Source organism: Orussus abietinus, unplaced genomic scaffold (genome assembly GCF_000612105.2).
Source record: "Orussus abietinus isolate OABI.00-Male unplaced genomic scaffold, Oabi_2.0 scaffold30, whole genome shotgun sequence".
NCBI lineage: Eukaryota > Metazoa > Arthropoda > Insecta > Hymenoptera > Orussidae > Orussus > Orussus abietinus.
In genome coordinates this window covers 540,936-1,115,483 of record NW_019394276.1, presented here as the reverse complement: position 1 = coordinate 1,115,483, position 574,548 = coordinate 540,936, and the positions used below count along the sequence as shown (strand labels likewise).

Below are 574,548 nucleotides of genomic sequence, written 5' to 3'. Positions count from 1 at the left end.
GAAACGGCGCGCTTCCACTGCGGCGGCGAGCAAGTGGAGGAGGAAGCGTCGAGTCAGCCCGGCGATTAGCCCTCGTTCCCGCGTTATCCCTCGTTACACAGCTGCCGGAATTCCGGCAAGTCCGGGAATTCTGGGAAGACATCGAAAAGCCCATCCCGCGAAAGAAGCAGGCCGAAAGGGACCGGTGAGCAACCGGAGGGCGGCGGGAACCGGCGAACTTAGTTAAAAACTTTTCAGTCAGCTTGGAATTCCGCACTCGTCCCTCGGCGAGCCGAGTTGAGAAGGGCCTCCCGACTTCTCTTCGTGCTTGGCTGGCACGGCGAACTATTTTCAAGTTTCCATGCAGTTTTCGACTGGCGCGTCAATGGCAGGGAAACCCGGCGGCCCCTACGAACGTTTCCGGCTACTGGCCGAGGACGAAAGGACCTGCGGAAAATCCCGCTTAAAAGCCCCCCCGCGCGCATTGTCGACGCGAACTCGAGACGACGACTTCCTACCTTCCGTCGGCTCGTTATTAATTTTAGTTATTAATTTCAGCTCGATGCGCGATGCCGCTTTGCAGTCCCGCTCTCCTAATTCTCGTCCGAAACCTATTGATACTAAGGAAAAAAAAAAAGAAAGAAAGAAAAATTAAAATGAAGAAAATGGAACAACAGGTGTCGGTACCCTTTGAGGTACTTTTGTAACATTTCGAATGCGATATTTATTTGGAATATCGGTATGGATTTTGGGCGTTTCTAGAGACTCTTGGGAACGTACCATTTTCACTGGGCTCCTTTTTTACCGACTTTTTTTACCGAAGGATTATGGGAAATCTCGCGATGATGTGTCAGGGATTTACGCATTAATTCTCTCCTCTCTCGGATGTCCCGGAAGATCGGCCGCGTATATTTCTCCGCTTCCGGTGTCGCAACGCAGATCGGAGAATAAACCGTTGCCGAAGCGCCGTGACTTACCGTTGTGCCATTATTACCGTAATTTAGCAAAGTGCTCGTCTCTCTGCTAATGCTACCGTGGAATCGCTGGTTATCCTGCGAGCAGGGATGGTACAGGTGTGAACGCATTTTTGCCTGCTTCCTGACGTATTAAGGACCAACTTCCAGGAGAAATAGGGACGTATCCATATCCTGGTAAATGGAGGACGTCAGGTAGTATCAATTAATATCGAGACGTTACTAAAAGACTACAAAAGTAAAAATACATCTTATCGCTCTCCAAGATCCACAGACCACGTCGGAATTATCACCAAACTCTTCTGCAGAGAATATAAATTTATCAGGTAATATTTTCAACCCTTTTAGTGCCGGTCGAGATCGTGAACACTTGTAAGAGACGATATGTCGTTGTTCGCCTCTAAAAGGATTGAAGTTTACGGGGAAGTGTATTTATTCTAACGAGACCTCTTTGACGCCACTTTCACATCGGCTTAAATTTTTTAAAAGTATATGTCGAGTTACGGATCCGTTGACGAATCTCGATCCGGAGTGCAGTCACGTCCTGGGGACGCATTCCTCGTCTATAGGGAATGGCCTACATAGGCCACGAACTAAGTCGCACCTATAGACCTCGGTCTTACACGAGGGTAGGGGATCCAAGACGGACCATTGTCTCGCTTCCTCCTCCGCCGTAGCGAGTTCCCATTGGCGGTAATATCGCATTATGCCGCACGACTAATGGAGATGCTAATTCCGCCCTCTCCAAGTAGTAGTACCTCCCAAGGAGGACGGCGGGGTCTTCCATCTCCGAGTCACCTCAATCTCCCGCAATCGCGCGGAATATCATGAATGCCAAGTGTATCTCGATGAGCTCCTAGGAGTCCTAGGGTCCCTATATATCGCCTGGAATATGGACCCGGTCGACCGGTTGATTCGACCCCTCCAGGTTCCCCATCGTTCATGGCCTCGTCCCGAGCCTCGATCTCATTTCCAGCCGACGACCTCCGAACTTGTCCACGTTTTAGGGAAATCCTGAGCGGGTCCTTCTCGCTGGACCAAGGAGGACCCCCCATCTCCAAGGATGCCGCGTCTTCGGGACGCGCTTCGGCGATCCTTCCTCCGTCGGGCTGGGTATCTCCCCTGGTTGCCCTTTTCCACGGAAATCCGATTGCGGCGTGTGCATGAATACGGAATGGGGCGCTTAGGTTCGCGGACTAAGGAAGTATGTAAAATTCAGGACGGAGAGTGGGACGCCCTGGAGCCGGCCGGAAGCCGGAACGTCCCTCGGGGCCTTCACTCTTTAATCGGCACTCCGACTTACGGGACTGATTCTTTTCCTCTTTCCTTTTCTTACGAGTCCAAGTGCCGATTTCGGACGGATTTGGACCCCTCTTTCGTCCTCACCAGCGTACCGATATGATGGATCGATTTCCCGACCATCGATATATCTAGAGGTACTTTTGACTTCCCCAATTCTTGAGAAGAGTCCCGAGGAAGAGCAAAGGTGTGGATCTTTCAAAAAGAGAAGAAAGGAACTCCTTATGATGGATTTCTGTCAAAATGGAGCTTTAAATTGGGTCCTTGTCCGAAGTCCCAGCTTCCAGTTGGTTAGACAGGCCATTTTCTCAAGAACTTTCAAACAACAATGGCGATTTACGTTAAGCCTGGAGGAGCTCCTCTCGGGGCAAGGTCACTGCAGGAAATGCCGGAGAGATTTCCCTGACTCGGGAGTTGGCCTCGTCGCTCGAGGTCCTGGACGGGCGGAAATAGACGCGTCCTCGGACGACGGATCCTGTCATCTAGGTTCCGTCATCTCGTTCGAAATCCGCGGTGCAGGCCCGAGCTAAATTAATGATCCCCGAAATCCTAAGCGGGACAGCCGGATACAGGGGAATGCACTCAGGGGGTGACCGCCACCTCCTAAGTCCTTTAGACCACGGCCTCCACCGACTCGCCCGGGACCCGGGAACCATTTAAATGTTAGCGAACTAAATATCTTATTATCCCGGCAAGGGGCTCACACCGACCCGCCTCGAAGTTGGCTCCCTTCCGAGACTTTCCACGAGCCACTTCGCCCGATTTCCCGGCGTTGGCTGGAAACTCGATTTTCTCGCGATTTCTTGCCCCCCTTACTCTCCACCAAGACGGATAAAAATTGAAACAGGTCCTCGCTTCCTCCGATTTCTTATTTTTTTCCCTATTTTCCTTCCCAACTTTCGGATCATATCGAAGATCAGCGAGCTCAGGAACTCCTCCGAATATCAATTCTAAGTGGTAAATATTACCGATTGAATTTCTTTCATTCAATTATCGAGGAAACACGAGAAATTTTTCATATATTTTCGTTTCGCTATTTCATGGGAGCAAAACGTGTGAATTTGATTTTAAATATTTTTAAAATGTTTATAATGTATTCGGCCGATAATATTTAAAAAATACTTGTATTAAAATGAAACAAAATGTTTTGTATATCCGGTAGAAAGATATTATGAAAACAGACGGAGGTAATATTATATAAATATAGAGATTCTAGAATGAACGTTTTGCAAATATTTCAAATGTCTGGTAAATATTTACAAAATGTAGGATATTTCGTTAAATATATGGGAAATATAGGACAAATATTTTGTGCTACTAGGGATGTGTCCAGCAGCTTGTACATGGAAACGCGACCTGCGGTTCGATCGAGTCCCGGCGCGAGATTAAATCTCGGATTCAGCGATCGCTCTCGGCCGGAAGTTCGGGCCGGAAGTCGGCCGGAATTTGGCGACCCTTCGAATCGAGCCAAGTCGACCTTGAGAAAGTAGTCGGAAAGTTGGGCTTCCTCGAGGATATCCTTAGAGGAAAAGTAGAAGTCGTCAGGGGGGACAAGAACGGCACTTTCCCGGGCAAAGCGGCGGAAAACAGAGGGAAATACGAAGAGAGGAAGGTAGGAAGGAGACGGGAGTAAAAACCGGCACTTAGGGAAGTTAACCAGAGTGCAGGCCGTTTATATATGCGGAAAATGATCGGGCTGGGAGGAAATGGAACGCCGTGGCCCTCCTTCGGAGGTAGGGGACAGGAACTCCGGAAAGACGAGGGCGAGGAAAAGCGTAGTTTAAGTGCTCGCCCCAAGAGTGCGAGCGGGTACAGAGAGACAAGGTGCTAATGAAATAGTCGGTTATGTTTTAAGTACTGCCGTTGAAAGTACACTTGGATTGCCGGGAAGTTCCGGCTTATAACCTCTCCCCGGAGCGACGGGGCTGAAATTGCGGAATCGCGGAAAAATTTCCGGGGGAGTCCGCGACTTCCGCCGAGCGCTCCGCCCGAAAGTTTCCCGGAGGGGGCGAGCCAACTTCCACGCGGGGGCCGGAGATAATGGCCGGGTATTAAACAAAAACACCCGGAAATTCTCCGCGAGGTCTTCGCAAACAATTCCGAGTATTCCCTCGATTACCTATACGAGCCCATTTTACGGCGATCCAGCAGCTCTCCTACCCGAATTGAGCGAAAATAATAGGAGCGCAAACATCCTGACCGCTTCTACCTTGCGTTAAGTAACATTGATGCGCAAAATCGTATTAAATAAATCATCATTGAAAAAGGACATTATTTTCCATCTGTTACCTATATGATGAACTAGCACCTTACCTACTAGAATTGGGGGAAAATATTAGGAATCATGGTTAAAGTATATAAAAGACGAGTCTTCCTGGACTCTCCTTTGATGATCATCCCCTGAAAACTCTGCGATAATCCCGAGGCTTCCTTATGGGACAACAGGCCAGGATGAACCCTGGTCGACGACTCTACATTCTTCACGCTACAGAGTAAAGTTCTCTAAAGAATTCCGATAAATGATTCGGCAGGACATCGCAAGGCAAGTTCGCAGGATATCGCGGAACTCGTATCCAACTTTGACAGGACAACCCCTCAGGATAACAAGTACCAGATTTTCCGGCGAGCGGGTCTCCCGACAAGACATAATTAGTTATCCTGGGCGGATGTTCACTCCGAGGGTGTTATACAGCGCAATTAGGATTTAATTTTCTCCCCCTGGGCGAGGAAAGGATGTACTTCAGGGAGCGCCCCCTTTCGCGACCAGGGCGGCCGAATCGGCACCCCCTTTCCGAAGTCGCGTCCACCCTCGGACGAAGTGCGCTAATTAACACGGCTAATTACGTTTTAATAAGCCGGCCCGGTATTGAAATTTCAATCCCTCGCCCCTGGGATTGCCCTTTCATTTTTTTCTTTTTTCCTTTCCGCCCCCGCTCCTTAATCCCGCCGATAAAGGAGACGAGCCGCTTTCCGATTCGGCGGCTCCGATGAATCGATCGCCGCCACCCCCGGGGGTGGCCACCCCTGGGATAATTCGGAAAAGTCAAGTAATCGCTTCGGCCAAGCCAACTCGGCGATAAAGTAGCGCTATCGCCGCCGTTTGCGCCGACGTACTTATATAGCTCCATGAGAGAGCTTAGAAAACGCTTACCGTATTCCATATATCGCGAAGCCCGAGTTTCCCCTGGGAATTTACACCCCTGGAATCGTCCAGTTATGGCTCGGCAGAAAAACATGAATTTCGAGAGCACCCCTTGCGCCAAGAAGATACCAAGAGACGCGCTTGCGCAGACTCTCCGAAATCGGATCTTAACCCTGAGTCCTGAAAAGCGGCATTTTTAGTTACATGGAATGGACATTAACTCGCTGCTCCCATTTAATTGTATTCAATAAAAGAGCACATATCCATCATCACTACACTCGGAAATAAATTCATCGCTACACTCGGAAATAAATTCATCGAGCCACAGAAATGTTTCTTCAAATAGTACATAATTTATTAATGCTAAGAATAATTATTTCACTCTAATGAACTCGACTATAAATAGGACGCAACGTTTCATCGGAATTATTTGAGGTCATTTGAGTCGAATAATTATTCTTTGAATTAACAAGATATTTCTTAACCGCGGGTGTAAGGAGTTTCAGGGATGGAGAAAAGCTCGGAAATATTAAAAACAGGTGAAAAGTCATCTCGTAATGTGCCCAAGAGGATGTGGACATCCGCGACCTCGTTACTCCGAAGGATTCTAAACTGGGAGGAAACGCTTACGATGCAAAGGGAAGTTGAAAGTAGGGGAAGAAAGGGGTGGGAAGGGCCAAGAGGAGGTGGAAGGTCCGAAAGCTCGAAAACCGTGCTAAAATTCTTCCCAGAAGAGAAATTGTTTTCCGATATTGGATTCGCATTGGGCGGCGCGCGTTTGCGGCAGTGCATCTCAAATGACGCGGCAGGGGACACAGGGGGTGAGAGAGAGAGAGAAAGAAGGGTGGAAGCGAAAGGGGTGCGAGATAAAGAGAGGAAACCGATCGCCTTCGTCGCGCGAGGGGGCTCGATCGGCAGCGAGCTTTGAAGCTCGAATTTCGAAATCAATCGGAAAACGGCTCTGCAGTGATTCCCCGTGCACGTACATATCCTTGCAGCGTAACTCTACCAAGTACCACATACTTGTCACGGGACGCAATGCGTCAAACTCTGCCGTGACCTGTTTCACCGATTTTTAACCAGAATATGGGAAGCGGATTTATTTCGACACCCATTGACAATTCCACCAAGATTTCCCCTTATTCCACGAGCACGTGGACATGGCGCACGTGTACTTGGCGCTACGCAATACGTCACACGACCCCAGGTGCAATATATTCCCATATATACAGGGAGAAATAAAAATCAATTTGATATGTTAACTCCAACTCCGTGATAAGAAAAGGCATCATCCCTGATATCAACCTTTTTTCATTGTCCCCCGTGAGATAGAAAATAATTGTCGGCCTCCCCCATAGAGTTCCTTGGATTCTAAATTTCCCCGGCACCTGTCCGCGTCCTCATCGGTGATAAGTAAGTGATAAGAAATGACGCGCTTTCGATGGCCTGTCGACTCTGAAGAGCGAGCAGCAGTATCGGTGAACTTTTCGAACGATATTTACCCGAGGGAGCGGGACGGTACGGTGGTTATGAATATTCAGGCCAAAGTGGCGCTAAACCGGGCAATGAATGAGTCGGTTAGTCTGCGGCATCGTCCCCGGGGAGCGTCGCGACGCCGCCGGGGAGGGAGACAGAGAGTCGACCTTAGAGAAGCCCGTAACTCGGAATCAACCTATGCGGAGCATTTACGATGCCGTGCTTTATCGTCCCGGCCATATTGCTCATCGTCAAACGGAGCGACCATGGGGATGGTCGGCGGCCCATGGGGTGGTCCAGGAGGGAAGGGGAGGACCTGATACCCGGTATATCGGCCCCTTCCATAAAATCGGCCAAGTTGGACAACTCCAGGTCCAACTTCCACCTTCGGGGTGCTTTCCGTTTCGAGAGCCCCGAGCTTGCGAAAGATCCGCCTAAGCGTTCCCAGCTCTGCTCCATCCCGGAACGCCGCTTCCTCGTTATCCCCCGGACGGCGCTGCGCAACCCCTTGCGGACGGGGTTAACGTCGAAGGGAGCGTCGCTTTCATGCCTCACTAAAATCCAACCCGACCGACGTTTTATGGGCCTGCGAGTTCCCCACCACGGGAGTAACGCCGAGTAATGGCTGCAAGTAATCGCGGCTAAGCGACGCACCTACGACGACCTCCAGGCTGGAAAGAGTACCTTTCGACTCCAGAAGAACCTCCGGAATTGGGGTCTTGGGTATTGATTCTAACCGTCCGCTGGGAAAAGTCAGCTCTGGAGAACCTGGGATGATAGTGATTAATTATTTATCATTTTCTGGAATTTCTCCAGATTTTTTACAATCATCTACAGGTTCGTTATGGCCGATCCTCGCCGAGGAGTGATGAAAAATCACATCGTGAGTAATATACGCATCTACGATGACTTCCCGGCTGGAAAGTGTACTTTTCGACTCTGGAAGTACGTCCAGGATGTTGAAGAAATATCAGTAGATTTATTAGGAATTTTTGGGGATCTTCTGCTGATCTATGTTACTGATGTTGGAGTCGAGGAAAGCACCGAAAAGGATCGACTTCGAGGAGTTCAGCATGTCTACCTATGGAAGTATATAATATTGCTGCAGAAATACGCCGTCGATGGTACATTTGTACATGGGTATATTTACAATCTCGATTGATTCTTTGCAATCATCTATAAGTGCTTGCCCCTCTGTCCTGCAAGCTCAGAATATTTCCAAGGGGGGCGCGGCCTTGGGTGTCGAGTTTCGCGTTTGTAGGAGTGCTCCTGGGATTTCTTCTGAAATGAGAGAGCAGGTCCGAATGCAATTACCAGTCACCTGCGCGTCTCTTCAGGGTGTGTCCGAAGCCCGTCCTCCGTATTACCTGGAGTCTCCACCGGGAGGGGGAGGGGAATTTAAAGTCCCTCGCATTTCGCGTTTCGGAGCTTTCCTAGGGGTTCTCGGCTCCCTTTGAAACGAGCTTCCCGGAGCGCTAAAAGGGACCCGAAGTTTCCGAGAACTTGGGCTCCTCTTTCGGCTGCGAATGAGATTCGGAGTCCTGAGACTTAAACGGTCCAGCGTGAAAGCACATAATTCCGTCGAAATACACGTAGGGTGCAAGCAGATAATATTCCGTAGAAATTTCCGGGGAGCGAGATATTCTTCGTCCGGAAAATTGCTTCCGGGTCCGGTCGAACCTCCCGAGAGTCCCTCTCTTTGAGGAGTTCAGTCTGGAGTCCCACTCTTCCAGGAGTTCGGCTTGGAGTTTCCTTTTTTGAGAAATCTAAGCCGGAGTCCCACTCTTCCAGGACTCTACCCGGAACTCTCCCTTTTCCAGAAGACCCGTCTGGTGTCCCTATCTTCAAAAATCCAGACTAAAGTCCCACTCTTTCAGGACTCTCCTCTGAACTCTCCCTTTTCCAGAAGCCCAATCTGGTGTCCCTTCTTCCGAAAATCCAGCTTGAAGTCCCACTCCTCTTCCAGGGGCACGTCCTCGGCGCGGGCGCTCCGCAAGCTCGGGCCAGCACAGAGCTTATGAAAGGCGTTAAAGGGAGGTCCGCTCTCTCCCTCCCTCCCTCTCTCTTTCGAAGCTTTAAAGGGGCCAACTGTTGCGACGCCGACGCAAAAAGTTGGCCGCGGACGTGCCACCACTTGGACGCCACTCCCCTTGAGGAGAGGCCGCGCAAGCTCGCGAAAGCTCCGACAATGCCTCTCCTCGTCGAGCTCACAGTCGCGACGTCGCCATCTGCCGCGGGAATTACGCGAAACGTGCAAACGAGCCCCTTTCTTCTCATTCGTCCAAAATGCCAATTAATAAATTGAAGCGCCCTTCCACAAAAAAATAATTCAGTAATTGAACGTACACCTATTATAACGCTTCTATGAACACCTACCACTACCAATGTCAACCTTATATTTCCATATTATGGTGAGACATCATTTTTGATAGCATACATCCATACATTAATGTACAATAAATCAGTCAATAGTACCATTTCCAGTGATAAAGCCATCGCGATAGGCTGCCGATTTTGTTATCCACCACCTTCAGATTCACGAAAGCTCTCTTGGTTGGCTAAATGCCTCTCCAGTAAATCCCACCAAATTTCCCCCGTTCATCAAAATTGTTCTCTGTACATGTTTGTATATTCTGTATATTTGTATATATACCAACTTGCGGCGTAGACATGTCGCGAAGTCTCGCCGGATACGTTTTAAGGACCCCAAAGTGAAAGACTCGCCATAATGGCGCATCCGTGTCAATAAGGGAGGTTTCCCTCGGGAGAGGGGTGCGATTGTCGATTCGGAGATTCGACGTCTATCCGCTCGTTGCGAAAGTATTATTAGACTCGGTCTTGCAAGCTCCCTTTACTGCCAACGCCGCGTCGTACAACCACGGGCTTCCGGCTCGAAGGGATTCGCGATATTCCCTATTCCGCCGGTAAATCCCCGCTCGTTGTACGGAACGAGCTATGCATCCGTGTTTACGAGCGGGACGTAAGGGCGGAAGCTCCGCGCCGTTTCTTTCGCCTGGCGGTGCCGCCGCGGAATTGGTCCGCACCCCGGAAACCCGGGGGCGATTCGACCAACCGGCGGAATCATTTCGGCAAAGTGGCTTCCGCGACTCGATCGGCCCCTCTTCGACTTCGTCTTCCTCTTCATCTTCCTCTTCGACTTCGGGTCCGTACTCGCGACCTCGTCGACTGCCTACAAAAATGGCGGAAGTGGTTCTTCTTCCGGTTCTCCACCAAATTCGGCTCCCATATCGAGGGACCCTTCGTCTTTCATGAAGTCGTCCCTCCGATTCTTCGACATCCCCAGGAAGAGGAGACTCGAGGCTCCATCATATCCGGTGTCCGCGTCCTCGGCCTCCTCTGGTCTCTCTCAAAAGACGATTCCTCCTCTCAAATTCCGGGACGTCCATTCTTTTCGATCTGTGATCTGGATTTTCGCGAAGTTACCCTGAACCGCGAAGAAAAATCGGCGAGAGACGACGATAAGCCGCTTTATTGAAACTTTCGAACCCCTCTACAGGCGTACATAGATGTATATTATACGTATACAGGTGGATATTAAACGTGCATTAAATTATATAAAATGTAGATGTATATTATACGTATAGAGATGGCCGGATTCATATATATTCTCCTTTTCAGCCAGGTTCTCCACCCTTTCCTTCTCCTTTTTCTCAGGGGAGAAAGCCTGTCTGCGCCAGCCAATTGGCGTTGCGGTCACGTCCGCGTATTTTGGGGTACGTGATGTTGGCGCAAGCTCGCGTAAGCTCGCACTCGGACCAGCCCTGCTCAATCATTAAACCCTGGCCCGGCGTCACGGTGCCGCGTAAAACGACGCGGACGACGTAAACGACGAGCCGCGCGATTTTGTTTCCTCCCTTTACGAGTACACCCCCGGCCGGGGAGCGAATCGTCCGAGGCACCGAAAGCTCTTGCCATTTGCATCGCGGCTCGCTCTTTAAACATTTACCGCAGAGCCAAGTCGCAGCGCTCGACGAGCCCTGCTTTCCGGATTTTTTCCCGGAGGTGGAAAGCTCCTACCGAGTCCCCGCGAATTTTGAATTTCACTTCCAACCCTCGCGAACATCGCCCTATATTTTCGACCGATCGAAAAGACGAAAAAAAGCCGCCTCGATCACCTTAACCTTCCCTTATGATTTCTTAAACGTCTACAAGAACAAGAACAAGAAAGTTTCACGGTGTGCTTTAACAGTTATCTAACCATAAGGTTGATTTTCCATTTCTACCCCCTCTTATCCCGGGAGTTCATAATTATCTGTCGCATGCGAGATAATTATTGAATTTCTGTATTACAATGGAAATCGATGTCCTGAGCTTTCTTCCGAAATTCCGACGTACTTTTTAACGGGATTTTCCTTTTCGACATCAGTAGTCCTTTCTCTCAGAGAAAAGAGTCCTTCCCTCAGTGAAAAGGCCGAAGAAAGCGGGCCGAGCGCGAGGGTACTTTGTCGAGGTTAAGTAGCTAAATCCGGAAGAGCAGGGGTGGGTGGAGGGCCGGAAGGGGGTGGAAAGGTAGGAAATTTAAAGCAGCCTTTTTATTACGCCCGTTACTCGGGCTATCGAGGCGTCAGCCCCGAGTGATACGGCCCTGGCCTCGTTTCCGGGCCGAAGGTGGCCACTTCCGGCGTGTACAGTAAATTTCTCACTTAGAGAATATGAAATTCCTCCTGTACCCTTCCCCCTCCAAGATCGCCGCTTCCGGCCGGCCGCGATACATGCCGGATAACGTGGCGGAACAATATTTTCCGGCGGCCATCTTTGTTAGAACGAACTATAAGACAGAATTCGCCCATCCCCACGATGTCGGAATCCGCCCTTGGGAATTGGAGAACGTTCCCTCCCGACGTCGGGCGTCCACCCCTTCCGAAAACGGCGGCCATTTTGGAGAACCTCGCAAATTGCGTAGGAAATTTCCTGGCAGTTCGTTGGCCCTCCGCGAGGGCGCGTCGTTGCAGTCGCGTAACGACGCCTCCGTAACGCACGATTCGTTCCGTAAACTCCGGTCTTGGGGCACGTTAGGTTGTTTTACGGGACCGGGGGTTATTTCCCCCCGGGGAGGGCGCCGCCCCCGCGAGCTTCACCCCTTCGTCATCGCCCTCCACCCTCCGACGCTCGGCCGCGCAAGTGAGCGTAATTATTTCCGAATTTACTACCCCTTGCCGGGCACCGTGCGGAGGAATTAAAACATATTTATGTACTCGTCCTTGATGTAAGACACCTGGGGGAGCGCGTCCGTAAGCCCGGCCGTGATGAATCGACGAGAGAGCCTCAAAGAGCACCCTGAAGAGACCCCATATATCGATCCAAATTCCCGACATATATTTATCCTATTTTTAAATTCTCTTTTCTGAAGGTTCCTCCACGTCTTGATCCTCTCCGGTCACCCTTTGCACCTCTGCAATGCACCCCCGATGACGATAAGAAGCTGATTTCCAAGGTGATACTAAAATCCAGGGGTGATATTAGGAAAGAGTGGCTGATTTTTAGTTACTGGGAATTCATGTCTTTTGCATCGATGTCTTTCTTAGGGTTGTAACAAAGGGTCGAGGTTCTTCGGTCACTGGTGGAGGTGAAGCGCCGCGGAGATTTCTTAGAGACGGGGAGGGGAAATGAGTGAATGGATTACCGGAAGGCAATCCTGGGCGATGCTCCCGATCAATGGTCCCGTTTCTGGTCCAGGGTCCTGAAGGAGGCATCGGGGATGAATCCTGGGGGCAGGAAGCGAGTCGGCGGGGCATAATTATCCTGAAAGAAAGCGCGCCTTTCGTTGAGCTCGCCCGTCTTCCGGGGGGTAATGCGACGACATTAAGGGGTAGATAGGTGGATCCTCGGATGGGGCTGGACCGGAAGGGGTGGAGGCGGAAGGGGCGGATAGCTTGGGCGAGCAGAAGACGATTCGGCGGGTGCAATGGGTTGTAACGCTGGGCGCAGCTCGGAGGAATTTGGGCTTGGACGGCAGCCAAGCTTTGCCTTACTTCGCGTCGACTTTACTAAGAGCAGAGTACACACACGGGGACGAAATATATTGACGTTCTCGAAAAAGTTGTCGCGTCACCGAATATCCTACCGTAACTCCCGCCGACTCCCCGGGATAAGTTTGCCGTGCAGTTTCGCCCGGCGTCGCCCTGCCAGCCGAACCCACCCTCGCCATTCCGCGAGAAATCGCCCGAGAGGGCGAGACGAGAGCCAGGGTGGCGTTCCTTGAACCACCCTGCTGGGCCAGGACTCGTGGTCCTCCACTTTGCCGGGAACACCTTCAAGAGTCTGGATCACGGTTCGGAGCTTGGACGTTCGATGACGAGTGAAGCCTAGAGCCTCAGGATGTTGGTCATGAGGATGGACCGAGACGTCTGCTGGGACGTCGTTTGGGTAATGACTTTCGATAACGAGTCAGGTCCGGAGCTCTAGGACATTAATCATGCAGATAGACCGTACGATCGAGACCTACCGTGCGAAGTCGTCCTTTGAATGATGGCTTTCCACGAGAAATCAGGTCTGAAGCTCTAGGATGTCGAATGACTTGGAACCGACTTGCAGAGCAGCCCTACGATAATAGATTCAAACAAGAGCACCAGGTTGTTTATACGGCAAAATTAAACCTGAGACCCCTCGATGAGCAGGAAGATCCGACATGGCAGGATCTTCCGGAACTCCCGTTTCCACCGTGGATTTAACTCTGAACCGGCTTTCTAGATTACTCCACCATGGCCAGGGACCCTTTCCTTGGTAGAACCTCCCAGACAACACTTTCCATCGCGGAGTTAGGCCCGGAACCGACCCTGGGCACTTAATCGTCCCGAAAGCGGTCCAGGCGAGGCTCGCGCTGTCTGGAAACGAAGAAACGTGGGACGGCTCTAATCCACCGTGGTCTCGTTTAAGCCCCACCAAGAAGGAGCTCGGCCACTAACGTCCGACACAGATATCCACCCTCGAGAGTGGCGGACCTCCTCTTGCTCGGATATCCTCGGGATATCCCTCTTCCTTGCGCCGCCTCCGAGCGGCCGAGTCGTTTCTTCTGCTTTACGGTTTTAATAAATCTCGGCGCGGGGTAATTCGCGGCGGGAGCAGGCATTAAACTCTCCGGCAACCTGCCCCCCGACCCCTCGATGCGCCGGCGGACGCGAATTAACGGCAAAAATTAACAACGACTCCTCGGATATACGAGGACCCTCCCTGAACTCGTTCGGACCTTGCGACAAAATTGCCCCAAAATTGCCCTCAATTGCATCCGACTCGAATTGCGATCGCGACTCGAAATTTACGACGCCAGTCGAACATTCGTTCGCCAGAAATTTTTCTGAGCGATTTGGAATTTTGGACGATTTTTTTCTTTTTTTTTTCTTTTTCCTACTATTGTCCTGTCAAACGTGAGACATGTAAAAGTGGCGTCGATATCAAATTTATCAAACTTTCCCCCTACCTGAATTCTTCAAAATCGTGTCAAACCTGACGATACAAATATGAAGCCTATTAGGAAGGTCTTACAATTTGTTTATAGGCATTTTTAAAATTAATGCAGAAATTGTAATTTCATGGCTGTCATGACCCGCTTTATAGTCTTTATATTAATGTTATAATGTTTTAATCGATTTGGTAAACCCATGAGATTTATACATGTGCCGATGGACGTTCTTTCTTTTATGCGATAATGGCGCTTAGATATTCACCGCCATTTCTTTAGTAGTAATTAGAATGATACGCGATGGCGCTTCCCTTAAGGAAGGGATTAAATATGTAGGAAGTACAAGTTCATGTAGGTAAATATCCTGCGGTTTCGCGGACGAGGGAGATCTTGAAAAGTTTAGAGTAGAGTTTGGGAATGGCGAACTCGAGGGAGCGGTTTTAAGCCTCTTAATTCGGGGGATCGCGATTATCGCCAGTCAGCAAGCAATCTCCGTGAATTGGCCATTTTTCGGGAAAATCCCCACCGATCTTAACTCAATCTCCGAAGAAAATCGGAGCGCTGCGGCAATGTTTATCGAACATGGCTGCGGGAGGTTCTCGGGGCTTAAATGAGAGCCTACGGGCTTTAATGAAAGTACCGCGGAGTATTCCCGCCCTGAATATGCGCGAGGGGTGAAACTCCCTTCCATCGGGAAATTCAACCCCCAAGTACACCTCGGCTTCCGAAATAATGATATAATCCTTCCGGGTTCCGTCCCTATCCGCCAACTAAAATTGCCTCCTCTTTTCTGTTCCAGGTAAGTCTCAACAAGGTTGCGGGAGGACTTGCGAAACTCCAGTGAGTAATCCAAGACTTACACGTAATCCCGGAAGGAACGCTATAAAAAGAGTTGACCTCGCCTTAATTTCCGGAAATTGCCCCGTTAAGGTTGACCCGACACTCCCCGACCTCCGGAGGTGCTTCCCTTATCTGGTGGAAAAGAAGTCTATGATATATTTCATATTTTTATTACTTTTATTACTTATTTCTCAGGAAACCCACACTCAAGAAGGTCCGGGTTAATGTTACTAGCTACTGGTCAAAGGATTTCTGGTTATCACTAATGAAGGAGTCTGATTAGCACGCCTAAAACGTTCCAACTACTGAGAGCTAATCGGTTATCTTGATTCCTAAATTAGTGTAAAAATCTCCAGAAGGAAATCCTTCCACCCAGAAATTCTCTCGGAGTTTTCCAGAAAAGTGATCAACGCAACCGGATAATATTCGGGTAGAAATATATATAAAAAAAAAGTAAGGGCATATTTAACGATCTAACCCAGTTAAATGACTGCAACTCTGGTTCCATTACCTGGACTTTCTTTGGTGTACTTTCACCTAGGGCAAATCTCCCATGAATTTCGACTCGGGTGGACGAAGTATAGTCGATTGTCGGGGATAAAAATCCCTGGAAAGGTCCTTGACTCAAAGGACCTCCACTCCACCTCGATGCATCCTTGGTCCCGGGCACTCTCTATGCATCTACATGCATCTCTCGTGAGCGAACAAATTTCGAGCAAGGCCAGATTTCCAGACGGCCATTCTCTCATCCAGGGTCCATCAGAGCCGCACAATTCCTGATTTATTCGCCCCAGGAGTCCTGGCAAGGAATAAGGACGCAAAGGCAGACGCAGTGCGTCGAGGTGGCTCCGCCTCGAAGGAGGAAATCTCGCGAAATAATATCCGAGCTTGCCAGGGGGCCGGGTAACATAATAAAAGCTCTCTCCTCGCTGTAAGAGTGGATACGCCTTATTGCATCCGACGACATTTTATTACGACGACTCGCGGTATCCGAGAGACGCACGACAAATAAATGGGAATTATTCCGATAGGACGCTCGGGGGAGCGGGGTCCTTGGAAAAGAGAGGAAATTTTCATGTCGAGACGAGAGGGGTTGCGAGTAGACCTTAACGAGATCGGACATCTCGGGGCGGGCGATGCGATGCAATAGTTCGGAGCAACGCGGAGGGGAAGCCACCTCCAATCTTGGGGCTGGTCCACGTGGCTTAAACAGCCGTGACAGAAGCCATTACTTAATCCCGACCTCGACCCACGAGAGAATCCCCCTCGAATTATTTTTCCCGAATTTTGGAGTTGAAACCCCCTGCTTGGCATTCATGGAGACCAGGACCCTGAAGGTCGAATTGCAAGGGAGGATGCAATTGTAAGGGAGCATCTACTATAAAATCGACTTTAAGGGATGCCTTGAATGCAAGGGATGGCAAAAGTACCTCATACAATTACGAGGAAGAACCTCCGTTCTTCCTCGTAAAGAGAATCTGATGCATCCTTAGGACCCCAAAAGGTCCTGATCCGATTTCTTGGACCTCTTCTCGGTGTATCCGGATTTTAGCGTCAGTTCCTACCTGCGCATTGGATTCGGAGGTTCTTCAGGATTTTCTCAGGAGGTTTTGCGGTGACCTAGAGTCGCTTGTCCTGGGGCGACTTCTCCGGGAAGATGTCCTGGAAGGAGATCTACCGAGAACGGGGTGAACGAGTATGATTAGCCCAGCTGACAAGGCGCCGAGTCTGGTGCGGCGTAACTCGAGGATGAATGATCCGAGGCAAAGCACTTCATTCGTCTTGCTCCTGTTATTTGGTGGGCGTAGTTAAACTCCGCGTATTACCGTCACTGAAATATCGCCGGTCATTTTTAAGGCGTACGTGCGGCAGTTGCCCTCACCCCAGTGTGCTTGAGAATCCCCAGAAGAACCCTAGAAGTCCCCAGGTGCGAAGAAAGGGTCGAAGCGACCCGGTTTGATCTCACTATCATCATTAAAGTTGATTTAGACCTTTTTTCCCAATGTACTAGTATATCGGGATCAATAAAAGACCCCTTTTGCTCGCGGCTATACTCTCCGGCGCGAATGACAAAACCACTTTGCCTTTGCCAGGCGAGCAAACTTTGTGGTGGGCTGTAAAAGAATCTCCCTTGTTAAAGCAAGGGTCATATCTCACCTCGGCGAGCACGAGGAGGTGTTCCCCCGAAGAGGGTGGCTCTTTTGTCGGCTCTTTGGACGACCGAGAGTAACCAGTAACTTGCGGAATCCCGAAGCCTTCGATCGGCCCCGGATAGCGGCCGTAGCGCCCGGAAGAGATAGGTTATAGGGCGCGCCATGGCAACCGATGGAAAAGGGCGGATCCGGTGCCCTTACGGGGCTGTTTTAGCCTGCGAATGGCCTCTAAATTCCGGGTCCTAAAAAATTCGATTCACTTAGCCCCGAACACCGGGGAAGGTATTGGCCAACGGATGCAGAGCGACCTTGGCTCGAGAGCACCTCCAAGAGATACCAAGGGTGTCGAGAGGTCCACCTAGCGTGTCTTTCAGCGACATCAGGATATCGCAAACTAGCAAAGGATGCGAAATTAACCTGGTCCGATGACGAATTCCACCTCGAAGAGGAGCCAAGGGTTCACCAGATGGTCTGATCACCAAAATAAGAACATCGCGGACCAGTCACAGGTCTTCGAGTCCGTTCTTCTCCGATCTGTCCAGGGGGGGTCGACCTGGATCTCCCCGAGACGTTCGATCGGGCCGGATGCTGCGGCCCGGATATTCCGGTCCGTGGTGGTTCCGGAGAGATCGGTCAGTGTTAGAGGGCACGTCGCGGAGGGAAGAGGAAGAGGGTGGATTTGCGAGCATCGGCGTGAGAGTCAACGGGAAGGAAGGAGCCGTTGGGCCGGTAAACAGATGCCGGTAGAAGCCGCTCATCCGGCAAACATTACACAGGCTCCCACCACCACATCCCCCCGTCTGGACCAACACCGGCCCGTGGTCCATCTGACATTTCGCGTATACGTGCACGGCCTCCTTCGCCATCCCGAGCCTAGGCGAGAGCTTTTGCACGGAAATCGCCGCGAGGTCCGTCTTAAAACGACCTAGGCAAAGCCGATGTGTTTCCGCAGAGTCGAGCTCCGGTCCAGGGATCCTGAGCCACTCGAGGTCGACGCCGGTTCTCGCTAACCCGTCAACTCGGATGGATGACCACGGCCTTTCGTCGACTCACGGCCTGCGCGTTACCTTTCCACCGAAGGGGATTTTAAAAGAGATGGGAGATTTAAAAAGGGAGGTCTCGACGACTCAGCGACCTTCGGGTAGAACTCGCAATTAATTGAACAATACCACCCTGATAAATTCTCTGCTATTTAAATGTTCCGTTCAAATTAGAAGTTCCATGTGGTAATTTACCACGCAATGTTTCTCACGCACGTGATGAAAATCGTACATCTTTAAACCAGCTCGTAGAATCGAAACGTCGCAACTACTAGAGTGTATGATTTTTTTTAATGAATTTAGTAAACCGTATTCCGATACAAGTTTCGGTAATTTGTCGGGACTATTTTTAACGGCACATTTTTTAGCGTACTTGCCAAGACGCGTTCGTTATTAAGACCGAAATAAATATAAACATCTCCAGCTTATGAAGATGGTGTTCCTTGAATTTGGGTGTGTTTCTTTCTTGCGAGCAAAATTTCTGTCTCCGGCGTTCTCGTTAATCCTTCAGAAGCGTATCTCGGCGTCTGTGAAGGTAAAATGGATAGGGCTCGGCTAAAGAAAGGGCGTTTTACCAGGGGCTGAGGAAGATTCCCAGGAAAGGAGCCGCGGAAGGTCTATCAGCTCCCGATCGCCGAGCTTTCGAGAGGGAGCGATCCATTTGATGTTCCCTGGGCGAAGCTTCTTTTGGCGCGTCTTCGGCGTCTCGTCGGGGTAAGAGTCGCGTCTCGAAGGAGGTTTCGCGATAATTAACGAAAGCTCGCACGTCGAGAGGAACGGCGGCGCTTTTCGTGGGGCGACGCGTCGCTCCGAGGGGCTGAGCGCAAAGGCGGACCGACCGCCATCTTGGATGTAGTTGGTGCGCCTAGGGCGGACCAGAGCCACGGATTTAATTAAAACTAGTAGCCCCGAGCGAGCATATTTTCCAGACGTTGCCGCGTCCCCCTAGTTTAGGTGCAAAAAGCTTTACCGGAGGTTTCGGCCCGCTGGGGTTCCAAAGTGCCCGAAGGCTGGTCCGGCCGCCATATTTCCGTGACGTCAAATGTCCCGAAAGCGAGACCGACGGTCACTCGGCGCAAAATGGACCTCCACTCCTGCACCCTCGACGGTCGCCAGCGAAATGGCCAACGTTTGTAGCACATTTCGAAAGAATGCTTAAAATCCCTGCCCCTCGCCCTTAAAAAATATAACAAACGGGTTGGGAAAGCGAAACGCCTCGTTTCTCTCCTGAAGTTACAAAGCGAGCTGATGGTCTCTCTCGAATGGCTAAGGACGAATCGCAGGAAACTTTTCAAAATGAGATGTTGGTATCTATTGGCGATTTCCCATTCCTTGTATTTTTCATTTTGGGATCGTCTTTCGTAATCGAGGAGGCGGAAGGTGGAGGCCACTCTTCGAGGGATGATGGAGGAGGATTTTCATGTAAAACGCTTCCCTGGAAACCGAGTAGATACGTCGCCCGGGGCTCTGATCCGACATGGCGGTCGGATTTCCATGACACGAGACCTCGTCTCCAGACTCCACCGGTCATTCGGCACATGACAAATGCTTTTCGACTCTGAGTTTCGACTCTTCTCGCGGCCGGATTCCATTGGGACGACTGTTTGACTTCCTGGACCGTCCACTGCCCCGTGGTCATTCCCTACCGGAATATGTAGTAGCAATTGGGGAAATTTACAAGTTCTGCCTTCCGGGGATTCGGGCCCTCCGCGGAAACGGCCCCGGGAAGATTTCCCTCCGACCGGGAAAACTTCGCCGGAAGGGACGGACGGGATGAGCCCAAGTTCTTCCGCCTTCCGGGCAACTCTTGGACGTGGGCCACCCCGAAATTCTGAATAGAAAAATTCCCGAAGACAGGGTCTCCGAAAAGTCACGATCACTTAGGTGCCTCTCTCTCGTAGCCTCGAGATGTAAAATTCAAAGCGGAATTATTCGACCGGAAGTGCTTTCCAAATTGATTGAAAAAAAAAAAAAAGCAAAAGGAGCCAACCTCGAACCTCGGAGAAAATTGCAGGAAGCTTTAATCCTTTCCATCGAACTCCATCCCTTTATCGAGACATTGTTTTTTTAATGTTCATAGTGATACTTCATTTCGCCATTTTTCAGTTTTCAAGAATTAAAATCTATATTACTTTTTAAGGGGGTGAATGTTTGTGGATTTATATTTCGAGCGGAGTTTAGGGTCTCGCCTTAAAAGTTCAAGATTGAAGGAGGAAGTGGTTAATTTGAAATATTTGTTGCACCGTTTCTGCACGTCAGTGCGACGTCTAGGAAAGGAAGAAAATACCTGCGAATTCAATATACGACGTCCCGCTGTAAACCGGATTAGGGTGCGTGACAGTTTCCGCGATTAACCGAATTTCGCGGGAGTTTAGGGGCGCGTACACCGTGCAGACTTAGGGCGCGTTCAGGACTCCCCTTCGCCATAGTCGGCCCTTCTAGAACCATAATAAATAATTTATTCGAGCCGTGAATACTGATCCAGGCCGATCGTAAACCCGAACGCCTGTTTAATCCGCCTTCAGCTTGTAAATCCAGGAGAGTACGCAGATGTGGATCCCAGAGTCGTACTTCGATGCGGAAGTCGACATCGGCTTACTCGCGAATGTGGTTATATTATCACCATTCCGCTGCGTTAACCGCATCGAGGAAGCACCCGGGAACATTTCATGCCCAGTAATCCAAACACCCAACAACCAAAAAACAAAAAGAAACAACAACCAGACAAAACCCAGCAACCAAATAACACACAGCACCGGTGATCTGACCACAAAAAACGCCACCCACGAGTCAGTTTCTCGATTCTTCCAACACCAGTCGTCGATTAATCCCCCAAAACCACCTGAAACTCGAAAAGAGACTCAACTAATCCCTCGAAATTACAAGACATCAATGAGTCCCACACCACCAGCACCATCACCCGAGTCTTATCCCGAGGTTTGCTGATGGGTCCCCGAAATCACCCTATGTCAATCGTTCCACAATTTCCCAGAATAACCAAGAACTGCAGAGAGAGCAGAGAATTAATCCCCTAAAGTTATAAGACACCAGAGGGTCCCTGGTGAGAGGAGTGGTACCTCAAACTCAGGGCAAAGAGGTAGCCAAGGACCACACCAAAGTCTCCGTCCCCAATTTTCTCATGGGCCAGGTAATGGTAACTCGAGTACGCAGGTAGCACTCGGAAGAGTAACCAGCAGGGATTAATTCCATAAAGCCCGACAATCGCAATCGGGGGTGGTTTGGGGTAGTCGAAAACCACTCGCGAATCGGTTCGACGGTTCCTGCTTCTGGTTTCCGGTGGGGCGGTCCCCTTGGACGGTGGCACGTCTGTTTGTCCACGTCGGCCTCCGCAGAGATCTCCTCGTACATATATGTATGTACTCTCCGCCGTGCGTCCCTCCAGTGTCAGTTGCGCGTGTTTGCCATGCTCGCCCAGCCATGTTTCCAACTAAACTAACCTCGCCACGCCCGGCTGCATCGACGACACTGGAGCAGAGCGCATCCGAGTCGTTCCCGGCGTCGAGGCCCCTCTGTGTGGCGCAATCTTGCGTACCCTGCACATAGACAGGTACCCTGGCGCGTAAAGAGGGTGTGCACGAATACGAGGGGTGCGACAGGTGCGCGACTCAACGTGGAGGAAATCATCGCGAGAGACGGCCTCGGGAAATGGTGTTCACTCCACCTCGGAACACCGATCGGTGGGGCGACACACATCGCGCAAAACTCGTCACCGCATCACCGCAAACACCCCCTGAAAGGGGGAAAATTTACCCCCCGATTCGTGGAGTGCACCGATTAATTCCCGGTATACGAGCTGCAAATGTCGGACGTGGAGGGAAATGCAAGCTGGAGGTCTGGGGTCTTTGGGCTCGGTTTTTGGTGGCTTCGATTTTGGGGAATGTGTGGTACCGGGTTGTAGTCGGGAATTTAGGTGTTGGTGGGTGGTTTAGCAGGTGGTGACGTCGTTCCAGGGATGGTACCCGCTCCATGGGGTACCGGGTATCACCGTGAACAACTTTATGGTACCATTAAACCTCGAAGTACCTGAGAAACCGAAACCCACCGTCTAGGGAAGCTTAAACTGGATGGAAAAACTGGAACCTCGGAGATGAGGAAAGTTTGCGCAGAATTGATTCCCCGAGGAAGGGGGACCAAAAGTTAGGGGAGAATTTTCTTCCCCGAGATGGAATGCACTCTTTATCGAGTCCAATGAAGCGCATCGATTCGACACTTCGGTGCAGCTTTCCATGGCCGATGATGCGAATTACTCGCTTTTGGGTTGCGTTTCCAGTACTGCAACATTAATGTGGGTAGCCGAAATGCTGGGGATTTGGTCGTGAATATCTCCCGATTATAATTTTCGCGTTTACCGGGCGGGGTTATGAGAAGTACCTGGTGCGAGATAAAGAGAACTCGCGATATGGGAGCCTCTTGTAGCCGCACCTTATCCTTATGCACCTGTTGCACCAAACCCTGGCAAGACACCCTTCTGCTTATCCCTAAACACTCCGAATAACGTCCTTGCATCAGCTATCAATACACATAAACCAGATTATCACTCTTTCCTGACGAAAGCGAGAGCAGAGGAGCCAGCTCGACCAGTGCCATCAACCAGCCACCACATGAAGTAATAGATACATCCTAAGGATCATATCATTGTTAATGGTAACGGAGATGGTCCCATTAACATGTCTGGAAACTGAAGAAATCCTGCTTCCCTTTCTTCCCCAAACCACACAAAATCGAACTCTTCCTCGAGACAGGGAGCATTCGGCGTTCTATCACTGGAGCTAGATTCCTAACTAGGCAAGTCGTAGGCCGGCAATTCTGCTCCGAAGTCGGAAACTGTACTCGGTCCATGACAAGTTCTGGGCGCAGAAGAAGGACGAAATAAAATGCAGCCAGCAAAGGAGGCCAGGTCGAGCAAAGAGCTCGCGACAAAGACGCGAGAGGACCTAGTAGCCGTATGCTGGGGTCGCAGTCGATGGTCCCTGCAGGAGTACTTTTCCCTCTTCCGGTCCCACTGGCCATCAAAGGGCGGGATATACGTAATAACTTGGCGAACGCTCCCAGAGAACAGGCCGGTGCTTTGATACAGTTAGTCGGGCAGCGGCTTCGCAGAAGAGGTGGGCTCCACTTTGATTACCGGAGGACGTGGACAGGAAGAGGGTCGCCCCGAGTCGAATGCTCGTCACTCGTTTGCCGAGGACCAGGTCGGAGAAACGAGTGCATCCGACCGCGGCAGATTTACCGAGGCCGGCCTCGCCTATGCAGATTTCCCTGGACCAAGGGGCGCGATTTCGCGTCGCCAAGTGGCCTGGCAATTTCGCTTAAACTCACATTTTGGACCGCCACTCCACCCCCACCGTCCACCGGGAAACCGGAGAGAGGCCAAGCTCTTGGTCCAGCTTTGCAACTTCGTTACCGCATGCCCGAAATGTTTGCTCGTACCCCGGGAAAAGGTGCAGAGAGGCCGCCGACGCCGCTTTTTCCAACTACACATAAGTCCGCGGGGTGGCGACAGGTGGAAATGGTTTGATCAGGGACATCCCTTTGCCAGTCCGCTTTCACCTGGCCGAACGGAAACGCGATTAACTTTAAAGAGGACAAAGGACCTCGGGCTCCATTCCGTTCCTTGAATTCCTGAGGATGGTACATTGTGGTGGGATAGAAACGATATTCGACTCCCCTGGAAACAATGACATGGCTGCTATCAACGATTCTCAATTTCGGATATGGCTCGAGTTAAGTAAAAAAATGTCCCTTTGGATTAGATTCTTCCTAAAATCTTCAAAGGTATTTTGTTACCTTTGTTACCTACTGGAACCTCGCGACGCTGGCTGATCACTCTCAACGATTTTCGACGTATTCAGGGTGTTCGGATATCCCTTTCCCGAAAATTCGAGGAATCATTCGATCTCCCATCTGCCGTTTGTTATTTCATTTCCCACTGCAATGCGTACCCTGAAGACGGGGGGAAAAATTCCGGAGGATTTCCGGTACGCCAGGATCCCCTCGGGAATCCGGGCCAGTCGCTCGGCCATCTCGCTGGCCGGTTAATTTTCCGAATTATTCGGATAAACCTGTAGCCGGCTCACCCTGGATTTGCCGAGTGGTGGCCCAGCAGTGATTGCCGATGCAAATACACTCTCTCTTGGTCGAGCTCGCCCCGGTTCGGAAGCGGGATGGAGGCAGAGCTTTCTGCGGCCTGCGCCTGGCCCTATGAATAATGCAAGCTCGATGTAATTGATCGCCCAATCGGAATGGCCTTTTATTTACTTTGCCTCGCTACGGCCGCGAGCTCTCCTTCCACGGCTCGCTCCGAAGTTATTTGACATCGTTTAACAGACCGAAGCTCGACTCTGCACGAGATACACCCTTAAACGCGCCCTCCACCCCTTCCGCTCGTCCCTCTCGAGATCCGCTCGATACTCGGAATAGTAAATCAGGTAACGACGTAACTAATCGAGGATAAATCACAGGAAATTCCGGATCCCCTGAGAAATTACCACAAATTCTTCAAACTGCCCCCCGGACGCATTTTCTTACCCCAAAAGTCTCAGACTTATAAACAATTTAATTTCTCCGACAAGTCAAACGCTCTCTCTCCAACCATTATCGAGAATCAATGACCAGCAAGATTGATAGAAAAATTTCTAACGCAGAAGAAATGATCGCAAAAGTCCTAACCAGAGGTACTCTAAAAAGTCATTGAATGGCGGCAGTCAATTTCCTGCCCTGTGAAAATCTCGAGATTCATTTTAAAATCCTCCCTTTCGTCTTAGTCCGACTGTGATCCGAATCTCATCTCATCTTCGCTTATCACCTAGAAAATTAAATAAATAAATGATCAACGGTTCTAAAAATCCTTATACTGTATGAGAATTTCTATGAGTTATTCCTGCATTCGAGTTTCGAGTTTCGAGTTTCCCGAGTTGCAGCGACTTCCCTCCAGGAAGGCTTTTTTCGAGGCCTCGGTCGTAGAAATTGAATCCGATGCTCGCCGGGCTGAATCCATTTTATCGAAATTTCAGGGAAGATAATTCCATGGGCCACGGAGGACGAGATGGTCGAGTTACTCGGTCGACGAGGGGACCGAAGGGCGGCGGCAGTCGCTTCCACAGACATAATGCAGTTATTTCATGCCCGGGCACCGGTAATTGGCTGCACGTTGCAGCAGAGGCATGCCGGCCCTGCTTTCGGCCGAGACATTATGATGTTGCTCGAGCCAATTTCTCAGTCACGAGGTTAATGGCTACTTCTGACGGCATTAATCTGGTTTTTCCTTCGAGGCAAAAGTGCCGGAAAACTCGATAAGCCTCGCTCGTTGACGGACCTTGGGAAAGGAGCCGACGACGCGTGGCCTGCCAAGAAAAAAGTCCAAGACTCGAGTTCTCCACAAAGGAGAGAGAAAAAAAAAAAGAAAGAAAGAAAAACATGGAAAAGGAGGAAACAGCTGAAAGTGTATCCGAGAAAATGGGCCTGGGAAATCCCAGTAGAAAATGTATTCTTCATGTTGTAATCACGATGCACTTCCTGAAGACGCGTCGATTTAATCACGAAATGTCATTTAATCGGACATACTCCGGAAGGAATACTAATTACCATTTCGAAGTTGCAGAAGCAAGAAAGAATCTGCGACTTTTTTCCGAGGAAATGTCTTGAGAAATATATATTCAATGAATTTTCTCAGACCGATGATAAAGAAAAATGGTAAAATCCGAAACTCTACTTCGGGAACGCTGAACACTTAATAATTAATCAGATGATTAGTTTCAGCGTGAAGGCCCTAGAAGGGAAGAAATTTTCCCGGCATTTTTAATCATTTATCCAAGGGTGGAAAAAATGGGGGGTGAATATTAATCGGTAGGAGAAATTGGGACCGAGAGGGAGGATCTTCAGGACATGCAGAGAACGTCGGTGACACGGACTCTTCTTCAGGGTTGCCATCCCTTAGAAGAGGCCTTTGTGGCGAGCCCACTCAAGGGGTGCTTTCCCTCTCCCCCAGCAGGATTTCAGGATCTCCTCTCCTTTCTTCGGGTCCCTCTTCAGGGCCCCTCCTGGAAGTCGGCTTTTAGCGGCCGCCTGACACGGATCGTCCTTACGGCGGGATAACAAATGCTAAGTGTTTCCCCGTTATCGAGGAGTAGCGTCCTGGAAGTTGCAGGGATGAAAGACCGACGGAGGGATAAAGGGGGTTGGAAATCCGGAAGAGGGAACTGCAAAGTAGGGGTCTCTCGGTCAGACGCGAGTCCACCTAAAAGAAGTTTCCCGAATAACTTCCTGCGGACTCCAGGATCTGATTTCCGAGGCCTGATCCTCTTAGGAAATCCGCAGGTGACGGCCGACAACGCCAGAATCTGAATTGCCCTCTGACCCGAGGACCAAGAACAGCAGCCCTGAGAAGAAGAGACAAATGGGAGAAAGAATCATCGTAAAAATAGATATCAAAGTCCATCAGATTCCCACCGTTAAATCTCCGTGAAATAATGCCCCGGAAAGCTACACCATGACGTCTTGGGTGATGGGCGGGGTCGTTCCCGAAGAGGCGACCTGGGGAACGCGCCATGAACGAAACTTCACCGTCGCGTAGGGGAGGATCCGGAGAAATGTCGTCAAAGGGACAGGGGTCGTCGAGGAATACGTAAATCGGCGCAATTTATCACTTACGGAAATTTCCTTGGCCATTCTGCGCCACTCGGGTGAATGAGAGGGCTTTGCGGGGGTGGCGTCGCGCATTCGCGCTCGAAGTCACTCGCTTTGTTGACGATGACGTTGACTCGATACAAGCAGCCGTTCTGGCTCTCTTTTGAATTCCCGTTCAGCAAGCCGGCGAACAATGTGCTCCACATAATGCGACCGCGCGTTTCGAGACTCGCTGCGAGGCTTCTGTGTCCCAGTAATGGAGCTTGACGGTTCCTTTGACGGGGGCTAAGAAACCATCAAGGCGTCGCGACGACGCGGGGACGACGCGACGATATCGATACGAGCGACATAACCGCGCCGACGGCTGCGATATGGTGGAGATCAAAGTAAATGCCCCGTAAAGAAATCCGAGAGCGGCCCATTGTGCGTTAAATCGGTGTAACGAACGCCGAAAGATGCGCCGAACGAGTATGGCCGACAATACCGAAGGGGTGGAAAAACACCCCGAAAGTAGGATGGGTTAATGGCCCATCCCTGAAGAGACGTCCAACGAAGCGGAGGGGGGCGTCGAAGTGAACCTCCCGAGTCTTATCAATTAAAAATGTCTCGGAGGGGTTGGGGGATACACCAGTAGCCAGGGTCTTCTCTTCGGGGTTAAAGCTTCCAGCCGGCTCGAGGACAGCCCCGGAATATTCCCCGGGCTCGGTAAAAAGTGATAAATCGCCCCTCTTCCTGCCGATATCGGCAATCCCGCCGATTCGCGGAGTAAGAAGCGGGCGAGCGATCGTTAATTATGAATGCAGCGATTCCGGGATATTACCGGGGCCGGAAGTAGGACGAGTTCTTTTAGCGGAATAAGAATCGGCCATTGGCGCAGGCTTGATTTACATTCGGTAACGTTCCCCGGAAGTGAGGAGTGGGTAGCCACCCCCTACGTCCTTCAGCCCCACCCTGGCACACACTGCCACACAGTGCCACACGGTACCACCCGCTGCCACCCACTTTCCGCCCACTAGCACCCACTGGCACCCACCAAGGCTTGTCTCCACTCTATGGCATGCATCACCATCTGCATCATTTACTGCCACCCGTTGTCATCCGCTCTACCACCCCACCACCCCCTGCCACCCACCCCACCCACTTTCCGCCCACTGGTACCGGCCACGGCCCGTTTCCACTCCCCAGCAGGCATCGCCACCGACGTCATTTACCGCCACCCGTTGTCACCCTCTCGACCACCCTCCTCACCCACCGCCCACCTCCACCCCCGCAACCCGGCGTCGCCTGTGCGTTACGACCCTATCGCAGATATCCGCGGGTAAATCTGGCGAATCCGCAGGATCGTTCGTGCTCCGAAGAATCTCGGTATATTCAGAGTCGTAAAAGCGAAAGCCATCGTGCCACCCCCCCACCGCCACCCACCCTGGGGGTTGTATCCCCGCAGTGAGCGGTTTTTCATGCGATGCAAGCTCGGTGCTTCTTTCGCTACGTGATAGATCGCGGACGCGGAAAGAAAGCGGAAAATCGGCCCGGCCGACGGGGTCGTTACGCATATTATGCGAGGACGTACCCCGTGGGGGGAGGGGGACCGAAAGTTTATTTCATCCCCGGGACAAGGGCGGACATAAGAATTCCGCAGGGACGTCGCGGTGACGTCGGCGTCCCGGTGCGTTTAAAATAACATCAGACGTAAAGCTCTTATTCCCGTGATACGCATCGCCGACGTATCCCGAAAACCCTCCCCCTTGATGTCTCCTTCCACCCCCATGGGACGCGGGTGGAGTGGAACGGAAGTACGGGGTAGGGACGCAGCTATCGACATTCCGCTCCCGCGACCCACTGCAAAGCCGTAATGCTTATATCATAGTTTTATCCCCGAAATGGCCGCCTCATCCCGCGATGGACATTTTTTACGCTTCGCCCCGCACAACCCGCCCCACCCCCCTCATTTCTGCGCCGCATAACGCGGAGCCGGGAATTTTAATATGAGCTCCGCCGAGCATTAATGCTCCCTCTTCAGGACCCCCGCGGCTCCGCAATTCGACGCTATCGCGGAAATCGCGAATTTTCGAAAATCCCTGAAATATCCACCGAACGGAATTAACCGTGGAGGGCGGTAACGCACTGTTGGAAATCCAGAAGCCATAAAGGAAAATTCGAAATCTCGAAAATCCCTTACGCAGCTGCTGACCACTGTAGCTGATTTCCCATGAACTCTAAAGAAATATTAAGTAATAATTACAATAATAATTTAGAGACCCTGAAAATTATTTTCTAACCTGGGAACAGGGGGGAAGGGATTCCTATTCACTTTTCTCTTCGACTCCCATCGATTGGTACAGGGTGGAAATATGAAATTATCATCGTAACTTGGAAAATCCTCGAGGCACCCCCGAAATTCCGGAAAGTCCCCGGACTCGTTAAAATCGGCGGAACTCGCGAGTCGGGGAAAATTGTTGGAGCCGGCGAAATCCCTGTCAAGGGAGCTGCTTTCGGGAAGAAGGGTGGGACCAGCGGGAACGAAAGATTCTAGGGCAGATCCCGAGGGTGCACGGTCGTTCCGGAACATCGTCGACAGTACGGAGCACGCGATTCCGCGCTCTGGAAGCACCTACCCCGAAACCACCCCTACATACACGTACGTTTATGTAATTTAATTAGAGCAACTCCGGCCTGGAGACGTGACTCCGTCTCTTTGGGCTGGGTCGGCCGGGGGGTGGGAACGAGAGCGGGGGGTGGAGAGAGAAAGCGAGCCCCTAAAGGGTGGAAAGAACGGGAAAGAAGACGAAGGGGTGGGAAGAAGCTGCTGGAGAACTTGGGAGATCGGCGCGTGGGCTTGCGACAGTATTGCTCTCGGTTCGTGCCTTTGCGGGGGGTCTCAACCCCCCACAGTCGGAGTGGCGACTTTATTACGGAATAATTCGCTCGGGGAAAAAGATTCCTCCTGATACCTATGAATTATCATTAAGAAGGTATAACGATACAAATAGTGATTTAATAGAAAAAGAAAAACCGCTTTGTCGGAAGGGTTTTCATTATTCTCCAGACATATCGTTTTGGGAGGCGGGGGAGGGGAGGAAATCTTAATGCATTTATGCCGCACACCTTTGAAGAAAGGACATTTTCATTTTATTAACATCGCATACTAATTATGGTGATGCGACATGTAAATTATGGATCTAAGAGTGAAGACTTCCCGCGGGGGAATTTTTCTTTTACGTGGGTATATATCTTTTGCGTGAAGGGTGGAATGTGGTAGGACGACGTCTCTCCAGAAATTCCGTGCAATTTATATATGATCTTGGGTCGTCATTATTGCAAGCCTGCGAAATTTTTCTTCCCGTCAACCCTCGTCGCGCCGGACAAGAATATTGCCGCGCCCTATACGAAGGGGGTAGGAAGGGGAGGGAAAGAAGCCGGCGCGAATCGGGGCTTTTTCCTTCTCGCGCAATATGTCAAATTCGCGTGCAATCGACTTATGGCATCGATTTGTATTGTTCGGCTCGCCACCTCTACTGGCTGCCGGAGAGAACAGGGTGAACGCAGGGGTTGGAAGCCGATAATCGAGCTCGCATGCGAGAACGCCCTCACCCTCTTAGCGAGATTGAACCCCGAGCGATCCGTACATCGGTCTCGAGGCTCGCTTTAAAGGAACCACCGTACTTTCCGATTCATAAAGCATGAATCTTCGATCGACCAAGCTCGAGAGGCCCGAAAGGCTTTCTCGATGCAAGCGACCGGAGTCGATCGATCCATCGATTTCCGAGTGCGTCGACGCACCACCCGTTGACCCGACACAAATTCCGTTTCTTTACCTTTCATCCCCTTCGGGTCCTTTTGGAGAGGGAAACCGAGTCACGCGGCGAAACGTCAAAATCAGCTGATCGACGCGGCGCAACGATTACATTGCTGGTGCTTGTCAACCCCCTGTCTTGCGATGTCGGAAAGCTTGTGATACGTTTTGTCAGATATTACATTACTCTGGATTCATGGGGCAAGTACACTGATAAAAATGCCGATGTAAATTCACCAGCCCAGTCATTATTTATTTTCGATAAATTGCATTTAAATGACATCGGCTCTGTAATATCACATTCAGCATTCTAAATTCAGGTGAAGTAAATCTGCGATTACATTTGGCTCAAGTAAACATCTGTATTTATACATTTTGTAATTTGCCCACTTTACATTTTTCTATCTGAAACTTCGGCCATGGGGTGTGCAAAAACGATATCGATTGCAATTATTGATTTAATATAATTCAATTTGAGCGCAGGACTTTTGCTGTCGCGACTTCATTTAAGTTTTAACCCTTTTCTTTTTCCCATCTTTGTCTCGGCTTTTCTCAGGGGTTAAGGAAAAGTGCAATATAGCTGGGGAAGCGTAAGAAAAAGCAAATAGTGGAAAGGACAGCTCGATAACGCGATCGCCGTTTCGGTGGTTGCGGGCTGATAGCTGCTCGGCAGTATCGCGGAAGCGAGCGCTCTGGCATTGTGGATGATAAATACAATCTCGGGAGCAGTAAACTCGGCTGCTTTATCGGCAGCCATTTAGACAATGAAGATAGTATTTCTCGGCGGTTTTACGTTGTATATCATCCCGACCTGGCGGTGCATAGCTGGGAGATACCGGCCGCGCCGATAACCGCGCGAGCTCTCCCGGAAGAAAGTAGAAAAGGTCCTGGAGGAGGAAGGAGGAGGATTTATTTTTCCGGGGGAATGGATTGTAATGCCCGGGATAAACATCGAATGCCGGTTTGATACGTGTAATGCGTGACGAGGGGTTTATGCCGCCCTTATGATCCCGCCTCTGACAAATCCTCTCGCGCGCAAGGACTCCTTTTATTTCATATACGAAATACTGCGAAACGCTGTAAATCTCCAACACGACCGGCTGCACGGCCAATAGAGATGATATCCGACTCCCACGGTCCCGAGGGTGCAATTCGAAAAATATTTAGGACCGGCAATTGTCCGACCTGGTATACGTGTAGGAGAGGTTAGTTCATAAATCCGAGAGGATCACCTTCGCCCCCTTGCTTCTTGGTTTCTATTTATTTCTGACCTATTGCGACGCTGAATTACGGCGTGCGACATGGTGGCCTTATGAAATAGACATTCCGTAAATTAATATCTCCTCAAAAGACACCTTAGGTGTAAGAAAAACTTCGCCAAATACATCCTTGTTTCTCTCCTGAATAGCAAAAATTATTCAAATCGTTTTCTTATCTCAATAAAATATGAGAATCAACTATTAACGCCACATATGTTAGTACTTTCATTGTATTAAACACAAATCAGATATTATTGCCAAATTGTACCACATAATACATCTATGCAACTCGTACTTATTAACGTAACTGAATTCACTCGTCAGTGAAGAAGATACAAAAAGATCCCCTTGAGAATTCAACGAAACAAGTCGAATAGATCTTAAAGATTCGATCCATATCGATATGATTTAGATTTAAATAAATACCCCTCAACGTTTAGATAAATCAAGAGAAAGAAATGCACTCGCGGTGCCCTTTTTGGAGAACGTGGATTAAGGACACGAATGCCATTCTGCAGGGAAGGGATTAATGTCCTTCGGCTCTTGATAAGGTCCTAGGAGAGCTGAATCCCTAGGAACGGATAATTCTAGATATCAGGAGAAATGCTGAATGAAATCAATGTCGGCCATTCTGGGAGGACTCGTAGGAAGGTCCTTCAAGGATCCCGAGAATCAATCTCGGCGGCCGGGTGTCGTATCGATGAAATAAAGCCCCCGCCAGGTTGGCGACACATCGTTCCCGTAAGTTTCCGGGGGCGATATCGGCGTATTAACGGGAACGCGAAATATGTCACCAAGGAAGGGAATCCCTCCTCGTAAATGGCCCTCGTAAATCGGCTCGTCGTGTCGCTCGTTTCTCGTACGGGCTCGTTAAATAAATAACAGCCGCGGCGTCGTTTAGCGGCCGTTCGCAGAGAGGAGCCGAAGATTAATCCAGGGGCAATTTGCATCCGTCCCGGCGTCAAAAATTGGCATAGAGGGTCCTTTGGTCCTTTGGTCCCGTCCAATATCGCGGAGGAGCTCGTCGTTCCGCGGCGCCATTTCGCGCGGTCGGCCCTTTATTGCCTCGTCAAAGGGTGGGCCGAATATTTTCAATAAAACCCGGTTATATATANTATATTAACGGTCGAGGTGACGTCTCGTACCTGGGCGAGTACATACCCATGATACGCACCGAGAGAAAAATTTGTTTCCCCGGCGAGATTTTTTATCTCGTCATACTAATAGTAGCCGGGGTCCATTCGATAAAAAAATTTAACTTTTCTGGAAAAGACATTTTTTAAGGCGAAGGGGAAGGGCCTTCGGCTCCTCGACCTCTTGTCAGAGGGTCCTCCTTTATTTCCGCGATCCTGCCAATTATAAAAAGGGAAAAAAGGGAAGCGGGAGGGAGAAAGTTGTCCGTCGCGTTAGGAGTTACGACTCGTCGTAAGTCGAGTTTTACGACTTTATGCTACGTGTTCGCCGAGCCGTGCTCCAATTCGCCGCGCAGGGCCAGGACGACGTCCCCGGGATCCACCGGGAGCCGGCCTGCCTCGACGTTGACGAGATTGGCTATAAATTTATTTGTCCTTTTAGACGTGATGCCGTTTTATTGTCTTATTGCTGGCTAAAGTGAAAGAGCAATCTCGCCCCGCTCGAACGCACAAGATGCCCCTCGACTTCCCGCGGAATCTACGTTCTTCGGCGTCCTCCTCAGGGTCCGGACTGAGTGGTTTCTTCCCCAGGACCGAGCTCGGGACATATCCCTGGCAATTGTACAGACGACTATCTGCATAACTCGGCATGATTTCAAAAGGAAAATATTTTACGGTCCCTCCTTCGCCGTTCAGGTACCACATATCCAGGGCGATCAGTCCACCATAATTTTGAGAACGTTCACCCGAAAGCGTCGCTTCGATCCTATGCCAGTAATTAAACGACCCGAGTTCGGAAAATTGGGTAACCTGACTGAAATTCCAGGTCGAGTTCTCTTCATTTCGACGGAGGCCATTTGCATACCTCTGGAAGATTTCCGCCGGAACATATTTGACGATCCCCCGTTTCCCATTTTGGTACCAGTTATCCATGGCAGTCCATTCGGCATCATTTTGGAAATGTTCACAATGGCACGTCACTTCGATCCGATGCCAGTAATAGGGCGAACCGAATTTCGAAAATTGGGTAACCTGGCTGAAATTCCAGGCCGGGTTATTTCGATTTTGACACCGGCCACTTGCTCGCAGCCTCCACCGGATCAGCTGACTTCGACATGGCGTCGGGACCCTCTGTACAAACGGAGCCTCCACCTAAACGTAATTATCACCCTCCTTCCCTAGCTCGAGGTTGACAGAGCCGAGAAGAAGACTGATCAGCGGGTTTGCTCCGCGGTGGCGCTAACAAGAATTTTATCGAATTAAAGTTGCGTTAATATCAATGTAGAGCCTCCCTTCGCGGGGGGGGGAGGGACGGAGATGGACGACCCGGCCCGGGTCCGCGGGGGGTCGCGTTAACGCGCAGAACTTCTTAAATTAATCCGAATTGCTCGAAGCTGGTTGTCCCCAAGTCGAATGTTCATACCGGTGACAAGGGAAAAAATCGAGGACGCCCCCACTTAAATGGGACCCCGAGTAACGAGGTGATATTACCCCCGAAAATAATTAATTTTTAACCCAAGTAATCATCATCCCACCATCGTACTTCGGTACACCCCAGGAAGGGGATGCTCCTTTCATCAGGAATGGAGATCCCATTTTGTCAACTCCCGTCATGACCTCCCGTCAAGGGAGTCATCAGTCATTTCGACGTCAGCCTTCGAGTTCGAGGAGACGCTCGAGAAAATCGTGTCAAGTGAAAAACGCGCCTTCGGGGTGCACCTAATTGACAGAATTGACATTACGTATGACGCGTTGTCTCGGGGACGTCGATAAATTTCGGGTTCCTGGGGAAGGTGGAGGTGGAAAAGTAAGGCCCACCCCCGGGGGTGGTCCGGGATGTGCGGGAAGATTAATTGCGAGCGACGCACTTGGGGGTGGTCGGGGTCGGGGTTGTCAGCTGGGTTGACGTTAATATTTGACAGCGCTAATTCGTTTTGCGTCCCGATCGGATTCGTCAAATGCACAAACGCGGCCGTCACTCGGCGGCGCGAGCCCGGCTATCGACAATTAGCTGATTAAAGCTTAATTGGATTCTGATTCGACTAATTACGCGGAACGCTATCATCCGAAAATCGTAGCTGCCCACCTCCCGCGCCCCCGCGCGGTGTTCCCGGCCGCTCTTAGTTCCATCATCGATAGTTTAAACTTTGTTAATTAGGAGGAAGCCGTTGGTAATGCCGGTAACTAATTGGCACCCAGGGCATAAGCCGGAGCCCGGTAGCTGCCTGGTAGCTACGACTAAACTCCGAGGTTGTTACCGACCAGGCCTCGTTACATCGAGGACACCCTCTTCCTGTCTTGTCCTCGGAGCATCCCATCATCCAGACGTTGCCTCTTTTTTCACCGAGCCACTCGCTGCATAATTAACAAGTTCCCCTCGTTATTAAAATAAATATAATCCAGGAGAATACTTAGAAAGCACCGAAACCCTGGAAATACGTGCAAAGCGGCTTCGTTACCCACTCCGAAGACGTCCGCCATCTTGGTTCCGGCGTATCTCTCGAGATTCGGTATTAATTCCAGTTTCTTCGCTTATTAGTCCCAAGGTATCGGCCAGGGTCAGCGGGTAGCGTCTTCTGGAAGGGATTTCTTGGTCGATCGGATGTTTTCCAGGACCAGGGGTAAGGGCAAAGGCTCGCCGACGTATTTCGAGCACGCGCGGGAAGCGTGCCCGGGGTGGACGCGTTAATGCCCCAGTTATAAAAAGCGTAGTAGGATAAAAGCTTACGAGGCCGGGGAGGATGCTTTAACGACACCGTAAATTCCGCCGGTCATCTTGAGGCCGGCCCGGCGCCTGGACAAAGGCGCTTGTAAAACACGATCGCCCAGAAATCCCACTTGGTACAATTACAGCGGTTACGTCCCGCCGCGAATCGCTCGTTCGTATCTCGTTAAACGCTACCCACGGCGCTAGCCTTTGGGAATTTTCGCGCCTATCGCGGATAATCTCCCCGCGACATCAGCGAGCTATGCGGCGGCTCGTAAAATGGTCCCATCACCGGCGGACCGCCACTCTTAAATGCACCTCGACCTGGGAATTCGACAGCCATTCCACGCAGAAAGGCCCTTCAAATAACGCCCCGTTAAAAGAAATCCAGCACCGATCGCTTACCGGAAGTCGGTCAAAGCGAAACTCCCAAGAAGAACTCGATCCTCTCGTGAATTCGTTGCTATAGTCCCGAAATTGCACGTCGATGTGCGACAAAGTGGTACTCGCGTTCTCCTTAGTCGAGCAGCTTTATCCCAAATTCGCTAGCCACTCCAGAGGAAATGTTTTAAATAATCCCCCGTGAAAAGAATCGATCGCTGATCGATATAGAGCATAATTCATAAAGAGAATCCAATCTCGGTGTGATTGATCCATATGGCCCTAAAGTTGCATCTCGACGAGTGCTTAAGTGGTACCCGTGTTCTCCAATATGGCCGCCATTCATCGAGCAGTTTCACCCTAAATTCATTCCAGATAATATGGTTTAAATAATACCGCGTCGAAAAGAAATCGTTCGCTAATCGGGGGCACAATTAATGAAGAAAATGCAATCCCGGTGTGGTTTATCCACGTGGTCCTAGAATTGCATCTTGAAGGTTGAAGTGGTAAGCAGCGTTCTCCAGTATGGCCGCCATTCATCGAACAGTTTCCCCCTAAATTCATTTCAGAGAAAATGGTTTAAATAATGCCGCGACGAAAAGAAATCGATCGCTAATCGGGGGCACAATTAATGAAGAAAATTCAATCCCGCTGTAGTTTATCCACGTGGTCCTAAAATTGCATCTTGAGCGTTGAAGTGGTAAGCAGCGTTCTCCAATATGGCCGCCGCGCCGCTGGTCGCGCGATTTATTCCCGGCGCGCTGTAATTTCTGCGTGTTCCTTTTCCCTCCGGGCAATTTCCGGGGATTAGACCGCACGTGGATCAAGATTTAAACAAATCCGAGGCCGAAGCTCGCGATCGCTCGCAACAGGTGGCGAGCGCCTGCGCAGGTGAAGGCGCGAGCGCTCCAGCCTGGCCGGGCTGGCGTGCCAAGAACCGCCCCTTCGGCCGCAAGCTCGAAACTCTCGTCGAGCAAGCCCGATATTGTAATTGCCGGAGCTATCCGAGTGGCCTAAGATTGATGAGGTGGAAGGCAAGTTTGCCGGAGCGTGGCAAATGCGAGCTGGCGGTGCTCCCGAAGTCGGATGTGCGCCTTGATCGAGGAACCCTACTCCGAGACGGGAGCTCGCGATACCGAAGTATCTCCGAGGTCCCTTCGCCAGGGGTCCTGAATATCCCCCGGGACCTCCCGAAAGTGTCTCCTCGAAGCATCTTCCGAGTCGACCCTCTGAGTCGTTCGATATTTCCGAAAAGGAGCCCTCCACGAGGCCTGGGACTCGAGGACCTGATCTGGACCAGGAACTCCTCTGATTTCGATGATGGCCAATTCAAGGCGTCTATACACCCTCGTGTAATCGAAAATACTCCAAATTATGGTAATGACTATGTCAATGGAGGACATTCTCTGGGATGAAATTCAATTGTCGGTGCAGGTTTCCGTTCCTAAATGGATATCTCGGCAGTTTATAACGAGGATCTAGTAAAGTGGGACTCGATGACGCATGTGCAATGAGGAGCTTTGATGAGCTTTCAAAGTTCTTTCGTAATTGTTTGTTGCATTTTGGAACATGGTGGGGACAACTCCGTAACCTGCGTCGCGTTCAACAACGCCGCTCCGCTTTTTAACTGCCATCCGGAGGTTTAATAAGAAGGCAGTCGCTCTTCATCTGCAAAGTTTGCAGAGCAATTACGAACTCGGGAAATGGTCCTTTCCCCCGGCCTCCACTTTTTGCCTCCTCCACTCGTCTTGGCCGTCCGGAGGAGCCGAGGAGCGTTTATTGTTTCAAGCGAGTGACCCGAAAATGTTTTCCCGCCGGCCCGGGTCTCGCCGGGTCCAAACAATCTTGGACAGTCCGAAGTTGGCCAGGACTGGATGGCCGGAAGTGATTTGGAGATGCGCCAGGCAGCATCCGGGCTGCACTGAATCATCCCCTCGGTGGCTCAACATCGGGTAACTGCAGTAAAGAACTCGCGAATCGTTGGAACCTCTCTAGGGGCGAATCTCAAGCTGGACTTTTCTCCGCTCGGGTCGCCGGAATGAAAAAAAAAAAAAGAAAGTCCCTAGCCCCCTGCCTACCCTGTTAAAAACGTTAATAAATTCCCTACGACGATTTCCATCAACCCTCGGACTCTCCTAAACCTATCAACGAGTTCCAAATCTTCCGACGCTTTTTCAGCAATTTTTTAAACGACCTTGCGAAATGAAACAAAAAAATGATATCAAATGCATTTCGAACGTATTATACATTTGTTATATTGAATCTAGACGAAACTTCTTTGACATTGCAGTATACCAAAATATTAAAACCCGCAAATATCGTGATATTATAAATCAATCCAAATTGAAGGGGTCTTCTTGCACTTTCTGTGTGGTTGGAAATGGTTAATGTGTACATAGGACATTTTTCACGAATACGGCGGATTTCTTCGGCTGAGATTTACGGAAGATATGTGCCCCGTTGAGGGAAATTTCGATTTGGCTCGGGGGTGGGTTTTGAGTCTTGGGGCACCCCTCGACCTCGGGGAACTTTTCGGCAGGCCGATGAGAAAAGATGGGCAAAATGGGATACCGGAGAGCGCTCGGAATTGGGAAGAGACGAGAGGGTGGGAAGTGGGATGTTTTGCCAGGCCTGAAGACCCGATTCGAGGGGGTAGATCCGGGGAAACTCCGAAGAAGGCGCCGGTGGAATAACCGGCAGCCATAAACAAACTTTTAGGTTTATCGAGCGAGGCATTGTGGGTTAGAAGCGCTGCAAATATTTGATAGCGGGTGCTCCATCCGCGAAACAGAAACAGAGGAGCGAGAGACAGTTCCACCCCCTCGAGCCACCCCTTCGTCTCCTTATCCTTATGCAGAACCTCGAGGCACACCTTCCGCCACCCCGAGACGTCGGCGTCGCGGCGCCCCCGAGACCCTTTCGCCCTGGAATTAAAACTTCGAACCCTACTACTTTGATTTCCCCACATTTCTTCATTAACGCCAGCCTACCCCATTTCCACCCCTAAAGTATGGCCCGTAAAAAAAGAACCGCGCCATGGAGGAGTAAACTCCTAAAAAAGATACATGCACAGTTCGTAAGAAATTCGCAACACCTAAAAATCGAGGATGGGCGCCAACGTCATACTTTTGGCATATTGATTTTGCATAACGGAAGGGTTAATCGGCGCAATTGGCAGGGACCTCTGGAAAATCTAATCAACTCCTGGATATTCGGGCAGACTCAACGAAAGGGGAAGATGGCGAAGAGAAGATGTATTCTTTTTAACTCGACGCTGGGCGAGAATCCGCAGAAAGAACTTTTCCAAAACGGGCTGGTGAAATTGTCCATTCGCGAGATTCCGGCAGAACGAGGGGGTGGATCCGGAAACTTTGTCGGAAGAACGGGGAGCCGGTGGGATGCTACCGGAAGAGGGAAGTTGTGTCCCTCCCGATTCTGCTTGTATTTATTCTATCGAGTTTCTCGGCGGCTCGCGCGAAAGATAATACGGGAAGAATGAAATATGAACGGGGCCAGGTCTCTTTTTGCACGTCGGAGGAGGTCCTCGAGTTCGACGTTTTCCAAGACTGCAGTCTACACACATACAGATCTTAACTTTACAATATTAACCAATGTCGCATTCTACATCCTCTTTCAACATAACATGAGATTATTAATCGGTAACATCCTAATATGCTCTGATAATTTACAATTCATAACTAACCTGAATTACAAAGGAGTGGAGCAGTACGTCACTGGACATAATTCTGCGAGGAAAATTAAATACGGCTTACTAATATAAACTTACGTGCATATCACTTCTAAGTTAAGTCTTGAAGACAATATAAAGAACTTCCACAAGATTGAACCCGATCTTCAAACTCGAAAAGGGGCAGAAATGTCCGTTTCTTCCGTCGAGCCGAAAGTAGGACTTTATATGAAGAAGGGCGTGTAAAGTCGAAAATACAGCTTAACGAGGGAAATGGAATAGATTCTATTTTGCGTCAGTGCCACCGATACTTGTAATCTCTCGATAAAATTGATTTAAAAACAAACTTAGGTAAACGATCATAAAATTAAAAATTCATGGCAAAAAAATGTCCAAACCATGCAGTACCAAATGACTCTCGAATGTGAAATCTGTAATTTTTCTCCGCAATTTTACAGAATGACGACATTGTAAAATTATAGATTCGCTTAGAAATTCATAATAAATCTATATTAATTCACTGCCAAGACATCAAATGTATAATTTGACTGCAGCCTTGTGTACTAAAAGTGTGTGAATTTTTTGTAACAGTGTACGAGTCCGAGAATAAGGTCCCAGGCGCATCCAGGAGGTCCTTCGGGTGGATCGAGGCGCGGATATCGGTGTCCTCGAGGCCGGCTTTCCCTTACATTTATTACGATCCTGCTTACGTTTGTCCCGAGTAACATGACACAGGAAGAAGGAGCGGCGGAAGGGCCGGGCCGTTCTATATGCGCGGCGCGCTCAGGAAAATTGGAGCTCCGCCGTCGTCGAATCGAGTTAGCTCCGGTCGGCGTCTCGCGCAGGCAGAAGTCGAGCCCGGGAATCAGGAAAATTGAATCCTTTCCCTGATTCCGCCTGTATTCATTCCGCCGAGCTGCCTCGGCGGCCCCGCCGTAAGATAATACGAGGAGGACGCGATATGGCCGCGTCTTCCTTTTCCGCGAGGGCGAAATCCGAGCCGGGGGGGTCGCCGCCACCCTTGCGGGTGGAAGAAGTCGTCGAGACTTCAGAATGGGTGGTCGGTTAATTAGGCCGTGATTTCCCGGAGGAGTGTCGTCCCCACCGGAATTTCTCACCCTGGAGAGACCGGAATGCCCACCCCCTCCCGCCCTCTCGAAACGTTCGACCACCCCTTCGGGACGCGGACTCAATTACGCGACGAAATGAATAATGAAAAAATCCCCGTTCGACGTACACATTGGAGTGGAACTTCTACGTTAAAGAGGATGATTAGACATCAATTATACCGAAATACCCTAAAATTTACAATATCAGCATACGCGCTTGATACCGGTTGAATTGGTTCATGATTATTAATCCCCATCCTTAAGAGGAACTGAAAGAGTCAATCCTATGTATATCTGAGGAGTCAATACCTTGGGGAAAGTATTCTCCGAATTGGGGGTGCCGATTCGTTTGAAATTTGCATCGTTTACTTACTTAATTCCTTTGAAAATTACTTGAAAATTCGCGGATTTACTTGAAACAGGAGACTTTTTCCCGCAGCTCGGGAAAGGATTACGGGGAGATGGTCGAGGGTGGAAAATTTCGACCACCCCGGGCGGCCCTTGCGAAAAGTTGGCCGAAAAGCGAGCGGCCCTCCACCCTCCGCCCTGGGAGGAGGGCTCGATTACGGGACTACTTGGCGGAAGCGTTTGATCTTACGACCACGCGAATTAATTCTCCTTTGGGGCCCCGTCTCGCCCTCCCCCTGGGAGGGGGTGGAAACCAAGGAAACCCGAAGCCCAAGGTGGGCCGCCACGGGGGGTGGAGGGCGTCGATGCGGACAGCATTTAACTTTAATTGCGTTCCTTTCGGCGAATCCCTACTAACGCTATCCACCCCAAGGCCTGGCCGTGACGTACCCCTTTTCCCGATCGCTCCCAGGGTTGCGCAATGCCACCCCTTGCCTCCCCTTGCCGCCCCATACTACCCCACACTCCCACCCCCCTGGCAAACAAACGCAAAAGGGATTGCACTGGGTGGTGGGGTCGCAAAAAAATGTCCAAACATTCGACAATTTATTTTCCAACAATTTATTAATCCTCCCCGGCACTGCTCATCACCCCTCGCCATCTTCCCAGCGACTCCACTCAAACGTGCAATTATCTCGGAAGGGAATTCACTGCAAATGAAAATGTATCCAGGAATTCCGGGAGAAATGCAATGTAATGTTTGGTACTGGCCGGTAGGCGTGCATTAAAAATCCACTTTTCAATGTAATTCCCCTCGTTCCTGGAGGTAAACGTCGGTGAATGCGGCAACATAAATAACAGGCTCGTGTGTCGAGGCAAAACGCGTTCGGGTTATCCCGCGAATTTCAGAAAACGGCTCGAAATTCGCCCGTTTGCGCTGCGGGCGGAGTGATGCACGTAGTTTTCCATTTTGGAGGAAAATGTGAGTTTCGAGGCGCGTGGTCCGCCCAGTCGGCTCGAAATTGCTGTATTTGCGGTGGATACCCTCGTTCGTGTGAGCAATCGACGTGCTCGCGGCCAAATAACGATCCGGAGGAGAGGAAATATTACCTCGCGTCTGGTTACGTCACTGGACTTGACGGAAGGGCTGATGCGTCATCTTCAAATTTCGATCAGCGGTGATAAGCTATCGTTTCGACTTACCCTGGACCCGCGAATATTGGAGAAAAGATATTTCGACACGTTCCAACCACTTCCGAACCTAAAAAGTACATATAATCTATGCTACCTGGGCACAATACCCTGCATCAAATTATATCGGTAAACCTCGAGTAAGGGATGATAAGCCATCTTCGATTAATCGACATAACCCTATCTATGAATTAAAGACAGCTCGAACAACAGAAGGGATTCGTCGACTCCATCCACTTCCGGGGAACTTCCTTCCGTCCTGGAGCCATAGTCCTGCGACGTTAACGTAATAAGTTGCAACCCCCCCAGAAGGGCGTAATAAGTCTAGGGTCCCCAGGTCCCACCAGGCGCAGAACGAGAGCAGAGGGTACGATATCGGGCGTTATCACGGTCTGGGACAAGAGATGAGCCCAGGGAGCAGGAAGTGGGCGAGTCCTGGTGGAGGCGGTATCCTTACGCACCATCGAGTCGCCGGCGTGCCGGAAGCTCGGCAGACGACAAGGAAGCTCGGTAGATATTGGCCTTGCATACAAGATGAGCGGGGAAATAAGAGGGGTGGAAATAATTGAGGCGCCCCGGCGAAACAAGGGTCCGCTCCTGGACGGAGTTAGCTCCAACTGCCTTTTGCCTTCGTTCAATCAAAACTCCCGCCTCAAAGGAACGATGAGACCGGAAGCCCGAAACCATGCGCCGCGTAATGAGGAAAGCTCCCCTCTTTCTCACCCCCTGTCGCCCCGACCGGCCTAGTAAGGGATCGAAAGCCGAGAGAGAAGGATCGGGACGGAAAAGGGAGAGGAACCTCCAGGGAGGAATAAGGGATGGAGGGCATCTCGAGGGGGCCATCGGGGGAGCTTCAGGGGCGCTTTTAGGGGGCCAGCGTGGCGGGGGGTGGAAGGACTCGCAGGGGGTGGCAAGGGCCAACAAGGGGAACGGGGGCCAAGGGGCACACAGGGACCTCTGCGGAAAATGGATAACCCGTGTAGGGTAACTACCCCCCGCGGGGGCCGATGTTCTTTCATCGACAGGGGAGGAGAAATACTGGGATACAATTAGCGCTAAGAGCTGGGGAATCTCATATTTTTATCTGGAAATTTGGTATACAACTACAAAAGAAATAATTCGGATGAAACGCGATGTGCGGTATTGAGTTAATTATTAAAAGCTGAATGTTGGTTATTTTCCTTTTGTATTTCTTTGGGATTTTGTGTATTTCGCAGCTTGTCGTGGGAATTTCTGTATATGCTGTTTTTTTTTTTTAATGCAACTTGCGATCTTATCGGCCCTCGGTAGTTGTCTGGTTGGCCGCGCGTCGCGCGGAGAGCGCAGTCGCGGTCGAACCTCCGAAGGGGTAACATCGGTGAAATTCTGCCGTCTTACGTCGCCCCGTGTGCCCTTTTATATGTAGCTGGCGTACCTCGGCACTAGTTACGGGTACCTATGTAGGTACCTACGTATGCCCACGTCCGCTCGTGCACCCCGGACTTCAGCTAACGAATGTAATTCCGAGGAGCTTCGCGGAAATAAGAGACACCGGAAGCTCCCTCTCGGAGCTTCCGTCCCGACTCTTTTACCCCCTAACGACCGTACGGGCGCGACGGACGTCCGAGGGAGAGTTAACGGAATGAACTCCGGGACATATAATTATGGAGAGGAATTTCGCGGCTAGGACCCGATTCAGGGTCCCGGCGGAATCTAACGAAAAACTCACCCTCTGGCCGCGTCGAGGGCGCGTCTCATTTTCTTCATTAGCGAGGCTTCTTCGACCTCGACCCCAACTCCCAGGCGCCAGGAAATACCTCGATATCAATTAACAAATAGAAATATATACATATATAAATAATCCTCCCCGCAATTTATTACAAATTTTCAACGACGAATTTTTATCCCACCCTCGATAGGTATTTTTCAGACCCGGCCATCCACACCTGTAATTAGTGATCTCACATTATTCATTAATGAACCCCCTGTCCAATTCTCAGGAGACGAGAAATGCCTCGATTTTGGGTATTAAAAAATACATAAGTATATAAATAAACATTATTACAATTTTATGGGATTTTTTAAGATGAGATTATCTTGCTTCCAGTAGGCGGCATCTCATATTATCCGTACTAGGTATGTGATTAGTAAATTCTGTTATCACCGTCGCGCTTAGGGCTCGGTTTTATGGTCGATAGGCGTCGTCTCGATTCTTATGTTTTACGAATCTCGATTAATAGATTTCCAAAGCGACTCGAAAGGTCGGTGCATCGCGTCGAAGCGGCGTAGGCAGGGGTTGACGTAACGGCGGCGGGGGTTGAAGTAACGGGGGCAGGGGTCGAAGGGGTGGAGGCCGACGTCTCATCTTGTTTGTTCCGGAGCGCCGCTGCGCCCCGACGCGGCCCCGAAGCTGCGTCGAACGCGCCGAGGAGACGCTTTGTCAATATTCATTATATGCGCCCGGGAAGGAGGGTGGCGGGGAAAAAAAAAATGGAAACGCCGCCGCCCGGAAACCCCCACACGGTGGCGAGACTTTTCGAAATGCACCCCATGGATGTGTGCCGGCCACCAACGGGGTCGCACCCTGTCGGCACGGAAGATCGACGACGGCAAAGTCGATTTCTCGGGGATGGAACTTTCGCGTTTCCCGCTGCGGATTTATATCCGGTTAAAAGGATGGGCGGAAAAAATCGGGGGGTGGTACTCCCTTGAATTTTAAGTTCAAGCCCCGATTTCGAGGGCCCTCCAAGTCGTCGAGATGTGTAGAGATCGTGAATCCCTCGATGCGGTCCAGATATACAGATTTTATAGGGAGAAAAAAAAATGGGTTCTATGGGTCATCGATTTTTTTTAACAATTTTTAATTCTCGAGAACGAAGCTTGGAAAATCTTCCGAGTCGTCGCGACGTGCGGAGACAGTGTCTCTCTTGACGCGGTCCAGATGCACCATTTTTTATACGAAGAAGGGATGATTTCTAGGAGCTGGTGATTTTTTCCTACCAAGCAGGAGGTTCGAACCGAGCGCGGGAATTTTTCCGACCTTCGGGGAACGTGCGATTGCGCGGAAATAATTCGGACGAAGTGCACTCGCTCGAGTTTCCACCGGAGGACTCGACGCGAAGGGGATGGCACCCGCGGCCATTTCATTGCACCTTTTTAATTTTACATCAAGGCACTCCACCCTCTGCCGGGTCTTGTCGGTGCGTGAATTACAAAGAGCCGGAAACACAGCCACCGCATTAATCGATACACTCTCCGCGTGCAGTGGAATTAAGTCCCGTCGTTATTGCGTCGTCGATACCGCGTCGAAGGGTTTCATTGAAACTTCGGATCGCTCTTTTGAACCTATTGCCTCTTTCCCACTTGGCAATTTGCGCCTTTTCTTCCACCTCTGCCAATCTCTCCCGTTCACTGTCGCTTTTCCGTAATGTCCCACCCCCGATCGCGGATGCCAACCCTTGCGGACGAAATTACCAATCCGTTTCGGTACCGCGATTAAACCCCGAGTCGGTGCCCATCGAAGCCACTTCTACTGCTCCACAGGACTCTATCGAACCTCTGCAAGTATCTAAACAAATTGCCCTCGCATTCCCGCACTTCTTCAGGGTACTCTTCCCGAAGGAACCCGCCCTGAAGGGAAGGGGTTGTCCAGGGTGGGAGGCCGCCGCGCAACCCGCGCACCGAACGATGCTGCGGAGATTTAACGCCGGCGGCACTGGTTCCTAAATTAATTAAATCCGTAGCTCCCTTTGTTTGCTCGGAACCGTAGGGGATGAAAAATATTTCAGATTTCCATGTAGAAATTGGAATATACGCGGTTGTCGTCCCTCTCGAGGCTCTTCCGGTTCATCTTCGGGTCGACCCTAACCCCTTGACTCGCGATTCGTTTTCCTACCACGATTTTGTACCTCAATATGTACCTTTTCTATCCTCTCCCATTACATTTACCCGACCCTAGCTCGTCATTATTCTAACGGTTGTCCCCTCCACCCAGAATTAATGGAAAATCTAAAACATTAACATCCTCGCGCGAAACGTCCTCGCATGGGGTTTACTCCGAATTTTAAATCATTCCGGCTGCCGTGTAACGTTTCCAGGAACTCGTTCTCTGTAATCCCCGGCCCTTGCCCCCGCAGGGACGATTCCTCCCGCAGGACGTAAAAGAGGACGCCGTCCATCCGCGAATCCGCATCCACGCTCCGAAATGCAGTGCCCCCGGCGGCCGGAGCCAGCAGTAATTTAATTCGAAATTCCCTTTGTTTGCCGGCAACTCGCGCGACCAGGCGAGTATGAAAAATATTTCAGATTCCCGGGCACGGATCGAGGCTGGCGTTTGTTGTATCCGGGGGGTGGCCACCCCCAGCATCCACCGCCCGGTCCATCCCGGATCCATCTCCGCCCAGCGCGGCGCGCGCCCTTCCGCACGCGCAAAGCATAAAATAGCCCCGCCAATTTGATCCGTTCTAGCGAACACCATTATCCCGGACTGGCGCTCCGACGAGGGGGGCAAACCCCCCGAAGATATAATCTTTAATATTTTAAGGGCTGCCTACCTCCCCGAGCCCATCAGCTCGAGTCAATGAAGCGTCCACCTCGCACGTACGAGCCTTAAGGCTATATGAAAGTGGGAGGTCATCATCCGAGAGATCAATCGTTTTTCGAACTTCTTTACTAACAGGATGCATCGAGTCGTTTGAAACTTTACCGCGTGAATGCGGAGGCCCTAGGGGAGGTCCTGACGCCCATGAAATTTAATTCCTCATATAAGATAAGAAATAGAAAATTAAATTCGGTATGAAGAAGAGCGTCCATCTGAGAAGGCATTGATTTATCATTCATTGTTTATTAATCCCGATCCTGAGGAGTAATTTCTGACAAAGTGGCAGGAAACATGCAAGAATTCTCGGGGAAGGTTGCCAGGCGGTGTCAAATGTCCTTCGTCAATGTTCATAAAATGATATATCGTGAAGAGCACCCCTTAGGCAAAATTCCGGGATGGATATCTTTTTAAGGATATGCCTCTCCCTGATGGCGGAGGTATTTCCAAGGGGGGTATCGCCACCCCGAAGTACCAATCCCTGTTCCAAGTCCCCAGGTCTGAAACTCGGCGAGTCAGGTTGCACCCCTTCTCGAGGAAGGGGTTGTCGTCCCGGAGTCCGTCGTCGGTGGGGTGGGTCCCGTGATACGCGAGTGCGTATCAGGGCGTATCAGTGCGTATCGCAGGGTCGGTCATAACGAAGCTGTCGACTTGATGGATGAGGAGGCCAGCCGAGGGCTCTGCGTCCCCGGACCCCGAAACGAGGTGCGGAGAGGGTGCGGCGCCCGGGGGTGCTAAACTGACCAATGTCCACCACGATACAAGGGACGCTATCGCTATCGGGGCCGCACACGCTGTCTGTCATCGGCACGCCTCACCACCTCAAACACACTGGCCTCTCCGGTCCACGCATCATGGAATATGTTGTATTATATAATTATGCCGAGATGAGTATCGCCCATCGGCGCGGACGTAATTAGAAACTGTCGCGGAAGGGCATCATCCTGTCGGAGTTGGAGACGGGGTGGGAACCACCCCCTGGGCGGACCCCCCTCGACGCACCGCTTCGTGCTTCCACTTTCCAGGCCCTGATTAAACCGCCTATTGCGAGCGTGTCGTGATTCCTGATCGAGAGGTCCTACCGCTAAAAGCACCCCCGAGTGCCGAAAGAGAGAGCTGAGAGCTTAAATCGCGGAATTTCGTGATCGAGCCATTTTTAATACCCAGATTTGATAGCTGATCAGTGATCGAGCGGGTCGCTTCAAATCCTGGAACGATGAATTGGCCTGTTTCTGCGTCAAGGGTTTCATTCTCGCGTAAATCAGAAATCTCATTCAGAAATACTTCCACGTTCCCAACTATTCAAGTACAAATACGTATACTGAGATTAAAGATTAACTGCGATGATTGGGAATTAATATACAACGTTTGTCAATTTGTGAACGGGTCCGGGAGTCCACCATTCATCGGGAACTTTATGGACTTGCTTGTAGAATTGTGAGGCGGTTGTATTAGAAGTATCTGCGAGAGTATTGCAAATTTAGGGTCTGGGTCAAGATTTCAGTATACATTTCGTGAGTGTATTGGAGTAACATTGATAGTATGAGACGATGAAGAGTCCTGTGTAGAATTTCTGGTCCGTTCCAAAATTGACAGCAGAAGGGATGCGAGCTGAGTCAACCCTTTTGACCCAAGAAGACGACGTCCCCCTTATCAAAACACGTTTGTCGATGATTAAGGCGAGGTAAAAAATATTTGTCCACCCGGTCGGTGGTTAGGAAATAGCAAGGAGCGTCTCGAAGGGCTTTAGGGCGTCCCTATCGATCCCAAGTCCTGGGGGGTGAATCTCGTTTGTTTTTCCCAGAGTCGCCTGGGGTCGCGGAAAACGTCGCAGCCCTGCGGCTCGACAAAATGAGGAATGAAAGGACCTAACGAACGTGGAAAGACGTCTTTCGGACACGTGGCCCGAAAAGTTAGCGTCCTCTTTCGAGGATGCTTCTCCGGGCGCGGCGCCCTCCTCTTCAGAGCGGAAGGGTTGCCAAAGGAAAGGGTGAGCCGCCCTGGGCGGAATTCGGAGCGACAACCGCATACCAATGACCCGGGGAATTTGTTGCCGCCTGTCGAGAAGAAGGCCGATTAAAAGCGAGAGGGCTGGGAATGCCGCGAAAGTGGCGGAAAACTTTCCGCCTCCGCCACCTCCCTCGCGCCCCCTCCATAATTTTTCGAAAGATCGTTCTCTTTCCGCCAGGTTTGCTTCCCTCGTGTGTTTTACTGCCCTCGGTCTCTGCGGGGTGGCGGAAGCCCTGGGGAAGAGGTCCCGGGGTGCGCCACCGTTTTCCGAGATTTTTTATCAGCTCGATAACGGCTCGATTAAAGGGAACCCTGGAGAATTAGGAAGTGAATTTGACATTTCTGCCTTTCCCTTCTTTTGTACGTTTCCTCTTTTTTGACACCCTGCTTGGTCGCCACCACTTAGACACGCACCATGGTCACTTCCGTGAAAATCGTTCGTCATGGAGGGAATTTACCTATAATAAATATCTCGACGTGGAGTTATAAATTATTTTCTTAATGGAATGAGGACTCAACATTGTCGATTATTCGTCTAGGAAAGTTTCTCAGATGACGACTTTTGCATTATGTTCTCTCTTTCGACTTTGTGTCTGAATCCTTGGGAACTTGAAGTGAAAATCGATCGACGTGATCAGCCGAGTCGATGGAATTACGTTCAATTATTGTAGGAATGGATACGTTGACGCGGATTTACGGATAGTCATTTCTCCGAGGGGCCCTGTCGGTGCGGCTTCGACCTATTTCGATTTAACCATAATCGACAAGCAAAAGACGAGCGGCGGCGTTACTTGGGACGCGACGCACGTGAACGCATTTCGCGAGCGATCGAGTGGCGTGTCTGCGTCATCCTGAATTTATTACTCCTTTCCCGGGAAAATAGGTCTCCGTACTCGGAAATACAGAAAAAGGGATCGAACCGTCGCGTCGCGTCGCCCGTTCGTGCCGACGCGTCGCGTCGTGACGCCCCGTTTTAGTATTCGCCCCGTGCCTCGCGCTGGTCTCTCTTCCGTCGCCGATCTTATTCAGTTCCCCCGAAGAAATGTCCACGTATCCTGACGGAAGGGATCGGGAAATTCTTCGGTTACTTTACCGGAAAGGAAATTTCCCTCCGGCCGAAAGTAACGCCCGACCAGAAAAGCTCCTCCACCAATCCCACATTTGATAACCCATCTCTGATAGGAATTTCTCCAACTTTTTCCACTTTCCACCCACAACTCCGAACAATTCACAGACAATTTGGAAAATAACATCTCCATCCGCAAAAGGGTCCTCGATAAGAATTTACTTATCCCTCGTTAGTTCAAAAGTACTGATAAACTGTCTTATCTCAACACCACTGATAAAACTCATTATCTAGCCAGGATATTTATCTTGCATTCATCGTCAGATTTATGCACATTTGAGAAATACATTCAAGCCAGCGAATATCGTACTCCTCGAGATGACGTTACGTTATCACGACGTTATCGGTATCCCCGCTGGAATATCCTTAATCATTTTAATATCTCCCCTTATCGGAAGTCTTCTGTCCTCGCTATTATCGGGAATAATGGCTGCCGTCGTCCCTTAAACTTGGAAAGTTTGCCCCGCTCGGTTCCATCGTTCGGCCCGCTGGCTGGATCCGGCTTGGAGTGCGGAAAGAGAGATCGACGCCCGGCGTCGCGCCTTCGCGCTTTCGTATTCGGCTCGCTCCTCTCTTCCGGCGTTCTTGGCGCGCGGCGCGCGTCGACTCGTCTTATTTCGCTCCTCGGGGGAAAGTTTCCACGTATTCGCGGTAACAACGAGAGTTCGCGGGAGAGGGCATCAGTTTCTATTTAGTTACGCCTCGCAGCTACGCGGGGGGTCGCGGAGGCGTCGAGACGGAGGACCCGACGCGTTTCGAATGTTTAGCGAAGTTCCTCGCGAGTTCACCCCCCACGACCGTCCTCGGACAATTCTTCTCGATCGTGCATCCCTTCGCCCTCCCCATCGAGGGTAGAAATCAACTCGTGGAATAGAATTGATTGCGGTGCCGAAAGAAAACAACGAGAAAGAGCAAAGAAATCGAAAGAAAAAGAAACACCTCGCAGATCTTCCTTCGCCCTGACAAAAGAAACTTGCGTATCAATTTTGATATCCACCTCACCAGAAGCATCATTCCCCCCTCTGGTATCCCTCCCCTTCCCATAAACTTTGAAAAAAGCGTTCCGAGGAAGAATCGAAAAAGTAAACCCGGCTACAAAAGGCACCCGACCCGTTTGGTCCAATATTGCCTGCACGCGCAGACGAATCTCACCCATATGTCGAAAGGGTTAAAATCGGAAATTTCTTTTAAACCCGGGCAGAGTGCATGACCTTACCCCGTTTTCAAACAACGGCCCTTGGGTGCGTCTCCTCATAGTTGCTCATACTTTTTTTCCTTTACGGCTTTACTTTGCGGAGTACGCATCCGTCAGCGGAAACGCTTTACGATCGGTATTGTCCGGCCGACACGCAACGCGTGTATATATCGTTACATATATATATATATATGTATATATGTTTGCATGTATATATATCCACTTCCGCAGCTTCCTTATTCTCTTAGCGCGAAACCGTGCGAAGCGCGGCCGCGGTTTACGTCTGCCCATAAAAGTAACACCCCGCCGGCGAAAAGCGCGGTACAGCGGTTTTCTCACGGCGACCCTTAACCGGTCGCCTGTAATACCGCGATAAAATGCGCCGCCGCGGATACTCCGGTGGAATTCGGTCGTTTGCATGAAATTTTCACGCCGACTATCGACGACGCCCTCGGTCAACAACGGGCGCCGGGACGCCCCGCAAGCCCGATCGAGTATCGACCGCCTCGGGGCTCGAAATCTCGCCCAAGATTACAGGGGATCGGAAAATACGGAATTGCTGTAAAAAATCTCGATATCCTATCTTGCAGACCTCGTCTCGGGCCCAAAGGAACTGTACACACAATTATTATATATTTATCTGAAACAGAACATTGAAGAAACACCGAGAAGTCGCCAGATTCTTCAAGTTTGTACCGTTTTTATAATAAAAGTCTTTGATAAAAACGCTACGAACGTATTCCCCAACCTAATAAAAAGACTGCAATCAAACTCGGCAGTGGAGGCGCCAAAAACATTAGACATTAGGTCTCAAGAAACAATAAGGACCTTGATAGACTCCAAGTTTCAAAAACTCGGCGTTTGACCTTTCCTCTATTTTTATTTTTATTCCATTTCCTTTTAATTTAAACGTTACATGAATTCATTTACACACGTAATTAGTGTCCCTCTGATAAGAAGAAAAAAATCACAGTAGTAGTATGTGCGATGGCACAAGGGGTAAGACACCCATTCATTTTCCTGACTAGAGGGTCAGGTTTGGAGCAATTTCATTCTCTAAGATTCTGACTTTATTCTCGCTCCTTCCCATAGAAACTCATTATTCCACACATTTTCATACCAGATGAGCATGTGCAGATGAAACGTGCTCAGGGGGACATTTCCGTTGAAGGACAGCTCCTCCGCGTGGGAGCTGTCTTCCGAGACCAACACCAGCATCCCGGGGTCCATCAGATGTCCCGTAGCTATCTTAATCGGAACGCAGATTACGGGTATGTGCGGGAGGTTTGTCGAGCATCATGGGGCGATTAGGGTGCTTTAGAACGGTCCAGGGTGGTTCGGGACGACCCTGGACGGTCCAGGGTGGTTCTGGACGATCCAGGATGGTCCAGGACACCCCGAATGACCGACGCCAACCGCGAACGACGGGGACCAGGTCGCCTGGGATGAGTCCGTGTAACACGCGTGTTTACAATGGCTTAAACCCGCTCATGCGATTCGCATATCCCGCGCCGTGCTCGTCCGAAACCGGCCCGACGTCCCACCCGACCGGCACCGGCCCGACCGCTTCCGGTCCCGTTTCGGCCTGATCTGGCGAAAGTAATTAAACCCACCCTGGCCTAAGCCTAATTAATGTGTACAGACTAGCCGGTCGACGGAGAGCCATCCGGCCTGGATGCACCACTGGAGAGAGGAAGCTCCACAATGGCCGGCCCTGGAAGTAAGCGTCGATTCGAATCGACGACCTCATTACCGCGCCCGGGAGAGCGAAAACGAACCGCCGGACGGGCTTGCGGACGCCCAGGAATATTCCGACGCGGATCCCCCCGGCCACGGTTTGCGGATTGACGTCTCCGGAAGGCCCCTCCGTGTCCACCCAGGGATTGCGAAACCGCGGAAATTGCGGGTTATTTGCTCCCAACTGGAACGACGCTCTTGTTCGGGGACGTTAGACAACGATACAAGGGTGACGGGATGTTCCATCGATTGCATGGAATCGAAGGGCTTCAGTGTTTCTACAAATTTGTACCTTATACAAATTTATAAATCTAATGGGTTGCTATGGGACCTGGGGAACCACTTCGACAGGAGGGGAGCTTTAATTCCTACTCTGTGAAAACCTACACCGAACCGGAGAGATGTTTGTTAATTCGACAAATAATTGTCTGACGCAAACTCGAATAAATTGGGTGCTCCTTGAATTGAGGTAATGTTTCTTTGGTTTCATTTGGGTATGCTGAATTTTTCGAATGGGAGGATTATAGGGTCTTTAGGGAATTTGAGGGGGAATTTTGGGGTAGTGGTTTGAAGTTTGGTAAATCGGGAGAGGGAGCGGAAGTGCAGGTGCGCGGGAGAGGCAAGGTGCAAAGGTAGGTGCATCGCGGAAAACGCCGTCTCCGGGACGAAGTAGGACCCGTGCAACTTCCGCTGGATGCAAGCTCGACATTAATTATGATACTTAATCCACCGTCCCGACCCCCATTGTCCGCGGATGCACTCTGGTGCAAGCTCGCGGAAACGCGGACTTTTCTCGGCCTCGATTTCGAGGGACGCGTAAACTCCTTTCCGCAGCTTTGCCCAGTGTGCGGATACTCTTGGACGGATTGTCAAAGGGTTGGAAAAGCCTGGACACGCGTGTTCGCGAGCTTGACTGCAGAACTTGCGGCGTCTTGAAAGATGGCGCCAGCTTTGACGCGGGTGGCCGCCACCCCCTGGAAGGGGAGCCTCCCCATTAGGATAATAAACGACTCGCCCAAAAATAATATCCCCCGCTTATTTTTCTTCCGATCAGCCCGGATTTCCCTCGCGAGAAGAGCGCCTCCGGGTAAGGAAATATTTTCGTATAATTAGACTTGCCGAGCGAAGAAACGTCACGCGTTCCCGCGAGCTTTCGCCTTTCGCCTACTTTTCAAGGAAAATCGCCCCGTCTGGGGTCAGGGGGTGGAAAGGTCGCCTTGGAAAATTCTGCACCCCTAAGTCGCTCCTCTCTGACTTTCCCCGAGGATTTCAGACAGGGTGGTGGACCCCGAAGCAATTTTCCCCGATTTTTATCGGAATTTCTGCACACGGGAAATAGTTACACCTGAGAATCTCTGAACATTGTGCCGACGAGTGGTATGCTACGTTGCACTAATAAATCCATAATCACTGTAACTATGGAAAATTGACACTGAAGCAGTGAGGCAAGACTTGCACCGTGTGGGAAGAATCTCTAAAAGATGAAATCCGTAGAGATTCAACATACAGCGGAGAATTTGTTCAAGGAGCACTTCCGGGGAAAGCAGTTGCAGTGCACTCCGCCGAGCTGGGCGATTAATTAAAATTTATAGACATTAAAAATGTTATCCTCCCCCAGGAGGTGGTTTACTGGGTCGGCGTCCCGAAGTTGGAGGGAGATCCGGGGGGTAGTCCATTTATCGTAAACACCAATCTCGATAATTGTCGCATTATCGCAGTTTCCCCTCGTTAGGTATTTTTGCTCCCTGGGAGCCGCGGTCGATTCCCTCCACCGGGATAGAGGTAGCTTTTATATCCGAGAAAGATTCCGGAATATCGATTAAGAGAACGTTCACCCTCTTGTCCCGCCCTAGGTGGCCACCCCGTAATAACGTTCTCACCCCTAAGAGACGCCTCGGCCGAAACTACCGGCGAGACTGCGCCAACTACCGCATCCAATCGGGGCTCGAATGTCCGCAATTCCGGACGCCATTAGGTAGCTTATTATTTCCTTTTTCTCGGAGATTCGCCCCGTGTCTCCCGCAGAGGATACGGACACGATGAACTCGATTTCGCCATTGTGTACCCGCGGAAGAGAACGTTTGCTGCCGAAGGCACTCCACCCCTTTCTCGGAGAGAACCCAGAGGGTTGTCTTTGGTTTCCTACCAACTAATTCAAGGTGTCGATCGATTACACCTGGATGAAGAAATAAAATATTTCCACGAGATAGCTAATTCGCTTAATAAATTATATACCACTGGGCGTAGTATGATAGTATCCCACCTTGCTCGTATCATCGCCTTATCCATTCCAATATTTATCAGCCTGGTCCACGCTAACGTAATTCGCCCAGTCCACACAATTGCCACACCTTTTCCACTCGAATAACGACACACCATCCACACACCAAGAGAACCACCCTTTGGTCACGTCCATACCACACATTGTCCGTGTAAATAAGATCGCCCCATCGCCACACTTTATCCAAAGCAAGACAACCACCCATTATCCACACCGACCACATCAACATCTCTGAATGAAGCATACGCAAGTGTGTGTATATTCGACGTAGATCAGACAATATGGTACAAAATGTGTGTTTGGATGTACTTTAGAAACTAAAAAAGCTAAAGTTGTCAGGGTTTGGTCCTCAAAGGGGTCTCATCGGACCGGAACCAACCGGGAGGTAATCAGCAGAAGTATCCCTCTCTCCGCGGGGGGTCGCGTGGTGGGCGCGAGGGGCCGGTTGAAACGCATTTCCGCTCTTGTCCAAGTTCCGCAACACAAAACCGGAGAAGCTCTTGGCGAAGCCATTACGGCGAATTAAGGCTAACCAACCGGTAACGCTGGCAAGAGTCGCGCCTCCCGCGAGAGAACGAGACATAAGAATCCTCCCGCGAGGGGGTAAGGGGAGCGGGCTTGCGAGACCACCCCCAGGGGTGCGGCCGTCGTCGCGGGGGGTAAGTAAGGCTCGACTCGACTTCTCCACCCTGGCTCGGCTCTAATTTAAATTACGCGAAATTTGTCTTACTCCAAAGCGGAGTTCGCGCCTCCACTGTCTCCCTTCATCCTCATTTCCCTTTACGCGCCCCAGACGCCCCGGGGGAGACGCGCCCCCTTGCCGCGGGCTTTTTCCTCCGCCAGTCATCTTCTTACACGCTTTTATTGCGCCATTACCACCGGACCGCCTCTGACCATAAAGTATGGTTTGTACATGCCACCTCCCTCCCGGGCGCCATAGGCGCGGGGCCGAGGCCATGGCGGAAATGGGGCAGGGACGGGGGAAGCAGGGGATCCCAAGGACCTGCCTCCTCGTCTTGGAGAGGTCGCGACCGCAATCTCTGTAATGGACTCGCTAAGGCGCCCTCCTCGGCCCTGGGACTCCTAGGAATTCGCCCGGAACTCCTGGAAGGACCCAGGTCCTGGGAACCCAGGATTTCGGGGGACCGCGTGGAGGGTGTCCTTAAATGGGGTGTCGCAATCTACGTATCTCTCGTCATATGCATTCATGGGGAGTTTCGGCAGTTTCGTCCCGACTTTCTGAAATCGTGACACGACGATGGGACATTTCGTCCGTTAATTTACAGAAAATGAACGGTCATTTTTCATTTGAGGGATGAAAATGATTTCCCTGGAAGACCTTAGGTACTAAAGGGGTGTTTTACGAACATTATAGTTCCTTCGTTCACCTTCAATCCCTGGAAGAGGGGCCCCTAGAGGACCTTGGTAGGCCGTTACAGGACTGACAGTCCTTTTGAAACACTGAGCCTATTGGCAGAAATTGACAGGGACGTCCACAAGAGGGCGGTACATTTAATCCCGTCACACATTCTCATGGGAGGACTACCGACCACCATGGACCCCGAAGTCAGGGTGCCCATTGCATAGCATTCCCCGCGTTACCCGACAATTAGGGCGACCATAAATCCTCTCCAGCCCGAAGGTACCCTCCCGTTCGGAGGGGCCTCGTAAACATCCCCCATTTTGACAGGACGCCTTCCCTAGGGAGGAATTCCACTTTCTCCGGCGCCAACTGGGTTCAGCCCGGGACAGTCCTTCCGAGTTCCATCCAGGGTGGATCCCTGGACGACGGATCGTCATCGGATCGAGAGTCGAGCTTTTGCGAGCTCTTGCAAGCTCGGTCGCACTTTACCAGGCACGCCGCCTTTCGATTTACGGCGGCTTTGTCTAGCTGTCAATCCGCGACAAGATGGATGGTGCCGAGATGTAAGAGCGCCGTCGGTGGTGTAAAACGCTCCCTCTCTTCCTCGCCCACGCGGCGTCTTATGAGGCCCTCTCTCTCTTTCTCTCCTCCTCGCGAAATATGCCGCTAAGTGATCGATAAGTGATCGACGCACCCTTCGCACCTGACCATACTTCGCGCCCTCTGGATATATCCCTACGTCGCGTTCTAGATCCCGACCGGAAGCTGAATCCCGGATCCCGAAGGAGACGCGGCAGGGGCTCAAGGGTGGACCGGAAGGGAAGTGTACCGTCGGCTGTGCATGATGGATGTTACGAGGCCATTATTCCACGTCGATATCTCGAACGCCACTCCGCGCCCGGGACGCCTATTCCCCCGGGAACGCGCCTCCACCGAAACGGAGATACGGGGTTATCACGGGAATTTTTTTACCGGGAAATTCGAGACGGATAAATCGCGAGATGGATGATTGATCCTAATGCAGATGCTTCCTCAACGCTGTTAAAATTGTCCACGAAATTCATACACTTTTGGTACATTAGATTGTCGCTATTAAAATAATAAATTTCATGTCTCAGAAGTGAATTATTATAAATTTATGGTGAACCTCAGAATTAATCATTAATTTCGTAACATCCCGTTGGAAGTTTGTGAAAATTGTCTAGAAGGAATCAGTACGCTTATGCCTTAAATTTATAAATGTTGTTTAGAAATGTTATAGAATGCACCATGTCCAAGAAAAATTCTATAAAATATCAATATTTTTTTTAACCCTCAAGGAAAGACCCTGATATCCGATTGTTCTATAAGTTTCTCCAGAAAATGATAACTGACAGAGCGATGATCGATCAATTGATCCGCTATTAATCGGCACGTGGGTGCATAAAGGGAATCTTTCATCTCTTACGAACTTCTGGGGGAATTCGATATTTGTTTGGGGATGTGCTATCACCACATCGTGTTATCATTTGTGGAGACAGGGGCGAGTTCTCCCTTATTTTATTCCGCCATATCTTATTGTATTTCATTTTTTGCGGGGATCTCATTGGCCGGGAGAATGGAGTCCAAGGTGGAGGCATGCGAGCAAGAAGTAGATTGATTCCTGGACGGTCCCCTCAGGACAATTTGTACTCGACCTCGTACTTTTCCATCCCGTTCGCTCGCTCGTGAGCAGCAAGTAAAGCGCATTCCTCTTCTTCCTTTTCACCCCTCCCTCGCACCCCTTGCCTTGAATTATCCTTTAGAGACCCCTCTTTGGACGTCTTCGAGCCTTGCTGTCGGGGGTCTCTCCCCTTGCCAGGATCCCGAGTTCTGGAAGTGTTTATTGCGAAACCAACACGGAAAAGAAGTAGAAGATGAGGGGAAAAGAGGTCTACTGGCAATCACAGAAATAGCGATATTAATTTCTCTAAATTGCGCGGGGATTGTCTTCGATGCTTCGGTTCGGATACTTTCTGGATCTTGTCGAAAAGCGAGGACTCTCCTGTAAAATAGTCCTGGGAGCGGAAAACGTCCAGACGAGGTGGAGGAATATGAGCAAGAAGTAGATTGATCCTTGGATGGTCCCCTCCGGACAATTTGTACTCGATCTGGTACCTTTCGATCCTCGTTCGATGCTGAAGAGGGGAACGCGTTCCTCTTCTTCGTCGCTCTCTCTCTCTCGATAGTCACTCTGGTCCTCTTTTTTGGAATTCTGGTCCTCTAGTGTCACGATCAAAATCCGATTCCGGGATATCGAGACTGGATGCCGCATATCTTAGTTCCCGAGATGCTGGATAATGAGATTTTGGATATTGGGTGGTGGGTGTTACAATATTAAAATATTGGAATAATGAGATGCCAGATACTACACTGTGTGGAAAATGTCATCGAACCAAAGGAACATATCTTTGAATAGTGCCAAGGCGATATTTTAATTTCAAGGTTAATGATTTCCCGGCAATAAATTCAAATAAATTGGATCCAACATTTATTCGGAATAATGGCAAGTTATACGAGTGAAAGAATTATTCTCGGAGTTAACTGAATATTTCTTTGGTGCCATTCGGAAACATTTCTTTGGTTCAATGAGTTTCTTTTTCTCAGGGGAGAATGTTAGATAATACTGTATACAATGTTGCTCAGAAATTGGGATGCAGGACACCGACAGCTCGAGATAGTGGAACATTGCTGCGAGGTCCAGATACCGGGATGCTGGGATGTAGGGACGAGACCCACCCCGCGAATTTCGGGACCATTAATCACCCGACGTTCCAGAAGTACCAGCCTCGTTACGCAACTCGCACCAGAGCTGGTTAGAAGAAAAGGGAGAAAAATTTACGATCCGTGTAAGTGACTCGACGATAGGGTTGATTTACCCGAGAAAATCAGAGTCATCCCCAGAGATTGATTTCGCCGGGTCACCAGGATCGATCCTGGCCGGTTAATATTAATATCAATTATCCTTGCACTGTACACATAGCACGAGAGAGATAGCCCGTCCTGACCTAGGACAGTATGTACCTCCATACAGGTGTATCTTTCCATACCAACAAATATCCCCCAACAAGCGATAATCTCAAACAAAACCCATCTATCGCTTGGCCACGTATAAACATTTCACAGCGTATCCCGTCTTTGTCAAGAGAATAATTATGTAATATATAAAAATATTGGAAAGAATAAATCCGACGACTTAGAAATCGTAGAATATAGTGGAGAGGAGTATATTCCTGGAGATAGTTCGGTAGGATTCTTAATAAACGATTTTCTGGACGGATCGGAAATAGATGTCGAAGTGCGGATTTCCGGTGATCTGGATCTTCTAGGAGCGCTTCGCTCCAGATATATGTATTCATTCGGATCGCGCCCTTTTCCCGGAGCACCATCTCGAGTTTTCGCTCGAAGGAGGGTATCGCGAATCGCATAATGTCGCGAGAGAAACGAGCGAATCGAACGTTAAAAAGCCCTCTTCCAGGCGGTGCTTCTCGGGGATCGGAATTATTCGGTGGAGGCGCGAGAGCTCGCTTCCTAGGACTCGAGCAGGTTGGCCGTAAAGCATAAAATGTCAGAGTGTCGGTAAAATCCGGAAAATTTCAGGAGTAAGCGAGCGCACGCGCGAGGCAATCCCGACTAACGATTTCGCGTTTTAAAGCTCAGTAAATTGAAGGGTCTTCCTCCATTCCGGACTTGTAGCCACCTCGCCTTAAAGCCTCGGATCGGGAGCTCCAGGATGGAAAATAGATTTCGACATTCGTCCACCTTCCCTCGCCCCCGGGAATCTCGCGAAAGTGACGTCCTTGGTTTAAGCCCCCACCGGTTTAATTCATTTCCTCGTAAACCGCTCTCGCCGGACTTTTCCGCAGCTCCCTGACCTACCTCGAACTTACTTTGCTCTAGAAAGGGGATCTTAGCTCTTTATATCCCGCGAGCGACCGAAGGTGATCTCGATTCCCTTTACGTCTTAATACTTGCCCCAGGAGGAACAAAAGAGTTCTCCGTAATGACGATCGATAACAATAAAGACTTCCAGTCGGCATTGATAATGCCATATCACGGAGGAAAATCCTTCCTACGAATTTCTACGTCCTTATAATTTTTTTCCCCTTTTTTCACAAGGCCCTGGAATTTTTATTACGCGCTGGAAGGCTTGTCCGGTGTTTTTCGGGAAAGAATTATATTTTCTCCGCAATTTCCAGGAGACTCGAAAAATGACGATCCTTTCCACGGGCAACCGCAACTCGGGAGGAAGTAAACCCGCGACCTCTTTGACGCAGAGCCGCCACTTTTCCGTAGTTTAATATTTAGACCATACTTAACCGGTAACTCGGAACCGCTTCAGGAATACTAAACGGGAAAAGTTCCTTCAAGCTGATCCAAAATCCTCGCGTCGCTCTTTCCCTCCCTGCCGATTTTTTCCAGGGCACTTGCCTTTTATAAGTAGATCATATCTAAAATCCCGCGGAGTTGATTAGATCCAGATAAAACGTCAGTCCACCTTTTGACTGCCTCGAAGAAGATAAATCGAACCAGCTAATCTGCCCCTTAACTTTGTTCACGTTGATTACGGATCTGAAGATGAGATTCTGGGATTTCGTTAGACCGGGAAAATCAGTATTACGGCGAATCAGTGGCCAATCATCTCGGAAGAACAGAAAAATCCGCTTATCAAGAACTGAAAGGGGGGTGGAGAGGAGTCTTATAATAACGCCATATTCCAAATCAAAGAGTCTTCGGACCACTTTCTGAAAACGCATGAAGCTATCGCCAGTCATCTCCAAGGGACGAAAATTCAAGGAACGAGTCAAATGAAATCTGAGATGGATTTAAAGTCACCCTTACGATGGAAATCGATAGATCAAGACGCTTATCGATTCCGCGATCCCTTCTCGGAGAAACGTCAAGAAACGTCATTGCCTCATTTCTTCATCGCTCCAGGAAACTCGGTATCACTCCGACCCGCGACTTAATTTCCTGTAAAGAACAGAGGAACCCTCTCCACAAAATGGCCTCTTTACTTAAACCCACGAAAGATCCGGAGGACTGTCTAAAAAACTTCTGGGGCGATTTTCAAGTTAGCAACCCTTACGAGATGCGCTGAACTCGTACCAGGCGAAAGTCAGGGTTCATCTCCACCCCTCGATCTGAAATCAGGGATCGAAGATCCTTATCATTACGAAAGGTGAGGTCGTCCCAGCTCCCATTAGCCGAGAGAAATCTGGAAGGAGCCCCGGCAAGGTCCCATCGCCTGGAAAGCCGGTCGCGAATCGCCTCCCGGAGGAAATTGCGCATCCATCCTGGAAAACGCGACGTAGAAGAGGCTCCAGGACTCGAAGGAAGCCCGGGATGGAACAAGCCGATGGAAATAATCGGGAGCATTCGGAGGGCTCATTGACGGGATCGGGGAACGCTTCGGGGTAACGACCGGCCCCGGTTTCATTTCGCACTCGCGTAAAAACATCCCCTTTCGCATCCCTCTGCCCAACCAAGGAGGGCTTCGAGGGAGCGAGGAAAGCTCACGGCTCTTGAGCTTTAACAGTCGTACTTTCATTAGCGCTTCGACGACCCCGAATTGCCGGGCGCCCTCCGAGAGACATCGGCCGGAAAGCGCTCCCTTCCAAATTGATACGTAAATTTAATGCCCCAAGTGCAGTGCCTAGTCGAGCTTAGATTAGAAATTAGAAGAGCTGGGAGGACGAACGGAAGGTGTTGAGTCGGAAATAAAATCTCCAAGGCGGATATTTCGGGGGAAAAACGGGATTCAAGGTAGAATGGAGCTGGGCTGACGAGCGATGATCATGTGATCGGATGTTCTTGGTGATGTGAGCGATGGTCATGATGTCTTACTCGGGTGATTTTTAAAAGAAATTAGGATGCCAGTTCTTGGGGGGAGCTGATCGATTTAAATAAGATTTTTTCATCGATTTCGAGGGGCTCTAGGGGGTGCTGAACGTGGGAACCTGTTACCGGCATTTCTGGGACGTACATCAGGGTCCAGGGTGGTCCAGGATGGTTCAGGATGGTCCAGGATGGTTCAGGCCGGTCCACGCTTACGATTCACGAAGTCCTCGTTGCTTATAGCTGGCGTCGACCCTGTTGGCCCCGCGAGGTTCATACATTTTCCATGAACGCGGCATCCCTCCTCGCGCAGACTCTCGGGAGCCCGGCCAAGGAGTTTCATCCGGCATTATCGCCCTGATGGCGGCTACTTATATTCTATCTCCAGCACGCCGGTAACCTCCAAACGGACTTAGTTTTATTCGCGAGTCCCCGGGCGGCCATAGTGGGATAAATAACTCGAATTTCTCTCCGGAGCGCGGCCTCTCGCCTCGGAGAAGGCGCGCCGCGCCTCGAATACCGAATGACCGAAGCACCGTGGAGAGAGGTGCACACTCGGATGAGGAATATACGTGTCCTGGGAGGAAAAAAGCCGGCGCGGATCCTCCGCTTCCACCCTGCCGGGAGGGAAACTGCTAGCCAGAGGTGGGACCGCTTGGAGGTGGGCGGTGGATGGCGGCCGGCACCCCCTGGGCGGTGGGTGGCGGGTGGTGGGTGGTGGGTGGTGCCGCGCGGCATCGCGAAACTTTCGAGCCTCCCGTCGGTCCCCCGGCGGAAAAGCGCTCCACTCTCAATTAAACTTGGCGGAAATCAAGTTGGGGACCACCGAGGCCGCCTCGCTCGCGAATTCGCGGACGATTCCCTCGATTTTATTTTCCCCCCGGCGGGTAATTTTCCCTCGTCCTACATCGATGACGCCACTTTTCCGGGCCCCTCGACGCCCGTAATTCGTCATTTGTATGCGCCGTCCTGACGGACGTCCTGGACTCGATCGGCCCCGAGCTTTTCCCACCTCGAGGAGGACCCGAGAGTGCTTCGCTCGACCTTCCCTCCGAGGAAAAAATTAATTTCATTAACCCCGTTGCGGCCACCACCCGGAGGACCCGCCCGTGTCCGGGCTCCGCAGGGGGCGGTTAAATAAACGATGGCGATATTTCAGCCCCGCGAGTCGCTCGTAAAGTGGGTGCGTTTAGAACCGGCCACTCGTCCGCGCTCTGCAAGCTCTAAGTGACCAGCATCAGGCTCCCCTGGGAGCACGCGCCGCGGAAACGGCAACTTCCGCCATTTTAGGGACGCTTCCTCAGGGCCGGTTCGCTTAATTCGAGAACGGTGGGACCTAGAAATCCACCCCTTTCGGACCCTGCACAGGGCAACCCCCGATGACCACCCTGGAGCCATCGCCAGACTTCCCCTTGCAACCCTGCACTGAGAAAGACACAACATCAAACGGAAGAAATCCTGAAAAGAATTCCTAATAAACATATCTTTCCATTCGGATCATCATTTCGCTCGAATAGGTTGTCACAATTCGCCCAACCTTACCCTACTGGTACTTCAAACTCGAGCCGGATGTAAAGTATTACAGGTCGTTCCGCCTTTTTCGTACTCCCTGGTACCTCACCAGTGAGTCAAAACGTCGCTGGTAAAAGCAACGTTTGCGGAAGCAGAGTACACGAAGTTATTCCGCTTCCCCCACAAGTTGGCCGAGTACTCTTCATGTACTGTTGGCTTTAAGGGGTGCGGCCATTTTTGCCGGGAAGAGGGGACCGTCGATTTTTAAACTGCGAGCCGGATGGAGCTTCAGAGGGAACTACTCCTCTTCGGGCTCGCAGAGGATGAAGAAGTCTTCCGACCGAGCCGGCTCGCGTCTGAATTCGCGCGTTTACGCCCGGCCGAGCGTGGCTTTCGTCGCGGACGAGGCCTCGGTCTGAAACGCTCTCGTCGCTCAATTTGTATGTTAATTTGCGAGTGTTTGCCGGGCAGCAGTTCGCTTAATAATGTCATGTTTATTCAGCGATGATATCGCCGCGGGCGGCCAGGCATACGACACACTCGCAATCAGCCTTGGCCGCCCATGGCCGCACTCTTAGCCCTGCCGACCAAAAAACCAGCCACGCCGAATCCAGATAACCGCGAAACGTCTGCGGGAATTGCGGGCATTGTTCTGCACAATTGCCATTGGTGTAGAACAATGCTGGGTATTGTACGCCTCTCGTGAAACACCCTGTTAAAAAAAAAAAACAACGATACGGTAATTTTGTAACATTTTTGGGGGGGAAGTTTCATTGAGACATGGTGTAGAAATTTTATAACATATTTTTATGTAAAATGCATGACATATATGTATTAGTACGTATGTGTAACAGATTTATAATACACCTATGATATGCATTTGTAATACGTGGCATTAATTTATGGTGGTCGGTACTTCACTTTAAACGATTTCCCTGTAGACGAAGAAATTTTTGACATATGTCACCGGGCACGTTCGAGGACGATTTTAGCGACAGTCCTGCCCTAAACGCTGAAAATAATCTTTCTACAATTATCCGGGTATTGCATCCGGAATTTAAGAGAATGTAGCTGGTGCGTTGTCCATGGTGCTACCGGAGTCTTTTGTTGATTGTAAGAATTTTTTTTAATATCATTTAAATATTCCCCGGACTCAAGAATATCGCTACAATGCTTCTCGCCAGTTTGTTTGAAAATAAACTTACGTAAACGATCATAAAATTGAATACTAATCTAATGAATTTGCCAACAATGCGTACTGAGTGACTTTCGAATATCGAATTTATAATTTTTCCCCGTAATTTCAGGAAATTACAACACGATGTTATAAGATCATAAATTTACTTAGAACTTTTGCGATAAATGTATATTAATTCGCTATTAATACGTCGAATTTATAATTTTACTGCAACCTTATGTACTAAAAGTGTATGAATTTTTTTAATTTCTTTAACAGTGCAGTTAGCCAATCACCCTCTCTAACGCAATTCCTATTCTCTGTTCCAGGTAAGTTCCAGATCGTGGGGTCAGTCGTAAGTAAAGAAACCACCGAACCTCATCTTATGATCCTGAAGATGTACAAATGGACCTTAAAGTAACGCGTCACTATTTACCGCATTAACCCGATAGCAACAGTTTTGAAATATTAATCTCGACCTCCGAATCCGAACCTGCCCTCCTTCGCGTATGTGCGCTGAGAAAGAATATTCATGGGACCGAAGAAAAACAATTGTCAATTCAAAGGAATAATGATTTCACTTGAATAAACTTAGATTGTCGTAATTCCGAGGAAACATCGCGTCCCATTTATTCCTGCTTATTCGAGTCAGCTAAGCATTCTTTGAATTTACAAAATATTTCTTCGGTACCGTTCACTGTAATTTTCTTTTTTTTTTTCTTCTTCTTTTTTCAAGGGGAGCATCGAATTAGCGACGTATCGATCAGCAACGAGATTAATGGAATTAGGTGAATGATCGTTAGGGACGAATAGTGCGCATTAGTGGTTCGATTTTTGATGGGATTTCACGTGGGAAGGTAAAGGACCGGCGCGACCTCTTTAATATTAAACACGTCCGTGATTTGCGCCGTTTCGATCAATCGAAGGCCGCAATTGCGGGGAATCTCGGTCCTCTTTACGTCGCAAAGTAAGTCCTTCCGTCGGGCAGGGCCGATGAATTCTATCTGGCAAATCGGCCCTGCCAATCCGCATCGTCCCCGCGGCTATCAAAGCATGTGCGGCAGAGACGACGCGGAAGCCCCTTTTGCGTGGGTTGCACTCCACCCGGGAGAGAATTACTCGACCACCGGTCGAGTATCCGACCCCGAAGTGTTGCATCGCCGGTGCATCCACTCGATTCACCCTCGCAGCCTCTCCGCACCCTGGACCACGACCGGCGGAGAGCTCAATGCCGGCGCGATCACTTTTGTCCGCGTGCGGCCGAACGTCAAAATCGCGTCCCGCCTGTCTATCCGACCGATCTCTGTCTTTCATTTGTCCCTTTCGATTCTCCGCGGGATCGAACTCGAAAGCGCCGATCAGCGGAGCTTACCGGGTTTCGACGGAACGGGTGCGGAGCGTTGCGGAATGAACGGATCTTGTGTGGCTCTTGGTACTCAGGGTGGACCAGGGATGTGGGATTTTGGGGGTGGTTTCAGAGAACGGTGGCTGAGGGACTGGAGGTTTTGGAACTGGCGGTTCGAAACGAGCTTTTTAGGGGCTGGTACTTAAAAGCTGGTTCTTTTACCGAGGGCCGGTTTTTAAAACCTGATTATTTGCAAGGTGAGTCGTGGCATAGGGAGGGATTTCCTCTTTGGGGAGCGAGAAGCGGGGAGGAAGTTAGAGCCGTGAAAAATGTAGATGGAAAGTGCAGAAAAGGGGAGCTCGTTGAGGAGCGTTGGCTTTTCGAGGGGAAGATTTTTGGCCATCGATTGGCTCGCTACTTTCGTACGGGGGGTCGTTTCTGTGGAAACTCTTCAGGGGGAAGACCCACCCCTCCGGAAGGAACGGGGCGCAACGAATTTAGACCATTTAGGGGAATTTCCGCGGTCCGGGTAATCGGGTTACTCGCAACCGGCATCTTCGGTAGCGCGTTAAGTCAATTACGGTGGACGCGGCGTGCTCCTCGCGTCTCATCCGGGGGTGGTCGGAAGACACAGGGGTTGAAGTCCGGGGGTGGCAGGACGAGAGCAGGAAAATACTTTCCGGAGTTTCCTGGCCCTCGAGCCACCCCCTATTCCGCCCCTTTTTCGCCGGACCCAATTAACCCGCGAATTTATACATTCGTTACCACCCCTGGCCGGTTTCATTTCCACCCCTCAACCTCCCCCCGAGGCGACGAGTGCAACTCTCATTTCCACGAAACCCAAGGCACCCCGAGACTTAAGCCCCACCTTACGCACCCTAAAAAATCCAGGGGGGGTTAAACAAACCGAAAAAAGAAAAGAAGAATAACGACCCACCCCCGAAGCCCGCGAATGCCCTTTGACGAGCCTTTCCCAAGGCTTGACAAACACCGCTCCCAAAAAATCTCCGAGAAGCCATTCCGGCGATTCCCCCAGGCCAGAAATCTCGGGAAAGCCCTCCACCCCCACTGGTCCAGGAAAGCGACAATTATTCCTTTGTAAGGTTCCTTAATTACCTGAAAAAAGTCACCCCTGGGGTGTCCCCAGCCGCGTCAAAGACCCGAATGGAATTCTCGTTTCCACGTTTAACATGGCCCGCGCGGTATAATTATCCTCGCTAGTAGGTAAAAACAAGTACAGGGTGAGGACCAGTAAAACGAGGAAAACCCCCAACACCACCCCGTGGGGGGGACAATTGTTCCCCTCGCCGCCTCGAAGATTCTAAATTATCTCTCGAGGAGGTTCTGAATTCTCAAAAGTGCGGTCCACTTTTACAGGAAGTAAAGGCCGAAGACCGTTTCCAGGATTTCTCTAAAATTCACCGGGAGTGTTGGGGGCGGCCATTGTGGATTCGGGGGCGCCTCTTCCAGGGGTGGAAGTCTGCAGGGCGACACTCGATGCTCCACAGCCGACGTATTGTGATTCCTCGGAGCCCACCGACGAACCAACGAGAAAACCCATATCCGAGATTAGAACCCCAGAGCCATCTCCTACCCCCGTCTCTGGCACCCTCCACCCCCGCCCTCGCCCCCAAAGGAGGCCGGGTGTAATCGCAATTTGATATTGCAGTCCGCGCGCGATCATCTCGCCGCCTCTGCCTTTTGTCACCTCCGTAACGCGGCCCGAAGGAGCGCCGGGAGAGCTTTGAATTTCAGAAAGGGCAATAACGATAATGCAACGTCCATTATCTCCCTCCGTCTTTGTAACGTAATACCATTGGACGCTTACGGGGGGTGTAACGTCCTTCGGCGAGTAATGTCTCGGGCGGAATTGATTCCGCAGGGGATGCCCTCCCTCTCGAGACTAGTCCAATTCTTCCCGCTTATTCCTCGGTTTCTGTCTGGAATTCCGAATTTCCAGAATTCAGGCCCCCAGGGGTAACAGGAGGGTGTCTTAAAATCCACCCCCGAAAATCGCGGCATCTCCCCCCGGATTCTTCCTCGAGAAAGCACAAAATTTACACCCAATTTCTCGAAGACCGCGAACACGTGCTACCCCAGAACCACAGGGGGTGAAACCCCTTCTTCCCCTTCCGCCACTCCAAACATGAAATTAAAACCCCCGAAAAATCAAGCTTTCCCATCCAAACCCCCCAAAACGAGACCTTTCTTCCATGCTATTAGAATGTATATTCTACTATGGATTTCGTGAGTATCATCCCCCTTGTACCAAGGGGTGAAGTCCGTGCGTGTGAATTACTCTCCCCCCCGATTCCTAGATCCTAGATTTCGACGGTCTTTGGGAAGAGTCCGGTCGAAAAAGACCGCAGACAAAGGCGTTATGTCCGAGGGCATTAGTCATTCGAGGGGGTGGATCCAGAAGGGGTTGAAAGAGACGGACGGGGCGAATTGGTTTCGAACGACGTCATTTTATAGGGAGGCACGGCGCTATTATGCACACCGCTAGTTACTCCGGTAGTTTAGGGGTGAAGCGCGCCGGTAGTCTGGCAGCGATCGCAGGGGGTGGCTGGGCGGGGGGTGTCGCAGCCTGGGAACGAGATCTAAACGGTAAGAGGGAGAGAGAGAGAGAGAGAGAGAGTGACGGATGCGGAGAGGGAGAGAGGGAAGACGTCTCTGGCGGTGGAGGTAGAGGTCCTTCGGGGGTGCAGCGTCTCGACGCTGCAACTTCCCTTGCGCCTAGGCATCCTCCGAGAGCGCTGCAAGTTTCGCGGCGAGTGTGCACACTCGGCGTAAATTAACTCGCTTACTCGGGCTTGATTGCATGTACCCACCCCCCGCGGGACGCCCCTCGCCCAACCCCCCCTGATGTACCGAAGCGCTTCGAAAGTGCTCGTCGAGATCTCTTTCTCTACCCTGGAGAGCCCGCTCCTTGGGGCGCGACCCCACCCCCGGAATTAGGGGGATCCCCTTTAATGGGATTGTTATACACGGTTTTGCATTTGTCCCTTAACCAGTTTCTTCCCCGGGATCGGATTTGAAGGGGAACTCGGAGAAGACCCGCGAGCTGGAAATCGGTCGGGTGTTACCTTGCGCGAATGTATTTGGAGACACTCGGAAGGGATCAGATGGATCCGAGGAGGGTATCAAAGAGAGTCGGGAGCGGGACCAGGTGAAAAGGACGATCGCTCGTCGTTTATTAATTTCAGGGTTCATCTATCGAGGTCATTCCATCGCTACTCATTGAAGATCGACTATTTCTGGTCATCCCTTGACTTCGCAGAAGAACACCCTCCACATAAAAGTGAAAGATCTGCGGTATCGTTGAATCCACTCCTGCCATACTTCGATTCAAAGACCCACTGGTTAGTTTGATGCAAGTTGATCATTCCTAGGATTCACTACAACTCCTGCCTTTTTTTTTTCTTATTTTTTCTACTATCTCACATCGTCGAGAGTCTCGAGTTAACCCGCAGGACCAACAGTGGATTTTTAATAGTCTAATGATTCTTCAAAGTACATGGTCCTTCAAGGTCCAACCTCGGACGGCTTTGTCTACCGTCTTTTGCAGAGGGAACGCCGCGGGTCCGGGTCGATCCGTCGCCCATGCACCCGATGCACCATCCGATGCGGTATCCCGGATCCCAGGGGGTGCTCGGCCCTGGCTAGGGTTCGCGGGGGGTAGGGTGGAGGCTGGAGCTGCTCGGCGCGTTCTCCACTCGTTGTCGAGTGGTCCGCGGCCTGGAACTCTCCGCGTCTAGTCGAAGTGGTTCCCCACCGGCACTCGTTCCCCAACCCCGCACCCCCTGTACACCTTGGCGCTCGTACACCCAATAACGCCGACGCCAAACAATAACTATTTCCCGGCGGAACGCGGCTCGGCGGTCCTGAATATGCCGCCTGTTCATTATCCGGCTCGCGGTGCCTCCGCCATCGAAGTTACGCGCTCGAGACGCCGAGGGGACTCTTCTGGTCGGAAACGAGAGGGACGCGCCCTGGCGAGCTCTTCGGGCGGAAGGAGATACGAGATACTTGCGAGATAACCTTAGAATTTCCTCCTCGAAGAATTCGCCCCCGACTTATCATCCGTTTTGTAGAAATTAATCGAGTTTCTTCGCGTTTCAAATTTTCGTTTCTTCGCGTTTCACGTTTCGCTTTTCGTTTCTACGCGTTTCACATTTCCGTTTCTTCATCAGAGATGCGAAAACCGCGAAGAATGATGCATCACGTGCTGATAAGTGAATCCACAACTAGAGATGCAACGAATGGTCTCAAAGCGGATGCCAAGTGAATGGTGAAATTTATTTATCGAGGGTTCTTCCAACGGTTGGATATTTTTTTTTTTCAGGCTCGGGTATGTGGAATATCGCAGACGAGGATTAGCAAAACGTTGATCCGGAAAACTGATGAGTTTTAATTTATGATAAGATGGACGTTTCGGGTGATGGGTGTCTTCGGCGGGTGGGATTTTTCTACCACGCCGAAAATTCCGCTTTTCCCGAGCGCGACGCGGCCCCGCCATTAATTACGACGGGGCTGCGGAATTTCGCACGGCCCGAGGCGTCGCGACGCGGAAACGCGTCCCCGCGATCGGCCCGCCACCTCGTCCACTATCCGCGGAACAAATTCGTTTTCCGATACAAATTCAGATAGGGGGATGCTCGGGACGAAGTGTACCTACCACCGCTTTCGAACTTTCTCCGATCGTAAAACTGTCCCGGGGGTGACTTCTGAATTAATGAACACGAGGGGGTTGGGGGCGACTGTCCGAGGGTGTAGATAGTGGCACCTGTCCCCTCTCGCGTTTTCCTAGGGCGATCGTTCAACGTCGCCGCGGAATCGCGGCGGTTTGCGTCACGCGGGACGTAAATCGTCCCGACACGGAAAACGCGCGAGATCCGCCGCGGAAAACTTCAAAGGCGAAAACCCACTCAGAGGTGGCGTTCGATCTCCTCCCTTATCAATGGACCCTACAACCGTAAAATTTACGCTCATAAAAATGACGAATGATAAAATGAAAAAAGTAATGTTTAATTTCTAGGGTTCCTTATCATTTTTATCACCCCCTAAACGGTTAGGACGAGATGAAATCGGGATTTTGAGCTTGGGCAATTTTTTCATATTTTAATCCTAGGTCCCCTTATCACGCTGTGGTCGATTGGGTCGAGATGATACCGGAAGCTTGAGCTTGGGACATGTGGAATGGCCATCACGTGTTATCAGTCAGGATTACGTTAGTGTCGAATTTTCCGGAGGTTCTCGAAAATTCCAGGCGTCGCGCCGGCGAAAACGACGCCGGCGCCGGTCCTCTCGCGCTGGAAACTATTACGAGCTTCGGAATATGGGGTATGATTATTAAGTGAGAGCAGCCGTAGACGATTACGCGGTCCTTGCGACAATGGCCCCATGAATGGGCTTCATTAAGACTCGCGCCCCGCCCCCGGCCCCTCTGTGCCCCCCACCTGACGCCCGCCGTCTTGGAAGTTCCGCCGCCGCAAGCTCCGCTCCGCAAGCTCCGCTCATCCGGGACCCCCTAAATGTTTAAACGCTCCTCAGCTTCCAAAGCGTGCGAACCGTCGACGGTGATCGACGGTAACGGGATTACGAGACGCGAGCTTGCGAGCTTTCGACGCCGCGGACTCGCTTAAAGGGCCTCGCGAGATCAAACGACGGAACGAATGATCCGAGCAAAGGGTGGCCCCCTGAAGATGGCAGGAGGATTCTGCTCCCCAGGGAGATTTTCGAAACATTTCCCTGTTTCTGTATATTTCATATTTCCACTTTGAAATTATCAGACCCTCTGGGCTTGCGAAACTCGCGATGGACCCTGGTGGTTCCTCTTGACAATGTAGAGCTTATGAACTGTCGGTTCATATTTTTCTGCAAGGGAGGAGTGATAAGGAAAATTACGAGATATGATAATTTTCTCACCTTGAGGAAAATCTGAGATTTTAAGTAATTCGTATATTTAATTTCGTATTGTGATTATGTTCGTATGCAATTGATGTTTCGTATGTAATTAAATTCGTATATTTAATTTCGTATTGTAATTATGTTCGTATGCAACTGATGTTTCGTATGTAATTAAATTCGTATATTTAATTTCTGACGAGGAATAATGGTAATTACGGGAATGGAGCATTTTTTGCAACTTACTCTTCGAGGGAAATGGATTTCTAAAACGTCGTTATCTTTTTGGTACCCGATTTTTTATACGTAGAGGTTTGGCGATCGCTTTTCGAGCTGATTATTCCAGGTTCGTGGGTTTCGGATTGATAATTAATTAGAATTCATTAGGGTAGATAACCCTAGTCGCGATTTATTTCTCGTTTCCGGATTCCGCGCGGCTTTTCCGACCCGCGGAATCAAGCGGCACCTGGTGGGGTCCCTCGAGGGCGTCGCGACGCCCTCGACGTAGCTTCTGCACATCACTTATGCATCGCGCGGCCGCCGACTTACAAAGCGGCCTCTCGGGGGATCCGCAGCCACCCGTTTTTCCGCGGCGTTTTCCGCAGAGCGCGCCGCGTGCGGAATCGCGCGCACCTGTTGAGCGGGGCGACGCATCGGCGAGAAATCCGACGCGGAACAAGCCGCGTTTCCGCGCGCGCGAGCCTTTCACTGCGGATTCCGCGAGCGGAATTGCATTCGCCGAACCGCCGCGCTCGATCCGCTGCGGGCTACGCGTGCGGCGATTCCGCAATGCAGCCCCTGGCCCGATGCATCATCGCGAAATGCACTCTTCGCGTTCCCCCCATTTCCGGAAAAGCCGCAAATTTCGCCGCACCAATCGTTCGGAACGAACCGTATTCCGTACCGGGGTAGAATCATTTAGGCGTTCGCATTTCCATACAATTCCGCGCGGATTTCCACCCCGAATGAAAAATCGAAAGTCCTTGCAACCCTTATGCCTAATTTTGAGGTTATCTCAAGCCAAAAGAACCCCAATGTGCGGATAGTTTTATCGACTTGCAAATTCTTTCCCATAAAGTAGAAACGAGGTCTTTAGTATGAGTATTGACGTGTAATTAACAGAGTTACTAATATCCCAGTTCTTTTTATAACATGTTGAATAGCATCACGAGATTAATCCTAACGCCAAAAAATCCGAAAACGCGATCAGTTCGGACGAAACCGATCGAAATGTTTACGAACATTTCACGGATATTAATTTCCTTCTTAAGCTCCTACTAACCCACGTGGAAATGAATATATTTCAAAAATACGCGTGAAAATATCCTTTTGTATATTAATAAATATATCTTTAGATATATTTTATTCCGCGAAACTCCGTCTAACTCCTGACGACGTGCAGTTCATTTCGAAAGCGTCTTCCCCGAGATTTTGCATGTGCCGAATTTGCATTCGGACACGACACGTACGTGTCACTCACGGATGAGCAATCAAAGTCCCGGGGACGTTACAGCACGTAACTGCCTCCTGACACGGGATCTTCCACGCCTCGACTGTTTCCCCGGATATCCGGGGAGCGACCTTAGAGCCCTCAAGTTATCCCGGGATATCGCGAATTCGAAATTGATCCGAAACTCGAGGAGCGGCAACTCTAACTCGATCCGCAGGCTGCGCCGGAAGTTGGCCGGGCGAGTTTGACCAGAGGTCATCGTCGTTTCCGACATCCGTTCTGTCGTCAACAGCTACTCCCCCGGAGAAAGCTCTCGACCGCGAAAGCACCTCCGGCCCTTTCGGCAAGCAAGCCCTGTCTTTACGACTAATAGCTCGATCCACTTCCGAGCTTCCGAGCTTTCGGCCACGGAGTGCGAGATTTAGCTCGAGAGCCCTTTTCGGCATTTTTCTAAGCCGATTTCAGGTTCCTCTTAACAGACTTCTCGCGTTCCTCTCAACGGATTTCGTACGCTCCTCGTGAAACTGTAGGAAGGAGTTCTCAATAATGGACCAGTGTCCAGTTTTTCTCAGCTTTCTCTGTGCAGAGTAGCTCAAAAAACGAACCCTTACAGAATCTAAGGATGTGAAGCTTTCTTACGGGGAGCAATTTTCGAGTTTTTCCTTCAAGGCATAGAATGAGCTTCCTGACGATGAACATAATTTTGAAGCTTGCTTGGAACATTTGTCACCCTGATAAAAATCCAAATAAATTTCCAGACATTTTTACTCACCTCGTAACTGAAGTTTTACATCGAAAGGCGGAAAATGGAAAAGAATGCCGCTTTGAAAATGAATAGATACGCGTAACACTGTATATCAAAATAACCAATGGTTATGTGAATTTAAACGAGCCTTTTTATCAGTGCAGTCTTCATGCATCTTTTCGGCAGCGTAAATTAGAAGGCCCGGCTCCAAATTCCGGATTTCATAATCTTTTCATGCCGACGATAAATGTATTTATTTTCAAGCTTTCTGAATAATGAGCACGATTATCGTCCAATTGCGCGAAAGTTCAATATATACGTCGATCAGGATATCGAAGCCAGGTTATACTACACCCCTTTCGATATCCTGTCCCAATAGAAGTCGTTTTACGTGCGCACCCCTTCGCCCATTCCCTCTGTTTGCATCCCTGCTCACTTTCGTGCATCTTCCTGGCATCTCGTAGTAGGAGGTCCGGCCAATAAACGCGACACTTGGGTCCTAGCAATCGGGACGGGTCGTGATCCTCCAGGATCCGCGATTCCCGGCTGCATTTCAGAATCCGGGATAAACGATTCTCCGAGAATCGGCGCCGATGGGAAATAAGAAATCGCGGGCACGTCCTCCTCGTAAAGTCGGCGGTCGTCGTCGTCTGGCAGCGCGCGAGGACGCGGTTTACAGCCTCGGGGATGGACCGGGATATGAAACAGGTTAGCATCTCATAAAGTACACGTAACCGAGGACACGGGAGCAATTTAACCGTGCCTCTGTCGAATTGATATACCCGCGGACGCGTATAAAGCTCGCGGGGAATGCAGGGCTCTCGGATTGCGAGGCCGTATAAAAGAACGCCGGCATGATTGAACCATAATGACGACCCCGAAGGCACGGCGGGTGGAAGGGCCAGGACGCAAATAAAATTACGAAACTCACCCCCGGGAAAAGCGAGCGCACCCCCGAGGAAGAAGCCTCCTCTGAAACGACTGACGGTATGACAAAGTGACGACCCTGGGCGATTCATGAAATCCACGGTTTCGAGAAACACCCAGTCAGGCCCAGAGACCGTAGAAAATGACAAACTGCAGAAATTGAGACGTGGTCCCTTAACATCCACTATGAAAACTGAGCCGAAGTCGATAAATCTACAAAGTGACATTAAAATCACGACTAAATCGGACCCAGTGCTCGTTCGAGTGCCTAACCGAGATTTTTTATTAAATCGACTTTGAAATTTTATAAGCCTGCAGGTTAATTGGATCTAGATGGGGATCCCCCTCTCGTATCACGGGTAATTTATTACCGTGCATCCGGATGCTCATTACACAGGAATGGATTTTTCTTAGGATAAGTTACCCGGGATTGTCGCAAGTTTTCAGCATAATTCATCCAAAAGTGTTAGATTATGGTTTTGGGAAGGTTTAGTAGTATCAAGAGAGGAAAGGAATTGCGGGGTCGGCTCGATACGGAAAGGATATACCCTCCTCGGGGAAGGACGCATCGCTAGGGGTAAATACCCCATGAAATGCAATTCTCCGGTGCAGCGATGTACCGCGGGAAGTGAAGTTTTATTATACGCGTAACTACGTGTGTACCGAGAGGCCGGGGTACTTTCAGCGGCGGTACCCAGGGGTTGGAGCTCGGGATACAAGAGATACCCAGGAAATGGAACTCGTGATCGGGACGCCTCCCCTGCGGATCGGGCCGAGATTTGCCCGTCTTCCGAAATCGCATCGTACGTGGAAGCGCGTCGATCGGATCGGGAATTCTCGAAGAGACGCGATTCCTTCCGCCTTAACGACCCGGCCTATGGGGCGCACAAGAGGGAATTTGCCTGGCGAGACGACTCCGAGATTGCCCAGGGAGGCTGCGGCCCATGGGGCGATTTCCTCTCTTTTTCCACCGGGAAGCCTCCTTTCCCCGGACGAGAAAATCTGGAGGCGGAAGTAGTGCACCCCGCAGACATCCTAACTATTCGAGGTGACGTTCCACCTATTTCCCCCATCTAGCCTACATATGTCTCGTATATGTACATATTTATTTATATACACATACACGCATGTACAGCGTACGTCCTCCCATGTACTCGTTCTCTTTGAGAGGCACGTCGTTATAAAATAACGCCATCGTCTCCGGTATCCGAAGCACCCTCCACCCCCTTTACCGGGTGGAGGTTTCTACTTACTTGCACTTAGAGGGGACCTTTATGCCTCCTCACCTCCGAAAGCGGCCTCGAGAGAGGAGTGCGGGAGGAAAAACTCGATTTAGAAATCCGTTCCCCCGGCGCGAGAATTTTCAGTCCCCCGAGTGTCTCGGGTTCCCATTCCGACCGGATGGCGTCCTAACCTCTCTAAATTGAAGATTTAGAAAGAGTACCGGTGTTTGGTTGCATTTCTGTCAGAAAGGGAACGCCATCCATGGGGTGGTGGCTTGTGACGTTTGCGAGCCGTTGGATATGGATTAGGGGGAGAAATTCGAAGGCCATCCTAACCTCCGTTTCGGCGCTTCGTTGGGTCTCGGATAAGGGAGTTCGGTCACGAGCGACACACCGCAAACGCAATTTGAAGGGCCCTGGGTCCCAGATCCTTTAACTCCTGTTTGCGTTACGTCGTCCCGTTTTTAGGGCACGCGCCCCTGCGAGGGGTCGCCAGCTTAATTTCGGGGATCGAGGACACCCGGTCTAATTCCGTCCTGATACCCAAGCCAAGAGCTTAAGGCCCTTAATTGAGGGATTTGCCGGAGTGTTTGCGCAAAGCGCTTTTTAAGTTGCCGGTCTTCCGTGGCAACCTGTAGCTCGGAGGGCGATGGGCGAAGGCTGCGAGTGCTCCTCGAGGCCTGCAACACGCAACACTCAGCTTAATGAGGAGAGAGACCGCCCATCGCCACCCACTTCCCACCCACCGCCCCCTTGTATTTACGCGCACGAACGGAACCACTTCGATCGCCCCTGGAGGCGTCCCTTGCTCGCGACTCCGCCGAAGGACTCCGGGAAATCAACCCTGAAAAGTCCTTCCCCAACCCTGACTCGACCCTCCTCCTATGTTTGCGGATACGGCTTGAAAAAATACCTTCACCTATGGACAGAGAACTCTGAAGTAGCTGCGAACTTCCTGCAGTAGCCACGAGATGGGCTCTTAGTCCACTTTGATCACGAGACGTGGATGCTGATGGACACCAGCTCCTGATTAGACCTTTCTCGATGTACCGTGGTCCGTAAACACTTTCTTGGGCATCAAGGAGTTCCATATCATCAATCCCCCCTCTGGTTAATTTTCCCCATCAGTGGCAGACTGGTATCCTTGCGTAGCACCAGAAATCCTAGCTCCCTCTCACGAGAGTCACCATCAGTGGACCCATCGATGGACCCATCGCCCAGTTTGCGGGTGTTGGACATCAGGAGTCCCGGTCTTCCGATGATCCCATCCGACCGTCGGGAAATGTGGTGGAGAAAAGTCGAGCAGGATCGGAGGCTGTCCCACTCTGGTTACAGGACACGTCCGATGTTACCGAGCCCGGAAAGGAGGGCGCGACCGCGGGCCGCATTGATTAGCAATTACCGCACGTAGGATCGCGATGCGGCCCGGTAGGCGCGGACGGCTGCCTGTTATATGGACCACTTGTTGGCCCACCGGCGGCCGTGCGTCGAATTCAAAAGCCCGGTCACAAATCGACGCTGTCTTCTCGTCACGAGATATCGGACAGTGTTGATTTCCTCCTTTCAAATGCCCCGATTGGATTTCTATCACGGCCGGTCGGCCGCCATTCGCCTCACGCACGCCGGAGGAAATCCACAATAACACGGTTTATCGTCAATTTGGACCGCGATGAATTATCGCCGTCCCTTGTCCTTGCATGTCCATCCGTGGCCGGGACACTGACACTCCGAGCCTCCAAACTGACCCATTTTCCCATAATTGCAGATACTCCACCTGATCAAGGTGCACTTACCACCAGGAGACCCTTCACGAGACTCTGAGATGGTAAATGCCACTCTTCAAGATCCTCATTGGGATCCTCTTCAGGGTCCTCTTCGGCAAGGTTTAATTCCTCATCGAATCACTCAGTCGTTTAACGGACTCGAGTTATATTCAAGGTGCATGCGTTCTCTGGGGATCTTGTCGTGTTCGTGAGAGACCCTGGAGAGGACGTCCAAATTGGAGCTGATTTCTCGGAGGGTACGGCTCGTATAGGCGCCGGCAGGAAGCAATTTGTCAGGTCGACGTCGGCGTCCATTCGTGGCTCGAGGCCTAAGGAGGTGGCGCACTTTACGAATGCAACAGGCGACGTGGGGCTAACTACGTACTTAGGTAGGCCTAGGGCCACGTTGCGCCTCTCGGCCGGCGCAGGACTAGCAACTGGTGGTTCCAACCCTGCCGGGCCCACTTCGCGTTGCCCCGTTCCGTTTGTTCTCAAATAGAGAGAAAATCCCCGGGATAAGCGAGCGGTCTTGGCTGCTGGCCAGGCCGCGGCTCCAGGACCGCGTCGGGACGCCGGGCGCCGTCTTGGACCCCCAGGCCTCCCCAGGTAGGAAAGCGATTGGAAATTACGTCCTAGAATGGGGAAAAAGGACCTTCACAGGAATTTTTACAAAGGGTCTCTCGATCCATCTTTTGGTGCTCCAGCTGGAGAATGCACGGTTTCGTGGTTAGTATTAAACATTAATGAGTCTTTTCTTCTGTAAAAGGTAACTGATTTGAAAAGTGAAGGAACTCCTTCCGAGTCATGCAACCGTTCGGGCGAAATTACTTTCTTCCCCAAGAAATCGCCTCTTCCTAAGACGGGCATTCGGATAAATATGCAGAACAATAAAGGGAAATCTTGCGGTAGAGCAGAAAATTCTGCCGAAAGCTTGCAGAATTTATGAAATCCAAATGGGATGCAGCCTGTAAGATATTAGAATAAATTAGGTATTTAATCCCTGCGTTCTTTGAATCGCGCTTTTTAGGACTACTTTGCAAGTTGCTGGAATTTCTGTAGATACCCAGGTCCTTTTCCTGTGAGGGTTTTTCTCCCAGGACGAAATGTCGCGCGGTATCTTTTTATTTTTTATGTCTCGGACCTCTCGGACTTCCATCCTTCTGCGAAGTGGATATTTACACACTGTAAAGGGACGGCGACGGGCAAATTCGTCGTAAAATTCGAGGCGAGGTATCTCACGGGGGTGGAAAATGAAATGAAGATTCACACCCCCGTGTAAGGGGAGAAGGAGAATCCAACGCCTCCGCCCCGAAAAAGCTTCCGGCTGACATGCATAAATGATGCCAGGGCTCGTAAGGGCGGCTCTAGCTTTCCTGCGGAATTTTTTTTTTCACACTCCCATGGCCCGAAATAGCACCCTGAACCACGCTTGACAAACTGTCGTCACATCCATACAAGTCCCTTCAATATTTAACTACTTACTCGTGACTTGGCACCTTCGTTGAATTAATTCAACGATCCCCCCCTCAAAAAAAAAAAGAGCTTGACGTGCGGAGAACACGCGTATCCCTAAAATCCATCCCCCACGAAATCATCAAAACGCTCTATTCTAGACGGTTCAAAATTTTTTATTATTTCTACCTTGAGGAATTTAAAAATCTCAACTATATACCCTGATATAACAATTAAAAGGCTTTCGAAATTCAGCTTCAAAGGAGGAGAAGAAAATGCTCAATTAAAATATTTCCCGTAGTATCATTTCCTTTTATTGCCTTTGCTTTCAAAATTGTGATGAAACCTGAGGTATGATTTAATATGGAGGGTAATCTAGTAATTTTTGGGTTTATCCCGTTTCTTTGGGGTGCTTTTTCAAAAGCGAAATTCTCGAAGATCTGACAGAGGGCGTTCAGAGTTGAAGCGCGCATCGCGACGTCGCCGGAACGACGGAGGGTCGTCGTCTTGCAAATTCCCCATAAAACGTGGAATGAAAGATCATAAGGACGGGAATGAAAGGTTCGGAGCAATTCGCAGCTCGTATGTGCGAGAGGCGTCGCGACGTCCTCGGGTCGGAAAGGCTTCCGAGGCACGGGCTCACATGCATAAGTGATGCCGGTCCCGCAATAGCCGTCGGCGGTTTCCGCAGCGGCCGGGCCGGCGTCGCGACGCCTCCTGGAAGGTCCTGGAAGATGTCCTCAATAATGCAGCCGGCCGTAAGAACGTCCTAAACATCCAGATCGGCCATTACGATTCCCTCTGGGCCGCAAATGGTGTATCAGTGTCCCGCGAGTCGCCATCCGCGACGCCCATTTCCGACGTCGCCCCTAATGGATATCAACAGCATTTTCGGCGAATCCCCGAAATCCCACCAAGAAATCTCATCTCAAAAATATAAAGGATAAAGAAAAGCACCCTACACTGAGGAAAATAATTCTCTGGTTAAATGAAATTCTTTTTTCCTGGGCGTGGATGATTTATTTGTGGATTTTAATTGAACGTCCTTTACCTCAAGCGCGGCGCCGAAGGCTAATAAGTGGAACTCCTCGTTATATGTCAGACGGGTTTTATGTATAAAATATTAGAATCTCTATCCGAAGGGATTGCAATTCCTGGGGGTTTTCCTGCGTTTCGTCATTACGCGTTCCCCCCATGCGAACTCGATCGGCCCCTCGTAAGGGTGCAACGGGTGGACGCGCGACCTGTGCCCGTGAATTTATCCGCGAGATTATTTACGCCTGGCAGCGAGCATTTCATTACACCCCCTGATCCCGGCAAACATTTCTGGGCCGTGTAAAATCTTTATTTGCCGAGGGATTACACCGGGCTGATGCAGATCGGGAGTTTCGCCACCCCCACCGGCCACCCTCCCACTTCCTCCCAACTTTCAACCCCTTCGTCCGCCCCACCTAGGCGAGCTCTCGTCGCCTCTTTATTTCTCTTTCATTCCCTTTATATACTCGATCTACGAACCCCTTGAAAGCTATTAAAATTCATTAGAAGAGTTAGCAAAGTATCCGCCAACGAATCACGAACGAATGGGCAGCTCCGCCCTCCCTCCTCCAGGAGGAGGCAAATTCGATCTCGAGGACGTCCCGGATCGAATTTCCCGGGAATTCAGGGAAATTCAAGGGTGCGACGGCACGGAATTAATGGCCGTTTAAGGGCCTCGGAGAGTCCTGGTAAATACAACAAATTGATCGTTTCGTTTAGACGTCTCGGATGTAACGATCTCCGAAATCCTCGAAGAGGTCCTGCGACGTAACTCGGACTCATGAAATCGCAATTTTAATTTAACCAGCCCTTTAACCAGCCCACTTAAATCATTATTCATAAGCTATTGCAATATAGGATAGATTACAGTTATATAAATAAATAAATAAATGACTGCAGTGTCTTGAACTTGGAAGAATAATTTTTGCGTGAATCTGATAGAGCGAAAATTTGGGGTTATAATTTAAATTCTGGCAATAAGGGATGATTTGTTAGGAGAGCTGTTCTGGGGCAGTGTTTGGGATTTATTTATCCGGGTCTTTTTAGTTAGAGACAATTTGGACGAGGGATGCTCGATTGAATCGGACCACATGGATATTTCGGCGGTCTTAGGATCGGAATACCCATCGGCGAGTTACCGTCGCCCGAATACCGTCGTGGCTGTATGTGTAAGAAAGGAACGTCGGAAAGTTTCCGATCGTGGATTATTAAATTCCTTGTTCCCCTATCGCGAATACCTAGTCAGGAATCGATACATTCGCTGAATATTTCAGAAATGGAACACCGAGGAGCCCTCCGGAACAATTCGTACACGCCTCCGCATCAATCCGAGTCGTCCTCAGAGTTTCCCGATTTTTTCATAACCCGAGACGTACATTCCAAAATGCAGAATTAGCAAACATGATTTCCACCTCGCAACCCTCTCCACGTCACAAATATCATTTCTAAGCCATCCCCAATTTCTTATACACATTTTAATAACCCAGCTCAACATATTCTCGGCTGTCCAATTTTTCCCCTAGAAAGTATAAAAATCGCATGCACCAAAGGTTGCCATTAAATCATAAAGGGTATCATTGCACGTTACTCTTGAGGCCTGAAATCCTTCATACTCTTCCTGGTCCCAAGATCCGTCAATGCAAATCCCTGGAAAATGTAATTTTTAGTCCTGATACTTGTTAAAAAAAAAAAGAATTTAAATACCCCGCGCTCTGACATCTCGTAAAATCGGCCAACCCCTCCTCCTCTTTCGTCCATTTCATGGGGAATAATCGGTTGAAAGGGGAAACATAATTACAGGCCCGCGTCCGGGTGTCATAAGCAAATGCAGAGGGCGGAACGTAATTGGGGCTCGCAGATAAAAGGAGGGAAAAAAAAAAGATAGAAACGTCGGAGAGGAATTCCCAGCATCCCGTCAGGGGTGTAGTCTGGAGCTGTCAAAGTCATGCCACAAATCAGCCCTGTCGATGTCTGGCACACGTGGCGCCCTCGACGTCGACGGGACTACAGCCCTGGGTTAAATCCACGTCCGGCCAGGAGCGCCGCCTTTGTGGGAAACGCTGAAGCTTTGATGGAGCCCCGAAGAGTTTGGCGCAGTTCTCAGGGTCGGCTCCAGAGAGGAAAGAGACTAAAAATCGCGTCCACCTCTGGGAAATGCCCTCGTCGGACCTGGACCACTCATAACAATGACTTCAAAGAGCGCTCGGCAGCCTTTGAGCAAAAGTGCAGCGGAAACGGGCACGATAATTGAGAAACAATCGAGGAACCCGGGCGAGCCCGAAAAGATGACTCCATTCCGGTCCCTTGGAAATGGGATTTAAACCATCAAGTGGTACAGGATGAACCTTAGGTCGCGCACCATACGGATATACAAAGAAGATTAATTGAACCAAAAAAAATATCTCCATTAAAACTCCATTAATAGTTTAAACGTCTTGACTCGTCTCAAGCTGCGTCTTCAGGGTGCGTCACTGATGTCATTGTTAAAAATATCAGAATTAATTCCAGCGCATTGAGGGGTGTTTAATTTATTCTATGTGGAGTTACACTGTGGAGTGGTTGAAATTTCGAGGTATTGATTGGGGTGACGCATTTGATTATTGGATGATTGGCTTCCTCGGGGGGAGTATATCGAGGAGGTACCTTTTCGCCGATAAGTATTGTGGGCCACGGTGGGGCCTTGATTGAGCTTCCGCAGGGTCTGGAGTGTACCTTGAGGGCGCATCGAAGTCAAAGGCGAATAAACAAGTAGCGGGATGGAAAGGGGTGCAGGAGGAATCCTGCCGAGTCCCGGGAGCCAACGTAAGCTCCCCTGAAGGGTTGACCCGGACCAATCTCAAAGAGAGCTTTGCGTAGCGAACCGGTAGATCGACGGGTTTCCGTCCTCTTATCCCGACTCGATTGCGGGGGAAGTATCGAATGATGTATCTCGTATTTATTTGTCCGATATACATCGCCGGAGGGGGTCGTCGCCGGGGACGACGTCTTCCCTGAAGAGCATCCGGCCGGAGCGGCGGCCTCGAGTCCTGCATCGAAGCAATAAGAAATATTGCTACTCCAGGTCGGATAGTTCCGAACTTATTGCCGGTTCGCCAAGACCGAGACAGAGGGGAGATGGAGAAGGTGGTCGAAAGTAGTTTCGACTCGCTTCTCTCCCTTTCGAACGATCCCGAGGGTTGCTGCACCGCCCGAAACACGTCGACGAGCGAGCGATGCCGATATTTACGAGGAAGACTCACCTGTGGACCCGTTGGAACGGTCCTTGAAAGTTAAAACCACCCTTCGTCCTCTTTTGCCCCTCTTACCGCAAACATGGCGGACTAATGCGTGCTCGAACTACTTTCGCCTGAAATTCATCGGCCGGGAATCCATTTCTTTTACCCCTTCTGTATAGATTTAACGCTTCGCAGGCAACGGTAGACGGTAAATAAATATCGACGAGATGCAGAGATTCGATTTATTTATTCATTTTGCCTTTTTTTCGCTCTCGTGCGTTTCATGGGAACGCGGAACCGGAATCCTTGGAAGTACTTCCCCGGGATAACCGGGGGATAGATGGTAGAGTTTGTAAATACGCCTCCCAATCTCGAGCACGATGTTGGCCGCGTTTCCTCTCTCTCTTCGCCATCCCCGTGACAAGGGCGGCAGGGGCGCTTAGGACGCGGGGGGAGCCGCTCAGCAATAATGTGGAACGTGCTTCGAGGCCCGAACGGGGAATTCCCGCTCCGTGGAAACGGCTCGCTTCCACGCTCACCCCCGAAGCCCGACCCTGCGGAACCCAACGGACTCGTACCTCACGGATCGGCCGCGCGAAAACGAACGACACGAGCCGTGCCGCCTCGAGGCGAGCCCACCCTGGGAGGCCTGGGTCTCGACAGACGGAATTTACTTCGGGCTTCGCAATCTACCGATTGTTCGAACACTTGAGAGAATTCAGAATTTCGACGCCCACTTTAAGAGATATTTTCAGGGATTTCATTGTGTTCTGTCTACAGGATTTAGGGCTGGGTTTAAAATCTCCCTTGCGAGAGTCCAGAATTTTGACGTTCCCTCGAGAAACTAAATATGTTAGAGGAGTTTTTCGGACGTCATCGGCGAAATTTCCCTCGAAAAGTACCTCTCGATTTCATATCGACAGACGGAATTTACTTCGGGCTTCACGATCTACCGATTGTTCGAACCCTTGAGAGAATTCAGAATTTCGACGCCCACTTTAAGAGATATTTTCAGGGATTTCATTGTGTTCTGTCTACAGGATTTAGGGCTGGGTTTAAAATCTCCCTTGCGAGAGTCCAGAATTTTGACGTTCCCTCGAGAAACTAAATATGTTAGAGGAGTTTTTCGGACGTCATCGGCGAAATTTCCCTCGAAAAGTACCTCTCGATTTCCTATCTTAACGAACAATTCCTTGCAAATTCCTGAAACTGAACTGTCATTAGGAATCTCTCTCCAGAAGCAAACCACCGACCGTTATCACCGAGGCTTGATCGGCTTGGCCCTTGATTATTGCCTAAACCGACGTGATAAGAGCACCCTCCCAATCCATCGAAGAGAAAGGGTTACTTCGACATCACCTAAGTACACGCTTAACACGGTGGGTGCCGATTACGGAGCCTTCAGGAGTTGAAAGCTGTTAGGAAGTTTCCCCGATAATCGCGAATCCGTTCGAAGGTCAGTCGCATAAAGGCAACGCCATGGCTCTCATTAAAACTTAAAGTTAATTCCGAAACCCGGGGGAGGCTAACGGGGGACGAAGAGCGCGACATCGGGTTGCTCCAACTTCGTGTCCAATCCAACTACACAAATTCCCCCTAAAACCCCTCGTCGCGCCGTTCGGCGCGCCCTCTATAGAGTATACGTAAGGGATGTAACAATGCAATTACGCGAGGCATAAGCCGCCGACGAAATTACGCTCTAATCCGGCCTGCCACTGCGGCACCTCGTCCTTTTCCGCCTCGATTTTCTCCAGAATTTCGGCCAGATCCTCGCCAGAGAACCCCCGATGCACCCCCGATGCACCCCCGATGTCTCCCGAATGCACCGGCCAAGAATTCCCAAACTTCCGTTCGAAATTAAACCAGTCCCCGAATTATTTAGGATCTCCCGAATATACTGCGACGTGGCAAGATTCCTCGGAAATCCTCCGGCTTAAAGCCTCCCCCTATAGTCGCTCTAAATCGCAATTATTAACATTTTCCTCGCCCTCGGTGTAATTGCTAGTTTTCGACGTCTCACGGTAACGTAATTCTCGATCAGCCGGTGACCGACCGATTCTTGGCAAGGGATGAATTTTTCGAAAACGAGGTTTTCCAAGATATTGCACTGTTAAGGGGATGTGAAAGTGGCATTCAAAAGTCAATTGTTCATGAAATTTCTCTACGAACTGGGTGTACCGAATCATTTGAAACTTCACCACGTGATTATGGATGCCCTAAGGAAGAACACGATGCTCGTGAAATGTCATTTCTCAAAGAAATTTCTTTTATTTAGCCTGCGCTAGAACCAAGATCGCAGTTTTTTTTGTGAGAAATGAAATTTTACGGGCATCGCGTTCTTCCTTAGGGCCTCCATATTCACAAGCTGATGTTTCATGTTTGGAGAAAAGTTTTATAAATATTTTGACGTTTCCTATATATATTGTAGATGTTTATATATATATGATAGAATGACCCTTTCGTATCATCTTAAGTTTTAGTAAATCTGTCGATGGCTCTCGGGTATAAATTAAATTGGAGACGAGGTCTCCGGAAATATTGCACCGTTGGGATGTATTTTGTCCTAACCATTAACAGAGCTTCGGCAAAAACCTCTCGACGGCTCCTCGCGATTCCTCAAGGTCCTGATTGCACTCGCAAACCAGGACCTTGAGGAAGGATTCAGGAATGAATTTAGTCCTGTAATTGACTTTGGATCCGGGATGTCGCAAACTCGATAGGAATCCCGTTTCAGGGCTTGATCGAGCAAAAACGGAAACTGTTTTTCAAGGACCGGACGTCAAAACGGCCTTATCCTCTTCTGGGCCGTAAGGACTACTAATACGAGCGCCATTATGACGGTCCACGTGGCCAGGGTCGCGATAAGCCGTCCTGATACCAGGCAAGCGCGTTTATAGACGGCGATACAATGGCGGGCTCGTGCCGCGAATGAACCCGGTTAAGTAAAACGCGAATTGCACCGGGAACCCGCGCTGGGTGAATAATCGTCCGGCCGTGAGCCAAGACCAGGACCCCCCGTGGTGCGTTACACCCTCGTGACAAATTGGAAGATAATCCACAAAGCGCGCCTCCACCCGTATCCTCAGCGGTTAGAGGAACGCCGAAACGCCGAAACGCCGGGAAAATAGCCCCGCGGCTTATCGGCCGGATCCGCTCGTCAATTCTCGCGCCCCCGAACCGCAGATATCCTTTCGCCTATCATTTTATCAATTTTACTTTCCTCCTTCGTATATCGCCTACTGGGAGTGACTCACATATAGGCGACGCTGAAGAAGTGCCCGAAAAACCTGCCTGTTGCTTCCTTCTCGGACTCTGAGAGAATTTATTCCTCTTTATCGCGTATCTGATTAGTCCTTATAAAAAATTGCAGATAGTATCGCGTATGATTAGTCCTTATAAAAAATGGTAGATGGTATCGGCGTCTACGTTTCCCTTTGGTCGAGAAAGCCATTATCGAAGGAGCGCATTAGGGGGTCGACTTCTTACCCTGAGGAAGTTCCTGCGGAGCCGGCGTCACGGAAGGCGGTCCCGAGGGAGCAACGGGGTAAATTGCAGTCGGTATCCAACGGCCTCGTGACGGGGAGGCGGGTCTCCTTTTTTTTTTCCCCGGGAAAGTAATTAACGCGGAACGGGTCGCGTCTTATTTGATTCCTCCGGAGTGGAGGAGCCTCTGCAGCGAACTCGCCCCTGCCGTTTATGGGTTAATCCGGGGACCCTGCACCCCGCCGCAGTTGCACCGGAGAGCCATAAAGGCATAAACCTCTAGCCGGAGTCAGTGGTCTCGTCGAATCCCACCGGCGTAAACGGCGCTACGTAATTCCCAGCGATTTCGCGAAATTGTCCCCTGCAAGGGTAAAGCGCGCCGCTCTCTAGCCGCGCGTCGTAAAGGCGGCGCTCCTCTCCCGGACGAGCGCGACACGGCTCGGCGAACTCCGGGGAGAAATCCAGGTTTTGACCGGCCACCGGCCAGACTCTCGGATTTAATGCCGAGAACGGGGATGCTGGATCGTCCCAACGACCGGACCCCACCGCCGGGGCCAATTACCGGGGGAATAAAATCCCCCGATATCGGGTTCGTCGAGAGAAACCGGAGAACTCCGGACGGTATTATCCGCGAAGGAACCGAAAACTCGATCGGAAACGGACGGGGATCCGCGTTATCTCCTGGAAATATAACCGTTTCGACTCGTCCTCGAAATCCTGACCTGGGAACATCCGAATTAATCCCGGGAACGTGGGGAGACTCCCTGTCAACGTGGATCGCCACTCGGGTCGGGTGGAGGTGCTGAAGGAGATTGTTCTTGAGTGCTACTTCTTGAGTTGAATCATTTAATTCAATGCCCTGTCGAAGACTCGACCCGATGATGTGGTTATCACTCGGTGGGGGTTATCTGTGTGGTAATCACCTTGAGGGAAAATAAAGTTATCATTGACGCTCCCAGAGTGAAGTAAGCATCATTAAGAGATCTGACAATCAAATGCGGAAAGAAATAGTAGCTTGATTAATCGTATAATTGACAGATTGTCAAGTTGTCCCGTATTTTCGTAGACAGTTGTCAGGCTCTTTTTGGAGTAGCGTTCGGTTTATTTACAGCTCCTAGTGGTAGCGTTTATTGTCTCTTAGGGTGGTACCAGGGAAAAATGTCAGGGTGTTTTCCGAAAATCACCTCGAAGAGGTCTCGGAAATAAGGGAATAATCTTCATCCCCGATTCGGCAGGGGGATGGAGATCATTCATCCACCCGAGGGTCTTCGTTTTGGGGCTGCCGACTCTGGCGCTTCGTCGAGGAGGTTTTCCGGGTCGTCGGGGCGAAAACCCCGAGACAGTCCCGAGGACGTAATGACGAGTTGATGGATGGTCACTCGGGTCGAGAGGTTCGCGTTCTTCGGGCTTCGAGTCCGGCTTTCAGGGCTCTTTAAGGGGAAGACGGAGGCGCCGGTGCATCGAGGCGTGCCATGACCGATGGTCCAGCCCCGTCCCCCCGATTCAATTCCTTAATATCCCCGGAATCTCCCTTTATTTCTCCCCCGGGATCTCGCGATCCCACCGATCGACGCGATCCCGCGGATATATTAGTTCCATCGCCGGCGACCACCCTTTTCAGGGCCCGAGTCGCGACCATCCCTCGGAAGCCTCGACATCGCAACCCCTGCCGATGGGGTGGCTTTGATAAATCGATCGGCCTAAGCTCGCCGGTAAATTTTAACGCGGCTGCCCTCCTTCGGGCAAACCCGTCGACGGACTCGCCAAAGTCCTGTCGAGCCTCGAAAGGGCGATCCTCCTTTTGGAACCCTCGACACGCGAGGAATATCCCGAGGCCGGAAGTCGGCGCTCTCGCCCGTCGAGTTTTCTTCCTTCCGTGAATCGAGAAGTCCGCCTTCGCGATTACGTTTCGACTCGAACAGCCACAAGTTCGTGGACGTCATATCTTTCGTATACCTCCTTCGTGGAATATATCGCACTATTTCGAGATCTCCGATGACAGCTCCCGAACGGACTGAAAAGTAAAATTCAGAAGTGCTCTGTCGAAATGTCTCTCGGGTGGGATTACGGATTTGACACCATTCCCTAAATCACTTTTTTCGTCTTATAACATTTCCGTTTGTCCTTAATAAAACGGAGAGTTATTATAAAAAAAAAAAAGGAGTCCTTCAGCAGTACCTCGCTAATATTGGAATATATCTAGACAGAAACTAAGAGTTATATATTCAGTTCAATAATTGTATTATGACATCACGGTCTGTTTTTGATGAAAAAAAAATGCATTTTAATTATGACAAAAATTCTTGAAATTCGCATGTGACGACTTCGCATGTAACCCGTTGAGGAACCAAGGAGGGACGTTCCCTCGTCATATAATGTCGCGTAAAGGCCGCCCTGGTCTCGAGGCCGCGGGAAAATTTGCATTTCTCCCGGAAACCGAGGGAAATATATAAAATGTGGAATCGGGCCGAGGGGAAGGTGCTAGACTTTGCGGTTCTTCAATTTAGTGGGACGTCGGAGCGAGTTTGAAGGATTTCTCGGGAGCCACCTCCTCTCGCGTGGGCGGTCCAGGATCTTCAAAAGGACCTTGACGAAGGGTCCGCAACTTTCCTCGGGTCTATGTAAAATCCCGGGGTATGCCAATCTCGGGTTCCCCGAGGTCTGGGGCGTCGCGACGCTCTTTCATTTCCAGCGGCCGATGGCTAAGGCCTCGGCGTCCAAAGGCCCTGTCCAACCCCGTGGAGGGGTCGTAAGAGAGACGTATTATTATCCAGGGAAATCTGGTATCCTTCCCCGGGGATGCAGGATCGGCGACCTCGACCTACGGAGGCACCTTCGAAAAGGAATCCCTTTTTCTACGTCCTCCCACAAAGTGGTGGTCGCGACGCCTTGCGGTGAAGGACTGATAAAGAGAGACATGGATAACCCCTAAATAAGCTCACCTTCTAAAACGGCTCAATACGATCAAACACCGCTGAATGAAGTATTTTTATACCGTATCAATAAAGGAGAATTACGCCGATAATTTTCTTACAAGTGCCTTCCCTCGAGATATCGCGTGGAAAGTGATAATAAGGCGCTTAACAGACCCCACCGTCTAGATGAAACTTCCCAAAATAACCTAAAATGGCAAAATATCCTAGAATTTCTGGGGCATCTCTTGCCACGTCGATGATAAGGAATTATATGATATCTTGAATGGTCGATTCAAAGAACGCTTGTTATTGGGTACAGCTGATCTTTCTAGGGGGAGGAAATTTCGGGGATAAGTAATATTAGCACGTCGATGAGGGGGGTCCCTCGGCGACCGCGTTTAGTTAATCCAAGTTTTCGGGAAGTTTTGGGAGTGCACGTAGTCGGGCCACCCGAAGCTCATATTTTCGAAGTTTGGGGGAGATCGAGGGGCACAAGAGAGCCGGGTTGGGGTATCAGGACGTCCAGAGATGGGTCGAAAAGTAGGTGCTCCGTCTCCTCGATAGACCCTGGGGATATCGTCGCGAAATGCATTTTTCATAATCTAATAAGTTCCCCTCTTTCTCGGGGGATGCTTCCGGATCGGGGGGTTAATCCCGATCGTGAAACTCGGGGGCCGTTTCCATCGGCAAGAAGGGCTCTGACGAGCGGAATATGGATCCTGGAGGCGCGGCCAGGGACGGGAGAAATGGCCGCCTGCGAAATGGAGCGGACTTTGCGATAAGGCCGCTTTTAGGAACGGAAAACGACCGGGGCGAATCGAGCGCGAGTCGTAATGCCGCGCCCGGAAACGCGCGGCTCGCGCGACCGAGAATTCCGCGATAACTCCGAGGACGCCTCCCGAAAGGAATTTTCCGCTATTAGGGGGCGATTTTCGCAAAGCGAGCCGCTAATGGCGGGGAAGCGGCGGAACGAGATGACCGGTACCGGAGGACGCCGAGAGCCGCCATTTTGGAGAACCGCCGCGACCTCCCGGAAAGTCGAAAAAGAGAATTTCTAGATTTATTTGGGAAATCCTTCACAAGCAGGGAAACTATCCCGCGTCGCGTGGAATTAAAGGCAGAAAGGGGTGAAAGACGCCAATCCTAAGGAAAATTTACCTCGCAGTACAAGCCGCCATTTTGGAGAACCTCTAAAACCCCATAAGTACCCAGAAAAATATTTTCTTCATTCGAAGAATTTCACTAAAATAAATAGTCATAATGCCAAAGAAACGTTGCATCTAATCCGTTGGAATTTCTTTGAGTAAAAGAGTCATTCTTTTAATTAATAAAATATTTCTTTGGTTCAATGATTTTTTTCTTCTCTCTCTCGGGGTACAATTTCTCGAATTAATCGAAGAAACCCCCGAAAATGCACGTTTCTTATGCCGTTCAAGATGAATGGCAGAAAGGGGGAGGAATTTAAACCACCTTAAATTGCTAGGAGGAAAATTTACCCCAGGACGCCGTCCGGAAACGGAAGGATCATCGGACGCGTCGCATGAATTTAACGGGCGTTCCCACGCTCGGTCACCACGAGCCCCCGTGCGGGGGTGGCTTTATCATCGGGGTTAGGGGGCGACTAATTAAATTACACCGCGGTAACAAACATGACAGGCGATACGTGACTTACAATAATTGAAACAAACGAGCGCGACGCCGCGTTACGCCACCCTTTCTCGCTGCGGCGTCGCGGTATCGCGCTAATAGCCGATGCACCCCTAGACGCTGACGGGGATGTTGACGCCGAAGGGGCGAGTTTACGCGGTTTGTCTCGCACGTGACGTACTCCTCGAATTTCCGTCATGCCGAGAGAAACGCGGGAGAAATGTCGCTCGACGCCGGCGGAATACCTAATCCAACGTCAGACATAAGTGGGACGTGCGAATGAGGAGGACGCGGAAGGGGTGCGGAAATTTCGGATCGCCGGAAATTTTATCCCCCGTATTCCGAGGGGTTGTGAACGGGGGGAGGGGGCACGGAATCCAGTCCCATGATCCCGGAGAAAACTGAAAAGAAATGAAGGAGAAGCCTTCGGAGTACAAGGACTACCGCGTTCTCCATAATGGCGGCGGTCGGTCGAGCCCTCGGCGGGTCGCGGATTCCGCTCGATGCCGGGGCGGAATTAGCCCATTTTTCCCGCGGATCTCGCCGCGAATCCCAATGTCATTGTCCCGTGGGCGCATTTTCGGGGATGAAATTCGAACGAAAAAATCCGACCGGGGCTTCGCCCCTCTCCACGGGTCGCACCGTCGTTTCGGATTTAAATCCCCCGCACCCGGAACGCGGCGGGACCGCGTATTTTGCGGGATGTCCGCAGCCCTTTTGATCCCACGCCAGTTGGATTTGGACGGACCGCATGCGGATGCTGGTCCTGGGAGTAAAATTCGAAAAGATCGCGCCCCGGGACGCGTATGTTCGCGCCATTGCGGTCGACGGTGTCACGTCCTGGCCGGCCGTGGCCAGGTTTGGATGCTTCGGTGGAGTAACACGTTGCGGTCGGTACGTCACGTCCATCTTTGCCAAACCGACGCCTCCAAATTTCGGCCCTTTCGGCGAACCTGAAGGACCCGTCATGTCGAGGGAGGCAACTGGATTACATCCGGTCTCCCGCGATGCCCGGCGAGTTCCGGATCACCCGGAAATTGTCAACTAAAGTCCCGCCCTGTAACGAGTGTAACCGGTAAACCTGGACACGTACTAAATGGTGTGCTGGTCCTGCCCATATTTAACCCTTTCCCTTAACCCACAATAATTGATCCATTGGACTATTAACTACATGCTACGCTGCAGCTCATTCAACAGTTATAAGAAAATTCCAAGATATTCCTACTTTACTAATAAACAAAGGCACTCGGGGATTGAAAAAATAGAATCCCAGGGTAAGGACAGCAAGATTGCAACGTTAAGAATTAATTTAAACGCGTATAAAAATTACAAACTTGGGATGATGGATAGAAATTCGGAGGAGCGGTACATTTCCGGCGTCTTATCGGAGGTCTTACCAGTGTACCTTGTATGAGTAAAACATCGAATACAGGTTTTAATAATTGATCGCAGTATTTCTTAACAATACATGACAAACGTCAGACATTTTATTCCCATTTGACTTTGATCTAAATGCACCTCGGAGGTAAATATGGATTATTTCCAGATATACAGACACCTTGTAGAAGTATTCCGGATATCTCGGGATCGGTTCTCCATCATTTATCGGAATTACGTTTATTCCGGAAAGAGGCTGGAAACAGTCAGAAGATTCAAGTTCCCCAGAGTAGGGAGATAATCTGGGTAGGAACTAGGAGCAGAGGGTTGCCTCCACCTCCAGGGAGCTCAACTTCCGGGTTCGAGTTCTAGGGCCGGATCGATCCGCGGAAAAATAGGCAGACAGGGTATGGACGATCCGATCGTAACTAGGGTTTTCATCTGCATAATTATCCGATGGAGAACGCGTTACTTAATCAGCCTTGGGCGAGCGCAATGGCCTCGGGTTTGGGATGCTGGAATCCCGAGCGCTGGACCGAACCCGGCGAGCCTGTCTCCTGGGGAATGAAACCAATTACTTGATGACCCCCTCGGGCAGTGCGCTTCAGAGAGTTCTCTCTCGGCAACGTAAGGGACAATCCGGGAAAGAGACGGTCCGGCCGGAAAAGGCCAAGAGAGACAAGGAGCGAGGAGAAAAGAAGGACGCCGGGTCTCGTCGCCGGAGGACAAACACGCAGCCACCTCCTCCATCGAGGTCTCTACGCGAGAACTGCATTAGTTAATTGGGGGAACTCCATTGATAATTAGGGGTCTCACCTAACGTCTGCAGAAGCTCGTCGTCGCGATCGACCTCGCCCTGAAGACCCCCTGCAGACCCCAGGACGCGGAGGAAGCCCGCCTTTCCAGCAGCCTTTATTCCCTTTCCTTTGGGACCCGATAAGGTGTCGCGTAATTACAGTAATACCCGTGATTAAGGCGATGGCGAGCCTTGCTCGGAGGCGATAAGTTCCCGGCGCCATCTTGCCGAGGACAAGGCCCGCCGAGATCCATCAGCTAAGTCGAGGTATACTCCTTCGCCTCCTCGCAAGTTCGAGCACCCGTAATCAGGCGGATTCGAGCGAAGGTCGTAACAAGGCGGAGGTCCAACCAGGTATAGGCATCGAGGTCGTTTCCGCCCTCTTGGCGCGCCCCAGATCGCCCTCTCGCCCCGGCACGCTCTCACCCCTGGAGCAGCCTCCGGGGTAGATAGGGGTAGAAGAGCCCTCGAAATATCAGCGAGCCAACATCTCCCGGGCCCGTAAACTTTTCCCAAAAACAGCCCAAAGGCTCCGCTCCAGGAAGTCAGACCTGGGGGATGATCGGTGGCCCGGAGGGGCGGCCGGGCTCGAGGCGAGGGTTCGGCTTTCCGCTGGGATTATTAGAGTCGTTATTTTTCGGGAACCTCCCCGCGCCCTCCCGGGTAATGGCGCCCCTTTTCTGGAGGAGGGAGAGGCGAGGGAGAGGACCGGGTACCTTAATCCGGTCCCCGGGAGAGGGCCTACCCTGAATAAGGACGCTAAGCGAGCCCCGCCAGGAAGCCGGAGGCCGAGTGGGCGGAAAAAGCTCGCCTGTTTGCCAGCGATAAGCCACTCCAAAGGACTGGATTTCTGGCGCCTGTAGCGTGGAACTTGTGTCCCGTTGCCTCCCCCGCGATCTTCTGGAGAGCAGACTGGATCAGGCAACCTGGTCGCGTCTCGATGGACGCGGAAGTCATCGACCAAGTGCCAGAACCTATCCTTTCCATCGTCCTCGGGAAACCTGAAAGGAAAAGGAACCCCTCCGTCGCTCCGAAACGGTCTCTTTCCGCGGGAAATCCCGACATCAGCTGATCAGCTGATCAGTCGATGGTGGTTATCGCTCTTCGGCTCCTCCGTGCAGACCTCCACCTCGAGCATGAATTGTTTCCAGGAAGCTTTTCTCCTCGCTCCAGTTTAACAGCGGTCGAGTAGCACGATTCCATTAGGAGCGCCCGATTGAAAAAGGGGTTCCGTGACAGTGCCCATGTTTCAAGGATCGCGGAGGCCGAGGGTGTCCTAGTTCCCGAGGACCAATCCCGGCCAGTCCCATCGGACTTTGATATGAATTGCGTTCCGATAACGTTGCCATCGACGTCCCGGTCCCAGGGGGAGGGCGTTGATACTTGCGATTGCCGTTGCCCTTATTGCCTCTCGCAATGTCCACTTGCGGCTGGCCGAGGGAGGCGAATCGGCGGGGGTGGGAACCACCCCCTGGGGGGCACCTCGCCACCCATTCCGCCATCTTTTCTCCCTTTCTCGGCGTCTATCTTCGACCGCGCCACGTAAGGCCTTCCACGCGTGAGTTCCCTAACGAATTCACCGGCAACTGCTGCCGCTGACTCGACTAGATTAGGAATGGTAACTAAGCCGTTAAATTGCTAAACAACGCGCCCCGGTAAATGGAGTAAGTTCCCTCGAAGTTCCTCCTCGCGCCTACGCGCTACGCGACACTGGCGCCGCCCTCGGCCCGTTCGGAAACTGCGACAAGTCGATCGCTGAGTTCTCTTGTTAGCGGGAACGGCTTGTTACGGGACGTTCCCCTTCGATTCCACGCTCTTACTTCCGGGCAGACACTTTCCTCCTCGACTTTCATCCCCGGGACATCCTGAGGGATTGACTCGCGGCCTGACATTTTTATTCCGTTCGTTCCGCATGCGTCATATCCAGGTTTACGGGCGGGAACTGCGGAGGAATATGGCCCGACCTCTGGCGGAGGGACCGGAAAGAAGCTAGTCCCTGATTTTGTGACTTTGATTAGGTTATAAAATTCTGCTCTAAAAGGAAACTCCACCATTGGGGCGAGTTTAGATCCTGGACTCTGATTTTCTGGATCCAAACTTAAAATATCAGATGTAGAAATTCCTTACGATTTTAGGTTAACTTGGAATATTATGGGCTGGGGGGAAATGCTGACGGCTCGGATTTAGGTTAGGTTACGGACATTCGGATTTACGGCGAGGAAATGTGACGATGGGTATTATTACCGTCTAAATCGTCGGAGTGGAGGGCGACATCATTTTCTGAATAACTCGCTTTTGTTTGAGGCTCTTGTGTACAGGTCTGAATCCGCTCGCTCGTGTCCCCGGATTTATGGGAGGGTGAATGATGCGACCCCCCACGACGTCATCGATATTTATGACGCCATCGGCGCACTGTCAAACATATTGAGCTCCGCCGAATGGCCGCGAGCGCGTGCGAAACTCCTGAATATTCAAGGAGGTAACGAAGCAAACTTGGCGCGCGTTAGCGCCGACGTTAGCGACCCTTCGCACTATCGGGTCATCAACCAGTGGGTGCCTTATTACCTCGTTGCATATTAAATAGTAATAAACTTCGGCGGACCAAAGACCAAGGTCTCCGAGTGGAGCTCCGAGCGCTGCGCGGATGATCTTCGAGGTATGAAAGAAATTGAAAGAAAAAAAAAAAAATAACCTCCACGTTTTAGTAGACAATGTCAGATTTTCGGAAGAGGAGGACCGTCAATTTGGCCGACACCTGGGGAATCGAACGACATCTTCGTCGGCCACATTGAGCATTCTGGGAGGTGACCCCAACTGAGCTCACGGCAAGTGCTGTATTTTGTAGGAATTACGGGTATTATTTTTTCCACCTCCCTCGAGAGGAGAGCAGGCCACTTTTGTATGCACCGTGGGTTGTGCAAAAAAAGGCCTGGACAGCTACCAGGGGCCTCCTGGGGTAGCTATAGCCAGGAACGGCTACACGCAACGGTGCTCCGACCGAGCGTCCTCCTCGTGGACGTACGATCGTTCTTTGCTTCTGGTCTTAACTAACTTATTCATCGCCCCGTGGCAAATCGATATTGTTACTCCAAGACCAACCACTCCACGACCTGGCCATTTGTAGAAGGCGATCCTGGTCTTCGTCTTCGTTGCAGAGCTTACGTACACCCGTAAGAGCCGTTCTTGGGAGGGATGGAACTCTTCGAGTTCCTGCGGTCTTGAGTCAGGAAACTCCTGGTTCCTCTGCCGATCCAAAGGAACCTGGTGTCTGGACCTAAAGGCTTGACATCCCCGAGAGAAATCCTTGTAAGAAATGAGGAAACGGAGAAACTTCGCACTCGCCATCACTCGAGATCCCATCTAGAAGTTACACCTAGAAGGTGGGGACCACGTAATCCCTTTCTATATCCAAATAAAGGTTTAATTAACAATTTTCCCAGGTTCGTCGCGATAATTGCCACCTCTTACAACAGTCAGTGGAGCCTTCTCTATCCGTAATCGTCCTCCACGTCTTCGGGTAGTTGCAGAAGTCGGACATTTTAAGCAGGGCGTTGCGGCGGGAAATATAGGCGTCCACCCTGGACCCTCGTCAAGCCCGGGTGAGGGTCCTGGAAACCGTTGTATCCTGTCAAGCCGGATAACCAGGATCGTTGGTACTCGCGGGATCTTTGGCTTCTGCTTCGCCGGTCAACTGGGAGCCGAAGTCCCCGAAAGGGTCGTCCAGGTCGAAAGTTCCTCCCCGAAGACCGTGAACCGCCGACCTGGTTCGCCCACTCCACGGCGTCCCTAAAAATGGAGGGAAAGCGGAGGGGCTTCGGGATATCGCCTTTTAGGCGCGGAACTAATTTAACTCGGTTTTTATGAGGCAGCGGAACACCCGCCGAGACGCGGGGAGGTGGCGCCGATCCGACCCACTTTTCCCTATTTGCACCTGGGAGCTTGTTTCACAATTTCCCAATTTACCCTCCGATACATCCGGAGGCGGCGCCATTATCACGCCTCGCGTGCAAATTAGATTGCTATGACTAAGTTATTCGTCGAGGGGGTACCAACGCATACCGGCTTGTCGCCGTCTGAATAGCGACGCCGCCATTTTGGTCCCCGACGGAAACGCTGCGACGAGCGGGACGAGTTCGCGACGGCCCTCTCGCTCCGCCTCGCAGCTCTCTCGCTTTCGGCCTCGAACGAATTAATTCCACCGTAGACCCGCGAGCTACCTCTTTAATTGAATTCCAAGCCCCCGTTGTAGTCAAGCTTTTTGGCTTTCGAGGGAAATACAGAGTTTTGATTGTAGCCGCCCGCCGGGCCGAGGAGCGACACCCGGAAGGCGTCCGGAAGGGGTTAAGGCGAGGCGAAAGCTGCCTCCTACTAGTCGATACTAATGACACTTTTTTCAGAAATTATCTCACAGAATCGTTTAAAGTTTCACCGCACGCATTGAAGGTACTCAAGGAACGTCTCGATACTCTGAAAATTCCGGATTTTACGGTGAAAATATATTTTATTCAGGCTGGATCGAAATGAAAGTGGCGTCGGGTATATCTTTTTTCTCTCCTATCGAAAGATTGTTTCATGGTTATCAAATATTTTAGGACACTCTGGTACCTGAGAAACGCGCGTGTGATTTTGTGGGAAAGTGTCTTAAGGTGATATGAAAAGGTCATTCTATATATAACGTAAAAAGAATATTATAAATCTTTTCTCCAAATTGGGTGCACCGAATCACTTGAAACTTCAGCACGTGCTTATGAAGGCCCTAAGGAAGAACGCGATGCTCGTGAAATTTCATTTTTCATGGAGAAGGCTTTTTTTATTTATCCTAGACTAGAAGCAAAATCAGATTTTCTTCTTTTTTTTTTATGAAAAATGAAATTTCTCGAGCGCTCTTCCTTAGGGCCTTCGTAATCACGTGCTGATGTTTCAAATGATTCGGTGCACCCAGTTTGGAAAATCATTTTATATATATAGAGTGACCCTTTCATATCACCTCGAGGGAGTGATAAAGGAAGGTTTGAGGGTAGGGATTTTTTCCCCGGCTTTTGACCCGCGAATCAATGGCCGCTTCTCGCAGGGCTTTCGGATCCGCAACCTTTGCGAAAGTCCGCTGATATGCTCGTCAAGCTCGTTTTGGCGGCGCGCGTTTCAATGACGCGCGCGACAAATTGCAGCCCCGAGTGGAGCTCGGCCGATGCGAAATGCAGAACGAAAAGTGGATTTCGATAACCTCGTGCCGAGCTCTATTGCATTTTTATTCGGTTTGACAGTGCATTTCAATCAGGCTCTAACGTGATTACCGCGCAGCCGGCAGATGGAACGGCAAAGTGACTCTGTTGGGCGCTCGGTGCGGTCATTAAAGAAAAAAAAAGAAAAAAAGGTCGATGTAACGAGCGGGACAAATAAAATACGGAATGCCGAGCTCTCCGACCGGGCTTTAATGTGGTCGGCCCGAGGATGGACGAGAGGTTCGCCGTCAACGATGACGTTAATGAGAAATTAACGAAGGTCCGGTCCCACGTGGCGCTCGACCCTCCTTCGACTTTTTGCCGCCCACCTGGGGAGGGATAGAAATTGACGCTTCGCATCCAACCCCTTTGTGACGTTCGATAATAATTAGTAGAGCAACGGAATAACCGTAGGTACGATTTCCTACGAACCTTTCAGTTTCTTCCTATTTTAATTTAATTTTTTATTCAGACTTTTCGACGAATCCGCGGTCATCGGGGGATTTCAATGAGTGGGGTTTCTTGAGATTCTTGATGAACGGGGATGTCACGTATAGGGTGGGATATGGCGCTTACGAAATGTCGATACTTGCCGTCCAGGCGCCGTATGAAAAATCAAGATCGATAACAGTTATCGTGGGGTAAAGGTCGGGAACCGGTCGTTAGTCGGGTGACAAGAGGGCGTGCAAATGGCGCCCGTCCGAGGGCGCCGTGCAAGGTATGGGTGCCGGGGTGTAAATATTACATAAGATAGCGCTCTCCCTTTTCTCTTTGGCAGAACCGCTCGGGGGATGAGTCCCTACGAGCCGATATCAGCTGCCCTCGATATCCTTCCTTTGCGGCGCGCAACGAGCCTTCGACCGCCGACCCGATATTCCACCCCCTTGCCACCCACTCGTCGCCAGCCACCCCTCGCCCCGACGCCGGAAAAGTACTCATCCATATAAAGAGGGACTAGTGTTTGGAAATTTATGAGAAAATTGCCTCCTTTCCCGGGAAATCGCCGAATTCCGGAATTTTCACCCTCTCCCGCGAGGGTGAACTTCCGACTTCGAAGCCCCGGGCACTTTGAATTTCCCGGGAAACCCTCCGTCATTTCTGCTATCAGGGTTATCAGCCAAGTCGGTTACTACAATCGACACGGATAAATTGATCACAGATAGGGACGAGAAAATGCTGCTCTCGCACTTTCTCATGTGCCCATCCCCAGTCCGAGATTTAATAAACCTAACGAAAGGGGATGATTTTCATGGGTGGTATTCTTGGGAGAAAAAAAATGCAATCTCTATCTAGCTCATTTTACATTTGCTAACCGATTTTAGAGAACTGGCGAAATAGGGTGATTCCTTAAGGTGGCGTTCTTGAGAAAGAAGTGACGAGAGAATATCGTCTTAAGGGATGCCCTTCCAGGGGAAAGGCCGTGCCCCGGGGGTACTGGGCACTCACCCTCGAGAAGAGGATCGGAAGAGGACCCTCCTCGTATCCTTGACTCCGAAGGTCGGAATCCCCGAGCGATTACCCCTCGAAGGACACCTCGGATACCGCGTCCCTGTAGAGCCCTAGGAAGGCCTCCACCTACGCGTCCTCCGACCCCCCAGGGGTGAGGCCAAACAAAAGGTCCGAACCCTCTGACCCACCCCGGAAGGTCTAATCCCGTTCCTCCAAGAGACTCTCCTCGCATCCATCTTCCGTGTTACCCCCTTGTTCCGCGCGTCCACCCCCATGCAAAACACCCGCGACCTCCGGCCCCTTCCACCCCTCTATCTCTTCGCTCCCCAATTTTTTCCTCGTTTCGGTTTACCCGTTTTTTCTCTCCTCCCCTTCTCCGGCCTCTTCCGGCCAATACCCGGCTGCGATTCCGGGAGGAGGGTGGGCCGGGGGTTGTTGGTGCGTTCTATGTTTTGTGTACCCCTTCGCTATACCCCCGACGTCCCGATACGCGACGTGGCCCGCAGATAGAGCTGGTCGCGTGCATAATGTATGAGAAACGCGAAAGCCCGTCATTTCAGCCGCTTTACCGTTTTCCTTTTGTGACATCGATCTGGTGGCGTCTCAATAATTCACCGCGGGAACGTCGCAAGGCGTCTCCCTTTCCTTTTTCTTCAGCCCCTACCACGATGACCACCGATTCCCCAACCCCCCCAGCGCGGCTTTCCCTTGGAGAACCCCCTGGTCGGATCGGACACCCCCGCCGCCATCTTGAACTCGATAGCGGAAACGCAATTCCGGGCCCTTGGAACTGAAAATCCTGGAAAAAAGATATTCATGATTCCAAACAAAAAATATATCCATACACCAGATATCGAATTTCGCCGACTCGCCTCGACCATAACCTCGAAAACCCTCAATACTCTGCAGCTCCTGATGAAAGCTCCCTGCCAATTTTGGAATCGAAAAATTTCACGACACCATCGGGTGGATTATTTGAACTTTTTAATTAATCTCGAATGGGGGATTCTCACCAGAGAGCGTATATTAATGATGGCATAGTCATTAATACCATTTTCCGGAATTCCCGGGGATGATACCGGATCCGGCTGGTTTCTGGAAACCGGAAGTGGAGCAGAAGAGGGTTAGACCAGGGGTAGGTCCCGGAAGGGTGGCAGCGAGGAGGAAGGAACAAAACGGGGGTCTTTGCCCCCCGGGCAGCGACGTAGTTGCATAATTCCATTATTTATAGCCAATATCGCTGCCGGACGGGGTGGCACGGGGTGGGGACTCGCGACTTAGCCTAATTAATTTAGAAAGTCCCCCGACGTCGTATCGGTACCCCTGGGGGGAGGGCCGGAGAACGGCTCCGAGGAAAACAGGGAGATAAGTCGCGGCTTGTTTGCGACGGTACGTCATCCTTTGGCACATATTCCGCCCTTGCGGAATAAGGCGATCTCTGCGGCGGCCGTCGCGGATTTTTCCGTCCGGCCTTTCCCTCTTTCGCACCCTCTTACCTCTTTTCCCCCCGCCCCGGGAGATCCTGGAAGGATATAGCGTCCGCGATTACGGGAGTTACTCCGAGAGGACATTACCCGACGACGCCCGGCGTCGCCTGGCGTCGACCTATGTCGGCCGGCACTGCCGGAGACGACTCTCCACCGTATAACGGGCTTTAACGATCCAACGGGGAGAAACGGCCGAACGACTCGCGAGCGATCGGAACGACACTGGAATTATTTTATAACGTCAGTCGTCTCGTTATAAACCCTCCCCCGTGATACGACCTCGTAAAGCCCCGTTACCGTTAACCCATTTCCCAGCATTTTCCAGCCTGACGAGCATGCCCGACACAAATGGGGCTTACCAAATTCGATAGGTCGCGCGGCGCCGCGCGAGCCTCCGAGAGATGGACCGGAGTCGTCGACCGATGTCCACATCTTTCACCTTCATTTTTACCCTGGTACCAAATTGCGGGGAACCCCCCGGTGAGGCCTTATAAGCATCAGCGGCACGATGGATATTCATTGGGCGTGAGATACGGGGGAGAATTTAGTTCGCCGAGAATTTCAGAGATAATTGCATATTTTTATATATTTTTATATATTATATATTTTAGGTACATAATTCCGTATAAACTATCGATGGTGCTGGAGAGGACGTTATTAATTAATTTATTGGTTCGTTTCGTAAAAAGAATGAATCCCTGAACCTTTACACGGTTTCCGCGAAGGGGTGGAGTAAACTTGTAGTACAGGGGTGAAGAGCACTGCAGTGGAATTCCTGTAGGAATTATGAAATTATTGGGGGGTTTTTAAAAGAATGTCGGAGGTAGTCCAAACTCAATACGAAATATCCAGGAGGTAAAACGGTTGGGCATTTGCTTGCGTTTCATCTTGGCGTCGCGGGAGTAATCCCCTAGGTACTTGCGGTACTAGGTACTCTCGGTGATCTACAGGATTTTTTCGTGTCGAGGTGATTTAGGGGAACAATTTTGACGGTATTGAGTATCGCTTAAATTTCGATATTAAAAATCGAGGGTCAATGTGTCGTTGATATTTCCTCTGGATACGAAAAATAGAAGGAAAGGTGGAAAGGCCACCATGTAATCTGTTGCTGGATCGCTAGGAAAATGAGTACCGATCCACTGTTGGCTTCCGATACGAATTTAATATGTCACCTGGAAGGGTGAGAAAGAAATTTTGTCAACAGAGGGTGACGATATCCGGTCAATTCGAGTCGCACGAACGGTTCCAGCTGGTAAGCTCTTTCGCTGGCATTACGTCCGTCGTTACCGTACCGAGGTCGTTGTACTCGGGGAAAGATGGCCACCTCGTCATGTTGTATTCCGTACACCTGGCGAGACACGAGGGCTCCCCTCGGCCATTCTTTCCACCCCTGGATGAATGTATACTTATCGAGCGATCGAGCCAATGTCGGCATGGCGTAAAGCCTTTCCGTCTCGCTCCTCGTTGCTCTAGGTCATGGACTGCGCGCCTCCCTTTCTTCAACAATGTACCGATCAAAATCCGACTTCCTTTCGTATAAGCTTGCACCCCAAGGTACTCCGGACGACAGAAAAAAATCCCAAGATACACGGAAAAAAATTAACTTACCTCATTCCACGCGTACATTTTTTTTTTTAATAAATTTTACATACCTCCTGACCATCTAAATGCACCGTTAAAAATGTTCACAAAGTCCATGCACCGGTATTTCATAACACCGGAGTAACATTATACCTCATCCGTGAATTAGTACCTGTATGTCATAAATGTCTGCGTTCATACAATGTAAATTAATGCGTTTCTCAAGTGAATTCAAAAAGTGTATGAAAAAATTTCGAAGAAAGTTGCAAAATCAGGTTATGATATTACTGGATTATTATTGACGATGTAGATTTTATGTAAAATATGTGCAATCTCGGTAGACCTAGAGTCTGTTGGGTATTTTTAGAGGTCGCCAGTGCTTGGGGTGGAAACTGCTGATAAGTTTTAACCCGACCGTTAAGAGGAACTATTCCCCAGCTGACTGATGCGTGCCAGAGACCTCGGTCTCTCTTCGGGGATCTCGCAGATGGCGAACTCGTCCTGTCGAAATAACTCCCCGATCGCGTGTGCGCGCGCACACTATGCAACGAGGGAAAAAAATAAGGGTCGAAAGGGAGGCGCCCTCGAGGGGGGGTCGGAGGGGGAATGCTGGCATATTGTTTCCCGGTGTTGCTCCTTTCCGGGATCCGGGACTCGGACATCCCCTTGTTTTTCTTCCCTCTCTCGTTGGCCGCCATTAGGACGTTTCGCCGACCGCGGAACACTCGGCGAAGGACCCTCCACGAAGGATACCGAGTCAATTAGAGCGAGAGCCGAATTTCGATAAACAAGAGGAAGAGATACGTTGATTAAAAGACCTTCGTCCTACATACCCGATTCCTCCCACTGCAGGCTGGGAAAAGAAAATATTCTGGATGAAATAGTGGATAAGGAGACCTGAAGAAATTATCTAGATAATGTGAGGGAGAGAATTGTTAAAAATTAATACATTTGTATGGATAAAACTAGTCGAAGGATGCCAAGTCAATTAGAGGGAAAACCGAATTACGATAAGCAGGAGGAAGAGGTACGGTGATTAAACAACCTCCATCAACGAGAAGTGAAGCCTTTATTTTTACTATCACAAACAGCTGTTATATTAACAATTACAATTACAATTTCCCTTTCCATTCTTCTTTGACGCGAAAATTTCTCAACGAGTTTTCCGAAAAAGCAGAAACGAAGGACGGGTCTGGATTTCGTGGAGGAATTCCGAATTGCGGGCCGTCGAGAAATTTTTCGCAAAACGTCCTACGTGGACTCGTAGGCAATGAAGCTCGATCGATCGGTGGAGTTAGGAATGCGGGGAAAAATTCGATTAGGAGTTAGAGAGAAGGCCGAGAGTGGCAAACGAGAAGTGGAGGAAAGGGAGACAGCCCGAGGGAGGGTTCGAAGGGAGCCTGGAACGGCAGGCGGTTACGAGGGGTCGCTAATCGCGAGCCTAGAAACCGGGAAACCGGGATCGAGGAGGGTTGCATCCTTCTGGTCCATCCTGACCAAGGACTGCGAATCGATGCCCGCGTCGCCTTGGTCGACGGCCGTCACCACGACGTAGCGATGAAGAAAATCAATTTTGGTCTTGCAGTTTTGATCTTGCACTCTTAATCTTGCAATTTCGGTCTTGCAGTCTTAATCTTGCAATTTCGGTCTTGCAGTCTTAATCTTGCAATTTCGGTCTTGCAGTCTTAATCTTGCAATTTTAGTCTTGCAGTATTAATCTTGCAGTCTGCATTTACCCAAAAGAGAGGACGAAGTCGTTCTACGGGATCCAATTTTTTATTCGCCCGACGAAACCGCGCCAACTACCAGGACCCAGGACTTTGAGAGATCTCGGGGGAGGAAGATTCGAGGGGGTGGTCCTCTTTTTACATCCCAGAAATTTCACCCCCAGTGCGGCCGAGATCGAGCGACTCCATTTCTGGTTTATAATGTACCAGATCGCGTCACGACGCCGCGGAAGCGCAATGCGTCATCTTCTTGTGCAGAGGGGTGGCTGGAAAAAGAGAAAAAGGAGGAGGGAAACTTCGTTAATCCCGAAGCAGGAGTCGCGAGAGTCGGTACCCACGGGGCAGCACATTCCGGCATCCTGGTCGAGCTAAATTGCGTTAGGAATTACGGTAAGGTACGTCTGAACCTTGGAAAAATTCTTGAGGGTGTACCTTTCTTTTAGGGGACCTCTTGAACCCCCGTAAAACCCGGAACGGCTGGTCACCTTTGGGGTGGACTTTTTACAATAAAAGTCGTTATCGTCCTTCCTGAAAACGAGACCCTTACCGAGACCGAGAAAAATCTTTTAAGCTCGTTTTTCCTGATAATTGATGAACAAGCGAAGACGTCATTCGGTAAAGGAAGACGGTATTTCGGTTCGGGCGTCAAATCATCCCTGAAGGAGACGCTCTCGGCGCAGGTGTAAAATCATTCCCGGGGGAAGATGGCGCCGGAAGGAGACCGGATCAATTTCCGGCGGCTTTTGTGCCACCTTTAAAAACGCTACGGCGAGCGACGTCTCGGCTCCGAGGGCGGAAGGGGTTGAAGAAGGTACGCCCTCGCGAAGGGCTCGGAAAAGGGGGTGGAAATACGGAGCCGAGGGCCGGGAACGTTCCAGGGGCTGGGACTCCGGGGAATCAGGCTCTTCCCATTAAGCGAGGCCTGACTTACCCCGAAACGCCCTCCCTCCGCTTCAACCCCTTTTCCCGAAAGGCTTCTCGGGGAAGAAAAAATCGTATTAACCGGTACTTTCGGCAAGTGGCGCCCCGAATATACGAGGCCTCTCGTTGCTCCATAAATGGGTAAAATGCGCGGCAGATGTGGATCCAATTCCGCGGAATAATACGAACTCGAGTACCCAATCGGGTAAGAAAATAATTCGCTACACCCAGAGTCTCCCTCGCCATAAACCGCCCTTTTGAAAATCAAACTCCACCTCCTAGAGATCAAACCCGGAAATGTCTCCGATTTCCTTTCAGAGCTAGGCAATTCACTTGAACGTCGAGCAGGACGATCGACCGATATCGTTCGAAGAAATATTCGACATAAAACGACGGGATGGAAAAAAAATAATGTAGCAAGCGGAGAGGGGATGATCTTATGTGGTGTTTAACGCAACGAGTTTTTACTTTCCACCGATCGGCGGGGCGATGGCGACCGATTCGAATCGACGCTTTCGCACGGCGACCATGACCCTCCCCCGGCGACGGAAAGTGGAAGGAGTCTCCTCGGGCCGATTTCCGTTGTATCCGGCCCGGCGGAAAGTGACGGGCCAATCGGCGAGCGCCCGGCCGAGGGTCCGTCGATACGCGCGGGGAGGGGAGGACGAGCAGCGAGGGGGCGGGTGCGCGGGCTCCTCGCAGGGTGCGTAGCGCGCGGGAGGGGAAATTCGGGGGATAAGAGAGGAGGAGGCCGGTGGAGGTGGTCGCGCCCGAGGGTGGGGGATGAAAGGGGAGAAAACTAGAGGGTGCGTGTAGGCCTGGGGAATCAGTCGCGGACTAGCTGCGTCGGGGCTTTTATCTATAGCTCCGAGAGAGCTCCGGCCGTCGAAAAGCCGACTCGGGAGTGCGACCCCTCGCGGATACCGCGCGACTCATCGCCGATTCGAATCTCCCGCCGGACTGTCCGCCCCAACGGAAAGTCCTTCCGCTGGAGCCCGCGCGTCACCTCGATCGGGACCTTACCGAACGGCGCGACGACATCGGAAACCAGTTGCCGGCCGGTCTCTCCCTCGCACCAATGGTTCGCATCGTGGAAGTCGTTGCGGCGCCTCGGAACGACCCTCGAATGGTGAGTGAGGTTAGACATACCGAACAAGAACTACCCTGCGCGCGAGATACCGGGATATCTCGCAATTTCAACTCTTATCATATCGATATAGACATTGAGACGTAGGTAGACCCATATCTCCCTCTCTCAGCGCGGGATTATCGGGTCTTATCTGCAACTCGGTGTCGTCAATCGTTTAATCACGTGGGATATGAAAGTCAATCGTGATGGCGGAATGTTGGGAGTATGTGGAACCGGGGAAAGGTGGAGTTCTTCGGAGATCACCGGTGAGGAGTTTTTCCGAGCTCGGGACGCGCTTCGATTTATCCTTCCCCGTCGAGAGTCCCGAGGGTTTACTCGCCCCCGTGGATAGGAGGCGCGAATCGAGGCGAGGAATCCGACGTTTCGAGCATCCTCGACGAGGCGGGAGGATGAAAAGTTGAACGTCAGGAGGATATTGGCGCGGGAAGAGCCGACCAATCCCGGGGCTCCGAATCGGGGCAGGACTCGCGCGTTCCTATCGAGAGCCTGTCGATTCTACGCTCGATTAGGAGCCAAGGCCTCTCGAGTGACCCGGTTCTCTCGCCTCGACAGGACCGACCTCGACCAAATTCATCCCGTCAGAATCAGCCTGGAGAAAATTCACATCGACAGAACCTACCTCGATAAAATTCACATCGACGGAACCTACCTCGATAAAATTCACATCGACAGTACCAACCTCGACAAAATTCACATCGACAGAACCTACCTCGATAAAATTCACATCGACGGAACCTACCTCGATAAAATTCACATCGACGGAACCAACCTCGAAAAAATTCACATCGACAAAATTCACATCGACAAAATTCACATCGACGGAACCAACCTCGATAAAATTCAAATCGACAGAACCTACCTCGACAAAATTCACATCGACGGAACCAACCTCGATAAAATTCAAATCGACAGAACCTACCTCGACAAAATTCACATCGACGAACCAACCTCGATAAAATTCAAATCGACAGAACCAACCTCGTTGATACGTCATTCGCTCGTAAAAAAAATCCGACCTCGATTGGAAAGAAGCTACTCTTCATCTAACCATCTAACCTAATTTAAGCGATATTTAGAGATTCGTTTCTCTTTCCTTTTTTTTTTCTTCTTCTACCGTTACCACAATCTAATCAATTCGCGAGGTTTATATTCGCAATGGAGACGTGGACTTCGAAACCATTGCCGACCCATCCACTACCCTTAAGGTGAAGTTTCAAATGATTCGGTGCACCCAGGTTGGAGCAATAAGTTATATAAATATTTAGACGTTTTATATATATGACCCTTTAATATCACCTTAATATCACCAGTAAAAAAATGAAAACGAGAAGAGAAATCCATTAAACTCCCTCACAACGTCCCAAACTCCAAATACAATACACATACAAGTGTATTAAAAATTCAGTGTTCCACAAAATCATCTCATGAATTATCGTGATTTTTTCTGGCTACCGTGTGAGGATTTCCCGTTCATCTTGCCCAGGGGGTTTCTTTTTTATCTCGCTGTGTCGCGTTATCAGCCGTGTTCGATTATCACGTAGACGAGTCGGGCACGTACGACGTCGCGGAAGTTCCGCGCGGTGACGTCGCGGCGACGCGCGTCTCCGCGTGTACGAGAGGCCATACGTGCAAGGTAGTTTTCCGAGCACGGCCGAATTCGAAGGAGCACCCGGAGGAACATATGGCGCCCTTTGACGGCCGTTCGACGACCGCTCCCCTTCTCCCTTCGTCCCTATCTCCGACACGCGCCCGTCACTTCCTCTCGTGCGCTATTTATAACGTGACTCGCGTGCACCCGCGACCGCAGGGGGCCGTGCATTCGAGCGTGCGTTATACAATCTTTCTACACTACCATTTACAATATCTCCCCCCACCCCGCCGCACCGGCGCCCTGCCTAGTGCAGCGGTGCCGCGACTCCAGCTGCTCAGTCGCTGCACGACCGCCGAGCGGTGCGCATCGCTCCCGGCTGCAGATCCCGAAAATAGGAAGAGAGAGGTTATTCCGTTCAATTTTTAAACATGGTTGAGAGCGCCGAAGGAAGAGAGAAAGTATACATTTTTTCGGAAGTACTTACCGCGCAATATATTATATATTATAGCATACATTGTGTAGTAAAGAGAGGCACCTCCACGCAAACATACATTACAGCATTGACAATAAGGGACTTCTCGGTTGAATTTCTTGGCGTTGATAGTCTTTCTTGAATTTGGGGGATGTGTCAATTTTTGGACAAAGTCGAATTGACGGTTTCTCCCGAATTTTAGACTCGCTATGATTTTCTGTCTGGATACGGTTAACCCTCGGATTAAAGTTCCGATGTCCTTAATTAATGATGAACTTGAAACTAAGCGGTTGGATTTTCGTGGAAGAAAAGTTGAATTGGAGATTTAAATTCTCATGCGAATGTTCCTTGGAGGGGTGTTACAAGTCGCAACCCTCTGCACCGGCAGTGGGCCGATGCAGGGTAGCTGCAGCAGCTGCATCTACTAGGGCGATCTGCGTCACCCCTCGTTCCAGATGATCAGGGGGAATTTATCACATGGCGTTTTCTCCATTTCTATACCGGGTCAATAGGACGTTCTCACGACGCGAATATGCCGTGGCTGGATATCAAAACGTATTTCCGTAACTCCTGGAGCAGCCGTTCACCTCGTAAACCGCCATTTGCATCTTTCCCGGATGCACTGAATGTGCACACATGCGTCATCGCATTTACGTGTTAACGAAGGCCATTTGGAAGTGCATTTACCGGGAAATAATTAAAAATGTGGAACGACTAGATTATAATTCCCGTCATATACTTACCCACGCGTGGATATATAATCGGCGATGTTTACATGAGAAAATGCACTTCCGTCCGGTTTTAATGAATTATTCATGACTTAATTATTCGTTAAAATTAACTGGCGTCGCGAAATAAATAATCCCCCACGCCGGGGGGGTGGGTGGGTGGATTTCGTAATTAAGCCGTGGGATTTTTACGATATGGGGATTCCTCGATAAGGTGCACTTTTAACCGGCATTCGGCGATTTCAGCCCAGCTGCCGATTCAAGGGCGTCAAGGCGAGCGGGTGACAAATCCTTATGAGTTCCCATGGATGGGTCAATACCGATCAATATGCGAAATCGCGTGCCAATTAATGCAGCGGCATACGCGTATGTGCTCGCGCATATCATCGCGGTGATACCGCCGCCGCATGTCGGTCGAGCATGTGTGTATATGTGGGGTGCATCGTCAATTGCCCAAATAGTTCAAATCCAGACGACACCCCTTCTGGAGGAGCCGGTTCCCACGGGACCCTGAATTCCCGTGTAAACCCTGTCCCACCTCTCTGATCAGCGAAGCCATTAGTTCAACAACGTTATCGCTCGACCAAAGAAATTCGATTCCTTAATTTACCCCTTAGGCGTCGAAAAATTCGCGCCCGCGATTTACCCATCCCTATGCCCATTAAAAATCCAATTGAAAAGTCCTCTACAACTTTTCCTCTACGGCGCATAGTTTGCCCGTAATAATTAATTGAACAAGTTAATCGAGGAATCAGACGCGAGCACGTCGGCCATCACGGAGAGAGCGCGTCGACTGATCGGCCCGCCTGGTTAGGTTAAACTTCGATTAATTATTACAGGTAAATTATGCACCGTATGAAAATATGGTACAGGACTTTTCTGCTCCATTTTGAGTAATGAAGGTGATATAAAATACCCGGGTGCGAGTTCTGCTGGATTCCGGGTATAGATCGACTTTTTGCCGAATTACTACTTTATGACTGCTAGTGATACCGTGGAATCTCTCTTTCCTGCTTTAAGGGGTGCGTTCTTGGGGGGTGGGTTTTTGTCGGCCTTGCGTCGTCAGACGCGGGGCGGGTTTCTGTTCGAGTAGGTGCTCGAAGCGTTTATCAAATGGTCGAGTAACCGGAATAATCGAATCCCAGGCCGGCTCTGGACCAGGACGCAAGATGGCGCGAACGTTCGATACCTCCTAACCGAGGCGGTAATCGAATAGCCCAGCATTCCCGACGTGTGCGGCCGCTCTCTCTCTCCCTCTCTCCGTCCCTCTGCTTCTCTTTATCTCTACCCCTCGGCGCATGCGCCCCTCCTGGGGGTGGAAAAAATACCTCCGGCCGCCATTGCGAAACCCAGAGCCGAATAACGTTTGACATTTAATGCTCGTCGAAACGTCGGCTTGGGTTACAATCGGCGGATGCGCGGATTTCATCGCTCTACGCACCCCTCGAGATCGATGCAACGAATCGAGTGCACCTATGCACTTGGCGGCAGAGTATGTGCGCGTACGTGGCTCTAGAGCCGCATTGACGGGCATAACTCTCTCCATGAACTCCGGAGAAATATTGCCGCAATTGTTGCGCCCATGCAAATCTCCCTTCTTTCCGGAAGCCGAGCAGGCTTTCGGCCTTACGCCAAGTGCGCGTTAACCGCGTGGTGCCAAGCCTCGTCGAGATTAGACGACTGGACTGGAATGATTTTTTTTTCTTTTTTTTTTTTATCAATCGAAGCAACTCCAATCTCCGACCCACCGAATAATTTCGAGGGACGAAACGGGAACCGCAGCTGACTTCATTTATTTCTCAGCGATTACATTGTTGATAATCTGGAATAAATTCATGAGACGTCCACTGGCTTTTCTATTTTGCGAGGTTTAAACAAAGGGATATAAAATGAAATTCGGGAGTTAATTTGCTGGCCTTGCGTATTTATTTTAATCCTCATGTCGGAGTTGTCATTCCATGAAATTTACGGGTTTAATATATTAATAAAAAAATGGACGGCGTTTGTAGATTCATCTTCAGCGTTTATTATTAGCTCTCATTTTTCAAACGATATCTGAACTGACCTCGCAGGTTGCGCTTATGTGATAAGTCGTTATCAGGCTCCCTGTAAATTTAGTCAAAGGATCCGTCGAGACGGATTTTTCATTTTCCTTTTTTTTTTCTTTTTTTCCCCCTTTTTGCCGGAACGCGAACTTGCTCTAACTGTGTGCCCCATTTCAAAGGGGTTACGTCCAATCGTACTCGATGATAAAACCGGACTCTATTTATTATCGGCGATCGGCCAGCCCTTGAACCACATGGTCCATAGGTGCGCGTTTATTGATACGAGGGCGGATCGTAACCAAAGTTTCAATGCGAGTTATCACCGAGCTTCCGAGGCACATTGTCGAGCCCTTGCCATTGCAGGGGAATCGAAAAAAAAAAGAAAAAAACTGATTTGTTTAAAGGGAACGTCACTTGAAACGGGTCGACGTAATTCGACCGTCTCGTTACTCGAAATAACCGACTGCGATAAGGCAATGTTATTTCAGGGGGGGAATCGGATTTCAGAAACTTCCTTTAACCTGGACTGTCGACTTCTTCCCTCGTTCGTAACCCGTGCAATATCACAAAAAATAGTTCTGAAAAAAAAAAAAAAAATGAGCAAACAATACGCCTTGCTTTTGCATTTCCAACCGCGTAGAATCATTTTGAAATGACGGGGATTATCGATAACTCGCTAATAATTATGAAGTCATACGTCAAAATCTGACTGTCGTAAATGGATGTAACGTGAGTGAAGGAAGAATTTATTAGTTGAATCTTTTCATATTTAATGGATTGATAGAGAAGTAATAAATCATGAGGTTTGGTTAATTTAGGGTCGGGGCAATTGTTAATCCCGTCGGTGGATGTTTTAATCGTTGAGGGTTTTTATGATTTTTAGGACGTATTGTTGTCTAGTTGTCGATCGAAGGATCGTTGACGGGCTCGAGCAACTCGACCTCGTCGACGCGCGAGCTTATCAAATATCAGCTGTCGAGCGGCAGAATTAATTCCGAGTTTCAATTAATTCGCCAATTAGCCTGCCTAGAATCTATTTAGATCTAATCTGCTGGGAAGCTCATCCTCGTGCCTGCATCCACCGAGAACAGAGAGCCGCATTTGCTTTGGAGTGTTCGACAAATTAGCGGCATTAAGGCTACGTGAGCGGATGTAGACGCGGCCGCGAGTTTCTGCACTGGCAGAATCTACTTCGGCTTGCAGGGCATGTACACCTAATGCACTCGTACATTCCTCCTTGACTAAGTGGCTTTCCCAGATAAGAAAGAACCCTAATCGCCCGGAAGGAAAAAAGAAAAAAAAGCGATCGAGCTCTGGGTGAGCCTCCACCCACGTGCATCCGCGAGACTTCACCCTGAACTTCATCTCCTGATCCAGGGGGCCTTCATGGTGGACTTATCGAATACACCTAATTGCAACATGACTATGTGAGGAAAAAAGTACCGAGGAAGTGCTCTGAATTTAGGTAGATATTTTTTTTTCCTTTTTTTTTTTAAGCGTCTAGTTACGTGGCTGCACCTGCAAGACTTTACCCTCATCTACATCTCCTGGCCCAGTTGTCTCTCACGGTGTACTCTCTTTAATCGAATAATCTAATTGCGGCATGACTATCCGGTCAATACAAAAATAAAGAAACGAAAGAGGAGGTGCTCCGAATTTTCATGAGATTTTCATTTTCAAAGTGTAACAATCTTTTTCACCTGCAAGACGCCAGGTAAACGGCACCTCCTAACTCCACCTCTTCCCGTAGATCTTTAATCTTACTGCGGAGTGAAATGATGAATATTAATAACTATTTGTCACACTTTGGGGGGAAAACTCGCGGGTAAAACAACTCGGTGGATTATCTCGTTTGCACGTGTGATTACATTCTACGGATATGAATACGTGGAGTCAAAAGCTGGCCGGATTTGTTCGCGATGTTTGACACGGTCTGGTCCGATGGCTACTCGAAAGTCGAAGATAATGGGCCCCAGGATCGTCCGGCGATTCTGCTCGAAATTATCCAGCCTACTCGACGTTATCAAGCCCCCTCGAATTTGCAAAAGCCGCGCCCATCGAGGCCCTCGTTGGGATCGCAGAAATCGCGGACACACATCGGGCTCGGGGACGAGTGATGAATATGTCGACGGTGAAGACCGGCCTCGTATAAATCATAACGCGAATTGCCCACCATATGGGGACCCTTATCACCAATCGATACATCGATCGCGAGGGGTCAAATGCCGGACAGGAACAACTAACTCAATTTCCGAAGCGACCGTTCAATTCGCCGACAACCATAATCCGAATACTTCGAGCCCTGAAGACGCTCCAAAAGAGGCTTAAAATAAAATATATATATATTTTTTTTTTGTATGTTCAAAGGAAGAAAAGGAGACATTTTAATTTTCTTCTTTCGACTGGGAAATTAATTAATTAATTGTTTAGAAAAATGGTAAATAGGGATGGATAATAGAGGTGACAGTGTTTTAGTAATGATAAGGGATTTTGATCCTTGTACCCCCCCATTTTCGAAATTGTTCATTCGCCGCTGATAAAACGCCCGATAAGCCCGAGTCATTAGCGGACGACTATCGCGGAGGGTATCAATCCCTCGATGACACGTTTGCCAGAGACTCCCTGTTACTGCAAAAATGACACCACTAATGGGAGTGATAACGAATGTCAGTGGAGGACGGCTAACGAGCGCACTCGGTAATGCCAATTTGTATAACTGTGTTATCGGTCGAGTTACCAAGTTCTTTGGCAATTAGGTCGGTCGAGCGTCCCTATCAAGATATCTGAAAGGGTGGAAATGGTTTTACCACGAGCACATTATTCAAAGGATCCACGTAGGGAGATATCTTATCGCGAAAAAGATGTTCCTGTTAGGGGTATTATAAAAGAGAACCCCATGTCGATATTTCTTAAGGGGGATAAATATAATTGATATTGACCATCGAGAAAACTAATCCAAATGTTTAATCGGAATAATGGTTTCCGTTGGATTCTAGGCTCAGGGGAAATTAGGGATGAATTATGAGGGATTTGGCTGCCGGAGGAGATTACGGGGGTAATTTAAGTTTCTTGATAATGGCGATTTGAAAAATCAAGCGGCTTGAAAGGGTTCAATGAAAAATGAGGCCGGACTCGTGGATACGATAAGGGTCTTATTTCGTCTATACGATAAGGTCTTCAGGGGTCCCAATTACGAAGAAACGTCGTTAGAACTTGCATATTCTCGAGCACGGCTATCGTTTCGCATCTACCCCTCGGCGGTGCGCTTTCCCGCAGTGTACATAGATAATCGAGCTTAATTAATTGCTCGGAATATGCGCTCGGGGCTCGGCAAACACATTTACTTATTACCATCCATCTTGAGTGGTGTCTCTCAAGGGGATCGATTTTCTAAGTGCACGAGGCTGATGACACGAGTCGCTAGGGGGTAGGGACGGTAACTGCTCGATCGCAATAACCATTAGAGTACACGTGCATATACATCTATTTTTTTTTTTTTATATTAAGACCACGCGACATAATTTTCGATTTAAAACCCCGACCCCAGATCACCGTCACCCAAGCCAACCCCCTAACCACCCACAAACCTCGCCCATAACAAATAGAAATTTATCACGAGTACCATAAAGTACAGTTTAATTGTAGCATTTATTTATAATTTAAGAATTTGGAATTGAGAATTTTAAATTTAGGTTTATGATGTTGGGTGTCAGCTGATGGTGGGAGGTGATCGATGAGTGGAATCTCGTCTTCTGGGAGGATTCAGGCCTTTTGGCCCTCTTCGTTTCTTCGATTATCGGGATATTTTCACCCTCGGAGCTTGGAAGAACTTCCGGAAGAATTTCCAGGGGGTCGGAAGATGACCCGATGGGGTCGCCGAGGAATCGGCGGGGTTCCTCTTAGGCGTCGGTCCCCGGTAATGTCGGTCGCCGCGCGTTAAAGTTCTCGCGAGAGACCCTCGGGTCAGCGTATCTCAGTTCCGGTATCTACGGACGGCGAGGTTCCCCTGACGACGGGGTAACAACAAACGCCTAATGGCTGGTACCCGGCGCAAAGTTTAATTTCCTGGCCGGTGGACAGTGCTTAAAGCGACCCCGTCGTTCCAGCCCTCCTCGTCCTCCTGCGCCGGGAGGCCACTTCCGTTCTCCATTGGCGCCCATATTTCCCCCAACGCGACTCCCAACCTCCACCACCATAGGCCTGCGCATTAAGGCCGTCCGTCGGCTCCATTTTCGCGAGTCCGCCTACCTCCCGGAAACGCCTCGTCGACTTTATCAAGGGAAAAGTAACTAGATTCATTTCTTCTTCCCGAGGCGGAGGCTCTTCTCGATGAATAAGAAAGTTCAGGCAAAACGACTAATGGCAAATTTTGTAATGTCACAATATTGTCTCGCGACCGTATGAAATTGTCCAGGAAGATTAATGACACTTGTGCACTGAACTTACAATACGTAAATCTATAAGACATCTTTACCACTTCCGTTCTCCATTGGCGCCCATATTTCCCCCAACGCGACTCCCAACCTCCACCACCATAGGCCTGCGCATTAAGGCCGTTCGTCGGCTCCATTTTCGCGAATTCGCCTACCTCCCGGAAACGCCTTGTCGACTTTATCAAGGGAAAAGTACCTAGATTCATTTCTTCGTCCCGAGGCGGAGGCTCTTCTCGATGAAAAGAAAGTTTAGGCAAAACGACGAATAATGAGAAATTTTGTAATGTCACGACATTGTCTCGCGACCGTATGAAAGATTAATAACACTTGTGCACTGAACTTACAATACGTGAATCTATAAGACATCTTTAGAAACTATGTAAGAAAAAACCTAGAGTACCGCGTCGCAAAAAGACTTCCGGAAAAAATATCGTGAATCTATCATGTGTTTCATTTTGTAAGCCATATCTTAATATACATCGCCACCGCATTTGGAGGCAGATGGCCGGATGTAGTTGCCGGAATGAATTCCCGACTAATCTTCCCCTCATGTCGATCAATTTATTTCCGTGTCGTTTTGGGTTTTAAGCCTCGAAGAAACGAGCGTGGCTTATCGATACCAGGATCGAGCGGGTTCTTTTCCCGCCTAAGGCGTCCCCTCGATTCGGGCCGAGTACTTTTTTAACCCTGGGGCAGCGGTCCAGGGTGCCGCCATCGGACGGACCCCTACGGCGACCCTGCGGTCTCTTCTGGGAGCGGGCACGAGGCCACGCTGGGAGGAAAATTGGCTGGGAAGAAGCACTCCGACCGGCGGGACGGCCTGAGGAGATCGAAGACCGGGACGCGTCCCCTGCGTCATGAATCATGCATCCTGGCCGCCCCTCTGCGCGACTCCTGTCGAGAGGAAAACGAACTGGAGCGCGACCGGGCCGACGGAAATAAATAATGTTATTTGTTCGTTCCGTCTCGTCGCGAATCGCCGGGGGCGAGAAGGGTCCAGGGCCCAAAGCATTGATGAGAAAAATCGGTCCTGGTTCTACGGATTTAAGTTCATACTCCACTTTTGGGGTTAAAAAGCGCCCCTCATCCGCAATCTTTAAGGTGATACGAAAGGGCCATTCTATACATACGAAACGTCAAAACATTTATAAAGCTTTTCTCCAAATTATCTTAAAAAGCGCCCCTCATCAGCAATCTTTAAGGTGATACGAAAGGGCCATTCTATACATACGAAACGTCAAAATATTTATTAAGCTTTTCTCCAAATTATCTGAGACTTCAGCACGTGATTGTGAAGGCCCTAAGGAAGAACGCGATGCTGGGGAAATTTCATCTTTCGGAAAAGAGAAATGTCTTTTTTTTATCCTTGTTCGAGATGAATAGAATTTTCGTTCGAAAAACTGAAATTTCACCCCGTAGGGTAATCTCGTGATGAAGTTTCAAATGATTCGGTACGTCCTTAAAGAAAGATTTATTAAGACGCGTTTTAATGGTGAGGTATTGGGACGAATCCTGGTCTCGTAAATAGTGCGGTTAAGATCCAGACCTAAACCTGGACATGTTCGCAAGGACGAGACCGAGACTCGAAAATGCAAGGAAAGAGCGAAACCGTAAGACCGATTTCCCTCGTTGTTCATCAACTGGACCAGGGATGCTGGGGGAAGTTCCGACGACCTGGGAAAGGAGTTCTGGGACTCTAGGGGAAAACTGGGGTGGATCGGGGAGAACTCCCTCTCCGAGAGGGCAGTCAGCCCTGTCAGCGCCAGAGACCTCTTGGGCGCGAAACGCTGTTTGAGCCAGATCCGAGTGACGAGGGCCGGACGTCCTGGACAACCAGGACGAGGAGGACGACTCGACGATATCTCCTGACCCGACCAGCCTCCCCGTCGATATACCCCCCGGGCCCTCTCGAAAATGACACATTTAATGGCTCTTGCAACGGACTCTTGTCGGCGGATCGGACTGGACGGGGTGCTTTAACTTTGTTTTCGGGAACGGACTCGGGACGGGGTGCAGCTGATCGGCACTTCCTCGACTAACGAACCGGATGATTCACGGTGGAAATGGGATTAATTCAATTCACCCCGGAATTGGACGTTTCCCATCAATGGAATATTTTCGCCCGATTTTCTCCCCTATCTTCATCGCGCGACAGACCCTCTCTGCCAAGATAATGCTATGTACGGTACTCGTACATGTAGTACTGCGGTACTAACATTGGTTTTGCTCGGTGAACGTTTAACAATTCATCTGAGAAGTTAACATAAAAATGTTCATACGTGCACGATGCGGTGCACTTTCGAAAAAGAAAAGGAATATTCTTGAATTAAACGCGGGTAACGAGCGCGGATTTCTCTTGATTAATACAGGTAGATCTATGAGACGGGACGTTGTAAAGGTAACTTTTGTAAAGTAAACATTTTTCTGCTCGCAGTTTATTGAGAATTTATTGAAGTAACTATTAAATGCCGCGCATTATTACGTATCAGTGAACGATTTCATATTCCCTTTGATTGCACCGAATGTTTCGATTGTCTCAAACAAGTGCGTGTAATTATCTCCGTTTAATGAATATCTCTCGAGATTTGTTTGGCCTATCTTGATGGGTTTCTCGGGGCTAATCGATGTCTCCGTTTCTGTTTCAGATGAACCGTCCTATCCAAGTGAAGCCGGCGGACAGTGAAAACCGCGGAGGTAAGGAAACGCAAAAGTCTATGTACCGCTGATTAGCGTAATCACAGCCATGAATCGTTAATATCTCGGCTCGATGTCGGTCGGTTTTTCCACGAGGTCGGCAACTTTTCACCGCTGCGTCCGCGAGCCGGCGATTTAACCTGGTTCTTCTTTCAGGCGACGAAAGAGAAAAAAAAAAAGGAAAAAAGAAATGGCGATCGCGCTGCGTCGGGAAAGTGGTTATTTATGCGCCACGCGATCGCTTCTTATTCGGAGATTCTCTCGGCCTTTCATTCCTGACCGCGATCGAGATTCACCCCTTTGGAATCGAGCCAACATCCCCCGCGACTCTTTTCACAGGCCGATCCACCTAACGACCGCAATATTACCTCCCTCGATATTTATTTTCGATTTTCTCTCGCCGCGCCATCTTGTTCTCCACCGACTGAAAGGAAGAACGGATGCCGTAAAATGTTAAGAAAAAAGAGAAACGTATGAAACAAAAAAAAAAAGAAAAAGAGAAATTGTCCAGACAATTTACCAACGAATAGGGTAACAGAACGTAAAAGTACGCGGATGCTCCGAGACCGAACGAAGTGCCTTGAGGGATCATTGAAGTACTTTTCAGATTTTGTTGTCTGGTAGTCACTTACTATTGTTATTTATTTTTTGAAGTGATACCTTTCTATCGTGGTACTGCCAGGCATGGATATGGAATTAGTTTGAAAAGTCGGCCGGGAAATTGGCCAGTTTCGAGCGAAACTGGAAGTTGGCCTCCGAGCATCCGTTATCAGAAAATAGAACGAGTACAAGTACGTCGAGACATATCAGAGCTTTTCTCCGAGCTGGCATTCATCCCTTCATCTCTTGATTCATCCGAACGGCGCGTCGCATTTCCTTGGGAAAGTTTCTTCTTCGAGATCATCTCATCTCGCCATGCTGTCGTAGTGCGCAAAACCGCTTCTCCCTCGTTGCATAACCTCGGTGAAAAAATTTTGCGACACATCAAAATGGCTAAAGAAAGGAAAAGAGGGAATACGGTGTATAAGATTTGATACGAGGCACGACAGTCAAGCGGAGACTCCAGAAATGAATTCAAAATACTCGATCGACTCTTACATCGCCACGACAGCTATAAAGAAACCTACCAGGCTCAAATTGCCACCGCAGTGTTCCATTAAAAATTCCATAAAAGAGCGGGAAACAAAAGAAAAGAAGATATTTCTCTAACGTCACCTCCCGACCTCTTCAGCCGGAGTAATACCTATGTGAATTAATTAACAAATGACGTATCAACCGCAATGCAAAAGTTTTCAAGGGACCCAGGATATAATCATTGCCCGAAAATACTATCAAATCGTTAATGGCCAGGTTAAAAATATATGTACCATTTTTTTTTTAACATGTAAAACAATGGGTCGTCACGAATCGGCGGAAAGCCAGGCTCGATCACCAGGCATTTCCCCCTCTTTTTCTTTTTTTTTCCTTTTTAATAAGCCGTGACAGTATGATAAACGCGGGGGAATTGGAGGAGTCGAAATCACGAGAGCATAAAAAATTGACGGGCTGTGGGGGTTTTTTCTTCTCGGGGCAGGACACGCGAGCCCAAAGTAGGGACCGCGGAGTCGCCGAGCGTATCTCGCGCGGCACGCAACCGATTATTATTCAGCCCGATGTAATATCGGATAGGGGGGCCACCAATTACTTTCGTCGCACAAAGGAGCCGCTCGATATTTCCCCGGGGAGCGGAGGAATCGAAGGGTTTCGGGAAGTGGTCGGGCAAGGAGAGCGCGATGGACCCCCTGATAAGACCAGGGAAATCGGCAGAGAAGACACCAGGTGGAGGTGATAACGATCCCTAGTTAACGCGAGTTAGGTACACCGTATTCCAGGGGCACCTATGCCTCTTTTACGGGGTTGGAAGATCGAACTTCTAGGTTGGAGTACTCTTTAGGTTGGGACGCCTAGTTTGGGGATTTCTAGGTCGGAATACCTAAATTGGGGCATTTTTAGCTTCGGACCCCGAGTATCGGCGATTTTGCGTAATCAGTCACCGATGGCTATTTCTAGGTTAGGCCTCCATGGTACCGATGTCGCCAGGTCGTCACCAGGAGCGCGAGATTACTCCTAGGGAATCTTTTAGGTTAGGTCGCCGAGGTATCAGCGTTATCCGGACGGGGCGCGATCCATCCATTATCGAGCATCCGTACACGTAACCCCGTCCTCGGCTTTCCCGAGCTTTTTACCTCGGCCGAAAGACCGAGCTTTCGATTTGGGTCATTAGCTGGGGACATTACCGTCCCCGACGTTGCTATTTTCCCGATCGCCCCAGGAACGCGCGGGCGATTAATTCCCGTCCTATCCGCCTCGGGGTTGGCATTTTCCAACTTTTCTTCGGAGATAATGACGCGGCCTGCGGAGACACCGACGCGGCTTCTCCGCACCCCATGAATGGAATCCCCGAAATTCGCTGACGAAGGCACAAGTACACTTCCGCTGGATTTTGAGGAGACCATTGGTCATGAAACTGAAACACAAGAAAAATTAATAATATTTTTAGAAGAAATTGATAAGCAAAGATCAGGGACATAAATTGATTTTTTGCCATTCCATAGAGATACACCTGAGGCTTTCTTTTTTTTTTTCTTTTTAGCAGGGTCACAATGGTACGACTTTTAAACGGGGAGGGGAACCGAAAAGGGAATAGTTAATGTGAAATTCTTTTCTTCGGTTAAATTCATTTTCTGGGGTTAACTCGATGCAGATTAAAGTGTCCTTTTTGGGCGATTCGAGTTTCCGGTGGTATTGTATTTGGTATTGGAAATGCGATGTCGAGATCGGAGATGGAAACGATTTTGGTAGGTGTCCGGTGTTTCGGCTTTGAGTGTAATGCGCCCGAGTCTATTCCGAAAGACTGGCATTAATTTGAGCGAGGGGATTTCGTTACAACCCTCCGATCGTGTGCATCCATCCTCGATCAATCAAAGGGGACACTTTCAAAGAGAGGCGAGCCCGGCTTGTCAAACGAAAGGGGGATACGCAGGGGATCGATTTTCGTGTACTTTTACGCTGACTCCTGTCCACGCAGGTAAAAGGCACCGGGCAAAAAATACACCGACCGACGAACGAATATAGAAATGGGTACGTACAACCGATATCCGTATCGCCATCGCTTCCTCCATATATAAACCGCCGGTATGAAGCCAGAGATGTGTTTCCACAAAATTTCTGCAAAATCGCGCCCCCCTCTAGGACAAAACGGACTCCAAATCGACAGAACCGATCCCAAATCCATCGAAACTAGTCCCATAGATTGGAATCGATTTTTCCGATAGCCTCGGCTCTATCATCCCAACTGTGATAACGATTGGCCGGACAAGGATCGAAGTCTTAGCCACTGCTGGACGAAACTCTTGGATAGGCTCGGACCAGCTCTAACCATCGTGGACCAATTCCAGCCATGGATTGAAATCGATTTTTCCGAACGTCTCGGCCGTATCATCCCACCCATAGGATCGATTTTCCAAACGAGGATCGAAGTCTGCCTCAATGGACCAACTCCTGCGACCATCTTGGATGGGCTAGGACCACTTTGCGTCGTCTCGGACCTATCATCCCAACTATGATAACGATTGGCCGGACAAGGATCGAAGTCTTAGCCACTGCTGGACGAAATTCTTGGATAGGCTCGGACCAGCTCTAACCATCGTGGACCAATTCGAGCCATGGATTGAAATCGATTTTTCCGAACGCCTCAGTCGTATCATCCCACTAGTAGGATCGATTTGCCGAACGAGGATCGAAGTCTGCCTCAATGGACCAACTCCTGCGACCATCTTGGATGGGCTAGGACCACTTTGCGTCGTCTCGGACCAGTTCGAGCCATCGTGAACCTATTCGAGCGAGGCGAATTCGACTTGACCGACTTGGTGTCCCACTCGGGCCAAGATGGTCCAGACGCCGTCTCGTCCAATGTTCTCCACCTGGCGAGTCCTCGTGGTCCTTGGTAGTCTGCTCGGACCGCTTCGGACCGGGTCTCGGACAGCTCGGAGGGGCGAGGGGCGGCGGGGGGTTCGCCGATGCAGGGGGCTCGTAATTCATATGCTAATCTGGAGGAGATGCCATTGTAATCTCCGGTCGCCCGCTCCGGCGCGCCCCACAAAGCCTCGCCTTGACGCGCGGATGCAGCCGGAGTGATCCGCACCGGGAGCTGTATACCTATGTAGATGTCGTATCCACGTAGTCTCGGGCTTCGATCAGGGGTTACTGAACTTCACTGACACCCCTGCGAACTTCAAACTTTGCCCGGTCTTAAGAACCAATCGATCTACGGAGAAAAGTCCGTATCATTTGCAATGTGATAACGATCCGCAAATGTCCTGATAATTTGTCTCGTTTAGAGGACCCCGGTACTTCTTTTTCCAAGTCAATCGGTTTCGATCAGGGCTTGGACAATGAACTTCTCTGACACCCCTGTGAATTTCAAACTTTGGGCGTTCTTAAGAAATCGATCTACGGAGAAAAGTTCATGATATCATTTCCAATGTGAATACGTCCATAAAGAGTAATTGAGCTGATATTTTCACGCGTAACCGCGTAACGTCGGAAGTAAATCATCCTTTTCGATTGAAGGAACTTAAAACCACGTTGGATTACTCCTCAAGACCGGAGGAACGTCAATAATTTACAAGTAAACCCCTGTCGCGAGGACGAGGGGAACTGATGACTCGACAATGGGAATCCTTTACTTGAGCGTGGAGACGCAGAATCCGAGCTTTTCGGGCCATCACGTAGGGAAACGTTCTCATTGTTTCCGGCGGTTTGCCCTGTCTTTCCCCGTATTAATGTCCGCTCTTTACAGGGCCCTCCGCATGAGCGGGTCTAAATTACATCATTTATAGATGCCGCCCGCCGATGGCGGCGCTTTAACGCGACTTAACTCCCGGAGTAATGTCCTATTAGCAATACAAAGGACAGATCAAATTTTAATCGGGACGCGTTAAAAGGGTACTTCGTTACCTTTAATGCCCCGTGGCTGCGGCCGATGGCTGGGGTCCTCCCTTCCTGTCGGAAAGCTTCTTTCATGGATTTCTTCCCCATAGTCCTCCATCGCGACGGAGCTCCTCCAACCTCCAACTCGCTCCCATATAGGGAGAACCTAGTCCTCCATGAATCAGAGACATTAAAAAGGGCTTGATTAAAGTAGGAATGAAAATTAAGTCCTCGGGATTTTAATTTATCTCACTCCAGTTAAGTAGTTGTTACACTTCTTTTATTTATTTTTTATTTTTCTTACATTTGCGCAATGAAAAGCGGTTGTGCCTACTTCTGATCCCCATCGTGGGAAGGGAAAAGCGAGGAATAGGACACATCCGAAAATCTCCCTTAAATTGGGCTCAATTCATAGAAAACTCGACGAGTGGTTAATTAAATAATCGTTATCAATTTCTATTTTTTTCATATTGTTCGGGTTGTACGCTTAAGGTGATATGAAAGAGTCAGGCTATATACATATCTGAGAAGCCAAATCGAACGTACCGATTCGTCGGAACTTTTGCCACGTGAATACGGAGGGCCTAAAGAAGGTCCTGAAACTCATGAAATTTAATTTTTCATAAAAAAAGTATTTATTTATCATGTACTCCAACCAACATGGCGTGGTACGTGCACGTTTTCGACGTTTTGCGCTTCTTGGAGGCGTAGAATCGAAAATGAAGAATTTCAGGACCTAGCTGGAACAATTTAGAATACGCATATATACGAATAGGAGTTTCGCATAATTCTCAACGTGGACTGTAAAAGACTTTAGCATGAATATAAATGTCGGTAACGAGACACGCCAGCTTATGTTACAAAAAAAAATGGGTATTCAAAATGGCGCTACCACCAAAAAGGGCGCAGATGAATGTTAATTTATCGAGCCGGATGAAATTTCTCAGTGTCTTTCGTATCATCTCAAGATGGCCGATTTCACGATGAAAAAGGGCGTCCAGAAGTGGCGGAGTCCCTTCGGGTGCCGGGAGTGGGACATATCCGAGAAATGCGTATCTCCCTCAAGTTGGGCCGAAACTCGTAGCGAGTTCCCCCGACTGTGCTCGGATAGGGTGAGACCGGGAGTCGTAGAGACGCTAGTTGAGCAAGTAAGATAAGTTTCGATCCCTCGGCGAGCCACCTTGGCCCCGCCATTGCTCTGGGCCTCCTTGCCCGAGATAAACGTATCCCGAGCTATCGACTCGAGCCCTCTCCGAGGCTGCCAACTTCGCCGACGCCCTGAGCGAACGACGAGATCGTACGTGCGCCGGGGGAGGAAACCACCCCCCGGGTGCTAACCCTTTCTACTCGCCGGCGAGCTGTACCTCATTTGCGATAAGGAAAAAGATTTAAACCCCTCGGACACTTCCGATAGGACGAAACGCCCGACCTGCTCGTACTCCTTGACGAGTACCAGTCGAACGGAGTTATCTCTCGACCGATCCTGCAGGAAGCTGGAAGGAGAAATCGGGAAAAGGTGGAGGACGCAGGAAAAATCGGGAACCCGAGGAGAAGCGATTTTCGAAAATCCGGAAGGACCACTTTCCCGAAAACCTGACTAGAGGGACATTACGCGTTTTGGTAAAACGTGACGATCTTCTATTTTTTTTTCCTTTTTTGTTATGAACCTCGGTGGAGAATGTCTTCAAGCTCGGAGGATGAAGAGGTGCTACGTGGATGTGAAACGTATGGAAAAGATGGAAATTATTATGAAAAGGAAACGTTTCACGGGACTGGGAGAGGCTGAGAGAGGGGGTGTGCCAGTTCTTGATGAGGGACTTAAGCTTGTGAAATATCTTTATTGCACACGAACGAGTAATCGATCCTGGAAAATCTGATCTGACCGACTTGGACTCGCCATCAACGTGGACGCGGAGTCACGATGAGTCCTTCGATTCTCTCCTAAGAAGGGACACTAGTCATGGTGACTCTTCAGGTTCACCGAACCTTGCAGCATCCCATGCCGGGACCCGCGGCTCCATTTGTTGCGCCAAATAGATGAGTCCTGGGTAGATAGCAAAAGTGATGCATGATCTCCGCTGGAAGTGCCATCCAGCATCTCTTCACGCTCCGAAGAACCGGACGAAATCGATTTTAAAATATATTTCATACCTCTGCCCCGGGATAGAGCTCACCTAACGTTGCATCAAACGCTGCCGAGAGAAACTGATATTAATAATTTAAAAAATTCCGACCATCAAATCATTCCAATAATCGTCATTATCGACGGATGCAGTTGTGATAATTCATCGTTAAGAGAGATTCGAGAGCTCTAATGGAGGATCTGCGCCCTCCTTAATTTTCTTTTCATCTCTCTCGCCGTCCAGGGTCCTTTCCCCGGGGAAGCATAAAATCCCTTTCGAGTAATCGTGTCGCAGTGACGAGTAACTTTTCCTATTTTACGACGGTACCTTTTATTACTCGCGATTTATCGTGTCATTTTTCGTGAGCATTTTTTATGGGCCCCCCTCCCCTTGCCCTTCGCGTACCGTTTCGAGTGCCATTCCTCGCGGAGCCGTTGCAAGAGTGCCGAAGTTAAATATTAAACCCACTGCGGGGAAGATTGCTCCCGTTAACGGGGCTCTCATCCATTCGATGCGCGTTAAAACTTAGCCGAGACTTTTCGCGGGAAGCCGGCCCTTCGCGCCGAGGGCGGTAAAGATAATTTCCCGAGGGTTAATTTTTCTTTTCGGCCTCTTCTCCCGGGAAACCCTGAAAGCCTTCCCCTCGGCTCGTCCGGAGGAATTATTGACGACGCCGAGGAGAGACATCTTTCAGCGCTCGGGAAGGACCGGGGAAAAAAATGGGGAAACGGACTCGGCCTCGGCAACCTATCCCTCGGAATTATTTTAGAATCAATCTTCCCGGCTCATGCCATTTATCTCATGCTTTTTCCTTTATCTATTCCTACCGAGTATACGGGATATCGCCTCGAAGACGTGAGACTTCCTGGATTCTTTTGGTACCATCGGAAGTCCTCAAAAACGCTCACCAGTTCTCCATTACGGGCATGATCCAAGTCTCGAGGTATTCATTTATATATTTTAGAATCGATCTTCCCCTCTCCTGCCTTTTCCTTTATCTATTCCTTATTCTCCCGGGTGTCCGCGATATCGCCTCGAAAATGTCAGAGTGGAAGGAAATGAACGCGCTCGAGCTTTCAAGGTATTTACTTCTTCCTTTGATAACAGTCGACAATCTGCGTTTTCATTGCGACTTTTTACATTTCAAGGGTTTAGTCCTGGTGTAAGGATAATTTCTCTGGCATCTTTCTTCCGCGGGACTCTCCCCCCTGGAGAAGGTGTCCGATAAAGTGTTACAGCGCGACAAAGCCTAAAAGGAAGCTCCTAGGAGGTCGTCGAATGAAATTATCGAAGGAGCCGACAAGGGACATTCTTTTCAGGATGAAAAGAGAGGAACGGGACCCCGGGAAGGGGGAAAAGGGAGGAAAAGGATGTCTCGAATCTAGGGAGGATTTTCCTCGGGTTTATTTTCCTGTTAGTTCCACCGGCGAAACTTTCCGCCGGTACGATCAGCATTTTTTCCCGCCACCCCGTTTTGACCCTTCGCTCTTTCATCCTTCCTCCCTTATCTAACGAGACATACACCCGGCACCCACTTCCTCGATTCAATGACGTTTCTGTCGAATCGACGGAACACACCTCGGCAAACCTCCCCTTTAACGGGACGCTTTTCCGAAACTGTTACCGCCCTTAGACGGAGACTTCCTCCGGCGAGCGCTCGAAATCAAAAGCGTTCTCGTTACCTCTTCCTTTATCAGAAGAAAAAGGGAAAGGTTGCAGTATCAATTGTCAACCCCTCTCTTCAATTCCAAGAGTATACTCGCTCTTGGACATCTCGGGGTGCGACCAAGCGAGGGCAGAAAATCATAAACGACATCATTATTTTTATCCAAACAAACCTTCCCACGACACGGCCTTCATTTAAATTCTCCCATTAAACTTCGAAAGTTTCACTTCCACCCTGCGCGGCAGGCAGCTGACAATATTCCCTTTCTTATAAAAATAAAAGAAAAAAATAAAAGACCATCGCGATGTCAATTGTCAACCCCGTGTACATCAATCCAGAGGGTGTACTCGCTCTTTGGAAGTTTCTTACCTCCCGCGGCGACGCCGTCGGAGGGTTAATCCCCCTTTTGGGGAGTTCCCCCTGAGGGGGTGGCGGGGGTGGCGCCCGCGGTGGCGCCCAAAGGGTGTGTTAACACTTTGCCAGGGCGACAAAGGTCCAATTCCTGATCTCCGTGCGGGGACGGGACAACAGGCCCGATGAAAAGGGACGCCATTCGCGGGCTTAAAAGGAGAAATCCGCCCCAGGGGTTGGGGGTAGGAGGGGGGGGGGCAACGCTGCAAGTCAGGCGAGAATCTAATTTCCCGAGACAAATCCTTAAATGTGCCCCAGAGCCTTAGAGAGGGCGGGTGTTACGCCACCTCGCGGAATGAGCTCTCGCGCCCCCTCGTACGTAGGGGGTGGCGGCACCCTCCTCACCTTTGGGGCGCAACCTTCGCCCCCCCTTTTCCGCCCCCTTTCACCTCGTTGGCCCCGTTTACCCCGCGCAACCTCACCGGCGCCACCCTTTAAATGCGTTATTACGCGCGCTCGGGACCCTGGGGGTCGTCGGGAGGACCGGGGGGGAGGAGGGGTGCTTTTCAAAAGGCGAGACCACCCAACGAACCACCCACTTGGGGGGGAGGGTGGGACCCACTGCGCAAGCGCGCGAAACGCCGCTCCACTTTTACGCCGACCCCCTGATACGCCCGGCTTCACCCAATCCGAGGGCGCGGCGAACCCCCCACCGCCCCCATCCCCCCTCATAGGAAAAAGAAACCCCCTGCGAACTTTCGGCAAACCGGATAATTTAACCGCGCGAATCGATTCCGACCGAGTTTTACGATCGAGGATCGAAGGTGTACTCCGAGCGAGGTGTACTCTGTCGAGTGTTTGTACTCGGCCAAGGGAACGCTGTAGAAAATCCGAGGAAATCCCCCCCCCCCCTCCGAAGGGGGAGTTGTAAAGGGGAGTTTGTTGCGAAAACGGTGTTTCGCCTCCCCGATCGGAATACTTCTTTTACGCGGTTTTGGATCCTACCTTTCGGTACCCTGGGTGGAGGGGATTTCGAGGTTAGGTTGAAATTGCGCCCGGATGATGGAACGGATGGGAGGGATTTTTTTGGTCCGGGGGGTGGTTCCTGCTATTTGGGAGAAATGCCTGAGTATTTTATCTGGTTGCCTGCAGGCTGGGAGGAAATTACAAGCTGGGGTTCTGGGAGGAAAATTGCGAGCCCTTGGGGTGGAAAGTGGAGGGTTCTGGGAGCTAATCGTTGGAGGGCTGAGTATGAGGTTCGGTGATTTGGCAGTTATTGTACTTCGAGGAACCTGGGGACGCCAAGGAGATGCACGAGGAGGTTTATGGGTGCTTATCGTTGTCACGTTGTAATTGGCAGACATCGAAGACTGATTTTCAATTTGTGCTCCCGGGTCGAACTAGTTTTGGTTAAGTTTGTTAGGGCCACTTTTCAGCACTCGGCGGAACGATGTTTGCGGCTTAGCTTAAGAAAATGAGAGAATCGAGCGCTGTCGGTTGAGAGGAGGAAGGCGACGCAGGAGACGATTGAGAGAGGAGTCTGCGGTTACCTTCGGGCATTTACGAGACCATGGTACTTTAGGCCCGTTGCCATCTTCTTGTTTCTGTTCTGTATTCCAGAGTGCATGATGGACGACGGGAGCGCCAGTGCCATCTTCTGGAAGTAGGAGGCACCAGTGGCGGCCGCTGAAGGTAACTTCGACTTCCAGGAGATAGCTAGCTTCCTTTCCAGACCTTCTATTCTACTTCTCCGCAAAGCGACAGACGGGAAAGAAAGCGAAAAAAGCGAACCGACTTTTTTCCTCCCATCACACACGCCACCACCGCTGATTCAGCCAGCACAGTTCGCCGCAAAGTTCATTTTGCTGCTCGCTAGTGTTCGACCCTTTCCCACCCCCTTACCGCCCCGCAACCCTTCCGTGATACATGACAACCCTTCTGGTTCCTGTGTCCACCCGAGAGACCGCTCGCCGACTTTAACGACCGCCCTGTGGGACCCAAGGACGTCGACCTCGAAGAGCGGGACCGGCCGCCGCCATCTTGGATGGACGTTCCAAAACCTTCTTTCTCGTAGCTAATCGCCCAAATTTCACTCGATTAATATTCATCTACAAATTCACGGTCCAAAAGTGCTCATTGAAACTGGAAAGTGCGCTACGGACTGCCGGATAATTTTAGAAAAGCTAAATGAAGGCTGAAAATCCCGTCCTTTGAGGAACACATCGGTTCGCAAGATTAATTATTAATTAATACCTCGCTTAAAATTTACCCTCGATATTATATCGCGGTATTCTTTTCTTTTCCTTTTTTTTCTCTCTTAAAGAGCCTCGATTTAATTTTGCGCCGTTCTTTAAATTAAGTCTCTCGAGAGGTGGAGCTCGTGACGTCGAGTCGTCCCGGAAGATCATTTCCGCGATTTCACCGATTCCTCCCCAGCGACATCCGGCGTCTCGCTTGTTCGTGCATCGCGGATATTAGAGACGTTTCGCGTGTCAGTCCGGTGTAGTCGTAAACTTCGACTTTTCGTACGTTTCCCCCCTTTCTAGCCGGCCATCATGACTGCGGCCATCGCGATATCTCGCCCCAACCTCGGTCGAAAAAGCGCGCGGACACTCCCGGGATATCGCGAATTACATCTGCCCTGTTTAATTAATCGTACTCCCTCGACCCGAGCCTATTTCGAGACCTCCCTGTGAACTCTCCCCTTCGTGGTCGGAATCGAAAACAATTCCCGTACTTCGAAAATGGCCCTCTCAGGCCCCATCGTTCAATAAACCAGATATCGAGGAACCATGTCGGTCCATTTAAAAAAAAATATATATATTTATATATATCTCACCACGCCATCAAATCTCGGTAGGAGACGAAATTTTCATCCTCGTACTTTTTCCAAACGTTAAATAATCACTACTCACCAGGGCGTCGAGTCGTTGAAGTCACCCGTGAAGATCATTGCCAAAGGGAACCGATAAACAATTCTAGAGGTTTAACCAAAATTGCAATATTAAAGTCGTTCGTTCTATAAATGTTGTATATTAATACGAGTCATGTTGAATTTCTGTATAAATACGTTAAGAGGTGAAAATATGATAATGGGGGATTTTTAACGCGGTTCAAATGTCTTTTCTTCGCGGTTTCTCCTTCCGGGCACGAAGAGGAGACGAATCCTCGGGCCTGATTAATTGGGCCGAGCACTTCGTGAAGTTCTAGCCGACTCTCCTTCGGGAAGTTCATACACGGTGACATTCGGTAGTTGGCAGCGCGGGGACTCCTTCCTCTCCCCCTCCTGGCGTAATTCGTTCCTTATCACCGAAGTACCATCTTCTCACCACCTCGGCCCTCACCGTAGCAACTTCGCTCCAAACTTCATAACTCCCCCAGCGACGTCGTTCACCTTAATCACGATTCTCCTTTTACAGCTCTGTGACCATAACCATAGTGGCTCGCTCGTTGGATGTATATTGTCTCGTTCGTTGTCGATGTGTTTTTATCACCTCTGTACATATTTTCTGATTATGATGTGAGTTTTACGATTTGTTACTGTACCTGTTTATTATAGACGTGACTCTTGTGGACCCCGCTCCTAAGATCCCGCCAGAAAACGCCGTTCACTATGTCGCACATCTCACCACCCTTAACAGCCGATCCCTTAACAGCGGCCGAGACGAGGGGAAACTTTCGGCCGTCGAAATTTTCGGACCTCGAGGGTCCGAAATTAGAACTCGAAAATTTTCAGATAAGGAACGTGCAAAATTCTTTACGAGTACCTAATGGTATCTCCACCTGGATCGTATGGGGATGTGGGACTTAGCCACTCTAAGATACGCAGAGCAGCGTCGACATGCTCGCAAAATCAAAATTTTGGGTACGGGGTCCAAGATTTTGGGGGAAAATACCTCGAGAGTCCGATATCAGAACTCCAAAATTTCATATAAGGGCGGGCAAAATTTCTTTACGAGTACCTAATGGTATCTCCACCTGGATCGTATGGGGATTTGGGTATTAGGCACTCTAAGATGCGCAGAGCAGCATCCGCATGCTGTCGCAAAAATCAAAATTGTCCAGGGTCGAAAATTTCGCGACAGGGGAAATTCCATATCAGGAAGTGGACAATGGCGTGCAGAATGTCGTGAAAATCCAAAATTCCGGAAATTGACACCGAGGATCACTCGAAACGATTGGCCTACAGGCGCAGGAAAATTCCCCGTGGGAATGAAATCGGGAGAGTTTGGGGAAAAGGAAAATTGGAACGGCTCTTTTTGAGGGAAAGTCGGGAGCGCCGTGGCAAGCTGTCCGAGGGACATGTTCCGGACCGGTCAGGCGAAGCGCAGGGTGCAGGTGCTACGCTGGCATGCCCTGCATCTGCTGTCACGTTATGCAGCTCGTAGACAACTGCAGAGCATCCGCTGTCACGTCCGCAGAGCGTGTGTGTGAAACCCCTCTCACCGAATCGACACGACCGGGATCGAAGTTGCACCTTGCGAATTTCTCGACTCGAGACCTCGATCCGAGATCCAGGTGAAAAATCGCGAAAAATCGCAGAAAAAACGCGAAAAATCGGAGAAAAGTCGGGAAAAGTCGCGGAAAACCCCGGCGAATTCGGAGAATCTTTCGGGCGAGAATGAATCTCGAAAGTCAGCCCAAAAATCGAGACGAAAGTCTCTCGAGATCTCGACGAGAAGGTCGCCAGTAGTGAGTCGCTTCTTTTCAAACTCCCACCTGATGGACGACCCGGGTGAAAAAGTTACGGCAGGTGCAGAAACCTGCAGAGGTACCCTAAAAATCACCTACACCATGTACACTATCGATACCCGACAAAGAAACCTTCGCTTCCATCCGTTGAAAATAAAGAAAAATTATTTCGAACCCTTTTCCATACCCTGAGAACGGTGTCAGGGAGAAAGCGATGCACTTACAAGTGCAAGCTAAGTGCACCCTAGACATTTAATTTCCCATACACCCTAGTTAAAATTGAAATCCAACCCGCTTGCCCACGAAACTCACTCAGCGATTATCTGGAAAAAATATTAAACCTCAATAATGACTTACCTTGCCCCGGCACCAACTCGTAAGGAGTCGTGGTACTCGTTCGGTTTCAATTGTCCCCGGGTATCGATAAGAAGTAAAAAGGTTATACGAGACAAATCAGGCGCGTAACTTTTTCACCAGGTAAGTCTCTTCGGCTTATGGTCGTAGGTCGTAGGTTGTCACAGACCCGATTGGTTATTAATCGTAATCGCACTTAACTATCGTCACGGCCGTAGTTGGCTCGACTACTGGTCACTGTTGTAATTGTCGCTACTTATTATTACATTACTTGCCGTAATCGTTGTCGTTTACCTATGCCGCGGGGAGCGTGTTATGATTAGTTGATCGTTATCGTAATCAGTGCCACACGACACACACGCAGCTCCAGATGGTGTTAGATGTAAATCGTCTCTACGTGCGATCGCGCGACATCTCGCGATCGCCGCCCCCCTCGTACGGACACGTTACGTACCCTCCCCTCCTCCCCCTAGGATGGTGGATGCTGGTGTACCGTGTAACTTTGTCGTTGTCGGTGTTAGCCGCAAGATCTTTTTCCTTTGATTTTTCGTTCCTATCGATTCTCGACCCACCCAACCCGCCCCCGCGACCTGCGACCAAAACTAACGCCCGACTTTTCTCTGTTCCACCCGACCTGGCGGCGAGCAGACAGAAAGCTGTTCGTGGGAATGCTCAGCAAACAACAGACCGAAGACGATGTCCGACAGTTGTTCGCTGCCTTCGGCACAATAGAGGAGTGCACCATCCTGCGAGGACCCGACGGTACCAGTAAAGGTAAGTCCGAGATCTTTCTTCAAACGATCCGTCCGATCTGCCTAAGTCCGGCCAAGATACGACGCGACGGAGTATCTTTACGTAAAATACACCCTGAGAAAAAAGATTAACTGACCGAAACAAATATATATATATATATATATCGTTGTCTGAATCATACATAATTGCAAGAAACAATGATTTCGTTGCGAAGAAAAAAGATTAACTGACCGAAACAAATATATATCGTTGTCTGAATCATACATAATTGCAAGAAACAATGATTTCGTTGCGAAGAAAAAAGATTAACTGACCGGAACAAATATATATCGTTGTCTGAATCATACATAGTTGCAAGAAACAATGATTTCGTTGCGAAGAAAAATGATACCGTTGATTTAAACGAATTTTCTTTACTCTTACCGACATTTTGCCTATCAGTTGGTACGATAAACAATACAATTCGTATTTGCCTATCAGTTGGTACAATAAACAATACAAGTGGCGTTCGGCCTTAAAACCTGGACTTCAGTTTCTGTAGTTTTAACTTCTGTTTGGGATTTGTAACTCTTAAACTCTAGTATTAAAATTCAGGATTTCCTCGGTGCGAGACGGTGGATATTATCTGGGCATCATACATAAACATAATCAGAATCATACATAATTGCAAGAAACAATGATTTCGTTGCGAAGAAAAATGATACCGTTGATTTATACGAATTTTCTTTACTCCTACCGTCATTTTGCCTATCAGTTGGTACGATAAACAATACAAGTGGCGTTCGGCCTTAAAACCTGGACTTCATTTTCGGTAGTTTTAACTTCTGTTTGGGATTTGCAGCTCTTAAAATCTATTATTAAAATCCAGGAGTTCCTCGATGCGAGACGGTGGATATTATCTGGGTATTATCAGCGCGTAAATACCAGATATACGTGTCCATGAACTCGTAATCAGGTGATAACGTCCGATCGCTACGTCCTCGTCCCCTGCGCGTCTGCTTATTAGACCCGGTGTCGTCGAACGTCGCCCTTAATCACGGGGAAAGAAGTGATCCCGGCGACGAGCTTAGCAGAGCCTCGTGCTCGTTAATATTAAATATGGCGGTAAGCGCGCTGATATATAACGATATACAGCGACGTCGCAGCTCGGACGCGTCGGAGGCGTCGGTGGCGTCGGCGCAAGCAATTTCGGGGCGCTCCTCGTAATCCCTCGGAAGCCTACCAACCCCCTTGGTTGCCGTCTACCCCCGATGCGTTCTACCAGTTATTTGTGTATCCATTAGAGGGCCTTCCGACATCACCGGGCCCGGCAACTCCTCCATCCTCCCTTCGGCGACCTCGACCACCCTCCGGGATTAACGTGGCTCCTCCGAATCTGCGCCGTCGATGCGCCCCTGGTGTTGGCGACGCTAATATTAAAGCGGCCCCTGGACGGGGAAAAAATGGAAATCTCCGCCCTGTAACCGAGGAAAACTGGCTAGGAAAACCCGGATAGTGTCTAGACTCTCGCCAGGGCTTCTGCGTTAAAGTTCCAAGCCAGACCATGGTACCGACGAACCTTGCGAATTATGAAATTTATCAATGTAAAATTTATTAATGCGAATTATGAAATTTATTAAACAAGCCAGGCCATGGTACCGACCACCTGATAAAAGTCGAAATTTACAGACATCTTGACACACCTCATAACTCAAGTTTCATGCGAGAAAACGTCAAATAGAAAAATTGGGAATTATGAAATTTATTAATGCACGTAACACCGTGCACTTTTACTCGGATTAAATGTATTATTAGCCTTTAATTTAATTCAGATACCGAATGTGATATTACAGAGACAATGTCGTTTTACTGGAATTTATTCTGGCATCGAAATATCGATCGAGGATGGAAATTTCCATGGGCGTTTTTATCGGTGCCTGGTTGAGACTTGGTCCTTTATCCTATGGCATTCTTCTTGGCCTTGTCGAGCTAGAATTTAATTTGGCAAGCGGGATGATCTTATCCGGCTTTTCTCTCTTGTCGCCTGGGTGGGGGGATTTACCTGGAATTCAATTATGCGAAAGAATCGCGTGGATCTAATTTGAGATTTTCCAGGTAGGTCTGGGGCGGAAAAGTGTGGCGGAAAAATGTAGGACTTACGTTGACAGGTTGACGTTTTAGCTAGGTAGCCTAGCTAGCGCCTTTACAGATTTTTAATATGGGAAATAAGACACGTGTATCGAGACATATCCGGGTCAATGCTAAGGTGATAACACATTGTTGAGTTACCTGGTTCAAGTAATTGGAGGACGAGGGGGTAGAAGAGAATAGAAGGGAATAGAAGAGTGAGGGTGAGGGTGTCGATCAGAAAAGAAAAAGGGGAATGAATTTAAATCGAAAGTACTCAAACTGTAGAGAATGAGTGCAACCGCGTTACTTTTCATCAAATCCAACGCCATTTTAAGGATACCGAAAGTGCTCTGAAATTAATTTAACGCATTGTTCATATGCATCCCCAAGTCCACCCGGGAAGGGGGAATTGTTCAATCTCCTGTCGGGAGAATTATTGGGAATTTTTTATGACGTCCCTGGACCATTTTGCATCTTGGATCGGATTTAGTCAAATCGGAAGGGACGCTCGGGACGCGGCAGGACGTCGTTCGATTGTCCGCCAAGTTGGCGACCGACGTCGCGGACGTCGTTACAGGACGCCCCGGGTTACGTCTCCTGCAGGACCGGGAGCTGATCGTTTATTCCAGGCGACTCCCCGACAGGATACCTCGCGAGCTTCCGGGGCGAAACTTTCGAAACACGCTTCATCACCGCCCGACGAGAGAGCGAGCTCGCCGAGCCGAGTTTCATAACTAGCTAATCCGCCCCTTAATAGAGAGATCTGGACGAACCGGGATATTGGCCGGCCAGGACTCCGGAATCCGCATCCTGTCCAGGCCCGGCCCAGGATCGCATCTCCTGGGATGATCCTTGGCCCTCCCCCTCAGGTTCCATGACGCGGGCGAAGCGCGGCACCGACAATATGTGGTATCTCAAACTCTTGAAAATGGTACAACAATTTACGATGTTGTTGCATCCTCTCCTGAAATCCACTCCGATGTATCCTTGACATTTTTTGCCAGGGAAATATTACCCACGGAATTTTCCCTTCTGTCTATCCTGAAATCGTGTCTACCGAGATGATTTCCTGGTCATTGATCCATCCGTGGATGGATCAATTCTAAATTCCTGGGGATTATTGTAATTGCACTGGTTCATGATCGAGTGATTACTTGGTGTTAAGTAAAGGACCTAGACCCCCTGGAGCAGATTTTCTGATCGGCGTCGATTTTCTCCCCAGGGTGCGACTCGTCTCGATCTTCTCTATCCCGAATACCCCGAGATCGCCTCTTTTAGGGAACCCCCTTAGTCCACCGGAAGCGCGAGTTTTTTTCCCCCAATTTTCCCAATCTTCTCCGTTCCGGCGAACGCGCGAGTGCCCTCGAAATTAATTCCCTACTTCATCAGGCACGCCAATTTGGCCGGACTCTCCTCCTGGTCAACGCGCGTAACGAGCTAGAAGTTTAACTGCAGATTTTTCGCCGGTTAATTAAAACAACCCACTCGCGAGCGATAAATTGGGATAAAATTGGGAGACGCGGAACGCATCCGCCCCGCGACTATCACAATGCTCTTATCACCCCGAAAATTCGGAGCCCTCTTCTAAACGGGACGTCAGCCCACTCGTCAACCTAAAAAACATGAGAAATAAGGAAAAATCTCCGAAGAAATCGAGAAAAACCCGGGCTATCAGAGGTGGAGCGTACCTCCGCTACCGGCGACAATGCGGCCGATAATGACAAGTCCGCGGAAGAATTCCGGACCAGTTTGGACCCCGGCGGAGAGCTCGTCGAAAAGGGTGCTCCAGTTCCCCTCCGGGTAACGACAACTTCGTCCAATTATTTTTCCCTCGCTCGGTGCACCCCGAAACGCTTCGGCGCCACTCGTCTTATTTTCGCGATTCCGCGGCGGCGAGGACGCGCGGAAACGGGAGCGTCTCCCCGTCCCCCAAGAGTTCCTTCAATAGCGCGGCCGGCAATCGTTCTCCCCTCTAAGGAGATTATAAAATGTTTATGAATAATGGAACCCCTCCTCGTGGAGTCGCCGCTGCTCTTCGATAACGCGCACTAGGGGATTTCGGGCGTCGCGGCCTCGGACCGACGCCCGGCGTCCCTTCGCCGACCCTCCCGTTTCCTTCCAAGGAAATCCTCGAAATCCCTCGAAATCCCCCAGGTCGCCGATCGACCTGGAGCGCTTCTTTCGGGAATCCTTCGTAGGCCTCGAAACGATTAAATCCAGAAACGCGTGTCGACGTATGCGGAAAAATGAAAATAAATAGATAAATATGCGGAGAGTGAATTCTGCTCGCGGGATCGAAAACGCGCCGAATTAACCCGTCCGCTTAGCGGACGAGGCTTGCATCGGAGGGGTGAAATTAAACGCGATGCGTGTAAATGCAAAGGAAAAAAAAGTCGATAACCCGTCGCCGACGAGAGTCGATCCGCGCCGATGAAGAGCCGCGGATATATTTCCGCAGCATTCGAGCGCGGACGCGTACACGCGTCGAAGCGGACGGGTCGCGTGCCGTGGACCATTAACGGGAAATACGACGAATCAATAATTTTCTCTGGCGCACATTTACGAGGAGCATTAAACGCAGGGCGATCGCCGGGCGATTAATCGAACTACTGTCACCCGCAGCTCCATCGAGTCGGATATGCAAAGGGGTGGCGATACTACAGGAGCAAATAGCTCAATACACGGCCGTAAGGCCCGGACTCTACTCTGGAGATCGCAATTGGCATCTGCGTGTACCAGACGGCCGATCGAATCCTCGAATCAACCTCCGGGTGGAGGGCTCTAGGACTCGATAGCGTGGAAAGTAGGGGTTGATCGTGAAATTGACTACTGATAAACATTAATGATGTTTCCGGGAGAATTAGACATTTTCTACGGATATTTAGGTGTCCTTCGTTATCGGGTCGCGATTGGAAAAAGGGTATTGGACGTTTGATCAAATTCTCGAATGAGTCCTGGGGTGGAGGGGTCTGGGACTCGATAGCGTGGAAAGTAGGGGTTGATCGTGAAATTGACTACTGATAAACATTAATGATGTTTCCGGGAGAATTAGACATTTTCTACGGATATTTAGGTGTCCTTCGTTATCGGGTCGCGATTGGAAGAGGGTATTAGACGTTTGATCAAATTCTCGGGTGGAGGGCTCTAGGGCTTGATAGCGTGGAAAGTAGGGGTTGACCGTGAAATTGACTACTGATAAACATCGGGTCGCGATTGGAAAATCAGGGTTAGACGTTTGACCAAATTCTCGAATGAACCCTCGGGTGGAGGGGTGTAGGACACGAGAGCGTGGAAATTCTGGAGTTACTAAATAAACGTCTAAATACCGCCCCCTCCCTCCCGAGGTCTTGCCACCCTCGTTCGTCTCTTCGTCGCCAAAGGCACGTAAATCTCTCTTCCCGGTAACTTCGATCATCCCTCCCGACCCATCAGAAACTAAAAAATCATCCAAAAGTGAAGCTTTGATCGGCACTCCGTCCCGAGGTCTCCGCATCGGCGGTGCCCCCGGAAAAAAGAAGTCGACACGGCAATTCCGGTCCGAGACGGTCGCGCGTTTCGATCATAACTCGATTAGTCGGGGGTTGGAAAAAAGAGCGGCGGGTAAAAGCGCGGCCCCGGGGAGACGTAGGGTGCAATTAAGCGGCGAGGAGGCACGTAGGGGGTGTGCCGGGGATGTTCGCGGGGGGCGTTCGCGCGAGCGGCACTCGGCGGGGCTTTGTGCGAAGGCGGGCGAGGGCCGAAGCGAGAACGCGGGTGCTCCGCGCGTAACGGAGGGTGCAAGCTCTCTCTCCGGGTGGAAGCTCTCAATATGTCGGACCTAATCCTCTCCCGGAGGACCCGACGTCCCGGTCCCCTCGGCCGCCCCCGGCCCCTCCGTCGGCGCTTCACTTTGCGCCGTGTACAAACATTTTCGGAGCCCAGCTGCGTGAGGGATTTCGGAGTTAAGCGATTAATAAATACTCCCTTGGACGAGCCGGCCACCCCCTTGATTTATATCCGGACATATTTTAGCGTTCGGATTTTCGCCGGGCACGCCTCGCGATGCGCCCCGATTTAGCGACCCCCCTCGAAGGGTCGTCTTGATTTTTACCCCGAGCCCCTGAACGCGCGATAATCCGCAGAGTGTGGAAAAGCAGACTGGACAATTTTTTACCCCACTCCGTAAACTCGAATTTGTTGACGCCACCCGTCCACTGCAAGCGCTAAAAAGTTATCTCAATTTCATTAACACTTTGAACCCGAAATTGCGTCCCACTTCGAACGTACTCGAAACGTCACTTTTACGGGTGATTCTCCCTTTCGTCCAACTCGACCTCATCTGATTTCGATATCGACGGATTTCGGCTTTTTTTATTAACTGTGACGGACTTCTTTAAACCTGACAGAAAGTAAGGGTCTGAAAGTTCATCCGATGTAGTCGTAACAAATATTGGAGCGATACCTGTGAAAATAATGCCGCAGTTTGTAACACTTTCATTGGATATTGCCCTCGACTATGTTGTGCTGATTTGTTCAGATATTTCCGAGGAGAGGGTGACGAAAATATGACTTGTAAAAGAAACGAGGCTGAGTTTTTTAGGCTAAAATGGCCGCGACAACGATTCGAGCGAAGCGGAGGACAATGTGCACCTGCAGTGGTTCCGAGCATAAGCCGGGATGGCTCCTTTCAGAGTGGCGTCCCTTAACAATTTTTATGCCTTTTTACAAGGGATCTCCGTACAAAGCCGGTCATTTCCCGGGGAGAGCGGCGTCGCGACGCCTCGGCCTGTAAATCCTGGCCGAAAGCGTCGAGGTCCCCGGCGCTCGCGGCATTGTTCACCGGGCGGCCAAGGAGGCCGCCCATTGTGGCGAGATTTACCGTTCTTATATTAATACGATTAGTGTCCGGCATCCAGGGGCTACCGAAGGAGCGGCATCGAGCCTTCGGATCGGCCTCGTAGGTCGGTGGACGGGACGTCAATACCGCGCGATCCGCGCCCGCCATCAGCCCCTCCGCGCGGGTGGAACCCTTCTGCTACAGCCCATTCGCCAGCTTTTCCCCGTCAACCATAAATACGCCATATTGCCCATAAACCTTTACATTCGTGCATTACCCACTCCGTTCGACGTGTCCCTCGCTTCCTGCGTCCCGCGCCCCGTTATCAAATAACCGCTGGCAGGCGGCTTAGCGGAAACACCGCGGTCTGCTTCCTCCACCAGGAGGACCACCGGCATTCGAGATGAGTCCATGGTCAGCTCCCATTTGAAAACCGCGATTTCATTCCGAAGAACCTAATCGACATTATGCAATGACGCGATGATGCTGTGGAGGGATCGTTGTCACATAATCGCTCGCTTAAATTGTTCAGCGGAAACCCCGCCGTCTGCCTCCTCCGGGAGGACCATCGCAATTCGAGATGAGTCCACGGTCAGCTCCCATTTGAAAACCGCGATTTCATTCAGAAGAACCTAATCGACATTATGCAATGACGCGATGATGCTCTGGAGGGATTGGTGGCAAATAATCGCTCGCTTAAATAGTTTGTATAGCGGAAACCCGGCCGTCTGCCTCTTCCGGGAGGACCATCGCAATTCGAGATGAGTCCACGGTCAGCTTCCATTTGAAAACCGCGATTTCATTCCGAAGAACCTAATCGACATTATGCAATGACGCGATGATGCTCTGGAGGGATTGGTGGCAAATAATCGCTCCCTTAAATAGTTTGTATAGCGGAAACCCCGCCGTCTGCCTCCTCCGAGAGGACCGGCATTCGAGATACTTCCACGGTCAGCTCCCATTTGAAAACCTCGATTTCATCCCGAAGAACGTGATGGGGATGACGGAAAACGATGCAACGACGTAATGGCGTTTTGGGCTCCGAAGGGAGGGCAGGGTTTCTTACTATCCCAGGCGAAGATCGATACCCAGCCGGACCCACCGCGAAACTCGGCCTGTCCCTGGAGGATTCCACGTCCCTGAAAATATTTGTTCGGGGGTGAATCTAAACACGGGTGGGAGTTCGCGCAAGGACGGTGACGGTGCCCGCGGGATGTTCCTTTTGTCGAGACGCAGACGGATGCGAACCTGGATGCGACGTATCAACCCCTTAAGGTGATATGAAAGTGTGATATATACATACCAATACGTAAAAACATATATAAAACTTTTCTCCTAACTAAGCGCACCAAATGATCTATAACCGTAATATTTAAATTTCAATAATTAAATTTCATTTTACGAAAAAAAAAAAACAGAAATCTTTTTTCAGTTCCTGTCCGAGATGAGTAGAAAATTAATACCGTTGCATGGGATGATCGAAACATTTTCCAAAAACTCTCGTTGACTATTAAGTGAATTTAATATCGGTACATCACCGATCGGTGCGTCGGTATCAAACGTACCCGCGCAATCGAACCAGCCACGTGATCGCCGACCGAGCCTGCGACGTCGACGCGGGGGCTGTACTTCCGGAGAGCCCATTACGAATCCACATCAAACCGCATAGCCACTACGAATTTAATAATCCATCGCGAGCGCATCCTTTGCTCGAGCCAACCTCGGCCTCGATGACCGTCCTACGCAACAACGACCCCGTCGTAATCGTAACCGAGCCGGTTTTACGGAGCGCGTTGCCGGCGACGCGCCAAGAGCCGCGTCGGCCCCGATGTAACTGACAACGCGGTAATACATTATGAAAGTTTAACGGGTAACGCGCGGCCATGTTTATTACATAACGGCCGGCAATGGCCAGGGCAGCGCGGCCGATTCGCTCGGGGGATCATTACGTTTAACGGGGCCGTTCTTCCTGCCCGTTTTTCGATACCGCTCGTAGGACTCTTTGCTCGACGGCCGGCAATAATTCCCAACGACGCGCCGTTTTGTGCCCCGTTTGAGTCCGGAATTAAAAGCCTACGAGCTGGACAGCCCGTTAGGACCTTGGACTCCAGGATCGAAGGATCGCAATCGGGAAAGACCCCAAGAAGGTCCTTGGAGAACACCAGGATGAGACCACAATGGGTGGCCACGCAAAAGACCTTTGCGCCATACTTGACGGTCCACCCAAACAGGTGATAACAAGGCAAGACATCGTCTCACCTAGCTATTCTTTCTCCCTCTCCGTTTTATGGGGATGTCATAGCTACTACTAAATGGGATCGCCATGTTGCGTTGTGCAGTGGTCCACGGGACATGAGGAAAAGCGGAGGAAAGACTCCTCTTTCTCGTTTCCTCCGTCTTCGGGGTCCGATCCGCGTGCCTGGTCGGTTTCTTCTGTTTATGGGGTCCATGGTTTAAACGTTGGAACCATGATTAGATGGGAAAGACATCGTCTCACCTAGCTATCCTTTCTCCCTCTCCAGTTTATGGGGATGTCATAGCTACTACTAAATGGGATATCGCCATGTTGCGTTGTGCAGCGCTCCACGGGAAATGAGGAAAAGCGGAGGAAAGACTCCTCTTTCTCGTTTCCTCCGTCTTCGGGGTCAGTTCCGCGTGCCTGGTCGGTTTCTTCTGTTTATGGGGTCCATTGTTTAAACGTTGGAACCATGATTAGATGGGAAAGGCGATCAGGGAAGTCTCTCGAGGGACCGCGGAAAAAATGAAAGACGCGCTCGCGGGGAGGAACCGCGGTGCGGCCAGGACGGATGATCAAACATAGGGAATTACCAGATACAAATCGTAGAATGCGGCTTGATTGGATTACCGCATGAAAGGGGTTCGGTCGTCAAAGGTCGGGGTGGACGTGTGTCGGTGCATGCACGCCTCGTAAATGCATGTTAATCCCCGCTCCTCTTGCGCCGCGCCGGAGAGTGCATTTGCGGCCGACGCCATGGAGAACGCCATGGAGAACGGCCCGCCGGGAATTTTCCGCTCCTCTCTAGACTTTATTTGCCCTGTGGCGAACTGCCGGCCTGGCCGTAACTTGCTTTTCCGCTTTTCCCCCGATTTTCGGGCCGACGGCTCGGACGACGCGGAAATTTCGACGGCCGAACCGTCGTCTGGATTCGCTTCCGCGCCCTCCTTGCGTGCGGAAAAAAAAAACACATCCAACCCCTCGTCGGAAAAGCCTCTACATTTGTATGCACCCCTCTTCGTCGCGTTTGCCCTGATCTCCGTCTCGGAGCGAACGACGTCGTGTGACGTAGTCTGACGACGCGTGACGGTGCGTGTCCCCACGTGGGAACCGACATGCGACCGCCACGTGAGCGCGACGATTATTACGGAATTACCCGCGGGTACTTAGCCTTGTACTTAGCCGCCGGGTCGCATATTCCAAGGGAAAACCCCGGAAAATGTGGGGAATGGAAAGTACTGGTGATCCCGACTACGTAAGGGGTTGCTTCGATTTTTTACTTTCTTTTATACGTTTTTAATTCCATTTTTAATTCCTCTCTAAGAATGGAACATGAGATTTCACATCTTATTTTCAAGGAGATGGTAAAATGTTATTGTGACTTGAGGGATGACTATATTTCTCTTGCATTTTAATACTGTTAAAACAATGAAAAATCCAAATTTGCACGATTTCGGAATTTGTTTATCTTGTTGAATATCTCTGGTTTTTTTGTAAAAAAAAAAGAAAATGCCACAAACAAAACGCAACATGAACACATTTGTATAGAAAATTCGCGCTCGAGCGAAGGGTTCTTTCCCAGGAGATGTTCATCGAGTTTCGCCAAGGGGAACGATTTGACAGCCGAACTCCCTCTCGCCGGGAATACTCTTGGGTCGGTAATCGAGTTCCCTTTTTCGGGATAATTGGAAGAAGTAGGGACAGGCAATTTAAGTTGGCTCGGGGCTGCCGCAAGGATTTCGGTCTTCGGGGCCCGGATTCGGGCTCTCCTACCTTCGTTAACCGGTAAATTACGTGGCTCTCGTTATCCGGGCCGAGGGTCGGGGGCCGTGCGGAAAAAAAGCTAGGAAATTTACGTTTACACCGGGCGAAACCGGCGCCCCGGCCGCTGTGATTGCACGGTAATTCTATTAGGCACGTCCCGGCGCGTAAAGCGCGGTCCTAGCCGCTTCGCCCGGAAATTGTGTTTTTAATTCTCCCCGCTAAATCAGCCGGGGCTAAACAAGTATTAACATTCCGCCACGGGGAAACCGGATCGGTCGCGGCGGCCGGGCGGAAGAAACCGAGTCTCAAAGAGCGATTGGACGACGTCGGCTCGGGTTTTGCGGATTTTCCCCTTTTCTCCTCTTCTCTCGAGATGGAGGTCGAAATTCTATCCGCCGATAAACTAACAATCTCTTAAATGTTAAAAAAAAAAAGTATCTCCGAAAGACGAGCGAAAGCAGATATGCGAATAAATAAAAAAAATCGTTGTAATACTGGAAATCCTCAAGTGACGAATTTCCGTCTTTGTGAATTTCTCGGATAGAGATTTTGTTTTAATTTATTAATTCCAAGAGAAGGACTATACGAATCCTTGAGGTCTGGAGGACGATGGGGATTTATTAATTCGTACAGGTGGTTTAAGAAAATAATTATTCTCCTCGAAATCTTTCCAAGTTCCGGCTTCGAGAGTCCTCGGGTAAAATCCATTTTCGTCACTTGGTATTCCGCGTTTGCTTCTGGTCCTCTCGGTTTATGGGGACGATTAAAGGCTGGGTTCCTCGTTACGACACCGGGATAATACCGACACTACGTAAATGGGATATCGAAACACGCGTAATGAAGTTTACGCGGTGGAAACCCGAAGTACTCGACGTAAGGCCCGGCGCGTAATTACCTCTTTCTTCGAGATCCCTGATTTACCTGTCACTTTTATTTCGTTCCCAGAGTAAAATCTTATTTGAGACCCTGAACATAATCATTTGAAATTTATGAGCAATGTATAAAATGACTTACGAGCGCGTAATGACGCTTTGATCGATCGATCAGCATCTCTTATTCATTTTCCATATTTTTGCGCGGATCAAGGTTAGATCGAGGATAGGTTAAAATTTCCGATATCAGAAAAGACGCAGGATACCGTACCTTTCGAGGTTAGGGGCTAAAGTGACTTTTATCGAGCCATAATGCAGGGATGAAGGAATAAAATATTTCCCCTCGGTTCTTTTCTTTCCATTCCGTTTTTTCCGTTTCCCATTCGCTTGAATTAGAGATCGGATCGGCCGAGGAAATATAAGAAAGTCGCGTGTCGGGATTTCAAAGGCGCACTTAGAGAGGAAGAAAAGGGTTAAGCGCGTTTCCACCGGACGTAAATTGGGTCAGGGTGGTATCCGAAGAGAGGACCTAAGGGTTGGCAAGATAAAGCCGCCTCATTGTTTATTAAACCCTCCCCGAGGAGGGCGGTACACAGGGGTAGTTATTTCGCATTAAGTCGAGGGCTGCGCTAAACGCGGCTACGTGATGCGGAAACGAATCGCGACATTTTCCTCGGGTCTTGGCCCTTCTCACCCCGGATTTTCCCTCCGCCCCCGTTTCACCCCCAACGGGCGTTTCCCTCGTTGCCGACGAATTTTAACGAGATCGCCACCGACCCCCGGTTTCATTTTTCCTCGCCTGCCGCCGAAATTCGGCCTCGCATTTTTACAGCGCTTACCAGCGGGAAATGCCGTAGCTTTATGGGGCATCGTGCAGTTTCGCAAAAGTTTCGAGCGGTTTTAGGGGGCGCAGGTTGCAGCGAGCCCATTGCATCTAGGGGAGGTTTCATCCCCTGCGCCCTATACGGGGTGTCGATCTCGGACCCCCAGCAAGCTCCAGACGCGAAGGGGCGAAGCACCCCCGTGTTTCTCCGAGGTTTTCTCCAGCTTTTCACGACCTTTTTCCTCGACGAGCTGTCGAAGCTGGAATAAAGTCGGGGACTCCCTCGGACGCGGTCACGTAACGCACCCCCGGGTGGATTTTATTCCCCCGATTCTTCGCCCAGATTCTGCCCCCCTACACCCTCTCCCACTCTTCCTGGAGGGTACCACCCAACTTGGAGATTGTTACAATGAATTTATCCACAAAGTCCCGACACCTGTGGCGGTGGTTATTCAAAGCGCTCCTCGGGGGTGGTTTTGCACCCTCTCATCATCTCGCGGGCTCGTTTCTCGAATTATTCCAATACTTACCGAGCGATTCTTTTTCTGCCGCGAGTCTTCATTAGAGATATCCGCATCTTTAAATAAAACCCATGAACAGTATCGAGGAATACGGTATTAATTAATAAATATAAATCCTTTCATTTTCAAGGATTCATTTCTTAACCATAGATGCCATTTCGAACTTTCCATTCTTTTTTCCTTTTATTAGGGCATGGGGGAGCAGTGGTTCAAATTGTATTTTTTGAGCCACCCTGTGTAGAGCACGGAGCTTATGGCGCTCCCCCTTCCTGGGGACAACCCTTCGGTCACTCCGGGTATTTTGTAAGGGTCCCTCCATCTGCGCTCTTTTCTTAAACAATTTCCCCAGGGATACTCTCAGCTCCTCCCGTTTTATGAAAACGCAAGTGGTTGCCTCCTCGAGAGACGGGTGCCCATTTTTCCGCCCTTGAGGTCTCGACGGCACCCCTTTGGCGGCGTTTAGATCCACCCCCTTGACTTCGACATAGTCGTCCATTTTGTGACAGCGTGTCTCCACCATTTTGGAGGAAATTGAAAGCTAAATTATTTACTAATAGCGTTTCGGACGCGACTTCGCACTCGGGGGTTGGACCGACGCTTTGGCGAATCCTTGCCACCCGGTATACGCTTACGTGGCCGCCAATGGCACCCCCTGCGAGAGGGCACCCCTTCGGCCAAAGCAACGATAGTGTGACAGGCGGCCACGTTCGGAGCCCATTCACCGCATTGATTTTCCTTTTGGGGTCCCTTTCCTCCCCTAGAAGCGAGCCGCCTCGCCCTCCGCATCTCGGCCCAGGGTGGAGGGTGTCATTGCCCCCGAAAAATGGCGAGCCTTTTTTCTGGGACAGCTAACTGATTAAATAAACCCATTCCCGGTGATAGGGAATCGCGATATCCTGTATAAACCTCCTCGAGAGCGAGGGAATGACCGGGGCGAAGGGGTGAACCAGCGGAGGGGAGAAACGAGGGCAACGCCTACGATTCTTCCGATCCCACCCTCGACCTCGTCCTCATCCCTCGGGCTCGGCTCCCGTACGTCAACCGCGGTCTCCAGAAACGCTCCCCTTTCGGCCGAGGAGAAATATTTTCCCCCGAGATACTGCGAGGCTCGATTTCCTCGATTTCCTCGATTTCCTCCAAGACTTTGCTTCCTCTTCGCCCCTTATGCAAATCCCCCACTACTTTCTGTTTTATTTTATTTACCTTTAACCCTTTAATTACGAAAGGCCACTATAGTGGCTTCCGCACGGCCGCGTGGACGTAAAGAGACCAGGGCGGTTCCACGTGCTGCCTTCATCTGGAGGGTAGGAATTCTTCTTGGGCTCAAAATTGGAGTTTTTTAAAACCTAAGGGCGGAAAGTCGACGAGTCAAGGAAAATCGATGCAGGGGAAACGTCGATTCTGACACTTGTCACCGAATGAGAACGAATTCGAAGGCCGCGCGGACGTAAAGAGACCGGGGCGGTTCCACGTGCTGCCTTGGTCTGGAGGGTAGGAATTCTTCCGGGGCTGGCAATCGCACGAACATATCGCATTAGCTCGGTTTCGGGAAAGGGTGGGTGCCTCCGGGGTGCCTGGGGGTTCGATCGGCGCAACTTCGGACAATGACAACGTTATTACGCCCTCGGGGACAGGGGCCGGCAGGAATTTATTTGCCTTCACGAGAACTCCCGTTAGACCGGAGCATTGTTCTTTTGTCCACAATGCCGAGCACCGGCAGCATTGTTAAAGAATCAATAAGACCGAGCCTCATTGTGGCGGCGTTTCGGGCGCGAACGCATGGTTCGGACGTTTGGTTATGAGGATGTCATTCGCGGCCAGCCGATGGACTTTCGGGGGTTGAAGGGGGTGGAAGGGTGGAACTCTTTTTCGGGGACTGACAGGAAGGACCATCCCGATCGATATCTCTCCTCGAAGAAGTGATTCGACCCAAAACCACCCTTCCGTCCCCGAAGAAACACCTTTGCTTCCCCCTCGTCCAAGATTAGAGACCACGGAGCTCGAATGAGTTCTGCGCCAAGTACAATTTTTCGAAATCCTTCAATAAAAAATAAAAAAATAAGGAACTATATTCAAATAAATTTCAAAAAAGCCTCCCTCTGTAAATGGTCACTTTCCTGGCGAGTTTGCGATTCCGCAGGGGAAAACGAGTCAATTTGGACGCCATGTCTGTTATGTCTCGTAGTAAACGGTGAAAACGATTTTGCGGGTCCTCGGTGAAACGCGCGTCTTGAAGGCGAAAGTAATTTCGCCCGGCACTTTTTCCTCCGGGATTTTCATTTCGGCTTCACGGAAACGCTCGATATTTCAATAGTACCGACGAGAGGCGCAAAAGCGTGGTGGATTCCGCGTCTTTTCCGCGCCCGATCCGGAGGGTTGCGTGGGCCGAGAGTGGTCGGTTACCCTCGTTCCACCCTAAATGGCAGCTCGCCAAGTGTGCTAACATAGACCGCGCGTGCGAGTACCCCTGTGCCACCCACCCACCACCCATAACCCCTCACCCACCACCCCCACACACCTACCCACCCAACACACCCCAATCCACCCAACACGTACTCATCCACCCAACGGACACCCACTACGCACCTACTCACCCAACACACACCCACCCAACCCCAACAAAACCAACCACAAACACAACAAAAAACAAAAAAAACACACAACAGCCACACAGCCCGCCACCTCCACCACACCCACCCACCCACCACCTACCGCCCCGCGATACGCACGCGAGCGCCTATTCAATGCGACGTATACACGCGTTGCGCCGCGGTGAACACACAATGCTCGCAAACACTTTGCATTCGTAAACACGCGTAAACAACAACGGTGGTTTCACACCTAAGGTACAAGCCTCGCTAAAAGTGACAACACCATTACCGACCCCCCGCCGAGAGCATTGTCACGCGTGAATCGCGGCTACGACTGTGATTTCGCGTGGGCCCGTTAAATTAAGGTGCACCGTGAAACCATTGTTGGGCCGTAAATAAATGTTTGTTAATGCTGTAAACGTCACCCCTTGACGGGTGGATTTTACATATAATTAATTATTTCCAGTTAATCCGGCTTCGATCGGCGATTTTAGGGCTCCTTCTATTCCTGGTTGATGTATACGTGCGGGAAATATATTCTATTGTTAATTGTAAATATTATACAGGTGGTAACAGTGGATGCATTCTGTACGAGCGATTGTTCCCTGCTATTTTAACGGGCCATGGAGAGATGCAAAAAGCCATATATGCGACTATTCAATATATATAAACTCATACTTAAATGCACTCTTAAATAACATTGCAACAGCAACATTGTACGGCGAAATTGTACGACATTTGCATTTGTTAAGCATTCGCCGTTACACCGTGTGCGATATTTTTAATGTAATATTTTATCGAAATTCATGGGATATTAAAAGGATAAAGCGAGATTTTCATTCGACGTATCAGGATAAAGAATCCTGACAAGTCTTCCTGCTTTTTTCTTCCCGGTCGGCGATGCGGATTAGGGGATGCCCGGAAAGAGGGGTGCATTTTTTTAATTGGATCCAGAGTTAACTCCCACGTCCAGGGCTCGGGCTTCGCGCGAAGCGGCGGATTCGGCGAGTCGTATTATCCGGCAGAAAGTTCGGATGGTTTTCTCATTTTTCCAGCCGCGGCCGCGCGGAGGGATTTATATTTTATCGGGTTGTAGAATCCGGACGCGGCCGGGATACGGATGGAGGCCGGGAGTGGATTAAAGGACATCGCCCTGAGTGATTTATCGATCTTATCCGGCCATCTTTGTTCTTCGGCAACTTAAAGGACCCCTCCATACGCCCTCGTGTCTTTACCTTGCAGCTATTGGGTAACGGAAAGATAGGGAAAAGTGGGACGAGAGGAACAAACGAAAAACGGATAAAGATTCGACAGAAAGTAAAGAAGAAAATAAAAGGTGCATAGGGAGACATACCGAGTAATTGTCATTTTCGTATCCGTTTCTATTGAGGAGTGCTAGTTACCAAGTGTCTATTAAAGGATGATACTCTATACATGATCTTTTGAGGTTAGGACGGACTAACGAAGTGTCGAATTCTCCGAGCAAAAGATCAATCGAAGAAAGGTATAACTGTGATATATTGATTTCGCGGAAAATGGGACGATTTGTGAGATGTTGACCCTTATTTCCGTGGGGGATAAAAAAGGGACGGGATTTTTGGTGCCGCGGAGGGAAGAGGATTGTGGGGGCGCCCTAAATCCAGGGCAGAAATCGCCCTGGGGAGGAGCCCGAGAATCGTGCCCCGGAATATAAGGATCAGGCCGGAGATGGATCGGACGAAGGCGGCGCAAAAAAGAGCGAAGACAGGAAAAAGCGCGGCACGCTCGTCCGCGAACGAGGAAATCCGCGAATCGGTAAAAACCCAAAAGGGGGCCGCGCCGGCCCGTCATTCGCTCGGCCCCGATCGGGGGGATAAAGCGAGAGAAATGAAATAAAATTAAACGGGCCGAGTAGAAAGAGAGAGAAAGAGGGAGAGAGGGGAGTCGAGAGAAAGCCGGAGATGGACGCGCGACCGATCGAATAGCCGCGGGGTCTTTGTTTTATGGAGAAGCAAAAAGTCCGAGCGGAATTCCGCGCGGACGCTTTCGCGCTCGGACCGGCCAGCGACGAGGAGAACCCTCTCCGAGGGGGTGCGCGGGGTTCGGGGGGAATATTGGAAAATCAATCGCGAGGGATAAAATCGCCGGTGAAAAGGGCCCGGGGGAGTCGGAGGCTCTTCGGAAATCTCGGCTCCGGGGTCGGGGGTTGCACTTAGAGAAATTCGAACGGAGCGCCAATGGGGCACTTCCCTCCCCCATGGGGCCGATGGTAATTTTCCGCACGCGCCCTCCCTCTCGCTTCTTTCTTTCTACGTATTACGGTAACCGGTAAGAGCGGACCTCCTTGGCTGGCCATTCAGCAATAAAAGCCCGTTCAAATATTGACTCGGTTGGCAATTATGAGCGGTTTTTTCGCCACCGTCCACCGCGGCATCCCCTTCGGGCCTGTTTCCAGGAGACCCCTTAATTACGGGGTATTTGCATTTCTCAAAATTAAACCTCCCTCTCCCGCGGGCCGGACCGAGGTGCCCCGGGGTAATCTAAACAAATTTGCGTCAAACAAAGACCGGGTCAATATGCCGGCCGATTCGGCTGCGCCACCCCCGCGGTTTCCGCCGCGGTTCCGACGAGCAAATCGCTCCTGTAAATACCGACCGGAACTCCCGGGGGTGTCGTTTCCGGGCCAGGGCCCGACTCGCCACCCCCGGCTCTCGGGGTGACTCCAGGAATTTAAGTTCGCACATCCCCTCCCCCCACCCCCGTTGGCCTTTGAGGATTTTCCTTTCCGCGCCGAGAAATTAACCTTCCGCGAGTTCCGGAGGAAGAGTCTCCCCCCCTAAGGGGGGAAAATCGCAATGCCCACTTACACGGAGGGCGGGAAAAAAAAAATGGAAAATGTCGAGAAAATTAAATCCTGGACTGAACTACTACATTTATATACAACATACGCGATATCAATCACGACACGTACAATAATGGATACTGACACGCAGCTAGAATGCGCCACCCCCTGACAAAAATTACATTTCCACTCTCAGCAAAGTACCCTACGCCATTTATTAATAATACTACCCCCTGCATTAATAATTACCCTGACAATAAGAATGCCCACAGCCGTATCAAACGTAGACAATTGACCATACAAGAGCATCCCGTTTACGCCCCAGTAGGCAAAAAGATTTTCAATCCTCCACCCCGTCCCAGATTGCAAATGGCGGCCTCCACCCCTTCCCCCTGGATGCGTCAGGAAGAAGAGTCCATGCACATCCCGGTGCATCGGAAGTCGTCGGCCTGTTTCTCGGTCTTCCAGAGTTTAATTAAATAACGTCGACGAGGGGAAGCGAGACAGCGACAAGAAAGGCCGGAAAGAAACGGGCGAGGGGGTGGAAAGCGCGGACTCGGCCGAAGGTGGCAAGTCGCGGGGGTGACTCGCTAGTTATTTAATTAGTTCCGAGATTCGCCCTCCCCGGACCTCCCCACGACCCTCTTTCATCATCCTCTCGCACTTTTGGCTCTTTTCCCAACCCCGGTCCGGCGTAAAGTTCCTTTATGGCACCCTCCATGGGGTAGGGACGTTTTCACGGCTCGGCCGGGGTGCAATCGGGAATTAACTTACGACTTCCGGCGAGAGGTGGATATCTTGACTGTGCGATCGAGCGATACCTTCCTCGAGAGAGGGGGAGGAGGAGGAGAGCAATAAGCAACGTTTATGAGGAACCCTCCGCAGCCGGATAGTTGCATCCGCTTTATTTTCTCTGTTAAACGGCCCTTTATGACCCCCTCCGAGGGTGAGATCCACCCCCCGGCCGAAAGACTCGCGGGAAACCGCGGCGTAAATCCCGCGCGCGGTATTACACCACTTAGGGGCGGAAAGTACGCGCGCCGGGGAGAAAAAGGGGAGTTAAAAGCGAGGTATTGAAAAATTAGCGGACTCGTTCCTGGGGGGTGCTTTCCGGGCTCCGGGGGTGGGTGGGAGGGGGCTGAGATATTTAATAGAAGTCAGTAAGGAAGAGTTCTTACGGATGTACGACTTGAAATGACGGCGTTAGGGGAGGATAATTCGGAATTAAATCCCCACTGGTCAGGGGGTTGTCGCGAATTCGGTGCAGGAAAAATCGCGCAGGGGGTGAAGCGTCTCTCGAGGTCGGTAGATGTCCTCGGAAGTGGATTTCCGCGAGGCCGATCGGGATCGATCCAAGAAACGCGACGACGAATTCCGGGATCCTCGGGGCCCGGGGGCGGAAAACGAAGAGATTCCCCGAGGGAGGGGATTTGCCCCCCACCCTGGCTTACGGGCGGCTTAAGCCGGTGACAGGATGATTGCTGGTATTATCGGAATTACACGAGGCGAATTGCGCCGGCCGGTAACGAACTCGTAATATCGCGAAAATCGTACGTTATCCGCCTCCCCCCCGGTACCACCCTCTTCCTCAAGGCCTGAAGAGAGGACACCCCACTCGTCTTCGGGCACCCCTAAATCCCAAAGCCGCTTCTTGCGACGTCCGACATCAATGTCGACGTCGACGTCGCCGAGCGGCGGGTATTATCGGCCTGGACCACCCCCGTGGAGTCCCACCCTCTCCACGGGGGAGTTCGCCCCCGATGAGATCGCGGTTTTGCTTCCTTTTCGGCTACGAGTAGCCCGAGGGAGAAAAAAAAAATAATTCCCGTCCCGGGAAAATTGGACGTACACTTTTATTACCTGTACCCCTGAGGAGGGGGGTGAGTTTCCCTGAGACCCTCCCCTGAGGAGGGGAAATCGCGACCCTGAAGAGGAACTTGAAAATTCTTGAAGTTCCGCTTTCACTAATAAGAACCAATGGACTCTCAAATTTACTCCCCATCTTCTGAAGAAGAAAATTGTGTGTCACCGTACTCTCCCCCTGAAGACGTCCTCCCGCTCGTCATCTTCCATACCCAGACATGACGCAGGGTCCTAATTCAATGTTTAAATACTTGTGATAAATGGCAATTAACCGCAAATCAATGTTGTTGCGTATCTGTTGATGACGAGCAAAATGGTGGATGATTCTGAGACAATGGTTGTCTACAATCTCGACCATGATTAGATCAAAGGGGTATCTTAGTCTTCGGGATTCCACTCGACCATCCATTTCGCCGTCCACCTTGGACAACGTCGGTGTCCCTTAGTTGGAGCAAACAGGGTGCAATCATCGGAGCGGCCGTGACGGGGCGTCGTCATCGTCATTACGACGACCTCGTTATCCGGGAAGGAAGGGCCCTTGCCGGGGACGAAACGGCTCGATAAAACTCCGTGGACGTCGCACGGTGATCAATATTGGATGTGACGAGAGTAAACCCACCGGCGCGACCCTAGCGTCCGTCTGTGTAATTTAATGCCGGGTAAATACGGCGCCGGGGGTAGTTTTGCGCTATAATCTAGATGAATTTGCCTCGCGGCACTCCCAGCCATTCCCCGTGTAGGCCTCGTCAATTACGAGTCGCTCGTAAAGGGCCCGCTCGCTTTTTACCCAGCGTGTGCCTCCGCCCTTCCGCAGCTCCGCGTATCGCCGACGAGACCCGGTCGGATCGCAGCGTCGATAAGGAAAATGCTCGAGAAAGGATCCAACTTGTCGCGCCGGCGCACCGGTCCCCGAGATCGCATCTTTTTCCCTTAATTACGACCCTCGAGTCCTTCATTTTCCTCCCTAATTCCATTAATCAACCCGCTTTCTTCCCATCGATTCCCGAGGAACCAACATGGCGGCGGTCTTTCCCCAACGAGGACGCCCAGCTTCCCATCTCTGCTTCCTCTTCCAAATTATTCCGCATCTTCCACGTCCCTAAACCTACCCCACTAATCCAACCCTCGATCGTATCGATCATCGAGGTCGCACTTAAAAATTCTCCCACATTTCCTTGCAACCAAGGAACGCGTTTCCGCGTTCACCGGGAAACAAGATGGCGGCGGTGCGCCCAGAGGGGCGGCTTTCCGAGGGACTTCGAGTTCTAAGGGCGGAGCGGGGCAAGAAGGGAATTTATGAAGTTTCGCGTCCCTTCGAAGCGTTCATTACGGCCCCCGAGATAGCCAAGTCGGTGGAGCTGCCGAGGGGTGGCGGGGGGGTGTATCCTCGGAGGATTTGCATTTTTAGCAGAAACTCGCCTCTTGGCTTCCTCCTCCCGGCACTCGTCACGATTTTTTCCTCCGCGCGGATCCCTCCCCTACCCACCCACCCCCCACCCACTCCCTCGGCCAGCCCATTCCGGCAAATCTCATATTTCAAACACGCAAGTAACTCCATTTTTGTCGAGGTCCTCCGTGTCCTTTATTCCGGCCGCTCGGCGGCCATCTTGCTTTTCCCTCGCCGGATATGAAAAAGGCTGAACGCGAGTGTTTCGTAACTTTGTCAGCATTTTTAATCTCTTCCTCTGCGCTTCCTTCGCCTCTCCCCCACCCCCACCCACCGCCCCTTCTTCCGGCGCCTCTTTCAACCCTTCTCAGTCTTTTTTACGCAACCCTATATTGCGCCCCCTTTACACCGTACTTCTCTGATGTCGTAAGCTCTGCAGCTCCTATTACTCCCCCGCTTTATTTCTCCTCTCGCCGGCGCGGTGGAGCTTTATTACCCGATTCGCATTCCAAATACGGAGATTAATCGTTGACTCGTCGACGAATTGCCGAATTTATGAGATGTAGCGGGGGGTATATACGTCGCGGCGCCTCCACCCCAGGATTTCGTAAGTGAAAAGTGCCCCCCAAAATGTCCGACTTCGGGAACTCTAAGACGTGAAACTCCTCGGTACATCGATTAGTCGTGCCCCTTTTTCTCCATCGAAATTCGATTTGGCCCTTCGCACTGAATATCAATCCGGTTAAGAGAAGCATAACTTCTGATTATTTCAATTGGGGTCAGATCGTTAAGTACACCCTTTTTATTTTTTCTGGTTAAGGGTGTCAGGAATTTCCAAGGGAATACTAGCTGGTTGATACTTCCTTACGGAAGACCGGAAATAATATCCGGGTGGAAGAGGAAGAATTGGATCTGATAGCTCGGGAATCGATGATAAGGAATATAGTCAACCGTGGTCTAGTCATATCAGTCATATTGCTCGTTAATTATAAGTGGAGACTTTTTAATCAGGCGCACGCAGTAATGGGGGCATTTTTCAGGGCGGCTTCGATATTGGATTCGGACCTTAAATGGAGGAATTTAAATAATCGAGATGAAATCATTCCAGCTTCAATCGCCACCAATGGCGGGTCTGATTTTCTCCTTAGGGCTCCGTGAAACGCGGCGCTGGCCAATTAGGGCAATCCGTCCCCTCTTGCTCGGATTTACTAGCCTAATTAATGAAACCGATCCCGCCGGGATGTTGCCATTAGCAGCGGACCCTCTACGATTCGGGGCAGTTCGTTATAACGCGCGTGCCGCCCTCTTGGGCCGTTTCATCCCCCGTGGAGGGGCAGCCCCGGAGTTACCGTGCGCGGTTTAAAAACAATTGAATCTCCGTGCGATACCCACCGCGGCCATTACGCCGAATCTCCGGAATGTACGTAGAAAGAGGGGGCACCGATTACCCCCGAGCCCCCCCGCAACCCCCGAAGGGGTGCACCTCCGCAAACTCTCGAAACCAAGCGGAACTCTCTTCGACTCCTCCGCGGGAAACTGGGCGAAGCAGGTGTAACGAAAATTCCATCTCTTTGACCAAGATCCAGATTAAATATGGATTTAACTCGATCCCCCCCGCGAACTCGTGGACGTACCCCATCTACAGATTCGCACAGACGCGGGAAACACATTGAATAAATAAGCAAGGTTTCAGGTAATTAGAAAAAGTTCCTCGGTGGAAGAAGCACTCCTCGGATCAGACGTCGCTCGAGTTAAATGCCACGGCGTCCCTTTTAAGGGCTGATACCTTAAATTCAGAGCTTTGACATAAGCTTACCTCCGCATTTAATGAGTAGGAAAGGGTTGCATCTCGAGATGAAACCCACCCCGAAGAGCCTGCCTGCCTTTCGCCATTCGCACCACCTCCTCGAATGTGATGCGCATTTCGTTTCAGTCTCGGAGGTGATGCGTCGACGTCGCCGAGGGGGTGGAAATCGGACAACCCTATCGACCAGGGGTGAAGGGGTGTCCGAGGTGCGAGTTAAGCGGCAAAGCGTGCTGGCCCCGGCGGGTCCGCGATAAACTTGGACATGTTTGCCGAGCAATCGGCAATATAAGTGGAAAGTCTCGGAGGGCTATCGATTGGACGTCCCGGGGGTAGTCCAGCCTGGGGGGGGGGGCGAGGGGTGAACTCCCCCTCGGCGAGCCACTCGTCGGCCATCTCGCGGGGGAGTTCGGCCGAGTGGTTTGTCCGCTGTTTATTGTTCGTTGTTGTTCAACGGGCAAACATAGTTTTGGACTCGGGCCCCTCGGGGGGGTAGCTGGGGGGGGGGGGAGGCGAGTCGTCGAACTTCGGGGGAAATTCGAGTCCTTTATTTCCCCGGCTCGACGTCTCCCTCTTGGCCTCCGATCTCGGCCCTGAGTGCATTTGGGAAAAATCTCAAGAACGCCTCCCCCCCCCCCGGGAGAGGTGGAGGGCAGAGGGGTCGTAGAGATTTTCGCGAACGAGACGTCCTCGGGAAAAAAGGAAACGCCGGATCTCCACACCGAGAAGAATGTCCCTCGTTTCCCTCGCTCGGCTTCCTCCGAAGAGAGGATCTCGACATCGAGAGGTATCCCAGCTTCTCGAGGACCTCCGGGGGGAACTACCCCCGACCCCGGTTTCGTTAACGCCAGGGTGGACTCCGAATTGAACTTCCTATCGTCCTCCTGGCGTGGCTTATCCCACTAGAAGATGTCATAAATTGAATTTTATGCATATTAGACTGTTTTAGAAGTTTGAAAACCTTTTCATGAGTTTCTTGGTGTTGTTTAAGCTCGATATGTCGTGGCGATAAATCGTGCGGTTTTGGAAGCTGATCGGTTGGATGAATTTCTTCGAGAGGGTCCCATATCGATGTGTCGGTTAAATTGTGCTTATGAGTTTGTAGTAATTTTGGAGGTTCGGTTTATCGACACCTCCAAGGTGGATGCAGAAGGTCCTTTTTAATGAAAAATTAATTATTGAACGATGTCACATTGCTGACTTATTTTCAGAGGTACGAATGCGACTTTACTTTGGAGTAGTTGCGTGGAAAAAAGGATGGAACTTTTGGAACTACTTAATAAATCGTGACAAGGATGTCAGCTGATCTAGGTACCGAATAATGTCAAAGGTTCACGTGCGGCCAGATATCCGCGACTGCGGGTAAAACGATAAAGAAATTAATTTGGCGCAAATTTCATTCCGGACGGGGAAAATCACGGGTCGTTGGAGCGACAGATTGGGTCGTCGTGCAAAAAGCTCGCAGACGGACGAGTGCTTTCTTAGAGAGCGGAACAGAAGGGTAGATCACGGCCAGCTCTCGGAAGGATGATTAATGCGGTGCCAGAGGCTTGACATCGGGACATTATTATCAGGAACAATGGCGGCCAAATTGTAGGAGGGTGCAAAATCGTCGACGTCGAATCTCGCCGGGGAAAACAGGAGGACGACGTCCTTTTTGCACCTGTCCGCCTTAGCCCTAGCCCTCGATGCAATCGTCATCCAGGCACAGATAAAACGTGACAAATTGCATCGGTACTCGACTATCAAATTGCATCGATACTCTTTGCCGAGAACCACTAAATCTCGAATACAAACAGAATTAATTAGGAATAAATAAACGAAATGGATCGTTCTTAAAATGACCCAAAATTCAAAGGGAAATTCGGCGCGTTTGCAAGGTGAAAGCTTTAAAGCGACTTTCGTGTAACATAATTAATTTCCAATAAATAAACGAAGAGTATCGTTCTTAAAGTGACCCAAAATTCAATGGGAAATTCCGCGCGTTTGCAAAGTGAAGCTTTAAAGCGACTTTCATATCGGCTTGTTCTCATTGGAAATAGGAAGGGCGGCGATATCGAAGGCCGCTCGTTACAGATCTTTCCTTTCGAAGTTGCCTTTACGTTCCGGGGTTTTTCCCGCGCGTGTGCATTGTTCACCCTAAGAATACACAGGAATCGAGGAGCTCGGAGTCGCGAGAGGATTCCTTCTGGCAGGAGGTCCTTCCGCAAAGTTTCCGCCTTGTAGCTCGAAGCCCCTTCGACGACGCTCGTTAAAACGAGCTGAGCACCGTTCGAGACGAAAAATTCCCCTTTATGGGGAACGCTTTAAAGCTCTTTGCGCCGGCAAACGGTGAGCTTCCTCGACTCCACCCCCGCGCTTTTGTCCGCGGACCTTTCCGCGATTCTGCACTCGGTCAGTTTTAACCGCCCTACGTTCGGCCGAATCGCCGGTAATGAATGACCCACGTCTTTCCCCCGCACCCTTTTCGCCCTAATAGCCGGGCCCTTAAGCTTTTCAATGCGACATATCGATCTGTGCCCTTTGATATAAAAGCCAAACCCCTGTCTCCCCTCCACCCGAAACCGAATTTTCTCACTCGACAATGCCCGATAAAGCGGCACGCCGACTGTGATTCTTGACCCCTTCGATTGAATCTCAGTGGTAAACAATTGTGCACTGTAAAAGATGTTACCGAGTATTAAATTTTTAATACACATGCTTTTTAATTCGGCCGGGTTAAATGTTGCGAATTTCGAAACTCCTCCAGCCTTTTTGCAAATTCTGCGCAGCCGTCGTGGCTTTGCAATTCTTGTGTACGACTTTCTATGATAGAAGTGTATTCAGTTTGTGAACACTTTCGACGGGGTAATGGAGGTTCTCGGTTGACGAATTTCGGATGCTGATCACACCTGGATATTACTCGGGGAAATGGGTTAAGGGCGCGGTATTTCTGAGGGGTGGAAAGGGGGTGCGTTATGGCGCCATACTTCAGGGGGGTGACCCGAGCCTAGGGTGCGAGATTTCTAGCTTTTCCCTCACTCTTTCTCTCCCCGTGCCCTAATTCCGGCCTCTGAGAGACGTGGATTAAATGCGGTTCATTTATTTCATGGGGTTCCTTCGGAGTGCATCCTTCCAGTACGCAACAGATAGGAAAAACGCCCTCGAATTGATTTTTTAAAAGTAACCCCAAGCTAGAATTTTGCATTCTAGTGATATGGGGATACCTCCAAGACCTCGGAGGAGTACTCTAAATATCGGGTTTAATTAATAAAATTAATTAGAACTAAATTGAGTGCATTATTCGAAGGTGTAAGGACCACCATTGATGTCGTCTTTACTTGTAACTTTTAGACGGAGGGGGTGAGAGGGTTTCGGTTAGGTTGAAGCTCGTTTTCATGAGGAGCGAAGTGAGATTTTTCCTGAAAATGTAACCGAGGGTTATCGCGAAATCGCACGGAAATCGTTTTAAGCGCGAGTTTCCCCCTGGAGAGAGGCTAGTCACCCCAAAGAAAGTTACTTATAGAGAAGAGGTGAGTTATCGTGTCGTTCTTCGGCAAGCTGATCCCAGTCGAGGGTGCAAGTTTCCCTCGTTTTTCCTTCCCCCGTGCCCTAATTCCCTCCACCCGGAAGAAGCAGACTTTGGATCAAGATCCATTTATTTCGCACGACTTATCCCGAGGTGTATCCTTCGGGACACACGCAACGACCGAGGCTCCCGCTCTAACCGAGTTTTTTGCTGACGACCACCCCCTATCTCCGAATATAAATTCCATCCCCGAAGGCGAATTCCTCCCAGAAGTTTACGACGCGGGAATCGCGTTACGTTATCCGCAACGAGTTAATATCTCCCGTCGAGTGAACCGCGTACCGGGAATTTCCGCACCTGATTTACGAGGCGACGAGTCGATGTCCCCCGTTTCCGAAAGCCTGGATAAAAAAAATTCGAAATTCGAGGCACCACTTCATGACAAGTGAAATTCCACTCTAAGATTTTCCAAGATATCAACACTAAATTCCCAGACATTTCCTATACACTCATATCCACACACCCCAGTCGAAGGAATACCTGAATTTTCTCTTTAAAAAAATCCATTCATTCAAATTAGATACGATTCAGTTAAACATCTGCGTAATAATTATGATATCAATAACATTACTAGAAATGAGAGATAGTAATAGTTTCCTGTAATTTTCGTGAAATCCGTGACTCGTCAAGTCGATGGGTCCTGTAATTAACACCTGAAAGTAATCCGATCTGTTAATTGCGTGAAATTGACGAAGGCGGCATTTTTTCACGGCGAACAATCAGGAGGCGGATTATCCTTCTGATATCTCTTATCAGGATGAGGAGCAGGCTCGTTCATTTTTCCTCCGGCATTCCGGATCGAGGTCCATTTGTTCCCAACATCTTCAGGGACCACGCAACGCGGAATTCTTACCCGGCGATTATTCCCCGCTCCCCGATACAAATCGCTTCTTCCGGGGGCGCGTCTTCTCCCGGCGTCGCGACGGCGCGAACATCCCTTATTAAACGCACGCCCTTCTCCCCGTGACGCGTCGATTTTTCAGGCCTCCCGGGGCTCTTCGTCTTCGTGGTTTCCGCCTTAACGATAAGTGCCGAGCTGCCGTGCGATTAATTCCCAAGCTTCCCCGGTGTTAGGCGCGAAAGCTCGCCCTGGCGACGACGTCGAAAGCCGTCGAAAGCTCCTCGCCGACGCAAGACGCCCTCCCCAGGGAGCCTCCTAGACTTAACCCTCCTGTCTAGGTGTAGTTAAACTTCTCCCTAAAATCGAGAAAATGCAATTAGACGTAATATATGGGAATAGATGTCCCATGTACAAAATATTAAAGAGCTAACTATGATGCTAAAAAACGCCTAGGGCCTATATCATAAATATCCCACTTTTCTGTGACCAAACGAAAATTCTTTTGGGGGGTGAATTAAGGCCCATCTAGGGCGCCTTGGCTAGGAAAATTCTTACAGTGGATTTTCCAGAGGGTAGATACTATCTAGAATTTTCGTATCCTAAAAGTAATCCTCATAGCGCGCATGTCCTCGGATAAATTAATGGTAATTATTTAAGACCTGTGAATGTTTGTCATCCCTTAAGATAAGGGCACTTTTGGCCCGCCCAATTCCTTAACGCAACTAACGACGGACTCTCTTTTTGCTTTCAGGCTGCGCGTTTGTAAAGTTCTCGTCGCACCAAGAAGCACAAGCGGCGATCAACTCCCTGCACGGTAGCCAAACTATGCCGGTGAGTTCCAGGACTTTTGTACGTAGGTAGACGGCCCGAAAGGTCGGGACTCCTGGGGGTAGTTCTCCTTCTCCCCCAGGTACTACCCCCGGGAAGTTCCTCAAAAGGACGGAATCAAGTTCCGCGTGGAAAGGAACTTTCCGAGCCCGCGGTAATTAATGTCCGCGAGGTCCGCGGGTATCGAGGTCGCAGCTTCGGCCTCCATTTAGGGGAGGTAAGCCAGGATTTTTCCGATTCACCCCCTCGGGAAAGAGGTAGGAATTATTTGCGTCGTCCAGATCAAACTATACGAAGAGATTCTGCAATGGGTCCAGGTGGAGGAGGGAAATTGCGGAATTCTTCCGGGTAACCTCGGGTGAAGAGGATTTTCCGGGGGGTGGACGCGATTAGGGGGTGGCACCGAACTGGGGGGAGATGCACCCCCAGCGGGTGGAAAACGAAAGTGGCCTCGTTCCCAAGAAGGTCCCGGAGGGTCGCGAAATGAAGCAGTTACGGTTATCCAGGGCAGGGGGGGTCGCCCTCCAAGGGTGGGTTACGACTCATCCCTTGGCGGCGGCTGCCGTACCGGCAAACACCCCCGTAATGACTGGCCAAACACAAATCTGCATAACACTTGGAGCAACCCGTCCTCGCCCGACGACTGTACTTCCCGGACCGCAAGCCCCGAACTTTCCCGGCTTAGGGTTGGACCGGGAATTCGCAGTTATAATTGAATTGTCAGTATTCCGTCCGGGTTCACGGTATCGCGCCGAATTCCACCTTCTGATTAGCGAACGCTCCAAACTTCCGGCCGAATACAAGGTGCCCTGCGAGGGCGAAGATCCTGCCTTCCTGCCTCGAAGGGCCCGGCGCCATCTTGCGACCCCCTTGCAATTGGGACCTCCAGGAGGAATTTCTGCCTCCACGTCTCCCGATTTCCCGGGATTCAGGAATTACCCTGGTACTCCCTGCAACCCCTGGAGCACATATATAAGCCTAGAACGCATCCACTCTTCCGGACTTCCGGGTACCATCCCTCCACCAGCCCCAAATCCCGCAAATCTGAGTCCATCCAAGTCTTCCGAAATAGAAATCCACCCCCTCCAAGGTCCAGATACAAAAGTAGGATGCATCCCCCCTTCCCAGCCTGAAAAAACCACCCCGTCCCACGTAGCATAAGTCCAGATTCACCTAAATCTCCAGAAGCGGAGATACCACCCCCAGCACTTTTAGAGTCCCTCACCCCACCAAATTCGATTTAAAATGCATCTCGCGTAATTCCGGCATTCTCCCATCCGAAAGATAACCTCTAATTCCTCGCAAATTCCGTCCTCGTCCCGAAGGAGTGACCGTGTCCTCCTCGGCGCAGGATTTCCTGGCCTAACCCTGTAAGCTCCGCCCGGGCGGGAAAAACCGGGCTGTTTGCTCGGCACCCGCCTTCGCGGGGACAATAATATGCAGATCGGTTAATTATTTCGGCGAATTATGCAGATGGTAACCTCGTAGAGGGGTGGTCCGCGCGAAAGCTCGGTCCCCGCTCCTGGAGGATTCGACTCGGCGATCCGGGAAGCTCGTTAAAGCCGCCGAAAGATCGAATGGGGCTGCGGATCCTGGCGAGGCCGGTAACGAGGTTACCGAGCTAGACCATCCTCGAGAAGAGTTTTCGTACAGGCTGCAGGGACGGTGCGGCATCGCAGGGTGCGCACCCGAGGGTAATTCGATTTGGCTGCGTTCACCGGTCCCCGTCCTCCCCCGAGGAGCTTGCAACCCCTCGCCCGCCGCCTAGGAAACTGCATTACTGGCGCGACATCTCGACTTATGCACCCCCGAAATGAGATATTGATTCGGAATCTTGTACCCCCGCCGGTGCTCCGGAGCCGTTCTTCGAGATTTTTACGAGCGAGTCCAGAAACAACCCCCCCCACAACCACAACCCCCTCCGAATCTCGACCCCACTTCCGGGCGAAAAAATATCTAGAGGAGTTTTGGCCACGAACTGTATTACGAGGGTGGGTCAGGATCCATTTAATTTGGTTTATTTGTTAATTTTATAGCGAAACTTCTTTAGTCATGTTGGGGAAAATTGATGGGGGGAACGTTTGAATGGAAAGGGGGCTGCTTTTTAATTATTAATATCGACTCAGCGTCACTATTCAGGACTGGGGACTCTTATAAAATTCGGAGGGTTGTGTTTTTATTTTTCCTTCCTTTTTATCTGGGTTTTGAGTGGTTCTTCCGGGATGGGGGTTTTCCAGGAGGGGCTATGGCGGATCGGGATGATTCCAGCGGGGGCGAGACTCCATGGGGAGGATCAATCTTCTTACGCTATCCTGGTAGTGAAACGGGAGATTAAATGCTGGAGAGCTCGCACAACTCGACCTCCCGACTTACAAGGTAAAATTCCCAGCCCGGGAGACCCTTGTCGCGATTAAGGCCAGTTACAGCAAGGGATGAGCGTTCTTGCATCCCCTACGGGGCACGAGAGTGGCGATCTCGAGAGCCCGGAGGACCCTCGAGGCATCACAACCCTCTCCAGGCCCTCGTTTTTCTACTTCATACGTCCCGTGAAGGACAATTAACCCTTGACATGCGTAACGATAACGATAAACCGATCATTTGTATCCAAAACCCAAAAATGGGTCCCTATACCTTAACGATCAATTGGAACACTTTCCTCTGATACAAATGACAACAATGTATCTAAAGAACCTGTCAATGTCAATGTCAATGCCTGAAATGTCATACTCCATCTGTCGTCTGGACTAAGTTAAAAAATTGTGTTGAAAAATCGAAATTTGTCGAAATATCAGGATAATTTCTAAGTGCTCACGAGTCATGCGTCAAAGTTTCGGACAGTTCAATCCACCTTAAAAAAAGCGTCTTATTCGAATCGACTGATTTGAGGGGGGGTTCCACTTCACCTTAACATGGGGGGATGGAACGACATAACAGACCGGAGTAATTTTTAATGAAAAGAGTCGGAGAATCGGAGGCGGCCAGGGGGTGGCATCATCCCTATACGTGATATAAGCATTCCCGAGGCAGAATCCCACATTCCCGCCGCCCCGTGGCCAGGGATGAAAGGTTAAATGGCGGAGGGCGGGATCCACCCCCGCGACTTAGAAGGTAAAACGCTTGGCTGGGAGACCCTTGTCATGATTAAGGCCCGTTAGAGCGAGAGATGCGCCATTGTGCCGAAGGGAGGGAGGGATGCGAGGGATATCTCCGGAGCCCCGAAGAGGGCCCTCGAGAACTCGAGCCCCGTGCCCCTTGGGCAACTGCGCGCTCCATCCCCTCACAGGGTGGAGACTCGCTCGAGCGGCCACCCCTAACTCGAGTCGTCCTCCACCTACGAGACGAGCGAGTCGAGAGGCCTCGGCAAAAACGCGATTAAGCGATCAAAATACGCGAAATTATTGCGAGCCCCGCCGGGGGTTGCTCCGCATCCCCCTATTATCGCCCTCCACCACCCGGCGAGGGATTTGGCGCAACTCCGACAAGATAGCGCCAATCGGCCTGCACGAGCCACTTCAGGAACCCTGGGAAGGATATATAAAAGTGGATCTCCTTCCTACGCGGACACCCTTTGATTTATGCGCCGGCACGATCCTTCCCGCCACCCCATGGATCCTGTACCATGGGGCGTCCCCGGGACTCTGGAACTCGCCCTTGTTTTAGGAAGCTGGATCGATCCTCCGCAGCCCTCTTTCGGACCTCCGATTTAATTAGCAACCTCGATCCGAAGGCTTGTTAATTTATAATCGAACACTGTCGAAAGCATCGCACCATAGATATGATAAAAAACAAAAACACACCCCCCACTGTAGAATAATAAAAAAATCGGCACACGTGCACAAGGTTCGAGTGAAATCACATATCATATTTTACCAGTGAATAATTACACGTTTAGTATGAATTCACAGGAAGGTCAATTCTCCCTTATGCACTGAGTTCATATGGTGTGTTAGAAATTTCATTTAGAAAAAGGGTTAAATTAGTGAGGATTAGGTCGGTAGTGAAGTTACCATGTCTGAATGAGACTTTTGGCGAGAATGTTATGAAATGACGGTATTCCCTTTTTTCATCTTGTATCTTGGGCTGAAATTTCCGGGATTCGCGACCTTGTTCCACGGGGTCTTGCTCGGGGGTGGTTTTACGCTTTTTTTCGAGAGTTGGCGCAGAGCTTCAAGCTCGACTCCGAAATCGGCCGAAAGGTCGCACCTGTCCGGCTGGGGGAATTTTTCCTCGAGGCGACCTCGTCGGTTTCATTTCGCTACGCCAAGTTATGACTGACGGGGGGATGCGACATTCCCCGACACAGCCGCCCTTTACGGGCTCAATATTTCCGCGGACGCCCTTTGTGCCCCGCGCCCTCTTGCTGCGTGTCAGGGGTGGCATGCGGCTACCCCTGTTCGCGTAGTTACACCTTCCCGCGTGACATTTCTTGTCACACCTCGCGACATGCCGGAAACGCGACCGCCCCATCCGGCGCCTCCTCGTATCGCAGTAACGCGAAATGTCTCGTAATAAAAACGGGGGCTACAAAGTGTTTGGGGATGGGGGGTGAAAAGTTACGAGGTTCGTTGTCTTCCAACCCTTTGAGGAGTCCTCCTTCTCGCCCCCATTACGAAATCTTCCCCTGGAACCGACCAGGGGATGACTTCACACCCCGATAGGTACCCTCGTCGAAGGAGCCCTAGTAAAAAATCTATGTGTACAATAAAATCGTACCAAAAGGTACAGCAATTGTGTTTTTTAACCCTTTCCCCGACTTTGGTCGGTAACAAATTCTGCCATATCTGTAGAGTATCATTTGATCGTATGACCCGTATTGGAGGAATCATCCTAAAAGTGCATTTTCAACATACGTAACACATTTTGGTCATCGAGACGAGACGAGAAGACCAGCTATTGGGGTAACTTTCAATTTCCCAAAAGTATAAGGTTAGACTTCTATTTGGAAATTTCGGGATGGAATGATACGACGAAACAGTTGTTATTTAACACTTAGAAAAGTGTACATGCAAAAGGAGGTCAAGAAGGCATTGTTCAGGTGGAAGACGTAAGTTCGAACACCGAAGACTGCCGACGCGCAATGTGCACCCTTTCGGTGTGAGGTCGCATTCAGTGGGGGTGGTTTGGCGGAGCGGACTGCTGTAATGAAAGGGTTAAATCCGCATGGAAAATGCGGAAACGCGTCTCGTTTATATTTTCGGGTCTAGAGAACCGGAGATGGACAAGGGTGCCTCTTCAGGGTCGAGCTGCATCTCGAGGGGGGACTTGGGGGTGGAAATGGATGCTTTCGGGCGGCAACCGGATGCGACGAAGTTTCACCCTCTGGGCGGACTTTCGAAAATCCGAGGACACCTTTCCCACCCGGGCGGGAAAGGTCCTTTGCCGAGCGAAAGGCACCTCCTCGGACACTCCTCGGAAATGCTGGATCCTCTCCGCCCTCCGGAATTCGATCTCGGCTCCTCCACCTCCGTTCCTTTCCTTTGATCGGGAGGTGACACGGTTGATTACGTGTTTAAAGTTGAAAACTTCGTTGCACCTCCGCGGTCCTCCTTCCCCGGCCGGAAGAGGCGAGCGGGAAAGGAAATTGTCTCCGCATTAACAGGAGGCTCGGAAACTGCTTCCAGGCTTTAATTAAAGACATTCCCTGAGTAATTCCCCGGGCGACTCGTAATTGCGACGTCCTTTATCCCCTGTACAACCGTGACCCCTTGCGCCAATCGAGAGTCGACGATGACGAGAATCATCGAGAAGATCCCCGAAGATCCTCCCTCCGTCTCTCCCCATCATCCTCTGACGTGATTTCAATTTTTTCCCAACTTGACCCTTTGTCCACTAAAGGCGTCCGACATTTGGTCCAATCTCGCCTGCACGCGTTGATGAATCTCGCCCATATGTCTTCTTCAACTCTCTCAAGCATCCCCCAAAATCTCAGGAAATTCTAGGCAGACATTCACCGCATATGTATCGAGTTATTTCGGTATCTACACTCTTTCCACGGTTTATATCCCAGATATTAAATATTAAATGGGGTTTATATCCTAAATTTCCTGGACGTATAAAAATTCCTTAACGTCGTTACGTAGGCGAGTACGTCCGGTTTCTGTTTCTCTTTTCAATATTTAAATCCCTCGGTCGCGGGGAATCATCGGTGGGCACGATTCGTCGGTGGAAACGCGGAATTGGAATCATTGCGGTGGGTCCCGCGAATCGTAATCGGCGATCGAATTGGTTCGGATGCGCTCCCTCGGGCGGAAGGGGAAAGCTCGGTCGGACGCTGATAGCGCCGGCCGGTCTTGCGGTTCAAGTTGCATCTATTGAAATTACCAGCTGACGGATTGGCAAGTGTGATGGCGCGGCTAACGGGGGAAAGGGGCCCAATCAGCAGGTAATTGCTTCATTCCGTTGGCAAGCCTTGCCGATACCGTAGCCGGAAACCCTGGGAGCTTCCGGGCCACCGCCTCGGACTTTGCTCGCCGATGACGGCCCGTTAATTGTCCCACACATCGGCGTTGATAACGTATCGCTCGTTTCTCTGGAATGGCCGATAGGAGTGGCATTTGTTATCGCCGGGTCGCAGGCTGGCGGAATTTCTCGGGGATTTCAACGCCTGGTGGACGGTGCCCCCTCATCGGCAATCGTCTTCGCGGATCGAGAGATACGTCCTGTCCTTCCGCCGCTTTGCACCCTTGCTCTTCCAGGACGAGTTCCTGAAAAAAATGGGGGGAAGAGAGAGGAAAAAAAAGCCTATCTCTGGTAAACAGTACTATCTGTCCGCAAGATTAATGGCGCCTCGTCGCTTTTTCAAGTAACCATCAGTTCTGAAGAATTGATGATTCCGAGCTGGGTATGCAGGTCGCAGGTGCTCCTGGTAATAACCCGGAGAGTAATTGCTGGTCAGGTCGACTTTTATTCTTTTCCAGATGTACTTAGATATTGTCGGGGCCGACATTTACCTGCGGGAATGGGAACTGGCTAAAAACGTCGGGAAATTTCCTGTAATTTCCTGAAAACTAGGGGTGGTACACGCATCCGACAGTTCAGGTTTATGTTTAGTACGGAGTATGTGTGTGAAACTTCAAATGCAGGTTTAAAGAGCTTATTTAATTAATATATAATAATAAGGTCGATATAATCGAATAATATCGAGGTTTCATCAACCTTTGCGATAGTTTATACTCCAGTTTCTCTTCCCAATTCCATTTTCTTGAGCAGTACCCATACTCTTTGTACATATCGGTTAAATGGGGAACACTTGTTCGCGACTATGTCGAGTAATTTCCGCAGTTTATACGGTGTAGTTAAGCAGCGAACTCTCATTCTCGACCTCAGTCGTTTCGCAATAACCCGAAGTGCAAGTATAACGACTGAGATTCGGGTAGGAACCGTAATCGTCATCCTAATGTAAGCGTTTCCCTCTTCAAGGGCTCCTTTACACGGTCCAATCAAGCTGTAAGGACCTAACCCCCGAATGTACACGACTCGGGTCATTCTCATTGATTAATCAATTAAGGAACAAGATCCCCAAAACTCGAGTCCTATATATTATCAATTAAATAGAAATCTTCTAAGAGGCGGAACAAAATGGAATATGGATTATTCATCCGTCACTACCAATTACTCCCAATTTTATATCACATCAAATCATGTAAATCGGTGACTGGAATACATTGTTTACGATAGCGCAATGAAAGAACGGCTCAATTATTGGACTTATTATTTTTCCCAGGAAATATTCCAAGGATAAATGGAGAATAATTATTCCAGCTTGAGGATTCTTGTCGAAGATCATGAATTTTACCGGAAATCCTGGCAGTGGAAATATTCGTTTGAGGCCGGTTCTCTCGGTGATAACGACCGGACGCGGACCGGATGTGGATTTTCGTCGAAGGGGATAATCAACGTCTCGTTGGTGCGAACGCTGGCATAATCTCGATGCCAGCCGCGAGGAGAAAATCTCGATGCAAGTATTTCCAGAGCGGCGCTCGTAAAGCCGACTTCGATAAGCCGAGGAGAAGACGCCGACGATCTGTCCGCGGCTCTCGTCGTCCCGACGCCGTTGCGCAAGGGGACCCGTCCGTCGTGTAAGGCTCCTTGAAATTTACGAGCCGGTCATTAACATCGGCCTGTTTGCCCCGGTGCCAACGATGTCCACCCACGCACCCACTGGAACACGTCCTGTTCCGTTTTATCGCCGACAACCATTGAGTTATGTCGGCGAGCTCGCACCTAGGAAAACCTCCGGGAAATTCCGCGCCTCGAGCCGCCGAGAAAAACACCTGTGTTCCCCGACTCGCCTGTGTGGATGTCATTTCTCGAAAATTAAGGAGAAGTCTTCTAAAGGTCCATTTAATGTCGATTTAACGTCGATGACGTGGCCTCGCAGATTCGGGCAACTTTAATATACCGCTTAAGTCTTCGAGAGTTATCTTGACGTTGTTTTAAGCAAGTTTCTGTCATTTTAAACATCGTCGCTCGGGAGTTTCAAGGAGAAGGTAGGTGCGCAAAATGGATATCGATGGGGCGGATTTAGAAAAGGGAGTCGCCCTGTGTAATGGATCTCTGCGGTTCCTGTTCCACGACTGACGTGCAGGATAGTCGATGATACTCGAAGAAGTAGATCGCTGTCGATAAGCGGATCCGCGTTCCACACAACCGCACTTCGAGAACGCCGACAGCTCCTGGCAGACAACAGAGCTTTTCGATCACGGCGACGTTTACCTCTCCAATCGTCCTTCGATTTTCCAGCAAGTTTGGTAAAAGCTTTACTGCCCCGAAGCTCCATGACTTGTATGTGGAATTATCACTCCCACAATTGGAAAACAGTCATACCACCCCATTAACCATTCCCTGTCATGCCGATGACACGATGCATTTTCTGCAGACATGGCCCATTAAACCCGATTAAATCCTCCGAATCGAAGGACACCATAAGACCCCAGCCTTTCCACGATGGAAAAGCACAATCCACCCTAGGAGAGAAAAGTTCCACACACAAACCACCCTCACGAGTCACCATCTCTGAATTCCTTGTTGAGTGATTCTCAGGATTTCCCCCTAACAAAGGATATTATATGTGGATTTTTGCATCCCATGGGTGGATTCTGCCTTTCAATCGTAAATACTTTAGGGTAGCTACCGAAGTCCCGTAGTATGCTCCGACACTTAAAATATAATCACCCACACACCCACTGGCGAACGTGAATGGCTCCCCATCGCACACAAGGGGTGACCCCGTATTCTAAGAACCTCCTAACGAAGGATATCCCAAGGAAACCATAACAGCCTCGAAATGGTGTCCCCCGTAGCTCAGAAATCCCCTTCGCTGCATCTTTGCTATTCTCGAGGTCGAGAGGGGGATGAAATCCTGGGGTGGAAGGATACTGTTGCGCAATAGCTCGCAGGAAGACCGGGGGTCCTTTTCGTCGGTTGTTCGGGGCACTTCGAGTCGAGCCTGATGAGGCGTAATCCTTCAATAATGAGCCCAGACCCAAATCTCTCTCGGTACACGTACAAGTACCGCACACGTACCGCTTGCGTAACTTGAGGGTCACGTGGGCACTTGCGTAAGTTTCGGAGGTTAGGGGTCCACGTGGACGCTCACATAACGCCACAGAGTCACGTGGACATCCCATGAACGTGGATCCACTTTCTAAGGGGGTGAACTAATTAGCTGTGCTTCGATTAAGGTGGGACGAAAGTGGCATAACACTTTATGAAACTTTTCTTCTAAATGGATGCGCCGAATCCTCCGAAATTTTACCTCGTTAATGTGAGAGCTCTAAGGGAGGTCCTGACACTCATGAAATCCCACTTTCTTTTTTTTTTCTTAATTTCTCTATGAATGTTTTTCTAATTTGTCATCGAAATTGAAAATTGAGGAACATCCGAACGTTCCTCAGAGCCTCCATATTATGGTGAAATTTCAAACGATTCGGAACATTTAGTTTAGGGTGGGAAAATGCTTTTTATACCATTGACTTCTCAGATGCCACTTTCGTATCGCCTTAAGGGGCAGAAGGGCCCGGCGCATATGTGTACCCCTCATACGTAGGAATTAGCATAATTTCCCAGGGAATACGACGTGACCGAGACGTCGTCGGGACGCTCTTTAAATTCTGCGACGTATCGAGCCGTCTGCTCGAGTCGGGAACTTGTTTTCCCCGTGCTCGGGGAAAGAGACGAGGACTTCTCTCACGGGTGTCATCCCTTGCGATCGCCGGATGCATGTCAATGCATCGGACTCCGCCATTTTTCCCTCCCTCGGCGGGAATAGCGGTATCGAATAATGCTAATGACTCCCGGAAACCTCTTCATCCCCTCTTTTTGAACCCAGACGTCTCTTAGAAATATCCGGGAATGCGTATCTTTATCAAATCCATCACTATTCTGTTTATCTCGAAACTTGATAAGAAAAAAATATAAAGTTCATATACCCATATGGAAAATTGAAATTGCGACGTGGTAATTAATAATCATAATTATTTGTATTATCTCCCCGTAATTATTTTTCGAACGTATATTTGCGGCTCCGGGAGAACTTTTAAACACCAGCCGAATTTGACGGCACTAAATTGAAAATCGTCTCTTTTCCGAAATGTAAATCGGGAATTTATTAAATCGACGCAGCGCATGTTGGCAGGTTTTAATCTCCCCAATTAATATTAATATTAATCGAGGTTCATCCCCCGTTCCGGATCACCGGAGTATATTAATCTCGGCGCAGTTTACCATTATTCGGTACGTGCGGACGATTCGCTAAGTTTCGCGAAGGAAATGGAAGAAAAACGAGGGGGTGAGACTCGTGATATTAGTTTCGAAGCTGCCGGGGGCTCGCGTAAACCGTAAAACTTGCATAACTTTTATGACCCCGTAACTTTTAGGCCGATCGTATGAGCGAGTACGCGTGGCCCTGTTTGCTCGCGGGAATAACTTTTTAATTACTCCAAGACACGGATTTTCTAGTCGATACCTCCTACGAAGCGCCGTTCACTCTCTAGTCCCCTTCGAAGTCGAATATAGTGACAAAAATTAAAAAGAAAAGCTTAACGTACGAAAAGCCACATTTAATTCACTCTCCGTTCCACCAAAAAACCTTCTACTTAAACGGACCACCTAAAGGAAGAAAAAGTAGCTCGCTCAACAATCTGTACTCTTAAGGTGATACGAAAGGTTCATGCTATATATCGAGACGTCAAAATATTAATAAAACTTTTCTCCAAAGTGGGTGCACCGAATCATTTGAAACTTTGATCGCAGTGGAACTATTTTAACGTCATAGCGAGGGAATTACAATTTTAAATCATATCAATTTAAAAATGAAAATCAGTTCCCGAAGTTTAAAAAAATCCCCTGAAAGTGTTAGAACACTTTGATATTTTTTCTGACCCCTTGTGAATTCGTCGATTGTCGATCTGAATCTGGCGCAAAGTAGTTAGTTGCACTTCCTCGGTGCCTGAAAATTCAAATCAACCCTTTCGGAATTTCTCGACACCCCCTGAGGGGAGCTCGCCTAACGAGGAAATTACGGAACAGTCGAGTCCTGGCAGACCTCGATCAGGAGGTTCGTGGGAGCTTGCAAGCTCCCACGCGGGGAAAAAAAGCAATCGGTGGCTCCCCAAAGCAGGGCCGAAACCGCCCTTTATGGCCAGGACAGAGCATCCCTTGTACAGGCCTCGCTCACCAGGGGTCGTCCTTTGAAGCCCGGAACCAGTGATTCATTGATAACACCTCACAGGATTAAGGGCGGAATCAAACACACGCTCACCTGGTCTGCCGAGAGTCCATCCTTCGACGCGGAGTCCATTAGATCGATAAACCGCGATCGACCCTCCGGGATAGCCAAATCGCTCCTACCACTTGCATTAACAAAATTATTATCACAACCAATACATTAGTGCGCTCCAAGAAACATATCGTTTCTACAGGTACGCTTTAAAGTAACACCACAGAGAAGACACGAAGGATTTAGTCAAGTACGCAAAGTGAGGTACCTACACACGTGACAATAAATCATTGGATTAAGTCTCTGCAAATTGATTGGATTTTATTGGCTGTAAAAGTAAAATCGTCCTCGACGAGGACATTTCCCAGTGCAGGAAACAATTATTTCCTTGCGAAGAAAAATTGACGTCGTCGGTCTGAAGGAGCGTTGTACCCTCAAACATTATTTCGGGCGTACTCGATCTTACAATTTTGTTGTCGTTTGTTGTTAAACACGTTAATGGGTATTTCTTTGAGTGAAGGGATTCTTTTTCTTTTTCTCACCGTGGAGTCTTTTATCAGGCGGAAATCGACTCGAGATGGAGCCGGGTCACGCGATGTGCGTACCCTGCGGAAGTCCTCGCCGATCGCGATCGGTCGTTCGATGAGAGTCCGAATGGAGTGGCCAATAATAGGCAGAGGAAAGTGGAGCAAAGTACAGATCGTTATTCGGGAGCCGATCGACTGGTCTCCAGAAGAAGCTCTCAAAGCAACGGGAACGAAACACGTGGGCGGCATCGGAAATAAACGCGGCAGTCCGCGGTTGCTTTACAAGCTACGGACTGATCGTTCCTTCGATAATATCGATACCCTAATAACGGACACGCGAGAACCGGAGAAACGCCTTTACAGCCGATCGAATATACCGTATTTCCAGACCGCGACTGTGGTATCGTGCGACGCGGGAGAAACGTGCAGGAAATAACGAGATACCTTCCGCGAATGGCGGTTCGGTTAAAAGCACCCTTCCGTCTCGTGTAATGCCCTCGGCATTTCTCTTTTAACGTTATCACTGATCTACGTATAAAGGTATATACATAAAAAAATGAAAAGCCGACGGGGGACAGGTACATATAATTATACGCAATTTTCTCCCTCTTCCTTTCAGAGTCAACCTGAGAACTGAACACTTTGCTCCTTCCATTTTCCATCCCTATTAGTTCGATCTCGATAAGACGGGTCGACGTCGAACAATCGTAGCGTTTATCGACATTTGTCTGCAGCATTTTGTGAAAGGGGGTGTTCTAGGCTTTTATCGAGGAAAAGGACTTATTCTCTAACAAGGATCTCGAGGTATATAAACACGGGCCGTTTCATCGAAAAGTTCTGCTTAGCTTCGATTAATTTGCATTCGTCGAGTTAAGCAGGTACAGGAGGCTTGTAAATACTTCTGAAGGGTGTTTTATCAATCGCGTTATCGGCTCTTTATCGTAGACGAGGATTTTTCTCTCGAACAAGGAGCAAACTGGTCGCAGGATCGGTCGAAAGTGGAGTCGCGAAATCGCGTGACGGAGTGCCTCGGCGGAGCATGTAGCTGGTATTATTACAGGCTTTATAAACTCAGTCACGCCCAGCATTTGCATTGATGACGCGAATATAATATATCACCGGAGGCCGCGAACCGAAAGCCGAGCTTTTCTCCGGGGTACAACAGCTACTGACCACCTGTTGCCTTTCCATTTATATTTTAGACGTCGCCGACGTCGTCTCCTTGCATTCCCGCGGCGTCGCAGCCCACGACGACGGGGACCGATTCGGAACCTGTACCGAGAAAATTCGTTCGACTGGTCCTTTGAACGAGAATCGTCCCCGAGAAAATGGAGAACCATCCGATCGCGGTCAAACGATATAAACAGATTCCTGCTGGAGCTTTTCCAGGCCGGCGAGTCTTCCAATCGAGGCGACCTCGATGTTTGCCCTGAAGAGTAAATTCGATCCAGTCAAGGGTAAATCAAGCTCGACTCGATTCTTGGAGACCATTAAACTCCATTGGAAGCTCCACGCAGGAAGCTCAAATCCTGTGATTTATAAAATCTGCATTTTCCCCAATTTTTCGTCCTTGTCGACATATGCAGAGAAGGAAGGTTCATCGAACAAAATCCTGCACTGCTTTGGGTGGCTTCTTCTAAGTGAACTAATTACTTATCAGCCGTGTATTTGGTGGCCACGTGATAACTCGATATTCTTCACCTCGACATAATAGGGTTGATTGAATATAGGAAACGAACAGAAATAATGACCCTGGTCCAACTAATTATTTTTCTGCTCGACGATGAATACCTGTTCGAGGATTATACCGTCCAATAAATGTGATTATCAATGACGATACCGATGAGGTCTGATTGCAAACGGTGGCACTTAGTCTCAGGAGTCATCGGAGCGACTGCACCGTTTCGAGCGATTTCGAAGCGATGCCCAGTCCTGGGTCCAGTTCCCGGTTCCCAGTTTCCGGTTCCCGATTCCCGATTCAGGGGAGGAAGGATCCGGATTTCGATCGGGATCCAGAGACCCGGTCTCCGGAGCACCGCAGGGAATTCGCATTAGGGACGCATCTCGGTTGAACGGCGATCGAGGTCGGGCGGAGTAATGAAGCGAACGCCTCGTGAACGCCTCGTCGGGAATTCTCCTTATAACTGGCGGCCACATCGCCTCGTGTCCCGCGGAAATTTATAATAGGCCCTCGTCAGGAGGCGGTTCAGAGAGCGCCGAGAGGCGGCACTCCGCGGATACCGGGCTACAACCCATGCCTTGTTCCATTATAATCCCCGGCCCGTGTGTAATCCCGCCATATTAAAGCATATAACCTCTCGTCGTATGATCTAATACGCTGCCTATGCGTCCGACCGAAACTTGGGATTATATCACCTCGTTTCGACCAGGTGGTCTATAACCCATCCAGCCACGCACGATTATTAATATTTTAAAAACAATATCTGGGTTATACATCGGGGAAGAAATGACATCGCCTCCGCTGATAATTTTCGACCTCTTCTCTGATGTCGATCTCTTCTCCTGTTTCCAGGGTGCCTCATCCAGCTTAGTGGTAAAGTTTGCAGACACTGAGAAAGAGAGACAGCTAAGACGCATGCAGCAAATGGCTGGGAATATGAGTCTCCTTAACCCCTTCGTCTTCAACCAGTTCGGCGCGTACGGCGCGTACGCTCAGGTACGTGAAAAATCCTACTCCTCCTTTTCCCATACCTTCATCTATCAATAACCATCGCAAATACCGCCAAGTCTTGAGCCCTCGCTAAAACGCACTTGGCGCGGACCTCTGCCGAATCTCTTAAGACATGCGACATGCCCCGTAATTCGGTTCGTACCCTTCATGTCGAATATCACTTTTTTACCCGTGACATCGGTAACGGTAATCAACCCCGTGCTTGATAACGTCTTCCAGGACCTTTCTTGGTAATTCGATATGCTTCTCTTTGATAGGAGAGGCGCGATCCTCTCGGCGTCTTGCAACCCTTTCCCCCGCGTAAAATCTCAGAATTATCTCGAAAAATCTTTCTCTTTTTTTTTTTCCTTTTTTTTCTCTCGCGAATTCCCGATAAAAATCCCGGATAAAACCCTCTCGGGAAGTGCATTCGACGACACGGAGGCTGGTGGGCGAAATTGGCGCGCGAGGTCCGGATGCACCCCCTATCGAGGAATCGATTCCCGATCGATCGCGGGGCATGCTCGGCCAGGACCGGGCGATATCCCGGGGCAACGGCGAGTGTCCTTTGTGATGCAAATATCGTGGTTTTTGCTGCAGCAAGCGGCGCTTATGGCCGCCGCGACTGCCCAGGGAACGTACATCAATCCGATGGCGGCACTGGCTGCTGGACAACTGCCCCATGCACTCAATGGCATGCCAAACCCCGTCGTCCCGCCGACTTCCGGTGAGTTATTTCCCGTGTTCCTCGAGGGTGGACCCCGCAAGCGCGGAGAACTCGCACGCGGAATTCCGCGGGCCCCGAGGCACGCGGAATTCCGGCCGCCCAACGATCCCGACGAGCGATCATTGCCGGGAAAATCGCCGGCTGGAATGCCTCCCCGAAACGCAGCAAACTCGTCGTCCACGTGGCCGATAACGTCGAACGAATCCCCGAAAATTGAGGATCCGCATTCTCGCGGATTCCGCCGCTCCTTCGGATTTATGCGCGGAACGCGCCGCACTCGGTCGGACGGGGGGGCGCGCCGAAAATCGGCGTTTTCCCCGGAATTTCGACGTTCCAATTGCGGAGGGCCTGGGTCGTCCTCGATCGATCCATACCGTAGCGTTAATTTAGAATTAGATTTAGATTAGTTAACAAATCAGAGCGTATCTACGCAAAAAACCGCCATCATAACCTCTCCGCCAAGGGTGGAGGACCGCCATAGAACCCTCGTGGTCAAGGCGCTCGTCTCCCTTTTTCGATGCTTTAGAGGTCTCTTCTTTAAGGGTGCCCTTCTGTCGCTCTCGACTCACATGGAAACCATCGAGTCGCAGACTTTTCCAAACCTCCCGAGAAGGACGATTTATTTCTTTAGCGCTTAAGCCTCGCTTTCTTAATTTCGACGCGTACTTGATAAGAGGCGATCTGTCCCCATATCCCTTTGGTCGATTAAATTTCTTAGCGCCTTTGATATTCTCGTAAGCCTTGAAAAGACGAAGACTAGGAATCGGGGAATTTTGTTAGAAGGGTTAGTTGAAAGGTTTACAATTTCCTCCGCGTTTAAGATCGGGGAAAGTCCAATCCCGGGAAGACTCGGTTTCGAGAAAAGTATCTCTCATCTTCTGGTCCATCGTGGAGGGTCCTGCCGGAATCGGGAATCGAATTAGGGGAGAAATTCATAGGCGAGTTCCGGGGCGAGTTATCGTCGTCGAGCGTTATCGAATGCTCGAGGTACGAGAGGGAATAGAGGGTCGAAGATAGGTCGAGAGAGGAGAGACAAGTAAAATAAAGGCGGAAATCGGCTCTCGTCGCCCGGCCGCATCGGGCTCCTCTCGGGCGGAAGGTAATACCGTTTGATAGGGAAATAATATTTTATTTCCCTCTTAGATTACTACCGCAGTTTTATTCCCCGGGAAACGATGCTTCCTCGGGCGTCTCTCTCGACCCCCTGGACCTCCCCATGGGGACCGAGTAAGAGGGCCCAACGTGTACTTCCATACATTGTGTGTATCGGCGCAAAGTCGCGGGAGTTTAACTTTACGACGCATCGCCATCGCATTTCGCTAAATACGACCGGCAATACTTTCCGGGCCGTTCGGGGGTTGAAGACCCCCAGGCCCGACCCCTCGCCCCGAAGATGCTCCCAACATCCTCGTAATTCCGCCCCCGCCGATCGTTCGCTTCCGCTCGTCATCCCCCGCACTGAAATCCCCTCCTCTTCCTCCGGCTACACCCGACGGAAATGGTATCTCTGAATTTACCTGTATCGCGACCGTAAGGACGTTTACTTAAATCGAACTGCAGCGCACTCGATCGCTCCCGGCGATTCCACGGAAGATTCTTTCGGACGAGAGCCCTCAAAGAACGGCCGAGTCGTACTTCGGTTTTCTCCTCCTACACTGTTAAAAAAATTCATACAATTCATACACTTTTAGTACATAAGGTTGCAGTAAAATTATAGATTTGACGTCCTAATAGCGAATTAGTACACGTTTATTATGAAATTCTCGGTCAATTTACGATTTTATAACACCCTATTGCAATCTTGGGAAATTATTGCAATTATTGCAATCGGGGGAAAATTATAAATTTTCATATTCGAAAGTCATTTAGTACGCACTGTTTGCACAGTTTTTAGATCAGTTCTTAATCTTACGATCGTTTACATGAGTTTATTTTTAAAGAAATTTAATCGGAAGATTACAAGTGTCGGTGGCACTGGCGGAGAAGCATCGTGCGACATCCTTGAGTCCGAGAAATATTTAAATAATATTTAATAGAAATTCTTACAATCAATAGAAAACTCCGGTATAATACGCTTATAAATTTCCAACACTCTAGTGCCCAGAATTTCGTTGAAGCCATAATTTGATGCAACTTTGTAGCACCCAGCGGTAGTAGACACACGAACAAGTTTGTAAGTTTTGCCATTGTATCGGGAACACTTCAAGCCGGCCTATAAAATTAAAGAGCGTGTACGTAAAGTACATCCAGGAGTGGAGAAATTTATTGAACCGTGTTTGAATGAAACTTGCGAATTTCCAATATTTCTTTTTAATACGATGATGAACATAGTCGAGTTTCCCATTAAAATCCATTAGTGGATAATCCAGAGGGGGTAAATTTATTAAACCGTGTCTTTTTAAAACATTCGATATTAAAATATGTTTTTTAACAGTGTACGATGATGTACATAGTCGAGTTTCCATTCGGTGTGCCGAGATTCCCATAAAAATCCATCAACCCGACCGTGGAGAGTTCCTCTCCCTGAGCAGAAATCCAGGCGTCGTGAGCGGCGTCCAGGGCGTCCTGGCGAGCGAGGTCCAAAGGACGTCGCACCATCAGCTTAAGATCAGCGTCAGTGTGCTAAAGAGCAGTGCTTAACGCGTGTGTACTGATCAGGTTTGGTCGTAGGTACCGGTACAGGGCAGCCGGTGAACGGAGCGATCCCGTCGTTACCCTCGCCGACGATGCCCAACTTCAACATGGCGGCGCAGACGCCGAACGGACAGCCAGCCGGCTCCGACCCCGGCGTCTACACGAACGGCATCCCCCAGACCTACGCGGGACGTGAGTATCAACTCAGGCGCAGAGTTCCGCCCCTGCGCAGCTCCGGCCAATCGACGCCTCTTCGTTATGCTCCGAATCCACCGAGGATTAACCCGCCCAAGGACGGGAAAGAAACGGCCAGCTGATTATTTCTCTCGAATAAAAAATGAGTAAAACGGACGGGAAGGGCAGAGACCGAGGTAATTAGTTAAAATCTTGCACTTTGAGTACCCCGGCTGGTCAAAATGTGTCCACGGAAGTCAATATCAACGGGAAGAGTCGAGGCAACTCCTCGAGCCGGCGGCGGCCATCTTGGTACCGACGCGTCTGCACGAAAAGACGCGGCAGAGTGTCCGAGGCTATTTTTAAGAGTTCCCCAGGGGTTTTGAAGGTTTATACGGGGGCATTTCTTGAGATTCCGTGTAAAGTTATTAATTCGTGCAATTTGAGGATCTTGGGTAGGTAATTTGTCGTTATTAAAGGAGTATTTAAGGGCGGAGGGTCGAGGTAGGGGTTTAAACAGGCGACGGCCATATTGGAATCGCCGCGTCTGCACGAAAGGACGAACTGGCGACTTTACGACTACCTTGGATAGTTTTCGACCGCGTTTAGGGAGTAAATACATGGAACGGCCTGAAGTTTGGCAAGTAAATGACTCGAGGATGTATATTTAACTCGCGGGCACTATCGCGTCCACTTTTTGGGGCAATGGTCCTTAATAATCGGCGGTTCAAAGGAGCTTGCGACCCCCCGTACCTCTGGCCCCTCCTTTCTGTCAACCTCTTACATTCCGAAGATCCAGCAATTTCGCCTGGCTCTCCCGAGCTTGAAAGCTCGGAGGACTGTCCTCGGGGACGAGGATTTCGCGTTTCCCGGAAAGGGGAGAGAGAGAGAGAGAGACCAGACGCGAGTAATCTGATAGATCGCGAAATAGATTGGACCGGGGCTGCGACGGGGGCCTTAGAATAGGCCCGTCCCTGATAAGAGCTGAGCTTACTGAAGTGTAGATGCCCTCCATTTGTCCATTCCAGCCCAGGGCCTGCCCAACGGGGAGGCGGCACTCCAGCACGCCGCCGCGTATCCTGGGATGCAAGCCTACACTGGAGTCGGTAAGTCTATGCCTAATCTGCAATCGCTATACTTGTTAATTCTACCATATGTCCGCTTCATCTTACTTGGGAAGCCCTGATCCGATAAACGGGGGATTTTAATTCCAGTACTTCATTGTCTCCACATTGTTGATTTTTATCGCGGTACGTATAAATGGCGACTTCCCGATCAGGCACGAACTTTGATTGTTACACGTGATAATTCAATTTTTAATTCAATTACGCTTAGGGCGACATTAGATGCGCCAATTACTCGGTCGAACGAAATTTTTCATTTGTCCAGTCGAATGGTTGAAAGTTGAATTTTTTCCTACCGGATCGGTCGAAGGGCTGAGAAGAGATTTTGAAAAAAGGAGTGGATCTTCTACTTGCTGAAGGAGATTTACGTCTTTTTTTATTAACGATGATCGTGGATCACTGGTTGGTCAAGGGTGCGTTTCCTCGTCCTCGTTTCTCTGAAATATCCGAACGGGAAACAGGAATTTAAAACGCGTAGGTGTAGAAAGGTCGCATGTTATCGTCTCGACCAGATACACTGCCGTGCCGACGATAATACAATTAAATTCATAACTGAAAATGCTAATGCATTCCAAAAGTGCAGCCAAACGTGGACAGGCGAGTTTTGGAAATATTTTCCCACCGAGTTCACACACATTACAGGTTGTTACGAATATTCTCGAGAACGATTCCTGCACGTGACGTTACCTCCCCCGAGTGGCAATTGATGTTGACAATCCCGAAGGCAAAAAGAAATCATTACCCCCCACGGCGGAATTATCGCGAGCCACAAATACGTAACAATAGCCCGCTAAACTCGTTGAACCTCGCGACATTTATTCAAATATTTAGACAAAATGTCCCACACAAATTATCCAGACAGTAGATGACGTGAAATTCTTCCACACTTCCAACAATCCTCCCTTTGCCGATCTCTCAGTAAGTGTCGATTAAGGACTATCACCCACGACATCCGAGACAAAAGCACCCAGATCATCGCCGCCCACCCACAAATCCCCCCTACACACAACAATTACCAGCAAAAATCCATTCTCCTCCCACTTATTCAAACTTCCACCCCCTCCTCCACAAGAAGAATCAACCACCCAGCTCGGAAATAGTTTCCCAAACCGTGGATAATCCCCAGTTCCACCGGAATCCCGATAACCAGCCCTTTGGTGATACCGCGGTGCAAATCAGGGGAACTACACAGGGTAAAAGAATCCCCGGCATATCAAAGGCGCGGTGGGATTGAAAAAATCCCCGGACCACGTCAAAGAAAGTATTCCTTGGGGACCACAAAGGTGGGGAGCGTCGGAGGCGATCGATCGGAAATCGCGTGGATCTCCGTCCCTCCGGTCGATCCGCCTCGAAGCTCCACCATGGTTCGCCCATTTCGGCACTTTGACTGGCGAACGGCTCTCAAAGGGCCCCCGGGGCTGCACTTCGCAAACTTCATCGGGAGTACTTCACTCCGGGGCCGAAGAGTCGATGGGACGGGGAAGTTTTCGGGGTGGGTCGCTCGTAGGGCCGATTACACGCTTTTACGGAACGCTTAACCTCTTTGCTGGGAGAAACTCGATTTCCCGTGCACTCGCGTGCCCGTGCGAATCGCATTCGTCGTGTTTTGCATGGAGTTTTGGTACCTTAGTCGCATGTGTGCTCGTACTGCCTCACCGAGCCCAGAGAGGGCGCCACAGTGCTTCCGCGATATGGCTGCAGTGTGTCACTCGATGGTCGGTGTTCTCACTCGACGTTTACTCGTAATCTATGCACTCGCTGGGGGAGTGATAAGAGACTCCTGGTTTTTTCCGAAGCGAGGTAAATGTGGAAACGTAGGAGCGCCGCGGAAAAAAGGGTTGAAGATGGGTATTACTCCAGCAAGAACCAGTAAACCAATAGAGTACTTTGCTAGTACTGGTGGAACATTACCCACTGGGATGATATTACAAATTACTAGGAGATAAACTCAATATGTTGGTACTATGTTACCAGGAATTATTTTTCCAATAAATAGGTTCAGGTTTTAATTCGGGAGCAACAATCAAGAATTTTTAATGATACATGAGGTCCCGGTTTTTTTTTTATATTGTACAGATTAATGGTCTAGATGATTTTAGGTCCGACGGCTTTAAGAATTGCTTGGCATGTTGAGATATGTCTGTAATTACGGGTATCTTCGAACAGAATTCTAATCGCCGTTTCTTTGAATTATTCCTAACGATACGTGTCAGTAATTAATTTGATGGATTATTGCTTTTAGACTTAGGAATGTTAAATAAATGCGGACGCTTGTAGATACGGAAGAGCTTTTCGGGCGTGATTCTTCTCGCGGATGGAAAGGATGCGACAACTCGTGGACGAAACATCGGACAATCGGATCGGAGCACTCGTCAATCGGAATACATTAAGCGGATGTTTACGCGGAAATAATTAATTCCGCGAAACGAAATCCATCAGCCGGGAGGGCCGCGCGCAAATCGATCGCAAACAGATATCAGCCACGGGTACTTTTAATCATTATCGGGGAATAATTAATAATGTTATAATTGCGCCTCCTCTCTGAGCCTCTATGATGGGTTAACCGGCTCCGAAAGTTAAATGGAAACGGCGAGTGCGCGGGTCGCATAATTATCGGTATCCTATTTTAATAGGACCCTCCTCCGCAAAACAACGCGGCCGTCCAACTTTGAAGCGGTGTCAAATAACGCGGACGCGGAAACGAGGAAGGAAAAGCCGCAGCCAGCTCGTGCCGGAAACTTCCGGAAAAAGCGGGTATCCTGATAACGTTGAGTTAGGAATATCCGTAACCGAGACCGACAAGTTGGACGAGCGAAACCTCGTCCTATAACTTTTGAGGGAAATGCAAATGCGAGTAAACACGTAAAGCCGTACATAAGTATTCCTTTAAAATTATCACCTCGGCCCGATTTGCCAATTCCTCCAACTTTACCAACAATCGATCCTTGAGTGATCATCCGAAGGAGGAATTAAATTCCGCGTCGATTTTCCGCCGGATTTCACAGATATTCCTAGACTGAAATGGCGCTATCGAGTCACGTTGCATTGCCAAGAGAAAATCCGTAAGAAAGTCGCGAAACATGAGAATTCCAACTTTTATGCAGTTAATTACCGTGCGATTGTACGTAGGGAACCACTGTACCGATTTAAATTGTCGAAATAAGCCGTGGAAAATTTCGAGAGGATTTTAATGGAAAGGGGGAAGGGTTACAAATGGCCATTTTGCGAGATACTTCGGGGTACTTAATTTGTGTCATGGTATTGTCTTGCTAATAGGCAGAGTCGAGCCAAATGAGTCCAGGGATCAGCTGAAAAGCAACATTTCGGTTTCGGTCTTCGATCCGTCCCCGTTGATTTTTTCTAAAGGGAGCCGAGTCAAAGCGGCTGACCGCGTCGGATTTCCCATTTCGATTTTCACAGTAGGGGGAAAATAGACAGAGGCAGGAAAGGATCGATGCCCCATTTTAACATGAAACCTCTAGAGGAAACCGAGGCCGGCTTTGAAGCGGTGTCGAATGACTCAAACATCACCAAACCAGCCGAGACTCCCAAAAGCTCGGAAGGGAGATTCTCGTTGGTTAACAAATAAATACAGAAAAACGCCCTCTGATAGGGTTATGTTAATAATACCCCTGAGGACCGAAAAAGGGTACCAAAGAAGCCCCCCTCAGATTCGAGCCCGCGTTCACCGAAATCTACAAAAGTCCTGGGAAAAACACCTTTCAAAATTAATCGTTCACAGCCCTCGTCAAATCCTAACTCGAGGTTAATAAAACCCCTGGAAAAATGACTAACAATCAAACGATCAACCCGAAACGCAATAATCAGGAATCACCAACTGGGATTGAACATCGCGAAACAGGAACGACATTCAAGTGGGAAAAAATTGCGGAAAAATCCCAGATACCATTTTGACTTTAGTTAAGAGTTCCACGTAGAGGTGGGAGGTTATGGTTAATGTAGGCCATGGTTAAAATCTGGATCTGCATTCAAGATATTCATTCTTTTATGGTTAGCACTGAAATGTTGGGCACTTTGGTCATTTCGATGGGCGTCTTTCTTAATATTTCCTTGCGCCTTAATTCGGGGGTTGACGAGACCTCATGGGGAACAGAGTGCAGAGTTAATAGGGCCCGGCAAAGCATGCTACGTGGCTAGATGTGAGAATTCATTATGTATTCGTTATCTGTTACTGTCGCAGCTTATCCCGCCGTCTACGGCCAGTTCCCTCAAGCCATTCCTCAGCCGATGACAGCAGTTGCTCCCACGCCGAGAGAAGGTAAGTACTCCTCTATTCGACTGTATAGTTGTTCACTGTATTCGGGTATGGTTGTACGTGATCGTGTCGTAATATCAGCCCTGTATCGTCTAGATACGCGTGCTCCTTCTTTGCCTCGTAGAAGGACCGTTTGGACACCTTCCACCTAGGCGAGAACGCTCGACGATCGATACAATAAATATAATAAATATGATAACGTGCTCGATAAGAGTCAAGTTTCTCACGGAAAAGATCCTATGGTGCCCTGGAAGTAACGATACTCCTGGCTGTTCTTTATTGGTTACTGAAGCAGAGATTTTTCCAATTCTCTGGCCACTCGTTCTAGTTATAGAGACGGAAATTTCTGCTAAATACCCATAATTTCTCGGTAATTATTGTACCGTTCGCTATGGAAACGCGGAATCTCTGCTCTGCGCGCGTATACGATCTTCAACAGGTGGAAACTACTTTCTTTTTTTTTTTTTTTCATGATTCAAAGAAGCGGAATGAACGCGCGGACGTGGAAAGATATATAAAGAGATCCTCGTGCGCTGTAAATCCGACGTCGCGACTTCCTGTATTTAATTTCAGGTCATGGACGAGTGTATGCAATTCAGTAAGTCCAATTCGATGGTCCCAAGTGCGAACGCGAGGTTCTCCAAAGGAAACCCCGAGGAAATTCTTCATTCTCCAATTTGAACGGACCTCGAGAATCTGGATTCGGGACTTTCGTTCCACTGCCTTCATCTCGTTGACTTTTTTCTCCCTCTTTATGGCTGCACCAGGAATACGTTATTATGCGCCTTTTTCTTCCTACGATGTAAAAACCAATGACGAATGTACCCAACGATCCCCAAATAATTCTGGGCAATTTTAACGTGTCAATCTCGTAAGTCACTCGCAATTGTATTGGACGAAGGCACCGCTTCAGGTGAAAATGTGATAAGAAAAGATTTGAAATTACAATTACAATGACACCTCGGTCTTTATCTGACGTAAGAAGGCCACGGGGGTGGGCGGAAACCGCCATGGGCGGCCAATCGAGGTCCAGAGAGGCTCGCCATGGCGGAACCGAAGGTGCAAGGCGCACCCAGCGACTAATTGCAATTAACAACTCACCATTATTAGAATATACGATGCCTTACAATGAGATAATGCAAATAAAACGAAAGTTTTAATTACTTTGCCGCTACGGCCCGGCGGCGACCCGTTGTTACATTGCAGGATAATGGAAAGTTTACCACGACAGTGTTTCCCTCTCTGTCTGCCTCTCGGCTCCGGCCTCTTTCCATCCTTCGTCTTTCTCTTCGTTAGGCCCAACTCTCATCGTTGATCTCTCTCTTCTAGCCTCCTCAGGCTTATATCTGCTCCTCCCTTATCTTTGCTCGCGGCCGATATACATTTTCATCGATTTTTCCCATTTGACGAAAGACGAGAAGTAACGATAACCTGGGAAATAATTAATCGATGGATAATAATTCGCCAGATTCTCGGGACGATTTATAAGGAAGATAGAAAGCGCGTCGGACGGGAGGAAGCGAGGCTGAAATTGAAATTGCAGATTTTGGGAATTGCCAGTGCCCGAAGGAGGGGAAACGCTTTCAGACCGGAAAACGGAATTGACAGTAAAATTCGGGGACTGGCAAGGACCGATTTAGGCAATTTCGGCTCGGCCGATACCGGAAGCGGCCAATAGGGGAAAATCGGATCCGCTCGCTTCTCCGGATTCGATTGAAACGATATTGGATTAAGTGGACTAGGGGATGAAAAAAATGGTCGGCGCGTCCCGGCATCCGAATATCCATCATGGCACATCTTGCATGGTGCTGTCTTGTTCTTTTCGTTATCGTTGCCGCTTCGAGCCGTTTACACAATTGTCCGGACTAATTATAGTCCCCTTGCTGTTCGGTGTTATATGATGTACTCTGAGTCTCGGTGTCTACGTTTATTCTCTGTGGCCTCGTATAGTTTTTCCCACCGTTTCCCTCTTTCCCATTTCTTATTGACAGGGATTTCCGTCGTCAGGATCCAGATCTCCAGGGTCCACGTTCCTCGTCGATAGACTCGATGTTTCCGTTGCATTTTGTGTCCTGGCTATGCTGTCAGTGTTGCAATGTCAATTGTTAACTCGGCTTAAGGTGATGTGATAGGCGCCGAAAATGTTAAACATTCCCGGTAAATACACACTCTTCCGATGTACCATCCGAAGCAGCGCGCCACGTTACCGGCGCTTACATTTATATCGACAGCCGCGTCGTACAATATTAATTAAAAATACCAAATGGCGATAATAAATTGTATAAAATTCCAGACAGATCGTAAATGATACTTCTTTTTAGGAAGAGATAGAGAAAAAAAAAAGAACCGAATCCGCGGAATCTGGCTGACGCCATTTGATAGAAATCCCCTATCACGTCACCTTAAAACTGCAATTCCGAGCAGTGGGTCTGGAAAGCTCCTCTCACGGGGTCTTCTCTTTTTGGAAATAAAAAATCAACGACGTTTAAGACCGCCGACTCTTCCTACCGTGACTCGTTAATTAATATTTCCACGTCCAGTCTTCCCGTCCGTCATGAGAGAAAATTCGTTCCAAAATCAACATCCGCGATGCCGGAACTCGCAACCGATGTTTCGCCACCGCGGGAAAGCTCGATTCGGAGCTTACCACGCTTCAGAAACTGCAAATGTTCATCGGGACGCCCGTGGAAACTCCGCCTCGTAACGACTCGTCGAAGGATGAAATAGGATGAAATTTAGGTATTCCATTAGCAGGACTGCTTGTACCGGTATATCATTTGGCCCGACCTCCCGGGTGTTCTCTCGGCTCGCCAATTAAATTAAAACTGCACACGAGGGAGAAGAAAGAGGCATTTCTTGCGGCCAGACATCAGGGCGAAATTAACGTTAATCTACTTTGAAATAAAGTTTGATTTTCCAACCCCAAGTTGCATTTTCTGTCGCGTCGGCTGTTCTCGATGTCAAAACCGAGTACCGATCAAGCTCCAGCGAAAATGCATATTCCTCAAGCAACAAAAGGGACAGGGTACAGGACACAAAAGAAACAGGGTTTCTAAAGTGGGATAATCGTACGAAAGTCGCCCTTCTTCACGTTATCAAAAAGCCGATTTAAAGGCCTATGGCTAGAGATTCTAGGTAGGATCAAAATTGTAAATCCTCTAATCATCACGTCTGTCGCTCGAACGGAAGCAAAAAGATTCCAAAGGACTCAATTGTATGGAAAATTTCTTTATATTACCCCAAAATTTATATAGAGGCGTATAATCAGAGGCTTTGAATAGGGTCGAATTTTTGACTTCTCTGATTAATCGTGTCCGTTGCTCGAAGTGATCGGCTTCAAAATGTCGGAGTTGGACTGGTCGCTGTCTCTGGGAAGGAGAAGTTAGGAAGGAAAATTCTCGAACTCGAATCCATCGGCATAAATCGAAGTCCAATCGCGAGAAAGAGGTCTAGAGCGGATATTAAGGTGATATGAAAGTGTAATATATGCATGCCAAAAAGTGAAAAATATTTCTGAAACTCTTCTCCAAACCGGATGCACCAAATTATCTAAAACTTCGACACGTGATTATGGAGCCTCTAAGGAAGAACGCGCTGCCCGTGAATTATAATTTTTCGAATAAAAAAATATATATATCCTTTTTTGGTCATTGTCCGAAATGAGTGGAAAATTTTGTTCGAAAAAAGAAATTTCACCGGCAGCGCGTTATTCCTAAGGGCCTCCATAATCACGTGTTAAGGTTTCAGATGACTCGATGCACCCAGTTTGGAGAAAAGATTTATAAATATTTTCATTTTTTGTTACGTACATATCATACTTTCATGTCACCTTAAAGACGCAAATGTGCGAGAAGAGTCGGCGACAAGTTGGCCTAGGTCAGGCCTAATTGGGGGAAGAGCGCTCGTAATCGAGCTCGACATTGACTTTCCGGAAGTTCCGCTCGGCCTGGCAGCCAATGTCGGTCAATTATGTCCCGTGGCGAGCGTTTGCAAAATCTAAAGCGAGTAATCGAGCTCGACATTGACTTTCCGGCAGTTCCGCCCCGGCTGGCAGCCAATGTCGGTCAATTATGTCCCATGGCGGGGGTTTGCAAAATCTAAGGCAATCCGGCCGGAAATGGCCCAGGCCGGGACGACCAGGGACTGCGCCATCCCAGTCTCTCTTAGTGGCCCCTCGAAAGTTGAATTGCAGCTATCCCATTACTTAAATGCACCAGTTAGCGAGGAGCAGACCCGGAGCACAAGTTTCCCGGCGATAATCGTCGCTAATCGGACCGGGAGTTATAAAGTTTAGCGAAATTACCCGAAACCCTTGTTCGCTCCGACCGGCTGATGCCCTCAAAAAGGGATCCTTTTCATTTTTCAAAAGCCTAACTCTCGCGATTAGATTCCTTTCCTGACAAGCCGTCGTTCTAATTTTTTGCGAGAATTCGTAATCCCCCAAAATCCAATTAGAAAGACACAATTCCACCTGCCTCCATTTTCTCGATGACCTGATAATACTTGGGAAAATGTTATCGCAATCTTTTATCATCTTACCCCCCCGAGAGATATGACTTTATCGCTCAGAAATTAAAATACATAATAAGGTCGTTTCAGTCAAATGGGAAATTTTGCCAAATCTGGATAGAACTGAAGAATTTTAATCATACAGTTTATTTGGGGATTCACGTTTCTGTTCCTTTTCCCTTAATCAATGTGCTCGAGGTGACATGGTGTTAAGGCTGTCGTTTAGCTTCAAAAGACATCTTTTGGGATTAAATGGAAAAAATTGAGGATATATCGACCCTTCGAGTGTCACTTGTTGAGAAGTGACATTTATGCAAATGCTGAGTTTTAATTTAATAATCGCATTTAAATTCACCCTGCCGATTAATTTATGCGTTTCCGACCAGTCGAAGCGGCACGAGGATCTCGATTTTCTCGAAAGTAATCAATCGGTCGCGATAAATCGATCCGAAACTAGCTGTAAGTCAATTCGCCGTAGGTAGGAATGAAGTAGAATTAGTTATCTCGCATCATACTCATGACCATTCTTCACCCACCGCCATTTCACCGCCCCTCCCGCCCTTGTCACCTCGTTGTATTGTGATCCCGGTGTTGTGTGTCTGTATTTTTGAAAGTATAAATACTCAACGTTAATTGAACCAGTGAGATCATTCCGGAGTTAATGACGAGCGGGACGTCAAGCGCGATCGGGTACCGCGGGAAATCAGCAAACGAATAAAATGACAATGCCCTATCTCGAGGTCCAACACGCAGAAAACAATCTAATTAAGTAAATACAATTTTGCATCGATTTAACCAACAGAGTCATGTCGTAGAGAGCCAAATATTTGATTAACATAAGAATATTCTTTGGTTAATCACTCCTTGGTTGACTAAACATTGCGAATGATCGCGCCAATTGTTACAGTAATTCGGTGCATTTTAGAAAAATATTCGCTTCATTGGCTGTAGTATTGTCAAAGATTAACTTAATTTAACTGAAGCATTAAGTATTAAATTCGATTCGGTCAGGTTGGTTTTTTTAAATGAAGAAAAATGTGAGTCGAGCAATGCAACAAATGAATTTCTTCTGTGTGTTCCTCGGAGGTCTTGAGATCTTCGAGGAAGGGCCACGAGTCTCAGGATGTTCTTCGAGCCTCCCGTTCATCGACGGTCTCGATATCACGCCGGATCATTCTCACCTCATTAGAATTAAGAGAGTCATTTTTCTCATGAGCGATCATTCTCGCGGTTTCCGGTCGCGAGTCAACGGCGCTCCGCTTGGTATTATATCGTCATCGCCTTCGAAGGAGATATCCAGATATATATCGTATCGAGCAAAGGATTTAATCGAAGTCATGAAACGAAAACTCCAAAATGGCGAATTACGTACACAGGAAAAAATCATTAGTCCCAATCAAAGTATATTCGGATCAAATAACCGGGATTACCCATTCGCAACAATAAATGATACGAATCATCGCCGGTGCTCCATAAACAGAAAAGAAAGCAATATTGCACTCAGAAATTGGCACGGAAATGATTTCTACCCTTCGCGTTGTCAAGTTAAAAATGTTCACTCATCTCAAATTGCAGAGCCCGTTTCCAGAAATAAAAAAGAAAAGAAAAAAGAAAAGCAAGAGATATTACAACTCGACGTCGATCGAATTCAATTTTCCGTTGCTGAACTTCAGAATGGGTACAACAATTGATAAGATTTCCCTCGAATAATCGGTATAACATATCAGAATTATTTCAGCTGCTTTTTTAATAGGGCGTGTAATTTTCCTGAAAAAAAAAAATAGTTTTCCGGTACGTTGTTCGCCATGTTAGAGTCTGCACGTCTGCAGAGATTAATTTCTTTTCTCTGTACGAGACATCCGGATGTACCCGAGCCGTGTCGTCGGGATCGTGGGAATCACGCGGATCATGCAATGAACAGAACTCATCTTCACGACTAACATTCTAACTTGAGTATTATACTTCAAGTTTAGATGTTTAGATGTGCTCTGATTTATATGGTAGGATGCTCTATCTCAGGACCCGAGGGCTGCAACCTGTTCATCTACCACCTACCCCAGGAGTTCGGCGACGCCGAGCTTATGCAGATGTTCCTGCCATTTGGCAACGTCATCTCCTCGAAGGTCTTCATCGACCGAGCCACCAATCAGAGCAAGTGCTTCGGTAAGTAACCCTCCATTGTAGGCAGCGACGAGAGACCTTTCTTGACAGCGACCTCGAGCTAAGCAACGTGGAGGAAGTACTCGCCGACGAAGTGGGACCAACCCCGGGGACGAATGTCCATCCATCGAATCTCCTGGGGGAAAAAAAAAAAAGACAAATCAATCTTATCGATACTCTCTAAGAAATACAAATCCAACGTGTACCTCTTCAATGAGGAATTGAAGAAAAAGAAACCGCGCTGGGTTCCTCATCCTCGAAGAATCGGAATTTCGGGATATCCTGCGCAGTCACTCCTGGAAAGCTTCGTCATAAATAACCGTGAAAAATATTAATCGGGCACCCACCTCTTCGAGGGGAGTCATAATGACTTTATGTCGTGGCTTTCTTGACGATGAAAGATTTCCCCGAAGGATCTTCTCGCGATAAAGGATAAAGCTAGGCGAGGTCCTGGCCTCGCGCGATATTCCCGAAGTCCTTTCACGGGCGTTATGCCGTATGCAGATATCGATCCTTTCGGCTCTGATTATTCCTCGAATTTTTCCCCAGCCATGGGGTGACAGGAAGTATGACATTTTCGGTGCGATTTCCTATTGAACATTGACGTCCAATGCGAGGCTTCCACGATCTTCTACGGGGAGGTTCTCGCGACAACAAATATTCGGTTCACATATGTACTACCCCATGTACGCCGGCATGTATCGCCATGCGCGAAGGCGGCTTCAATGCCGTTCAACTTCAATGAAACCGTGGAGCCTTTTTGACCGAACTACGCGGTGGAAACCAAAATAAAAAGGGCCGCTAACGTCTCTTTGATTAATCGCATCCGAGCGAATCCATAGACCCAGACGTGGATAATTGGAAGTTTTCACGGCTGTCGTTCTGTTTCCGATCTGGTCGGGTATATTCGCCAATTTTTGGGCCCATTCGATCATCCCCGGCGAGACCTGTCCAATTTTGCGACTTTTTACAAATCTCCTAACCCCAAATCTCGATCGGCTCTCGACCAGATTGGATCTTTTCACCAATTTTCAGGCCCATTCGATCATCCCCGAAAAGGCCTGTCAAATTGGTGATTTTTTTTCTAATATCTCCTAACACAAAATCTCGATCGGCTTTCCACCAGATTGGATCTTTTCGCCGATTTTCAGACCCATTCGATCATCCGCGAAAAAGCCTGTCGAATTAGCGATTTTTGTCTAATATCTCCTAACACAAAATCTCGATCGGCTCTCGACCAGATTGGATCTTTTCGCCGATTTTCAGACCCATTCGATCATTTCCAATCAAGCCCAGGAAAATTGCAATTTTTCCATAATTTTCGAACCTCAAATTTTAATCATACACGGGGTTACAAAATTCACGATTCACGCGTCTCTATCTTCCTTAAAAATGGAGGCAAAAAGGCCTGCAGAATTTATTTCCACGGTACATGGGTTGCCGGTAATACTTTATTGAAAAGTAACTAACAGGAACTCCCTGTAGTTCGGCAAAACTCTACCACGTTCCTCTGCTTTTCTATTTGGCATGCTTATCGGAGTGACCCGGTTGCCTTCCCTGCTCTGGAAAAACGGCGCGAAAAATGGTACGTTTTCATATGTGGATTTAGGAAACGCGTTAGGAGGTCGTGGCGACAAATGCGTACATATTGGATCCCTTTCTCCAGGTGAGAATATTTTCCCGAGGGTTCCTTCCCGGTAAATTAAGGGGGATTTACGAAGGTAGTTCCATGCATAAGATTCCCGAGCCCGTGAGATTATTCCCGATGTTATCTCTTCCCCCAGAGGTCTCGGGCTCTTTCGTGGCTCGATTTAACGTCAAATATCCATCTGGGGCTTTACATGGCTGGAAAAGTGGAGATAGTGGGAGAGGATCTTTCCCGAGGAAGCAGGAATTCCTCGTATCTTCCAATATCGTACCCACGGACGCCCTTGGCATCGAATCACGATCCCTTTATGATACGAGCTGACATCCCGAATGCCTATCGCGCGTAAAGGAAATATCCTTTGTGAGATCGCGGGTAAACTTCGTTGATGAGCCGAAAGAGCAGTTCGATCCGAGGCATAAGAGCAGTTCTCAAATAAATTTGGGTAAATGCCTCGAAGCGCGGCCCTGCCCCAGAATCGCGAGAAATCTCGGGGAAATATTCAATCTCTCCCCGAAATATTCAAAGGGGAAATTTTCAACGGGGGTTTCCCTCGCGGGGGAGCAACGACTCGAAAATTGGATCAGCTGTAAGCTTCGCCGGTCGAAATTGGCTGACATCCTATTCCCTCGGTCGCTTCGTTATCGGGAAGCCGATTTCCCTTCCTAAGAACTTCGATAAAGCCTTTCATTAAAACTTCCGATTCCCGAGAACGGTTTCGAAACTTAAAATTCGAACCTTCGACCAGCTAACGGCCAATTAGAATTTCCCCCGTATGGTGGTAGCTCGAGTTAAAATCCCTGATACGACGGATAATTGCTCTTATCACGTCCTCGAGCTGGTGACAATTCCTCCTCGACCGATTCCCTTTTCAGATTTATCCCCTCCTCTATAATTACAATTCGAACGTTACGTACGCGCTGAATACTCCCTACCCCAATTAAAGACGCCTAATTTTAACGGCCCGCGTTACTTAAAGTAATTATTTCCCGATTAATAACTTCGGTTAATTAAGGATTATTCGGACGGTCCAGGGGCGAAAATGTCCTGGGCATATTTCCGCCTCGGCAGGTTCGTTATCACGAAACCGATTCCTCTCTCCCATTAAAACCTAATTTAAGCCGATTCCTGATTAAACGTTCATTAAAGCCTTTCATTACCGATGGCAAAGTCGAAATTAATATTCGAATTTAGAAGCCTCTAACGGGTAATTGGAATTCCGCCGGCAGGAGGGAGCTCGACTTGAAGTCCCGGGACTAATTCCGAAATAGCCTGTATATTAATTGGGGTCAGCAACTTTTTCGAGAAAATCCCCGGAACTTTTACCTTCCTTTCGGGATGGAGTTAATTAAAATCTGGTGCGACGTAAATAGGACTTAAGGGGGAGGGGGCGGGAAAAAAAAAGAAAAGAATCACGGTGCAGGACGGCGTCCCGCAGCAAAGTGTGCATCGCTCCACTTTTCAGCCTTTAATTCTTTTTTCCCCGCTAATTTTTTTCAATTTTCCTCCCCCTCGTCTCGAGATTCGACAATGGCTTGCCGAATAACTCGATTGACAATAAGGGCTGGGATGATCGATCGAGATTGGCTTACAATTAGTCGAGATCGGGCGAAGAACCTCCCAGGGACGTCTTCGAGTTAGCGGATTCATTACCGGGGTTACTTCGATAATGACATTCATTAAAACTTTTTATCCCCGATAGCGAATTTGGCCTCCCCATCCTGCCGGGCCATTTTCTGGGCCGCAAATTAAGGCGCAATTAGGACACTTCCCTCCTGGGGGTGAAACTCAGCCCCGTGCCGCTAGGCGGCGCCATTGTCGGGGCGCAGGTAAGTTGCCGCAGACTTGGGGCTAAATTTCCTCGTTAATTTCAGGTTTCGTGTCGTTCGACAATCCGGCGAGCGCGCAGGCAGCGATCCAGGCGATGAACGGCTTCCAAATAGGGATGAAACGGTTAAAGGTTCAGCTTAAAAGGCCCAAGGATGCAAACCGGCCGTACTAACCCACGTCCTAGCCTAGACAAACTGGTCGGGCCGCGCCCTACGTCATTACCTACAGAGTGAGTCATGAAACGATAACTTGGGAACGATTACTCCGACCTAACCATTCAGTACCTTAACCTCACACAGGCAGAAAAATAACTCAACCATGGTAAAAGGAAATACGCCCCCTTGGGCGTGAAACCTCTTTTTCCCTACATTAATCGTCAATAATTAACGGAACGAATAACGTCCTCTGCACTACTGATAGTACATACGGAAATTCTCTCGACCCTGACATAAGAAAATGAATATAAACTGTGATTAGCCGTTAAATAGAGGAAGGTAAATAAGCGTTTCACTTTTCGTTTCGCTCCCATTTCTTGGCACGAGGAGCTTGACGTAAAAAATGATTTCCATCAGTAAGGATGTACCTTCCTTGTCCCCGAAAGTCGAAGTATCGATCGAAGGGATTCGATTAATTGGGTGGACCATTAATCGGGATTTGTTGTGTGTCCAGGTGGTGTATGACAACGCGAGCCCATTGGACGCTCGACGATCAGGAGTGACGAGTTCGAATCACCGCTACAACGCTCTCCACCGTAACAATCTAGTCTACTAGCTAGTTAATTATTAGGAAGTCAATAGAGAGTCAGTAGTCAGGAAAAGGCTTCGCCATAACCGCAGAGAAGAGGTCGTCGACAGGACGAGGCCAGGACCTCCGCCGGCGGACTCTACGAGCCCTATCACTCAGTCGAAGAATGATCCTCGATCGTCAGATACTCGAACAGCACGTCGGAAAGGACAGAAAGAGACGAAAGAAGACTTCACACTCACGCACACACACATACACACCTTCAAACACACATACACCTTACCCACCCCGAGCGGCCGCATCGAGTTGGTCGCTGCGAGAGTGCGGGAGAAATTCAAAATGGCCGCGCCAGGACTCTCGACAGCCAATTCTAACGGGTTACAGTGTTAACATCCTTCCGACGCCAGTCGAAGTAGGTTTTATACGTCACGGTAGAAGAATCTAGAGAGCGCGAATGGTCCTCTCGAGTCTCTCGAGGCATCTTCGTACGGTCGACGCGCGGCGACCCGGAGGTCCTGCAAGAAGCACTCCTGATGGGCACTGCAAAAGGACTAAGAGTCCCCAGGAACGGCTCGTTATCCTGGAGGATTCATTTTGGACGATCAGCGACCGACCGACGACCGACGTCGTGGGTACTCGCGATATACGAAGGTACCAGTCCAAAGACGGTACCACCGTCGGACGCAGTCCGCATAAAAAAAGGATATTATTGATAACGAAACGGGAAACAAGGGGTACGGCACATTAAGTGAAGTAGCCTCTGTCCGCGAAGCCTAAGGGATCCGGATTACCTCGTAACAGAAGTCAAGAGACACATAGTACAGGAGAGGACAAAGTCGGTCCAGACGACGGTCCGCGACGTCGCTGGTCGGTCTGACTATCGACGGTACCATTTCTTTTCCTAACCTTACTTTCCGTCTGGAGCTGAAATCAGAAGTAGGGCCGGCAAGATGAATACTTAACCGTAGAGTGCGGTAGAGAGCGGAGGTACAGGGGCGAGAACTCCGAACTAGCGGAATAATCAACCAAAGTACCAACTACTAATATTACTACCGAGAGGAGTGTATATGTGTATATACATCTGTACACGTGTATACACATATATATACATATATATATATAAATATATAAAGAAGGTAATATTGTAACGATTGAGGAAAACAACCTAGCGACTTAGTAAATTATTATAGTTTTAGCTAAATTCGCGTAAATGAATTATTAGGTCGTGGCCCGGAGAGGGGGAAGGGACTGGAAGGGCGAGTTAGTGAGACGTAAATACTAGTCGCCGCTTTGTAACGCGACTACGATTATGATATACATATATATATATATATACATACATCTATATATATACATATATATATTTAAATATTGTACACATACACACACTATAATGTACCTACGTATCGGGCGAGGAGAAAAGTAACCCGCTTACGAGATCCGCTCACGTGGACGTTCGTCCCTCGTGCCCTTGTCTTGCGCGCATGCGCGCCCCGGGGCGATCCAAGATGGCGGAGGCACGCGAAGGAGGCCCCGAGGGCACCCTGGCCGATCGCGCCGACGAAGATAATATACATAACACACGTAACAATACTAATGAAGGATATAAAGTAATAACGATAATTTAATACATATGCATAACCTAAACGGTACCGCGGCGTACGTACACATATATTCTTGTCATTTTTAGAAAATTAACTTTATATATTAACGAGGGACGTGAATTCAGACTAATGCGGTAAGGAGCTCTCGGACGAGAGGGCTGGGGCGAGTTTTTTGGGGGACTGTCACTTGTCATGGCGTGGTGGTGCGACTGTCAGTGTGGATCTCGCTTGCGCGTGCGTCGAAGGTGCGTCATGTCATGCCGATGTCAACACACTGTCAAGAATGCCCCTTTGCAGCTTTTGTCTCGCCCCGATCTCATCGTCCGAAGGACTTACACACAATGGCGTCCGGTCTCGAGTCGACGTCCGTGGACCTGAGAATGAATGAAAGAGAGAGAGAAGGGACGAGCTGCCAAGGGGCCATTTTTGGGGTGCTTGCTTAGAGCTATTTCGCGACAGGCTAACTAGAATCTGCTGGGAGTGGCTGGGGGTTTCGGCAGTCTCACGTGGCGGGTCTTGCACATCGCAGTTCTGCACTCTAGATCCACTTAGTCGGGGAGTGGGTGGGTGGGTGGGTGGGAGGGTTCGGGGCTTCGCAGCCGCACAGTAAAAGCAGCGTAGAGAGATTCTAGAATTGTCCGTAATCCTACGTAGCACGTAGCCCGTAGTCGTAAACGTAGAGGATACGCAAAATACAGGGAGCGTGGTCTTTTCGCCAGGTCAGCTTCCTCGCGGGGCCGCAAACCCGAGTGGCGGACTCGGAGGCGCAAGATGGCGGACCAGGGTGGACGGTCGCCCCCGATCGGAGGGCCGAGTCGATTTCCCGGTTTCCTCCGGCTCCGGAAGCCTAGTCGACGATAAGGGGTGTCATTTCACCCCACACAAGTGCGGGCGAGAAATCGGTAGGGGGTCCGTTCGCCCGGAAATCGCGGCGGAAGCAAAATGTCCATACACCCGAAAAAGCTAGTCGGACGACGCACTGCATACGTACAGTATACACACAGAAACACATGCACGCCCGCACGCGCATACGGACGAAGTCACGTAAAAAGCGACACACGCGACTCGCACGCGTTCACGCGAATCGCGGCGCGTTGAGACACGCATACACACACACACACACGTACACACACCGTGAGAAATGCTTCTACGCGAGCACCAATTGATAATATCACTATAAAATAAGCTTTTTAAGGTACACACGTCTAATTATAACACTGATAATTAATAATGGTAATTGATTAATGATAATAATAATAATGATAATGATAACGAGGAGCATGGACAGGGGGAGCTGACGATGATAATGATGATAGCGATAATAACGAGAACCTATACTAATTATATAAATAGGAGATAATGACGATACAAAAACTATTTTACCCAAAGAAGTTTTTGCTACAACTGAGTAGTGTGCATCTTGCTATATGAAGGTGTGTATATGTATATATACACCCACGTAAGAGGATATTCTTAGCTCTAAGGGGATAATAACGATAATAGTAATCGGGGGAGGATCAGCTTTGAATTTATTTTTACACGACACGATGATAACGAACGATCAACTCGCCGTTGGCGGTGGGGTTCTGGATTCTGGCAGAGATAAGACAGATCACACAGGGAGCGTCCGTCGGTCGCGCGCGCGCGAGACTCGCAGCATCCGCTGCGAAGGGAGGGTGGGCCGGGAGAGAAAGGGGTGGGTCCAGGGAACAGGGTGGTTCCAGGGGTTCCCTGGATCTGGGGAAAATTCGACGGCCGAGCAGGGAGGTCCCGCAGGAGCCGAGTCACAGCACCGCGACCCGCGTCGACCGTGTCGGTGATTCTAGGAAACAGGGTATGTTTTGCAATTATTTGCGTAACTTGTAAAGGAGAAAAGTACGGGAGACGCCCTTCTCACTAAGGTCCGTGACTTTTGCCGTCTCTCTTACTCGACGTACACGCACACACATACACACCACACACCGCACGCGCGCGTTCACGTACTCGTGGGTAAGCGCGATGGCCGACTCTCCCAGGGAGGAAGCCTAGGAGAATCGAGACCATGGACGTAGGATTCAATGTAGACCTGGACCCTACAAATCGATCTGTGGCTGCCACACTGAGAGACAAAAAAGAGGGTGGCCCTCTTTCCCTCGGATTGCATTAACGACACTGCCCAATATGGCGACTGGCTGCCCAAAGTCGAGTACACATCCGAGCGCTAAGGATATATAAGGCAAAACTAGTCAAATGCCGCATTAATTAGCATTTGTTCGAAATCACCAGAGACTATGAATCTTGATAGAGGGAAGTCGGCAGCCTCGGGTGAAATACCGGAAAAATCGAAGACAATTGCCGAGCTTTGGTTGCACCCCATTGTTGCTCGTTTGACTTCGTTTTGCCTCATACACGAGCTCGTATTTAACTTTTTACATGACGTGGCAGCCAGAGAGAGAGGGAGAGAGGGAATTGGCCGTTTGCTCTGTTTTATTCTAGTCATAGAACATCTAGGGAGCGATCACGTGTGCAGGGTCCAGGTCCCGCGTCCATGGTCGAGGAGGGCGGCGACACGGCCTCTGGAGAACCCCCGAATTTCCGGGTTCTTCGGGATAAACCTTGAATCGGCGTAGATTGAAAGTATCAGAGAGACGGTCCGGGGTAAATTTTCTTGACGTCAATTGCCGGAAATAAAGGGTGAGTCCTCCAGGCCGTGTCGCCGCTCCAGCCTCCGGCTGCCATATCGACCCGCTCGAGCGTCCCACCTCCACGTTTTCCTCTCCGCTCTCGAAGGCCCCTTTTCTCTCAAATCCCGGTCCACTCGGGTGGTCCAGGCCGTTCCCTCTCCTCCCTCCTCGATTCCCCTTTTCCCCTTGCCCTGTAATAAATCGCCACATTGACGCGCTCGTCCACGACCCCGCGCCCCGATCCGCGCGCGCGCGCGCAACGCGCGTCGAGACAGCGTCGTTATTTCTAAAAGGTGTACATAGGAATTACGAGGTCCACTAATCGATACAATAATAGCTGCGTTTGCGCTAGGCCACCGGTTTAGGCTGAATTAGTCGCGATGCCGCTTGCCGACCCGGACGTTGGGCGCCTCTACGCCGATCGTTTAATGGCCGACCGGTCGCGACGGATTACAGGACTCGATTCTCGTCCGTTTCGACGCCCCCTCGGAAAATCCCGGCCCGAGTCGCCCTTTCGCGGTAACCAGAGAACCCGGCCTCGTTTCGATCTCTTCCGGGACCAATCATTGCCCCCCACCGGAATCCCGCGTCACCCCCACCCCACACAGCCCAGAGACCACATCAGCCCCTCTCTTTTTCTCTTTCCCCGTCTTTTACACCTTTTTACACGTTTCACGGTAGTACACACCCACGACACCCCGCGCCGTGGACCAACCACGTAGCGAGACGCGCGCGGCCTCCGCAACCATACCACCCACCACCCACCACCCACTTTCGAATCCATCTCCGGACGACACTCGCTCTTCCCCTAGTAACCTCTCCCTATTTCACGAATTTCTCTCTCTCTCTCTCTTTCTCTCTCTCTCTCTCTTTCTCTCTCTCTCTCTCTTTCTCTCTCTCTCTCTCTTTCTCTCTCTCTCTCTCTTTCTCTCTTTCCCTCTCTCTTTTCAACGGCGTCCTTCTTCGCCGGCGACCCGACGCCGCGGAACCCGCGACGCGACACGACGCGCGTTGAAGTCTCCGGGGCCGCTCCCCAAGAAACGCCGAGAAATCCGATTTCCCGGGCGCGAAACCGGCCCCACCCCCCGCAGCAGCAACTCCCCCCGCGAGATATGAACCACGAAATATGAGATATGACTCTGACACGGATAACAGGTGCTAATTCGGCGGGAAAAGCGACTCGCCGCGGCGTCGGGGCTCGGCAAGATGGTCGACGTTGGTGCACGGCGTAAAGGCGTGACGACGAGGCGTTTACTTATCGGAAATCGTAGAGGGAAGGGAAAAAAAAAAAGAAGTCGCATAGCATAGTTTTATATAGCGAGCCACCTAAGCCATATTTAAAGAAATGATATACATATAATGGTTATTATTATTATTATTATTATTATTATTCATTATTATTAATTACTATCGTTTACGGTAGGGTTAACGATACATTACACTTACCTACGTGGATACCATAAACGTCATGCATTAACTTATAAATAATAAAAAAAAATTACTGGATAGGCATATTTTAAATAATTAATCGCCAAAAAGTTTTTAAACTCGATTAATAGGGGTTAAGGGCCGGTAACTTTACATAATGATTGAAAGTGGACTCTAAAATTAAATGTAAATCGTGCATATATTAGACGGCCAGCTGGGGTAGGGCTCGGGCCGGCACTACTCGAACGGGTTAGACGGATTCCGGCGGGGAGACGGGGATTCCGCATGCTATGGGCGGCGGGAACTCGGGGGAAGGATCGATCCTGCGATTTATAAAGGTTGAGATTAGATTGCCCAGGATTTGGTGGTCACGGGAGTGGCCAAGGTTTTTTGGAAATCGGTTGGAAAGCCGAGGAACGGGGGCAGGTGGAGTGGAGGCGCGAAATCGTTCCCGGGGGCCGGGGGGGTGTCGCCCCCTTTCTCGGGGTTAACCCTTTCGATACTACGTTCTTTCCACGTATCGCCGAATTCGGGAACGCGTACTGGCCGTGCGTGAAATGTTTAACGTGTACGTGTCACGAGCGATGGGGTGAACTCGAGTTATTGTCAGTATTGCCATTCATTTTGGTAATTGTGGCATTGTCAGTGCGGCAATTTTCGCGGTGCCCGGGTTTTATTGGGTAGTCCCGCAAACTCGGGGAGGTACGAAAATTTATTTATATTCTCTTTTGCAGATATAGGGAGGAAATATTAATTTTTTAATGGCTCGTTTGGTAGTGGTGGTCAAGAGTGACGACCTCTTGGAGGATTTTTTGTATACGGATTGTCTACTGGGAATATTCTATAGAGATGAACGCTTGGACGGGAATTCGGCGGACGGGGGTGGTCTCGTTACCCGTGACATGGGCACGTATTAACAATTAAAGGGTTAAACGGCTCGTGGCCGAAACTCTTTCGAACTCCTCCGGACGAGCAGCGGCCCGTTCACCACTCGGCGGAACCTTTCATGTACATACGGAGATTTTAAGACGCGAGTAATCCTAGCCGACGTGCGAGATGCAGTTTGTAACGTGTGTGCTATGTCGCGAGAAAACACGTAATATGGGAAGGAATGGACAGATAAAGGTTTGGGGGAGGGGGCAGAATTGGGAAAATTATTAAATCCCTATAAAAGCGAATGTTTCTTCAAAAATGGTTTGGAAAATGGATTTCAGTTTTTTCGAAATCGGGAGGAGGGGGGAATTCTTGACCACGGAGAATGGAGATGAGTGGAGGACGCTTTGAACGGAATTAATGAGGAATTAAGAAGGAATTACTTAAAAAATCTGGATTCTTGACCCGCCGTACTGATAAACGTGTAAAAGGGTTTGCCGATCAGGATTATCAGGTCGCTTTATGAATTTTCCGCTCAAGGGCGGTTTGAGTCCTTGGATACGCCTGAAAACAGTGATTTTAGGTCACCTGTGACCTGGTAATAATTCATCTGTACTTTTTAATTCCTTACTCCACGATTTTCCTAATTCTGGGGTAAAGGGCGAGATAAGACGAGCGAATGACTGAGAAAACGGGAAGCGGAAAGGAAGCGTGCTTGCGAGTGTTTAAAGGTGCATCCTAGGGTACATTAATATCGAAGGAGAACTTTTCGAGAGAATCAATCACGAGGAACACAATCGGGAATGTTCACTTTGAATTTTCGTTTCTCTATCGCGTAACTCCTCTTCGTACCTAACGACGTCAGAGCATTGCGTACTTCGACGTTACCAATTATTTCCTGACCACCCTCCTGCAATTCGTCGGGATTTATCGATTAAACGGAAACAATGCCACGTGGGAAGTCTCGTCAAAATTAATTATCAGGAAAATAATCCTTCAGTGATGGCAAATTCAATTATTATAATCCGCGGATAGAAAATCAGTGGAAATTCGCATTGCCTCTCGGTACAGGAATCGCACATTTCATGTCAATATCGCCAACTCTCATACGAACCTTTACACGACAATACTATCACTTACACGACAAAAACACGTGAGCGAAACATCCGAAATCGCCTTTCAAACTCAATGTCAAATTTCCTTCCACCTAGAGCTTGCGATTTTTGGCACCTTATCAGAAATTCATTTCTAACAATTGCTCGGAGTTAAAGAACGGCAACGGGGTGCAATTTCAAAGCGGGTACTGTTCTCCTAATTACCTTCATGAATTCCGCGAACACCGCGGAAGGATTTCTGGTGCGATTCCCGGCCGGAGTGCAACAGTTGGCTAACAAGTGGCTCTTTTCCGCGGAAAAGCTCGTGGATTCCGTTCGATTGGGGCAAAAGGGAGAAAATAAAGCACCCGTGAGGAATTCCCGAGAGCATCCCGCAGAGATCGCTCTAAATCGCCTCAAAAACCGCAGGAGGGGGGGGGGGGGAGCACCCCCCGTACATCTGCGAATCGAGGAAACGCACATCGCCGATATTTCTAAGGGGATGCATCGATGCAATTTTCTCGACCGATTCGCAGATCCTCCGATGATCGATTCTAGTCAATGCTAAAACCCTAAGATTCTGTGATCCCGCGTTTAGAAAGCTCGACATTCGGCGCCGTTCGTCATTAAACGTCATCGAGCGATTATTGTTAGCTTATCAGCGTTCTTGTTCAGTCTAGTCGATGGAGATCGGTGATCTCTGGGTTGATATGCGAGGATTTGCCTTCTTTTTTTTTTTTTTTTCTTTTATACTTGTATACACTCACCGAAACTAGTAATCATTTGTTTTGGCCGGTGATCGATGATTCGTCGGCGCTGGTTGACCCAAAGAGACGTCGCAAATAAGTGTAATAGAAAATATGAACATTCAGTCGCAAGAAGGAAAATATGAGATATCAGTCGAAAAGTAACCTTTCAAGCTTTAACATAACCGCGTCTCTGTTAGAAAATACATAATTTTTCAAGTGAAATAGGGTGAAATGGTGCTAATGCATGTAATTCTAATTATCCTTTTTTCTTTTTTGGTTTTTATAAAGCGACGGAAACAGGAGGTATTACGGCGTGATAACCGAGCCTGGCTATTTATCATTTGCCATTGAATTGATTAAAACGCCTTGCGACCCTGACGTACTTTTAATTTTTTTTTTTTTCGTTTACTCGATCAGTCTTTGTCAAATTTGAGAAATGGATATATTAAGAGTTGCCGAACTTCCTAAATAAGGTCTTCTCCTGAGAACGTTTACACGACAAGAGTAATCATTTTCGCCTCAATTTTGGTCAGCTAGATCCAGAGTCGAAGCTCCCCATTGATTTCCGTAATTTACCTCGACTGACGATAAATACCCGGTACAACTTACACGACAGAAAGAAAGAAACTTTCCAGCAAATCCTAGGATCGAAAGAGAAACGACAGGAAGTGGCTTCACCTCGGACCACGTACAGAGGCTTTTGCACGGTGCTACTTCGCGACGCTTTTTATTGCTCTTTCGCAGTTTATACGTGTATAGAGTGAGAAGATATTATTCTCATTTCGTGTGCAATCCGGCGCGAGGCTTTTTCACAGCTTTTTCACAAGTCGGTAAGCCATAGAAGCCGCGAATCGGCGAAGGCTAATCGGAATGGCGAGGGAAACCGCAATTCCAAGATGGCGATGGGTCGAAGAGCGGAGCGCCGAAAAGCTCCACGGGATATAATGTGTGGTCGGATGAACGAGACGGTGCAAGCGACTATATATATATCTGGGAATTAGCTGAGTATATATCGGAGAGTGCAATGAGATTCCCCGAGGCCGTCGTCCGGGTTTCGGACGGCGCGAGTCGGCTTGCCGCGAGAAAATGGCGCGAAAAGTGGCGCGTAAAATGGCGCGAGGGGGGCGAAAAGTAGGAACCCAGTGCAATTCGAGACCGAAGTTCGGCCATCTAGTCAAGTCGAGACCTAGTCGAGGCCCTTTCGCGCCTACTCGCGACCTCGATCTCGCCCGAGAGCCGCTCGACTAATTTTTCCAAGCGAGTCGGCCGACTCGGGCCGCGCTTCTTATTAGTTTAAGCCCGCGAGGCGCGCGTCGAGTTGTCCGCCGAGTTCCATTAATTAAACATTAACCTGCGACTCTACTCAGATCGGCGCGCGACGATAAAGGTGTAGGGACTTTTTTAACTGTACTTACTGAATATATAACCTAACCTGTATATTTTTACATATTAAATATAGAGGAGCGTGGTCGAGAAGCGCGAGAGCGGAGCGAGCGACGTCCTCTGGCCTTGCTAGTGTGAGCGAGAGAGAGAAAGAGCGAACGGGTGGAAAGGAAGTGCGAGAGAGAAGGAAGGGGATGCGCAGAGCGCGAGGAAATCAGTTTTATCGTTGATTTCGGGCGTGGCATACAATAAATTTTGTAATCGACGGCCCCGGGCGTTTTTTTGCCCCCGGGCGCCGAATGTTGCGTAGTATAATCAAACTCTGATTTAAATGCAGACACACCCTCGACTTCCGGGAGGCCCCGAGATGAGGCAGTCGGCCGGTCGGCGGCGCTGGACCGCCGACCGAGCGGAGCCTCCTGGAGGCCGGGGCGACTTGTACATAACCTATACGACTCGGCGCGGCCCTACCGCGCCGGTGCACGCATAATGTCCTACATAGAGAAGTACTGAGTACATAGTGCATGAGAATCGTACTCCCCGCGTTAATGCCGAGCGGCTCCTCTTGGCGCGAGTCCTCTCTTCCTCCCCGGAGTGCCGGAAACGAGGTCGGCCTGAAAACCGACGAGTCGAGTACTTATCGGGTACTTATCAAGTACTCGTCCTGTCCAAACTTTCGGTACCTTCAGGTGCTCTCCCCCTTTCTCGCCACCATAATTTCGACAAAACCCGAGCGTCCCTAGCTCCCGGAGAAGTCTTACCTCGTTTCCGGGTGGAAACAGAGATTAACCCTTTAGCCATGGAAAAGTACCATAGCTTGTCCATCAGTGCGAGTAGACGATGTCCATCTGTCGCTTCGGATACTAAACACGAAATCGTCCCACTGTGGTTGCGCTTAGTAAGAAAATTGTCACTATAATGACCCTCCACTAAAAAGAAAAACAGGTGAAGTCCAGTATAGTGGCGCGCCATAGCTAAAGGGTTATAATACAGGTCCCTCCGCCATGCGACACTTTGCGGCTCGAATCGAAATTAAAAGGTTTGGACAGGATGTGACCCTGGTAATTCCAACTAAGTATGTCTACATCTCAGCGACTCAAATTCGAATAAAAAAACTCGAGATAAATATGAAAACCTAGAAAAAGGACCGCTGGAAGCGAATCTCGTTTCCGGACGCCATGGGGAGAGAGAGAGAAAGAGAGAGAAAGAGAGAAGTTTCGTGCACATCGGCGTGGCGTTGTAAAAAGCGAGCATTAAATTAAGAGCGCATTTTACGGGGGAGGGAAGCAGTGGGGTTGGGGGGGGGGATTCACGGCGGGAGGGCGCAAGCCTGCGTCGCGAATTGAAACTGAATTGAAAGAAAAAAATGATATACCTATATTTATTATAAGTACAACAGTATTAATCTCTAACGACGACGACGGAAGAGGGGATCGATTGATTGATTGATTATTACTCATTATGAACTATTATACGGTAAGGAAAGGAAGTGGGGGATACGAAGGGGCGGCGAGAGGAGGCGGAGGGAGGTCGGAGCATGCGTGAGAGAGAGATAAAGAGGTATTTAAGAGGCATATAATCTTACGATAGCTCCGTAAGCGAGAAAGAGAGAGAGAAAGAGAGAGAGAGAGAGGTCTTAGCATATCAGTGTGTTGAGCTTAGTGACGGCACACACGGAGGAACGATATAAATATATATAAATTGAAAATACTAGTAATACGCGTTTCGAAGAACGCTCGCGCGAGGCACGAGCTCGCTTGAGCGGTTTGCGCATGCGCGCCTGCCGCGGAGTCGCGCCTTGCCGGAACCGACGCCCGATTCAAATATCGCGCCGCTGCCGCGACGCCGCGCGAGTCGCGCCGCGACGGGCTCGACCGACTCGGTCCGCGTTTTTACGAGGGTCTCGAGAACTATGAATATAATTATATATACTCAGGCGACGCATATCGAGGGAGTCGGAGGTTCCACGGGGAAATAATAGTTTTTTATCTGAGACACGGGAACACTGGGAATGCCGCGGCCCCGGCGGGCGAGACCCCGCGGCAAGATGGCGGCCGCTTGGCCGAGCGTGCGGCGACCCTGGTGGCGCGTGCGCACTAGGTCTAAGCAAGCCCCGGGTGGACGACGCCACTTTTGCTATTTCGAACCGCGTGCCCCGAAGTCCGATGGCTAATTGCGAGGAAACTCGGGAGAGGGCTGGAGTCACGGCGGGTCGTCGTCGACGTAGTCGTAGTCGTCGACGAGCCGTCCACTCGGCCCGAGCGATCGCCCCGACGCCATCTTGACTAGCCCCCTCTGGATTTCCTAGGGACCTTGAAAATTCTATCATTCCTATTCTTAACTTCTTTATCGCGAAATGTCATCAAGACTGCGTTATAACCGTAGGGACGTTCGGAACATTTCAGGGACATCCCGGATTTTTCAATATGGCGGCGACCATCTTGCTTCCTTGGGGGAATGGTCGCAGATGATCAATTGGGATTCTGACTGACTTTCTGTGCCCTGCTTAAGATGTTACTTTGGCATTCGCGTATCAATGCGATGGAATGTTTGGGATGGTCGAATTTAATGACGTTACTTATAAGAATAACGAGTGTCCAGGGAATTTTGTGTTCCTTTCGTGCATGCGCGAGTACGGGTACCGTAAATTGCTGGTATCTCGGCGTTTTGACTACTGATTTATATCCGCAGTTTGTAAATCGAGAGGTCGAGGGTCCCGGGAAATCCGGACGGGGTCGTCGAGGAGGTTCCTCGCGGCAAAACGGAGAGAAACGGAGGAAAGAATCCGGGAGAACCAGCGCGAGCGCTAGATAGACGCCATTTTGTCCTCGACCGTTATTTTCTTAAGGCGCGACCTCTGCTTTGGACGACTCCAGCGTAGAGCATCGACTGGTCATCTTCGATCGAAATTACGATTTCTATTGTGATTACTATTAACGATTGCCGATCATATTGCATTACTATATTACATTATTATTGCTATTCCTATTATTATATGATTGGCGACTGCGCACAGTCGGGGCGAGACGTTGCGTTGGCGAAGTAGGATATAACTATGGTTAACCGCGGGAGTGAGAGCGTTTGCAAACTGCAACCTTATGTCTCGTTCTGAGGACAAGATAGGGCAGATAAATGAAGATATATATATATAACGTCTATTTGTTCTCTTCCCTCTGGCTCTGCGCGAAGAAAGATGGCCGCGGAGGCTCACGGTTCGCAAACGTTATCAGTGCCTGGTTCGATGCGCTGGTAGGAACGGAAACCGAGAACGGAAGTTCGCGGGTGAGGAACTCGAATTTGCCGATTAAAACGAGGAGAGATCGTTGCGACGTAGCAACTCTTTAGCGGTTATTGGGTCGAAATCGCCAAAGGACGCGCCGCTGGCTTTCGTACGAACGGAGCACGCGCGATCGATCATCGATATTTGCCGAGCTTCTCAAGTCGCAATCAAATCCATCCCTTCTCGAACTGCCCTTTTGGTCTCTAGCGTCTTTACTCGCCATAAGGGACGGTCGATCGGTCTGCCAAGACGAAAGAGCGCCTCGACGCTTCGCGTCCCTCGGGTCTTCTTCTTGTTCCCTTCCGGGGCCGCGAGGCGCCGAGTGGACTTAATTACATAGTGAAAATGGTATTGTTATGAGAGGATCCTTTTTGTCGAGCCACCGCGGGATATAAGCCGCTCGAGCGTACCCTGACTTCCTTCCATAATCGTGGGAAACTAAACGAACGGCCAAACACTACGCAGAAAACAAGATGGCCGCCCGGTCACCGACTCCGAAGGCCCTTCCTTCCTCTTTCCAATCGGCTAATTTTAATCGGCGATCGAGTCAAGTTGTCGCCGGGTATTTGATAAACCGTTACACGAGGGGAACATCGAACGTCGCCATCCTGGGGAATCGGATTTCTGACGAGGACTGCGTTTCAGGGGCGGCGCGCCATTTTGTCCGGACCGAAGACCGGCGTCTTCGGCGGGGTCTCGGGGAAATGTTGAATATTCCGAAGGTAGAGGACGTCGTATCTCGTGGCGGTAATGGAATACTGTGAATGGTGATTTCGAGGTCGGAATTTGCTTGTTTGGTTACGCTCGACGAGGGGAAATGAGGAAGTCAGTGTACGGCCTTTGCGGCCGCGATGGCCAAACCTTCTCGTAAGAGTAAAATCCGTTTTGCGGCACGTCGCGATAAATCGGTAGCGACTGGTCGCGATTAGGGGATAATCGTGCGATGTTCGTGCGAGCGGGGCGCTGCCGGCTTCGAGGAGAAGAAAGGGTTCTCGGCGAACGCCGAGCCGTAGAGTTCCCCGCATGACGTTCCTTGTCCCGCTTGGAATTCGCATACAGACTACATAGCTGATACGAACATGGCCACTAGATGAAAAAGATGAAAATGTACCATTCGGATAGTTTATCATTAAAGAACGGTAACCATTATGGATATATTAACGACATTATTTATATTATTATTAACTCATATTATTATATAAATAATGATAACAGATACTAACCCTAGAACGAAGACGTTGCGGAGGGATTCGCGAGGAGTCCGCGCGACGACGTGGTGGCGCCACAGTAGGTGGCGAGCCCGAAGACGAAAAGGAGAGATAGAGCGGGAGAGAAAGGGAGCGAGAGAGAGGGAGAGAAAGGGAGCGAAAGGCCGCACGAGAGATTCGAAAGAAAGGGAGAGAGAGAGAGAGAGAGAGAAAGAGAGAGAGAGAGAGATCGCGCGAATGGGAGACAGATATAAAAGAGAAAGAACAACCGCCAATTACTTTAACTTCGACAGTACTATTATTTGTATGCCGAACGATTATGCCGTTTTCAGCGCGACATATTTTGGCGATTCTTTGGTGGTGAGGTCACGGTGATCGCATTTAAAAAAAAAAAAGTAAAATAAAAACCAGAAGTTTCTATACTTTTTACGGAGATTGTTATAGTCTAAGCGCACACTGATCAAGGCATTCGTCGCTCGGCAAAGCATAATATAATTATTAATATAAAATTTATAACAGAAATAAAATTAATGAAGTTAATAAATATGTACACTGTATAATAAACATTATTTCCTATTAATAATCCGCCGAGACTCTTTATTCGTTCCCTTTCAAAGTTTCCGCCAACCTACGGCTTACCTACGTAGGTATTACCTGCTGAAAAGTCTTTGCCGTGTACTTCAAATTCTTTTTCTTTCCATTTTTTCCACGCGATTTATCGTATTTCAAAAAAGGCGCCCTACGTACACTCGGACCGTTCACGAATACGAGAGTGCGCGCGCAGGTGAAGAAAGTAAGATGGCCGCGTCGATTCCCCCTTCTTACGTCACGAGCTTCAGTTCCTTCGTTTACAAGCCCACTTCGTGCTACATTCGTTTTTCCATACATTCTTATATCAGAGATGAGTTGGGAGATTGCTCACGGGCAGGGTCGCGCGATNCGATCGCGCGACCCTGCCCGTGAGCAATCTCCCAACTCATCTCTGCTTATATTAGCCTAGGAACAAAATATCACGATTAGTAGAATAGAAGTTCGACATCGATACGACGGTAGCGCCGCACGTGCGGCCCGTCCTGAACCCGATGCGCCATTTTGGATCATCCGACAACGCGGCAAATGGCGCAGCTCTCTTTCATACCACGTGTCGATAAAATACGAAGTCTTGTCTCCCAGTCGTTCGAAGAACCGAAAGCCAACCGACAATTGGAACGCCGGGGGAAATCTGCTACATCTACAAAGAGAGTCGACGAGTATATCAATTGAACTATTCAATTAAGTAAAGTTACCCAGTACGAGTATCAACGAGGCTACCCCCCGCCATTTTGCGAAGCAGTTCCGCTGGGCGCCATCATCTCATTCACTCCGTCGTAAGTATTTAAATTCTCATGATTTCTTGGGAGAAAAGCCTGTGAACAAATTATCGACAGTTGTCGGGCATTCCCTGACGTAACTTACCGCGGTCAGAACTCCAAGTACAGTTCTGTAAGACTGTCCAATTCTAGTATCATTCGAGGTTGCCATCCGCCATCTCGCGACGCAGTTCCGCTGCGCGCCGGTGGCGCTGCGAGAGGCGCAGTAGTAGTCGTCCACACGCTGTCGGACAGGGAGCGCCAGGACGCGACCCGTCGTCCTCCTCCCGACACCCGGCAGGAGTTCAGTCGGTGTCGGCCCCGAAAGGCGTTCGCGTCCGGACATCCCGCGAGACGTGGCTCAAAGGGATGGCAAGAGAGGCGTATATTTGATAGGACACTCGGCCCCCGGGGGAGAGACTACCCGTCGTGCAAGACCGAGACTCATCGAGCCGGACACGCACCATGGACGGCCAGTGACCCGCGGGATCGCGGATGGATCGCAACGTCCTGCGATCTGCTGCCGAATTCGTCCTTGCGCCGGGTCCGCGCATCCTCCTGCGTCCTTTCCACCTTTAGCGGCGTCCGATCCCTCGTCGCGACGCCCCAGGAGGCTGGTCGGCCGACGCCACTCCCGTCACAGATGACACGCGGAGAACCAGGTGAGCGCTTCGAGTACTTCCCCGATAAATCTCGCAGACTGAGTTAATCAATTCTTTTCCTCGAGGATAATCATGAAATGTTCACTGGAAAAAGAAAAGGAAAAAAAAAAGAAAAGTAAACGGTGGTCAAGAATTTGTATATCTTCCCGGGAGTTTTGTTTACGGAAGGGTATGTATCGATGTTTGAGGATCTATGGCCGATTGTACACTGTGAACAGAGCGGATTGATTAGATTTTGCGGCGGGATTAATATAGGATTTAATGTTCAGGAATTCAGGGTTGAACATTTTCGGGCTACTTTAAGGAATTTCAAATGTTAATTGACGTGATAAAGATTTCCCCGAGCTCCGCTTTTCTCCTGTTTTAAATTTTGCGTTGGTGGAATAACGAGGCGGCAGATTTGGAATTGTACAGCCGCGATTGGATTGTTCATTATTGATAAGGGGGATAGGATATGTTTATTCTGCAGTTTCCTTGTCTAAGGCTTTGTCGAAGTTCGGATGGAAAATATGTCCCCGTGATTCGAAGTTCTCTCTTCTTGCTGATTATTATGCATATGGCGATACTTTTGTCTTGTATAAAAGGAAGCGTTGTATACGTAATGTGGCCACTCGTTCACTCACATTACTGAAGCAAATTAACTCCCTTTCCCCCGAGGCTGGAAAAAGGACGAAGAATGCCGGTTGGATCGCGCCTTCATTCATCCGAGTCCTCTTTTTATTCGCCCTTCTCTTCCATTTAGCCCGATGTGTTTGGTTATTCATTAAACGGTCCCGCCGGTGCGAATTGCACTACCTTAAACATTCGAAATAATCGGAAATTAAAGTCGAAAGTCTGCCGCGAGATTTTAGAATAAAGGATTAAAACGCCCGTTAAGATAAACTCTCGTTACCGCTTTTCCGTTCACAACGGGTTGACCATTCGATCAACTTATCCTACTGCAGGGAAGTCAGTCCTAATTTAGAAGAACTATATAATAAAGTAAATATAAAAAAGAGGAGAAAGTGCAAGGTAGATTTCTTTTGATGACGATCAATTAACTCAGGTGAATTTCATTACGGTAAAACCTTAAAACGTTGACTTAATAGACTTCCGTTCACATCCTGGCTGACCATTCGACCACTCGCTCCACTGAATTGGAGACAATCCCAATTCAAAGGGCCTATACAATAAAATAAATAGAAAAAAAAAGAGGAAAAGGTGCAAGTTAAAATCCATCCGATGACGATCAATCAATTAGGGTCCGAATTTCATTACGGTAAAACCTTAAAACGTCGACTTCAATACACTCTCGTTACCGCTTCTCCATTCGCATCCTGACCGACCATTCGACCACTCGCACTACTGAAGTGAAGACAATCCCAATTCAGAGGGTGTATACAATAGAATAAATACAAAAGGGAGGAAAAGGTGTAAGTTAAAATCCATTCGATGACGATCAATCAACCATGGCCCGAATTTCATTACGGTAAAACCTCAGCGCGTCGACTTCGGTAAACTTTCGTAGTCGCTTCCCCGAATGCATCCTGGCTGACCATTCGTCCAGTCGCCCCACCGGCGCGAAGTAATCCTAATTCAGGGCTCCCTCAGGAGCGAAAGGAGGAGGCGCGGTCTCGGGCTCTCTCCTCTTATTCGCCTCCGCTGTTTTCCTCGACTCGGGGCCGGCTGATCATTCGTCTACTCGCACTACCGGCGCGGATTAATCTTAACTTAGGTCTCCCCCAGGAGTGGAAAAAAGGAACGAAGGGATCGGGCCAAAGCTCGAGTCTTTTAAGCTGCTTTTTATCCCCCGCTCAGCCCGGGACGTTTGACTATACATCGACGGGGGCTCCTCGAGTGAATTATCCCTTGGATCTTCCCTAAACCCGGAATCCTGGCAAAGCCGGTCTCCTCCTGCTCTTTCCGGCGCGTTTGATAATCCGTTGACTCGAACTACTCGGCCGTCGAGTGATCACCCATTGACTGGGGAGTTCTGTAAGAATGGCACACCTAGTCGTACGTAAACATCCTTTACGAGTGCCTCCACCTTGATCGACATCTCCAGTGATCGAAGCTCACTCTAATGGGAGCGACGATCATTTGTCACTTACAATTATTTAACATCGTCACGTAGGAAGGCGCGTACCTACGTTACACGTACCCCAAAATTGCACCAGCCCCTCCTCGAATTTTACCCGGTCCCAAGGGTTGGTTCGTGGCGACTTCCCAGTCTACGAAGTTGCAGGCTCGCGGCCAAATGAGATTAGTTTCGGGATTTCTCGGCATTTCGGAATCTCTCCCCGGACAGCCGGCTCGGGGAAAGATCTGTTAAGTTTTTCACGAGCCACCGGGGAGATCCGCCACCTCGAAACCTTTCTTCCCCGGGAGAATGCGGAGAAGTGCACTCGGCTCTTCCTACAGGGCACTTCTTTTTGCTCCTCCCTCTCTTCGTCTGAATATCCGACTCCCTTTTTACCCTCTCTGCATTTCCATCCTAGAATCCGCCGCTCTCGTCAGCTGATCGGGGGTTCCGAATTGCCCCGAGGTGGTACATCCTTACATCTGTACATCCCTAAATTTAGGGCTGTTCCACCTATCCAAGGACCTGGGGTGGTTCCTACGTACCTGAGTTTCCTAAATTATTGATCCTCCCGGCAGCACGGTGCGTCTCTATGTGCAAATCGGCGGTTTCGTTGCTACCCTTCTGGAAGACCCCATGCACGTTCGGCCTCCCCTGGTTCCTCGAGCCATGGGGTTACTGCAGACCCCCAGGACGATTACTCTTCCGCGAATGGATTAATCAATTTTAACGCCGACCAGAAGGGACGGTGCAGAAGACCTGGGAAGATGCCTCCTCTCCGTGTCTCCTCGGTACTCCGTAATTCGATCTCAGTTGCTCCGCTCAGTTAGCAATTACGTCCCCTGATTTACTAATTCACGTCCACCGAACATATTTCCTTAACGACGATAGATACCTATGTCCTGGTTATCATATCTACCATACATGTTACACGTACGGGGTAACAATAATTCGATATTAACTTCAGGGTGTCTTTTGAATAATTTTCGTTGCTTAACACGTTATTTCGGTGTTACGTTACAATAATCAAAGGAACACTTGGTAGGAGGGAACGGCCGTCAAATGAGGAGGGACAGGCTTACCCCTTTTCCTTTTTCCGCCCTTTAATCCTCCTTTTTACTCGTTTCCGGAAATTCTCCTGCGTGCCGAGGATCCCGCTGCGATTCTACGGGGGTCGCTAATGTAATCGAAAGAGGGCTGGGCTCGCATTGATATAATCGACCTAATTGATTCCCACGAGACGACTTGAGATTTACGAAGCCCTGACTTTCCCGGTTTATTTTTCTTATCCTTTTTCGGATTAACCTCAAATCGAGCCTCGTCGATCCGGCCCCGTTATTAATTAATATTCCAGGGCCCGGCTGGATGTCGCGATCATCCGGGGATATAATTAATTCGGGAGTGGGACTGATAAGGGGAACACGGAATTGGCGCCAGAAAGGGAAGAGAAAATCGAGCGTCTCGCTGCACAAAAGCTTCGCCGGGAACAACTCGCTCGTTAATTAAACCAGATTATAGGTCAACGATGTAAATGCACTCGTATATTTCCGGAATTGCGGCTCGTTATTAGCGCCGATGCACTTCGAGGGCCGATCCAGAAATACGGAGCCGATACATCGGCTTTTGGCCTCGGAAAACGAGCAAATCTGGTCTTCGTAAACCATTGGCATCGAGATAACGAGCTACGCGGGGGGTGACACCTCTGGGGAAAAGAATTGCACGAGACGAAGCTCCGGATTAAAATGTGGAGGCACCCCAACTTTCCGTTTAAGGTTTCCCTCTTGAAGTCACGCATGCCGTGAAAAAGAAGCAGAAATTCCCAGCCGGCATTTTGGAGCATCCGAACATTTATCGTCTTAATTTGTCATCTTAAATCCTCGGTTAAGGTGACGTGAAACCTCCCTCAAATCAGTCGATTCGAATATGACACTCTTTTCTAAGGGCATTGGACAGAAATTTCCGAAACACGACTCGTGAGCACCTAAGAATTGTTCTGCACTTTCAAAATGTGGTTTCTTCAAAGAAATCTTTTAACTTGGTCAGAGCCAAAATGGCCTCGAACTCTCATATTTCGATCGATATTCAATTATTGAACGCTCTAATGTGATGAAATAAAATCACGAATGGCGCAGGGGGTCCCTCTGCATTCAATTAGGGCCTCAGAAACCATGAATCCAGGGGAATTCTGGAGTTTTATTTCGATGTCTTTACAATTATTGTACGAAAACGACAAGTGGAGTATGCCATTTAGTACAATGCCCGACATAATTCGACACAGCTATCAGTATAAAAACGAACGCCGGGAACGTAGATATTTAGAAGAAACATCTTTACCAACGTCGACATGCTTAAGCATGACATAAAACCTGGAGGGAAGTATTCGAGCACCTTTTAATTCTCTTCTAAACTCACCTTGGGCAAAACGCGTTTCATAAACCCCCTCAGACCGTAATTACTATTGGAGGGTATTGTCAGGCTTTTCGGAGTGCCACTCGAAATGCCGATTCATCTTTTTCTTCTTAATGGTCGGCTGGTTTTTTTCTTTCATTATCATCGAGTACCATAAATTCAACCACTCGAGGTACTTGGTACAGATTCGTACTTGCAGAAGTCCCAGGTGGAGGCGACTCGCGCTTCTTCAGGGGAGGCTGCTTTGCATGGACTTTTCAGCCACCGAGGAACCAAAGGGCACATTCAGGCGGATCGTAATATGAGATTGTAAAGCCGATCTTCCCTCTCCCTCTTTCTCCTCTTCGGGTTGGCCTTTTCTTCAGGGTCCCTTTAGCCCACTCTGTTCTCCACTGAATGGCGACGGTTCCCTCTTCTGGCGCGGCGCGGTGGATGCGACCAAGAATCCGCAGCATCCCTGGTCCACGGGACCTTCCTTTCTTCGCATCTCTCTTTCTCTCTGTCTTTCCCCTCTCTTTCTCTCCAGGGTAATCGAGAAGTGCCCGGGGAGCGGCTCTTTAAAATCGCTTGCCCCGTTCCTTGTCCCTTCCTCATCCACGGGGAAGTTTCTTTGCCGCGCAACTTTGGCAGGTATAATGCGACCACCTAGAATGCGACTCGGTCAGAAACATGCCGATACTTTGGCACGATGGAAATCGTTTTCACGATGAGACGATTTTCTTACTCGGCTTCTTAAGAACTCTCCTCTTTCCTTGGAGTTGCCTTTTGCCCTTCTTCGATATCGAGGAAGCCACTGACTCAGCTTTCGGATTTTGCCTTTCGCGACTCACCTCTCTCTGCGAGCCTAATTACAAAGGACAATCAGTACACGTGTATATGTTGTTACATATGTCAGCGGGCAGTTTTGTAAATACTCGGGAATTTATTTATTTACGACAGAACGAAACGTGTATTAATTGTTAACGTATCCTCCGGTACTGCCGATCCTTTCTTGTCACGTTTCAGGTCGTGCAATTGTCTCTGCGGGAAATTCCCTGTATTTAAGAATTTGTCCGGGAATTTCTTATTGTTTGTAAATGTTTAATGAAATGGAGTGGTATTACTTCCGGGATATCGAGAGCCGGAACCCAATCGTGCGCCATTGTTAAGCGAGAATCGAAATCGGTCAATCGTGTGACGCAGTTAGAGCGAGACGTGGAGAGGCTGTAACGAGGTCGAGTTCCTCGACTTCCGGCTCTCTCTTTCTCTCCCTCGTGGAAATCAGAGATCAAGGTTGGACCGGGAGATGAAACTGCGAAAACGTTGCGATGACCGTGCAAAGATCCGACGAGGAGAAAGCAAACGAGTTTTATAAGAGAGAAGGGGCGAATATGACGATGAAACGAAAACATGAAACGAACGTCCACGACTTGGTAGATAAGTTGTCGAGGACGTCACAATTTCCGCCGCAATTCAAATAATTCCCACATCCCTCGAGTCGTCCTCCTAAGATCGATTCGCAATGCCTTCGACCTTATTTTTCATAATTTTTTCCGCTGGAAAAAAAAAGACACGCGTTAATGGCTCGATTACGCATCGACGAGAAACGAAAAGAGAGAAAAGGCGGATTAATCTAGGAGGAAGTCGGTGGAAGGAAATTCGATTTGTCGCGGTTAAAGCGAGTGCCGAAAAATCAGGAGACTCTCGGCTTTCCGTTTGTCGAGCACTCGAGCTGGTCCGCACTTATCAGCGGTTGATAAGAGGCCTTTCGAGTCTCCCTTTTCTAACAGATTCCACGGAACGGTGGAACTTCCTCTGGATGGGAAAACCAGAGATACCTTGACAGAGCCGTGAAGGATTTTTGGAAATGGGATTTTTCCCCAGAACTTTGGAACTCCTTGAGAGTGCGATTTCGTTGGTTTCTCGACCATTTTTTCAGATAGGACTTTTTTGCGGGGTATTGGAGCTTTTTCTTTTGCAACTTCTCAAGGTGCAACTTCTTCGCAGGGCTTTGAAGACGCGTCTCGAGATGCAACTTCTTCCCGGGAGCTTTCAAACCCCTTTTTGCCGACGCAACTTTTGACCAGGGTTCATCGGTCCGGGGGTTGCTCTTCTCTATTTCCCTCTACGCACGAAAGAGTCAACCGTGTCCCACGGGAGGAAGACTTTTTAATCAGGAATCCAATTTCCCCCCGGCCTCGGCGCAATATTCAATGGAGATTGCTGTTTAAAACGGCGCCAGTGCGTGTACGCCCAGGTGAAATGGAGGCGCTGTAAAGTGCAGGGACGTTTACCGCTCTAGATAAACCGAGCCGGGGATTCAATTAGTTTTTGATAGGAGATTCATGTTCTGGCTTTAGTTTTGCGTGCCCAGACGCAGTTAGCCCCGAATGAGAGAGCCGGGGGACGGTAAATGCGTACTTGACGAGTAATCGGCACTTACGCGAACACCGCACGTGGCTATCCTTCGAGAATGTCTTCGGGTGGCTAAATAAAAAGAAAAATCGCCCCGAAGAAGACCACGCCAAGGGGAATATTATTTTAGAGCACTTAGGGTTCCTAAGTTTTTAATAAAAATGTATATACTCCCAATGGTAACCTACACACACAATTCGCGAGTTTCTCTTAAAGAAATATGAAACGAGCACGTACTCCGAAAGTACGTACTTCATACCTCTACAATAAAAATTCACTGGTGGTTACTATTGACCCCAGGGTAAATTTGTATAAAAAATCCATCACACTCTGGCGGAACAATAGTACCAAGAAAGTCATTCGTGCTAGCCATTGCACTTCCTCCATATTTCTATTAAAAATCCCCAAGTTGTTGCTGGGTCTGAAAAGAAATTTTTCATTAAAAGGCCCAATTAACGACACTACCGGCTGAAAATGTTTTGTTGTCCCCCTTCGGAAGAGAATCGAGGCAGTCAATTTCACTCGGGATTTCTGGCTTATTTTGACTTGTCCAGGACAGACTCCCTGCATCGGGCAGTCTTATCTTACGTGCAAGGACACCTTAATGAAACCCAGAAAACCCCAAGGACCCCCTTCGAGTTCGATCGACGTCTTCATCGAGCTCGCCTCTTCGGGCGATGCTCCACCAGGGACGAGCACGGGATGGTAACGATAAGTCTCAATTGTGTTTCAGGAGTGGGTGAAGGTACGAGAGTCTCATCGTAAAGCCGAGAAGGAGAAGAAAATATGGGAAAGGGCGATAAGAGAGGCATCGCGCAGCGCAGCGACGGTGAGTGCATCCTCGCCATGTTGCGGCACACCGACAAGTTTTCCACCAGATCTCATGAATTTTCCACGATAAGTCCATTATTAAGCGGCCACATTTACCGGAAAAAAGCCGGAAAGTATCCTTGACCCTCGAGAAATATCAACGACGCGGAACTCTGGGAGTCCTTTATTTTTTTTATGAATTTTTCGATTCATTTTCTGCAGCATTCAAGGAAGGAGCGCCACGCCAACAAGTTTTTTGTCCCCCCATCTCATGAATTTTCCACAATGAGTCCATTACTAAGCGGCCACATTTACCGGAAAAAGCCGGAAAATATCCTGGGCCCTCGAAAAGTATCAATGACGAGCGATATGGGGAGTCCTTTATTTTCTTTCCCGATCTTCTCCATTCATTTTCTGCTCCCTGGAGCCGCAAAACCAGACTAAGGAAATGAACGGAATCGTAACGCGAATGCAAGGAGCTCGAGTTTTCATTTCCGGGGAAAATCGGATTATTGTGTATCTCGCAATGCGCCATTATTCATCGGTAACGATGGATTGCGCGTCGATACGGTGGAAATACATTTCCGGGGAACCATTCCGGCTCTCGTATTTGCCTGGAAAGTAAGGCGTCCCGTTGTAGACATTGTATTGGCCGTACCTCCAGGACGTCTGTTTGTCCCCGTGTTACATCTCGGCTGTTTGCACGGAATCGTGTTTAACCACGAATTTCTGAATTGCCGTCGTCGCGATCGGGAACCCTGGAACGTCCCTCGGTATATCCTGGCACGCCCTTAGCAAACAACCGAGTCCTGAACCGAGGATCCAAATTCGCCCTGGTGTACTGCTTCGCAACCCTTTCCTTATGCCCCACGGGTCCATTTAAATTCAATCCGCGGAAGCATCCTCGTTGATCGAAATGCGGATTCAAATACAATAGCTTCCTCCTATTCCTTCTTAAACCGCTTCCTAATTGTTCATTACGTCCCTACTGAAAAGCTGTACTCGAAAAGTGTTCTTTCTAAGTACCATTTAATTAATGTGGCAAAGAAACAATGCAATTCAGTAGCGAAGCTCTCTCTCGGGAAATTGAAACGTAGCGTTTAAATTTTTGCGACAATGCCTCGGCAACTTATAGTGATATCTAGTGATTTCTGACATTACCCTGCGAGTTCTTTCAAGGGTAGAAAGGGAAGTTTCGGGAGTTACCGATTTTTAACGCGATATGACGATTGAGGAGGTGAGAGGGTGGGGGGATTATTTAGTCCTGCAACAATGGCTTGGACATCCTCGGCAGGACATCGTCATGGATCACCTGGCAATGCCCTGGATGATTGGAACCGCGTCGTTGCTCTGCGCAGTTGGAGTCATTTGATCGATGGCGAGTCTGCTGTAATCAATCAGAATGCTCCCCAGTGATTTTCTCGTCGGCTTCCTATGCATCATCCTTGATTTACGGTGAAAGGGTGAAGCGTTGTTCCTCTCCAAGTAGACGACTTCTCCCTGAAATTGTACCAGGAGTTAATTCCCGGGTTTACGTAATTCAGAAGTGTCCGCAAAGCAGCATTTCGGAGTCCTGTATTATTATCAATTCTCGCGTATCGAGGGGAAAAATCGTTGGAGGGATTTCCGAAAATTTGCGCGGTGATAGAAAAACCAGGCTACCGGCTTTCAGGGGCCTCGACGAGCGACAATGTTTTGCGTACAGTCGGACGGACAATTGTCTTTTAGGGGAACAATGGGGAGGCATTTGACAAAAGAAGAGGCTCTCGCGGTGCAGGCGCCTCCACGTTGCACTCGGTTGCACCTAAACCTTCTAGCTTCCACCTAAACTCTCGCAATCGGCGCCCCCGATGCATGCACAGTTTCCAGGGCGATGCAGCCTCCGTGGGCCTGGACCTTTACCTAGATACACGGGAAGGAAACAATAAAAAAAGGGGCAGAAAACGTCCCAAAAGCCGGGGACCACATCGATACCCCGATGCACCCCCAACACCGCACTCGAAAATCGTCCCCCCTTGTCACACATCTCTAAAGATTTCCTAATAAGCCGCCCGATCCAATTTCCATCCCACTTAGAACCTGTAATTCTAACAATGAGCCTTACACAGCTCCTCAGTTAACAAAAAGAAGGGTTCGAAGTCCCACTTTAGACAATTAAAAGTGGCGAGTAGTTCCATATCCTAATTCCAACTTAATTCCTACAAAGTTTTTCGTGCAATATCGAAGTCAGTATCGAACAATGAAACGGGAGCAAAATGATCTCGAGGACTCGTCGCCATATCTTTCTATGTCATGTCGCACCACGTCTCTTCCGTGCGTACGTGCGGTTTAATAATTTTTTAATTATTCTCAGTTATACCTAATTATCCCTCGTTATTCCGGAACAGCGTCCAGGTAGCATTGATTAAAAGGAGGGGCTCCCACCGGTGGTGCACCCATTTACACCCCCGCGTGTAGTACCGGGGTCCAGGTGTGCGTGCAAAGTGCACATTGCACGCACCCTGCGCAGCCTCCGCTTGGTCCAGCGCCCAGATGCAAGCTCGGGAGACAATAGCTGCGAGGCTGCCGGAGGCTAAAAGACGGCGAGATGCACCGTGTGCATCCAAGTCCTGGGCCCACTTGTGACAATGCGACATTGTTAACTCGGCTTTGCTCCTCGTGTTCTGTACACCGGCCATCCCTCGACTGTTCATCTCCGCCGCGGTCTTTATCATCACTTCGGAGAGTAAACTTCTCGACGAGGTGATTACGATATCGCCGGCAAACCAGGAAAAAAATCCTAGAATGTAATTACACTACCCTGACATCCTCGTCTTAGAAAGAACCCGAGTTAAAGCAGGAATTCTTGTTTCTTCTATTCCTTAATCTCTCTTTCCGCTTGGAAACACCCTTGGACACTTTTGATATGATTGCCTCGTTGATAGATTCCTTTAGAAAAAATATCCATTAAAAAAAATGAAACATTTCTTATGAAACATTTACCTGGATTTTTTGTAATTCCAGTATTTTCATATAGTTGATTAGTTTTTGTAATGGGGTGGACGCACTTGCCCGCGGTAGATTATTATTTTTTAATGCACCCGTGGAACATAATACGAAGCTAGGCGACATTTGTCCTGTCGGCAGACACGGCTCGAGTATTCCATGCATGTCGCCGGGAATAAAACCGACGTGTGTACACATGTGGTATTTCTGCGACGTCCGGAGTATCGGAATAGCTCGAGATGAGAAGCAAGAGATGCAAGAAGGGTTCCCTCCCCGGCGAGTTCGACGCCGAGGAAAAGTAGATACAGAAAACTATGAATTCGAGATCACGACTTCGTTGGGGGAGGGGAGAGGGGGGGGGGGAGTTGTTCAATACTTGCACCCTTTCCCAAAGTTGACCCAAGTTCCTCGGAAAAGTTCCTCCCAGACCACCCCGAGACTCAAGAATCGATATCCGATATCGACGGCGATGCGTGATCGGCCATTGATCGAAGTTAGTCAAGGGTCGAAAGATGCATCGATGTCGGATTCTTTTTTCTTGTTTCCTTATTTCACGGTTTTGGGGCCAAGATACGGAAAATAGCTAGGGCGAAGGTAAAACCGCGATTGCATTCGAGACTCGCCCGCCCTCGAAGTTTGCGACTCGAGACTCGAATTGATTTTTCAGAACTCTCGCGCATGCTTGGGCTCGACCGGAGAAAAAGGATTCCTCGGAATCGAAGCCGAGATGATTTACGCGGAGACGTGCCATCGCCGAGGATGGCTCGTTAAACCCTTTTGCGAGGGTACAAGGAAGCGTATATAAGAGTACAAGGGGGATGGGGATGGGCATGGAACCCCTGAGATCGACATATCCGTGTCCAGGAAGATGAACAAGGGGATGTAGAAGAAAATGTTTCATTGGTGTCTGATGAAAATCCCGGAAAAAGACACGGTAAAGTCTTATCAATTGTCCCGCCGAAGGATAGATAACGTCCCGGGAATTTTCCGACTTTCGCAATAATCAGGAAGATCGACAGAACGATGTCTAGGAAGAGGTTTGAAATGCGTCTGATAAAAATTCGGGAAAAAATACGGAACTCTTATCAGTGGTCCCGCCAATGGATCGATAACCCCGCGAGATCGTTCCCATCCCTTCCCCCCTGAGGGTCGTCTTCGTCCGAAATCGTCGACCCGAGAATTTTCCAACTTTCCCAATAATCGAGAGCGCTCGCTCAAAGTTCCTCGCCTCTTCCTTCTCTCCTCGGTCTCTCCTTTTCGTTTCTGTTTCCGCCCCTTCTCCGCCGGTTCTCTTCCAATCTATTCCTCTCTCGCGTCCTTGATTTCCTTCCACTTTCCTTTCTCCTCTTTCCCGGCTTTTCTTTTCCACGTTTCGATCGGCGTCTCGCGCCTCCGCCTCTTCTTCGTTTTTCGCTGCCCCGTTTAGCGGCTTCCTGCACTCCCCCAACTTCCTCGCTGCTCGTAACGAGGCCATTCAGCTCTAAGAGCTTACAAACGTTTTCCGCCCAATCACCGCTATTGTGTATTCCACCGACGAGTCGAAATGCCTTCCGTCGCCTCTTCGGCTTTTGGTCACTTCCGACCATCCGTGGTCAGGCGAAATAACTCCGAACGGAGTGCGAAGAGCCGCAAACGAGGAAGAGCCCGATTTGCATCCGAGATGTCCACTTTGAAAAAGAAATCCCCCTATCTAAAGCCTCTTCAATTTTGCATCTGACACGTCCACTATAAGATAACATACATCTATTTATTATCCCTCTAATTTTTCATCGAAATCCTCACTGTTAAAAAAAAATATATATATAACCTTGGAATTCCCTTACAAATTACAGGAAAAAATTGTTAGATCTAGACCAGGCTGATTAAACGTGGGAGAAAAATTTTCAGCAAAACTGCCAAGGCATCTCGCAACCTCCAGAAATTATTGTCTCACCTTTTCCTCGGTTTACCCTGCAGAGACTCCGCGATATATCGACGTCCGATCGAGAAAAGGATTTAAGAATACAGTCCCCTTCATTTTTATACATTTTCCGAGCCAACCCTGTAGTATTGAATCTTGGCGGAACCTGGCATCAAGCTTGGCAATTTAAACATGACAGAAAAATTGTTTTAAGACTCCCAAGGCATCTCGCATAAGCAGAGACTCTTGTCTTACCTCTTCCTTGTTCTACCCTGAAGAGACCCCGCGATATACCGAGCTACGTCAATTATATCACGGACACGCTTTGTCGTCCCCACGAGAGAGCCAGTCACGCAGAGATTACTTCGAGAAATATTGCATTTTATAAAACGACTTCCCCCCCGCGGCCAATCGAGCATCCGCCACGCAATATGAATCAGAAAATTAATTTCCTCCTCGACCGCGGCATCCTCGCAATTTGTCCAAGCGTCGCCATTATCCTCTTTCTTTCCGCAATTTTACAATTCCACGGTGAAACCATTCCCCGGTCCCTGAAAAAAGACCCGTCCTCAAGCTGCAATGAATATGTTTTGATAGAAAAAAGTATATACCCTACAATTCCCTCTTTGCTCTCGAAATCGCCGCGAGGTTTATTCCCTGATCGCTCAACTTCCACTTCATGTTGAATTCATTTCCGAGGAGTTGTCGGGGACGTTCCTGAAGAGCGATCCCTCTCTTCGACGCTGGGCGTCGGGACGTCCCGAACAGCTTCGGAAAGTTTTCCTTGGCTGGGTGGATGAGAGAAGCTGAAAGAAAAGGCGCAGAAATTGAGAAAGAAAACCAGGACGAGGATAATGCAACAATAACATGCACCGGGAAAAAGAGAAAAAAAAAAATAACCTAACTGTCCGAGAGAAATATTTTATTAATTCAAAGTATAATTATTTCACTCAAGCGAACGGGAATAAATTTACTCGAGTTTCATCGTGAATTTACCACACATTTCCTCGGTTCTATGAATTTCTTTCCCTCAGTCTGCGTGCCGTCTTAATGATAACTTCCCAGGTAATCGCATTCAGCCTTACCGAGGAGGCAAAATTCTAAATTGCGAATCTCGCCATTTCTCATTCGCTCGGGGGCTTCTCCAGATTTATTCGACAGCTGATCGCTCGACTTCCACATCTCTTGTCGAATTAATTCCGACTGAGTAGTCGGGGACGATTCTTGAAGAGCGATCCCTCTCTTCGGGCGTCTGGGCGTCGCTGGGAGGTTTGAAAAGTTTTCCTTGGCCGAGTCCATGAGAGGGGTTGAAAGGAAAGGAGCAGAAATAGGGAAACAAGTCCGGAGTGAGGGAAACGCAACGTTAACATACGTACCGTCTCAAAGGCGCCGTCAGGAAGCGGAGCCGACTAACACCGAGTGCGACAGACGTTTCTCCCGAGGGCCGTAACGATAGAGGGAGAGGCACCCCTCGCTTCCGTTTCTTTGGCTTGCTCTTTCCCGTTTATCCGGCTCTCTCTCTCCATATCTCGGTGTTTTCCCTGGAAACCCCGGAACATCCGGAACCGGAGTTTCCAGGGTAGAGGCGGAGCGTGAACGAGAATTCCAACGAGGGTGTTTACGCGGCTAGACGCGTTACGTGTATTTGTCTCGTTACGGAGGGGTGTACACATAAATATACATATCTACTATATTACAGTGTTCACGCCGCGGTGTTCGAGGTACGCCCCGGGTATTTAGGAGTACGTATGCTCGTGTATATATATATATATTACAAGTGAGAAAGCTGCCAACGACTACGCGACTACGCTCTTATTAGACGTGCCGAACATGAAGAGCACTCGCGACAGGGGTAGGTCAGATCCCGAGGTCCCAGAAGTCGCCTCTTCCTTGGACACCTGCGATTCTGGACCACCTTCGGGTACCTCCGCATCTCTTCCGGACCGACGTTGCGTTTTCCACGTTTTCCTTTCTTCCTCTTCCTCCTCCCCGGACAGTACTTCCTCCTCTTATCGACACCATTCCCAGGCAGAACTTCTCCGACCAGGAAGTTAGATCCTACGACAAGGCGTCTACGTCGCGTCGTAAGATTACGCGCGGTTACGCATCTACGCGTTAGTGCGTGGGTTATCAGGTTATCAGAGGGAACGAACGCGCCGATAAGGTCCAGCCTGCCCGTGTTAAGATTTCGGAGCGAGCCTCCTCTTATCGGTCCATTGGCGGCGATAAGGTATCGTTCGCCATCGGCCTGGGGTCCATCGATCGGCCGATCGATCGGCTCCTGATCGATCATCCTTGTTATCAGTGCCTCGGATCGTTGTTGCTCGCCGTCGCGTAGAATCCTCTGATCTCCGACTGAGCCGACTGGGCGAGCGAACGGCGACACGGATTCGGGTCCCAGTTGACACCTGGACATCCCAACGACTCGAAGCAGGCTGTCATGCGACTGTTGTATGGACAACATTGGACCACTGCCCAGACACAGGGGGCAGGACTCCTGACGGGGGGTCTCACGGTGGCGGGCGCTGGGAACCTAGCCGCCTGCGGACCCTCCCGCTCGGGGCTGAATCCCTGGAACGATATCAAAATTAGTGGCTCCCCTATCAACTGCCTAACTACGCGAAACACTTCCTTTCAGTCCCTTCCCTCATCTCGGATTCGATATAAAAATTAATCTCAAGGATTTGTCAAAAAGCTAAAGCGGTAATGCGACCTCAATTTTGGCGTCGTTTCCCCCTGTATTGCCTTAAACTTACCGAAAAACACTTTTGGTTTGTTTTTTTTTTTTTCGGCTGCTTGGAATTGTTACAAAAATTCACATTGGATATTTTTCAGGATTTTTTACCAACGAGGATATCAAAATCGGGGATTTCGTCCTGCGAGCGAAACAGTTGAACATTTTACGCTCCTTTTTTTAGGGTTCGGATTTGTTGGGAGAATTCGACGTGAGTATTTTTCAGGACTTCGGAGCGATAAGCGGGCGGAGAGCTCACCGGGAAACCGATCTCGTTGTCGCCGCCACTCCTGGACAGGATCGTCGGGACCGGGGATACGACGGAATCCCCCGAACGAACTATTATCCTCGCGCTCACAGGGAGCGAGTTGAGCCTCGTTTCTTCCCACTTCCTCCTCTGCTCGGACAGATTCGTCCTTTCCTCCTCCCTCTGCTTCTGCTCCTTCAACCTGTCCCAAATAAAGTGACATCAAGTTACGAGCGATCCTGCCAGTTGTTCCCGCTCGTCGAACCCTACCCCTGACCCTTTACCAAACCTGGCGCCCAGTTTCCTTCCTTTCCCAGGGTACAAGTTTTCTTAAGGACGTCTTATCCGAGAGGTCCTTAAGGAACCTCGTTATCAGGATCGGCGTCGTTTTGCTCACCTCCTTTCGTCGATGCGTTCCCGTTGACGTCTACGCTCCTGTTCTTCTCGACGACGCTGATCCCAAAGGTTGGCTGCCTCCAGGACTTGCTTCCTTCGTCCTTCGTCCTCGATTCTGCGTCGGTCCTCCCGACCTTGCACGGTCCAGGTCCTGCCGGCCTGCAGCCTCCTCCTCTGCTCCTCTATCTGCTCCTTCCTCCTCCTCTCGTCCTCTCTGCGCGCAGCTTCCTGTCGCTTCCGGTCCTCCTCGTATCTCCTGGACTCTTCTCTCCTTCGCTCGTCCTCTCTTCGCGCAGCTTCTCGTTTCATGTAGTCCTCTTCCTGTTTCCGTCGTTCCTCCTGCAGCTTGGTAGCCTCCTGCCTCCTGCGAGCCTCTTCTACCGATCCTGTCGGCGCAGGACCTGCACCTGGTGATGGTCCCCGAGATCTTCCTCCTATCTCCACCATCGGATTTCTCATCCTGTCGTACCTGAGAAATACAAAGGTCGACGTTCAAAGTCTTTATCAATCTTGGTATCTCGATTCTATCTGTACGTGAGTCGCCGCAGGATCAGCTTCAAGGATAACACCGAGTCCATGTTGGGGCTAGCCGCTCGTCGAGAGCTTGGACCCAATGTTGCTTTTGCCAAACGCGAGTACTAAACTACCGAGTTGACTTTGTTAATCGGATTAAGCGATCGGTAGAAACGAAGAATCCTGGACTGGAAATACTTGCAAACGTGGCTTAGGATCGACGCAAACATGTCGATACCGCGTACTGATGCGGCTATCGTCTTCTAAATTTTGTATTGGAATATTCATACATTCCCGTTTTTTAATATTAAAATTCTGAAATCTCAAATATTGTACCTTGAAGAAACTTCGAGTACGCGTATTGCCATGTTTCGAAGGGAGGCTTTTAATAGTCGGAACAGTGGTCGATTCCTGGTTTTCGGAAAAGGGCGATCAGCTATTACATCGAGATACGTCTAATCGTACCTTCTTGCGGCCTCGAAGATCCTCCTTCTTTCCTCCTCCTCTCGTCTATCCGGTTCCCTCCGAGGAGCCACCGTAACGGGCTGGTTTCGTCTTACATAGTCCTGCAGCTTCCTCTCCTCGGCCTGCCTTCTCTCCTCTTCCCATCTCTTCCTGTACTCCTCTTCTCTCCTCCTGTGCTCCTCTTCCCTTCTTCTCTCCTCTTCCGCCCTCGTGGCGTTCGCCCTCCATTCGGGGAGCTTCCTCTCGCCTGTCCTCCCCCTTCGGGCTTCCTCCAACCTCGGGTTTACCTATAGACACCGGATTCATGAAAAGCTGCTCCCATGAATCGTTTTATGGAAATTGAAAAAAGGAAGGGGAACTCCTCCCGTGAGTATTGGAAAGTTGACCAATTTCATGAATGACGAAAAAGATGACGTTACTCTAAGGCCAAGCTTCAAGTTAGACAATTAATAATCTAGGCAATAACTTTCTAGACAACCCGATATGTCAATTGACCCAGCTCGAACGATTTGCCAACTAGTAGATGGAATCTTATGCCTACGTGCTCGAATTTACCTCGATCGGTCGATTCCTTCGAAGGTATTCCCTAAGCTTTTCCTCCCTCTCCCTCCTCTCTGCCTCCTCCTCTTGCGTGTGTCTCGTGTCATCCGATCCTCTCTGAGATTCCTGACGGATCAAGTTAACCGGCTGATTATTCCTCCTTTGATCCTCCAGCCTCCTCCTCTCCTCTTCCTCCCGCCATCTCGTCAACCACTGCCGCCTCCTCTCGTTCTCCACCCTTTGATTCTCCTCCTGCTTCTTGCGCCCCTCCTCTTCACTCCTCCTCCTTTCCTCCGCCCTGAGCCTCTCCTCGTGGATCCTTCGCTTGTTCTCCCTGTCCTGGTCATCCGGCCTCCTGGCCTCCTCCAGCCTCCTCTGGTGTTCCCGTCTCCTCCACTCCATCTCCTGTTCGGATCTCGACGGGCCACCCTCGGTGGTTCCTCCTCTTCCTCGTCCCCTCCTTATCTCCTCCTCCCGTCTCCTCTCTTCCTCCTCCCTCTGCCTCCGCCGTTCCTCGGATTGCAGCTCGTCGCTGGACACCAGACCCTCGTTCTCCCCAAATCCCCAGATATCGCGCTTCTCTCTCTCCCCCTCGTTCGTCCTCTTCAAGGACTCGTCCTCCTCCTCCTCCTCCCACCCCCAGCCGAAGAGCCTGCGTCCGAAATTCGAGCTCGACTTCAGAAAATGGTCCATCCACCATTTATCCGCCAGTTCCTCGGCCTCGTCACTCGAGTCCTCGTCTTCCACGCCCTGAGGAAACTCGTTCGATGTCGAAGAGTCCGTTTCGGTCGTGGCGTCGACCTCGATCTCTACCTTGTCGGTCTCTGGAGATCGTCGCGACCTCGGGGAAGAGTCTCCTAGGTCTCCTCGAACCGGAAGCTTCTGGGTCTTCAGGATGTTCTCCAGGTCCACTGGCAACTTCAGGGGCGCTTCTATGTCTCCTCGGTTCTTCAGATGGGCCGGCTTCGGCGTCGTGGTCGCCATTTTTCGCAGCTTCAGCAGCTCGTCCTTCTCCTCGTCGCTCTCTCCCTCTTCGTAGTCCAGGTCGATCGTCAGAGGGGTCACGTGCAAGGAGGGGTCGAAGTCGTCGAGATCACTTTTGGGGTCCAGCGATCTCTTCGACCTGTGCGACGCTTCCAACCCTTCGCAACCAACCTGCAATTCTGGCACCCCTCCCACCCCGAAGACCTCCTTCTTAAGCTTCTCGGAGGGTTGGTCCTCGTCCAAGGACTCTCGAGGGACCTTCGGGTCGGACACCTTCGACTCGATGGCTTTCGGCTTCCAGGATATCCTGTTGGCCATGGATGCCTTCTTCGGGACCTTGCTCTTCATCCGGGGGAGGTTCTTTATTCCACCTGCTGACCCTAGCAAGGATTTTTCCCTGTGCAGATCCAGCTTGTAGACTTCCACGGATCCTGGACCTTGGTCCTGGAAATTGTCGTCCGCCACGAAGGACTCGTCCTCCGAGGCGGTCGCCTCCCCATTTTCCACGCTCTTCAGGGTCCTCGAACCCTCGTCCACCCTCTCCTCGGACACCGTCCAGTCGCCTGGAGACTCTGGAAAAGTTTTATCATTTGAACAGCCTCTTACGATTCATTGATCCTTCGCAAGAATATACAGAAATCATCCCTCCTCCCTTATAAGTTCGATCAGCTGACTCGAGTCTGGGGACCCTGTCGAAACTGTTCACAAAATTCGGAAACAATTCTAGTGACTTGAAAAATGTCATATTCCAAAATTAAACCAATATACGTTTACCGTGAGATCCTAAATTAATTTAATTCCGTATAATCGTAAGATGATTATGGATTATCTAAATAAAGCGGTAGAAAATTGTAATCGCTTTTTTTGGGGTTGGATGCGATGGATTACCATCCTCGGCTGTCTTGGGGACCTCGATGGGCCTTTCCGACCTGTCGCCGAGGAACTTTTGGCCCTTCTGCCAATTTTCGAGTGCCTCCTGATCCTGATGCACGGGATGCTGCGGGGGCAGCGGGGAGTATTGATCGTCGAAAGGGTTGCTCGGGAGGGTGGTTGCTCCCACCACGGCCGTTAGCCAGACCGTGGCCATAACCAGCTTAACCCCCGGCTGCATCCTCCTGCAATCAAACGGATGTGCGCCATTATTTTTTGATCGGCTCGAATGAGTTTCCAACACCTCCACCTCCCGCCCCAGTCGTGGTCGCGACGTGTCCGGTTATCAGGATCACCCTTGTGCAGGTGATAGCCCCCTCCTCGGGGTGTCGAAAACTTCACGTCCCAGATACTCAGCCCGCTTACGGCGAATTCAGACTAGGTAGAGTCTCGCGCCAAATGCGTACATTTATAACGAGGCCCCGTGTCCAGTTATTAAGTTCACTCAAAGGGGAATTCACTGCAGAGAAAATCATGGAACAATCCAGGGCATACGTGCTAACCCAACCGGGTGTATGATCGAATTACACATGGCAACAGCAAAGAACATCATTTCCACGGGTTTCGGCTCCTCAGCTTGCAGTCGTCGACCTAAATCGGGAATTCTCTGGGAACCCGATCGAAATCGTTTGCCGGGGATTCGCGCACGAGCGAGATCGGCGCTTTGATCTCGCCGCTCGCGTTCGACCGCGAGAAGAACGTTATCGAGCCCGGGTGAGCCCAGAAGGGAATCGTTAACGATGTCGAGATCTATGTCGAGCTTTTTGCCCGAGAAGGGACCGAAAATAACCGTCCCAAGATAGGAGCTATAAATTTCTTCTTCGGGGTATTCTTAGCGCCCGCCAAACGCGCATACAACAATCGGCAGGTTTTGGCACGGAGTCATTGTAGCTCATCTCGCGAGGACATGACCGAAGGTCTACAGAGATCATTTCTATATTAATCCGAAGACACAATAAGAAGAAAAAAGGGATTACCACTTATAACAATAACAGCTATTATACAAATATTTTTTTATTATGGAATTAATAAACAATTGCATTCTCTTCGGGTCGTCATGTTTCGTCGTAATAGGTCCTGACAAATTGTTCGAAACCTTCATTTCTATATGCGCCCGGTTAAAAAGTAAAATATTAGAGGAAACAATTTATGACAGTGCTTAACCGCGTATGAGGCGATTAGTTGATGTTAATGAATTAATAAAAATCATCTCTTGGCTCGAGTCATCCTGTCTCGATGTGCGTATTAGTCGGCGATAAGGGGAAGCAATTTCGTTCGGTAATCGAGCAAGGAAATTCCCGGCATCCAGAGATGGAAATCGATCTCAGGACTTCGACGCAATCGTTTACACGGTTATTCCCACTTGGATAATTCCACATGCAAAGCGTTTAATCCCTCAACTTGCCCCCCTCCTTCGGGCCAAGGCACGTGAGCATTACCGTGCCAAGACGATCTATAGATCACGACTCGTATGAATTCGAGGATCCCCTGGGACCATTATAGACACGCCGTAATGAATGAAAATTAACGACGGAGCACGAAGATCGTTTGGGAAAAAATCGAGAGCGTAATCGATGAGCAATAACGAAGAGCGATAAGACAATAGGTACAGACAGCGACATGTCGCGAGTGATAACGGCAAAATTATGTATTACTCTGCGTTTACTTGATACGCTTATCACTGGTTGAGTCTACCGTGACTTTTTGTACATATCGCTTACGATTACGAGGCATTGAATCACATCTCGGATTGATAAACACCATCGTACGTGATCGTAATTACTCGGCGGGTGTATGTCAGAGAGTGAGAAGAATTGTTATCGTTACCATTCGTTATCACTTAGGGACTTTTTCAGATCTTTCTGTGTCCGTTCACGGACCTTCTCGATTACACTGAGCTTGGATTGATCGGATTCGATTTTGAGATATTCGAGTATTGGAGTTTCGAGGGGTTTTTCGTGATAAGCCGGTTCGGCCCACGTGGGCGTTATCAACGGTTATCAAGGAGATTTCTACCCTGGCAGGACCGTTGATCAGGAATTCTGTCAATGCGTCTTGTCACCCATCGATCATTGACACTCGAGCCGCACTGATCGAGAGTGATCTTGACACACTGTTCGAGTTAATCGCCGAATGCAGCGACTGATAACGCGTTGCAATCAGATCGCTCCACCCTCCCCGTGTATTCTACCGGTTCCCACCGACGGAAACTTCTCGGATTAAAATAAAACCCAATCAAACCAATAGGGACGATCTCGATGCGCATCGATCGGAAACGATTCCAACACCCTGTCCAAGTTGCGTACTCATGCTGAACGCATCGATAACGTGTCATGATAAGACGTCCAAGTGGCTCATATACCCGACCAGTTCCCATGATTACTCCCAAGTTAAAAAGAAAAATCGATAAACTAATGATCGATCTTTAAACCTGATTATTAGGAGCGACTCGATCACGAGAGCGATTCCGCCGTTCGATTCGAATTACACGCGACGACCGATAACGCTCTGTAATCAATTCCCAACGCCCTGGATACCCAACTCCTGGATGTCCCGGGTGTCCTGGGTGTCCTGGATGTCCCACCGATTCCCATTGACGGAACCTTATCAGATAAAAATGAAATTCGATCCGGCCGATATAGGCGACATTAGAGTCCGCGTCAGAGACGTTCACTGTTCGCTTCTCACCGTGTTACGCCGATCCGGTCCACGTGTGTGTTATCAGTACGACTGAGGATCTCCTGTCAGTATAACTGTCAATGCGACCTGTCATCCGTCGATAGCACGGCCGTGTGACCGATCGGGAGCGAACTTGACACACTGTCCGACTCACGCGGCCGAGAGCACTCGCACGAAATGCCGCGGCTGCATCGAGGCGATGCAGTCGAGATGCACTCGCAGCATCCGTCTGACCCCTGTCCGCCAACCGTCTCTCTCGATCGCTTTCATCTCCCTCTCTCCCCCACTTCTTGGCGAGTCCCGCACTCTTTGACCGCGAATTTACCAGCCGACCAAGGTTAAACGTCGACGGCCGAGGTCGGCTCTCGGATGGTGACCGAGCCCCCCTCCAAAAATTTCCCATTTCCCTTCCCAAACGTTGGAACCATGACCTACTCCACCGTGACACCCAATCGAGGCCATAAAGATCACTACAGATACTAGATATACAATAATAATAATAAAAATACGGGGTCGTATTCGGAACAGCTGACGGAGTCTTCCGAATTTTCCGATTTCCACTTCCATCCCCATAAGAGATAGATTAAAAATTGCATAAAAAAGAAAAACAAATTGGAAAAAATCCTCTTCTCTCCACCTGTCACTTTTCTACACCCCTAGGTGTCGGCCCCTTTGAAATCCCCCTTCGAGTTTCCCTCAGGCTCGATTAATTGACACGGCGATTACGAAACGCCGTGCTCAAGGAGGGAAGTAGCCCGACTCGCGAAACCCGCGGATAATTAATCGTTAATTGCCGTCAATTCCGCCTTCCACCCCCCTCTCAAAGGCGAGGGGAAAAGGGGGGGAAATGCCCCCGGTTTTCCTCCCGTGACGTCGCCTCCGTCCGGCCTAGGTCGGGAGATTAAACTGCGCGGGGACATTTTAATTAAGCCGCGGCCACGAGGTACGTTTTTCCGATGATGCACCGCCCGCCGAGCGTAATAAAAGGGGGAGGCGAGGGGGAATAGAAAAATAGGGAAAAGGGCAAAAAAGGACATCCAACGATTCGCGCCCTGTGCCCTCTTCCGGGGGCTCTTTAACCCCCGCGATTTGGACCCTTCCTCTGACTTATTTTCACGCAATTTTCCCCCTCGTTACCCCCGCTTCCCTCACCCGTGATAACGCCTCGATTGCCTCTGGGGGGAGACTAGGGAATCGACCGATCCCTCGGGTCCCTAGATACGGGGCTTCCTCTGGGTTCACTGATAACCGACATCCATATGTAGGCGTAGTTTTGAACCTCTGAATTTCTTGATTTTCAGCATAGTGATATGATATGGAATTCAGGAAAATTGTCATGTCTTTCGTGTTAAAATTTAAGATTTTTGCGGATTTCCTACTTATACATTCTCGAGCCAGCTTTAAAGTGCACGGTTCAGAAAGGGATTTCTCATTTACGAAGAAGCGATGATAACTCAGTTTTTCCGAGACCGTCAGATAAGACGTAAAGGATATCGAATTGTTTTGTTTTCGGTTCGTGGTTGTTTTTCTTTCTCTGTGGGTTTTAATAACTAACGCCAAAAATTAACGCCAAGGCAAATGTAAGTAGTAACTAATTATAAAAAAAAAAAAAAGGATTTCGCAATCCGAATCGGGCCAATCTCGTAACGTGTGAAGTTACATGCAATAACTTGCCATTAGATGTTTCACATCAAAGATATATAACGAACGATCCAGTTGTGAAATGCATTTCCTTTGAAGAGCGAAATTGGACGGCCGGAGCTTCTCTTCAATTAGAAACAAGTCATGAGCGAGAAGTGGATTGACTCCTATACGTAATACCAAGTCAATTGTTTTCTTTTCTTTTTATTATCTACAACGGATCTAGATTTCTTGTCACGAATCTATTGTCGCCACAGAAGTCAAGACTGACAAGTGGAGTTAACGTTGAGAAATTAAATGCACGCATGGTATACAAGGATGGCCTCGTGGTGGCTGATAGCGCAAAAGGCCTCTTATCAATCGCGCTTATTTCCGGGTGATTATCTCTATCATTATCAGTTGTGATCTCTCCGTAAATGAATGTACGAGGCCGAAGGGAAAATGAAATCCGTCGCTCCAGTAGGCTCCAACAATGGTATTTCAAATTTTTTAGCCTCATTTTGATTACGACCGAGCCACGGCTTATCGATAACGCAATCGGCACCTGCACAAAGGTGTTTGCGTGGACGCGTTTCCATTTGTTTATTCAACTCGAAACGCAGCTGGATAAAGAAGGCGCCTTCTCGCGGGGTCCCGATTTTACATTTTTTTCATTATATTCTTTTCTTATCAATCCAGGAAACGGGACGAAGTGATCTAATTAACGGTTCATCTCGTTCCATTAAAAACCGGAGAAGTGATAACGCAGCATGAACTCCTTCCCTTGACTTCATTTGCATCCCAGCGAAGGGGATGAAAGCAGAATCCGATTATCCGCGGGAAATGTCATTTCCGGTAAACGACATTATTTTATCATTATTTTTAAGTGGAACTTCTTATATCAGGGCAGGGTGAAGCTTACGTATTAATACAGAAATCCCTTTCGACGTGCGGAATACTTTCCTCTGTTTTTTTTTCCTCAGAGTTGAAAACAAGCAATATCGCATTCATGTAGGAATAAGTAAGAAAAATTATGAGTGATTGATAATAATTCTCATTAACTTAGAATCTCCATTTCCAATGCGCATGCTCCGACTTATTTTATTTCTACAGTCTATACTTAATTTATTCTGTTCCTTGATTTTTTTTTTTTTTTTCGTTCCATGAGAATCCACGTTGAACCTATGCAGCACATATCCTGCCCCTTTCCTTGATTTCTGTAAATCGGATTCGACGGTGATACGGGGCGCCTGATAAGGGCCATTAAATCGCGTCCGGTGTATCGCGTAAAAGTTCGCCGGCAAGCACTCGGAGCTTCCTTTTGCCTTTGTCTTTTCCTTTGCCTCTCCGATCGCTTTCGCCCTTCCAAGTCCATCTATCTCGCCCCCGCCTCCGTTTTTTCCGCCTCTCTTCCGCGCTCATCTCGAGTGCCCTCGGGCGCGGGTAGCTATCGCGGTAGCTATCGCGGCGGGAGAATCAACTCTCCTTCGGGATAGGGAGAGAAAATTAGTCCATCCCTGTTCCAATTGCAAACGAGCTCGACCGCGAAGGCCACCCCTTTACGGGGCCGTCTCTCGTTTCCTTGATTTTCCTTCTTCCTTCCTTTTTCCTCTTCTCTCCTCTAGACGTCCCCGTTCCAGAATCAGCTAGAAAGTCCGAGCGAAGGAATTGCAACTACAGAAGATATCTATGAAAATGTAGAAAAAAAAAATAAAGAAAAAAAAGAATAGAAATGAAGAAGAAGGTGAAAAAAATTCCGGCACATCTGAAAGACGCGGAATTGCATCCCAGAATTCCCTCGGGATTTATTCCCCCCGCGTTTTGACACGCTTATGCATTTACACTCGTTCTGCATAATGCATCTTGCATTTTGCCACACCGAGGGCGACACACCCCTCGCCGGCACGCAGGGACTATTGATAAGGGCAGCCTATGCGCGCTCACGTGTGATTTGAGATTTTCTATCGAATGATATCGATATCTTGAGGGGTGGGAAGGAAGTTTGAGCCTGGGAAATGACGCGGAAAGAGTCCAGGTCCATTCGTGGGGGTGGTTCCCCTTGCCCTCCCCCGGTGGAGGTGGAGTTATGGGTCCTCTTCTTCGAAGTCGAGCTTTTCCCCTTCGAGTATACTCTATTTCGTGGCCGATCTGTTTTCTCGGATTTTCCTCGGCGACCGACGTCGTAGTTTAACTTCTTTCAAAAGATATTTTCGAAGCAACCCCTACTTTAAGGAGTTTCAAAGATATCAGGCATAGCGACGTTACCGATCAAGGCTTATCAATGACAGGGAGGTACCGTCTCATTTTTTAGATGATAAGTGTAAAGGTTTAAAGTTTCTTAGCTGGGCATAATGGTTGCTTTGTTGCTTATCAAGGCTTATTAAAAGGGACGTTTGGTCTGATCGTTTGGATAAGACGTATGAGTACATTTTACTCGCGGTTAATGTGGCGTCGCGAAGAGGGTGCGAGTTGCTCCTTTTCTCCATCCTTTCGCCCATTTCTTTCTCTCCATTAGGACTCCTTCTGGCGAGTGGCTGCCAGTTAGGATGGCAATCCGAAAGCTCTCTAGACCGACTTTGGAAGCTTTACGAACGCCTGTTGCATCGGGCGGCGCCAGGGGTGGCGAAATATCGGCGCCCTCGGACGTCCACCCGGGCGGCATTAAATATTCTTAAGGGAAGAGGCGACAAGTCCGGGATTTAACATGGCGATAAACAGCGGGGGCTTTTCACCCCGGGGTGACACCCACCTGGGCACACCTTTGCTCCGGAGGCCTTTTGAAGACCGTGAATAAAATACGAAACGGAGGCAAACAGGGCCAACGGCCTCCATTACTCCGTAATTAGCCTGAAAATGACACAGAATCCGCAACGGTACCTGTCAAACAACTCCAGACTGGAAATGACGTCATAAATAATTAATATGATTTTTTAAGCCTGTATTCCTCTCGGCGAGCATTCGTGCCGAAGGGTGGAAGAAACCATGGTTTATATCATCCTTTATATCTAATGATGGATGAAGATCGAAACCCTCTATAAAAAGTGCAGAATGGAGGAGAGACGAGTGATAAAAATAAATACGGTAAGTCAATACCTCGCGGATGGAGCAAGTTTATAATACTCTCCGTAAAATCTAATGCCGATCGAAAGTCCAAAGCTTCGATGAAAATAAATACGGAGAGTGGAGGAAAATGGGTATGGAGGAAATAATAAATATATCGCTCGCGATTGGAGTTCAGGGGATGATAGAGAGTGCCTCGCACCGCCAATATCGGCGACGCACCCCTCGGATAAATTTATATATACACCCGAGCTTTTATACACGCATTATGCGTGCTCCGATATCCACGATACACGGGGAAGCTCTGACGATCCTCGCTATCGAAGCTTCCGGGGATGCAACCGGACTTTTCGCCCACTTCGTGGAGGAGTCCCCTTACGGGGTCGTTATCGCGCTTTATCGCGGATCCTTCGCGGGGGTGCTCGAGTTTGCGGAAAACTAACGGGTAAAGGGTTTCCAAGGACCCCCTCGTTAGGGGAGCAAGTTTGGGGAGGCTGGGAGAAATCAAGCCCGAAGTGGACCCTTCAAGTCGCAAGCTTTTGCGGTCACTTATCAGGGGACTTCCGGAAGTTATGTCACGCACTTGGGGGTAACGAGTTGACCCTGGCCATTGATTCTATTTTCGACACTTTCTTTCGGAGCTGCCAAGCGTTAAATCTAAACAATTGTTATGTCACTTGAAGGTAACGAGTCGACCCTGGGCCCTGATTAACATTTTATCCATTTTTTTAGACCTCCCACGTGTCGATCTGCAATCTTGTCTTGAGCTTGCGGATAATTTTTCTTTCTTTTCTATTTAGCGAATCTTCCTTCGAGAGATATCGCATGCTGGAATAAAAATCCAGGGTGGATCAACAATGTCGAAAAACCCGCCGGGAATTAATACATGGCTCCTGTCTCGTTAAAAAAAAAAATGAGAGAGAGAATACTGGTTTGAACCTTTGTAAATTTGTACGGGGTGCTTGTGGAACAACTAGATAGCACGTGACGACGGTAGTCGATAAGAGGGAAATAGTCCTGCGGTGTACAAGGATTATCTGGAATCCCGAGGAATTATTGTCTCACTTCAAAAATCGAAATTTCTGGGGGGACCCCTCGCGTTTCGAGTGTGTCGAATTTACCCTCGGGTCACTGATAACGCGCCAACTCGACAGTGGCCATAACTCCCACTCAACCTGGCGCAAATTATTCCAACCCCAGTGATATATACACCTGGTCCATTGCCTCGCATTATCATCGGGGAGTACACGTGTTATCGTTAATGCCAGCTTCCGCCCCCGAGACCACCCCCGGTCGCGAAATAAACGTCATAAATCCGCGAATATGGAATACTTCTAGGCGCCGTATAATCAGAATTTTTATCAATGGCCGCAACATCAAACCAGACATTCTCGGAAAAAAGAGAGACATATCACCGAACTTTTCACGAAAACGCCCGGACGAACCGATAAAAAATAAAGAGTGAATAATAAAATGGCGCAACTGGCTCGGCGTTCCGGAAAATCAAGGAATCGCGCCCGGTCGACATTCGATTTGAAATTGAAATTAACATTCGGCGTTTTATGTCCGGAAAAATCCCACGGAGAGCTTGAGGTAGGTCGCGGTCGATACGAGTTGCATTTTTAACAACGAGAGAGTGATATGCCATTTTTCAGTAATACTTTAGAGCGTTAATTATCGATTAAAAAGTTGAATAGACGAAAGGAGCGAATCCGGGGATAGACATAAAGGGGAACGAAGTGGAGATTGTCGAACTGAAGAGGAATCAATTGGGATTGGAAGAGGAAGGGGGAGGCAGGGGGCTTAAAGGAGTATTTCGGAGATCCGATCGACGAGGCTCAGGAAATTAACCATCCTCCAGTAATTAGTTGCCACGCGGAAAATTGTCAAACTTGCGGAGGCACGAAAGAAGGGACGACCGCGGGGGAAATAATCGGTAATAATTAATACCCCGATATTGCGTCCGGTAATTACGGCGAGGACGATTATAAATCAATGCGCCGATAAAGGAACCACCCGGAATTGCCGCACTTATTGCGTGGTGATTTTTTGGTCGATCGAATCCTTGAATAAAAAAAGGAAAAGAAATAGAAGGAAGCTTTAAATAGGACGTTTATTGACGAACTTCCTTTCTTCAATTATTTCAAACACTTTTTTCTCTATTTTTTTTTCACCAACCCGTGGGAATTAAGCCGAGATTAAACGATTACGATTCAACCTCTCCGATTAGATGCAGTGCACTCGAAAAGTGGCTCCATTGCGTACGAGCCATTGCTCTAATAAGCATTAAACCGCGCTATGATTCGAGAACATGAACGGTGCAGCAAACCGAGTTAATCTCCTTTTACAGATTTATGGTAAAGCTTACATTTGACGCCCCTGGAATTACGAAAGGACCGGGATTCACGTGTACAGGGGGTCGGTGGAGGGGCCCAGAACCCGGAGGGGCATTATCGCCGCGATACTACGTCCTCGGCAAATTACGAGGACGATTATAAATTAATGCATTAATATCAGGGCCGCGCCAGGCGGAATGTTGCAGCCCCGGTTATCGGGTTAGTCGCGAGTGAGCAAGCAAAATAATTAGAACCACCCGGTACGAAGGGGTGCCCCGGATAAGCCCCTTCGCGAATGCGCCCCTGGCGTTAATCACCCCAATGGACGCCCCGAAAAGACCCGGAAAACATTCCCGACACCTAAGTGTAATATTTTCCATAATTTCCTGTTTCGTCGTTTGGCCTCTCCGCCAATTTTCCACGTAAAAATAATCCCCCCCCCCTGTACTTGACCATGCATATAAAAATACTTACAGAAATATATATATATTTTTTTTTTTCTCCGGTAGAAATACTGTTAAGACTGCTTGAATATAAAATATGAATTTGATAATTTAATAATCAGCACACGATGTTTGCAAAAGTACAGGCGAGTTTCGAATCTTTATATCTGAGCGGAGATGTTTTTGTCAACTAGCTTGCAAAATTAATAAATATCTGCGATCGAGTGCCTCTGCGAGGGTATTATACATTTTGTATGCCGGGTCCTGAATGAAACTTAGCATCCACGTTTCATGAATTTATTACACAAGTTTTTGTCTTTTTAATTACAAGTGATTTAGGACTCTGATGGTGAGCGTGGGAAATAAGTCGATTTTGTTATCGTATGCAGCGAGAATTGATCGGTCGAAATTGTGTCGCGCCGAATGCGGAGGTTCAAGGTGGAGGGATGGAACTCGAGGCAGGGTGTGTTGAAAATGAGTTTTACGCCGGGAACTTTATTCTGCCGGAACTTTCCGGCACTTCGCTTGATGTAATAGGAGGGGAGCTGCGAACTTTGCACCTCGGCGAGCTCGAAAAAACCGAAACTTCGCGTATGTACTCGGTAGGGACCTTTTTGAAAAAGTTTGAGGTTAACTTTATACATATATATATATGTGTATATATATGTATATACATGTATACGTATGTACCTTCGGAGTCGCAAGCGTGCTTTTCCCCAGGGGTTCGGTTTCCTTCGAAACTATCGTTATTTAATTAATCGCACCGTATTCCCGACTTGTTAACTCAAACACGGAAACTCGGGTTAAGTCGGGGTATGTCGGTGTAATTACTGTTGCCTGGTACCGCAACAAGTAGAAATTATTGGGATTACCGGGATAAAATGATCCAACTCTTCTCGATGCCGGGGCCGGGACTCCACCCTGTTTCATTTTTTTTTTTTTTTTTCTTGAGGGTTGCATTGTCTGAAAAAGGTTCCACGCGAACTCGGGGGTGTTTAGAGGGAGGAAATGTTACTAACCTCGGGGAGGATTTTCCTCCCAGGGGAACTATTTTTAGCCGAGACTACGTCCGTCCTCCCTCAAGAGTAATCTCAAAGGTGGGACAAGAGAAGGATCCACTATAGCCATTCAGCCGTGCATCGCTCTCTCAGGTGACGTATCGATAACGGGGGTGGCGTTCACACCGAGCAAGAGGGTGGAAACCGGAGTAAAAAGGAAAGCTGCATTATACCCCGTGCTCGTCATCTCCAGATCAACCAGACTGAAAACCCTACCCTCCTTGGAGCCTCTAATCACAAGCCTTAAATATATTTTCTGATAACATAAAGAAATCTAACTTCGATACAATCGAGGCCTCCACGTTGAAAGCTTGAAAAAAAAATGATAATGAAAAATAACCTAAGAGGCCTTAATTCCTACTTAGTAGAATAAGAAGGAATTTAGAACACAGAGTGAAGGGATGGAAAAAAGGAAGGTTCAAAGAGGGGTTAAAACCTCTACGGGAACACCCTTTTCCTAATTTCGAAATGGTCTCTATCAGAAGGCAAACTTCCTGACAAAGGGCGCTTATCAGGGGTTGGTATCAACCCAGACGAAGCTCCTGAAGAAGCAACCTTGGAAAGGAACAAGGCGATCTCCTGTAGCCATCCGACCCCCTCCTCCTGGACGGGGGTGTTCCTGCGCAGAAGGAGGGTCAGGACGAGTTAGAAAAGGAGGAGGAATAGGAAAGAGGAAAAATCCGATCCGAGGTTACAAACACTTGCCGGTTCCTTCCCATATCCAAGGGGCCACCTCGAAGTGAGCCCTGCCGAGCGAAGCGATTTTCCGTCTTTATGGGAGGGACAGGGTGCGGCAGAGGAGCCTGCACCCCGGGCTCTCGTAACGGGGGCTGGCATTAATTTCGAGGACCTGGAACCTCGAGGCCCCTTTTACCTCCCCTGCCCTCCTATCCCTAGGGAGAGGCTCGGAATTCGGCGGGAATTCGCGTCCCCGTCGTTGCACTCCTATTTACGGGCTCGCCAACGTGGGCCCATAGCCTCGCCCCGACGCACGTGGAATGCAGAAGGGGTTGCAACCCTTCAAGAACCACCACCTGGGACCCCGTCTTAAACTACGGGATGATTCATCGAAAAGGATCCAAGAAACAAAAGAGAAATAGAGAAAGAAAAAATCCCTAATAAATTCAACGGTTCAGAAAAGACACACCGAATCCCTCAACCCTCTCCGTATCTCCATTCGAAACGACACCCCCCCATATTGTTAAAGAAAGAAATGCAGTAAATCGACGCCCTGTTAAATAAAACACGGTATAAAATAATGAAGGATTTGTAAATAAAGCCGATATTTCTATTTCCTTCTGTTTGGGAGGGGGTGGTAAGAGCGGTGGATTAACCCTTTCGTTACGAGCGCCGACTTTAGTCGGTAAGAAATTCTGCCACATTTGCAATCTTTCGATTGCATCGACTCGTATCGAATGAATCATCCTGAAAGTACATTTTGAACGTACGTTACGTAGTTTGGCCATCGAGACGAGACGAAGAGACCAGCTATAGGGATAACTTAATTTCTTAAAAGTTTATGGTTAAGACGTCTATTTGGAGATTTAATAATGGAATAGTACGACAGAGCAATTGTTATGCAACACTTAGAAAAGTGTAGGTACAAAAGACAGCCAGGGAGGGGTTGTTTAGGAGGCGGGTGTCGCGTTCATTGTCAGTGGCGATTGTCTGGCGAAGTGGACTGCCGTAATGAAAGGGTTAAAGCGACACCTCGAAGTTCGAGGGGAGATAAGACGCGAAAGGGAAAGCGATACGGAATTGCCTAAGTTTCCTGGACGATCTTAAGGGGTTGCTGGATTTCGACCACGATTCTAGGGAACTGTCCGATGCGTCCTCTGCACATTCGGCGGGATATCCGGTAATGGCGGAGCCTAATTGCGGGTGGCATCACGAGTTTTAACGAGCCCCGTAACGCGGGAGCACCCGCAAATCCGGGGGAATTTATTCGGTTAGTTTCCTTGGACGTTAATTAAAGTTGCTCGAACTGACGTTGATAGTTGCCGGGGTCGGTGGCACTCCACGTGGTCGTCGGGTCAAGTGGTCGAGTGCTACTGCCAACATAAATCTGGCAGTAAAGTCGGCGGAATGGGGCGTCGAGTTCATCACGGCCGGGTGTTATGGCTTTCCAGCTGATTTACAGGCTTCGCCGAGTTATCGATCGCTAATCAAGCTGGCGGTAAAATTCCGGCCGAGAGGATAAAAGAAAAAATCGCAGAGTTCCGTCCATATCGGAGACCTTAGGTAGAATTGCGTCGTTCGAAAGTATTCCTCATATACGAGAATCCTGCTCTAACGCCTGTTTACGTTCCCGAAAAATTCTGCCTTTCTACGCGAATTGCCTTTGACACTTTGGAAAACTGACGAGAGCTACTCCAGAATTTGAATATCGAATTTTTGTCTTCTTAAGGGACGTTTCTTTTTTTTTTTTGTATTCTACGTGAGAAATTGTCCGAAAGGAGGGGGCGAGAAACACCCTCTTGAAAACCACCTGGCTGCAATTTGTCTGGTGAGAAATCATTTGCACCCTCAATCTTCGCCGTACGTGCCTCACCTCCCTTCTTCTTTTTGCGCAAGACGTGCACCCTCTACTAAGGGATACATAAATACACGTGGATGTACACGTGGTACGAAGTCATGCAAAATCTAAGACACCCGTCTGGCAGAATTCACTCGCGCCGCGGCATGTCCGGAATTTTGCGAGCTACCCCTGCGGAATAATTCACGGGAACGGTAGGCATGGCGAGCTCGTATATCCCCGTTTTCGCCGGCGATTTCGGCCGCTCCTTTGTCGGATCCTCGTTCGCGGTTTGTCTACGGCCAGACAAGCGCGGAAGTAATCCGATCTGCGGAATGCCGGACGGGAATTCCGGGTTCGATATGGGACCGATCGAGCGAATAGGTGAGCCGAGAGTTCTCGAGGAATTCCGCACATTTTCCTCCGATTTTCCTGTCCTTTCCGAAAGGATTACTCTCCTCGAATATGGCGAGCCGGGAAGAGGCTTCTTTTCTTTCCGTTTTCACCTTATCAGAGGAGGCATGGACAGGTGCAAAGTGATTACAGAGATGCCCAATTTTTTTGATGCATGGGTGCAACCCCAGCACCTTATAGCGTCGCCGTCTGGTCGAGATGTGCCACTTTCCCTGTGCATATTTTAAAACCCTGCCAGGTGAGGGTGCATAGGCAAGTGCATACGGATGCACAAGGGTGCATTGAGAAACTCACGGGTATATAGGCTGCACGAAGAACTCGTTACGTTGCGTTGAATATCACAGCCAGGCCGAGAAAGGGCCACTTTTCCTCCACACATTTTCTCCTCCCCAGGTTTAAGTGCATAGGTCGGTGCATACGGACACACGAGGGTGCATAATTTCGCAGATAAGTGGAGTTCATGAGATGAATGACTCGTTACGTTACGTTAAATATCACGGTCAGACCGAGAAAGGGCCACTTTTCCTGCACACATTTTCTCCTTCCCAGGTTTAAGTGCATAGGTCGGTGCATACAGAAACTCAAGGGTGCATAATTTCGCAGACAGGTAGGATTCATGTGCGGAAGATTCATTACTTTACGTTAAATATCACGGCCAGGCCAAAAAGAGCCACTTTTCCTGCACACACTTTCTCCTTCCCAGGTTTAAGTGCATAGGTCGGTGCATACAGACACTCAAGGGTGCATCATTTCTCCCAGACGCAGGGTTCATGGACGAAAGACTCGTTACGTTACGTTAGGCGTCGAGTCGAAGAGGGCCATTTTCCCTGTACCCATTTTCACCTTCCCAGGTGAGAGTGCATAGACGCATAGGGGTGCATAATTACTCCAGGTACACGGGGCGCATGGGTGCAAGACTCGTTACGTTACGCGAGGCATGGCCGGCCACCCCATCGCGAGAAGGCACTTACCCGTGCTCCAATTTGCTGCTCTGTGACACAAAGCGAAAATCAGGGCTTCCCATTATGCGCTAAGGCAATTACCGGTAACCAATTAGCGGCGAGGGATGCGGCGCATGAACCTGCGGTCACGCGGTTTGGGCGGCGTAAAGCGGGAAAAGAAAAGGATTAAAAAAAATAGGAAAGAAAAATTACCCGCCGACGTTGCACCCCCGAAATCGCGGTGATATCCAAACCGCCGTTTTATCACGAGCTAATAAGGTAAACTAGATAACTGGGAGACACCAAAACTGACAAGATACATAATTAGAAAATATTTAAAAATAATCTGAGGTCATTCAAAAGCGCTTCTACCCCTTTTCTATCTCCACGAAGAGGGGTTCTAAAAATTCTGGAAAAAATATCGGACGCGATTTCCGTCGGGAGTGATTTTATTCCGGTATCTCGACGAGGGGTGGAGGGTAGTTTTCGAAGAGATGAGAATTTTTTGGGGATGGAGAATCACTTGCGAGTAAAGAATTACCACTCGAGTATTTCGCCGGCGAGTCGAGGAGGCACTTCGAGGCGCCTCGAAGAGGAATCGATTGCTTATTCATGCGGCCCGTAACAAATGCTTTTCTTTTTCCGCCCGACTTCTGACAAATGGCGTTGCCCTTGCATTTATGCAATGAATATGTTTACCGACACATGCCTCGTCGTCGCGGAAACCGCGTGCGTGAGCCGTGCGTCTGCGGTCAGTCCCGCGACCGGGCACGCAGCTCCCTGAATAATAAATTCCCCGCTCGTTAAATTCACTCGCTCGCGGAATTATTCCACCGAGTATCATTCGATATTGATTGCAGGCACCGTCGAAATTCGAGGCCGCCACGAAACGCACCGGAAAGGCCGCAAACCGCGCCGGAAAGGCCGCGATCGAACGCCATCGTCGATTCCTCGTGTATGCCCGATCACGGAATTGTATCGCCGTTTAATTCCATTTTTTTTAATTAAACCCCGGCCGATGCTTTCGAGGATTAAAACAATTCCAGGCTCCCCGACACGCAAGGCTCGTTATCACGTCCAGCCGCGTTATCACTCGTCCCGTAATTTTCAATTAAAAATTAACGCTGTTCGTCGCTTTTTCCACGTCGATTCAAACACGTCCGGGCCGTATACGTGTCTTAACAAAGCCAGATAAAAATCCGTATTCACTATTTTCAAGATCAGAACTCATCAATCGTATCATTCTAAGAAACGAAATTGAATTTCGACGATACTTCTGACATACCGGATGCCCTTTTTAAGATCCCTCTTTCAAACTCGACTACCCTTGCCATTTTTTTTACCTGATTTCGATAAGAATGACAAGGATATCGCCGCCATAAGGACTTTCTTGTCCCCTGAAGAAGGTGATATCATTTTGATATCGACGTTTCCATATCGCGATGTCTAAGAAGACGTCCATCAGTGCACGGATGCGTCACTGACGCGGGACGGATGTGTCCGATTCGGCCTTTAGAGGCCTCGCGGAGCGCTTCCAAACTGCTGGCGGAATTAATCCCGAAAGCCGATTGGGTCTAAACTCACGCAAATGCAAGATTTCCTGCAAATTTGAACGCGATCGATCAAATGGCTTTGCCACCGGAGAGGATTAAGGCACGTCCACAACGGCACACCGATTTCGCGACGGCGGTGTATATAAGGCACCGGATTACACGCTCGCGTCGATGGAGGAGAAACGTTGTTAGTCTTTGCTTAATATCGGCCCTCTGCAGCCGTTTAACTCCCGCGAAGAATATCCTCGATTATTCCAAGACACTTATCCTAAATCGATAAATTTCCCCGACATCGAACGACAAATAAAGTATCCGCCGCGGACTTAAGGGGCCGCGTAAATTTCACGCGATTAATTCTTACTGCTTCTTCCCTTTTTGAATGATAAATATACCAAAAAGTTGAATGAATCGTTATATCATCACTGCTACCATGAATATAACAAAAAAATAATGCAAGTCAACCATGGTAATTATTTCCTATTTACATCGAATCGTTGGAAAGACAATAGAACCTTCAATGGTGTCCAATTCTTTAATATCTACAGCTTAGACTGCAGACATTAATATCAAAGAATTGTAATCCACTCCAGTTACAAGTTAATCTCCTCTCCGTAGGCTCGTTTATACCCGTAGTTTATAATTAACGTCACTTATTTCTAACAAATAGTTTGCTCGAAGTCATGCGCACCATTAAAGCTCCGCGCAATGCCCCATGAATCTCACCCGATAAATACGAAATAATGATCAACCTCCTCTATATAATCTTTACATCGGTGAAATACAACGGGTTTAATTATTTTGCTTATTTGGATTGTTTTTTTTTCCTTTTTTTTTTAATTTATCCCTGAAAGTATGGTGAGAATTAATCGCCTCTTCATATGGGCTTCGAGAGGGTCCTGCGAAGAATCTCCTGGGTTATTCCAGTTACCCTAAATCCTTAACTTTCCCCTATAAATAAAGTATTAACGGACGCTTAACGGCTTCGTCGGAGCGACGAGCCTTAAAGCCGTTTCGACTCGTCGGGCCGTTTCCCTCGACGGCACGCGACGACGGGAAAAGTTAATCGCTCGATCGTGGAGAATAGAAGCACCGCGGAAATTCGCGTTAATAATGTGCCACGTGAGAATTTCCAGGTGCACCCGAGACTGCAGTCAATTACTCTTGCCGAGCAATTCCTATTTATTCGCCCTGCCTCGTACGACCCCTCGGAAACAGATTTCCATCAGACACGGAAAAGGATAAAATTTCCAGTCGTGTTTCCCTCCCCTACCATAAAATCCTCCTACCTTTATGCACTTCCATCCTGCGTCTTAACCATAAATAACTATCACTATTTCATTACACTCCCTGGATAAAAATGCTTCCAGCAATTTAAAGGGATGTGAAAGTGGCATCCGAAAGTTCAATCGTTCATAAAACTTTTCGTAAAACTGGGTGTCTCAAATCGTTTCATACTTTAAAACGTGAATATGGAGACCCTAAGGTAGGTCCTACAATTCGGGAGATTTCATTTTTTATAAACTATTTTTAAAATACCTATAAACAAATTTGAAAAGAATTGAAATTTCATGAGTTTCAGGACCTTCCTTATAGTCTCCCTATTCACGTTGTAAAGTTTCAAACTATTCGGTAAACCGAGTTGGGAGAAAAGTTTTATAAACAAAACCTCTTCGACGCCACTTTCACATCACCTTAAGGGGATGTGAAAGTGGCATCCGAAAGCTCAATCGTTCATAAAACTTTTCTACGAACTGGGTGTCTCAAATCGTTTCATACTTTAAAACGTGAATATGGAGACCCTAAGGTAGGTCCTGAAACTCGCGAAATTTCATTTTTTATAAACTATTTTTAAAATACCTATAAACAAATTTGAAAAGAATTGAAATTTCATGAGTTTCAGGACCTTCCTTATAGTCTCCCTATTCACGTTGTAAAGTTTCAAACTATTCGGTAAACCGAGTTGGGAGAAAAGTTTTATAAACAAAACCTCTTCGACGCCACTTTCACATCACCTTAAGGGGATGTGAAAGTGGCATCCGAAAGCTCAATCGTTCATAAAACTTTTCTACGAACTGGGTGTCTCAAATCGTTTCATACTTTAAAACGTGAATATGGAGACCCTAAGGTAGGTCCTGAAACTCGGGAAATTTCATTTTTTATTAACTATTTTTAAAATACCTATAAACAAATTTGAAAAGAATTGAAATTTCAGGAGTTTCAGGACCTTCCTTATAGTATCCCTATTCACGTAGTAAAGTTTCAAAGTATTCGGTAAATCGAGTTGGGAGAGAAGTTTTATAAACGAAACCTCTTCGATGTCACTTTCACATCACCTTAAGTATCCGAGGATACGTTGAAAGTGATCTAAATCGTAGGGCAATATTTACAGAAATATCCTCTCTTTTACTACAGGTACATAAACAATTCATTAAATCCCTGATATAAACGAAGAAGTTCTTCGAGTCGGCGCACCAACTGCACCAAACCATCCCGAAAAATCGGATTAAACCAAAGAAAATGGCCACGTTCCAACGTTTCCTCCGTTTCCCCGAGTTCCCTCGACAATGTCAAGTGTTAACAATACTAACATCTACGCAGCGTTTCGATTTTGGTTAGGAAGTCCCTGATTTCCCAGGAAACGGGCCCGCGACCCTGCACTTTCGGTCTGGCCGAATCCGAGGCTTTCACCGGGATTGCATCGAGAATACAATCCCATGGAACGTGGGGCATCGTTCACGAGGATTCCTCGTGGGTAACTTGCACTCGCGACCGCGAAGCAAGTGCATAATGGAGCAAAGGGACGAAAGGAAGAAGCGCGGTCTAGGTAAGCCGCAGAAATCGATGCCGATGGGCGATCGATCGGTCGCGGATGGTCCCCGAAATCGATAATAGTCGATGGACACGCTTGTCAGGCCAGGAGAGCGGCATTGTTTCGAAATAGGGTCCTTTGTTCGGTCTGCAGCAGATCGATCCCCGATTCATGGCGGCCGGCAACGGCCGAATGATTGCGTTAAGAACCTCCAGAAAAAGCCGAAAAAGGAGAGGGAGAAGAAAGAAAAGAGAGGCGAAACAGAAAGGAAAAAATAAAGCAACTGGTTTTTTCGATCCCCATCCCCTTATCGAGGGGCTGGCAGGTTTTATCACTTTTCGATACCCCCGAATGGGCGAAAAGGATCCGACGTCGGCGTTCAACCTGTTGTCGCGTCCACGCGTTTATACCAGAACAACTGGGCCCTTAATTCCGGGTAAATTTTCCTGGGTTTCGAAAACTCCCCCAATGCGGATTTGCACCAGTTGGGTGAAGTGCCGCCGGGAATTAATGGAATTTCGGACATTAATCCTCGCTAAGCGAGACGGCAATTAAACGCCGCCCTGGACAGGCGCGAAACGCTTCACCCCGTCGCAAGCTGTCGTCCAACTTTCTGCAAACTGTGTAATAATAAATAGTAACCACTGTGTGTACAAGGCTCGCAGGGATGCTGGCAATTATTCCGTGGACTTGGCAATAATGGATTGCGTCTTGATGCGATGAATTGTTACGATGGGAGAATCGAGAGGGGTGGAGGGCGAGTTGTTTAGCTTTTTGCAGACACCCGATACCGACTCGGTTTTCCTGGACCATTGTTGCCCCAATGGATACGACCATCTGGATAAGGATTCGGGCTGATATCTACCCTGTACACCGAGCTGCGACTAAACTGGAGCGCATTCGTCCATTGAATTTCTGGAGGTCGTGCCGACGAGGTTCAGAGCCTCTCGGTGCGATTTCTCGTTTTATGGGCAACATTCCGGTTTATATGGAGGACGGCTCCACCATTTCTGCAGCCTTGGGTAGTATTTTCGTAGCTGGAATCGAGATTAAACCGCTCGACATAAGCCCTCGGCAAAAATTAACCTCTCGAAGTCTAGGGAATTCCAATTGGACGGCCTTCTTCCCCCTAATGAGTTCCTAGATCCGGAGAGGAGTTTAAAGAGCTTCTCGATATTAATGTCACACCTTCAACGTAACGAAATTAAATTCGATAACCCACCGAGACTGAAGTGTTACGATCTTCGATCCCTCGATCCTGAGTTCTGAAATTCGACGGCAAAGGTGAATTTAAAAATTCACCTCATCCCCGTTTTTACGTTCTCAAAATCATATTTAAAGCTTGCAATATTTTCTGGGAGGGTTATACTTGTTTAAGAAATGTTTACAGGTGGAAGATGTAAGGAAGAAAGGAATCGGAAGGTGGCTGGGTGGAGGGCGGAAAGGGAGGAAGAACAGATTGCCCCCTCCCCCTGTGCCCGGCAATTACTTGGCCGGCATTTCCAATAAACCGGGAGAAATCGACAGATATTACAATCCCGTTTGGAATATCGGGAAGCAAGGTGGGGCCGAGGCGCGAAAGTGCATGGAAAGCGGAAACGAAATCGTAAAAAGTGCAAATCGTTCGCCGACCGACGTTGGGGCGAGGGTGGAAACGGAAGCTCTTCCAGGTTCGGAGGGCAGGCCTTCGTTAGGTCCCCCGGTTTCCTTTTTCTCCTTAATTTCAAATCCTCCAAGCCGCCACCGACTTGCTTCATTTTATGCTAATGTTTCGAGCCGAGGCTTAAGGCTCCCCGGAATTCCGAGGCGTTTGGTATGCCCGAGTAATTCGTATCGGCGGGGGAAATTTCGAAACGACGAGACCGAGCCGAAAAGGAAAAAAGGAAACTCGGCGAAATCGCCGGCTAATTAATGCCGAAGGACCTCCAGGAGGTTATTTCACCCAGGAACCAGGATTTACGTTACGCTGAATTTCTTACGGGGTGTCCTGAGAAATTAATCACCTTGCCGAAAATAAATGGAATTAATCAAATAATCATTATATAAAATTTTTAACGCGCATAATGAGTAAGGAGGAAATTAAGATTGAGGGTCGCTGGAATTTCTCTCGCCCCCTGAAGGAACTATCCGAATGAAATGAGGAACAGTTCTGAACTTCTTAACGGGGGTAGGTTTCTCCGTAAAGACATCGAAGGAATCCAGTAAAACATGGCAATATTTAATAAGCAATTATTTCCTCGGCATTTTCCATTCCCTTTTAAACTCGCCCTAATTAGAACCCATGTCGGAACGTGCCGACCTCTTTAATTCGCGGGTGTCATTTTCCCTGAAAGTGATAGCAGGTCGGACTAATCTGTCCAGGATTACATTCGGAGAATGATCGCGATGCTGAAGAGGCGACATGGATAGACAGATTTAATCGAATGATCCACCAGGCATGGAAATGGCGAAGCTTGGGAGCCGTTTAAAGCGTTGTAAAAGTCCCCATCAAATCCCCCGTTTTACTCGATCGGTTCAAGTGATTCCCTTCTCGAAGAGGAGTTTCCTGACGAACTCACGGAAACGAGGGCCCTGAAGAGAGCGACTCCGCGATCGTTGCATAGATTAAAAACTCCATCTTCGAAGTCTCTTCCGGGTCGCGGAACAATCGCTTGTACTTTCCCTCTCGCCGTCTACTTATTTCACAGTTCCCCTCCCTCCTTTTATCCCGGTCTCTCGTTTCCCGATCGCAAGGATAAGTCAGTCGTTCCTTGATTTTTCATGCCGAGGCTCTTAAACGGATCCGAGAAATTCTCGACAAGAATCTAAGCGCTCGACATTTCGGACGAAATATCTAAAAGCTATGATAAAATCGGTAGGAATTAATTAAAATAACATATCCTCGGAGAAAACGGTCTTGGGACAATTGACGCGAGTTTTGTTATTCTCAGCTTATTCCTACAAAATTGATTTACGGATTAATCAAATTAGAATAATTTATACAGTCGGCTTTTTTAGGACGTAGGAGTCTAGCGACGGATTTATCGGGGATTGCGGACGATTTTGCTCGGTATCTCTGCGGTGCATCCCGTCGAAATCATTTTTCCAAACTCGCTCGTAAAATTAAAAAGCATGCATTTTAACTACACTTCGGGATGACCTTCACGTACCGGAATAAAACCTCGGGTACAAGTTTCACGAGTTAATTAGAATTTTTCAGAACCACTCAAGGTTGACCCAGGGTGCTTATCACGACCCCTCGCAAGCACTTCGCGAATCAAAGGAGATTGTATATAAGGAAATAGTATATGAACCGATGAGGATAAGAAAAACCCTTCTTCGGGATAAACCCTCCTTTTTGACGGCACCCAAATGTACATGCAGAGTAGTGCATTAATGAGATGCACTCGAGAACGAGATGCAACGCGCGATGCAACTCGCGTCTCTTGCTTGGCCCCCTTTTCTCGCCCTCCCTGTTTACCTCGAACTTCGTTTCGACTTTGGTAACAGCGACTTTGGTTTTTATCGGCCTGGATTGGAGGGGTTCCCGTGATTCGGGGGTGTTCGATCGGGGAGGCTCTTTACTGGATTATCCCGAAGATACCCCCCGCGATGGTCCCGGGACCGGCGAATCATCCCCCGGGGGCTCGTCTCGATGCTAACTCGGGATTTATCGGGACGCTCGATCCTTTCGTGACATTTTCTACGGTGGAGAAGCCCCAGCCTTGGAAAAAGGGAGGAAGATAGTCACGCGAACACTCTGGCAAAACGCTACCCCCTTTTAGGGCCAACCCTCTTGTGCGACGTCATGTATACTGCACCGTAATAAGGGGGTGGATGAAAATTCGTGTTCTTCCCTCTTCCCCATGAAATTTCGGATTTATAAGACACATTATATTTACTGTATATTGCAAAGACTCTTGGTCAATTTTATACACTTTTAGGACACAACGTTGGTACCACAATTACGGGCTTAATTTGACAGTTTAGAATGCAATGTTTGTCAATTTACGAGACACTCCTTTCGCACGATGTCACGTATATTGCACCGTAATAAGAGGGAAGATGAAAATTCGTGTTCCTCCCTCCTCTCTATAAAACTCGGGGTTTATAAAGCAAGCTGTATTTACTATACATTGTTGAGAGCCTTGGTCGATTTTATACATTTTCAGTAAACGACCTCATCCTAGAACCACAAACTCGGCGTGACGGTTTAACTTAATATGCAGTGTTCATGAATTCACAAACGAGTTTCGAATTTCGTGACATTTTGCCAGAACTTTGTTGACCCGACATATAATATTGAAAAGCGATATATTAAATACATTCACGAGTCCATTATAAATGGACCACGCCGTACCGGAACAAAACGCTCCACAATACATATTTCATGAATTTATTGCAGCCCTTTTTTAGCCACTTCGTGGGTAAAATGTTGAATAAAACCACTCATCCGACGAATCCCCTGGAGACATGAATAATTTCCAATAATCCCGGGAATTAAACAATGTACGTCGCTTATTAATCCCCAAAAACATATATAATCCTCTCCCGAAAAAATTGGAAAAAAAAAATTCCCAATCATTCTCCGTCATCAAAATCGATCTGGCGATTAGCTGAGAGCTTTCCCTCATCCACGGATAATGAATACCCGATCAAACCGTGGGCTCTTATTAAACATACGAATTTCCAGCTCGCTTTTACAAACCCGACGGAGTTTATAACTAGAAAGGGAAAGAATTTCCATGGAAAACGGCGTTAAACGGGACCGCAACGAGCCGGGGGAAACGAGCCATCCGCGCGAGATGAAGTCGTCGAGGATCGTCGCGATTATTCAAAATCCCCTCATCCGGGGATTTTTTAATTAATCAGAAATTCCGCCCCCCCGGCGGAAACAATGACGCGCGCGACGAATGCGAGAAACCGGCGTTAACGATATAATAAGCGGCGCCATGGCGGACCGGAAGTGGCCTCGCCGCTGCATCTCCGGCCTCGTTAATGGCCCAAGAAAGGAGGAAATTAAGCAGACGATACACCAGTTAGAGACGAACCGTCTCTAATCCGCCCATTGTGTCCGTAAACGGTCATCAAAACCGACGGAGGTTAGCGAACAGCCGTCAGGTCGCCGCGCGGTATGATGTGCATCCGATGCACCGGCTCCGCGATGTGCATCCGATGCACCAGCCCCGCGACGCCCATCCGATGCATCAGGGAACGAGGCGATAACGCGACCGCGGGACGATAACGCACAATTCCGCATTTTAACGGCCTTTATTTCCGCATTTCGCGGCCCATATTAATCGCCCACTTTGCGGGGCTCGACGTTTTACGGGGAATTTTCACGCCTTAACGAGTTCCCGTACTTTCCCGGCAAGTGCATCGTGTCCTGCATCCAGGTGCACGAGTAACGCTAAAGCTTCCCGGCCATTAACTGCTAAGCACCGGCTGGAGCAGATTTTCATCAGCGGAAACGCGACATCGTTGACAATTTTTATTTTTTATTTTTTTCCCTCCCCTGCCCCTGGTCCGTTAATAAGTTTTATCCTCCGATAGCCCCGATAAGGGATGCAGGAAGTGCAGCGAGGAAGAGATAATTTTTTTAATCAATCTCATGATGAATAATAATTCCCAGTACCGAACGCGCAGGGGCTCTTCGTGGGAAAGTAATTAGAAACAATTGACGATGTTCATTAATTCGCGTCGACTTGGTTTCTTTCCCTCCCCTGTTATCAAGTTTTATCTTTCAATCGTCCCGATAGGGATGCCGAGTCCTGGGAACGCAACGGAGGTAATATCAATTCTTTATCGACTTGTCGATCATCAAATCCGTCGTAATCGATCCCCACGGTCGTTCTTGGGCATCGATCTACCCAACCGAATTATCCCGGACATCTATCCGGCAATTCCGTGTCCCGACACGAGCCGCGTTACGCACCCCCTTATCGGTCGATAAATCGATAGCTGATAATATCCCCCGCAATCCCTCAGACCCTCCCGAGATAACCGAGGGGTGTCCCAGGTGTAGGACCTCTCCCTTCCCCTGTTTCCAATTTTCAGTGAATTTTTCCACCACCGCGCGTTACGCAACACCGTGGAAAACCCCTTATCGTTATCGCTTATCACGCGAGGGCACGTGAGTATTCGCTCCTCGCGGATTCTCTCCCGCGAATTGAGACCAATAATGGAAACGGGAACAATTAGCGGCTGCTTTTTACTCGGCATCGTCTCCTTTGAGGCGGCTGCTGTTAATTACCCTGGTAATTGCGTCGGCGTCAACGTGAATTACCGTCCCCGACAATGACTTCGGGTCTGGCCGTTAATGCGGAGGAATCGGCTCGCAAATGCGGATCGGCGGCGAAGGTGTCATTGGACGTGGGTTATCGAACATATGGGACAATACGAAGCGCCGTCCCGCAACGAGACAGGCATAATTACTTACAAAATGACCCACAAAGTGCATTGCGCCATTGATTCGCACTTTTCTCGCCGCCGTGAAAAATCTCGCGAATGGCTCTATAGTGAAAACGACAAAATATAAAAAGGAAATTAATATAAAAATTCTACGGCAAGATCTTTGCAAAGCATACCCGCAATCCGGCACTTTACCATACCCTTAGAAAACAATTGCGGTACAAATGTTAAATTAGTACCTAGTATCAATAAACGTGTTAACGAGTTTGCAAATTTCGCGACGCTTTGCAGGAAACCTTTTGGCTTATGAAATTAAGACGAGCAGGTTAAATCCATTCTCGAGTTAACCGCAAATTTAGTATCTGTTCTCGAATAAAATCATAAATAAACGTTATTGAGTTTGGAGTTTTCCCTTAACGGTGTACGCCGTAGGCCAAGTAACGCGGTCTAATTGTTTCTGCCTTGGTGCAGCTAAGTGCACCCTGCAATTTCCCTGAACGCAGCGAGGGCGTTTACCGGCATTACCGCGATTACGGTTCATCAGGTGGAGCCCGGAAGTCGAATCGGAGGGAGTAATCAAGGAAATTAAGGGTCCCTTTCGCCCTTTTTCCCAGAAGAGAACTCCCGTCGCCGCAAATCGCCAAGTGAATTTCCCTGGCGAGAGGGAGAGTGTTGATTCGTTCTATAAACGCCCGGGACCAAACTCCCGGGTGTCGGCAAAAGGGCAGACAAGGTTCCCGAGGGAACCGGGGAAGAGGGGGGGGGGGGGGATGAAAATTATTAAGCGAATTAGTTCCGACTCTTGCGGAATCCCTAACGAGTTTAGTCGGCCCGTCCGCGGGGTCCAAGGAAAAATACGACCAAGAAACGTGTTCCGCATCGAGCATCCTGAGGGAGCTCCCGAAGAACGCAGTCCATGGGGAGAGAAAAAGAGAGAGAGAGAGAGAAAGATAGCTCCTCCTGGAGAACGAGGTCCAGGGCAAGAGAAATAGAGAAAGAAGGTAGCAAAAGGCTAAGGGCGCGGCTCTCAAGAAAATGGCAGAAACCTTCCCTCGGTCCATCTATCCTGCCTCTCGCCTCCCTCCCCAAACTTTTATGCGATAAATCACTTATCCGCCTATTGATCTATCCGTCCATCTATAAACCGGCCCATCGGCTCGCTCGTCTTTCCGCGAGGACGCATCGCCTCTTCCGCGCTAAATGGACGCGGAATTTCCCCCCTACGGAAGATCCTCTTCCTCCCTTTATCCCCATAATCCCATGTATTAATTTAAAAGTTCCTACTTTCATGCAGTTGATAATTTTCTATCACATAACCATGCGCATTTATATCCTATTTCCTGAGAAAAACGCATCACTTAAATTTTTATCAACATCTCCACTGATTTTTTCTTTTCCCTCGTCTTATGCCGTATTCTTCAGGATTTGGAGAACCTCTATACGAATTCTCGTTCTGAAATTCATCGAAGTGTACCATTTTTTTTTCTTTTTTTTTCCCCGGTATTGTTTTATTAATTGTACCGAAAAATCGAAGCATTTTTTAACAGTATGTCGTTTCCAGGTCGTATGACTGCCTATATAAAAGCAACCCCTGTAGATGTGTTTTAAATGAGATTTGCGGCCCGGTAGAAGATGCAATCCTCCTGATTTTGACTTGTTTTTTTTTTTTTATTTTTAAGGAAATATCAACCTTTGAACAAAGCCCTGGGCCCTCCACGTGTGGAGCCCTCCGTACCTACCTCGCCGTTAAAATAACGATTTCCGTAGACGTCGAACGTTTCCGTCAGTTGGCTCCTCTAACGAGCCGTGAAGCGTGCAATTTCTCTACCTCTCCTCGTCTGTCCTCGTCTATCTTCCTCCAACGTCCTCGTTCCCTCTCCATCCTAGCGACCACTCCATCGGGCGTTCTCTCTTCCTCTCCCTCTTTATGACACTTGGCCGCGGGTGTCGACGAATCGCTCCGAAAGTGCACTCTACGTTTAAGAGTACACACGGAGATGGGGCGAATAGTGCCTCCGTGTAATTTACGGCGAGTTTATACGTCCCCTCTCTCTCTTTCTCCTCTCCGGCTGCAGAGATGACCGTAGGTCAAGATTCAAAGTCTACTATGTCGATGTTCAAAGAAAATCTGCCTTCGGATTTTTTGAGAAAATTCAGAAGAAAAGAAGCGCTTCGATAGACCATGCCGAATTTCTCGACCTCTTTTCCGCAGCATCCCGTAAATTTTTCCTGATAACCTTTATCAGAAAGTGTAGGCGGACTGAATCGAGGTGCGTGTAGCCGGCACCTCCACCTTTACAAAATTCAAGATTTCTCGGTCCTAACATTTTGTGCTCTTTATATTAAATCGGGCAGCACTAGGGGGCAAGTGCTCGGAAAGTGCCGAGTACTTTCTCAAACGAGCAGGCGACGTACAACGTCCAGATTGATAGGGCGGCTTGCGCCGGTTGCAGCGGGATCGGTAAGTGCATCTCCGAGAGAGGCTGCACCCTCTTCGAGATCATTTGACGCTCTCGGCTATACCTTATCACGGAGGCAGCAACTCAAGGTGAAATTGCCTCGGGGTCGGAGTGGACCGACGAGAAGTTAATAACCCCGAAATTAGAGAGCAGGCCTAGAGGAGGCAGGAGAGGAGCTTCTAAACCGAGCCTCCGAGATGGGTCTGCACTGACCATCAACGAGCCGGTTAATCGCCCCGTAACATTGTTAAAACCAGCCTTTCAGACGGGACTAATTGCTGCTTAACTGGCGCCAATCCGGCAAGTCGGCTCGAAAAGTACCGCCACTCGTGTGAACAAAATATCGGGGAGACAAACTAACACCGAGAAGCCGTCCAAACTCAAGTTGACGATCCTATCAGACGCTTATCAGAAATACAACGCTTACCTGGCACAGATCTGTACCAGCTGGTCGGATTCTGGCCTACGCCGATTTTTTGCGCATAGAATTGTCAGGACGCAATGAAGGATTTTTTTTTTTATAGCGAGTCGAAAATATTGGAAAACGTGAATTTTTATAAATTGATCAGCCAGTGGGAGGGTAAGTTTCGGAGGACGCTGGGAAATATGATTTTCATATATTGCCATGAAAGGTTTTTTTTCACCCGGGAAAATCGGTGTCCTCCGGGATGGGACGTGGAAAAACTCGACGTACCGAGTGGGTCTTCATGGTACCGCTCCACTTCCGGCACGGGAGCGACTCCGGAAATGGAAAAAGAGGGAAACGAAGAGCCAGCTCACGACATCGGTACGGACCTGGCACGACGGGATATCGTTCGTTCGAAAAATCCTTCACCGGTCAGAACGGATCCCGAGGGAAAAAAAAACTGGAGCTCCGATATCACTGGGCTGAATTTATTATCAGGGGTCTCGATAGGGTCTCGATAAGAAGGGACGGAAATGAAAGGACGTGCTGTTTAAAAATCTAACGCTCGTCCTAGGAAATCCCGAAAACCGGGCACAACCAAATTCCCGGAGGAATTTTACAACTACATACTTTGTAATTATTCCACATTTTTCTATACAATTTTATGCAATGCCGGGTTATCAGGACAACGTATAAACAACCCAATTTCCGGGGGAATTTTGCAACTATATACTTTGTAATTATTCCTCATTTTTCTATACAATTTTATACAATGCCAATAGAATATAGTATAATTCGCTTTAATGCGGAACTTCCGGTCAGTATGTCTTTTTATTTCCCGTTCGACGTATCAATAAGTTGCGAGGGGCTCGCGATCGGCGTTTCGAGGGCGGTACGCGTTATCAGGACAACGTGTAAATTTCCCCGAAGGGGCGTAAAAACGCGGCGGCCTCCCCGGCGAGATTTTTCGACGGGAGAAACTCTGCCCGACCCCGACCCCGCCCTCTCGCTCTTCCTCTCCCTGGGAATTTATCCCGAATTTAGTCCGCGATGGACGGGCGCTTGCACGGCCACGGTTCTCGGGTAAATTCGGGCATTTGTTCGGCCGGACGAGCGACTGTCGATAAGCCGTTAGGTGTACATTAATCTGGAGGCGTCGGGACGCCTCCAGATTAATGTACACGACACTATCGAACCTCCAATCATTCCCCAGAATCCCCCAATTCTCCCCGTCCCTCGTCCCCGTTCCTACGCGGTTAATAAAAGACTCCAATAAATTCGTTCGACACTAGTTCCATCCATACAGGGTTTACTAAATTTATACCACCCTCCTAGATATATTATAATAACACAGAATCAGAGATAGTTGCACCTCGCTCCGAAGTAACCTCCGGAAAATTCGGAAACTCCATAAACGCATCACCGTCGCGTATTGACTCAAGTCGTTACGTCAAATCTGAAATTGCAATGCAGCGGCGTTCCCTAAAATCCTGCGAAATTTACCCTACCCTGGGAAATTCTCCGCGGGAAAATACCAGCACATTGATAACACGATAGGGTATCCAGGAGGCCAAGTTGAATTACTTTTGCATTTGCTCGGTGCATCACGTACGCGTTTGATCGTACGATTGGCACGATTTTTCGTGCGAAATTTACCCTACCGTGGGAAATTCTCCACGGTAAAATACCAGCACATTGATAACACGATAGGGTATACAGGAGGCTATATTGAATTACATTTGCATTTGGTCGGTGCATCACGTACGCGTTTGATCGTCCCGACGCGTCGTGCGTCATGCGTTCCACATTGCGCAAAGACGTCGCTCTCATAAGGAGCCCATTTACCGGAGAATTCTGCGACGATCGGCTCGTTAATCCGTCACGGCCAATTCGCGGACGATCAAAGCTGGTCCGACCTTGGTGCCGGCCACGATAACGACGAGACTGCCATAATTGAGTGCGTCCCGATCGAGGATGCGCACTTCCGCGTAATGGCTCGCGAGCGATCCCCCTATTCGTCCAATGTCACGACCGGCCGTTCCAATGAGAGCCGCAGGCGTTATCACACACGCCGGGTCCCCCGATCGATCGGGCCCGATAAATCGAATCGTCGACCCCGCTCGATAATCCTCCTCGAGGGATCGAGCGAGCTCCCGAAGATGCCGGAGCAGCCATTGATAGGGCATCGAATCGCACCTGTCCAATTTAAAGTACCTGATCCAAAGAAGAGACCAATGATAAGACAAAGACCTGATCTCTTCCAAATGTCCTTCCTGGAGCAAGGCTTAAGCTGTTAAAAAATTGCACACCGTTGAAAAGTAGCAAAAAATTAAATAAACATTTCTGCACCTTTGCAAATTCAACCCTGAGCTTATCAAAGGACCCATGCTTCCTAAACGAAGAAAATCACGGAGGAAATGTCGTTTGATGGTTTAGAGAAATTTGCTGCTGATGAAAATCCTGGATTTTATTTATATTTTTTATACGGGTTTGTATGGTTAAGTTATAGGACGGATATGTTTAACAGGGTAGTGGGGTTTGAATGTGCTTGTAATGAGATCTACGTGGTCTTGAATCGACGCTCAGATTCGAGGAAGACCTTCGGATCGGATGCTGGGTGTGTTTATGATATCTCCGCGTTAAGGCCGCATTAAGGCCGCATTGAGACCTCTCGCGTCACGCCTAGATGTTTCCATAAATCGTATCGCGTGATGACGGGTGCTGGGTAAAACGATTGTGTCACCGGCGACGAGTTAATTGTTAGATCCGACGCAGGAGACATTGTAAGAGATCGGATCTTCTGGTGGGAAGAGGTCTTGATAGGTGAAAAGAAAAATAAGAAAATAGGAAAATGGGTTAACGCGATCGCGGATTCGGCTCGCGGCCAGCCCGAAGGAAGTCGCCAAGAGGGAACCGGAAGGAAGCCCGAAGGAAAAGAGGAGGACGCAGGATATCCCGTGGCTCCGTGCCATCCTAGTCCCCGGGATTTACATTTCGTTAACCGGCGATCCAGGACCTCTCTATATCGCTGACACCCTCTCCTCCCTCCGGGGCCATCCCTGAATAACGATGCCGCGAAACCGAATTTCCTAAGGGTAGCACCTCCACCCTTTCGACTCGGAAAATCGCGCGACTCCTGATCCCTGCAGACCGGGAAAAATTATTCTTCCCATAAAGACTCTGAAAATGTCTATTTCTAGATGAGATGCCAATATTCCCACCTCGACCTAATTTAACAAAAATTAATATTAATTACACGGACACGCTGTTAATTATTTCGAAATCGTTAGACGATCGTAGACCGGTCTTGCACTCGTTCTTCCTTTTTTCCTGTATCAACAGAATTATTTCCCGACTGCATTGAAGATGTTGAATCTTTGTTGCGATTTTTCTTTCATTTTTCCAGAAGTATCAATTGGTTTTCCCGATCAAATCGACGCGCATCGGATCTCCGATCATCCGGGCGACGTCACGCGACGTCGTCATCGTCCGGCCAATCGAGCGTCGATGATCAAATACCGCCCTGCAATTTCCGAACAGTTGATCGCCCGGCTGCTCGGGCCAACGTAAACGCGATTTATTGCAAATGCACGGCGGATTGAGCCCACCCTTTTTTAATCGAATACGCGAATAGAGTACACCGCACAAACGCGTTCATGCCGCGCCTCTGGTCATCCGACTGACATTGCGCAGCTGATTGCACATCGCTGGCGAGATCAAAAAAAAAAAATCCGCCGAGGACACACCGTCTACGTGAAAATGAGAAAACTACTCGCGACCCCCTTTCCACCGACATACAACCATGGTACAACGTTTCAATCCCGAATCATCCGCAACTCGAGGTCCTTAAAAAATCCCAGAGTGATCAATAAAATCTGAAATATCCCACCCTGTTAAAAATCCCCTTCGATTTAAGCAGACAAAGTTGTATTAAAATGTGGAATTTCTTTACAATTTAAATTTACGCGCAACGTCTCATATCGTTTAACACGTAAAATTTATCGGCGATTCATCAGGGATTTTTACAAGCAGGAAAATCCAGCAGATAAAAATAAATATCGGATGGTGGTATGGGATAAGGTAAAGAGGTAGTGTTTATACATTTTTAAAATTACCGAAATCTATACGCCATCTCTTTTGTAAATATTTGAGAAAAAAAAATGCCATGCAGGTATGATCGATTATTCGGTGCCAATAATCGGCATGACTCGGTAGCGAGCATCTGACGTCGCTCGTACGAGGTCACTCTTCGTCATCTATGCAATCGATAGACAATGATAGGAAATTGTGCGTGGCTATTTCCGATCCGAGCTCGTACGAGCCGACGTAACCGCGATTTATCGAGAACGGCCGCGTTAAACGGGCCCGGCCGTATAACGAGCACGCCCGTGAGTCTGCTTTTGCGAAAAACTTGTTTATTGAATAGGCAGTATCGCGTTGCGTTACACCGCTATCGTGAATTCCGCGCGATTGTTACTTCGGTACATGAGTAAAGGTCTATAATTACGGTTTTGCGATATAACGCGACCGCCCGAGAACGTCCCCGTTAACGCGATGCGTGGTTAAGGAAAAGGAAAAAGGGGCAGGTCGGGAGAAAACGAGAAAAATGAAGAAAAGGAGGAAATTGAAGTGAACGAGGAAAATAAAGAGAACGAAGGAAATTAAGGAACATAAGGGAAACGAGGGTAATGAAGAAAAGGAAAGTGAAGAGAATAGGGATAAGGAGGAAACTCCAGACTAGCCGCTACAGAGATACGGAGAAAGGGATCAACGAAACTTGACGTTTACACCCTGTCACGTGGTGCACCCCAAATGCATCTAGATACTGCACTTACGCGCCTCGGTGCATCTCGTGACGCATGGCAAGAGGCTAGACCATCGATCTGCGTATTGATAAGAGCCACGTGCATATTATTTATTCCGCACTGGTTCGCCTCACCTTATTCGCAAATAAATATGACGTGCCCTGTTAACCGCGTTTGTGAATTTCGCATATTTTTAATACATAGTCGAATGTTTTCTGTGACCTTCTATCTGAAAGATGTCATACTTGGTTGAAAAATTAAACAGCGTGTATATTGAGAAAATTTCATATACCATGTCTGTATAAAACTTGCAGTATATATTCCATAAATGTAATGGACTTTTTTTGTTGAGAAAGGAATTGATCAGTTTGCACGCAATGTCTAAGTGAACGATTGACAGTTTTAATAAGAAAATTGGAACTGACTGACAGGAGGTTTTCTGGAAGTGGATCATAAACGGCCAATGACGGCTGCGGCGGATTCGATTATCGGCGATCGATCGAGTGTCAACGAGTCAATCCGCTCGGCTGGCACTTCGATCGAGTCAATGAACACTAAGAGTAATTTACAACGCGATTTCTCGCGCCTACGCATTTACACGCCGGCACATCCGAGGGCACGCAAATAGATAGTTACGTGCTTCAATGCATCCCGTAATGCACTGGTAGCCTTGCATCGCGGCAGGTTAACTACATACGCGTTTGACTCGAATCATCGATTTGCATAATGGGCCGCAATATACGTGCCATTTATTCCGCACTAATTGGCCATAACGTGGTCATCGTTAATCGTCGCACGTATAGGAGCGCGAAACAAATAGGGGAGTAAGAGTTACCGATAAAAAAAATGTACATCCCCCCCGGTCAATACCTCGAACTCGTAATAGAAATTCAAGTCGCGATCGATTCCTCCCCACGACTCCTAAAAACACGCCATTAGGGTGGAAAGAAATTTAACCGTAAACATAAAATTGACAGAAATTCCATCAGTACCGAAAGACAATAATTAATAGGAATAACAATTAACTGTCAGAAATAAAAATCGTTCCTCTCTGGTTCGAGACCCTTTCACGATGGGTGAATTTACACCGCCGTGAGGTGAGGAGTTGCCCTTAAAAAATGTCCCTAGGCAAGGGATGGGATTTTTTGCGGATCGCTCCATCGAGTCGAAAGTCGAGGCATGTTTTGCCGTTTAATTTGGCACTAAAATTGACGCATGCACCAGGTCGTTCGATGGTGGATATTTCTCCAACACCCCGTCGCGATTTATTACCACGAGACTCGCAAGGCTGGTCAGTTTTTCAGATTGCGCCGCGCAAATCGTCATGAATTACCCGAGGAGGGAAACTCGGGAAATTTCATGGGAAGGAGCGAGAGAGGGCTGGATTTATACAGAGAGGGGAGGAGGCACTGAAAGAGTAATTCGCAACGAGATTTAGCTGCGTACGCTTTTACGGCGGCACCGTGCGGTACGTAACGCAATGCGTACGTAGAGTACTCGCGTGTACACAGGTATATCAGGGTGTCTCGTAATTTACTGATAGCTGGGGTCCCTAGGTTATGGCTAACATCCCGGTTGACTCGAATCATCGATTCGCGTAATGACACGCGATACATGCGCCGTGTACTCTGCGGTAATTAGCCGTAACGTGGATTACGATAGAACGAGATGAAACGTCGAGAGATGGAAACTCCAGAAGGTCTCAATAATTTTTTATATCTCGCCAATTAAACTGCACCTCCCTTAACATATAATTATTAAAGTATTACTATAACAATTTGCACGGCGCACGGCAATTATGCCGCATCCCATTTAATCCGAAATGAAATATGGAAGTAAAATGTGCAAAATCCAATCCGATCTTCGGAAGGGTTTTTTTCAATATTTCATCCACCTTTTTTTTTCTTCTCGTTGGAAATTCTACCGCATCCCTTTTTCTCCACAGTTGCCGGTAAAATGCAATTCCCATCACTCGTAACGCTTTCAAAGGCATTTCGAATACATTTTCCTTTCCGTTAGACGATGGCTATAAATTGTACCGCGTCTCTTTCATTCCAGAATGACACGTAAAAATTAAATTCCCAGTACCTAAGAGGCCTTCGAAAGGGTTTCCAACACGTTTCTCGTTCCGTTTCGCGGTTGTATAAATTATGCATGGTCCCTTTCATTTCGATGTTACGTGTATGAAAATTCGATTCGCCCTCAGGGACCTTCGTAACTCTTTTCAATGTCTCCTCTTTCATAAAATCCCTCCACGTGCGTGCAAATGAGTTATTTCACTTACTCGTTCGGTCGATCACGTCACTTCGCCGATGAAACGTGCGAATCTCATTCGTATTCGCGCTCGAGTCGTGCAGGACGAGTTCCTCCTCGCTTCCTGTCTGTTTTCTCGCAGGATCAGTCGAGGATTTACCTCCTAGGAGCGGCTCGGCCTTCGTCGAGCGATTCCCTCGGCTCTGTAATTTCGAGAAACGAGAAGTCAGGGCCGATATTAAACGCACACGTATCTCGACGTATTGAATGTTATTTTAAACTTTTACGCCTTGACCGTATCATTGACGCAAGCTGCACTCGGCTGTAGACAGTCGACTAACGAGAGAACGTTTCCACTGAAATATTCGAAATAAACTCCTGCCAATTTTCTAGTAAAAATGCCGCAGAAAATTCACGGCATGAATTTAAACGGTAATTAATACGCCGTCGACATGAAATATAGAGAGGTACGCGTCAGCCTCCATTCTGTAAAACTCTCCGAGACAAAACATGCACCTAATTTCCATTAATTCGCATATAATTATTCCCATGGATTCAGAAAACCTACAGATTCCACTTACCGGGAGAGATGTGGAATAAAAACCATGCCGAGTTAGATAAGCCGAAAGCCCGAAGCATGGCACTAACAGAATTCGAAAAAGAAAAAAAAAAGCCCAGACAATTCTCCTATGAAAATGTCTGCAAATTTTATGCACCTTCGAATTCACCCTAAGATTTCAGATAGCACACAATATTTGTGCATTTACGAACGAGCTTCGAATTTCGCGGGCCTTTGTCGGAAATTTGTAAAACCTCGCGAAACTAAAATTCCCGTTCAATATTTTTTTCGTGTATATTCAGGGTATCTGTGACTGAATGAAACTCGCGATACGAGTTTCACAACTTTACTATGGATTTTCTTTTTTCTTTTTCTCTTAACGACGGCGTCTTTTTCCGCGTCCGGCTCTTTACTCGCGGAGACGCGCGAGTGGCGTCGCCCGTAAAACTGCGATCGGAGAATCGAACGCAAACGGCGACCTCCAGGCTCCTTTTATCTATCCGTATCTGACAATAACATACATTGTTCCTCCTAATAGTACGTCCCGAGCGGCGCGGCACTCACGTAACAATAATTCCGATGATCCAAGAATCCCTTAATCGCGAGACCTAAACAGTGACAAAAAGGGGAAGAAAAAGAAAATAGAAAGAGTACCTTTCTCTCTCTGGTAGCGTTATCGATAATCATGGGCCACCCCGTGAGCCCTTATCACCTTTGTACTAAAACTCCAGTTTATGAAACGAAATTTAACAATATGGATAAACAATATATTCTCCATCGCCCTGCGGAATTTCTACCCAGCATATTCAATGAAATGATGTGATAAAATTTTCAATACCTAATCAGCAAGACCTTATGAGCCAACCCAATTGTTGTAGCCATATAGTACGCAGCGAAACGGTTTTCACGTAAAAGGGAAGAAAAAGAGTTTGAAAGCGGTCCCTTTGTTTCCGGCCTTCGGTTGCATTTTATCCTTAGATCAATGTGCAGAATTCATACATCCTAAGTCCATGATACGGTTCCAAGGGAAACGATTTCCGCCGTACCGGCGCGCGGATTGGTGGCAGAAAGGCCCGTCGTCCCCGGGTCTAAATCGGCGGTCTTACCGACAAAAAAGCCACTCCTCGTTTTTCTGGGTATCAGAGTCCTCCTCTACGAGCACCCGGTCTCTCTCTTGGCAAGGTGGGCGCCTCTTTCTTCTTTAAATCCAATTTGCAGCGATCGATGGCGCGCCTTACGGCCGAATCTCCCCGGGTGGCGTTTGGCCAGTGTGGCCGGAGATAAGGGCGTCTCTCTCGCTCCCGCGGGCGGCCGGTCGCGCGGTCTCTCTCGCTCTCACGGGGAGCGCTCACCTAGCACCAGGACTCGGCCAATCGGCTTCCGCGTTCCAGGCGCACGTGTCGCTAGGTGGACGCCGGTGGCGCCGTGGCAGTTCCGAAAAGCTCACTGGAGGGTGGTCGCCCTCCGAAGGGCCAGACTTTCTCTAACCTTCTTTTTCTCGCCGAACGTCGGTCGAACGTTCACCGGGCGCTCGCACGTGGAGGCTGGACGGCACCGACGGGCATCCTCGCGATTTATAAAGCGGCACTCTCTGCCGGGGCCTCCTCGTGCTCGTATATAGCCGTTAGACATACCCCTGCCACCCGCTTCCCCCACGCGGCCGCGTGCTCCCCCTTCGATCCTCTTCCACCCACGAGCGGCCGCTTCGCTCGCCCCCTCTCTCTCGCGCGCCCGGCCGCGCGCCTCGCTCCCTCTCGCTTCCACTCACGGCGCCGCGGGTCCCCCGTGATCCTGTCGGACGATCGCTCGCCGACGTCGCGGGATCCGCGGACTAACGGAACGCCGAGCGGATCGTTCACTGCGCGTCTAATAAATTACTGTTGACTCCGTGTTTCGGGTCAACCAACCGGGGGTTAACGCGTCGGTAGCCGACCGTGTACGGTTACTCCATTATGCCGTCCCCGGGGGACTTTTTAGGCACCGTAACTCACGGCCGTCCTAACCGGGTCGAGCCGTCCTTCCCGAGTCCTACGCCGAGAACTTGCCTCCTTTCTGGATCCCAGACGCCCACTGGCAACCCTCTGATCGAGCCTCGAGGTACCTCAAGTTTTCCACCTCCATTCCCCCCTAATAATTATTCCGCTCTGATTAATCTTAGAAAGGTCACGTGGTCCTAAATCTTTCAACGCGACAGGTGAACGGTTCACGAGTGATGAGAAACCAAGGCAAAGGGGTACTTCTTATGTAGATTCTTGAATGCACGCATTCATGAATTTTTCTGCCCATCTACCGCATGATCTAATCTCGATGGTAATGATTATTTTATGTTGGTTATTAATAGATGCACATTTTACAGGTGATGCACCGCACGGTTTGACGACCGTCTGCTGACTGAGCGACAGCCATTTTGCAACTGCTTCGGCGGGAATCTCTATGCCGACGTTCTAACGCGAACTAACGCAATTAGCGGGATTAATTTGCGACACCTTATACGTGCGATCATCGTACCTCGCATGCGCACTTAGCGTGCACGCACCCGCGTATGCCCCCGAGGGTTATTCCCCAAGTTTGAAGGGATTTACGGGCCCCGTGAGTGCACCTCCTGCAACCCGGGTACGTTGGCCACGAGATGTCCTGATATAATGCCGTCCCCATGCGAAAAGTCCGCAAGGATGACCGAAAACTGGTAGAATCCTTCGACGGGATCCTGGTCTCCCCGAGTGAGGAACTTTGCCAAGCACCGACTTCATCGCCTCGTCTATCGATCGGCTCTGAAAAAGGAAAAAGGAAAGAGGAACCGACAACCTGGACTTCCCTTTAACCTTTTCTACCTTCCCAGGGTCTAGGACGAATTTTCCATCGTGAAGTTCTGCCCGATCCTGTTTTATCGAGTCCTGGTCCTTCTTTTGTAGAAAACATTTTTTTTTTCTCAAGTATATCGGCGTTTAGAATTCCGCTCGACCTGTGCCTTCTACCTTCGGGACGAATTTTCCACCGTGAATTTCTCGCTGATCCTGTATTATCGAATCCTCATCCACCTTTCATGGAAAATTATTTCCTTCTCAAGGATATCTGCGTTCCGTTCAGGTTAACGAAATTTTCCACCGTGAATTTCTCGCTGATCCTGTTTTATCGAATCCTCATTCACCTTTCATGGAAAATGATTTTCTTCTTAAGGATATCTGCGTTTCGAATTCCGTTCAATCTAACGAAATTTTCCGCCGTGAATTTCTCGCTGATCCCGTTTTATCGAATCCTCATCCACCTTTCATGGAAAATGATTTTCTTCTCAAGGATATCTGCGTTTCGAATTCTGTTCAATCTAACGAAACGATCGGTATACCTTATCAGACCCTCCCCAGAATTTCGGAGCCTGCAGATTCTCGCAGATCCGCAATTCCGCTGTTTCGCCATTTCTGGCCGCCTCGTAGGGACGCCCAGCTGCGGCAGATCGAGGTGCCAAGGTCGGAAAGAAAATTGAGTCGATGTCAGTTCGATTTGGCGAGAAGTCCGTGTGGCTAAACGGCGCGCAGCTGGAGCTGGAGTTGGAGCAGCCTGTCGACGGTCTTCGAGCCTCGCGACCGGGGCCTCCTTTATAAGGTCTATTTCTAAAGGAATGGCACCGCTGGGTCATGGCAGAAATGTTACGAGAAAGCCATCTCCCGATCCATGTATAGACCTCACACCAAGAACGATCTCTATCCTCTGATACCATCACCCATAGGTCGGAGATCCCTCCTAGAACGCGGAATGTATCGAGAAAATCCAGAAAAAGAAAAAAAAGGAATCCTTCTCAAATTAACCACGTCAACTTATCCGAATGAATCCTCACCGTGCTACGAATAACATTAAAAATTAGAGTACTCGAAATACCGCTGAAAATACCATTACGACATAAGATCGAAGGGGATCGATCGTCGACTCGAATCAGAGGTTTCCACTTCAATACGCGCCAGATCCTTCAGTAATTAAATTCTCCGCGAATTAAAAAGGACGACCTAGCATGGTGATTTTAATTGTCAACGTCGTTGAAGAAGAAGCGTTTCCTTGGGAAATTGGAACGGTTTGTATCAAGTTGGATCGAGCTCGGTTACAAGGGAAGGTTCATATTCTAAGGGGCGCTCAGGGAATATGAGCCTTATGGGAGGACGAGCCTATATATCCCGGCAAGCGGCTCAATTTTAATCATCTTAAGTCCCTCTTACCAACCCCCTAGCTCCGATTTTATCCCCACGGGGAGAGAGATCTCGACGCACCGAAGCGATCGAGCTTTATGTCGTTGTGTCACTGGTTCAAGGCCGGATGCTGATTCGTTCGTGGTCGTTTGATTCTCCTCAAGAACCGGAATGTCCATTTAAGCGATCCCGACTGGGGAATCGGCCAAGATTTAGTGTCTCTCCGAGAAACGCTAACGAGACGAGACAAGGCTGCATGGCTGATTGTCACTTGTCCGTCATTAACCTTAACGCCATCCTACAGGCAAACATTTCATCCCCGGCTCGTTCATAAAGTTTGGACAAAATTTACGTCGCTTGACCCTCCATACCTTTCGCGTCACCAAATTCGAGAATGGGACTCATTCGTTAAAAAAGATAACTAGCACTTCTCCCCGACAACAATGATGACAAAGACGACGAAACCGTTCGCCAAAATATACAAGACGACTCCACGACAAGGATCCGTTCCTATAAATCTGTTTAATCAAACTTCATCGGGCACTTCATACACTTACAAGTTCGCATATTGCGAAAGGAACTAAATCCGGAAAGTAAGACAGTTTTGATGACAGATAATTGATATTCATCCTCATAACCGCGTACAGACACTAACCGAATTTTCGAGGATTTTTTCGTCGACGGGGCTTTAAAAATAATCACATAGGAAACAAGCAGTACACAATGCATAAGTGCAGTCTGTGAAAGGATAATGAAGCCTGATTGGAGATTTCTAATAATTCTAATTAATTTAGATGTGTTCTAATGCGCGTGGCCGCCACGCACCGAGTGATAATGTCTTTCTCCTTTCCTTCTCGTTTTAATCGCGATTGGATTTCCCTTCGAGGGAATCAGGAGAGATCCCTGGGCGAGATTACGACGCTCGATAATCCATTCGCAGTTACAATAATCCGTTTGAGAACACCCATCGATTTCCCGCAGACAATGGGGCGCCCCGAAGGGCCGATTCGCCATGAGAATCGGAGCACCGCGAGAATCCTGCAGGATTTCGCCAGGGGGGAAAAAAAGAGAGAAGACGAAAAACAAAGAGAGAAAAAAAGGAACGAGACCTGGCCATTTACTTTCGTCGACGAAAGCAGAAATTCAAATGACATGACACCGTCGATTGCCAAGGCCGCGGATTTCTGCCGTTCCCTCGCCTCTCCAAAATTCCCTGTTGTCCCGGTAAAATGGCATTCCGTCTCGATGACGATGACGCCTGACAACGATAACCGGATATCCGGTACTTGAGGAAATTCCAGTCGGGATTTCAGACCGAGTTTCCGCGTAGGATTTCGTTCTTTCCTCCTTGGTGGTCTCGCACCTGTGTCTAGGTATTCTCGCGGCGCTCCTCCGGGGCCACAGGAAATAGAACGTGAGAAACTAACCAGAGGCCTGGTATCTCTCCTGCATAAGCGAATAGCAAACAGAGCCATAGTGCGATAATATACAGCCCGTCGAGGATATCGCGGCCAAATAACCAAGAGCATCCCGCGATGCATCCCTGGTCCATGGGCACCCGCGCTGATACGCCGAGTGATAACGCGAGATGCGGGAATTCCTTCCCGATATCACGGAGAGTGGTTGAAAGTTCTCTGGTCACGACTGGCTGATAGCGTTCAAGATGTCGCGGTTCTCGAAAGAACGCTCCCTGATGATTTTTAAAGCATCTCGGTACGAGAGTGATAACAAGGATTCGAGTGATAACACCATGATACGGACAGGTGAGATCGACAACACCATGCCGTGAATCCAGAAAATAATACCTGTTGTGGTATCGAAAAATGGAATCGATAACCCTCAAGGTACCATGATACCGAGTGGACTGATTACAACGAATGAAATTGAAAGACTCGATAACGCTGATAATCGCAATAACGTTCAAGTCAATGTATCTAATGATGCGACCGAAAACTGTTGAGATATTCTTGCGACTCCAGATACATACGAGGGACAAACCCTCGAGAGGCACCGTAACTCCAAAAATACGACTGATAAGGCGAGAGGCACCGCGATACCGAAACTCGCGGTTCGTACCGCGCCTTCCTCTCCGTTCTTCGCAGCATCCATTTCTTCGACAAGGTCCCCCGACCCCGAGTGATGCCTAAAGGGCCGAGGATGCTCGAGCCGGGAAAAAGCTCGAGGAGAAGTTTTCGCATAAAGCACGCGAAGTGCGGAAAATCATCTCCAAAATGCAGGGAGAGCCCGAAGAGGTCCCTCAGGGATCCCGGCGCCTCCCTCAGGTGCATCATCTCCGAGAGCTTTACATCGCTGATTTTAAGCTGCAACCGGAAGTTCCTCACTGATCCTCCCAGGCCCCTCGCCCCCGCGCCTCCCCTGATTTACGATTACAAAACCGCGGTACAGAGGAGATGGAGAGAGAGAAAAAAATACACGCTCCAAAAACAGAAAAAAAGAATTCCTCCCTATTAAAAAAAAAAAAAATAGAACTCTGAATAAAATTCCCCGTGAGAAACTTTCGAGGGGGTCGGAAAAGCTCCCTCCGGATCCGGGGAATTAAAGCCGTCGCGGGATAAAGTGCCGGGGAAAAGCATCGATTGCATCGGATTGATAGCGGGTTGATACGCCGCGAGAAAACGCCGATAAATATTTACCCCCCACTGTCTGGGATCGATTTCCGATTAGCCGATGGGAGGGAACGACGTCGAGATTTTCAGACAGGATCGCGACCGATCCTCGACCTCCGGGCAAATTAGAAATCCCTTCGGAACGTTTTGCTAAATGCAAAAGTGCAGATATGCGACTCGCGGCGAATCGCCGAGACCGGCTGATAGCCTCGGAGAGACTCGCTGATAAAACCGGATTTGTCTCCTGGTTGCTCGTTCTTGAGACCGTGAGGAGATAGGATCGTGAATTCGCCTCCTTCGGGAGGAAGATCTTTAATACGCAGCTGCCGCTCACTGGTCCACGGGGTTTTTGCGATGACATCATGTTTCCGAGTGCGAGACGGAAAGTGATGTCACTTGATCGTCACCCAAGATGCCGTTGAATCAGGGTTAACTGTTATTTATTTTTCCCGCCGAGAGGAGAGGAACAGCTACATGGGACGCAATCTCTTTCGGACACGATCCCGCGATTACGAGGAATAATTTAATTACGATCGATCCTATCTGCGGATTTTCCCGCCCAGTCGTTCCGTGATAAGAAACTGCGTCTCCCCTTTCGCGTGAATACCCGGTAAAGAATAATAATATTCATGAAACTTGTATTACAAATCTTCCTCCGGTATGATATGGTAAATTTATCATACGCTCATAAGTGCGTTAAGAAGCATATATATATACATTTAAAATTTTGGCAAGCTGATTAAAATTGTGGATGAGACACCAGATGATTTTGAACTCGTTTATAAGTACCGATTCACGTAGTCTTGTAAAATTTGAAGTTTGGTAGTGTGTACATAAATTTCATGAAATTTTCGTGGATTTTTTATAGAGTCAGTTCTTTTATTTTTTTTTTTGTTTCTGGGAACGTGAATTTTATCGGAAGATCGCGACGCATCGGATCTAGACGGCGCGATCGGGAGGAAGTCCCGGAAAATTCCACCGAGAGGACTAAATCCTCCGAAAGTTTGATCAGGACTCGCCTTGGTCCAACCCCCAGAGGCTTACGTAGAAGAAATTGATGTGCCGTGCAGTTTTAATAAGGCTCAGGGAGTAATTTCGTAACCGGCGTAACTCGATCCACCGGTAACTAGAAAACTTATTAATCATACGAAAGAGCCATCGATGCGGCGCGGGCAAGTTTTTCTAGCCCGATCGATACCAGCGATCCACTCGAGAAGTCCTCTCCCGAAGGATTTACATGACACCCTCGAAAGAGGCCGCATGTACCGAAATCCGCAGTTTCCACCGCGGGCCCTTTAATTCAGCTTTAGTGCCCGAAACTCCCGGAAAATTGGCCAGGACATTTTATACGCTCCCTTGCGGAGTGTCTCTTGGCAGCGACGCAAGGTATCCGAGAATCCGGAAGGTCCTTACGAGGTAATCTAAAATTAAGGAGCAATTAAGGAGCAGTATACCCACTCCGATCCCGAGTTTCCTGCGGTGCATCGCCCCAAAACACGCTTCCCGGGGGAGCTTAAGGACTCTTGGTCCTGTTGCACCCTTACGATTGCTTCCCCTCACCGCAGCCCTGAAAAGAGTGCACCTGAAACACTCGTTTTTTATTTTTTATATTTCTCGCGGATACTTAAACGCTTTTATTTTGCGCATCTTTTATCCTCACCTAATGGCAATGTCTCATTGAACCGCTGACCAACTTTCATGTCACTATCTCTCACGTAAGCCCTGAAAAGGCGCACCTAAAGGTCTCATTTTGCACATCTTTGATCGACCCCCTAATGGAAATGTCCCCTTTGGGCGGCAACCCGCCCAGCAAACTTAAGTTAAGTCCATGAAGTACGTCAGTCGATGCAGAGGAAAGGAAAAATAAAAAATATAACTTGGGTCGGGTCGACTCGCCGGAATACCCTGAAATGCTGAAAGGGCGAGCGTTGGGGACCGAAAGCAAAGAGCACGGGTTGTTCCCGTTCGTGCGGAACCCCTGGGTTAACGATACTTGCAAACACCCCCCACGTGTTCCCCAACCCTGAATTCGACGATGCATTGCTCTGCAAACACTCCAAACGTACAGTGTCTTTCGAGGATGTCAATAGGAGATCGAGATCTGACGAGATGGCCGCCGAATATTGCTCCACGTGGCTCCTCTATTTCTATGCAGGCTATAAGAGGACCGCCCGAATTTCCAATTCTTTTTTGTCTGATCTCTAAAAATCCCAACAGATAATTTTGCAAATGGATCGATTATTTTTCCAATTAGGCAACTACATCGCAATTATTTTATGCACACTTATAATGAGATGAAGGAAAAGAAATTGCCTTTTAATTTATTCCCTTCGTTTACCATTCAAAGATAATTTCGTCATTTCGATTCGCCAGTTTTCAATTCCGTTTTTCCATAGTTTATAAATAAACAATTCCAATGTGGGAATAAAACTCCGTGCTCGTACATCGCCTATGGCCTTGTTAATACGTGCCCTCTAGACCGTGCTGATAGCTTTCCTTATCACTCTTGTTTTCTTGCGTCTAGTTTCCTGCAATTTTATTCATCTTCTTCTTCGTGAACGTATTACCCTCAAAAGAAATCGCAAATACAAGTTAACATGGAGATTCAACTGGGCACTGATAATTCCTGATTAGCGTAATTCTAGACCTCGTAAAAAACAGCGGCAGATAACAGCGATATCTTAAACATGACACGCGGTGTTTGAGATATTTAATTATCAAAGTTTCATAACATCGCCGTTTAGATTCCTGTCAATTAACGCATCCAGATAATCCCATCGACACGGAACTCTCAATCTATCGTGCAATAAATAAGTACAGCAATTGAAAATATTTATTCCCGAAAATCTGTAGGCATTTCTTTGTACACTCCGAAACGGCTAGATAAAAAGATTTCAAGGTGATCAGTAAATTTGCCTGCGCCGGAAATTTTCAAATTGTTTATCCTCGTGGCCGAGAACAGCTGTCAGAGAAACGGCGTAACGAGGAAATTTTGGAGAAGCGCACTTGGCCTCCATCGTTTCGCAGTTATTATAACAGAAGAATGTTGGTTAACGTCCGGTTACGCAATCACTGAAAACAAATCGTACTGCAAGTCGAATTTTCGCGAGTGTTAAATTTTAGCGCCTCGATCTTGAGATAACAATTAAAGGATAAGAATAAAGGGAGCAAAATGAACGACTCACAATCTCGAGGACGCAATTGTTGAATTCTTTGACGTAGTACAATTTGATTAAAAATCTCCGATGAATTAGCTTAAAATTCGAAACCCGTTTATAAATGATCAAACATTGCACGGTGATTGAAATCATTTAATTTGAGAGTACATATAAATATACCAAAGATGTATGAAATTAACCGAGGCACCTAGCCGGGCAGAGTTCCCTTGTTAACATAAGTCGTACCGCCTTCGGACGTGCTTATGAAGTTACACAGCGAAGAGAAAGAGAAGGAGAGAGGTAGAGAGAGAGAGAGGACCTCCCCAAAGCGAACTGCAAGCCGATACACCCTGAATTCCAATTGGAATTCCTCGGAATTTCCCGGGGAACAAATTCGATCCCGACTTTTCGGCGGGAAATCTGGTGGGGCCATTTCCGCAATAAGCTCAACTTGGAAACGCGGCTTTAATACATATATCGCAACTTATCCCATCTCGTAGGCCCCTTCGTGCGGAATGGGCATACACGTGCTCGTCATGCACCTGCACAAGAAGGTGCACATGCAGGTTGCACCGGAACGCGTTACCATATTACACGCCGCCCGTTTGACGGTCCGAGTCGCAAGTTGAGAATTAAATTGGAAGTGCGTTTATATACACCATAAATTTTCCCAGGAAATTCGCGCATTGTCAGAAGTGCAGGAAGTTAATTGACATCGTCATTAAGGTTTCCGCTAGGGGTCCCGATAACGAATGCAAAACCCGTACCGACCGCTGCACTTTTCACGGTTGTGCCCTCCACGTTGTGTTAATTTCTCTCCTATTTCCTTCCTTTTCAATTCCCAGCAAAAGTCCCCAGTGATTAAACTCCCCCCTCGAGGTGTGTTCCGAGGTACGGGGAATTTCCCGATTAAATTATAAATTGAATTTTTTCGCTTTTTAATCGACCCGTCAGTCACGCTCGAGGTAGGGCTGATAAATACCCCGGAGGCCGCGTGAAGATATTTCACTTTCGAGAGCCAGTCATTTTCCGGAAGGGGAGAGACTCTCGAGTGCCCTTATTGAAGTGGCTGAAAGTCGAGTATCGAGTGCGCGTACCGAGTCGACCTAAGTGGGTAAATTAATTCCCTTCTACGCGCGGTAATGTGCAGCGATATGCCGTCGACTCGAGGTGGGGACCTCGAGGAGGTCGGGAAGGCTCGCACCTTCGGTGGTGGGAACTTCTCCGATTCCGGACCTCCCCCTCGACTAATTTAGTAACCGATGTACGAAACAATTCACCACCACAGGTACCCGAAATTTGCATTTGACCCGTACCCGCGTCAGAGTGGTTCCGAACTTTCGGGCGTGTCGCCTCGCGAGTTCCGCGGGGAAACTCCTCCACTTTTTCCCGAGAACAGGGATATACCGCCGGAGCAGCTGCATCTGCGTAATTTTCCCTTTTGTAAGACGCTTTGCCCCGGAGCTTCCGCGCCCACCGATGTGGGAACTGCCGAGAGCACCGACTGATACCGCGCTGCATCTTATCATTAAATTGCACCGCTCACCTGACTCGGTGCACTGAACTTCAGCCGAGCGCACTCGCGCATTTCTCTCCAATCCCGGATAACTCATTAAGAATAGATCCCCTCGATGGTCGTTAATCGTAAATAAAAAAAATCACTGCACGATCGAATCCAAAGTTACCTGTAATAACATTCAAGTTACCTCGTGAAAAAGTAACCAAAATGTGACGGCTTTGGATTAACACCTGCATTATTAAAAAATTGTACATCTCAGATACATTATCAGGATATACAGAGTAACACCCTGAAATTACAAATTGGACGCGATCATTTAAATTACTGGGAATTTAACATTTTACCGGATACTTTCTAAACTGGCCTGTACAATTATAACGCTCGTAAACTAAATACAACTTCGAGAGTGGGAATTCGTATTTATTATTATATTTATTATTACCCAAATGAAAATTCCCTGCCACGTTTCATCGAATCGTTGCAGGTGTTTTAACAGTGCAGATAGGTGACGGATTACTTCGACGGGTAATCCAGAAAGAATTAGGATATCGACGCCACCTTGGGCTGCAAAATTCTCTGCGATGGTCAAAGTCCCATTCTAATGGCCGACGCGTTCCTGACCCGCGACCAAAATCCCATTACTAAATTACCTGTTTCCCTGTTAATCAAACGCCCGCTCGGACAAAGCCTCATGAACGATCGTTCGCGGCATTAGGAGAGGCTTTGCCAGCATCCGTTTGTTCCGGATGCGCGAAACGCGGCCGGAATTCGGGCAACTGATGGCGCGCGGCGTGATTTCATTCTTCGCCTTTTCTTTTCTTCCCCGCAATACGGGGACCTATTCCAAGACCGCAGGAGCCATAATCAAACGCGGGAAACAATATAGAAAAAAAGAAGAAGGATAATGGAAGAACGGCGGTCGAGGTTCTACCTCTGGTTTTCATTAAAACTCTCGGTAACGCTGCAAATGACGGAAAGGAGTAATAAACCGGCTGCAGGTGGCAGAGCGAAAAAAACGACTCCTGGGCGCGTGTCGCCCTGTTCTCTCCTTTTTCTTAAATTTTTTTTTCTTTCTTTCCGCTTACTTTTTCTCCTCTCCTTTTCCCTCTCTCGTTTCTCCTCGGCGAGAACTACGAGATAAGGACCGGGAGCACGCGAGTGATACATCGTGGACTCACGGTACATCTTAGGATAAAAATTATGAAAAAGGAACAAGAATAATGGTAATCGCTCCGTCTGGTGGACGAGTACATGGGTAATTCCCGAGATCGAGGTTCCAGAAGAAGAGTCGCGGTTTCGAAAATTACCCGATGCTTTATGGAGACGATGTGGGGGTGGTAGAATCCTCTATCGGGTCCCCTCTTCCCTTTCGCCGAGGGATTGCTCCATTTCGGGCACGCTCCCCATACGTCAGGTCCACGTGGCAAGGTAATTTCCCCTCGGATGGTGCCTTTTGCCCATATTGTTCGAGGGCCCTTGTCGAGCCGACCGGACCGTGGGCACTCCTGGAGGACCCACTTTGTGCATCCTGTGTGCATAAGCCGAACACGCTTGCCGGGAGATGCAACGGTGTCCGAACACCCCGGCCATGATCGCGATAATGATAACCCGAACCCCCCCGCCGATGATCACACATTTGCACCGACCTGCACCCGACATCACGCGTATTCGCCTACGTGATAACGCGGGCTCCTCCCGCTGATAACACCCGCAGAGAATGGACCACGAGGATGCTGCACGAGTCACGCGAGGCAGGATGCATTCTGCCTTATCCTCAGACTCCTCTGAGTAGCCGAGATCCAAGATTTTCCTCCTTCTCGAAGAAACAGAGGCTCTATCTAATTTTCCTTTCCCTCTCGAAACGAGCGTCTAATTACTTGCAGGGAGCCGCGACGTTATCAAGGGACAATTAATTTGAAAAATTTCTAGAAATTTAGGAATTACGGAGATATTATCCAGGAGGTGCTCGACGAGGTCCTCATCGCAATTGATATTAATTGATACCGCAGTCAAGGGATAAGTGAGAATTCTCGAGAAGACCTCGCAGTCAGTCAAGTAAATCGCATTAAAACGATCGCCTAATTGCACGCAGGGAGCTTCGACGTTATCAGAGGAGGATTAATTTTAAGAACTCCTAGAAATTCCTAGAAATTTAGGAATTACGGAGACATTATCCAGGAGGTGCTCGTCAAGTCCCTCGTCGCGATTGATATTAATTAATAACGAAATCAAGGAACAATTGAGAGTTCTCGAGAAGACCTCGCAGTCAGTCAGGTAAATCGCATTAAAACGACCGCCTAATTGCCGCCTGGAGCCGCGTCGTCGTCGGGGAACATTTAATTTTCAGAAACGGCACGGCCGTACCTCTCGCTTACATTTACACCGACACGGCCGGCCGGTAATATCCTATTTTCGTACGGTAATAGGAGAATAAATAAAGGCAGGCCCGCCGGAAACGAGCAACCGCCACTGGAACCGACGTAATGAAAGACGGGGGTCTTGCGGTCGCTCTTATTAAAGTCGCTCTTCCTCGTTTAACCGGAAGTTAGTACCGACCGGAGCATCCAGAAACACCGGATCAAATCTAGGATAAATTCTTGCCTGACTTAAAAAGGCCCCTTCGGCGGATTGCCACGTTAAGCCACCCCCTTACATATTGTACATATGTGTACATGTACATATTGAATGTTACAAAAATAATCACGATTAATTATAATTTCTTTTATTTAATCTGAGAGAGCTAGAGAGCCGAAGGATGCACGATCTCGATTCTGAACGGTACTTTAACCCCTCTGAATGATCTACATATTGACTTTACCGGAATTTCGTTTTTTTTCCCCTCTATTTTCTTTATCTTTTTTGAATCCCCCAAGAAGCGCTTCGAGAATATCGAAGTCTCCCTAGGGGGAGGAGGGACATTATGCTAGATCCATACGTTCGAGACTCTAAATCCCAGGGCGAAAGTTCCCCCATACTTCTACGGGGCGATGTAATAAAATAAGACCTCCACCCCCGCCTACTGGGGGGTAAACGTGTACGTGGACGTGCGGCCGAGGTTAATGTTTCGGAAAAGTCGTTTACATAAATTTCACGATGAATCGAGCTAAACGAATTTTTGCCACTTAGGGATGATTTATCGCCGCCCCCTTGTAAAACTACCCCCGTCGAAGACAAGCCCCGGATGTAGCGATGTCAAAAAACCCGAGTTATCGAGGAAACTTTATAGCAATTTTTATTGCGAATTCCGACTTTACGAGGGACATTGATTTCTTCGTAGGTGCGATACTTCAAACGAGTCGGTAGGTCGTGAAATGGGTCTCGAAATGGTAGGAAGTATTAAGAAGTAAAAAAATTAACTTTCCATTCGCCTTCGAACCCACTTTATTGGAGACGCACGTCGGAGCTTACTAACCCCCTTGTTACGAGGGGGTTAAAAATTGTTTAATAGCCTGGACAGCGCCGCCGGTACCAAATGTTTGTACCGGAGGCTTGGTACCGTGTCCCCATTTGCGATTATGCATTTTCGATGGGAAATTAACATTTCCATTGGGAAGGAGGGGGGGCGGAAAACCCGACGGAACGGCCTGAGTTTCGAGCAAATCATAAAGGGACCACGAACGGTCCCATCGCGGCTTCCGGCGCGACCTTTGGCTCCGATCGTCCGTGGCAATTTGGCCGGGTGGATTTTTGATTTTCCGCCATTTATAGCCGCTCTCATAAATAACCATATTGCGCAATTTGAATGGCAAATGCCGGGCGGGGCAACATCGGTTCCGCCGAGGCAGGTCGCGGCTCGATTCCGTCAGTTTTCCCCGAGAATTTCCGGCGAGCGGCGAGGCCGCAAAATAATCGGTGCACCCGTCGTTGGCGAGCTTTAACCATACCACCAGGGGGTCGACCTGACGAGGGTGGAGGAATGATATGCACGTGGATGCGGTGGGGACCCCTGCCGAAACCCGCAAACCTGCGGTCCGAGCGTTTCGTCCGCATTCCCCGGTTAACCCGATCGGGAATCCTGGAAAAGAAGGCCTAAATTCGTTCTCTTAAGGTTCCGCTCTACCCCACTCCCCTAAGATAGATTATTGGGAAGCTCTGAGAATCCTGGGGAGGAAGACTCAAATCCTCTGTCTCAAGGGGATGTGAATGTGGCATCTGAGAGATCATTCGTTCATGAAACTTTTCTCCCAACTGGGTGCACCGAATCGTTTTCAAACTTTGCAACGTGAATATCAAGGCTATAAGAAAGGTCCAGGCCCTCAGGAAATTTCATTTTTTATAACAAATTTTTTAAACATTGAACTTTCACGGCTGTCAGGATCTTCCTTATAGCCTCCGTAATCCTATTGTAAAGTTTGAAGCAATTCGGTACACCCAATTCAGAGAAAAATTTCATAAACAAGATCTCTTTGGCGCGACATCCGTATCACCGGAAGGCACCGATTGATTCGACTCCCTTAAAGGCAGGGATTAAAAATTAAGCTCTCCAGAGGGATATCAAAGAGGGTTGAAATTCTCTGCGTTAAATTTCCGAAATTCCCAGCAAATTATCCATCATTAAACGACAAGAGTCAGCTCTGAAAATCCGGAAAAGAGGGCGCAGCTCCCCCGAGGTGGTCGGAAGCGTGATAGAAATCCGCGAAACGCAAGTGGAGGGAAACTCGGGGGTTGTTTTCCACGTTTCCCGGAAAGGGAGGTTTCCCTCCCGTTTCCGGGACCCTCCGGGGTTTGCCCGCACTTTCCTCTCCCGCAAAAGTCCTGGACGGAAGATTCGCGCGGAGGAATCGCGACGGCGAATAAGAAGAATACCGAAAAGGCGGGAAAATTGGGATTCAGAGGAGGGTGGAGGGAGGGGCGGGGGTGATCCGGCGGAAATGCAATCTCATGGGGTTCCTGCTCGTGCACTCTTTTCCTCTCCTTTCTGCTCCCTCTAAACGGTCGCGGATATTACGTCACCGGCGGAAGGACAGGTGACATCTTCCGGGGCCGCGGCGCGGAACGGCGTTTTTGCGTGTCTCGAGGGGGTGGCGGGCTTTGATTAAACCGAGTGCACCCCTCGGGGGGGTATCCACCCCCGGGGAGCCCATGGGGTGCGTCCCGACGCCTTTACGTCCCGTTTTACGGCGAAACTCGCGGCTATGCGGTCAGCCGGATTGCCTTTGCCCTCCGCGATCGGCCAGCTGCGAATCCGCCTTTACTACCCTCGCTCATTAATTCCATTTCCCCAGCTTCTCCTCGAGAATGCCGATTTACCCCGGAAACGCGAGCCGGAACACGCTTCCGATTTTTGGGACCCCCCGAAACTACGGCAATTCCGCCACCGCGGAATGGCCCCCTAAAACCCGGTTTAATGGGTTCTATTAAGGCGCCCCCTTGCGGCGCTCCTCTAAATCCTCCCCTGGAAGACGTCTTTTATTTCTTTATAGTTCTTTTCTTTTTTTTTTTTTTTTTCTAACAACGCATCGAACAATCGAGTGTTCTCCTTTCGGTTCTTCCTCCCTTTTCTGCTTTCCCGTTTTTACCCCGTTGCTCGCGCTCGCCAGTTTTCGCCCAATTCAGGCCGCAATTTCGGGGCTACATCCCGAAACCAAATTCCGACCCTCGTTTCGTTTGACTTTGCCGTATAATGTTATTAAAAATCCGCCAAGAGAGGAGAGGTCCGAGAGTCATTCGACAGAATTTGCGAATCGGTTTTGCTCTGGCTGGAATCGCGCGGTGACAATTTTCTCTGCTAATGCGGTATTCTTGGATTTTCTTTTCTTTTTCCTTTTTTTTTCTGGGGTTTTTCTGGGTTTTCTGGTTTAAAGAGAAAAGACCAGCTTGTACGAATTGAATAGGCTAATATCCGTCCAGGCTAAAGAGCGAAACTTGAGAAACCTCGATAACCAACAATGTTATTATCGGCCAATTAAAAATGATTATCCCCTTCCGAGCGATTACGAGAAGCAGTTAATTGAAAACGGCGCAGAAGCTTCGCAACCCCTCGAAAATGTACAGATATGCGTTTAAAAATTTAAAGGCATCCTGACGTCAATTTTCCATTATGCGGGAGATTCTGCGTAAATTTTGCGACCCTGTCGATTTTTAAACCCCCATGACAATTTTCAAAGCCGAGACCTGACACCCCCCAGAATGTACGCGATAGGCGTTGCTCCGACTCGCTCCATATCCGTAACTCAATTTCAACTTCGAAAACTCGTCTTTACTCCATTATACGCGACGCCAGGGATGCCATCCTCTGTACAGGGTGTCCAACCGTGCCCACGTAATGCAGGGCCATTATTACTGCGAAGTCTCCACTCGTGCATTTTAAAGGCAAAACCCAATTTCGGTCCCTTATCAAATCCTAATGGAACACGATGACTGACAGATAAACGGCATGAAATTAAATTTCCTGGCCCGCGATCAGATCCAATTTCTCAGGCGACTCATTAACCAATAAGAATCTCCGACACTGCAAAATGACATTCTCCATATTTATATCAAATTCACGGTTAATTGTTCGAGTTTAAAACCGAATTCACAATGAACTCGCGCCTAAGCCGAGTCCCACGTGGAGTTTTCATCTAAAATTGACATTTTCAACAGACCAGGTATAAATCCTGAGTTTTTGAAGATCTACAATGACATTTTCATCTAAAAATGACATTTTTAACAGACCGGGTATACATTCTTAGTTTTCAAGCTGAATTCTAGGATGTGTTTAGACGTCCTTTTTTTAACGAGGCTCCTGGTTAATTTATTGTGATATAAAGTGGGTTTGGCTAGATTTCCGTGCATTCGGTCCACCTGGGGTGAGAAAAGGCACCGATCGAGATGGAAGGCAGGTTCTTTCTTTCTTCGGCTGTCAAACTTCCCGTCTAGAGGCGCAGCTTTGTGCAGCTTCCAGAGGGGCGTTCGAAAACGACGGGTCTCGCATATCGAGGTGCCAAAATCGTCGCCCTCGTCGTCGGGGTAATACGAGGGCACCCTAAAAGTGGAGGCGTGTAAATGACGTTCGACTGGTAAGCACGTTTCGCGAGGATTTTCCGCCGCGGAGCCGACAACACGTCCGGGCAAACACCGATTCTATGGTCGACAAAGGCCCGCGATGAAAACGCACGACCCGCGGCCAGAATTATTTTCGAGCGCGGGTGTTGGGAGAAGAAGAAAAAAGAAATAGAAGGGGGGGAAAAGAAAATAAAAGGCGTCGGGCGAGAACGCGGAAATTCCCAGCTCGACGAGCGCGCGACCTCTCCCTTAATCGAGGAACCCGAGCCCAGAGACAAAAGTCTGCTTTTCGAGAAAATTGCGCCTCCGATTACGACCCGATGAAATTCATCACGCCCCGGCCCAAGGTGCGCTGCTTTTCCCCGGAGAAAAGGGAAAATGCCCGAGAGTTTAATAATTAAAATTAAAACCACTTAAGGAGGAACACCAAGCGCAGGCGCCGAACGACTCATTACCGTAATGAAATGGAACCTTAGAAAAAGTTGTTAAATCCCCCATTTTGTATAAATAATAAAAGATAATACGCTGTGGAGGAATTGTAAGGTCCCTCGCTTAAAAAAAAAAAATAGGACCTGAAGGATTCGAACCTGTGCCTTGCGCTCTTGTCCGCAATGTCGTTGCGAGATATTGGGAATTAAAAACAAGAAAAAAATCTAGGGTAATGCAAGATTATTGAGGGACAGGTGCGATCTAGTTACTCTAGTCTGATCGCGTGGATTGCGGGAAGGAAGCGGAAATTTCTTCGCGATAAATCGAAGACCCTCTTTGAGGGAACTCCCGAACCTTGAACCAAGAGTCGCGCCGCAACACGTGTCCACGTTTGGCAAGTGGCCAATGGCATGGGTACCATCCACAATGAACTTTCCGTTCTGATAGTCGTCGTTGTTTTCGGGCACATACATAGGTAACAAGAATACCCCCGGAGCCCTGGAGAAACGAGGAGTGTTGCCAACAATTTTCCGCTAGGCGCACGTGGCCAGCCACTTCCATTAGACCGGCCGATAGCACGTCCACGTATACAGGAATTAGTCGCTCCCCATATATTTAGTAGAAATTCCCCGGAAACATGCCGAGAGGCAATGCAACATGTCCGTCAAATGGCTGCAGAGCTTTCCTCCTCCTGAAGAATTAATATCCCCAGTGTTTTCATATTTCACAAGTGTCCTCTTACGGCAGCGCGTGTAAATTCCGCGTCTAAAAGATGCTACGAAGTTGGCCCTACTCGAAAAATGATACCCTATGTTTTTAACAATTAATAACAAAATTTATGTCTGGGATTTAATCTCGATACGAGTTCCATAAATTATACTTTTATAATCCACTACTATTGATATAAACGCTCTCGTTGGCTGTCGCGGATAATTCTCTCGGTCCAATCGTTGACGTTTAATGTGAAATAAAAATAAAAATAAAATCAAGCCCGAAGTAAGCAGAATATTTCCTGGGAGAATACTTAAGGAACAATTAATAAATGTCTTGTACAACTTGGAAGTTTCTTCGAGTTTACATCTTTCTCGCCTTTGCGGCCTGAAAATTTATTTTTCCCGGAAATGTGGACAATTGTTGAGTTCAAATAACGTGTAATGGCCGAGAAAACGGTCGACGTAGAAATTTCGTCGGCGTTTGTCAAGCGACGGAATCCCCGCACGGTGGTCTTGGGCTTTGCCGGAGCTTCTCCTCTTTTCGATCCTGCGGAGACTTTTCCGCAACTCCGGTCCGCAGGATTCTCGTGCATTTTGTATGCCGACGTTGTAAAGCGATCGTTCCCCCGCCGATATGGGTAAGCCCGGAAACGCGTTTTGCGGAAAAACCGGAAGCATTGGCATTCGCGTCGCGGCAATCCGCGAGATCCTCGCCGCAGAGGGGCCGCTGCGATTCCGCGTCGACGGAAGACGGAGAAAAAGGAAATCTGCACTTGCGAGGAAGTTGAAACGCAAAACCAGGGCCAGGTTTCCCGTGAAAAATCATGTAGGGGCTGTGAAAAATCGAGCCCTGATAAGGGGTGGAGAAGATGCGCGCGTTATCACCGAGCCACCCTCGCACCCCTTATCAACGGTTGACACGTATGTGCGAACCATGCTCTCGATAGACACACGATTTTCTTCTTCCCTCCTCGACTCTTTTTCTCTCGAGCGTCGTAAAAAAGCACACTTCCCTCTTATCAAGCCCTCAGCTCGCCGGAATGATAACGGACAACCCTTAACGATATTTCCCAAATGAATAATAAACTACTCGTACTGTCGCAAAATCTTTACAAATGTACAATTTAGATATACGGAGTTGCGTTAAAACTACAGACTCTCTAAATAATAAATAATATAAATTAACCAAAATGGGAATAAAATATGAACTCCATTCGATGAATTCGACTGATATGGACTCCGGGGTCCGGCATCGCCTCGTGTGGCTTGGTAAAATATAAAAAGTCGCACGGTACTTTATCACGAGGGTTTACAGGATGCAGTGTCGTCCAATGCGATTCCCGATGCAGCATAAATAAAGGAAGAAGGCACGCCATTCGCGGAGAATAGCAATGGTATCGTAAAAAAGGGAGATTGCGAGTGCGGCCAAGAGATGGATATCGGGGCGATCTCGTATCAGCGATATTTACGACGTTAGTTTGAAAAAATCCACCCCCCTCCGCAGTTTCCACCCCTTTCCTTCTCATCGATTTTCGAAGAGAGCAAAATGATAAAAGAAAAAAATCGCGTGTCCTTATCCTTCATCTTTTTAATCCTGCAAGTGCATCAAGGGAGATCGTCACTTGCCTTTCTTCCCTTTTGACATATTTTATGTACGATCGATCGAGCGTAACCGCAGCTCTTATCGGTTCCCTTCTTATCGCGAGTCGCCTAATCGGGACAAGAAATTCTCAAGGGAATTCGCAAAAGAGGGGCACGAAATATTAATCGGGGCGTCTTCATGGGACTTGTACCTCCCGCGGGAGCTCGGTTTCGATCCCGGTATAACTAAAGAGAAAGGGTGGGAAAAACGGGGAGGGGGTTAAAAAGAGAGACGCGGCGTTTGCGAGCGTATCGTAAAAAAAGGGCTCGCGAGAGAGCGAACGGATGGATATCGAGTTGGTCTCGTATCATCAATATTTATGATAGTAGTTCGAAAAAGCTCGTTCCCTCTCTCTCCTACTCTTCCTCCGTCGCCTCCTCTCGGCTCTCTTTCTCGGGTCCTGCCGATAAAGAGCAGGGCCTCCCATAAAAGGGAAGAAAGGACAGAAACGACAAGAAAAGCTTAACAATAAGAGAAGTTCTGCCCGACTCGTTTTATCGTCCCAGGCTCGGATCCCTTTCTTTGGCGCTCTCTCTTTTATTTCTGCGGAAGCGTGCCTCGTTCCTCCTCCATTTTACCTCCTTTCTTTCCGGTGTGCCTCCTCTCTCCTTTTTTCTCCCTCCGTCGTTACCCCCGATGGGTCCTCCACCAGGACACGAGAGGACCGATCTTCCCGGCAGCTTATTCGGCTCCTGGACCACGGGATCAATTAACGGGACAGGATTACACGAAGAAATAAAGCAAGAGGGAAGATCCAATCAAAGGAAATCTCGGCCAGATGAGGATATCGTCGAACGGTCCATCTTTGCGGCGCTGATAAGGGTTATCCTCGGATATGGACCGCTGATAAGGGATTCGATGCCGCCCAATTACATTGCTTCGAGCAGTTCCTTTTAGTAGGTCTTGATCAGAAACCGCCGAATCAAGTGTCTACTGATCTCTGACTATGTTAAGATCAACCGATATTTTGGATGCAATATATTGCCGAAATTAATTTGCAAAGATAGTTTCAGTGATACTAATTCAGTACGCGTTGATAATTCATTACGTGTCATTATGGTGGATTTTCAACGTCTTTATCTTCCACGTTTTGTTTGTTTCAGCGGGCACGAATCTGGTGGGGAAATTCACTCAGAGTGTCAGAAGGATCGTCCAGGACGTCAAGGACGAGGGAACCTCCAGTGAGTAATATTGAAATTCGACTTTAGGAAAAATCTCACGATAACGCGAATGACAAGACACTTTAAAACGTACTAATCCACTCATTATCGAATCATGCTCGGTCATAACGCTCAAGTAGTTACTACTTGGTCGAACGTCTCAGCACTCGAGACTTACCTTTCATCCAACCTAAGTCTGCATTTGCGAGCATTTCCAAAACGTTTCGGCTGGGTGTTAATTTTCCACGAACCGCTTCGGGCTTTCCTCGGAACGTTTAACGATGCAGCAAGACGTTGATTATCCCAACGCATTTCGTGTAACCCCCTTCGCCCCTGCTCCATTTCCTTCCCTCGGTTCCATCGAGGAACACTTTACAAAAAGGATTTAAAAAAAAAGAAAAGAAAACTAGAAAAAAAGAACGAAATATTCCTCGGAAAATATCTCGCTACTTGCAGAGGATACTTTGAATGCGAAAGTAGCACCCCAGTGTTCTCCAGGATTCGAGGAATAAATTTTCAAATAATTCCAGTCTCATAATAATTGCTAAAAGATCGCCCCGTCGAAGATGTCTGTAAATAGGGATTGCTTGAAATTCCCACAGGACAGGATTTTCCAAAAGAAAAGTTTTGTTATCATGCCTAGACCAGAACCAAGATCACATTTATTAATGAAAAATGGAATTTCACGAGCATCGCGTTCGTCATTAGGGCCTCTCCGTAATCACGTGTTAACGTTTCAAATGCACCCAATTTGAAGGAAAGTTTTATTAATATTTTCAGGTTTTACGTATATCTATATAGAATGACCTTTTCATATATCAGCTTAACGAAATATTTCTTTGGTACTGTCCGCGGAAACATGTCCTTGGTTCAGTGTATTTTCTTTTTTTTTCTTTCTATTTTTCTATGAGACGATCTCGTGAAAAATTTGATTAAATGGGAGGTGCTTGAAATAGGTCCGCTAACGGGTTAGCAATTTGGCAAATCCCTTGCTCACGGATCGCGGCATTTCGGGCGACAGAGTGCCCGTCGAGTAGCTACTCGCAAACAGCTACGACAACCGCAACGATAGTGACGACGAGGAGGACGATGAAGAGGTCCTGGTAGAGGAAGTGGAAAGTAAGCTGGCGCAGAGCCAGCTGATAGGTACACCATTCGGCGAATGGAGTTGGAGCATAAACTCCGGCCGTTCCGCCAAGCGGAAGCGTGTCGGCGAGCGATCGGCGGGACGATCTCTCTCTCTCTCTCTGGCGAACTTCGACTCAATTAAATTCGGATTAAACCTCCCATAACCGAGGCGGAGCATAAAGCCATATGTTCCGAATCGACGAGTGCCGATGACTTCCGAAAAGTTCCCCTCTGACCACGAGAATTAGATCCCACTGCGGCACCTGTCGAAATTAATTCCGAAACTGGAGCGCACCTCTGCGATTCGAGCGCACTTATTAATATACGCGGGAAATGAAAAGGAGAAAGAAAAAAATCTCGTCGGAAATGAAACCTCCAAATTATGGAGAATTAATATTTATTTCTCTTACCCGTTCTCTGGGTACAAAGTGTCATCGAATTATCACACAAAGTGATCGTGAATAGTAATTAACCGTAGAAAAAGATAAGGGAAATGTTTTAACGAAAACAAATTAAAATAAACGGATCGTTCGGTTTTGGGTACCTTTTATTAACGAGATGAAAGGTTTCATTAAGAAAATGTACAATACGCTTTCATGGATTTTCGAGAAATTTTTCGAGCGTAGCATGGAAGTGTCGGCCGATAAGTCTATTGGAAATTAAATTATCGATGATTCGCCAAGTACCCACGGTACATTTGCAACGAAATTCACCGGAGCGGCGTAGAAATGAAAATGACACCAGCTCGCAATACCGTCGGGAGGTTTTATTGCGGCTTGAAGTTGTCCTTTTACGACGTGCCATTCTATTTCGAACAGAGTTGCGAACCTCGAGCCGGCATTTTTAAACCCTATTTACGGTTTTACGCTTCCGCGGTATGAGAGCCACGCGAGACGTTTCCGCATCCGCATCGACCGCGCGGAAGGCTTTCGCAAAATCGGGAACCAGATTAAAGAAACGCCTCGAAATTGAAGAAATTTCCCAAGACACGCCCGTCGCGCGCCAACAGGTATTATAATATTAAATAACGGAGGGGCGATAAAAATTTTACGCCCTCCCATCCGCAGATAAGCGGAACAGATTCCGTCCTTCCGGCCCGTAATTTCTGGGCATAAATGTTACGGAACGCGGACGGTTTAATTATACAGAACAAGAGGACTGGAGTTAATGGTGCCCCATGAAACCTCGTTTTACCAATGGGATGCAAAAATGGGACCTCGCGGAACGACCGATAACGATCACGTTAAATGCATCAAAGCCGGATAATAGGCCGATCGGAAGTGGGGCTGATACCGCCAAAGAGGAGACCAAAAACGCACCCAGCACGGAAGTAAAGAGTCTAATTACTCCAATCCCTAATAGCAATTATCGGATCGCGCCCGCCAGTAAATTCGGTACACGCGAGTTGCGCGTATACTTCCGTCGCCGGTGAAAAATCGATTCTCATCGGCGAGATTCGGTGATTCCGCCTCGGAAAAGTCAGTTTGATTGGCTTCGATTAGCCCGAAATACCGGATAAGCTTACCGGGTGACGAGCAAACTCTTGCCAAATTTCCCGCTCGCAATTATGCCTCGACCCGAGACTTTATTAACCGGCGGACTCTGTCAATATATTCAATTGATATAATTCGATCAGGTATCAAAGCGCAAATTACATACACCGCGAGTCATAAGCATACCCTGGGAATGAAATCAGAGATTTAATTCCGCCAACGAGGCCATCTCTTTTCCCGCTGCTCTATTTACCTGCCCCGATCTCCGCTTTTTACGTTTACCTCTGCCCCTTTACCTTTTAATTTCCCGGGACAATCATTCCCTCGTACTACTTAGTCACAAACCTGCGGAAAGAGGGCCGACAAAGGGCTGGAAAAAAATCCCTCGGCCGAATCGAATCGCGGCTCCCACGATTTAACGCGGCGATCCCTCGATTCCATTGTGATCGCACAAAGACATTCCTTATCGATCCTTTCGAATCGATCGGAGGCTCCCGAAGGAAACCTCAAAGAGGATGGACTCGATAGACACGCACGGCAGCTTTGTGCCAGGCCGAGTGATTGGGGGTCCTGTCTGAAATCTGAAATCTAAAATCTGAAATCGCGATTCCGACCTCCGTGTAATCTAGTTCGTTCCGCGCGAGCGGAAACTCGCATTCGATTATGATAATTGTCCGGTCGAGCGTGAAATTCAGTTATTTTCCAAGACGGAAATACAAAGCGATCCAAAACGATGAAAAATCTCCCGGGAAATTCCATTCACCTCCGGGATAAAATTTTACCCTCTAATTACTCCGATACGATATATCGATTAGCACTCTGATTTATAAGCTCACAAACGAGTCTCGAATCTTCTGACACGGTTAATTAATTTCATGTTATATCAAATATTAAGCGAAAGTTACTGCTAGGAGTACTCGAATACGAGTGATATCGATATTTATTAAGTCGTGTCATTTGTCGATCATGTCGCGAGAATATCGAGTCATGGAAGAACTGCCGCTATTATCGCGCCGTGATATATAGAAACTGTATTATCAGAACACGTTGTTATATCAGAATCGAGTGTATATCAAAGTGGAATAAAAATTTGAGAAGGTAATTCACGGATTTATCGCGGTTTTTAAACAGTACGTCAACACCTTGTCCACTTAATTCGAAACTCCACTTCGTTAAACAGTTTTTATTGACACATTTTACACGATATGCACCCTCTTTTCAAGAATCACTCGTCGTTTTACGGCAGTACTCGATCGGAATCAGCTACTTTGACAACTCCCTTCCCCCCGGGGGAGGTCAGAAAGTTGCCGTAACTGTGAAACTTATCATAAAAATACAGGTGGCCAGACGAAGGAGGAAGTGATCGAGACGAACGAGAGGCTCAGAATCGTGAGGATGCGGCTAGATGGAAGTTACGACACGGCCAAAAGAGCCCTGGTCACTCTGATGCGCAAGTACACCGACAGCAAACAGATACGGAACGTTTTCCAGCGGTACAACCAGCTGAAGCTCATGATAAAGGTGAGAAAGGAGGAAGCTCGATCGGAGGGGGTGGTTCCATGGGAGGGCACTCGTAAATCCCATGGATACATCCCCCGGCGAGCACCCCCTCAGCCATTACGACTCTTCTTAATAGATTTACGTCCCTTTACTCTCGATGTACACCGAGGATCATCCATGCTTCCCTCTGAACGGCGGAAAATCAATTTTCCAATTTTTTACCGGCCAAAGGTATCGACAACGAGCTTTCAAAGGGTTTTCCAATCGTTTTCCAATTTGTTCCCGAGCTGTCTATTTTTTTCGCGATGGAGCCCCTGATACCCTGATTGGGTTTGGTATCCTGAGCGAAAAGTGTCCTTTCTGGGGGAAATTTTTTACATATCGGCGATTCGAATGATTCCTGCTGAAGAAATTTCATTGCTGAGGAACTCCCATTTTTGTATAATATCATCTTTCCTTTGTGTTCGAGAGACTTGGCTTATCGCGTACGTGTTCGTTCTTTCCCAGGACGTGATAAAATTGGAGACCCAATACTGGACCCTGGTGGACATCCCTCGGCAGGAGAAGCAGGAAACGGTGCCGGCGTTCGTTCTGCGAGCCTGCGCCATTATGGAGAAAACGCACAAAAGCGGCGAAGGGGTGAAGACTACTGCGCGATTGGCCGAAGAAGCGGAGAGCAAGAGGGACCGCATAGAACGACTCGAAAGTACGTACCGGTCCTCTTTCTCGTGCATTTTGCATATTGGCTATTCTTCCCTTAAATAAATCTCCAAGAAACGGGTCTAGGGAACGCCTGGTGCGCTGGAAATTCCCTAGGTCTTTTGAGCAAGGTCCAAAGGACCCTCTCCGGCGTTACTTCGGCGACTCGACAATGGAACGTCGGAGCCAAGCAAAGGGTCCCTGAGGACCTTTGATCCTGGAATTTCTCTCGAAGTCAAGTAATAATTGCGTAATTCGCGGGCAGAAGTAACCGGCAATGCTTGGTTTAATTGTTTTACCCATCACGAGGGTTACTTCGAGAGCAAGGACTGGAATTACCTCCAGCTGGTGGAACGTCGACTGGGGCGATGCAGGAAACAGTTGCAGGAAGAGTCGAGAGACAGGGAGTGTAATCCTTCGAGGTTTCCTCCTGGTCAGTTCTTTCACCAAGAGGGACAGGATTTACGTGGCGTCCACGGCCAGGTCTCCTGATTTACCAAGGTCCGCAACGAGGAACCTGCAAAACGTACCCCTAAATACTAGGTCGAACAAGTTTGCACTACCTAACAAGCCCCCGTTTGTTGTCATCCCGGAATAGCCCCGTTTGAGAAAGAGGAATAGTATCGAAGATGCAGCCAGTTTCCAGCACTTTACGCCCGATTGCTCCCGGCCAATAACCATTATCCTGGCGCAAGATAATCGAAGATATCCCCCGTTTGCTCCCCTCCTCCCCGGGTCTGGATTTTGCATGGTTTTCTATTTTCTTTCGAGATCGTGCCACCGTTTAGCGACTCAATGGACTTTCTCGGCGCCTCTTAAAGGGCACCGGACAAAGGAAAAAGAGGCGGAAAAATGAATGGATCAAAAGGGACAGTCAGGAATTTAATTCCGTCACGATTCGTTGATGGTCTTATTATTCAGGCGCCAAGGGACCAAATGGTATTAAATTCGTACTCGGGTAAAACTCGGAAAGCTCAATATTCAGGATCGATAATTTCGAGTCGAAAATCCCTGGAGTTTTCCCAAGGGACCGGACGCATGGTCCTGTATTCGGAAGGGCGTGTGATATAAAAAATGGTTTCTCTTTAGGGGGAAAGAAAGATAATAAAAAGGACTCGATTCCAGTCGAGGCCAAGACACGAGGACGCGAGTCCCTGGAGGAAACCTCGAATAATACAGAAGGGAAGATCCCCCAGAGAGAGGACCAAGAGACGAGTCCTTCGAATGACACCGACAGCCTTAAAAATCATTCCAGAGGCGTCGCAGCTTCCGGCCAAATCGACCGATGACAAATGAGAGGAGCGAACACGGTATCCCCTGCTCTCGCGCAAATTGTCCAAGAAATCGAAGAGTCGATCAGCTCGACGCGCCCCTTGGAAACTTTCCAGCCATGAATAATAAGTTATTTTCCACCAGAGAAGACGGACCAGTCCGGAAAAGAAGGTCCTGGCGCGCCTGGAAGGACACTCGTAAAACAACAGAGCCATCAATCGCAAGAGAGCACCTCTCCCCCGTCTCAAATATTAAAAAAATTAAAAGCCGCGTTATTAACCGGTCCCAAAATGATCAAAACTACCTCTCCAAATTCCATACATTATTTTCTTCCGGAATAATAAGTGTAAAAAAAATGATTTCGAGCGGGACCTTCTCGTGGGAACCATCAAAGAGCGCTCAGGGATCCCAATCAGCTGACTGTGTTATCCTACCTGGATTATAACCCCCCCTCGTACTTTATCGATACGAAAGTTAGAGAAACACGACCTCCGACGACGTTACGTGAAATTGAAAAATACACAAGCGAGCTCGCCATTTCTCGCTCGCCGACAAAGGCGTTAATGTCGCCAGCAGTACGCCTAGATAGCAATACGCCCGATATTGGCACAAAGGTTCGCGTATCGCCGTTCTTTCCGCAATAACGGGCCCGGAATTGCGAATTCCAGTGAAATTACGACGCCCCATCGTAAACCAATTACGATCGAACCATGCTATCCCGACGAGAAGGGCCGTTTACGTCGACGGGATGTTTAGACGAGGTGCACCCGAGGAAGGGGTGAGTTCTTTCCCGGGGATGCTGTCTCGTTAAAAGAGAGCAGGGTTGGCTTCTCGTCTTACCACCCTCGGTGATATATCGAAGCAACGTCAAAAACCGTATTATTCCGTCTCGGTGGGAATCCATTATTCTTCCGACGTGCAACGAACGTTAAGATGACAAATAGGAGGGGGCGCAAGGATTGGAGGACGCAGGGAGAAAAATCGTCCTTCGCGAGTTTCCGAACACCAATGGCGGATACAGGATACGCGTTGTAATCTGTAGACTTCCTTTCAAACCCCTGTCCTCGTTAATTCACCCTGGGAATTAATTTAAGCGGTAGAACCGTTCGTTTCATATTTTCAAACACTCCGAAATTAAGGTGACATTTTCCAGAGCACTATTTATTTCATTTATTAATTTCAGAACCTCCGGAATTGTGTTTGAAAGCAGGAGAGAAAAATTCAGGGTACGGTGACAGGGAAGAAGCGTGTAATTAATTCGCGCAGGGTGCGGTAAACGGATTTGATCGCGGATTATTAATTAACCGAATTAATAATCCGCGATCCTTCCGTGGAAGCGGACGTCGAAATCCTGTTGTCCAAGCGTTTGTCCCTGTCTCTCGTCCTTGGTCTTACAGAGGTAATTAAGTTAATTCAGCGGAGTAAATTCACTGATTACAGATATGACCACGGCCCAGATCGAGGCGGAGAACACCCAGATGACCAACGATCTGTATAGGCTCCTGAAGAAGTACACGGGCCTCAGGAATCTCATCAGAGACTTGAAGGTATCATCTCTCAGATTTCCTCGGAACCCCGTCACGGATGAGACCGTCGGCGGATCGTTCGCCATCTCTCATCAACGGCGTCATCAGGCGTCGCGATAAACGAGGCTGACCGGCACATAAAGATAGCTTTAATCGAAATCCCCAGCCTCGTTTTTACGACTTTACGCGCTTACGAGCAAGTTATTAGGAGCTCTGACTCGTATTAAAAAGGGGTCACGGAGAGAGAGTGGGATCCCTCGGATGCCAAGATCGAATTCAAGCGAATCGGACGGAGCCTCGCTCATTAATATCCGGTAAAAAGAGACGTTACTTTGAGTAATTGGCTGACTCGCCGGCTTTCATGCCGACCCATACCGAGAAGCATCTCATCCCCCGGCTGATTCAGCCGGGAAAACGGCGCAATAATTTCCTAACTCCGTCGTCTCCTTGCTTTATTCCCCAATTAATCGAACGGCACGACCGAGGAGCGAAGAAACCGCGTCCAAAGAGACGGTCCCAGTTTTTCCTGGTGGAGCTGCGAACAGAGTAGGTTTCGAGGGGGATTGCAATCCCCGGGTAAGACCGACTGTCGTTCGGGATGTGATTTTAAAGTCGACTAACAAGATGGAGTCGGGTATGAATGCACTTTAATGCCGAGTGCATGCAAGCCCCGGCTCGACCGCGCTTAAGGGCGGCTCCTTAACCCGGACAGAGGGATCCCCGAATGCCGAGATCGAATTTCGGCAAGCCGAGAGCTTCCCTAACTAATGCACGGCTAAAGGGGACTTTACTTTGAACCGGTTGAACCGGCTGCTTGACTTTCGTATCGACGTGCCTTGAGGGAAGCCTCTCTCTTCATCTTCCTCGGGACACTCGACGACTCCGAGCCACTCCACCTCTTCCTGGCTCCTCTCTTCTCCTTTTTCCCGCTTCTTCCGCCTGATCCCCCGCTTTTACGGAGCTCCACCTCCCTGTCTTCGATATACACCCGGCGACTTCAAGGGAAGATTAGCCGCAGGGGGGTATTTAGACCCGAGAAGATGTCTCTGCACTTTTCACGGCCCTAGGAAAGGGAGCGGACGTAACCCGCGATATAGACGTAGCCCGGGGCTCGAAGGATTCCACCTTGTATGAATACCTTGTCGTGGGTCTCGAGAAATCGAGATCGCGTTCTAGAGGACGCCCCTGAAGAGCTGCTCCGGCTGGCCAGGAGGTCTCATCCGTATGGCCTTTTCTCTATTACCTTGTTGTCCAATTACTCCCCCTCTGATTCAGGGCCTCGAATTACCGCTCCCCTCCCAACTAGAGCCACGAAACTCCTGTTCGCGCAATCGACCCTCGGACCCATAGAATTCTAGAAACCATGTCCAAAGTTCTCTCTACACTAAAAATGTCCACTTGAAAGAACCAGAATTCCGGTTATTTCATGGGAATCGCAATTTAAAAGGTGCCCCTGCTATTTTTCTGGTTAAAAGTGAAATGTCAAATATTATATCTGGTTGCGTTAATACCGTCTCTGGGAAATCCAATTAGAATTCCCTAGAAGGGAGTCATGAATTTTCCCCCGGAAAATTATTTACTGGCTTAGGAATCTACGATTAACCGTGCAGTCGCGCAGACTTCGATGCCAATAATTTTCTAGTTACTAATCAGAGTTTGTCATTGATGGTCGCTAGACATCTTTTAAACGGACCATTCTAGTGACTTTCATTGGTACTTTTTTTTTTAATGCGGCAACGCGTAGCTGCCAAAACGGTGGACGGAATGGCGGAAAGTGAAAGTGCTGAACCCCCTGATATGTACGAATTTCTTTGCTTTTCCAGGAGGAGTACAACAGCTCGAAGGTGTACCCGATGTTTCCCCGCTACTCGATCCTGAAAGACATGATCAAAGACATTATGCACAACCCGGACTACATGGAGGTGTGTCACGAGGTGGACCTGGCATAGCGTCCAGACCCCCTCCATCGTTCGCCACGGATGACCTTGTAATTTCAAGGCTGAAGGGGCGAACTCGATGAAGGGGGTTCCCATAGAAGACCTGACGTTTTGCCGAGCGACCGTCGCTTTCGACTCTTTTCCTGGACTCCCGAGGGACCCGAAGAGGGACGTCAAGAGGCAGGAACGGAAATCCAAGTGCACCCTTTCCTTCCTCCATGGGGCGAAACGTTCACTTTTTATGGACGTCGTATATGGCACTTGTCCCCTATTCCAGGCTCCCTCGGAACTTGCGCGGTGTACCGGCCATCTGAAACTTCTCGCCGACGTAATTTAGCTTACCCTGACCTAACCTAACCCTGTCGAGCCGCAGACCACCAAGCGTTCTCGCGAGAGCTCGTCTTCGCGAGTTAACGCGCCTCCGATGTACTCAGGACCTCACCTGGAAGACCCTCCGGGGGAGGTCCTTCGATTTTAGCCAAAGGGTATACATAGCGTAGCCAGTTCCGCTCCTTGTGGCTTCCAAGGGTCGTAAATAGTTGACCGTGGTCGGGAAATGCTTCTCAGGACTTTCAGGCATCCGCTCGTCGAACCTCGTCCTGGGAGCATCTCCACGTCCTGCGAAACTCATTCTTCCGATCCTTCGATCGGAATAGCCGCGAGCACATTGGCACACAAATTCTGAAGCGAAAAGCTGATCCTTTGCCGAAGGTGAAGCTTCTTATGTCACGGTAGCCTAAATTCCCATGTTTAGAAATGAGAGCGAAGAGTGAAACTATTTTACTTATTTTAATTGAGTTAATCGCGGGATTTCGGGTGGTTACCTGACAACAGATTTTAATCGTCGGTTAGCCAAACTCTTACCGACGCACCTGGAATCTCACTAATCCGCGATTAACTATCCATACTTAAAGAATTCCACGATTATCATTCCCTTTACGGTGAGATAAAAATGTATGAAGAGGTTTCACTTTAAACCCGATTGCATTCCTATTTAGGTAACAATGCACCGCGCAAAGTACAGTTTGGACGGGTTTAAAAAATCACTTGCGTGCTTGACAACGACGACGCGTTCGGATACGTAATTCGGATAAGGAGAGTCAAGGGAGACACGTAGGCAGATAGAGATTTGCGATTTAGGTGACACCAGAGGCCCTTAGGGGGGTTCAAATCAATACCGAAATTCGTATCGACGGGAAATGAGAGAAATGTGAAATGAGAGAAAGAGTAACGGACGATTACTCCGCGGAACTCCAATAAGCACTCGGTGGTGCGGACACGACGTACAGACGTCATAAATAAGTATGGGAAATACCGTGTATGCTTAATCTCCTCTGAATATGCCACTTTGTGCTTATTGTGACGTATTCAAGCAACGCAGGCCGTGCAATGAACGCTTTATCTACGGAATGGGCACTCGAGGAACACCTCCTTGACACGTGACGAGTTATACGTAACCGTGTGTGTGACTTATACGTAAAGTACCCGATATATGCGATAAGTGTACATAGAGTGTACAAGAGTCCTTCGTCGAGAGGATCCTTTTTACATTTTGTAAGTCGAAGCGTTTCCCCTTCTCCTCCTGAATATGAATATAGATTTCGGGAGGGAATTTTTCCTTGAGGATCTCTGGTGTCTTTTGAATGTCGCTACCGATCTCGCGATATTTGGGGAAATCTGCCGAATTTCGAACACACGTATCACGGAATGTTGGAGCAATATCTCAGGAGCATTGCAATCATCGATACCCATTCCCGCAATGATGCCGAGACGTTACTGCAAGTTCTGGGCTACGAGGACATCAGCTGGTCGCGCGGGCGACATTAATTTAGTCTAGTGGTCGGTTTACTCGATTATTTGACAATTGACATATCGTGGTCGGTATGCCGATAGCCATGAATGCCCTCCCATGATACGCTGCACTGTCGGAAAAAAAGGAAAACTTGAATAAATTCGTGAAATATCGGATTTCTTCAGGCGTGGTATATTAAAATTGATGACACTCGTAACTTTACTTAATGCACAGGCTTTGACATTTTGCAAATCGGGTAAAAAGGATTTCCGATAAGCTGTAAAACTGGATACTCGTTCATAAATTTGCAAACATTGGGAATTCATTTAAATCACCGTATCTGGTATGTAAGTTTAGGGCCGTTTTGTATAATGAAATGGATGAAATTTGCATGTTTATCGGCGTCGCGGGGTTGTATTAGGATGGAAGGCATTCATGCCCGTCAGTGTACAAGTTGACGTAGTAAAGGAGTAGTTAAACTTACGATTAGGCGTTTTATATAGATATGTCGTTCGATATTCGACGTGCCGTGCGACGCCCCGAAACGCCTGGGACGTCGCGGCGGGAACGTGCCATTTTTAAAGAGCAATACTCGCGCATTAATTAACCTACACATGTTATATGAGTAAGTACATGCCTAGATTACCGTACGAGTACCTAATAGATAGGAGAGGCGTTATCTAGGGTGCGAGACCCTCGCGAAGATGATGAGTCGATTTCGGAAATAAAGGGCTTAACAGATACCTCAAGTAATTGCAACATTAATCCCAACGGTAAAAAGTGAAGAATAAAATTGCTGAAAATATAACTCTAATACATTTTCTTGCAATTTTATTAGCCTACTTTTACTGTATGCTAACGCAGGGTATCTGAGAAGGCCTTAAGGTGATATGAAAGTGGGATCTAAGGTGTCACTCGTATATGTCAGATTTTTTTGCAAGCCACTGTATCGAATTGTTTGAAATCTTACCACATGAATGTGGAGGCCCTGAAGAAGGTCCTGGCACCCGTGAAATTTCTTTCTTTTTACAAATTTTTAAAAATGCTTATAGACTAATTAAATCAGGAATACAATTTCATGGGCGGCAGGATCTTCTTTCGGGCCTCGATTTTCACGTGGTACAATCTCAAACGACTCGATACAAAGTTCGGGGAAAAATGTCCGAAAACGAGACCCCTCAAATGACACTTTTATTCTACCTTTTGAAACGCTTCTGTCGCAAAGTCTTGTAAGGATAAGTGTAAGCGCATCGACGTTCAATTGCGCGGTTCATGTTGCTAAGGGGAGCTTTAAGATGCTCGTCGATTTTCTACTCAGTCGAGGGTCGACGAGCGAAGTACTCGTCCGAGTCGAGTCAGAGGTAAGACGAAGTTTCTCGTTTAATCGCCCCGAGTTTAAACGCCCCGAAATGGCGAGTGCGTTGATAGTAGGAAAATTTCCTCAGAAACTGAAGTCCGACTTCAAGCCAGTAAAGAAGAACTCCAAGGCGTATAAGTAAAAATGGTCCTTCGCAAAAAGTGAACTTAAGGCGGTGTCCGACTGGCTGGACCTCTCCCTCCCCGAATACAACAAACTATCGCGAATTAAACAAGTACAATGCTTAAGGACATAATCAAACGAGTCTAATCAAACGTATAACTCCGAAATAAAAAAAAACGATTCGCGAGAAAATTCCCCAGCGCCCTCAATCCCAATATCGATATCCTTAAGGCGATATAAAAGTGGCATCTAAGGAGTCAATCGTTCATGAAACTTTTTCCCGAAATGGGTGCACCGGCTCGTTTCAAACTTTCCCTCGTGAATGTGAAGGCTATAAGGAAGGATGGCTAACCGTCATAAAATGTCATTATTTATACCAAAAAGAAATGTTTGAAATGCCCATAATGAAATTTTAAAAAATCGAGATTTCATATAAGACCTTTCGTCAGGACCTCCACATTCACGTGATAAAATTTCAAACTATCCGACATCTAATTTGGATAAATTCTCATGTACGAGGTTCTCTAGACGCCACTTTCATATCACCTCAGTTCTTCACTTTAATACCACTTTAATCCTCCCTTGAGAACAACACCGGTACAACATTGTTTAGCAGTTTTAGGAAGTTTGAGGACTAATTCTCATTAAAAAAAAAAAAGAGAAGAGAAGCAGGGGAAGGAGATTCGAACGGTCGAAATCGCGCGCTCTTTTGAAGGAGCGGCGCCGATAAAAGTGATAAGCGATTAACGAGGTGCACATCCTGCACGTTGACTCCTCTCCGACGGTACTTCACCGAAACGAAGTAGGACGGCGCCTTATAGGGAGGCTGACATAACGCTTCGAGTCGTTAAACGAAATCGCGATCTCGGATATCCGCCGTGGAGATATCGAAGCCGCGGAGATCGCACTGGCGCTCGTTACGTCTGGCACTTTTTATGAAGCCCGTAGTACGCTTAACGTATAAGATAGGTACGTGTAAAATTACCGACTAAGAGCATACATTTAAACGACGTACAACTAGCATATCTGCTAAATGGCTGACAGCCCGAAATCAAAAGACAAAATATATATGGCGCGGTCGATCGAGATGGAGAGCAACCCCGTCAGGAGACTCGACGGGGTCCCATGTCGATCATCGGCGTCGATTAGTACTTTGGTGTTTCAGATACCTTTCCTAACCTAACCGATCGAAACCTAATCGTGGCAGAGGCGAGCCAACATACGGTGATATGGATAACGACGATCCGGCTAATTGATCTCAATCCGTAGATAGGCTGGGCGAGGAGCGTCGATACGTTACTCGCTATTACGAATAGGTAATAAAGTAATGCATTACATGACAAGGTAACGAGAATCGAATACAGATCTTGTAGTTTTCGAGTCTCTCGGTGCTTTGTCGAAGGGGACGAATTTGACGTCGCTCGCATCCGGCCTTGTTAGAGTGTTTTTTAAGGGAACCTTCTCATTGTCAGTGTCCAGTATAGCTTGTCCGTGTAATTTGTTTATTCGCCCCTACCCCTCGGCTGATAAGCGTATTCGGTGTAACGGGTATCTTAATCAAAAGAATCGAAACGCAGCCTCGCGTCAAAAGGGACATCCTTTCCTGCGACGGCGCGTTTAAATAAAATGAAAACATAAATAAATAAAGCGCCGTCGGCGGGAGCGCAACTTAACGATCAAAAGATCCATATCAAAATTCTTACCGCGACTTGCTAACGATCGATCTTTCAAAAACCTACCCGCTATATTTTCACGTTACCGCGGTGGTACGTCCCCCTGGTAATTAAGAGAGACGAGGGTCGGCACGTTTTATTATAGCGAACACACACAGAGACACATACGTATGCGTGAAAACCACAAGGTTTTTCACACCGTTTTCCCATGCAATCTCCACGCAGGAATCCAATTTACCCGTTCCAACCCTTTACCGTGTATTTCTAAGTGCGATAGTGTGTATGCTCTGATAAAACAAACAGGAGGAATATAACAAACATCCCGCACCCTGGGCATCATATCGGGGAGCCCCTAGAGGGGCGATGAACTCTTTATTAAGAATTTCTTGGGAGAAAAAAAAAATGGACAGAAAAATCGAAAAAAAAAACCACCCTCCACTCGGCTCCGCGGATGTTTCTGAGTGTATTAAAAGACACTTCCGGCGGACAACGGCGGGGGAAAAAAATCTTTCCACTGTGGATGCACCCCCGAGTGTTCCTTTTTTTTTTTGTTCTGTTCACCTGAACCTGCTTTCGGAATTCCCGGAGAAATTCGCGTTAACGGGGGCCACGTCTTTCTCGTCTCGCGAGGTATTCCACATCGCAATGAACGAGAGGAACGAGAGGGGCCGGGAAAACACGGAAAAAAGGAAAACTCAGGGAAGTGGATCGAAAACTCCGCGCATAAGAGCCAAGTGGAGCCGGTGACGGCGAGGAGGCCTTTTTTTTCATGCAACACTCAGCCCCAGACCAATATTATCGTGCCCATACCGTGCGTGAACTACATTTTAGGGAGGTTAAGCGTAGACGAGATACGTGCGTACTCGGTGGAGGAATCCACCGATGCGCTATGCAATGACGTTGAATTGAGAAAAAAAAAAAAGTAACATTAGCCAGCGTGCTCGCCTTTTCGAAGAAGCTAAGGAGAGTGCCAAGTAGAATCCGAAAGTTTATACGCGTATGTATGCATACTCATATTGAAATTAACGAGCGTGCTTGCGTGGGCGAGCGAGCGAACCTCGTCGTGACGACACCCCACGCGTGCACGGTGCGTTTTAGGTGTACATAAACGTGCGTTTAAGAGCCGGGTGCGGCACCGCTGCGGATTTAACCCTCGAGAGAGCGGGTTAAAAAGTCTTAAAATAAGAGAAAAAGAACCGTAGAGAGCCGCACGATCGGTAATTTTACTAGTACCGAGGTGTGTTACGCGGGTGCACGTGCGTGCATGCGGTGCGTATACTTATAAATACAGATATAGGTATACATAGTAATCTAAGACTCCTTTATGTACGTGTGTATCGATGTTAGATGCGAGAGGAATATCTAATGCAGAGTGTGTGGGGGTGCGTGAAGGAGTGCGTGCATGTGGCAACCCTCGTTAGGGGTGCCACCCGAGTGGAAGATGTGTGGGTCGCAAAGGTTTCATTTCCCCGTTGTTATCACGGTCCAGCTGAACCCATCCACCCTCTAGATTCCACTCGGCCGATCTAATTGTCCGTAATCGTTAAGTCATCTTAGCCTATCTTTCTCTCTTTCGACCTTTTCACCGTAGAAGCACTGGTAGATAGACTCGTGGATGGGGTCCATCGTTCGAGAACGCTCCCTCTGGTCCCCTGGCATAACATCCTCACTGATAAAAAGATTTCACTGAACCAGAGAAATATTTTGAAAATTGGACAATTAATTAAACTCGAATAAATCGGATGCCACGTCTCCGCGGAATCGGGACGATTTATTTGAGTCTACTTCGGTGACAATTCTTCGGATTGACAAAATATTCCTTTAGTGCAATGAATCCTTTTCTCAATGTCCGAGGCGCAGCGAGAAGGGCACTTCTGACTATAAAGGCGTCGGGAACTCGTTTTATAATTTTATAAGTTTTATAATTTTTAACGAATATATACAGACTCTCCTTCCGGGCGTGCCTGAGATCCTGCGTCTCCTCTTGCGATGGTATTTTATTCTTATGGGGTGGTCCATCCGAGCGTCCTCGATTTCTCCCGCGATGCTCCTTCTACATCCGTAGAGAGACGTTCGTAGACGTTGCCTTGCACCTGCACCGTTGTATGGAAACCTTGTACCGTGTGGATACATCTTTGTATGTAAATTCGCGACTAGCGCCCATTACCTGGCGTCTCTAGCACGCTCTTACCTTTTGTCGCTCTTGATCGTTAATCGATACCGTCGCCCATCCGCATCCATGCACAGTGTACAGTCGTGCATTAATGTCTCTGCAACATTGCCTCGAGATGCTGCGCCGCTAGAAGAATGAACATATGTACAATGTATATCTCTTCGGGAGTTTACGAGCGGCTGTTAGTCGTTGCTCGTCGTTTTGCAGATTAAAGGTGGACGTAACGCGGGACGGTAGGGATTTTTACAGACAAAGGGACCGGCCACGGGGGCCGTTTTCTAATTTGATAATGAAATGAAGGCCGGTCTTTTTCTGAGAAACTCCACGAGGTAGAGGAGGGTCTTACCTCTTCTTTCCGCCTGTGCTTGTCGACGGGTCCATCCGCTTAGTTTCGCCGAGACGACGGCGATGCACTCTTCTTTATTATCCGTATGTCGATGTCCTAGAGGGAAGTCCAAGTTAGTGACACTTCGATTAGTACTGCTAGCTTTGTGTACGTATTAACGAATGTCGCGCGAATTAACGGTGCACTACCTACCTTTTTTCAAGCTCTGCCAAGCATTCTAGATCGTGTAGTCTTTAGAACTCCACGTTGCTACGGTGCGAAGAAATTTGCTGTTGTCCAGTTTCGCGTTGGTCGCGATAACCCCGAGGTCGGATGCTGAAATCAATAGACGAGATAACTACTCGATCGAACTCCAAAATCAAAAGGAATCATTTTATCCACACGCGGGGTATCGTATCGCTATCGTCATTCTATAGAAATAATCCCGATTTTTCCGTACTTACCCAATGAAAAATTGACTAAGAGGAGATTTAATAAGATTAAGGTACCGTCAAGGTTCCCCAATTTTTTTTATCCTTTTATTCGTCCGATCTCGTTGTTCATCCGACAAACGCATCAATGTCCGAACGAGTGTTCAACGACGAACATTAATTCCTAGTCGCCAGAAGTGTTCGATATTCCTATGCATTTTCTATTTCCTACCGAATACGCTTTACCCCATCGGAATTATCCATTCTAGGGACACCGCATATTGTAAAATAACTTGCAATTGCCCATTATAAAGTTGCGTCTCCGTTTCGAGTAGTCCATCCTAGGACGCGAGCCTAATATTCATTTATCATGCGCATATCATTTTTACACGCTCGTCTAACATTATTGGGGCACCATTATTGACTGATCGATTTTGTCATCGAACACTTCTAATAGATATCGCGCTAGATTAGGGAAGGTCAAGCGACGTAGCGTTTACTTCGCACACTCATGTGTCTGCCATAAGTTCCTCGCAGGAGGTATAGTGCGTAGAGATGTATGTTAGAGTAGATCGGACGTTAGACCATAGTCGTATTGGTTCGACAGAAAAGTGTATGCTGCAATAACAATAGGATGTACCATTTTCAATTCCGTTCGACGTCTCTCTGTTGTTCGTGAAGAGGCATTACTCGTTTTATTGACTGTTACGCTTTGTTAATAAAATAACACGAAAATGATACGGAGGCCATTGTAAGTTAATCCCCTTCTAATCGAAAACAATACCGAAATCGTGTTTGAATTACGTGTTAAATTTAATGAATTTAATTTATTTAAGATACGGAGTTCTCACTGAGTTTTGAATCGGTATAAAGCGGTGATTTAGAATTTATACATTTTTTTGCGGAGATCCGTTCGACATAAAATTAGGGACTATTGAATGTTATTGATCAGCCTAACTCGATCGCTGACTCGTGGCGACATCTACCGGCGGCGCGCGGAACCTTCACTGCCGACGTCTTCGGTCTTCTAATGACAGGTACAGTATAAATAATACTTTATTACATTTCTGCGAGGAAATCAAGAAAGTAACGTGTAGATTAGTGCGTATAAAGATTTATTGTGAGGAAGTTGTTTAAATTCGATGCAACAGCTTCGACGGTTGATAAGGTAGACAATTTTAAACGACGGCTGATCTCGCTCGACGGTTTAACGAGAGACCTGAAATACCGACTCAGGGTCTCCTCTTACTAAGGTAGACAATTTCAAACGAGGACTGATTTCGCGCGCGAGGTGTTTATCAAGAAACCTGAAGTACCAACTCGCCGTTCCCAGATGGCGCCACCGTCGAGACGCCATGTTTCTTTCAAACGCGAGATGACTCGAAAAGCCGTTAAACAATGGGCTTAAAACGGTAAAGCCTTAAAACCTTAACTCGAGGATGTCGAGATTCTTAATCCATGCGGTAAAAATCGTCTAGGAACATTGCTAATTATCAGGTAACATGGCAGGGTCGCATAAAAGAGTAAGTACGAACACACGAGCGGAATAAACTCGGTGGTTAAGTCTCCTAATGATCTCCCCTTCCTTCTCGGCGTAGTAAATCGCCGGTTCGCCGTAAAGTGCGAAAGCGGGAGAAACGGAAGAGGGAAGGTACGTCCGGAAACTGCAAACTACGTTCCAACAGGAGTACCGAGAAGGGGCCCGTCAATTGCGAAGTTAGAGTGCAAGGAACCCGGGCGAATTTCCCTCGGAATTTACAAATCGAAAGGCCACACATCCGAACGGAATACAATGCACAGAAGATGCAAACGAGCCAGCATTCGCTGAAGCAACGGATTCTTTGTCGGGCCGAGAAGTTGAAATACAAAACAAAATCGATCCGCGCGGAATTCTAATGCCTGGGGTGGCATAAAACCGAATCCGAACCCAGGAATAATTTCTACCCGCGAAAAGGATTAACACAAAGCGCATAATATTAAAGTCGTAGAGCTTAATATCGCCGTGACTCGTATCGAATTAAGAATTACTCGGCGAAATATGGATCACGGGCAGGCGATATCTAACAGATATATGAGGGTTAATTGCTTTGTTTACTATCGTAAGCGTTCAAGACCCGTTTCTAGAAAAGTATAATAACGCAATTCGCGGGGTGAAACTCGAGTAACACCAGAGGGCGTTTGCGATCGCTCACGAATTTCGGAACTCGAGGACTTTTCGGCGTCCGAAAGGGGAACGCGCATTTCGCGGCTCGAATTGGAAGTAGGTAATCGATAGCTCGAGCTTAAATCGACTCGTCGTCGCGAAAGTTATTCGATGGAAAAGGGTCATTCCCGCGATCGACCAGACGTCTCGACCTTCGCCTCGACGTTAACTCACCGGCCGAGTGTGGGAATTCACACGGTAAGAATCTCCCTCTTCCGAGAGAGGCGCGGAGGAGAAAAGGAAAAAAAAAAAGAAGGAAAATAGATAGAGATAGACAGGTAGGCAGATAAATACATAGATAGCAGGGGAAAAAAAGAGGCCGTAAAGAATCGGCTATCTCGGCCTTGATGGGGCAGAAATTCCTCGGAATACCTAACCTAAAACCGTACCTCGCCCATATGCAAGATGGTTAATATATTTAAGGTCACGCATTTATTCTTATTTCCAATGCAGAAGGTTAATATTTTGAAGGTTAGGCATTGACAATTATTATTTCTAAAGTTATCTCCTCTCGTTCGCTCCTCCCATTATTTGTATCTCTCATTCTCGATCTCTGCGAAGCTTTCGGTAATTCTCCGTCGTCTATTTCCCTTTCTCATCCGTCTCTCTCGAATCCGCGGTTCCTTTTTCCCAGGGTGTCTCTCCCGCGCACCCACGCCGCCCCCCCTCCCCGCAGTTCGCTCGTCCCTCCGCGACTCCCTCCTCGCCTCCCCACGATTCCCTCTCGCTCTCTCTCGACGAGTCTCCGCGACGCCCTCTCCGTCTCTCGCGGCGAGTGGTCTCCCCTCCTCGTCCCACCCCCAGCTTATCGCATGCCCCGTCTCTCTCTCTCCAAGACTCGCCGTGGCGGAGAGGCAGGCGCCACGAATTCGCAGCTCCCGCGCGCGGACCGCTCTCCGGCGGCTCGGCGGAGCGCGAACCCGCCAGTACGCGCCGCGCTGCCTCGCCGGCAGGTTCGAAGTCGGTGTCGGTCTCGCCGTCGGTGCCCGTTCCCGGTTCTGCGCCAGTTCCCCGCCGACTCTCGGTGCCTCAGATCCCCGTAGCATTGGATCGCGCAGTCCCAACGTCCTCTCCAAAAAAGGAGAAGCCCCCCGAACGTCCAACCAATCCCCCAAGATCCCGCAATCGAGTTCCGCTCCGATCATCGAAATCCCCGCGGGGATCCATCCCATCCGGGATTCGAAGTTTCTCAAGGAGTGCCGCTCCGAAGCGGTGATTTCTCGGCCGAGGAATTCTCGCGATCCAGGGCGGTGCCGGGTACTCGACCTCGGGATCGGTCGACCGCTTGAGCGCGACCACTGGGACCAAAACATGGCCACGTGACCGGCGCGTCGGCATGCGGCTCGGATAAACACCGAACGACCCACGTGCACCCCCTCCCTCCCCCGGGCCAGACGCAGGAGGACGCCTCGCCGAGGCTGACCTTCCCGCGCCCGAGCCTACCGCCCGCAGTCGGGCGGCATCGGCCGAGGGTGGAGGGTCGTGGCCGTCGCAGCGTCCGTCGCCCCCGGGAGATGCGAGGTTCGGCGCGCGAGTCTTGAGCCGCATGAGCACCCCTGGCCCGCCGACAGCGTCAGCGTCGCGCGCGTGAGGTGCCGGAGATCACGGACGACGCCATGATGGACTCGGTGGCGGGAGCGGGGCCGCCGGCCGGCGTGCCCTTCGACCTGGAGGGCACCTTCGAGCCGCAGACCAGGGCGCGCTCGAACACGTGGCCGCTGCCAAGGCCCGAGGGATACGTCGAGGGTGGCGCCGGCACCCCCGGCGGCAAAGAGGCCGTCGAGGGCGGTACGCCCCCCCAGCAGGGCCCCCTTCAGAGCGGAGGCATCCTCCCAGTCAAGAAGAACTCGTCCAGGCGCAACGCCTGGGGAAATCTCAGCTACGCCGATCTCATCACCCAGGCCATCACCAGCGCTCCTGAGAAGCGGCTCACCCTCTCGCAGATCTACGAGTGGATGGTGCAGAACGTGCCCTACTTCAAGGACAAAGGCGACAGCAACAGCAGCGCCGGGTGGAAGGTGAGTCTTCAACTCCCCTGGATTTACTACGAATTGTACGGATCGTCGATTGAGTTCATCGTTCATGGGCTCGCGGTTCATGGTGCATAGTTCATAATTCCATGGCTCGTGCCTTGGAATGTTTACATAAAGAAATTTTACTCGTTTCGGATGAGGATCGTGGGTTGAGTTCATCGTTCATGGACTCACAGTTTATAGTTCATCATTCATGGTCCCATGGGTCGTGCCTTTAAAACGTTTACATGAAGAAATTTTTCGGATGAGGATCGTGGGTTGAGTTCATCGTTAATGGGCTCACGAGTCATGGTTCACAGTTCATAGTTCATAGTTGGCTCATGCCTTGGAACGTTTAGATCACGAAATTTTACTCGTTTCGTATAATGATCGTTGAAAGAGGTTCGCCACCTTTTTCCATTTGCGGAACTTTGCCGGTTTTTTTTTTTTTTATATCTACAATTAATGCCATTGGGCGGAAAATTTCTAATGAGCGAGCTATATATGTATCGGTAAGTAAACCAAGAAGTACGGGAATGTACCTAATGGAGCGACTTCGTTTTACTGTCAACAAAATGAGACGAAAGGTCGATCGAATGAGATTAAGGCGAGCTGCGAAGGATACACAATTTTGTTTAAAGCATATCCGTCGTTACACTTTCCGGGCGTACTTGGCCTCCTACAGGAACATTAAATAAATATCCTTCCTACATGAATATTAAATGAATATCCTTCCTACATAAATATTAAATAAATATCCTTCCTACAGGAACGTTTAAATAAATGTTTCTGCGGGAAGGGGAGTTCGCGGTGCCGCGAGTAATTTCGAGTAAACGGTCAATTTTATGCCGGGGGTACTTCCGGTTGAATACGGATTTTTATCACGGATTTAGTCGACTTATTGTCGTGTCCGTCCTTAGGGCTTGATGGCGTATCCGAAGCTGAAGCTGCTCAGTCTTTAACCCTTTGGCTATTAAGAGCGACTAAAGGCGCCCGACGTTTGGTCCAATATTGCCTGCACGGTCAGACGAATTTTGCCCATATGTCGAAATGGCTCCGTGTTCAAAGGGTTAATGGGATACGAGCTCGATGTATCACCCGTCATTTTCTAACTTCGTGGGGGAAATGTTATCGCGTTATCCTTAATCAGGAAAACGAGTTGCAGGTGCTCTGTGGACGGCGTCTCTTGTATACGCGTACACCAGAGCGTGAAAGTACCGCCTGGCTATTAGGTGTTAAATGTCCCGATTATGACGTTACATAAAAACGTCCCCGGGATTGTATAATGTCGCTTTTAATTTATTCCCGAGCTTCCTCGTCCCGCGAACCCCGCGTCGAGTCCCACGGAATTAACGCCGTTATGGTGATATGAAAGTGTCATGTGTATACATACCAAAAATTCGAAATACTAATAAAACTTATCTCCAAACTGGCTCCAAATCATTTGAGACTTCATTACAAGATTATGGAAGCCCTAAGGAAGGACGCGATACTAGGGAAATTTCATTTTTTGAAAGAAAAAAAAGAAAGAAAAAGAATTCGTCTTTATCTCGGATAACAACCAAGAAACATTTTTTTTTTAAGTTAAGCGTTAAAGTTTCAGATAATTCGGTGCACTCAGTTTGGAGAAAAGTTTTATAAATATTTTCACGTTTTGAAATATATATGTATAGTCTTGGCGCCCGTGAAATTTAATTTTTTTTTTTTAATCAATTTATATATGTACGATTTTTAATTCTCTGTGAAAGAATTAAATTTCAAGTTTTAAGACGCAATTTCGACCGGGGTAAAACTGGGTAACGACGTGTCAATGGATTTACGGAGTTGCGCCGGGGACCGTGCCTAATTAGCCTAATTGCTCTTAACCTTTTGGGGAAATTTAGTCCCCTAAGATTTATTTTCCTTTCGCTCCACCGTATTCAAAAGTAATCATTTTCAACCCCCCGTGAGTGTGCTTTGAAGCTATTTGAAGTGCTTGAAGATTTCACCTCGAAGAAGTAGAAGGAAGAGAAAGAGGAAGTTTGGAAAAATAGGTTTCGTATGGAACTTTATAGTGTACTTTACGGTGATTAGGCCTCTTTTAGGTCGATCCCTTGTCAATTATGAGCGGGTATTATGTACCCAATCGGTGCTCTCGTTATCGTTACTCGGAGATCCCGGGGAGTAGATCCTCGAGAGCACCTCTCTCGACGTAAACGCGGCACTTCCAGTGAAACTCGAGCCCTCCTAGTTTCCTCTAATCTGACCTAAATCCTACATCTGGAGTTCCATCCTCAACTCGTAGCCTACCTCGTTCTGGCTCTTTCTCTCCCTCCCTCTCTCTCTCTCTACAGGTATTACCGTTTCGATGAGTCGCTTAACGGAATTTCGGATTTCTCCCCGCCTCGCGAAGGAAACGGCCTCGACTCCGGACTTATGTATTCTTGGTTCTTGGTCTGAGATAGATAAAAAAGAGAGAAAAAAAATTAATAATCCCTTTATCGAGAAATAAATTTCACGAGCACCAGGTTCTTCCTTGGGGCCTTCAAAATCACGTGAGGAAGTTCCAAATGATTCGGTGCACCCGAGTTGGAGAATAGCTTTATCAATGTTTTGACGCTTTATATGTATGTATTAGATGTATGTAGTAATAGAACGATCCTTTCATAACGCCTCAAAGGGCTACCGAGACCAGCCGGGGATTATCGCGGGGTCGACCAAGAGGTCGAGGTCGTCCGGATGTCCACGGCCTTTGAAATTCCTCCGGTCGGGCCGACTTTCGAGTCCGGTCTCGACGGGCCCCTCTTCCCCCTCTCCGTTTCCGATTTCCGCTCTTGCGTCCCTTCGAGAGGGACTCCCGGGGCCCGATTTTACGTCCGGTAATGAGAGTCCTCCAGAGGGTTCCGCTCGGGTTCCCGAGGGTCGGGCGGGACCTCCCTAGGGCCGCTCGACACCTGTTCGCCCTCGGGATCCGCGGACAGTCGGCGGGATTCCGGCCTGCTCGGCCGTCGTGATTTAATTTCATTATGGTCATATACGTATAAAATAAAAGAAAATATTGATAAAAGTTATCTCCAAAGTGAGGGCGTCGAATCATTTGAAACAACAATGGAGATCAAGAAAAATACGTATTCTTGTTTCTAGCATGGGCTAACCTTATCATTATTACCCTTTCATATTACCTTAAGGGGATGTTAAAGTGGCATCCGAAAGTTCAATCGTTCATAAGACTTTTCATAGAACCGGTTGTCTCAAACCTTTTCATACTTTAAAACGTGAATATGGAGACCCTAAGGTTGGTCCTGAAACTCGCGAGATTTCATTTTTTATAAACTATATTTAAAATACCCATAAAAAAAAATGTTAAAAGAATTGAAAATTCATGAGTCTCAGGACCTTCCTTGTAGTCTCCCTATTCGCGTAGTAACGTTTCAAACCATTCGGTAAACCGAGCTGGGAGAAAGGTTTTATAAACAAGACCTCTCCGACGCCCCTTTCGCGTCACCTTAAGTTTAATAATTTTTTTCTCAATTAATGTTTCGAGTTTTCGTATGATAATTGTTAAATTGATTCAGCGGTATCATTTTCCTCCAGCTCATCAAAACCTTTTGGTCGAAATAGGTATACACGAAATCATGGTATTTCTACACTATTTCTAGTGTTAACGAAATATATCTCCTCGGCTGTATGAGTTCCTTTCCTCGGTGCGCCCAGCCCTCGCACTTTTATCTCGCCCCGATAGGAAGGAACCTTCTACCGATCGGTCTTGCCTCGCATCCTTGACTCGTATCGAGAGCTTCTGTCCGCACCCAGCGAGAATCCGCGGCTCTTACCGATACCAAGTACTCGTGGCTCGAAACCAGTCCCCGGACGGGCAGCACGCCGTCGGCCTTCTGTTTTGCTCCGTCCTCGGTCACCTGGAACGAGGAGCGTCGACGTTGCTCGCCGCGGTGGTGGGTAATGGGTATGCCTTTGAAGATTCCCTGAAACCCGAGACTCGGGTGGCCGCTCGAGCGTTAACCGAGTCGGGCCGCTCGGCTCGGCTCGGCTCGGCGCGGAGCGAAGGAGAGAGAGAGAGAGGGAGAGACTTACCGAGCCGAGCCGTGCGCCACTATTTTTGCATACTGCGCCGCAACGCGCCTTTTTTCTTCTCTTTTGCCAAAATATCGGCGGTGGGCCGAGAAGGGGTCGGGGGGAACCAGGAGAGGGGCAATCGGACCTCTCTTTCTGCGTCCGTTCGTTCCCTCTCTCTCCGTCTTATTAATACACCTGGAGGTTGCGACGGTCCGGAAAAATAACTCCTTCCATGTTTTCTTCCTCTCCCTCTGTTTACATACGCGCTCGGCTATTGACACGGGATAATTGGGGGAGTACCGCGTTATTTGTCGCGGGGATATCACGATCGCGGCACGGGGTTTTTTCGACCTCGGGATCGCCCTGCGTGGCACTAAAATGGTTGATAAGTGACGACGCTTCAGTGCGGAGGTTTTGGCTTACCACGGGGAATCTGAGCGAAACCACATTTTTGGGACTGTTTGGATCCTCGGATCAAAGTTTTGGGCCTGAAGATATTGAAGAAATCGAGATGTCTATTTTTGTTTTCTTGGTTTTTTTTTTTTTTTTTTGAAAGATATATTTCAGTCAACAATGCCATGTATCGCGATTACGATTCATCGCATCACGCGATAATGTCCGATGCGATCCACCGGGATATTTTACACGGTCGACCGAAAACTATTTACCATATCATTTCGTTACTTCGCCTAAACGTTCGGTTGTATTTACGCGTACTCGTAGTAACCATGCTTTATGGTTAAATCGATGAAAAAAAAAAAAAATTGTATCGGCTCGGGCGACTATCTTTCTGTGCGATCCGGGAGAGGAGGGTGCCCCGTGCCACGTGGTCCCTGGCGCGTGCTCGGCCGCGGAGAGAGAGAGACGCGCTTATGCGGGCCGCGGGAGCGCGAGAGAGACGACGCGACCGCGGCCGGGCACGAGCCGGACTCGGCTTGGCGGGCCCGTTTGGCTGGATATGGCTCGAAAGTGCGCAGCCGCGGCCGACCGGAATGGCGATTGCCTAACCGGCGACGCGCGTCGCGATGCAAACGCCGGCGGGGGCCGGTGTGACCGGCTCCGCGGATTTCGATACGCGGCCGCGGACCGACGTTTTAAAATGGCCGGCCGAGAACCGGTCGATTTTAGAGAAACGCGCCGCGACTCCCTTTCCCTTTTCTCTCTCTCTCTCCCCCTCGCCTTCGCCCCGCCGATCGACGACTCGCGGCATTTTTCTTTTTTTTTTTTCGACTTTACGCAAAACCCCGCAGACGTTAGGTCTTGTTCTGGGAGTGCTCTCGCTTTTGCGATTCGGACGGATTGCGCCCCGTTGATGGTGTCCACACATTGTTAAAAAAAAAAATTCATGAAATACATACACTTTTAGTACACAAAGTTGCAGTAAAATTATAAATCTGACGTCTTAACGGCGACTTGGTGTATACATTTATTATAAAATTCTGTGGGAATTTACAATTTTACAACACCGCGTTATAAGTCTGCGAAATTGCGGGGAAAAATTATAAATTCGATATTCAAAAGTCACTTGGTACTGCATGGTTTGCACAGTGTTTAGATGAGTTTATTATTTTACGCGAGTTTATTTTTAAAGAAATTTAATCGAAAGATTACAAGTCTCGGTGGTACTGGCGGAGAAGCATTGTAGCGACATTCTCGAGTCCGAGAAATATTTAAATAATATTTAATAAAAATTTCTTTGAAGTCAAAGCTTCATTTTTTTCACGACAGGGGAAAAGAATCGTAGCCGGGGACAACCGCGGCGAGAGGTCCCGGGCATTCCGCGAACGCTTTCCTCCTCCATCTCTCTCTCTCAGTCTCTCTCTCTCCCTCTTCCTCCCCTCGGAAGCAGAAAATCGAGAGGTCGGTGCGTGCAACCGCGGTTAAACCGCGACCGCCGAGACGCGAGTACGGTTGCGTTTACGAGCTGCGCTTAAGGGCAATTTTCGTACCGGCGGGGAGCGGCCTGTTCACCTACGTTCCGCCCTTTTATTTTCATTCCTTCCGCCCTCCTCGGGCCGCACCGGTTTCTTTTTTTTTTTCTTTTTTTTTTTTTCTCTCTAAAAACCACCTCGTCGAGGAGGTTTTATCAGCTCTCCGTATCCTTTCCCCTCGCCGTCTCCTCTCGTTCGCGACCTCGCGAATTTTTCGTAACGACTCCCCCTCCTTCTTTCGACACACTCTCGGGAGGTTCTCGTGATAAGTGAACGTTGCCACGTAATCTGCCGATGTATTCTTTGAACCCTAATTAACCGTAGAAGTAAAAATATCATCCTTCGCGTATCGGAGCCAGATAGGATATCTCGTGGATTTGGAAACGCATGGCTGAGGCTGCTACCTACTGACCGATCTACCTCAATTAACCTGCACCAAGTACCGAACTCGGTGTATCCCTTGACACATCCCGTCCAGAAGGAATAATTACAAATTGATAGAAATTTCGCGGTTGTCCCAGTGAAATACTGGACGTCCCGTTTCGTGCCCCGGGTCTTGGGACCCTGTTCTCGGTTTTCGACGCTCCCCCGATTTGTCCCTTTTTTTTTTTCTTTTTTATCACGCCCGATACGCGCCTCGATCGCGACGATCGCCTCTGACCTTGCCCGGAGCAAGGCCGCGATTTCTTCCCGCCGAAGGTGCACCGTCCATGCGCGTTTCCTATATAGGCGCGACCTCGGTGCACCGAGCCACGCAGCCGCCCACCTTTCTCCCGAGAATTTCTCGCCCGGGGCCCTCTCTCGTCTTACGGGACTTTGGAGCGATCCGTTTTCGCCATGGAAGCCTCGCGAGGACGGGGATGGATACTTCGGACTCGTACCCGACCAGCCCAAGTTACCCTGGTCCGTTAAAAACTGCCCGAGTAATGAGTTACCGCAATTGCGTCGGGCCGATTCGCAATTGTCCGCACAGGTGTCGGCATACGGGGCAAAAAGTGCGGATATTAACAAATCGACCCGATGTAAGGCTACCGTGAAATACCTACGTACGTTCATTCGTTATTAATTCCTGAGTACATGTATATAATATTACAATGTATACTTGCATATGAGTTATACATTAAAACCCCCTGATATTGTCTAGGATAATTGGTAAGCGGATTTTGTAATTTCTTGGAAAGTACTTCATCAATTGGTGCACCGAGTAAATCATCGAACCATAGGGAGTTCTTTACGTTAGACTTATGGTTGTCGTTGCGCGAGGTGAAAGCCGTTATTTGCGCCACCGTGTCCGCGAGGATGGCGTCCGCATTCGCCGGTTTTACGGGGAGTCCTTGAATGAACGAGGTTAGTCGCCCTCCCCTCCTCCCTCCCCGTGGAAAGTGGGAAACGGGAAACGGAAAACGGGGGAAGCGTCCCCGGCGGCGTTCGCGCGTCGTCTACACGGACCACGTGGTCGCGCGCGGAGCTTGCCGCCGAGTCGAGCGCGCCTGCGCGGGTGCGCGCGCAGGTACACCTGTGGACACGTGACTCGCGCCCACGTGACCGCGAGCCGACTCGAGTGGAGGTACGTAATCGCGGGACTCGCCTCGCTTATCCTTGACCCTTCGGTCGGGTTAACGCGCGGCCCGTTAAGGACCGCCTCCGTTAACGCGGCCGTTTCGCGGCTCGACCCTCGTTTCCACCACGTCACGGGAGTTAACGAACGTTTTCACCGAACGGGAGGCGCCGACCGCGTTGCGTAACGCACCGACGGGTGGAAAACGTCGCGGAATGGCCGCCAGGCGGGTCGCGTGTTACCGCGACGCGGCATTTCCACCGTCTCGTCGGGCTTTCCTCTTCTCCGTTCTCTCTGGTTTCATTCTAACCTGTAAAATTAACTCTGCCATTTCCTATCGTCTCTCGTTCTCCGAGGTACAGTCTCGACGCACCTCGAGGTACGCGTCGACACTTTACTTGCGCGGTTTGGTAGTTGAATATTGCGTGATATTTTTTTTATATTTTTTTCTCCTTGTCTAAATTGAGTTTTATTATTTTTCTCGCGTAAAGTTCATCTCGAAGATCCGAATTTGCGTATCGGGGTATCCGCGAATGATGTCGATGAGCCGCGACAGGTAGGCAGGCCTCCCTCGGAGGTTAGGTCGCGCGGCGACTCCACGTCCGCGAGCATTCGATCCGATCGAATCCCCGATTCGAGGCATTGACCTCGCGTGCCATTTATTCTCCCCGCCCTCTCTCGATTCGCCTTTCTCCCTCGCCTATCTCTCTTGTATTCTCCTGCCGGACCCGTCCCCCCTCCGCTTTCGCGCGTCACCTACGTGGCACCCGTGTGACACCCGGCTCGGGCCTCTCCGGGTTATTATAGATCCGATTCCTCCCCCACTCCACTGCTCGTCTTCTTTTCACGCTCCTTCGCCCGCTCTCGCTCCTCGTTGTGTCTCTTTTCGCCTCCTCTCCTTGCCTCCTTGCCCGTCGCCGGCCCCCACGAGCGCGCACTCCCGCATGGAGCGGCTCTCGCTCGTCTCTTCTCTCTCGCACTCGCGCGCCGCCCTGTACCTCTCTCTCTCTCGCACCCACGGCACAGCCCGCCGCGCCGAGCGAAGGGTCCCCGAATGTATATCTCTCACGGCGACTTTCCAACGGGAAGAAGGTCCACTTTCGGGTCCGCCGGGCAAAAAGACCCGGACCTGCGCCTCGGGGGGACGCTGTCCTCCCCGGTTCGCCGAAAAGACCTCCAGGATCCGCGATTTAAATCTCCCGGTCACGTGGCTACCGGGAATCGTATGGCTCCTACTAGAGTCTACTCCATCTCGTTATTCCCCGGTTCCTTCTGTCTTCTCTTTCTATATAACAAGTATACCTTTCGTTTATACTACCGACCGAACCATTGAAACCTCAAATTGGATATCATGTGACAAAATTGGAGGAAGATTGAAAAATTAGTACAAGTCCCGCCGTGTTACCGGTAGGCGACGAACGGAGAACGTTGCCCGGGAAAGCGCGTTCCACCGCCTACGGGGAAAAATATATTTCCCGGCTTATCGGCCTTTTTCTCCTCCTCCTCGGAGAGGGGTGGGGAATTCGACCTTAGAGAAAGGTGCTCGGAGGACTCGATTTTACGGTCGTAGACCGCGTGATTTATCGCTCGGTGGGAACACTTGCGTGTACCCGACACGCGTGGCCTAACATACGAATTGCAGGTTGCAGGGTTTACGAGCGTGCCTGCACCCGTGCACGCGCGTTACACTTGTTACATCAGGGCATATTAATCCGATATATACGGGATACGTAGGGAAGGATACGTCTAGCATTCCGGCGCACTCCACGGCATTAGATTAACCCATTCAGTCGGCAAAGCCTCGATCGAGCCGAAGCTCATCAGCGGGATTATCAAGAGCAAACGTGTAAAAATAATGTTACATTTTGTAAAACACGGACCGAGTAGCACTCGATAATAAATCATTTAACATAGATAATAAAAAAAAATGATCATTAAAATTAAATGTAATTTGCAGTAATAACATAAAACTGGTGAGGGCATTAAAGTTGGTAAATGAAAAAAAAATGATAAACCGATGCCGGATTATATGAGAGGCTGATACTTCCAGTCGTATGCACTTGGCTTTTTGTTTTCATATTTCAGTATTATAATGTGGATCTAAATACTTTTTTTTTTCCCCAAAATGGGAATTCGCTATGACCATGTACTCTTGGCGAGGTTTTTTTTTTATTTCAAAGATCAGAGCTGTCGGGTAGGGAAATCGTGATTTTTGTCATGGGCTTGAGAAAAAAAACCACCGGGTGTTATTAGCGAGGCGGGATGATCGAAGCCTTGCGTAACGCAGCCGCGAATTATCTCCCCTCCTCCTCCTCCCCTTCAGGGTCCATTGTCTCGGTGCTCCGTTTGTTAACCTTCCCTTGGTGGAACGATTTGCGCATAAGAGACCTTCCGCGAAAACCAGCGTGTCAGTGAACTCTCTCTCCTCCCTTCCTTTTGGGATACTCCTTCCCGAGGGAACCGCTGCTCCAGGGGCCAGTAACAGCGCGTACTAAGGTGTGTACTGTACGTGTGTGCAGGTATTCTTAAGCGAACCTGTATATAAGGGACGTCCCAGAAGTAGTAATCCCTCGGTGAAAAGGAAAAAAAAAACGCACGCGCACCCTGTGTGGGGTTTCCGCTCCGTGAAAACAAGGGGTGCTCGCACCTCGGGTATAGGTTAGGTCCGCGAGGGGTAGGTCAGGTCGCGGAGAGAAGTGCGGGGAGGGCCGGGGCCGCGAGCAACAGGTCGCTCGGACCGGAGGGGTTCTCGCGTCGCGTCTCTCTCGCACTCTCTGTATCCCGGTCGGCTCCGTCTCTCTCGCTCCCCGCCGCGACGTTCGCTCTTTCGCGCCTCTACCACCCGTGAAGGGTGCGGGATGAGTGCGCGCTCGGACGCTCAGAGGAAAAAATTCATTTAACCGCAGAAATGTTACGTCAATCGAAGGAACAGTTGACTCGAACAGTTTGCCACGATTCCAACTAGATTTCTTGCATCGAATTTATTCCAGGTATTATTCGATTATTCTTCTAATTAATAAAATATTTCCTCGGTTCTGGGAAGTGTCGTTTTACGGGGGATGAACCTTTAGGAAGTTGCGAATTGCCGTTTTAACGATGCTCCGTTGCGGAATTGAACTTGAGGATGAACGTTAGGCTGCGAAAGAGATAATTAGAAATTATCAATAGGAACCCTCGCGAAGGGTACCGAGTGCAGATTGTTGATGTCTATATTGTTCACGAAAAAAATAAAAAATAAAAAAGGTACCAGGTTTCTAGAAATGCTACATTCAGAGGTGTTGAACTTGGAGATGAACACTTCACTTGAAGAAACTTTGAATAAGGACCCTCGCCGGGGATTAAAGTATAAATTATAAATAATCCCCCCGCGCATCCTGGCCCTCCTTTCGCGTGACCGTACCCGTCATGTACCGCGTCATTGGCGAGGGCTCCTCGAGGTCGAGATCGCGGTTCCGCGGAAATTCAATCTGGTGTGAGGTAACGCCGATATGCGAGTGATCGAATGGCCGTTTCGCCGCGGCGGAATGCAAATCGAGGCCTGGCGAGCGGAGGGGGGTAGGTGCCGGATCGGAGCGCGGAACCGCATTTACGAGGCGCGTCGTTAGAGGCGTCGTTTGCGAGGTCGGGAAAAAAAAAAACGCTCGGATAAAGTCTCAGGTGGGAGTGATCGCGCGTCACGTAAGAGCGTTAATGCGGGCGCCGCGAATCGCGAGCTATCGATGTGGGTTAAGTCGATAAATGCGCGTCCAGGACGCGGAACGCACGAAGGAGGGGAGGTAAGGGCAGGTGCCCAAAAGAGGTTAGACGGAGAGGAACCCGCTCTCTCTCTCTCTGGACTCCCTTGCAGATGCCGAATGTTCTATGAATTGACCTACTGATTCATATAAATGAATAAATTAATTTTCCGCGACAGGAGGCCCCCCAAGAGTCGATTAGCGACGCACCCTCCGGCTCGTATGGGGAGGGGAGGAATTTCGACTCTCTTCGGCCGTGCCTCGCATATAGGAGTACACCCCATGAAATCATGGCGAAAATTATTTTCCGAACCTGACGGCCTCTGTACGGGATTAACCGACATTTTATGTAAATTTAATGAAATCTCGTGGACCCGCTACGATCAGAAAACAAAAAAACCTTGTTTATTATCTGGCTCCTGAGTAAGGAGGGGTATCTTTTCAAAACGGAGGTACGGCCAAGGTTTCATAGGAAACACTCATGTACGCGTCGGTCCTGTTCGCAGTGGTCCGCTCCCGGGGAGCGCGCGCGCGCGAATGGCGAGCCCGCGAACCGCCACGGAGGTGCAAGCTCCCGGGCGCGACGATCGGGCCAATCGGCATGCCCACTCGAGGGGCCCGACTGCGCGCGCTTCGCTCCTTCCTCTCGCTCGCTCCCGGTGCCTGCCCATCGCGACCTCTCGCTCCCTCCGCGGCCCGCGAGGAATTCCTACCATTCGACCAGTTAACGTGTCCGCGCGCCAACGAGGGGGAATAAACGCGAGACGGCTCCATGACCCGCCGAATGCGATCGGGTTACGTCCTCCCCCCGATTTACCGGCGTTTCGGGGCCGAACGGACCCTCTCGAATTTCCTTAGCGCGAGGTGCACCGCGAAGGACCGGCGACCATTTTTAAGGGGACTCTTCCCCCTCTGTCCTCGAGTTAACGGTAGGGGATGAATTTTTAATATCGATACGCTATTTCTAACCGACGGGACGATTCAATTGGTCGTACGAATTCTGAAAGAGGCTGGGAATATTTTGCAGGGGACAGGAAAAATTATGGTCACTTGGGTATATGAAATTTCCATGTGCTTTTAAACGTGTACTTGGCGCGAAGCTCTAGTGGATTTTCTGATACGGTGGGGGATAGGTCGGTGTGCCATTCTTCGACGGGGCTAAAATGAAAAAGCCGCGCCCTTGACGCATGTCGCGCGCGCGCGCCGAGGTGCGAGAGTTCCGCTTTGCCTGTGCCGTCTCTAGAAGGCTCTGTTAAGTGGAGGCTCTGAACGCGCGTAAGTGGGGTTATGGCCCGACCGCCCGCGCACCGCCGTCTGCGTCGCGCACCGGATCGCGATCTCCCTCGGGCCCGCGCTCGGCCCCACTCGGCCGCCCTCGGCTGCCCTCGGGTACCGCGCGGCCGCACACGCGCGCGCATCCAAGCACTCGGCGCGCGGCGGGCGCGGCGCGAGGTCGTGGCGCGCGATCGCCGCGCTAAACTTAGCGCGCTCGGGTACTTGCGTAATCGTTACGCAGTCCTGGACCTAGCCAGGGCCTCCTTGGGAACCGAGCCGATGGGCCGCGAAGGGTCGACCCTGTAACGTAACTGCGGCTAATCCCGACCGTCCATCCGGACGGATTTAACCACGACTCGACCATTTTAGTTCCTGTATTCATTTTTCAACGCGTGATTAATAAGGCCACCCATTGTAACGTTTGGTTAGAAGAAGGAAAAAAAAATCGCACTTTATTCCTTCGGATACCCAACGACGGATTTCTTCGCTGGACGTCCGTCGACTTCCAATCTCGCGTCGCGGCGTCGGAGCGCCTAGCACTTATCACGATTCAGGGTTATCGCCGATGACGACGGATACTGCCTTGCGTAATCGTTGCGCAGCGGTCACTCGATAACGCCGCATCTCGTCCGATTTCTTACTTTTCCTTTTCCTTTTCCTTCTTCTTCTTTTTTCTTTTCTCCCTCCCTTTTTCCCGCCGTTCCCTGAAAACTGCCCCGTCGAGTGGTCCAACGGCGCGACCGCGTCGCGGCGACGACTTCCGCCGATTTCCCGGAGGCGTCTCTCCTCCCGATTTGCATATCGGCGTCTAGGGACGGGGAAAAAGTCACCGAGACGAAAAACGAACGCCTCGACTACCGAGGCCTTTGAGCACGGCTACATTTCCTGGATACATATGTATACACATATTTCTATTTTCTTTTCTCATCGTTTTCTTCGCCGCGCTTCTGCGCCCGAGCGTCGCCCAGTGCATGAAATTTTCATTTCTTATTTTTTCATCGTCTCATTTGTTATATATATATTTTTTTTTAAATTCACGATGTAGGAGGAGAATGGGGATTTTTGTTAATAGCATATCGAGGATGTATTAACCTCGAACACGAATCCGACTATCGGGACGGAAATAAATGAGAGAAAACGAAGGAGCTGGTTTATCGCCGTTTCTCTTTCTTCTTCTTTTTTTTTTTGTAAAAAAAAGTTGCGCTGCACAATATGGCGGCTGTTCTCGAAGGACATCGTTTTGCCCTTCTCTCGCTCGAAATCCCGCTCCATGTCGCGATATCGAGGATCTAGCGAGTACGCGCGAGTACTTGCGAAGGGCGCTCGTTACACGCGTACTCGCTCTGCCGACAGGTATAGAAAAGTGAGGGGGCCAAATCCAAGAGAGAAATAGAAACGGCGAGAGAGAGGGGGAATGGCTGAACGAGCGGTTAAAAATAATCGCGCGGACGCGCGTCGCTCGGCGGTTCTCTTTCTCTTTCTCTCTCTCTCTCTCTCTCTCTCTCTCTCTCTTTCGAGGCCTGCGCACTTTCGGCTTGTTTGAACACACGGATCGCCTTGATTCCCCGGGGTTCGATTCCGGGACGAGAAACTCGATCGGCCGACGCGACGCGGCGACGTCACCGACGCCGACGCGACGCCGCGAATGCCCGATGAGAGCCCTAACCTCCACGCTATCCCGGATAAAGTGCGGGACCCCCGGTTTGCCTAAACTCGGATTACCGTCACGGAGGAAAGTTAAACGGCCGCGAATCGAGCGGCTGCCGCCAGGTTTCATGGGAGTCGCCTTAATTTAAGGGGATGCGAATGTGACATCCGAGGGGTCAATCATTCATGACACTTTCCTTCAAACTGGGGTTATCAAACTTTACCACGCGAATGTGGAGGCTGCAAGGAAGGTTCCGACAACCCGTGGAATTTCATTCCTAATATGTATAATATTTTAAAAACGTCCGTATACGAATTTAAGGACTTCGAAAATGTCTTAGGGGGTCGGGACCTTCCCTGTCACCTCCACGCTCTCGTTGTAAGGCGTGAAACTTGAAATGCTCGGAGAGAGGTTTGACAAATGAGGGGCTTACCTGCCGTAACTTGTACGTCCCTGTTGCCGGGACCGACGGTAATTATTGGAAATTATCCCGCGAAAATTGACCGTTTAAATGATTTGCATGATTAAACGGGAGCCGAAAAATTGTTTCACGGTGGCTTTCGAGGATATCCGCTAAGGGAGGGTGTCGAGGTACTTCAAATCCCCTCGCCGTGGAGAGTCCTTTTTTATGGCGTGGGTTAATAAACCCACCCGTAAACCTTCCCCCTTGGGAACGTCGGATGGGATACACCTGGGAGGATTCCTGGAATATTGTCGCAAAGACACTTTAGGGCTCAAAGAGTGTCCCTTCTGGTGAGGGAGCATCAAAGGATGGGACGTCCCTTCGATTCGCGGATTCGGCGCAGATGAGGAACGCTTCGGAGGATTTCCAGATCTCCCTCGGGTCCTGGGATCCTTCCGATGACCCCGCGGGACTTTCTTTGGCCAATCTCGGTGCCCAGGATGCATGGGGAGGATCCTTGTATCGAGACGGGGAGGTCTCGACATATCGCGTCGCATATGTCACACGGCAATGACTGTGTTTTCTTGCGACATGTGTGACGCATGACGTACTCTCTATACTCTCGCGGGACCCGAAATTGCACGGGCCTGGACGTCAAATTTATTCCATTTCGCCTCCCCCGGAATCCCTCGGCAAATCGCCGATTCCGCCGCGAAATCCGAAGATCCCTTTAGGATAGTTAATAAACGACCGGTAATTTATCAACTTTGGAGATTCATCCCTACCGTCGTCTCGGACTTTAGGGGATAATTTAGATTCCAGTACGCTTAACACTATTTCTACCACGATTTTGTGTATACCTATGTCGACCAAAAGGTTTCGACGAGCTGGAGGAAAATCATACCGCTTAATAAATTTAACAATTATTATACGAAAACTCGGTACATTAATTGAGAAAAAATTATTATACTTTGAAAATAATTTCAAGTTAAAATTTTAAAAGGTGTCTTGACACCTTTAGTAGAAATAGTGTTAAATTGTGTACAGATGATTATTAACGAAGCGATAACGTGACTCGTCCCTTCCGGGGCTGGAACTTCCACAATTTAGATAAGCTACTCAACCTTGGATAATTATTTTCAAGCAAGATTTTCCTCCCTTCTTTTTTTTTTTCCTCTCTCATGAAGGGAAGAGTCGGAGTCCCAGGAGTGCACTTTCGTGTCCGGATTCTTGCCGTCTTTCGGCGTACCCTGCAAATCGAGTCCTTGAGACCGATAAGCGTCCTTTCTTGCGGCGACGGGACGTCGCAAGGTTCTCACCTCTCGAGGCGCGCGTTACGTGATACCGTTGTAAGAACGGTAATCACAGGGGGAGGTTCGATTGCGCAAGCTTTCCGGCTTTAGGACCTTTGCTCCGAGGCGAAACGGACCCCGGGAAATCGCGATCCATCAGTCCGCTAATGCGTACCCGAAGACGAGGCTCCTTTTTTTTTATTTTCTTTTTCATTTTTTTTCTTCCTCGCGCGATCTCGCGCCCGAACCCGGAAGTGACGTAACGGATGCATCGCCTTCTCGATCGGGAAAGAAGACAATGCCGATATTCGAGTTTCCGTACAAAAGCGTGATGGAAATAATCCCTACACTCCACATATCCGCAATCTTCAAAGAAAGTACGGTATACAAGTCCTGTACTATTTTTTTCTTTTTTTTTTCCGCGCTGCTTAGTTTCCCTGTAATCATTTATTGGATGTATAGCCACCCACCCGAGTGTCGCACAGAGCGCGGCGCGTCAATGCGTGCTCCAAAATCAGCGGTACTCGTTTCCAAGGTATGACCGTTTCTTGAATTGCAGAGGATGGGCTGTTAATTGTCCTTAATTGTAACTCAATTGACCCGCTCTCTCTCTCTCTCCGATAGTGACATTTCTATTAACCCAATCATGCGTCGTGATAAACTGGGATTTGTTGTAGAAAATTAATCTGCCTCCATGACCGTTTATCCGAATCGTAAGACGTGGAATGGTACTTCTCAAAGAAATTCCACCGATCTCGTACCTTTCGTACGACGTTACCTTGTACGTAGTAATTTATAAAGTGCGCGAGTAACTTGGTCATTTTTATTCCATTTTCGCGCAATTTTCTGACGCTTTACTAGGATCTCCGTGATCTCATGGTCGGTGAAAATGGGAGAGATTTTTTGACCTACGTCGAGACGACGGCCAACGGGAGCTCTCGACGCCAACGGATGGTCCATTTAACGCACGTTTCGTGACTCACGAGGGTTCGCCGCACTTGGCGCACGCATATCCGCTCCCTACGCGCAATGTGCCTCGAGGTGCCGGAATCCCCGGACTTTTTCCTGCTCCTTGTCTTAGTCTCATTTTTTCTCTTTTTTTTTTTTCTCTTTTTTTTCTTCCACTCTATTTTACTATCCGCAACATTTACAACCACTATGGACGCAATGACCTACCCCACTGCGCAGTTGGATCGCGTTATCACGCGCCTCGCGTGATAATCCGTCAACACGCGGCCGCGGTTATCTTTCGCGGAAAGTTTTTCTCCCGAATTGGGTGCACTCTGCATTCCCATGCGTAAGGATTACTGGGGCAGGATCGATGCCCCGCAAATCCTTTTCCGCGTATTAAAAAGAGCTTCAATAAATTCCCAAACCGTGTGCCGGAAGTCTCGTCCAGCCGCAATATGCTGTACATCTGGAATACCCTCGTAGATGCGTTTACTCGAGGCCTTTTTAATTTTACAGGCCGGCTTAAATAATCCCCGGTGAAACGTAAAACCTCGAAACTCGTCGGTGCGTACATAAGCGTTGCGTTATTTAAATCGTCATTTCGGTACAACTTAATGTGCACGGGCTTTATTATTTCACGGGGGCGGGTTAATCAGTTTCCGATAAAGTGTCGCGAAATTCCCGAAACCCCGTTTACAAATTGCACGCCGATTTGGCATCGGCATTTTAATGCAACTTAATCCCACGGGGATTTTTTGAATTTTACTGGCCAGTTCAAACAATTCCCGATTAAATGAAAAGGGGGAAATCCCTGAACCTCGTCCACGCGTTTGCAAACCTCGGGTAAAACAATTTCGACCGTCGTCTGGAATGTATGATTTAACGGCAACCTGAATGTAATGGAATGTGTGATTTAACAACAAGGTTTGTATAAACATTTTTAACAACCGGTCGTAAGGAAGGATTCACGGGAATTGCTATGCTGGAGTTTGGAGGAAATCGGGGAATAATGGTCGTGTGCGATAATTCCCGATTTTTTTTAGAGTGATTTCCGATTGTCGCCGGAGATTTCATATGAGGATCCTGTCGAAGGATATCCGGGAAATTGGTCTTTGAGGCCGTATTATCCCGGATTTTCTCTCCCGAGGAGATTTGCTTCAAAGGGAGCGAACACACGCATCGATCGATCCGCCGATCAATACCTCGATCCCGGAGATATATCGGATTTTACATAATCCGCGATATGTCGCTTTATATAATGAACGATACGACTCGAGGAGCTGCGACGAAGGACGTTTCTGCGGGGTGCTCGACGATCGATCCGCCGATCGATCTATCGATCGCCGATCGGGACACTCGCGGCCTCTCTTCGCTCTAATATCTCCTTCTCCCACGCGGACACGCGCGATGCACGCAATAATTCGAGATTGTGTTCTCCTACTCGTTGACTCGCCTATGTGACATTGGATAACATCCGTATCGGAATTATCGATAATGCGCACGCTGCATTAGCGGCCGTTCAGGCGCGGTTTCTTCCAATTAGAGCTGAATCGATACCATCAAATTATCGAAACACCCCCATAGGCAAAGAATTTTTTTTATTCGGTTTAACGTTAGAGGGTACGAAAATTTAAGAATTTTTTTTATTCGGTTTAACGTTAGAGTGGGTACGAAAAATTAAGAATTTTTTTTTATTCGGTTTAACGTTAGAGTGGGTACGAAAAATTAATAAGATAGAAATACCTGGTTATTACGTTTGATCATACTCCATTGAATTCGATACGAGGACTGCTTATCGGGACCAAGTATCGAGAGAGAGTGTCGATACCGAAGTACGCGATCGTTTCTTCGAGATTTTTCCTGGGGAGAAAATATAATTCATCGCTCGATGGACAGAGCAAGATATCGATTAAAATTGGAGTCGATAATTCGGCCGGCCTTGGGCGAGCCCTTATCAGAGGGGCCAGTTCCCCTGTAATCAGAGGACTGGAGCGGTCCTTCCGGCGAAAAGTAGAGGTGGCAGAAATAGGAGCCGCAACAATGGGCCGCGATAGCTGGAGTGATAACGTTCAAGCGTCGATAACGAGGGGACAAACAGTGGCGAAGTTCAAGCCGCGCTTTCTCCCGCTTCGGAGGTCAACTCGGCCCAATCTCTTGGAGAAGACTCGAGCTTTCGTGGATCGGTGCTATCTCGACCCCTCGTTATCGGGCGCGCTTTAAAGGGCTTGGAAAAGTCAACGATACCTCCGCCGATAAGACGGAAGGGTCCTCTCGGATTTTCGACGCCTCTCCCAGCGAACAGGTGGAACGGTCGAGATCGATTAAACTGGAGATCCAATTAAAATGAAAAATTGCCCTAATGGAAAAATTAAGAATAATTAATAATACCGAATAGAAATCACCCTTTCGACTCGCTGATTTCTCCGTTTCTTCTTTCTCCTTAAATTTCGACAATCAACCGGGAGAAAATCACTCTAACACCGACGAGAACTTTTACGCAAATTATCTGTAGTAATTGTTATATTTAATTTTATATATATATATAAAATTAAACAAGCATTTCGCCTTTCGTTACGCTCCCACTGTTTAACGCCCGACCTTTCGCTACCGTGATATAAGACGCGATCATAGAAGTTTCTCTTGGGAAAAAAAAATATATATATATCGCCATCGGTTCTCCTTATCAGGGAGGTTGGGAGTGATAAGGAAGTGTCGAAAACGAGGAGCCAGGCTCGAGAAATCGGATCGCGAGAGCCCCGACGTCGAGTTCGAGCCTTTCCGTACGTAAACGGGAGACGCGAGTTATCGTCGCCGTTATCACCGGCTTATCGGCGCGCTCTGTTTGACGTGGCCTGTGCAGACAAGAAGAGCCCCCTGCACCAGCCAACGCCAACGGCATTGCGCGTCGCCTCTTATTGTTAGATCGACGCAGGTATTTACGTACGAGTCGCGCGTTTTCTCCCGCAGCATCCCAGAGGAGCAGGCCTCCTTATCTGCCCCGCAAAAATGGTATCAATCTCGAATTTATCGCGCTTAATATAGACCCGCCTTGGCCTTTCTCGGTGCATATCGACATTCCCGTGACTCGTGATAACGAGTCCCAATTCATTTCCTTTTTCTTTTCGCTCTTCTCCTTTTTTTCCTTTTCCTACGGTAAACGCAGCCTTTACTTGAGAATCTCTGAGATACGACGTTGAAAGTGTCGTACCACCTCGTAGCATTGGAAAGCATGTTAATTAAAAAGATTTAACATGCGAGTTTGTTGCAGATATGCACTCGATAAAGTTTAATATTGCTGGTTGCGCCTGGTTAAACAATTTTCAGGTTTCGTTAATGAGAAATTACGGTTAACGTGGCTAGGAAATTCTGATTACTGATGTCTGATCCACTCGGGCCTTGTTCCACTTGAAGACTGTAATTCTGTTTTTAGCTGCACTCTCTTTTCGAGCGAAGCACACCCGCGTTTGAATAAAACCTCGGATGTCTTGCGAGTTTATTACAGTCTTTTTTTTTTTCTTTTTTTCTTTCAACAATCTAGAGTCCGCCTTTTCGCAGGAAGGATGCCGCGCGATAGCCGGGAAATATTTCCCTGAATGAATTCGCATGGATCGCGCGTATCCTATTCCCCTGGGAATGCAGTTTCTGGTAATCAGGATGCAGCACTCGTGACAAGAGTTACGAGCATATACATGCATGCATATTATATGTGTATATATGTATACATATACGCGGTGCCCCGAAATGCGTGTCTTCGGAGGCGCGCATTTCTCCTCGTTCGACGGATTTTGTCAAATAGTCGAATTACACGTAATCGCGAACAATATGGTACCGCGCATCCATGCGCCGAGTATTGCGGAAAACTGTTCCCCATTGCGGAAAATCCGCCGGCGGTTGCGCCCGGTATAATTATATCATTGACGCATGTTATCCATATAATGTTACACAGCTTTGACACGGAACGGTCAACAATCGGCCATCGGTCCTTCCGGTGTCAAATTGCGGACGAACCGTCGCGGAAATGCCGTTGCATCTCCCGTAACAGGGAAGATAGCTATTCCGTGTGTTCGATCTCGCGATCATCCTATCGAGTGTTTTAATCGCCTTAAGGGGATGTGAAAGTGGCATCCGAAAGCTCGATCGTTCATAAAGCTTTTCTACGAGCTGGGTGTCTTAAATCGTTTCTAACCTACAATACGCATGTACTGGCTATAAGGAAGGTCCTGACATCCATATTTCATTTTTTAAAAAAAATTTTCGAAATACCTACGAACAAGTTTTTAAGGGATTGACATTTCATCAGTGTGTCAGGACCTTTCATATAGCCTTCACATTCTCATTGTCGAGTCTGAAACGAATCGGTACACCCGGAAAAGTTTCATAAACGAGACCTCTTTGACTCCGTTTTCACATCCCCTTAAAATAACCAAAATTCCGATTATTTTACCTTATACCAGTTCGTCAAACGATCGGAGCAGATGGGAAATACTTTTGGTTAATTAAGAGAATAATGATCTAACTCGTATAAATTGTCATAATCCCGAGGAAACGTTGCATCCAATTTATTCGAGTTCAGTTCGGTCGAGTCATTATTAATTTGAATTAACTAAATATTTCTTTAGTTCAAGGTAATGTTTTTTTGCTTTGTTTTCTTTTTTCTTTACTGTCCTCCGCCCACGGTCCCATGTCGGCAGGTGGAGGTTCGGAGAGGCGATTCGAAGGAAAAGCGAGGGAGGGGAGAACGTCCTCGGAAGGCGGAAGAGACGCGCGGAAGGGCCGCCCGCGGTTTCGCGGCGGACACGTGGAGGCGCCGCCGGGCCGCACGCACACCTACGCGGCCTTCGTTCTCGCGGTGTGTAGAAAACGCGGGTTTAGCGACGCAAAAGGTCAAGGCTCTAACGTCGCACGCGGAACGGGAGGGTCAAGGCGGCCGCGGGAACGGCGAACTCTCCCGACCGCGTCGCGACGCCTCCGGATGATCGCCGACGTCTCTCGGTTTTCTGGGTCTTTTTTTTTTTTAAACGTTTAATATATATATATATACATATATATTTTTTTTTTCTTTGTTTTCCACATCAACGGAGGATTTTCTCGACGCGGATTAAAGCGCGAGGGGCGTTTAGACGGATTATGCGTGTTTTTCGAACCGAACCGTTATCGAACGCCTCGAGAGGTATCGATATACAAATTCGAAACGATTAAGAACCGAGGCGTCATCGAGATAACGTCTGGCGTGATACTACACGCCGGCAGATGGTTCGATAACTCGCCGGGCGGAGGAATTTGGAATTGTAGGGAATTCGGAAAAGGAGCCCGATCGATTCCTCCGGAATGAATTTGGAGAAATCGACCAAGAGTATTTCGAGTGCCGCTCTGCCCTTCGTATTTCGACTCTGGATTCGTTCTTCTTTCTTTTTTCTTCCGTGGGATCATTCTAATACCTTTTTCCCCCCTTCCTCTTTGTTAATTTACCGGGCCACCGCGTCACGCCGATCTGGCCGTGGGTCGCCGCGGGGCTCGGAGGTGGAGGGGAGAAGGAAGTTGAGGAATTCCAGGAGGTCCCTCCACCTGTGGCCACCTCGTCCTTCGGCGGCCGAGCGCCGCTTACCCGACCGAATGCTAATCATCGACTGGCGGACCGACGGAGGGGGCGAAGTAAAGGGCCGGCCGCCAAGGTCGGGCGCTTCTGCGCACGCGCTGGCGCGCCCTCAGCGCGTCACGTGGTTTCCGGCCACGTGGGGCCGCGCGGCCAATCGGCGCCCAGTCGGCAGCGCCGCGCGGTGCGCCGCGGAGGCGCTTTATCTCTCACCTTTCACCTATTTTTCTCCCCGCGAGGCGGAATCCCGGGACGTGGGCCGTGGCGTACGCGCGCGTACGGGACACGCTCGGGCGGGGGGCAGAGAGGAGGGAGGGCTGGGATGCGTAGGGTTAACCGACTTCCTGATAACCGCGCGCTTTATCGCTAGAAACTCCAGAGGGGTTATCGGGCCGCTCGCGGTTGCCACGTCTTCGGGCCTCGACTGCGCCAATGGCCGACCGATCGCCGACCAATGACCGGCCCGGACGCCGCCAAGCGACTGGCACCCCTCACTGGCTCGCCGGAGCCCGGGCCCTTTTTGCCGGCCGAGGCTACCCGAAGACGCCCGAACCGCCCGGCCGGAACGGATCCTCTCGGTGCGCTTGCACCGGGGATGCGCATCGTGGAAAAATTCTACTCACTCCGCGCAGTCGTTTGATATCCGACTGCGGTTTTTCCTCCTTTCGGGTGCCCGTCGAGCGAACTCATTTTCAATCCATTTCTATCGACCATGTGGTGTTCGACCGTTGATAATATCCTACTTTATTAAACCAAACTATGCTTTTGAATCGTGTATGTGAATATGTCTCTAGAATCGTCCTCGTGCCCGGGACCATATGTCAAATTTTTCTTTGTATGCAGAGAATACTTTTAATATCGTGTACTGATCAACAGGAAATTACAACATACATTATAAATGTATTACTCGTATTTACTAAATTTATAATATAGGTTGTACGTTTTATTTGAAGATATGTTATAAAATTAGTATACCATTTCTGAATGGAAGTTCCAACAAAACAATCCCTCCTCTTGGTTTGCGATTTCGATCTGGCGAACCTCCGGGGCACCGGAAACGGCTGGAATGGTCGTCGCCGTTTCCGGCAATTTCGGGTTTCTGCGGTCACCTCGAATAAAAACTGGAAGATAACCCCTTCTTTTCAGATATCCCCGTATTAAGGGATGTCCGTATTGGCGCGAGTCCCGAGGTAAAGGTCTTAGTTCGAAGGAAAGAGAACATAAAATTTCTTCACGCCGGACTTCGGCGAACAGCTTCCATGGCGGAAGGAAAATATTTTCCCCGCGAGTTTTTTTTTTTTTTTTTCTGTTTATTGCGGATTTCAGACGGGGTGAGGGTGGAGAACTCTTAAGTGACCCGGTCACCTAACGCGGGATAAACACCGGTTTTTTAACGGCTCGAATTCGATGCGTCTCTATGGGGTGTTTACGGTCGCCAATGGCAATATTGAGGAACTTCTCGCAAACTAATTGTCCGGAAAACAGGGGGACTTTGGAAAAACGACACCCTAGAGGACCGATTGGGATTCCTCGCGGAGAATCGGAAGGAATTCCTTCGGGATCGTCACCTGGACAGAATACTGCCGGACCCGGGACTCGATCGTCTGGTCTCTCATAAGAAATCCTCCGAATTGCGAAAGAAAAATAAAATAGAAATATTCTGCTCAAAGTATTCATAAAATGGCGATAAGAAATTATACCGGTTACTAGTACGTTTAGTTTCTTTATTTACTGAGATATTTATTACTTCGTAATAATGCCCGAATGTTGGAATTTCTTTAAACGCTCGAATATATACGTGTATAAAAACCGGGCGCCACTTTGATGAGATTTAATTATTTGTCCAGCCAAGTCTGGAATAAATGTCGTAACGCGGAATTGGTAGAATTGGATTCGGGCAATATCGGTACGGCTCGCAATTACCCGCGAAATAATGTCCATATTATCGATTCGATTTGCGCGCGCTCTTAGCTGATTACCTCGAAAAACATTTACTCTTTCGACCCGTAATCGGGGGAATTTTGAATGGGCCGAAAGAGTAAATTCGGTCCGGCGATAACGAAATTTATAATCGAAATGAAATAATAATTTCCCCCAAGCAGATTTATTATAAATTCGGGTTTATTTGCCCTTGTGCAGATATTTCCCCGCAGGCCCGTCGATTGATTTCCGCGAAGCGGGTCACATTACCTCTTTTTCTCTCTCTCCCTCCCACTCTGTCTCTTTTTCCACCAACTGTACGGATTGGACGCATTTCCTGCGGCTTTAACAGGATTCCCGTGGAAATCATTTTGATCGGGAATTTTCCCCCAATTATTTAATTTAAATCCCCCGAGCTGCGCCCTACGCCTACATACACACGTATATACATATATACGTGCACATATATATACCTCGCGTAATCGTCCATCATTTTTCCCGATCGGAGATGCCCTCGAAGACTCGTATCGATCCGTTCAATGTAACGAGAAAAAAATTGTTAAAAAAATTAATTAACATTTATTAGAGGATGCCAATGGGAAAATCGTGATAAGAGGTCCTGGAGGAAAGGCCTCGAGCGACCTAACCCTTTCTTCCTTCGGGCTTCCAAATTTTCACACGCCTCTTAAACCGAAGCAGAGGGCCCTCGGGAGAAATCGTTCCTTGGCTTTTCTCTTGTTCCCTTGTTCTTTCCTTTTTCTCTTTCCTTCTTCTTTTCCCCGCCCCCGAGCAGCCACCTGCTCGGGCGACCTGACGCGAGATTTCACGTGTCCTGCACGGGATATCCGATCTCCAGGATCTCCCCGGCTCCTTTCATCCGGTCCTTCTCGACCCTCGAGAGGAAGCTGCGCTCTCTCATGGAAACGGTACAATGAGACCCGGGCTAGGCATTCGGACAATGATCGTCGCACTCCGTGAACCGCATGAATGAATGTACCTAGGCCTCTCTCTCCCTCTTTGGGTGGAGGTAGACGACTCTATCCACACAAATGGCAGGCCTAACACGCGGAACGGACCCCTTTTCCCTTCCAAGAGCCTCCCACCGTAAGAATTCCCGGTGACATTGGGAAGAGCCCCCCTGGAAAAGGGATGAAAGATAAGCGGACGCCATCGAAATTGATAATTATTCCGAATTTTCGGACAATTTCGATTTAAATGAAACTTAAGACTTGGGGCCTTTTTGGACGGTGATTTTATTAATGCTATTTTTATTCCCACCTGTCATCTTTCTAGCGAGATGAATTTTTATTTTCTCTCTCGACAATGTGACTATGAAGACCACAAAGAAGGTGCTGAAACTCCGAAAAATTGAATTTTTTTTTTTAAACTTATAGGTATTTTTAAGATTTGTTATTAGAAAAATGAAATTTCATGAGTGTCAGGACCTTCCTTGACGCCTCCATATTCACGTAGTGAAGCTTTGCCATTTTCCATTTTTGTACAGATTTCGTATATTTTATGGTATAGAAAATTGTCGAGGAAAAAAACAAAAATGGGAAATTCGATACGATGAAGTGTTGCGGTACTTGGATATAAACTCGGCACGTAGATTCGGATGAATCTTTCGTGGATGCGGATTTAATTATGGGTTTTTCGAGAGAGAGAGAAAGAGGGAGAGAACTCGTACGCGACAACCTGCCAACGCATCTCGCACAGGTCGCACCGGCTTCGCCAGAGTTCTCGGAAGGATTGCCGAGGAGCTGCAAACACGCATAATCGCGGGACTTAAATGTCGCGATAAAAGCCTCGCACCACCTCGAGATCGCGTGACAAAACGGGACCGGAAGGGGACACCGAACCGACCCCATGCCTTCGGGAATGCGTCCAATGGGACGACAAGGCGATTGTTTCGACGCGACGAATGCGTAACCGCTTACGGTACGAGATGCATTGACCCCTGATATTGGATTAAAATAATTAAGATAATAAGATATTCAAATAATTCGAATAATTAAGAGGAATTGACAGACCTAGGAGGAATTAAGAGAACTCCGAGGAACTGGACGCTCGCGAGAAATTAGGAAGATTCCCATGAGGGACACTTCGCCGGTCGGCGATAAGGCACCGATAACGACCGCGACCCGTGATAACGAGTTTCCGCGACTTCCTCCCAGGATGGACGCGGCTTCCCGAGGGGGGCAATCCGCAGGTGGACGCGCAACGTTATCAGGCCCAATCGGAAGCGCGGGCCTTATCAGTCGCTATCGCGGCCCGATCTCCCCGGAGGCTCCGCACCGCAGGAATCGGATGTGAGGATGGTTTCCCGTCTCCGGGTACCCAAAAACCGCGGACCCTGTTTTCCATGGAAAAAGGAAGCCTTCGTGGAGGATTTTGATAAGCGACGCGGATGGGCCGATAAGGGACGCGACGCCCCGACGACCGCGAAATGATAGGTAATCCCGACTCCTGGAAGTCATGTTCAAGCCGAAAATCCAAACGCTGTAAATATCCCGGATGAAGGGGAAAATAAAAACGAGAATATCGACCATCGAGCACGCGATGCGAGAGAAAGAGAGAGAGAGAGAGAGAGAGAGAGAGAGAGAGAGAGAGAGAGAGAGATGTTGATGGATGAATTTCAGGGCTCGACGGAGCGGAGGCGATTGCGTTAGTATCGAGCTGAAAAAATACTGGAAAATTGGATTCCGTGTCCCATGGACCGTGGACTCGTTTCCGGGGAGCATCGGAAGAACCTCCGAAAGTGGCTACCGAGATGACTTTGTTCGGCCATCTTATCAAGGGCGCCCTCTTATCTTTCTTTCTTCATTTCTTTTCTTTTTCCCCCAATCAAAAAATTTCCACCGCGATCCGGAAATATAATCTCAGTCGCACCCAAAAGCTTCCTAACGCAGGTCCTAAGATACGAAAAATGAAATCTCGCAAGTTTCATAAGACCCTCCGGTAGGACTTCCATAATCACGTGTCAGTTTCAAATAATTCGGTGCATTCAGCTTGAAGATATGTTTTATCAACGTTCTGATATATATGGAGTGACTCCTTTGTGACACCTTAAATGTGCTCGTGATCTTACTTATTTCTTCCGTCTGTAGACGTCCCGTAAAAGCATATCAGTAAATGCGCCGTAATCAGGTGGTATGCCCCCCGCGCGTTATCACGGCGTGCCGGGGGTCGGGGGTGATAAAAAGCTCTCGTCACGCGATGCACACGGTGCACCGCGTGCACCAAAGTGGCGGTCTCCCAATTTGGGCGCGATCTCGCCGGCGATTGCCGGTCTCTGGTGAGAATTCGACCTGTATGTCGCGCTGCCTCATATATGTCGGTTTACTCGATGCACTGGTTTCACTGGTTGCTCTGGTTGCCCTGGTTGCACCGGTTGCACGCAACACACGGACGCGCCCGCGCGGGCCGCACTCCGGATGGGCAACTTGTTGCGTCTCTCCCGAGCTCCGGGCAAACGGCTCGCCGTAATTACGCGGCGAGTACGCGAGTACTCGCGAGTAATGAGGCGTGTGCGTGCGAGTACGCACGCGGGATTTGACGCTAGGGGGGGCATTTAATCGGCCAGGTAGACGGAAACGCAGAGATTACCCGCACGGGAGGTCCGCGTCGACGCGTATCGCCGTTTTCCGCCTCCCCTCGACGCGGATAACGCAGCGGAGCCCTTATCAGGGGGCGACTTCTAGCCCCAAAGGGCCGCCGCAAGAACGCTTACCAAATCTAACGAGTCCATTAATTACCGACAGTGAATTTTTATTCTTAACCAACGAAACGGCGAATGTGAAATTTTAACCGACGCGTTTTTATTTACTCTAGGAATTGACAATTAATAATTGTACATTAAGAGCTTGGGCCATGCAGGGATGAAAAGGATAGGATTTTATGGAATTTTTCTTGGACGTTTTATTTAGATCGCGGGGCTGATTGTATAACATTTTGTTGGTGTATTTTAGAGACACGTGTTATGGATTTATTTTATATTGTAAGGGGATTTTTTTGGAAGTCTCTTGGGGGAGGGAAGGGTTTATCGAGGGGAATGAATTGCAAGCGCCTCCGCGCATGAAAATGCGCGGCCGGCCTTTGGGAGCTTCTCTTATCGGACGCTTCTTATCAAGTCCTGCGCATTTCGCGGGACATCGAAGTGCGCGCGGATCGGCTTTTCGCGGGATTTCCAGGATTCTCGGGAGGAGACGACAGGACTCTCGATTCCGGGAGCTCCAGGACCTCCTCCCCATCTTCGTAGAACATCCTAATTTCTTTCGCCGGGTCGACGATTACCGGATAATGCAGAGTTATACGGAGGGTCGGGCCGGGGCGTATGGCCCGTTCCTTGGCAATTGCGACAAGGAGCTGCGGAATCGCCGCCAGCTGGGCGCGGTCCAAGTGCGTCCTCCTGCCGGGGATAAGAAGGATCGCGAGAAAATTACCGCGCGATTACATTTCCTTAAGTACACCCCGGCCCGGGGGAGGGGGCAAGGCTGGTTCTTTTCCTCGATCTCCTTTTTCGCCTCCCCCAGCTCCTTCCTGCCTTTTTTCGATAAATTTAGGAATGAGGGATGCCCCTGGCACCGGGCCACCAACCCCCCTCCCCTTGCAGGACATTTTCACTTACGACACGTGCAAGTCCGAGGACGCCGCGAGGATCTCGAGGAAGCTTCTCCTTGTATCAAAAATGAATTCCAGAATGAAGCCTCCCAGATTTTCGGAAAATTCCCCTGAAATCACGGACCTTTTAACAGAACCTTTATCACGATCTGCGATGATAAGCCGTGATGTAAATTCTTACGATTTTCGAAGTTCCTTCCTTTTCATTTTTTTTATTCAATTTTTTATTCTCTACTAACTTCACCGTGTTCCACGATTTCCGGCCCGCGGTTATCACGGGACAGGTGGCTCGGGGCCGAGTGATAAAAACGTTGGCGACTTCATAACGCGTCCTGGCAGCTTTTATCATCGCGGCCGATGAAGAGCACTCTGCGTCGAGTCCGTTCCGTAAATCATCCGGACGACGCCGACGTTTAGCGCTGTTAAACGTCGCGAAACTAGCGGGACATTCGCCGTTGGCCTCGGCTCTTCTGTCTCGATATCGCTGGACCCCTTGCAGGCCTCTCCCTCTTATCACTGGGCCCTTAACAACGCAATCCCCGCTCAAAATTCCGCAACTCGTTCTTTCGCGAATTAAAATCTAAAGTTTTTCACCGTTAAGGCGAGATTCCCTTACCATAGGCCTGCGAAAACCGACCTTATCGAGTCGCTCGGTCAAGGTCTCGAGCCTCGCGGAAAAGCCTCTCGATCGATTCGCTCGTAAACTCCGTTGACGTTTGCGAGGGGCTTTCAACGGCCGGCCGTTAACAGCGGTCGAGACTGCCGTTAATGCCACGTTACTCCCGTAAATTGGCGAGTCGAAGGGTTGGGAGTTTCCTTTCTAACAACCTAAGATCCCTCCGTATCTGTATTAAGGCACCGAGAAATGATAACGCTAATTGACTCACAGTCGGCGATCGATGCGTGCGAAGAGTGCATTAAATTCCGCCACGCTGGGGATATTATTTATTTATTTCCTTCGTTTATGGGGGGGGTTTATGAAAAGCGGTGATATGAAAGATAAAAAATGGAGGATTTGCGCGACGGAGTCCGGGTGGAAATTCTCCCGTCCTCTTTCCCGGGTCTTGGATACTTCTTTTTTTCTTCTTCGTTTTCTTCAACGCGGACGGGAACGTAGATGGACCTCTAGGACCGACTCTGGACCTGCTTTTTGGGATTCCTCTCGTTCGAGTCATCCCGAGGTCTCTCTCTCGCGCGAGTCGACTCGACATTTGCATACTCGTTCCCATCCGTCCCGTCCAGCCGGCCAAATGTCGTTTCCTATCGGACACCCCGCATAGAAAAATTGCGGAAAATCGCAGGATTTCTCGAGGAAAAAAAAAGAAGGAGAAAAAAAACCATTTCGTCCAATCGATTCCGGACAATTCACCAGTAACGAGAGGATTCCCGCGAGAAGAAGCTCCATGCTCCGAAATTCCGTTTTCAGCAAGTACCTGTACTCCGAAAATTTATCTAAATTATTTACTAATTATCTGAACCCACAAGCTTGTTACAAAAAAAAAAAGAAAACGAGAGACTAACCGAAAATTAGCATACGTTTATTATGAATTATTGAATAAATACATGACTTTGTAAACATCGTGGTAGAGTTTTCTGTGCGCTCGCTTTCTAAACTTGTAACGCGTGTTTGTAAGATATGTAAATTGAAAATGTACATCCGCGAGGGTTTTATAGATATCGGTACGTAGGATAAATCTTCCGATGGAGGTTTCTCGGATTTATCGCGTTTATTTTAACGCGACTCTCGAGGGATGATTTGAATTTCTGCCTTTTCGAAGTCGCAAGGAACGACCCTCGTTAACGCGGATAAACGGCGGAACCGCGACGGAAGTTGCGCGGTTTCTTCCGTAGTTTCTGTAAAAACCTCCTCGGAACTCGTCCGAAAGGACATTGAGACCAGGTCGGAGGGCAATTTTCGAGAAAGTTTGGACGACACCCTTCGACGGCGTCCCGAGAAGAGCTCTTCGGGCCGGCGGCCATTTTGGAGAACCGCGCAGCGACGTTACGCGACGAAGAAGGTCGATTTAAGGAAAAGGACGTCTAGTAATCCTGGTGGATAGAGCCCCCTAGGATTCTCGGATACCCCGGAAAGGGCGAAACGGAGGGAAATTGAAAGGAATCACCTTCCGTTTCCGCCGACGGACTGGAAAATCCTGCCCGTGGTGGCTTAAACGCGCGGACGCGGTTCGCCAGCGTCGAGAAGGTCGAGACGTCGCGGGACGTCGGCGAGGAAACGTTTCTAAATATATTATCTCCCCAGGTATTTATAGTTCGCGCCTCCTAAAACGGGCTCTCTCTTCCTCTCTCTCTCTCCCTCTCTCTAGTGGAGCGGCGAATCGCGGGCGAAGCGTGAACGCGGCCTGCAAGATGGCGGCGCTGCACGGTGAACGCCTCTTCTCCCCGACCTTTAACGTGATACGAAAGGATCATTTATATAGATATTAAACCGTCAAAATATTGATAAAACTTCTCTCCAACCTGTATGCACCGAATCGATGGGAACTTCACCATGTGATTACGGAGACTCTAACGAAGAACGTGGTACTTATGAAATTTCATTTTTGGTACATTTTTTTATGCAGCCCAGACAAAAACCAAGAATAGATATGTATATATTTTTTTTTCATGAAATTTCACCAGCACCACGTTCTTCCATAGGACCTCCATAACCACGTGCTAAAGTTTGAAATTATTCGGTGTACCCAATATGGCGAAAAGTTTTATGAATATTTTCACCCTTTCGTATTACATTAAATCCTGGAATATTAGTCTCATCTCCTACTTAAAAATAAACAACGACATCCTAATGTGGCGGTAAAAATGTAAAAAATAATAATCGTCGGTAAACGGGTTCGACTCGTAATTCGGGTACCATCGCAGCGACCCGACACCGACTGCTGCACCGAGTGCATCGGGCTCGGTGCACCCTCGGGTCAATGATTCCAGGCGAGCGAAATGCATTTAGAACGCGACCACTCGCTCGAGTCGGGTCCGAGTCCATTACGCTTCCACTGGTTGTCGGTCCCATCGGGTCCATGGGACACTCGGTGATAAGGAATTCATCGGAGCCCTCGATTTCGGCTCGTTTTATCGTTCCATCCCCCTCGGATACCCTCGCCCCTTATCAGGCCCCGTGCATCCCGGCCGAGTCTCCGCTCGACGTTTGCTCAAAGCGCGTTATCGATAGCCCGATAGCGGGAATATTCATGCGACGGCTCCGCATCCGCGAGCCCTCCCCCTCCTCCGCTCTCCTCGGCCGTCCCTTTCGGACTGACTCCTCGCGCCTCCCCCACTCCCGCGCCACTCGCTCACGCGCACAGTCGCCGCGCCGATTTCGCGCATCGCGCACCCACACGCGCACACCGGCCATCGGTGCGTCTCGGTGTGCGGCCGAGGAAAGACGTATGGGGGGAGGGGATCGTAGTTGCGGCTTCGAGAATACCGATAGGACTGAGCACGCGGTGACGTCACTGCGGTGATTAGACGACCGCAGTGGTTCTCCGCTTTGTTGATACTTGGTCTGCCGAGGCGAAGTGCGCAGTTCGCCGGGACCTCTTCCCGATAAGCCGCGGAACGAGTTTCGGCATATTGTTCGGAATTCCTCTAAGTGTCTAGGCGTACCTTGGATCTTAATATTCGCGGTACTTTATTATCTCAGGCCTGAAATTGTCATTAATTAGGGGGGGAATTTTGGCCGAGGTATTTATCGCGGAATCGAAGGCCGCGCTTGATAAGAACCTCCCGATGCGAACTATCCGTCTTAGACGAGTACGTATTGTTTACGCTGTTTGCTCCAAAGACGCAATTCTCACTCCATGTGTTGTTCCCGCCCAGAGTGCGCAGTTCGCGTTTTGACATTTTTTTTTCTTTTCTTTTTTTCTTTCCACCTCTCGACGTACTTGCTGGCCGACGCGGTTTCTTGCGATCGATTCGGGCCTATATCTGTTGAGAAGAATTATAGCGACTCGTAGCCCCTTGATTCGGTACTCGTCGATGATATGGATTACTCGAAGCTCGTTACGCGTCGCGGCGACACGCACCGAAGTACTTGACCCCTCGGAACGCCGCTCGTTGAACTTTGCGGATGCAACGCACTGTCGTCCCCATCTTACGCGTCGATCGACGCGTCACCCGAGATTACGCTTCGCGTTGCGTCCGGGGTGCGTCGGTGTTATCGCGACACCCTTGTCAGGGCTTGAGATATTTGAGGGAAATTTTGGAAAATCTCCCAAGTCCAAGGTCTCCGAATAATCGACATAGAGGAAATCCCTCTTTCGCGTGGCTCTCGGGTAATTTCCAAAGGAAGCCCAAAAATGTCCAGCGACCACTCAAGCCGGAGAAATGTCATCCCCTAGGATCAATTATCGATACCGCTTTCCGTCCCGGTCCCCTTCTCGCTTCGTAAAACAATCGAAATTTAATTGGACAATTGAACGCGTCGGGCTTAACATCGCAGATGGTGACTAGGTCAGGGTTTCTTAATCCTACTTTTCATTGACTCTTCTCATTTCCCGGTAAAGTCGGACTCGAGTATGAGAAATTTTGTCGGCGTGGTTACATCTTTGGGAGCTGCTTTTTTCTTTCTCTCTTTATTTTTTCGAAATTCTGCCGGATTCGTTCGTTCTACCGACCCGATCGTAAAGACTCCCTCTCTCGTGATCCGCGATACGAAGACTCCGGATGGACCAAATTTTCACGCCGAAGTCGAATTTTGGGTTTCGTTCGCGTTTTTTACTTTCTTTACCCCCGCCTTCTCCTTAGCGCCTCGGCGACCGAGAGACACCTTGGCCATTTTCGGCGTCGTAAAGTGTCGGCAGCGAGAGGAGGCGCGACCGAGGAGTCATTGATACGAGGCCGACCTTGGCTGGAAACGGGGCCCGAGGAAAAAGGAGAAAAAGGAGAGGAAAGGCCGAAAAGGACGGACCTCTCCTTTCGCCGACTCGCGACGTCTCGAGAAACGACGCGGCCGAAAAAGTCGCTCGTTTGGCCCGAAAGTCTCTTCTCTCTCTCTCCCTTTTTCTCTCTCTCCGTCTCTCCTCTCTCCCTCTCGCGTCGTACGTCGTCGTCGGGCAAATACCAAGCAGGTGGCGGCCGCGATGGGAGGGAGACTCTTCTTATATAACGCGTTAACCGAGGTCGAATTCGACGGTCCCGGAGACTCGTTACCTCTCCTTTCCTCTCCTCACCTCCCGGGTATCGCCCTCTCTCTCCAGGTTGCGTGGCGCGACCTTTCCCCGCTCTCGGCGAGTGGGTGTCACCTACGCGCGATACGCCCGGCGTCTAACCTACGCACGGATCGCGCGCAATTTCGACCGGAAGTGCGGGACGCGCGTACTACACTCGAGTAGACCGCCCGACCATGTAAACGCTCGATAGGAATCGATATCACCTGTTTATCATTTACTTACCTTTTTCCCCTTAGTACTACGGTGAGAAAGAAAGTCCAGTTAACAAAACTCGGGTTACTTGAACCGGGTTAGATCGGCACCTAAAGGCCCCTTCTATCTTCCTGAGTATCAGGTATCTTTACCCAAAGGAAAAGAGTAATTGCCAAAGAAATATCTTTCTTAAATCCAGGAATGATGATTTGCCGTAATTTCAAGTAAATGTTTACGGTCCATCCATAGGAGGTTATTAGCGTCAAATAATTATTCTCTTAATTATGAAAATAATTCTTTGGCCCGATGACGTTTCTTTTTTCTTTTCTTTTTTTTTTTTCTCTCAGAGTAGCTAGGAATGGGATGCGTAACCGAAGTATCTTAAAAAATCGAGATTTTGATCGTGATTTTTTTTTTCGGATCGACGATTTTTCATTGCGCTAGGGAATCGGGATTTCTGTCAACTCTGCTTCTCGCATCATCGGTGGTGAATGAATAATCGTCGAACTTGCAGCGTCACGATTTGTCCCCCGATAAATGATCGGACGGACATTCCGCGTTTAATTCCTCGCATCGTCCAAACGCAGTTCCGCGTGAATATATGCAGCGTAGCGGTATGGCCGTGTTCTCGACGAATACTTCTCTTTTTCTCCGGAATTTGCCAGACTCGTCTGGCGAAGTGCGCGCCTTTTTTTAGAACGGACGCAAGGTCATAAGTCGGGGACGCCGGGAGAAAAAGTCGCGGGATTAGTTTCGACTATTCCGTTTCCACCTTTCTTCCTTTTTTCCTTCTTCTTCCTTCTCGCTCTTCTTTTTTCTCCCTCCTTTCAATCGACAACGTTTCGGAGGATGACGAGGCTCAGGCCCGAAATCCAGGCCTCGAGGACGCAGCATCCGGCGAGGCGCTATTCGCGTCTTCGACGCCGAGACGCCGTTCCGAGACCCGACCTAGGCCAACGAGAGACTCCAAGGTGAGAGTAACTCCAGGATGCGAATCCCGAGGGCACTGGGTCGCCCCCGTGACCGTGGAATATTCCCCCAGGATGGTCCATCACGGATGGACCTCGAGTCTCCGCAGCATCCGGCGCGTCATCCGAGCGGATCTCCGCGAGTGGAGGGATTCGCCCGAGCGGCCCTCCTCGCTCCTCTTCCCCCACAATTCGCCGGATAAATTTCACTTTCTCCTCTATCCTGTATTACGTTCAAGTATCGCTTCAATTTCCTTTACTTTTCATACACGGCGGGGTAACGCCACCGAACATATTCCATAAGATTCCGTACACGTTTATCTCGAGAAACGTTCGCGACGTCCATCAAGCCTCGAAAAACTTCCACGACGAAACATTGGCCTCCCCACCCTGCACGGTCCATTCCTCGATATTAAATAACATTTGGAATTTTTTTATACCTCGGGATAAGTACAATTTCCCAAGGGATTTACGATGGCCAGGGGAAATCGATCATGATTTTCATGGGGTGACACCTCCCGGTCCTCTTTATTTTTCCTTCTCTTCCACAGATACCGCTCGAGGCGCTTTCTCCCACGTGGTCCCTTTAAATACCCCTCCCCCTCGGAAGCGCGCACGCATGCGCACTCGCTAGACTCGCCTGGCGCGCTCGCGAGTTGTCCGAGGTCGGTGCTCAAGGTTGCCAGTGACGTCATTGCGCCACCTCTTCCTCACCTCTCTCCCACACGGCACTGCCTCCTCCTCTTCCTTCTCTTTCTCCTTCTCTTCGCCCCCTTCGATGGTACCGCGACACCCTCGTCATCCAAAGTCGCCGTACCGGTACCTCCGCCCCCTCCCACCCGCGACGAACTTCGGACTACTCGCGACTATAGTCCCGATAGTGCGCAACAATTCCTCCGGATGGTCCATTTTGAAAGCACCGACTTGGGTCACACTATTCGCGATGGTGTGCGACGATTCCTGCAGATGGTCAATTTTGAAAGCGTCGCTTTGGGTCGGACTAGTGCGCGACTATATTCGCGATTATGTTATCAAACCACTCGCGACTATATTCGCAGGTGATCGGACTACTCGCGAGTATGTTGAAATTCCTGATACGAAGGGAACGGATCAGCGTGTGGGGTACCTATGGTCTACTTCCACGTCCTGGACCGAACCCTCCACGAGGGGTACGAGGCAGAGGAGATCGCGTCTATCTCGGATCTCGCGAGATTTCTCGGGATTTCTCAGCGAGGTTCTAAAATTAGTCGAGACGCCGATCCGAGATATTCCACCCGCCGGCCCCCTCGCAATCCGGTAAAATTATTCCGCACCACTGACCAACCCTGAAGAGCACCCCGGTCCGCGTGGGAGGGGTCGACCCCGAGTCGTCTAATTGACCCCAGGAGGCGCCCACCTCTTTTTCCTAAATTGATGTAAATTCTGCAACTGGGTATAAATTTTGCAACTGGGTATAAATTTTGCAACTGGGTATAAATTTTGCAACTCGATAACAATTTTACAACTCTACGTTTCTCTTTGTAAATCTGTGCGATCGTTTTTTTCTTATCCCTCTATCCCGTGGCGGTAATTCCTTTTCGACTTGGACGTCTCGTTTCCGACGCACGTGGTGGTCGGGATTCTCCTTTTCTTTTTCCTCCTTCCTTTGTCCGCGAAACGCACAGCCCCCCGCGTGCGGATAGAGATCCGCTCCGAAGTCGCCGCAAAGGAGATCTCGGTTGGCAACGCTTTCGTCCTCTCAGCTCTCGCGAGGATGACGTTTCGCGGTGCAACGTCACGCCGACCCGAAAAGTTGGCAGCCCTGAGCCGGGTCGCTGCCAACCGAGACCTTCTTCTCTCGCCGGCAACTTCGTAAGGCAGAAATCAAGGTCCGCGGTGAACCCAGGAAAAGAGAAAAAAAAAAAGAAACGCCACGGTAAAACACCTCCGACAATTCCTAGATAATCCACCCACGTGGTTGCCGAACGAGCGTTACGGCGTTCTCTCTTCGATTTTTCCCCGATTTTCTCACAAGTCGAATAAAAACCGGACGATCCCGCCTAGACAAATCACCCCGAAGAGGTTCTCCCGGCTGCTTGACCTTGACTTAGCCTTTTCACCCCTTAATCCGAATATCCATATAATAGTTGATAACCGTACCCCAAGGTTGAACCAACAAAAATTAGTCCGCTTCGCCCAGACATTTATCTGCGTGTTCCGCATTTCTTTTATTTTCCTGGGTGAACGAGGATCGATTATTTTCATGTATTACCAATCGATAAGGTACGGTTGCTTTTCTTTTTTTTTTTTTTTCCCTGTATGGCGATAATTCAACAATTTTATGGATATTGAAATCCTAATCTTCCCAAGCGACGTTCCCACGAATGCACTTTTCATGAGGTTGGATAGGTCTTGGTTCTCCTCGGGGGAGTATCTGTTAATTTCATTCCTCACGGTGTCAAGTCCATCAGGGTGTTGCCCAATTGCGCGATAGTTCCTTTCTCTCCTTTCACCGTATAAATATCACGGGGTTCCCTCTCTTTCTCGCGGCCTCTCCCGTCCACCCACGTCCGCATAGGTGGAAACGAACGGCGACCCCGGGAACTCCCTCGAATAAATTCCCTCTCGACGTCTTGGGAAATAAACCTCCAGACATTCCTCCGACACCCTTATCAAACGACATTCACCTTGGATTTATTAATAGGGGGGTTAAATCGAGTCCTACGCATCCGCGCATCGATCAAATCCGGGTAGATCGATCTGCACGGATTAATCCTTGCGTGTGTACTCACTTTAACGCGGAAGGTACATAAAGGTGAGAGGAAGGTTCAATTATGTCCCCAACTCATCCCAGGAAAGGGTGCCCCTTTATGTCGGGTCCCACGATGGGGTAGATCGGGGGATGCTTCCGATTTTCCCGAAAAACCGCGAAATCGGGATCAATCCTCGTGCCGAGTCCTGGGGGAGGGTTTTGCTTTCATCCGAAAGGGTCCTTTTTCGGCATTCATTCCTCCCCCCTTCTAGATATACAGGGATATGCAGATCACGGTCATCTTGCTTTTTCGGGAAAGGAGGGTGTCCCGGCGCCTCCACCCTGGCTTGACATCTGCCAACGTATTCCTCGATCGTCCTGGATGTCACGCGGATTGGTCCGATGGTAGGGTTAAGTAGGGGATATCGTACCGTCGGTCAAATTGTACCACTACGATATTTTATAACTGAAAAATTATGAGCTTGCGACATTTGTTTATACCTAACTATTTGATGGCAGCACCGGTGAATATTATAGTCAAAGGCATATTATATTAGTTTGCTAACGCGTTACTAATTTAGTCCCATCCTTTCTAACCGATTACCCCATGTGGGGTACGTTAAAAAATTGCCACTAATAATTGTCAAAAAGTTAATTTACTTTTCATGCAAATACATGGATTACCTTTTGCATAGCCCTAAACGGACATTTAAAAAATTATGAAACTGAGAACAACTCCCGGTCGGCAATATTGTCCCACCACGTAATCGGGTAATTCGTCTCGGTACAATTATCCCAAATGTGTTTATTAAGTCAAAGCTTTGGTTATCGAAATAGTGACCCTTCGATAAACGTGCTTCTGTATAGAAATAACATTAAAAAAAACGATGGAACATGGTTATCCTAAGATACGAGAAAAGCCATTAAATAGTAAAAAGTCGTTTCATGAGAGATGCGCTAAAGTAAAATCTCCTCAATTCTACATATTCGTTTATTGTAGCGAAATATGATTTATGTAATGAATTTTCTTTCCGGAACTTCACTTATACGGTCAATGTTTTGCTTTGAATCCATTTCTCGTATGTGGTACAAATTATCCGACCTTTTATTTCAATGTCTACCGTGTTAAATAGCATTTATGTACTTCCATGTGTGCACATTACTTGCAGAATTTCACAGGTAAATGAAATATGAATTCGTTTACTGAAACGTTCTGCTAGAAACATAGATATTGGCATTTTTGTAAACCCGGTACAATTTACCCAACTTTACCCTACCTTCGGAGATGTGGTACCCCCGCCTCTCTTTAACCCTTTCCCAAGGGGTCCATGGGGAATCCCTTCACGATGCGGGGGTGCTGGACCTAATGCCCCGGCAATCATCGCCGATCGCCGATCGGCCGCGTGACAGGGCAGCTGCCAATTTTCCCATTGTCGGCGAGCACCTTGTCGGGCCAGCTGGGCGGGAAATCGGGGCGGAAATCGAGCGGTTTCCGCGACACCCTTTCGACTCGTGCGTTATCCTCGCGAAATAATGGACCTGGGGTGGATGGGATTCTGCAGAACGCGGGGGCGCGATATTCTCCGTCATCGTAATTGGCAGATGACGAGGGGTTCGGCGCAATTTCGAAAGGGTCTTGCACAATGCGACAAATATATCCGGAGAGAACTAAACGCACGGTCACGTGGGATCGCGAAATGCCTCGGTGCGCTAAGTGCGACGCTCGGAGCGCGTATTAATTTCCCTGCAATTAAAGTGCACGCAATGCAACGAAAGTTACCCACTGTCGGAACGAAAAAAATCACTAGTCGCTCCGGTAATCGTTGACACCTGATAGTGGACCCGCGAATGTTTCTCGGCCGAAGAATGGCTTCCAGTGTATGGGGAATTAAGGGAACCATTTTTTCTGGAAATGATTTTCACCGTTGCAATGCACTATTTTATCTTAACGACGGCGAACCGCATGTTGCTCGTTTGATGTCCCGTGTTAAGCCTCGAATTAAATCCTTATTTATCATTAAATTACCATTCAATTATTAATTGTTAAATTTTTTATTTCATGAAATCGTACGTACATCCCGGAATTACAATATTTCTCGGATTTTCCTCCATCGAGATGCGCAGTTTCGCGGTTCCTCGTATTAACGATTGCTCCGCGTTTGAGAAAAATCGAGGATTCCGCGGTAACCCCCGCGTAATACCGCGATAACCTCCGCGATCGAAGGTTACTCGCTCGTACACGCGTACACGCGTATTGCGCTATCACTGGCCGCCATTACGCGCGCGTGATAGCGAACCGCGAGAGATCATCCCCCATGGGCGATATCGCAAACGCCAAAAATTGGGCTGATAGGAGATTGAAAATCCACCAGGCTAAAATCTGGTCCCCTCGACAGAGACGTTTTCCGAGATGCTGCAAACGCGGAAAATCAAAGGCCTCGATACAGAGCCGAATTTTAATTTTCCTTCCGCGTGCATACAGTACCCTCGGTGCCGCACTCGACCTCGCGAACGGTAATCCATATCGCGAGTGCATTCATCGCCGAGGCATGTGCGACTTCCGGCTAATTACCTTATCAATAATGCAGAGTCGCCAGGAAGAATTACCGGGGGCTCGAGTCGCGGAAATCGGACGCGGAATCGGAGCTGGCCGCGGGATCGCGTATTCCGCCGACACGCAAGTAGCTTAATGGCCGAGTTTAAACGTTTCCGATTTTTCCCCGCCCTCCAGACATCCCAATTACCAAAGCCTCGTGATAAGAGGCGGGTCGCGATAAGACCTCGTCCTAGGGGAAATTTTCTCGGGAGCTTTTTCTTTTTTTTTCTCCCTTAGTTTCAGTGAGGAAAGTCCGAAACGCCGAGGGCAGAAATCAGAAGAGATGAGTACCGGCTAACAGGGTAAGCAGATTAAAAATGGCCAGCGAAGCTTGATCCAATGCGATTACGATTAAGAATGCTTCGTTACGTCCGAGATCCCGAGTATGTCGGGGGGAACTGAGGGGCAAGGGGGGTGGGGGTCGAATCGTCCAGGGGGTCGGAAGTGCATTTCGTGGCTTGCGGCCAGCCACTTCTTCCGCGATTAACCTGCCCTCGAGGATATTCCCTTTTCCGATCGGTTTGCCAATCAGCGTGTCGATGGAAGTAGCGGACCGCAAAGATGGAGGGCCTTTGGATTTCTAGTTTAATTATCTCGAAACCGAGAAACGACTTCCCCCCCATTTGACCGAATTATGCAAGCCTTTTACAAATTCACTTGTATGTACCCCTTACGTGTCACCCGTTTATCATCTCTTAAAATTGGAAGGGCTCATCGATACCGGGGAAACTACTTCAAGGGTACCGTGGCATGGATTTTTCAAAAGTGCATCTCGGCGGTGCATCGGTGAACTTGAGGTCCCTTTGGTTACCAATCGGCTTTAATTATGCGAGCCTCTTACAAATTCAGTTGTATGTACCCCTTACGTGTCACCCGATTATCATCTCTTAAAATTGGAAGGGCTCATCGATACCGGGGAAACTACTTCAAGGGTACCATGGCATGGATTTTTTAAAAGTGCATCTTGGCGGTGCATCGGTGAACTCGAGGTCCCTTTGGTTGCCAATCGCCCTGGCGTCGAAACGATGATTTCTCGGGGAAACGTTTCAATTAGCGGAAATTCAATTCTCGAGGTATTCTGGAAGGAAAGGGGATGTGCATTCCATCCGACGAGATGAATGCATCCCCGGAGGTCTCCAAAAGGTACACTCGTGCGGTGGTGGTTAGGAGTTATTCCCGCCCCGTGTTCATTAACCTGGCGGCGAAGGAGGGCGGGGAAAGGTCGAGGAGGGAAAAGTCGCGGCCAGGGCGGGAGGGCAGCTAAGACGTAGCTGCCTGCGAAAGGGGTAGCTAAGGTCTACTAAGCGCGGAAGGAGTGCGGCCAGGTGCGGAAAGGGTGCACCCAGATGCGGAAGGGTGGTTCAGGCATCTCGGCAGGAAAGGGACGGCTAAAGGTAGCTTCGTAGCTGGCGAAGGACGGTGGGGGATGGAGCCGCAGGGGGTGACTGCGACTCACCTGAAAGTAACTTTCTCGATTCACCTGATGGTAGCTACCGCGACTCATCTGCACGGGGTAGCTGACTAGAACACCTGAGAACCGGGTACGCGAAATAACGCCGCCGCTATGCGAAGGAGGTGGCGAATTGGAGAGGCCGGGAAAAGGAAGATCCTAGGGGGAGAGGGGAAGCTACGAGGGATGCTAATTTGCTCGGCATTGCGCCGGGTTTACGGATCCTCTCTCCCTCTCTCTCTCTCTCTCTCCCTCTCGTTCGCACCCTCTAGCCGCGCTTTGCCTCCTTTGCCGTCTTTGCCGCCTTCGCCTCCACCTCGACGGCGCGTTCGAGCTCTCGTTACCGTCGAGACTCTCAAGCGTCAGTCGACGGACCACCGATAAGTTAAAAACGCAGCCCGTTTTTTTTTTTTTCAGGAAAAAGGAAAAAAAATTTTTTCGAGTGAACGCGTAAGGGTGGGAAGTGTCGTTCCGAATATCTGGCCGTGAACCCTGACCTCGTTAAACGCCGCCAATTCTGACCTCGGTCACCGTCGCTCGTCTTGTCCACGTTTTTCGACAGGTGCATCGCGTCTTATCAAACGTCCGATACCTCGTCCTGGTCATCGTCTTCCCAGGAAGAGCGTTGATAAGAGAGTCTCTCTGCCTAGCAACTGGTGTCCTCGCAGCATCCCTTTCATCCCGATTTACCCACGAGTTCTCCACATCTCCTGCTCCCTCTTATGAACCCACCTTCCCCGTTAAACGGCGCGACGTGTCCTCGTCCCTCTCCCTGATAAGCAGCGAGAGGCTGTGTGCCCCTCTCTCTCTCTCCTGTTTCTCTAGGGTCACCGCAAATGGAGGAGCTCTGGAAACCCACGAATCCTCCAGTCCAATTTCTACCCTGAACATGCTCTTCCGCACAAATAGATGTATATTTACCTGTATATACGCATATATAAACATATATAATTCGGAGGGTCGCGTCGTTCCGCACACTCGTCACTGGAAAGGCCTTATCGATTCGGGGGGAAGGGACTTATCAAAGGCCGCCCTCCTGAAAGGCGCTCGTCTTAAGATTCCCGAATGAACGGAAAGTACATATGTAGAGGTACATGTTCCACGTATACAAATGTACAGGTACACGTGGAACGTGTACAAGGGACTTTGACTATCAAGGGCGCGTTGAAGTTGCCGGAGGGGGTTCCGGGGAAACGAGGTCTGGTCGAAATTGCGATACTCGGGAATCGAGTCTTCGGGGAGCGGGATGATGAATGTAAATAAGAAAATTAAAAGATAAAGAGTAGGAGGTATTAAATATCTAATTAAGAAAATCCATACACCAGGAATGGTGATAGTCCATTTTTTCCGTGCGACTTTTTTTCCAGGCTCTTTCCCATATTTTTATTTTTGTATTTTTCTTTAGTGCTCGAAATGTCACGTTTCGATTTTGCATAACATGTATAGTAGCGATCGAGGCGTTTTTTCACCTGATTAAATTTGAGGTTTCTTTGACGGATTCGGACCCTTATCAGAGGCGAGCTCTTATCGGAGCGCGGATTCTGCGCGCAGTCGCGAGGGGTGGGATTCCTCTCCTCGTCTGCTCGGAAGTTTCCTTGGCAACTTTTGTACGTCCAAGTCCTCTGGAGGAATTTCAAAGAGTCGCTTTTAAGGACGGATCCGTTCCCCTCTTCCCAGCCGTGGCGGATCCGCGAGCCCCGACTCCTCTCTCGGCTTATCACCTGCACCTCCCGTTTATCGGCTTGATTCTCCTCCCCCCACCTCGGAGTATTGCCGCGGGTCCTATTTTACGCGACATTAACGACGGAACGAGCTCGACACTAGTACGTTTCCTGCTTTACGATATTAACTCCGATATCCTCCCGAGAGGGCTCTCCTCCTCTTCCTCTCTTTCTCGCGATTCAGTAATTCCTCTTGAATCTCTTCAATTTTTCCCTGGACTTGAAAACCTGGCGCACTTCTGGGGGAAAATTCCTCCCCCTCGAAGTACCCTCTTCCACTCTTAATTTTTCTTTGATTTCCTCTTTGACGGTGCGTTGCCTCTCTCCCTTATCTCCCCCTCCTTATCCCGCGGCGAAGGGCCCGTCACCAACAGCTCGGAATTTACTGGAAAAGATCCTTATAAACTGCCGGCAACTTGAATCTGCAAAAACCCATTAAAATTACTTGATATATTAATACAATTACTGCATGGGTTAAAAATTCTACGACGGTATGTCGCTCATTTTTTTTCTTTTTTTTTTTAATTGCTCCTTATATTATAAAGCGTCGACATTAAGTATACCCACGAGTGTATTCTCCATTTGGTATAAAATATGCGATACATTTTTATAAGTTTACAATAAATTTTTTTCTTTTTTTTTGGGTCGAGTATTTAATCGGGGAGAAATGGAAAAGTCGGTCTTCCTCGATCCCGCGACGGGATATCGCGGGGAAATCCTAGGGCGAAAATCTAGGGAATTAATCGGCCTCGGTTAAGGGGCGTTCCTCGCGGATGGTTTCCCTGTAATTTGCGAATACCCTGGCGAGTATCGGTGAGTCGGGGGCGCGCATTAACGGCGCGTTATCACGCGAAGAGGCGCACCTGGCCGTTCGTAAATTAATCAGGCCCTATTTTCCATTGCGGTCGCCGCGCCGCGGAATTAACACGCACCGACGTCCGTTTTACCAGCCTACCGAGCGGAATTTCTCAACCCGTTCTGAATGCCTCCTGCAAGGATGCGTTTCCGAACTTCCGGCCCCGAGATCCGCCGAGAATGATCGACAAAACCGCTCATCGATAACGATATCGGTGCCCTCGGAAGAGATCAATCGGGTCAATAGGCCGATGGACACTTCCGCTGGCGATTCCACCAGTACGTCCAACTGCACACTTAAGAATATTCATAGAATTCAGACACTTTTAATATACATGATCTTCCTAAACTTATCGACTCGACACGATAAAAAGTGATTAAGCACCCATTTATTACGGATTTCTTAACAGATTTGACGTCATCAGATTACAACATTTATTTCGAGATTTAGGGTAGAACTTATTCACCGTTAAGACGTCGGATGTATTTTAGTTGAACCTTGTGTAACAGCGTATGATTTTTATGAATATGCAATATTGAATTATAATTTTAATTTCCATCTGTGAATTATGCATTTTGTTAATGTTCCTAACGGGGGGTAGAGGAATTCGATACAACTGCGCAGATTGCAGGTCGCGGCGATTTATCGATGCTTTTTTAACTCAATACCCGCAATGACGCTTACTGCTCTTCTGAATTAACATCCTTCGATGCGTCGCGGTCGTCGCGACGAGTGTCGGATCGACGCGATCGACGTCGATTGCCCGTTCGCGTGCAACGGGCGATCGATCGTTAGTCATCGATCGGGTCGCGAGATAGGTGGAGGAATAGCACTCGATATCGTTATTTAACCTCGCCTTGCCAAGATATACAGAGGGGAGGGAAAGAGACGGAGCCGAGCCGCCTCGTATCGATATTTGACTTTGTAATCGCGAGGTGCAACGTGCACTTTTACTCGTACCCTGGATTTTACGTCTATCAGTGAATCTACGAAAGGAGGAAGAAATCACCATTTTAACGATAATTTGCGAATTACAAATATCCCCTTTAATTGCGAAACTGAAAACACGACATGGGATTTTATATTGAATTAATATTCACGTAATAAACGTATCAATGACTCCGATGATTGACACTTTTTCCTGATTTTCGGGTGATCCGTTGATAACACCGATGACAGATACTAGGAAAATATTTCGCACTTTTTTTATCCCGCGTTCTCCCTCGACGAATCGGCGCGCCTCCCCCATAAATTACCCCTGCGGTCCGGTTTTCTCTCTCTCTTTTTTCCCTTTCATCTCATTTCCATTCATGAATTCCGCGGATTCCCTCCGCGACCTCCTCTCGGGAGTCCCTCGCATGATTGCGGGGAGCATCGGGAATTTCGCGGATTTCGAGGTGCGTGTCCTCGATTCATCTCGAAATAGGCTTCTTCAAGGTCGACGTCCTCACGATAAGGATTCCGATAAGCCGCATCCTTGCTTTCAGGCGCCCTTTCCTTTCGTCAGCGGGAGGGTCGGGGGTGGTAACTTCTTTGTCGTTTCTTCTGGGGAAAAATTTTGGGAGGGAAGGTTTTTTCCTTTGATCGGTCATGGATACCGCTAAAAGGGGTGCTAATAAACCGGGCCAGGGAAAGGTAGAGATCATGCACGGCTGAGCGACCGCGGGGGGTCCTTGCGATTAAACCCGCGACGAAATGAGCGCGGAACGCGCGCGGCCCGTTTAGCAATTCAGAAATGTTTACCCGGGGGAGAAATTAGCGCTTTCAGGCCGAAAGCCCGGGGGTGGAACGTTTCATTTCTAGGATCGAAGACTTAAGACGGATCTCCGAAGACTCAATGGCCGCGGCTCAAAGCTGCCGGCCGGGATAAATTAGACCCTCCGAGGGCGCCTCCACCGTGGGACCACCCAGGAATTATTAGATTCATTCGCCTCTGCTTTGATCGCTAAGCAATGCCGCTTAATGATTCCTTCGTCCTGCGAACAGTCCTCGAGATATCGACATTACCAAATGCAAAAGGCAGACGCTCCGAATCTCCATCCGCCTAATTAACCAGAATTCTCAGAGATTTATTTAAATTTTCACGAATTTAATTTTAATCATTTTCGTCAGTTATCCTAGGGACTTGCTACGTTAATTCGAGGATAAACCTTCCAGGGAATTTTGTTCTAAGGTAATAGCTTAAGTAAATCCGCGGTTTATTTCCCTTTATCAGCGATAAGGCCATCCTTACGAATTCGGTAAAGGGTTGAAAGTCACAGGAGGGTTTGAATAATGAGGGTATCGCGAATATCGCGTCGAGAACACCTTTTTCCTTCATTTCGGCCCTTCTTTCCAAAGGAAGCAACCCTCTTCGTAACCCTCTCTCGAGGGGGTGATCTCGATATCGGTTTTCTCGATAAGAAATCTGTTGTTCAGCCCGCGCCTAATTCCACGGTGGTTGGCCAATTAATCAGGCCTCGCTCCGACGAATTACCCTGTACTGACTTTTCCCTTCAACCCCTCCTTAGGGGTAGCTTAGCCTCCGTAATGGTCGGGTCTGAGGAGCTCGGGATAATTTTTCAGGAATTTAATACTTCAGTCGCCCCCGATTCGCGAATCCCCGCAAAACGCGTTCAAGATCGACTCACCCTTTCACCATATTTCCACCCCCGACTCGATTTCAGTATTTTTACACCTCCGAAGCCTGCATGGGAAGCTTCGAGGCCGCCCCATCGGCCTTTCATGGATTTATTAATTACTCTGCAGCCTCCTTGTCAATTAACGCCAACCCCGATCGCCCTTGCCACCCCTTCGGGATTTTTAACCTCCGATTAATTATTCCCGTATGGGGTCTGTACTTGTGGGGGACCATCCATCACCCCGTGCTCGAAATAATTAAATAGCCGCCTGGTTTTTCACCTGCAATCGCGGTGATCGATTAGACCATTCTGGTTAAAAAAAAAAAAAGAAGTTAGGGGATGAGAGTACCTTCTTCGAGTTTCGACATTCGACCGAGGAAAGTTAAAAGTGAAAAATGGTCAGAGACCCTAATCGCGTAAATAAATGACGGACACGTTTTTCACGCGTAATCGCGGTTATCAATTAGACCACTCTAGATGAAAAAAAAAATCGGGGGATGGGAGTACCTTCTTAGAGTTTCGATATTAGACCAAGAGATGTTAAAGGTGCGACATGGCGAGAGACTCTGACGGCTCTCCCGTTGACTCGACGAAATTCGAGCTCGCCGTTGTCGCTCTTCAAGGGACGTCCACCTAATCAGGGGGTCGAGTGATATCAAATGTCCCTCCAGTGATCCGTGTCACCCTCGTCAGGTTCTCGCCCTGAAGAGCTGAATTCGCGTGGGATAAAGTCGTACGCTGCGTATCTTTTTTCTCCCCCTCTTTATCTTCTTCCTTTCAAAATTTCGTATCCATTTTCCAAAGGTCGATTTTCCGACACACACGGAGGTGCCCCGAGGGAAATAACGTTTTCTTATTATCCTCGATCCCGTCTCGTAAATGTCTCGGGGACATGCGCTTTCGGCACACTCGACAGGTGAGTGGTGGTCACCCCTAAAGTGCATCGTATACGTGCACGTGACTCAACAGGTGGATAAGGTAGGCCAAGGGTGCTTACTCGAGCTGCGCCTCGACCCTCCACCCTTGTCACCCTCGACCCTCCCCTGCTCACCTATCCAGTCGGTTACCCTCCGTTTACGCCCTCTGGGGCCTCTCAAGTGCCCAGGTGTCCCATCTTCCCTCCTACCTCATTTTCCACCGCTATCTAACCTAAACCTCCTGTCTTCCCGATTTACCTGAAACCTCTGAAATCTGAATCAATCTCTCCACCCGCTGAAAATGACTGCCTAAAGGACCTCCATTTCGAGATGGTAGGGAAAAATGCCGAAAAATTCGGGGAAAAAAAATGAAATGTGCATCCTCTGAATTTTATTTTTCAACTCTTACTCGGGCTCTTCTTCAAGGTTCGTCCAGTCTTTCTCCGTGGTGCGACGCAGCTCGCGGAGGCCAACGTCGGGACGACGTATTCTGACGTTGGCACTCGGACAAGACTTGCACCCTTGACTAAACAAACGAGCCGACCGACTAATTCGGGAGCTTTAATAAACGGGAGACCGAGAGCTTGCGAGCTGAACCGAACAAAGTGACTCGACGAAACGTTCCTTAGAAATGGGTCTCTCGAGATGCATTTAAGCTTATCAGCTGATCGGAGCGGTGTGACGAAAGATTCTAATTACACCCAATGCCTCGAATACCTACAAAGTATCCCCGGGTCTCTTTCTCCCGGTTCTTTTATCACCAGATTTGCGTTTAGCCGATTTTAATAGCGAAACCTTCCATCTCACGGTAGGGTAAATTAGCATATTAAGAACCGGAGCGTAACAAAAAGTGGAGTGCTTATTTATTTATCTAGTTATTTATTTATTCGCCTTCACCTTTGCGGGTATTGCCGTAAGAGCTTTCCATTAGAAAAATCGGACGCACCGATCCAGGAGAAGAAAAGGCAGGAATAAAAAATGGCTAGGCTCGATGCGGATGATCGGTATCGATAAGGGCCTAGGGTTCGATATCAGAAGGCGTCGATCGCGAGAAAAAAGAGAGGAGGACCGAAGGGAGCGAAGGAGAGAGATGGGGACGAGGGCGGAAGAGGGTAAAGGAGAGGAAAAGAGAGGGCGAGTCGACCGCGGCGCGGCGGAGCGCGAGCGAGAGAGACGGAGCGATCTCCCGCTGCGCGCGTGCGAGAAAGACACCGTCACTCTGCCAGGCACTCTTCAGGGCTCCAGTCGATTCGGCGGCGCGGGGGGGAAATCTAATTGAGATCAATTGCGACTCAGCCAGGGTCAACTCACTCCGAACCGGCCAACCTACGACGGGAGTCCGAGAAATGCGCGTGTGAGCGTGCACGCGCGTGTACGCGCGTAGGACGCCTCCCAAGTAGGAAAAATTGAAGATCAATTGACGGCAAGTCTCCGGCCATGGGAAACGCCATCTTCCTCCTCTTCTTCGTCTTCTTCCTCTTCCAGCTCGCTCGGGAAAGACGGGCGGACGTCGACGGATCGATCCCGACGATCCGACGTCGACGGAGCGCGTCGCCGACGCGACGTCCCGGTGACACTTGGCGACGCGACAGCGGGATTTCGCAGGTTTTTTTTTTTTTTCCAGCGGGAGGAAACTTGGTTATATCCCGAGGGATCGACCCGTCCGAGACTCCGGAAACGTGTCAAGGGTTAGGCCAGGTCGGGAAACAGGCTTCCGATAATTTTAAGAAGTTCAATATAATTATATATCATTTTTTGGGGAATTTTATATAGACGTCCGTTTTACTTAAACAAGGTACCCAAAGAAGGGTTGAATGAAGTGCACCGCTAAGGGGGATATTTTTATTTTATAATACTTTTGCGGATGTTTCATTTTAATATTACCTTGTGTATCGACATTTTGAGAAGGTTCATGGTGAATTATTTAGGAGGGAGGTAAATATCATTAGCGTAATAATTTTTATTCCCTCCTTGGGGTTTTTTGGATCAGCTGATCGGCTTCGGTACGAAGCTTCCAGATTATTTGTATTTTTCTACATTCCATTCTTATGAAAATCCCGTCGGATTGAATTTTACGTATTTGTTGCCTAGTCGCATTCGATTGTGCGGCTTCGATATTAGGTCGATACATCGTCCGTTTCTTTTCCGGGGTTTCCGGGGTATACGTGCATTGCTCTGCGTCGAGTCGTGCGGTTTGCCCTCTTCCTTCCACCCTGGATTATATCCGTGGTTTCCTTTTGTCTCTTCTGTCTCTTTGCCCGGCTCGCTGCCCCCCTCTCTTTCTCCCTCCCCCTGTAGCGATGGCACCGATTTCCGCGGATTCGTCCAAATGAATATTTATTATTATTTCCCCGAGCATACCCCCTACAGGGATTTTGCATTTGACTCCCTCTCCGTCTTCCGCGGCGGTTCCTCCGCACTCGGGCGATCCAGAAGGAGGTGGAGAGCCGGGGCCGCATTCCCACGGGAACCGTTCGATCGACTCGCGATTTATCCCCGAGGAACCCATCGAAAATCCGATGATTCCCCCCAGCGACAAGCCCCGTGATATCGGGACTCCTATCCCGCAACAATTCCCCGTAAAATGAGGAAGGGAGGAAATATTCCACGCTTCCCCAACTCCCACTTGCAATTTGAAAAAAAAAAAACCCCTTCGATTTTATATTAATCCACTAATCAATTATTACTTCATCCGCAATAACGACTACTCTCATTCGCTGGTAAAACCGTGAATAATAAATTCACGAGACGCGTATTACAAGTCTATAACGCATTTATATAATTTCCGATAAAATGCCATGAAAATTCGAGACTCGTTCGCCCTAATCAAATTAATTTTAATAAATTTACAAGTACTTTTAGCATGGTCAGGATTGTCGGAATTAAATCTGGTGGTAGTCACCCCGCATATTAAGTTACAGAAGAATTTCCAAAATCAGATTGCACCCTTTCGAGTGATCTCGACGGGGTGCAGATATGCAGTCGAGACAAGACGGGGACTCGAGTGCAGAAAGTCGAAAGCGCGATAAATCGGCGCAATTAAATCGAGACTCCGTGCGGTAATGAGACAGGTCGGAGGGGGTTTAACAGGGAATTCGGGGGTGCATTATGCATTATGCAGCCCCGAGGGTCCTAGTCGTCGGTCAGAAGGTGGCGGTGCAGCCGCAAAGGGGGTTCGATCGACCGCGATCGGCAATGGCTGCAGCGGGGGATGCTGTGGGATGGATCCTCGGCAAGTTGGGAAGGAGGGACGAGGGGGGGGGGGGCATTATGAATGCACCGAGGGGTAATGGCGTGCCACTAATAGTTAAATGCGTCGTTTCTTCTCCCTTCCTCGAGCGAGTCGCTTCGCCCTCGCGGCCCCCTTTTGTTTCTTCTTGCAAGGGAACCCCGGCAGCGAGTTGCACCGGACTTTAAGATGCACGGTTATGCTTCCTTTATTTTGAATTACGACCCGAGTGTTTATGGCCGGCGAAGGGGGCAACGGGGGGACCCGGAGGAAAGGGGTAGACCGCGAAAGAGAGGTACTAAGTCGATCGCCAACACTGTCTGCTGGGAAATTCGGAATTTATGGACGCGGGGTCGCGACCCCGTCCCTCCCCCTGATTTTTTCCTCCACCCCGGTGTTATCGGGATCCAGGCCGCGGAGAAACCATCAAGGGGTTAATTAATCCATCTCTGGAGGATATCCAGGATCTAAAATCGGTGGGGCATTTTTTTTTCTCATATTTTTTGTACGGTTAATTGGGGTGAATTTTAACGATGGACCTCGTCTCTCCACGAGATTTTTTTTACACCGCCCCGTATTATCGAGATTCGCGGCTCTATGAATTGACTGTGTTAATTAATGGATTTCTGGGGAATGTCCGGTATCTGAAATCGGCGGGGGGGATTTTTTTTTTTGTAATTTTCTTTTTAGAGAGGTCGACGCAGCAAGAAACGGCCCATCGATGTGAGGTTATTAATTTTCCGAGCATCGATCTAGGGGTAGGAGTTTTATTCCCACCGAGAGCCAGGAAAGTTAGAGCCGAGAAAAACGCTCGCGGTAATGTGCGATTAACAAAACTCGCCTCGGAGTTACCGATGACCTCACTGCCATGTGAGAGTTTATCTCCACCCGAGATACAAGCCTATCGGCGCGCCGCTGCAACACGAAACAGATACGAGCAAAGTCGGAGCCTCGTCGTGCACACTCGAGCTTTTCATTCCCCGCATTAATACCGACCCCGAATTTACCCCAAAGACCGAGAAAACGTGCGACGAATTCATATGTATTAAGACGACGATTTCTAAATTTCGCCCTTTTCTTCTGTTCCAGGTAAGACCCTTCGGTCCGAGTCAGTTCCGTTCGATGGTCATCCGTAAGTACAAGTAGTTCTTACTTTTCGAACTTCTCCCCATCGGTGTTCTTTTTCTTTTCGATCCTGCGGACTTCAGAAACTCTCGATTAACAAATGATTGTCGGGAAGCAATTAATTCGTAAGGGTTGGAAATATCTCTGCCCCTTGGACGTTGCTCCGGTACGGATCGATCCCTCCGAACTCGGCCTAGTTAAATTCGGATTCCTAATTAACTCGTCAAGACGTCCCCGAAAAGGCAACTCCCGGGACCAGTTTCGCAATACAGCCCCTCGTCTGTGCGTTAATTCAAAACCCGTTTAAAACTAGTGTTTCTAAGCATGGTCAGAAATTCAACTTTAACGGGCAACTTCTCTTCGGTTTAAAAATTCTATAAATTAAATTAAAAAATTGGAATAATTCGTAACCAACTCCCGAGCGATTCCTGGGATCCTAGACATTCCTGGAATCCTAAAGATTCCTGGAATCCAAAAAAAGAAGTTTTCCGGAATCCTGAACATTTCTGAAAATTCCTGAAATTCCTCAAGCACGTGCTTTCCCTTTCCGACACCTCCGGCGATTCCGCGTGTGGATTTCTCCCTCGTCTCGATCCACCCTCCATACCCGCGTACGTACGTAGGTACACGTACACGCGTACATCACACGCATGCACTCCCACCCCTCGTGGGTACACGCGTGTCCGCGAGTTTGCGTGTCAGAAGGGGTAGATCCGCCGCCGCCGCCGCCGCCCCCGATGCCGCCGCCGCCGCCGTCGCCGCCGCGACGCCCGGCGCCGCCAGACTTTGGGTTTCAGATTAATGGATCATTTTTCTTCCCTCGACTCGACTCCGACGCTCACCTACGAGTCTGCGAGCCCTCCCCGCCAGCTTCCACCTTCAAACTTCCACCTTCCACCTTACTCCGGCGCTTCTCGGCGCGGACGCCCCCCGCGCCCCCGACGCCCCCGACGCCCCCGCACGATGGATGGCCCGGCGGTTGTCGGGGGCAAGGGGAATCTTCGGACTAAGAACAAGCTCCTGCGAACCGTTATGCACGACCTATATGTGACGTACGATTTCTGACTCGATCGGCAATCAAGCAATCCCTGAATTTCGGGATTTTCATTTATTTTATTTAAACAACATTTTTTTGCGAAATAAATTTACGCAAGAAAAGTATGTCGGGGGGTTTGCATATAAATAGAACTTGAGCTGGTTTAACGATAAACAATATCGGTATTCGGGTGGATCCCTGAATTTTTTCCTTTTTTCATTTGTTGCAAGAAAAGTGCACATATTAAAATGGTAGGGGTAATTATATGTAAATAATCAGGGCCCAAAAATATCGCCATCTTCTGGGACTCTGGGGAGGAACCGATCTTCGCGACGTGGAATTTTTCGAAAAACGGCCCACTGTTGGACCCCGTAAAAGCTCGGCCTTTTTTTATCGAGCCGCCTCGTTTTTTTGAAAGGTCGCGTCCAAACCACTCTATTAATTATCGGGATCGTCCGTGGTGTCGGGTTCGATTGGGCTTTTAAGCTCGAAAGCTGCCGGTCGAAATCGATACGCAATCGCCGGCGATTTGCGAGCTTTTCAAGGGTTAACAACCACCGAGGGACAACTCGCGTAATCGTAAAGCAAACTCGAGCAAGCCTTCCGGTCGCTTCATAATAAATTCGAAGGAGTCACTTCTCGTATTCTGAGTTGACGAGGGAGATCTGGACCAAAGGAGGAAGCTGGAAAAATATCAACGAGGTGCTCGAAACTCGGAGTGGCTTACGAATCGCGAATTTCATCTAAGATCGCCCCCCCTTCCCCCCTCCAGAGAAATTGAATATCCGAATCGCGACATCGCTCTTCCAGAATCCGTCGAGGAATTGTCCGACCGAGGCATGAAACAAGTCGAGGATCTTTTATCTCATTACGAGATGTTCGACTGCAATTGTATGGAATTATCGCATCGGTTATACGATACGAATAGCAGGAGATAATCTCGAAAATCAAAGCACCGGCAAATCGCCTTCCATTGGCCCTTCTCGTGATCGATCAATTTCCACGGTGACACCTTTTCTTTTCTCGGGGAAGAGAATCAGAATGTCTTATTGATTGCTTTTTATTTTCGAGCCAATTACCTTTGGAGATAATTCCAGGTTTAGATAGACTCGAGAAGATGCGGCGAGGAGTGTCCAGCGGTGTCGGGATTCCTTTTTTTTTTCTTTTTTTATTAATTTGCCTGCAGAAAAATAAATTTTCAAATGTTCACTTTGTCCGGGAATTGATGGGACGATTCTATGCATTGTTTCTTAATATATTTTTATTCGGAACAGCTGATGGGACGTCTCTTCGAGTCTTACTTCGGAGGGGGCTATTTTCGGGGGATAGTTTTCGGACGTCCTTTCGGCATTCCCAGATATCCTTGTACATATCCCGAAGGATGTCCTGCCGATTCCGAGGGAGGGCCGGGATATACGGTCGGGATGTATCCAAAAGAGGGCTGGAACACTAGAACGGACGCAATTATTATGCTAATACAACGAAGGGAGGTGAAGCGACCAAGGGGCCTCCTTCGTCCCCCACATCGATCCTTTCTTCGGGGCCGCTTTATGACTATCAATTGGAATCTCGGTATCCGTCCTCGAGGAAATTTAATCCTTCAAATGGAGGCCGCGGGACGAATTCGCGAATATATCCTCGAGACTCGCATTTGTCGTCTTTTTCTCCCCCATTTTTTCCCACCCCTCGTCCTCCTTCAGGGGGCGAGGAAGAATCGAATCTACTCGTACAATTTTTTCGCGAATTGCCCCTCATACCGTAAACCATACTTCTCAAGTTATGAAATTCGTGTACACTCGTAATTTTTTCTATCTCTGATAAGGAGGAATAATTTTATGATAAAGTATTCCCGGGGTAACGTGAAATGATCCGAGAATATTGGTGAGATATATTTATGGATCTCGATTGGGGTTGGACAATTCTCTTGCTCGATGAAACCTCGGCCTCCTTTCTCTCTCTTTTTGCTTAAATCAGCTTTCCGGATTCCTTCGTACTCATCTTTTTGCCGAGAGAAGAGGTTTCCCTTGATTGATAGCTCCGGGACATTAGTGCTCCCCCATTCACGTGGGATCATCTTTTATTTTCTCTTTCTATTTCATCGGCTCCCTTTCCTCCTTCCCTGGGCTCGTCCTGCGATCTGATCCACGATACCGACCAATTTTCATTTTCCCTATTAATTCTGCCAAATTTCCATACAACTATGCATAACTTCCGGATTAATAGCACAAGGATGCCAGTACTCCCCATTCGCGTCATCTCTCGTTCATTTTTTCCTTTTCTACACCCTGACCGTATTTTTTATTTCATAACCCATTTTCCCTCCCTCGTTTCCCGGCCTCCTGGAATTATCATTCATTGATAAGGATCCATTTGAATTTCCCTTGACAATTTTAGTGAATTCCTCCGTGTTACGTAAAACGGCTTCCGGGTTTGTCGTTCGTGATTCTATCAAATCTTATCTTTGTTTTTTTTATATATCCGGCATTTTGAGCGCAAAGTCGACGACGCTTGGCTTCTTGGCGCCTGTCCCTCTTGAGTTCTACGGCCTCCTTTAAAATGTTCAATTAGCGGCTAGTTCGTGGACGGAATTAATAATCTTGGCCCCGGAGCTTCTTCTGCGCCTATGAAACTCGAGAGAGCTTCTAAACGCCGAGGAGCCGGAGAGGGCCGGTTAAAAAACGGCCCCAGGCCTTTGAGAATTTTTTTTTTGTTTTTTTCCCCAGGCAGAGCAGGAGGGGAAACGTCTTTTCAGCGAGCTCGTTTTCTCCCAGCCGTCACGAGATGCGCGACAGTGACGAGAAATGGATGTAGTATTCCGCGTTATTAATTATGGGTGTCATCATCAATCCCCTGTCCATCTCGAACAGTTGCGCCCGAGAGAGGAATAAAAGGGAGGGAAAAAAAATCCCTCAGCCCTTTCTTTCCGTGATATACCACGCGAATCGAAGAAATTAATTGCAAACAATATCTTCCCTCGGGTCAAGTAATTTTTAATGTTTCAGAAGGAAATTAAATATATCTAACTCCCCGTGGATTTAATTTGCAGTTTATTTATTAAGGGGCGAGCCAATTTCAAGGGCCCTTACTTTTAAGAGGTCTCGTTATCGCAGGAACGACGAGGACGGATTTGCCCGATTAATCAAATTAATTAGATTAATTATTAGTTCGCTTATTGAACTGGAGAGATGGCCATTTTTTTTGTTCTTTTCTTCTTTTGAGAAATGTACTTCCGGGTGTTTCTCCTCGGGAAGAAAATCATGGCAAAGGGAATCTTGTCTTTTCTCGGTGGAAAAGCCGGCCGAAGGATCGGATTCGATCAGCGATCGGATTAATCTCGACGGCTCTCGTGACGAATCGATCGATCCACTGATCGATAACATCGAACCACCATCGGCAAATTGGGTAATGGTGGAGGGCTCATCTTTCGGACATCCAGTATCGCGGGCCTTTATCGATCGGCTTTGTTTTCCAATCAGCCGACCTTGGAATCGTATTTTTGACGATCAGTCGATCGCCTATCGATATCTCGACCGATTCTCTCAGCCCCGCGAGTGTCGAATCGGCATCTCTATACGCTCATATTTGCCCGCGAATTTTCAAACACTCCCACGTAGTCAAACGATTTTTTATACCATTCTAACAGCCGTCTCGGCAATATTAGTACATGAATTACGAGAGATGCCCTGAATTTTCCACATTTAAACTAAATTCCCACGTGAAGTTTATATTTATTAAAGTTTCGCTTAAATTAATTTTCAAATCAACCCTACGCGCACTTGAACGTTTAAACGGCAGGTCATTGCTAGAAATACCTGTGTTAACAAGCGCGGGAAACAATTTGGGAGAAAAAGTCCTAGCGTTTATATCCCCCCCTAGTCATCATTCGAGTAATTAGAGCGTACCATTGGCATGTCCGAAGTACCATTGCACGCGATGCACCGCGCATGATCTACGCTTTCGGATTCGGTTTGCACCGGACAGAACCGACCCGCTCGTTAACGACGAGCCCTCGCCTCGTCTCCTGCCACTAACGGTGGAAGTTCTCGAATTAACGATCTAAGAACGGATCGACGTCTCTGCCGATAAAAGAGCACCGGTCGTTATCAATGGTGTCATGGCCGAGGAGCGGTCGGATCACCCTCGTGTCAAAAGAGACACTCGAGATGACATCGTCATCTCTCCGGGCAACGCCTTTCCACGAGATATGGATATTTTCGGCCGAACGTTTATCGATTACCAATCTGAATCGATTTACACCTGGAAGATCTTCCATGACGATCGATGACCCGGACCTCGACCGATAGTGCGATCGATTGTGCGACCGATAGTGGGACCAATAGTGGGACCAATAGTGAGATAGCCCCTGCGCATGCTTAGGATAATCTGCCTCGATTTCCGAGAAATCGAGTCGAGGAATCATCTCGAATCGGTCCCCGATTTTGTCTAAAGACATGGATAAGAAGACATTCGCGATCGTCTATACGAAATTCTCGTCCCTCCTTAGAATCCAGGGAAGAGGTTCTGTCGGATGCTGCGCCAGAAAATGCACTCTCCTTGCTTTCGCTCTTATCAGAGACCCCCCCCCCCCCCTAATTTGTCATTACGATAAACAGGATCGTTTTTAAGAATATTTTTAATCCGTACTCAGAGTCGATTTTCCAAATCGAACAGTTATTTTCAATCGGAAGAGATTTGACAATGGATGACCGAAAGTAATACCTGCTTGCACGTGGTTTCGCCCATATCTGTTAGTGATAAGAGTAGCTTCGCGACCGGGATCCGTCCAGATGCGATTTTCCCGGGAAAATGGGTTTTCGATTAGTCACTCGTCCGGATCGAAGGTGCCCCGATATCGCGGCATATCGGAAGGGTTGCGCAATGAGATTTAATTGGAGCGTGTGCAGCTCGCATGAGGATCGCATGTCTCCGCGTGGAAAAGACGTGGATGGGCTCGCCGGAAAAGAGTGCGAGGGGAAACGATGGCTCTAATCACACCAGGAGAGAGATAGGAGTTAATTATAAGATTAGATTGCGCCCCGATAACGGATCGATCGTCCGATCGAGCGGTTGCGTAACGAAGCGAAGATCGAGCCGTTCCTTCGAGGGCGGGCCCAGATCGTCGATAAAAATCCTCCATAAACCGACCAACAATTACAGAAATGCCGGGTAATACGATTACGCCACTTAACGAATGGTGGAAATCGCGGAAATCGTTATCTCAGACGGGTTTCACCTCGCTTGGCGTTTCCGATCGGTGCTCGAAGTTCCAGATCGTTTCCGGGCCTATCGATATATCTGTGCAGTGCAGCGCCGATTCAACGAACTTGGCGATACGACTCAAAGTCAAGGCCAATGGCGTTATAAATTACGATTAGTTTATCGCGGATTAACGCACTGATCCTCAAAGCCGGCCGATCGGTTCCGCGATCGATCCGCGATCAGCTGATCGAGCGCGGTCCAGGATCGCTCCCACCTGGAGCGCGCATTCGGTCTCTCGGAATGCTAATTACTATAATAACTAATATCCTCGATAATACCTCCCGATATCGCTACCGTTAGAAAAGCGGAGCAGATTTCGAAACCTTGATTAGATACTCGGACGCGAGTAATAGCCTGCCGATAAGCCGCTATTCGAGGCTCGACTCCTCGACTCGAAGGCTGTCTCTAATCTGGAAATTGTCTTCTATAAAAAGACGAACACTTTATAAGGGGTATTTATCACTTCTTGCCCATTTATTTCAACCACTGATCGAAGATTAACGGTCGTCGATCTGCTGGCGAGCGAATTTTTTATTTCCCTTACATCTTTAATCTGTTTATAAAATTAATACCGACACCGCCTGAACAAATGTTCGGACAAAAATCTGCTTAAAAAATGGCTAAAATCATTTGTTTGACATCGTATACCATGAATGAAGCTTCCTTGTTGCTTTCATAAATTTGTTAATTATTCTCTTTTTTTTTAGTAGGGTAGAAACGATTCGGGGAAAATCAGGCGATCGAGATCGATCGATCGAGTCCTCGCAACCCCTGGTGACCGAAAAGGGGTGAAATCGGCAAGTCCGATTCGGGGGTGGAGTCCTCGGGGGTGACCACTTACTCGCGGGAAGTTTTCCGCATCGGTTCCGCATGGTCGGAACGCTCGTGTGGGTATACGAGGGGATGCAGGGGTGCGGGGTCGGAGAGGGTGCAGGACGTCGGAGGCCAGGCGTCGCGACGTCGGGAGGGCGTCGAGGGCATCCATCATGCCTCCGCGTGAATTACCACCCCGTCGACCTAACCTAAGGAAGCCGGAAGGAGGTGGACGGAATCGCCGGGGTGGCGAGGACGACCCCTTTCCACCCCTCCACCTTATCCACCTTCGCCACCTCCGCAGCTCGCCGGATCGACGATCGTCCCGAATCGCGAGGCGTCGACGAAATCCCACCCACACCCTGACCCACTCGTCCACTTCCACATCCGGACTTCTTAAAATTCTGACCGAGGTCAGAGGATTTTTTGAGGCGCTCTTTCGAGGTTTCAGAATCTCCAGAAATTCAAATTCCGCTACTCCGAGGTAATTACCCCTGCGACTCGCTCGTCCACTTGCAGCTCCCCTCAAGGAGCAGAATTTCTCTCGAATTCTTGCCGAATTCCCAGGATTTTTTTTAATCCTTTCCCAACATCCAGAAAGGACCGCGTGATACATTGATATATTGGAATATTAATAGACAATATAATTACTAGTTTGTGGTGGTGATCTTTTTTCCAATGAAATATTCGTTCAGAAACTTATAGTAGAATTAATGTGTTATAGTTAAAGGATCCTCCACTCGGTGCCTTCTTTTCTGGATCGAAACTCCTCCACCCTTCACTTTTCGAGACGTCTCAAAAATTGACCCCTAGAATTTTATTCCGAATGGTACGTCTCCTTTGAGGGGAGGAAGGGGTCTTATAGCGTCTTCCGTGATTTGGAGGAACTTCCGCCTTGGTTTCCCATGGTCAGTCCCGGGGCTCCGACAGTGACGGATTTCGAGGAGTCGCTCCGCGAGGGAGGGCGAACTTCCTCGAGACTCGACAGGATAAATTCGAGCGATATTTCCCGAGGGCGAGCCGTCGCCGTTGCGCGTCCTCATAACTGGCACAAATTGCGCAAAAATAGTGGCGCGTACAAATCGCACCACCCGGATCGACGATCACCCTCCGATCCGGGGTGGTTTCCGCTCGGCCTTCGTCCTTCCTCTCGGATCCTTCGCGTCCTCGACTTCCGGCACCCCGTGGTCCTCGTTATCGTCCTTCTCTTGACGGCTAGTTATCCACTTTCGGGGAAGGACCACGTCGAAAGAAGTGGTCTCCGAAGAAACGCGAAAAGACGTCCTCGGACGAAACCAGGAAACAATATTTCCAACCCCTTCGCGGAAGAAAGTTAAACGCACAAAGTTAAAAAAACGCATATCTCGGCATCAAATGTAACCATGAACTTCGTTTGAGGTTTAATTAAAAATTCTGACATAAAGGACCTGTTTATGGTTTACGTTATTTCAAGGAGCATTTTGGAAATCGATATTTTCTACACTGTTAAAAGAAATATTTTAATTTTATAACGTTATTAATTTTTTAACGCTTATGCATGCACTTGGCGCGAAACTCTGCCGAGGTTCTTCATCCAGCGAATTCGATTTTTCACTGGAAAATTCTTGATAATAATGAAAAAGTCCCTCGGAGATCGATGATCCAACGATCTGGGGCGTCAATTTACAAGAGGTAGTTTTCTCTCCGCACGTTCCCCATTTGGAGGACATCGAGCCCATCTTCTCCCTCTCGAATTTACCTCCCTCGTTCTCGGCTCCCTGTCGCGCTCGGCACGTCTCCCTGATTACCCGCGTCGAATGCCCGGGAACGAAATCAGGAAGTGGAAGAGGCCGAAAATTATCTCCACGTGCCCCCCGCGAGTAGCCGGCCGTACAATTTCCTCGATTAAAAATAATGGGAAGTACCGAGAAAAAGGCGGAACAAATATGCCGGGCCCTTCCTCGTTACCTTCCCCGATGCTTCCCGAAATCTCCCGTTTTTGGAGTTCCATTTTCTGTCCATCCATAGATCCAATCGGTCGCGGAAAGATCGATAATTTCGACTCGAGTCTCTCCTCAACGAATGGAGGAAAAGTTTCGGGGGAGGGAAAAAAAATGATCCCAAGAAATGTCTGTATCTTCGAAAGTCGATCTAGTGGAAGGAAAGGGTTTAGTTCGAAGTCGACAGTTTTTGGGGTTCCATTCTCGTCCATCTCGCGGAGACTCGCGGACGATCCAATCAGCCGCGGAGACATCGGGCGGAGATTTCGGGTCCGCGCGAATTGGCCACTCGGCGGATCGAAGTGCCCGAAGAAAGGATGAAGTTCGAGTTAGACTCATCGGGGAGGAAAAACGCGGAGGGAACCGATCGGAGCTGTTAACGTAAATACGGAAACGGGCGGAACGCGATCGGGAATCCGGATTAGCGAATTGGCTCCGCTCCCTTCCTCCCCTTTTTTCCTCTCCTCTTTCGACGACGTCCTCTTCCTCTCGAACGACCAGTTCCCGACATTATCGGACTTATCGAACGTCTCGGCGAGTTTCGATCCCATATTTGCCCGTCTCCTCGGATCTCTGATTTGAGTGCCCCGTCTCGCCACTCGTCCTCCTCTTTTTCCGACTCTCGGTCATTCCGTAGAATCCGCAGCCCGCGCACCCTCCTCTTAATGACGCCCGCCTTGCGGAAGTTCCGGGCGGAAATGCACCGCGAGGATTCTCGGCGATTTTCCCTAAATTAAGGAGGTTCGAAGACCAATCGAAGCCGCGATCGAAACGGCGATTAAGGTCGTCCTGGAGCTGCTCCTTCTTGCGCCCGACTTCGTTAGCTCCCACTTTGGGACTGCCTAGTCGGTGCTTTGAACTTCTTTAGCGGACTTTTTCCGACCTTAAAATCCAAATAGGTCATTAAGTAGGGATAATCTTTCCATGGAAAATACGGGAAGAGAACTCTCGAGGGAGGTTTGATCGATTTAGAATCGATTCGCAACCCACCGATTGCGGTTTGGATCTGCATGCGTGCACCGTATCCTACCCAAAGGACTCGATCAAAGCCGCCGGCTGAATAAGTGATTCCAAATCATCGGTACTTGTCTACCGCCTCCGTTCCCCCCGTCAATTATTCAACTGAACTCATGACTCGACTTTGGCGGCTCTCCTTTGACTTTACGATCGCCTTCCGTTCGATTTCGCCCCCGTTTTGCCGAGCACTTCTTCTCCTAAGTTTATATAGAAGGCCGACGCGATTCCTTAACATGTACAGGGTGTCCTGGAACATAAACCAAACCGCCCTGCAAAACGAAAGAATTTTATTTTCCCCAGGGTACCTGCCATTTTGTCCTCCACTACTATCCCAAAATTAATTTTTGTTTATTCTCGGCCCAGAAAGAAAAAATTGCAATGAATCAAATTCAGCGTTTGTAACTGAATATATCGAATATGCCGAGTATGTAAAAATATTTCATTTCAAGTAATTTCGCTTCCAAAAAATTATAAAAGTGACCGAACGGACGTTGGCTTCAATAAATGCAAATAAAAATCTTCATTTCCTGAAAAAATTCAACCAGGACTTATTCGCCGTGATGTAAAGGATGAACGATCACTTATTTTCATATTTTGTACACCTGCTCACGAAAGAAAAAAGGAAATAATGCAGCACCTAAAAATCAAAGTTGTACCTCAATCGTATATATTCTATGGGATAACGTAAGGATATTATGACTTCTGTAATTACAAGAATTTTCAGATGAAAATTAAATCTGTTCTTCGAATTATCCTATGTAAGGCAGTCTCTGATTTTCGGGATTTTAATTTTTTATCGTTCACTTCTTTTTGGCGAGTAAAAATGTGCATAGGTGATACGAGCTGTTCGGTTTTTGTCAATCACCTCGTATATGTGCGCGTTATCGGTACATCACGTGTTCCACCCCACTTGGATCCCCTCGATCGGCCAGCAAATGCTCTCCGCGAAATTGCCCCGACTCAGCGGGTAATGGGATTAACGTCGCAAGTCGTCATGTAAGTGTACCTAGTTATAGTTAGCCAGTCGGATAAGTAGGCAAGCGGTCTAGTTAAGCAGGGAAATTGGTTGATCGATGTCGCGGCCAGGATTAAGGGTAGACACGTCGAAGATTGCCGGTGACTCGGCAGTGATCCAGAATTCAGCATGGATTTCCCAGGAAGTGGTGATAACGAACCGCCACCCCGAACCGCTTTAGTGATATCGGGAAAACCACCGGAGATGACGATTAGAGCGGATTCAGAGACGAGGGGAGGCTGAATTTCCGGGGATGGGAAGGGAAACAGAAATCATGTATGATAAGAAGTATGATAAGCAAACCCGAAGGGATCGATTCGATCTCGCCCCACCGATTGGTCGATTCGAGGCCGTATAAAATCCTGATTAATAATTGAATGACTCCTCGACGACCCTCCGATGTAACGTTGAAACCTCGATGACACCTCGTTGAGGCCTTCTCAAAATTCCGACTACATATCGATGACACCCAGGTGATAATTCGAGAACTCCTGGGTGAATTCTATTGCAATCCAGTAGGAACCTTAATGACAACCCGATGCCACCCTTCCTCGAATCTCGTGGAACTCTTAATGACACCCAGGTGACACCCTTGATAAAATGATAAAATTTCCACGCTATCGGGCATCCGGAGCACGAAGGCATCTCCAACTCGTACTTCCCTGCGAGTCATTGCGTAATGACTGCACCTGGGGGGTATTGTATAAGTGCACGTATGCAAAGTGCATACACGCGGCCGAGTGTAGGTACAACTCGTGCATCCAATCTGGTTCTCGCTGTCCTTACCTGTCATCGATCTTGGGTAAGTTTCCACAGATATATCGTCACCCGGTGATCACGAGTCGGTCTATCTCTCTCTCTGTCGTTTCCCTTCCTCTCTCTCGAATAGAAGTACACGTGGGGGTTGACTTACATCTTTAACCGGACGTCGCGATCGCCGGACTCGGAAAAGTGCCTCTTCCCTCCTTCTCGCTCCTCATTTTTTGTCCTATAAGAGAGAGAGGGACGTTCAATCGACTCATTCGTTATGCAAATCCACGGCCGTATCGTTTTCTTCGAGTCTACTTTCTATCGGCTTTGGCGAGCCGTCATCGAGGATTCTCTCTAGACCGCCGGCTTTGTCGCGACATGGCGACTGGCTCGTCGTCGCAATCAGCATTTCTCCTGATCGATATCGAAACCTAACGCAATTTTACCTCCGCAAATGCACATGCACTCGGAGCGAGGCTCCCAGGACAATATATCCCCGAGAGCTGCGCCTCCGCGTCTGTAATTAATTCAAGAAGCGGAGTCGATTGTCTAATGGGCATGCAGAATTCAGGTACTTCCCGCCTTCACCTGAATAATAGGCGACTTTAAATCGAGACTTCGGGAACCGAAAGTTATATTCCCGGGGAGGAACGCGGAGAACAAGGAATATACGATACGATGTACAATGTACAATACGCAATATATACCTATACATGAGCGATAAGACACATGAGCGCCTTCAAGACATTGATGGGACCCCTTGTCAAATTTAACCCGAGTTTAAATTTTTCTATATAATTACCCCTTTTAAATATGTACTTTTCAGTGAAACGTTCGGTTTCTGCTACTCTCCATATTGAAGCTACACGGAATTTAATTAATTTACGTAACCTCTCGAGTAATCGACGCGAATTCCCATAACATCTGCAGTTTTATCTCCTTATCGAGATAAACTCGGACGCGACAAGGTGGAGTGGCGAGGTGTAAACGCAGGTACGATTCCGGGACAGTCGGTGCGGTCGTTCCGGGCGGTTTTAGCGGGCGCAGTTTCCATCCAGTAGCTGTAAAAATCCCGAGGGAGCGGGCTCGGTAACCGTATATAAAGGCGCTTTTCATGGGTTTGTATATCTCCCATAATAAAGGCGAGAGCAAGTCGGTGACTCGTTTCGCCCCGGCGAGATTTAACTACGCTTTCCAACCACCCACTTGCCTCCCTCTCTCCCTCTCTCTCTCCCTTCCTCTCTTTCTAAGGCCTTAAAGCCCTCCTCCTCGTTCGCGTGTCCACCCTCGAGGCCGTCTCGTCCTCCTCTGCGTTCCAATCAAAGTAAAAGTTCGTGCCTAGATGCGTCCTCTCGTCCCGGCGCCTCTCCCGTCCCATCTTCGAGACGTCCTCTTCCCTCGGGACCCGCCGCTCGGCGCCGGTCCTCGTCGGTCAGGATCGCCGCTTCTCCCTTTCCGAATCCTTTCCGACCCCTTCCTGCTCTTTTCGACCCCTTTCCGAAGCGCGACAAGACAGGGCCGTCGACTCGACTCACCCCTCGCCCTCTTTCGGGATACTTTCCCCCATATCCACCCTGGACACTTTTCCCTCCCCAGCCAGAAAACCGCCCGAATGTGTCCACCATAATTTATTTATTTATTAATCGACAACTAATAACCCTAAATAAACTCCTCACCTTCATAAATATTTATTAAATACCGAACTGCCGAATTTTTTCGTTAATTACTCGGTGCCGTTCCGCTTATCCATCCTCCTCGCGCTGTTTATATGCACTTGGTGCGCGACTCTACGGAGCTTTTTCACGCCGAAATTCTTTTCTGAGGCTTCTCGATCTCGAATGGAAGAAAAGGGTGGCAGGGTGTGCCAGTCTGTCGGTCGGAGGAAAATCGGGGAGAGTCGTGGCGCCGAAAACGTCTTCATCTTCGGAGCGTAGCGCCGATAAAGGCGCGCGGGATATGATAGGGCTGTAAACCCTCCGCTGTATATCCGCGACTCATGGCCTGTCCCGTAACGTCTGGATGGTCCGATTCTCGACCCTACGGTCAGGGGATGTAAAAGCCGAGTGAAAATCGGCACCGAGGCCCGTAAACCGGTGGACGCGCCTGTATTGTGAGGCGCACCCCTAAGCATCATTTCGCCGTAAAGATCGGGCGATTCGCCCTCGAGTCGCGGATCCGAATCGCAGTGTCCGCGCTCGCTCGACTGTTTCCGCGCTCCCTGAAGAAAATCGCCGCTAAAGGGATTTACGGGGACGGCGAAGATGCGCCGAGCCGTTGATCTGTATTTTTGCGAAATCGCCGGCTTTCTCCCCAGCGCAGGGATGATCGGTCTTCCCACCTTTTTACAAGGAAATAAGACCTCTGCCTTATCTCGATCAATCGCAAGTAAGGCTCCGATTGTGGCGCGAGTGGATAACACGGACGGTGGATCAGCGAAAATCGGATTTCAACCCCTGTAACATCCTGGACTCGTGAGAGCCAGAAAAACAAAAGACCTCTAACCGCTCTTCTGAATTTTAATAATAATTTTATCCCCAGCCGATAAGAAGCCTCTTTTTTTATATTAGATTAGATAAACAGGACCATTTATTGAAGTCGTTCTGCCGGGATTTTGGAATTTCTGGTATGGATCTGTTCCGTAAATTTGAGGACACGTTTTAGCAAGGGCTCGATAATTTCTTTCAATGAAATGAACCACGCATTAATTTGGAGTATATTTCTCGGGGTCGATCGTTCCTTCCCACCCTCTCGGCAGTTTTTCTTTTAGGCGCGCAATTATCGCCAAGGGAGATTCACCGACAAAGGAACTTTAAAATGACCTCAGAAAAGAGAGGAATCTTAGAGCGAGATGCAAGGCTCAGACGAGATTCTTCATTCCTCGAAGTGATATCCGCGGGTACTTCCCACTGCTCGAGGGAAATGGCCATTCCAAAAATTAAACATCCCATAGATCGTGCAAAGTGTGCGCGAAGTGTACCGAAGAGCTTTAGAGAATCCCCAGGACTTTGGAAAATAGTCCTTATGGAGCCAAATAAACCACACATATCAATTTTAGAGTGATCCTCGTTCATATTAAAAATATTCCAAAAATCCAAACACTCATGGTAAACGCGGCAGGGAAATTGGAAAAATTCGATGTCCCAAAATTGAATCAATACCCGCCTATCGTTAATTTCTAGACACAATTCCACGTCGTTAGGATTCCGTGAAATTGCGTGCATTTACATGCACATCTCACTTGGAAATGCCATGAAAAATTATACATTGATGCATCCTGCCCGGCAGATATTTCCAATAGGGTAAAAAAATTTCGAGAATTTCTGACAATTACTATTTTCTACCAGCCACAATGTTTTATTTAACAATTAATCACCGCGCGATAACGCGATGTCGGGGGGCTGGACTTGCACAAGGAGTGCGAGGTGAAGGAGGAAATCGGAGGGAGAGGTCAGAGATACCGATAGGAGCGATCGCGTCGTCTCAAGTGCAACTGCAACTGCAACTGCACTCGGGCGGCCGTACATCCCCGCCCCCCGTGGCCGTGTATTTCCACGAATAATGGAAACGAGACGTCCTCGTGCTCGGAGGCATCTCGTTTATCGGTGTGTACGTACATGCACGCATTTACAAGCGGCCATAGTGCGCCAGTAAGTACGGGGCGTGACGCAAGGACATAATCCGCATATCCTTATAAACGCGTCGCTCGGAGTCCTGTTCCTCCACCAAGAGGGGAAAGAGAAGGGGGCCTTCTTATTTTCATGCGTTACGATTATCGTGTCTCGTACGTTCCCTTTATGCGCCGGTCCCGGGGCCATTCTCGAAATCGCAATTCTCGGGGGGCCCCACCCACCCCCGCCCTTCTTTACGGTCCCTTTACTTTGATTTTCGACTTGGTTAACTTTGCGCATCCCGAAGTGCACTCCTCCGCCCTTTTTCCCGATCTCGGATCGACGGACTCGATTTTTCCCCAGCGTTACGTGGGGATCTCTGCACCCTCCTCGCGGGTCTTTTAAGTGTGCCTTTCGGTTTCTTTCAGAACTCGATAAGACACAACCTGTCTCTGCACAACAGGTTCATGAGGGTGCAAAACGAGGGCACAGGGAAGAGCTCGTGGTGGATGATCAATCCTGATGCAAAGCCCGGCAAATCCGCCCGTCGAAGGTGAGTCGATTAGTAAACTTCCTAATTTAAAGTACACGGTCTTGTGTCAAAATCGGACTAAACTTCGCGGATAATGACCGCGGTTATATCGGACTTCGAATTGCACAACGATTTGTCGGACATTTTTTTAATCCGCTTGTACAGTTAAAGAGCGTCCGTTGAATGCATCTACAAGTGCATTGTAAATTAAGTTTACCTTGTTAGAATGGTACTACCGATATTTATTCGATGTTTTTAATATTAGATAATCGGATGACTCGAGGTCTTGACCGTTAATGAGAATTAGATTAAATATTATTTTATACACTTATCATTGTACCTGATAAGCGATAAGGAAATCGTGCTTCTTCGTGGTCGCCAGGAATTTCGGTGAAAATCATTTATTGTTGGTCAGGGCCACGTCGATGGAGACGAATAAATTTGAGAAAGGTCGATGTCGCGTCAAGAAGAAGGTGGAGGCGCTGAGGAACCGAGGACTGCAGGCGGATGCAACTCCGAGTCCCAGCAGCAGCGTCAGCGAAGGATTGGACCTCTTCCCGGACAGTCCTCTGCACCCTGCAAGTGGTTTCCAATTATCCCCTGATTTTCGGTACGTTTCCGGCCCTTCGTATTACGTGAATATGCGCGCAACGTGAACATGCCCAATTAATTGCCTTATCCACGGATACCGATAATTATACGAATTATCTAAGTTAAAAAAAAAGGAAACATAAAACTCAATTTATTCCATACATCGAGTTGCGTACATTTAATTAATGTGAAGCTGGTTTTCCAACAAATGAAAATTACTTAGACTTAAGTGGTTATCGGAGTTTCAACGAAAAGTAAATGCCGAAGTTGAGATCGATCGGACTTTATTACTTAACAAATTACTTAACAAATTTTCTCGTTCAACAGCCCAAGAGCATCCAGCAACGCGTCATCTGGGGGCAGGTTGAGCCCTATACCTGCAGTCTTGAGCGAACCTGATTGGACGCCGACTTACACACCTTCGTACAGTCCTGAACAACTAGGTACGTATGTAACAGGATCGTTACATTGTGCTCGATCGAGCAAACCAACATTCCCTCCAAAGGGTCAGCTCGCCCCGAATTTCCAAAATAATTCGGCTGCCCAAACAGGTAACGCAATCAATATCTAATGTAAACCATGCGGAGTGTATATTATTCTCCATTTTAGTAGTAATTGCTCAGGATCGGATTAAAAATTTCGGAAGTTGAATAACCTCGGATTAACGAAGTTCAGGTTGCACCGACGAAAATGGGACTAACTGGAGATTAAAATCCGCCGTTAGTTAACCACCCGACATCGGGCGATTACCTCTAGTTAAGGCGATGTGAAAGTGGCGTAGAAAAAAATCTCCTTCATGAAATTCTCCGAACCGGGTGCACCGAATCGTTTCAAACTTTACAACGCGAATGTGGAGGATATAAGGAAGGTCCTGACACCCATAAAATTTCATTTTTTTAAAACTTGTATATAGACACTTTTAACATTTTTGATTAAGAAATGACATTTCTTTGTCAGGACCTTCCTTAATAATTTGGCAAATGATTAAGGTGAAGTGAAACACGTCGAGGAACTTGATCGACGTCGGTAAAAAAGGTTTTTTCTAAATACCTACGTTGCCGACTTTCGTTTTTATATCGACAGCTGTGTCTAATTACATTGAGTATCATACTAAATGTCATACTCTATCTGTTAAAAAAATGTTGACAAGAGGTATTGTTTAAAAATTCAAATTTTGTAAGTGTCAGGATAATTCCTAGGTGCTCACAGGTCATGTGTCAAAGTTTCGGACAGTTCCATCCCATACTCTTAAAAACAAGGGTCTTATTATCTAATACCAATTGATATTAACTTATGTCATATTCAGCGGGCAGTCTGGCGGAGACGATGAAGCTAGAGTCCTACCAGATGTACCAGACCTCTCCTCCGAGTCACCAGCAACAGAGTGGGCCCCCGCCGACGTACTTCGAGGCCCAGTACCAGCGCAGCAACTCCTTGCGCAGCGCATCCTCCCCGTACGGGTTGCCGCCGACTCCTCAGGGCAGCAACCAGCAGAGGTGTCCCATGCATCGCCTGCAGCCCTGCGGCTGCCAGATGGTCGGTAACGGACACCCAAACGGCGTGATTCGCGAAGATCCTCCGACTTCAACTTGTCTCTTCCCTTCGAAACCCAAGCAGAACCTGAGCCCGGTATCCGGCATGTCGCCCTCGTATGCGCAGAGCGAGTCCAGCGCGGCCGCGATCGGCAGCTCGCAGCAGCAAACTCTCCAATACCTGATACAGTCCCACCAGCGTCAGCAGCAGCAGCAGCAGCAGCAACAACAGCAACAGCAGCAGCAGCAGAGGCAACGGAACCAGACGGGTCCCGTGGGTCTCAGCCCGCCGCACACGCCTACTGCCTGCACCCCTACTCCCAGCACCATGATGGGCCAGATCATGGGAGCCCTCAACAACTCCGCCCTCCTGGACGATCTTAACATCAACATCGAACCTCTCCACGGCGGATTCGACTGCAACGTGGACGAGGTTGGTCCTCTAAGTCGCGTTGGATCAGGATTCAATTAGAGCCTCCAAGTGGAACCAATATCTCAACTCGGGTCACTGTTTAGGTTACCTTCAGATCTAATTAAGGCCAAAATTTCGATTTGGGAAAAGCCTCGAATGTTTAAAAAATACAGGGCTTGTCTAGAACCTGTCCTTAAGTAATCCCCTAGGTTTGTAAGTGTACCAAGAGCGCCTAAATGGACGATAAACATTCAACGCTGGAAAGGGAGTTGTTTTCCTTTGACGTTCGGAACGTACGTACCGGATTTCGGGACACTCCCATTTTGGTGGTTTCTACAAACCAGCGGGGGTTATTTTTTTTCCCCCGTTTGTTTAGGCGTCTATTGGCTCGTTAAACTTGGGGGAGTGGTTTTGAGCGGATTCTAGGCCAGCCTGGTATTTTGAGATGGGTACCAAGCTTCTTTGGGGACTTCGAGGGAGAGCTGAGTGTCATTTGAACCGTTCTCCAGGTGATCAAGCACGAGCTGTCCATGCACGGGACGCTGGACTTCAACTTCCAGCAGGGGGCGATGAGCACGACGGCGGTCCAGATGAACGACACCGGCGTCGTCCAGGGCGTCGGCGTCTCGCCGAACAACAGGGTGAACGCCGGTTCGGGGAACGCACCCTCGGGGGTGTACGCCAGCACGAACGCGGCCACCTCTGCGGCGCCATCTTGGGTTCACTAACGGTGAACTTTCCACCCTCGACACCCTCACCGCCATCGTCGTCAGCGTCGTCAACGTCACCCCGACCCCCGAGTGGACTCGACGCTTTCCTAGCCGCGGACAACAACCTGCCTTGTCGGTGAGTCACTTCCACTCATGCGACCCTAGTACAACGTCAATTAACACTTCGCTGACCGGTCTTGTTTTCATACCCGGACATTATTGACGGCACGTGCTTATGGAATTACGCAATTATTAAGCCGGCCAACAAATCGTTAAGGTGGGATAAAACTGACATACGAGGGCCCTCGTTTATGACACTTCTCCGATCCAGGTGTATCAAATCATTTGGAAATTTACCACTTGACGATAAAGACCCCGAGGAAGGTCCCGACACTGATGAAATTCCAAATATTAATGACATTTGTCTATAAACAATTTTGTACTTTTTATGACACATGAGAATTCACGGGTGTCAGGACCTTCCCTGGGACCTCCACCCCCACGTGGGAGGATTCTAAAGTCCGGTGAACCCAGGACGAAAATTTTCACGAACGACCGATCCCTTGGTGGGGATTTAAGTGGGCAGGTGTTTTAATTACAAACGTACCCTTAAGGTCGGGAAATATCGAGAGGAGAGGAAAGGGGAAAAGAGCTCGGTTACCTATGGCGCTTTGCAGGGCACCGAAACCGGGGGATGACTTTTGGTTTCCGCGAGCTTGGCCGGTGGATCGGACGCGGGGGATGGGATACCGGGGGGAGGGCCGAAGTTTCTTCGGGGGTTGTGGAGGCGCCGGCAAGGGGACGGGGGAGGGGCCGACTCGGGGGCGCGGGAAGAAATCCGGAGCCCTCCTCTCCCAACTTTATAATTCTTGCGACGCTTTTGGGGAATGAGATTGTCGGAGGGGGTGGGTCGGCTTCTCGGGGTGGCGAGGTCGAGCCGGGAGCCCAGGGGTGGTTAAGGTAGTCCGCCGGCGCCACTGACGTCTGCCGAATAGCTGCTGACTTCCAGACTCCGCGCAGCCCCGGCTAAGTGGTTCCCCGTGTCCCCCTCCCAGACCACCCCCCGCGAACTGCACCCTCTATGCCGAGGACCCGCGAACCTGCGATTTCGATTGCGAAGTCCAGACCTCCTAATTATACCTTTTTTACCTGTCATCCATTCTATCAGACGATCGGTTGTTTTCGTAATGCCATTGCGAAATTATACAGGCGGAATTTACAATTGATAAATGAACCAGGGAACATTTATTATAAATTTCGGAATAATCTGAAATTTTACACAGCGGTACAATTTTGGGGGAAGCGTCTAGGAATATATTAATGCAGCCGTGTGCTGGACTTATGACATTAAGGTATATAAGAAAATATCTTTTGGGATTAGGGGGTGTTTTGGTGTTCGACTCAAACTTGTCAAAAGGAAGCGGAATGATGTCGCCAGTCGAATCGCGGCTTATCGTGTCTGACGTCGGATAGATTTCGCTATTTTTCCGAAGGGACCGAAGTAATCTACGCCCCTAAAAATCTAACAGTAACGGTGTAATTAAAAAAGCAAGTTCCGGACCGGTGTGGTCGACATGCGCGGCAGTGTACATACCTATAATGAAATACGCGAGTTACCGGATGTAGCCCGCGGCTTTAATACCGCGCGTAAGCCCGCGGGGGTCTTTTTACCATTTCGGTTATTGAAAAATATTTTTCCAAAAGCAAATATCGAGACCGGGCCGCATTTACTCGGCGAGCCTACGTGTGAGATATTACGGGCGGGCCGATCGAGATTCCGGATTTTAGACCGGTCGGAAAATATTCACTCGGTGTTTTTACGAAGGAATTGTTTTTTGTCACAGACGCGTTGCTTCCCTTCCAGGCTAGTTTTACGTCGTCCTCGCTTTCCGCATTTTTTTCCCCACCACTCTGTTTTTTTTTTCTATTTTTTTTATTAAACATCCTTTGTTATTGTCAACGCGGAGAGATCGAGGACGGCTAAATATTGGAAGGGTCGACGCAAAAATACCGGAGAAATTTCCCGTTCCACCGATTGCTTGGTAATTTGACCGAATAATTGGCCGAGATGCCTCGTTAACTTTCACGGGGTTTCATTTCGCGATTTTTCGACTTCCTGATAGATTAACGCGCGTTTACTTTCCTACAAAATTGTGTTTACTGTCGGTAACTATATATATATTCGATTTACTTGTTTCGATTTTAAACCTTTCCCTGATCCGGTGTACCGGAAAAGTGACTCGATTGTTTCATGAACCTTTGTCTCGATTTTGAAGAATCGTCGGCAATGTTGCTCTCGGATTGGCGGGATTTCGAATAATTCGAACAACGACCGACGATGATGACGATGAATGACGGATTGACTGCGGCGCAATTAATATTAAAAATATCTAAAATCACTGACGATGAATTCCAACCCTCGGGCTGACGCCGTGACATACGATGATCCAGTCTCCGGTGATTTTCTGCGGATATTCCAAATTTTATCTCTCTGCTTTCTTTTTTACAATTAGTGTTTCGTACCGTGTCCAATAATTAATGGCTACTGAACTTGGCTATTAAACATCTTTCGGGCGAATTTTTATTCCCGTCTGTTTCTTGCTAATTCTGGAATTACTGCCACGCGTGTATGTTATGTTCTCTCTTTTTTTTTTTTTAATCTCTCTTTGCCCATCCTACTGTATGTCAATTGTGGACATATCCAGTACTGTATCTAACTGGTGATTACACGTTGTCGCCACGCTGCCTCGACACGTTCGGAGATATTTCCTGTTAAACCTATTCCCCACGTGCAAATGCCTTCGACATGCCAGGAATGTTCGTCCATAATTACAGTAATTTATCTGAAACAATTCTATGAGTACCGAGGTCATCATTCGATTTCATCCGTTTTTATTATTATTTCTCATAAATTCAGACATCAAATACCCTTTTCAATTCGAATCAGAATTACATTATCGAAAGGCGTGCAGCAGCCTTTTCACATTTCTCTCCAAATTTGATAATCCCGCATATTTTTTAAATGACGAAAAATTTATTGCCCCTGTGTTCTCCATTTTGTAAAATATTAAGCATACGGCCATCCACCACATCATATTTCCACGAGCCGAGCTATTAAAACTGTTTGTCAATTTCCTACAGGTAAAGTGTACAATAACACAATTTCATGCAATCAAACTAGTTTATGGAATTAAAAAAATCCCACATCTGCGAGTGCTATATATTTAATATACCATATCTAAATGAAACGTTCAGCACGTATTTAATACAGCTTTTTTTTTTCTTTTTAACAGTCTACGTATTTCTTGTTTTAATCTTCAAAGGTGTTCCATTGTACCGCTTATCAGCTTGCCGATGATAGAAGTTCTTTAAAACATTCAGAATATTATTCAATAATTGTCTTTGAAGTCTTCCCAAGTTTTCTTAGTTGTCAAGGCAAAGGTGTTTTTAAAAATTCGAAATATGAAAAAAAAAATATGTATATTGTTGGACCTTTTAATAGTCTTAGTTTTTCCATCATAGTTGTCGATGACAGGAATAGGTTTTGATATCGATCGAAGGGAATGATCGGTGACTCGCGTCGCCCTTTCAAGACGGATACACAACATTAGGTGGGAAAAGTCGATGGCTGGTGATAACATTTAATCGAGCGTGCGTCTCCAATGAATTATTCAGGAAGAAACGCCATTGCAGTCGCCAGATCCCTCAAGGGTTCCACGTTTATTCTCATTATCCTGGCACCACTCTTTCCGTCTCTTCCTGTCTCCTGTCCCGCTGACTTCTCGCCTCCTCTTCGTCTTCATCCCCCGAGTGCAATCGATTCCCTGCATCCTTCCTCCTCAACATTTCCCGTAAGGGAAAGCCGACGATAAAGGAGAAACAAAAGCCCCCTCACAGTACAAGCCCATTCCCAATAATCCTCGGAGCACCCGTAATCATACCCATACAATAAATACCGACAATACCCAACACCAATTACAATTAAACAACGCCGTGGACATCTTTTACATCTCCCTTTAATTTTTTCATCACAGTAATCGGCGCAATCCCGGGGAGGATAGACATTTTCCGCCCCTTTTCGAATCGCCCTCTCGCAATCAGTTATAATTGACGTGGTCATCGTCATTTATTCTTGATGACGCTTTGTAATAAATTCACGTGTGACAAATTGGGAGTTTTATCCAGACGCGGTATAGTACATCACAGAGTGATGTACTGATGGGCGTATTTAAAATGTATCGTAATTTTCGAAGAAACATTCCCTCCCGACTTTCGACTATCGATATATCCAACACCGAGGAGAAATGTTTACGTTAATTCACGGAATTATTATTTCACCGTAATTAACTGAAATAAATTCGGCCCAAGATTTGCTCGGAATTATGAGAGTTCATTTGAGGAAAATCATTTATTATTCGGAGTAACCAGATATTTCCTTTAGGACTGTTCAAGGAAATACTTCTTTGGTTGAATTTCTTCTTCTCAGGGTGTAGATAAATGCGCAATTATTCGCGGGAGGGGAAGGACCCATTGAGGGTGGAGGGGATCCTTGGACGTTTTCCCGGTTACGTAGGCTCATTATCGGCTCGACTTTCGGTGGGTAAGGTTGTCATACCAGGTACTGCGGGGAGGACCGACGGATTGACAGGACGCCAGTACCGGTTGGGATATCAAAGCGCAATAACTGTCTCGATATCGAAGTGGAAATAGCTGGCGACGCGGACAGAATTAAAGCGGCCTTACGAGAGCTCGTTTCTCGCTCTGTTGTGAAATCGGGCATCCGCCCACACCGCCCTCTCCTCTCCTCCGTATTTCTCCTCCTCTCCTCCTCTATATATTCTTCCACCTCTCCTCGACCTCCTGGCGGCGTACGCGCGCATATTCGTACTTCGCCTCGGGACGTAACGTATGCGTATGTCGCGTTACGAGAGGCGTTACGCAATCGCGAGTGCGTAGGCCAAGGCGCCTCCACCCGGCGCGCGATATCCGCCGCGGAGCGGTTAATGTACACCTTAAAAAATCCTACAGAAAATTCACCCACCTCTGGTGAAGTTCCTCGATAAATGTGTACTTCTGTGTATTACATGTGAATTGCCAGGAATTTAGCTTATGATCTCTAGGTGAATTTCTAAGCCTCCTCCGCGATATCGGAAACTTGTGAAATTACCTATTAACGTTGCGACACTTATCTTGGGAATTTATGATGGACGTTTGTTAAGTATGGTACATGAAATGCTGTAAAGTCGTTGCGGTACTCTTTTTAATTAGGCTTGCGATGTTTAGCACGAGGACGGAGCAATTGTCCAGCGAGTAGTTGATGTTAAATACCTCGATATGTTGGAGGTAGAAAATAAATGATAAATTATTATTCGAGTGGAGGTAACTATCGGTAACAATGACGGGTTATCAGGTCGGTGCATTCTTCTTTCACAGAAATCTGTCCCGAAATTTCTCAAAGGTAGTGTCGATAACGAGATCGTCGAAATGAGCGGGATTTCAATGAAAAGCGAGACCGCAGGAAGAACCGCCGCGACGTCCACGGGTTATCGAGGCAATTGTTAAATACCTACACCGGGAAATAATGGCGGCATATATCGGTCGTGATTTGCAGGCTCGGGAAGTTTCCGGGGGGCGGAGGCATGGCATACGGAAAATTAGGTGGAAAATTATGAAGATTATTCCCGGCCAATTGAAGCCGCGGGCGAAGGAGGCGGAAAGAATCGGCGGGGGAGGGTGGGCACCTAATAAAGAGCCCCTGACAGCGTGACAGTAAAGTAACTTGGTTCTCCCCGGAATTTAAAATTAGATTCATAAAAATTATTCTAATAGATTCTCCGGCTGGCAAGTCGGTGCTCTCGGGGCAAATGAGGCAAATTCGATTTGACACGCGGGTCGGCGAGAGAGAGCGCACTCTTCGGCGCCTCTTTCCTCTTCTCCCTCTCGTCCCCCCCCGTCCCTCCGCCCTCCAGTTTCCGAAGTGTCGCGGAAAGAGGAAGGCCGCGGCGAGTTATGCAAATGCGACAATAACCGAACGTCAATCAGGAAGAAAGTTAACTCGGTACGCCTCTCGACCTGCCAGGGAACCTTCGGCTTGCCGGCCGGAACGGACTAACCGACTTTACCTCCGCGAACTCGAAAGAGAAGGAAGAGAGGCAGGAGAGAGAAGGAGAAGAAAAATTACGGTTATCCTAGAAAATTACTAGTCCCTCGGTCGAACGTCGCTTTTCTACCCGGACTCTCACGACTACATTTGTCTGCTGATGTAGTTAAAAGTATTCACGTTTCTATACCTTCGCTGCATACGGTTTCAGGTTAATTATAAATGTCATGTCTAACAGGTGAAATTATAATTCTACGATTTCGTTGTGGGGAGATATTAATGCACTTACACTGAATTTATAACACGCGTCGTAGGTTTTTATGTGAAAAACTTAGGATATTACAATACCTTTCGGTCGTTAACCGATTGCCTTCCTTTAAACAATTGTCATCGCTTAATTAAATAACTGATGTTAATTACGATTCTTAAATTAGATATTCACATCTCGGTACGATGAAGTTTTTAAAGCCACTCTGGAATTCCGAAAAAATACGAAGATAACATCGATAGGAGCGGTCTTTGGAGACGGAACGAACCACGAGGGGAGGAGGGCGATAATGTTGAGCTAATTAAGGTTATGACGAAACGTCGATCGGGATGAAAGTTAATTATCGGTGGTTCGAGACACGGTGGCCTAGTCCCTCTGCTCCTGTAAGAGCTCCTCCTCGTGTCCGTTCTTTCATTCCACCCTTCGCCAGGGGGAAGAGGGAAGAAAGGCAGGATATCGAAGGGACGGACGAAGACGAGTGTACGGGAGACAAGTGGTAATTCAATCGAGCCTCTTGATTGAGACACATGTGTGACATTGATCTCCGGAACAGCTGGATATGGGATCGAGGTCTTCGTCTAAATCGAAACCAAATACCCCGGAGCGGGACTCGAGCACTTCCCGGAATCTATTGCCGAGCGGAAACGTCGAAAATAAATTGCAGGCCCTTGACTGATAGCCGCGTCGCGTTTGTCATGCAAGAGAATGCATAGGAAATCGAATGACGTGGATAAAAAAAAATAATTAAACCCCGAGGCTTTTCCCGTCGCGCTAAGTGGAAAGGTCCATTTACGAGCAGCCGAGAAATCCTCAGGAGATATACACCGTTTGGCGAGAAAAAATCCCAACCCCTGGAAATCAGCGACTGATGTATTGGGTCATTGCGAAAGCCCGATAAGACTGATTCTTTGTTGCGCATTGTCGGTGGAGGTAATTGCACGCTTAGATAAAACGGAGCTTATCGAGCTGATCGATGTAGAGGGAATTAAGGCAGGTATTAATTCGAGATAAAATTCCGGGAGAGTTGCAGAAAAATTGCAGTTGGGATTATCGGTGAGGGGTCTCTTGTAGATATAAAAAGGAGGAGGGAAGGAAGGGTTGGGCAACAGTAGATAGTTCTTGGAAGCACGGTTTTACATGAGAATTTGACCGAGTGTCGCGGTCGTAAAAGCCCGGCACGCGAGTGCATTCCCGAGGGTCCAGCCTGGAAGGAGTCTGGCACGTCCTGGACAAAGCCACTTCCTGGCCGAAGGAGGAGGGCCGAGGCTTTTTGCCAAGAGGCGAGGAGGGTCCCTTTCGGAGGCAGTCCCGGGGCGTTTAACGGTGTTTTGCTCCGATATTTCCCTTCGGCCGGTCCTCCTCCTCCTCCCGTTCGTGCACTCGCGTGCCGAGAGGAAGAGGAGAGCTCGCGGAAGAGAAGAGGGAGCTTACGAGGAAAGCTAACCAACCGGCAGCCCGCCGGGCACTTGTTGCTTTCCTGGCAAACCCTAGGGAGTGTTTACACGCTAAACACGCGCATACAACGGGGGTACAAGTGCCCCACCCCAGCCCTCCCTTTTTCCCTCGGGACGCCGGAGCCCTGCTTTTCCTGGGAATTCAAGAAGCTGGCTTGTTCTTGCCCCTGGCGAGGAAAATTGTGGAGCCACCCGAGCTCTCCGTGAATTTACCTCGACAGGTGAGCCGTGATTATACCGTGTTGATTCTAGAAACGCGGAGTGGTAATCGGGCTCTTCCTTGATTAGCATAAAAGAACTCGAATGAGCTCTAAAAATATATTTTCTTGCCTCTTCTTCTCGATTATAACGTTTCATGACCTTGGACAATTGTGAAGCTACCTGAGCTTTCCGTAAATTTACTCCGTCAGGTGAACCCTGATTATACCGTGTTGATTCTAAAAACGCGAAGTGGATATCCGACTTTTCCCTGATTCGCATGTAAGAGCTCGAATGGACTTTAAAAATATTAATATCTTGCCTCTTCCTCTCGCTTAACCTCTTACCGCGAGACAGGTAACGAGCTTACGCGTTTATACGAACACACGGCAACGCGGAGGAAACGGAGATGTAGTGACTGGTGCTTCGCGGAATGAATGGGAACGCAACAAGCACCGCTGAATGTGCCAAATTGGCGAGGAGGAAGAAGAGGGAAGAGAGGAGGCGATAATTCTTGCAGGCGGCCTTCCCTCTGTCACTTCTTGACGCGCATTTTGTCCAAGAAGGAAAAAGAATCCTGGAAGGAAGAATGAGAAAATAATCAAAACAAATCATCCCTTATAGCGAGAAGAGAAGTAGTCGCGAAATACGCGCCAGTCTTTACGAGGGATATGACATACAATTGTGAAAAAAGATAATATACCTGTAGAAAGGAAGGATACGGCTTGGGAAATTATTCTTTCTTTCTGTAGCTGCATGTCATACTACTTGCAGGGTGTTAACACTTTGTATGTTGATCCGGCTCGAAGGACCAACAAATGTTTACACAGGGACTGGTGCCTATTTTACAGGTGGTAATGAGTTGATACCCGGTTTTTTCTCAGTCCCCGAATTCGAGAAAAGGACGAAGAGGCTTTTTCTTCTAGGTCGTCCTCCGACAACCTCGCCCGTGTCCTGCGCACTTGTTGGGCCCTTCCTGGACACTTTGTTCGGGTTTCCGGACGAGGAATTATGCGAGGGTCGCTTCTCGTGTCTGGTCGAGCGATCATCGTTCGAACGTGTTCCGGATAGGTTTACAGCGCGAGTGCGTCCGAGGAGGGTGCAGGAAATTAGCGCGGGCTCTCAGAATCGGCCGAGTGGATTGATCCGATCGGAGGGCTTGTCCGTTTACGGCCACGATGGCCTTGAATTAATTAACGTCGACTCCGCCCGATATATCACGCGTTAATCGGGCGAAACGGTGATTACTTTAACGATTAATATTTAATGAGAAGAGGAAGCGGCGAAAATCCAGATAGTCGCGAAATTCCTGAATCTCGAGGAGCAAGAAAGTCAGATTTTTTTTTCTCTGTCTTTCAACGATTTCTCGACTTCTAGAATAAGGATATTCAATTTGGAATAAGAAATGATTATGCTGGGAATATTTTTTATGGAAAATCTCGTTTTTAGAACTAGGGGTCCAAAAGGATCCGCTAAAGGACTCGCGCACCCTCGCGATAAGGTACGTGCAGGAATCAATGAACGAAACCGAGTGCTCCCTTACTCTATATTCCGCGGGGTATACAGCCCCACGTTTTGTTTACCAGTCCTCTCACTTTTAAAGCACTTCAAACCAGCCCATTCAACCCCAGAATCCTTAAAGCGTACAGTCCAAGAACCGCCCGAAGGCGTTCAACCCCTGCCCTCCAACATTTCAGTTTACGCAAGAAATGTAACCTAACCTAACATTTTATCGACGCGCAATTGCAATTACAAATGTTGAAACATTCCAAAGATCTCCGGCACTTAGCCGAGAATTTCTTAAACCGGCTTGTAAAGTTAAGTCATGCGAATTAAATTTATCATCGAGTGTGTCATGAATTTCTTAAGTTTCTCTTGTTATCAGAATTCCGAGTCCAAGTTGTTGCCAATTTTTTCCCTCTCAAATCATAATTATAGAAAAAAAAAAAAGGGAGAAGAAGAGAAAAATTTGTAGAAGTGACGAATTTACTCGGATGGGTATCTCGAGGTGTGAAATTAAAATCGAAAGCTGTCGATCATCCGCGACTTCGAGATCGAGAGGGCGGGTTTCCTCGGATATGCTTCGGGATTTGCGTTTCCCACGGGAATCCGGGAGGAACGTCGCGCTAAAAGGACCCAAATGAGTCCAGGACGACCGATGCTCCTGAAAAGAAGGACACAGGTATCTCGGAAGGATCCGCCGAGAGAATGATACATCCGAGCTCCCTGCGCCTTAGAGAGAAGACTGTCATGGCAACAACGATCCATTCGTCTATCCGCTCTTCTGAGTCTCTCTCTCTCTTTCTCTACCCCTCTCCCCGTCCCGTCTCTAGCTCTCTTCCTTTCGCTTTTCGTCCCGGCGCGTCTCCTTCCCCCGATCCGCCTCTTCCGCGAACGGCACCGCGAAATTCTCGCTACATGCTCGAGTGGCGCGAGAAACCGCGAAGAGCGGCCTCCCCATGAGTGAGACAAAGACGGACATATAGGCCGCCGCGGGGAAGCGAGAGAGAGGTCAGAGCCGGGCCCTCTGAGATCCTCTCCGGCATTCGCGGTCGGTCGATCGCAAAGTGGATTGCGAGATACTTAAATACATTCGCCGGCGGTGCAAGGGTGGCGTTATCGAACTGGCTGGCTTATCACCGCGGAAGGAGCCACCGAAGGGGGGGAACAACGTCAGGAGAAGTTTTATTCCCCGTCAGGACTCGAGACGACCGATTCAGGGGAGGAAAGTGCCGCGACGAAGACTCCGGAAATCTGGGGCGAAGGGATCCTTCCGACGAATTGATATTGATTTCGAAGATGATCCTGGGAGATCAACTGCCCCCTTAAAAATCCTCCGGGCTCAAAGATACATTTAAGGACGTTCGATAATCCACGTTTCCATCGATTTTCCGCGATGCGGAAAAATCGGCGTCGAGCAGGAAACTCCTTTTTCCACCCTCTCTCATCGGAGAGGGGTTTTGAAATGGTGACTGATCGCGCCAGAATGACGAGAAGGAACACCGGGCCGAAACGAGCCCCTTGTCAGCGGGGGAGGTCCAGACTCGTCACTTACCCCCTGAGGTATCGCGAAATTGGAGGAAACCGAACATAGGGAGGCCAAAGGGGAGTCGGACTGCGAAGGAACACGAGCAATTAACTGGCAACCGATGAATAAATTCAGCGTCCGGCCCGCCCACCCCTAAATCTCGACTGGTAGCACCCAAGGAACATTAAGGAGTCACCCTCGACTGAGACATCGCGTCCGAGGGCGGGGCAAAATGGGCCAGGGTACGGCCATGCAGCACTTCCGAATTCGCGATATACCTATCGGGGGGTCCGCTTTTTGCGGCGATATCTTTTTGGCCTCTGGACGCTTGCGAATTTAGTGCCCGGCCGAGATAGGGCCACTATGGATGCCCCATAGGGTCCAACTATTTCCAAACCTTAAACCACTCCCTCCGCTGTCTCGTAAAATCCTTTCATTCTATCTCGTAGCCTCTGATCGCAGTCGTGAAATCTCCCCGCTTCTTTATAGCGGATAAAAACAAGGAAAGCGGTATCGCAAGGCGAATTGAAACGCCAATCGCCTGCCAACCGATGCACGGGGAATTCATTTTTTTTTTTCCTCCCTTATTAAATAATCAGAGAATTTCTGCCGATTTCTCCTGATTCCAATTATAACCTCACGTTGATTTTTATGGTAGAAGCATGTTGATGGTGGCAGAAGGGATTTTTTTAAGCAGGATAAAAAGTGGAGATCGAAAGGAGGGGGGGTGGATAAACGTGATGAACTTTCGCAAAAATATCTGATGTTGTATTAATATTAACGGACCAATTGAAATCCCATCGGAGGGCGGATAATATTCAAATAATTAACGATTTTCGAAAAAGCCCATCGGATCCAGATTCCGGACAAATTAAAACGGGAGGAGGCTCTGAAAATATCCCCGGACATGCGTGAATTTTAATAAATTTTTCTCCGGTAATACTTTTTCGGTTAATCGTTAATTTTGTAACGCTGGAATTGATTTCCCATGTGCGGGACAATGGTCGAGCGAATTACTCATTACGGACCAGACTTCGAATTACCGGATTCATCGTTTGACGGTACTCCGAATGAGGAAAACAATTAAGGGGGAAGTGGGCGTAGAAAAGTCTCATTATTCGGGAGGATAGGTGTACAAGGCCATTAAAAGTCTCTATCTCGAATTCCCCGAAGTTTTAATTGAGCTCCGAAAAAAAGAGAGGAGAAGAACCAAGAGGCAAAGAAATCGAGGAAAGTGCTTTTCCACTCCTTCTTTGATAGCCATCGGGTCCTTGCACCGATGTACTTCTTGTTTAAATCCTGCTTAATACACCCCTCAAGGTCTGCATTGCCAAAGACTGCATTCCACCTTAAAAACGGTATTTCCAAAGGATCGGAAGCAATTCGTTGAAAAAATTCATATGAAACGATTCAAATCTGCCCTATATCAGGTAGCTCCAATCGGAAATTAAAATATATCCGTACGCGTATCCATTCTCTTTTTCTTTTTTTAACCGCCGCGGGAAGGGTAGTATAATTCCTCTTCTGACGACATCGCGGGCAACTTCACGCAATAGTTGGAAAGGGTATCTTCAACGTCGTTCCGAGTTGCAGAAAGGGGTCATTTATCGAGTCGGGCGAAGCGGCGATTCGCGGCAGTTCGCGACTGCGAAAAGGGATGCGAGAGTTTCGCAGTCCGCGTCGGTCGGTAGTTTTGACGTTTCGGCCTCGTAAAGCGTGTTTTACGTCCGACCGATGGAGATGTATATTTAAATTTTTAAAGCCCCGCCACCGCCGCGCCACTTTCCATCTTTCCTCCACCGAAGGGGTGAGCATCGAAGGGGTGCAGTCCGGTCGCACCGGAGGGGCGCCTCCACCCTCAAAATATCTAATTCAAATAACATTTCAAAGAAAACCCCGGCAAATCTCGTCATATCCACGCATCGTGCGATCGCTAATAAAAGGATACTCTAAAAGAAACTATCCTAATTATCATTCGAGCGATAAGTCGAGACCACGTGGTCGGCGTCGCGCCGCCGAAGGGCGCTTCCAGGTCGGAGTCGCGAAATGGCTCGCGAGAGTAAATTCAAAGGGAGGGGAGGAAGGAAAGGAGGAACCCGGGAAATTACGGGGGCCGATAAGAGATAAGACGGAGCCGGGTGGAAAAAGTTGTCACCGGTTATGCGCCGCTTAAGTGACCCTTACCGACCCCTCGTCGGGTGGACGCTCGTCGATACCTCCGATCGTTCGGCGAATCGGAGGGGGAGGAAAGAGAAAGGGGCCGAAAGAAAGGGGGAGGAGGAAGAAAAGGGAGTAACTCGGAAAGAAGAAAGTCCGGACGTAAAGCTCGGTCTTCTTTCTCCCTTCCGTTCCCTCCACCCCGTCCTAACCTCTGACTCCCCCCCTCGCCCCCTCCCCGGCGACGGGACGAGTAAAGTAGTTGGCGCCGATTAAACAAATCGCATTATAAGTTAGCTGCTGGCTGCACCAAACTTACCAACTCACTTTATATTAAGACGAACCGGCCCGCTCGATCTGAGACCGGCTATAAACTTCAGAAATGGCTTCCTCCCCCATCAGCCCATCCCCCCGTACGCCCCCTCGCGGAGGGATAATTATTTAATTGAATTTATCAGGGAGCGTTCGTAGATTTGTCAAGGGTGACAATTCCCGCTCGTCGACTCTCGCGACCCTCTCGGCGATCCGTCTTCGCCCCTCGACTCGTCGGTCATCGATACTCTCTCTTGTAAGTAGCGATAACCTTTGTCTTGGTCATGAAAAAGGTACAAGACCCGAGCATAATTACCATTCCGATGTATCCATGATTCATCGATGACGATAATTGATCTTGATCTTACATTTACTTATTGCTAAGTGATAGCGAGGAGGAAAATCGACCTTAGTCATACAATCTCTCAAGACATAATTGCCATTTTGACGTGTTTCAGTACGATAATTGACAATTGATATAGGGAAGGAAAACTCCCTGGTGGTTTTGGTCTCGTTCTTGTTTTTGCTCCTCCTACCCTTTTCGCGCCGATTAGACCATCTCCCCTCTATCGCTTATCAGGTACCTTTTCCAAAATATACAAAGTCGCGACAAGAACTTCACGGTCGAGAGCCTTCTCTCTAAAGCCGACATCCACCCCCGATACATTTAGAGGCACTCCGAGAGTTCCCCGCAATCAGCTAGATGCGACCTTGGCGTCGCGACGCGTCCACCCCGAGTGCATAAATTACCGGGTGCAGCGCACTCGCGGGGGTGGAGGTCTAGAGTGGTTTCAGCATTTAAGGGGTTAGCCGCGACTGCCGTAATTCCTCGTCCCGTGTATGGTGCTTAATCAAAATCCTCCCCTTATCCCGACCCCCCCCCCCCTCCCGGCCTGGACGCGGATTAATAGACACTCGGCGGCGTTTTTTGGCCAATTTGCGAATTAGCGTCGCGCGGAAGTAAGTCATTCATGGGTAGTTAACGCGGGCCGGGTCGCGTGCTTAATGCGCGAGTCATAAGTTGTAAAGTTCTTGCTCCCCCGGGTACAAGACGTCGTCGCGGGGGCAGCACCGCGGAAGGGGCCGGATGGGGGCGGGCGGGAGGAAGGAAGAATATGCGGCTGCAAGAAAGAGCCGTCCAATATTTCAGCTCGGGTACGATCGCGACTGAGCGACCGAGCGACCACTTGAAATATCTTGTCGCCGGGGAAAACTTTCAGACCCCGGCGAAACTGAAACATGCTGACGTAACCGTAAAGATGGCGGGGCGCAAACTCGGGGCTCCCTCTCGTGTCCACTTCCGTTCCTCGCCTCTTCCTACCTTACCGCCCCCTTTTCCTGCCCCTTCTGGCCGCCTTCCTGCCCGGCTTCTGCATCGTGTGCATCCGGACTCCCCTGCAACCCCCGAGGACCCTCCCATCTCTGTGATTTTAACCTCCCTTTTCAAGTACACCTGCGCGATAAGGTACCTTCTCCGTTTTACGTTTCCTCGCGACGACGAAGAGGTGAAAAATCAGCCATCGGTCATTTAAGACCGGTGGAAGGAGTTTTCATTATTTAAGGTTCCCCGAGAGGGGAAAATTCGGGACTTAACGTAACGGGGGGGATTACCCCTTAGCTTTATATTCATTATTCCGCAACTTCGTCTTTCAATTGAAGGTACTAAGGTAACGCCTTATCGTGGGTACGAGAGCTGCGGGACCCCGGAAGTAAGGATCTAGGATCGCGAGGGAGATTTCATTTCGCGGGTTTAGGGCAGAAACGCCGCGACCCTCGGCGAGGGCCGAGTTTCCCTTCGTGGTCCCCTCTGGCCGCCACCCCTGGCTCTAATTTACGAGCCCCGGGTGGAGGAGGAGGGCGCCGCTAAATGTTCCCCTGCAAGACGAAACCGGGAGACCGGAGCGTCTCGGCGTGGAGGTGGACGCGCCTCGGGGGCCGAAGTGGAACTGAGCCCTCGCGGGGCTGCGGGCCGTCGCGGCGCCGGGGTGGCGCGCCGCGGCGCCACGTGGCCACCCCTACCACCTGCCCCCACTCGCGCCCCCGCCACCCCCGACACTTACGTCCGCCTCGGCTCCGCGCCCGCCGCCGACCACCCACCGCCCACCGACTGCCTCCACCCCCACCCCTCCTGACTCCCTATCTCCCCATCGGGACTCCGATCGCCTCGTATCCGAGCGCTGCGTAAGTAGACGCGGAGGGGCCGGACCCTTGGGGGTGGAGACTACCTCCTGCTCTTCTGGGGGTGGAATTGCACACGCGAATAGCGCCGGTAATTCCTTCCTCTCTGTCGCAGTTCCCGAGATAGAGGCGCCTACCGAGACCCGGAGATATGCGCCCTCGATAACGATGCCGGGCCTGTTCCGGGGTCGCCCTGAGACCTCTCGACGGGGCCTCGGGAGGCCTCGATTAATCCACCACGTAATCGGGTCTCCGGATTCTTCGACATCACCCCTGTTATTACGTTATTTCCTTTATTCGGATTTCCTTTAATGCACACTTCTAGTTAAAGGTATATCAAAGGTGTTTGGAGTACCACTTTTAACCCCCTACTGTTGGTCTTAATGGCCTTAATTGTCAATTTTCTTCCCGGAACTCTTGCACCTTTCTTAATTACTCAAGATTTATGGGAATCTCTATTCGGGCTATCAATGTACCCTGCTAAGATTTTATAGGGAAATCTGCACCGACGAGATATGCATCGAGCGACGTAGAGGCTTTACGGATCGAAGTCATCGGCGTAGCAACTTTCCGGCGATTTCACGTGGGACGTAAAAATACGGGCGGGGAGCACGTGCCAAAATGCACGGGCCGCGCGACAATTTAGCGCTGTATCAATTTCTCAAAATGACTCGCAACCAAAAGGTCGTACAATAAATCCAGCCGTGTCTCCGCCGTTCGGGAAGTCGCGTAACGTGTATAACGAAACGTAACTCGATGTAATTCAATCGGCGTTGCATTTTTGCCCCGCGGCCCTATATCCGCATGCATATATACGTATATATGTACGTATGTACACGTATATGCATATATCGACGGGTCCAGGCTACGTTCTAGGCTGCTTAGAGTGTCGTTGTATCTCTCCTGGTTGGACGCGGGGACAAATATTCCGATAAAAATTCCGCCCAGTGACGTAGAACGTTAAAAGTTACGCGAACCTCCGGCAGATTCCATTCCCCGACGCGCCTACCTGGGCGGAGATTCCTCCGAAAAAGCTGTTCTTCGTTTTTTTTCCTAACCTCCCCGGAACGGGGAATTAATCGCGAGGGAATTATTTCCGCGGAGATTCCTCCGCGGAATACTTGACAATCTGTAGCGGGGATTTTTTTTTTTTCTACTTCAACGTGTAGTTTTTAAATTCCTTGGTAAATGGAGGACGGATATTACGAATATTCTGAGCCGATATACCCTATGTTACGAATAGTAATGAGCTTTCCGTGATACTTGGAGGTTATCATCCGGCTGGATCGTCCCGGTGGAAATATTTTGCGCCCTAATTTATATTTCTCACGCGTACTCTTTTGGAAAATGGAGATAAGATATTACGAATGCTCGTAAAGGAGCTTTCAGCGATATTCAGGGGTCCTTATCCCGGGTTACTTCCATCCGCGAACGTCGTAACCCTTTTTTCCCCTAAATACATAATTTTTACATGTATTCTCTTTGAAAATAGAGGAAAGATATTCCGAACGTTATTGTCCGGGATATTTCCATCCTCGATCGTAACCCTCGATCGCGATCGCCGAAACAGATCTTGTAACCATTTCCAGTCCGGCTGGATCGGAGGACCGGCGGGACAAAAAATGGAATCGGTGTGGAGAATCCATTAGTAGGGCCAGGGGTGCGTTTTACCATCGACGCGCGATCTTTCATCCGACGACGAAGTGGAGTGGAGCGGAGTAGAGCAGGGTGGCGCGCGGAGTGGAGTGGAGAGAGTTCGCCCCACCTCGGGATTTCAACCTCCTCTCCTTCCCTTGTCCGAGGGTGCCGATCGCTCGCGCGGTCGCGTAATAAACCCTCGCGAGTGAACTTACGTTATGCCGGGGTGAAATTCGGCCGCGAGCGAAGCGGGGCCCCGATGGAGCCGCTTCTTTGTCGGAGATTTCGCGCGGCTGCCATGACGGTTCGCGGGCCGCGAGAGGCGGCACTGGGAAGCTGCCAAGCCGGCCGCCAGAGGCGCGGCGGTCGCTCGCGGACAAAGTGGACCCGCCGATGCATAAAGCCTGGCTCCCGAGCAAAAATCCTACGGCGGGGGGCGAGTTCGGTAAATATTACCGCGCCGACACTTTTTCTTCCCTGTCCGCGCGCGTTCGCGTCCTCATAAACCAAGTAATGACGCCGGGCGCGAAACCCAATTTCCCGGAGCCGCCACCGCGGTGGTGCGACCGTCGCCGCGGTGGAGACGCCCCGGCTCGACCGCGGCCAAAACCGACACGAGGCGAGGACGAGCCGTAAATCAACGAGCTTTGTCCGAGAGAGACAAGTCCGACACCGTATACTCGATACCTACACTCCTCCGCTTCGACTTTTCCCTAAACAACATCGGCTCGACCCCCGATGCATGCGACGCGTATATCTCCGAAATACATCCCCGATTCCACCGACCCGGAATCTGGGATAGATTAAGTTAGGTTAGGATTATCACCCGCGTCCGCTCAAAAGCTTCCTTGATCACCGAATAACCCTTATTTCGGCGACCTGGTACTTGAGCTATACTGATAAAAATACATGGAAATGCATATATACATTTTTACATACCCCGTAACTAAGGGTTTACATAGAAAAAAAAAATGTAAAATGGAGAGATTGTACAAATTTTCATGAGAGAAATCTCTGTTTTGACGACTTACCATCGAGTTAAGCTAGGTTAGGGTACGCTTATCTACTGTTGTGGGGTCCCATGAAACTCGCGATACGTGTCATTTTTATGATCTACAATTTGACAAAGTCAGTAAAGGGTCAATGGATTCCTTTGACGGTATGATGATCGTGATACCTTCATGACCACGGGTACAAAAGTTAATAAAGTACTTTTAGAGGCTCCAATGCTTTGCCGAAGCCATGCCTTTGCCCAGGCTGTAAACTCGAGCTGGCTCGGAGAAAATCGGAGAAAATCGGAGCCGAACGGAGAATGGCAAAAGTCGGCGGAGGGAAATCGAAGTCCTTGGTGGAGGTTGAAAACAGCAGACCTCTCGGGTTTTTGCGATTCCCAAGAAACCGCTTGCGGTCGATCTTCGCCGGAATCGCGAGGCGGTTTCGCGAATCTCTGTATTTATCCAAGTGGCGAGTTCCCCGTAGCCCGGGCGATGTCTATCGCCTCCAATAATAAATTCTCGCATTAGCTCGAGACATGCCGGCGGTATTAATACGTGCATCGCACTTTTACGAACGCGGGCTTCCCCGCGACACCCGTCATTTTTGCAGGTTAGAGTGCACTAGTCGATTTAACGCCGTACCGACGTACTTCAATTTGCCTGATAGCGCGTTTCCTCAACAAGTACGCGTCTGGACACTTTTAACGCATCTCTCGATATATTATACACATCGTCGAACGTACGTTCACCCGGAACGCAAATTCATCCGAAAAATATCTTACTCCTCTGCGACGCAATGCCTACTTCTAAAGTCCACGTTTTCCGGCTCTACCTTGTGACAACGATATCAAAGATACCTTTCGCCTTAACGGCCCTTTAAATATCTATATCCCATTACCCAATGTGTCAATTCCATCCGTAAGAAATGCCATCTGCGTGTCAATTTAAGGTAATGACCTATCAACCATAAAATTAATCGAGTTGGATTTACAACCGATAAAATCCCCGGTTTTTTTTTTTCTTTTTTTTTCATTTTCACTATCCTAATGACAATCGTATAAGAAATACGTTTCGTGTTCGCCCTTTGAATATCTCTGTACTATTACCCGATATGACCCGATGGTCGAATTCGGTACCCGCGAAAAGCCTCCATCTGCGCGTCAATATTAAATAATATTCCATAAGACACGAAAAGCCGCCAATTGTGCTGGGTCCTCTAGAACTGTTTAACGTTAATCCCCCGTTTTCTCCTTTTCAGATCCGTCGACGCGCGATCCTGCTCGGAGGGTGCCGATCCGCATTAGTACCAATTAGTGCGCAAGGTGCTTCGTTACAGCCGGTAGGGGTGGAGGGAGACGGAATCATCATTGTGTTCGAAGATCACGGTGGACGTCTTCGGGACATCCGTGGGATCAGGAGCGAAGGAGGCCGGTCTTGCGAAGGATCGGCCGGATTTCCTGTCCAGATCTCTCTTGGAACGGCGTTCCGCCGTGTTTAAGGATAATCGTGGCCCGACTCGATGGTTTCTCGTTTGCTTTTTCCGTTTCCATCGCGCTCACACCTCTATTCCTTCGGTCTCTTTCTCTCTCTCTTTCTCTCTTTCCTCGAGCCCTCGGGTCCCTCGAACTTCCGCGAAGCCGGACCGAAGGAGGAAAAAAGTTTCTCGCTGTCTCTTCGCCTCGGACACGGACGGCTCGAGAAAGGCGAGAACAATCGAGGAAACTCGGAAAATGCCGCGCTAAACCTCCTTAGTTCATATCTCTTCCGACGTCCCTTCGTCGCGAGGCAGATTCTCGAGTCGAAATTTTCATCCTAGAACCTCCAACCGGAGACCTTAGTCGGATCTTAAGGGGATTTCATAAATGAACTATGAAAATCATCCCCTGGGCAGATGTGTCCATTTCTTCCACCTTTGACCCTAAACTGGGACTTAACCCTGGTTAACAGGGTACGTAGATTTAACGCGGTTAATTCTTTCTCTTTTTCTTCTGGCTGAATTATATACACCCTATACGTAATATTATCACCTGAAGTATATCATTACTGCTGGTATAAAGATTGTACGTAAAAAAGTTCACCATAGTAATCCTTTTTATAATCTCTACAGTAGCGGTAATGACGCCCTGCAGGTGAAAGTTTCGTTGCTTGGTTTGTTTGTCATTCAGCTTGAAAATATGTTATAAATTATTACACCGTGTCTGAGTAAAACTTCCAAGAAAAATCTTATAAAATTATTTTTTTTTTTTTAACAGTGTGGAGGATTACCGAAAGAGGTCGAAACAGGGCTAAAATTTTGACTGGAGAATTCCTAAGACGGGAGGAGAGCTAGATAGGTAGATAGACGTATAGCTAGGTAGCTAGATAGACAGAATAGATAGATAATGGATGCGAAAGTGAGAAGGAAAGAGAGAGTGAGACGCGCCTCGTGAATTCTTAATTCAGCGACGTACGGGTACGATTCAAGTCAATTTTTAACGTAAGGCAAACTAGATCCACCGGTAGCCGTATACTCGCGGACGTTACGTATATTGATAATAAATTATACATACGGATATATATAGATATATATAGGTATACATATACATATATACATAGTACGGATCGCGACGAGAAGCGCCTCGCGATTATGGAACGGCGTTGATAAGAACAGAGATATGGAGGAAGGTGCTAAGTAACACGCAGAAAAATGTCCGCGTACAACGATCTCTGTCGGTCTGAAGTTAAGGGGAAGGTGAAAAAAAATGCAAAAAGAGTAACCTCATTGAGCTGTAAGGAACGCACACGCGTGCGAGCACAATAAATACGTGTACATATAAGGTTAACTGACGTACGTGGGGACGTGTGATTGCGCGTCACGCGGATACGTGTATGCATCTAATCTATATACATATATAAATATTATACATAGGTATGCGCAGTGGAAGTACCAGATATATGTATACATATATTCCACAGCGTAAACACATTACACGTTCACTAGTGTCATATGGATTTATAATATATACAGTATATATATATACATATATGTATAGGTAATGCCATAGGGTACGCGTCGAATTTAGGGCGAAAATAGGTATTTTGCGCGAATCAAAAGCGAACGGCTAGATGGGAGAGCGCGCCGGAAGCTTCCGACACCGTCTGTTTGTCTGCTTGTTAAGTCTAGAGACAAAGTATTAAATTGTTCGATATTTAATTACGTCTAAAGCCTGGTTCCACACGCACAGCGTTTGGTATCCGATCGTTACGATGCTTTGACACGTTCTCCGATTTTTATTCAGGTTCATTGTTTAATTCCTGCCCTAAGTTCAGGTCGTAACAATGATTTGTTCAATGCTACTCGACTGAGTGAATCGCGCGAACACTCGAGTTTATGTTCTTGTATCTTGAGTATAATGTTGGATGTTCGAACGGTCCAGAGGTTTGTCGAAGGGGTGAAAACAGGCTGAACAGTTAAAACGTACAACTTGGTGAGCAATTTAATACATTGGTCGAGCTGATAGAGACGGTGTTAAGAGGTGTTGTTCGATGTTCATGTCGGGACGTTATCGCGATCCTTCGTCAGGAAAATGGAGACGTTAGACAATTCGAAGAGGTTGGCTCCCCGTTAGGATGTACAATGATAGGATGGAACTCCTTCGCGGAATTATCGGGTGCCCTTGCCGTGTGGTAATTGCCAAGCTATTAATGTTACAGTAAGACGGTGAGTGTATTTTAACGTTACGGTTAAGTGCACGGATAGAAGGGATGCGCGAAAATTGAAGATGGACGGAGAACCGGGCAAATCCATGTTTCGATTGACCCGTTCTCCACTGTCCATCGGTACATCTGACATGGCGGATTTTTTTCCTCCTTTCTTTCCATTTTGACGACCCTCGACTTGCACGGATTTGCTGTTCTCTGATTTTCTGGAAACTGTGAAATTCGCGGGTGCTCCCACGGCACCGGAGATTTATAGTACAAGTGACATACAGTGATTGCACCGAGACAATCGTTGTCGTGCCGGATAATAATAGGAATCGCGGTGGTCGATTTGCAATCTCGCTTTCCGTGAAAGACTAGACAATTCGACTCGTAGTCGGAATCGGAGTGAAACGAAGAATCGCTCGGAGTAGTGCACCGATGAGTTCGTCAAATTTCTTTTATGCTAATACCGCCAGCAATGAGCTCGAGAGAGAGACTCGTGGGAAATTTCGGAACGAGCTCTAACTACCCTCCCGCCCTTGCGATGCTTCTTTATTTCCGATTTTAAATTAGGACATTTTCTTCGACCTCCTTCGGAAGTGATCATTGGTCACGTATTCGCCGTCGCGACTCTATGAAATCCCCCGGATTGCTAATTTCGCGAACATCCAGCGAAGTTCCTCGGAAGAGGAGACCCATTGGCACATTTTCGATCGTTACTACCTCGTCTCCAGGTCTCGTGAATCTTTCTTTCCGACGATGTGGATTAAAGTAGCCGGGCACTTTTATGACGTTTGAGATTTAAACCGCACCGTAATCGTCGCATCTCCAAAACTCTTTTTTCTTATATCGTTTATGTAGGTAAATATAATCTTGTTAATCTAAATTCTCTTCGGCCAGTGTAAATAAAAGTAAAAGAGCTTGTACGTTATCTTGAGAAAAAATAAGAAAAGAAAGAAACCATCGTATCTTCAGGACTCGTTAATTTTTCTTCTTCTTTTTTTTTCCGGAGACGTGGAGAAACACGAACGAATTCTTTTTTCATTTTGGGAAACCTTAAATATTAAACATGTTACGTGTAAATCGCATTTATGCTCCTCTTAGTCCAATCGTGAGTCACATTCCTGTTATTTGTAGCATGCTGTCAAATCGATAGGCAAAATGAAAGTACAAAAACTAATATAATCGATCGGATTGCTTCGTAAATGCGTGCGAAAACGGATTCTCGCGATTCGATCTTACTTTCCCTTGTTAATTAGAAGAGGAAGAAAAAAAGGACAAGTGAACTAAGGGGAAAAATGAGTGTGTAGCTAGCAAGTTGACACGGTACTCCGGAGTATTGCACACGATTAGGTAGAATAAATAATAAAAGAATTGCATGTCAGGGAATAAGAGAAACACGGTCGTGAAGAGAGAAAGAAGGAAAGTCCCGTCAGCGGGAAATCGATATTTATCCGTATCGATTTCGACTTTCCACCGCACTTATCGATCGGCGGTACGTCCCTTTTGTCTTGTGCTATTTTCTATATTAGGGGGCCCCGTGAGTTTGAGTCTAAATTACGCTCAAAGTATGAAGGCTGACAATAAAAAAACGGTGTCACGTGGCGTGCGCAATTCTCTTAACGTAGGTTGCAAATTGTAAGTACTAGTGCCATCCAATTACCTAGAAAGTCAATTTAAGGTACAACCATTGTCAGCTTTCATCCGTCAATTATCCACAAGGTTGAGTCAAAATTATGATTAAGATATGATAACTGACAATAAGCCCGAGTATCCCTAGACGAATCCCCCTGCGCAATTGCAAACGAACGTCGCACTCATTCGGACTAGACCTCGTAATTGACCTGTGAACAATTGTCCGAAAATTCAAGGTTGTACAGAAATACAAATCATCGTCCATCCCAGTCCTGAATGCTTAACACGGTACACAGTTCCAAGGCCTAATTGCAAATCATTTGCGTCAAAACTACCCCGAACCCTGTCGGAACTTTCTACGTAAAAGTGCGTACACTTCCTCCTTTGATTTCGAGTTTTCGGACATTGTAAGCGAGACTTTTTCATCCTTAACGACACGTTCTCAAACCTCGGTCGCATTAAATCAAGGCGATCGCTACACTGTTAAAAAAAATTCATACACTTTTAGTACATAAGGTTGCAATAATATTATAAATTTGATGTCTTAAAAGTGAATTAGTATACATTTGATGCAAACTTCTAAATAAACTTACGATTTTATAACATTATGTTATATTTTTGTGAAATTCTGTGGGAAAATTATTAACTTTATATTCGGAAGTCACTTAAGCACACATTAATTATAATTTTCTGATATGAGTCTTTAATCTTATGACACTATTTTATAATTGTGTCTTCTAAAATTATTTTAAAATTATAATACGCGTATTACAAAATTATTAGTTTTTCTTTTTTTGTGTTTAATTTTACTACGTACGAATGTCCTGAAATTATGATACATATATCATAAAATTACTGATATCCTTCATAATTTTATTACATACGCCTGTACTAAATTTATAACACATGTTATATACTTTATTTGAAACTATGTTATAAAATTCACCGAATTTTTTTAACAGTGTACGATACAATCGGCTACCACAGCCCAACCGCGAATACATACCAAGGAACTATTGTTTTATCATTGATAGTCATAATTTTGTCTCACCCTCCACTTTTCCATCCGACAGAAGCGAGCTCTCGTCGACATTGTCCACGCTACAGGACGTGGAAAAAGTTCCCGTAGAAAATTCAAATAGAAAATTAAACTTCATTCGGACGAAACAATTGTCACCGAAATGTCATGTCATACATTTTAAGGTCGGACTTTCTACGGGAATATTTTTTTCACAGCACTGTACAGAGAACACTGGCCAAAGCATGTCACGTATGCACGAGAATATGCACTAGTGCCGCGTGTCTAGGGAGAACTAGGGGAATTCGGGTGCATCTAGAGAAAAGAAATAGAATGTTACTGCTATCAGTACTCGCTCGTCAATTATGCTTCGGGTCAACATGACAAAAGCGTGAAAACCGACACGAAAGGGCATGTAAAGCCCGTGACCACGCGTAGGTACATTCTCGCTGGCATAAGTCGACATGTCGTTTCGGCACAGTGCTAAGTATGACAGATCATCGGTCCGTTTTCATTTGTTGGCCGCAATTTCGTCCCGTGTCGCTTAATTAACGGACTAGATAGTCACAGGAAAAGAGTCTAAAAGGCTCGCGAGGAGATCTCGGCGTGGACTCGTGAAGAACCTAGCGCTACGTTTTCTTTCTATTCTCTTTTTTTTTGTTCTACATTTAGAAGCGGTTTGTGGGTAAACGATAATACTATATAGAGCAGTCTTCAAAGGGCCGACCTCCCTTCGCCGGAGAATACTTGCATTACTCTGTACTTTTACACGAAAAACCCCGTGGGACGAGGGGCCGTTTCCGTAAGGGTACATAACTTGTAACTCGTTTTTAGTTGTATAGTGTATTATTTTCTTCCATTGCCCCCCCTCGGTTTCGCTTTCGTGTTCTATCCCCCCTATCCCTCTATCACCTCCCGATACCAACACGGACACGCAGAGTCACACATGCGTACACGTTTGAAGATGCGTAAGAAGTAGATACCACTTGAAACTTGAGTTATATATTTAACTTGGATACTATTTAATATATGATTCAAGCTTATATAATAAACGGGTTGTATAAAAGTATGCCGATGTTTATTGCCGAACCGCACGTTTCATCAGCGAAATTGAATAAGAGTCGAAGGTAACGATCGGCCAGATATTCCTATCTTGAAATTTCTTCGTAAGAGTAACTTCAGTGGTAAGAACTTGTTACGAGCCGTTAACCTTCATGCCTTCTTTAATTTTCTTCTCAGTTTACTGCCGTCAGATTCGAACGGACCCGCGGTAGTAAATTGGGGAGATAATAGTACCACTGAAAATTTCTTGATGTCATTTATATTCAATTAGAAACGTAGCAAAGACGGGTGGAAGAGAAGGAAACATTGGAAATAGGCATGGAGATTAAACTGGCGGAATTATGCAAATTCGAGGTGCGAGTACTCGATCACAAGTCAAAGGACAAGTGCCGATCGCAGTAGGAGATCGACTTCTCTCCCGTCGAGCTTCTTGAGGCCCGATTTTGACACAGATACGTCCTCGAACCATCGACAAAGATCCACTAAGTGGTGTATCTGTAGCCCCCTTAAAGACCCGTCAGGCGCGGTGGCATTTGATCGTGTCTAAAGAACGGGGATCTTTTCCGCAAATTGACAGCTGTCAGGAGACGAAATGTAGGGATAGTTGCGGCCTGTTAAGTGACGTTCCATTGAGCCAATTAAAGATCCATCGCGATTGGCTGCACTCGTTTCGAAGGGGCTCGCAAATGATCGATCCGATCTACATATGCTCCCGAAATAAATCATTCTTCCTCCGCATGGCTTGATCCTGAAAAAATTCGGCGTTATTAGGTAAAAAGTGGATAGATACCTCCAGAAACACGTGCGGGCAGACGTGTGTGCAAATGTGCCCATACGTGTGCAAGCATACGCAGATCTCGGTGAAGTGTTATCAGTCAATGTCGGGGAGAAGAATAGCGTATTGTGGCATCACCGGCCGTGGGAGAAACGCGGTGGATGTTGAGCGGACAGGAAGGAACACCCTTAAAATGGGACTCTCTAAGTGCAAGGGTAGTCCTCCGCCAGATTCCCCCAGTTTCCTCGAGCCCTTTTCCCCGTCCTGCTCGCCTGCAAGTACAATACTTCTTAGCGCTCTCATAAGGGGGAAGTGCATCTTAATGGCGCCGATCGATTCCAACCGAGGAGCCATTTCGGTGTCTTTCTCAAAACCCAAGGGGGTTGATAGTTTCCGGTTTCTTTATCGGGCCTCGTATCTCGGAAGCACCGCTTTTTTTTTTTTTTTCGCCCGGTAGTTTCCCTCCCTCGCGAGGAGTTAAATGAGACCGAAGTTCCGGCGAACGGCGTCGCCTTTCCCGCACTTAAGATGCAAATTCCCTCCTCGTGCTAACTTTTCAATACTTCGGGCGAATTGGCATGGGATCCGCCTTCGGCCGAGGACCTCGAGGATCTCGCCGAGACGTCGGGGGTGAAACCTGCCGTCCGGGGAAAGATTTCTTTCGATTTAATTAGGGCTGATTCGCCCCTCATAACGTGTGTGTGCCACAGCAATATGGCGCGAGACCCGGCCCGGCACCCACAGAAATTCTTAATTAAATTCTCGACGCTTTCTCGGGCTAACCGTGGCGAAACTGGAACTCCATCGGAGTTTTTTCATTCGGGATTCACGAGTTAACCGGGCCCGGTGTAGGTGTATACAGGGTGAGCCGTTTCGAAGGATCCATCGGATCCACTGGAACTGGAAATGAACTAGGCGTCTTCGTATCGGAAATGTTCGACTCTTTGATCTAAAATTTTATATATACAAGTATTTAACAGCACGCAGTCAAAACATTGCTGACATCAAATAACGTGTCTACCTTGGTTGTTAATTGTATCAAGTAATTACTCATCTCATCTCGCTGATACCGACACTTCTTGCAAAGTAATTTCTCTTGTAAATCAAGGATTTTTCTGTAAAATATTTTTACCCTCTTATCGGACGAAGTAAAGTGATCGAGTGATTTTTTTGCCCACGAGTCACCCTGTATACCAGCTAACCTGAGCAACCACTACAATCTCACACGCACCTCTCCACTGGGTAACTTCAGATTGCATCGGAATACCTTTGCACCATCTCCCCCACTTAGTTTTATTCCACTCTTTGTCCGCGTGTTCCACCATGACAAGATTTCTCAATTCATTCCGAGCAATTGTTTCGGATTCATTTGCACCGGCAGGCTGAATTTTTTCCTTTTATATCATTAAACTTCAAGCCGAACTCCTTTCGCAATAATTGCGCCTTTCTAAAAATTATAGCGGTGCCGATTATCGGATCGATCCTGAATATCATTCATTGCCTACACTTAATTCAGCTGTTAAAACGAGTGTCAGTCGATAACGATGACATGTATATAGGTGTGAAAATATTTGTTTAATTATCCCCTTTCGAAGGCAGAACTAAAGCTACCGAATAACCTGCCCAGTGTACAAGGTGTGCCAGAACTTTTTGTATCTTCTTTTTAATAAGCATTTAAATCATGATTTAAACCTGACACGTCGTGGGCCAACAATTGACGAAAGGAATAAAATTATACTTTACCAATCAATTATAAAGTAAATAGAAATCGACTGTCGAGCGAAATTTGGTGACCTTGATTCATTGATTTTTCATTTGGCCGATTCTAATCCCTGATCATTATTATTAATCGCATTTTTCTTCCGGAATCTTTCTATGCACATTCTCTTCTGTCACTTTCCGTTGCATTTAAGTTGGCTTGAGAAACGCAAGGAAGGAAAACACTACCGTTGTAATTCCGATAATTCTAGAACCCCCTATATACAAGAATTGTCATATTAAATACGTTTATTCAAGTGGACGCTGTAGCACGATCGAGGAATATTTTAGTTACTAGCAACACCGCGAGATTAGAACATTATGAAATATTTCACTGTGAACCGACGGGCGAAACTAGTGGGAATGCAAATTAAGAATTACTTTTTCGATTCGAGAACCCTCTACGAGTTAAGAATAATACGTCACGTTAAAACTTCTAATTCTCGCATCCTTTATCGAAAACGAACATTCTTTAAGCGTGAAATATTGAGTTAATGACATTTTCCGTACTTATTAACTTTGCAGAGGCTTGATGCCTCCATCGGTTACCGTTGGAAGTTATTCAAACTAATTATGGCGCCCTGTTGTAGCGCTACTGTCGGAGCGCGTACGAACTATTGAGTAGATGGAAAACCTACTACAGTTAATATAGGAAATGAACGTATCAACGCCATCGCGTTAGTTCCTTCGCAACACACATTTGCCAGGTGGCGCTGAAGTCACAATGTCGACCAGTTAGAAACAAGATGGCTGCCTCCAACTCAAGTATATCCAGTGATATTCCAGCCAAGAAGGAGGACGAATTTAACGAATTTTACACAGAAGTATGCACGATTACCTTTGAATCGATTTACAGTGATCGCCGTGTTTACAAATCGCAGTAAATTCGAAGCTTCTCGCGTTATATAACCGTGGAACTGATAGTGACCGTGTGCAGCTCCTACAAACGTCACAGATATTTATTATCGTTTAGCGTTTTCATTACTCGACAGCTAAAGCCGTTTATTTTACTTTCCTATCGGCGAAATTGACTACCGTATTTACCAAACGGGAACGCAATTACGACATTCGGGAAGTACGAGTTAAACGCGGATGTTTGAACGTACATAACCTAAAAATTCATACTGACACCCCGAATTGTTTGATCGCAACATAAGATTCTATTTGTTCCCTTCACAGGTAAAGGAAATAGAAAAGCGAGACTCTGTCTTAACGCCTAAGCAACAAATTGAGAGGTTGTTGAGACCAGGTTCCTCGTACTTCAATTTAAATCCCTTCGAGGTTTTGCAAATTGACCCGTCAACTTCTATCGAGGACGTTAAGAAAAAATATCGGCGTGTAAGTAGTCTTTATTTTGTTTAATAAAGTAAGGGAAGTCTAATTGTAATCTGTGAGTGATCGTATCTTGTATCTTGCGTGAATTACAGATGTCAATTTTGGTCCATCCAGATAAAAACCAAGACGATGCGGAAAGAGCCCAGCAGGCTTTCGAAAGTACGTGTTAGCAAGGTGGTAATGGATTATACCAAAAGTCTTATGATTATATCATGATTCATTAAGTTTTCCCTTTTCTCAGTTGTAAATAAAGCATGGAAAACATTAGAAAGCGAAGAAACGAGAGCAAAATGTATGGACGTCATAGAAGAAGCAAAAGCACGTACCGACCACATGGTAAGGAATTTAGACTTGTCCTTTTCATTATACCAAGCTTTGATTACTAATGTTGAGTCAACAGATTACAGAAAAGAAAAAAAAGTTAAAGAAAGAAGGGAAAACGGTTGATGGGGCAGGAGTACCTCTATTAGAAGAAGAAACCGAAGAAGGCTACACACACGCAGTATGGGTCATGACAATGAAATTGTTTGCTGACATGGAACGCAGAAGGTTTGTATATAAACTCGTCCTTGCACTTAATTTAACTCATTTTAAATAATACCCATTCTCATCTGCTTTCACAGAAGAGAACTTGCAACCAGAGACGCGGAACAACGAAAGAGAAAAAGAGAGGAAGAATTAACAGCGGAAGCACAAGCAGCAATGGAGCGCGAATGGCAACGAAATTTCGAAGAATCCAGACAATCGCGTGTCGACAGTTGGAAAGCTTTCCAATCCGGTAGTGGTGCCACAAAGCAGAAGAAAACAAAAAAAATGAAAGCGTTTAGGCCTCCAAAAACAAAAGCTGAATCTCGATAAACGCTTTAACGTCAGGCTTCACCATTCCTGGCACCTGATGCTAAATCCACATGTCAAATACGATACATCAAGAGATGCATTTTCAGTCTGTTCCGATGTTCGAAATAATGGATTTCTGAAATGGAGCATGAAAGGAGTAGGTGTCCAGGAAGAAAGTATAGTTTTTAAATATCATGAGAAAGAGAGAGAAAAGAGAGAAAGACAAAAAGTGGAGATACCGAGAAGGACTTGAGAAAATATAATGTGGGTTTGTGCATCAAGCAATATGTTTGTCCGAGTCTAAGTATGACTGTGTTCGATTGAAAAGTTCTTACATGGCCCGATACCTCTAAACGGTCTACCTCCTCGCATAGAACTATCGACTTTTACGTTTCGAAAATTGAAATTATTCCCATCACTAAGTTTTGGTGGAAGAAAACTCCTCTTCTTGTCATGAATTTTCATTACGTGTACATATTATGAAATTATGAGTGATAGATAATACGATGGCACAAGTGTTGCCTATACCATAAAAACAACTGTTCATTTTGACAAGTTGGAAACAATGCACAAGATAAGAATTATTTGAAATCAGTTTTCCACGAGACATGACAGTTTTGTCAATTAATAATTGTCAACAGATCAAGCAAACTGGATTCTCAACATGGAAATGTACTTTTGTTTCGAAAAAAACTTTCAAGCATGTTAAGCTGCATCATTACAGTTTAATGGGCCATGTAACCGGGCATCCGTTTCGAGAATCACGGTGCACGGAGTTCATTCATTTTGCATAATAAATGTAATATTTTTATGCATTTGTGTTTAAATTATACCGCCGCAACTCCAATAAATACTCGTACGTTAAATCAAAACACTTAACGCTAAGTCAGACTAGCTTAACTTTAAAGAACGTTAAGCAACACAATGTAAATTAAAATCAATTTGTATAAACAAGGATGCTGTGGCGAAATAAAACCTAGGTAGATATCAGATTACTTTGCCAGGAGTAGCAGTAGAAATCGGAACAACCCATTTAGCTAAAAAGAAATATGATTTTGATCGAAAGCTTGAACTTTATACCCTGATTTAAACCAGAGATGAGTTGGGAGATTGCTTACGGGCAGGATCAGAGAAGCATCTCTGTTTAAACTAGATTTCATTCAATTTTTAAATTGTACAGCTTGATAAACTCTCTACTGATCAATTTTATCCAACCAATCAGAATTGCGGTTAATATCGTGCGACATTTTCGCTGAAATTTTAATTAGTTTTCCATCCTCGACAGATTGACGTGTCGCGCTCTGTATGACACCTTACGCGACCAAGTGGTTATGTTGGATGCACTTTTCAGATTTCAGCAGTCGGTAATGCAGGTTCTTTACTCCAATACCAATATTTTACAGAGATGAGTTGGGTGATTGCTTACGACTGGGTAAAATAAGTGTTTATATACAAAATTACCCGCGCGAATTGTCATTAATTCACGATTATTTCCTCTGAAAACTCATTAAATTCGATTTACTTTTCTACGTTCTAACGAGAGGTTACAAACATTGAAGTTCAGCAGTTTGGCAACTTCACGGATGGGACAAATTTTGAAAATCACTGTTTATTAATGTTTTTGATGCATACACCCGTAATAATAGTCTTGTCAATGCTAACTTACCTTCGGAGTAATACATTTGACACAACACATGCCCAAGAGCTGTCTTAAAACGGGTTAATGTTAGTCGACGGATATGGCAGTATACGGTCTCGCTCTTCTTCGAAGAAATCTTTCGATAACCGGTAAGAATGTGTCAGTACTTGATAATACTTAATAACCTTAAAGTCATTTGAAATTTCAGTCTTCGACTGAAACGCACAATTTATTAGGACGTCTAACATACATAAAGTATTTCCAGAGCGTATGCATTCGTCAGTAAAGGGAGTAGAGTATTATAGTTTATTTTCCAACAGAAAGGCTCCCGAAATTAAGAAATCATCAGAAACTGTTGATGAGTGTCACAATTTCATTCTTGGAAACAAGCAACGTCGTGAGACAAAAAATTACTGAGACGGCAGGTTAATTTGCCGACTCAATCTTGAAGTTCCTTCTTGGTTTGAACTTTACTTGGGGGTGTCAAAAAAATCCAGCCATTTCCTTGGATGTCGAGAAATCCCTAAATACGAAATCAACAGTGTAACGAAGAAAGAAATATCAGTAAGCGTTGAAGAGGATACATACATTCTTCACACTTGGGTACTTTTGTAATGAATAGCTTCTCTATTATTTAACATATTATAAATATATTTTCAATGAATGAATTCGTGTCTAGAGACGCTATCTTGGTTGTCTGGGATATCTGTGTACAGTTCCCTACAAAGTTCAAGGTAATGAATGTCTATACCTTTGTAGGAAGGAATTGAACATTTAAAGGGAAGCTGTTAGGCAAGCCGAATAATTCAGTGATGTCGAGACAATGACACTACATGACTTAAGTACCAAACTGGAGGAGTTTTTAAATAGTGAAACACCTGAGCGAGCACAGGAATTCTTTGACTCTCCAGCATACGATGAAGTCTTCAGAGAACACAAGAAGCAGATCATAAACATAATCACCCCATTCCTTACTGCTCACAACGCTGCTAAGAATCCACAATTGATTCAATGCTGTGAGAACGTGCTGCTTAAGATAGCGCAAAAGCATTGTTCTACCGACCTAATTTTAGAATTTCTGGAAGAAGTCGAGTGCTCAAATGGCGATGCCCTAAAGTTTTGTACAATTTTAAAGCCACTCACCGAGTGTTTATGTAAAACTCAAGATATTAACGCAACGGTATGGGTTCTGGGTACTATAAAATTATATGTGGAGGATCTACCAGTACCAGAAGATGAGATACCTGAAGAGGAAGGGGAAAACCTTGCGGATGCGGATTCTGTAGTTACTAGAATAATAGAAGTTTACAAAGCTATTTTAGACTTCTTGTGTCATATCATTTTAGATGTAGTGATTAACTCGAAAACAGCTACTCCAGAATTGCGTAATCATTTACTCAGTTTCATGCTTTCTTTAATGGGAAAACCATTTTGTTTCCTGCAACCAAAACTTCTACACTTGCCTGTATCATCCAAGAAGAATGAATCATTAATAGAAAGTATCGTATCCACTATGGGATTATTGTCTGGCGATTTACTACGCTTTCTACAATTCGTTGATGATCGTAACAAAAATATTAAACTGCCCGAATCAACTGAGCTCGAAGATAACGTGAACTCCGAAATATTTCATTTTGGGTACGAGGACAAGATATCGAATTTGGCCTACGCTCATTTCTATTACTGCCTCCTAGGAACGGAATCGTTACAGAAATTTATTCCACAAGTATACCATCCTCATTATATCATGCACACTTGTTTCTATCTTTCGAACTGTCTTATAAAAACGTCTAAATGTATGCTAATTTCTAAAGGTCTAGAACTAATGAAATATATTCTTGACCTAGTAGACAGTCAATCGGTGGGTTGTGATGCGTTAGAATTAGATGTACACACGAAGCTCCTTAAAAGTATTACCAAAGTAATGATCTCCTGCGATTCCAATGAATTGCGAAAAACTGCATTAACACGACTTCACGATTATTTCAAAATACTTACATTATCAGCTCGCTACCACACTCTTCTGTATCTTTACAAGACTGTTGATCATTCTGGTCTGTTCGGGGTGATAACTGGAATATTCAAGTCTTCGATAACAATGGCTCTCGATGAAACCCCACCGTATACAGCCTTTACAGGTGAAAGATTAGGAGTTCTACTAAAACTAGCTTGCAAACTGCAACACGGTTGTAACACAGACCTTGTAGAGGTTTCGGATGAAGTGATCGCAGTATTGAATCTCTTAAGATTTCTCTTGATCCGTGATAAGGACAATACGACAGGAATTTGGGATTTCATGCACGGTTTAGAAATCGATTACCTAAAGCCACTACGAGAAGGCATTCATCTATCTCGAGCACATTGGCATGTGAAGATTAAGGATCTTCAAGAAGAATCGAAACGTGCAAAAGGAGTTCCAGAAGTGACATTGACAGTAGGAGGAGAGCCGTTGCCAAGAATGTCAGTTAAGGATAAATTAACAATGAGTTATCAAGTTTTAACCACATTCGATGTCATGGAGAGCATCTTAGTTAGGGTCAACGAATGCATCTCTTCTAATAAACCAACGCAACCAATGAAAACCTAAATGAACTGCGATGAAAATCCTACACTTTATAATCTGAAAGACTACTTATCATTGTTTACATTTCTAATTATACGGTCTATTTTTTGAACCAGAAATTCAGGAATATGCAAGTTGGAATTAAATGTTATATTACCTGAATTGTGAGCATTTTATATAATAAAGTATCGTATTAATTTTTCATTATGTAACTAAGACTTCATCCCGTTAAATCTAAAATCCTTTTCTAAGTCTTCCTGAAAGTTTCATTTTTACAGATAAAATAAACAATGAAAAGAAAGCAGAAAGTCTTGATTATGTTCCAGGACTTCGGCATATCTGGACATCTAGGATATTACTTCAAAACCAGTCACAGAGCACGGGCGTTGAAGAACAAAGTGTCGAGGGTTCAGGCAATGAAAACGATGAAGAGTACGAAGCAAATATTAAGTCTAAGATACTCTCAGCTGCGTTACCATTCGTACACGATTATGGGTGGAGTCAGGAAGCTATTGCTGCCGGTATGAACACTTTAAATAGTTCCTCTAATATGTTGGCATTCGCTGAATTAAAATCAACTATGTTCGATGAAGGTGCGGAGTCCATAGGTTATCCAGGAATAATCCATGGAATGTTTTCGAACGGAGGAGTAGAGCTAGTCCAGCATTTTTATTCAACCTGCAACATGAAGTTGAATAAGATGCTAATGGATGACATCCGAGCCATCCAGGATGACCCATCGAAGAAGAGGAAGGATCCAGAAAAACAAGTTTGCGATGCCCTAAAAAGTAGATTAAAAATGTTAATACCCTACAAGAAAACCTGGCCACAAGCAATGGCTCTTATGGCACTGCCACCGAATGTACCGACCTCCTTAGCCAATATTCTTACACTAGTTGATGACATCTGTTATCACGCCGGTGACAGATCTGTCGATGTAAGTAAGCAGATTGAAAGTACTTATCGATGTAAACCATACAAATTCTTATTTCTTTAATATCACTCTAGCATAATGTCTACATCATTCTTTTTCAGTTCAACTGGTACACAAGAAGGGTAGCCTTGGCTGGAATCTATAAGGCAACGGAACTTTACATGCTACAAGATAAAAGCGAAAATCACAAGGAAACTTGGAAATTTCTGGAAAGACGAATTGAAGATGCCATTTCCATCTACAAAGTCCTTTCAGTCACTTCAGAGTTCCCACCACCAGATGAAGCTTTAAATAGAGCTACCGAGGCTGCCACTGCTGCTTTTGTTACGGTAAGAAACAAATGTAATTCTAGACTTCTGTTACATTCTCTTTTCTTAGATCAAATTGCGCTCAAAAAGTCTCTACTTAAAAGATTGCGTCCTATCGCGAATAATATATCTTTTCTCCCACTAGGCACGAAATATACTCGGAATTAACTGGAATAGATAGGAAAATTCTTGAATTTCATGTAAGTAAAAAACAACCAGCCTTACAAGAAAACTCAATGAACAAGTAAAGTAATATGTATATTGTAAGACAAAATATAACACTAATTCTAGAAATTTTCTTGTGTATCAATTTTCCTCCTGATCATTGAGTCATGCAAAATATATTGTAACACGTACTTTATGCAATGATATACTGTTAATCCAACAGATACAATATATTCTTAATCGAAATTATCTTTGTTGCTGAAAAATATATGTAATACGAATTATAAAAATGTGACGAGGTATCATGCCAGTATCGATAGTAGTTTGACGGTACAACTAACGGTATCACTAGCTTAACTTTTAAACCGTTATACTTCACTTCTTAAATATTTAGTCACGTAGAAACATCTTTATAATTCGCTGTGTTCCCTCACATTCTTTTACAATGGTAACTGTCTAGTGATTTCTACGTGTAATGTCTCCTCGACTAGTGAAATTACATGTAAACAAGTAATTTGTTAATTAAAACGTGTTTTGATTGACCTGTACTCAGTCTTCAACTTTAGAATGTATCATTTTAAAGCAATCGTTCCGTTTTATTAACACTTATGTACTACATAATATTTAATATGTATACTATACATCATATGTATCAAAAGATTCATATTTACACACAATATTTTTTTTAATCTAATATAAATCGTTTGCATCATCACACAAGTAGAACCATAAGGCATTTTACTCTCACTATTTGATCGTTTAGCATTAACGACTACTATACACTGGGTCCTTGAACGGTTACATACTTTAACCATAATTTCTTTAAAATCTGTTTTCAAAACAACTGACCTATTAGACAAGGTGAAATCAGGGCACATATGATTAAAGAATTAGAAATATCTCATCCCTTACACAAAGTCAATATTTAATAATAAGTCAAAGCTTAACGACCTGAATAATCAGCACAGACTTTTCAATGTTTCTTAACGGTTTGAGTACCAGAGGTTTTTAAAAAAACACGGTCGAAAAAAGCCGAGCAGCGCAATAGCGCTTTCTGAATGGTATACGAAAAGATTCAAGTGGTGCGATAGTGCTCCTTTTATTGTATCGAAAAATTCATCTGAAAATGCGTCTGGAAAGTTGAGCGCGTTTCGTCACATTGTGAGTACGCGGTCACTTGTCCATATCGTTCAAATGCACTGGGTTTTTCCGATATAAAATCTGAAGAGCACGAAAGCGGTGCGTGGGACTCAAACGGTTAATATCACCCTAATAATAATATTTATATAAAATATATAGCAAAAGTGCATATCATCTGCACAAGAAAGTGACCATTCTGTAACAAGCATTGGCGTGAAAATGAAATAAAAATCTCAGACAAGAAAAACTAGACTCCAATTCGGAGATATTACCCTGATATTTTTTCTCGTTATGCACAATGTGAAAACATTGCGAATTGTCAAGATTACTGTGGTTAATAATGTGCTTCTTCGATATATCCCCTAATAGTTTTTGGTAAAGGCAACTTATGTATATTATCTAAAGTTGTGTTCTGACGAATAACAAATCGACATAAATATTGCAAACTTCTAACCTCAGTGAATCGACTCACAGGTTTTGTCAGTCTTACAGGAAAAGATGGGGAGCCAGGAAATTTGGGTCTGGAGTAGCAGAAAACTGCTGTCTGACTGAAGTTCATAGAATGGTCGATCAGTGCAGCTACCGATGTGAACCCTTCGGTCTCGGATTGATTGCATAAAGAAAATAATCCTCCACTATGTTCCATACGTGAATGCAGAAGTTTTCCTGCAGATTTGAAGCTGAGGGTTAAAAGATATCTGCAAACAAAAAATATGGACTATTAGTAGACTGGAGCATTCGAGTAAATACAATTATTTTCAAGTTTATAACCTGTCATCTGAAGAATCTCTGACCAAGAAAGCACCGTCAGGTTCATTCAACAGCTTTGCATCTACTTCATCCCCGGACAACGGACCCCAGTACCAACCATACTTGCTAAGTTTTAGCAGTTCCTTTGTTAGACTGGCTTTCGCCTTATTTTCTCCACTATCTTCCACAACATTTCTTGAGTTACTTGATCGTGGTTGCATAACGTTATCATACCTCATGACCAAATTATTGAAACTTGGTCGTTGTATGGATGAACAATGTTCTTGAATACTCTCATCGTTTCTATACTCGTCTTTATTTCGAAATGACTCTACTTTATTATTTATTTTAGAATTGGATTCCTCGTTATTACCCACATTCTCTTTAGAATCCTCAGAGGTTACAACTTGATCTATAGTTGCTGACCACTGATTTATAGAATTAGTTCGTGCAAGGAGTAAAGGTGCTTCAAACGAAGTGATAACCGTACCTTCGTTTGTTCTATTACCAGTCTCGACAGCCTTGATCTACAAACAAAACCATAGCCAAAACTCATTGAAATCGTCCGATTTAGAGAAAAGAGGAAGTTAACTTTAAGAAAAAATTGCACCGACCTTTTGTTTAGACCTATGCAGCATGAATTTTGATATACACAATCGCTTTTTGATGTTCCTGAAGAACCCAGATGGTTTTCTTCCAGGCGTAGAGTGCGGATCTGTCTTCACGTCACAGTTCCTAACCTGTTCAAGCATCTCGTCGTTCTGTGAGTTTTTAACGGCGCTGGCTGGCCCATTTTTCCATTGAAATTTGAAAGCATTCGTATTCATTTTACGAAAACGAAAACCGTTCTGATGAACGGTATTTTTAGTCGAACTCGATGCCATGATATCGCGCTGACTTTGATCAATAATGTAATCAATTGAGCAGGAATATCCACCTGTATCCACCAGAAACTGACATGAATAGCCCACTTTACTTCACTAATTATTCCACGCTCTAATTTTACACACTTTAACTTGAGCTTGAACAACAATGAACAGATTGGTTCGAAACTTGATTTGACTAATTACATCTCTGGCTATCAGACCGCAACACAGAAAGACTGTAACCTCTAATTCTCTACTATCTTTAGAAGGTGTCATCTCTTATCTGCATATAGAAACTGTTCCACGTTTAGTTTGGACGCGCTCCTTGTTATCCTACAGATGATACATTTTTGACTGAAATGAGAACGAAAGAATTTTCGATTCGTTAGGTAACGTCTGAACCTGTCATGTAACAAGGAGCATGTCCATGCTAAGTGTGGTCAGTCAGAATCTGTCAAATCATTCTTAGACGATGATGAATACGATCTGAACAATTAGCAATGATTTGTTTGCAGTTTTAATAAGAATAAAAGTGCGAGCAATGGGTCGCAATGACAATTTTCTTTATAAGGACAGCGACATAAAGAGCACGTTTCTCGTAACCTCGTTTTGATCTTAATTTGAACGCAGTAGAATTTTCAGTAATAAGGGAAGTATTAAGTAATAAACGAGGTTCTTTATGACACTGATAAAAATGGTTTCGACGTGGCATCAGCAAGTGTTTGCTCTCGATGCCAAATATAATTCACAGCGTGCAGTGAATAGCCCTGGATTTGGTATGTGTGATCATGTATTTACTGTACGACTACACATTTAATCTCTTATTCAGTATATATGTCTAATGTAAGTTAACTAATTGTAAGTTAGGTAAAGAAATTGTTATTCATTTATAGCAACTTTGTACATACGTCGAAGAAGTCAGCTGCTGCGAGAAAAGTTGTCCAGGAACTCTGAACTTAGAACACAATATTTGAAGCTACGCTCGGAATTACTCCGGCGTCGATATGGAGGAAATGCAGAACAAAGTAGCCTTAGTAGTCGTATAACCTGTGACGAGAGTATAGAAACGGGTTCGAGTTCACAAGTTATACCTCGAAAATCACCCATGGAGAGTATTGCCTTTGCCGAAGTACATCATGTATTCGACCAGCATACCGCAGCAGTGACGATGCTGAGATTTGCTAACAACGACAGATCTAGACTATGTTGTGCATCCTTCGATGGATATATATCAATATGCGATGCAACCAGTTCTCCTCCATCTGTATTGACACTTCTAGGCGGCCATCGAAAAGGTGTTACAGCCATAGACTGGAGTACAAGCAATGACTTGATTGTATCGGCGTCTTTAGATGGGACGGTTCGTCTCTGGAATACCCATTCCAATCCTGGACCAAACTGCCTCAGGGTTGTAGAAGACCAATTTCATGCCGAGGTGCTTTGCTGTGCCTTTGTTCCCATGAACAATAATCTAGTAGTTACTGGCAGTTCGCAGGGATTACTGCAAGTACTGAACATATCTACAGGAATATATCCACGTGGCGGGTCTTCAAAAATTGGTGGAAAGGTTTAAATTTACATAAGCTAATGCTACTCAGAGATTCAGAATTCTTGTCTGATCTCTCATTATGTCCAAATATTAAAAGCTACTTCATTTAATTTCAGATTCTATGTTTAACATGCGAGGAAAGTGGAGGTTCTTTGATATGGGCTGGTAACGACAAAGGGAACATTCTTTCCTTTCGTCTGGATTCGATTTCAGGACGACTGTCAAAACTTAAGAGGGTGGATATAAGTTTGGGAGCCATAACATGCCTTTCATGGCGATCCTGGATGTCAAAAGAAGCTCCTTGGCCAACTGTTCTCGTCAGTAGCGCCAGTAATTTCGTTTTTCTATATCGTGTCTCCAATGGCCAAGGTGCTTTGTCACTTTGGAAGAAGTATCCAGTCCGACACAGGTGTGTACAAATTATTTACATTGCAGTTATGCGATGACGTATTAAATAATTCCGTTGAAATAAATTTTGTAACCATGCAATTTCAGGCAATATTTAATTCGTTCCGCATTTTGTCCTCAAATGGGAACATATCTAATAGCTTCAGGCTCAGAGGATGGATCGGTTCACCTGTTGGACACCTCTCGAGAAGGCAAAGCAGCCCGAGTGAACAGACTTCATGGACATGCAGCTCCAATACTGGCTATCTCTTTTAATTATGACGAGTCTCTCTTGGTGACAGGTGATCATCAAGGTCTTGTCATCCTATGGCGTAACAGGCAGCGTAATATCTAAGAAACAGTTTCCATATAAAGACCTGAAATTCTGTCAATTGTGCAATGGTGGGTTCTAGAGTTATACACATAATTTATAACAATATATTAATTGTCCTCTATTCAAGTATTAACCTACAAAGTCATAACAATGACAGTAGTAATGACATTAGCAGAGAAGTAGGTGTGGCAATGAGTGTTGTTTGCGGCAGCAATAGCTATACTGTGGTTACATTAATAATTCTGTAATAACAATATTATTTTTATAGTGGTAAAGAAATACAATGTGGTTATGGTGATGACGGCACGGACTATGGTTGCTCTGCTTTAGAATTAGACTTTTCCAACAAAGCGACCTTGTAAAGGGACGTGGCGGTGTACCAGTCGGATGAATGAATTGTTGCTCGGTGATAATGTACCTAGGATGATAACACCTGACAAGTGAGTACTTCAGCTTCCCGGGTGAATGTCTTTTGGAATGTAGTAACCAATCAGAATTTTATTTCACTAGCTCTGAGTTTATGCGGGTAATTGATTACAACTGACTACTGTTTATCTCCATAGGCGAAAAGAGCTGATTCTCCGATCCATAAGACTAGAAAAATGACAGATTAATTGCAGTTTTTTCTTTTTTTTTCTTTAACTTTAAGACGTGGTCGTTAATTTCTAAATCATGCCGTTTAATTCTGAAAAATAATACTAGAGCAGTTCCTACGTTAAGGGAAAGAATGGTTGGCTCATAAATTAGCAACTGTACTCCTTGACGCTGCACCTTCGATTAATTAATGTACACGATTTAAAAAAAAAAAAAAAAAGAAGAAAGCTGAAAGAAGTGTTTAATTCCTAAGAAGTGGTGTGTGACAACGTTGTCTCTGGAACTATCAATTACGCTTCGTTAAAGCTTCTCCGCTCGTATGAATATTTAAAACTACCTAATAAAAAGTACGTAACGGATGTCGAATAATAAAAAATAATATTCAACTATTACAGTGCCAACTATCGTGTTTGCTTGCGATATGTAGAACCAATGTTAATCTGTTAATTGAGAGAAACAGTCGAGCGATAACTAATCAGAATGGCACGATAAGGTGCATCCTGTAATAGGTAAAAATTGCCTGGCCTACAGGAGTAGATTAGCTCCTATGCATCAGCTTTGTGTATATTGACTTCTTTTAAATAGTTATACTAATTCTGGCGAGCTACCGGACTCTCGAAACTAGTCGATCGTTTCCCATGATCTTTCGTCGCGATACGCTTGAATTTACTTCCCACCATTCGTTCGTTAATGTTATCTGGTTCCCCTCTGTTGCAGCTGCTCGAGTTCTCGAGTCGAGTCCAACTAATTCCGCCGGAAATCGACAATAGAAATCAGTCTGACATTATTCGCACGATAATACCGCTCGTCGAAAGAGTTACCGGAGGGAACAGTTGCTCAAGCTCGGAGGTTCTTTCGCAAGGCGATCGTTTTTTCGAAATCCGGAACGAGCCGAAGTTGTCCTGGAAATGGGGAAATAAGGCCAGAAATTACGAAGAAGGGAGATCATAATTCACGTAGTGTACTGAGTCGAGTATTCATAAACGCTTCGAATATGTCAACAGAACTAATCCGATGAAGTTGCAGGCGAGAATCAACCGGTTGAATTGCAATTAGGACCTAGTTGTAAAAATTCGTCTCAAGAGTTTCAACCCTCATCACAGATCCGTTTCGTTTCGTGAATCAACCCGCCGGAACGTCGAAATTAATTCCGTCCAACCTCTATCACAGGGTTGTGTCGTGCCTCGAGGCGTCATCGCAACGGGTTAGCCTAAAGGGGGAATAAAATACAGAAAAGAAGAGGAAGAACAAAGCGTCCTTGCTCGCGAGATACGTAATACTCGTGTAAAATAGAGAGCTTCTTTTCGACAGAGGGGCCCGGTCGAGCCCTCGATAAGACAAAACGGATAAAAACGATCAGTTTCGCGGAAAGACTTCCGCGACTTTCTCCCATAGAGTCCGTCCAGACGACGCAAATCACCGGACACCGATTGATATATAAAATAAATTACTAACGCAGATTGACCGTGATAAAAATTAACACTTGCACCAGTTTGTCATTAAACAGTCGGCAGGGGCGACCGCGATAATTCTCGAGGTTCTGTCGAATGGGAAATAATTGCATTTCAGGCAGCGAACGGTGCGAGGCTCTCAAACCGCCGCAACGAATTCCCAAGAGTACGAGTGGTAGCGATGGAGAACGTAACGAGGTTCCCGAAACAATGGGAAAGATAGCGACGACGATGGAGCAAGATTATTGCGTAGGCACTACATTGTCAGTGCGAAAGAACCGTGCTAAGAAATATTTACATACGAAAACGGAACCTCTCGTTGCTCATCGAGGAGCCTTTCCTACCTAGCTGGACGGCGACGCTTAATGCGTATTCAAAGTTCCCACGTTTAAGAAACCATCCACGAGAGGCTCAACGGGCCGAAATCGTTCCTTCAAGGTCGCCTCGTTGCACCAGATGCAGAAAATCACACGACTGACAAAACCTCGACCTTGTATAGGCTTTCTTCAAATGAAAGCAGAGTCAATAGTCGCGTCTACAACTTCCATTGAATCAGCGAAGCTAGTCCTGTCGATTGTACATCAAATCGGTCCGCGTAATCCCACCTTAAGGGGACGTGAAAGTACATCCGAGGTGTCAATAGTTCATGAAACTTCTGCAAACCATGTACCGAATCGTTACAAAATTTCCAACATGAATCCTGACTCCACGAAGAAGGTCCCTCCACGCGTGAAATATCATTTCTATAAAAATTTTCAAAATGTCTGTAAACAAATCTGTAAACAATGGAGATTTCACGTGTGTCGGAACCTTCCTTATAGCCTCCGTATTCATGTAATAAAGTTTGAAGCGATTCGGTACACGCAGCTTGAACAAAAGTGTCATAAGCGAGATCTCTGAGAGCCACTTTCGCATCATCTTAATACCCTCATCTATGCTCAAGTCTGAGATACTCTGCCCATCGCTTGGGAGCTGTAAATCCTCAGAAAATAGGTCCTACTAAAATCTCTACTTAGCGCGCGTAATGAGCATCTAATTGGTCGATTCTAAACGCTAGAAAAATTATCTGGCGAATCATCGATCTCTCGCGTTCAGTCCGATCGAATAGACGAGGGCAATCCTCGGTAGAGTTCTCGCAATGCAACCAAGAGCTTCCGATGGACCGGTTCGTCGACCACCACGAAGAACAGAAAATAAACCTCGGTGCCCAGTCGCACCGGTTCTGTATACATACCTCGTGTATATGTACAATGCACAAAGTGGAGTCGAGACCGAGAACCTTAACCGCGGGTTTGAAACAGTCTATCGCGAGACTCGTTAGTCGGGACGGACTTTGGCTTACTTTTACTTCTATCCTCGTGAACAGTTCTCTGACTCGGAAGTCGAGGATGCCGGCAGCGGCCTTCGCGCGTCTTCGATTTCTACCGTGAGCTCCGTCGAGAAACTTTCAACTGTCGGAGGACGGAAGTTGTTCCTTAGGTGGGACCGATAGTATACTTTCATTGGTCTTCAGCTCCCGCTTGGCTCGTTTAGATTCGAGTTCGAAGTCCTCTTCAGGGTCCAGGGACTGCAGTCGGTTGTCAACCGACTCGCAGTTCTTCAAGGACCTCTTCCCAGGTGCAGACTTGGGCACATCCTGGGTCTTGTTCGAGGCTTCCGGAGAGGCGTTCTTCACCAGGTCGTCCTTCGAGATACCAGAGTCTTCCGGAACTCTCGTTACGGTCGATAATTTAGGAATCTCTTCTATTTTCTCCAGGGAAGGCTCCGAATCCCTCAGGATCTTCTCCGGCGAGCTTTCCGCCACCCTGAGGACTCCCTCCTCCGAGGTGGACTCCTCCTTCGACGAAGACTCGACGGACCCTGGGATTTCCTTTTCCGACGAAGGCATTGACGCCTCCTTCGTTCCCTTCTCGATCACGGGATCCAGGTCGATCTCTTTGCTCTCCTCTGCCTGTTTCGTGGCGTTGCTAATCCCGCTGGAATTTCCGTTCACCGAGGATAAATTCAGCTTCAAGCGGTCCCTGGTATGTCGAAGCTCTCCCAGCTGTCGCTGGTGTTGCCGTTGCTCCTTCTCCTCCCGTTGCTTCGCCTCCATGTCCTCCACCTTGGCGTCTCCTTGCTGGGGCCAGTCAGGTTTCGCACCCCCAGCTCCTGGGAAGAACTGACTAACGTACTTTTCATCCCCGCTCTGGAACTGGAACGGACGACTCGAGCTGCTAACGTAGAACTCCGCATCTCCTGGAGCAAAGAAAAATGAAAAAAAAAATGAAAACAAGGTTTTAAGCATGAATTAAAAAATATCGTAGAGTATTACGGAGTCATCTAGGAATATTAGCAAGCCAATCACCGTACCACTGTGGTCGGTGTCGTCATAGTCCAGCGGATACAGGTCCAGCTTCGGCTCGTCCATCATCACCTCCCAGTCTGCGACATCGAGTGCCAGTAATTTGTTATTAATTAATTAATTAGTACACGTTACGTGTTGAAGAGGCACTTACCAGCGTAGGACGTCGGCTCCCACGCCGTGGTGGACTGGACCGGGTTCTCCGTAGCCAAGGACTCCTTCGGGTACTCGTAAACGCAGTGATAGAGCTGCTTCTTGAACCATACGCTCTTCTTCTGGTCCTGCACAAATCGTATCTCGTTTGCAGTCTTATGACATAGGAGGCACCGCGCGACGTCTTTCTCGAGGAACGGAATTCTCGTCCCGAGGAAAGGTCTATCCGACAATTCCATAAATAGCAATCGACCGGATAAGTGGCAAAGCCTTGCCTAAGGACACCCTGAGTTACCTCGTACCTGGACCTGACGCATCACACCTACCGATTCGTCCTGGCAGCAGGAACGAGAAAAGAAGCTTTGATGAACTCGAGGTCAAAAATATTCGACTCGGAGTACGAGCGTCTTCCTCGGGAGCAACTTACCCCGGACTTTTGAGTCTTGTCCGGAGATCTGAGAGCTGATCTATGAGGCGCCAGGGTAGCGTCCCAGGTCGACGGCGTAAACTCCTCCTCCTCTTCCTCGTCATCTTCCTGTTCGCCTTCCCTGCCCTCCTCTTCCTCCTCATTCCGCGCCTCCACGTGTTCCTTTCCCTCCAGGATCCCAGGACTCCCGGTCGTTCCTGTGAAGTTCCCTGGAAGCATCCTCGTCTCCAGGTCGGCTTCGTCGTACCTCTGAGAACGTTTATAAAACTCGGAGTAAGTAAAATGCCACTTATTGAAATATTAAGACAGATATTTCCACATAAAGTATCGCAAGCCAATGGAGTACCTTCCAGACAAACTCCCCGGAACTGGAGCTATTCTCCTCATCGTCGTCGTCCTCTTCTTCCTCGTCTTCGTCTTCCTCCTCGTCCTGACTATCCCAGTCCTGCTCGCTGCTGAAACTGGTAGAGACGAGGTCCTCCTGCATGGGCAAGGGTGCCGGGAGAGATGTCGGCATCGGAGTTGGCAAAGGAGCTGGCAGAGGGAAGGACGAGGTCACCTGCTGCCACTTGAGCTCATCCTCGGGGCTTGGAAGAGGAGCACCACCTCCTCTGCGAAGCGGTTCCTCGGTTCCCTGAAATCTCCTGGGCGAAATGAGGTCGTTCGACCCGGAGTCAAGGTTCTCTTCGTCAGAGGTGTCCCTGTCCCCGTGAGATTCCCCTCTGCCCTCGACGAGCACGGCCCCGTTAGTCCTAGTGTCCACCAGGAGCAGGTCCTCCGTGGGGGCCGATGTCACGGAGGCCACAGAGACGTCTCTGGAGTCTTCTTTCGAGATCAAGGACTCCGAGTTCACCGCCGACTCGCGCTCCTCCAGGATCGGGCTGAGTGGCGTCCCATAAGCGTTGTACTCTATGGCGATGTCGATGGCGGAGGCGTCCTCGCCCTCCTCGTCTTCCTCCCACCTCCTGGTGTCCGAGAGGCTTGAGATGACCGGCTCCTCGTCCTCGCGACGCGGTTCCTGGGCCTCCACGACCGACATCTGAGCTCGGGGTAGCTTTTCCCTCAGCTCGTTCCGGATGGCAGCAACGAAGTCCTCCTCCGTCCCGAGGGAGACGCAGGAGTTGTCGCTGCGAGGACTCACTGTGGAGCTGTCCTCCTCCTCGTCCTCGTCTTCGTCCTCCTCTTCGTCTCCTCGCATCGGAAAGGGGTACTCTCCAAGGTCCTGGAAACTGGGATCCTCTTGCGCGCCGTTCGCCAAAGACGCGTCTTTTGGTCTTGGGGGATCCTTCTCCTCGAAGACGTCGTTCACGTGGTCAGGACTCGTCTCTTCGAGTACTTTGACTCCGTCTTTCTCGATTGCATGTTCGGAATTTCCATTACCTGTGCCGCTTTCGATCCTCTCGTCTAACCCTTCCGGGGAGGAGGACTCGTCCAGGGCTCTGCCTAATTCGCTGGGAGTAGCTCGGTACTCCGCGTCGAGGATGGTGTCCAGCTCAAAGAGGATCCTCAGCTGCTCTTCCTCAGTGCAGACCGACTCCTTGACCGGAGGATTCTCCTCCTCTTCGCAGGACTCCTTGTCCCGGAACCCGGAGTCCGAACTCCGCTCGTCGTCTGGAGTGGACGGGTGCTTGCGGTCCTCTTCTTCCTCCTCTTCACAATCCGTGGAAGGCTTCTTCCCCTCCAGCTCGAGGTCTTCCGCGTTGGAAGGCTCGTCGTCGTCGACATTTCTTCTAGAGCGTGGAGTATCGGGGGTAGAGGCCGTCGCCTCGTCGACATCCTCTTCGGGGAGAGGTGCCCTCTTTTCTCCCGCGTGATCTCCCGGAGCGGAGGATTCTGGAGCGTAGCGAAGAAGTGGCCCAGGGTCCCCGCTATCCAGGAGCCTTAGAACGTGACCCTCTCCACGAGGAACACCCAGGTCAGGTTCTTTCCGACTCGGTTCCAAGGAGAGCCTCAGGATGGGCGTGCATTCTTGACTCGCTAATAAAGTACCGAACACTTCAGCGGCTCCTGGGGTCTCTTCAGGGGACTCGCGAGCCCTGGATCCGGGTAGAGGATCTCTTAAGCGTCGCAGGGCGGCGTCGAACTCGTCGGCAAGTACCGTGCCCCTCAGGTCTCCGTCACTCCCACTGGAAGGGGCCTTTCTCCTAGGTGGAGGTCTTTCGGTACCCGGGGGATTCAAGGAGCGATCCGCGTCGGAGTCGGAATCGATGTGCACTAGGACCATCAGGTCGGTGACGGACTTAGACTTCTGCTCAACCTTCTCGGTGTAGGCGCCGCGTTCAACCCGACCGCGCCAGCTCTCCTCCTCGGTCTCGGAACCTGACTCAGTGGCTGGAGCTGGTACACCGCTTCCGGGAACGTTCCTCACGGGCTCTTCAGGGCCTAGGCGGAAGGATGCCCTTGGCAGGATCTCGGCCTCATCCAGGACCACACGCAGATCCTGAAGACTCGCGCTCCGGGCCCGCTCGACTCCCGAGGAGAAATAGGAGCTTGCGTTGGGTCGCAGGACCTCCCAGCGACGCTCAAAGTCTTCAGGGTCGACCGACCTTCGGCTCCCCAGGACTGCCCGCACCTCGTCCAGCCCTCGACGGCAATCGGGGTCCAGGTGTCGACAGAGAACGATCGCCTCGGCGAACTCGGCAGGCTGCGGCTCCTCCGTAGCCGCGCCTAAAGATGGCGGCTCGCCTCCCGTTGATCCACATTTCAAAGACAGTAGCTCTTCGATGACTCGCTCGTCGCCTAGAGCATCGTAAGGTCGCTCACCCCAGCTGGACAGCTCCCACAGGAGTACGGCAAAACTCCAGAGGTTCGCTCTAGGAGTGATCTCCCGCGTCTCGATCGTCGTCTCCGTGCACTCCAGACTCTCCGGGGCGCTCCATCGAATCGGCAGCGCCCGGTCACCGACCACGTAGTAATCCAAGGGATACTTCTCCACCCCGGTGCCGTAGTCGCCGAGCTTGGCGGAGAGATCGGAGGAGACCAAACAGTTCCTCGCCGAGAGGTCGGTGTGCGAAAACCCGTGGTCATGCATGTGTTGTAAGCCGGCAGCGATACCCAGGGCCATCCTTCGAGGAACGTCTTCGACTAAGAGAGCCTCTCGCGATCTCGGGTCCCGGTTCGACCGCAGAAAACCTTTCAGATCTCCCAGGGGACACGACTCGAACAGGAGGAGGTAAGGGTCCGTCTCGACGCAGGCGCCGACCAGGGTCAGCAGGTTGCCATGGCGGAGTCTCAGATACGACGTGGCCTCGCCCAGGAACCAAGATTTCTCCTTCGTCGAGGCGTCTTCTCCGAGTATCCTCACGACCACGCCGCCGTTTCCGGTGATCTTTGAACCCTCCTCCAGGTCGGCTCTACCCTCCACCACCCTGCCGAACCATCCTCTTCCGATCTCTCTGAGATACTTGAGCCGCTCTCTCGGCACGTGGAGGTGAGACGCATCGAACCACTCGCGGCATGGATCGTATACACTGCTGGTATCATCCTGGTTCCGATCCTCTCCGAAGGGCGAGTTTGAAGGGGGCTTCGGCTTGGCAACTGCCTTGGATGCTGCCACCAGCTCGTCCACCGGCAGGGGCTCAAAGTGCACTGGGTCGTTCGGAGCCCGGAGCCTTGGCACCTCCAGTTCCAGACCTCGGAGAGCATTCTCAAAAGTCAGATCCTGCACTGTGGAACTGCCGTCCTTAAACTCCTACGGTAATGAAAGTTCTAATATAATATTTAGCACAGACGTGGGAAGGTTCGTCAAATCAGCCAAGCAACAAGCTACATTTCCTATGAATCTACTATCGAGTGGTCTCTAGGTTACCTGCTCTCCCTTTTCCCCTTGGTCCTATAATTAAAAGAAAATTCATTTTCTTTCGACTGGCGCGACTCTGTGCGCGAATCTCAGCCCGGCCGCATGCTTGGAAACAACTCTGACGCGACTTGCATTAAGGGAGGAGTGCGACGTGGGCTTTCATGAGCTCAGGAATTGCTCAGCGTTGGCGTGCAACCGGGCTCGGAGAAGTGTCACGGTGTAGTCTCGAATTATAATGGGAGTAACGCAAGTCATAAGCCTACCTCAAAGCCTTTGGGTCGTCGGTTTCTTTTACAGCACAGACACCCAACCAGGGTAAGCGCTGTCGCCGTAACTCCGAGCAAGCCTACTGTGAAACGAAGCCAGTAATGCTCCCAGTGCCAGGGCCAAGAAGAACCATTATTGGAATCTAGAAAGAGCGTTTATTAGTTAACAATTGCTTCTCATCTCCAGAGCTCCACTTTGTCAAAGCCCGTTACCTGTAAGAAGGGGTCCAGAAATGGGATAGGCGGTGAGAGCTGGAAGACTCTCCCAGAGGAGCCAGCAGATCCACCACAAGGTCCGCATGTCTCGTCGACGCTCACATCTTCCTCGATGATACCCAAATAACTAGAGCCATTCCAAAGTAGCTTATGAAAGTTTCTTGGTAACTACGAGGTTAACCTCTCCAATGTTTCCATATTCCATAACTCGTGTCCCCCTCTCTTTGAGTCTCCGCTCTTATTAATCTCGCATGAATGGTTTCGATTTCCACAAGCCCTGCCCAAAGGCGCGGCGGTATCAGATTCGTAGAAACGTTGTTGCAAAAAATCCTTGGATCACTCATGTCTCGACGTAAAACTGGACATTATGTTTTGGTTACAACTGACCTGTATATACAAGAAAGAGTGGTACCACCTTCCGCAGTCAGGAATTCCAATGTCTCCGAAAGTAAAATCTTGCGATAACATTCTTTGAAGTCACTTACTAAATGTGATTAGCATCTCCAAACTGTGTTATCGTGGAGACTACAAAGTCGAGGCAGTCCAAGATACGCGTAAATATCTTCCTCCGAGAAAACACCCGGACTGGGATCGAAACATACGTGTTAACAAACTCGAGTCCTTGATTCTTCGACTGCTTGGGGCTCGATTTCGCAGGAGAAAACGCACACAACTTGTCTAGGACTCGAGACGACGTCTTGCTCGTCGAAATACTCTTCTACTCGCTTCATTCGGTTTCGTTCATCCTCGTTTCCTCTCTACGCTTCGCACAACCATACTTGACTCGGGAGAATCGGATCTCTCGCGCTCTCTCTCTTTTTCCCTCTCTCTGCTTCTCTTTCTAACCTGTCCTCAACACTATCTATTCTTCTCTATCCGATTGCCTGTCTCGCGTCCTCTTGCTCTTTTTGACCGAGGTAAAGTGAGTGGCAAGCTGGGTGCATTTTCACGGATGTTACGCATAGCGCAATATCTAGGTGCGTTCCATGACCGCAATCGAGGTGGATAACATTGCAGCTTCTTCTTTCATTATGATAAGCGAATGAGAAAAATAATTATCTCGACATATCGTGGGATAATTTAAACTGCGTTTCTGCAGCAACGTTTCATTCCCCATTCCCAGGAATCTATTCTCACCCGAAAGCTCGGATTTCCGGTAGCACGTGTATCTGTCCAATCACAGGCCGCCATACATTGGAAACGACCAATAAGAAGTTCGGATTGAAAAATGCGAAAGGAAATGTACATACATACAACATCTGACGCACTCAATGGGACTCTGGCCTTTCCAATTACCAGCGACAAAAACGTGGAGAGAAAAATACTCCAAAGACCTTGTAGTGCACCTTACAACTCTCTGCTCTAAAATAAATTTATCCCCACCGGAATCACTGGCGTTTTTTGTAGTTCTATGAACATATCCGTATATCAAATTCCTGGCGTAAATTAATTGTTATATCGATTTATCATCAGAGTGCATACGAGTGGAGAGACGGTTGGAAAATTCGTTTCCACCTATCTTCTCTTATCCCTTCTTTGTCTATGGATACACTTTCTCGTATATTTCGCGGGTATTTCAAACCGTCTTGGCGAAGTTTGGTGGTTCGAAAATATGGCTGAAGGCGGAGAAAAATTGAGAAGATCGACTCGAATAAAAACGGTCGTTAAGCCGGAGACTAGTGACGATTTTACAGAAAGTATGATGCAAAGTGTTGATCGAGTGAAGGATTTAATGGATGCTTTATTTGTGTTTCTTGTGACTGTTTCAGAAACAAATGTGAAACGTCGATTGCCGAAACAGAGTCGCAATGATTCCAGCTCGGATACGGAGTTTGTTACAGACCCGTTAACTCAAGAATTGCAAAAAGAATTGGAAGACATCGATGAAGATGTACAAAAACCGAAAGGTATATCAATTCGAAATAAATATTCTTAGATATTACGATGTATAATGTCTGTGTCATGGTAAAGAAATATAATGAAATTAATTCATTAGAATTATTTACGGACAATGACATCAGTGGGCAACAGTTGTATGGATTTCAAACTCCTAGCAAAAAAGGTGCTATGGTTCAGAAGGCAAATTTATGTCGCACACCTACGACACCGCAAGTTATTACTCAATTTGCCAAGTTAAGGGTCATCGTTGAAAGAGCTACTGTTCCAAATATTAAATTTGTAAATAAAGGTGGTATGTTAATGAAGTTAATGTTTGATTATGTATTGTGCTAAGTTCAGCAAATTAAAATTCTAATTTTTTACAGCAACTAGATCTCATAACAGGAGCTTTAAGGAAAGAATGTCAAGTGAAAGCGAGAGTGTTTCCGAGGGAAGTGAGTTTGTGCCCTCAGACAGTCATGATGAAGAGAGCGAGGAAGCTGATACAAGTATAAATCAAACTATTGATTCCTTATTAGGTAGTAATAGCGATGAGGATAAAGTAAAAAGTACAAGAAAACAAATAATACCATCCAAGGAAAGTAAATTGCCTTCAGATAATCGTAATGAAGAGAGTGAGGAAGATGAAACAAGTTTAAATGAATCGACTGATTCCTCATTGGGTAGAAATAGTAAGGAAGATAACATAAAAACTATAAGAAAACAAAGAGGTCCATCAGTGAGTAAAGCACAAATTCCATCAACTCCTTCGGTATCGCAGAGGAGGATAAGAACTACTTATAAAGATTACGTGAGACAAATTGCTTACTATTTTAAATTGCTGATATGTATATGCAAATTCTAATGCTTATAATATGTTACAGCACTTGAAAACAGATGACTATTTTGCATCCCAGTCTGAAAAAACTATAACATCGGATCGAACCTTAGGAAGACTTGTGAATCCTCGATTAGATGAACAAAAATTACAGGAATTATTATCATCTCAAAATCATATAACAGCACAGCATAAACGCAGTATTTGTTCTCTTTCTGAAAGTTATAGAGCATTATTCTCAATGTGGTCTTTTATAATGGAGTAAGCATCAATTTAGTAACATTATGAGAAATCAGAATATTGTTTGAGATTTGTTCTAATAAAACTTAATGCTATTTTTCAGAGAAGGTTACAGTTTATTACTTTATGGATTAGGATCAAAAAGAAATCTGATTAATGACTTTCACACTGAAGTGGTATCTGAATTTCCAACACTGATTGTTAATGGATTTTTTCCAGGCTTAAGTATAAAAGATGTGAGTAAAATGAATGATGTAATGAATGCGATATACAATATGAAGCTATTTAATGAATTTAAACTTATTGTAATACTGCATTGCAGATTCTTGATGGAATCATAGTAGATTTATTAGATAAAGACAGTCCAACAAACCCAAATGATGGCTTTGATCTTATAGAAAAAATGCTGCAAGAAAATCCAATGGATCGCCTTTATTTATTAATTCACAATATTGATGGTTTCATATTACGTGCTAACAAAATTCAAGATGTATTATCCCGTTTAGCTAGCATACCCAATTTACATCTGATGGCTTCTATTGATCATATTAATGCACCACTTAGTAAGTATAATATGCTAAAAGTGTAAAATTTATCACAGAGAATCTGGATTATATTTTAATTTCTTAATATAAGGAAATGTAAGTTAACTTTAGAAACATATAAATTTAGTTATATTCATAATCATTGCATATTTAATTTTTTATGCAGTTTGGGATAATGTGAAGCGTTCACGATATAATTTCTACTGGTGGGATGTAACAACATTTTTGCCTTATGAAGCAGAAACATCTTACGAAGGTTCTTTATTGGTCCAACAAAATGAAGTTCTTGCCTTATCTTCTCTACGAAATGTGTTCCTATCATTGACTTCAAATGCTCGAGCCATCTATATAATTCTTGTAAAATATCAGTTAGAAAATGGATACAACAGCAATTATCCAGGTAAATTTACGTCTGTTTCTTTAAAACCGTTGCAATGTATATTTTGCTTAAATCTCTTGTTAACTTTTTACTCTTGATCTCAGGTATGGCATTCAAACATTTATATCAGGGAGCACGAGAAGCTTTCTTAGTAAGTTCGGATATGGCACTTAAGGCCCAATTGACAGAATTTCTTGATCATAAATTGGTCCGGAACAAACGTAACATGGATGGTACTGAATATCTTATAATACCTTTAGATAAAGCTGTACTAAAACAGTTCCTAGAACAACACGACGAATCGTAATTCTAGAGTGCCCTTTTAAGGCAATTTTATTAAATTGCCTTTAATTGATATAAATAAATCTATTTCTTTTGTATGAATCTTTATATTTTTTTACACGATGGAATAAATGGTGATAACAAACATCGTTTAAAATCTTTTAACATCTCTTACCTGCTCTTACTAATACGTCCAGCAAACTCTGCGGCGATGAACACGAGGAACGTATTACGCACAACGTTTCGAATTTAAACCAACACGGCGCGGAACATTTGTCGACGACTGACGGCATTCTCATAAGGCGACAGAGGCGTCACGCGCGAGCGCCGCGCGAAGCTCTCCGCTGCGACCATCAACAGCAAAGAGTCGCACACTCGACGCACTCGACCGGAGAGCATCCTCGTTCGGAGTGCTCGCGTTCCTCGCGTTGGCAGCCCTGGGTCGGAATCCATAGTGGCATTTCACAGCATTTCGGGAGACGCAGCGCGTTGCAACGGCGATGACCGGGTCTCGTGTCAGACGGGCGTTCGCGCAGAAATGTCAGACGTAGTCGGCGGCAGCCGAGTGGGTGCGTCGGCGAGTGATTAAAGGTGCACCGGCAGGTCGGAGCTCGCAACCATCGGGCGGACCGGTAAGTGCCCTCGTCTGTCCCGTCGGCGGCATCCTCCGCCACGGTTGTTAGTCTCCCCGTTTACCCGCGGCCTCCCCTCCGAAAGGGTCGAACGTCCTTGACTTTAGAGTCGCGGTCAGCGAGCAGCACCGCGATACGGCGAGACGCCGGTTGCGGCGCGCTGATTGGCTCGGGCCGCGACAACCTAACCTATCGGCGGCCCGAGGGGTCCTGTCGTCTCATCGAATTTCCTCGGCGATCCTCGACGATTTCGGCCAAGTAGTCAGTTCGAAAAGCTCTCGAGTGATGATTCTATAGAGTTTATGGTGCGCCGATTATGTGGATAAGAGACGACTCAACCCCTACGGATCTTGCACGGTCTTGCACGGTCTTGCACGGTTCGTCGACGAGCAGGGGTGACCACAGGTCAGCCGGCTCGACCTTCCTGCGGAGTTCCTCGACCTTGAGCTTACCGGCTGCCCAAGTCAACGCTGCGGAGAGTGATTATTATTTCAGGACTTGCCTGGTCATCTCAATGCCTGGGATGCCTTTCAATTCCGCAGTACTTACGTATAGTTCCCAGTCATTAAAATCCCGGCTCCGTGGGTGGCGGAATGTAACCCGGAGAAAGTGATTATTCTAGAGTCAGGACTGTGAGGTTAGAAAACTGCGCAACGATCGGAACTCTATAGGTATGCTTTACCTTAAGTGTAACAAATTTTTGAATTCGAGTCAGGTTTGAATAGATTGGAATTCTTGTATCAATGTTTTGAAGTCAGTCTAAAGACGTACCTAGAAAGTGAAAGGATAACATGGTTGCGATGTTTTGATTTTCTGGGCTAGTTTTGAACCCGTCGTAATCCTTTGATCGATATCTTAAAGTCAATGTGAAAAGGCCAGTCTAGAAAGTGAAAGGAAGAATGAAAGCGCAAAATCTTGATTTCTTGGCTCAGTTAGGAACCGATTGTAATCCGTGCATCGATATTCGAGAGACAGAGTCAAAAGACATCTTTAGAAAATGAAAGAATGAAGGAAGGCTGCAGTATTTTGATCTCTAGGGTCAGTTTTGAATCGACCGTAATCCTTGCATCTATGTTTTAGAGTAAGTTAGAAGACATCTTCGGAAAGCGAAAGGTTGAACGAAAGAAGTACGCAGTAAAGAATTCAAACTATACCGAGTATACGTGTTCAAGCATTTGCATTTATGCGAGGCTATAATGAAAGAGGTAAATCATTTTAGGTACCTAGTTTACAAAGAGTCATCGGACATTACATATCCTCTCTAATAAATTCAGTATTGGCAAATCGTTAAACAAGGCATGACCTTTTTGCATTTCCTTTACGTGGGGTCTCGGTTGTATTGGAAATCTTAATATTCCTCTTATGATACCGAGGCGGCACACGTGTCGAGCGTTACCTCGAGCGACTCGAGTTTTATTTTTGTACAAAGAGGTGTAGTCTCGTTACAGAAGGTTGTCGCGACTGTGCGTACTAGTTACGTCTCTTGCACGCAATCATGTCGGTTATGTCGATTCATGGGCCAGTTCGCGTGTCCCGGGGGTCACTTTGCAGGACTTACCTTGAAGAGCACTAGATTATGCAAGCTCAGAGCACAATAGTAGCGGTTAAATACAGCTCAATCAATTATTACCGCTCGTCTTCCACGTTCGCGTATTCTGTGTTTTTATCTGCAGAAACCTAATATCTCCGATATCGCGCAAGAAACACAACTTGACGTTAATGGTCACGTACTGGTTTAAAATTAAACTGCACGTGGAATATCTATTTTAGCAATGCTTGAAAATGATTACGGGTGTAGTAACGATAACGAATCAAATGTATTTGACGAAGCCAGGCTTAAGAAAATTGAGTATCGTTTGTAATATAGATTTGATAGGCGAAACGTGTAGCTATTACGTTATTATAAATATTGTTTGGCACGGGTTAACGTGCAGTCTTTATTTTTAAACAATTGGCAAAAGCCATTTCCAATCCCTCATGAGTGGGGTATAATTCCGCTTAATCGTTTCCGAGCTGGACTCTTAGATAAATGCGATTAACCGAGGGCAATGCCGAGGAAACGACTTTTAAACGGCCTTGCTCGTTTGCTTGCAGGTTCGCCGCTTTCCTTCGTCGACTGCGGCCGAAAACGTTTTGTCTTATGTTCCGGTGAGTAACCTTGCACCACGGTCCGATCAACCTCGGCGATTTTGTCAATGCTCTCGGTGAGTAACCTTGCGATATCGTTCTTGAGGCAAGCCCGTTCTCCTGCCTCGACGTCTCGTCGATCTTTCCGATCGAATTCGACTCTTCTCTCGACTCGACGAAAAACGGAAAAAAAATAACGCAATTTCGAAGCGGCCGATTCCTTCGTCGAGGACGCCAGAGGATCGATTTATAAATGTTCTTTAGCCAATCATTTAAGATATGGGAGATTTTAGTATTTATTTGCCTTTCTATGTATTCCTATATTAAATTAGCAGATGTCATCGGGTTCGTTCCTATACAGTAAGCCTGATTTTGGATTTCTATGTCTAAGGGAAAACTTGAAAAGCAACAATCAAATGCAAGCGTTTGATTCCTTATTACTTACAGCTCGTACATAATCCCGTAATGGATTTTGTCGTTTGGAATATGTGATGTACAAGGCTGAACTAAAAATAATTTGCCTCAGGACGTAGTAATAGGTTTTGCATAGAATATCTTAAAATCCTCGCACATCCCCGCTGTGAATGAAATTCAGTCAGTTCTCTTGTGACACCTCTTTACGCACACGTTAATTGCAGCTGCGCCGATTTGCGCTATTTTTTTTTTTTTTTCTTAAAATCAACGTGATGTAAAATGCACATTGAAAGGTGGGATGTATTTTTGGCAAAGGAATACTTAAATCGATCCACTGTATGTCGAGTCGGATGCGAGATGATCGAGCGATGAGCCACTCGCCTAGCGAATCATGTGTAAAGAATGCGAAAGATGACTTTGGACGCGTTCTTGAACAACGGACAACCATCTCCGGCGGTAATTTGCGACAATAAGCGGAATCGCAGTTCAGCCGTTCGTTTATTTACCATTTTATTATATTATATTATTCGTGCCGTGATTGCCCTCACGGCTCGGCCATTGTCACCTCGGTTATATCTCGCGAAATTGTCATCACCATTCGGTGTGCCTATTGTGATAGCTTAACCTAGTCGGTTGGTTATTACGCTATCATTATATGGATTCTTAAGGTGATATGAAAGGAATACATAACTAATATATCGTAACATCAAAATATTTATAAAACTGGTTTTACCAGATGCCGATGTTGCGATAACGCTCGCCACCGGTGTTCGTGGTTTAAACTCGGACAGGAACTTTCGTCATTCTTATCCGAAGCAATATAGTAATTCTTGGCTTTGTTCCGCGCTATCTTATCCGCGGGCTTATTGTTGTATCATTGCATTCCCGTAAAAGGGAACCGTGAAATGTAGCTGGAAAACTGTGGACCACGCAGTACCGGGGATAAGGATGGAAACCGTGAATTATTATCAAGTACTGCAGGAGAAACGAGCTCTAGATTGTATATTTTTCTTCTTTTTCTTTTTTCTTCGGAAAATGTTAAAGTTGCAATGGCGCGAATGCTCTTTGCGCGAACGGTCACCGCGTTACTGGTAATTAATCCTCGCGTAATGCTTAATGATATATCTTTATATAAGACTATTTTAACGTAGAGTAATTCAACTCGTTGTTAAGAAGACTGTACAGTCATTTTGGTTGTTTTGGAACGAGCGAGTGGAGGCGTAACGAGTTTTCTTTCATTGTTTCGTGAAACGGCTTATTACTCGTTTTTGAGTTACCCGGCAGCCGCGACGTTTCGCTACGAAGTTCCGCCGGGCGTTGACGGATGGCGCCAGTGGCGGCGCTTCCTGTGCGTCGCGTTTAACGTTACCTAGTTTGGTCCGTTTTTCGTCAATATCGTCTTAACCCGGTTTGATTGCCCCGCGAAAGTCAATCCTTTTTCTAATTTTCACTCCGAATTTCGACCGATATCGATTGATACGCTGCGACCGAGATTAATTAACGTCCGATTGAACTTGAAATGCCTGATCGGAAAGCCAGCGGTATCTTGCAACCAAGGTTAGGTTTTCCAGTAATCGACGCGTCTCCTCGGTAAGATGCGCACTTTTTGTTGTTGTTGTTAATGTTACGTAATGGTGAAAATTCGATGTACGTAAAAACGGTAACCTCTCGATATTTAATACCGAGTGCGCTTAGTGCGTCGGTTATTTCGGATACTACTCGTGCAAATGATGCGCGAAGAGGAGAGTTATTATTTTCATTTTCATGTTTAATCATTGTCTTAAGGAATCCGCTGGTTTGCTGGCGTAACGCGGCCTCGAGGGCACGTGTACATGTGCCCGTTGACCATCGGCATGACTCTCCGAAGCGGACTAATTAAATGCAAATTCTTGTAGATAGAATCGGGGTTCGCTCCCAACTCGGGAGAGAACTGTACCTCAACTTTGTCAGGAACGTTTCGCCACCGTATACGAGAAGTGGGTCCTTTTCTCCTTGCCCGGGAGCCCTGATTTACTGGTCGTTAGTATACGTCGAAAAAATAATTCACAGTCATGGGGAAAAAAAAAAAAGAAAAGAAAAGAAAAAAAAATCACCTCGTTCCAACGAATGTGTGTACACTTGAAAATGGGTTTCCATCGATTTTCATCGGTGTGGGCGTGCTCCACTTTAACGAGTTATGCGCGATTTGGATTCGCGAAATTCTGCTCTTGCGTGGAGAACGACAGAGAGAGGGAGAGAAAGAGAGCGAAAGAGGAGGTGCGTACGTCAGGGTTGTGTCGGCCATTAGCATAACACGATGGAGCCGACCGATTATAAACGCCAGCGGACGAGTATCGGGATTAGTGCTCGGCCGATGCATGAGGATATCGTGCCCATTGTTACGGCGCGGCTTGCCAATTGTTATCGTTACGGGTGCGGTGAATCCGCAATGCCAGCCGGCGGCCCTGGCCGCGGCTTTTGGGAAACGCTCCTTCGATTTCGGGGTCGTCCATCGACTTCCGGGATTTGTCCCTGCGCCTCCGTTCGACGCCATTCATGGCGTCGGCCTTTACGGTCGCGTCGCGACGTTTTCCTGTATATATATATTTTTTTCGTATTTTTCTTTTCCCTGTCGCGATCGAAGTGGCGTTACACGCGATCAATGTCCCGAGTAAAAGTGATAAGGCCTGCAGCGGAACCGGATTGCGCCAAACTCTCTCGGGTGCACGCGGAAAAATAATTGGCAGGCTTAAGAGAGGGGGAGAGGGCGGGCGGGCGTTATTAATTATTAAATCTTAAAATAGCCGCGCGTACCGTGCGCTAGGCCGGTGTTTCGTCACGGCTAGAAACGCGGCCGGTCGTACGCGCGAAAGAGATAGGCAGGCATTCCTTCCATCTCGAGGGTTGAGAAAGAGATTCTAGGGAAAAGTGGCACAAGGGAGTCGCGATCTCAATTTCGAATCCGCTTTGGAGCCTCGTAATCTACCGGGAGTGACTTACGTCAGCCATTTCTCGGATGGACTCATCGATGACGTTTCTCGGCATCTGCGATCCTCCCGTTGCACGGCTCGTTTCTTTGGGGATCCTTTGCGGAAGTAATGTACAAGTATACGATACGCAAAAGACGCCTAAAGGAATACCCTATGACGCCGGCATTTTGTTTGTTTTTTTTTTTTTTTACAAAAAGAAATGAAAAATGTTTTTCAAACAGATTAAATGTTGTAATAAGATAATGTCGAGATTTTAAAATTATGGGATTATTTTTATCAGGATTAAGGAAATGCTTAAAAAATTACTAATTTTTGGACGTCTTAAGGGTTCGCTCCGTTTAAATGAACCGAAGTCACGTGGAATATGCCGAGGAAAATTTTATTGATTCAAGTAAATGATATCTCGGTTTCGTGGATGCTGCGTTATTTGCCGAGGTGAGCGAAATTTCCGCGATCCTTTGGCAGAAGGATTTCGCTTTTAAGTCGAACTCGACTCAGGAGCGGTAACGAGGTCCACGTATCCTCGGGCTTACGAAATCAGCACGTATCCCACTTGGATTTTAGAGCGTGACCAAAATTACGGCTGCGGCCTCGCCGATTCGGATGGGATTTCGATCTAGTTTGCATATATACCCGCGATTTACCTGCCCTCCTCGCTGGGGGTCCTCGACACGTCATTTGCCGTTTCGAAACGAAGATCCCGCTCGACGGGCCGCAATGCGTCTAGAGTGTAGATTCAGGAAAGAAATTTTATTCCCCGGACAAAATCGCGTTTGATCGCATTCGGTTTGATTACAGAATACGTGTATTGGTTGGATGGAGCGAATGTCAATTCCCTTGACCGACTTGGTGCACTTTTACTTGACTTACTGAAAACCGAAACTCGTTGAATTTACGGGTCCCCTTCAATGTACGACCGTGTTAAGTCGCAAATTTCAAGTGACTTGAATTAACGGCGGAAAATCTAGACGGGGAGGCTCGTTTTTTTTTTTTTTTTTTTTCGGAAATTACGCGATCGAAAATCAATTATAGCGAGGCTTTCGCGTTTTGCACTTTCTCCCTGTCGTTACTTTTGCGACTTGAGAAGGGAGAGTGACGATCGGCTCGGGATTTCGATCGGTTCGGTTTTTTGGGCGCGAAATGCCGAGGCACAAAAAAAAAGAAAGAGAGAGAGAGAGAGAAGATGCGAAAATCGGCCGGGACCTTCGCAGGAGTGGAAAACGGTGTAAAGGGGGCTCACGAGGAAGTGCACGCCGGTCGGCTAACGGCGCGGCAATAAATACTCTTAACGCTTTGCGGATCTTTTATGGGTTTCCACGGACGTTACACCGCGACGACCGCCGGCGGTGCGTTTATCCGCATTTATAATTGCTCCGCGCGGCACAATGTCTCGCGAGCCTCCGCTCGAGGTGGCCTGCCCCGTTTAAAGTCGAGGTGACCTAACGGTTTGCAAATTCACGGCCACGAGGAGGCCGCCGCAAGAGAGCCGCCCTTTTTCTTTTTCCCTCCCTGCCGAGGAATTCGGGAATCCACCGGGAATTCGGGACGCCTTTACGTAGGTGCGACACCTCGGCGGCGTCGAGTCGCCGCGCGGAGCGTCGGTTCAACCCTGTTAAAAATCAATAAATCCATAAAATTCATACACTTTCAGTATACACGGTAGTAATAGAAATTGTTAGGTGTGACGTCTTAACCCTTTCAGTGCCGGTCGAAGTCGTTAGCATTTGTAAAACGACGGTATATCGTTGTCTGGCGCTAAAAGGGTTAATAGCGAATTAGTACAGGTTTATTATGAAAATTATGAAGAAACCTATAATTTTCTATCACCACCTTGTAATGCTCTGCAATTATGTAGAAAAAAAAAATGTACAAATTTGATATTCGAATGTCACTCGGTATTTTTCATAACCCTTTTCAAATGAGATTCTTTAATTGTGCGATCGCGTTATTCAGCTCATTCCTCGGCAAATTTATACTTTCGTTAATACGAGTACATTTATTGTTGACTTCTGAGTGTACTTGTAATTCCACAGCGTCACGCTGTAATTTCGTGTCACTGTGCAGGATAATTCCTGGACTCGCGTACGGAATGTTATGGAGTTATGTATGACGCATAAATTTCATAAAATCGGTATGCCCTGTGCGAGTGATTTAAGAAAGGGTCAAATTGCTTAATATTTCATTTTCGACGATTCCGCGAGCGGGAGTTAGGGCACGGATGCGGCATTATCGCTGAATTACTCGTCGAGGCCTCGACGCGCCCTTTATTCGACGTATCGATATTTGGCGTTGACACGGAGTCGATAATCGATATTTCGGACACCTTCGACCACGACGCAGGGACGTGACGGGAGCGATTTCCCTTCCAGGCCGGCGGACCGACCTGAAAATATATCCGGGATAGATCGATTCCTCGCTCGGCCGGAACTCACCTTCGACCTCGTCCACGAATCCGGTGACGTAGTCCAGTGACCCGTTATTGGGCCGCGGGGGAAAAAGGACAGGGAAGGGAAAAAAATGACGCGCCGTTAAAATAGCATAAACGTCATCCACACTCTTCGAGGCTGCCGTCCCTTTTCCCTTGTCGAGTTTCTCATTCTCCTACGTTCTCTGTCGCCTCCTGTCGTTCCTCTGTCTTCAACCGAAAATAATCCCCGAATGTCTTTGACATGGTTGACGGAAATATCCTGATTTTTTTTAAGATAATAAAAACCGTCGATTAAAGAAGTTACGATTTTTTTTTTTTTTGTATACTCCGTTCGCGGGATCCGTCAATTTGACGGGCTTCGAATTGCACCCTCAAGTGTTGAGCAAATTTGAAGAAGAAGGAAAAAAAAAGGAAACAACGAGGAAGATAGAAAAATCGACGAGACTAATTTCTACGGGCGTGGGAATGTAATTGTATAATTATTCCTTTTTCACGTGTATATACAGCTGATCATAGAACTGATCACGGGCAAAGTCGCGATAGGGGATGCTGGTTTAGTATAAAATATCCGATATATCTTTCGTAAATTTATCAATTATTCTGTTTTTTTTTTCCTTTTTCTCCTTTCTTTCTTTAACAGCGTCAGTTGTCTCTTGATCGTTCGAACGCGAGTCCAGTCGGAGCAATGACCACGACCGCCGGTCGAATTTCGCCGGTCGCGGCGACGTTTCTTGCGATTTTCATAATAATTCTAATCGTCGGTCTACACGGTAGACATTAGACTGGCCATAACTAATTGGACCTCGTTAAAACCCAGACCGGAGGATTTTTGCCTCGACCTCCGCCGAAACGCGTTCGCGACAAAAAGCCATAATGGCATAAACGGTTTCTTCCAGACCGCGGTTTCCTGGCGCGTCGAAGTCACTCGAGCGACGCCACTTTCCCTCGTGATATCGCCAATCTTCGTCCTGGAGCCGAGACGTAAGAGGGAAAGTTGTTCCCCTCCTCGTCCTGGACGATTCTCCTCCCCAGGGTTTTCCGAGGGGAGGCGCAGGTTTCCGCGGAAATTGCGTTTTTTCCTCGCGCTCGCGGTCTCTCGTCGACCAATTCTCGTTTTCACTTTTAATTTCTTTTACTTTCATCCCGGGGTCTTGTACGGTCGTCTCAGGGTAACTCTGCGCCGTGGGTAAATGTGGGCGGTATGTGTATATTCGAAAAGAAAAAAAGGAAAAAAAAAGTCAAGAAAAACGAACCGGAATTTCGGTTATTTTAACTTAATTGGATGGTTAAATATGCCCTTACTATGATTTTCTAGTTAAAGGTATCGGATATCTCTAGTATAACGTAATCTGGGTGCTTTTTAATGCCTTTTCTGGTAAATCTAAAGGGAATTCTTTTAAGCAGAAGAACGTGAACTTTCTACCGGAAGTTTATCTGGCTACAGTTTCGGGGGCTGATCAAGATTTCCGTATATCTCGAAATTTTTCTAGTACTATCAGTCAGACTTTCTCATTAACGACGACCAGAAATCTTCTAATCAAACGTGTCTAGTAATGTCCTGCATCTCGAAAAGATATTGTTGAACGGTATTGGAAAGTTGAGGAAAAGGAGACTCGTAGATCCGACATCCCTCGAGGAGTGCTCGAGCGCGTCTCGTGCGAGCAAACCGCTGCGTGACGGCCGCGGCGACCCTGGCGGCAGCGCCGGCGCATTGTCTGCCCTTTTTGCCTACTCGGCGATTATTGCGGTTCAGTTTGAAAACCGATTCCGCGGATCCGGGTCATTACCGAATTGTCAGGGTCTCCTTATGGCGAGGTCGAGACCTCGCCCTCTTCTAGCCGCTCCGTCTTTTTACCGCGAAGGAATAGGGAAGATGGATAAGTAGGGATGACGAGAGGTCGCTCTTGGTATCAGCTATCACCTGGTATCTCTCGGTACGTTTTTTTTTTTCTTGATAGGTTATTAATTAATCCGAGAAAATTATGAAATTTAATTTTACCATATTCTCGTTGGGATTTTTATTTCGGCACGACATACTGATTCTATGACAATTTCATTCAATGACAAAATCGCTCGTTACGTCGATTTCCTGGATAGGTTATTAATTAATCCGAGAATTCTCGTTGGGATTTTTATTTCGGCACGATATACCGATTCTATGACAATTTATTCGTATATTTGTGACCCGTGTCATGAATTCATTGCATAAGCGGTATATTAACTTCCCAGCAGAATTTCAGGAAATTACGACGCGATGTTGGGAAGCGATGAATTTAAAAACCGTCCCGATTCACTTTTACGGCATCGGGTTTATGTCATTTTACTGCAACCTTGTGTACCGACGGTGGGTGAATTTTATGAGTATTTTGAAGAGTGGGCGCACCAATTCCATATCTCGCCTTCGGGGGATCGCCGACGAGGACCACCCGGAGGGACTCGGTCGGCAAAACTCGCGTCTCGAAGTCGAGCCGAGAAAGCGATCGAGGTCGCGAAATCGTCCCGGGCGTTCGCGATTCCGTTTTGACGTTCCACTCGGCGAGTCCCTTCCGCGTTACATAAACCACCCACCAGGTCATTTTACGACTTTCTCCCTCTCCGGCGGTCTGGAGACGAAATGATCTATCCCAGCTGGATCTCTTTAGTTGAAAGTTTAATTCCTGCGTATGCATTATCCGTTCTTACGGCGAGGAAAATAAAATTTCCTCCATTCAAAGGAAATGATTTCTTCGAGTAACCCTCATTCGGAGCAAGTAATCGCATTTCGGTAGGAAGATCATGTAACGCGCACGTGTCGTGTCACCCCACGTTGACCCACGTGCGCGCTCCTAGCACGTGACTACAACGCATCACAAGATTCCTCCTTTTATTAGGTAATTAAAAAGTTACCATAAAAGTTGTCAATTCCGTATTTAAAATTACGAATCACCGTTGATTATAAGGCAAGAAATGTGGACTACCAAAGTCCACTAAGGTGCTCTGAGAAAAAAGGAAATTCATTGAACCGAAGAAATATTTCCTTGAATAGTCCCAAAGAAATGTTGCGTCCAATCTATTAGAGTTTATTTCTGCCAAATAATTAATCTTTTAGTTAATCAAATATTTCTTTGGCTTGTTGGAGGGGTTTTTTTTTTTTTCTCGGCGCGGTACTTCTCGATGAAACGCGAGTCCTTTCCCGGGTGTAAAAATCAAGGCTCGACGAGAATTCCCCGGCTTCGGGGCGACGTTAGACGCGGATAGATACGTGGGCGAGGAGAGACGAGAGAAACGAAAGGTGGAGGAGGAACGAGTCGACCAAGAAAACGGAGCGCAGGAACCCGAGGCCCATATCGACCAGGCGGAGAAGGAAAAAGGGGGCCGGAAGTGTCGGACACATGAGAATTACCTGGGAGGGGGGGGGGGGGGGGGGCGCGAAATTTGTGCGGCTTTTGTGTCGCTCGGGGAGAGATATTTAATATGCCGGGGAGCTAGAGTTTCTCCGGGGCCACGGGTAGAAAGCACGGTTGCGGCATAAATAACGCTTCCCCCGGGGGAGACGAGGGAGCACTCCTCGGTTGGATCGCAGAGACGAGAGATAAAGAGGCGGAAGAGGATTAGAGCATAACGGGGGGAGAGAAGGGGAGACCTCCGGTCGAAAATTTTTACCTCTGGCCTCGGGAACGCACGTGAGAATTTCGAGTACACGAGGGCTTAAGGTGTTATGAAAGTGGTATATATGACGGAACGTTAAAATAATTATTAAACTTTTTTTTTTCTTCTTTTTTTCTTTTTCGGGAAAAATCGGCGCACCGAGTAATTAGAAACGTAACGCGCGATAATGGAGATCCCCTAATCTTGGACAAGAGAGAAATTCGATTTTTCTAAAGGAAATTTTTATTCGATTCTTGTCCGGATATGTATATATTCCTTAGGTATTGGCAGTCAGATATTTAGTTGCTCCTATGATAACCAGATTTTAAGGGTAAGACGGTAAGAATTTGATCGATTCAACCGATCGTTGTCTCGATGCAGGTATGATGTATGTCGGCACCGGCGTCGGTATTGATACGCGACTCGCGGAGACGACTCGAGGACGTCGCCGAGGAGCGTCGCCGTCTTTGGCCGGCCCAAGGAAATCCCGCGAGTGAGCGAGTGGCGATTAGCCCTGAGCAATTAGTCGCGGACGCGGTTGCGACGCGAGTCGTAGTCATCGGCGGCATTTCTAGCGTCAGATCGGCGCGAGTCGTTGCAGTCGCACATACCGCGCAGAAAATTAATATTTGGTTGAATTATTTGGGTTTCGGCCGATTTTGACGGCATTTTCGCCATTGTAAGGCAGATCGGTCAGAGTGAAACGCGGATTGAAACGCGGAGAAACGAAAACGCCCGGCGTTACGATGATGAATGTCTTTGCTCAAATTGACGATCAATGATCTCGCAGGGACACGGATTGAATTTTTCGGGCTTCGACCGACTTTCTCGTCATTTTCGCCATTGTAAGGCAGATCGGTCGGGGTGAAACGCGGATTGAAACGCGGAGAAACGAAAACGCCCGGCGTTACGATGATGAATGTCTTTGCTCAAATTGACGATCAATGATCTCGCAGGGACACGGATTGAATTTTTCGGGCTTCGACCGACTTTCTCGTCATTTTCGCCATTGTAAGGCATATCGGCTGGGGTGAAACCCGGAGAAACGGAAACGCCGGGCGACAATGCCGACCTCCTTCGGTCTCTCCGCTCCTCCGCTCCCGGCCGCCTACGGCCTACGTATGTCCTCGATAATAACGGTTATGAAACTTGGCTGCGATAGTGAAAGTGGCGTGGACGTTTCACAACTTTAGCGCCAACGTGATGAGAGATCGCCGGGAGGTGGGAAGAAGGGTGGAGGGGATTTTCCCTCTCCTTTCTCCTTTCTTTCGCCCTCCTTCCTTCGCGGATTTTCTCCGCCGTTTCCTGGCGACATTTCCCCGCGGGATCGGCCGATCTTCTTAACTCATTTCTCGCTGTTATCTCTGTACATATATGTACATATTCCTTGAGTTATTCCTCGAATTAACAAATAATTTCTTTGGTACCGTTCAAAGAAATTCTCTGGTTCGGTGAGATTTTTCTCTTCCTCGGTGTTCCGTTCTCCCTCCTCTCTCTTTCTGTGTGACCACGTCTTTCTTCCTCCCGGGTACGCGAACTCGGCCGCGAGTTTTACGGCGATCGATGCGACCTCTCCGCTAATGCACATTATCCGTTTGTTAGCACGTGGAACGAGTTCTAACCTAGAAATGCACTTAACGGCTGCACCTTGCACCGCGAGAGGCTGCAACGCGCCGCACCTCTCCGCTTCCGGATGACGTCGCGATGCACTTGATAAGGATGGAAGGCGATGCTCTCGATAACGATGGGACGTTTATGAGGAGCGGAACGGGAGTGACCGATTAACCCTCGAGTCGCCTAGATTTCCCCGTGACAAATTAGCACAGAGAAAAGAGAAAAAAAAATATCGAATCGATGAAATATCTCTTCGAATAGTACCAATGAAATTTCGACGCGGGTACCGTATCGAGACGGTAAAGCGATCGTTTACACCGACAGTTTTATAAATCCATGCCTTTGGTACTACGCGTACCGAGCGATCGGTCTAAACCGAGCCTTATACTCAATAGAACATTCATTTTCGCGTTTAATGCGCCTACGCCTAGTCGAGGCGGAAAATAATGCGGAGGAAATGGCGGCTGTCGGCGTTTCGTCCCGGCGGGTTCCTTGGGCCGATCCGGCGCGTTTTCGCCGCGTGGGAACGGCGGAATCGGCGCCGCGACGGGTTTCGCGGTCAGCGATTCGAGAGCAGCGAATCCCTGGGCTCTCGCTCGAGGCTGTCTCGCGATTTTTCCCGCGATTTTTCCGCGATTTTCCCGCGGCTCAGGGCCGCGCCGCGCGACATCCTCGCGCCCATCGGCAAGTCGCGAATATCGCGAGGCGAGAAGCGTTATCGTAATCGAGTCATGCACCAAGAACAAAAAGAATATCATTGATATAGAGAAATGTTTCTTCAAATAGTACCGATGAAGTACTCTGTTAATTAATTGAATAATTCTTTCACTCGAGTAAGCTTGAATAAAGTGGACGCAACTAACGACGACCATTGACCCAACTGCAAACATTTGTGCTGCCAGGGCAATTAACTATCATTGCGATAAGAGCGAAACTCCATCGGCGATGACACCCTTTTTTTCTGCCTATCGTTTTTTCCACGTGACACCATTTACATTTGGTCACATATACGTGTGACAGGTACGGCTGAATAGATTATTGCCATCGATATAATTATCATCGCACGGGAAGAACAAGAATTGTTCAACATAACGAATATTTTTACTTGCCACAACAAACGTGCGAACACTTGAAAATGGGCGAGCAATACGTTTGTCTAGAAAAGTGTCTATTTTATCGGCAACAAAAAATCGATTACCGATTACTCATCAAGGCAACATGAATTCTATTCACCGTTGCGACGTTCTTTCACTAGCAACAAAAAATCGACCGACTAAAGAAAATATCTTTAAATCAACAAGAATTGGTTTAACTCGGCGTCAATTTTCTCTTCTCGACGAAGTAATGTCGTTTTATATCGTGTCTTGCAATCATACACGATTCAGGGAAGAAATATACATAATTTGCCTCGGCCAACCAATATTCTCTCTTAGGGCGTTCTTTGCAAGGAGGGCAAATGTCCTTTTTCCTCGCGGGTGATTTCGAGAAATCGATAGGGCTCGCGACGTTTCCGGGATATCTCGAGTTGGGTCGGTCTCCCTCTGGCCTCTCTATAGAGAGTTACAAGTAGGATGTCGACACGTGGAGGACGCCCCGACCTCGGCGACCTCCCCCGCGCGTCCACCTCCTTTCCGCGACCCCGCCGAGCGATTGGCGTTTCTTCGCGAGCCCCGGCCTCGGGACACCTCGCTACCCCGTCATTTAATTAAGCTAGTCGATTAACCCCCCCTGGGGGGGGCGCCGAGTGTTTGCCCGCTGCCCTCCCCCGATAAAACCGGCGCCCCCGCGCGATGGCCTTCGCCGCTGATAATCGTCGATCCGACCCACGTGTCGCCGTCTGGAGGCCTTAACGCGCCGCCCCCTCCTCGGCCGAGCCTCCGGGGACCTGTTGATCCATTATACGCCTACTCCGAGGTGGAGTGCTTCTTCGTTTCTATTTTTTCCCCATTTAATTTGACGCGGAGGAAAAAAAAAGAAAAACAACTGAATTCGCCTCGTTTAACAAAATCGTTCGATCGACTGCATCTCGTTCGTTGCGGAGAACTTTTCTGGGCGAACCGAATTTAAGTTCACTTGGCCCACGTCTCGATCGACTAAGGTATTTCGGTTAAATAGGTTTCTCAATTGCGGAAAGTGTCACAAGTCAAATCGACCCGCACTCGACAAAGGAGTACAAAGGGTTAAGGGTAAAAAATTCAACGGATGTTTTTTTTTTGTATTGTTTATCGTAAACGTTCGGAGCAAGAAAATTGTCGGTCACGAATCGACCGTCCGGGTGGTGACCCTAAGGGTAAAAAGTGCAACGCAGAATGCAGCCCCCTTGGGGCTCGCCCTGGAGCGTTACTCCGCACGGGGTTGGCGGTCGCGTGCATTGCGCAAGTGCATTCACCCCGCTCAATACTCAACGGCAGCCTCGGAAGGAGCAAGAGAGACGCGAGTACGCGGGGCCGGGAAAAAGAGAGAGAGAGGGAGGAGAGCCAACCAGCCAAGCCGCCACCTTACGAAATAGGTTATCCACCTTCGCCCACTCCGGACGAGAGCCGGTGCATCGACGTCTCCTTCCCGCCTCCCTGCATCTCCCCCTCGAATCGGGACATCGAGGGACTCGAGGCAGATTGATTTTCGAAAAGGCTCGGAGGAAATCTCCAGGAAGGAAAAGGCCCGGGAGGAGGATGGAGGGAAACGTTGCAATTTGCCGGGGTAGATGCCCGGGGTGGAGCGTCTCGTCGTGGGAACTGCATCTGGCTTCTGGGGAAAAAAAAAAAGAAAAAAAAAGGCATCTTTGGATAAAATAAAGGTACTCGTATGTTGCGAGCACCGGATCGCGAACAAGATTTTTTGTCAGCTTTCCTTTGTTAACGGGGTAAATGACTTTGTTCTTTTTTTTTTTTTTTTTCTGTGTGGCACTGTTTAGGATCTATAGGAGCGGTCGATGTCGGGACTTTGGGAAAGTTAACGAGATATCTCGTAATTGCGGATTCACGTGGCGTTGGGTTATCGGGGGTGGATGAGTCAGGGAGAGAGGCGAAATTCGATTTGCACCGATTGGCCGATAAATAATGATTAGGCGACGCCGGCCCGTCATCCTCGAGGAGCAAATTAGGGGCGTGCTTACATGGCTCGAATTCTGATCCCTCCTTCTTGGTCCCTCGTCGGGTAACCGCGTCGTCATTCGATATCTCCTGCCCGGCTGCAATCGTCGTATAATTGGGTTATCATCATCCGCGCCGAGAGGACGTCGGAACGCCGTATGGTAACCTCCTTGTCGACTCGGAAATCGGATTCTACGTTTACCTAGAGAGGGAACGTCTAAAATTAGATGGTACTTACGATAGATCGACGTCATTTTCGTTCGATCGCCACAACTGTGATTTTCCTGACCATTTTTTTTTTTTTTCGTGCAAAATCGCTCCCGTTTGACTTGCAACGTCGATGATCCCCACAAAATGAATTTCCTTGCAGCCGAGAAATTTCATCGAGGAGGAGCATTTAGATTGCCGTGACTAATTGATTTTTCCTGGAAAGTAATTTTTTTTTTTCCTTCGGTTTAACACTACGTGGTAACATTGGCGGTCTGGAAATTTTCCTTGGAATTAAACGTGCTCCGTGTGACTTCAGAGAGGTTAAGAACCACTGAATTTGACGAAAGGTCAGCATAAGGTAGGAAATCTTGGGAGCTTTCAAAGCTCTTCCTATTATGTTGGGCCTTGAGACGGCGTTTGGGAATTTGGGGGAGGAAAATGTCGGCCCACGCCGTACCTGTGGAGCAGGTGATGGACGGGGAAAATTGTGAACGGTTCTATCGTAAAACCACCCCGAATGGGGCTCGCGAGGCGATTGTCGTCGCCTTTGTCCTCGTTCGACCGAGCCGCAGCTGTTTCCCTTCGAGGAAGATCCCCCAGGATCGATCTCCCTAGGTCCTTCTCGCGCAGGTTCCATCCACATAAAAAAAGACATCCGCACTTTTAGCGAAGGACATCATCGCCGATAAGGGTTTGCCCTTACCGCAGGAATAATCGCATAATTATAAAAATATCCGTGCTTATCATTTATTCTATACAACGCATCGGATGCAATTATTCCCCCGCTGAGTCGCGATATCCGATGCAACGTTTCGGATGCGATCTTTCGGTGACAAGCCGAGTACCTACTACGGGATCGCTCCGTGTTAAGCACCGACACTTTCAGCCACCTTACGTCCCCGATCGAGCGGTGCTTTCTCCCCGAAGTTACGTATCATCGTACATACTCGTACCCGTCCGTTTATCTACATCTACACCGTAACGCCTTTTCACGTCGACGTAAACGCATTAACCCCGGTTATTCCGGACTTAACGATATTATCGCGCGTCGCGCAGGGTCGTAACCTCGAGAAATGGGCGTGCGAGCGGCGCGGCGTCGGCCCGTAGACTATATGGATTTGAGGTCAGCGGTTATAAATAAATAGCAATATCAACAGGCCGACGGGAGACCCAGTTGCCGGTTTCGCGAGCGATTCTCGTCGGCTGAAAGCGTTATCGCGGGCCGATTAGGACGGGGTATCGCCGGTCGCCGCGAAACGGTGCGCTCTGCCCTGGATCCGATTTTTTCGAGTCCTCGCGCCGGGCTGCGCGCATAGCCGTTCCGTCACGCTGCACTGCGCGCGGTCGACTGGCCAGGCGCGGCGCAGCGCAGCCAATCAGCTTGCGGCGTACGGCGCGCCTGCGCAGTGCGCGCGGCATGGGGACCCCGCGAGCGGCGCGCCTCACTTAGCGCTCGGCGCGCGACGAGGGCGGACGTCTAGTCCACGTGGTCGCTCGACGGCTCGCAATCCGCCACGCGCAGCGGCTTATCTACCTAACCCACTACACCGTAACACTTTGCGAACACTTCCTCGTTACGTTTCGCGCGGCCATGTTGCGCTATCGATCCGGGGTGCTCCCGGGCCGAGGCCCTCTCGTTCTCGCCCCCTTCCCGATTTCTTTGCCCTCCCTAGCGCGGGGGGTAGCACCGAAAATTGAGGGGTTGTCCGGGACAAGGGCGCTCTCGCGTATTTGCGATCGATGCTCGCCGAGAGACTCCTTTAAGCGGTTATGAAAGGGTCGTTTTGTAGACGTCAAAATGTCGAAATATTTATTAATCGTTCGAAACTTCGGCACGAGATTGCGGATATCCTACGCTGAGAAAAATAAGAGTTATTCACCTCCGAAAATGTAGAGGAAAGGAAAAGAGTCGGTTCAACTTGGAATGAGTTACACAGATTTGTGATTGAGGTGGATTAACTGTATGGATGTGATGATTAAACTCAGAAACGTGGTTAAATGGACTAAATTATTAGTTAAACTACTCTTTATGGAGTTCGTTCACATATTTCAAGCGGTTGATCCGACTATTTTGTTTGGTTTGTTCAAAAATCTGGTCGAATCGCCTACATTTACTTACATTTGGAGTTAAGTTTTGACGTTTTGATACGTACGGTGTGACCCTTTCATGATACTTTAAATGGCTGTCCCTTCTTTCCCTCGTTAAAGGCCCTTTCTCGTATTTCATGGTAATTCGAGGTATGTCGTTTGGGTTGACTTTTGACGATTCGTCTTGCAGGAATTGCTTGCTCTGGTTTCATCTCGAGGAGGCGCTCCGATGAAGGGCTTCCGGGGTGTCTCATTTCCTCAAATGATCGGTTATCGCCGCTCGGTGCGATAAACCCACCCTGGGAGGAACTTTGCCCGATTAAACTTTCGCGATAGAATCGCTTTCGCGAACTCGGCGCCAACTCGTTTGCCGAGATTTCCTCGGGCGAGGTGCGCGGCCACTTGCTGCGAATTTCCTACGTGGGGAGCGTCGGCGTCGCGAGGATATTTTTTTTTTTTTTACGAGGAAACGTGATTTAACGTCGAATAATTCCCCGCGGTCTGTGGGACTGAGATTAAGCGACGCTTTTTGTAATTCGACGTTTAAGTTCAACGATCGGGTTATCTAGCCTGATAACTATCTCGCCCGATCGTCCCTTCAAAGGGTAAGAGCGGATTCTCAAAGTACTTTAAACTGGCCCCTTATTCTTCCCTCGGTAAAATTGTACGCGACGAATCGCCGGATACGCGGAATCTAATCGTCGATCGACCCGTTCGGCGATCCGCCGATATACGCTGCGAGGCTTACATATCGGCTGACATTCGAGGGCGTTAATCACCTCCGCGGCAGAAAGGCCAGTGGAACGAGGCTGCTTAAATTATCGCCGCGGTCTCCGCTCGCTCGCTCGCTTACTAGCACGCCGAACTCGCGTGTAAAAGGATAACTCGTTCCACGGAGTTTCTGCCTCCGCCCACTCTGCCCCCGTCGCCGATTCAGCGCGGCCATTAAACCGGGCTTGACATCGCGCGCGAGTTAGGCGGGGTGTCCCACAGAGTGCGGCGGGTGACGCACGCGTCGGCGCGTCGGGGATCAGAAATCAGAACTGCGGCGGAAGCGATGATTAAGGTGATAGGAATCGACGATAAGGTGATAAGTGCCAGCTGGAGGGTCAATCGTTTAGAAAACCTGAGTGGTTTGACATATTATCGCGTAAACATGGAGACTTTTCACCGAACTGGGTGTACCGAGTCGTTGAAGACTTTGCAACGTGGATATGGAGGCTATGAGGAAGGTCTTGATACGCGTGGAATTTTTATTTAAAAAAAAAAAACTGGTTTATAGACATTCAAGATTTTATATAAAAAATTTAATTTCATGATCATCGCGTTCTTCCTTAGGGCCTCCATAATCACTTGTCGAAGATTCAAGTAATTCGGTGCACCTAGTTTGGGGAAAAGTTTCATCAATATTTAATGACACTTTCATATCACCTTAAAGATGACTTTTAACGAGCACAATGAACTCCGAGGTTCTCCGTGAACCAAATTAGACTTTCCGTCGGAGATCCGAACGATCGAAGGAATTGATCATCCAGAGATCCTCCTGGAATCTATCATTTCGACGACGGTCGTCTTTGGCGCTTCCGATGGGACATCTTCGTCTCGTCAGCTGATCGATCGGATCGGAGGGAGCGGACGTCGATTCGCCTCGAAATTGAGACGAAATTGGCGGCGGTGGAGGGACAGTAGCTCCCCTGCCGATAGGATGGCCTGGTTTCCACGTCGAACCACCTTTGAGACATATACCGCTGGCCGCCATGATGGCCATAATTGTATCGAGCGACCTAGTCATTCGCCGCTGCATGACGGCCAGACAGACGCTTAACCGAATCATCCCCTCGGGTTTACGGGGTCGGTATATGGGGCGCGGGGAAATTCATGGCGTACCGGCTTCTAACTTCGTTCGGGGAAACCGGAGAGAACCTCCCTTGCTGGCCTCTGAAATGTCGGTAGCGTATCTAACCCTCGAATTCTACACGCGGTAAAATGTTCGATCGCATGTCCGTACAATTTATCGATCGATCGGGAATTCTCAAAGCACCATTTTTAAAATGAAAAATCCAACGAAAAGAATTCTCACCGCGGAAATCCGTAAGAGGGGAATTGCCGGTATCGATACGGGGCATCTATTCGATTTACCTTGAGATAGTACCGTTCTCATTATGAGCAATCGGGTTATTCATTTATTTATTTTTTTTCCCTTGAACTTCCTGTACCGTCCATGCCGCACGAATGGTTAGCAATCGTTTATCTCCCTGGACACTTTCGCGCAAGCGCGGTTATGTGGCCACGCTGAGTCGAGGTATAACAGTTGTCAGAAGAGAACGCGCTTATGTCAAAGCATGTCTTGAGGCAAGAAAAATTCTGTCGATTCAACCTAACAGTTTTCTGCGTGGGGAAAGTCTTTGGGCCGTTATCGGCCGTGATAGATCGACCCGACATCGATCGACGATCGGATCGTGGATGGTGGATAAATTCGAGGGAGAATCTCACGGCTTAACCTCGTTTCGAGAAAAAATTGGTAGACGCGGCAAAACGCGGCTTGACTATCTCCGACATTTACTCGGGAGTACACGGCGATGTGTAAAGTACGCCACCCTCCCCCTCTCGTCGACGTTATCAAGGGAGAATAAAATGTCGACGCGTTTCCGCCGCTACGAGCAATTCGAACGAATTCCATTGGGGACCGGCGAGGCGAAACGCTTTTTCCGGCCCGTTCAATCGGACGTCCCCAACGTACCGGTATACTCGAAGCCTACCTTGCCGACGGAATTGTTTCTTTGTATTTATTTCTTGTTTTGCTTTATTTCCCCTTACCACGCCGTTGCAACGACGAGGATTTTTACGCCCTCGGTATGACGAGCGTCGAGGTGCTCGCTAGTGATAACGATAACCTGCAGACCCGGTTCACTTCTCGCACGCGGGAAAAGAATTCACGGTGATAAGGAAAAATTTGACTTGCAGCTATACACGCCAACATGTGAAAATGGGTCAGTAATATGTGCCCATAATTATGAAAGTGGTCTAAGTCAAAATTAAAAAAAAAATGAGTTTATCAGTTATTTCACGCCATATTATTTCAAACGATATTAATTGAATGTAATTTCGAAACAAAAAATATATGACTTAGACCACTTTCATAATTATGGGCACATATGTTTGTTATATCGGTAACAATGTAAACAGATATTTCACCGGGGCAACGCGTTTTATTCATACTTGAGATATTGTTTTCTAGTCCTCTTCTTCGTTCATTATCTTATGTATTATAATCGAATCGGCGATGATTCTTAATTCCCCCTTATATTCGGTTCACCAAATACGGAGTCCTCGGGGGGAGGCCGATAACCCCGGAATATCCGCAAGTCCCGGAGGACGGGCCCGCGGCGAGGTCGCCGTCTCCGGTCGCGGCCGCATCCGATTCCAGGGCGGCCGTTCCGCGTCCGTCTCTCCCACCCGGCTGCTCCCGATAGAACGAGAACGCAGGCGACGGGTCACCGGTACGCTATTTACCTACTTCGGCAACCTCCGAGGGCTCCGCGCGCTGCGCCCGGCCGCTCCGGGCCGCTCCGGGCCGCTTGCGTCCCACTTCCCGCCGCGAGCGGTGACGTCACCGCCGAGCCAGCCCCATTGATCTTACGCTTGCGGAACCGCTTGCGGTCGACGGACGGAAGATTTAAGGATATATGGGCCCCGAACACCGATCCGGCCGTGACGGCAGCCACTTAGAGAGAGACGGAAGATACTCTCTCCCTCTTTCATTTTGATTTTGCGGAACAGCCACGCAACGCGATGCGGCGACGGCCTGTACGCGGAAGAAATGACACCTTCATTTCTAAATTCATACGAGGACTTAGGAGAAAATATCGAGATCGATGTGTAACAACCTAGGGGCTGTTTGCTTGGAAATCGGTGAAAACGATCTCATGTGATAAACAATAATGCAATTCGGTGATAAGGGACGTTCGGTCTTGGTGGTGATATATGTTTGCAACTTTGCCACGTAAATCTGCCGGTCTGACACCCATGAAATTGTATATTCTGTATATTCGTTTTGATGATTTTGTTAACTCTTCATAAAAAATGAGATGACAAAAATGCGGATAAGTATTGTAGACAATTGATCCTTAGAGATGACGCTTTCAAGTCATCGTATGTTTCCAAGTTCACGAAGGGAGTTGTGACAAATGACTAGATGGTGTTATAATAAGTAGTCCCCGTGTTTCCTATTGTTGATGTCTGTGGAGGATGAGCTTCAGCCTTTGGCAGAGATGCAAGGAGCGCACCGAGAGTCGTCGCGTCTCGGTTCTCGGTGCCCTCCCCGGTGACCGTGTACGTCGGTCGCTCGTAAAACCGCGCCAGCAATAATCGGCTTGACCGGGTTCGGTAAAACGGATGAAATATCGACTAAATATAAACCGGGGCCGCGGCGAAGGAGCGGCGAGCAAAGAGCGAAGGCGGGAGAGGAGAGCTCGGAGCAGCTGTCGAATGTAGGACGCCTCCTCTTCGAAAAGACCGTAACGAGGTGATCCCGAAAAGAAGGGACCGCAGCAGAGCCAAGAGGAACCCTCGGGACCTGGCGTCCTGTTAAACTTACCGGGGGAAAAAATGAAAAAAAGAATAAAGGAAATCGGTTAACTTCGTCTCCGAGCAATAAGTGCACCCCCTAGGGGTGCTGATAAAGTACTATACTGGCAAATATCGATGGAGATTTACCCACACTTTGACACCTGCTTGCTACTACACTAGGGCAATTTCCCCCCAGTGCAGTAGCAATTAGCGGCTCGAAATATTTAGGTGTACGAAGTTTCGAATTAATTTTCGGTACTTCGGCCGAATATTCGAGTTATACGCTACGTAGGAGGGTGTCACACGTTGGACCTCTCGGAGCGAGAGTCAGAGGTTATAAGAGTCCGGCGGGGGTTCGGGTGGCCGCGAAAGAGGCTCGGTCGAAACTAATTCAATTAGAGAAAAACCGCGGGAAAGGAGATATCTCTGGCGCATCAAGGTATGAGGGTTTCGGGGGCAAGAGAGCCGCCGAGATGCGGCGACGCCTCCGAGAAAAGGAGACCTTTTCTCTTCTCTCGGTCTCCCGCCTTGCCCCCTCGCCCCTCCCTCCGGCCCGATCTTATTTCGGAGCGATGTTAAGCACACATCCGAGAGAAGCGGGGTTTGCGCTCCGTCCATTGTGTCGCCTCCTTTCGGTCATTCTTCACTTCGAGAAGCCGTATTGGCGGCGATTCGACGCGATTACGCCGCCTTATGATGTACGTCCCTCGCGAGAGAATTTATGCGCCGTCCGTTTTTCTTCCCCGTTTTTATTAGCCTCCCCGCCATGTCGATCGTCCGAGATACGAGCTTCTCTGGTTGCGATACAGAGTAAACCGGGTCTCGGGCCATCGATCTTATCCCGGTTATCGGAATTCCGAGTTACGAGCCGCTCGAAGAGGAGATCGGGTTTACGGGAGCTCGGATAGAGGGGAGGAGAAGTATCGAGGAACTATTTTTGCATTTGTTTTTTTTTTAGATTGCTTTGAAATTTCCTCGATATTCTCCAGGTACGAGGAAGTTTATCGAGATCGGGCTTAAGGGTGCTCGATTAGAGGGGAGAAGTATCGTCGACTACTTTCGATTGAAATTAATTTTATATTCAAGTATCGTAAGAATTACGAGTTACTCGTCGAAATAGTATTTATTGCAGCGGTATTCGGGGGGGGTATCGTTATGCAACTCCTTTCTTGGGAGTTTTTTTATTTTTACGTAGTATGGGTCATCTTCCAGGGTTACATTAGTGTTTGTAATACATGGGTGTGGGTGTCATCGTCGATGCGGAAAGACTTAATCTTGCACCTTTTCGGTCGCACGGGGATGGAGACGCGGACGTCCTTCTGGACGCGGAGCCGGCCTCGAAATTCGAGGAGCGAAATTAATCGAAGCGACGGTCGGTATCGACGCCTCCGTCGACGTCGGCGTCATTCCGAAGCTCTGCGCCAGCCATCGGAGCAAAGACGGGCCGAGGCTGTGACCGCGTTTCTCGCCCGCTAAGTGGCACGCGCCTGCTTCTCCCGCTCCTCTTCCCCCACTGCTCGCGTTTCCCCCACTACTTCGGTTATCTCCGCTCCTCTAGTTACCCCCACTCCGCGGCGACCCCTTCCCCTCCGCCGCCCGCATTTAACCCGGCTCGCCGCCGTCTCGCTTCATTCCCCCGCGGACCGCCGCTCCGTCTTCGTCGGTCGGGCCCTTTCCCCTCCCTCCCTCCCTCTCTCTTTCTATCCCTTTGTCTTTCTCGCTCTCGCTCTTCTCGCGTTTCTCCGATTTCCTATATAGCTTTCACCCCGTCAAATGGGCCAGCGGATGGACAAAGGGAGCGCCGTTGTTTGCGGACCCTCCTGTCCCTCGTAACTCACCCTCGATGCCGTCGAGAGGAGAGTTTATTCACTTTCTCCTCTCTTTCTCTCTCTGTCTCCCCCTTCGACGGGGAGGGGCGGACGACCGATTCGCTCGTTTGCTTCCGTAATTCGTCGTTTAACCTCTCGACTTCCATCCACAGTGTCCTTCGAGATTTATCGCGACGTTGAGATCCGTTCACATTTAATTTCGGGATGATCGATTTTCGATCTCTCGAGGAATCGATTGTTGACGGGCTTCTTTCGCTGCGGAACGATTAACTCCATTGGTATTGGCGATATCTTCGAACTCGTTTCTTTTCACTCGCCATCGCTGTCCCCCTCCCTCTTCTTTTCGACGCCATCTCCTCTTCCTTCTCGTAATTCACTCCCGACAGCCGAGGATCGCATCTTTACTTTCTCCTCGAGAAGAGTCGTTACGTCCCTCCTTGGCGTTTAACGAAACGGGAGAAGTCGTGGAGGTGGCAGGCTCGCACGTTTCGGTCGACTCGCTGGCTTAACTCGATAATTCGTCACTCGAAACGACAATCGTTCCCCTCCTCTTTGCGGTGTCGCCGTTTTTCCGCCCCTTCCGACCTCCACCTCTTCACTTTCTCTGATTCTCGGGCGAATTTCTAATAGAGGATCGTGCGGATTCTTTTTTTAACCTATTATGCAAGTGCTCGATTTCGTCTCGATTATGGTCGATTCTGCCTGCGCTGTTTTTAAAATGTTCATGAAATTAATACTCGGTACTTTAGGCTGTAGTTACGGTATAAATCTGACGTATTACGTGGGATTGGTAGACATTTATGGATTTTTAAATATCGCAAAAAAAAATATGAAAGTGTCGTTTAACACGTCGTAGTCGTCATTGGTGATCGTTAATTAATTGCGGTATGTGTAGAAAGAGGTGAGAGATATCTCGAAAAGTAAATATTAAATTGCATATTATCGTTTCTAATGACAAAACGCGCGTTATCGGTTGTAACGCCAGTATATCGCGATAATTATATTACGCAATCGTATGGAGTAATGATCGTAAAAAAATAAAAAATGAAATTGTAAAGAAATATCCGCGTTAGCGTTAACGAGTGCATTCACGGTACGCAGTCGAGAACGGTGCAGCTCCTCGAAATTAACGAGGCTTTTTCGCGTTCTCCGTTCTGTTTGTCCCCGATGTCGGAAAAGTCGTGGAAACGGAGCTCTCTCGTCGGGTCCTCCTCGCTTTCCTTTCCTCCTTCGAGGGAAGGCGAGGCGGAGAAGTAGCGATATTTTCGCCTCTTCCTCCCTCAATGGCAGCGATCAGCGCGGAGCCCGGAACAATGGCTGGAAAAGAGAGAATTCCGTTCGATAGTCCCCTCCCTCGGCTCGCTATCGCCTCCTTCGTAGGGAAAGTTCGTGAAATAAGGGAAACGGAGACGCAGATCGTCGGCCATTGTGCATCCGATAACGAGGACGCGATATAACCTCGTCCGAAAGTTTGGAGGGAGACCGTGCGACCCGCCGCCATTTTGGTTCCCTTAAGCGAATTCGAGTCCGTGATATTTTTCAAACGGCATTCCTTGGACTGTTAATTATGCTTCATCGCCGGAAAGACGGATATTTTAAGAGGTGTAATTATATGACAATGATATGCACTTGGTGGGGCACAGAGATGGTGCTTATTAGTTAATACGTGTACGGGAAGGCATGCGACCCGCCGCCATTTTGCTTCTTTCGAGTCCATGATATATTTAAAACGGTATTCCTTTAATTGTCTGAATTATGTCTTATCATCCGAAGCACGGATATTCTGAGAGGTATAATTTGATAAAAATTACGTGCACTTGGTGGCCATTTTGTTCCTTCCGGGAGACTTCGAGACCCTAACATTTAAAACAAAAAGAAAAACTCTTTAATCATCTAAATTATGCCTTATACCCAGAAACGCGGATATTCTAAAAGGTACTATTACATGAATATAATATGTACTTGGTGCTGCATGAAAATAGACGCTGACTGCATTATACATTTCTCATTAGTTAATACGTATTTGGGAGGCGCCGAGTGCCGCCGCCATATTGGATTTTCCAGATCTCGAGTTCGTAGTACCTTGAAAAATAAACTAATTTAATCGTTTAACTTGCATTTTACCACACAACGCGGATATTCCGGGAGCTTTAATTTTATAAAAGTGATATTCGGTGCGCGTAAATGGATAGAAATCGTATTATGCATTTAATCGGTAAAAATTAAGGAGAATAGAGGAGATCCGCGTTACAAGGATGTCAAGCGATCTATCTCACGCCGGATCGTTTCTTTAGGTTCTTGAAAAGGCACTTTTCAATTCTGGCTTACTTTAATCGATTGGTCAGAGACTAAAGGCAAGAACGGGACACACCGCGGGCACCGAGTCGGACTTTCGACGAGGAAATCGGAAAAAGAGCCAAAAAGGAAAGTATCGAGAGCGGAGCTGGGAATCCTAGAAACTTGGTTTTCTCCCTAACGAACGAGACGAGATTCGCGCGTTTGCCGTTCACCGGTGAAATCAGATCGGTAGGCCTTGTCGAAAGGAGACAGCCGTGGCTCTGGAAACGGACACGTCCTTTTACGAAGTGCATGAAATCGCCCGAATAAGGACGATAATAAATGATAATATGTCGAGGGAATTGCATTCTCCAGAGTCGTAACAACGCTCGGAATAAAAACGGAAATGTGCACACCAGAAGTCATAAACTATCCTCCTCTTTGACGTACTTCGACTCGTGCCTTTTAAAAAATTCGCACACGTATACAAGTGTATATATGTAATATGTTAAAACAATTATCTTAATAATGCTAGAAATTAAATTTTTTTCACTGTATAAGGGTTGTGAAGAGATAAGAGGGCGCAAAATTCGTGACAAATTTTCTGGAAGCGCGTACCGATCGTAAAGAACATTTTGGCTGTATCTTGCTGTTTTTCCAGTTTTGTGCCTCGAAGCAAACCTTGAAGGCAAAATGCTATTTACCGAGCAAGTTTGCAGAAATGGTAGATGTCGTGGGAACGCGCGTTTCTCGCTCGAAGTTCGTGTCATAAAGTTCCCTTAAAAGAAACGCATTGTCCCATATATTTCAATCATTGAACTGGCCTCGTCGTCGGTTGCAGCTGCACGTGTACCCAGGGTCGGAGGAGAAGGCGAAGATGTGTTAAATCACGTGGGGGACGTCGACAAAGGGGGCGGAAACGCAAGATCATCCCGAATTATTCGGGGTTTCGGGAGATGAGGAATTTTGGCGCGGATAAAGGCTTTCTTCGGGATCAATTTCTCAATCTTTGGCCGTGAAATCGTTTCGGGGACCTCGAGACAATAGAGTCGAATTTCCGCCGCTAGAAAGTCACCGTTTCCACGTAGAGAATGGAGTTCCTTGTAATATCTTTCTCCTTTTGAGACCGGTTGAAAGACTTCTTTGACATTCTTTTCCGATGTCGTGTCTGCGCGACTCCACGTACTCAGATTAAATGTATCTAATTTAATTATGTTAAATAATTCACGCGTACAAGAGTTTCTACCCCTTCGTCAAAAGGACTCCATTGATAAACTGCCCTATTCCATTCATGGCTCTGCAGGGAATAAATTCGGACTGCTCGTTGTACAGTAATGAAATTGACTGGGAAAAAATCGGATGCTCGTCCATGGATGTAATAAAAATTCATGTTGAAATTATTTCTTTGACCGGCAGATTATGTCATGATAAATGACTTTATCGATAATGTAACATATTACACTATTTTATTCATACATCCAGGCAATAAATTCATACTACTCGTATATTAACGAAATGTACTAAATAGCCTAAAATGTGGAACCAAAATGTGGAACATTCACGGAGGATATATGGAAGTAGATCGTTCGTCCGTTCATCTAATAGAAATTCTGACGTGATTTCTTTGGCAAGGCGGGTTACGCGTTCGATCGACGCGGCCGGTATCAACGACGACCGGCTTATCGTCCGCTCCACTTCCGTGATGAACGTCAATCGGTGACACCGCTGGGCCTGGATAAGCCGGGCAAGTCGGTAGCCCTAGCCGACCGACTAACTAAACTAGGCAGAATTAGAATGCTTGTCCGCTCCCAGCTAGGCTCACGCCTCTCGGCTCTCCTCGGCGCGAGTTATCGAGGTTATCATGGCCGATAGAAATTTCGCGGCGAAAGTCACTATTTTCGGCCGGAACTCCTTCGGCCGCGCTGACTAATTCTCGTGGGCGGAATTGGAATTAGTGGACGATGCTTGTTCAAAAACGTCTTCGTCTCGGACAATGCTACTTATAAAACAATTCCCGAGCACCGGAAGTGAATGAAAAAAAAAGAAATTAATAAATTGGGTATACCTTTTTGGAAGGACCGAATAATCTCAAGGGAATTTTGGTGGAGCTGGAACTCTGCACTGTTAAAAAGATATTATAATTTTGTAATATTTTTGGTGGAAGTCTTATTCAGCCGTGGCATACTAAGGGAAAGGACTGAGCGAATTCGAAAGACCGCTGGCGCAACTATTTTCGCAATATTCGGCATTTCGGATGGCTCGTCTCTTTCGTGGTGCAGTCATTGAGTAGAAGTTGTGTCTCCTGCACATATACTATATGTATATTTTTTTAATTTTTAACTATCGACTATCCCATTTCGATTAGTTTTAGCTAATGGTGTGCAGTTAGCCCGGAGGGAAAGGTCTTTGAGCGAAATCGAAGCACCGGTGGCGCAACTATTGTCGCAATAGTCGGCATTTCGGATGGCTCGTCTGTTCCTCGGTGCGAACAATCACCTGTAACACCTGGGCCATCGTTACGTCGACCCGTCGTTTTCTCTCTCTCACTCGGGCTCTCTCTCCCTCGGATATGTACCTACGGTTTCACTTTTAAACCGCTTTACTATCGCGCAAATATATGTTTCACCATTTGGGCCAAGAGTGCGCGCAAACCGAGCCTTTACGTGCACTCCTTTCCCCTTTCGAAACGCCCGGCATTCCTAACCTCCATTCGTCTAAGTTTCGCGCGAACCATTATTCCGAAATGCCAGAACCGGCCGGGAATTCGCCGAGTTTCGAGACCGATTGGACGTCAAACCAATGGTTTCTCTTAATCGATAAGGTACTTGCAAGTGTGCGACAAGAGCGAGGATGTTTCAATAATTTTCAATAATTTGACGAAACGACTAATTACGGTTTTGGTACCTACTTGAGAATCTTTCTTACGGGTTAAGAGTGCCCTGAGAAAAAGAAAACGAAAAATTACATTTCACCTAAATAAACTCGGAATAAATTGGGCTCATCGTTTCTACGGATTTTTCACGATTTATTTAACTTTGAGTCAAGCAATAGTTCTTTGAATTAACAAGATATTCCTTTGGTACTATTCAACGAAATATTTCTTCGGTTCGATGAATTCTTTTGTTCCAGCGTGGTACTTTATCGTGGAGTCTTATCATATGATTATTGCGATTTTAACATTTTTCGCGAATTTCCCCGAGTTTCGGACTATTGTCTGTTGATTTTGTCAACGTTAGGACGAGGTCAATATCGCGATGGATGCAATTTTTTAGGCGAGTACAATTTTTTCCCGAATTCAATTCCTTCGTGGATGCAATTATTTCATGGATGCAATTCTTACATGGATGCAATTATTTCACGGATGCAATTTCTGCGTGGATGCAATTATTTCACGGACGCGATTCGTGCGTTGATGCAATTATTTCATGGATGCAATTCCTCCATGTTTGCCCTGCCAAAACTCGACAACTGCTCGAATGTTTGTCGACCTCGCAGTTTCGGTCACCTCGTCCCCGGCTTGCGGCATCGTTGCTCATTTTTTGTTGCTTCTTTATTTCTTCCTCTCCTTTCGCGTCACGCAACCGGGAGTTTACGATTTGCGATTTCGAGAAAGCCGCGCCGGTGGCCGTATCAATATTTGAGCATTCCTCGGCAAGCGAGGTCCCCGGAATTGCGTCACGAGATGGCCGATCGACGATCGATCGACCGTCATTCTCCCTGTACAATTTAACTCTTGCCCGAGTAGAAATGATAATAAGGCTTTGATCAGGACCCGATCATGCGATACTCAGGTTTCGATCGAACCCCGATAAAATCGGTTACGTAGGGCCCTCGTCAGGAACCTCATGAAGACATCATCGAGATGTCCTATTATTACCCTATTTATATGATCGGTATATTATTTTATTCCCTCCTACAGAATAATAAAATGCATTAAAAATGATTCATCTCAAATGCTCGTTCCTTTGTTTAAGCAAATGTTATCACATTTATCGCAGTTTTTTCACGAGACTTTCTCGTTTCCCCCGATCACAATGGCGGACGAATTCCTCCCTCCGAATGAAACTTGAATGATTCGTGAAGTCATCGTGGCCTTTTTTCCACCGTGTATTTCTGGGGGGGAGAAATGAGGCTCGAGGAGTCTGTAATTTCAAGAGATCCTTCCACCTTACGGGCCTTGAGTTCGGAGACCTCGAGCGCCATGCCGGACCTTGGCGTCTAAACTTGACTCCTCCGAAAGGTATAACCTCATCGAGGAGAGGAAGAAGAAGGGAAAACATCGGCGGGACCTCGGGGACTATTCGTACGAGCAAATAGTAACGAAACGCCTTTTCTTTTTCCCCCGAGCCGGACTAGACGGCCCTGAGAGTTATTTACGAACGGCCGTCCGATTCCGCGCGATCGGACGCCACGGACGCCATCTTGGATCGACCGGGGAGGAATAAAAAGGAGGAAAAAGATGCAAAAAAGGGAACTCTGCGGGACGAGTACGCGTCGATTTACCGAGATTAGTGCATAATAATCCTCCATACAACATTCTAGACACATTCCCGTAGAACTATTATTTGTATTTTCAATCTGGGATTTTTCTCAGTCGGGTCCGTTCGCGAGTTCTTCGCCGCGCGCCGCCATTTTCTGAGCCGACACTATAGAGGAACTCGAATTATCTGCACCGATCACAAATCGTTACCATTAATCGATACATGTGCAGCTACCTTAAATCGCGGATGTTCACGCGCGAAGTCCAATCGCGTCGGCGCATGCGCACAAAGGCGCCCTCGTACTCGGTCGCGGTCCATTTCGCGCGAGTCGCGAGTTCCTTTTTTTTTTTTTGTTTTTCTTCTTTTCTCGTTCAGCTTTTGCAGCATCGACTGCGGTCATTTGCTACGATCGTTTCTTGCGAGACTTAGCGGATTTATCGGCGTGCTCTATCCGATCTATGGACGTTCACTCGGAGCTGAAGAGAGGATCCAATTTCGTGAAAGTGCGGTACACTTAGAGATTAGCCCGATGAATCTATGTACCTATGTATCTCGCTGAAATTTACACCTACCTTGGTCGTGTAAGCTACGTTAAACGCAATTCGATGATCCGGAACGCAGGTCGTACCGCAAACATGAGAATTCCTCTTTCCTGACCGTAACCGTTGCGGTGATTATTCGCTGAACGGTTATAGGAAGATAATGTACAATGGCTGGCTTGAATGCCTTCCTTTAATATAATGAACTGAGGAAGCATTCACGTCCAGGGCATAATTGGAAATAAGAGGAGAATTTATTACCTTACGATAACAATATAATGGCGACTTAAATTATTATTTTTGTACCACGGGGATTCGGGAAACTTAGGACGAGCCACGTGCGCGAGAGTTCCATTTTCGAGAGACAGACCGTTACGGTGACGATCATGTAAACGATTGCATGGAGATAATTTAACATTACGGGGATAAAGGAGGAAGGAGGTCTCTCGACCACCCAATATTCCCAGGACAAGAGAGGTCGAGCTCGCCATCGGGAGCCCACCCGAGGAGAGGACACCCACGTCGTCTCTCAGCTTCTGGAGAGGAGCCCTCGACGACGCAGGTGTGCCCTGCGAGACGTAAGCGTCTCCGCGTCTCCTCGTCGCGTAAATCGATAGGATTCCCTTACGTCGCGTAATCCCCGGAGAAGCGGAAGGGTCCATCTCCGAGGGCGCACTAGTTCGAGGCCAGGACGAGGCGATCCGCGCTCGGGAAGGGCCTGATAACGGGCGATAAGTGGATCGCGTGGCGCAATCGGCGTTCCGGGGAATTCGGGCCCCTTGGGGAGCCGCTTCGACGACGCCTTCGCGTCTCTCTTTGCGCAACGTGACCGGCTTCGAGGAAGGGGCGCGACGATTGCGCGACGCCCTGACGAAACGGCCCCGATCGCCCAAACTACGTTTACTACGCCGAGAAGAAGAAATATCCCTTTGGACGGTATCAAAGAATGACTTTCTCAATTCGAATTATTTGGCTCGAATAAACTCCAATTAATCGTCGTCGTTGCGAAGAAACGGTGCATCAAATTCGAGTCTTTGAACGAAGAAAATGCATCTCCTCGGTACCGTTCAAATAAATGTTCCTTCGATTCGTTGAAATTCTTTTCTCGGTTTACTACCTCGTATGCGCGAATCGAATACACGATTGCGAGGTCATGTTAATTGATATCGTTAATTAATGCCGATTGCGGTAATGAGGCCTAATCATTTTCTAATATACCCGGCCGAGGCCGCGCTGACCCGCGTCGGTCTCCTTTCTACGAGCAGCCAGCTTTGGAGAGTCCCCTCCGGGCGAGAGCGGAACTTGCGAGCAAACGATCTACGAAAAGCGGATTTGACTTTCGGAGTTGGTCTACTACTTTCGAAGGCTTAACGTTCATTGAAAATATCCCTACCAAAGGAAGATCATTTTGGGAAGGTATACCGTTAAAGGTCCATTTACGCCCGTCCTTTGGCTGGTATTTGTCAAACAGGCGTTTCGCGGTTCGCTCGTCGCGGTTTCAGACTTTTTTTTTTTCTTTCTTCCTTTTCTCCATTATTCGCATTTACGAAACAACGAGAACGATTACAAAGGGGAGTAATGATTCCGAGGTTTGGAGGCCGATTCGCCCCGGGATGCTGCGATCTCGATCGGGACCTCTCGTCTCGGCCTTTCCTTCTCCCTTCGGTCGATCTCTCCCTCCACTCTCGAAGGCGCGACCTCGATAGCGCGAGGATCGAGATCTTCCTCGAGGATCTCGCGTTACGGCAATCTGGCTGCATATCCCTCGATCTAGGCTAACTCAGCTCGGCTATTGGACTTCCCAAGTGAGCGTAACCCCGTCCTCGTGTCTCGCCCCCTTCTCCCTCGGTACCCCCGCGAACCCCAAGTACGCACCGAGCAATTGGCTTACTTGCACGTGCATTCGGCTTATCGATACTCTGAACGAAAAGATTGACTTTCTAGGCGAAATTAAGGTGGCACGAAAGCGGCGTCTGAGGGGACTCGTTTGTGAAACTTAGAGTGTTGATAATAGCAAATGAAATCAAGTTTCTCCCAAAGGAATCAATTTTTATAAAATGTGATTTTTCCGCTCAAGGTAACGACGGTTAAACTCATCAATGATAACGTAAGAGTTCCTCGCCAGATTAGGAATTATTTGTTCGCGGGACATAAATTCATCCTCTGATTGTACAGACTGACAGTGTGTACCTTTCTGTGGAATCAACGCGAAATCCAGAAGTTCATTGAGGAGTTTACTCTGAATTAATTATCGTGACTAGCCCAGTGGCGAATTTTCCATGAAGTAATTAACATAAGTTCAGCGGCGAGTTTACCGCGAGTTTACCGCGAGTTACCCTCGTTACTTAGTCGTGGGCTCTCCCTATTGTACCCCGAAGCTATGCCAACATCCCGACGTGTACTTCGAAGTAATTTACTCGGCTCGGTGGTAATAATTTTCCTTTTTCCGGCGCGATCGCCGCCATTAAACGCGGTCTCGCCGGAGGTCGGCGCGGAACGGGACTTTAATTACTGTCGGAAGGGAAGTAACGACTTACTTATCGGATCGGCCTTAAGCCGCTCCGAGTAATACATCTTTCCAGGGCAAAAGCCGGCCAGTGCCCGTCGAAGATTGGAAGCTCTTCCCGGTGCCCTCTTCGAGGAGAATCTAGGACTTCCCGGATCCTTGGAAGTGGGCTAACCCTTTTAGGATCGACGATCGACGTCCTTTTTCTCGAATCTAATTTCTAAGCTAATTCCTGCATTAAGGGGACGTGAAAGTGGCATTCTAGGAGTCAATCATTCATGAAGCTTTTCTCTGAACTGGGTGTATCGAATCGTTTCAAACTCCATAATACGAAAGGGAGGTCTTGACACCCATGACATTTTTTTTTTGTTTTTTTATTACCTCTTCCCGGTTAATAAGCTCATTGATAAGCTCTTGCAGGGGAATCTAGGACTTCCTTGCATCGCGAAAGTTGATCGGATGAACTCGAGATTCGAGTTCCTGTTCTAGGGAATTATCTATCGTGTGTTGTATCGTGGGGGATTATGTCAGTCCTTTCAGGACACCTTTCCTGGGACGAGCGAGGCCTTTCGGGGTATCCTACTTACGTTAGTCGGATCGCTCGCGATTTCCCTTCTCCGGAGGACGGGAAGGAGACCCGACTTCGTCGTGTCACGTTGTTATTAGGTTGGGTCACGGCGGTCACGTGAACCGGTATATAATAAGTGTCACGGAGTTTCTCGCCGAGGATAGAATTTCGTGCACGAGGTCCGAGGACTTTCCATCGATGGGCCGACTGTCCGCCCTTTTCGGCGCTCCTACTCCAAGGAAATTCTTATTTTTCTCCTTCAATGCAATTAATCCTTTAGGTAGAATTTTATAACACTATTGCTATTGTACGCGCTAGTTTTAAAGAAATCCCCGGGCTATCGTGTCATTGAGTGAAAAAGAAATATTTCCTCGAGGTAATTGCATGCTTTTTTTTTTTTAACAAAACCCTCTCATTCTACCCGAACTCATTTAACTAAATCATTTTCTTGGAATTAACCCCTTGCGCTTAGATTCAATTATGAAACATTCCAATTGAGTGAGTCTAGCTTGTAGCGCATTAAGGAAACCTTTTTTTCTGTCCTCTAAGGTGTAAGTCCCTTGGATCGAAAAATTCGGAGTTTGACGAATCTGCACAATTCCCGAGGGGAGATGTTAGGGTACTTTTCTGCAGTCCGTTTCCTAAAACTTGGTTTAGACCTTATCCTTACCCAGGGGTCCGGTTATGTCTATCGCTCGGCCTAAGGATCGCCTATTCTCGGCCAATCCCTCCCGACGCGGCACTGGGAGTGAAAGCGACACGGTGAACCCGCTTACGAGGCGGCCGTACACTTTTACTCGCGATCCGAACCGTAGAGCTGCAGCTGCATTATAATACCTCCTGGCTTGGCAGCCAGGCCCTGGCATAGTTAGCGGCGTTACCGATGGAAAGCCCTCCCTTTCCTCTCGACTCGACTGCGAGCCGAGGAGAGTTCGAGATAAATAGAAATGCCAGGCGCAGGAAAATATTCGGCCGAACCGAGATAACTTTTGTTGGCTCTGTCATAAAGTATGGTCATCAAAAGGCGCGGTAGCATCTCCAAATTGATTGGTCTCGTTACCTTAGCAGGTGAAATGTGAAAGAATTCTTGAGGTTATTTCAGTTGGATTCATTGAATTGACAAAATATTTCTTAGATACTGCTCGAAGAAATGGCTCTTCGGTTCAATGATATTTCTTCCCCGGTGCGGTAAAAGAGAAATGTTGTTTCGACAGAAATGTCGTGTCACCGAACGTTTGGCTCTCTATATGTTACCCGTATTCATATTTGATGAAACGGGATCAAATGTTATTGGTTCTACTATGTACTTTTCTGCGTGCAGGGGTGATTTACAAATGTAAAGAACCCCAGGTGATCTTCGTTTAAAGGGGGACCGAGTCTGTTGTTCAATACACGCGGGGGATCGTTTGGCGTGGATTTCCAGTGCCCCTTGTTCCCAGGAGACCGAGATATCCTGTCTGGGGATTGAGTCCTGTTCCCTGAATTTAATGGGCTTGTCCCTTTTCCTTTTCCCTTTTGAACCCCGGGATTCGTCCGGCTTAGCCGGCTCTCCGCGACTTGACCGTCGTTACGTGGCACCTTTCCCGAACGGACTCGAACTAAAGCGCTTCCACCCGACTTTAAATTGCATTACGAATTTGATAACGACGTTTCGAGCATTTTCCTACAGGTCGCTACACACGTGACGGTAAATATTTGCGACGAGTCCGTGTCATTCATAATCAAATATTTGATTGCGAATGCGAATCATATTCACAATCAAATATTTGATTATGAATATGTGATCCATGTTCACATAGGTTGAACCAAGAGAAATTGTATCTGTTCGACAAAATATTTTTCTGCGTGCTCAAGGAGGGGTTGTTGGTCGAGGGGGAAGAAAGGGAAGGAAGAAACGAGCTTGACCGGTCCCAGGATTCTCGGGGGGGCATCGCCTGTCCCGAGGGAGTCGATTTCCTCCCCGATCCAAGATGGCCGCCGATCCCGACCCTTTCTTGGGGCTTTCAACCCTCGTCTCGTTTCCCGGCCCTCGCCCTCGCCGTCGTCTCGCTGCGTCTCGACGCCCCGACGTCGAATCTGCCCACCGACTCTCTCTTTCTCGTTTTATCTCTCGCTCTCTCTCTCTCTCTCCATTCATTCGTCTCCTGGCTCGTGGCGGGTCCCCGGGGTTCTCAGTCCTGCCGATCCGTTTGTTCCCTTTGTTCGCCCCGGTTCGTCGAGTAAAAAACGTTGCTCCATTTTGAACGACGCCCTGAGAAGAAACAGTGTTAAACGTTTCCCCTGACGGCTGGAAAATGGACGCCGGTCTCTAAAGCTACGCGACGAACTCGAATCGTTTCAAGCTTTACAACGTGAATATGGACGCTATAAAGGAGATGCTGACACCCATAAAATATCAATTTTTTAAACATTTGTTTATAGACATTTTCCAAATTTTGTATAAAAAAAGGAAATTTCATGGATATCAGGACCTTCCTTATAGCCTTCACATTAAAATTGTAAAGTTTGAAAGGATTCGGTACACTCAGTTCGGAGAAAAGTTTCATAAACGATTGACTGCTCAGATGCCACTTTCACATCCCCTTAACAAAATGTTTCAGTGGTTCAATGAGTTTCTTTTTTTTTTTTCCTTTTTTTTCCCCCCTCAGTGTAGAGTAATCGGGACAAATGGACAATCCGAAAGAGGTCCTAGGATCCTTGGCAGGGAAAAGCTCTCTCGTTGGTCCTCGCAGCCGAAAATGAGTTATCGCTGTTGGCAACGACGAAAAGTACCCTCGAAAGTACAGAGGGGCGAATTTGCCACCCTCCTGACTTCGCCCTCTGGATCGGAGTCCTCGAAACCGAGGGAAAGAAAGGTCTCGTCCTTATTCGATTTTTACCACCCCCACCCTGGCTCAGGAATCCTGGGCGGCCTTCCTTGAAGGTTTTCTTGCAGACTTTCCTGAAGGGATCCAGTTTAAAGGGACGCGGAAATTGATGAAGCAAGGATCTGGAATTCGGAAAGGGATGCTCGATAGGGAGCGATTATCCGCGAACGGGAAATGATTTCTAATTATAAATTGAAAGTAATGTATAAGTAATAGTATCTAGAGACAGAGTCATTATGCACGGTGTAGATAGCATCTTTTTTTAGTCGCAGATGTAGAGTGTAATACCCATCTTTGTTAATTATTAATGGGCCTGTCGTAAAAGGGGTAAATGCTCCCTTGCATTTTTTTTTCTCTGACCAGGGACGTGGAGTACAGGGCACGTCGTTAATTATTAACGAATCGTGTCTTTATAGATGGTGTTAAGCGCTTTCGCTCTTTTTTTTTCTCATTTTCTTCCACTCGCATATGTGAGGTGCAGGGTTTATCTTCGTTAATTATTAATAAACCTCGTCACGAATGGTATAAATGGTCGCTTGCACTGTTTTTCTAATCACGTATGTGAAATTCAGGGCACATCGTTAATTGTATCGCTATAAATGGTATAAATCACCTCTATCATTTTTTTTAATTTCTCTAGTCACAGATGCGATGTGCCGATCGCGTCTGCGCTCAATCGCGGTGTTCGTTGATTATTCGTTGCGATATCGGGCAGGATCGATTGGACCTTGTAGGAAAAGGAACGATTGCAAAGTTGGCAGTGCCGAAAATACCCCTCGGCCTCGGTGAATCACATCTGCCACCCTCCAAGGCACCCTCTCGGTCTCACTCCTGTTCCAAGGACTCGCAGGACTCGTCTCGAAAAAGCTGCGAGAGAGAAGGGAGGGTCCCTTCGTTCTCGTCCTTATTCCATATGGCATCCATTATGCTCTCTTCATTGTCGGACCATCCCGAAGGTACACAAAGGCTCGCTTACACGCGCCGATGATTATGAACGTGGCCTAAGTAGTTTAATTTTATTTTCATGAAACGAACTCCACGTTATTCTAATTTATATGAATAGAGCACTAAGTGTCGGATAAATTCACTTTTTAGACCCTTAGACCACTTTCGTAATTACGAGTACACGTAAGTACACTTGACAGGGTAATAGGTTTGATACTTACTGCGATTCGCGTCGCCAGTGATGATTTGTGGTTTTAAATATTCTTGTAACCGTTCTTAAATCGAGAATTTATAATATGTTATTGTTTATGAAATAACAGAAAAATCTATGCATGCCACCAAAGAGATATTTTGTTCATTGAGTGTATAATTATTTGACCCGAGTAAACTGGAATAAATCAGGTGCAACGTTCCGTCGGAATTATAACCGTTTATGTGAGCTTATTTGAGGCAAATAATTATTTTCTCTGATTTACCAAAATATTTCGTTGGTTCGATAAATTTTTTTTTTTTTCTCAGTCCACCAATTCGTAGGAGTTGGTAAACTGAGTAATCGGCTGTACCGAAATCCGTAGGAAAATCATTTGAAGGTAAACGTGTCTTGAGAAGTGCTTTAGTCTCGATTCGAGGACGATGGAAAATCTCCGACAAAGTAAGCAACATCTGCCACTTCCCGATCCTGGGACTCCTGCGGGAGGACCGGAGAAAAGGAGAGGTCCTTTTTCCCCCGTCCTCCCTTTCATCCGCCACCCACGGTGTGTTCGGTTCAGGGAATCCCGAAACCGAGGGGAAGATTGTCCCCAGGGACCCGGGAAGGCTACTCCCCTTTTCTCAAATTTCTCTCCACCGCGTGGGCTTCCTGCGGAAAGTAAAACGAGGCCCTGCGGTGGCGTAAATCAACCGAAATCTGATTTATTGAACTGGCGGTGTTCGCGATAGTAAACGTCTTTTTTTTTTAACTCTTGGCAGTATTCACGTTTGCGGCACTTCTTTCCGAATTATTATCAACGAACCGACGAACGCTGCCAGGTTTCGGAAAACGCGTTTTCCCGAAAACCTGAAAACCCGAGGATTTAATCGACAAGGTTCTACGACATCAAATCGATCGAAATCCAGTGTCCCCAGGGTGCGGGAACTGTTCTCGTAGAATATTTTCCAGTGCCCCACCGAGCGGCGAGAGATTGGAAAAACTTTTCCTAGGAAAAGTCGAAACGCGACGATCCTCGCCCTCGATCGAACCGCGCTCGGAGACGCAGGAGTCCTTTCTCTGGCTCGAAAGTGATCTCTCCGGGCTGGAAGTGATTCACTCGGCGCGTCTCTGGTCGGCCCCAGATAGGAGTGGAAAGTGGCTTTCTTCGGTCTCCCCTCGGGAGATTTTTCGGGCCGGGATCTCGATCCCGATCCCCGGAAACGGGATTACCGCGGAAGATTCGCGGAAGCGCGAGCAAGATTCCGCGATCGAGGCGGCCGCGCGGAGGAAGGGGTCGGCGGCGACCTCGAGCCCGCGGACGAGAGGCTCCGAAAAGGTCGGCGCTAAGAGGCGACCTTATTAGTTAATTCGCTTTGATTTGATTTAACGAACGGCGACGCAACCGGAGGTCGAGTTTGGAGGAGGGCCAAGGCGCGGAGCCGAGCGGGATCGCATCGATCGACCTCCACGAAGAGATCGAGGTCCGACCTCGAGACTCGAGAGGAGCCAACGCGTCGGAAGAAGAGGTCGGCGAAAAATCGAAGGTTTCTATCGCGGTCCGGTTAGAATCTCTCGGAGGAGGAGGAGGCTTCGAGCGCGACCTCGAGCGATCGGCGGCGACCTCGATCGGCCGAGAAGAAGAGGTCCGCCTCGAAAGGACGCCCATTAAGAGACAACGACGGTCAATTTGCATCCGCAGAAGAAAGAACCGCCGACCTCGGCCGGAGGGAGGCCGAAAAGAGCCGTGCGAGGATGAAAGCGCCGGACCTTAATTCGCCGCTCGCCATTCGAGTCACGCGAGGATAACGAGGCCCTAATAATTCAATAATTCAATGCGAGGTATAGTTACTCGAGGCCGGACCCTCGCCAGATCCAGGGGGACGTCGACGCCGGTCGTGTCTGCAAAAAGAACCGACGAGGTCGTCGATGTATCTCCTCTTGTCGTCCGAACATCCCTCCCAAGAACCTCGATTAATGGTCCAAGAGCTTTTAAGTGACACGAAAGGATCAATCCACATATATCAATACGTGAAAAAATATTGATAAAACTTTTCCAACATTCGCGGAAACATAAAACTCAACATGGCAGAAAAGTCTACATCAGGGAAACATCCCAGTAAGCCTGTTCATTTTGTTTGTGCCTGAAACTGGATTTCAGGTTTACACAGCCGAAGAATCGCTCTTTGTCCGCTTTTTTTTTATTCTCGCCATGGTCGCGGTATTTCGAAGGAGCGATTGGATTCGTATCCCATGTTCTGGGTAAACATGTACCACGTTATGGGTGATAATTTCTATCACGTTGGGATTTTCCTGGTCGGCTCGTCAAAAGCCATGACGATTAACCGGATTGCCGGGTCGAGGGAAGGCAGGGCGTAGCAGAGCGGAGCAAAGAATCGCGGTCGTCGTCTGGAGCGTCGAACAGTGGCATAATGGAGGCTCGAAAACGAGGCGAAGTGAGGTGAAGAGAGCTGACCTACTGTCGCAAGTAGCTCAGGGACGTCGCTGTCCAAATCGCCTCTCCACCCTTCCCTCGGACCCGCTATCCGGTACGGCTCCATGGCGTATCGTCCGTCTATCCGCGCCGAGTTCTTCCCACCTCTTCCCTTTGGCTCTTCCTATTCCGCCGACGACTCTTCCGCCTCCGCCACCCATCGGACGAGTCCTTCGCCACCTGTAACGGATTGCCGGGCTTATGCGAAGCCCAGGAAACCCGATGAAAAGCCGGGAAACGCCGATCGATCTCGCCGACCGGGACGTCGGCTTTTCGGAACTTCTCTCCTTGCCTCGTTATGGGTTCTCATTTTTCTTATTAGTTTTTCCTTGGCTTTACTTCCTATCTTCCTCTTTTTGAGTATTCCTTCGGTACTTTTATGTGAAAATTCTCGTGGGATGGTGGAGGGGGGTATAATTTTCATCTTTAATGGGTGCAAAATGATAATCGCTGGACTCGGTCATTTGCATGTCGAGACCACTCGAGGGCGTGAAAATTTGGGAGAGCGACGAGAACGGTTGGAGATGCGACGCGCGTGCGAGCGACTCGCAGGCAAGGCGAGCGTTTTGAGGTTAGGTGGCGGGTGTCGAAATCAAGAGTTCTTGAGAAATGCTAATGGAGAAAGGAGAAGGGTGGAGGGAACGGCGTGCAAAACCGTAATCCCGATAGGCCCGTAACCGTGCACGAGAGCATTCGCGGGAATAACGCGGCTACGACATACTCGTGAGATACTATCCTTGGAAGGGAGTTCGGCCTAACCTAACCTAACCTAACCTAACCCACCTAACATCTCCTCGAATCTCTCGAATTCCCTCGAGGGACGCGTCTCGTCGCTTTCACGTAATTTCGAGGAAAAAAGCCATCTTCGCGTCGCCGAGGAGGCTCAATTGGAGAGGGAAATGTTACAAGCCGAACTCTGGGCACGCGTTTAAAACAATACTGCGTGAAATTGGCTTTAGAAAGCAGCTTCCAATTTGTCGCGAATTAACGGCGTGGAAATGAATACGTTTAGCTGGGGTTTTACGGGCCCGGCTGACAAAAGATTAGAAAGTGCCGATCGTGGATGGACTCGTCGGGATTTGGGATCGATTTACACCTGTCCGATCCGTCTCCGATCCGTCTCCGATTTGTACAGAGACGAACATGAATGCCCTCCATAGAGATAGGTATTGCAATGTGAAAAGCCTGTTTACACCCGACCGATCGTGGAAAATCTGAAGAGCTCCCACATAGCCATCTAATCGTGAAAATAGATCCCATTTGTGATGGAGGTAACAGTCAAGCAATGGTACAACACGTAATCTCCGAATATAAAAAATACCAAATAGCAAGAGAAGGCTTTAAAGTATTCAACTCAATTATCACAGCTCTCGGGGACCCACATGAAATTAGCGAAACCCTAAAGTTCTTGAAAGAAAATCGACCTTTATACTGCGATTTTCGAATGTCCACCGTCGATGTGCTCTCTTCGACGGTTACATGGGATGGAAGGAGGCCTATAAATATTACATATAAAGGATGGCATAAATTTTACTCGGCAGACAAATAAGTCGAGCCAAGTCGGCGCGGCCAGATGAAAGGTCACTGGCGTGGTACACTCCTTACATTGTAAACTCTTTCGCATAATTCAATTGATGCAATCGCGAGGCGAGAGGGCCCGATGCAACGACGGGGTGCGATCGAGTTATTATTGTATGTCGCACTTGTCGGTGATGCCGCTTGTCTGGAATTAAAAATACCGATGCAAGAATGGCATGCTCAGCATTCAAGAGAAGCAATTGGAACAACGTAAGTTGAGGTAAAAATGCAAGGTCGAATTATTATTACATAGGATACTTATCGGTGGAGTTGCTTATCTGGGATTGTAAATGTCGATGTAAGAAGAAGTTTTTCCTTGAGAGAAGTTATTTCTTTACCTCCATTCGAAACTGAGGTATTATAAATCACACCGAGCGAATAATCTCACATTTACCTGAAATTCAAAATTATAAATTATGCAATCCTCGCTCATGATATTCAGAAGCAGGTATTAGAACGGGCGATCACCTCGATGCGAAATTCTTTCGAAAATGCGACCAACCAATCCGTGCAATACCCGTGCACGTTGCACTTTATGCAGGTTTACATGGCAGATTTACGCGCCGTCTTTGCGCCAATGATTTTTCCGCCAAGAATCCCTGTTTACCGCCTCATGAAGCCGGTGGTGCTTAAAAGCCGATTTTACGAGAAGTTGCGAAATATCCGACTATTTGCATAATTTCAAGATAGGGCAATTAACCACCTTGTCGGTCCCTCGTGGTTGCATCCGAGTCAAGGGAATGCCGAGATATCGTCGATAAATAATCACGGTTTCCCGTGACCCGGCGACCTGTGTGAACCCTTTCGGATTTCTGAGAAAATCCGCCGATCGAACGTTTGTCAAGTGCCTAATCGGTTGTGATAACCGCGATAATGAGCCTGCCAATTATCAACGCGGGGGAGAATTTCCGCGAAATTTTCTCACGTTGCGAGGTTTCTGCATCCGAGTCTGGAAATCGATACCGATCGATGGGAAAATTCAATCGTCCCTCCACACGTATCGGGAAACTGTTTCGATGTTGTAATCTCTGCTATTAGCCATTATACGGAAATTGGGTCATTTTGGTTCAGTGTCATTGTATCGTAAATCTGCACTTTGCATATGCAATCTGGCACTTTATCATATTCTCGTGTAGGTAGTCGCGATTAATAATAGTCAAGAAGGGAAAACATGAGGATCGGTTTTTTAACAACTTTTTTTTGTATATATTTATGATTTAATGAAATTGGGTGAACATGCCTCAACTTCTGTTTAAGGGGTAAATAGTTTTTCTATAGCGTCTACATGGTATAGGTATTTAATTATTTATAAATTCGTTTCCGATCGTTTAAAAAAATTCACTTGATATGAAAGTGACATTAGAGGAGCCAATCGTTTCAAGCTTCACCACACAAATGACTCTAAGGAAAGTTCTGACACTCATAAAATTTTATGTTTTGTAAAAAATGAAAAAATGTCTATAAGCAAATTATTAAAAATTTCAATTTCATAGGTGTCAGAATTTTTCTTACAGCCTTCAAGTTCACATTGTAAAATTTGGTACACCGAGCTCGGGGAAAAGTTTCATGAACGATCGATCTCTCAGACGCCACTTTCATATCACCTTAAGAGGAAGAAGGGGAGCGATCGCGAGTCCGTTATCATCGCGTATCACCATATCGGACATCCGCACCTATAGTCGCCATATTAGATCGGTCGAGAGGCACTCTTTGCTCACTTTCAAATAATAACTCCCGCCCACAGGGCAGAGTGAAAATCGGCACGAGACTTTCAAATTGCTCTTTTCTACACTCGGACGAGCGGCGTCACATTTTCACTCGGCGTGGTTTTCTCTCCGACTCCGATTCGCTTTCCTGGGGTTCTTCCTCGTGTATCTCGCTATTTTCATCGTCTTCGTCCTCGGCTCCTGCGATTTGCGACCAGACGCAAACCCAGATACGGAGGAAGGGGACTGGGAGAAAAAACACTGAATAAAAATCCACCTAGGGAAAAGTCGCACGGATTAATCGGACCGAGAAACGATTTCGTTCCTTGTGAGCGCGTCGAGAGCGAAGAAAAAGATGAAACGCCGAGGACCATGTGAAGGCCCGAAGAAAGTCGACGAAGAATCTCTATATTTAGCCGTAGACTCGTCTAAGTGTTTTTATCACTTTCTGTCGTTTTTTATTATTTTTTTTTAATTCGTCAAAGCCGAACCCTTCATTCACTCGCCCCCCTCGCTTCTGTATATTCCTTTATTCGCTTGTTATTCTTACCTCCTTCACTCGTGCTTATTTCTTATTCTTTCTTATTCCTTCACCCTTGGTTTATACTTTATTCTATCGTCCTTATTCTTTAGCCTCCTTTCGTCGCTCTCTATTCACTCGTTCCTTTTCTCATTATCCTTCGACTCTCCATTTTATCAATTTTTTTTTTCCCTTACATTTTCACTTTACGAAATACGTAAAGGATTTTTTAAATATCGCCCTCTGTTCGCTCTTACCTTAATAAAAAGGCAATGGAAGCAAAAGAGTGAATATAGGGACCATATTCTCGCTCCTTCTCTATATTCTTACGTGAAACTTGCACAACCCAATATGGCGGCCGCCATAGCAAAGAGAAAGGAATCCCCTTCGCTATTTCTTACAGCCTTCCCAGGAATATCAAGAGAATATTTGGTTTTGCGGGCTCCGGGTATTCCGGAACGAGTTTCTCGCCCAAAACAAACGTATTTGGCTCGAAATTCTGGCGAGTTTCTTGATCCACGCCTCCGGGTCTCAGTTTTCAGGAACGGCTTTCCGCAAACTCTGTACACAGCATTCAAAATGGCCGCAAAACGAAGGCGTAGGTGGATCGTTTTATCCGGGTTTTGTGACCCGTTCGCCATTGCCCGATTATTTCTGGATCGGTGCAACGGCGGGGCGAGGAATTCCAAAGGTCGTTTTGCGTATTTATAATTTCCGCGTGAGAAAACGCGAACGCGTCGGGCGCTCCTTCGACCTGTGTTTTCCGACCGTTTTCTTTTTTTTGATTTCAGATATCCTTTGTTTGAGCCGTCCTCGGGCGTCGTTGCTTTAATACGAACTATGTCCACGAGTAAGTAGATTTTACGATTTTCTTAAAAGTGGCCCCCACCTGCCCCTCCTCCTTCGCCAAGAGAGATTTCCTTTTGCTTCTCGCCTTCGAGAAAAACGGACCTCCCGACTTTCCCTCCGCGGTTTTCTCCGGGTGCGAGGTCGCTTTTCAAAATCCTTCTCGCCCGTTTGAGTTTCTCTCGGCGAGGTTTTCTTCCGGCCGAAGAAGCGGGCCGAGAGCGAAAGTTACGAAAAAAAAAAAAAAAAGAGGGGGAAGGGGAAAGAAGGATAAAGATGGAAATAGGGAATAAGTACTCGCCGCGGTTTCGCGGCGAGAAATTAAACATTCTCCCTCTCTTAATTACCAGACTTGGTACTTTCTTGAATGTCGACTATTTTATACTATCGGCCGCAAAGTCACCTGATAATTTAAGTCGTGCAAATCCGAGACTGCGATACGTCGTTCATGGTTCATTTATTTCATGCTCTTCGCTTTTTTTTTTCGTATAAATTTTTTAATATTCTGAGTGATAAGTATTGCTTGTTACACTTTGGGTCGGAGTTCCTTAGCGGCAAAACGTCTCTATGCATTTTTTCCTTTTCTCAGCTTATGTTCGTGATTTTACTCTCGATCGGTCATTGAAGCGGCCGATTTGAAGATTCGTGAAGCAAGAATAAAAAAGTAATGAGATATGTACATAGGCACGGGTATATGTACGGATTGCCGCCGCGGATGCAGCGAAATGACATCACTCGTCCTCGGTTACGTAAAGAGACGTCGGGCGTCGGGATGCCAACGCGACGCGAGGTGCATCTCGCGTGTTGCCATAATTCGTCTCACGTGTGAGCAGACGTTGCGGGGACGATTCTCGACTATCGATCCAACGTCCGGGAAACAGTGCACTTCCGGCCTCGTGGATCTCGATAAGTCGCTCTTGGCCTTCGGCCATTTTATTTCATTCTTGAGATTATTATATTATTACGTTATCCGCGACGTGGCGTGACGACGTTACGTGCACGAGGCTAAGATAGGAAATGAACGTGAAAAGGTCGGAATTTGCCCGTTTAAAACATGCTTCGAGACAAGTACAACGTGGTCGCGATGTTGAGAGACTGTTATCAAATAATATATATTTAACGTACGAGTAGTTTTTGACTTCATGGATTAATTGCTTCCCTTCGTAAATCGAGGGTTCATGAAGTTCACCGTGGACGATTTAAAATTAAAAATTCCGAGCAAAAGAATTCCTAAGGACTAAAATTCGTATAAATCGGGAGTTGGTACGGTTCACCGCGCATGATTTGAAATCAACATTTCTGAAAAGGAAGTTATCGATGAGAAAAATTTCTTACCCGGGAACTTGTGTAGTTGGTCGTGAATGGTTTAAAATAAAGATTCAGACGAAAAGAGTTCGTAAAGAGATAAACTTGTCAAGTTCGGCTCATACGATTTGAAGTAAAAGTTCCTATCGAAGGAACTCGTAATGATATGAACTCCTAAAATGGGAATGGGTAGAGTTCTCCTTAGACTTTCTTGAATGTTAATTTGTTTTCCAAAATCTACAGAACGTCCCGAAATTCATTATAATCCTACATCGCGGGTCTAAATTGAAGAAAAATTTAAAGACGGTTTTAACGGATCGGAGGGTCTGGTTCGTTTTTTTAGAGGCGGAAGATATCCGGAAGGAGAGGTCGTAAATAATGGCACCCGGGACGTTAGCGGTCGGGTGCCGATTTTCCAGAATTTCCTGGGAAACTTTGAGACGTCTTGTCACCGGGGAATCGGTATATTTTAATTGATTGCGGGGGGTGCCACCGGGAGGGTTGCGCAACGTGGCGCAGAGGAACGGAAACCAACCGCGGAACGACGGGCGCGTAAACGACGGGCTTTAACGGGGACGACCATCGAAATGGTTATTTTAGACGATGAGGTCGTCTAGGACGAGTAAAACGAGCGCCGAGGACGCCCTGTGTACCTCTCGCTCTCGCCTCGCTCGTTCCACGCGCCAAGCCCACGTCGTAACCCCGGCTCGACCTCCGTCGTTTCCGGCAATCCCCGATGTCGCCACCTCGGTCGATCGGGATCGCGGTACGTCGATGTCGGTTTCGAGCTTCACCTGGTATAGAGTCCTTAGACCAGTTTTTGGGATCTTGGGGAGGGTCGATAAAGGCGTGCCCAAATTAAATCAGAGTGGAGGGTACCTGTGTGCGTGGGATGCGTTCTTCGCGAATCATGTTTCGTCACGCGAAACAAGTTTTTTGGGATCTTGGCGAAAGTCGATAAAGGCTCGGCTAAAGAGTCGTAACCCCGGCCAACTTCCACCGTTTTCGAAGATTCTCAGTATCGCCATTTCTTCGATCAACCTTCCAGCACCCTGTCGTGAATTTCGACTTTTGCTCGGTACCGAATCCTTCGATGATGCCGCGAGCGTTTTTTAGAATCTGGACCAGGGTGGATAAAGTAATAATATATCGCGATAAAGAAATTCGTTAACAAGGACGAACCAAGGCAGAAGACCCCCACGCGCGTGTCATGTGTTCATCGGGACGTAATCGATGAATCCGGGGTCCGAGGGCTGGGTGTTCCGATTCCATCTCATGACTAACATCTCCACGAGTCGAACGTGCCGCCGCGTTGGCGAGCCTTCCCTGAAGAAAAAAAAAAAAAAAATGTACAAAGGAGAAGAGTCGCCTCGATTTGGCGACCTCGAGGTTCCTCGCGACTCTAAACTCCCTCTCTCGAGTTGACCCTATCGGAGCGATTCTTTTCTATCTTTACCAGCCAATGTCAACTTTCCGCGACCCTGAACTCGCGGGATAGCCCTAAGCGCGGTGGCGCCGATCGTTTAATCGATCTATCGTTACGTCAGGTTTTCTGCCCGAGACAAGTCGAAGGCCACGGCTAAATGCTCCACCTCGAATCACCTGAATAAACCCGCCGGATCGTTTCGGCCGCGTCTATCCGCCGTGTCAATTATTCACCCCGAAAGGCCGCATGAAAATTTCACCCGCAAGGAACTTCCGAATCGATTCCCTTCCCTTCTCGTCGCAATCGATAGCTCGCTCTCGCACTTTGTCATTGTCTTCCTCTTTCCTGCCGGGAGGGGCGCATCCCCGAGGCGGATACATAAGTATTCCCTGAGAGTATTCATCCCACGTCAAATAAAATCATCCCTTCCCGTTCCCGAGGGCTGACAGTCATTTCCCGCGAATCCCGTGGAAAGCGGCAGACGGGAAAAGAACCGATCTCCACCCATGGAAGCGGAATTGAGATGATTTAAATCGTTTCATTGAAATCGATGAGCTTGAATGGGAGTCTCGTTAACCGAGTTTTAATTTAAAATATCACGATTCTTTTTTTTAAGGGGACTCGTGCCTACTGATTGCGGGAAAATACCCATTTGTTCTGACGGAAAGTGGAAAAAGCAAAACCCCTCGGTGAGAAGGTTTGATTGTACCAGTATAAAGTATCTCTTTGAGTAGTACCAAAGAAATATTTTTCCCAACTCGAGGAATAATTATTTCACTCGGATAAAGTCGAATAAGTTTTACCGTTTCTTCGGAATTATGACGATTCGCTTGTTTTTTCCGAATCAAATAATCATTCTTTGAATTAATAAAACATTTCTTCGGTTCAAGGATCAAATGGTTTAATCGAAATCTTTTTCTCATTGCTGCCACGGGGTAAACTCAATGAGTCATTAATTCAAAAATATTACGCAAATATTACGCATAAAACATTAATTTTATTTAATGCGACTTTCCAGAATCGTCGAAGGGTTGACCGTCATTTCCTTCGAATCTCGTGATAGGCGACGAGAAGGAGAGCGATTTCCGCCCGGAGGAGGCCCCAAAGTCGATAAATTCGCGAGGCAGCCTCGTTACCAACGACCAGACGTCCCGTTACGATCTCGATCGAGATCTCGATCTCGTCCTTGACCTGCATCACAGGCCGGAGTCTGCGACCCGACCCACTATTCGGAATTTTTTTCCCCTGAAACGGGCGCGATAAAAGCCGTATCGAAATTGGAGCAGCCTCTACCGTGTCCTTCCAGGCCCTCTTGTGTCTTTTTAAGTCAAACTTCCCTAGTTGAAATTTTCATCCTACTTAGAACTCCTAATAGTTGCCCTAAACGGATCTTGAGATAACACTATTACACAACTTTTTATGCACGTTTACTGTGCGCTGGTGGGAATTAATCGTCAAATTTAGGATACATTTCGTCTAAAGAAAGCATTTCAAAGGTTACACCCACGTTCGGGATACCTTCAAGCACTTTTGTTCTTGGTGTAGTTATTCCTGCAATAGGAAAGAAATATTGTATCAGCAGCATTGTCCTTTGCTGGAAGGGCATGTTTCTTTCTTTTTCGGTTACGGAGGAATCAAATCGATCTAATGGGACTTCAGGAATATATGACTTGGCAGTTGCACATTTTTCTTCTCCTTTTTTTCCTTCCGGCGGTCTAGCCAAGATTACCGGTCGCGATATCCCGGAATTCGCAGCCCCGCGGAGGAGAAATAAAGAGGAGCGGCAGTGCTCCGGGTAATTCTGGCAGGCATTAAATCCTCCCTGGTTGGTCCTCCCACACACTCCGCTCGAATGCTCTCTCCGGCCCTCTTCGCTCCCCTTGGTCGTCCCGGGAGGGTTCGGTGAAATATGGAAGAGCGGGAATCGGGCCGGGTGTACCGGGAACGCCGACTACGCCGGAACCCGGGAAGGGTAGATCATCGATCCGCGGCGACTCCGCTTTTTCCCCTCTCCCCCTTTTCCGTCGTTTCGGCCGATGCACCAATGCCGAGAACAAACATTTCTTTAATTAAAAAAAATATATGATTTCCTCTAATAATACTCACTTCGAGGGGGCATTCATTTAGGAAATCAGGAATTTTAACGCTCGAAATCGTGTGGAAATCAGCTGTAACTCGCAAGCAGAAATCACTGATAGTCGTTGGAAATTACCGAAAAACTGTCGCAATTTAAAGGCCGAACGTCACTTGTTACCCAATCGGATTGTTGTTTATAAAAAAAAAAAATAGCATAGTTTCGGTGGGAACTTACTATGCTATTTTTTTTTTTTTTCCCAAGGGTAATGGATCTGACATTTTCTCCGTGACTTTAGCCTGCGTTCCGTGAGTCGTCTCCTCCTGGAGCGCCGAGAGGTTCGACTCGCCTACAATGCGGTAATGGCATGCTAATGAAGCGTATTTTTTCTTTTCCCCCTTTTTTTCTTTTCTACGGCCAGCTGTAAAACGGACATTCAGAGGTAATGCCGGCAGTCGGCAGGTGCTAATCTCTTACACCTATCTGGAGTGTTACTTAAAAGAGAGTCGCGCTCTACTCGCCGAAGGACGGCGGGACTCGGACCTTCGGCTTCCTTCGGCTTTCCACCTCGAAGGAGGGCACGACCGAACTCTTTCAGTGCCCGTGGAAAACGCGCAGGGAATGGCTTAAGGCCAATCCGGACATATCCGTCCCGTGCCCGTGACGTATCCGTGCACAAATAGAAATAACGTCTTCTTGGATTTATATTGGGACATTCATGCATTTCCTTATCGATGCATTCTCTTGTCCGTAGCTGTCTAAAAAAAAAAGTAAAAATCCTTTCTCCGCAGGATTTCCGTTTTTCTCCCACGATCAGGAATTTCTTCCACGCGCGACACACCGCACGCAGAAAAGAAATTAGGTTCACCTCGGAATCGGTTCACCAAAGAATACCTATGGGGCAAAACCAGGTACGCCAATAAATTTCCACGCGATAATACCCCGACTTTTGACATCTCTCAGCAGGGAAACGTTTTAATATCTCGTGACAAGGTAAACGGTGCCCCGTTGATGGGAAGTAGGTACGACCGGATGGCATGAACCGAACAAGGAGAGGAGTGCGTTTGAAGTGTCCGCAAATAGATTCATAACGTGCTCCTCGTTTCGAGTTGGTTGCCACAGCTATGCGCCGAATTGGACGCTCAGACCTTTCGAGGGTTCCCGCTTACCAAATGTGCAGAAGGGAACCAAACCGCAGGGCTCTCGAAGCATCCTGGCGAACCATGCATATTCGCTTTGTCCAAAGCGAACGGCCAAAAAGATCATCCTTTTCCCTTGCAAATCTCCAGACGCGTTCGCGTCACTTCCAGCAGGAGCGTAACAGCTGATCGATCCTAGGGAAGAGTTCCGACATGAATTGACAATGGCTAGTTAAAATGATTACACCGAGGGAAAGAATCCATGGAACTATTGAAATATTTCCTTGAATTATGCGAATGAAGATAAACTCCCGAGGAATATGTTTTAAAATTAGGAATTCATTGACAGTGCAGATAATAAACATGCCTGGGATAGGTCATTCGAGCTCGGTTTTTTCTAGGACGATTCGATTCGCCTGAAATCGGCGCTACCGGTCGTGCCATTGGCCGTCGGCGTCGATTCCTTGGCCCAGAGAGTAGCCGACCTCATTTTTATTACAAAGGAAAACAGTTTCTCTCTTTCCGTCCACCGTTGTGGCCCCCTGTTCTCTCTCTCTCTCGCCGAGCCTGCCTTTGAACGGACTCGAAAGGTCGGAGAGACTCGCGGCGGATCGTCCTGACCCCACCTAATCCTTGAATCGTTGTCCGGCTATCTTCAGGGCCAAATAGCCAACGAGCAATGGCGAATCGCTACAGAGAACTGCTATACTGTTAAAAAATATATATATACTGAAATTTTATAATAACATTTCCGAGCAAGATTTATAACACGTGTTGTAAATTTAAGACACAAGTGCACTCATTTTTCTACCAAATTTCACAAACTTCCAATATGGTGTTACAAGATTACAAATTTATTTTCAAGTTTATCATGTATGTTTAATAATTCACTTTTGAGACGTGAGATTTATAATTTTACCACTATCTTACGTGCCAATATTTTTAACAATGTACTGTTGAAAAAACGAACAATCATATCAATTTTTTATCGATTACGTTAAATATTGTGGTAGAGCCGATAAAATATTAACGGAGTTTTGAACATTCAACCGAATCATTTGGTTTATTGAGCAAGATATTCTCTAATATAAACGATACGATTTAATCGATACGCTTTAGTTAATCGAAGCAAATGAATTCGGTCATCGAATTCGAAGCACGTTCGATATGTTTGCGAATATGGCTCGCTAATTTAAATCGTCGTGTCAGGTTTGACATTTTAATACAACTTTGTATGGTTAAATTGTAGGAAATTTATAGAGATATTTAACAGTGCTCGTGTAGTGTAACCGGTCCGTGCCATCTCATTTTGATGGGTAAATTGTTAGTTTATGCTGTTTTCCTTGCAGAGTGAACTTCGCGCAGTATTTTCACGGCATAGGGAGAATGAAATTGAAATCCATAAAAGCTTTGAATAGGTCTGCCACTGTCGGCAGGATAGGGAGCACTTGAAATGTACGAAGAGGAACGGTGTACATTAGGACTACTCGAGACATCGGACACGGGAACACGAATGTACTATTTATTTTCCCTCGGCAAAGCCGTGCCCTGATTTGACATTTATACATGTATAAAAGAATAGACAAAAGGAACTCGGTGAAGCTAATCTGAAAAAAAAGGAGTATCATTTGAAATTCATATTACTTTCATTCAGTGGACCATACAACCTACGGTGTTCATATCAGCGACTAAAAATCGATTTTTCACGAGAATTTTCTTTTTTTCAAGATAGTTTTCTTTTCGCTCAGGGTAAAGGGGAAATAATAATCTCCGCAGAAACGAGAACTATTTCAGGAATTTCATCGGCGATTCTCAGAGTGGCAGGGAATTTCGATTTTTTTTTTTTTTTTTAATTCTCGACGACCACAAGCATAAGTGTCCTCTTAATCGGCCAACTGTGCCGCTAAAAGGTCTTTCCAACCTTGACCGAGTTGCTCGTGGGTCCGTATCGGTTCGCCATCTTGACTTTGACTCCATTATCAAAGCTCGTTATGCGATCGACCGTAACTCGGTGATAATCTCACCCTTATCTACCCTCGGTACATCGCTGCACCGATTAAACTATTCCTCGTGTGTTTATCGTGCAACGGAGACAGATGCACCGATGCGCTTATCAAGGACTCATGACCAATGCACTCGTTTAATGGACGCTCGATTAATTGCACGAATAGACCTTTCTACAAGGAATTTGAAATTCTTAATGAAGTAATATTAGAATAATATACATTATTAAGGATGGGATTACTATGTTTGCATGTGGGCGGCCAACAATGTAGGAACGGCCCTGTGTACGAACAATGTGCACAAACTATGTGCATTATCCGTTTGCTCGGCCATGATGTGTCCGCGCATTAGCGGGGCGCATTAATCAATGCGATTTAGCGTGCACCATCATTCGGCATTGTGTTTGAGCGTCAACAGAGGAAATGTATCAGTTTCACCGGTAATTAGACGGCGACGAAGGAGTAAACCGATGCGAAACCGATATCGCACGTTTATCCGGCTGCGGTGCGATTTTAGCGAAAGGTCGCCGGTTAATTTACGCCTCGCTACGTGAGAATCGTAATTACCGCGACGAGGTATTCGACCTCGTGCATGGCGCAATTAAAAGTTAACTACGAGCCGTTGATTATACATTGACCGCCACGCCCGATTTTGCAAGTAAAAGATTATTATCTTCTTTTATTTCAACACATAATATAAAACGGTAGAAGGGAGCAATTGTAACATCCGTTATAAGGTCAAAGACAACTAACAATTTTGAGTGGTGGGCTTTTTTCGACGTTTTGACATCTTTCATAATATTCGCATACACGTGAACAATTACTCCCGTTTGTTTGGAGTTTAGCCGTATTAAAAGATAATAACCCTTCCCAACATATTGTATGTATAAATCCCTTCATATCATAGTCTTGTAGGTTAGGGTTGATTCCTATATAAGGGTTTAGAAGGTGGCGCCGATCTGTACATTTCGCTTCAGATTTTATATATGTTCCGGTAATGCTCATCTCATAGTAATTATCATCGATTTTTCGCGCAAAATACCTATACAGGCGTGAAAAGTTTGAGAACATTGGCCATCTTGTATGGGGTAGATTAATTCCTTTTTAATTTTAATTTTACCAATATAATTCCTTTTTAAGGGTTCAGAAGGATGACGGCAATCCGGGCATTTCGCGTCGGATTTTGCCTTTCTTTCGGTGATGTTCGTCCCGCTTGATGAGCGCGCCCTCTGACCCGTGGTAATTAACGCCGAGCGACGTATACCATAATTAATCCCGACACTCTAATCCAGTCTGCCAATGGCACGTCCGAAGCCGCATTTGCCGAGGCCGCGCATTCGCGTATTGTCAAATGACCCGGGCCTTCCTGTGCACTAATTCATGACGATGATGCGTGCCCGGAAACGCGTACGGGATGAATTTAGTGCGAGCAATGTTCGCGCAATCCGCGCGCTCATTCCGTCGGGTAGTTTCCCGTATACGACGAGTCGAATATTTTAAATTGTTAAGGTGTTATAAAAGCATGATTATATGTACATATAACTTTATGACCGAACGCAGACAATCGAGAAAAATTAAGAATCATTTCGTGCAACAATAACGGTGATCTTCGGTTATATATTGCAAATGAGAATAATACCATCCTTCAGATTTGTTAAAAGACGTGGTAAAGGTACTTATAATATTTTATAAAAATAACGAAAACTTGAGCGAATCATTTTCTGTGGATTTTATTATCGCGTAGGGAGAAATAAAATATACTCGACAATTACCCGATGAAGATTCGGGTTGTATAAACGAGATACTAATAGGGCAATCCGAGGATATCTTGATGAGGTCCTTGCATTATCGATTACATCGGAACCTGAGTATGGAATGACCGGGTTCTTATTATTATCAGGGCCCTATTATCATATCTACTCGGGCAGTTTCGCGTCCTACGATCGCGCAAGAAATGCTCCGTTTGCGTATTCTCCCCCGGCGATCGTGGTTATATTAATCGGGTCGGGCAATGATTAAATGCGATTAATGCAATCGGGCCATTAAAACATCCGGTGCGCGGAACGCGACAGGAATTTACGGGATAAAGTCGGGACGCCGCGTGGAAAGCAATTTCGGCCGCTCGACCGCTCTGCCCGGAGATATATATACATATATATATTCGAATTGGCTGAACAGGCAGTGCATACCGGATTTTCCGATAAACCTTCGCGGCCTGCCAATAATTAATATCGCGCTCGCCCATCCGAGTCGGCTGCATCGATCGCCGCTAAGGATGCAATTGCGGCCGCGTCGACGGGTACCGATTATTTGCATTTAATATCCATCTCCCGGGAGGGTTCGCGATTCCGCGATGCACTTGGACGAGTCATCCGGGAAAAGATCGAAAAGGTCGACTCGGGCAAACGGATGTAGTTTTCCAGCAAAGACTACATATGTCGCATTTGTTCGATACTTCCGGGGGATTTTGGATGAGCGGTGGCCAGGATGCAGCCGAGTGCAGTTGCAAGTGCAGCAGGGACGGGCGCCATGTCGCTTTGTCGAGCGGTAAACCCCGCGAAGGGTATGGTGCACGTTTTGGTACAGTGGGATGTGACGTGGCGTCGGGTGGAGTGGAATGGCGTGGGTTAGGTAGTTTCGTTCTATCGACCGAGCAGTCGCTCCTCCCGTGACCTGACCTCGTCTGAACTCTCCATTCCACTCCGCGTCGCTCGCCCTAACACAATCACCTCCACCTCCGGCACCTCCACCACCTCCTGGTCCTACGCGAACTGTTCCACGCCACCTTCCATACGATATTAACACCCGAACTGGAACAACGCTCGAAATTCAACCGAGCACCCTCTACGTTCCTCATGGTGCACCCTGAATGGGATTATGGTCGAAAAACGCTATACAAATTCTCTGGGTTCTCTACGTGTGAATAAATACGTTCCAGTGGACGATTCGTGGATTTGTTAGTCTTTTTTTAGGTGCGACCCGAGAGCGACGATGAGGTCGTAGAGCGAAATTCGAGGTCCCCGATTTGCTGACGCGCGGAAGTAGCCCCGTTGATTGCCGGACGCGCGACAGGCCGTTCGCCTAAATAAATTATACAATGGAGTCGAAATTAGTAGGGCAGCCTTGCGACCACAATTGAAAAAGAGTTTCGTTAACAGGAAACTCGTTTCCGGCGACCTTATTTCCAGAGCCAGCCGGCCATTCCATTACCTCGAAACCGCCGAAAGCCGGCAGGAAAGACGACACGAGGTCGGGCCAAAAAGTTGGGACGGCCGTCGCGAATTCCCGCAGAGGTGGCAGATTATCCCTTTTCCGGGACACTCGTGTAATCCCGGACGTCGGCTGTCCGTCGAAATAACGAGGGAACCTCGGGCCCGAATTCGCGTTACCTCGAAATCACGGGAAAAAAGGACGTCTTCCTTATTATCAGAGGCCAGTATTGCCCATTGCACTTCCACTTTTGAGCGAAGACTATATTTCCTCGATTTTGAGCTACGGTTTCTTCTACTCTGATAATAAAAATAGTTCCTTAGAAAAAAGATACGCTTTTTTTCCTCGGTGCATGTGCGGACGCGAGTGCACGTGCAGGCCGCATTGGGAAACTCCTGTGCAGCCCGAGAGTGTGCCAACGGATCGAGTGAAGGGGTAATAGGCCGCAGTCTGGCCAGACTGCACAGACTGCACAGACTGCCCGGACTGCGCGGACTGCATGGACCGTTCCGTAAATTGCAGTATGGCTTGCTTCGCTATCATCGCGCCTTTTATCATTCGCTCCCTCCCTCTCCCCCGCAAGTTTCCTCCGACTTGTCGCGGCCTCGTCCCCAGGGATCCTCTCTCCTTCCAGGCTCGTTAGAGCGCTCGCCATTGTCGCGCGTCCCCGCGGGCTGGGCGATGCACCGCCGGGGAATTTTTCGATGCATCGATCCCGGGACTCCTGGCACGCCGACACGTCGGAACGCGGACTGGAACTTGACAACCAGGAACAATGAGGACCCGCTCGTTACCGCCACATCCTCGTTCCTCGTTCCTCGGAAGTCCCTTCGCGAGTCGCGGTCGCTCCCGGCTCGCGACTCCTCGATTGTCTTCCGAAATTCTTCACAACTTTGGACACTGATATTAACCCTTTAATTACGAAACGCCACTATAGTGGCCCCCTTCATTCCCATGTATTCAAAGCGACTAATGAATATCGTATTCATATAAAATATTAGACTCCGCGGCCGAGCTATCCGTACAGGTGGTACACCTCCGCGTCCGACTCTGCCGTACTAAAAGAGTTAAACGATGTAATTTATTTAGAAATCTATGATGAACATGTACCGACTCACTTTGAGGGCGTCGAATGTACAATTGTACTACGCTCTTGTAGGATACCTTTTAGAAGGTGTACGAATTCGATGGACATTTTTAACGGTGCATTTTCGGAATAAAGGAGCGGAAAGATTTATGGAGAAGCGGCCCCCGTGGAAGAACGGGAGGAGTCCCATTTTCACTCTCCTTCGCCCACTTTCTCCGGATTTTCGGCTTTCTACCATCGGGCCTTTCTACCTTCCATCGAGTCTCGTTTTCTGGCAGGTTTACAAACGCGCGAGGGACGAACCTCGGTGCATAAATGCCTGCCCTCGTAAAGTAATATCGTAACGTTATATCCAGCGTGCGCGAGGGCGACCGGAAACAAAGAGGGAGGGACGACGCAGCGGGAGGATGCGAGAGAGGCGGATGCCTCGACGCACGAGTGGGAGAGAGACGCAGACATCGACGAGGGCCGTTTTCAGAACGCTACGCCCCAGTTTGTATAGCGGACGCAACCGCAGCCGAAGCGTGCGACCGAAGGTTCGTCCATCTCGAAACCGAACCTTTTGCATGTATACGACCAGGCCACGAGTTCCTTTTCTCGATTCTTTTCTCTTTTCTCTTGACGTCTGCACCAGCTTTCCTCGACGAAACTCTTCGTGGGTGGATTACGGTTAACGCTGGAAAATGAAGGGCCAAGTTAAATGGCAGTCTCTTATTTATCTTGAATACTAATCTAGCCACTTGGCCACTCTGAGCTTTAATATCTTAATAACGTAATATGAAAACGACTTAGGGATCTCATAAAAATTGTTCAATCGTTTATGAAGAAATTTAAAAACTGAAATCACATGGTTGTCAGGTTCTTTCGCAAGGCCTCCATATTTCCGCGGTAAAATGTCAAACGATTCGATTCACCTAGTTTAGAAAAAAATTTCATAATCGATTAAACCCTCGGACAATACTTTTGCGTCGAAACTGCCAAACTTGTATATCATTATTTTCTAACCGGGTAATTATACTAAATCTAATAGAACACATTTCTGACACACTAGTTCAACTTCGCGGACGAGTCCACGTGTCGCTGTTCGAACAGACGCGAAAAAATGATTGTTTGTATAACGGTGTTGATAACTTTGCAAAAAGGAGGAGAGGGAAAGAACCGATCTCGAACCCGGCCGGTCAGTAAGCGCTCTGACGTAATGGAGGGAATTAATTCAGTTCAGGCAGAGCCGGGCTCGTGCCGGCGTCGACTCGAGAAAGTTACGTGACCTGTATTAAGTGCCTGCACGTTGGGCAGCTCGAAAATCGGCACGAGCTACTTCATGAAAAGCCGCAATTTCGAGCGCCGGGGGAAACGTGCCGACACGAGAGGGTAATGCGCCGTCGTAAGAGTGTACGAATCGGCCCGAAATATCGGACAACGAGTCGACATCTGCCCAGAGCTAAAAGCGACGAACGAAGAGTAATCACGTACCAGAAAGATTCCTTCAACCGAGAAAACGCACGTGATCTCACCGTGGGGTAGGAAATTGACAAGGGAGTAATATTCCCCGAAGATGAATCAGCCGAAACGAAGATAGGAATTATTTGCACGGTTCGAGTGAAAGTGCGAAAAGAGGTGTCAGCGAAAGCGAAAGTACGCGCGCGAGAAATTTCACCGTAAAAGGGAAATATTGTGTACTTCGTAAGATTCGGTTGATATTGTTTTACAAAAGCATGCAACGTGTATCACGAATGTATTTATTCTCCCCCTCGATTTCACACAATTATGATACGATGTTAGACTGTAGAGTCCCTTGGAAACTCATGATAAATCTATTTTTCATTTTACTCCGATTTGGCGCACTCGAAGTGTAGGGATTTTATGAATACTTTTAATGGCGTCCTGTAAAGGAATGAAGGTATAATTTGGCGACGTCGGAACGGGCTCGCAAGAGTAAATGATAAAAACTCGGGAATTATCGGCGGGTCCTAGGTGCGGCTTCCTCCCTGTGTAACGAATGAGTCAATCGGTGTACCTATTTTGCAAGAAGTTGTGAAAACGGATACTCTGGACTGACGCCAGACACTAATTTTGCTTTAACCTATTGGCAATAACTGACGTTGACATTTCTCGGAAACGCGCCGATAAGATGGCGCCGTCTCTTCTCGTCCTCAATAATGCTCAACGATAATAGCTACTCTAAATATTTAATATTTAAATAGAAATAGAAATATTTCGTAGATCTTAATATATTGTCGGCTAACGCTAACGCGTTACTCCGGTATCCCGATAAGAGTTTCACGGCATACAAACGTCATCGATTCCTGAACTTGATCGAGGCCTTCCCACCGAAGGAGTGCTTCCTTTATCGGCACACTGTCTAGTTCCAACAAAGCAGTGATTAAATCTAGGAGGAATTAGCATCGAAGCAGTGAAGTAGATCCTTGCAGTCGAGAGTAAGATCGTGTCCAGGGTTGACTGCCTTTAACGATCTCCCTTTGACGCATGCACCCTTGAAAGCGACCCCGATAGTCGCTGGAAACCTCGAAAACCAAGGTCCATAAATATTCGCGGAAAAAAAGTGTAATATTCGCGAAGGAAACTCCATAATACTATTTTCTCACATTCCCAGTTATATCAAACCCTTATCGGAAAGTAGGTGCATTTAACCCAATGTCACCGTATCATAAATCTGCACTTTGCATATGCAATCTGGCGCTATATACCATTCTCTCCTGTTGGTAGTTGCGAATAATCCCGCTCGTAAAGAAAAAGAAAAAAGTGTGGATCACTTTTTCCGACTTTTCTTTTTACACCTCTATATAACGACGTTGAAATTTCGTTAAAAATCGCCGAATTTCCATTTAAGAGTTAAGCATACAGTTATCTGCAGAGGAAACTCGCTGCGAATAAATCTGCGCGATAACGGGATTTATGTGCAAAATCTGGTTAAAATGGGAAGGAGAGCCGAGGGTCTTTCCTTTTTTCCCATTGCCAGGGGAAATATCGAAAAGGGGGCGAAATATCGCTCGCGCGAAAGTTCCCTCTCCTCGTCGGCGCAGGGTCGCTTTCGAAGGGGGTCAAGGGTGCCTTTTGCCACGAGCTAAAATACACGCTTCCGTCCTTACGTACAGCGAGTACGTAAAGGCGCGTTGGCGTCGTGCGAGCAGAGGAAAATAATAAACTCGGCCGCGAAAGAGCGAACGCGGTCGCGAGGGCCGGCCCGGAATCCATCCCGGCTCTCTCGACCTCGATCGCGTCTCCCGCGCCATCTTGTTTGCTTTCCGCGCCGGCCCTGCCCTCTGCCGGAAACGAAAATCCTCCATATGCCCAAATATGAAAGATTCCCCTAGTATTATCAAAGTGGACCTCCACGGGGCGGTAATACGTAAACATTCGCACGTTACAAAAGGTTACATCAAGTTAAGGATGATAAAATAGGGTGAGAAAATTGTCAGTATTTTATCAAGTCATTGCCTCAATCGGGGATGTACGCGAATATATACATCAGATGTACGTGGACATTCTACAAAATGTTCGTAATTCCAGGCAATTAAGACACCTGGACAGAAGATATACGCGGGATCAGGGGAACTGTCGTATTAAATATCGATTATGAAGTCTTCTCGTGAATTCCGGCATTGTAGGTACGTCACGGTGAGTCGTTACGGTCTCCAACTTAATTTTACCGAGAATTTTCGAACTTTCCAGTCTCGGTTTGGACATGGCATCGTCTTACGGAGAAAAGCCGGCGTTCCCCGGCGGATGCAAATGGAGGAGTCGGGGCTCGGCATCGAGTTAGCCTCGCCGCCGCTGCACCGCCCTCGTAACTCTCCGGAGCAGTTTCCTCCGTGTGTGTGCGCTTTTGCGTGCACATATATATACGTTACGTGTGTCCGTGAGCGGCGGCAGCCGGCCGTCGAGGTCCTCGGTCCGTGCGAGATCGAGTCCGCCGGGCGGCGGAGTGGGGGACCGAGCGGAGCCGAGCGCGCCCGAAGACGGGCAAGCGACGCAGGGTGGGGAGGGCTGCCGAGTCAGTCGCGGCCGGCGGCTCAGTCGCACCAGCACCGAGCTTCGTGCCGGAGGTCGGGAACGGTCGGGTGGGCAGTCGCGTCCGAGTCGCCAGCGCGCACGCCAGTCGACGAGCGTCAGCTGCCGGAGCGAGGTCGAGTCGCTCCCGTCCCAGTCGTTCATTCGGCCCTTCGCGCGTCCCTCCTCTCTCCGCCGGCCCTTCGTCCTGCCCATCGGGCGCGCCCTTGCCTGGAGGAGAAGCGATCGACGACGCCGCCTCGACCGGTAAACGCGCGCGAGTGACAGTGAAACGTGCCACGTTTAACGGTCGCCGACGCTCGCTGCCGGGTGGCGATCCGACGCGTACATTGATTCCTGCCCGTGTGAGGTGATGTCGCGCTCGCCAAGTCGCCCAGGGATACGCGCGCATGTGTCCGGTGGAATTTAGTAAGAAGACGCCGGCCGCCATTTTGGATACGCTATCGGTGCCGATCGCTGGATCATCTCATGTCAGGATGGCGCTCGCGCGGTACGTATATCCCGCGACGAGGACACACCACAAGTACGTGTACCGCAAGTACCCCGAAAATATGATTTTAGTTTAGGGGATTGCGTTTCCCCGAAGGACCCTCCAAGGGTACCTTTTCGACCGTTACCTTTACCTCGGAGACTAGGAGAGGCGGAAACGACCACGATCGGAAATCCGAGGGCTGTGCTTTTGCTTCGTTCTCGACTCACCACTCGGCGCGGCGTTCCGATCGGCATTCCGATCCGCATTCCTTTGTCTTTGACCTGCGACTTCCATTTTCGTCGCTCGCGTGAAATCCTCGATCTCTCGGGCTCTTCGCATGGCTGATTTGTAAATCTGACGGATTTTTTTAGGAATTGACACCTGTAGCGTTGTTTAAAAAAACGGATGTATAACCGAGTAAGTGATTCGAAGGTTTGGAATTTGGGTTACCCAAATGTGTTTTCTCTTTTTCTGTAATAAATTAGAAAATGTGATTTTGTCCCAATACTGGAACGGATACGTTGGAACTGTTTGAAGTACTTTCGAATTTCGAATTTAAACAGAAGTTTCGATAGAAGGATCAAAGGAAAATGAGAAAAAAAACTTTTTGGAAATAGCCTCCATACCGTTAAGGTTAATGTTTATATGTTTATATGTGACACGTTCTATCACATTCCACGTAGCGTAAATATGATAAAACGCGATATTGGAGTTACATGATTGACGTCAAATCACTTGATTTGTTTCTATCAGAATTTTATTTTTCAAGATATTCGTGGCGGGTGGTTTGATCATAAACTTTTATCGTTGGAAGACTGTCAACTATACGGTAAAAAATGAGTGAATGATGAGTTAAGTGGCATTGGGCCAAGGAGTTAATTAAAGTGAAGAGAACCTAATTTATTAAAGTTTAAAACAGTTTGAATTTTCAAACATTCCTGACGGGTAATCTATTTCATCCTAAACCCTTCCTTGTTAGGAAATTGTCAACTATTTGATCAGCGATTATCTAACTGCGGTATAAACGGCGTTAAGTCGAGGAGTTAATTCATGTGAAGAGCGAGAGAGATCGATGCGTTTGTTTAGCAATTACTCGGCGCACGTTCGAGGCGTGCTGCACCGTAAGGAAATTCCGGATTGCATTGTCGAGCGACTTTAATGGACTGCCGAGCGGTTCGCCCTCCGTCCCCTAATTAGTATGGAAGGCTCGAGTCGCGAGGCTCGGTACGATATGTCGATCGACGTCGAGAACGAAGAGCCCCGTATTCTTCCCGATGCTCGATTTTATTTATTCAAGCGTCGCGACGAGCAACGCTCTGGAAAACTGGTGGAAAGTATAAACGTTTCGCCTATGGCGAACTCTGCAACTTTTATCATCCCGGCCTATCGGCAGGCTTCGAAAGCGGGGTTCTCGGTTTATCGTAGGAAAAACATTGGGGAAGAAGGAAAAAAAGACGAGAAATTAAACGGCGATCCCTCGGGTATGAATAATCGGTGAGACGTTGCAAGCATTTTTTTTTAAAACAATGCGGTGGTTAATGTCACGTTAGACGCGTCTCGTTTGAAAAAATTCCAGTTGTAGATGGAGAAAACGCATACAGCGTAAAAGATGTACATTTCGAAGAGTTAGTCTTTATTCGACTTTTTTTTTTCCCCCCCCTCTTGAATCGATGCCAGTCGAGATATTCTATGATATGGTGTAGAAATTACTGAGGGGCGTCTATTTTCACTTCGAATGTGACATTTGCGCCAAGATTCGCTATCATATTCGCGAAGTTTCAAATTTAATCCTGTGTGTGCCTTTCGGAACTTTACCGGATTTCTTCCTTTTTCTTTTTCTTCTCCGCGCCGAGATATAGATTCGGGCGAAATATTTCTGGCCGATTGAAGTCTTATATCGGTAGCGCTCGTTGTCGGCCGTGACATTAGACTAGCCAGGCTACGTCGAGTCCATTGCACTCATAACGGTCCGCCGAGCGTGGAGAGGTTAGGTCGATCGCCGGTCGACCTAACCTAAAAGCCCGCCCGGGACGTTCCGATCGATGAGCGGTCGGACTCTACGTCGGCCACACGAGCACCGGTTAAAACTTCCGGTTGGCTCGTTCACGGCTCGCGAGTTTTGTCCCACCTCCCCCTTCGCTCGGTTTACTTTAACCTCGTAGACTCGGTACGCTTTTAATACGGAAGAAATGTATCATTACGTTGATGTGGCATTTCTAGTACGTAACGTAACGCGTAAAAGGAAAGAAGAAAAAAAAACGCCATGACTTATGCATCAACCCAATATTTCGTTGATATTTTCTCCCGTGAAACAGGTGTTTCAGAGAAAACACCGAACACTCCGATAATTCTATCAAATCCTAGTTCGTCTCAAACGTATTATCGATTCCTTCTAAGTCTTTCCCTCTCTTGAAGCGAATCGACTTCTCTTGCTGACGCGTTTATACACAGAAAATGTATCGACGATGAAACGGAATTGCAAGCTGAACTTAGGAGAATTTCTTGTTTGTAATTTGCCGTAATTTCATTCGATCCTTTGTTCATTGTGGCCAGTAAAGGCACGAGAGTTTCTTCTTCTTATTCTAGAAAGTGATTTTTCCGCTCGCGATCGATGTAAACGCGTCATCCTGTGAAGTCGATATTCGTCATGTCGTCTTGTGAAGTCGAAATTCTCGCGTCGAGATATATCTGCTGCATCGGACTATCGACATTGGAGGTCTCGTAGAACAGCTGGTGCAATAAGATTAAGAAGCATGGTGTACATGTTGTCTCCGGCCTTGGGGCGAGCGTGTGGTTGAGCATTGTTTGACATTGTCGTTATCAGCAAATGTCGCGCGCGCTATATATCCTCGTCTCCATCTCGCGTTGCTCGCCGTGTCCTTTGTCTCGTCTCCCGTGTTTGTCGCGCGAATGCGAGCCGTGAGCGAGAGAAAAAAAAAAAGCAAAAGACGTTTGCACTCTTAATGAAGGACGATACTGCTAATAAAGTTTTGCCGTTGCCGAGGCCTCACAGCGGTAATAATTGCAATGTCGGCGAAAATGTTTGCGATCGCATCGGACGTGTTAATGTAGCCGCACTAAGAGCTTCCTTTAGAAGAGATGCTTGCCAAATTGGCAAATAAAATTGTAGTAATAAGCAAAAAATGTATCATCGTTGTCTCTACTCAATCAAACGAGCGATATTCATTTTATTGTCATTGGTAAAGGATATCGCGACAATAAACAATATTTTTCATTGCACCGGGGAGGTAACGGGTCCTTTTATCGTTCGATCGGCGCCGAAATTTTGCTGACCCATTTTTAAGGGTGCACGGTATGTCGATGCGAGTTAAAGTTTTAGTTATGGTTATGAATTGCTTTTTTTTTTCTCCTGCCGGTAATTATAAACGGGACGTGGATTGCGTTCAGTCGGAGACGATTAACCGAGACCTCAAGTTTAGGATATCGTCGGAACTCTTGGAAAGGATGTGGTTAAACGCCTCGATATGCTTGAAAATATTTTTCCTCGGATCGAGACACGAACATTACATGAGCGGTTATCGCGTGATTCGCTTCTTACTTTATCTGAAATCAAAAATTTGTAGTTTTTAAAACGTGAGATCGAGACCCCGCCACCCATGGTCTTTTCCTTGATCTTGCACCCTGAAATCTTGCGCTCGTTCCCGGTTCTCCGGGGGGACGGACAACGATTTTTCCGGGCGAGGGTCACACGGAACGTCGCATCAGAATTCGGGGCCGATGGGAGAGCAAAACGTAGCCGGGCTCGGGTGCGAGCAAAACGACTCGGCGAGCGGAGCCGAGCACAAAGGAAAGAAGGGAAGAAGGGAAGGTCGGGGTGTCCTCGGTCCGCGGCGCAACCTTCATCTCAAGGGAACAGGGCCGTCCACACCCGGACCGCGGTCCCCGTTCCCCCTGTTCCCCTCGTTCGAGCCCCAACCAAGGCCGGGATCTCTCGAAATCCTGAACCCCTAGGGACCCCTACCAAAGAGTCCCGCCCCTCCCTCGGGAGAAAGAGGGAAAATCCTGGAAGAATCTCCCGTGAAAACTTGAAAGAAACCCCGCCGATTGCCCCAACATTCGTGTTATAATCCTTAACGAAGGATTACTTAATGCGCGACGAGGGTTAATCCCCCGACACCGGATGGTTACCAAACAAGGGATCGTAATCTTCGGTTAGCTTAATTTTCATCGGTACAACGCGAATTGTATTGATTCTAGATTAAGTAATCATGGTTGTCCGTCCCCTTTAACTGGCGGTCTTCCCGCCGAGCATCCCTTGGAAAAGGTAGAGACCGGCATCAGGATCATCGAGGACACGGGCGGGTCCCTGATAAGCTCGGATAAGCGATCTCCACCCCCTACGTCATTATCATCCAGCTTCCTCCTGGTTTGATTCCGACGTGGGTCATTCGCACCTGATTCGCGCTTCCCTAGGGAATAGGGCTTCTCCCTCTCTTTTTTTTTTTTGTTCGTTTTCGGTTCCCGTGGGTTCGATGCGCGGTTCCACGGGGGGAGGGAAGCGCGCAACCGCGATCCCCCCTTCTTTTTCTCTCGTTCGTCTCCCTCTTCCTCGTGGGCTCGGCTGCCCTCGTGGCGCAGGGCCACTGCCCCCTCGGACGTGGGATACCGGACGACCTTGGCTCTCATGGTCAATTCGCGAGAGGTCCTCCGCCTTGGACGGTCCCGAGAGCGTGCTCTCTTCTCTTATTAGCCCAATCGCGAGGTTTTTCTTCGTCCTGGCAAGAGCCTTCCGCGATATCGGGGCCCGTCTGGCCGAGGCTGTGATTAGGGTCCGGCCGACCGGATCGGATCGGACCAGACCGTACCGGGTCAGTTCCGACGGAGACAAACGTATTGCGAGTCCTCTTTGACTCCACTTTCACATCCCTTTAACTAGGGGGTCGAGAAAATCCGAGAACCGTCGAAAAGTCCAAGTTCACCCCGGACGGTACGCCTCTTTGACCAAAGTAAAATATACATCCGAGCCTCAACTCCTTGCGGCGAGTATTCTCCGAGATGAGAATTCACGCGCGAGTGCCGGCATCAAAAGCGAGGACGTGCATACAACCCGAGGATTGTAAAGGTTACCCTTTGTTCTTAATCAATTTCCACGCCTCGAGGGAGCCCTTGCATCCGCTCGTTTCGGCCCTCTCCAATGGTTCCCCTATCTCACTGTCTCTCTCTTCCCGTGCCGCCGACCTTACGCCTTGTTGTCGACTTGTCAGACTCGCTCTTAAGGGACTTTCTCGGAACGGGCAATAAATCTCTCTCCTTCTCTCTCCCGGTCCGGCGGGATGTGCCCTCTTCCTCCTTCGGGCCGACCGAGGGCGTTTCGTTGGACGGCGAGCGCGGCGGCTGGCCGCCTACGGCCAGGGTCGCGGGCGATCCGCAAAAATGTTCCGCATCGACCTCCCGCGCGTTCCAAGGTCGATCCCGAGCGGCCACCGCGGCGGTTCTCGCGTCGTGATGGAGAAAGGGGCCCCGGGAAGGGGAAAAGGTCGAGGCCTTTTGGGCCGCGGAGCTCCGATTCTACCTCAATGCCTTCTCTCTCTCTCGCTCCTACATACCTGACCGTCGCGCCGTCCTTCTCGCTCCCCTTCTTACCGGGAGACCGAGGCTGCGGGACTTACCTCTTCGTCGCCCCAAGGCGCCCTTCGTATGCGGGAGAAAGGGACGGAGCGACCTCTCGCGCCGACCAATCGCAGGCCGCGTCGCTGGCCAGGAGTGACAGGCGAGCTCGCGGTCGGGGCATGTATAGGGGCGGGAGGGGAACGGTGCCCTCAGAACGCGGCCCGCGGTTGCCCCGCGAGCACGTGGGACTAATCGCGGGAGATTTACGCGCGGTTCGACCGCCACTCTCCCGGGATTTATCGACGCGCGATCCTCCCCGACGATCCGCGGACGACGAACCCGTACCCGGTGAACGCCGAGCGACGGGGCACCTTCCTTGTGGAGGGCACGCGTGTTTACAGGAAACGCATTGAAGGGGGGGACAGAAATTACTCGCGCGATAAGTTATCGCCACGCGGAATTCTGTGAGATCTTTTGCGATCGCGGCTCTTGTCGGCTAATGTATGCTTTGTTAAAGGAAAAGTAATGCTATTGTAATTTTAGATTTTTTTTTAAGGTTTGTTTCACACGGTGCCCTAATTTTCGAGGATTCTCACGTAGAATTGACACATATTTTTGTTGAGAAATGAAATTTCACGAGCATCGGGCTCTTCCTTAGGGCCTCCACTGTCACGTGCCGAAGATAAAAATGATTATATTGGCGAAAAGTCTTATAAATATTATGTCGTTTTGGTACATATAGAATGATCCTTTCGTGACGCCTTAATGCAATTCTTGTCCAGGATGTACTTGTCTTTTGGGTCAGGCTTTATGAATAATAGAATATAGAGCCTGTGACTTTGTTCCGTTGGCATGTAACACGCGATATGTGTAATTAGATCATCCGACTACATGACCGGTCGCGAACAATACGCGGCGAAGCCTTGGCGTGGATTTTCCTTACGCCTGCTCTCCTTGCTAGCCGGGCACGCCGCGTTGCGGCCTTTTTGTCATTGGATTAAAAATCAATGCTCGCCTTTACGACGGTGGTGGGCTTTCCCTTGGATCGCTGCACGTGTGCCGTGAACTAGGCGCGATATTAGATAATCATCCGACGTTAGAATCAACGCGTAACCATCTGTGGGCAAACTTTTTTACGGCGCCCTTGAACAAGTTCGCCTTGTCTTATCGCGATTTATCCAATCTTGCCGCTAGCTGGGGCAATATTTTCCCACTTGGGTGTGTGCACTTCCTCGGCGTGTGCTTGCTAAGGGTAAAAAAAGAATACAGGAAGTGCAGATACCCGTGGCCAGATATTCAAATGAATGCCGGGTGACTAAGAGTAAGTTCGTGCCGTTTCTCGATTTGTCTCTCTTCGTTGTACCAAAGAAATATCGGCAAGGTGACGAGAGGTGTATTCCAAACATCGCCATATTTATCATGCCTTGACGTTACTCCCAATCAACCAAAAGATCTCGATGAGCTGGAGGAAAATGTTACCGCTAAATAAATTTAACAATTATTATACGAAAGCTCAAAACATTAATCGAGAAAAAATGATTAATCTTTGAAAATAATTTCAAGTTAAAATTTTAAAAGGTGTCTTTTGACACCTTTGGTAGAAATGGTGTTAATGAAATTTCCGTTTTACCGGCGAATGTCATGCTAACCGAGGATTAATAATCCACGGTTAGGTAACCGGCTCGATTTAAGGATTTAAACTCGAATAATTTGAACGTCTGAATCTTAAGCCTTTTTGTTAAGATTACAACTGTGGTCCGACATTTCTTTTCGCTGAAATATCTCTTGAGGCGAACCGTAAAAACAATTTACTCTGCCAAAGATCATCACTATCGTACCCGATCTCTCCTGTATGTGCATTCAGATCGGCAAGCCGCGTTATCGCTCGCTCGATGGAACAATGCTCGAGAGCCTTGGCGCGATATTTTCACACCTGTTTCCTCGCGGTCTTTGCCATTGAATTGGAAATCAATGCTCGCCTCGGCGATGTACTCGTCAGTCCGACACGCGCGATCGCGGCTAATGGAACTACGTCCAGGTATTATCGGCTCGTAGAGTCGATTTAACGGCGCCCTTGAAAACGCGGCCTTTGTCTTATCGCGGTGCGCGCACAGCTCGGAGACAATCGACGCCGCGCTCTCGGAAAATGATTTTCTCGTCTCGAACGCTTCCACTTCCTCCTCCAGCGCCTGAAATAAAGCCGACACAACGATACGATTCGGTAACAAGGGACGATCGGCCTTAAAAAAAAAAATCGTCGCAATCTTTTTGGCGATTTCCAACGACTTCCAGTAATATCCGCTTGCAACTGATATTTCCACGCGACTCCAGGCATTAAAGTCCACGCCTTCTTGAATACTTCCCAGCATGTTCCACAACAAGATTTATCCACCAGTTTAGGAATCCGATCGGTACGATTATACCAGCAGTAACGTGGGAAGCTTTCTCGGCAACTAAGTCTTGTTAGAAGCGCAAATGTCTTTTTTCGTGCGGCTAAGTTTCACCCCTTTACCTGTTGATCCATGCTCGATGATAACGCGTCGTCTCCGTAATTCCCGCGTCGAAGGACCTGGAAGGTCTTTACCGTTTGGATTTCCCTCCCTTCCCTTCCCTCATTCCCGCGGCGCGAGGGGTCGCTCTCTTTCGCTCCGCACTTTTAGCCGCGAGGCTACGTCCTCGCGGCAGCCTCGGAACGAATCGGCGTCCACGCCGATCCGCGGCGCCCTCGGAGAGTTAGCCTTTGTCTTATCACCCTCGCTCGCGCAGGCATTAGCCTTGACTCCGCGCCGCCTTTGCTCTACTAGCCGTCCCGCGAAACTCGCCTGCGCGCGCACGCGCCCATTAGCCCCGGCAGTCCTCACTCTCTGTCTCCGTCGCCCCCGCGGCTGCGCCCATACCTCTCTCTCTGTCTCCTCCCTCCCGCGCGGTTCGGCCCGCTCCGAGGGCTCGCCACGGGCCGTGACGCCTTAGGGGAAGCCTTTTCTCTCCTTATTACACCCCGAGAAAAGAAATTCATTTAACCGATGCGAATATTTCCTTTAATGGTCTCAATGAAATATCTCGTTAGTCCGATTTTCTTTGGCGCTATTAGAAGAAACGTGTCTCTCGTTCGATGTAATCGTTTATTTTCCTGGTGTACAGAAATAATTAAATTAAATTCACCCTCCGCAAGGATTGTCGGGGCTCGAGGTGGAGACCTCGCGAGGTCGAACCGCGGGGTCATGTGACCGGTCACGTGGCTCGCCAAGATGGCGGCGCGCGACGATTCGACGCCTCCTCCACTTTCGCCGGTCTGTCCGCCCCGAGCGACGCGACGTCTACGGCTACGCGACGCGAGGAGGCGTGCCGGATAATTATTCCCTCGGCTGGTCGGTCTCTCACCGATTACGGCATCGTTAATCCGCTATGGACTCCCCCTGGATTCTGGACTTTCTTCCACGGCGAACGCGCATGCGCATCACCTGGCGACACGTGCTCGAACTTCTGCATGTCGCCGTGTAACGCTGGGTAACGTCATCTGACGCCCTATAACGCCGGGCAATTCCATGTAATACCGTGGTTACGATGTGCAACGCCGCGTGTCACAATATAACCGCGAATAACACCGGGCTGCGCCTGAAATGTCGCGTCATAACATGGCAACGCCATATGACGTATATTGTTCTGTAATGAAACATCGTATAACACCATGCAAATAGGCCGTATTTTGCGCAATCCTGTATAACGCTGTATAACAGCCTATAGATCCGTGTAATACCGCATATCACCGTATGACCACCTACACCTACATGTAACGCCGTATAACGCTTTGGGATCGGGTAACGCACCCGCACGCGTCTCGTATCGCCGCGCCATTCACGGCCGCAAACCGTGAGCGTTTACGCTTTCCGAGCCGCGTTGTCACTCCACCGGGTCTATCTTTCTTTTCGATCTTGGCCTTGGGCTTCGGTAAATACCGCGGGACGAGAAAAATTTCCTCCATACGGACACATGGACGTTTACGCGCAGGGTGTTTCGATCGTGCTCATCGCGGCGTTTTAATTCCAGTAATTTCCCGTGGCCGAGAGGAAGAAAACGTTTCTTTTTCTGGAAACGTTCTCGTTTATATGGGAGGAGAGTTTTTTCGAGAATGTTTCTTTTTTTTTTTCTCTCTTAAGTGGGAAACGCCGTGAGAATGGAAACGCTCGCTTTGAGGTCGGCCATCCTCGGGACGAGGTGGAATCCGGGAAAGCCGATCGGTGGAACGAGGAAACGAGATTCGGCGGCGGAGAAACGGGCGTTTAACGGCTCCCCGCTGCTTTCCTTTCGTCGTGGTCCCTCACCCGGGGCCGCGGTTGCGCCATCGACTCTCGACTTCAATAATGGAAGGACGGCGTTTCTTTACGACCCGCCGATGTGTGTGCCTCGGTCCCGGAGTGCGTCGGACGAAATGAAAGCAGCCATTGTGCCCCGTGCCTCGTTCCCGTGACACTTTTTTAACGCCGGCCTCTCTCCCGAAGAGGACCCTCGGCGAGGAAGCCGCGCGACGATCTCGAATGACCATCCCGAATGGAGATTCCGAACCGGCGTTACGAAAGTCGATTACATCCGGCGATCCCGAGATGTGATACTAGACAGGGATACCAAATTATATTAATAATGCTCTTTCTTAAAAATAATAATAATAATAATAATAATAATAAAATAAATTCCAAATGGTGACTCTAAATAGCAATATACCCGGACGACGATTCCGAGGTACGATCCTAAACGGCGAACCCGAACGGCGATTTTAAGCTGCAATTTCATTCTGGGATCCTATGCGAAGACCCTAATAACGATCCTAAACGGCGATTTAAACAATCATTCTGAACGGTGATTTAAGACGGTGAGCTTAAACGGCGCGGCGGGACTAAACGACGATTCCAAAGGATGACCCCGAACGGTGATCCTAAACGGCGATTGTAAAGAATAATCCTAAGCGGGGAACGGAGACAGCGATCGTAAACTGCAGAGCGGTCCTAAACGTTAATTCCTAATTGGCGATTCCGAATAACGACTTTCAAAGTGGCCATCCCAAACGACGATTTCAAAATGGCGATCCCAAATAACGATTTCGATACGGCGATTCCAAAGATCTTAAATAACGACGGATCATCGTCTCTGCGTCGCAACGGCCTCTCATTTTTTTTTTCCCTCTCGTTGGCGGCAACGGCTCTCCGCCGAGAGTAGCCTGTCCCACTTTGATATGGATCTGACCTTAATCGTTCTAACGCCGTTCCTCGTTAGGCCACCACGTGGCGCGCGTACGAGGAAACCGAGTCTCTTCTCCGCCTATCGGGCGTACCCGAGAGCGGCAACACACTCGATTACGCAACCGTCAGCTGACTCTAGATTTCCCATTTGATCGGACGAGCCTCTCGGTGACACAGACGGGGTCAAGAGGCCAAAGATTCCTTCCCCTCCCGCCACCTTTTTTGTCCTCTATCTAAGACGCCGATAACGTTCTTCCCGCACCCCTATGTCCCTATGATTCGCCTACGAATAATTAGAAATAAAAATATTCACGATGAATTTATAAGAATAGAGTTCGCATACTTTCAACAAATAAGGTCGTATTCAAATTTCGATATATATATTTTATTATATATATTATATATATATATAATAAAAAATATATATAATGTCCTTTTCATATCAATTTATAAGACGCTTATGTAAGCCGATGATCCGGTTGTCACTCGAGATTTCCCGATCGGTGGCGTTTCTCGATCGGGAAACCAATGTCCATCGTCGCCTCAAATCGACGTCCTTCCCCGACGCCTCTCCGGCCTTGCCGGCCTTAATTGGATTCGTTAGCATTATCCGGTAATTGTCGGCAACGAGCAAGCGCGTTCGCAGAAAAAAAATTACGCCCCGCTATCGGGGCCAAATAATAAATCCCGTAATTGTGACGACGAGATTGGCCGGAAGCTGATAGGCGCGCCGTTGTTATTCGTTAATCCCGCGTGCTAAATTACAAGAGCTCAATGGAAAGTAATGTAAAGTATAATTATATTACAGTAGAGCGGGATAAGGGAAAGTTAGTTATATGCGAAACGGAGTAGACGCGCGTCGAAGAGATGCACGCTGAGAAAAAGGATTAGTTGACTCACAATTTTTTCAAAAATATCTTAATCGTTTAAATAAACTCCCCGTTTAAGACGTCGGGTTAAATCGACGTTATTAAAAAATTGCCGTAATTTGTATCCACGATTCGAGAATTCTCATCTGGTGCGTGGTCTCGTCATCTGCAGAAGTGTTGAAAAAAGACATTACCTTTATACGGAATTGTACGTACTGTCATGGGCGCCCTAAGGAAGAGCGTGGTGCTTATAAAATTTCATTTTGAATAAACAATTTTTTCTTCTATTTATCCCAGATTAGAACCAATAAAACATATATATTTTTTTTTTAATGAAACTATGAGCACCACGTTCTTCCTTAGAGCCTTCATAATCACGTGCTGAAGTTTCAAATGATTCGGTGCACCCAGTTTGGAGGAAAGTTGTATAAATATTTTGACGCTTTATATATACAGAATGACCCTTTCATATCATCTTAAAAAACCGTGGGCTTAGAAAATGAAAGTCAGTTGATTAAAGTCGATGATTTTAATCAGTCGATTTAAATCAACTCAACCCTGTATGTTGGTTCGAGAACGCGGGGACGTGGGAAGCTGCCTGGTCGATACGTCGATTTCATTCCGTTGCATGACGACCCGAATTGCAGTCGGGTGCACTCGGACTCGGAATCTCCCGATATATTCCCACTTGCACTCGGAACGGGGCCCTAAGTGAGACGGAACGGGGACTCCGATTTGGCAAGCCCTCGTCGGGTGCACCGGGAGTTACTATAATTACCCGGCTTGGTATAGGCGCAGTTTTCACTTAACTTCCTTGTTTTCACCGGCTCTCCGTTCTACTTTCCCCCGGGCCGAAGGCGCGTTCGGGCCGACGTGTCGAAATCGGCCGATCGAACGCGTTTCGATCCGCGGGAACCCGGGAGAGACCACTGGGCGAAAGGAAACGGGAGAGAGAAAGTCGCTCTCCGGGTTAGACTCGAAAACGCCGCCGAGTGTCCCCGGCGACGCTTTCTTGCCTGGCTGCGATTTGTCGAATGAATATCTACCCGGGAAAAAAAAAAAACAAGACATTTGCTCATGTAGCCATGAATATTGCTGATATTCTTCGCCTTCTTGCAAGAACAATTACAACTGCAAAAATATTTGCAAATATTTGAAAACTCCGCCGAGTGTCCCCGGCGACGCTTTCTTGCCTGGCTGCGATTTGTCGAATAAATATCTACCCGGAAAAAAAAAAAAAATTTGCGCATGTAACAATGAATATTGCTGATACATTTTTCGCCTTGATACTTGCTTCTCGTTCCTTTTATAACATTAATGTTCATAATTAATAAATTTCAATCCTGGGTAATGAGGCAATTTCGGGGCCTGACGATCGTTTTGATAGTTTGTACTTCGAGCCTGCTTGTCAGTTTTCGTATAACGTTAATCTTTGCAATTAATAAGGCGAACATTATCCGTAAGGAGTATTCTCGGGTCTTGACAATCGTTTTGCCCGGAGTCTCGTGACGATTGTGACGAGCCCTCGAGGAACGCGGAGGGAAACGACCGGACGCGGAACGAGCGTTCCGCGCGGCGGCCGCACGATGGGCCGCGCTTATTCCGCAACGGGTCCGGTGAACCTGAGCGGGGCTAACGCACTCCTGGCAGGCGGCATTTCCGCGCCGTGTTCACCGCACGTGAGCCCAATCGCGTGTCCTGCATACTCCTCTTCCTCTCGTTTTTCCCTCCGAGCGGCTTTTCCCTCTCCTTTCGTCTCTCCGTTTTTTCTCCTTCACTTGCCCGCGTTACTCGCTTCTTTTCTTTGTCCCTCTCTCTTTCCCTCCCTCTCTTTCTCTCTCCTATATCGGTAGGTTCATCGGGTCGATCAACTGTCGATGACCTCGAGGGTGCGAAGGGAAACGGCAGGGAAAGACACGTTTCGTCCACCTGACGACCGAATTGTCCTCTTATCGGGTTTAAGCTCTAAATCGGAGCGATTCTTATCACCCTGAGAAAATAAAAATGTCACTGAACCGAAGAAATATTTTTTGTATATTCCCTGAGAAATATTTTGTTAATTCACAGAATGTTTATTCGACTCGAATTAAATTAGATGCAACGTGTCATCGGAATTATGACGATTTATTATGAGTTTATTTGAGTCAAATAACTCGTTGAATTATCAAACTATTGCATCGACATTCAAGTGTAAATCCTTAAGCGAGATGAATTGCACGAATTAAAGATTAACTGATCACAGTTAATGCGGTGAGGTTGGATCGAAATGATCCAATTTCCGTTTAAGGGACGTCGAACCCTCTCCCTCATATTTAACTATCTCAATCTGAGAGTATCGGTGAAACGGCGTTTTTCCCGTTTTTCTTCCATTTCACGAATAGTCACTTTCTCCGTCCAAGTCGGCCGGTAAAAAACGGCATTTCCCGGCCGAGATGAGAAAGCGCACATCGGGTCTTCGGCGATCGAGTCGATTTAGCGATCTGGACGCGTTCGGGAAAGTTAATTATAAGGCCATCGGCGACGCTCACGCCGGAGATCGTTTCGCTATCTAACGAGTTTATTCGACCTTTTTCCCTTTCCTTCCTGTTGCAGACTTGCGGTGAGCGACTGTGCGCCTCAGACGTCGCGGGTCAGCTCGAACTTGCACAGCAGCAGTAGCATGGCGGTAAGCCGTGTCCCGAGCCCCCCGCCGCCGGAAGTCAACACCCCTGTCGCCGAAAATTGGTGTTATACGCAGGTACGTGTCCAACCTCACGTCCGATCGGTTCTTCCGCCCCGAGAAGAGGATTATGTACAGGGAAATAGTTATTTCGTCCTCCCTCCATCGTAAGTCCGATTTTCGGTGCCCGTCGAGCGGGGCGAAGGTTGCCTATTACGTTGCTATGTCACGTTTTGTCTCCCAAGGGAGGAAAGTAGCTACTTTTTGCCCGCATAAAGGTGGACTATGCTTTACCTCTCGAGGTAGGAAAATAGTCACTTTCCGACCGTGTAAAGTGGACTACGTAACGTTTTACTTTTCGAGGGAGAAAAGGAGTTATTTTCCGGTCGCATAAAAGTGGGATTTGGAAGGAAAAGTTAGTAGTGTGTCGATCTCTTGGGATCGATGAGATAGGTGGGGCGTTTTTATTAACAAATGCCTCGTACGACTAAATGATTTATCATTGTTTATAATAAATTTGTAAGCGATTTCGACAAGATCTCCATCGGCGGGTCGCGCCGTCACTCGACAGGCATTTAGAAACCGAACTTCCGGTTAGAAGGTAGGGTGAAAAATGGTATACGTATCTAGGGAGTTCCGTGGGCGATTACGACTCGTGTGTTGCCGCCCCCGTGCGTAATTGCCTACTTTCTCCCTCGTCACGTAATGTACTAATTTATGCGCCAAGGGTGAGAAGTAACCGTTTCCGGAGCAGAAATGATAAAAGGGCCCTGATCGGGACCTGAATATGGCATGATCATTTGCATTTTGTGCACTAACCGTTTCGTGGACGTCGGATGTATCCGAAACTGGGCGCGGAAGAGTTGGTTGATTTATAAAACATCAATGAGATTATAAATAGCGTTTAATAGTAGTCGGTTGAGTTTAGCTTTACCTCGGTTTCATTTCACTTCATAATTCATCTCGACGCCATTATCGGGTACGCCTTTAAGCCGATTAGGGGTAACTCGAGGAAGGGAATCGTCAGTATCGGAGCCAGAATTCCGTCCAGAGAAACCGCCTCCGTAGCTCTAGCACGTAACCGGCTCGATTCTAAGACGTTACGACACGGAGAAAGTAAAGGAACTCGATTCACGGCGTTCCTTGGGAAATTTTCGGGGGAGACGATCTCGGTCCGATCTCATATGGACTAGGATCTGGGATGTCGAGGTAACGAGTTCTTCTGGATCATCGGGGAATTGCGTCACCCGCCGATGACGATAACGATGATATCGGTGACGCTGATGACGGTTCCCTCGTGGGTCCCATATTTTTCTCGAGATCTTGATCTTCGAGTTCTTCAAGCCCGACATTGGTCCTGTCTTAAGTTTCATAAACGGTTGACTCCTCGGTTGCTCCTTACATGTCGCCTTAAAACCCATTAAGGTTCACGATTAGAGCTCCTAAGTAGAATCAAAATTTCGACTTAGGTCAATTCACTTAAAACACGTTCAAGGCGAACAATCATCCTCCATTACCCCAGTAATGGTGTCGTTGACCCTGACGATGACTTCAGAGCGTTGCCGAAGAAGGGCGACCCGCGCATCCTCGACGTCCATTTTTATCCTCGTTTCATCGCTTCCTCATATTCTCTTATTCTCCCATTTTCCAATTTCCTTATTTTCACATTTTCGTATTTACGCATTATCGTATTTTCACATTTTCGTATTTTCACATTTTCGAATTTTCACATTTTCGTATTTTCACATTTTCGTATTTACGCATTTTCGTATTTTCACATTTTCGTATTTTCACACTTTCGTATTTTCACACTTTCGTATTTTCGCATTCTCGCATTCACCCCGATACCGTCTTTCCTCGATTCGCGAAGGTGTGGAAGAGGTGCGTCGACGAGTCGGCGAGGACGCCCGCGTGACAGCACGCACTTTCATGGCGTTCCGAATCTATTTTTACTGCTCGCTCCCTTGCGAAGTTGAACGACCTGCAACTAGATATCTCGCTCGTCCTCTCCTCTCCTCCCCTCTCCTCCCCCCGCGGAATCCTCGTGAACTGGGAAGAAATATTCGGTCACGTCGTCTCCCCGTCGTCGTTATCGTTCTTATCGTCTCCATTCTCTCGTTTTCGCGTCCACTCGTCGAGAAGTCCGGAGTCGGGCGCACTTCTTGCAGATTTCCTCGTTTGGACTTTCCCTTAAAAATCTTCCTCCGTATCGCTCACCTTATCGCCCGATTTGGTGTATATCGATATCCGCGTCCTCTTCCGCTCTCTATGTAAGAAACTAAAACGGTTGAAAACCAGCGCACGAGAGAATGGGAAATGATTAGAAAAAACATGGCGCCCGGATCGCGAGGAAATGGGTCGTAAGCGTGTTCTAATCACTTTTACGAGCCATTTCTCCCTCCCGCGCGTTAACGGGCTCCTGCTTGCCTCTTTTCTTATTTTTACCATTCCTCTTTCTCCCTTTTCGCTACTTCGCGGGGTGGTAATCGTCATTCTCTCGGGCATCGTTCGTTACTGACGGCGGTTCCGAATTCGCGTTTTAAGGTAACGTGAAAGTGGCGTCAAGGAGGTACCGTTTATGAAACTTTTCTCCGAACTGGGTGTACCGAATCCTCACAAACTTAACAATGCGAATACGAATGCTATAAATGAAATTTCGCGCGATTCAGGACCTAGTTTAGGGTCTCCTTATAAAAAATAGGTAGTTCTGGTAAGGATGGCGAGTCGCGAGGTGTCGGTCGTTACTTTTCCCGGTTTCGCGCATAATTCGTCGTCCGCGGTTCCGACATCGCGAATCCAAAATGGCGGCATGGCGTAGCCACTTTTCCCAGTCCCCCCGAGTTTTCTCACTTTCCTTGTTTTCTTTTCGCGAGCCCCGAGGTCACTCGCCCCTTGCAAGCCCATCGCGATCCTCATCTCGTTCCTTCGTGTCTTTTCTCTCTCTCTATTTCTTCGCGTTCCTTCGAAGCGCCGCGCGTTTAAAAGAGGCGCCCGAGTGCGTTGCCCTCCTCCCCCCTTTCCGCCGCCCTCGCTTCCTCCGCCTCCTTTTCTCTCCCTTGCCCTCTCTTTCTCTTTCTCTCTCTCTCTTTCTCCTTTGCCGCACGCAACTCGCCGGTTTTCCCCTCCGTGTCTCCGTTCCCTATCGATTCTCCCACGACTCGTCGAATCGAAAGTCGATCCATGCTCCAGTTAGCTCCCGCAATGGCCGCTCCGCGAGACGCCGGGACTTCGTCTCCGTACTCTACTCGGATTTGCTCGCAATTTGAAGATTCTGACATTTTTTCCTACCCCCCGGTTTTCGCTATTTCTTGCGGGACATCGATGACCATTTTCTAAGCCGACCCTGAAGAACGTTTACACCGGAGGAGCACCCGACGAGGCGGGAGGGGAAATAAATTAGGTTGCCAATTTATTGATTACACTATCGCGTTACAGCTTTTCTCGTTATTCCAAATTCAACCCTTGTTATTACCCGCGCAACTTTACAACGTGAAAGTGGAGGTCATAAGGAAGGTCCCGACATCCATGAAAATTCAATTCTTTCTTTTTTTTTTTTAATTTATTTATAGGTATTTTAAAAATTTGTCATGAAATCTGAAGGTTCACGGGTGCCGGGACCTTCCTTAGAGCCTGGACGTAGAGGAAGGTGTCCAGGAAACGAAGTCAAATCCTTAACCAAAGGTTTAATATTTTTAATTCTTCACATTGAAGACGATATGGTATCCAAAATTTGGGCACCTTTCTGTACATGTGGTAAAGCGTGAAACTATTCGGTACGCCCAGTTCGGAGTAAAGTTTAACGAATAATTGACCCTTAGGATGTCACTTCCGCATCGTCTTAGTATCCAAAACTGTGACGACTCTGGCCAGCTCGGTATCAAAGTCAATACCCGGACGTCAAAATCTGGCCCCGCATGACCCTCGTTCACGGGAGGGGAATGACTCGAGATGACTCAAGATGACGTCGCGTCATCGAAGCCGTATTCGGAGGATTCGGATTCGTCCCGCGTGCGTCCATCTCTGACACAACGCGTCCCCGAATACGTGCGGGAAACCCTGGGCGTTTTTCTCACCGTCCAGTTCCTCGTAACCGATGTCGTCAACCGTTCGGTGTCGTTGTCCCCGCGGCATAACCAAAGAGAGGGAGAGAGAGAGAGAGAGAGACGCGGGCCATATATCCCTCTCTCTCCCTCGGCCGCGCCTCGACGTTTGCCTTCCTCGTTGCTCCGGCACGTGGTGGTGCTCGGTCTACCGGAAGTGTAACACGTCTGGTGCTTGAACCCGACTCGCGCCCCTCGCAGACGGGAACGCACCACGGAACGGAACGGGAGGATGATTCAAGGCCGATTGGCGCGCGCGCGGTCGTGACGAGTTGAACGACTCGCGGGCCGACGACCGCCACTCCGGAGATCCTCGGCTAGGCTCGGCTAGGTTCGGTTGGGTTCGTCTAGATTCGTCTAGGTTCGTCTAGGTTCGTCTAGGTTCGTCTAGACTCGACCAAACTCGATCAGACTCGACCAAACTCGATCAGACTCGACCTTAGACCATATATATCTAGACCTCACATTGGACCTCCCCCTCCCAAATTTTCAGTAAACAGAATGGCTTTAACAGTGTGAGTGAATAATCGCGTCACATAGTGCATTCGTATTGGACCGAACACGTGACTCGAGAGCGCCTAAGAATTATTCTACACTCTCAAAATTTGAATCTTCGATTATTTTGTTTGACTTCGCCTAAACCAGAACCAAAATGGCGTCGAGTTCTTGGATTTCGATCGATCTGTAATTGTTGAAGGCTCTGATATGAGAAACGAAAGTGTATGTAAACCTTGTACTTTTACCCTTTTCTTTTCTCCTCGAGTCCATCGTCCTTCCTTTCAAAATATTCCACCGGTGGCACAATCGACGAGCCTTCTAAAGAACGCAGAAAATCCATTCCGTGGGTGGATTAAACATCGGTGGAGTATAAATTCTTTTTAACACCCCCGCGATTCCTGTATAAATCAAAACTCTCAAGCGTACTCGTTGCATTGAGAAATCCATAAGTGGATCGATAAAGATAATTCTCCCTCGAAGTTGTATTTACCCTGAGTAAAAAAAAATTAATTTCATCGAGCCAGAGAAATCTTTCTTCGAATAGTACCGAAGAAATATGTTAATTCAAAGAATTCGACATAAATAAACTGTCTATACGTCGTTTCTTCAGAATTACGAAAATTTAATTGACTTGACTTGAGTTAAATAATTATTCTTTAAATTAACAATTTTCTTGGTTCAATGAATGTGTTTCGTTCCTCAGGGTAATAATGGGCACTCTTCGACTGGATTATTAATTTCTCACTTTTTTCTTATATTTTCATTTTCATTTTCCTTTTAATGATGCTCAAGGAGTCGTTGGGAAATCGGACCTTATTGAACCGAGTCCTACTTTAATGCCGACAAGATCGCCTCGTTTGTTCTACGCGATATCCGACGGAGAAATTCCTCGACCCATTTTCGATTGCTTTGTTCTTCGAGTCCAGTTATTTTCCTCCCTTTTGCTCTTTCTCTTCGTCGTCGTGGACGTCCAAAGTCGACGCAAGGAGTCGAAAATTGCGGCGTAAAGCCGTGATTTACGGTCTTCCGGCCCCGACATATCCGGTGTATTTATCGACATTACACAGGAGAGTCGATGTAACGAGCGTGTCAGACACTTTACACTCGTTACGTCTTTACGTCGATCCGTAACAAGATAAGTTAGGTTAAAATCCGTTACACGCGATGCGTCGATTCGCATCAGGTTAGGTTACGCTGATATACGATGTACTGATAAACATTGATTTATTATTTATTTGTCTTATTATTATTTTGTCTTAAATAGTGTAGGTGAGATTAACGTTCGGTATGTTTATTAGAGTTATATGGGAGACTCGATGTAACATCCGTATGATACACTTTACCCTCATTGCATCGTTGCGTCAATTCGTCTCCTCGGATTATGTTATCATCCATTCCATGAAAGACTCGTGTAAAACACGTTACACTCATTACGTTGTTACGCCAATCCTTGTCCTCGTGTTAGTTTAAATTAACATGAGCAGTATGTCGATGCAACACCTATATAAAACGCTTTACCCTCGTTGCATCGTTACGTCAATTCGTCTCCTCGGGTCAGATTAGGTTATCACCCGTTTAACGAAATATTCACGTAAGACACGTTACCCTCGTCCCGACGTTACGTCGATTCTTCCCTCGAGCTAGGTTAGGTTAACGTTCTCGGGACTTCCGCCTTGAGTTCACCGGCTGGTTGCGCGAAAGGAGATGGAGCGATTACGCCTTCGGTGGGGGTGATAAGGACACGAGGAACAACGGAGACGAGTCGATTCTACTTCGACTCGTTAACGGCTCCGTCAAGGCCGCCGTTTAACTCGCCACGTCGAAGAGCATTGACTCCGAGGTTCGACCTCGAGTTCCTTCCCTTCCTCCTCGACCTCTCCCGTTCCTTCGGCTGGTCGTTGCTACTTCACCTTCTGGATATATCCTCGAGTTCCTCCCCCGGCTCTCCGATTCGCTCCTTCGATTCGCTTACGGCCTCCTAGGCCGTACTGTACTACGTGCAGTAAACCGGATCGATCGGCGATGGCAAATCTCCGTCGCTTTATAAAAAAAAAAAACCATTCGATCGGGGAGGCTCAATGGCGTTACGTGCATTTCATTAATTAAATATTCAACGCGAGTTATGATCCGCGAAAAGGAGACCATGAGGCGGAGGCGGGCGAATCGAGGTTACCCAGAGATTCGTTGTCTATTCGTTTATTTCATTGGTTTGATTAATTTCATTAAGGTGATAGGAAAGGGTCATTCTATGTGTGTGTATATATATAATTTTTTTATTTGTCTCGGGCTACATCCAAGAATACATTTTTTTTTTTTTATGTAATTTCATTGACAACGTGTTATTCCTTAGAATCTCCATAATCACGTGCTCAATTTTCCAATGATTCGGTGCACCTGGTTTGGGGAAAAGTTTTATACATCCTTTGACGCTTTATATGTATAGAATGAATTTTTCGCATCTCCTTAATTTGATTAATTTCAGTTATTGCATTCACTCCCTTCGTTTTATTCATCTCGTAGATCGTCCTCTGATACCTTAACGCGATCCTCGGGATGCAAAAATCCATTTTACGTCCTGAGACGCGTTACCTTTCCTTCTCTTTACATCGACTTAACGATCGTTACTTTACCTTATAATTTCTCGGGCGTTATATCGGGTTTGTCCTCGAATTCTTTCTCCTACTCCTATCTCTCCCGTTTCTTCGCTCGGTCGTTACTTGCTCCGCTTTCGGAATACCCTCGAGCCACCCTCGGTCGAGTTCCCTCGCGTCCGAGCCATTGTTTCTATTGTCTTCATTTTATTTTGTATCCCCGCAACCTCCCGAACGAAAAGTAAGGAAGTATCGATAGTTACGGATTTAATATTACCGCGGCTCGGATTCATTGTTACCTATTTAAAATTCTTGAAATCCTCGACGTTTCTTCCTTCGGTGTAATAAACCTCTTTTGCAATATTTACCTTATTCGTCCCCGATATTATCGGGCGTTGCAATTTTAATATTCACTGGTATATATTGTTAGTACAGTCTCCATATTAATGACGTATAGAGGTATGCTATACTGTCATTTTAATTAATATACACGATATAATATATAACATTAATCGCCTCGTTCCCCTTTTATATCTGCCCTTCGCGAGATCGTTACACGGTTCGCCGGGTCGCAGGCTATTTCCCGTTTAACGTCAAATTCCATCTCCCGTTTCTCAACGGCCGACTTTTCATCTGGTCGTTGCTATTTCACCTTCCGTTCCACTGGCGCGTAATCTCGATTCCTTCTTAGGTGGCAACCTTGGTGGTAAAAGGCTTCCTCGATGTTGGTCAACCTCGAGCCTCCGGCTGGTTTGATTTTCCTTGTTTATCGAGTGGAACTCCCCTTCCACGTAGATAAAGTTCGTAAGCGACTCAAAAAAACATATTAGATCTACCCTCGTTACCTAACTTAACGTCTAATAATTCTCATTAAACCAACAAGTTTTACGTTTATATTTTTTACTTATTACTTTCGTGATTTTATATACATGTCTTCACCCATTATGTACATATTACATTTTCGTCCGGACATTTTCCGACATCGGGACTCGAAATAATTTCCCGTGGTATCGACCATTTCGGTTACGACTCGTGACTCGGATGACAGCTCGAAAAGATAATTCTAATATTCGCGCGAAAAAATATCCGGTTGACACGCCTAAATTCTTTGGTTAATAACGCTTGGTTGGTCGTGCCAGATATTATAATAATTTCGTTAAATTAATCCAAGGCATTCGGTTAAGCGAGTGAAATATATCCTAAAAGTTAACTAAACTATTAATCCATGACACTTTAGTTGATTAAGTCAAGTGAGCTAGAGATCGATCGATCGATCGTACGGTTCTGTTAAATGGACCAATTTTCTCTTCGGCGTCCTCGTTTCCCCTTATCACACCTCCGCTCCGTCGCGTTCTCCAAGTACAAGGCCTTTTCCTCGGTACACGTGCGCTCCGCCGACTCGTGCGCGAACTACCGAGCGGTGGAAATAAAAAAGGAAGTAAAGCAAGGGGGAGGGAGGGGAAAGGACGAAGGAGAAAAGGCGATCGTTCGATTCCGCGGCTAATCCGATTTAAATTAGCCAAGACCGCGATGCGGCCCACTTGAACGGGTGCCATCGAGGGGAGAGGCATTATTCCAGGTTCAGGTGACAATAATTCCCGCCAGTTTACCGTTATATTTGTTCCTGCTCAAAGTCGTTTTAAAAGGACACTGCCAAGAGAGGCGGCCGGGAGTGGGCGCGCGGAGAGGGGAGCGCGGCAGCCGCGGCGGGAGGGGAGGGGAGCCTGGGAGGGGAGGGGAAAGGAGGGAGACCGAACTGACCCTGACTCTTGCGCACGTGTACGCTTACACGCTTTGGCATACACAGTTGTTTAATTTCAAGGTCGCCGGCTCGCACGAGTCACGAAGTCGCCTCGAGTTCCCGAAGACCTCTCTCTCTCTCTCCCTCGCGAGATGCGAGATGGAACGATTTGCTGATTTTTAATTCTTGAAGAAGAACTAATTGCTTTGTCCCTAGTTGAATTTTCCTGATTATGTTAGGAAATATGGACCATCGCCTGGATTTCCTGAAAGCCACTCTCTAACGTGATACCACCCAAGGACAGTCATTCCCGTCATCTTCGAAGAATGGCGATTACTTATTTAGTTACTTACCTGAATTTTCCCTGTTACGCTCTGTAACAATTATCCCACTCGTATTTCACGATTAATATTAAATGAAGTACTTCAATCGTATAAAGACTCCTGTTTGATCTATCTTTTATCGCTGAATGCGAAGTACACTAGTAGGTACCTAAGAATCATCGTTTCGATTTTCCGAAGACTTACTTCGCGTGAAATGAGAAGCGAGACCTCGTTGGTTAAGCGTGACGATTGTTTTTTTTTCTTTTCTTTTTTTTTTACTCAAGGTTTTTTCTCGGTTATGCCAAGCAGGAAAAACGACGAAGAGCGCGATATCAGCTCGACTAGTTTAGGGTTAAATTCTTCTCGAATTGAGTCTTGCACTTAGTCTTAGCTTAGATTAAGTTAGTTTCCACGGGATAGACTCTGACGTGGTGTCGCATTTGAAGGTCTTGTGTGCACAGGTGAAGGTGGTTAAGTTCAGCTACATGTGGACGATAAACAACTTCAGCTTCTGCCGGGAGGAAATGGGCGAGGTTCTCAAGTCCTCCACCTTTTCAGCCGGGGCCAACGACAAACTCAAGTGGTACGTATTTGCACGGAGACTGCACCCGGATGCACTAATCGATTTATCCGAGATATTGGATATATTCGATCCCTCGAAATCAGGCAACCTCGGGGTCGTGGAATCGACTAGTTGACGATATTTCTTATCACCGTTTGCCCTCCTGAAATGTTACGCAAAAGTGACCGGACGATTGTCGAACGAGCGGTGATAAGCCGCGGAAATAAACCTTGAATCATTTTGAAGGACTGGTGATAAGATGCGGTTGAATGAAAACTATACAGGATAAGGTTGTCCGTAATTGGAGAATTTATCGTAAAACTATCCTTTTCATATTTGGGATTGTCGATTTTCGTCAAACTCAACGTAAGATAAAGTAAGCTGGAGGTAATCTTCTTATCAATGTGACAAATGCGTTTCTTTCCAGGTGCCTAAGAGTAAATCCTAAGGGTTTGGACGAGGAAAGCAAAGACTACCTGTCTCTTTATCTACTTCTCGTTTCGTGCAACAAATCCGAAGTCAGAGCAAAGTTCAAATTTTCTATTCTTAATGCCAAAAGGGAAGAAACCAAAGCTATGGGTGAGTAGGCGAGGATCTTTACTCCGGAAGTTTATCGCAATTACTCAAGTAGTTCGACTAGTACCAAAGGAATATATTTTTAATTCCAGACCTCTTTATAATAATTAAATGTTCCTTAGTAGGACATGACGAACGTACTTTATTTCCCTTTTCAGAGAGCCAACGAGCGTATAGGTTCGTCCAAGGGAAGGATTGGGGGTTCAAGAAATTCATCCGAAGAGACTTCCTCCTTGACGAAGCCAACGGACTTCTGCCAGACGACAAACTCACGATATTCTGTGAGGTATATACATTTGTATGTTGTTGTTATATTCATTTGTTATCCACTACTCACGTGGTCGTCGACGGACGATGCCTAATCCCAAGTTACCACTCAGGTCAGCGTCGTGGCGGACAGCGTTAACATTTCCGGACAAAGTAACACGATACAGTTCAAGGTGCCGGAATGTCGACTGCCCGATGATCTTGGACTGCTATTCGAAAACCAAAAATTTAGCGACGTCACGCTTACCGTCTGCGGCAGGGAGTTCCAAGCGCACAAAGCGATACTTGCCGGTAAGTTAGTCCCGTTGTTACATTTTTTTTCTCGAAGGGATTTTAAAGAATTTAAGGGGACGTGAAAGCGGCGTCACTCGTTTATGAAACTTGTCTCCGAACTGGGTGAATCGTTTGGAAATTTCCCACGTGAATATGATCTCCCTAAGGAAGGTCCTAACACCCTGACAATATCATTTTTTTTTATACAGTGTTTTCAAATAAATAGAGGCCGGGACTTTGTTCGGGCCTCCACTTGTATGTGATAAAATTTCAAACGATTCCGTACACAGTTCGGAGAAAAGTTTCATGAACAATTGATTCCTCAGATGCCACTTTCACATCCCCTTAAGGGGGGTCGAAGTTCTTGGTAGTATTCCGAGAGATTGGAAACGTCAGATAATTTTGTTCCTTAATCTCGACCTGAATCCGTTCTAAGGGACATTGAGTTTCTCGAGTCCCGACCCCTGGCAATCTGATTGATATTAATTGGGACGTTTTAGCGCGGAGTCCGGTGTTCTCCGCGATGTTCGAGCACGAGATGGAGGAGAGGAAGCAGAACAGAGTGGACATCACGGACGTGGACCACGAGGTCCTGCGGGAGATGCTGCGGTTCATCTACACGGGCAAGGCCACAAACCTGGAGAAGATGGCGGACGATCTCCTGGCAGCGGCGGACAAGTACGCCCTGGAGAGGCTCAAAGTAATGTGCGAGGAGGCTCTCTGTACGAGTCTGTCCATCGAGAACGCCGCAGAAATCCTGATACTTGCCGATCTCCATAGTGCCGACCAGTTGAAGGCACAAGCCATAGACTTCATTAACACGTAAGCAAAGGCTGATTCGACCGTAAATTCTTCCTTCACCACTTTTATCCGAACTGGATGTATCGAATCGCTTGGAACGTCACCACGTGAATATGGAGGCCCTAGGGAAGGCCCTGACATCCATAAAATGTAATTTTCTCGTAACATTCACTCTGTAAAGTTTGAAACGATTCGGTACACCCAGTTCGAAGAAAATGTCACAAACGAGACCTCTTTGACGCCACTTTCGCATCGCCTTAAGCCGAGACCTCGCCTCGCGGGTGCAAAGGATGCGAAGGATGACCAGAATTTGTTGGAATCCACAGACACGCGACGGACGTGATGGACACGGCGGGGTTCAAGTCGATGGTGAACTCCCATCCGCACCTGATAGCGGAGGCTTTCCGCGCCCTGGCGACCCAGCAGATACCGCCTATCGGTCCGCCGAGGAAGCGAGTTAAGCAGAGCTGAAAGCAGTCACCCCTGATCCCGGGCACGACCACATCGCCCCCGCCCCTCTTGCATCCCTCATGACTTTGTGTACAGTGAAAGAGCAGTGCTAAATAAATGTTTCCTAGTGCGCCACCTTCTGGTCCGCTTCGGAGAGCGAGATGGCGAGGCGGAGGAGGAAAGCGACCTCTTCGGAGGAGGGTCGAAACCAAGAAGAAAAGGCTGGAAGAAGATGCGAGGAGAACCAGGAGACGACCGCGCAGCCTCCTTCGCGCACAGTCGGGAGAAAAGACGCAGCAGGAAAAAGAGGGACCGTTGGTCTCTCTGCGATCTTTCGGAAAAAGGGAGAAGACGGCCAGTAGGTTCGCAGGGCGCACCCATACACGCCAGACTCTTGTGTTCAGTGAGTGTCGGTGGCCGAAGGACCGTGGCGAGAGGGTAGCCTGACACACATATCCACCAGCGGGCTCGTCCGCCCCCGCGCGACCGCCCCAGGGCTCGTCTTCAGGGTGTCCGGCCAGGAGAAGAGGAGAGACGAGAGAAAGACCTCGAGCTCGAGTTCCGGATATGGAGGGAGACGGAGAGGACCGAGCGGGGCTCCCTTGGCCGGTCGTCGCGGGGGACGAGAGGACCGGAAGTTGTGATAAAAGAGGACGCCGCGGCCGTGGACGATTTTGGAAGAAGGTGATGATGATTTTGGTTCCTTTGCGGATCGAGCGGTGCCCTCCGACGCGCACGAGGCCGGGGCGAGGGCCCCGTCGATTTTCCCCCCCGGGCCCGACAGGGGAGTTAGATACTTTGTTTATTACCGATATAGTGATTTTTAATTGTAAAACGCCGAGTCGAGATAATGGTATAAACTCTTCCAGAGACGCGGAGACACGAAATGATTCTAGTTAGCGTTTTTTATGATCTCTTTCTCTCAATATGTATAACTATTACCTATGGTTACGATTAATACTACGCGCAATCTGTGCCCCCTGTATTTTTGTATATTTTGTCTGCAGATCAAGTAAGTCTTTCCTCCCACCCTCCTCACCTTAGTCCCTTCCTTGATTTTTTGGATTTCTTTCGACACCCGACCCCCCCTCTTGTTCTCCGGCACAGTTTGTCACTTTCGTTCCTTCCCCCTTGTTTCTCCCCCCACCTCGTATTTTTCTTCGTTTTTTCGTCTCTCGACTGCATTGCGTGCGTAGTGAGTAAACAAAAAGTGATAGAATTCGAATTATTGTTGTATTAAATTTAGGGTTGTCCATAATTTATCCGAGGTTTTCGTTGTTCCGAGAGGAGAGACCAAGAAAGTGAGAGCGTGAGAGAGAGAGAGAACACGTGACACCCGTCGCGACGTCCGCGGGGACGCAGGAAAGAGTGCTAGGGGTAGAGAGAAAGAGAGATCGAGAAAATGGGAAGAAAATTGGGCGCGATCAGCCTTTGCCGCGTTGGCGCCATTTTGGGGGTTAAAAAAAGAAAAAGATGAGAAAACAGTTGATCCACCGACGGGCGTCGCCCGTCGACTCGCCCCGAAGTTTTCGGGCAAGGCGGAGAGGTCGAATAAATTGTATAAATAAACGTTAGTCAATTACATGGTATGGAAATATTAATCGTTTCTTGTGTAACTAATTAATTGAACTCGCAGAGCGGAAAAGGTCGCGTGGTCGAGTGTCTATCTGAATTATGGACAACCGGATGGCAACCGATAATCACCGTTTAGTACTGTACTGGCTTCCTGATCCTCCGATCTAGTTTTACCGAACGTTTTAAATATATTAGGTACACCTACGATTACACTAACGACGAAGATCAATGCCATACATGTTCTGTGATAAGTCCGTTGTAAACTACTTGGACCGTATTCCTCCGACCACGAGAACCCAAACCAGGAACCGACCCCTCCCGGAGCAGCACCTTGCCGAACCCGTGACCCCATGACCCCCCATGACCCATCCCATGCACCCCGAGCCGGCGATTGAACTTGATTCTCGTCTAGAGACGACGCGCGCATACCTATTATACTTATACTGTGTACATATTGGGCACCCCGCGCCCGGAACGGCGGCCGACTCGAGGACGACCGAGCTACGTTTACGCTGTATTCCACACACTGTACATATCCGCCGATGTTTTGTATAAAAGAGCGCGCGTGCGTCGAGCTCGCTCGCTTTTTTTCCCCGAGCGACACCGCGAACCGACCCCGTAAACGAGCAAGCTCCGATTTCTCCTCTCCTTCTTCCGGCCGCGCCGCTCCTCGACGACGTCGTCGGCGTCGCTTGGACGCGAAGGGCCGCGACGAGGCCGGGAGCGTTTTCCACTTTTTTCTAAAGGGCTTCAGCTTTGCCAAACTAAGAGTCGTGTCGCGTCTAGGCGCGAGGAGCGGCGCGTCGTTTCCGGTTGGGCGGAAAGTTCTCTTACGGTTTTTTCTCGCTTAACCCCTTGCGCTATTGTCTATGATCCGGTGCCACTGAAATCATCTTGGAACGCGTATGCCATTTAATTTTAAAGATGGCGACGAAAGAGAGAAAAAATCCCGGGGACACTGATCTGTATGCTAGGGTGATGCATAAGTAATGGCGTTACGTGTTAAAAACGCCATTAGCCATTACTTTATGCATCAACCTAATATTTACTCCATACGGAGAGGTGTGCGACGAATTCGAGGAACACCACCAGCGAATTTGGGCAGGGATACCAGGGCACTGCAGCTCCCTCTGCGCATGTGCAGCTTACTATGGGCCTGCAAAAGTGGCGTCTGAGAACTCAATCGTATATGAAGCTTTTCTCCTAACTGTATGTACCGAATCGTTTAGAATTTTACCACGCGAACATGTCGGCCCGAAGAAATGTCTTGAAACCTACGAAATTTCACATTTTCGTTTATAAGGATTTAATTTGTTTAAAAAAAAAAAAAAATAATAATTAAATACCACGAACGGTGGGACCTTCCTTAGGTGTCCTCCACAGTCACGTGGGTAAATAGTAGACGATTCGGTAACACCTAATTCTAAGAGAAGCGTCATAAACGATCGACCTCTCGAGTGCCGCTCTCGTGTCACCTTGAAGCAGGAAATTCCGCATTAACTTTCCGCCCAACCAAACGTACCGTCTGATCAGCTCGAGCTGCCCAGCTTTCGCCGAGCCGGGCCGAGGCGGTGCCTCCCGTGGAAAAGAAAAACCATTGTACCGTGTCCGAACGTGTCTCTTTCCTAAGGGCTAATCGCTCCGTCCGGGCGACGCGACTCGCCCCGGGCGGCCTCCCGCAACAAAAGCAATATCTGCAGCAAGAATATATGAGCGTATGACTGGATAATTTGATAAAACTAAGTACAAGTAAGACAAGTGTTACCTCATGCGAAAGCCGGAGCTGCCGTGACCGACCGGGCCCGTCGCCACATCCGTCGTCGGGGTCCTGCACCCTGTACACCCCCTTTGCGATGTTGCATTTAAACACCCTCTCGACGCGCCCGACGACGGGGGGCGGTCGGTGGCCAAGGGGTGCACGGGGCCGCCGCGAGTCGATCCCAGCTCATACGAACGTTCATTTTTTTTTGTCTCCATTTACTTTAAGTCATTGCACCACATCAAATAAATTACATTTTCATTATATAACGTCCGAGGTGTACGTGTACTTCTCTCAGACCGATATCCTGTTTTCAGAACGCCTTAACGCCTGCTCACGTCGTCAACGCGAACGGTCATTGCAGTTCTCAGGACGTGAATCTCTGGGACTTCGCGATGTGCAGGTAAGTTCTAGAACGCTGCATGAAGGCGAAGTGAAACCTCATGTCAGTCGATTACAATAAGACAGGTTTTTTTTTTAAGGGTATTGGACCAAACCGGCTGAAACATCCCTTCACTTGTAAGCACCTAAGAATTATCCTGACACTTTCTAAATTTCGATTTCCGAAACGAGATGGGTTCACTTAGCCTAGGCTAGAACCAAAATGACGTCGAGCTCTCGTATTTCGATCAACATGTAAGATGTACAAGACAATCAATATAAATGAGAAACGAAAGTGTCAGGACAATTGTACAACGATTAAGAGCACTCTGGTAAAGACAATTTAGTTGGCATTGAAATCACAGATGGCGTGGGGTGGGGCTCTGCAATCAATTAGGGCGTCAAGAACCATGAATCCAGGGGATTTCGAGGGTTTTACTTTGACGCGTCAGTGTCACGTACCATTGTTTAAAATGCGGATTGATAAAGACGCTGTTTCGTTTCCGCAGGCTCTATCTTTCTGGCCAAGATGACCCTTTATATCTTGGTAGCGCTTCTGGCGATCCGAGCGAACCCACGATAAATTTGGCGTCACGGTGTATTGAATCGACCCAATGGGAGAGATTTCCTCCTTGATTTACTGTCATATGTGGTTGACAACTCGATATTGCCGGGAGTGGTTTGCTTCTTCCGACGAACACGTTCTCGTGGCTGCAGAAATCACGGCTATGTCGCTTGTATCCTGAATTCCTGGATACATCGGCGGAGCTTCGAACGTTACGCTTTGCTGGGATTTAATAGGCAATTATCACTTGACGGTCTTACAGATGTCCGATCTATTATTCGAAAAGGAATGCACTTACGTAACTGTCGGTGTCGGCGTCGTACGGGGGCGGGGGGTCGTAAATATCCATGTAACGAGGAGGTCTGTCTCGTAACCTCTCCAGGATGTACCGTTGCATAGATGTTACGCTGGTGTTCCCGTCTTGTCCCACTCTCAGAAGAGACGCTGATCGCTCCGCTCGTAATTTTCTAATAAACCTGACATAAACCAAGCATTATTGCTAGGCGAAGAGAAAAGAAATTCACGGGTCGAATGGATATTTAACTGGCTGTTCTTAAGAAAATGAGATCAAATGACATTAAGGGGATGTCAAAGTGGCATCCGAAGATCGTTCATGGAACTTCTATCCGAACTGGGAGTACCGAGTCGTTTCAAATTTTACAACGTTAATGTAGAGGCTACTAAGAAGGCCCTGATACTCGTGGAATTTCATTTCTTATATAAAATGTTAAACATACCTGTAAATAAATTTTAAAACAATTGCAATTTCATGAGCGTCGGGACCTTCCTTACAGTCTCTGTATTCACATTGCAAAGCTCAAAACGATTCGGTGAATCCAGTTCGGAGAAAGGTTTCATAAACAAATCCTCTTCGACGCCACTTGCGAGAAATACCATGTTGCGTTTGAATGGATCGTGGATATCCGATTCTCTCTTAACACCTTATTAATCATTCATAAAACGGAATAACTGCTTGCATACTTTGGACGTACCTTATGCAGATTCTAAAAAGCAGAAGAAGTATCGCAATAACGCTGATTAGAAGTACACTCGACAAACCAACCTGGGCCACGGTTAAAATCTGCCATTCGGTTTCCCTGAAATTCAACAATATTGATATCAATTGATCGACTCGATCAGCAACATCATTGACAATGCCGATGATCTCGGTACAAGCCGGAAAAAGTAAATCGTGAACGAGACTTGATAAAAAGAAATCGATTACCTGCATATGCTACACGTGTGGCAATAACAGCATTGTACTTCGGGAGACAAGCAACAAACCGTGCATCTTGTATCTGCAATTTGTAATTTGAGAGATTGCTTAATTAGTCCGATATTTACCCTGAGAAAACAACGAATCATTGGAACCTAAGAAATATTGTATCCAATTTATTCGGGTTTATTTGAATCAAAGAATTATTCTTTTAATTGATATCATATTCCTTTGGTACTGTTCAAAGAAATATTTCCTTGGTTCAGTGATATTTTCTTCTCGGTGTACAAAATAATTATGTCAGGAAATCACTGTTACTCGCCAGTACAATCGACGCAGGAACATTTCGAGCTGTTTTTTATGCCAATCGTGCAATTTTCGGTTTCCTTGCTTTCGGAATATATCGTGGAACTTATTCCATAGACGTCTACACTCCACATCGACACATCGTCGAGTTCTGAACCTGCGGAAAGCTACATTAAGAGACTCCGTTTACCTTCTTTCGAAATTTAAATCCGGCATGTTTGTGTTAACAAACTGGCGTTGCAAATGCGGTAAGAAGACTGAAATAGAATGGAATCGGAAATTGTTGTTTCAGTGAATTTTTCCTTCTTTTTCCCTTCCTTCCCTGATTTTTCCTGTGCCTCTTATTCCACTGGCCATAAAAGAAAAAAAAAAGACCCATTCAGTCTCCATAAAGTGGAATTTATTCAAATAAGTTTCAAAAAGGATTCCACGCAATGTAATACACATGTTTCTTTCAAGGAACTGGAAGAAATTAAAGAAACCTATATAATGCAATCCTCTTAAAGTGATAGAAAGCAATTTAGTGCGGATATTCTTTGCCGGAACGGAAAGAAATTAAACAAAGTTGAGATCTATTCTTCTTCATGGAATTTAACGTAAATTAGAATACACAGCGTGAATGAAATATAATTAAGACTTACAGGAAATTCCCTCTTGTCTTGAATTAGGCTTGTTGGAAAAATCAGATATTAAATTGATACGAAAAATCACACCTTTTACGTAGAAACTAAACGTTTAATCCTATTCTATTTGAGTCTTCTTACCAGGGAGGTATGTTTGATTTGACAGAACTTTCGTGACGTTCACAGCAATCGAGCGATCGGGTGTGACTAACTTTGACGGTCTCGCGATAAGATCCGATCCGTGATAAAGGCAGGTACATGATAATGACTGATAACTTGTCTTGCAAGAGTGAGACGATAGAACGATCTGAACGATATTAAAAACAATGCATTTAGAAGTGGTCTAGCGATTCTAAAATAGACAATGGGTGCTAAAGGGAACATGCGATCTGCGATGTTATCTTGATCGAAAGACGTTTAGGTACTTTAAATTTAATATGAAATTTTCCAGCTGATAGTGAACGCACCCGCTTCGCTCGTTGGCTTCAGTATGAGACACGTCCACAGAAATCCGTAAGTATACAGTCTCATTGTACCAGGTGATGATGGACGTCGACAAGTGGCAAAGTCTCGGTGCGAGCAAGGTCTTGTTTGCCGAGTATGGAGATTAAGAAGATGGGGAAAAAAAAATCGGTGACTGACTGATCCTTAATCAGACATGCCGCTCCACCAGTGCTCGCTCGATACTGCGACGAACGCTGATAATTCAAAAGTTAAAGAGGAAAGAGTCCAAATTGATTATATCTTAATGGCGGGCGACATTACCGACATCCATATTCTTGAAATTGGAACATACGTTACCTTATTTACTTCTGTGATAGAGCGAGAAGAGCCTACTTGTAATTGACATTGCGTAAGCTACCACACATAGTCACATCCTGCTTTTTCGACTGTTTGTAAACTGGCTGTGACCTTGCTTCGTTTAAAGCTTACTTGTATTATACCGACGCGACATTTTTGACTGAAAATCTGAGCTATGGAATACGAGAGACCTAATGAAATGGGGACAAGAAATGCAGCCGTTAGTTTTTGGCATGTTTCTTAATTTATGTTAATAAATATTCATAACCAAAACTCCTTTTACAAGTTTGCACTGTCTTTGTAATTTACAATGTGACGAACGGAGTCACGTTAGTCTCGTACTTTTAATTTGTCAATGTGATAAGTGCTTCTACGACATCTCCACTGTGCTCCCTGAGCGTTTGCTCCGCAAGGTTCCGACTTATCTCCATCTCTTTCATCTGAAATTACAGTGAAACAATTAACAGATAGTGTCCTTGAAATATGCAGTAAAAGCTCAAGAATTACTTATTCATTCAAACTTACGATGAGATCGACGTCTTCCTTCTTAATCGATACCTTGAGCAGTTCCTTCTCTTTTGCCTTTTTCTCCGCAGCTTCTTTATTCCGTCGATCTCCAATTATACTTAAAGCCTGAAAAGGTTATATCACGTTTCGTCACAATGTAAAAACAACGACTAATAATTAAACTGACAAATTACACCTAGTAGAGACATAAGTAGCTTATAGGTTATGTTTATACATTGGATAACCTCAGATATTGTTTACAAATATAACATTTACACTCCTGACATTCCAGAAACAGATAAGTTAAAAATCGGAGATTATACGATGTGTCGAGGGTGTGTACCCTTTTTATTTAGACATTTTAAAAATATCACAAGCACGTGGACAAGGGCGTCGAACTCACGCAAGAGAACCCATCGGAAGAAGATATTTCTTTTTCCTCCGCATAATCCGTGACCCTTTCTAAATCGGCAGCCCCGCTGTCATATTTTGCTACTTTCTTCTGTGACTTTTCTTGCTGCACTTCATCGGAGTCACCGTTGACATCCTCATCCGCCATTTTTTGTCCTGTTTAAAATAGTTTAAAACACTTGTTTGCCAAGCAAAACCAAAGAATACAGAAGCCTCCATAGAAGCCCAGTTCCGTATTGTCGCTGGATACCCAATAAATAGTAACCAAGCGGGACGCTAGATGACAGCACGGGAGAATTAAGGCAGAGCGATTAAGGGGTGATTGGACGAACACGGGAACGTCGCATCATGTGCTGCCCTCTGGTTTTGTACGTTAGCTTTTTCCCAACTCATCTCTGCTCTTCTATGGGAGCGATGAGTTGGTCTGTAGAGACTTCTGTATTATTTGATCGGGTATAGGCAGGTATAGGCCTGTCATCGTTTTCAAGCCTCGTTTAAGGGAATTAAAAGTTTTGAATCAGAAATCATAACAAAATGGTAAGTGTGCTGCAAGAATATTTTTTTTTTAAGGACAGTTTTATTTTAAAGTGATATCTTTAAGGCTTTTCTCCATTTTTACAATGAAGCAGTGGAATGAAAAGTATTTTTAGGTTATGATGGAAATGCATTGTCATTGAGGTATAACTTAGCAGGTTTTAACAATTTATTTTAATGAATGTAGATGTTGTTATCAGCAGAATAATATTGTACGACACACTTGACGTGCAAAGAATTCTCTATGAATGTAGTTTTATAAATTAAATGTTTTTACTGTACGTCTACTATAAGGTACTTAATTCTTTCCTATTTTAGGCACGGCGTTATGATACCCGTACTACCATTTTCTCACCTGAGGGGCGATTGTATCAAGTGGAATATGCTATGGAAGCCATAAGTCATGCCGGTACTTGCTTAGGAATCTTGGCAAATGATGGTATCCTATTGGCTGCAGAACGCCGCAATACCAATAAGTTATTGGATGAAGTCTTTTTCTCTGAAAAGATCTATAAATTGAACGATGATGTAGTTTGTTCTGTTGCGGGTATTACTTCGGATGCTAATGTGCTTATAAATGAGTTACGGTTAATTGGACAACGATATCTCTTACAATATGGAGAAACAATTCCATGTGAACAGCTTGTGTCATGGTTATGTGATGTCAAACAAGCATATACACAGTATGGTGGAAAGAGGCCATTTGGAGTATCTATCCTATACATGGGTTGGGATCGACATTATGGTTATCAATTATATCAGTCGGATCCAAGTGGCAATTACGGAGGCTGGAAAGCAACGTGCATAGGTAATAATTCTGGTGCCGCGGTTTCTTCATTGAAACAGGAATACAAGGAAGGTGAAACTACATTGAAAGATGCAATGGCTCTTGCGATTAAAGTTCTATCTAAGACCCTTGATATGAACAAATTATCTGCTGACAAAGGTGAGCTATGGGTGTATAGTATGTTATACTCTCGAGTAATTTTTAATTTGAATTTTATTTCAGTGGAAATGGCCACATTAACTCGAGAAAATGGCAAGACAAAAACTAGGATTTTATCTCCTAAAGAAGTTGAGGCACTCATCGCTGAACACGAACGTCTAGAAGCCCTTGCCGAGCAAGCCAAGAAAGAAAAGCAGAAGTTGTAAATTTTTAAGGTGATTTGGTAAATAGAGACTTACTGGAATCAGTTTTGAAATTCTAACATGAAATCATATGAATATAAGTTAATAAATTTCTTAATTTTCAGTCGATTTTTATAAGAATTGTTTCCTTCACTCAAAGCAAGGTTAACAGCTAAACAAGCAGAAAGCAAGATTTCTGGTGTAGTAGAACTTACTATAAGATCATGCAAGTTTGCTTCGTATGATAAAGAGATCCTGCTGGAATAAAAAATGACATATGAATTTTGAAACGTGTTGAATCATGTCAAATACGAGTACATTCGGAAATTGAATTCCTGTGTTTCCTTTCTATCTTGTTCAATTCGAAACTAGATTTTAAACAGCACCCATATGATATTAGAGTCTTAGAAAAATATGAACACATTCATTGGTTAAATTTTTTACAATATAACTTTATTTCTAACATGATTCTGTAGATAAGGCAAAATGAGGTTTTAAATAAAAAGTTGCAGTTTTCTAACTTTTAACACGCAATAACTTTATACCTATAGATGAGTTAATGGTTTACTAAACTATATATACTAATACAGTATTCCTTTCATATTTTTAGAAAATTCAGTTGGTTAATGATTCGTGTACAATTAATATATACCCCTAAGTAATTTCATTTATACTTAAGATCTTCGTCCAAGTAACTCGTACAAGCGTTTTAAAAGTTGCTCCATACCTTTTTGGTTCCTGAAGTTTAATTTACATTTCTCAAGTTTCATAGCTAGTAATTCTGGGTTGACTTTTCCCAATTCCATCAGTGCATCTGAAAATTAGAATTTAATATCAGTGGTTACATAAATACGTACTAGTAATAACAGAAGTTTTTTTTACCTAGTATCAATTTCTGAAAGTTTTCATCGGGATCATCCAGATGGACAATAGCAGTCGTGTAGAGATGATCAACATGACCTCTGTTGAATTCTAGGTCGTAGTTTTTAGGAGTGCTCTTCCAGACTTGACTGAGAGCTTCTACAGCTGCACATCGAACAAAGTCAGCTCCGTCATCAAGTCTTTTCAAAATAACAGGGTACGTCTTGTGAATATGTTCTTCCGTAACACATTCCAATTTCTGTCCTACTTCCATGAGTAACCAAATAGCTTTTAGTGAGTAAAGCCTAGTCTTCTTCGCATTGTCATCAACAAGTGTTACCAAGATAGGCATGATTTTTTCAAAGATATAAGAGAAGCGATCCGCATCTGGAAATAACCTAACTTGTTCCTCCTCCATGTTTCCAGAGCTCACTTCACATTCTCCTTCTTTTCCCTCTGTGCCTGCTTTATTTGCAACTAATGAAAAAACAAAGTTTTACAATTAATTAACATTTGCTAATTTAATGAGATATCTCTAACAAAACGTACTTCATTTTTTCCTACGCTTCTCTCCATACCTGCTTTACTTGCACATAATGAAAATGACAGTTTTACAGTTAAATTATATTACTTAATTTAACTAAATATCTGTAATTGTATAGCAGGATGAATGAAGTTAAGAATAATAAGAATAAAATAACAGTGCTCATTCATTTTTAGATTACCTATTCCTGTTTCTCCGATCTCAGTGTCATTGAGAAGTGCACATAGGCATGCAACGGCAGCTGTTCTAATAACTTCTGCAGCTCTGCCAGCTGACCAGACTAGACCTTGCATTATAGTTTTCTCAAGAATCTCGTCAACAAATTCCGTAAGATTTTCCATGCTTCGAAGCGACTCATCTCTACGTATCAGGAAGTCTGAGAGTAAGAAGAATTGTTTCAGCCTGACTTCAGGATCTGCGTCATTGCTCGTCGTTTCTGTCAGAATGGGAAGCACTAGGTCTGAATTATTAGCGGATGCGCGACTAGCTTTGTTAAGGCAAGTTTGGAAAATTTTGAACTCTTCGCTATGCATCGTCCATGACTGACAAGTAGGTCGAATATTCATAAGAAGAGGCCTCAAGTGACAGGAAAAAAGTTCTTCCAAATTGTCAAGTTTTTCCACAAGCACGAGAGCCTCCAAAAGTCTCTTCGCTTCCTTTTGTATCATCTCTTCTGTTGTCATCGACAGCACTGTAAATATTACTGTAAAAAGATCCTGGGCAATCGACGAACAATTCTGAAACATTGGAAGAACTTGATTTAAAATAGTTTAGAGGGAAAAAAAGCAAAATTTGGGGATTATTGAAATAATTGTATGGGAATAACGTACCTCTCCGCAAACGGAGATAAGCGATTCGCAACAATGTAGCATTTGCTCTTGGTAGGACACTTTCCTACTTTGACATATATGGCTTTGTTGAAGAAAGTCACCGATCTTCTCCAATTTTGGTAACAGAGCTTTTTTCTGACTCGTGCTTAAAATTGCTGCGAAAACTCTTAGATGTCCAGAAGTAGGTGTCTCCTCGAGTGTTGGTACAACCAGGTGGTAATAAATATCCGGCGGCACAAAGTATCCCATGTACTCTGCGGCAAGTTCTATATTTTGTACAACCCTCTTGTCTTCATCGTTGCAAGCTCTTTGTAAAAGTGTTAGACCGTTATACATAATAAATGACGTTTGAAATTCGATGAAAAATTATAACATACATAATTTTATATACATTGTTTCAAATAGATTAAATTATTTCATATGAAAACAGAGTCTCAAATTTACCTGTACATGGCAGGCAATAGTTTTTCAATATGTTGAGTAACGTGTTCCTCTATATTTAATACGAGCACGCAAAGAAGCTGAGCTGAGCGGACCTTTATATCAGCCATCCAATCTTCTAGCTCTCGAACAATTCCACCGACCAGTTTGCACATATTTTGCTGAGCTATTACTCTACATCCAAGATTCGACCTCTTAACTGTTAAAATTTATAATGATTTAAAGAGAAGTTTAAATATACAGGCAATCCTAGCCACATCGATGCACACTAATTCTTACTATTAGATGGATAATGTTCAAGGTCGTTTGTCAAGTAATCCATTTTATCCTTTAATTTCTCATCGGATTCATTTTCGACCAAGTACTTTTTCCCTGCTGAGTCCCAAAGTTCACTGGCTCTGTTCCGGATGAGTTCGATCTCATCATGGAGCCCCGTAAGAAGCAGGGGAATAAGTTTGTGCCACCAACTGTATCGATCTCTCAAATCAAGAAACCATTGTCCTGCCACTTCGATGACAGCTGTAGAAAGTAATAGACATTTATTATAATAACAAATCATACTAATCACCTGGATTTGCATATGCTTCACTTTAAATACCTGCTCTGACAGCACTGCTCTGATCAAACAGCCTTTCAGCCATCGGCGTAGCAACATCTTCGATAGTTTTATTATTTCCACATTGAACTGCAACTCCAATGGCCTTTACCGAAGCTACTCTAACTTTATAATGTTGATGCGTAAAATTGCTTAAAATAGGTTTGATTAATTTCTCAGAACGAGAATAGAAATCCTTAGTGGTCAGTGTGGCCAGTTCTGCGATGCCCTCGCAACTTTCTTTCTTTACATTTGGATAACTGTCTGTGACGGTCTTTGCCAAAATTGCGACTACGTCATCCATATAGGCTGATAAATGATTTTTGTAGTTACGAATAATAATCCGAAGCAGCGAGACTGCATTCAGCCTGACTTCTTCCGATGACTCGATGAGTTCTTGCGAAGCCAACCGTCTTGTCAGGATTGGAATGACATAAATCAGGTTTTTGTCGTCTACAGGAAGCACTTCCAAAAAACTCTTCAGAATGTTAATTGTCGAATCTCTGCAACCCTCCACGTTGTCGTTCAGCAATCGAACTACCTGTCTGTGAATGGTGTTCCAAATTTCAAATAACTCCTCTTCCGACAGGTTTCTTTCATCGATAAACTTTCTGATATCTTCCAATGCTGTTCGTCTTCGTCCTTTGTTCTCTGCTTCCAGTGAAACACATATTCTATTTAGCTGAAGCTCTTCATTCATCGACATTTTGGATCACAATTTCAATTACAACTTTTCCAGCTATCGTTTAACGTTAAATACATTCATTCAGCAAACTGTAAATTATAATAAATCGTTAGTGTGAACAAATCTAAGCAGTTATTTCCCGTTACTGCAGAAACATGAATTGATTTACCCTTATTTATTTGAACCACTAAAAGCTTACCTTTCACTCTTTGCTCATTGATCCCTTTGTTACCATGGAAATCTGTTATTCAATTTATAACTGTCTGTTCCTTTGACAGCAAAATAGGTATTTCAATATTAATTCATAGTAGCTTTTCACTGATGATAATCCAGTTCTTTTGTAATTGCAGTCCATATAAATATTGCTATGGCAAAATCGGTCACTGCATATGAGAAACCGATTCCACATATTGGTATGTGAAAGTTAAATCTTGACGTATTCTAAGAAAAATTATAAAATTAGATATTAATCAGAAGAGGATATAAAAGAACAATGATTTAAATGTGATTGTGAATAAATAATAATTTGAGGGGAAAATACCATAAAGGGCAAAATTAATAAAAGGGAATTTGTCGATGGCATTTAAAAATAGAAATTCTTTCGTTTTATAAGGTTTACCTGATTGGTATGCAAAGCAATGGGAAATCCAGCAGACAGCAGATACCAGAAGAGGAGATGCTTTAGACCTCCGTAACTCAGGCAGGCTTATTCGTGCGGAGACCAGAATAAGAACCGAATGGGATACGTACATGAATAATGCCAGACTCTCTGACAGGTATCTCCATTATATGCAGAAAGATTTTCATTCTCCTACTGTTATTCAATAGTAATTCGTTAATAAATATCAATAAGTCTCTTTGGCTTTCAGGACGACTGAGCTGTCAAGGTGGCGAGAACTCTTTGAAGCCCACTTAGAACATCTGGAATCAGAGATGCGTCATTTAAGAAATGAAAAATGTGAGACAGAAAGGGAATTAGAGAATCTTAACCTGCCTCTACAGGTGACCGCTGAGTGTATTTCCATGAGAGATTGTCGAAGAGGTACGGAGCTCACTTATGACGAGCCTGACATAGAGCTAAAAAAGGAACTTTGCATCCTTGAGGGAGCTAAGAAATTACTAACAGACCGGTATGATCCATAATCAGGTGAAATTAAATCCTTACTGCACAGAGGAATTATTTAAAAAAGATGTCACACCGAGTATATTGATAATAGTCAAAACAAATAAAGTAAAAGCAAAGTATAATGCTTAGTTTTTGTATGAAGGGTACAGGCAGCTTGGGAGAAATTAAATCGTTTAGAAGAAGTCAAGTTTACCCTTGGACTTGATTTGGAAAATAAAATAGAGGCTATCAACATCGATAAAGGAAACTTAAACTTGGATGTCACTTGTGCCGACATCAGTTATAAGCCAAATGCTTTGAGAATTCCGAAGAAGTAAGGATCTTCTTAGCGATACTTAGTAATACTTAGAGTTAATTATATTTATTTTGTAGTGCCATATCTTATGAAGCTTGGTTGGATCACTGTCGGCACGTTAAACATCTGGCTGACAATGAATTGAGTGATACGTATAATTTTCGAGAGGCACTCCAGGTAACAAGACAGAGATCCAGAAATGATATAAAAGCTCAGCAAGACTTGACAGATTTTGCACTTAGGAAAAGAATTTATCAAACGGAGAAAGCTCGCAATGAGCAAGCTTGGCAGAAGCTTAAGGTGCTTAGATATATGAAAATGATGAAATAGTAATTCATTGTTAAGTAATTGCCTACTAAATTACAACAAGCCTCTTAATTTTATGTAAACAATTCATTACAAAATTTAAGCTAAAAATGTTACACATTAACTAAAGTTTTTCTTTTCAGACTAATAAAGAAATGGAGGAATTACTAAAAGAATTAAAGCAACTAGAAGATGCTCTGAATGCAAAGATTGCTGCAGTGAAATGTGCCGAAACTAGACTGGAAAACCGTATTCACAGACCTGGTTATGAATTATGCCAGGATGAACCTGAGCTTGGTTTGAAAAACGAAGTTTTACAATTACAACAAACAAAAGAAGACTTGCTGAACAAAATAAACTGCACCAAGTATGTTTTACTGTTTCAAATTCATTCGTATTCAGCGAGATCGTTGAATTGCAATTTTTATCTTTTCTACAGAGCAACATTTAATGGTCTAGAGGCATTATTGATCCGCATTGAAAAAAACTTAGATGACAAGGAACATTCACTAATGACCGATGTGATGTGCTTGGACATGAGAGCTAGGCTAAAAACTGGTGATCGTACTAAACTGCCTAATGAAACTGATCGTAACATTGAATTAACAAATTTGAAGAAGCAATTGCCGCTGGAGCCATAAAAAAAAGGAAACTGATGAGTCATAGAAGCAATATTTGCATTATTAAATTTCAATATCTTATTCCTTCGGTTTCCCTTTTTAGCCACATGTAACAAAATCTTTTCAGTTTTCTTCCTATTTATTATAAAAGTCACGATAAATTGATACTAGATAAGAGATACTAGACTAATATCTGCGTAATAAATGTTAAAATAGACAAACATTTTGGCACGTGCAATCATAAAATCAAACATTTGATAGGAATATTTTTTATTTTAATTGTATATCACTTTGATATTTGCTATCTTATGTAGTAATAAATTCATACCATTTGAATTTTATAATATTACGTTTAATCTGATATTCCTTAATATTTGATGGATCCTAACCATGTCTAGTATGACATTTTTATGTTTGCTGCTTTTTAACTCATGGTTTACGTTATACATACAGAATCCATGTATTTACAAATATGTATAAGGGATCTCACAAATGTACTGTGGTATGAAAAATACATTCTATGTCGTAGCACCTATCGAGTCAGAATCAGTTTTGAGCAAACTGAACTTCGAAATGAATGTATCTACTAATGTAGAATCTAAGGTTTTAACAGCTCTGCTGTGTAAGTCTGCAACATTCTTTGGATCACTGTGTTTCATCTCAAACGTAATATAATCGATCCAAACATTGACATTATTATTACCGAAATGTAAAATAGCCATCTCATAAGGTTTCCTTGCATGCTTCAGAATGATTTCTGGCTGCATGAGTTCTAAGTTTTCCATTTTTTTATGCAGCTCCAAACCAAAAGGTGGTTCCATGCAGAGGGCCTTGTAGACTTTCCGAGCCATTTGAATGTCTAAAACAAACAATATCAAATGTTAATGTCATTATCCAATTTGTACCTTTTTACATTCATTACACTCAATGTCAATTGATCGCGTTTTTAACGTGCTTGGGAGTTTATAGGTAAATACTTAGACATACTCTTTGTTAGAACAAGCCATTCAATATATTTTGGTTTAAAGTCTTTCGCAATAGCAGGTTCTGCTTGCAAAGCTGCTTTAAAAACTTCCTCAGTTTTTTCCGGGTCTTTTGCCTGTACGTATAAAAGCTTCATTTTCCAGATAGGTAGAGATTTCTCGCGAAGTCTTTTGATTGCCTAAAATCGTGAGAAATTCACAAATTACATTTCAGAACTCGAGGACTTTTTTTAAACTAACTTTAAATGGAGATTCACCTCTGTAAAGGCAGCCGACGCAGAATCTTCCTGATCAGTAGCGAAATAATGCTTCAGTCTCATGTGCCAAAGACTTACGCTATCTGGTATAGCTTCCGTGGCCCAACATAAGACTTCGTGCAGCTTCTTCTGACTGTTTTCATCTTTCTGATCATTATTTAGCATTCCAATCTAGAGGAGAAAAGTTTAATATTAGTACTCTCATTAAATATATTTAATTTAATCTAATAAATAATATCATTTCACTCTTAAGTTGTTACTTATTATTTTTTATTCCAAAACTAACCCAATATACGTAATACTTTTCTTTCAGTTTCTTTGCATTGTGAGCTTGAATAAGAGCAGTTTTCAGTAACTTCCGTTTGAAATTTGGTAAGGATCCAATATCTTGATTGATTTCTAACAGGCATTCAATATAGAGAGACCACATTTCTTCAGTCTTTATCTTCTTAATTGCAGTCTGGTACACCTCATTGCAGAGACTGATCCGATCTCTTGGCGTAGTTTGTTCTGTGTTTGTGATACCTAGTTTACTCTCTTCACTGCAAGGACGCACTAAGCCTTCAAGTTCACGGCGAGCCATAGTATCCCACATCAACGGCTCATGAGAATAATCTTCCACCAGGCCACTGTATTAAATAAATTACTTATCAATATGCACCATACATTACCATTCTTCGATAAATATATTTTTCTCTTACAAAATATAAATCTAGATGCAAAATGTAGTGTTATACTGACTTAACGATTTTGTTTTGTAGTTTGTCTGTATCTGGATATTCCTTCATAATGTTTAGTAAGTCAATCACAAATTTAACATCCTTAACATGCTTTGAGGCTTGCTGATATATAATATAAGCTCGTTTGAGCTCAATTGGCATATCATCCGTGGATTGCTTTCTCTCATCTTTTTGATCATCTTCAGTTTTGACCTCAGCAGGAGCTTCCGCTAGCTCCAATCTAGAAATGAAAATTAATTATAACACCCTCGAAGACATAAAAAGTAATTAATTTTGTCTAATTAAATTCTAAGTCTAGACTGTTCACGTTTAGGCAAAATATGGCTACATGACGTCTACTAAAGTACTTGCCTAAACATCTCTGTGTAGAGTAATCTAGACTCGGGATGAAAATGCAGACCTCTTAGTAAAAACTGTTTGGCATTTTCTGTATTTTTATTTTCTTCTAATTCCCAGCGAGCAGCTATGTACCAACATTTAGGCTTGTCTTGGTGTATTTGTAGCATCCTGCCAATCATTCGGCTGACAGAATTATAAAAACGCTAACAAAAAATAAATATGTACATAGTGTTATTACAATTTAAGTAAATATTACATGAACTTCTAAGAAATGCACATAAACTTACAACATGTTTGCAAAATTTCATATATGCTACCCAAAATCTCAAATCCTCCTGAAATTTCATAATTGCTTCTTCATATAGATGATTTACTTTGTTCGCAATTGCGTAATCAATGCTGGATTTTTTTTGGGTGATTCCAAATTTCTGAAAGAAAGAGTGTAGTGAACGAATGAAGGAGTATACTATAAAAGACTAAAAAATAAATACTTACATCTCTGCGTTGTTTAACTAGCTTAAGTAGGTCCATCTCATATTGAATGTAACGTAAATAATCTTCTTTGCATTTCGTATGGCGCTGAATCTTATACTCATACTCTTTTCGTTTCTTTGCAATTTCACTACAAATATAATACCATTAAATAGTTTCAGAATATAATTTAATAATGACTAATCAATTGTTAATTCATTGTTTCCAATACAATAATATGTAGTAATGGACAATCATACCGAATCTCATTCTTGTCAAATAATTTAATCCTCTCCATCTGCTCGAGCTCTGGGATCATATCCTCACATCTTTTTTCCACAAACTCCGCCATGGTTTATTAATGAAAAAGCCAACTGGCCTTTCAGTAATCCAAGACCTGATAACAAACAAAAATAGGATAAATTACTGTCATTGACATACATGTTAAAAATGTATGATTTAGAAAACAATTTAAACAAACCAGAAAAGAAAATGTTATACGAAATAAGGTTATGTCTTTTCAAATCTAACGTTACACTTCTATATAAACAAAAAAATTATTCTTTAATATGCCACCAATACCGGCAAAACTACTCCCTTGAAATAATTATTCTTCAGTAGAATATTCATAAACAACGTTAAAAAGCACGCCAAGATACACACCACTGCACACCACGACACTTTTTGGCATGAAGTAAGGAATTGTATTGAATTGTATAGAGTATTGTACAGACAGAGATGAGTTGGGAGATTGCTTACAGACAGGATCGTGCGATCGCATCCTGTGCTGCCCTCTGGTTTCGTACGTTAGCTTTCACCGTTTCTTGCCCCCAAGGGCGGCGCAACGAATTTCTAATAGGAGCTCGCGCACTCGCGATGGCGGTACCATCTACCAGTCGCCATTGGCGACTCACGTACTCGTGATGGTAATACCATGCGGCAGTTGACGGTGGTGGCTTACCTACGCTTATCGATACTGCTCGCTTTTGATGGTAAGGGAAGAACAATCGTGACGCTCCATTTGACTTTATCTACTTATCTACTACTATTAAGTACATTGTTGCCTCGAAGTCGACGTGATGCGGAGCTTTGGGGCACGCGTCGGTGTCGCCTACGGAACTCTCATGCAGCGAATGTGTTGAGTGCGATAGCTCCTAGAAATCTTCGCGCGTCCCAACCAGCCAAGCGCCAAGCTACGGGTCGAGACGTTGAGTATGTGTGCATTCGGCGCTATACTCGACAAGTATGCGTGAGCTCGGAACTGCGAAATATCCTCCCGAGGCTTACCTAACTGCGGATATAAGCCGAGTCATTTCGCGCATGATTTTTACATTTCCCTACTAGCGTTATCGAGCGTTTTTAGGCGTTTCTAGAGCGTTTTTGAACGTCTTCGAACGTTTTCGAGCGTTATCGACCGTTATCGAGCGCTTTTCGAGCGTTTTTGCCGCATGGTATTACCATCACGTGTACGTGAGCCGCCAATGGCGACTGGTAGATGGTACCGCCATCGCGAGTGCGCGAGCTCCTATCAGAAATTCGTTGCGCCGCCCTTGGGGGCAAAAAAACGGTGAAAACTAACGTACGAAATCAGAGGGCAGCACAGGATGCGATGGCACGATCCTGCCCGTAAGCAGTCTCCCAACTCATCTCTGGAAAAGGTTGGGAGAGACTTTCTATTGTCTTTGTTTCAAGTTAATAACATCCAGTATGGCAGCCTCTAGAATAAGTATTATCGTATTTTCTGATGTGTTATTTATTCGTATAAAGCAGTTATATATTAATTCTAACGTATAATTCTAGTGAACACAATACGCGCACAATGGCGTGAAGGATGGGATGAAGTCCCATCACTGATGGTATGTCTGTGTATAGCCATTCCAGCTTATACTTCAATTATTATAGGTAACATACGCGAAGCCTACCACCCAACGAAGCGTCGTTACTTTGATCAACCCAAAGGTAAAACTCATAAGAGTTTATTCCTTTTATTTCGTTCTGCGATTATGTAACCTGTGGAGTGCAATTGGTTCCATGGATTTGTTTAAAAATGCAACCACAGAATGTAACCATTTGTGTCTTTAGGATGTATTTATAATATTGATCCGAAAAGACCATTGGTCAAAATGTTTTCTGAGGTTGCTATCGATATAAAAGTGAAATCATTAAAGGTGTTTAAACTAAATGAATATGCTAACGAATCTACATGTATGCCGTAGTAAAATTAATGTAAGTATCCAACGCGAATGAAGTTTTTTAACATGTTTTATTTCTTGCAGTGGTAAGGCCAAACGATCCTGAACTACAATTAGAAAAGTTACGTTTTGGGGAAAACTAAGGAATTACATAGTGAATAAGAAGGTATTGTAGTACAAATACGTTATCTGTATGAAAAAGGCATAAAATAAATCAAACTCGTAATCCACATGAGTACTACTCGAATTTGTAAGCAGTGGATATGAATTATTGTATTTTATAAATCCTCTAGTTACCTAAATTCATTGTTTAAATTTTTTATGCCATTCTAATATAAAAATCTTGTATTCAATCCAAACATGAGATAAAACGTATCATAAGGTGGAATACAGAGAATACGACACATCGATTGGTTCTACGTTCCACTTCTATTCGTACATGGACGAGGGTTTCTCACGTTTCTAACCGTTTTACTAGTTTTGCTAAATCTAATTAGAAGAGTCTCCAAAAACCGTAGTTCTTATACAATAAGCATATTTCAATTTCAAGGAATCAATTCCGGTACTCGAGCGACAGCCATCGGAGTGAGTGTGCAGAGTGCGCGAACGATAGCAAGAGAACGTTCCACTCGCGTTCGATAAACCTTGGTAAAGGTATTTCGGCCATTTTAATCTACCACATCATACCCCTTCGCAAGAGCATATCGTACCTACATTTGGCACGGGTTGCTTTCAAACGGCCCTGATTTAATGAGCTTTATTCGAGAGGGAGTAAAATATCGTTCTGCTATGAGAAAAGTGTCGAGAACCGGAAGAGGAGGCTCGTCTTCATCGGCAAAGAAAGGCCACTGGTCTCAAGGACTTCTGACCTCCATGGAGGACCCAGACAGCAAAGTAAAGGAGGACGAATCCGTCATCGTCATTCGCGACAAATATCCGAAAGCTAGGTTCCATTATTTGGTACTACCGAAACGAGACATCCCCGGGATATCCAGCCTGACTGCGGACGACCGTAGCCTGCTCGAGCACATGGAGAAGGTCGGCTTGGAGTTAACCAAAGACCAGCCGAATTGCGAGTTCAAGTAATCTCAAAGCCCAGTTTAAAATTAAATTCACATCGCCTGAACTCTACCCATTAATTTATCCGTGTTCAGAGTGGGATACCATGCCGTCCCTAGTATGCAAAGGCTGCACTTGCACGTGATAAGCACGGACTTCGACAGTCCTTGCTTGAAGACCAAACAGCATTGGAACAGTTTTACGACGCCATTTTTCCTTCCCTCACGAGGTAACATTCTGAGGAAATCGTTCCTTTAAAGATCTCGTTATACCTACCGACTAAATGGCACATGCGTTAACAGGAACGCGTGGGATAACGCTATTATTCTTTTTCAGACGTGCGGGAACAATTGCAGCGCGATGGCGCCGTGACTAAGATGAGCCGAGAGGAGAGCGACAAGTACTTGAAGACGAGCCTTAAGTGCCACAAGTGCTCGGCGACTCCGAAAAACATTCCCGAGTTGAAGCGGCATTTGTTAAGTCACATCGACGATTGAAAACGATCACCGAGAATCGATGCCTCCCAATAATGGCAATCCCTCGGAGACGATCGTCTCAGATGTCAAGTTCATCGTTGCAACTTTACCTGTACTTATCTTCGTTTCCTAATAAAAAGTGTCAGTACTTCTGCACAACGGCGTCCCCGTGCTTCGGTAAAAATATTACACCTGTACGGTTCTTCTTTTTTTTCTCTCTCTAAGGATCTCTACAAAGGATGCGCAATTAAACTCCAAGTGATGCGATGTTTCGGAAAAAGTTTACTATAAATAAATCTGAGACAGCTTAATAGGGTTTGCTTTATCGCCAGTACCACCAGGAACTAACTATTTACAACGTTTTGTCTTCCTCGAATTCTCGTGTATCTGTAACGTGTGTATGTAAGTGACTTTTGGATACATCGCTATTTTAACGGGGGGCACGGTACCGCCGAATCATTGTGTACGACCTACGCGTGGTATACAGGGTGTCCAGGTGAAACGTATTCCCTACATGTCGACTGCTACGTACATTTAGTAATACTGCGCTTAATAGTTGGAGAAGTTTCTTTCTTTTCCGCGTAAAACCTCTCATTGAAACAATAGGCAACGGTGGATAGTGCAAGGCTTCGCTGTTATTGCTTGCATCGCGAGGACACGTTGTAGTGTAACTATAGTAACTGTAGTAATTATTCTAGATGATCCGCCTTAAGTAATTCTCACCTACTATATGCTTAGGTACCACTCACCCTCTCGCGCGATCCTCATTCAGTCCACTTTCTCTCTCTCTCCCCCACAAACACGCGCACATACACACGCAGTAACACCGTATAAATTATTAAATATAATTACCTAATATCTATCTATATTAAGCCTAATATATCTACCCATATCGTACAATCGCCACGCCGCGCACAACCGCCGAGGCGGCTCAAGAACACAATACTCTCAGTTCTATTCCGACTCCGCCGTAGGTCCAACTATTTAAGAGAGACCTGCATAAAACGCAGGAGACATATCGGCGGATTTAGAAAACGGCAGCCGAGCCGATCCTTCGAACTCCCAGCTCGTAGCGAATTATCATCTAGGCCAGGAAGAGAACGAAGAAAAAAAAAAAAAACTATCCTATGGCAGCTGGAAGCCCGCGGGAGCGGACGCGGTGAATATTCCGCCGTCCCCGTAGCGCAAGCCCAGTGGTGCCGCCTCCTAGACGGCGTTAAATCTCACTAAATTACATCTAACGAAGCCCGGCAAGATGGCGCCGTCCTCGGTGGGCCCTCCTCGGTCCGCCCGCGCCTTTCGCAGCCCGCCAAAAGCGGTCATTTTGGACAGAGCCGCTGGGTACCGGGGACAATCGTCGCGACGCCCTATCGCACCAAACCACCGACCCAGGCGTCGGGACGATTTCTTCGGACACGCAAACCTAGAGCCCGTCGAGTCGGCGCCGAGGTTCCGGGGTCTTCGGATACCCTGTTTAAGTCTTCGGCTCGCCGTCATTTAAGGGGGCGGCGCTGCAGTGCCGCCGAGCCACTATATTCGCGCCCGCCTATTATACGAAAAAAAAAAAAAAAAACGCGGTAAACGATACATTCTATGTACAACGGATGGTCGTCGACTTAACTCGATAACCTAACGATACCCTACACGGACGTCTCTATATGTACAAGCCTAACTACTATTCACAGTTTATAAATATAAATACGTATATACATATATATGTGTACGAATATCCACAAGAAAGACATACATATGTATATACCCCATACACGGCAGGAAATGAACGTTGTCTATGTACAAAAAGTGGACGGGCGACTCTTAGTGGTTGGCTCGGCGGCGGCTCGAGGGCGCGACGTACGCATGTCGCGTTATCGAGCGCTTATCTCAGGCGTCGGCTACGTCGACGGCGACGACTATCGGCCGTTTCGTATCCGTTATTACATATAGTCGTGGGGAGGGGGTAGCAGCGTCGCTCGGCAGGTGCGGCGACAACTATGCATTAGACACTAGACGCTAGTGATATCCTATTCTCGCAATGGTGACAGCAGTGGTTTCTAACGGTACTTCCTAACTTTCCTAACTTTCCTAACTTTCCTAGATACGTCGAATCGCGACGCGGAAATAATAAATTAACGAACGAACGAACGAATGAACGAATACGCGAGCGGGAGAGGCGGCCGACTCCCGCCGGTTCCTCGGAACAACTATAGTTAGAACTAGGGACGCGCGATACGGCACCGACGAGTAAGTACAGTAGGCGACGGTACGATAACACCAGTACAGTACTATAATATAGTGGGTATAATAGCATTCGGTAATTAATAGTGGTCGCGGTAACGATGGTAAGGCAGAGACGCCTGCGGTCGCACGGCACGGTTTGTCGTTAACGGTGACGGTAGTTTCGCAGGAGGGCGGAAATAGGACCTATAGTGGTTAGGTTCTCGATAGGTACATGGTAGATGTATGGTAGGAATCATAGGAATCGTCGGAATGGAGGCGTTGGAGAGGCGGCAGTGCGGCCACGGTGGGCAACTATACCCTCGAATTAAGCCAGTGAAATTAATAAATTAAGAATTGGTCAGCTATAACGAGAACTTTCGAGTCTCTTTCGGAAGGAAACGATAAATAGGAATTGGTCATTGCAAAGCCCTGGTCAAGGAATCGCTATAGGGTGCCATCTAGGAGCAAGCTCCGACCAGATATCGCAACGGTCGCAAAAATCTAGAATTCGCGGGTCTGACCGGAACCTGCTCTCCCCTCGTTTTCATTACAGCTACGTACCGCCTATATAAATATATAACTACTATTTACAGAAGGAATACGGAAGCGGAGATGGCCGAGAACCGGGCCAAAGGAGCGCCTCTAAACGTCTCCTCTCCCCCACGGAATCGCGATTCGCCTACAGCGAAAAATTAACTCTAACTTTGATTAGCTAACTAGAAGGTATTGCCGAGTTCCTTGGGGGGGTCGTATATCTTTCCCTCGACCCGGTATCCTAGAATTTCCCTAGCCCTTCGTTTCCCCCAGCTCCGAGTCCCGCGCATCCCGTGTCGATTCGAGCCTCGCTGCGAGATTCATTGGACGCATTTTTTTCCTATCTTTGAATTTACTAGGGCGAGGAAACAGGATATGCAGCGAGGATCGGGTCGAAGAGGCCTCGCATCAAAAAGGCAGGCGCGGTGTGTTTTCCGACATCCTAAAACGTTTCCTAGATAAATTCCCTAAAAGACCGTCCGCGCCACCGTCCTCGTCGAGGCCTCTTCGGGGTCGCGAACCGACACGGGACCGAGGGAACGTCCCAACGCCGCGCGGCAATCCATTAAATTTTCCTATACTCCGCGTTTTCCCGGCCCGGGGACAATGAGATATGGAAACAAAGGCCCTCTCGTCGGCAGGACGCTGGGCCGAGTGAACGACGACCTCCGCTCGCGGAATTTTACCGTGTCAATGTCGGGTTGTCCGTCTTCTAGGTCTCTCCTTCGTCTCTAATGGGGATGTCGCTCGTCCAACTCGGGACACCTCCATCTTCTCCACGTATCGGGTGTTTCCTTCAAGCGCTCGACTCCTGAGTTCCGAAATAGTGGACTCGCACCTCCTCGATGGCTCTGGACCATTCCAGGGCGAAGCCCTCCGGGTCTTCGAGGTAGTAGGTCCGGTTCGGCTGCAATCGAAACGAATCTCGGGTTAGGGATCTCCCTCTGAATAAATTCGAAGGCCGGTTAAGTTCCGTAAATATCAATCCAGATCCTTACCGTGTGGACGAAGAAGATCTTGAAGTTCTTGGGTTCGACCCTGAGCTCGGGGCTCCAGGGTATCTCGCCCTTGCGGACCATCAGGACGGGGTCGCCGTAATAGAGGTGCGGCCCGGTGGTCAGGAGCAGAATCCTCCGCCTGGCAAAGAGACCGCGCCTCTTGTTGACGAATCCTTGCTTGAGAATCAGGTTGCCGTCTACGAAACAGTCCCACTGGTTGGAGGCCTTCTGCTTCTCGAGCCTAGCCCTCATCTCCTCCGGCGAGATGTCCAAGATGCCGGAGGTCTTCTTCCGCCTGGGCTGCTCGACGACCGCCGCAACGACCGGCGGGGGTTCGCTCCGTTCCTCGTCGCTGTCCTGGCCGATGCCGAGGCCGAGCAACCTGGTCAGCTGTTTGTCGTCCAGGCCTGGCTCGAGATGGTCCGGCACCCTGTACTGGGAGCGCAGCTCCTCGTGCTCCGAGGTTCCGGGCAGGTACGGATAGATCGGCGGTGGGGTCTGCTCGTGGAGGGTCTCGAAGTCGACCCCCTCGAAGAAGGGGTGGGCTCGGATGCTGGGATAGCCGGACCCGTGTTCGTCCTGGGCGCCCAGTCGCTGGGTGGAATCGACCACCAGCAGCTCGCTCACCAGGCTCTTGGCCAGCTCGCAGAACCCGGCCGGGATCTCGTACTTGAGCTGCAGGATCTTCTGGAAGGTCATGTACTCGCTCCTGGACCAGAAGGGCGGCAACCCGGAGACCATCTGGTAGACGATGCACCCCAGGGCCCAGAGGTCCGAGGCCCTGCTGACGGTCTTATCGGACAGGAGCTCCGGCGAGATGTACTGCGCCGTCCCTACGAACGAGTTCCTACGCCTGCACCCCGACTCCTTCCGCAGCCGCAGTTGGTTCAGCTGCTCCTCGTCGCCATCCATCGTCTCCGTCCTGACCGTGGGATAGCTAGAATCGAAACGCCGACGTTCAGATTTTTGTATCCAACGGCAAGAACACCTTGAAACTCCACGTGGCGACGTAGCCAGGTATCCATGCAAACTCGAGACTCACCTGGCTCGGACCGGCCTCTGCTCCAGCTCGTTCTTCAGGATCTTGGCGCTGCCAAAGTCGGTGATGAGCACGTGCATCCTCTCGTCCATCAGGATGTTCTCCGGCTTCAGGTCTCGATGGATGATCCCGAGGCCGTGAAGGTACTCCAGCCCCCTCAGGATCTCCGCCGAGTAGAATCTGGTGCACTCGACGACGAACGAGCCGACCTTGTTGATGTAGGTCAGGAGGTCGCCGTTTTTCGCGTACGAGAGGACGAAGTAGAGTCGCTCCGGGTCTTGGAAGGTGCAGAAGAGCTTTACGAAGGAGTGCTTCGCCCCGGAGAGCATGTTGAGGACTTCCTTCTCCCGCGTCACCGACTCGGTCTTCTTCTCCTTGATGATATGCCGTTTCTCGCACACCTTGATCGCGTACTCCTTGCTGGTGTGAATGTCCTTGGCGAGGTAAACCTGTCGAGAGAGGAGAGAACCGATATAGTGGAAGGTGCCGGACGCGCGCAACGATCCCCACCAACTATCCACCGGAGTCTAGTCGCCGGCGACTGTCGCAATTTTTCCCTGCGCTCCACGCGAGGAAGACGGAGAATCTCGCTCCTCTTTTTTTTTTTTTCCCCTTTACCTCGCTCTTCTTGCATCGACGACCTTGTCGAGGCGATCGGCGTCTCTCGTGCCGACGCAATTTACGCGCCTTAACGCACCGAGGCTCGATCACGGCAACAAGGAGGCCGTACTATCGGGCGGATTTTTAAATTCTACTTACGGTGGAGAAGCTTCCCTCGCCGATGACCTTGCCAAAGATGAAGTCCTTCGGGGTGCGCTTCCGCGTGGGCGAGTTGATGGTCATGTCCGGGTTAGTGGTGGACGGCACCCTGGGCGCCAACGTAGCCGGCGGCGCCACCACCCCGTTAGTCACGTCGTTCGTTGGTGGAGACATTTTCGACACCGGCCCCTCCACCGTTACTGCCGGCTGTGGCGAAACGGTAAGCGCCTGGTTCGCCACACGCTGCAAACGAGGAACCACAAACGGACCGTTAAACGCCTGGCCGACCATTTGCCAACACTTCCTCGATATCGTCATACCAACTATACCGAGGGAAAAAAAGAAAAAAAAATCCACAGAACCAAAGATACAATTTTCTTAATTAGAAGAATAACTCTCCCACTCAAATTGTTATTGACCAAATATATCTCAGGTTCAATGAACATTTTTTTCTCATCGTAACGACGAGTGAAATCGATCTCGGTCTTGCATACTCGTGACTAGGTCTTGCTCAATTGAGCACTGTTTATATATATATATATATTTAAAAAAGTGCAACTCCCCTCGAGACCGATTTTGCTCAGAGTTATCATCGACGCGATACCGCGATACCATAAAAGCAACGGCAGGTTCTCCTCTCGCCGTTTCGTAATGGAGTAGAATTTATATTAAATGCGGTAAGAGGGGAGGTGCGTCGGAAGCGATGACACGGTCGCGGTCTCGAAGGGCCCCCCCGCGGACCCTCGAGATAACTCTATCTCGGTGTTTTGTCTACGGCCAGCGGGAATTCGAGAGGACTCGGCCTTCCTTGGCGTCTTACGTCGCAGGGGTCCCTTCTTAAGGGAAGTAGAGAGTAATATATATAATGCGGGATTACCAATCGCGAGAGTGGTTGAAAATCCGCCGATCAGAAAATCATCGCCAGTCTCGCCCCGCTTCCGGTTTCTCAATCGCGGAGAGGTCGCTCGCGGAGGTCCCTCTCCGCGTACGTTGTTTACGCACTGTCGGCCTAGCAACAGCTGTTCGACATTGAGGATCCTTCGGGCCGGCCCGAAGGTCCCTCTCCTCGCTCTCCTTCTCTCTCTCTCCCCGGCCTGTTTTGATAAACATTTATTTCCACCGTCGAGCGCGGCCTCTCGCTCTTTTTCGCCGGCAAGATAAATCCTATCTCGACGTCGCGTCGACCTAGGCTCGCAGAGTCGCGTCGAATTTGGCAAAACCGTCATCGGAAAATTCCCTCCATTAAGGGGACTCCTCCACCCTCTGCATTTCGAGTCAAGTACATACCAAGTACGCGTGTCTTTTTTTTTTTTTAAGCACCTCCGGGAAACCCGATTAATCAGCGAGCTGTTTCCGGGGAATATCCGTGGAAAAAAAAAACATGGCCGCCCAGTTAAACTCCTCGGTTAGCGTCGGAGTAATCGGAGTCCGTAGTTCATATGTGTATATCGGCGTTGTCATCCGCGGGATGGAAAACAATTCCGGGAAACCGAGGCTCACCAACTGAAGGATCCTACTTAAAACCTGAAGGGGAGGGGCTGGGAGTAAGTTGGTGAATGGAGGCGATGCGCGCGGCAGTAGCGCCATCGCTCGAATGCCGTAGCGCGGCTCGGCGCGCCGTTTTTATAGTCCGCGGCTCGGCGCGCCGAATCCTGTTTCCCTTTCTGACCACGCGCGCGCTAGCGTCGGCCTCTCTCTCTCTCTCTCTCTCGCTCTGCCGCGCGTGCGGTCGGAAAGAGAGGCAGCGGGTCAAAGAGCTAATTTATTTATCCCCGGGAAGAATGTCCACCTTTCGGGGAATCCGGCGTTATGCCTGGGTTATGCTAATGGGAGAGCTGGGAGAGTCCGACCGGTCGACTTGGCAGGTGATTCGGCCCGAAGAGAGACGACCGGCCTCCGTGGATTCGCTCGTAACGGTGGAGAACAAAGTATTTTTAATGGCGCCGTAAAGGGCCCCTCGCACCGCCGCCGGGGTTGTTAAAGGCGAGAGGGCCCCCGTTCGGGGAGACACGCGTGCACACACCTCCGCACCCGAGAATGGGATGCATGTGTGTGCATAGGATACACCAGGGAGGCCCATAAAGGACCGTGAAATCACGAGCATCGCTCCGTCTCTCTCTTCCCGGTCCAATATGCGAATTGAAACCTCGGGCCCCGTTTCCTCCCCCTCTCAACTGAACTGCAAACAATTTTTCCCTTTTCTCCCGTCGCCTGAATCTATCTTTTTTTTTTCTTCCTCATCCTTCCGATGAAAATTCAGGGAGATGACTTCTTTAACGAAACTCCGGAATTATTGCGGAAATTATTTTAAAAAATTATTATTATTATTATTATTAAAAAGGAGCGAGTCATTGATAATGATTTGGATGCATTTCAGGGTGAAAACAGATGTGTCAATTTTTCCATACACTGAGTCGGGCCGAAAAGAAGAACTGCGATTTGTTTTCGCGTTTGTCTCTTTAAACAGGGGCCGTGGCAAAGGCGAGGAATTTCTTTTCTCGGTTGGCCAATCTCGAGTTCAAGAGTGCATCGACGCGGTCTTTCTTACTCGAGCCCTTCGAAATCCACGCACGGCAATTTCCACGATTAACGGCGTCAAAACGACCCGAGCGGCAGCGTTTCTGTCGCGCGTGGTATGTCGAAGTGGCCGGAGAGGGGGGATCCGCTTGAGAAAGAAGACGAGGGAGACCGGGGAAAATAGGCGGACGAAAACGACGGCGAAGGCCGCCGAGGACCATGAGAGGACTATGAAGAAGAAGACGAAGAAGAAGAAGAAGAAGAAGAAGACGCGGAGACGATAAAGACGATGAAGACGACGACGTAGACAGGCAAGCCCCTCATCGTCAGCCATGCGTGTCAGGACATCGACCTCGAAGGTTTGCCGCTAGAGGCCACTACAGTGGTACGTCCTCCCGACCACCACGAGTCCCCTGCCTCCTTTATTTGCTCCTCCGAGTTATCCCGGAGGGGACACCCTCCCCGGCAAGGAAAGAAGAGGAAAAAAAAGGGCGAAAAGAAATAAAGGAAGAAGGAAAAAAAGACCCGGTGGGATCAACTATCCTGCGTGGTTGGAGGTCGATCCCGCCGGCAGCGACGCGCTCGAGTGGCGCGCGAGATCGGATCAAGCGCGGAGTTTCGAAAACTTGTTCATTCAAACCGAAACGTAACATGAGAATTGTCAAGGTAAAGATAAAAGCCCAGTATCCCCGGAGAAAAAAAAAATAGAACAGAGAAGAGAGTCTCTGGAGAAGGATAAACTAGAGGAGAAAAAGTCGACAGGGGGACATCGATGAGGTCCAGCCAAGGGGTGCGTGGGAGAGTCATAAAGTGAGAGATAAGAATAAAAGAGAAAAGGGAGCGCCTAATCTCAGATCCGGCGAGTCCGCTTGCGGTTCCGTAACGAATTTTCGCTGCCCCCTCCGCGGTTCGGCGATTCGGATATCGTATAGGTTCGTTGCTCCTCGAGAGGTTAGGTGCTTCGGAGCGCGCGCCGCGGTCTCTCTCTCTCTCGCCGCGGCGGCCGCTGAATCACCCGGTATATTACCCAGCAGCATTCCAACGGGCATTCTAATTTTAGCCGCGCACATCCCCCTCTCCTAGGCGGGTATCTGTCTCGCTCGCTCCCGGCCATCTCACGGCTCGACCGGAAGGAGGGAGCGAGAAGGAAAGAGCGAGAGAGCCCGCGCTCGCATCCGACGAGGACGGGAGCGCGGCCGCTAGTGCGGGCGCGCGCCACCGGCGGCGTCGCGCTCGCCGCGTTTGCCGCGCAAACCGTCGGCGGCTCGACTTGGGGGACGCGCCTGCGCGGCGCGCCGCTCTCTCTCCCCCACCTCGCGCCGCGCGAGCGCGCGCGCGACGCCGCGACACTTTTGCCCGTGAATGAGATGGTTCGCATTCGCAGACGCTGAAACATGCCGGGAGGTGCGCGCGGCCCTGCCCCAAGTGTGCTAAATTCGGGCGCGACGCCACGCCGATAGGGCCACCCCGAAATAGCGCGGCGACGACGACGGCGGCGGCGCCCGGCGTCGCGCGGACCCCTTTCTAGGGAGGCCTCGGCCGAGCCGCCTCCTTTTGCCGCGCCGCGTCGGCCATATTTTTCTCCCTGCCCTCTCCCCTGCGGAAACGTTGCCAGGACCCTTTCGCGCTCCTGTTTGCGTTTTCGCGCCCAATTACCTCGTCCCTCCTAAAAATTCGGTCTACGCAAACGTCGCCGTATCGGACGCAAGATGGTCCTTTCAAAATTTTCCAAATCTTTCCATCAACCTATTGCCACACCCCGCCTCCTTAGGATAAACGGATTTTCCGTGAAAAACACGAGAGTTAACGTAAACTTACCCCCGCGAATCGGCGTCAGCTCGACGGGGGGGAGAGGGTTGCGACACCGTGCAGGTTACGCAAACCCGACCGACCAAGTGCGTTGACAACCGATAAACGCGCGCGCGGCAAGGACCTTCGCCGGTTTCTTTTTCCACGAGATACCGCGCCGCGATAACGGGCTAAATTAACACGCGGAATCTATCCGCGTCCTTATGACGGCCAGAAATAGCACCGACCGTCCGGAATTAGCTTGGCCGCGAAATAAGACCCGCCTCGTGCACTCGAACCCCCTTCTCCCCCACCTCTCGGCCTTATCATCGGAGAACCGCTCGATCCCGCTAATAGTTTCAAGGAAAACCCATAGTCGTTCTCCCCTTGCCCCCAAACCTAATAGGCCTCTCCCGGGCCTTAAAAAAAAAACCTCACCCCCTCCTATCACCTCACCTGGAAAACATCGACCACCCAATCTGTCGCGGAAATCATATTTTCTCTTATCACTCTCGTGATTCTTTTTCTTTTTTTTTTCTTCCCCACCCTACCACCGAATCACAAAGAAATCACGACAGCTCTCCTCGATAACCGAAGTTCAGTGTCCCTCCAAGGGTCACGGCCCGTTAAAAACTCTATCGTCCCGTTTCCTGCCGCCAACGGGATAAACGCGAAACAACGGAGTGCACTTCGCCCCCCCCCCCCCCCAGGTCTGGGGGCAATCGTTGAATAAACATTTACCACGCGGCCCGATAACGCGCGCGCGCGCGGCGCGTCCGGAGGAGAAAAGAGAGAGAGAGAAAAAAGTGGCCGCCCTTTGTACGACGTCGCGGCGCGACCCGCTCTTCTCTCTCTCTCTCCCTCTCTCTGTCGCTCTCGGCGGGCCGTGGGAAGCGACGCCGCCGCCGCCGGGAAAGGGTGCATGACCTACCCTCTCCGCGGGGAGGTTCGGGGCGCCGCAGCAAGGTGGAGGCGCGCGCCGAAGGGCGGAAGGGCCGCCCGGGCCGAAGGGTCGCCGCGGCGGCGCACCTGCGTCCCGACGCCGCAGCGCGGCCCCGACTTCCGGCCAAGGGCCGCCCCGCCGAAAAACCGCCACCCCGTCTGCGGAATAATTCCCCGCCCTACCTCTCGGGACTATCTCCTAGGCTCGAATTGCGGGATATAAAAGACCTCGAATTTCCCCCCGGTAAAATTAAATAAGCATTCATAGAAAATATAGAAAAAAAAAAAAGAAGAGAATGCAATGAGAAATTCGAGGACCTATAGAAATATGAGGAAGAAGAAAAAAAAGGGGGATTAAACGAGAAATTGAAGGATGGAAAAATTCTGCGATTTCTGTTTACAGGCAGAGCTTCGTGTGGCGGCGGGACGCGACGTCGACTTGTAAATAGTCGTCGCTGATATGACGGGATGATTTGCGGATTAGAGATCGTTACGCGGGATGACGATCGAAATTTCCGTACTCGCACTTTTCCGCGGTATTCTACGATCCGCGTGATAACGGGGCGCAGGTGTGCAAATATCGAGGTGGGCGTAGATTTATATGCAGGTGCGATTACGCTCGTCGTAAGAGACTCGCGTCTCGATTGAATTCAGGACCTCGCCTCGCTATCGGTCCCTTTGCATCGTCCAGTTCCCCCGCGGGCTCTCTCGATCGGTCCCGATAAGGCGCGAGACAATTCCGAGCAATTATCTCTCGGCCGACTGGCTCGAGGAAGCCGCGGCGAGGCGAATCGAACGGGAGTAAACAACTCGCGGAAGCAAACAACGAGAGAGAGAGAGAAAGAGAGCGAGGGATGATCTGCGCAGATTGGGCCGAAACATGAGTTAAATGGCCGCGAGAGTCAAGTAGCCACGATCGGTCGCGCGGAGCGAGGAAAAACAACAAATAAGTTGTATCAATTCCAGCACATTCAATGGAAGATTTTAAACACCCAGAGGGTTACGCGCAGTCCCTAGCGCGAGAGTGGAACGCGAACGAAGGTCGCAATCACGGCGCAACAATGTTTCGCGCCAATCGATGCACCGCCGAGAGACCGTTAAGTGGCGGTGCCCGGTGGGAAAGGAAGCACCGGGCCTATTCCCCATTTACATAACAAACAATCGCGGCGACCGATCGCCAGTAGACGGGAGTTGAGGCGAAAATCGAGTTACCTGGGAGATATCGCTAAGGAACGCCCTTTTACCGAGTGGTCGGATTTCGAGTTACCGGTGGATTTATAATTCGGATGAAAAAATTGCCCTGTAAGAGGAGACGGCTGAGACTCGAGGAGGAGGGAAAGGTCAGGGTTTGATATAGGTTAGGGCGTTTTTAATTCCGAAGTCGTTACCTATGGGTATACCAAGGGTCGCCGTGTTAGAGGAAAAAAGGGGCGGCGCTATGTGGCGCCAAGGAGAGCCGAATTCGCAGGCTGCAGAGGCAGAGAGAGGGGGAGAGAGAGATATCTCCGATCCGAGGGTCGGCGGACCCTATCGAGATTCCAGGGCGCGCCAGGGCTGCGTCTCGGGGCGAAAAGGGGACGCGCCATTTTCCCGGGTCTTTCGGTGCGTCGGTCCCCCTCCTTACCTTAAACAGTTTTTTAAGCCTCCGATAGCCGCGATGCAATCGCGACACGTACTGCTTGTTGGGATCCAGCTTGATCGATTAAAGCCACAGTTGACTGGATGAAAACAAACTTGTAACTCTCAATCGGTCTCTCTCCGAGTGCGTAAATCCCCGTAGGTAGAGTGCGTGCGCGGTCCGCTCGAGTGACCGTTTTTCTATGGGTGTTGGTATGGGTGGGTTGTATTCGCGTGAACTTCGACGACCGTTTGTACCTAGTTATATGTATATATAACGTGGGTGTATATACATAGATACGGAGGACTTCACGAAACCGGAGAAAACACGTCCGTGGCCTTTGAGAGCCGTTCGCTTACTGAATTCCGCGGCGGCCGCGTCCCGGCTGCTAACCCGCGCAGTTCCCCCCACCACCGGCACACCCCAACACGTCACGGCCTCCCTTCCACTGCCCCACCACTGCCGGGCAGCTCCCCTCCCTGTGGCCGCGCGAGGCTAGGGGAAGCGCAAGGCGGAGGCGCCATCTAGTGGGGGAAGCCGCGTTCTCAGTCGCGCCCCGGCGGTCGTGGCACCGCGAGGTCGGATCGACGAACTCGCGCGAAAGCACTCAGAAATTCAAAATACGACTTCTTCCGCGGGACTTTTAACAAAGTCAATGGACTCTGCTAGAAAATCACCTTTAAGAATTTCGAGAACTCGCGAGTCGCCCCGCGGGTCTCGTGTATGTCCGTCTTTTCTTATGATTATGATTATTATTTTTTTTTTCAGAATCATCGCAAGGGAAAATACGTTATTCGGTCGGAATTCGTTTTACACGATTCCGCTGGGGAGCGAAACTCACTTTGAGGTTAGGATTCTCTCTCGAGCGGGTGCGCCGGGAGTCCCAACGACTCCCACTCCTCAAGTGGTTGTTTGCAAGCGACTTCTGGGAAGCGGCCGCGCCGCGAGTAACGGACTCCGACTCGGGGCTCGCATTCCCATTCTGGCCCTGCATCCGGTCGGTTCTCGGATTCAGTCCTCCCGCCCTGCCCGCCGGCGGCGCTCCTTTCGGGCCCGAATGAAAACTCCACCGAGAATGTCCGATGAATCATGTTTTCTCGTCAACAATCCTCGACGGTCCTTCCCGGAATTCCAGGTCCTGCGCCGCTCCCACACGGTTCAAAGATGTTTTCACCTAATCCTATCGCCGTCCAACCTAACCTAATCCTATTTTCGCAGGAGATGCCGAACGGTCGTGGGCTCCGCGACGGCAAACAAGGAAAATCGACAGTTTAACGGAGTAAATCACCGACGTGCAGTTCCTCGACGTAGTTTAAGCTCTCACGGTGGAAAATGGAGCGACTCCCGTCACGGTCCGAGGTAGTTTCCGGGAGAGGCTCTTAAATCGCACACCTGTGCAATCGGCGCCAGGTAGGATCGAGCGGGAGGTCGGATCGATGGATCGATGGATCGATTTTCAGTTGTACAAACGTCGCTCGGCGCAGGTGGCACGCGTGCGCTCGCCGGGATCGGCCGTGTCGAGCACGTGTCGCGATCGGCGGGTCAAGTTGCGAAACGAGGGCGCCGCGACGCGTGGCCCCCCTCGTCCCGACGCCACGACGGCGATCCCCCCCGGCGAGGAGGAAACTAAACAATCGGGCTCTCTCCGCGATCGATTATCCGCGCGATTGGCAAATCGGCGCTATTATCGAAACACGAGTCTCTTCCTCCCCGCGGGGCGACGCGCGCGGTCGTGCGTGACCCCGCGTATCGAAACTCGCAAATCCCGGCCGATAACGACCGCTCGATGACAACGGAATAATAAACCGGGGCGTCCTGGACTTCCGGCCCGATCGAGCGGAAGGATCGGGGAACTTTCTCGCCGGTTTCACCCGGGGAGAAAGGGATCTTCTAACCGGGGAAAGAAAACCGCCGACCAATCGACGAAACGCTATCGATTTTAACGCGCGACTTTAGCGGCCGACGCCGACGGCGACGAGACACGCGGAGGGGTTTACCCCAATACCGCGCGATTGCGATTCCGCATGTCAGAATTGACTGGATGTCGCGGGGAATGAGTAACACCGCTCAAAAAGGAGCATATGCATCGAAGGCGATCGAAGAAGCGGCCGGGCCGCAATCCGCGCGCGCCTCAAATAATCCGCATAATCCCGTCCGCCGCGTGCCGTCGTAAAATCCGTCGGCGTGCCGTTAACGTTTCTCTCTAAATAAATGCGAGAACGTGTATTTCTCGCATTTCCGACGAGGTTAACCTCTCGCCGGAGTTAACGCCGCTCTTCGGCGATATTTTCAACGGCGGCCATTTTGGATGCGCGCGCACGCACCGAGCCAGTCGAGGGGACTTCTGTGGAATTGAGGTCGCAGCCTCGGTCGGTAATGCCGGTACCTGCGTCGCGCCGGTACTCCAATGCGGAAGCACATATTTAGCACACCCGGTATATATAAACGGACGTCTGCGATTGCGTTGCGCCTCTCTATGCTCGTTTGTTGCTCCGCGGCCGTTTCTACGATCCGCTTCGGACACCGAGCGACGTTCTCCGACATCGTTCCGCGTTTCCCGACCGCCAAATTCTGAATTAGATCGTTCCCCGATTTATCTGGCGAGTCGATAAACCGAACGGCCTGGTCGAAACAATCGATCTTGGACGCGTTTCCGAACTTTCGCCGGCTGAATGATATGAATTTTTCACGGTTTCGCTTTTTGCTTTTCAAGATGGCGGCGCAGGATGCGGCCGAAGGTGCAGCGTGACCATTATTTGGATGCCAAAATATTTTTGGGAAAAATGTTTGCGCGCCCACGAGTTGGATGAATGCCGAGTTAATACGGGCGCACGGCAGACTTGAGCAAAGATGAAAGGCAGGCCTGATTAAATACAAATTAGGAAGATTAAAGAGTAGCATAAATCATTGTTAATGGAGGTTCGTTTCTGCGGCTGGAGATAGTGGGCCGCTCGGCATTTAACCTCAAGGCTGAATCTAATGGCGGAAAAAAATTATCTCCTACCGAGACGAAATTCGACCATTGGACCGGAAGATTATGCGACGCGATGCCAGGATGTGCCCGCGGCTTCAAGGACGGCCAATTAATAAGGAACTGATCCGTTCGACTGCTTACTGGAGGGTGAACCTTAAATGAGACAGAATCAAAACCGCGACGGTTAGGCAAATAGGAAGACTCGAGACGCGACCGTGTTTAGCAACGCAAACGTCAAATAGTGTCGCCGACATAAATCCCATTAGCAGGATGTTAAAGTAATTCGTCGGAACGGCATGGAAAGCAATGCAAATATTAAGAGTACGTAAACATTTGCAGAAGCTGATTGCAACCATCGAACTGGCGTCCGGGGCTATCGATAAAATAAAACAATGTTGAAAAATATTGTTGCTTCGTATTATGGAGTACTTATCGAGGCGCTCCCAGCCACGTGATAGCTGGGTAAATATTGTCCGAAGGAAAGGAAAAAAAAAAAAATGCTAATTACAAAGTGAACGCGATCGCCGGCAGTGGAAACGATTTGGTACCCCTTTCGTATATTCTTTCCCGGACGATTCGAGAACGCGGTATGAAATAATTCATTTGTCGTAGAATTTATCGATCGTTGCGACAGTTAATCGGAAACGTCGCTTCGTCGATTAAGACCATTAAGCCGACGTCCACTAGACCCGAAGGGGGCCGATTTCCTAACGGTGGAAATTAAGAGTCCTCTCTCGACTCCTCCACTTCCGGTCGCGAGAGCGCGACGAGTGGTCTATTATTAAACCCGCTAAACCTGCGATCGACAGGCGAATAATTGTTTTACGATGTAAAGGGACGAGATGGACGAATTTATTGTGTAGGGGAACCGTGGGGGAAAAAAGAAAGGAGCCGCCTGCTTTCGATTTGGACTCGCTGGCGTGAAAAATCGCGGGTCGGCCCATTGGCGGAGATCATCTTTTTTTTTTTTTTTCCCCATCTCCCGAGTGGATCCTAACCTCAGATTTTAGGACGAGCCGAAATCCAAACTCTGAAAAGGGAGTACTCTCGAAATCGGCGCGTCGCGCTAAACCGAAGTCTGCGATATTGGCCGGTCATCGTACATCCTTTGACAGTTACATCGAAATCCGGACCGTCGGGACGTGCGTACATCGAGATATATCGCAATCGGTGGCTTCAAGGGTCGAAATCCACGAGTCGCGGGACCGATAATGGCGTTTCTGCGATGCAGATAATGCCAAGATTGCGAGGCGCCGTTTCTTTGTGGGAGTCATTTGGACACCGCTCGAGCGTTGCTGGAATTTACTGGATGAATTTCTCAGTCGATACCGATCGATCGATCGATCGATCTCGGGGCACGTGGCGTAGCGTTCCTCGTACCGAGATAATATTAGGATAAACGGACCTTCGATTCTACATTGTTTCGCCGTTACGCGTGTCGTCACACTCTGGCCGGTCGCGATACGCTTAATCCCCTTATCGAGCGGGCTATAATCGTGCCGGTGTATTAATAGTAGTCGAGCAAAATATTTTTCTCCCCGTATTTATACCGGCAGGAATTAAATACCGGCTAATTAGGATCGAGGTCGATACCGGTAGGCCTAATCAGGGGGGCGATGCAAACGACGAGGCGAGCCAACGTCGTCACCGAGGCGTCAGATTCGCGGCGCCGGGTGCGTAGTAATTTAATCACGTGAACGGGCGATAAGGAAACGCTCGTTCTCGCCTAGGACAGTTTTCTGTGAGTTTTTTGGAACAGGATCGACGACCGGTCGGGGCGCGGAGTGGAGGAGGCGCCTATAGAGACGGGAAGCGAGATAGAGGGAGGGGAAAAAAAGGCCGATAAACGTCGATGCGGCGTTATCAGTGTTTACAGCTTACCGCCACGTAGTGGATCGCGTAGGCCGCGTGAATCATTCGATCTTCGAACTCATTCACATTTCACTCGAGGAATCGAACAGCCGGGCACGCGCGTGCCACTTGCCCGGCTCGTGACCCATCGTCGGTATGACAGGGATCACGCCGAAAACCGGCCTCGCGGAATCCCCCCGGCGATTCCGGCGAAACCAAAATTTCCGCTGCAACTCTCCCTCGCGTAGATCGCTTAGCCGTCCTCGGGGATCGGATTTCGCGGCTCGGAGGCGGAGATAAAAAATGGAGAAATCGCGAGGTGGAGAAAATCCCGCGGGGAGGTAAGCGGCCACTTGCGCTGCCGCGTCGCGACTACCTCGACGCTTCTCGATCGATCCCGTTGGATCGAATTCGACTGTATGCCACTATGTCGATTGTCTCGTTGCCAACGGCGAATTGGCAACGGTGACCGAGACGTGCCCTAAAATTCCCGCGCCTGCGCCGGATGGAAAAACAAAGGGTTTCATCGAGGCGAATTTTCCGAAACGCCCGGATCCTCCGAATCCCCTGCCCGATTTCTATTTGCACGCCCTATCGATACGTGATCCCAGACACAAGCGACGTCGTTGCCGTTGCATCAGGCAATTTCACTCCTGGCCGGATGAATTACCTGTTTGCGGAGCCGTTGGCAAGATCACGAGAGCGGCGTTGCATCAGGGTTTGCCTCGTAAATATTTTGGTACTCGGAATCTGGATTACACATTATCTTATCTCGAATGTGTACATTTAAGAAAGACTGGACGCACCGCGGCACAAGGAAAATATGACGTACCGGCGATTTTTTCATCCTCTATCTGGCGCAAACAATCTAGAACCTGTTGGAAAATCCCTTCCCTAGGGAATTCGAATTGCGGCCCGTTGAAACCGATTCCTTCCCGGTGAAAAATCATTTTCGACTGGACACGTGGAGACGATACCCGAGATATCCCTATCGCCTCGAAAACATGTCCCGAACGGGTCCGCGAGGCGGTATCCGAGAGGCGTTCCGACGAGGAAAACACTCGAAATGCGTTTCCGCGAAGCGAGCGTGGGTGCGAGTGCAACGTGCACGCGTGTGACGCACTCGCGTCGCCCGTGCGCATATCGGAAAGGGGCCTCCGTGAATCCCCGAGTGACAATCTGTGGGCATTCCGCGGTTTATCGGCCGCAAGCGAATTTCGGGGCGTCTCGTTATCAGCGGGACGCGCATGCGCGGCGCGCACTCGTTCGCGAAGTCGGCCGATAATGCCCTCTCGACGTACGCGCCAAACATGTTTGTTTAACTCAGAACCTGTGACGCGGGAGATGACTTTGTCTTCCGAGAGGTGCGAAAGAAAAGCAAGACGTCGCCGAGACGTACGTGCACGCACACATCACGCGTGCGTACGTCGCGGCGCTCTCGACGCGGAAGGAAAATATGCCCAATCGGCGATTACGAGCGTGAGAATATGCGAGACGGTCTTATCTATACTTCCGTTACGAATTCAATGAAAAATCGCGGAAAGTTTCTGGATAAGTGTCGAGCTACTCTTTGAAATTTAGAATATCTTTTTTTTTTCCTTTTTAATTTATCTTCAACATCGGGGAGTCGTTTCAATGTTTGGACGATTATTGGACCTATTTATTAAGGGAGACGCCGGTCGTCGTCAGCCGCGACGTCGGGACAATATTTACGTCCTGGTACGTCGCGACGCAGATTAAGGCCGGGCCGAATAATCGGGACGCGTCCGAGGAACGTCGCACCGCCGCGACGCGGCTGTTTAATAAGCATTAGGAGCGCCGCATGCACCGGTAATAATAGCTCGAGTGTTATCGAATTCCTCCCGCGTTATCACGGCCCGAGGAGCCCTGACGACGCGTCACGGCGAGCGAGACGAGCCGAAAGTAATCGGACCTCGCTGACGTTTCTCGAGGTCTTTTCCATTTCACTTAACCCTTCCCCCGATTTTATGACAAAGGTGACGACTTACCACGGACAGTCGCGCCATGGTCGCGAGGAAGTACGAGGTGAGCCTCCGGTGCTTCTTGCAGGACATCCTCCACTCGTCGACCCACTTGAACGGTAGTCATCAAAATTTCTAAAAGAAGAAAAAAAAAATGAAAAAAAAAAATAGAAATAAATTATCGATACGAACTCGCGACACGAAGAGAAATACTTTCATTCGCTTCCGACGAAAATCCGAGGAAAATCCGGGATGCCCTCGTTTATGGGCTCAAACGCACTCGGGCGATTCCTCTCGGTTATCATTTCGCGATAGATATCGGCCGTCGACGGTCAAGGATCTCGTTGGCTCGCGACTCGTCCTCGGAAAATCGGAAAATCTTGCGTGACCAGGTACGTGGCACTGTGATGCACCAGGCGGCATGTGCAAAGGATATATACTCGGCTTGCAGTGTGCACTCGCAATCTGCATACGTCACACAGCCGATGCGACGTCGCTGCGCGCGTCACGCGCCCCGTACTCGCGCTATCGTTATCGGCCGCGAGTGCACGAGCGATAACTGCAGAGGTGCATAGGTGTGCACGCGTGGGCAGTTCCCGCCCTCTCGGTGTAGGCGTCGATCCTTTGAGAACATCCGCGACGGTCAAATATTTTCCCTCGAGGCAGTAAATGCCCTCGGCGACCGCATCCTCGAAAAACGTCAGCACGTACATCCACGATGCACGCGGGATGCACCGGAAAGGTGCATTCCGAGGTGACGTCAGAGGCGCCGGTGCGTCGCAGTGCCCCTTTTAACTCGATCGACGTCGAGCTAGACGCCTTCACCTGCGCGATGCACCTTTCTACGACCCTCCGCAGGCTTTTAAAAAAATTCGTCGCAATCGAGAAGGGAGTTTCCAAATCTCTGGCGAAAACGATCGCCGAGTTACTCGACTCCTCTGCCCGAGGCTTTGACGCACGAAATTGGACGTCCGCCACGTGCTTCAGGGCCCCCACTCGATAAGGCGATAACGGAGTCGACGTCGTCACGACGCCCCAAAGGATGACGCGTGGCGTCGGATTTAACGACCCCGCCCGTTGTACGTCACCGACGTTATTCGTTTCCGTACACCGGTCTTATTGGCTTCCCTTGATTTTCCACAATTTTCCTCGATTTTCCTCGAATTCGACAAACTTCGCGAGAGCATCGTTCCTTTTTTTTTATTTGCTCCGAAATTATTCCTCCACGGCGTGGAAGGAGTCCCTGGACGAGACTCCCTGTCCACCATGCTCCGAAGAGCGTCCGATCGAGATAAGTGTCTTTAAAAAAAAAAAAAAAAAAAAGAATTT

At 48.1% G+C, this 574,548-nt stretch overlaps 19 protein-coding genes across 52 annotated transcripts; 11 read left to right on the top strand and 8 right to left on the bottom strand.

Annotated features, from left to right (window-relative positions):
- The first annotated feature begins 108,147 nt into the window (after nucleotides 1-108,147).
- On the top strand, nucleotides 108,148-198,690 carry LOC105701602 (CUGBP Elav-like family member 4). Its single transcript, XM_012428466.1, has 13 exons — nucleotides 108,148-108,207; nucleotides 120,143-120,191; nucleotides 134,997-135,122; nucleotides 163,869-163,948; nucleotides 178,725-178,868; nucleotides 179,463-179,556; nucleotides 182,260-182,415; nucleotides 183,402-183,503; nucleotides 187,723-187,800; nucleotides 194,162-194,179; nucleotides 194,311-194,469; nucleotides 197,986-198,170; nucleotides 198,611-198,690. The coding sequence occupies exons 1-12, from the start codon at nucleotides 108,157-108,159 to the stop codon at nucleotides 198,111-198,113; spliced, it is 1,185 nt and encodes a 394-aa protein (XP_012283889.1). The 5' UTR covers nucleotides 108,148-108,156; the 3' UTR covers nucleotides 198,114-198,170; nucleotides 198,611-198,690.
- A 23,936-nt stretch (nucleotides 198,691-222,626) lies between these two features.
- On the top strand, nucleotides 222,627-302,621 carry LOC105701601. The gene is made up of 6 exons (XM_012428464.1): nucleotides 222,627-222,669; nucleotides 292,998-293,075; nucleotides 297,015-297,196; nucleotides 297,683-297,881; nucleotides 300,587-300,693; nucleotides 302,496-302,621. The coding sequence occupies exons 1-6, from the start codon at nucleotides 222,627-222,629 to the stop codon at nucleotides 302,619-302,621; spliced, it is 735 nt and encodes a 244-aa protein (XP_012283887.1).
- Nucleotides 229,146-272,221, bottom strand: LOC105701735 (trichohyalin). 3 transcript variants are annotated; one of them, XM_012428747.1, is made up of 8 exons: nucleotides 271,751-272,221; nucleotides 270,117-270,288; nucleotides 234,303-234,529; nucleotides 232,446-233,986; nucleotides 231,891-232,177; nucleotides 230,914-231,381; nucleotides 230,529-230,718; nucleotides 229,146-230,106 (listed from the first exon to the last, which is right to left on the bottom strand). In XM_012428747.1, exons 3-8 carry the CDS (start codon nucleotides 234,523-234,525, stop codon nucleotides 229,837-229,839), a joined length of 2,979 nt encoding a protein of 992 aa, XP_012284170.1. In that variant the 5' UTR covers nucleotides 234,526-234,529; nucleotides 270,117-270,288; nucleotides 271,751-272,221; the 3' UTR covers nucleotides 229,146-229,836. The 3 variants fall into 3 exon arrangements, with proteins under 3 accessions (XP_012284170.1, XP_012284171.1, XP_012284172.1); XM_012428748.2 differs by lacking the exon at nucleotides 271,751-272,221 and adding an exon at nucleotides 270,667-271,075; XM_012428749.2 differs by lacking the exons at nucleotides 270,117-270,288; nucleotides 271,751-272,221 and adding an exon at nucleotides 237,033-237,220.
- An 11,001-nt stretch (nucleotides 302,622-313,622) lies between the features above and the next one.
- On the top strand, nucleotides 313,623-412,253 carry LOC105701751 (forkhead box protein O). Of its 2 annotated transcripts, XM_012428777.1 has the most exons (8): nucleotides 313,623-314,704; nucleotides 383,174-383,298; nucleotides 383,693-383,887; nucleotides 384,196-384,311; nucleotides 385,175-385,404; nucleotides 385,486-385,833; nucleotides 386,322-386,658; nucleotides 406,109-412,253. In XM_012428777.1, exons 1-7 carry the CDS (start codon nucleotides 314,303-314,305, stop codon nucleotides 386,538-386,540), a joined length of 1,635 nt encoding a protein of 544 aa, XP_012284200.1. In that variant the 5' UTR covers nucleotides 313,623-314,302; the 3' UTR covers nucleotides 386,541-386,658; nucleotides 406,109-412,253. The 2 variants fall into 2 exon arrangements, with proteins under 2 accessions (XP_012284200.1, XP_012284199.1); XM_012428776.1 differs by having other exon boundaries at nucleotides 385,175-385,833.
- Nucleotides 412,254-415,424: 3,171 nt separating this feature from the next.
- Nucleotides 415,425-417,766, top strand: LOC105701740 (dnaJ homolog subfamily C member 8). Its single transcript, XM_012428759.2, has 6 exons — nucleotides 415,425-415,603; nucleotides 415,959-416,117; nucleotides 416,207-416,273; nucleotides 416,356-416,450; nucleotides 416,515-416,663; nucleotides 416,738-417,766. The coding sequence occupies exons 1-6, from the start codon at nucleotides 415,526-415,528 to the stop codon at nucleotides 416,970-416,972; spliced, it is 783 nt and encodes a 260-aa protein (XP_012284182.1). The 5' UTR covers nucleotides 415,425-415,525; the 3' UTR covers nucleotides 416,973-417,766.
- Nucleotides 417,767-418,022: 256 nt separating this feature from the next.
- On the top strand, nucleotides 418,023-422,689 carry LOC105701737 (ubiquinone biosynthesis protein COQ9, mitochondrial). Of its 3 annotated transcripts, XM_012428756.2 has the most exons (5): nucleotides 418,332-418,739; nucleotides 421,480-421,674; nucleotides 421,747-422,090; nucleotides 422,189-422,416; nucleotides 422,541-422,689. In XM_012428756.2, the coding sequence occupies exons 1-5, from the start codon at nucleotides 418,691-418,693 to the stop codon at nucleotides 422,574-422,576; spliced, it is 852 nt and encodes a 283-aa protein (XP_012284179.1). In that variant the 5' UTR covers nucleotides 418,332-418,690; the 3' UTR covers nucleotides 422,577-422,689. The 3 variants fall into 3 exon arrangements, with proteins under 3 accessions (XP_012284177.1, XP_012284179.1, XP_012284178.1); XM_012428754.1 differs by lacking the exons at nucleotides 421,480-421,674; nucleotides 421,747-422,090; nucleotides 422,189-422,416; nucleotides 422,541-422,689 and adding exons at nucleotides 418,911-419,193; nucleotides 419,350-421,470 and having other exon boundaries at nucleotides 418,023-418,739; XM_012428755.1 differs by lacking the exons at nucleotides 418,332-418,739; nucleotides 421,480-421,674; nucleotides 421,747-422,090; nucleotides 422,189-422,416; nucleotides 422,541-422,689 and adding exons at nucleotides 418,748-419,154; nucleotides 419,350-421,470.
- Nucleotides 422,690-423,135: 446 nt separating this feature from the next.
- LOC105701739 (suppressor of cytokine signaling 6) lies at nucleotides 423,136-425,500 on the bottom strand. The gene is made up of 3 exons (XM_012428758.2): nucleotides 425,065-425,500; nucleotides 424,472-424,977; nucleotides 423,136-424,398 (listed from the first exon to the last, which is right to left on the bottom strand). Exons 1-3 carry the CDS (start codon nucleotides 425,332-425,334, stop codon nucleotides 424,035-424,037), a joined length of 1,140 nt encoding a protein of 379 aa, XP_012284181.1. The 5' UTR covers nucleotides 425,335-425,500; the 3' UTR covers nucleotides 423,136-424,034.
- Nucleotides 425,501-425,729: 229 nt separating this feature from the next.
- On the top strand, nucleotides 425,730-429,640 carry LOC105701738 (WD repeat-containing protein 13-like). Of its 3 annotated transcripts, none has more exons than XR_001104251.2 (6): nucleotides 425,730-426,092; nucleotides 426,210-426,883; nucleotides 426,982-427,274; nucleotides 427,361-427,654; nucleotides 427,855-428,026; nucleotides 428,898-429,640. XR_001104251.2 is itself a non-coding variant. In XM_012428757.2 (5 exons), the coding sequence occupies exons 1-4, from the start codon at nucleotides 425,996-425,998 to the stop codon at nucleotides 427,605-427,607; spliced, it is 1,311 nt and encodes a 436-aa protein (XP_012284180.1). In that variant the 5' UTR covers nucleotides 425,730-425,995; the 3' UTR covers nucleotides 427,608-427,654; nucleotides 427,855-428,400. The 3 variants fall into 3 exon arrangements, 1 of the variants encoding a protein (XP_012284180.1); XR_001104250.2 differs by lacking the exon at nucleotides 428,898-429,640 and adding an exon at nucleotides 428,150-428,400; XM_012428757.2 differs by lacking the exon at nucleotides 428,898-429,640 and having other exon boundaries at nucleotides 427,855-428,400.
- LOC105701736 lies at nucleotides 427,677-437,756 on the bottom strand. Of its 3 annotated transcripts, XM_012428751.1 has the most exons (9): nucleotides 437,322-437,756; nucleotides 436,834-437,223; nucleotides 436,618-436,763; nucleotides 436,364-436,387; nucleotides 432,902-436,246; nucleotides 432,556-432,804; nucleotides 432,130-432,256; nucleotides 431,984-432,055; nucleotides 427,677-431,869 (listed from the first exon to the last, which is right to left on the bottom strand). In XM_012428751.1, exons 2-9 carry the CDS (start codon nucleotides 436,919-436,921, stop codon nucleotides 431,079-431,081), a joined length of 4,842 nt encoding a protein of 1,613 aa, XP_012284174.1. In that variant the 5' UTR covers nucleotides 436,922-437,223; nucleotides 437,322-437,756; the 3' UTR covers nucleotides 427,677-431,078. The 3 variants fall into 3 exon arrangements, with proteins under 3 accessions (XP_012284174.1, XP_012284173.1, XP_012284175.1); XM_012428750.1 differs by having other exon boundaries at nucleotides 436,834-437,756; XM_012428752.1 differs by lacking the exon at nucleotides 436,364-436,387 and having other exon boundaries at nucleotides 436,834-437,756.
- Nucleotides 437,757-438,345: 589 nt separating this feature from the next.
- Nucleotides 438,346-441,121, top strand: LOC105701636 (origin recognition complex subunit 2). Of its 3 annotated transcripts, XM_012428539.1 has the most exons (10): nucleotides 438,346-438,533; nucleotides 438,606-438,743; nucleotides 438,833-439,027; nucleotides 439,101-439,169; nucleotides 439,254-439,525; nucleotides 439,599-439,813; nucleotides 439,896-440,028; nucleotides 440,115-440,355; nucleotides 440,504-440,737; nucleotides 440,821-441,121. In XM_012428539.1, exons 1-10 carry the CDS (start codon nucleotides 438,449-438,451, stop codon nucleotides 441,021-441,023), a joined length of 1,785 nt encoding a protein of 594 aa, XP_012283962.1. In that variant the 5' UTR covers nucleotides 438,346-438,448; the 3' UTR covers nucleotides 441,024-441,121. The 3 variants fall into 3 exon arrangements, with proteins under 3 accessions (XP_012283962.1, XP_012283961.1, XP_012283960.1); XM_012428538.1 differs by having other exon boundaries at nucleotides 438,833-439,024; nucleotides 439,101-439,525; XM_012428537.1 differs by having other exon boundaries at nucleotides 439,101-439,525.
- Nucleotides 441,122-441,397: 276 nt separating this feature from the next.
- On the top strand, nucleotides 441,398-532,969 carry LOC105701723 (protein roadkill). Of its 10 annotated transcripts, none has more exons than XM_012428717.2 (10): nucleotides 441,398-441,630; nucleotides 443,725-443,778; nucleotides 488,057-488,115; nucleotides 519,126-519,270; nucleotides 528,892-529,028; nucleotides 529,435-529,586; nucleotides 529,742-529,881; nucleotides 529,964-530,141; nucleotides 530,624-530,945; nucleotides 531,251-532,969. In XM_012428717.2, exons 4-10 carry the CDS (start codon nucleotides 519,193-519,195, stop codon nucleotides 531,393-531,395), a joined length of 1,152 nt encoding a protein of 383 aa, XP_012284140.1. In that variant the 5' UTR covers nucleotides 441,398-441,630; nucleotides 443,725-443,778; nucleotides 488,057-488,115; nucleotides 519,126-519,192; the 3' UTR covers nucleotides 531,396-532,969. The 10 variants fall into 10 exon arrangements, with proteins under 10 accessions (XP_012284140.1, XP_012284141.1, XP_012284138.1 ...); XM_012428718.2 differs by having other exon boundaries at nucleotides 443,725-443,834; XM_012428719.2 differs by lacking the exon at nucleotides 441,398-441,630 and adding an exon at nucleotides 441,899-442,301.
- Nucleotides 532,970-535,086: 2,117 nt separating this feature from the next.
- LOC105701726 lies at nucleotides 535,087-538,786 on the bottom strand. 6 transcript variants are annotated; one of them, XM_012428726.1, is made up of 7 exons: nucleotides 538,601-538,786; nucleotides 538,267-538,497; nucleotides 537,193-537,333; nucleotides 536,880-536,952; nucleotides 536,647-536,751; nucleotides 535,953-536,130; nucleotides 535,087-535,876 (listed from the first exon to the last, which is right to left on the bottom strand). In XM_012428726.1, the coding sequence occupies exons 2-7, from the start codon at nucleotides 538,328-538,330 to the stop codon at nucleotides 535,733-535,735; spliced, it is 705 nt and encodes a 234-aa protein (XP_012284149.1). In that variant the 5' UTR covers nucleotides 538,331-538,497; nucleotides 538,601-538,786; the 3' UTR covers nucleotides 535,087-535,732. The 6 variants fall into 6 exon arrangements, with proteins under 6 accessions (XP_012284149.1, XP_012284152.1, XP_012284153.1 ...); XM_012428729.2 differs by adding an exon at nucleotides 537,818-537,845 and having other exon boundaries at nucleotides 537,941-538,784; XM_012428730.2 differs by having other exon boundaries at nucleotides 537,193-537,343; nucleotides 537,941-538,784.
- A 39-nt stretch (nucleotides 538,787-538,825) lies between these two features.
- Nucleotides 538,826-539,773, bottom strand: LOC105701728 (huntingtin-interacting protein K). Its single transcript, XM_012428732.2, has 3 exons — nucleotides 539,511-539,773; nucleotides 539,126-539,233; nucleotides 538,826-539,040 (listed from the first exon to the last, which is right to left on the bottom strand). The coding sequence occupies exons 1-3, from the start codon at nucleotides 539,664-539,666 to the stop codon at nucleotides 538,945-538,947; spliced, it is 360 nt and encodes a 119-aa protein (XP_012284155.1). The 5' UTR covers nucleotides 539,667-539,773; the 3' UTR covers nucleotides 538,826-538,944.
- A 137-nt stretch (nucleotides 539,774-539,910) lies between these two features.
- LOC105701725 (proteasome subunit alpha type-4) lies at nucleotides 539,911-541,470 on the top strand. 2 transcript variants are annotated; one of them, XM_012428724.2, is made up of 4 exons: nucleotides 539,911-540,055; nucleotides 540,371-540,998; nucleotides 541,062-541,213; nucleotides 541,306-541,470. In XM_012428724.2, exons 1-3 carry the CDS (start codon nucleotides 540,053-540,055, stop codon nucleotides 541,202-541,204), a joined length of 774 nt encoding a protein of 257 aa, XP_012284147.1. In that variant the 5' UTR covers nucleotides 539,911-540,052; the 3' UTR covers nucleotides 541,205-541,213; nucleotides 541,306-541,470. The 2 variants fall into 2 exon arrangements, with proteins under 2 accessions (XP_012284147.1, XP_012284146.1); XM_012428723.2 differs by having other exon boundaries at nucleotides 541,062-541,221.
- A 141-nt stretch (nucleotides 541,471-541,611) lies between these two features.
- LOC105701721 (dynein assembly factor 5, axonemal) lies at nucleotides 541,612-545,477 on the bottom strand. Its single transcript, XM_012428703.2, has 8 exons — nucleotides 545,336-545,477; nucleotides 544,455-545,225; nucleotides 544,136-544,375; nucleotides 543,860-544,055; nucleotides 543,416-543,722; nucleotides 542,767-543,322; nucleotides 542,063-542,518; nucleotides 541,612-541,994 (listed from the first exon to the last, which is right to left on the bottom strand). Exons 2-8 carry the CDS (start codon nucleotides 545,155-545,157, stop codon nucleotides 541,855-541,857), a joined length of 2,598 nt encoding a protein of 865 aa, XP_012284126.1. The 5' UTR covers nucleotides 545,158-545,225; nucleotides 545,336-545,477; the 3' UTR covers nucleotides 541,612-541,854.
- LOC105701724 (tektin-2) lies at nucleotides 542,225-547,683 on the top strand. The gene is made up of 8 exons (XM_012428720.1): nucleotides 542,225-542,258; nucleotides 545,487-545,549; nucleotides 545,750-545,912; nucleotides 546,006-546,266; nucleotides 546,405-546,575; nucleotides 546,635-546,857; nucleotides 547,007-547,230; nucleotides 547,303-547,683. Exons 2-8 carry the CDS (start codon nucleotides 545,504-545,506, stop codon nucleotides 547,502-547,504), a joined length of 1,290 nt encoding a protein of 429 aa, XP_012284143.1. The 5' UTR covers nucleotides 542,225-542,258; nucleotides 545,487-545,503; the 3' UTR covers nucleotides 547,505-547,683.
- A 53-nt stretch (nucleotides 547,684-547,736) lies between these two features.
- LOC105701722 (U3 small nucleolar RNA-associated protein 6 homolog) lies at nucleotides 547,737-551,019 on the bottom strand. Of its 3 annotated transcripts, none has more exons than XM_012428705.1 (10): nucleotides 550,937-551,019; nucleotides 550,534-550,670; nucleotides 550,298-550,424; nucleotides 550,090-550,230; nucleotides 549,815-550,005; nucleotides 549,465-549,683; nucleotides 549,010-549,352; nucleotides 548,724-548,894; nucleotides 548,471-548,645; nucleotides 547,737-548,342 (listed from the first exon to the last, which is right to left on the bottom strand). In XM_012428705.1, exons 2-10 carry the CDS (start codon nucleotides 550,623-550,625, stop codon nucleotides 548,002-548,004), a joined length of 1,800 nt encoding a protein of 599 aa, XP_012284128.1. In that variant the 5' UTR covers nucleotides 550,626-550,670; nucleotides 550,937-551,019; the 3' UTR covers nucleotides 547,737-548,001. The 3 variants fall into 3 exon arrangements, with proteins under 3 accessions (XP_012284128.1, XP_012284127.1, XP_012284129.1); XM_012428704.2 differs by having other exon boundaries at nucleotides 550,755-550,989; XM_012428706.2 differs by having other exon boundaries at nucleotides 550,856-550,989.
- An 842-nt stretch (nucleotides 551,020-551,861) lies between these two features.
- On the top strand, nucleotides 551,862-555,120 carry LOC105701720 (aprataxin). The gene is made up of 5 exons (XM_012428702.2): nucleotides 551,862-551,999; nucleotides 552,074-552,232; nucleotides 552,550-553,547; nucleotides 553,620-553,753; nucleotides 553,861-555,120. Exons 3-5 carry the CDS (start codon nucleotides 553,216-553,218, stop codon nucleotides 554,019-554,021), a joined length of 627 nt encoding a protein of 208 aa, XP_012284125.1. The 5' UTR covers nucleotides 551,862-551,999; nucleotides 552,074-552,232; nucleotides 552,550-553,215; the 3' UTR covers nucleotides 554,022-555,120.
- Nucleotides 554,265-573,604, bottom strand: LOC105701718 (3-phosphoinositide-dependent protein kinase 1). 6 transcript variants are annotated; one of them, XM_012428695.2, is made up of 7 exons: nucleotides 573,433-573,604; nucleotides 573,247-573,354; nucleotides 569,417-569,539; nucleotides 559,548-559,790; nucleotides 558,792-559,237; nucleotides 557,750-558,686; nucleotides 554,265-557,658 (listed from the first exon to the last, which is right to left on the bottom strand). In XM_012428695.2, exons 2-7 carry the CDS (start codon nucleotides 573,310-573,312, stop codon nucleotides 557,548-557,550), a joined length of 1,926 nt encoding a protein of 641 aa, XP_012284118.1. In that variant the 5' UTR covers nucleotides 573,313-573,354; nucleotides 573,433-573,604; the 3' UTR covers nucleotides 554,265-557,547. The 6 variants fall into 6 exon arrangements, with proteins under 6 accessions (XP_012284118.1, XP_012284119.1, XP_012284121.1 ...); XM_012428696.1 differs by lacking the exons at nucleotides 573,247-573,354; nucleotides 573,433-573,604 and adding an exon at nucleotides 571,268-571,594; XM_012428698.2 differs by lacking the exon at nucleotides 569,417-569,539 and having other exon boundaries at nucleotides 573,247-573,603.
- Between the last annotated feature and the right edge of the window lie 944 nt (nucleotides 573,605-574,548).

Excerpts from the sequence above, each read along its gene's own strand:
- LOC105701738 (XM_012428757.2), top strand. The coding sequence starts at position 425,996 with ATGACACTGATAAAAATGGTTTCGACGTGGCATCAGCAAGTGTTTGCT. Across the intron at positions 426,093-426,209 it reads AGTGAATAGCCCTGGATTTG|CAACTTTGTACATACGTCGA; the intron begins GTATGTGTGATC and ends ATTCATTTATAG. Across the intron at positions 426,884-426,981 it reads CTTCAAAAATTGGTGGAAAG|ATTCTATGTTTAACATGCGA; the intron begins GTTTAAATTTAC and ends ATTTAATTTCAG.
- LOC105701751 (XM_012428776.1), top strand. The coding sequence starts at position 314,303 with ATGATGGACTCGGTGGCGGGAGCGGGGCCGCCGGCCGGCGTGCCCTTC. Across the intron at positions 314,705-383,173 it reads ACAGCAGCGCCGGGTGGAAG|AACTCGATAAGACACAACCT; the intron begins GTGAGTCTTCAA and ends GGTTTCTTTCAG. Across the intron at positions 383,299-383,692 it reads GGCAAATCCGCCCGTCGAAG|GGCCACGTCGATGGAGACGA; the intron begins GTGAGTCGATTA and ends ATTGTTGGTCAG.
- LOC105701720 (XM_012428702.2), top strand. The coding sequence starts at position 553,216 with ATGAGCTTTATTCGAGAGGGAGTAAAATATCGTTCTGCTATGAGAAAA. Across the intron at positions 553,548-553,619 it reads CAGCCGAATTGCGAGTTCAA|AGTGGGATACCATGCCGTCC; the intron begins GTAATCTCAAAG and ends ATCCGTGTTCAG. Across the intron at positions 553,754-553,860 it reads ATTTTTCCTTCCCTCACGAG|ACGTGCGGGAACAATTGCAG; the intron begins GTAACATTCTGA and ends ATTCTTTTTCAG.
- LOC105701739 (XM_012428758.2), bottom strand. The coding sequence starts at position 425,334 with ATGGCATCGAGTTCGACTAAAAATACCGTTCATCAGAACGGTTTTCGT. Across the intron at positions 424,978-425,064 it reads TGCATAGGTCTAAACAAAAG|ATCAAGGCTGTCGAGACTGG; the intron begins GTCGGTGCAATT and ends TTTTGTTTGTAG. Across the intron at positions 424,399-424,471 it reads AGAGATTCTTCAGATGACAG|ATATCTTTTAACCCTCAGCT; the intron begins GTTATAAACTTG and ends TTTTGTTTGCAG.
- LOC105701740 (XM_012428759.2), top strand. The coding sequence starts at position 415,526 with ATGGCTGCCTCCAACTCAAGTATATCCAGTGATATTCCAGCCAAGAAG. Across the intron at positions 416,118-416,206 it reads TTAAGAAAAAATATCGGCGT|ATGTCAATTTTGGTCCATCC; the intron begins GTAAGTAGTCTT and ends CGTGAATTACAG. Across the intron at positions 416,451-416,514 it reads AAGCACGTACCGACCACATG|ATTACAGAAAAGAAAAAAAA; the intron begins GTAAGGAATTTA and ends TTGAGTCAACAG.
- LOC105701722 (XM_012428705.1), bottom strand. The coding sequence starts at position 550,625 with ATGGCGGAGTTTGTGGAAAAAAGATGTGAGGATATGATCCCAGAGCTC. Across the intron at positions 549,684-549,814 it reads CTCTACACAGAGATGTTTAG|ATTGGAGCTAGCGGAAGCTC; the intron begins GCAAGTACTTTA and ends TTTCATTTCTAG. Across the intron at positions 549,353-549,464 it reads CTACAAAACAAAATCGTTAA|TGGCCTGGTGGAAGATTATT; the intron begins GTCAGTATAACA and ends TATTTAATACAG.
- LOC105701728 (XM_012428732.2), bottom strand. The coding sequence starts at position 539,666 with ATGGCGGATGAGGATGTCAACGGTGACTCCGATGAAGTGCAGCAAGAA. Across the intron at positions 539,234-539,510 it reads CTTCCGATGGGTTCTCTTGC|GCTTTAAGTATAATTGGAGA; the intron begins GTGAGTTCGACG and ends TAACCTTTTCAG. Across the intron at positions 539,041-539,125 it reads AGGAAGACGTCGATCTCATC|ATGAAAGAGATGGAGATAAG; the intron begins GTAAGTTTGAAT and ends CTGTAATTTCAG.
- LOC105701735 (XM_012428747.1), bottom strand. The coding sequence starts at position 234,525 with ATGCAGCCGGGGGTTAAGCTGGTTATGGCCACGGTCTGGCTAACGGCC. Across the intron at positions 232,178-232,445 it reads GAAGGAATCGACCGATCGAG|GTAAACCCGAGGTTGGAGGA; the intron begins GTAAATTCGAGC and ends CGGTGTCTATAG. Across the intron at positions 230,719-230,913 it reads GAACGCATCGACGAAAGGAG|GTTGAAGGAGCAGAAGCAGA; the intron begins GTGAGCAAAACG and ends TATTTGGGACAG.
- LOC105701723 (XM_012428707.2), top strand. The coding sequence starts at position 504,777 with ATGTGTCCGGTGGAATTTAGTAAGAAGACGCCGGCCGCCATTTTGGAT. Across the intron at positions 504,911-519,125 it reads GCGACGAGGACACACCACAA|ACTTGCGGTGAGCGACTGTG; the intron begins GTACGTGTACCG and ends TTCCTGTTGCAG. Across the intron at positions 519,271-528,891 it reads AAAATTGGTGTTATACGCAG|GTCTTGTGTGCACAGGTGAA; the intron begins GTACGTGTCCAA and ends TCGCATTTGAAG.
- LOC105701726 (XM_012428726.1), bottom strand. The coding sequence starts at position 538,330 with ATGAGACTGTATACTTACGGATTTCTGTGGACGTGTCTCATACTGAAG. Across the intron at positions 536,953-537,192 it reads TTCCTGCGTCGATTGTACTG|ATACAAGATGCACGGTTTGT; the intron begins GCGAGTAACAGT and ends TACAAATTGCAG. Across the intron at positions 536,752-536,879 it reads CACACGTGTAGCATATGCAG|GGAAACCGAATGGCAGATTT; the intron begins GTAATCGATTTC and ends GTTGAATTTCAG.
- LOC105701724 (XM_012428720.1), top strand. The coding sequence starts at position 545,504 with ATGGCAAAATCGGTCACTGCATATGAGAAACCGATTCCACATATTG. Across the intron at positions 546,267-546,404 it reads AAGAAATTACTAACAGACCG|GGTACAGGCAGCTTGGGAGA; the intron begins GTATGATCCATA and ends TTTTGTATGAAG. Across the intron at positions 547,231-547,302 it reads AACAAAATAAACTGCACCAA|AGCAACATTTAATGGTCTAG; the intron begins GTATGTTTTACT and ends TCTTTTCTACAG.
- LOC105701718 (XM_012428695.2), bottom strand. The coding sequence starts at position 573,312 with ATGTCCTGCAAGAAGCACCGGAGGCTCACCTCGTACTTCCTCGCGACC. Across the intron at positions 569,540-573,246 it reads CCATGGCGCGACTGTCCGTG|GTTCACCCTCCAGTAAGCAG; the intron begins GTAAGTCGTCAC and ends GTCTCATTTAAG. Across the intron at positions 558,687-558,791 it reads CAGAGGCCGGTCCGAGCCAG|CTATCCCACGGTCAGGACGG; the intron begins GTGAGTCTCGAG and ends TTTCGATTCTAG.
- LOC105701721 (XM_012428703.2), bottom strand. The coding sequence starts at position 545,157 with ATGTCGATGAATGAAGAGCTTCAGCTAAATAGAATATGTGTTTCACTG. Across the intron at positions 544,056-544,135 it reads TGAACATTATCCATCTAATA|TTAAGAGGTCGAATCTTGGA; the intron begins GTAAGAATTAGT and ends AAATTTTAACAG. Across the intron at positions 543,323-543,415 it reads TTATCTCCGTTTGCGGAGAG|AATTGTTCGTCGATTGCCCA; the intron begins GTACGTTATTCC and ends CCAATGTTTCAG.
- LOC105701601 (XM_012428464.1), top strand. The coding sequence starts at position 222,627 with ATGGGAAAGGGCGATAAGAGAGGCATCGCGCAGCGCAGCGACG. Across the intron at positions 222,670-292,997 it reads CATCGCGCAGCGCAGCGACG|CGGGCACGAATCTGGTGGGG; the intron begins GTGAGTGCATCC and ends TGTTTGTTTCAG. Across the intron at positions 293,076-297,014 it reads CAAGGACGAGGGAACCTCCA|GTGGCCAGACGAAGGAGGAA; the intron begins GTGAGTAATATT and ends ATAAAAATACAG.
- LOC105701725 (XM_012428724.2), top strand. Across the intron at positions 540,999-541,061 it reads CAAATTATCTGCTGACAAAG|TGGAAATGGCCACATTAACT; the intron begins GTGAGCTATGGG and ends ATTTTATTTCAG.
- LOC105701737 (XM_012428754.1), top strand. The coding sequence starts at position 419,414 with ATGACACTACATGACTTAAGTACCAAACTGGAGGAGTTTTTAAATAGT.
- LOC105701736 (XM_012428750.1), bottom strand. The coding sequence starts at position 436,921 with ATGCGGACCTTGTGGTGGATCTGCTGGCTCCTCTGGGAGAGTCTTCCA. Across the intron at positions 436,247-436,363 it reads AAGGGGAAAAGGGAGAGCAG|GAGTTTAAGGACGGCAGTTC; the intron begins GTAACCTAGAGA and ends TCATTACCGTAG. Across the intron at positions 431,870-431,983 it reads TGACGACACCGACCACAGTG|GAGATGCGGAGTTCTACGTT; the intron begins GTACGGTGATTG and ends TCTTTGCTCCAG.
- LOC105701636 (XM_012428537.1), top strand. The coding sequence starts at position 438,449 with ATGGCTGAAGGCGGAGAAAAATTGAGAAGATCGACTCGAATAAAAACG. Across the intron at positions 438,534-438,605 it reads TAGTGACGATTTTACAGAAA|AAACAAATGTGAAACGTCGA; the intron begins GTATGATGCAAA and ends TGACTGTTTCAG. Across the intron at positions 440,738-440,820 it reads ATACAACAGCAATTATCCAG|GTATGGCATTCAAACATTTA; the intron begins GTAAATTTACGT and ends TCTTGATCTCAG.
- LOC105701602 (XM_012428466.1), top strand. The coding sequence starts at position 108,157 with ATGGTTCGCATCGTGGAAGTCGTTGCGGCGCCTCGGAACGACCCTCGA. Across the intron at positions 108,208-120,142 it reads CTCGGAACGACCCTCGAATG|ATGAACCGTCCTATCCAAGT; the intron begins GTGAGTGAGGTT and ends TTTCTGTTTCAG. Across the intron at positions 183,504-187,722 it reads GCAAGCCTACACTGGAGTCG|CTTATCCCGCCGTCTACGGC; the intron begins GTAAGTCTATGC and ends TTACTGTCGCAG.